General features: G+C 46.9%; 4 protein-coding genes, 1 long non-coding RNA gene and 2 pseudogenes across 20 annotated transcripts; 3 read left to right on the forward strand and 4 right to left on the reverse strand.

The window, feature by feature from the left end:
- The first annotated feature begins 1,518 nt into the window (after positions 1–1,518).
- Positions 1,519–127,035, forward strand: Glut4EF (Glucose transporter 4 enhancer factor). The gene is made up of 7 exons (XM_065427841.1): positions 1,519–2,282; positions 29,953–30,077; positions 113,070–113,278; positions 114,229–114,320; positions 115,247–115,469; positions 116,194–116,304; positions 117,767–127,035. The coding sequence occupies exons 1-7, from the start codon at positions 1,771–1,773 to the stop codon at positions 117,950–117,952; spliced, it is 1,458 nt and encodes a 485-aa protein (XP_065283913.1). The 5' UTR covers positions 1,519–1,770; the 3' UTR covers positions 117,953–127,035.
- Positions 127,036–132,730: 5,695 nt separating this feature from the next.
- On the reverse strand, positions 132,731–316,365 carry LOC135898732 (protein lap4-like). Of its 8 annotated transcripts, XM_065427844.1 has the most exons (44): positions 315,906–316,365; positions 315,670–315,787; positions 251,034–251,112; positions 250,866–250,955; positions 250,516–250,636; positions 249,671–249,745; positions 247,890–248,063; positions 247,098–247,387; positions 244,049–244,115; positions 243,240–243,345; positions 235,400–235,527; positions 230,115–230,228; positions 229,647–229,740; positions 227,831–228,009; positions 224,178–224,321; positions 221,728–221,869; positions 220,903–221,024; positions 220,735–220,812; positions 219,986–220,108; positions 219,429–219,698; positions 207,505–207,597; positions 206,598–207,023; positions 204,942–205,175; positions 201,987–202,259; positions 198,122–198,232; positions 197,891–197,953; positions 194,263–194,379; positions 187,584–187,604; positions 184,640–184,756; positions 183,555–183,617; positions 182,898–183,110; positions 181,887–181,943; positions 177,109–177,213; positions 164,321–164,539; positions 154,227–154,535; positions 151,423–151,600; positions 149,612–149,732; positions 148,551–148,763; positions 146,353–146,522; positions 145,638–145,702; positions 141,817–142,005; positions 140,318–140,390; positions 137,905–137,970; positions 132,731–136,234 (listed from the first exon to the last, which is right to left on the reverse strand). In XM_065427844.1, the coding sequence occupies exons 1-43, from the start codon at positions 316,065–316,067 to the stop codon at positions 137,909–137,911; spliced, it is 6,168 nt and encodes a 2,055-aa protein (XP_065283916.1). In that variant the 5' UTR covers positions 316,068–316,365; the 3' UTR covers positions 132,731–136,234; positions 137,905–137,908. The 8 variants fall into 8 exon arrangements, with proteins under 8 accessions (XP_065283916.1, XP_065283914.1, XP_065283922.1 ...); XM_065427842.1 differs by lacking the exon at positions 137,905–137,970; XM_065427850.1 differs by lacking the exon at positions 141,817–142,005 and having other exon boundaries at positions 315,906–316,363.
- An 832-nt stretch (positions 316,366–317,197) lies between these two features.
- On the forward strand, positions 317,198–318,615 carry LOC135898689 (uncharacterized). The gene is made up of 3 exons (XR_010563395.2): positions 317,198–317,403; positions 317,466–317,554; positions 318,060–318,615. It is a non-coding gene; the product is annotated as an uncharacterized lncRNA (long non-coding RNA).
- A 1,044-nt stretch (positions 318,616–319,659) lies between these two features.
- On the reverse strand, positions 319,660–461,495 carry pum (pumilio). 9 transcript variants are annotated; one of them, XM_065427852.1, is made up of 22 exons: positions 461,018–461,495; positions 455,345–455,537; positions 454,366–454,517; positions 452,156–452,362; positions 448,395–448,471; positions 433,228–433,335; positions 425,666–425,740; positions 424,197–424,329; positions 419,726–419,925; positions 413,551–413,675; positions 406,388–406,628; positions 395,151–395,433; positions 381,190–381,438; positions 365,801–365,941; positions 352,817–353,095; positions 350,017–350,292; positions 347,525–347,654; positions 346,352–346,483; positions 344,156–344,414; positions 336,532–336,669; positions 336,095–336,426; positions 319,660–329,400 (listed from the first exon to the last, which is right to left on the reverse strand). In XM_065427852.1, the coding sequence occupies exons 1-22, from the start codon at positions 461,400–461,402 to the stop codon at positions 329,148–329,150; spliced, it is 4,368 nt and encodes a 1,455-aa protein (XP_065283924.1). In that variant the 5' UTR covers positions 461,403–461,495; the 3' UTR covers positions 319,660–329,147. The 9 variants fall into 9 exon arrangements, with proteins under 9 accessions (XP_065283924.1, XP_065283928.1, XP_065283926.1 ...); XM_065427856.1 differs by lacking the exons at positions 448,395–448,471; positions 452,156–452,362; positions 454,366–454,517; positions 455,345–455,537; positions 461,018–461,495 and adding an exon at positions 434,152–434,312; XM_065427854.1 differs by lacking the exons at positions 448,395–448,471; positions 452,156–452,362; positions 454,366–454,517; positions 455,345–455,537; positions 461,018–461,495 and adding an exon at positions 434,152–434,312 and having other exon boundaries at positions 433,228–433,438.
- Positions 387,338–389,966, forward strand: LOC135898735 (uncharacterized; annotated as a pseudogene).
- LOC139057077 (piggyBac transposable element-derived protein 4-like) lies at positions 403,583–404,955 on the reverse strand (annotated as a pseudogene).
- Positions 409,810–411,777, reverse strand: LOC139057405 (uncharacterized). The gene is made up of 2 exons (XM_070535500.1): positions 411,660–411,777; positions 409,810–411,593 (listed from the first exon to the last, which is right to left on the reverse strand). The coding sequence occupies exons 1-2, from the start codon at positions 411,775–411,777 to the stop codon at positions 409,810–409,812; spliced, it is 1,902 nt and encodes a 633-aa protein (XP_070391601.1).
- Positions 461,496–469,529: the final 8,034 nt, after the last annotated feature.

The raw sequence follows: 469,529 nt of genomic DNA on the forward strand, positions 1-469,529 counted from the left end.
CTTTCAATTCGATTAATTTAAATCGTTTGCCATTGACTAAGGGCCACGATTCCGTGTTCCACATGCTGGTCGAGTTGCAGTATTCGCAAATAATACCGTCGAAATATTGTCTGTACATGGTACACAAATCTCGTTTGCAACAATCCGACGCGTCACAGGGACAGTTTATCGCAGCGCGTATGTCAATGGACCGCGGAATGTTTGATTTCGTTGTCCTCAATGTCCAACGAACGTACAGCTCGCAGGGTGAGGAGAAAATCGATCCAACGCCAGATGTCATAAACGTATGCAATTCTTGCTCGGCCGATTTGTCGCGTAACCTTTGTTTTTGAAGTTCTCAGTGTCAGCTAGTTACGTCACCGACGTCATAATTGGCTACAAATAGCCTCACAAAATCAAACATTTATTAAATTATGCACATTTGTTCCATTCGCTAAACTCCAGTTCTTCTTTCTTCCTTTTTTTTATTCAAGAAGCTCACTAGACCACACAATTTAGCCGCTGCGATCAATAACACAGTCAAAATGTTTGAGTTATTCTGAAACTCGACCGAACAACTTCAGTAACCATGCTGCATCAATAGCGCACAGCGTAAAGCTCTCAACGAAAGTGGAAGTTAAAACAGAGAAAACAGTGAGAACGTCATTTATTTATTTCGTGGTTCGTAGTTTGCAATGCGTGCAGCCAGCTGCACCGGTATAACGACCTTGGACGCGTTCCTGTCCTATATTAACGCCGCTTCTAGGATCCCATGCCGGGCGGCTCTGACAGTCAAGTTCGCGCAACAGCGAAGCGAACGACCGGGCGCTGGCGATGCCGGCCGTTCGCGGAAATTTCCTTCCAGCTTGTTTTGACGAATCAGCTGTACGCTATCAGTGTTTCCCGCTAGTATCGATTTTCCACCGAAGCCATTCAGCGAGGCTTGGCAACACTGACCGTTCTTTCGAGCGTCGGGGGAGAGCGGCGCTTGCTAGAACAGCCGATCACCCCCATCGAAACTTTGTCCGTAGCGCAATATTCACGCAAAGACAGTCTGTGCGGATTGCACTGATGAGGCCTAGGCGACGTCCGAAACGCATTACCTGTGCTGAGTTAGATCATTCTTCCAAACATCACAGTAACAAAGCGATGCCGCAAGCTTCCTTTTTTTTTTCGGGGGTTGCCGGCGGCCCCCAGCACCGCCGTAAACATGTTTACATTTTGGCCAGCTGGGCGGGGCCACGCGCACCGCTAGACGCAGTTGTCGAGCGCTAAATCAGCATTGTTTCGTCTCTACCGATGCCACATTGACGCAAGGAACGGGAAACAATTAAAACACAGGTGTTTGTTGGTGATAGTCAAGCTTTTTTCACGAACAAGCGGCCGGCACCGCATCGCGCGCAGCTCAACATCCGGGACCTTGGCTAGAACGCCATGGCCGCCTGACAACGGCGACAGCCAATGAGGAAATAGGTCAGAAGCTGAGCGGCCAATCGGAGCGCCCCCAGAATCACATGGCTTTGTTGTCGAGCGCGGCAGCGGAGCCGGCCCGAAGTGTGGGGGAAGGAGAAGATCGGCCAGCTGTGCTCAAGATAGCGAACGGTTGTCCCCACGGCGCACCGGTGCGGACCTCTCGGTGTTTGTCGGCTGTGTGTTATTCCCTCGGGCTAGTAGCATGTCAGTGCGCCGGCTCTGGCTTGAGCAGGTGGTGAAATCGTGAGTGTGCGTACGTGAAACGGGAGGATAGCGAGAAGAGCGACAGCTACGCGCGCGCGAGGAAGCGGCGGCGACATGTCGACGGGCAAGCGGCTGGCGAAGCGCTCGATCCTGGGCACGCGTGTGTGCGCCCCTACGGCAGACGGCAACCACATGCCTGGTGTTATTCAGGCGACCAAAACGGACACTGACGACGAGAACATCTACACTGTCATGTTCGCCGACAAGACGACGGGCGAGTACCGCGGCGAAGAGCTCATCGGGCCGGGCTTCCAGACCATAGCGGGCCTCACTCTCAAGAGCGGCCAGCGCGTGTACGTGACGTTTAACGGCCGCGAAGTGTCCGGCGTCGTGCTGGAGCACGACGCCGTGCGCGACGACGTGGTCATCAGCATCCAGCCGTCGCAGCACAACCAGCACATCACGCAGACGGTCCACAAGCGCCTGGAAGAGGTGCGACTCTTGGAGAGCCGCAAATCAGCTCGCCTACAGGACTTGGACACGGACTATTCGCGGCTTGCCGAAGGTCAGGGCGAGCTCCGGCGGCGAGCCTCTTCACTCAGCATCGATGTGCCGCCTTCCATAAAGTGAGTCCGCCTCCCAAATCAATTTTATTCAGATTGTCATCCCATGTTACAAGTCCGACTCCCTCCTAAATTTTCCTCGGCGCTTTCGTCATCCGGCCAGCGGTATGGCCGCAAGCTCGCGAGAGGGCCGCCGCGCTCCCAGCTGATCGAGGATACAGCTGGTTTCGGCTCGTAAGCGGGTCGCCGTGCGCCGCGTGCGAAACGTAACGTCGTGCTCCTTTTATTGCTTTTCCAACCTGTCTTGACAGAAAATCTCCCTGTCCGGACAAGCCCGGGCAGTATGAGAGCGCGCGCAGTGGCTCCCTGTAGGCGCGGCGCCGATCAGCTGTGCGCCGCCACCACCGCGCAAACGAAAGCCGGCCGGCGCGGCCTCGCTTGCTGCGTACACACAAACATGGAGGCGCGCCTCGCCCCTCGCGAACCGGCGCACGCGCAGCGACGTCAACCTGACGTCACGGCCTGTTTTGCTCCTTCCTTCCCGGGAATGCCTCACAGCAGAGAGCACCTCTCGCGCGTGTGTCGCAACTCCGCAGCAGCCCTCCTCGCCCCTTGCCGCCTTGCTTCGATCCACGGAACGCCGCAGCGGCTCGTTTGTGCATGTTTGACTTACTCGGGGTCCGAGCACACAGCGCAACCGCTGCCCTTCTCTGCGTCCCGAGGCCCACGGGACGCCTAGCAGCCGCGCGGCAGGTTGTGTGCGTGTTTGCTTGGTCCTGGAAGCTCTTGCTGTTCCCTATTCTATTCTCTCCGCGCGCTGTCGGAGAAGCCGGCCGGCCGGCTTGCGGGCGCGGCGGCGAAGGGGGTTCTCTCGCTTTTTGTTTCTCGCGCCGCGCGGCTTCCCCCCTTTCCCTCCTCACTCGCACGGCCTCATGATCTCTTCCGGGGTCGAAGCGAGCGAAGCTGCGGCGCTTGGAAAACTACTCCGACAGCTTGGGGGAGCCGTTCCTTGCCTGCTCGCGAAAATCGCTCGGGGACGCTCTCGTTTCTGAGCGGCGTCGACGTCGTGGTTTCTTCCACAGTTGTGGCCCGGGAAGAGGTGGTATGGGTTCTGCGAATTGACCCACTGCGGAAGCAATGGTTTATGTCTTCTTCGTTTATTTTTGCCTCTATCTCTCTCTCTCACTTACGGTTGTCGGGAGACTGCTTCGTCGTATATTCCCTTATTCGGTTCAAAAGCCGTCACGCCAGGTTACGAGTGCCAGTCGGACGAGCTTTGTTCCTCACGAGTCCCTCTCTCCCGTCCGCTGCGAAGCAACGGCTTTCGTGTAGCGGCCGCTCTTTATGAAAGCAGCGGGAGCTTGTGAGTGATGTATAAATGCATTACAGCCGAGAAAACAGCTCTTGCACAGCTTTGCTATTCATCGTGCGCATTCGAATTGTTCGTTCCTGAAGGTCTCCAGAGTTTCTTTGTTTCTTTTATTTTTCTTTCTTTTTGCGATTCCCTCTGCGTCTCTTACGACGCTTTGTATGGTATCATGCACCTTTTAGCAGTTTGTCATTCGAAGCATCTGACGTAAATTATTAGAGATGCCACGCTTGGCACATTCAACGACATTCGCATACGCGAAAGAAACCCGCACAGGTGAACACGTACCTTACAGCATTATACCTTATAACATTGCGCCATCCGAAGAATGCCCCGACAAAGATGTCCTCGCTTGCCAGCTGGCAGCTGTTGGCTAAGTTATCTCCTTTTAATATTTTTTTTACAGCAGCCATTGTGTATGCGCGCTGCTTCTAAAATAATAATAATAAAGATAGACCGGATTTAACTGATCTTATTATTCTAAGAATCGGCAAAACAATTAAGTCTCAACTCCTTCGACAGATGTGTATTCATTCAATGACGCAAACTTGCCCTTATGATACACTTCGAAAAATAGAACGTCAAGGTGTCTGAGCTCTTTCTTGTCCGACAGTTAGTGACTATGTGCCCTCCATAAGTTTTGCACGTGAAAAATACTGGACATATAAGTAATAGCGCCATGACGCCACGGTTCCCGTGCTACTGCTTTTGTGGAACGCTTCCTTTTTCTTTTTTTTTGGTCCACTGATTGGGCGTGTTTTAGAAAAGAGTGCTGGCACCATATCCAACGAACTCGCGATTGTGGCCTCAGGATATCAAGAGGCGCTAGCAGATACTTTCTCACTCAGAATCATCCCTTAGCTGTACCGGGGCCATTCTCCGGAAAGTTTTCAACTCATTGTGGTGCGCCTTCCATTAATTGCCTTCTATATATGTTAGCGGGTGTGGAGGACTGTGTGCTGTGGATTTCTGGCCCTATGAGATGGCTTATTTTCATTTTCTTGCTACATGCATATTTTATGTTATTGTTGTTTCTGCTATGCGAAAAGGAGTAGCTGTCACCATTGTAGGGTGACTACATCTCTTTCTTTTATTTTCATTTCAATAACAAAATATCTGAAGAGTCATAACTACTGGGGCGGAATTCACAAAGCTATTCTTACGTGAGTGATCTTTGCCATTTGTCGATCGCTTTGTCTAATATATGCCTAGCATCATGATTGGCTGGAACTTTCTCTTACGAACGATTCTAGCGTAAAAGCTTTTTGTGAATACGGGTACTGTTGTCTCCCCGTGTCTTATTCCGCCGGCGCTGGCGGGGTGCCCGTGGCGGTGTTTTGCCATTTGGTTATACGCCGACTTGAAAACAAACGACTCTCCCCGGCTCGGAGACAGAACTGGCAGAACGAATCGGAATGCATTGCACGCGCCGCCAGCGAGCTGGACTCATGCGGCGCTTATGCGAAGGCAAAGCTGCACGCAGAGGTATGCTAAAGACGACCTTTCACGGAGGGTCCGCGGTGATAATGTATACATAATGAAAGTAGCGCACCCACTTGCGGGCTTCTCATATTGTTCCCCAAGATATCTTAATACGCAAATCTAAGCGCGCCTTTGTTGCTGCAAAAGCCCTTCAAGACCAACCCATTTATTATTATTATTATTATTATTCTTTTTGCATTCAAGGCCGGGTTGAGAAGTAGGATAACGCGTATATAGTTAGATCAGCCTGTCTTGTCCACCCCATGTGCGCTTGGAAGTATATAAAGTATTTTGCCAGCCGGGCACTGGCCTATGTTCTGACAAAATTTGAGGCAAATCGAAGCTTGATTCTGGTGGTGAAATGTACGGGAGCTTAGAAATATTGTCACCTGTGCTTGTTTGTCTTCGTCGGATGACAACGTTTCAATATACTCAGACGAGGGTTCTGATATGAAAGACTGTATACCGGGACCCTCAGTAAGGGAGCACTGGGATGAAATAATAAATTACGACAACAGGAAGCGCTGAAAAAAAGACGCACAGACGCAATAAAATACTAACATATTCAACGCAGAACAAAGATGACCGGCTACGAAAGACACCACCGAAGTACAAAGGATACGATGCCAGCTGCATGAGAAATAATAATTTAGAGAACGTGTCTGAATGTTGTTAATGAATGCAACATCTCTTCAATAATGCTGCTACGGTTTCTTTTCTTTAATTACCGTGAAAGCTGGCGTAATTTTACCGGAGCAACGGAGATTTTAGCAATCGGAGCAATTAGATATTTTTTCAAAGAGAAAGCAAGCTGACGTAATCCGAGAGGTAACGTCGCCTTGAATGAGCACGAGCTGAACAGAATGCAAAGCATTGCGTCGGTTCGGTCGTGCTTAAGAGGTAGCTTTAGCTCGGGTGCCCCTCTTTAAATACACGCAAAAGGAGAATTCGTTTTTCTCGTCAACCACTTCACCAAATTTGACGAGATTACTTGCATTTAAGAGAAAAACTTAAAATCTGTTCGCTTGGAGTTTTTTGTTTAGGCCGTCATTTCTTTTATTAAAGATTGGCAAAAACTGCAAACATCCAGAAGACGAAACTATCAAGTTTATAAAACTCTAACTCAACAACGAAATATGCTACCACAATTCTGTTAATTGCGTCTTATAGTACATATAAAACGGACAAAATTGATATGTTGCACATGAATCTGTAAAAATTTAGTAATATGGAAATAAAACTTCTGCATAACCCTTGTACGCAACGTAACAAATTCACGTAAGATATAAATTGACATATAGAATTTGTCCGCTTTGAATGATCCAACAGATGCCGTTTACAGAACCGCGGTACCTTTTCTTGATGCAGATATATTAATTTGTAAACTTCGTGCTTCTATATTTTACGAACTTTCGAATTTTTGAAATCTTTTCCCACAAAATTCGGGCCCTAAATCGATCTTCCGCTTTAAACGGTCACTAGAATTTTACTTTCTCTCTCAAATGCAACAAATTTAATTTTAAATTGGTCCAAAGGTTATCCCAGAAAAGTGTTCTTGCGTTTTGCATGTATTTGAATAGGCCGCGTGGGAGTTAGGCCCGAGCTAAAGCTTCCTCTTAAGACAGATCGTCAAAGGAAAATTGTCGCCCACTCGACTGCACGCAAAATACAAGGGAAACCCATACAGGTTTTTAGCAATAAATATTCACAGTTGAAGAAAGAAAGACCGTACTGGTCTTCTTGTATACTGCGAAGCTTTCTTTTTCACTAACCCCTATCGGTTTCCTTTAGCTTCGTGATACAGTCGGGTGAACCACAATATTTCCTTTCGTGAGCTTTCCGCCACTTTGCATGCGGGCTTCCGCAGAACTGACATGCTTTAAACAGAAAGGTATTCACTGACGTACGTTCGGCTAACTATTACTAAATCCTTCTCATTTAAGACACAAGGTAAATATTCGGTGGCTTTCTTTTCTTTTTCGGGGACATACACAGATATAATGTATTTTTCGCACACGTTTGTGTGTGTGGGTGTGCGGGCGTTTTCGAACCATATATTGGCAAGCGATTTCTTTTGACCACCTTGTGTGATATGATTGTTACGTTTTCAATTATCCTAACGGTGATGGTGGTGGATAATATATTTCAACTTCACTTCCATGTCTTCCTCTTGTTGGGCAAAGTGAGGCCCTTCGGCCAGGGGACTCATGGGTTATAGGCATGCCTTTTTGAAATGCCATAAAAAAAATAACAGACAGGAAGTCTGATTTTGTTTGCGACGAACACTTTGGGTCCGTTAATATATGCTTCAATATCAGAGTCGCGCTGCAATAAATATCCGAGATAACAGAGTTTTATATGTATATTTGCTATTTTCACAATAGCTTTATCGGCAAGTCACATACAGTATGACTGAATTTTGTTAATGCAACGACTAACAGTTGCCGTTATCGCAACATCGAAAATGAAAGCAACAGTCACCGCATGCACTTGCGCAGACATTGTGAAACAGAAACTTTATTATTGTTACTTTCTCCTATCTCCATTCGCTTATTACCCAGACGCGATTAAGGCAGTCTGCAGGTGTGTTTTTCATTCCCGCAGCCAACGTCCTCTCGTCGGTTTACATATAACGTCGTTGAACATCTGGAGGAGCTGTCGTTTTATTTCACTCTAACGTTAGATACGCAAACACAGCCGCACATTTGCGTGCGTCGCAGTGTAACGCTCCGTCGCTGGAAAACGCGCGCGGATTTAAGAAAACCTAATCTCACCCATTCCGTTTTGTTTCTTTTCTGTCCTGTTTTCTCTTTCACTCGTGGCGTTTGCGCCATTCGCCGCAGCACCTGCAGTTCATTCGACGTCTTCTGAGAAAGAAAGAGGGGGGAAAAGGAGAGAGAGAGAGAGAGATGTGAATCGGGATCGATTGGCGTACATACAAACGCACATGTTTACGCTCCGTGGCCGTTCCGAGAATTGACGGTCGATACTCGAAGAGCAAGTGAGGCTGCGGCACCCGCATCCCATAACCGTTCTGTGGCCTGAACAATTGCTTTCGAAGGCACCGCGTGCGCGTCCTTCGTATTTCGTTAGGCCAATGATTCGTACAACGGGTTACCGTGAGTTACGAGAAGTTTCTTCTCCGTTCCTTCGCGAAAGTGCACACGTCATCAGTAAGGGGAAGAGCATATTTCACGGTTCTGGGTTCGACATCACCCGCGAAGCATATAGGTGCACGACTCCGTGGCGGCGCCGAGCACAGAAACTGGGCCCACATTCACAAGGAAGCTCTTATACGCTGGAATTGTTCGTGAGAACAAATTACAGCCAGTCCTGATGCTGGACATATAATTAGCGAAGAGCACTTGCGTAAGAAAAGCTTTGTGAATTTGGCTCCTCAAATGTTGAATTACGGGGATTTAGCGCTACAAAGCAACACATGGACTATGAAAGTGCTCCGCCTTACTTTCGACCACCTAAGGTTATTTATTTAACGTGGGCTGAGCATGATAGCTTCGGCATCCCGGAAGAACTAGTAGCGCACAATGCACGGGCGAGCCCTCCTCCTGCTCCTCCTCCTCCCACCTCTGGGACACGCGCATAAAGAGATTCTATAGGAGGAAATTGAAGTGTGGGATTTAAGTGCAGCGCAGTAACTGGTCTGGTTTAGCGATTGGCTGACGCGAGTCCTGTAGCCTTCGCTGCATTGCACGAAGTTTGTCAGACGGAGTATTTGAGTGCAGGGCGAGTCGAATGCGAACTTGCCTCTGCGGCCCAGCAGCCGAGCGGCGTATAGAGTGCGTTCGCTTCCGCGGTGTACAGAGCGAGCTCAGCCAAGCCGGCCGGCGAAGAAAAGAGAAGGTCGCCGTTGATCCGCGTGCGCTCGCTTTCCTGGACGGCGTGTGTTTGTTCACCTCGAAGTGGGTCGTCGGCGTCATTTCTCGAGCGAGAGGGGCCGGCGGTCGCCTCGCACTGTCTTTCTTCTTATTATTATTTTGTTTTTCTTTGGCGTTCCCGCAGTCGCCGCTGTAGAACGTTCGGCGAGGGTGACGGTAAAAGGAAGTGCGAAATCGGGAAAGAATGGGTGCTAAGGTCAGCTGAACAGAGGGCGGTACGTTCCACCGAGTTGTTGCCCGTACCGCTGCTACCCCGGCACGGCTGCCATTATCCGTCTCGCCAATTCCGTGCAGCGCGGCGAACCCTACCGCGGTTCGTTTCAGCCAATCGGAAACTATGGACCCGTGTTCAGAAGAAAACGGGCTCGTGTACGCTGGATCAGTGTGGCGTTAGAACAGGAGCGGGAGCCAATCGCGATAAGAAGCTTAACGTTATATCGAACGTATAGCCAATTGTTGAACGAAAAGCTTAGAACCCCGGAAGCATCCGCGTTCTCGGGAAAGGTGGTATGATATAGGTTGCGCGCCGCTTATCCTTCCGTCATCCTTGCGTACGTCCGGTGTGGCACCTAAAAAGGATTAGCGGCAGACAGTGGACGAGCCCTTGTGGTTCTCGTTCATGGTTGGCCGAGGAGAGCCGTCTCCTTCCGATGCACTGCACGGAGTTGGTTGGGCGCCAAAGCTTCACTGATGCACGGGTGCGTGAGCAAACGTGGAAGGCGGAGTAAAAGAGTATATACACTCGCGGCCGCGGCAGTCCGCTCGAGTTCGCGAGGGGCCTGTCTGCCGCCGACACGCAACGGTGGGCATCTCGGGCGAGACCTGCCGACTTGCCGCGAGCGCGCGCGCTCGCTCCGCTGCTACGCTTCTGCAGCGCCGGCCGGTAATCACGCCGCTGCGGCCGAGCGGTACGACACCTGAGCTGTGTGTGTGTGCCCGGCGCGCGTGGAAGCCGGGAGCGCGGCCGCATTATGTACGCACTCGGCGCGTGCGAATGCGCCGCTGGAGGTACGCCGGGTTCCTTTCGAAAGAAACAGCGCGTGTATACAGCGACAACTTTCGTCGGGGATTGCATCGCCGTGGGTGGTCCGCGGGTAGAGACCAGAGAAGCGACCGGCAAAGTTAGATCGAAGTACCGATTAGTCACTGCGCCGGATTAGTGCACGCGGTTTTACGAGAAAACGCGGTATCGTTTTCGGCAGAATTATTCTAAGGATTATGAGAGAGACGGATAGATCGGGGTCGACATAAGATGAAGAGCAGCGCTCCTCTGTTTCTGTCTTCCGTTCGCGCTTTTGCCACTTCAACCATGCGTTATACTAGGAAAAGGCACGGTGCGTTAAACTCCCAGTAAGGTTGACCGCGCTCAACCGCTTGACCCACTCACTGGATTTGTGTTCCGAACGCCTGGAGGAGAAGCTCAAGAAGGAGCGAACGGAGTCCCAAATGAGCAAGTTTTGCAAGATAACGTTGTCCCACTCATGGAGGGTTGACGTGGAAAGAAAGAAAGAAAGAAAGAAAGAAAGAAAGAAAGAAAGAAAGAAAGAAAGAAAGAAAGAAAGAAAGGAAATGTTTGGGAAGGCCGAAAAAAATATGATGCCCGTTTCTTATGTGTACGGTATTAAACCTCTGCTGCCTTCTTGTGAGACGTAACCATTACGAAAGAAAGGAAGAAACGAAAAGATGGGCACTCACAAATGTTGCTTCCTGTTGAATGGTGTACATTTCGATAGAAACGAATATTTGGCAAGGATTTCTTAGTGGCCTTCTCTATAGAGCAGAAACGGTGAACGTCCCACCAGCATGCCATCGTATCTGCCCTCGAAGCGCGGCTTGAGGGTCCTTCAAAGCGCGCTCCGAAGCCCCGCGCGCTGCGGCCTCTTCCGCTAGATGCTCATTTATTTATTCTTCCCGTGTACCCGTGTCCTCGACTCTCCATTTCTGCTCTCGCGGTATTCCTTGTGAAGGGAAACAGGCTGACTCCGCTTTCAGAGCTATAGCCCTCACACTTGAGTGAAGACGGAAGATACGTGGGACTGTTGTGGTCTGTGGACCGCTCTATGTGAAACTTAGAAGTTAGCTTCCCTGCGCAGCCCAAATTCCACCCGTCGCCTCCGCTGTGAAATAATTGAGGCGCGAATTCGGTCCAGAGCCAGGATAATGCAGCTATTTCTTTTGGCGTTCCGCCCACGTTTTCAGCGGTTTTGGGTATACCCGCGGGAATGGTGGATGAAAAGAAAGGAATATAATATAGCGAACATAATCTTTATTTTATACAGACTCAGCGCTGGCTACCTCTAGCCCGGGGTAAATGTCCATTTGCAGTATGCCCATTCACTTTATTTGGACGACGCAACGTTGCACGGAACCTTCACGTTGAAGGCGGCCCGTGCACCATAATAGCCACGAGGGTTTCGATTGTTGAGGCAAACCCTCTCGTACATTTCGCAAGCACATGCACTATATAGATTGTGTGCGCGCGGCCAACTGCTTCTATAGGCCACTTCTATATGCGGGCGAAGACTGCCAAAAGCCCGCGCTGTGCGCTTTGGTGCTTATCGTTCGCGCTGTCCACGGACAGGTTTCACCATACATTCTGTTCTTTCTCGAGGTAAACTACAATACATGATCAAGTCTGTGGTTTGAGGGAAAGGATAACAATGTTGCTGCGCTAGAAGGATCGGTGTCGTTCCGAATTGCAGGATGTCAAAAAGAAAAGGAACACGAAATCGGGATGAAGGAATTAAATTACTTAAGGACGGGTGACAGAGAAATGAAGCGCCCTATAACGTGAAACTATTCCAATATGTTTTTATTCCAATCTATTGACGTCAAATTTACGTAACCGCCGACGCAAGCATCAGGCAAGTGACCCGCAGCGTTGCCTGAACCGCACAATCAAACGCCCTCCTCGTTTATAGGAGGTCACTTTTGTTTGCTTTCAAAACGAATAACATGAGGCGAGGAGCACGCTCGAGTGGAGAGGGTTTCGATGGAGCCGAGCCAGCGCACTGAAAGTAGATAAGCGGATGAAGAGGGAGGTGCCGGCATCTGCGATTGGTCCGCTTTCCCTTACTTAGCTTGCGGTGGCTTGTCTAAAATCGAGATGGCGTGCAACGGACAGTTAAAAATGCCGCTAAACCGATTCTCAGCAAAGAAGAGTTGGCAGAGCGATGTCGTATACGTGCCGAAAGGGCTCGATAACGTTATACGGCCACGCAAAAAGTTTTGTTATATGCAAATAAACCCATGGTCTCCGGCAGCTGCGAGCAGCCAGTGCCTGAGCGATCGGCGGCAGCCATCCTCTATTCCTTTGGGAATGGGGAAGTCTCCGTTTATTCAGAAAAAAAAAGGGGGGGGGGGGAACAGTTTTGTTCGGCATATATTATGCATCCACAAAGCGTACATGCACGTCACTTTGACGGAATGAGTTTTTGCGGTTTTGTGACGTCGACTAACAGACAGGTGAAGTGGGTACAGCCTGAAACTTTTGACCAAGAGCAGAGGGTTAATGGCGAAAAGGCGGCGAATCAGCAATAACTATTTTTCTTTTGTTCGGTCGAATCACGCATAATCAGTTTGTGTGCAGGTCATGTCAGATTGGGAGCTATCGCGGTTTTCGTGACGTCGCATGCATGACAGACGGGTAAAGTGGGGGTGGTCCAAAAAAGCTTTTGACCAATCGCGGAGGGCTGATTGCCGAATTGAAATAGGAAAATCTGTAATAGCGTTACGTCAGAGCGCCCCAAGTGTCAAAGCGCGCGCGCAGGAAGGATACACACGTCCATGTTGTATACGTGGGCGTGAAAGGTGTTTGTTTGCGTCTCCCGTGCCGTTTGTTTACCGCGAGCACTGCATGTAGCGCGCAGGCCCGTCTCCGAGGACGAGTCCCGCTCGAACGATGCGGATCGAGCGAGCGCGAGTTTGTGCTTGCACGCGCGGCGGGAGGAAGGGTGTTTGTTTCTCCGGGCAGTTGTGCGCCTCCGTGCCGAGCGGTGCCTGTGCGCGCGCGTGTGTGTATATGCGATGCGAAACGCGCGTGTTTCAACTTTGTTTTGTCTTTCTTGTGTCGCGTGCCCCGCTCAGCCTACTTCTACGCAATGTGTACTATGGCCTCCGAGATCGGAGAAGCGCTGCCGTTTTTTGCCAGGACAACAGAGAGAAAGAAAGAGAAAAATAGAGAGAAAAGAGGGTGCCTTCCTTCTGTCCACCAGCACTTAGCGTTTGCTCTACCTCTGCTGCGCTTCGTCGCTGTACCTGAACTCGCTCATATATATATATATATATATATATATATATATATATATATATATATATATATATATATATATATATATATATATATATATATTCACCTCGTTGGCCATGTGAGTGGGTGCGAGGGTACCACCGCCGTATAGTGCAACGGACAGATAGTCGCACGTAAGGGCAATACGGAAGGTGTGGACGTGGCACCTACCTCCGTCAAGTTACCTTCTCGTCCACCATCAGCTCCTTTTTCTATATTATCTCTACTCTCAATTAAAACACACACAAGCACTGAGGAACAAACACATACAGGGCCGCGTAGGCGCCAAGTGGCACCGCCATTAACTAGAGCCGAGACAATTACACCGGGTAGCTCAGAAGGCTGTTCGCGCGCAACTTGGGGATGTGCGTTCCGTACGACGACTTCCGGTCCAAGGAAGTCGTTACAATGTTTATAAATATATACTCGTATACGTACGCGAGCCACCGAGCTACGTGCTTCTCGCTGCTGACGGTCAAGATTGCTAGCGAGTCGGATAAAATGCGGCCTAATTGCGGCCCTAAGCTGCGAAATTGGCCCGAATCCTTGGATGGCGCTTATTAGGTTATGAGCGTTTTATACCAGCGCCTTCATCGTAGTTGTCTCGCGAAATAAGCGTCCGCGCTTTGGACAAACCATCGAGCGTGGTTCGCGAGGACGGTTTTTCATCGCGAAGGATGAAAAATGATGAAAAAGTGAGTCACGCTTACGCGAGGGGAATAACTTGACAGCTTCCGTTTTTTCATTATGAAGTGGCGCATTAAAGGTTTAAGGAAAACTCAATTCGTCAAGGGGTCAAAATTGCGCGGTAACTTATCTCTGAGTGAATCGCTTATGCATGCCTGTTTACCACACTACTAATTGATTCTACCTGGCCTGCACATATAAAATAAAGCTTATTTATGTGTATGTACGCTTGTAAGCGCCGTATGTGATGAGCATGTCTTTTACATTTAGCATTGCCTCGGCTTTTCGCAGCGCTTGAGTAGCGTGCAGTAGCGCAGGCTTCTATTGATCCACATCCCAGATCCCCAAGATCCACATCCTATACACCCACATCTCATAGATGTGGGTATATAGATATGGTTACTGACGTTCCCTTACCCTCAGTTCGTTCCAACCCCCTTTCCCACGTTCCCTCCCGTTCTTTAGCCCCGTGCAGCCGGTCGTTCTTCGTGTATACGTGATTTACCTATGGTCAGTCTGGCCGGACTGCGGCCTTGACCAGGCTACCATGCATTGCAACGACCCTTCCTGCATGTCTCCTGTCCATGCGTGAAGCGCTCCCGAACCTCACGCTCTCACTCATTTTTCTAACGCCAAAGCATCACTGCTTGCAAAGTAGTTACTTTGCAAGCAGTGATGCTTGCAAAGTAATGCTTGCAGTGATGTATCACTTGATGCATCACAGTGATGCAGTGATGCATCACTTTGCAGTGATGCTTGCAAAGTGATGCTTGCAGTGATGCTTGCAAGTAGACTACTTTGCACTGCGTGCAAAGTAGACTCATACAGGTTTCCGACAGCCACATTTTAGACCGGCGCTAAATCCGTCACGCGCACTCCGCGAAACGAAAGCTTTATTTCCTCGTTCACAACTCACGGGTCAACGCACCGAATCGCAGGTGCTGGCCTGCAGTCGTTCGCGAACCGCGCGAACAACCCGCCAAATACGTAGTACAAAGTGAGTCCACTGCTTTTCCACGGGATTCGTCACTGCGGAGGACCGCGGGACACCTGTGTACATACACACGCGCGAGTACACAATACATTGGCCCCGCGAGGCGCCCTGGCGTGGGGTTGCACGTCGTCGCCGCCCTCGCGGCAGCCGTGCATGCTGTACAGCGGGGCGTGTGGGTAAGCCTCGAGGGCTAGCGACCTGTGGCGCGGCATCCTCGATACGCCGCCGCGATAACGAACTGCAGCGTGTATACCTGTCGCCACCACGTGCGCGCTCAACTCGAGCCTTTCCGTGGGGCGCTGTTCGCGCCCACAGAGAGGCAGGAGGGGGCGGAGGCCGCGTCAGCGTTCCCCTCCGCACGCCGGACGTCGAACTCCGGCTTTTCTGCGCACGAAGTCTCGCAAGGGCGAACGAAACCAAACACGAAGCACGTGGACGACCGCGAGGGCGTACTTCCCCGGGCGCATCCTTTCTCTCTCTCTCTTAAGCGGACGCAGCACAAACCAATCTTATACTATAGTAAAAAAACGCGGAACTTCCAAAAGCGCCTGTTCTGTGTTCGTTCACGTGACAGTGGCACGTTGAGAACGCGTTTGGCGAACGGTTGGACTATACAGCCTACAACATCCTTCTCCGCCTCCTAAAATTGCTCCTTTTAACGGCGCAAGGGCAACAAGTAGTTTGTACATGTTGCGAAATAGCAAAGACCTCTTCATACGGCGTGTGCGCGTTGAAAAAAATAATTTAAAAGTTTAGCTATATATGTGCATGGACCCGTACAGTCTGTACGGCAGGTATTTCCGCTTCTATCGCTGTTGTTCTTCATTCATGGCTTTTACTTTCTTTTTGTCCCCGAGCCTATGGAAAATAGAAACACGCCGAAGCGAACTGCTAGTCAGCGCTCGAACTTTGCAAAGGCCAGCGCCCTACACACAAGTTAACGCCCTCGGTCGTTGACAGTCACGAACAAGCTGCGTTTGCGAAGACACCTGTCTTTACTTCCGCTTTAAGGGAGTCAGCACATATTACAAAAGCAGACAAATTGATGTACTTTAAGTTTATGTGCATGCAGTGGAAATTGAAGCAGACGCACACGCGGCGTCTCATATTGCAGGGGGAGTAAAAATACACATTTTAGGCCATTTTATAGAGGGAAACGACCTCGTTTACACCCAACGAGTTCATTAGTCTGTTCTTAATTTTTTTTCCTTTTTATGTTTATATTTATTCTCGCCACATATTTCGTTCAGGTGTCTCCACCGTGCGCTGAAGAATGATAGGCGTTCGTTTTTATGTTGAGTCATATTTCACACTTCCTTCCTGGACATGTAGCGCGGAAAGATGTGCAGTTCACTGTCAGCGCGTAGGTTTTTATGTGGAATGACTATTATAGGGACACAAGAGGGAAATACTAAATCAACATGGAGTGTATAAAACATTCTTTCGAAACCCTCTTTACGTTAAAACAATTCAGTAAGGGTCAAAGGGAGGGTGAACATTGTTCTTCCAATGTCGCGCCATACCGATGCTGCACGACATTAATGGAACACAACATATTTTTACGCTTTGGGGAGTGCCTGTATAACAGATGATAGGTCGAGTCCTTTCGCGTTTTGTTGAATGCAGTTCACGTTTTCTTGTAAACAAATACTCATTGGCCTCGCGCAGTTGTCAAAATCCGTGATGTCACGATGCGCAGGCCAGGAAATTTCAAGATGGCTCGAGCCAGAATGACGCAAGAACGTGGCAATCACCACGCCTCAGTTCGCGTACAGGTTGGTGCCTTAGTATCCCAGAATTTTAACCTACCGATGTACAGCTTAACTGATACGGGTGTCACACCGGTGCATTTTTGATGCATTTTCGATCGCGATCGAGCCAGATCGGGATCGAATTTCTCGACAGCTATTGGCTTCCTTTCGAAGCTCGCGTAAATGAACGAATCGCGATCGAGAAATTTGATGCCGATCGATCGCGACCGAGAATGCGCCAGTGTGGCACCCGTATTAGGGCTCCCTTGACAGGTGCTCTACATATGTGGGTCGAATTCACGAATCTGTGCACGAGTAAAAATAAATAAATGCTTTTAGTACGGGCAGCTAGGACCACAACCGTAGCGCCACTTTCCTGCCTGGCTGACTCACTCTCATAAATCTTAACATATTACCATATATAACACATCGGTTATATGTAACCCCATATAACTGATATATAACATAGCCATACGGGTCCAGCGTCCTTTATAGAAATGGAAGAAACTGGCGCGACACTTGTGTTCGGTAGAGCCATTGGCTCCTCGTGTGGAAACAGCCGTCCGCACCTGTTCAAAGCACCCTTGTGATCGACCGTGACAAACACTGAAGCTGCCAGGCGAAAACCGCAGTGCGCTGCTATACACGTGGACGGAAGTTTCACGAACTCTCATACGTGCCAACCACTGCTTGACAAGCACGATCACTGGAGACAGGCATACAGCAGCCTCAAAATTTAAAGCGTTGCTGCTATACGAGCTACATATAGGAGAAGGGCTGCGGCCGTCCGCCCATACACACACTGCAGCTTGGAACGGCATTCTCCTTCGCCAGAGCATGGTTGGCGACTATCTGACGGCATTGCGGAGCCGTCGTTGTCAGCTGCAGTGTTCGAGCGCCAACCAGCAAGGGTTCTCCCTCATATGTGCGAACGTCACATCGAATACGGCACCAGATTCGCTAACTTATGCGACGTCCCATGCTTGCGGTCTGAAACGTGTAGAAAGAGCTGGCAAAGTGGAAGACATGCTGTGTAAGAAACGACGTAATACGGAAATTGAGGTGTCTGTTATAGTTGCTTTGCGCCTTTTGCCGTTTTGGCTAAGGAATTCCAGCGACATCTTTATCAATGAAAAAGAAAGGGGGGGGGGAGCTGGATGGAGCGATGATTTATTTACGGGAAGGCAGATACATTAAAATACATAGAGACATGCGTTAAGCCAACAAAACAAACGGCATTCCGCCTGTTCTATAGCGCGTCTAGCAGCTGATCAGCGCACGTGTATAGCGGTGTACATGTTGTTAACCGCCGCGAATCAGTCGAGGTCGTGCTGCGAACCCCGTTTCAGAAATAAGCGAGGCCAGCGAACTTGACTGTGCCGTCACCGCCTTTGCATAAACAGCACTGCGCTTGGCCTCGCCGTTTCGAACTGCGCTCACATGTGGCGTGCATCCCGAGTCGCGAACGTCCGATGTATTTTTGTCGTTCGCTTGTATGCTTTTTTTTTTTTTATATGCCTCGGTCGCGTCATTGTTCCCTGGAAAGGATGCGGCGCGTTTATATCGCGGAGCTCGTGCGCGCACAAATGGTTGCGAACTCGACATTTTCACTGCACGCCCAGGCACGGATTGTTGTTTCGGGCGCTTGCAGGTTGTAGTGATATTTGTGCGCTCCTAAAAGTGACACCGGCGCATGCAAAAACTATATATATCTGCATTGATAGTTATTGAATTTGGCAATGGCACGTTGTTAATTAGCACACATGCCGACGCCTTTCGATGGATAAACCTTTGCGCAGCATTGTTTGAGGCGGAAGTGCCACCATACATGTATACGTCATGACTATGCCGGTTGTTTGTTTTTCGGGGCGGCTTTCACCGTGCATTGCAAATTTGCAGTGATGTTACCTGAGTCTGCGTCTCCATCTGTGATCCGTGTGTATCTATGTCCTATGTGTCTGTGTATTTTGTGACTATGTTGTGACTATAGGAGCACGTTTTCTGGGGAAAAAGACAAAAAGAAAGGAAATACTTAACAGTCGGGTGCCCTATACGGCTACTGTACGACATTGATGTGGGACAACAATGTTCTTCTGGAAGATTACAGCTAGCCAGCTGCAGAGGGATGTGTGCCGAAAGCGGTGAGGTGTTCCCAAGAAGGAAGTTATCTCGTAATTTGTAATTCAGCTCCGATCAGCCTGGACTATAGGGACCGCATTCACACACAGTAATATTTCTTATTCTATAAGTCTGGTTCGTTGCACCAGGCCAGCCAATTGTGATGTTTTGTACAAACGACTATATTATATCGGAGGGAGCTAGTCAAAACTCAAGCAGCCCTTACGAACCAAAAGCTTTTTAGATTTGGAAAACATGATTTTAGGGCGCTAAATAGACAAGCGCAAGGGATAAACGCGCAGACACACAGAGCGCCCTCTGCTTTTCCATTGCTTGTGTTCACGTTTGTAGCCTATTTCTATTTTTCAAATGATTATATATACCTCAGGCACTATTGTATTTTAACATTGTGTAGTAGCGTGACATGCGGTGACCGGCTCTTCCACTTTCTTTTCCCCTTCCTCCCCTTCTTCCTATCTTCCATTTCTATGTTTCTCTCTCCTTTCTGAAGAGTATACGGGCCTTGTGCCGCTTCCGGTGGCAGTTGCCAGCCTGCTCCTCGCTTTCCCTTTCCTGCCGTGCGTATATCTGTTTTCAAATAATAATAATAATAATAATAATAATAATAATAATAATAATAATAATAATAATAATAATAATAATAATAATAAATTTCTAGCGCCCTAAAATCGAGTTTTCGAAATCGCACCAACCTGTTATATTCGTGCCCGTGCATCCTACGTGAAAGTCGGAATGCCCCCCCCCCCTCCCTCTCCCTCTCTCTTTTTTCATTTTTTTTTCTCTGTCGTATTTGTTTCTTTCCTGCATAAACCTTCAACCGCCGTCCGCATGCATTCGCTTGAGATGGAGCGTATATGGAACAGCCCTTTAATGAAAGGTTGAGCCCACAGCTATGCGAGCCATCGCGCATACACGACGTGGCAAGACTGATCACTGCGTGAACTGGAAAGGATGGAACACTCTGGAGAAATTGAGCACTGCGGTCGCATGACCCGCGCTCCGCATCTCATATTGCCTGCCTTATGCATCACGGTCAGACGCCGCGGGCGTCATGGTCCTGCAGCCCACCCGCACTGAAAAATGAGAAGGGAGAAGAAAGAAGTAGGAGCAGGGAGGGGAGGGGGCTTTCGATTTTGATCGTCGAAAGCGAACGAAGTTCCCTGCCCGTATTATTACATTGTATTAGGATAGGACACTGGCATTTCGCAACGAAGTGCCTTGGCGAGTGCGTAAGATGCATCGTGGCCGCTTTTCATGGCCGACCTCGAGGGAACAACGCGGCGCTTCATGGGCGCAGGTGCTATGACGCAGCGCTGCGAAACCGGGCGACAGCTCATTGGTCGCAAAGCGCTTGGGCCATCGCCCCTAATGCGCCGCCAGGACTCTTTCCTAGCGGCAACTATGCGGCTGAGGCAGGCATACTACATACGCGGAAATGACCGGCCAAACAAAGGCCCCCTCCGTTCCCTCGCTTCCCGAAGAGAAAACGCGTAAACAAACGAACCGAAAGAGAAACGCGCGCTCTGACAAAGAATACGGGGCGGGCAGAAAGGAAGCAATAATAATAAGAAAAAAAGAACGAAATTCCTCTTCTTTACTGCTTCCATCAGAAACAGAAAAGTAAGATGGTGGCGGGGAGAGGAAGCGAACGAAAATCAGCTGTTGTGCAACGGGACCTGCTTTTTCTGGGACCGCTAGATTACGACCCTCTCGCTTCAGTTGCTTTCTCTCTCCCTTTCTCTTTATCCACTGTACGACACCTCGCAGCGTTTCACTCCTTTGTGTGAAGAAGGGGATACCCCCCCACCCCCCCAACACCCCCAACTCCTTTTCCGACTTGGGCCGCTTTCGTCGGCCGCTTTTGCTTTCTTTTTCTTCACTTCCGCGCATAGCATCGTCTCCTTGAAGTTAGGAAGAAGGCCCGCTTCTATTGTGAGAGGCCGCGCGAGGGGCGCTCCCTCACCCCGTGTTTGTGACTCGAGTGCCGCCCGGTCGGAGCGCGAGCCAGTTTTACGAGAGGCAGAGCGCGGAGCGAGAGAGAGAGGGAGATGGAAGTTTCGCAAGAGAAGAAAGTTACGCGACAACGGCGTCCGCAGCGGCGGGGCTTGGAAATGTCCCAAGCGAGGACGATGCAAGTTCACCCGGCGTGACTCACATTCGCAACCCATCCCCCCCTCCCTCCCTCCCTCCCTTAGGGACCACCGCGTTATGCTGCTAGCGCGCGCGGGGAGAATAATGCGTCGGCATGCCCGACCACTGCACTCCCGTTCCAAGTTCCTTTAAATACTTTGTCGGCCAATTTTCGCTCTCCCTTTCAGACCCGCGAACATGTTACTCGTCGTCTGCTGGGCGTCCCCGTTCCCCCGCCTTGGCCTTTTAAGTCCCCTCTTGGCTCCCCTCCCCATATTTACGATGCAGGTTCGTCCGCCTCCCTCCCCGAAGAAAAGAAACTGCCGGCTATTCGGCTCATTCCTTTCCTGTATACGCGGAGTTCGCGGCCGGTGGTCATATACGCCGCCTGTTCGCCCCCGAGATCATGTTTTATTTCTTCGAAGCACAAAGCGGTAGTGAGGGGGGATACGCGTACCGGTATGTTGAACAAGCGTAGGTGCTGTGCCGAATTCCTTTCCCACTGTCTTCGGTCGCCCCAAGGTTTCCAATATAGGGCTTAGCTACCAATTCGTCGCCCTTCGCCCCTTTAGCTTTCTCCCTCCGACACTTCGCTTTTACTTAGTCATCGCCTTTTCCGTCGGTTTCACTTTCCTCTTTCTTTCATTTTTTTATCTCTCTCTCTTTTCTTCTTTTCTTTTTCGAGCTTGACAAAAGAAGAGAGCGGGCAACGCGGTGGAGCACCCACGCACGTGCGAGCAGGGGGCTCCTTCAGCAACATCTCTGTTTTCTCTTGTCTTCCGTCTTTCTCGTTCCGTTTCTCGGGCTGAGTTTTTTGCACGCTTTATATTTCTCCTCGCTTCCTTTCTGGTGTCGCTCGCATTCTCTCTGCTTCTGATGTCGTCGTCGCATTATTATTATTATTATTATTATTATTATTATTATTATTATTATTATTATTATTATTATTATTATTATTATTATTATTCCTTGCGCTTCGCCCTTTCTTTAAACCCGCGCTCGCTGCAGCCCCAGTCACTTTCTGCAATCAACCCGTTCTCTCTTTTCACGTCATCTCCGTTCACTGTTCGTCACCGTCTCCTTTTCTTTCTTCCGTCTTCTAGGAGCAGGTTTATATTTAAGCTTTGTTCTGGTTGCTTGAGTTCCCACTCTGGTCTTCTGTTCTTCGAACGCTCTGCTCCTTGGCCTCCTCACTCGCAGTTGAGCCTATAGCTTAGGACTCCCCCCCCCCCCCCCCCCTTTTCCGCCATCCGCACCCTTCCTGTCTCCCCTGCTCCGCTTTCACCCTCTCTTGTTTTCATCGCTCGGCGTCAGCGCTGTTGGCACTCTGTGCGGGCCGAGCCGCAGCGCCGAAGCTGCGGCACTTCTACGCTACAATGGCGAACCTTGAGCGGGATGATATTCGAGCAGCGGGCCAAGATGGGCGAGAGAGCGCGAGGCTCGCTGTTCGGCTTGTAATGTGCCGTATGGTAAGTGACATTTAAAGGAAGGAAACTGAAAAGTACAGAGCCGTAAGTGTCTCTCGTTGTGAGGACGCCTCAACAGCACTGCGCAGGGCAGTGAGTGGTAAGAGGAATAAAAGAAGAGAAGGGGAAGGACGCCTCCACAGTCGAGCGGCAAGGCCGACCGCCCGAAGAAGCCGTAATGTGCCGGTTCCGCCGCGGGAGCTTACAGACTCGGCGTGAAGTCGATAGGCAACGCACTCCCCGGCATCGTATGCCAGCACTGGCTAGTTGCGCGCGAACGTGATACCAAACGCGTTTGCATCTCAGCCTTTCGGAGAGGCGCGCGGAACCGGCTCGCTTCGTTTCGGGTTGCCCGTTACGCTTCGGATTCTGTGTTGTTGTTTTTTTTCCTCTCTTCCTGAAGCTTCTCTTTGGCATCTGGATTGTTTCAAATGCCTTCTAGATAGAGTTTCTCACTATATTACCCAGAGGGAAATATGGCGCTGCTATGGTGTGGTATGCATGGGAATGCCGGTGTATTGTGACTTCGGATTGGCATCGTTCTCGGAGAGCCAGGCAAGCACCGTTCCGTCTGTCACGATGATTAATTTTCTACTGAAATAGCACGTAAAAAGCTGTTTTAGCTTTATTATAACACAAAAACATATTTTGTTTAACTACGAGGACTTCTTATTGCATGTACAATTATATGATATGTAAGAAGTGTCAGCAGGCTGCTAAAGTTGAAGGACAGACGACAAGATTCGCGCTCGCTTTGAAACAGTTTGCCTTCTGTTCTTGCTTTCCTGCGGTTGGTCATGTATTCTAGGTGAGTAAAGATGTAATATTCGTGAATGGAAACATTTTATGAAGATTTTACTCTGAGAACGCGTTATTTGTGTAGCCATATCCACGTTCTGGGCGAAGCCTCTTACAACACCAGCCTACACGAGCCTCGCAGACACATATACCGTCATTGCCATGACGGCACGGCGCCCCTTAAGAAACTCCCATAGACGGTAAGCGCCAGATTTCCCTCTAGGTGTTATAGTGAGAAACTCTATGGCCTTCTAGCGAACGCACCCCCCCCCCCCTCGCCCTCCCCGTTCAACTCGGAGACGTTTTTATCTGCACTCCAAGAGTAGTACTGGCGTCTACCTTTGGAGTGCGTGACTGCTTGCCCCACATTTTACTCCATTTGACAGGGTCTCTGCCCAAAGCAGAATGAAGGGGCTCTATCGAGGAGTACGAAAGCTACGCTCTTAACAAAGTAACAACCCTTTTGGGGCGTATATTGTCCCACAACAATAATCGTCATCTGTCTTGCCCGCATTTTGTTTCTTTAACGCTGCGAGCTCGGTACTTCCAAGTTACGAACAGCAGTCGCCGTGACATAGCATTCTCGAGAGCAAAGTGTAGCGAGCGCAGCGTTATCAAGAAAGGAAACGCAAGCAAGGCAGATGACGATTATCGTTGTGGGGCAAATATACATTCCAAAGGATGTCACTGTTTTAGGAGTGTAGGTCACAGTGATAACGCGCTTGCCATTCGTGACCTGCAGAAGTACGGGTCTCGCAGCGTTAAAGACAATGCAGACAGGGCAGATGACGATTATTGTTGTGGGGCAAGACAAGCCCCAAAGGGTGCAAGCATTTTTTAAGAGTGTACCGAGGAGGTAGTCATGAAGTGCAGTTAAGCAGTTACACCCGCAAACGAGCATTGTCGGCCCTTGCTCCTGTTCTGTTAGCTTCGTGTATGCGAACGTCGAGGAAGGAATAGCCGTGTCAGCTGAGCGAGCTGGTATGACGAGGAAGGAATAAGAAAGTCGGTTCGTTAGCACGGACGCAAGAAGCCGCAAAGGCAAAACACGGAAAGTCCGGCGCGGCCGCTTAAAATGTTTTTGTTGTGCTCCCGCTATAGTGACACGTAAATAAACAACTATAAACCGTGCTCACTGTCATTGTCACTACGTGTTTTTGTTTTGTTTTCTTGGGTAAATGAAAACGCGCAACTGCTGCCAGTACACCGCTTCGTTAGCTCTTCGACGGCTCTTCTCAGTTCTCTCCGACACCTTAAAACAGCAGCACCGTAGCCACGAGAGGGAGGGGGAAAGGATAAATGAACTGCAGGTAGATTAACAATGGACTGAGCTAGGTCGGTTACCTTGCACTTGTGGAAGGGGAAATAGGAGGAAAAGAATAAATAAAAAGAGAAAGTCCACTGTTGATGTTGCCTATGTATAGTGAAAATTATCAGCGCTGTGTCACAGACCGTCGCTGAATCCGCCATTGCCTTCTGTAATCGTAACAACGCTTTTGTGGATTTCCGCAGCTGTGAGATACGAGAGCCTCAAGAGCCTGTCCATACGATAAAGCTATTCCGTGTAGCTGGTTTAAAGCGGTGCGGAGTGCAAGCCTTTCATTTTCAGAGGACGCGGGCAGTACGTATAGCACAGAAGCGATACCACTGCACACCATGCACACCGCATGACTGAGGTTTTGTTGCGTGATGCTGATCCAAATGATGCAGGTTTCTTCTCAGAAGCGTGCGACTGTGCATACTTCGATTGAGCGACAAATGCGAGAACGCGCGCGTACGCAGGTTTTGCTGGTCCTGTGGGACAAACCGCGCTTCTTTCTGCAACTTGAAACAGCTGGCGTGCATAAAGAATTTTCCTGCATTGGATGTGCTTATTCACGGCGATTATGCACTCAGCTTGTCGTCTGCTGGCTCATCGAATGTGATGTAACAGGACGTGTCGGGAACGACACGTGTTTGCGTAACCGCCGAACCTAAAATGAGTTGCGCACTGTATACCGGGCGACCTTGAAGCAGTGCATGTTCCAGCGGAAACACCAAACGCGTGTTGCTTCTGTGTCCTCTTAAAAAATGGGCGTCTGGGAGTCGCTCAATCATACGCCAGTCCGGCGAATTCATTACCTTCAGAATTTCGCGTTAGGTGAAATCATCTTTGGCCGCGCCCCAGCGAGCAACCTTCATGAAAAAAAAAAAAGAACAATGGTAAGAGGAAACCAGCCGCAGTTGCTTTAGCACAAACCGATCGCGACAAGAGAGCAAGTTGCTCAAGGCGACGCGCTCGGACACGTTCGCATCTACTCGGAAGGAGGGAGCCCCGAATATCTTGTTCGTCGCACAATAGCACACCGCCCCATTCGCGCTGCGTGGAGGGAAAATAAAGCGGTAAACATAGACTCGCCGTCCCGGCCCTGCGGAAGTGTATGTTCAGCGAAGCTGTTGAAAACCACTATACAACTGCTGAGGCGAGTGTACAGTGCTTCAGGGTAATGGCAGTAATGGTAATTCCCCAGTGCAGAGTAGCAGACTAGAGCGCACTAGCTCAGGTCGACCTCTCTGTCTTTCCAATCAATAAATTCTATTCATTCATTAGACTAATGGTAATTTTCGCGGCACGCCGCCGCAAGCTGGTCGTATTGCCGTTTATTTTCCCTTTGCCGCCCCTCGCTTTCACGCTGCTCCTTGGCGTTGAGCCGTGCTCCCTCTCGCAAGGGCTGCAGAAGGCAGCGCCAATCTTTCCTTTCTCACCAACGAACCACTTCTCTCTCCTGACCATGCGTTGCCTACCCATAGCGGCGCTGTAACAATAGTAAAACCAGTTGCTATAGGCTGCCTCTTTTTATATGAAAGGCTAGTGACACCACTACCCCACGCCGCAAGCTGCCGTCGCTGCCGCGGCAGCTTGCGCAGCGGTAAACTTTACCGGGAAACGTATGCGTGCTTCGCATTGTTATCAGGAGCGCCTTATCATCAATTATGTGGTTTGGATGCTTTTGTGCTTGTTCTTTACTGAAACGAATGCTGTACTGTATGCGTGATGATACCAAAGGATGTATGCACTTTTCGCTTCAATCGCTATTATTATTATTTTTTTAATCGCTGAAGGTATTTTTTTTTCTGTGAGGACACGCAGCGAGAACTCCCTAGGCTAAGAGCTTCACTGGAAAAGAAAACACGCGGTGATAAGCCGGAGATCCGCTTGCTCCTGCGGCCTGTTTGCGGTTTGCAGACTCGTAATTGAGTGAGCTGATAGCGCGCGCGCGCGCCCTTATCTTTTCCCGCAACGGGCTGATGCGGTCGGTGAGCGGTCAGTGGCGGCGGCAGGGAGGAGGTGAACGAGACGACAAGAGGAAGCGTGTAGCGTCCCGACGTTGTAGTGGGCGTACCTGCAGAAGGGAATTGTTTGAGTTTCAGGCTATCAGATGTTCCTGATTTTTGCCATGAAATGATAAAAGTGGCATTTCTGCACGCAGCAGCTACGACGGATGGCGCATTGTTAGGCACAGTATAATAAAGAATGTACGTTATCTCGCGCGGTATCAGTCGCGGAAAACATTTGCAGCAGCGGCGCGCGAGAAATTCGCTTCGGAGAATCGCGGGCTTTGGTTCACCTTCTTTCTTATCGTATGTATTTCACTTCTGGCCGCTGGCTTCGCTTAAGTTTCTCTAAATACACTGATGCTGGTTTGTTATCGTCTCGCGCGCCTCGCTGCAGTATACTTCGCCTTCGGCCTGATGCCGGAGATATATAGTTGCATGGAGGCTGGAGCGCAATATTTTCACTGCGACACACACACACACACACACACACACACACACACACACACACACACACACACACACACACACACACACACACACACACACACACACGCGCGCGCACGCACACACATTATGTCCATAATGGCATGATGATAATTATCCGGGATTTACTGTACAACGAAATTCTTTATCAGTGCCGTTTTATCAATCTGATCAGCGCTGAAGGAATGCGCGCACGATTGATTGATACATTAATTTTGCCGCACGGTACAATACAAGGTCAAAGCAGAAGGGTGCAACGACGCACATCATAGATAGAAGCATGCAGTGAACGCTATGCAAGCGACCGTATGTTTGTCGCGGCTCGTGATCTGGTTAGCCCTAATGATCAGCTAACTTTTTTCTTTCTTTCCTTTTGCGTGTTTTTTTGTGCTCAAGTTAATGCCGCAGCTTCGACACAGGACCTGACGGGGCGAGCGATAAGACATTGTTTGCCTCGGCAGCTCTGTATATATCCCGGAAGCGGCGAACAAAGATAAGCTCTCTATCACTTCAGGACTTGTGCACTAAGCTTTCTATTGTTCACTGTGTTTTATAACGTGATGAATAATTTCTCTCCGGTTCTCCCCCTATACCTCTGATACAAACAGCTGATCTGTATCGCCGGTCAAACTCTCCATTTAACGCAACCTTTTTCCAACCTGTTTCCAATCGCAATGACCAAGAGCAGCGAAACGGTTTTTCTCCATTTACAGTGACGTAAATGATTAAAATACCCTATCCACAAGGCCCGAAAGAAGAAGAAGAAGAAAAAACTGTGTGCTGCTGTCATTGCCATGAATTTGTTCTTATATTTACTATTTCCTCTTCCTTGTTTAACTTCCTTGCACTTGCATGATATGGTTCCGAAATCACCGAAACATTTTTTTTTTCTTATTTTCTCTGTATAAGTGCCTCTGTATACTGAATTTTATGTACTCGTCAACTGCACGGAGAACTATGCAGGCGTGTCTACAGTCCGCTCCTAATCCTCCCGTCTACAACGCCGGTATAATTGAGGCATCGCGTAAGGATTAGCGTGGCACATTGGAAACAAAACTTTAGTCTTCCTCGGTGACATGCAGCCGATTATCGTTCCTTAATTATTAGCCGGCTGGACCCGTGGCTTTCGCTCACGTTCTTTATTCGCAAACGATCGCTTCACCCGCGCGCCGCGTGCGATTTCCCACCTCATGCCGACATATTCGTTCTCAAGACAGCTGTGACCGAACAGTTCAGCTCCCTTTTTCTTTCTGGTTTGTTAATGCTCGACGTAACGAATGAACAATAACCGACTGTGCCATTTTATTTGGCCATGACCCGCCGCGGTAGCTCACTTGCTAACGCGTTGCGCTCCTGACCTCGACGTCGTTCGATAAAGGCGAAAAAAAAAAAAAAAAGAGCTTTCGCGTACTTATATTTAGGTGACTGTGAAAGAACCTCACGTAATCGGAATTAATCCGGAGTCCCCCACTACGGCGTGCTGCGTAATCAAATAGTAGTTTTGGCACGTAAAACATCAGATAATTATTTTTTTTTTCGTGCTATATATTATAGGCGACCAAGATTATGCGTGGTGTTTTCCTTGCCTTCGCCTATACCGTGTTTGTTGTTGCGTGCACGCTCAACGGCGTTAGGCAGCGCTCCGCGGTGGTGCGCATGCGATCATAATTAACGAGGGGGAGGGGGGGAAGGAGGAGGGGGAGCAGTCAGGGAGGCGCGCCCTCGTTTCGTGGAGTGTCGCGCCGCGGTGACTAGGGCGCGCGAGGGGGGGATGAGTAATCGCGTCCGAAGCGCACACACTCGCGCTTTTGCAACTGCCAAGCTTTGTGAGGAAAAAATGAAATAAAAGAACGAAAACCAACAGGTCTGCACCTTTATAGATTATGCATGAGTCGCGTGCACGCATTGGTCGTGTCGGTGTAAATTCAGGTTTCGCGTATGGTATATATTAGTGCTTGCGAGGCGGCGCGTGTGGCTGATTATTGAGCGGGTGCGCTAGCTAGGGCCGCGCCTACATTTGTTTGTTTGTTTGTTTGTTTGTTTGTTTGTTTGTTTGTTTGTTTGTTTACAGCGATCTTTGTTTATGCGATGATGGTTCTGGCAGTATCATTTTGTTTGCCGAAAGCAAGGCGGCCTCGTTAGGTAGTCTTAGGAACATCGGGCGCAAAGTCACACGACGGCATATGTAGGCACTGCGCAAGCTCGGTCACTGCCGTCGACGCTGCCACTCATAGGCATGCACCGTGCCCTGAGGGTATACGACTGAGATCTCGTGTACTGAGGGTACCTGAGAATACTATAAGCCGCTTGACTATTGTCGAATCAGACACTGCGATGCTCTGACGTGCACCACGGAAGTGTTGTCGTCGAAATTGTAGTCGACTGTTAACATTCTTTGCAACACGTATACCTTGTTGTATACGTGGATACTGGTTGTGCAAGATAGGAGCGGCCTCGATCTGCACGGGTGATTGAGGTTTGTTGCAGCCTTCCATTCCTTAGAGGGCAGTTGTACAGCTCACAGTTCTCATTTTACCTCCGCCACCCCCTCCCCGACCCGTCATTCCCCCCCCCCCCACCTTCTTTTTTTTTAAATAGTGGGTATCATTCTCGATGAATCATTGCGGTGTACGTACGCGAACACGGCAGGCACAAAGCGAGTCGTACTGGCGACGGCCCAGTCCGCGACCTTGGTTCTTATTCTATGGACGTCAAAGCGAGGTCACGCTTGTCCTCCCACGAGTATTCTCTATAGCCGCGAAGCCGCCCTACGTTTGCACCCAACGCGGCATTGGAGCCGTACAGACGGGAAGATTACAGGCCGGCTCGTCATCCTTCTTCCGCTGTGCTTGCATAACCGTCGCCGCATACATGTGTAGTGTTTCCCCGCACAATGCTGAGTGCGTGTCTCTTCTTTTTCTCTTCATTGCAGCGGCCGCAAGAGGCGGCCCAGCGCCAGCGAGGACGCGGACACCATGGACGACTGCATGGCCGCCATGGTGCTCATGCGACTTTCGTGCAGCCCAAAGTCGCCGAGGGTGCCCTCAGACGCCCCTGGTGAGTGGTAGTATATACACAAGCATCGGCACACCGCCGTCTCCTTCTTTCCAGATATCCCTTTCCCCCTCTTTTTTTCACTCGGACCTCCACCGCTCAGTCACTCTTCGGGATCATCCGGAAACAGGTCACCGAAGCTCAGCAGCGTTGTGCATGAGTGCTGGTGGCCCCAGTGCCGCCATGGGATACTTCAGGCGTTGATGTGTTCAGGAGGGAGACAGTGATCGTGGCAACAGATGTCCCGCAAGAGACGACCCTTAAGCGGCACCATTTTATCTCGACTTTCTCCCCCACCGACTCAAACGCGGCCACTTCTGCAATAACTGAAGGCAGCTGACTCGTATATGCCAGACTATGTGTGCGCTGATCGTCGTTCATGCATTATACGTGAACTATCCGAATTCTTGTACCTTATTCCACTCACCCTCTACGTGTAGGGTAGCCAAACAGGATGAAGTAAATTGCTCTCTCTCTCTCTCTCTCTCTCTCTCTCTCTCTCTCTCTTTGTCTTAGGGCAGTTACCGGCTAAGTCTCGCACATAATGGGACGCACAATGTTGCTGTGATTCATCGTGACGCCAGCTGTGACTTCACCGCACAGCTGTTGTCCCTTCACGACCCTCTTATTTCTTTTTCACGTTCCCGCAACCGTATAGCGTTCCTTCTGTTTCGCGTCGCTTTGTAGACGATCTCGTTTTCTCGTTCGCCCGCGATGCGAAAAAAAGGGCCATGTATAGAGCAACGCCATTTAGCTATATAGCGTGATATCTGCCATTAGTATTCACGGCGCGTACAAATGTATACGGTCGTGGATCAGCGCAGCTCCTCGTGGTTGAAGGCTGAAGAAGAAAAAAAAAAACGTGTTATAGAACGGACTGGAAAGGGGAGAGAGACAGGGAGTGAAGATACGGGCCGTGCACTAAGCGTCCGTACACCACATATGTGCGACTGCGTTCGCGGAGTGTGCTGCATACTGACGCAGGTAACAGGTCAAGAGAGCGGTGACGCGCTGTGCTCGAAGCAACAAGGCCGTGCGATCGCACCCCCTATCGGCGCGTGTCGCTGAGCGCACAAGACTCAGCAGCAGCTCCACATGGCACGGAAAGGTCGTGATTCAGTGGGGGGGCGCGCCCCTTACGCAGACGCGTAGGCTTTGGGGTCTCGCCGTGTGTACGCGGGTCTTTCGGGCATTCACCGGGCCGTTTCGCGACACTCCGCGGGGCCGCGCACCGATAAGCGGATTGGCGGCGCCAAGCACGGGCGAGACACTTGTGCATCGCATTGAGCATTTTGGGCTGTTTGCGCCTTATTTTATTTATTCCCCAATGCGCCCAGCAGATCTTTCATAACGGCAGACTCGAACGGAAGGAGTGCCTGTGCATCTATAGTGTGTAACCATGCAGAATGAGGTTAAAAAGTTATGTCTCGATGTTGCACGGCTTCTATATAGCTGGAATCCTCACTTGCGTGACAGTTCGCCTTCTGCGAGTCTTCGGAATGTGTCGAGCCGTCATTTGTGGCCGTATACGTACACTAGGGTTGCAATGTGGGCTTGTTGGTAATGCATCTTCAAAATGTACGGTAGCGCGGTTAGAAGACGGGACAGAAAAAGACACAAGGGACACACACAGCACCAGCACTGCGTGTGTCCCTGTGTGTCCTCTTTTGTCCCGTCCTTTAATCGCGCTAGCGTATACGTACGCTCTGATATGCATGGCGCATGTGATCCAGGACATCCCCTGTCTCTATGATAACTTCATTTTTTAACGTCCTAAAAGCAGCGGAACTAAGTTAATTCAAAACACCGTACGAGCGCGTTATGCTTTGTGGACGCGTTGTTTAAAACAATCTGTTTTCAGTCGTTTAGCCCTTCGTCACTGACTCGCACGAAACAGCGCCTTCGCTGGGTGGCCATGGATCGGCCACTAAGCGGAACCGATAATAATAAAAAAAAGTGCATAAGAAATCCGGCTCACGGTGCATGAGGACCGGGACTAATTCGGGCGAGTCAGCAGCGCTGCAGCGAGTATACACTATAATAGAAAAGCTAAGCGACTTCACATGAGACGACGCACAATCCCGAGGCGGCCGGTCGCGCGGTTTAAATTTGGCTCCTGGCGCAATCGTAATCCGCCTCTGATCGCCAACCATCGTTTTATATTCGTGCCTACGCGCCCCATTCCTCCATGCTTTCTGTCAAAGAAACGCGTAGACACGAAATGAATGGAAAAAAAAAAAATTTTTTTTTTTTTTTTTGCGAGAGAAGTGTCTTCAGTTCTCAGAATGCATTCATGCAATACGGCGCTGCCTCGACACCGCGCCTGGGAGGAAGCGAACCAATCGGCGGCTCTTGCGGTAATCGTCACGGTATCTGGCTCCCGCGAACGCTTGACGCGACGCGACCCCGTTCGCTCGCGCTTGACGGAAACGAGCGCAGTCGAGGTGAACTGCCAACCCAAGGAGCCGAAGTCGCTTTGACGCGCGGCGGTCGACGCGTGCGCCGCGAATCGTGAAACCCATCGTCGAGCGCGCGCTAACAGCAATCGCCTCTCGCCCACCCTTCGCCTCAGCAGTTCCGTGCAATGCGGAGAAAGCCACTGCTGGCGTCAACCAACCGGGAATGAGGACCTAGGCCGGATAACGATTCTATTCCCATTCTTTTTTTTTTTCCATTGCGGGCTTCAGCAGTGGTCCGAGCGGTGATCTGCCTGTACGTAATCACTATTATCGGCAGGTCGGGAGTGGTGCATGACAAGAAAGGTATAGAATCGAGCGGCAGGAGTCGCTACATTGTACCGGCCCTGCTGCAAGTCAGGTTAGAAAGAAGGGCTCGCCCATTGTGCGCTGCCCAATCCTGCCGTGATCCGTCTTTTCACTTGGCGTTGCGTTCGGAAACATTAGAGACGTACATTGGGCGAGCGCTTGTTTCGGTTATCTCTGCTCGATTGGTGACGCGAGACGTATAGCTTTCGACACACTGCACGAAATTTGCGGAGAAGGCGCATAGGCACTTTCCTCGCTGAAACAGCGCGGCCGTTCTTCAGCGTTGCGGAAGCTAGCTGCTGCAGTTGGTGTCGGTCAATTCAGGGACGATATTGCGCGCTTATGCGGGAGCGCGGTATGATTGGTCACTGTACTGTCGTTTGTTCTAGCGATTGGCTAGCGTGCTGGCTCAACCTTCGCTCCAGTCGTTGACCGTTCCAGTGTGCGAACACAGCGTGGCTCAGGGCTAAGCTGCCGCCAGCTCCACAGTACTGCACGGTTTTTCTGTATCTTGTCTCGGGTGCGTGCCTGATGAAGGTGTATTATACTGATCGCAGCTGCATACATATCATGTGCTGCTTAGAAGTGCCACTTTGTAGACTTTCTTTTTCCCCTTTCCGCATGTCAGTCGCAAATTTTATCTCCATATGTCCCTCTTAGCCGTTGTACTGTTGTGGTGCGGCTTTTGAGGTCATCTTTTTTTTTTTTAGCCATATCGAGCCTCACCTTACTTTGCCCTCTCTCATTTATTGCCGAGAAGGTATTTGGCGACGAGCCATCGCTTCCGCTTTCGAAGTGCAAGTAAATTCGAGAATGCTACAAGGTATCGCAGCACAGACACGATGCATACATTGGGTAAATACGGGAAGGTTGCGATGCTTTGAGAGCGCCCTTGCTCTTCCCTACAGTTTATACGAAACTGTTTGAGCTAGCCTTAAATAAATAAATAAATAAATTGACTGATTAATGTGCTCATTCACTGCTTTGAGCGCACGCGTTACGCCGGCCGCAGAAATGTAACGGGATCTCGGTTTCTGTCCGAAATAGAAAAAGAACGTATGGCGTGGCCACGTTTGCGAAGACGTGAGCATTCCGTGTAGCCTCTCCGTGTAGCGTTGTTAAGTGAACACGACGTGACGTCACTGGCGCGCGGCTGCTTATATATACAGCAAAGGGATGCTCCTCGCATTCGGCGCCGCATATGCCTCACCCATAGGTGCCTTAGCCGTACTGCGACAAGAACTATGGTCTCGTTTCTCATGAATAACGCTTGGCAGTGCTGCGACAAAAGAAAAAGAAAATAATTTTTCTTGCTCCCCCCTATATTTTTCTTGTTGCCTCTGCTACGCGCTGTCACTATACTCTACTCCCCTTTCTAATCTTTTACGTTACTCCCTTGTCTCGACACCGTGTTTGTTGTATCCACCATCATGTGAGGAAATGAGAGGATGCCGTGCGCAAGCGCAAAGCGCTAAAGTCCTTGATGATGACGAAGTACGCTCGGCAGGAGGTTAAAACGCGATCCCCCTCGAAGCGTCGACCTCGCATCGGCGAGGTGCTCGCCAGTGTTGTAAAGGCCGACTTTACCGCACTCGCTCCATCTAAATTAATACCGAACCTTTGAGTGCGGGGTCTCTCGCTACTCCCTAAGCTTTGGCTTCACGGAGCGCGCGGGCTAAGTTCGACACCCATCTCTCAAGGCCTGCAGGAGGTTCCTGCTCGGTCACGTCGGTTGTTCTTCGCGGGCAAGCAAAAAGAAAACGGCGCCCAGTCGTAACACCTGCATGCAGGGGTAATCGAACCCGCGGTGCAACGCCCTGCGAGCCACTGCCCCACAGTGAAGGAGCGAACGAACCCGCAGGCAAGGAAGGCGTCGTCGTCACTCGTGCCAGTCAAACCGCAGCAGTGACGCGCGCGCGGGGGGTGTCGGCGGCCATCGACGCCGCGCGCTCCGTATTTCTTTCCGCGCTCGCAAAAGGAGCCAGAGCGGGGCCTCGGCGCAGCGTCCTCGACTCCGCTGCTTCCGACCGACCATTGGGGCGGGTTCGCTCGCCGGGAAGGGGCCACCTCGCTGGGGGCCGGCTCTTGACTGACGGCGTAAAACCGTTTCGGGGAACGGGGGAGGGAGAGCTTTTCTTGCCCCGGCCTGTCGGCACACGCGCCCAGCTATACAGCTGCGATCGGAAAGGGAAGGAGGCAGAAGAAGGCGCGCGAGCGAGAATAAAATAACGAAAGATACGACGTCGAGGACAGTGAAAAGTCCGGACTGCAAGGGAGCAGGCAGGCCTTGTGTTTATGGCCCGCTGAAGAAAGGCCCGGCGCCCGTGACCTTTGGCGGTATATACAGAGCAGAGAGCGGATTCCTCGCCCCCGACGATATTATTATTGCTCCCGTTCTGCTTCTTTACTTGCTCCCGGCGCTATAGGAAGAAAGGAAGAAGCGGGCGTTCGGGAAGGGGGAGGTTTGGTGCCCGCTTACGAAGGGTAGACTCTCCGTTACAGCCTATAAGAGGCCTCGTGCTCCCCTCCCCCTCCTTCCTCCTCGGGGTCAAAGGCACCGAGTGTGTTACGTTCTGGGGTCTTCTGCTGGGACTAATGGCGACAAGCTGGGGTGAGCCCCCTCGCGTTATGCGCATGCGCCAATGCCAGGCGGCCCGAGCGCGCACCGCGCCACGCAAGCCCCAGGTTAAACTGTTCAGCTCACGCATTCCCGCTAATACGGCGGTATGGAGCCGAAGCAGCTGTACAGGATCGTTTCGCGGAAGGGAAGCGGCGGTTAATCATCCTGCGGCTTCACGGATTGTTGCAGGCAGGGAAAAGGAGAGCGCAGAGTTCGTCAGCGATTCTTCGCGGCATTGCCGCGGACGAGCGCAGCAGGAGAAAAGTTGCCGAGAGTTTATATTTCCTATAGTATATATACATGCCATCTTAGTGGCACTGCAGTCGCAATAATGCTCCTCAACTTCGACAGCGGGCACCCAGGTGTCAAACTGGACAGCTGTATCCTACCGCAGCGTGTGCACGGTTCGCCTGCTTTTCTGTAGGCGATACTCACTGCACGACATAACGGGTACAAGGTTACACGCACTAGCTCTGGAAATTTCGAAGCGAAGCACTGAAGGGGACGACAAGGAAGGAAGTTCTGGTCCGCTTAAGCAGAAATTTGAGGAGGTGCTGCAAGTCTGGGTTGTGTGACCGTGCTCTGGTCGCGTTTACCACGAGACACGTCATGTTCGTATTCTGGAAATAGAGAATGCGTATGTGTTGTGTACACATTACACGCATTCAATGCGAACGATTCAAGCAGCTGATTGATTGATTGATTGATTGATTGATTGATTGATTGATTGATTGATTGATTGATTGATTGATCTCTAACCGAAAAAACATATCTTATATATATGAACTGCCCATATAATGAACGTGTCATTCCTGCTGATCATCTGCGCTTCTCGGGACGTTAGGCTGTGCACGCTGTATTCGCGACCACGGTGACGGAGAACTGCAATGTGCACTACTGTGGAATGAACAGATCCGCCCGTGTACTGAAATCACCTCGCCATTTTGCCCGTTTCAACTCTCGAGACGCTCTCCCGTATCCGGAGCCTCCTCTATATAGCTGCGGTTGTATCGGGGCGAGCGCGAAGTTTCCAGCACGCCGCCGTGTTTAAGTAGCGGTCGCGAACGAGCAAGTCGGTAGCCGTGTCGTCGTAAGTCCCGGGTAAACAGCGGCGCTGACGCGACCTGCCGAGGACACCTGACGTATCCGATAAGAGGGCGCCCTTGCTCGGGGCATCGCTGGCCCCTTATCGCTTCTCCGCGGCCGCTTCTTATCTGGTCTCTGTATCGGCGCCCCGCTGTGCTCTTGCTTCGGCCGCAGAGACTGTTTACCAACCCTCCGCGCGAGCCTCCGTCGGAGGCCAAAAAAAGCAGCGGCGTTGCGCGGCGTGTCGATAAGAATCCAGGGGGCATGCAGGACAACTTGACGGCAAGGGAAGAAGAAAAAAAAAAAAGAAGAGTGGAGTCCGGTTTACGCTTTGGATATGAAAAAAAAAAGAGAAAAGGTTGAGAAAGGGCGTTGTTTTACTGTATGCTGGTAATTACCTACTGTAATGTGGAACGTTTTCTGCGATATTGCTTCGCATGGAGTTGTGCGTTGTACGTTATACCGGCTCTAAACTTCTGTATTCCGCACATGTTTGGACAAAACTGAATGGCCTGCCGTATAACCCGGTAAGTGAATACGTATTACGCAACGTTAGCGTTCGCGAAGGTTTATGGTACTTTTCGCTTTCCCGTGAGGTGGCCGTGGCCTTGTCAGCGGTATGTCTTGTGTTCTGCACTATATAATATATAGCACCCAACTGGCCTTAAATATACGTTCTAAGTGGGCGCTGTGTGTGTGATTTTGTTTCAGAGTATATACGTACAACTCCTGTAGCGAATACGGGTATCCGTCCTCTCGTGAGCCCTGGTTCAGGCACTTTACGCATGTATACGCTAATTTGGGAGCTCAGGAATGAAAAAGACGAAATAAAGACAAATCAATCCCCGGGAACCCCCCCCCGTGGTTTGCTAAAAGCAACCCTATAGCAGCGCAGGCACGACCCTCGCTGTATATAAGCGCGATGCTGCGAGGCGGCACAAAGAGCCGGAAATCTCCCCTCGCGTCCGTTGCCATATTTGCCCGGTTTGCAGGCGCAGCGCTGCACGATGGCGAAATCCGGGCGATAACGTACGCGCAGAGCATGAACAGCGAGAGACGAAAGGGTGGGAAAAAATAAATAAAATGACGATACGAGAAAAAAAAAAAAAGATGCCGGAAGCATTGTGAGCGCACGCAAATATAATCGCATCGCGTTGTGCAGGGCCTTGTCAAACAAAACTTGGCGTGCTTCCTCGATGAGTTCACGCGGTGTCCTTGCCTGCACAGCGCGCTGACGCACGTACGTTTCCGGGCGTTATCGTTTTTATGTCTTTTCATTTTTATTTTTTATTTTTTTGATGCACGAAGTGGGAGAAATACTGTATACTGACAGCTCTGTCTCTTTCGCAGTGGTGCTGTTATAGATGACCGTTAAATTAGTTAACGGTTTAATACTGATTGGAAGACGGTATAGCTATATATACCGTCTTCCAATCAGTATTACAGCGTCAACTCATTTAACGGTCATTTATCGGTATATGTCTGGAACAAGCGCTTATCATGATAGCTATATATAGGGGGCTATACGTATGTACTCTTTTGACGCGGTGGTGGTTTGTGGATTAAATTCTGCGGATTTACGTGCCAAAACTATACTATATGGTTATGAGGCACGTCGTGGTGGGGGGCTCCGGAATAATTTCGACCGCCCGGGGCTCGCGTAGGTGCACTCAGTGCACGGTGCACGGGCGTTCTTGCGATACATTTGCCCCCATCGAAGTGCGGCCGCTGCGGCGGGGATTCGATCCCGTGCCCTCGGGCTTAGCAGCTCGACGCCAACGCTACCAAGCCGCCGCGGCGGGTGTTGGTTGGGGGTTTAAAGTGTGCCTTTAGTTTTGCAAACACTACGTGCACTTTCTAGTCCTTTCGGGAAATATCTGTCACCGCTGAGGCAGCTCTTGTCTTTCTCAAGAAAGCTCCATGCATACGCGTGAAGGAGCGTGTACGTTACTATAGATGCTACGTTAATTCACTTGATTCAGCAGTTTGCATATGGAACGCGGAAGCGATAAAAAGACGTCACGTCTTCGACAAGCTTTATAAATACCGGAGCTATACGCACGACAAGCGTCACTTGTGCTTTTCTTCTTTCTGTCTCACTTTTTATGTACTTACTGTACTTGTCGTATGTCTTGCGCCAGGGCGTGACGAAACGAACACTTGTGAAGGGAAGACATACATAAGTAGCGAATCGATGGAGCCGAATAGAGCTTTTTCTGGGCCGAAGGACGTTGGCGTTGTATTGTCTCTGCGAGTCAATTACTACAGCCGTAAGTGGCCTGACGCGCAAGTTTTTCCCCCTCTTCCGAGCCACTGATCAGGTTCTCCATGCATGCAGGCAAGGGGAAGATCGCCATCAATTGTGGACGCGACCTGTGTATTCCAGGGCCACTCGTAAGGTTCCATATGCGCCATCGGCAGAAACGAGGGCGGCACATATATATGTGCGGGCTGCAAGACACGAGGACGAAAACAAAAATCGCCGGGCGATGGGTGTGCGGCTGTCGTCCTCCGACGCAGCCGTGCGCGCGCAGGAAGGAAACGCGCCGTTCTCGCGGTGCGTGCTGCAGGCAGGCGGTGGCTCGTGTCGTAAGTTTCTCCCCCTTGTCCACAGGCCCGCGCTCGGGCCAGGCAGCTGCTGCTTGCCTTTCAATCAGCCATGCCATGAGTATCCCTCGCTCTCCTCCTTCGGGTGCGCCCCCCCCCCCCGCGAGAGCTAATTCACGTCCGCGACGCCATACCCGGACAGAGGCGGAAGGTGGTGGAAGGAGAAGCCGATGGATGCGCGCGGCTCCGCACCAGCAGCGGCCGTATATATAGAGGAGAGATGGGGATGCTGATGGGGAGGGTGGCTGGCGGTAGTCGGATCTGTCGCGCCCGCATGTTTATGACGGTGGAAGAAGACGAAACATCGCCGGCCGCTTGCCGAGGAAGGAAAGGAAGCGGCGGTGTGACGCCGGCGATCAACAAGCGCGCGGTGCAGAAGAAAGAAAGAATAAAAATATGATAAAGAAACAATAAAACGTGCAGGAAGCCTCGCCTGCGCTCTCGCTCTCTGCCGAGTCGTCGGTCGACGCGCGCGCTAACACCCTCGTCGCTATTGGGCGAGCCCCAAGCTGCGTCGCTGACGGCTTCGTTGTTTTCCGTGATTGCGGTTTGGCTGCGCTATAGCTGTCGCCGCAAGGAGAACACATTTACGTTTTATCGGAGTGGAAGTACCGCAGAAATTGTTTGCTGCATACGGCAATTCTGTATAATAGCAAGAATCGGGTGAATAACTCGGCAAAGCTGAATTGATTCCCGCGCCCGTTAATTAAGCGCAGAACTTTGCCTGGACCCCGTTAGCACCTCGATCGTGACCTGGAGTTCGTACTAGAACAGTTTGGTGGTGAGACGTGGGCGTATATAGAGCATGACCACCGGCGACCGCTGCAGTTTTTGTTGAAAGCATAATATGGCGATGCGGACACAGGTAACAATACATAAGAACAGACAAGGTTTCCTTTGTGCCCGTCCATCAGCGTCGCTGTTTCATTTCCGGGTGAGAAACATCTTTTATACAAACCGCAATGCATGCGTCTCTCTCTCTCTCTCTCTCTCTCTTCTATCGCGCTGTGCGTGGAACTCGCCCGTGTGTTTCGAACCGCATTTACTGTCGTCTTGTGACCATGCATGTCTCGCACAGAGGAACGATTAAATCGCTCGGTTTTGTGTAGTAAATAGGCTACTAACGTTGGCAACCATGCATCTTGCGCAGCCTTGTTCGTTAGTAAAAACTGCACGCGCGCAGTGTAGTTTAGATGGCTCTGCAATTACACCGTCACCCCATCAGTACACGTCATGTATAGGAGGCCCTGCATGACGCCAAATGATGCCGCCGTAGACGCAAGCAGAACGGACCATCACGTCGGTTCCTCAGTCGATACTCAGGCCGATCAGGCTTTTATAACCTCTTCGTATACTGACGCACCTGTTAAACCAGTTAAGATGCCTATATACGTACCCGTAGCGCGAACCTATAGTCATCATGTACCTTCAGATTGTAGGTTTTTTTTTTTTTTGTGAGAAAGGCGCCTGAAGAATGCATGCGTCCTGCAAGACAGTTATGCAAAGAACAGTTCAGTATAACGAACATGAGAACTCACACACACACACACACACACACACACACACACACACACACACACACACACACACACACACACACACACACACACACACACACACACACACACATGACGTATCGTGATGGATAAAGTGACGTCATTCGCTATAGAGAATTCTCACGTTGTGTATACCAAGAGAACGTGTTAGAGAAGCTCCGACAGTTGCGAACGTCGTTCAGAAATTTTCTATTCGCCGACATTCACGCGTTGACGACACACGTTGCAAATAAACGACGTCATTTGTTAGTGAGACACTCCATATATGGTCACCTGTCGTAAAAGCTCTCAACACTTATGGATATAGCGAAAACCTAATAGTCAAATGTTCGTCCTTGCTCGTATACAGAAATCGTCAGGTGTGCGCTATGCGCGACTACGTCGTGCGTTCTTTTCTCGCACTCCGTTTCTTTCTTCTTTTTTTTTCTACGCCACGCGTATGCATGGCGTCACATGCTTCACAAGTGGCTATAGGAACTAATGTGAACATCCTCTGCGTGCGGCATGCATGCAGTACGTCCTTCAGTCGCTCTATAGTGGCGGTACTGTGTACTCTATACAGTCGCTGTACAAAGGCGTGCTACGGAGGTCACAGGCGAGCGGCGACCGCTGTGGGCTGCCGCAGCAGCTGCCAGCGAGGTGAAAAAAAAAGCCGCGCGTGCGTGTGTCAGTGCACTGTGCTCGCGGATTCTGCCTAGCGGGGGGTGGGGGCGCTTATCGTCACTCGCTGCGGCGCTTTACCGTTGTTATAGCACAGTCGGCTCTGCCGAATCGGCGGTTGCTGTATCGGTCGATGACTGCTGCTCCCTGGATGCATTGCCTCCTTCTCGAGGTAAACAAAGGCGGACGAAACGAGGGGAGCTGAGACGTGCATAGTAAGCGGAGAGAGAGCGCTGCCCAATAACGGGGCGACGGAAAAGAAAAGCGAGAGCGTAAACTCGTCAGATTATCTCGAGAGCCGATGATGTTCGCGGTTCGATGGCCAGCCTACTTTCTACGCAGCTTTGAAGAAAGGAGAGGGAGAAACATAAGGCCACGTTAACTGTTCCGTGAAAGGCCGGTGGACATCGATCGTTGCCTGCTTATAGTGAGACCGCAAGCTGTAATCTTGTTATAACGCAACCGCGGGTATATGTAACAATCGCTGATAACGATTAACAACTTCAAACCGACCATTATTTCCTCACTGGACTCTATGCAATAATAAACCGCGCACTGCTGATGTGGTTTCCTATACGTGTAACATACCGTTGTATTCTTCATTTTTTCTCCGCTTCCATAACTGGTGCGCTACGCTATAGGACAGTCTTCTATAAACAATAACCTTTTTTACTGGAATGTTTCTCCGTGCTCGCGGCGGAATTCGCACTCGATCTTTGTCGATATGCAGTCTTTACCCGAAGTGTAGAGGGAGGGAGAAAAAAAGAACACTCGAAAAGAACGCAGCTTTCACGTAAAGAAGCAACAAAACATTTAGAAAGAAGCGAGACGGCGGAGCCTGGACGCGGCGTAAACCGCGGGGATAAATTTATTGCGCGTCCCGCACGGGTCAACGGAATCAAGCATGAAGTGCGCACAATGGCGATGTAAAGAAGACGCGCCCGCAGCTTTAGGAAGTACAGGGACAACGTCATCAGCCGGCACCACCCTATTATGTATGCACGTGTACGCGGCAACCGTGTTCGTTTACGTCGCGCGGCTTTCACGACGCAGACAGCGCGACGGAATCGCGCTTGCTGCTGACATCAGCGATCGTTCTCCTCCCGCGACGGGGCTTGACGTTATTCGCGTGCATGCAAAAGCGTCGGCGCATGCCTAAAGTAACGCGGGCGAAAACGCGCAGCGGGCGAAATTGAATAGCTTTTGTGGCGACACAGTTGCGCGCAGGACGCGCGCTCCAAACGACGAGCGACCGTTGACCTTCGTACCTTACGCAAGGGACGTGTTGCACTTGGGCCGGCGTTCAGGCTGAGCAGTTAAACAGACGTGAAGATGTGGGCCTATGCTTGCGAATCAGTTCGTTTGGACCAAGAAGCGCCGACCAATAGGCGAGCGAACACGTCGTGAACAAAAGTGGCTGGCCAATGACGAAAAAAAAAAAGTGGGGGAGGGGTACCTATACGAACGAGGCTATTAATGAATTCAGTCATATACTCTTATTTCTCAGAACACGTGAGCGTAAGCTACAGATAGCGTCGCCCAACCAGAACAGAGAAACAGAAGAAGCGTTCTTTTATTGCAACTCCGCATTTCTGCCGTCAGCGTCGCCGTAAAGTTCCGTAAATCTAGTCCAAGAGCGATAAAATCGACGCCGCGTGCCGTACGCTGTATGTGCGAGTGAAAGCGTATGAGGGTGAGCCGGCGAACGCGCTTCAATCTCACGTGCGCGATCGAAGAACGCGGCCCGTATGCGTGCCCTCTCCTGTCGTGCGCGAGGCAAAGGAGACAGGCGAGGAGGATGGGCGTTCTTCTCCGGCGGCTGCTAGGGTGCCTCGATGTCCTCCTCGCCTCTTCCTCTTCCCAATCACACTCTCTTTCTCGCCGCTCCCTACAGAGTGGAGACAACCGCGGCGTGTACTACGGCGTTGGCCACGCGAATCGCGGTCGCCGCAGTTTGGCGGACGCCGTAGGGACGCGTTGCCGGCGCTCGTGTGTCTTGAAAGCAATCTGCGACGTGGCCTAAGTGCGCGCCCGCACGGGCCTCATCTTCAAAGCGATCTGCGATGTTTGCAGAGTGCGCGTGCCGGTAGCTTCGTATGCGCTGTGCTTTCGACGTTTCGTTCACGTTGAAGCGACATATACCCGGAGGTCAATCGGCTCGCGGCTGCTGCTGCGATTCCTAACTCCAGCGTTTTCACAGACAGTTCGCTGTCATCAAGCGACGTGTGTTCATGTTTACCTGTGCGCGCGACACCGCGCTGGTTAATTTAGTTATTTAAACACGTTGGATCCATGATATAATGTGAAAGCGCTACTTAACACGGACGTAGAAAGAAGCAAACACACAAAGACAGCGCTGTCTCCTTGTGTCTGTTTCCTTCTAGTCACGCTTGCACATTCTGTCATTGTTAATATAGTTAGTAAGCGAATGTTTACAAGTTTATACGGCCGCTAAAACTACTACCCTTACTTCCTATACAGCTATCCACTAATTTGCTATCGCAATCGGTGCTTCGCCTTTCGGGCGAAACTGCGAATTTTCATTGTCCGCCACTGACCACCCTCTGCCGATTGCATCAGCCTCGCGCATAAAGATCAGTGGTGGGGCGAGCCCCCCTCCTTGCCTTCTCCTCTCTGCAGCGCGCAGGCGGCTCTCGTATTATTCATCAGCTGACACGAGCCGCATAGCGTTCGCTGTACTGCACGGAATCGGTGAGACGGCGTACATATATGTTACGGTACGTCGATGCACGATCGACCGTGCGGAATTTAGGATGCTTCGTGCGCTTTCGTATACGTGCATAAGTCTCCACAGTGTTAACTTTGCGCACGAGCCCACACCGTGCAGCGTTACTTCCACCGTCGTCTTGGCTGCATGCGCGACAGTGCTAGCTCTGAGAGTTTCGCGCGTGTCTCTTTCGACATCAGCTGCATGCGCGTTGTTATGCTGGGTCACGTGTCCCCAACCACAAGACCCGCGGCGAGTGTAATCGCTACTGTGCAGCCCCTCTTCGACCGGCCTCTTTGACGCATAGCCCAGCTTCTCGGTCTCGGAGGCAGCCACTTTCAAGTCACGAGCTTGTCTGCATTCCCAAGAGCTCATCGAGCATTATCTCCGCGTAGTAAAGATAAAGAAAAAGATAAAAACGATCGCATCATATTGCGTGTGTATTTCGAAGAGGCGGTCGTCTACACCGTCTTCCCCAACGAGGGACGATCATGTGCACCGTGGCATTTTCGCATCTACAGAGTGCCCGATATATCGGCGCCAATCGGCTGGTCGGCTCAGCTTTAGCGACCGCGATTTGCGAGTGCGTACAGTATACGAAACGGGAAAGGCGAACGGATCATTGGACGGGCGAGCTTAACATTTGGTTCATGCAAAGAAAGCAAGAGAGGAAGAAGGAAAGAACAGTAGAAGAATCGAACAGCACACACCACGCTTCGTTCTCCTCTTCGAAACGAGCCTGCCGAATCTTTGAATTTTCTTTCTTCCACCCCCTTTTTTCCAGGTCAAACGCCAGCCGAGCGATGCATGTACGGCAAGCGTGTAGCACGCACTCGCTCGCACATATCAAACGCCCTTCCTCCCCAGGGCGCTTTAAGTACTTGCCCGGAGGTCATCCTATATAGCAGGAACTCTCTCTCTTTCTCTGTCTCTCTCTATTTCTGGCCCCCTCTCTGACAAACGCGAGATACCGCTCTGCGTACCACAGACATCGTGTGGTCTCGTTAAACGGCGCTATCGGCACACGCCCGTGGGATTCGCGTCGATCGCGCGCTTCCAGGTTCGTCTGATGGATGGATGAATGTGTTGCGTGTGTGTGTGTGTGTGTGTGTCAGTGAGCGCGTGCGTGTGCATACGGCGGGGTGTGCGCAAATCTATATTGGGATGAGATAGGCCGTCGTGCCGTTTAGGCGACAGGGGCGTGCACTGTCTTTCACATTTTCTCTTTGACGAATGCCCCACTACATGCATATTCCTCGTATAGAAGACAGACCCTGGGGATACGTATTGAAGCAGCGCGACAGAATGCGTCGATGCTGTTCTGGTTTCGCGCACATCTCGCTCAAGGCGGTGCGGGTTCGTACCGCTAGCACGAAACAGACCTGATGCAGGATTGTGCAGGATTGCTTTGTGCGTTGCCTGCGCTGCCTTGTACTCGTGTACTCGTTGGGCGTATACCTGCCATCGCACGGCCCTCGTATGTATAACTTACAGACATATATCGCAATTTTTGATGCAAACGCGCGAGAGATGAGTGCTGTTGAAGTCCCCCCTCCCCCTCCTCACTACCCTTTCGCACCAAAAAATCGTGTACGTTTAATCGCTGTCCTCATTCACATATGTGCTGCCATTGTCTTTTTGCGGGATAATTGAACTGTCCATTGTCTCAGCAGCGATAATAGCTGCTTGTGTGCCGAATGTGTGATCAACGCGATGATGGCAAACATAGAGAAGCAGCCCTGATTGTGGCTGCTATAGCATGTAATGAATGCAACCAAAAGTGAGCTACGGATTCTTATATTTTTTTTTACGTTTGATTTTGACCTCGAACTATGCATAGTTTATTGATTGTGTTTAATGTATCAAACCAACACATGAGCCGTAGTGGAGGGCTTCCGATTAGTTTTAACGGTCCGGATTTCCTTATCTTATACATACACCCAAAGCTTAATTGGTACACGAGCGTTTGCGTGTTCCTCTCGCATCAGAATGTAGAATTGAACTCGCGACTTTTAGTGCTCAGCAGCCGCACGCCATATGTACGTATGCATTGGTTTACGAGGAGCGAGTGAGCATATATATGTACGAAGTTCAAAACAGCATCACCGCGTCCACAAAGCGCGTTTTCGAAGCAAAAAAACTCGCTCGCAGCTCGTACGTGTCACGCTGATCTCGAGTGCCTGCTTTGAATCGGAACATGCGATAATCACGTGATTTCCTATGCACGCTATGCCGTTTCCACAGCAGTACACTTCCTTTCGTGCCCCCAATTTCAGTTTTCCTCAGCCCGCATCCTGAATCGTATCGCACTTGGCTCGACTTTGGAATATACGGCGTCCGTGCGGGCGTGTGTGCGTGCGCGCACACCGAAACAAGAAATCAAAGAAAAAACCCGCAAACAAAGCGTTTCCGTTACAGAACGCACATGCTTACAAAGAGGGTTGAAGAAAGCGCTTGCTGGTCTGACGGGCGCTTGTCGGGATCGAATCGAAAATTCGGCACACATCCGCCATTTCTCTTCTTTCTTTTTTTTTTCGTCCCCATTCCACCTTATTTGCCTATAGTGGCGAGGTTGAGTCGACAATGTGGGCGTCGGCCATTGTGTGTACTTGCTGACCGTTGGCACGAAAGAAAAGAAGGGCACACGCGCATACCCCGAGATCGCTGTTCGCGCGTGTGAATATATATATATATATATATATATATATATATATATATATATATATATATATACACACACACACACCAGTTCCTGTGCAATTCGCGCACAGCCTCACCTCTATCCTGTTTGTTCACCTGCTCGCGCGCGAGCATGTATGCGAATACCGCGACAAAAGGACTGGCCGGCTGACTGCATATAGCTGCTGGGCCATGCGCCATGGGCACTTTTGCCAACTCCAAGCGGGGCGAAGCAGACCCGGAGAGGCAAAAAAGAAAAGGGAATAAACGAAAAGCAATTTGCGCGCTGTACACTGTAAATGAAAATAAACCCGCCTGGGAGTTTTTAACAGGTTATGTGCCCTAAAACCTCCCCTCCTCAACTATTTACTCCTATGTATGGGAGCAAAACAGCGCCATTCCCTCGTTTCACTCCGCTGGCTAGCTGCGGGAGTATTAGGGCGACATGACGCGATTTTACTCCGCTTAAAAATCTTGTTCTCCCGTAAAACTCCGACAGGAAGTTTTAAAAAACTCCCCTCCGTCGAAAGAGTTTGGTCACGTGGCGCTTCCCATGAGGCTGTGCGCCTCGCCAGCGACCGGGCGCATTCGGCGGAGTCGGCACTGCTCATGACTGACGGTTTGTTTATATTTGCGAAGTGTCGTTCCGTGACAGCGTTTCGTCAATTTGTTTCCCGTATTTCCTTCCAGAAAGTGCTATAGGCATGCCTGCAGCTCGCTCATTTTCAGCTTCAAGTACGTTAGCGTGGATCACTTTGCTGACAACGATGAATGCAAGAGCAACGTTTTCAAGTGCAGAAAAAGGCTTATGTATACCTCGAAGCTGCTCACTGGCTCATGATGTCGGCTCAGGTTCTGACTGTGTTTTCGTGCTGCGTGACCCTGGCTTGTGTTCTTCACTACGCGAAATACGACTTTTATGCCCTTTTGGGTACATGCTGACAACGTCCGGTGCAATGTTTGAAAGGACCGCGTAGCAATGGCAACAGCAGCCACTGTTCGAGCGACGACATCCGTGCTAGTCGCACATGAATGGCGTAGCCGAAGTTCGTTGCGGTGCTGTGTTGCCAGTGAGAAAGATCGGAGTGCAAGCAACTGTTTTTATGTATCTGCGAACGGATATTCTCACCCGAAGAAAAACGGTAGGACATAAGTATGCGTACTGTAAATAAAGCTTCTTATTGAGCGATGTGCATCGAATTGTTATCGCGAATGTAGGTTTTGGTCACGTCGTTGCTTCCAATATTGCATTAACATTACGCTCTATCCTAGACACTGATTTAGACGCATGCCTGCTGGCTCCGAGTTTAAGGATTCACTCGACAGATCAGCGATGTAGCTCCTTTTCACAACCGAGGGATATTGCTCGGACGCGGAGCAAGTAGTGCGGTGTATAAAATGTATGACTGCTCATTTTTCGGTGTTACGTCGGCTGCTGCGGGTCATGCTCACACGTAATAATTTGTTGCTACGCTACCACAATATCGCAAAAATTTAATTTTGCTATGAAGCTGACGCACTTACATTTTTCTTGCTTACTGTAACTAACGCACTACTTTTTGGCCGCGAACGCATGCAGTGTGCGAAGTCGCTCCAGCACTCATAGAATGGCATGCTAATTGTGAAAATTTACGCCAATAACTTTTTTCTCTCACTATTCTGAATTAACAATTTTGTGTTGATTAAGGTATTCTGTTAATATCAGAGAGGCAGATCTCGTATGAACGAGCATGTGAGTCGTAATTCTGAAAACAGCACGGCTGTTCGGCGGTTACGAGGCACACAGTATCGTTGCTATATAAACTGGCACCGTCGCTTCTTGAGTATCGCGCGTACGTGGGATGTGTTTCAAATTTCTGCATTGGGCGTTTCTGAAATGTTTATGTATGTCGTGATATATGTGCTTTCATTGGCTTGTTTCGTCGAATTTGACGCGGTCTCTGTGCATATTTCGAAATTTGACCAGCAGCCTCTGTATGTAAAGATGTTCGCGCAAACTCACGTGATGCCTCTTTTTATACTCCCTTTGCACCTCGAAAAAACTCCGTCCATTGCAAAGCAAAAAAGAAAGAAAAGATAGAAAAAGTAACTCCCATAATTTCACGTAAAAATTCCGCTCGCACGGAGTAAAAATTCTACTCCGATCATACGGAGCATAATAAACTCCGAACCGGGGGGTCGCTATAGGACAAGCGTTATACTCCCACGTCGGAGTTATTTCCGTTTACAGTGTATGTGTATACTCGGCATGCGTCGTTTCGTAATCCGCCGCGCCTGGCCAGTCTCCCCATTAAAATAACAGCAAGTCGGTGGCGGTGCTTCGGTCGACATTGGAGTCGGCTGTGCAGCAACAGCAATTCGTCGCCGCCTGCGCTCTTTCGACACTTGGTCGCCGCAGAAGTGGTTCACCTGGCGCTCCTCGCTTTCGTAACTGTTTTCTTAGTCGTATTTTCCGTTCTTTCTTTCTTTCTTTCTTTCTTTCTTTCTTTCTTTCTTTCTTTCTTTCTTTCTTTCTTTCAGAGAGTCGCGTCGTTTGTGTGTGTGCGTGCATGCGTGTGTGTGTTTGTTTGTGTGCGCATTCCACAGCAGCCGCAGCCACACGGCAGCACTATAGGTCGCGCTTCTGCTGCGCACATCTCTAGCAAGAGCCAACTGGCCGCGTCGCGCGTATATATACAACGCATGTCACATCTATTTCTTTTCTCATTATTTTTCAGCGCTGCCACCAAATATGCAGCTAGATAGAGCGTCACCGTGTCCATTGATCCAAATTATAGACTGTAGTGTTAACGAAAGAAAAGGAGCGTGACAACAGGGGATAGGCGAGAGGGGGGTAGCAAAAGTGCGAGAGCGACGTAGGGAAGGAGAAGTACATGCTAGCGGCGATGTGGCAACAACCTTCTTCTGCCGTCCCTTGTTCTGTATGTCGCGCGCACTTTGACATTTCTGTTTTGCTCCCTCCACGGCCGAGCAGCTGAGACGGCTAGCTGCGGCAGACAGCGAGGCGCTATGGGGCGCCGCCTACGTGCGTGCTCAGGCGCCGTGGGTGGGTGTAGTACGTGCGCAGCAGCAGCAGCTTTGCATGCTATATTCAGGGCCGCCCGTGAGTCTAGCGCGCAGCAGACCGCGGCATGCGCGACCTTCGTGTTTGGTAGCCAAGATTTCGACGGCGCGATTCTGTTGGCTGACGTCACGATGGCGCGCTTGACGTACGCCTGTGAGAGTAATGTCATCGTGCAAGAGACTGTTGTTGAATGGCATACGTGCTATAGTATCGTCTTTCTCGTTTCCTTTCTTTTTTTAAAATTACCAATTCAAAGCCGAAGGTACGTGACCCACAGGTGTTCTGAAGCCTATATGAACGCCAGTTGGAGCAGCGTGATTTATGTTTTATGGGGAAAACTTCGTTCTCTGGCAGGTGACTTTCTAGCGACCTCTGTTCTGACGGCAGTGATATTAGTATAGTCCCAGTGACTCAGGTCGAGGCATCTCTCCTTTGTGTCTCTCTCACTTTCAGTCCCAGTGACTCGTACACTAAACGAATAATTAATTACACGCCATACACGTATACATATAGCAATTTTCAGTGCCTCTGTAGCTATATGGAGGATACTGCAATCGAAAAAAAAAAGAAAACTTAAAATTTCCAGTTTTCTTGCGCATGGCTGTCGTGGTCACCACGCGATAACACTGCCGATAAGATCAAACTGTGTTTACTGTTGGAATAATCAGGAATAATTAACGAAGCGAAGCGGCATAGTGGATGCCGGCAGAGGAGGCTTTCAAAACTTCTTGCATCATTCCAGTTCGGTACCGAACGTGTGACCGTGTCGAGCTCTGGCCGGCTCGTTCTTTCGCATACAATCGGCATAGAGGTAGCACTGTAGCTATAAGCTCCCTGACTGGGTCGGCTTTTTATCGGCAAAATGTGCTGCGCTCCGTCGGCACATATCTGGAGCATCGTAACCTCTCTTCCCAAAGCAAACGCACAAAGATCCTGACCGCAGGTTTAGAAAAAAAATAAATAGGCTAGACTATCCGCTTGGTTCTGTCTCGAGAAAAGAATTGGTGCCATTATGAGGCGAAAAAAAAAATAACGAGAAGAAAACCTTAGTTGTCGTTCGCTGACAGGCAGACGGGCCCTGTGAACAAGGGAAAAATAAAATAAAGAAGAAGCCCAGATCAAAGAAGCGAGTTAAGGCGGAGCAGTTGGAGAAGCGCGACCGACGACGATGTTGGCCGGGTCCTGCCAGTGTTTTGATGACAATTCCTGCCAAACAGAGCGCGCTGCGTCGCAGAAAAAGCCACGCCTGAGCGCGCCAGCTTGAAGAGCAGCACGCGTGTATGTATTCACTTCGACACGGACTGTTCACCCGGCCATGCGCGAGGCATAATAGTGACACACACGACTGTTTGGGACGTACGCGTATATGCAGTCTCGATTGTGTGTGGACGTATGATTAAATATAAGACCGTGCGTCCGCAGGGGACCGTATGGAGATGACCGCGTTCCTATAGTATACGGTTGTCTCGACGCGAGTACATTGTCCCCTCTTGTCTCTCCGTCTCGCGTATGCCTCTTCATCTACCTCCATTTCTCTGTTTTCCTCGTATATCGCAATATGTGCCGCGACGGGAAAACAATGTCGCGCCGCAGTCATGCGACGACGAACCCAAGGAACTCTTAAGATAACTTCGCGGTGAAGGACGAACGGGAAAGAGGAAATAAAATTCTGGAGAGGAGTCGGGGGAGGGGGTGGTGTAGTAAAAAAATAAAAGTCGCGAGATGCAAAGTCAGTTGGACACGATCCGACCGTCGTATAAACTGAGGTTTAGCTATTCTCGGTCCGAGCTTCTCGTTGCTTAATTGCGCTGCGGGATATGCTTTGACCGCTTGCATTGCACCCACCTGTGCAATTATACGTGCGTTGAACCCTTAAAGACAGTACAGTTGCAGAGCTATGGGAAATTCGGTGTCAACTGCGAAGCTACCTCCACGTGTACGTGTACGCGGCAGATTACCAAGTCTGTGAAGTGGTCAGCGAAAGTAGACGTTAAATGCTTTGCGAGTTTTCTAGTGTGCTTCGCGTATTCAAAGGACCAGCTACCTCGAGTTTCTATATTTTGAACGTAGAGATCCGTGTGTCCGTCCGTCCGTCCGTCCGTCCGTCCGTCCGTCCGTCCGTCCGTCCGTCCGTCCCTCTGTCCGTTCGTTCGTCCGTTCGTTCGTCCGTCCATCCATCCATTTTCGATAATGCGTTCCGGCGATGCATGACATTGCCTATAACATCTCCGAGGTGAAGCGCAATGCGCTAAGGTGAGCATTGCGTGGGCGTGTGCCAACACTTTCGCCTGGATTGCAACTGTACAGCTTCCCTTCGGTCGCCTATCGAATCGACGATCTCGCAGTAGTCTGTACACAGCTGGGCGTCGTCGCGAGTCATAACAACATGCGCAATTTGGATAGCACGAGTTCGGACGCAATTAACGGCGTTGGTCTGCAGTACGTGCGTAGGCAAAAAACGGGACTGCTTTTACGGTTAATGTTTCCCAGGCCTGACAGCACGTGCGCGTTGGTGCGGTTGATTCGAGGCACCGCATGCAGTTTCAAAAGTACAACCATAGACTTGCTTAAGGAGCCTCGCCGAGGGCTAGGTTTATAGGCTAGGCTAGGTCGTATCAGTCTTGGCGCAGTGGATTGCGGCATTTGAATCAGCTTTAACTATTACTACTTTCGCAACCGCGGCGGCCTTGTAACGGCAGCGACATTCACGCCTGTCATGCGCCGTCCTTCTCCCGTTCGCGCTGCTCCCTCTGCATAGCATTCTATATCGTTTTTAACAGCTACCGCAGGCTTATTTCTTGATAGTTTGGCTGGCCTTGAGCCAACGGTGTGCGCCTACTCGTGAAGAAGAGGCTAGACAGGATGCGGGTGCGGTTTTTCTTGCTTCCCTTCGTCCTACTTCTTGTTTCTCTTTTTTTTCCTTCTTTGCCTATTTATGCAGTACGTTTCTGTTTGTTTTGAAGCACACGCCTTATCTAACCGTAACTAGCGTGGAAGGTCGGCGCCGCGGCTGCTGAGCGCGGCTTGCCAGCAGTCGTAAAAGACACTATGCGACATGAGCGATGAGCATTTGTGTTTGCCTTCGAAGGCGAAAGTTGGAAATGCAGCTGGCAAACCTCAGCTATGTCATTGGTTATACAACAACTGTAATTCTGGCTCTCCGTCGCCCAAATCTATCAACCCGAATAGATTAAACAAATAATTGAGAGAGGCTGTTAGGACGTACCTTTGTACTTCGTACTTGCTTCATATGAAGTGATTGTCGCAGAATGACTAAATACGCCAAGATCGCTCTTTCTCTCTTTAAATGCATAAGCATAAAAAGGTAGGCTACGTCAGAGCCTGCTATCCCAAATCCCAAAAGCACGATACACAGACGAACACAAGCGCAATAAGATTGCCTCATCTATGGGGCACCAGAATCGAAAGCGAGCGTGACTGGAGTGATCGCGAAAATACAGTATACACCTCCGCGGTGCGCAAGGCCGTTGGTGTACATGTGATGATGGGCTGGCCCGTCGTCGGCGTGACTAAGTTATGCGACAGCACTGCACGCGCCGACATTTACGCGTAGCCTCGACGAAAGTGGATCCAGTCATTTTTACGTGCACCGTTCCGCGCGCTACCCCCCTCCACCCCCCCGCCCTCCCGGCCCCCCTCGATCCCCTTTCGCTGCCTGTTTCCTGCCGGCGTTGAGACATCTGACATGAGAGAAAGTACGTCGCCTGGAGCTTTTCGCTACGAGTTCGTATACAATCAATATGACCTGTTTCGTTATGTATTCATTTATTTGTTTGTTTATTTATTTACGTAAATTTTATTTTATTTTATGATTATTGTAGACACATGGCCAACTGTAGCAAGCGGGATGAAGCTTTGACTATGTAAGAGAAAACGTCGCTGAGAGGCAAAACTTGGGTGGGAGGCATGCTTGCTCTTGTCTCGTCGGAAAGCTCACGTTGATGGTGCGCGAAAAAACCGCGCCGTTTATTTGGCAGAGGTCCATATCGGTTAAGCGGTAAAGGTGACGTGAAATTTGTCCTGGCTTTGAAGCCTGTGTAAAAAGAGTCCATTACCTTTAATGAGGATTGAACGTAACCCTAACAGCGCTGTTCGTGGGACAAAAGACTTGTTTATGTAAACATGTGTCACGCGAAATGCGGGCGGTGAATGGTAAACAAACAGACTGGTGCGGGTTGTGTTAGTGATGAGAGCGACAGTGGCCGAGCTCTGAAGAAACTTCCGTCTCGACATTTTTAAACCAACTTCCCGCAGATGCTATTCCGTGTATCTTGGGCCGTGTATATATATACGTGTAAGCCGACTCAGTGCAGCTGCCGCGTTTCGCGTTGAGTCAGATTCTGCGTTGTCGACTTCGGCGTTTTGCAAGTATCGTACCGCTCCAGCTTCGAAGATTTACGTACGTGCCATGAAGAACAGCTATGAATTAGTGTTACCGCGACGACAACCGAAGACGCGTTCCGGACGCGGAGCGATCGATCCTCGTGATGCACCAACGTAGCTTCACGCAACCGTTTAATGCGTGCACGCTTACCAAGGCGCAGTGTAAGAAACCGTATGCGTCGAGGCTATATATAGACGTCTGAAGACAACGGAAATAATCTGGCTTTAGGCATGTCGTGCCACAGTTGATACTGCACTTCGAAACCGTAGACGAGTCCATCGCATATAACTTCCGTCTTTTAGCCTATAACGCTGCAGTGACAGCACGTAGAGCGATCGCGACGGCAGCGAACCTCTTTGCATGCATGGCCTCGTTTGCAACGCCACATTCGTCGTATGTAAATATATACTCGTCCGTCACGGCGGGCCGTTTGCGTGAACTCTGGCGTCTCCGTGGAAACACACGGTAAAATCTGGTGAACACCACTGACACCACGCATACTTGGGCAGTTACAAAAGAAAAGAGCGATTGCCGATTTCCCATCGCCACGCACTGTCACCGCATCGCCGATGAGGAAGCAATGGCGAACTTTGACTTGCTTGCTTGATCCTGAACATGCTTCTGCGTCTTCCGCACTTCCGCTCTCACGACACCGGTCGAGTTATCTCAGCAATCACGCAGTATTTACATCGAGAGAAGGAAAGGGAAGTAATGGCAGAGGGGTCAACGAGGCATATGCATGCCTCCTGTTAGCTGCATACACATAACCACACGGGTGCAAAAAGGTGCGCAAAACGTAGCGCGCGAGAAGCTCGCCTCTTCTCGCCGTAATAACAGCTTCATTATTGCTGTCCGAGTTTGCGTCAGGTTAGGTCAGGTCTCCCTAAACGGAGCTCGGCGGCAAATGAAGTGGCGCTCTTTCTCGTATAGAGCAGTATACGTGTACTCCGGGGGAGGGGGGCGGGGAAGGTGCTTATCGCCGTCCGAGTTACGTCGCGAGGTTAGTTCAGGCCGTCCAAATCGGAGCCCATCACTTGTGGTTAAGCGCGATCGAGCTTTATAAAAGGAAAGCGACGACGTGCCGGTCACACACAAACCTGCCTGCGTGCCGGGAAGCCTGCTGTTGCCGAGCACACCTGTGCAGTGCGATGCATGCCGAAAGCCGCCTCTTGTTCTTGCGTTCAACAGCTGCTATAGGCTTTTCTTTCTTTTTTTCCCCCTTCAGCTATCACGAAAAGCGCGTCAGAGGCCTCCGCCGACTGCTTCGGCACTTTACATGTATAGAAGCAACTGCGGCCGTAACATTAAAGTATATAGCGTGTGCTTGCGCAGCGGCGCACTGCGAGCATTTCAATGTCAAGGTTCGAGTCGCGGCTGGGGCGTCCTGCACATGCGCTCCCCGCTGGCAGGTTGTGCAGACGAAAAACACTCGGTGCTTTATCATCATTCTTCTTCTTGGCATTCCCTCGAGTCTCTTTCTCTTTTTCATGTCTCAGCGAGGAAAGGCATGTGTGACCGCGTAGTATAAATACTCATTCGCGTTCACAAGATATGCACATGATGTGTAGCGACTCTGCACAGAATAGGACACCTGCTCACTCGGCCGCACGTCCCTGCTTGAGTGAGTGAGTGAGGAAACTTTATTTCGAATCAGAACCATTCGCGTCCGTCGAGTTAGTGGGATGCATGGGGCACCCGCCGAGGTTGCGGCCAAGAGTTCTTGCCTCTCGATGGCTTCCTTGGCCCGCTGGACTGCCTAGAGTTGGTCTTCCAGGTTCGAGCTCAGCAGCGCGGCTTTCCATCGCGCGCGGAGGCTGTCGATAGAGGTTTCACTCTCATTGTCTTGTGTTAGTTCCTGGCATCCCCATAGCATGTGTTCTAGCGTGGCTCTGGTGCCACGCACTTTGCATCTGTCTGTTCTGTATATGTCTGGATAAATAGCGTGCATTAGTATCGGGCTCTTGTATGATTTGGTTTGTAGTTGTCGCTGCTGGACAGCTTGCGATCTGGTGAGTTGTGGATGGGGTGGTGGATAAGTGCATCTTTGCATCTTGCAGTGGTTGGTGATGTCGTTGAACCTGGTCATTCTGTCTTCCCATTCGCATACTCTCGAGGGCCCTGTCGAGGGGTCTACATTCATGCAGCTCGGAAAGTCAGTCCTCGAGCAGCGTTGTGTGCCGCCGCGTTAGGGTTGTCCTCTCCTGTTGAGTCAGAGGTGTAGGCTGGTATCCATAGACTGATTTGGACGCATCTGTCTTCCCTTGTTGGTTTGCTTTTTCTGAGTATGTTTACCGCTTCAGCTGAGATCCGGCCGTTCGCGAAGTTGCGTACTGCCGTCTGGGAATCGCTGATTATATAGTATGCGTTGGTTTGTGCTATATGGCTAACGCTATAACCGCTTCTTCCGCCGTTTCGATGCGTGTCATGTTTATAATCAAGCTTGTGCAGCATTGTCTGTTGTGGTTAATTACTGCTGCGACAAAGCTGCGTTTGTGTTTGTAACATGCAGCGTCTACAAAGACCGTGTCCTTGTTCCTTCCGTAGTTCTTCGTCATGTTCTTTGTCCTGATTTTTCTCCTGCCCTCGTGGTGTACAGGATGCATATTCTTGGGTAAGGGCGGTATAGTTTGGTCCTTATTTCCTTGGTTATGTCCCGTTTGTCTCCTTCTTGTGTGTGGTAGCGGATCTCTAATTTATCTAGGATGTGTCTGCCTGCCGTCGATCCGTGGTGACTTTTCCGATGAATTTGGTTATTTTCCGCCAAGAATCACTCGAGAAAACCTGCTTAGCTACATTACTTATTTTCTCTTCTCCGTCTTTTCGCTTCCTCTCTTCTAAAGAAGTGGGTGGAGTTCCTTGAAATATGTATACGTGTATTTAGTCTGGACATATAACGAGCTCACTGAAAGCTTCTTCGTTTGTGCGGAGCTGGCTCCATCCTAAGATTCGATACGGGAGGGGTAGTTGCAGAACTCGTGTAATCACGTGCAACTGTGGCATGGGGTCTTTCGAGCTATATACACTATACCACATAACTCGTTAACGCTGTCGCTTTATGCATCGTATACGTTTACGTGAAGTGATCTGCTTCCTTTAACAAAACCCAATTTCCTCAACCAGCGAGCGTCTCGCTATACTCGTGCATGCAGCGAGAAAAGCCTCTTGCATGCCTGCAGCTTCAGCCCAATTATTATCGGGGCCGTTCTTACACCACTGCGCTTTTTATCCGTGTCTGGCGCACATGCGCGTTAGAAGTTGAAGCGCATACGTTGGATCGAACAAAGATTTGCGCGGGAGCTAATTAGGAGCTCTGCGTACAAGGCTTAATTTATAGTCGCAGGCCGGGGCATCTAGACGATGTGCGTACAGTAAAAGACGGCGGTCTCTGTTTACAAACTAAAAAAAAAAGGGGAGGGGGGGTGGGAGAGGGGGCGCCGTCGGTGTAGCGATAGCATCTGCCGCTCGGTGCGATCGACCTCGGTAAACTTCGAAGGAAAAGAAATGAAATTTTCCGCGGCGCGGCGAAACAGAGCTGCCTAGATTGATTTCACGCGCCGAAGAGACGTTGCAAACGATGGGAAAACGAGCTAACGCCGGGGCTCGCAGTCACTCGCGCGAAATGGGAACGCTTTTGACGCGGTAATGGTGGTGTTAGTGGAGAGGGAGGAGAGGGGGGTGCGACCATCGCTACTAGATACTAATCTAGTAACGTTGGGTGCGACGGCTAGCGGCGGCGTGGAAAAAGACGACTCGCACGGAAGAAAACGCGCTGCCCATTAACCTGATTGCAAGCACACGGGCAAGGCGCCGCACAAACGAAAGGTGCGCTGCGCGTGTAGAAGTATATACACATGTACACATACGACGCTTGCGCGCTTATGGCGTCGATACGACCGCGCAAGAACGGCCAGACTGCTGAGCGCCGTCGATCGACGGTGCTTCGGTCGTCCTTGTTCTTGTTTGAAAACAGTTGACGCTGGCTATGTACCCGGTATTCGGCTATCACAAGACACGGCTAAGAAGCAAGCGATGAACTATGCAAAGAAAAACAAATAAGGAGATGGAGAAGGGAGGAACTGTATAGTTTGCAAGCTATGGGTGCGAGAAAGGAAATAGCCAAGACGCAGGCGTCCTGGCTTGTGTCGCTCTTGCGGCAGCGTTAGCAGGAAGCTCGGTCGTATAGAGGCAGGCAGGAGGGTACGCGAGCGAGGAGCGGTCAGGCGCGGGTGCACAGTTCGACTACATGTTCCTTCTTCTATGTTCTTTTTCTTTTTTGAATTTGTTTCTTCTCGAATGTGATAGGAGTCACTGAAGTGTGCCACCTTTGCCTCGTGACCAGAACGCTGTGTACATACGCCTTTATCTCTCCCTCTCCACTGCGCGAGTGCATAACCGATTAATAACCTGGAAAAATTTCCTGCTAAAGACAAAATGTAACTATGTGTAAAATTCACGGTTGCATCTTCTCTCTCTCTCTCTCGCTCTCGTTGGGTCAAGGGATAAAACAAATCGTTATTTCCCGGTATACGGTGCAAATATACACGAAGGTTACGCTTATCTATATCGCTCGCAGCCTGTTTTTCCGCCTTTTTTTTCTTCTCATTCTTGTATAGCATGCCCCCCCCCCCCCCCCCCCCCCGTTTTGTACTTCCTCTATACTCTGCGAACTCAGGATCAGATAACAAGGACTTGATATACTGTTTCAAAAAACGGGGTGCTGAGCGCCATTTCCTTGGAGACACCTTCGCACAACTGTCCCTAACGTGCAGTAGCCAGCAATATCGAGCTTGTGCCGCAAAGTAGAAGCACCCCTCCCCCCCCTCCCTTCTTTCTCTTCCTGTGCACAGGCTGTATATACACTGCTGCTCGGCGAGGCGAAAGTGTCCCTGTGATGAAATGTGTAATGACATCGATGATATCGCTGCGTGTAATGAGTCTGTGTTTATGGCCTACAGCAGCAGCAACCTGTACGTATAGAGATGTTATCGCCTCACGCCACGTGCAGTGCTTACGCCTATTTTGCGCGCGCATACCCTTAATTGGCTGACGTTCCTCCGTGAGTAATATATACATATATGTGCGTGTGTATGTGTGCGTGCTTGCGCGGGCTTGTCGATACCTCGCTGAAGCCACCACCGACGTCGTCTTAATTGACGCACTGCCAACTCTATGAATTGCGAAGAGCAAGGTCGCAACGGCGGAACCAGCAATATATTCATACAAGCCAGGCTGACGTTATGAAAATCGAGCGCGTAACTCATTTCATCGTGTACTGTATTTACCACATAGGATACCAAACTGTATACATTTATATCAACGGGTGAAAAAAAGTTATACGTCAAATGTTTGCATCGGTTCATGCATACCAGAACGTGAAGCGGCTCGTTTGCGTATGTGTAATGCAGAATAAGTTGGCACGTCTTACGGTTTTATGAATATATTATATTATTAAGCCATGTTACGTCATTGAGTGGAATAGTGTGCTGCGTGGACCCACTCAGGCGGCGAGGCATTTATCACTTTGTTATACGAGCTCGACCAGACGCATTTCTGGTTAACATCCCTCAATTTCTCCCCCTCTTTCCTCCTCCTCCTCCATTTACGCGCGAGAAAAAAAGAATCGATCGTGTGTTGCCGTCCCCAAAGTTTGTGTGGCTGTATATCGCGATATTTGTGCGAATGAAGCCGATTAAGCGCAGTGCCTCGACCTGCAGCGCCCTTGACGAGGTGCACAATTGCGTGAACCTTGTTTCGGGAGATCCTCCCGTGTGTGTACATCACCTTATTTTCTACCAAGAAACGTTCTGCACTTATAACTGCGCGTTGTTGCAACCCGTTGGCATTTCACGGCTCACGCGAGCCTCTTTGTGTACACGCCAACAGCGGATTAGGTACGAATCGCATAACACGCATGCACCTCTTTATTACGTGCAAATCCGGCTGCATTCCTGCAGCAATGTCGCAATATGGGCAGCGCGCATGTTTGATTGCGCACGGCTATGAATTATCCTTCCGCGAACGAGGCGAGAGCTCTGCAGGAGGTCGGAAGACATAACTCATCGAAAGCAGTCCCCGGTCATTCGTATGTTATGCGGCGTCTATCAGCACGGCAGTCCCATTCCCCCCCCCCCCCCTCTCTCTCTCTCTCTAGACAGCTTCGCTGTCTAGCGTGCATTGCCCAACGCGAGTAAATATTTCACTTTTCCTCGCGCCGGCATGCCTTCATTCGGACGAGTCCCCCACGGCGAGCGCGCAGCTTTCGCCGGGCCTGGCGTTTCGTGCTGTCGACGCGACGTGATGAGTGGCTGGACACGGCAGTTTAAGCGCAAAGCGGTGCCGCCGCGACTGCCCGGCGTGCCAACCACGTCTCTCTCAACCTTTCGGCTTTCTCGAGGACGCACTTCCGTCAGGCCGACGAATGCGTACGCGCGGCCGAGTCGCGAGCCGTGTCTGTGCCCAGTGCACGTTGTGTCGCGACCGCTGCGCGTTGCGCCGTCGTGCATAAGTTACAACGCTGCATGTGCGCCGTCGACTGGAAGGTGCCCCGCGCCGCGCACGGCGGATGCATCTTCGACGCCTCTCGTCGTGCGTGTCACGGTGCGCTGCAGCCTTGGAGATGTTTCGCACGGCTACGGTGATCCGCGCAGAACCGCAGCGAGGTGAAAAGAAAAGGCTGCAGATTTCTCATTTTCTGATCCTTTTGTTTCTTCTTTTCCCTTATCTTCTTCCTTATGGCTTTTTTTGTTCTGGCACTTTGATTTCTTGTTCTTTCCCTTCGTTCTTGTGCTTTTTATTCGTTTTTATATTTCTATCACTCGTTTACACCTTCGTTCTTTTTTCTTTTTTTTTACCCTAACTTGTTCATTGTTTCTCTTTTACCTTCTCTCTTTCATTATTTTTCTTTCTGTCAGTTTATTTCACCTTCGCTTACTTTATCATCCTCCGTTATTCGTTTCTTTTGTTCTCGTCCCCCATTCTGCAAATCTTTTATTCTCCTGCGTGCATCTTTTTTTGCCTCTCAACTCTTCGTCCTCGCCGAAGCGAGCCGTGGCAGCGCGCACCTGTCGACCGTCGTGTGCTCCGGCAGCGCGTCCGTCGCAGTGACCTCCCGGGCCGGCCCGGCGAAGGCTGCGGCTCGCTGCCGCCGCCTCGCATGTCGTCATCTGTCTCGGCTTGTTTGCACGAACGGCGGCGACTCGGTGCTGCTGCGGTGCCGGCTGCGGGTATACGTGACGAAGACCACACCGCTCACGCGCCGCCCTCTGCCATCTATTCTATTCTCTTTCTTTCTTTCTTTCTTTCTTTCTTTCTTTCTTTCTTTCGGTTTTTTTTTTCTTTGTCACTACCACACGGTAAACATTGGGACGGAGAAAGAGCTCGCGCGATATCCGCATCCTGTGTGAACACTGCTGACCTACTTGCTGCCCGTCCGTGAAAAAGGACTCGAAAAAATAAGAAAAGCGTACAGGGCCAAGCAGACTAAATAGACTCGCTTGGGACAACCATTGGCTACCTGCGTCACGCGCGGATATATATACGCGAAAAACGTGCGCCGTTTTGGCAAAGTTACGTTAGATTTAGAGTAATGAAGTTCCGGGGCAATTCTGGAGGCCGTGAAGCACCCGATAACCGCCGGACCGGAAAAGAGTTCCACAGCCACACGGCCTGGCCGTGTGGCTGAGGTCTTTGACCGATAATTTGTTGCGTGGATAGTCGGCGTGACACGGCTAAAGAAAAGAAGAGATAACTGGGCGAAGTTGCACTCACTTATGCAGAGGAAGAACAACAACGAATGGCATTCAGCTTTTGAGTAAATTCAGGCGAACGCCGTACTCCTCGGTTTCACGCCGCATGCTGCTGTGTGACGAGAAGCGACGCCTGAACCATGTGCTTGAGTTGAAAGTCGGTGCTGTCGCGTCTTTCTTTGTACGTTCCTTAATGCGCTTCTATGTTGTGTAGGCGTTACGTGACGTTCACGTGGAGAGAGAGGGGGTCAAAAGCATGGAGCGTAAGCGTGATCGCACCTGTTTGATATATACATCATCGAGGCCGCCATATTGTCGTACAGCTGTAACATTGTGAAAGGCTGTGCTTTATCTCGATCCTCTTAATCTCGAGCAGCACAGTGGAAGCTAAGAATGGAACAGCAAAATGGCGTACGGTGACGTCGCGTGGATATACTCCCGAAGAGCAATGCAAACTAGCGTGCACTCAAGTACTATATGCATACACATAGAAGCTGTCGTGCAGCCCTGTTGTTTTTAGAGACCGCAGCAGCGCTCTTTGGGAAAGTTGCACAAGTAACGTACTGCGCAAAGTACAAGAAGTTCCGGAACGAGAGATAGAACAGAATAGAGATAGAATAGATAGAACACACACACACACACACACACGCACACACACACGCACACGCGCGCACACACACGCACACACACACACACACACACACACACACACACACACGCGCACGCACGCACGCACGCACACACACACACACACACGCACACACACACACACACACGCACACACGCACACACACACACACACGTGCCCATACATGGCTTGTGGCAGCAAGCTTGGTTGGTTTCTGTCTGCTTCCTTTTCTTTCTTCTTTTTTTTCAAAGAGCACCATTTGCTCAATCCATTTTTCTTTTGTTTTACCAAGCCAGTTCTCCCCTTAATGAAGTGAGTAAAATTCATACTAGGAGCAGTAAAATTGAGGACGCGGATGGAAGGACTGTGCATCAAGATAGCGTGTGGTGAGCGCTGGCGCGCCCCTAAAGCTGTACATGTTAATCGCGCGTCGTTAATCACCGCTGGTTCGCCATAAAACCGAGAGCCGGAAAACTCGTTTGCCTAGTCGAGAAGCGTTGCCCTGCGGCATTTTCGGAGGCTTACTTTAAAATCCGCTGACAAACCGCACGCAAGGCAGACCGGGCGTGGTCTAATTTAACTGTTAAGCTATCTGGCCGGTCGTAAAGCTGCATGGCGCGGCGAGCAACCATTTGCGGCAGCTGCAGTTGCATTTGATTGGGAACGCGTGGTTCTCGCGTTTGAAAGTGAATGCTCGGCGTGCTCACTATTTTTAAATGGAAGGCCATGCATCGGCTCCGCACGCGGTATGTGGAGCACAAACAAACGAAAAAATTGGTTATAAAAATAAATGCGACAGCTTAGAAGTGAAGAAGACGTAGTGAAGATTTTAGTAAACATATTCAAAGAATGTTTTGCTTATGAACAATTCCCGCATGGGAGTGTGATGATCCACAGATTTTTTTTTTCTTTACTTGGGGCTCGTATACTGTCCGCTAACTTATGGTATGCGCTCTTTCTAGAATTATTTTATTGTCCTCACAGGACGCTGGTTGAGGAATGGTTGGTATGAATCCTAATAACGTTGGCACAACTTATCTCGCCTTCGCCTTCAACGTCATGATCCGGAGATTCCGTATTGGTAATAGGAAATTTATGTAGCTCCCGAAAAGCCCTATATCGCTGCATCGTAGCGTATATACGCTATATTGCGGGAAGGGGGGCGGTGATTCCAAGAATTAAGGACTAGCTGAATTGTGGCGCGCCGCTTTCATTGGCGGCATGTTCTTTGTGGTCGATATAAATTTCCATTACCCGGTCGCCGCTGCACTACTTCCGTCATGAATCCCACCGCCACGGGAAGGTTTTCCTACTTCCTTCGTTATTAAGCTCGAAAGATGCCACAGCTAGAGCATCGTGCTGAAGCCCGCTGAAGAGAACTCATCGCGATTCATAATGGTGTGATTGCGAGTATAATCATCCTAGCCTTCACTCGCGAGCCCCTGAAAAAAAGAAAGGAAAGTAGATAACGAGATAATGGCAAAGAAAGGCTGGGAGGTGGCGGGGAAGGCCTTAAATACAAGAGGAAATCAGTGCACCAGTTATGCGCATGCATATGCGGCACCTATATATGTGTATGCAGACGTGTGTGAAGGACACGTATACGCTGGCAGCGAAGGACGTTGCGGGCGCTGTCCTTCTGCCGTCTACATCCTTGCATATCGTATAAACCGGGAAGGCTCAGACAAAGCACAGTGGCAGCGTTAATGAGCCCCGGGGAAGAAAAACGCATGAATATTCGGTAAACCAAGAGCGCCCCCTGTGGGGCGCGGTAAGTGGAACACAACGGTGCATATCTGAGCCGCATGCCGCCGCAGTGTAGTATATGCACCGCCCTTATAGCGCATGTGTCGACCGTGCTCGTATTCTCTACTACACTTAGCAGCATTGTATATGTCTCGCGGGAGTGGGTGACACCGTGCAGTACATATCCTGTAGCACTGACGCTTTTTGGCCACCCCTGGCTCCTTGCGCCAATAACATTCAGTAATGCATCATCAATCATGCAGTATCCTACAAAAATTACTGGAGGAAATCTGGTGCTGTGGTCGTTCACTTATCGTAGTAATCTTCGTGCCTGTGGCTTCAGACGATCTTGTGGCGTAAATTTTTACGCTTCCCCTTTCTAAATTTTCAAGCAATCCGCGTAATTTTATAAGACGACAAGGCAATATGTTTGCTCGCACATGCATATTTATAGCGAATTGTTGCATTCACAACACAATATCCTCCCGTTGGGAATGATCAATTTGTCACAATGCCGTTTGAAGCCAGAGGAATGAAGTTTGGGAAAATCCAAGTACTACCCGCAATTTCGGCGTTGGCTAAACCTCACGCCGCCAGATTTTCTTCCAGTATTTTTTCTAGCGCGGGTGGGAAGGGGGGGGGGGGGAGGTTTTGCATGGAAGGCTGGTCACTTTATGGGTGACACGAGGCGTTCTCTGGCGCCTCGACTCGGTGCTCTAAACTGCGCTCGAGACTTGGAAGACAGTTCCCGCTACGGCTCAGGGCTACGGCTCTGGGCTATGGCGTTCTGGCGCTGCTGGAACACGATGTCTCGGTTTTGATTCCCAATCGCGGCGAGTATACATTCCGATTGACTAAATTCAACACTGACTCTCTAGTCTACCTTTATATATGGCATACGCTTTCTATACGGACACAGCTGCGGACAAGCACGATACAAAGACGTGCATTGTTTGTGTGATCTTGTACAGTGAAAGCTCGTTAATTCGAACTTCAATAATTCGAATTTATGGATAATTCGAACTGTACGATTTGGTCCGGCCAAGCTCCACAGAAGTCTATGTATAAAAAAGTCCGTTAATTCGAACGCGAGAAGGTTCCCTCACGGATAATTCGAACTACGCTCGCCTGGCACACGGCCAGAGAAACGCGCCTACTGCCTACACACAAGGCTGTATTGCCTCCTAAACGGAGAGAACGGCGAGAGAAGGCAAAATCGGAAAAAAATCTAACCGACGCGGGGTCAGCCAGAAGGCAGCGGCGGCTGCCGCCTCTCCGTTCTACGTAACCTCCGAGACTTCTTGCCCGTTGCGAATCTCGGAGGCTTTGCAAATCTTGTACAGCTGCTAATGTTGTGCGGAGATGGCACGGCAAGTGCCAAAACACAGCGAATCAAGTACGTCGCAGCTGCGCTTGCAATCAAGAACCAAAGAATCAGGGCCTTCGCCACCTTCACATGTTAGGCGTCTTTGTCTCGGCAGTCTTCATCGGTTGTGCACCTCTGTTTTCAGCTTAGGAGGTATCGGCCGTCGCGATTCACTGTGATGGTGTTAAGCCTCGGCTAACGTTCGTTTCGGTGGACATCGGTGGTGTGGCACAGTCGGACCCAGAGCTTCGACTTGAAGATGGCGTGTGCCCGCGGCACACGCCATCACTTTCTGACACGCCAAATTTCTGACATTCCCTACTGCTTCCAAATCGCAGTGTACTGTTTCTCTCCTTCACTTTCGTTAGTTCGAACTTTCGTTAATTCGAACTGACGCGGCTTCCCCTTGCGGTTCGAATTAACGAGCTTTTACTGTATATGCATTGTGGTCATTGTATGCATGCACACGATGGAACGGAGTAATAACTGGCACAAATCCGCGTACCGGCAACCAGAACTGGGCGTTTAATTCATGGAACGGTTCACACGATAGTTACTATCACGGAGCTAATATTGGCAACCGAAACCACCAAAGCAAGCCGACCATATCGATCGTATAGCCTCCTTGTCTGCAGCGGCGCACCTAACGGCAGCTTCTGTCCATTTAGCAAACCTGGTGTGAACTTTCGTGATCAATATTAAAGGATTCTGTTATTTACTTACTGCCATTTTGCGCTAACTCATGCGAACGTCTGTACGTTCTCATAACTCAGCTTTGTGAGCGGCCCCTTCAGTAATTATTAATCATGTTCATTCGCCTGTGGTGCTATATGTGTTACCTAACCTAACCATACTGACTATCCGGCCATACATCATCGGTGATAGTAATCGTCCTTCTCGAATGAAGCTTGAGCTCGCTGTAGTTACTTTATGGAGTTTCTGACTTGCTGTACCTCTACTGTATTTCTTTTTTTTTTTTCTGATGACGATTCACGAGCCAGCGTGATTAACGAGCGACGGGAGCCAGCAGTGGAATAAACTGCAGAAAAGGAATAATGGCAGAAATATCGCGAGGACAGTGCAACAAACGTGAACGAGGTCATTCGCGCCAGAAAAAACAGCTGAGCGATACGACCTTGGAGCAGGCGTAGATTAGCATGGAAGAGAGAACACGAGAAAAGAAAGAACCAAGTGCATAATAAACGCACCATTATTCTGGCAACCGTTCGGCTTTGGGTCCGTTGGGACTTGCGCGCCTGTGTAAACAGCGCGGCACAATCGCCCCGTCGATGCGACTGGCGTTATCGTCCCGCCGGAGCGACCTTGCCTTCATTGTCACTTTTGGACGCTCGAGTATGGAAAGAGCGTTGCACGCCAAATGGCGTCGTCTCTGAGAACCATAAATCAAGTCTTTGAGGACTGCCACCGCTTAAAAAAGAGAGAGAGAGAGTAACTTGGCACACACTAAAGCATCGCGTATCTCACACCAAGAACACCGCTCCGTGATAAGCAGCAGGACATCACATGCATTACAGATCGTGACCTCACGAGCGTGTGCGGCGGCACTGTTGTCGCACTTCAGAAATACGAAAAAAAATAAGAAAAGAAAATGACAGACTTTACCGTCACCTTCCCTGAAAGACAGACGTATAATAGACGTGGAAAGACAGACGTATAATAGACGTACATGGGCACGTTTTGAAAAGTTACTTTGCAAATATTGTCGCTCGTATAGCGGCGAACAGCGAAGATGTGAAAATGGCGATTAGCAGTGATTCGACTAGGAAATTTTCAGGTATACAGACAGAATCGTCCGACTCGAAGCAGCTGCGCGTAATTGGACGTGGCTGGGACAGTAATCTTCGTCCTCCAGTGGACATGTATTGGGCTTGTGGTGGTGGTGGTGACGATTATTACGACCCTTGACTACTACTGTACACGCCGAACAACGTAGTAAACAGGAGAGAGAGAGAATGAAGACGCTGCGCGGGATCTTCTGCACGGGCGAACACTTTCTTTTTTAACACACCGGCGTCCGTTGTCCTCGTGGTTCCTTCCAGGAACCGGCCCAGACGGAGGACATCCGGCCACGCGCCGCAGTGCTGTAGCGGCGAGGGAAGGACGATCCCAGTGCAGCTATGCCGTGTTACACTGCGCGACACACGACGCAATCATCGGCGGCGTCGGTGCAGTACGTGCTTCGGAGCACGTGCAGCAGAGATCCGCGGCGCCTGCTCGCGGGGCGAGGGGAGACCGAAGAAACAGGTCGCTCGTTCGTCGAGCCGGCGTCCCGGGTACGACGACCCACATCGTCTCCAGTCGGCGGCGCTCGGGCAGACGGCAGCTTAAGCAGCGGTGGCTGCCGCGGCCAACAGGGAAATGCGCGCGCGAGGGCCCCTTCGAGTCTTTTACTTTTCTTCTCGGTCGGTCGGCTCGGCCCCGACTCTTCCCGACCCAGATTCCGCGAACCCGGTCCCCGCGAGCGCGGCTTGCGGGACCCTTTGCTACCGCTCCGGGATGCGTTGCGTGCGACTCTCGGGCGTCCCGTCATATATAACGTACGACCGTGTCCCTAACGGCGTTGCGCAAAAAGGCATGCAGTGATTCCAGGAAAGTAGCGCTTACGGCGGGAGCCGCTTGGAGGGAGAACGCTTGGAGAACGTGTATCTATAGAAGCGTAGGATTTCCTCTTCTTTTTTTGTAAATATACTTTCTTTTTGTACAGGCTGCCCGCTGATCCAGGCGTTTTTAAAGCTGACACAGGTATCATCATCGCGTTTTCTTGTTTCAAAGTCGCCAGAAGCTCCACCCACCCAAGCAGTGGTGCCGTCATTGCCAGACGGAACTATCCGTGTTTTCGATGGCCATTTATTTGGGTTTATTGAAAATTATTGACATTCTTGCAAAAGCTGAGAGATTTTTCTTTTCCTCTCTTCTCGCCCTTCCTGCGTGCGAGAAGCTGCAAACTGCGTATCATCGGAACTTCTTTATAGGCGACCCTTAATTAGACGGCGTTCAAGGTGCATTTGTCATTGGTGACTGCATGCAGGTGCGAAAATGCCTGCATTTTCTCCTTCGAGTCGAATGCTGTGACTCGGGGTCCCCATACGCATTCTCGAGATCCTCAGGTATATACAAGCACGGGGCTTTGTTACCTAGGTAGCGCGTCTGCTGGCGCATGCTGGAATTGAGTTGCCGGTGTGTACAAATAAACTGCGCGTTGAAATCCAGCTAATCGATTGTCTATAGTCCCATTGCATTGCTTACCGCTTCAGCGTTTAACTTTTCCTCGTGTTAAGTGCGTACGCTGCGGTAACGTCCTATACAGAACAGCACAGTATACGCCAACTCTAACCTGCGGAAGTTCTTACGCGGAGGGCTTTCTGCTTCTTTTGGTTTAAAACCTAAACCTTTCATACGGTGTCTCTACCCCATACATACATATGTTCTTGCTTTTCTCTTTTCTGAGTAAGAATGCTTGAATAATTCAAGGGAACGAAAAAAACAGGAGGGGAAACGCCGAAGGCGACGGGGGCTTTGAAGGAAAGCTGGCGCGCCTTTCTCCGTGTCCTTTCCGCTTGCACTTTTTCTCTTTTTCTTCTTTTTTTACCCCTCAGCGCAGAGTTGTTTTCATATTCGCTTACCGCGAGAGGTGTAAGCACACCCCCTTAGGCGATGCTGACGTCTGTAGTTTTCCTCCGGTAAACAGACGCCGACAAGAGGCGAACGAGGAACGAAGCGTTCACGACGTTCAGATGGATGTTGCATATGTGATTGTGGAGCACTTCGGCGAGGAGTGCGAAGCGTAGGAAAATAAGCGCGACAGGCAAAAAGGACCGGAGAATCGTTCCATTCGGATTTCGCCTGCTCGCCATACAGAAGCCCTATTGCTTCATATAACCGTGAGCCCTGTGTTTTGCTATCTTGTAGAAAGCAGGCCGCCTGCCATTCTCCGGAGCGATACGCGTATGAATCTCAGTTTGCACGTACATTCGCCCCAGCGTCGCTCGCACATACAGATGTAGGGAGCCTATTCGTGAAGTTCTCGATACGCTGTTCCGAGACCGAATCAGCACATCAACGCAGGAACTTTTCTATCTTCTTGAAGCCGATGTGCGCGCTGCACAACGGGGCGAGGCGACTCTGCGCGCAGTGACAGCACCGTTCCCTCTAGGCGCGTTTTGCTTCCTGGAGATACGCCGCTGCATCGCAGTGCAGCATGCGCCGGTGAGACATGAAGAAGAAGAATAAATGGGCCGCTTTGCGTTGCGTGGCACAGCGCAGCGGAAGTAGGCTTCCGAGCGGCGCCGAAACACGCCGGTTTTTCACGTGGAAGCTTGTCACGACTCGCGGCCCAATCTCGAGGGCAAAATTGCGAGGCCCCGAGTGATCCACATGCAGCCGGATTCACGAAGCACCCGCGGCGATCGCTCGTATATACTTTCGGGCGGCCGCGTGAAGCGTTATGTGCAAGAAGCGAGGAGCGACGCGGGCGCAAGGGAGGAGTTTCCAGGCGAAACTTTCGACGACTAACTTTTACAGATGTCTAGATTCCGGTGTCAGCTATATACAAAGGAATGGCTCCGCTTACAGAGAGCGGCGCCGTGACTCTTCGCTGCTATACGCTCATACAGCAGTTTGTTTGCTTGGGCGGCTCAGCGCAATCTGGTTTGAAGTTCGATTGAGCGATACCGAGGACAGAACAATGGCGGTGTGCTCCATTCGCTCCCCCCGTCTGCAGCACCTTTTTCCTCTTTCAACGTGCACATCCACACGTAGCACCACGCGTCCGTCCTCTGGGGGAGGGCAGAGAGGCACGCACCCGGGCACTCCTCATTTTCGTCAATCAGGCAAGGCACTTCCTGTCGCGAGACGAGCAGGTGCATGACGAATATGCTGGGCCGCGGCCGAAGGGCTGGCGCATATGAGAGGTGGGAAGAAGTCGCATTCTCCGCGAGGCTGCAACAGAAGCACCAGCAACGACAAAATGTCATTAAAAACCACTCAGCCTAGGCAGGCTGACTGAGCACGGATTTGCGTGGCACGGAGGGTGTTCCGCGGACGAAAATTGAGCGGTAAGGGGAGGTCGTAGAATTCTCGTTGCGCATGCTGACGAGGGGAAGCCAGTCGCCGTTTACCGGGTCCGCGCGGGATGGCGAGTGCGATGGGACACACGTGCACCCAGCGCGTGGACACCGCAAACTGCGAACATTTTCGCGCTTTCGCGATAGCTCGCAGTGGTCGGCCTCGTCTAGCTTAACGCAGGCGACAGTAGGTCCTCGCTTCATACGAAAGCTCCGAACTGATGTGTGCTAAGCTGCCTAGTGAATGCTTTCTTCCTTGATTCTTTCTCAGCATGCAGCTGAGCGCCCGTGAATTGTTGCGTACGTGCTAATACTTCCTACCGACTACGTGCTTAACGTTTTCTTAGCACGATATCCAGCGTGTCTCTTCCCTTTGTCTATATGCGTTTAGCGGTATTACTCTGCTCGAGAGTCGTAAATAACCTGGCTCGACTAAGTGGCTCCTGCAGCACGAAGTGTAAGCATATGTACTAGGGGTGTGCGAATATTCGAAATTTCGAATACGAATCGAATATTTTCCTTATTCGAAGCGTATTCGATTCGAGAAATGCATATTCGTAAATTCCCGAATATTCGAGGACGGCCGAATAATGGTCAAAACGGCGAATATATTCGGACAGACTGTGAATAATTTAGCAATTAACGAATTATACGCTTGCTCCACATTCTCCTAAGAACATGTTTATTCACTGAGAGCTTCACATGATCCGCTCGCTCATTATCTGTATGCTCTGCATCAAGATGCCAAGTTGGGCCAGTTGGTTGGGATTCATAGTAAGGTTCGTTACAGCGCAACACAAAACAAGGACAAAAGAAGCTACAAAACGACGACACAGCGTTACAGCACTGTGATCTTAAGTGCTGTAACGAAACTTACTATGAATGTGTACGCTCTGTTCCAGTCTATCTGCATCAGGCCCGTGAGACATGATCAGTTTCGATTTTTTTTACCAAGCTTTATTCCAGGGCTCTTTCATAACAATATATGATGTACTGTCGGGCTTTGTGAGTATGCGCAATAAAATATTGACCTAAAAAATGTTTCCTGGACCAATGTTGTCACAGTGCATTGAGAGCCTTTACTTTCTGAACATGTTGAGCAGTCAATTTTCCTTCGCGATAATCTGCAACAAGCGTTTACCTGACAGAGCATTACCTTACATTACCTGAGTGCATTACCTAGAATGAGTGCCTCTTTAACCTGAAGCAGCCTCGTAAACTGCAGTATTATTTTTCAAAGGGTAATAAAGCTATTGTTACCTCGTTTTGCAATTTTTTAATAGTACACATATATTCGATATTCGATTCGATATTCGAAGACAGTTTTTCGCCTTATTCGTATTCGATTCGTATTCGAAAATTTCAATATTCGCACACCCCTAATATGTACGTAAAGCTATACGTTGCTCGGCAACTCTTGTATATACCCGTGGTTCTTCACTATAGGCACTATACTAGATGTGCGATCAAATGTGTATCAAACGTGCTATAGACATGAGGACGACAACGACTGCATGCAGACAAATCAAGGCGAGTTAAAGAGGCCGCACAGTAGCTGTCGCTGTATGCAAGAATGACGAAGAAAGTGAAGGGGCCAAAAAAGAAAGGAAGGAAGGCAAGCGCCCCCGAGTACGCGGCCTATTTGCTGCTGCTTTATTTCGAGATGTTGAGCCAACTTTATCCTCTGCCATTTCGGCCTGATGCATTCTACGCTAGCCTCTCGTTCGGCTCGAGAATGGCAAAGCAAGAAATGTAAAGTAACGATCAAGTGGGAACTTAAGGCACCACCGAAATGCAAGACATTTTAAACCCCGTAGAACGGGAATGCCTCGGTTTGATTTAGCGCGCCGAATCGGAACGGGCGTACTTCGTTCACTCGCTTTCCTGTTTCTGCCTGCATCAAGAGTACGCACCGTCTGCTGCCGATCCAAACAGTGAACGAAAGCCGCGCGGCCCCTTTGGAGCAGTCGCGAAACGAAAGATTCGCGGCCGATTCCCGGTCGGCGACGAAGGCCTCACGGTCGCTGCCGCGCTTCAACTGCCCATAAAGGACGCTGCGGCATGGCAGGACAAGAAGAAAAAGAGAGGGGGTGCATGGAGCGGGCAGTCGTTCCAAGATGAACGGCATTGCGAGCGCTGATCGAAAGGGAGAGAAAGAAAGAAAGTGAAAGGCCGGATACGGTCGCGGCGTAGCGGGCTTCCTCGAAACGGCGCGCGTGCAGAAAAGGGAAGTCCTCCGCACTTACACAGCAGCAGTATGTAGGCGAGCCGCCATCTTCGGCGGGGTTGGCACGCACGTACGCACGCACTTCGCACGCGGTCGCTCGCGTATGCGAAGGCCTAATTGCGTACCGCGGCCGGCTTCTGCATACGCGCGAAACCTCCGAGGCGTTGCGCGAGCGGTTCGCCCCGAACAAAAATAAGGAAATGGGACCGGCATCCTATTTCCGGTGCGCACTTTTGTAAAGGCTCGCACTGCCGAAAGGAAGCGCCCGGGCGAGCTACGTCGGTAGAAGAGAGAGAGAGAGAGAGGGAGCGGCTATTTGCTCCTCGCAGGACGTCCGTGCTCAATTAAGCCTCAAATGACTCTTCTGTTTCGCCATATATCCTGCGTGCGCCGATGCCTCTTCCACATTGCTGTTTTCGTCGCGCCACCCGAGAGCCGCAGCCGCCGAGCGCTAAACGTTGAAAAGTGACTCGGAAAGCTTGCTTAAGTTCACGGTATCCTAAACAGTTCAAGCGGGTTCGGGAAACTTCCGCATATGTGGCTGATCTCTCAAGTTAGCCCGCATTCCGCATCCCCCGAATGGCCTTGACGTCCTCTGACAACGGCCAAACTGCTGCTGAAACACACACTGCACGTATACAGGCTGCGCACAAGTGCTAGACGACGGTAGGCGTTTCACGAACGTTTATGCTTCTTCAGCCGTCGATATCAACGAAGCAGTAAGGTGGTGTCTTCGCGTTCTTTCACTTGCACAATTACAAACAAGTAAACGAAAGAACCAAATAGGTCAATCCGGGCACGGCGTGATAATGGTCAACCTCATCTCTATAACGGTTGCTGTAATCTCGCAGTGTAGTGCAGCATTAGCAATAAAGGCCAGCCGAACTAGCAATCACATGCAACCATACTATTCAATTAAGGGCCCACAAAAGCGAGGCCACGAGACAATGTCTCCGATGGCTGCAAGCTTTCCACTCTCGGCTGCTGTTGCGTCACGTCGGGCGACGCAAGGTCACCTTGTGGCCCTAACGATGAACCTTGAGGATCCCCATAGAGACCAGAAATGACACGAGGTGTGCTCTTGGAACCGCGACTCTGATGGATCTCAAGAAACAAACAAAGAGTTAAAGCGACTCCTTCTCTATGTGCTGTGTCGAAGCGCGAATAACGCTCGGGGACACGGACGTCCCCTTCTGTTCGCATCGCGTTTATAGTCCCGCTTTTTTAACTCGCCTCAACAAAAAGAAAAAGAAAAACGAAATCACAAAAGGAGGTTGCCGAGGCGAGGCGGAGTTCGGCAACCTTTGGGGAGGGGATTCCCCGCGCGAGGCACCACTCGAACTCGTTGCACCCAAAGCAGAACTGGTCCTGCTCGTATTTGTTATTTGTATTCCTTTGTTATTATTATTATTATTGAACCCCCAAGTTCCTTCCGCGGTCAACCCAGACATTGGCACAGAGTGTAGGCGAGAAAGAGAGACGACTCGCGGCGAAAGAACGGCCCCGGGAAGGGTGAGTCAGGGGGCGCAAGCGCGACCGTGCAATGGCCCGTTTCTCTTTTTTTTGCAGAACATCGCGTGCGCGTCTACAGTCGTCGAACGTAGGTATATATTACTTTGCGGCAGCCGCGATGACCGCACCTCGCACTTCGGCTCCCCTGCCTTATAGACGCACGCCGCGGAGAGAAGAACCAGTTTCCCAGGGAAATGCCGCATCGCCCTGAGAAAGAGATGAGGTCCCGCGAAAGGGAGGCGGATGGAGGCCACGCGGAGACGCCGAAAGCGGCCAAGCCGTTGCATTCGCGCAAGCGGTGGCTGCGAAGCGAAGGCGCGGGAAGCGGAGGAGCTCGTATATTGTTTATGTACTTTTCGCCCGCCCGCTTGCCTGCCTGTTGACTACGTTTATTTTTTCTTCTTCTTTTCGTTGTATGTTTTCGCGTTGCGTTCGCTTCCTGTTTGCACGACGACGCCGTTCGTCCCCTGCTGCATGCGGGCGACACGGCGACAGGATGTTCCCGTTCCTTTTCGTTTGTACTTGTTAATGGCACCTCTTTCTTTCGCTCCATCTCTGTTTATCTCAAACTGTCGCGCGGACACACGTCGTGGTCGCGTGATCGCTACGTCGTTCTTGCGTGACACGCTGCCGTCACGGGGTTGTTGCGTAGGGCGACTTCGTCCTCTCCGTCCGTACCAAACGTCCGCCGACGGCGAATCAGAAAGTATTTGCCCCTATCCTTTATTAGCCAAAAGAAGGTACATAAAGGTACTCTACACCATTACGCATCACACTATTTTTCCACATACGTCCCCACACCGGTTCCGACATTTGTCCCATTGCAGCAATAAATTTGACATGCCCCGACATGTGGTAGAATTGCGACGCACGCGGCCTCCCCGAACGCTCATTGCCATGCAAATATTCACGTCTTTTTGGGGAACTCGCAACACCAACATCTCACATTTCTATAAGCGAGACACCTTTCCCCCATATGTGGGCTGCATTTCCCTGTGGCTTTCGATGGACGTCCGTCCCTTGCTTCATAAAGAACGAATCACGCTTCGTTGCTCGTGCTCCGTGGACGTGCGACGCACAACCGCCATCTTCAACAACTCACAGCAGCGCCGTGCCGCGGAGCTACCTGCAGATACGGCCGGGCCGGTCCAAGAAAGGTCCACCGCAGAGAATGGATATGTTGACTTCGCATTTACAGCCGTAATTTGGCTAAAGAAAGAAGAAATAAGAGCAAATACTTTCTGATTCGCCCTCGTAGAATGTACGTAAGGTGCTCACTGTACACAAATGCGTTGTAGTCATTGGCATCTTTAAATCGTCATACACAAGCAAAGCGGCATGATGACGGGTACGACACTCCCTTGCCTGACATTTCAGTTAACGAAGAGCCGTGGTTTGTGAGAGATACCAACAATGACTACTGCGCTTAAAGCCTCACTGAAGCGCGATCGTTCGCAGCGCAGCTTGGTCATGAATCAGGCCATTTTCGTCAATAAATTGTGACTACGGTTATTACCCCCACGGCCTTCAAGTATTGCAAATTTAAACTTAATTTCTTCGGCCCCCTCTGTACCAGGTCTTATCGCCGTATCTCTCTTGTCCTGCTAACTAGAACGACTTAAACAGGCAGTTTAGGCTCGACACTATACTGCGCGTGGTATCGCACTATGCGGCGAGAGGTTACGATCGAACTCGATTTCCTGCGATATTATTATTGATTTGCACTGCAACGGTAGAAAGAGAAGAGCGGTCAGAATCTCATTATACCCTTCTTTCATTTGCTCACTGCCGAATTAGTTTTGGCTGCCTGTGGTTCTCCAACGTGCACCCGAGTTTTCCTACGCCGACTCCATCAGAATGTGGCGGCCGGGAAGCAAATCCGCTGCCAATTTGGACAACGCCCTGTCCACTGAACCATCGTGACATGTATATGAGAAGATACGGTCGCTCCCACATGCAAGCTCTCTGGCTCCTCCTCCATCACCCCCTCCCTCCCCCACTCTCCCACCGCCTTCCCTCAGTTCAGTCAGACGTGGAAGAAGAGCTAGATGAGCATCAGACTGAGCCCTTATTTTGCTCTGCTCGATGTCGCTGGTTCCGGTGAAGAGCGACCGCGGTCGAGGGCGACCATGCCAATCCTCCAGAGCCGCACTCACCGTTTGCTAGCGAGAAATGGAAAAGCCAGTGTCAAAGAAAAAGAAAACAACGCCCGCGCCCTCGGGCAGCCAGGAAGTCCGATAATTATAGGGACGGAATGGCCGAGCTTTTCCGGCGCGCGCTAGGACGCAGGACGCATATGCAACAAAGCCGCCACCATTGCCATGCTCTTTCTCTCTCTCACACACACACACACACACACACACACACACACACACACACACACACACACACACACACACACACACACACACACACACACACACACCTTTACAAACGTTCAGGGCAGTGATTTTGGCAGTGATTTTATATGGGAGCTCGCGGCAGGGATACCCAGAGCAGAGCTAACTCTCAGGAAAAAAGAAAATAAAAAAGAAAGAAATAGAGAGAGAGCGAGGAAAAAAAAAGGGGGGGGGGCGATAGTAAAAATGAAGGAACAGTCGACCCTCCCATTTATTACGCCGCACGCCCTTCTTTCTTTCTTCCTTTCTTCCTTTCTTTCTTTCTTTCTTTCTTCGCTGTATACCTGCGTGCTGCCACTGTTGAAATTGCTTATTGTAACCGCCGCGCTGCCGCACGCCCTGCGCGAGTACGCGATATGTGAGGTTCACCCGAGCTGTTTCTGGACCGAGATCTCCTTGGTGTGTGCGTCTGTGTGTGTATGCACGAACTCGCTGGCTCGAATCGCCGCGCTTTGCACGTGCGCGGGCTGATGCCGAGACCGCGGGGTGCGTGGCTAGCGAGCACCTGCGAACGTTGTTCGAATCAACCGCAATGAGCATGCCGTGTGGGCGCCCGTTATCTGTGCCAGAAACCCCAATTTATAGGCAACGTGCACGCGGCCTTCGCGCCTCGTTCGGAACGTCCAGGCCTTTTGCAGCTGATTTTGTACACACTTCCCGTTATGTGTGTTGTTGTGATGAGGGTGGCATAGTATAAGCGGCGAAAGCGACGTCTCGAAACGGTTCACGCGTGGCTGAATACACGCGGAGTTCGATATCTATGTTCTTGTTAAAATATCGGGGTTGGGAAGGAGAAGGCAGAACGGTATTACGAACGGATAACTGTAAGAATGTGGCGCCAATATTGAAGGCTCACGCGCCTCGAAGCATGCGCCTTTTTAAAAGCAAGCCTTCTTCGCCCCTTTGCAATTTATTTCGTCTCGAACTATAGCGAGTTAGCCATACATTCAGGGCACACGACTGCAGCCAAACGCAAGTTTAGTCATCCTGCGGCTTCTTCGGCGACTCGCGTGCGAACGAAGTCGAGGCTCATTATAGCTTTGACGCCTTTGAAAAACGTCCAGCTCGCGCCACAGTATATAGGGTGTCCCAGCTAATTTTAGCCAGAGCCTTAACATGTGCGAATGCCACGTAGCCGGACAGAACCACTGTAATGTTGTTTGCCGTCGCTTGGAGATACTCATTCTTTTTCCTTCCGTCTAATTAGCTAATTAATCTTAATTAATCAACCAACTTATCAAATATTATAATTATATGAAAAGCGTCAATGCGAACACTGTAGAGCGACATGAAAAACACCTGATACCGCTTTCTGTTGCTCAATACGTGATAGATTAAAAGTGTTTTTCTGAGCGTGAAGGAAGCCCGCGAATAGACGCAGAGTGCCTCGAGCGGCCAGTCGAGCGGCAATTTTGCATGCATTTACGGGCTTCTTTCACGCTCAGAAAAACGCTTTTATGTATCACGTATTGAGCAACAGAAAACGGCATCGGGAGTTTTTCGTGTCGCTCTACAATTTTCTCGTTGACGCTTTCTATCTGATTATAATATTTGATAAGGTGATTAATCAATTAAGACACTGATTATTTAATTAGGCGGAATGAAAAAAAAGATGATTTGAGTATCTCCAAGCGACGGCAAACAACATTACCTTGATTCCGTCCAGTTATACGAGGCATTCGCATATTTTTAAACTCTGGTTAAAATTAGCTGGGACATCTTGTCTATGCCATGGTTACGACAGGTTCTGCCTACGTTCCAGTCGTTTCTTGCCCTCCTGGGCATATCCTGCGCTGATAGCTATACTATGTGTTCGCATTTCCGACTCGCCTCGGGTCAACACTTTATTATTACCAAATGTTATTTATACCGTTGTGTGAGCTTGGTGATCGTATATATATAGATAGCATGCCACCCGCTTTTTTTAACACCTTAGCTGGCACTTAGCCCAGCGGCGAATATTAAACGTTAACTTGGCGAAGGTCCCATCTTGGTATCTTCCTCTCGAGAACATGATTCACGGTGTGATCAAGTCCAAGCTGACGCGCCTGCAGCACTTACCCAAACGCCCGTAATCGTTGGCATCGCATAAGTGGGCAGCCCACAGCGCCGCAGCGCGGGTTTGCTTGTATAGCTAACCAACACCGGATTAGGGTTGCGAGATATAATCAACGAAAAGCCCGTTCACCGCCCGTGTTTTCAATGATCGTGCTCGTCGTCAGTGCGCTCCTAGCCCCGGAGGAAGCTTATGGAAATCAAACAGCTTTATATGCGCTTACCTGGGAGAATACGTCGGTGCACGCTGTTCTATTCGACAGAATGCGCCCAGCTTTGAATTGACGCCCGAGACACGCGAACTAATCGCGCGTACACAGTCCAAACCGCCTCCCCGTGCTTCTATAATGCACAGAACTGACGTGGGCGGCTTCAAACTTCCGAGGGTGTTGACCCCGTCTCCTCCCAGCTGAAGCACGCGGTAGCCGCTGATATATATGGTTGTTGCAATAAATAAACGCCGGCTGGGATCACGCCTGTCTGCGGGAACGCTGGAAATATTTGTATTCCCCCGAGATAAACATCTCGATGCCGTCGTTGCAAATCGTGATGTCGTACACGAGGCCGCCTTTCGGTCTCTACCGCATATTTAATCGAATGGCATTGCGCGCTACTCGCGACCACGAGTATTCATCATGCGCGCAGAAAGGTGCACACCTGTCTTTCTTCGATATTTTCTTTTTTATCCGACCGCATATAACACAGCTCGCCGCTTGCTCGTACAGTTTGCTTCCTGTATCGCTAAGCTGGCCCATGCAGTATATTTTATCTGGAGATAGGATGCAGCTAGAATAGACGACCGCAGTGTGGTTTCGACGCATCGTCGATCGTTTACATATAAACATGCGTTGTCGCCGCTATAAGTGGACGCGCCCGCGGGAGCTGACACCGTGGGCCGACGCCGGCAAGGGAAGGGGGGGGGGGGGGAGAGCTTCATGTAAGCACCCCTAACTACTTCGGCTAGTCTGCGTGCCATGCCTGATCGGTCATTATGCTAGATGAACACGCACGGGCATAAAGTGTGCGGTTACGTTACTATATACTAGGGAAAGAAACAGAAATAATTTTTGTACACTGAGAAACCGCTCCGACGTTTGGCGCACCATGCTTGAATCCATAGCGCGAAACAGTATCGAATCGCCAGTCTGCTGAAGCAGCTTCAGCAGACCAGTGTTACCAGACATAAGTACCCGTAGCTAACTACGTTACGCTGATGAAGTCATCAAGAACGACTACTTTATGAAAGCTGCCATCCCTTGGCCGTGGTGCGGCCAAGTTTGTTCGTCCGTTCTGCCCACGGGCCCTGCATTTTCATATCATCGTTATGCATGACGGCTCCGCTTGTTCGGTGCAGTATAGGCGGTGCGGCGCCGGGCGTATTGTGAGCCATTGTCCGAGACCGCAGCGGGTGTTGCGCAGGCTTTCGTGCCGTGCCACTACGTTCGGCCCTTAGTGCGCCACGGCTGCAAGGGCTCGCATGCTTGGACGCGTCCGCACTCCTGTGTACCGAGGTAGGTGCCGACGGACGATATGCTAATTAGGACGGACGCGCAGCACGTTGACGGCTATCATGGCGGTGGTGGTGGTGGTGATGATGATGACGGATGGACGCCACTCGGTTTGACCGAAAAGTGAAGATAAATAAAAAGTAACAGGGTGGAGGAAGTAACTGCGGTAGAAGCGGAGGCGTCAGTGCGCGTGATACTTGGGCGAGGAGGAAAAGCCGGGTGGCTGGCGCTGTGTGCGTGAACCTCGTGATGCAACAACAGACACGCACAGCAGCGCAAGCACGGCGCCCCGGCTGCAATGCCTGCAACCCGCGGCGGTTGCAATTATGTGCGCGGTTACGTAATTCTTTAGCTCGTTGCTGTCGGTAGGCTGCCTAACGCGCTTGTCTCTCCGGTGGTCTCATGTGACAAGCGCGTGTTTAGGGGAGGTGTGGGGGGGGGGGGGAAGAGAATCGAGCCGGATAATCAGAGTAGAGGAAAATTGCATCTCCTTTCATCCCGTGTGTTGTACAAAAAGTAACAAAGTGCAAAAAGGAAATAAAACAAAAAAGAGCTTCCCCTCCGCACCCCCCCCCCCCTCTTTTTTTTCTTTTCGCGTACTGTTTTCACGTTGCAGAGCAGCAGCAGCGCGGGAAAAGCGGCGTGCGTGCATATGCGTGGAAAAATCCGAGGGAGTGGATGCCGCTTGCCTGCCCACATATATAAGTGCGCGCGCGTGTACGCCTGGACGCCCGTATACACGTGCACGCAGTAATGACCGCCGTAGACAGAGAGAGATATTGCACTTTCCACGAAGATGTGGCCTCCGTCCCCTTTCGGGGAAAAAGAAATAATAATCGCCCTGCCACGCTTCGTCTATCCTCTCTATTATTATTATTATTTTGTCTCACTTTTATCCACTCGCTTACTGCGCTACTTTCACTACACGCGCCCATGCCTCGCGCTAAAGCGTTCGCTGTAGCGGGACCCGTTAACGATTCCTGTTAGTGCAGGGCGAAGCGAGGCGGTTGATTTCGCGGAAGCGCGCTTGCGCGCTTTCCCTCAAGGCAGAGTCCTCTCGAACTTGAGGCTTTGAATTGTACGGGAGTGGTTCGTTTCTAGCTGTGCAGTGGAGCACTCTGGTTTGTTGGCGCAGGCCGTGGCACAGTCGGTCCTTTCGAGTTATCGATCCGAAAGTGTGCAACTCGTGGAGGAGCTGCACTACACGCTGTATACCTCTTTAATTTTACCGAGGTTTCATTATGTAGGCGGCGCCGCCTGAATGCTTTCGCGGAGAGAGGCGGGACACCCGCGGTAACGAGAGCGGTGAAGTGAAGCGTATATAACGTAGCGCTCTGGAGATATATCTGTGTACTTAGGGGGTTGAGCGACAAAAGCGTTGTTCGCAGAAACTTGCGGCATTAAACTGCGTCGTTATTGCACGCGCCTCATTAGTATGCGACTTGGCTGAGAGCAGCGATTGGAGAGAACGGAAAAGCGTGTACATTACAATGCAGCCTGTGTATAATCTCCGGACGGATCAACGCCTCTGAGTTTCGAAAAGGTCGACGTTCGAGGACTCGCTCACGTCTTCTGGCAGTCAACAACGAATTTATCCGCAAACTATATGGCGAGTCTTTCAGTCGTCCTTGTGCAAACATGTAGGTATACATCTAGGCTAAGGCAAGATGATGACACTGAAAACGTTACGATCACGTATCGTTAAACTCTAACAACCAGTGGGGCTTTGCTTGAACTGTATGCAGTCGAAAGTTCATTAAAAGCTACGATGTGCAGAGACAAATCTACCACACCGGTTGGGAGGATACGCCATCTGTTCACAATCTGCAAACAATTATTGGCGGGGAGGTATATGCTGGATGTCGTGTTGTCTTTTAAAAACAACACAATGATTTCTTTTTTTTTTTGCTACAACTATACAAGCTGAAACATAGCTTTTTTGCTTTGTTCATTATCCGTACATCTATAAGGAAAAGTTGATATGAAAGCAGCATATAACATATACAGTGCAGGTAAAATGTAACGTGTACTGCGCACTTCGAACCTTGAAAGCGCTGTATCCTTGTTGCACTCTGCTTACTGAATTTAATAGTATTTGTGGTAGTGAATGTAAAGACTGTCTTGCTTTTTCCAGGATACATCCAGTATACGTGTCTATGTTAAGCGTACAAAGCACAGCCAAGTGCATTTTTATCAGCAGTGACGTGCTGCGATGCTCCGGCATATGGCAGGATACAACCAGAAAAATTGCGTAGGAAAGCCGAATCAGCGCATGCAGATGTACATAAAAAGCACCAGAAAGAAAGTAGGGTTCCTTAGCCCGACATGCAACGCGCATTAATAGCTATGGCATTATTGTGGCAGCGTATTATACCTGCAAGAGTAGCAATCTCTGAGGAAGCACGGGTGCGAAAGTCATAAGAAACAACTAGAGTTTCCTTTGTGCTCGACGTTTGCTTGCGCTGCATGCCCACGAAAGCACCGAGCATTTGCAAGATAAAGTTTTCCAAGCGTCCAAGCAACACCTTATTTTGTCGCTCATTGGGGCTACTGAATTCTGTCAAATAACCCCGGCAGATCGATACCTGGAGGGAGCTATGCCCGGAGCTTGACGTGTATTTTTGAAACTCGCGTTTATGAACCCCGGGACACGCTTGCAAAGCGACAACATGGAACTGGTATCACTTTTCAAGGCGTTTCAGAAGTGACGTCGAGAGTACCGTCGGAGTGACGGTCCCTATACTACATATAATACTCGTATGTGTGACGGTCGAAATGCGCATCACGTTCGTCCTGTCTGCTCCTTTCTGTGTCCGTGTTTCACTTCGCGCTAGAAGCCAAAATCATGTTACCGTACCAACTCGCCCAACTGTCTATCCTTTTGCGCATCACGTCGTTTCTGCTTTATAGTCGTTCGTGGGCGTATATAACTTCAGCCGGAATTATGCATGCGCCGTCATCGGACTGCGCAAGATGAACACGTTGGGCAAAATACGCATAGGAAATTCAGTCGCGTTCGATATAAACTGCAGCGCGATACGCCTGCGGTCGAAGGGGTTCCACGGAAGACTGCACAGCTGCGCAAACGTGCGAAAATCTGAAGAATTAAACACCGTTCCAATCACCTGGTGGCATACTTATTTAACCGCTTTTTCACATGTCCGCGCCCGCGCGTAACCTTGGATTCCCGCCTCTGACCACGGCACTGAGCCAAAGGGCAGCGCGCAGAGAATGTCCTTCCGTAATCGCGCAGGCACACCGCTAGAGAGAAGACAAGTAGCAAAATAAGCTAGTGGATTTAAGAAAAAAAGAAGAACGGATAAGAAAGAGCTGTGCTGCGCATGTGACCACACACACACACACACGCGAACAAACGCGCGCGCGCGCGCGCGCGCGCGCGCACGCACGCACGCACACACACACACACACACACACACACACACACACACACACACACACACACACACACACACACACACACACACACACACACACACACACACACACACACACACACACACACACACACACACACACACACACACACATAATGGCACAGCTGCAGGTGGGACGAGGAAAGTGAGCCGGCCGCACCTGACGCAACTCCCGCACAGTTGTGGACCCGACACCTCTCTGCGCAGAGAGGAGTCACCGGAGACGCATGCCAACTCATTTCGCGGTCTGCTCTTTTCGAACAGGTGGCGGTGTTTTCCGAATCATCACGTGCGAGCGCGTGCCAGAAGGAAGGCGGCGGCGGTGTAAACACAATCGCGGCGAATGACGCCTTTAGCGTACGCTCGTTCGGGTTTGCTGCGCGCGGAGGGATGGCCACCGTGTCATGCTCACGCGATGTATGCGTGTGCGCGTGGTGCATCATTCGGGGCTTGCTATAAAAGCTATCGCATTAGTCGTTGGCGGTGGTGTCTGTTGGGAAAAGGAAACTGCCAGAAACACAATACCGCAGTAGCCTTTCTCGCTTTTCTGCTATTTTCTGCATAATATTTTCTGTATGAGTCGGATGTTTTATCGAGCGGCGCGCGAGGCCTTCAACGCCCGAGGGACGCCAGACTTACAACACACTTACAGAGACGTAAATAATTAACGAGATCAATCCCGAGCTTTAGCAAGCGAGTTGCCATGGGACCCGCGGACACAGCATTGCGTGTGTCTCAGAGCGATAGCCTGTAATACATCAGACACGGTCCACGCCTCTATATATTGAGTGGTTGATTGATTGAAGTCAGCGTCCCAACTCTGCTAAGAGACTGCAGCACCTGTAACTAATAACATGTTTATCGATCGCTAACATTTTACTATTTATTGATCTGTGGTGAAATCCTATATATCTACTTCTGCAATGTCTCTGCTTCAGAGGCAGATATATATATGTAAATAAAGGAAACACCGGATCACACGCCGTTTTGATATGCATGCGGTTAATTATGTTTTACCAAACATGGAGTTCTTAATTTACCGCGCCGCTAGAATATCCGGTCTGATTACCTGTGCATCTCACGCACGTACAGAGAGGTGACCCGGTGAGGGCTGCGCATGCGTGCATGCCGGTGCTCGCGTGATCAAACCTTCGAAATGGATTCGGCTCTCGCAGAGCACCACGTATACAGCGAGGGTTGAGCTTCTGGCGACGACGTCGCATCTTTCCTTGTACCGCCTTTGCGATTTGACAAATGGTCCTTTGCGGAGAACGCTTAATAACGAGCGCCGACCGTTACCTACGTAAAGAAGTCACGTGAAGCACACTCGCGATAGCAGTGTGTGCCCTGTATATATGTTCGAGACTTGGACCCATTCAAACATACACGCAAGCGTGAACGGCATATATAAAATACCGCCTCGCACGCGTAATTCCCTCTTGGTGTTCTTTTTCCGCGCACTTCGGGAGGACAGTCTGCTCTGCGGTGTGCTCGGGCGAATGGACACAAAGGTCAGTGCGCATTTGGCCACACTTGGGCACGGCTGGGATCCCGCCAGCGTATGTACGCATGCGCGCGTCCTTACTAGAACAGCCGCAAATGAAGCCGGTGCTCCGAGTTCGACAAGCTTTCGTCCCTCGAGCTTAGTAAGCGTACACGTGTTTCCGTGTGCGTTTCTGTAGATCACGCGGTGCCGAGGATGAGTCACGCAACCACGGCACACGCTGCATGTTCGCCGCGCGCGCTGAGCGGGCCCTTGCTCAACGAGTCTACAGTGAACGTCACGTGCCCGCCTATATAGCCTGCACGCAGAATGCTCGTGACTAATTTCGTCCTAGCCGCTCATCAATATTGAGTCCGCGGGCAGATTAGGAAAGAGGAGAAAATGAACAGAAAAGGAGAATGGGCTTACACAGCCCTCCCTGCAATTACAGGTGTACGGAACTAGCAGTTCCGGTACGCGGCTCGCGTGTCGTGAAATTCAACTTCTACCGGTAGTCTATATACAGCAGCAGCAGCAGCAGCAGCAGTACTAGTAGTAGTAGTAGCAGTAGTAGTAGTAGCAGCAGCAGCAGTAGCAATAGCAGTAGTAGAAGTAGTAGCAGCAGCAGCAGGATGCAGCTGACAGAACGGTCTCTGCTGCTGTATTTACCCCGTCAGACACGTGAGCCGTTCCATCTGTGCTTTGTGACCCACCCTTTTGAAGACAAAGCCAAGTCGGCCAGCGGCACGCCGCAAGGCTTGGCAGCCATTTTTTCCTTGCGCGTCCAGGCTTTGTCAGGTCGCGCATGCGACAGTGCGTCGCGGAGCAGATCGCTCGCGCGAGCTGCAGAATCGCCTGCTCGCGTCAAGGCCTCGCTCGCCGTCACGGCTAGCGCGCGGCGCACACGCACACATGGCAGCGCATGGCGTCACAATGGCATGACGTCACACGTCGTCGACGCCGTCATCGGGCATCCCCCGCCGCCGTTTGCCGCCGGTCGTCTGCGAGCGCTCGACAAAAGGGCGACCGCCTCGCGAAGAGCGAACGACATGCTGTTGCGAAGACCGCGACCTTCGCGGTAACCATGCTCGTCCAGATACGTACGTCTCCCTCGTGACCCCGCTGCCGACAGATGCGCGCGCGCGCGCACACACGCACACACCTATATAGCACGTGTGATCATAGGAAGTGGCGCACGCTGCGACTGCCATCCATCAATATAAATGCGCGCTGTCTGCGTAGGTCGCACATGTGCGTATAAGTAGCGGACACGGAGAAAAACAAAAACAAGAGAGAGAGAGAAAGATAATTATCCGCTTCCTAATCAGAGGTGAGTGGTTCCAAGCAGTTAACAGGCTGGCCGTACGTTTACGCAGTATATATAATCTGTATAACTAACCGGGGAAACGAGTATGATGACGTCATAGCGACGGTCGGAAACGTGGAGGCGACACAGAGCGCTACTTGCAGCTGTTCCAGTTGAGCACGTCGTGACCGCGACAGCATCAGCGTGACAGTGATCGACGAAAACGTACATAGACGATCATACTCAGCGCTTTTTCCGACCTTTTGAAGCTTTCCTTGAAACTATCACGGTGTACAGTATGCCGCCAGCTTTCCCAACAACGTGTATTACTCGAGAAACGAGTTCGTGGTTTTTCGCCGGTCGTATGAGCCTATAGACTGCTGCATGCCTAAGTGCATCTGCATGGTCCCATGCGGGAGAATCTGCACGATAGCCGCGGACTTGTGGCGCATATCGAGGACTCATTAGGCGACCTACGCTCGCGGAAAAAAATACAAAAAAAATCCTTACATCGGCCGCGATTATGCGAAGGCTGCGTTGCACAATCGCACGTCTGCTGCGGTGTACTTGTGCAGTTGTGCCCTTGCCATCGACCTCGGCAGGTTCGGCGCACACATTGCCATATCCTCGAAGCCAAGGTCATGAATGTCTGAGCGATCCGATTTGTCCCCGCGTGAATTGAATTGAATTCTGGAGTTTGGTTGCCGAAAACACGATTTGATCATGAGGCACGCCGTGGTGGGGGACTCCGAATTAATTTTAACCACGATGGGAATATTTAACATGCACCCAATGCAGATGTGTCCCCGAGTGAAATGGAGAGGGCGTATGTTGGGTCGTTACAGAAGCCGGCTTCTCCGTAGAGTTCGCCTGTTTGTTCTCTTTGTTTTCGTCTTCTTCAACAGCTGTTAGGCGCATCACTTCACCGAAATTTCATGGGGTCTGTTGTAGGCATCACCACCTTGTTTTTTTTTTTGGCAAATGTTTGGAGAAAAGAAAACTTTTCCCACTCAGGATATTCTACCCCCGTCCGCGATAGTGTTATGATGTTGCACCGTCATTGCTGTCATACTGTCGCCATTGTTCCGTCACTGTCGTCATACCGCTGTTCTCTGTGTCTTGTCGTTATCCTTCTCACCGGTCCAGCTATCGCTCTCTGTCGTATGCGGCTCTGGATTTTTTTTTTATTTCGGTCCACGAAGTTCTCTTCCGAGGACAATCCATCGTCTAAGCGACTCGGGCTATAGTATAGCATGCAACTAATCTCGTTGGGCGTCGAATCGGCCGCTTGGGCGCAAAAGGCGCAGTTTCGTCTCGTCTCCAAGGGTCGAAAGCGGCGCGCACGCAGCAGTTTCGGTCACATCCGACAGCGAGGCACGAGAGGTGAAAGCAACCTCCCACGCGCGCACCTGTGAGCTGGTGCCGCGGTAACCGGCGATATACACAGTGGATGGAGGCAGCGAACAGGGTTGGAACACCTGTGTGCGTGTGCGCGCTCCGTGACTTGTCCCTTGCCCGACGCGCAGGCGTCGAGAGTCGCTATGCGTCGTCGTGTTGCTCGAGCACAGAGCGCCGGCTTACATCGCGCGCTTTGCCGTGAAACAACGGGTGTCGCGTAGAAGGTGTTCCCGGGGGGCGACCGGGAACAGCTGCCATAAACGAGCCCGGTTTTAGGCCCGCCGTCGCTGCTGCATTATACGCGTCGTGCGTTTTCGGTGGCCGCGTGTATATAGGGGGGTGGGAGGGGGGGTGGTTCGGTGCCTGCTACTGAGCACTTACTTAGCTGAGTGGCTGAGTATCTGCAAGTTATGTGGACGTTTGCGGAGCAACACTCTCCTCGCCCCTCCTTTTCACGCACCGCTTGTGTTAATTCTAGCACTGTTGCCATTCGGGCACTGTTGATAATGACTTAGCATCTCCAGCGGGTGAGTAGGGGAACCATCGGGATGATGCTGTTATGGCGGTACTTATAGAGGCACGTATACAGGTATAAAAATAATAGGTGTAAAAATATCTGTTTCCTATATTGAAGAAGTTTTTGTCCCGTTCCGCATACATGCGACTCTCGGTGCACCATGCAGCATATAGTTACTGTTTTAAGAGTAGTGTTTGTACAAAATTTAACATAGTGATAAGAACACAAGTGGTTACCGCTCTGGCGTTGAGACTGCAGATGGTCGTCGTCCGTTTGCGTTTCTTTATGTGCATACGCACGCGACTGCCTGCACTTACTCAGTTTCAAGGCCAACTTGCTACTGTGTGCGCTATCTGCGTTTGCGACAGTTTCCGCCCTGCGCGACGGTCTTTCTTCTCTTCTATAGACCTTTTGTTTTCCCGCTTTGTCTGTTTGCTTAATGAACTATCGCCATCTGCGCGGAGTCGAAGTCACGAATGACGCGCTTGCCCGAAGCGTCATTTACGACTCATCAGCGCCAAGGGCAGAACGAGGGGCTCTCATTGTCTCGCCTACCGCCGCTTTCCTCCTCCTCCTCCGTGTACCCTTAATTCCGCGCCAGCAACATCACGGTCCGCAGGGCATCGAATGAGAATGCGCGCATGCTTCGCACAAGCTCTGCTTTCCGCTTGGCACTCACACATGCGCGCCCGACAGGCTCCCACATGTACACGGTGGGTCACGAACTAGCGAGTCACGCAACTAATCTCACACTTCGAACCGCGCATATAATAACATGTGTTCGACCTACAAAAGCGCGCACTCTTGTGAGTTCTTTATTTGCACCCGCACATATTGGAAGACTCCGTGGAGAGATAGAACGAGAGGAAAGAGAGACGCCGGGAAAACAAAACGCGCGCCTCGGGGTGGCAGTTCCCGAGGCGATCAATTCTATTGTTGCAGCGGCCACCGGGCGCTCGAAGAGCGTCGCCGAGTAATAACGACGTGATGATGGCGGGTGGGAGGCGTGGATGCCGAGGAGCGAATTGGTGGCGGCTGTATGGCGTTCGGCCCAAAGTTCGAGGTGGGACGGCGGCAGTCACAAGTAAGGCCGCGCTCCCCCCTGTATACATGTAGGCTGCGGTGTGGCACAAGGCCTGCAGCCGCTGAAGGCATCGCTGGAAGGAGAGGGTTTAGGGAGAGAGAGAGCGTGGCCTTTGCGATGCGAGCTGCTGCTACCGCCTTGCAACGGCGGACGGCAGGCAGCACAGGAGCAGCTAAAGCAGCACCGGCGGCATTCCAGGGTCGGAGGTGCGCGCACACGCGCGCGAAGGTCGCTGAAATTCTGCGCCGCGAGCCGAAGAGAAGCCGTTAGGTTTGCGCGCGGCGGGCGTGCCCTGCTCTGCAACGGCGTCACCTTGCCGAACGGCTTATTAACTCGACTGCGCGACCGCCGCCGCGGGCTTCGACTGTAGTATACACACACGTATATACGGCGCACTGTCTCTATAACCTTAACGACCTCCCCTTCGGCGTCGTTCTTCGGTTCAGTCGGCCAACCTTGCCGTCACAGAGAGAGCCCGCGGGCTCGAATTGGGGTCGAACCGGCTTTACGGCCTGCTGTGCCCGAGTGCTGCCTCTCGGCCAACATCCCTTTCCTGCCTCAACCACACAGCTAGTTCCCAGTGCGCGACTCCGTTTGTTAGGTAACACTTTTTTTTCTCTCTCTCTCTCTCTCTTCCAAGGGATATTCCGGGCACCGCTTGCGGCTAGACACAGGAAGTCGGTACGCGGTCGTTGTCATTGCTGCGATATATATGTATATCCATGCCCGCCCGAGTTACGGCAACGGGCAAGTTCGAATGGCCAAAGGCGGTTGGCAGCTTCGGAGTCGCGCCGATCGTGTGTCAGCGCAGGTGAGCGCGCGAGTCCTTGCGTGGCTGTCATAGCGCGCGGGCGCGCGCGTTTAGAGTATATATATTGGCAGTGTCTTTGGTACCAAGGCAAGTCGTGGTACGAGAGGAGGGCGTGGCGTCCAGTTTCCACGTGACGCATACCAGTAGAAAGTGAGCTGCATGCCGTCAGCCGAGCAGCAAGGACGTCGCGCTTTCCGCGCGTAACAGTTGCTCCTTTAGCGCTGGGCGGTTGCCTTCTGAGTCGCTGCCGGCACTTTTGACAGTGTCCAAATGGACAAGGCGAGTCATCAATTTTCACGCTTTTGCAGCGTCCACGCAAGACCTATTCCATTGTAGATATGTAATCTGTATGGTCACTCCTTTTCGGCTTTTGACACAGATGACGTGCTGTATACATGACTACGTGTAGGGCTCACATCAGCTCGATTTGAACCTCTAAAGTAGGTTGCCATGAATGACTGGACAATATAGACTGGCCTCATCGGAACCCCTTTATGATGATAGGCGCATCTTACCGCATTATCTGATTTCTATACTTGCACCATTTGTGCGTCTCTGGATTGCTTCGTGAGGTAGTGGTATCGAGCCCTGGTGGCTTTGTAAGAAGCGTAAAACGTGTTCGTTAAATCGTATCTGCCAGGAAAGAGTGAGACACGTGCCGCTACAGCCATGCTAGATCTCGTGCTAGAAGCTTGTTGAAGGGCGTCTGTATGCAGCTCATAGTGCCTGTCTCAAGTTTTACGATATAAGAGAGAGAGAGAGAGAAAGGGGGTAGGGGACACGAGTCGTACTAAACGTTTCCATTACCTTCGCGTTACTGAAAGCAAAACACCGACAAGCAAATTAACGTCCTTAAGCTCTTTGCTTAAACCAATCTAACTTATCTATTCAAGTTTTCCTTTGCATATATCACTGTTTCTCTTGCTTACAATCTCTAGCCACCGCCCATCTTTCTTCTCGGTTTGCAAATTATGCACCAAGGACCTATAGAGTGGTTTATTTAACGACGCAGAGGGATCGATTCTATCAAGTGACTCCGATTATCGCACAGTAGCTGGCGCAGCCACAAATACAACGGCAGCGCAGAGAGAGAAAACGCGAACACACGAGACAAGGCGTATACACTCGTGAATACAGCGTGCCGAACAACGAATGTGTATAAATAAAAGAAAGCCCCCTTGTAGCAGGCGCTCCGCATACATCGCACGAGTTGGGCGGGACATAGCGCAGATCCGAAGCGCCTCGATGCATCGACGCGGAGAAACGATTATAGACGACCCCGATTGCGGACGCGGAGGAAATAATCGAATAAAATGAAAGAAACAGCGAAGCCAGAAAGCGGATCACCCGCGAAGCGAGCAGGCGATAACGATCGCGAAAGAAAAGCTGCGCGCTACCAGTCAGTGCGGCGCGCCGGTTTCACCGGTAACGAGCATACATAACCGGCTCGCTTGCGCACAAGGACGATGGCCGGGGGCCCGTCAGCGGCCGACAGAGTCGGTTGCCTCGCTACTACCGTCGGCGGCGGGGCTTGTGTCGCGCGTCCTCGGCGGAAGCATATGCACGTAAGTGCGTATAAAACACGGATCTTCTCATACTTCAGAGGAAAGCATGGCGGCTGTAGTGTGTGCGTGAGCCACCAGACGGCGGCTGAGCGAGCGCACGCAAGGATGCCTTAGAACACGCACCTATTGGCGGCGAGGAGTTACGGAGTCGCCCTCTATCGGAAGCGCCTCGATGCCGTAGTATGAGGGATCACGTGACGCGCTCCTCATAGGTTTTGCTGTCAGCGCTCACTGAAAACACCACGCGCGAGCTATCCCGGACATTTCTGTAAGTACTTTCGAAACGAGAGAAGTTTCTTACTGTCTAAATAATAATCTTGGGCAAGCTGAAAGCACACAATCGTTTACAGTCGCTATCTCTTTACCGAATACGTACAGTGAACGCCACTGCGCGCGGTCGCCGCGATGGAGTCTCCCGAACCGGCTTCTTGCGTGAAAGGTAGGTAAACGCCGAGAGCAAACTATGTGAAATATGTTCTTATAGTGTTTGTATAACTAAATGGAGCGTAATAGAATGAAGCCTCAATGCAGCGATCGCGCAGATTCGCAGCGACCGACTGCGCGTCTGCATGCTTGTCCGCGCACTGTTTCGCTTTCTCCGCGCGCGCGTTTTCGCACCGTGCCATGAGCTTTAGGCCGCAGAATATGAGCATTTGACAGTATACAGGCAACCATTGTTGCGTGGGCGCTATCAGAGCTGTTCAAAAATAATTTCATTGTAGAGACTTCGACGCCTACGGGGACTGTGATGTGCCGTCGCGACGATGCAATCTTTTTTTTTCTTCTAAATTCTTTGACCTTTCAATACTATTTTTCGAGTTGCGTCGCACTGTATGTTTATCGGCGTTCTCAGCGTGCAATTTCCCGCTGCTCCTTTTTTGTAATCCAGTGCATTGATTCATAACACAAACATGACTATATGCTATGCATTCTTTAAATGTGCTTCTCACCGCTGCCTTTCCACTCCACTGAACTTGGCAGTCTCTATAGTATCGACAAGTTCATAGACCAAACCGTCATGACCGTCAGGCAGCGGACTCAGGCGAGCGTCTCAGTGCGCGTTTTCAGAACATCGCAGACCGGGCGCCGTAGCAGAAATCTTCCTCGCGTCTGTGCTTGCTGCATACCCGAGTTGTAGCCGATGACTGCCGGTTTTATGTTTCGCGAGCCAAGCTTCACACAGCTTCTTGTCCTGCGGCTACGTGTGAATAAGGCCGACACCGGACTCCGTCACGTGCGTCCGGTCCTGCGGCACCGAGCAGTAGCCTACCATGTTGCGCGCCTTCAAAGGCAGCCACTACCTATTGTAGTGCTTTCAAGCGTTGTAAAGGAGACACTCGAAGCGGGAAAATTTCGCCACTAAATGAAAACCGCAGCGTACGAGGGAATTTAAACTCGTTTTCAGCTCGCTTCGGCGCGCCCGAAGCAGCCGACGCGGCTGCTATGTCCACGTGATCCCTCCTAGCACGTCACGCCGACGGTGGCGCCAGCTTTTCCAGTGGTGGAGCTCGAGGCCAATAAAGCGAGATATAAGAAGGCAGAAGAAGCATGTGCTTGCTGTGGTAAAGCTAGGGAAACTACGGAGCATGTTTTATTAGAATGTGAATACGTCTACCCAGCGGTCCATTTAGGCACCACTGGTCTCCTTGAAGCCCTTGGGTTCAGAGGGAGCAGTGGTAAAGCAAACATGTCCGCAATAGACATTAGTAAGAGGCGACTGGAGGATTGGTGGAAGAAAAGTAGGGAAACGACGAAAGACGGAGACGTACAAAAGCACAGTTCGCAATAGGGGATCAGAAAATGTGGGCGTGGTAGTTCATAGTGTGTGGTTTTTTTTTCATTGTTTAACCTAGGTAGAATAATAGGCAGTATAGTAGCAAGAGCTTGGTGGCGCAACCCACCGCCCCGTTCTAAAGGGGACGCTCATAACATCCATCCATCCATCCAGCATTGGCGAATTGCCGCATGCAATGGTGGAAGGAAAGTAGGGAAACGACAAAAAACGGAGACGTACAAAAACAAAGTTCACAATAGGGGGTCAGAAAATTTGGTTATGGGAATTCATCGTGGGATTTCCTCTTCTTCTTCTTTTTTTTCTTTTTTAACCTAGGTAGGACATCAAGCAGTGTAATAGCAAGAGCTTGGTGGCACTACCCACCGTCCCGTTCCAAAGGGGACACTCATAACATCCATCCGTCCATCCATCGCGGTGCATGGGTTTGTAGTTCTGCCTTCCGACGTTAAGGGTCTTAAATCTGAATTGTCATTGTAAACTGGTCATCTTATTTATTATACCTCAGCGCCAGCTTTATTGCAGATGAGACTCGCTTTAACATAACAACAAAATACAAAAGTGCAGTGAGTGACAACCATAATGTAGCTGAATATATATATATATATATATATATATATATATATATATATATATATGTGTGTGTGTGTGTGTGTGTGTGTGTGTGTGTGTGTGTGTGTGTGTGTGTGTGTGTGTGTGTGTGTGTGTGTGTGTACACCACCACCACCACATCAATGCCATCAAAACAGTCACCGCCATCTTGGTGCGAAGGCCGGCAGTCGAGGCAGCTCGGTGCGGACTTATTAGCCCCTGCTTCAACGAGCGCGAATGGCGGCAGCTTACGCAACGAAGGCAGCAACTTGCCGGCTTTTAAACATTCTCACTCACGCAAGTGTCCCTTCCGAGAGTGAGGCACGGCAAACATTATTATTATTATTATTATTATTATTATTATTATTATTATTATTATTATTTGCTATAGTTTCATTCAGCCTTCGAGCAAGGTTGTCCGAAACGTCGCCGAGGCAACGCGCGAGGAGTGCTGGAGCTCGCCCGCATCTCATCTGGCAAACTGCGCCAAGGCGAAGGCACACCGCAACAGGGCGTCGCGTCATGCGGCTACGAACGTCATGCATTCGCTTGTTGCGCATAAAGAGGCGACGGCCCTGCCCGGCCAGACTCCTTGTCGCCTTCTCGTTCGAGGTCGAGGGGGACGATTCGAGAAGCAAGAAAAGGAGGAGGAAGAGAAGGGGGGAGCGGTTGCAAGCGGAGACGCCGGTCTTCCGCCAAGCGCCGTCGCTTCTCTCTGCATTTCGCAATGCTGCGCTGCTGCTGCTGCTGCCGCCGTCGTCGTCGTCATGGCTTGCAAGCGTCGTGGCTTCGCCAAGGACGGATGCAGCTGTCGTCTCTACCCCATAGCTCCCTCCCTTCCCACTCCCGATCGGTTGTGCACGCACCCGTATGTCTCCTCCTTTCTGGGTATCTTCACGCTCTCTCAACCGTTGACCGGCGATATGTGCGAGTGTGTTTTAATAAGCACCGACGAACATCAAGAAAAACAGCCTGGAAAGAGGGTGGCGAGCGGGCGCCTTTGCGACATCAACAGCCCGCAAACTGGGCTGTGGTGTCGGTTCCTCTCTCCTTTCTTTTCCTTCCGCGTACATTTCCACTGCCGATCGTAAACAGCGGGCGGCACGCTAGGGGAATCTCCTGTTCGAGACAACGACACAGTTTTGATTCGGTGGTCGCTTTCCGCGCAGTCGCCGTGTGCGGCTTTGTTACTCACTTGGTCTCCATTGCGCATGTGATTGGAATAATATCGCGAGGCATTCTTTGTAGAGAGGAAGCACTGCGGTGATGCGAAATGGCAGGTACACGGGAGGTGGGTAAGAACTGCGATTCGGTGTACAAGACTACGTGCTGTGCTGTTGAGACCGCTTGAATATACAGCGAGGGGTGAACAGGAAGAAGAAAAAAATGTAGCAGAGGGCCGGATCAGAAGGAAGGTGCCTCTAGCATGTGTCGACACGCATGTGCGGCGGGCAGAGCGGAAAACGATCTCATGGTCTCCGCTCCTTGAATGCACTACGCAGCGCGCCGCGACGAGATGGGCGTCAGGTGAGGAACGTCGGCACGTGCACTAGAAGTGTAGCTGTGAACCCCTTCCTCTACATGCGTTCGCTTTCTACCACAAGAGAGTGCGGTATGTCGCAACTCGCGAGTATCGGCAGCAGAGCGGCGGCAGGCGATGCAGGAGAGCCAGCGCTTGGCAAAAGCCAGTCGCTTCACTTCCCGCTTCGCAACCCCGTAGCCCTTCGCACTAGCGCGCAGGCACGTACGTCGACGCTGTACACACACGTGCGCCGCGTGGCTGGAATAAGTAGCTGGCGGATCAGCACCGCGGCAGAAGAGGGCTTCATTTCCGCGTCGCCTACCTACCGTGCATGGCTTGGTGAAAGTAAGCGTGCGCCGCGGTTGATGACACGCACTGGCAACACGACGCGGTAGTTTTGGGGGGAAAGGGGGGGGGGAATCAAAGTCACAGCAAAGCTACTGCTGTTGTCGGCTGCTGCCGGATGCACGCACATGCAGTAGTCTCCGATTTTGCTGCAGTGTCGAATATTGGCTTAGATTGCGTCGCGGCTAGGCGCGCACAGATTGCTACAAACCTTGGCGCAACCTTTGGCCCGAACGCGGGACTTACTACTTTCTGTTTTCTCGCGCGCAAGATCGCTTCCTTGCGCATCGCGGTTGTTATGCGGTGCAGCTGCCTCGTGGTCCCGGATGCCTTGAGGGGTTTCTATAGAGCGCTCCCTTGTTCTGATAGGGATCGGCGTTCATCGGAAACATCTGCGAATGCGAGCGCGATTGTTCTCTTTGTTCGCATGACTTTTCTATACTACGCATTTCTACCTCAGCCAGCGGTCGACCTATTGCGCACCGACCATTCGAAGTTCGATGTTCATCAGAGCAGGAGCGCTTGCTCGTACACTCATTTGCTCTTTCCATTCCTCGGCCGTTAAGAGACAGACACCGTTTCCTCATATGCCGAGTTTATGCCCTTCTGCGGTCGTTTCCGGAGCGCACGCTCAACCCAGCTGATCGCTTGAACAAGACCGGTATTCTAAGGCAGCACCTGCCGCGCTTCTCGTGTACAATGTTCTTCTTCTTTTTTTTTTCCAGATAGAAAGCGACTCAGGTACGCTCGTTGGCCGCTCCTTCCTCTTGCTAATGACATCGCGACGCGTGGCACGCTTTCCTTGCCAAGTAGTCCGCAAGTGATAGTGACATCGGCGAAGAAGAGAAACGCGAGCTGGAGAACGACAATGCGTCTGTCCGCGGCACCGGGCGATCAGGGAAAGGTAACAGACAGAGAATAGGCGAAAACATAAGTGCGCAGAGAGAAAAGCGCAGGATCGAACATCGCGCCTAGTCCGATGTATTCCTGTACTAGACGACATTCGCGGTGGTGTTTTGCCTGGTGGGAGGAAGAGGCGTGCCGCCGCGGTGCCGGCACATATAGCCGGCGTTTGCTGCGTTCGCCGGCCGGCGCGCGTCACGTTTATTTCTCGCCGCTGCCGCGGCAGTTGTTGCGACAACCCGCGCCGCCGCCGGCGCACCTGCTTCGCACGGCGCGCGATTCAGCCGCCCCCGGCAGGCCGCTTTGTCTCTTCGCACTCGCCTGCATCGCCCTTTGCGAGCGAGCGAGCTTGCTTGCTTGCTCACTCTCTAGTGCTCGCCTCGGAACTGCGCCGATGTATACGGGCGTTATCACTCGTGTCACTCTGCTGCGGCTTCCTCTTCACGCGGGAACCGCGCCGCGTCCTTCGGCCAAGAAATACGAGCGAAACGACGCGCCGCGCTGTTGTTTTGCTATAGTTTATCGATCGGCTTTACAGCGTCCCGGAGCTGTTCTACACGGGGTCGCCAATATGAAGCATCCTCCGGCGTTTATATCCGGACTTCTTTACTCCCCCGGTACTTTACGAACTTCTCTAATAGTGCATCGATCGACTTGCCAAACGCTATAGATAAGCGTGAACATATGGGCCGCCGCACGGTTGGGTGTCGCGTAATCTATATGTGGAATACTGTGGATGAATTTCCAATTTGACCCAAAGTATGGAAAAACTTAGTAGGCTGATGTCTTCGCAAGATGCTTTCTATATAGTATAGCAAAAAAAGAAAAGTGTTGGTTGGGGCAAATTGGCTGTAGCAGATTCAAAATGGCAACCGCCCAGCGACGCGTTTCCTTCTCAATAGTTCGTTGTAGCTCAGCCACGCTGAGCAGAGGAATATAAAACGAACCGAGAGAGAGAGAGAGAGAGAGAGAAAGTTGGTGCGCGCAAGGACGAAAAATGCGTATATGCGGGTACATGACAACGCGATTGGTGTCCTCGCTTGCATGGCGCGGCGCAGATGTTTTCCTGCCGCTGGCATATGTCACTGCCAGAGCGAATAGACACAGACAACGTTCTCGCTTCTTCGCAGTGTTTAACATGCTCGAAATAAGTGTCCAAATAAATTCAGGAGCTTTATACGTGCGGAAACCACCATATGATTATGAGGCGCACGCCTTAGTGAGGTATCCGGATTAATTTTGACCACCTGGGGTTCAACGTGCACCCACTACACGCGCGTACACGCGTGGTCTCCATCGAAATGCGGCCTCCGTGGCCGGGATTCGAACCCGCGACCTTGAGCCTATAGCAGCGCAACGCCGAAGCCACTATATAGGCCATTATAGGATAGAAAACTGAGCGAGTTGGTATGCGTTCATCACGTATTTTTGTGCAGCGTTCACAATTGGATGAAGAAGGTACACATAGGTTAGGCGCTGACCCTCAACTGACATTTATTTTGGAAAACATTAAGAAAGAAAGCAGTCCGTATAACTTAAAACACGTGACGAAACCCCCACCCCTTGGAACGTTGCTGTCTTCTGGGTACATTAACAGATGTTAAACGCATTAGCGGCACCTATCTTGCGCTGCCGCACGTGCTTGCTGATCAGTTATTCAAATTCTTTGTCCCGAAGCCGACATGACGGTTGACTGACACCGGCTATGGGACAGATAATTTGAATATTTGATCAGCACGTGTGGCAGCGTAAGGTAGGTGCCGTTAATGCGCTTTACATCTGTTAATGTGCCCAGAAGACAGCAACGTTCCAGGGGGTGGGGGTTTCGTCACGTGTTTTAAGTTATACGGACTGCTTTCTTTCTTCATGTTTTCCAAAATAAATGCCATTTGAGTGTCGGGGCTTGCACTGTGTGCGCACCTTCTTCGTCCGTCGTCCAATTTGTGCGCGCACATAAGCCTCGTATTGGAGCGAACGTATTCTGTGCACGCGCCGCGTTGGCAGTGAAGGATTTTCTCAGGGCGCGTCTCATCGTGATGACGGTAATTGTCATCTACTTCTGTAATAATAGTAGTAATAGTGGTAGTACCTGGATAATATAGTAATGAATGCAGTGAGCACAGTGAACAACTCAATTTACATCTCAGAGTGCGTTCTGCGAGGTCGTCTCCGTGGTCTTAGCGTTTTCGTAATCAAATCCGTTGAAAAAAAAATTAATTTTCGCTGCGGAGACTGCTTGACTCTAGACATTTAAAGAAAGAGATGTAACTATCAAAGGAGCGCGTACAGGCCCTGCTGACCGCGTAGTGAGAGACAGAGAGAGGCCATCGTGCGGCCGACAATGAATTGGCCTGCTGCGTGAGCAAGGCAGCGCGTGCGCTGTGTACCTACACGCACGCGGCGCGCTATCGGCAACAGCCTTCAAACGTGACGCGTGACGCACGACAGGGCGCACGGCGAATAAACGAAGCACGAACGAATAAACAAGAGGAATCGATGAAAATCGGCCCTGCCCGAAGCAACCCGTTTTCTCTCTGGAGCACGCGTCGAAACCACAAGGGCAGGTCTCGGCGACAAAGGGCTCGCGCCTTTCCCCCAGCCTTCCCGTGCGGCGCGAGCGTAGAAGGGGGTGAGCCCTGCATTGCAACCAAGGGAGAGGAGGGCGGTAATTGGCGTGGAGGGGGAGGAACGACTGAGAGAGAGGGAAATGGATGGAAGCTGAAGGTGCGCCCATGGCAGCAGCGCGTGCCGGCTCTGATGCCCGTGGTTGCGCTGGCGAAATCTGCGTGCTTCCTCCGGAGCAGGCTACACTGAGGGCGATCGGGGCGTTTGCCAAGGTCGTCTCGCTCGCGGTCCTGCACACGCCACTTCCCACTCATTGCTGGCCGCAGGCCTCGCCTCAGCCTTCGCTCACTGCTTAGAGCCGCAAGCGTCCATCAATCTATTGTAGGAGTTGCTTCGTTACCGTTTCTTTCCCATTTCGATAAAAAAGAAAAAAAAAAGAATCATTGGTGAGTTACCTGACTTGTCTCCAGCATAATCTCAGCGGCTTGCGCTAGAGGGATAGCGTGTTGATCGTTGTAAGCCATAACGATGTTCATTATGTCCAAGCGAATAGGCCACAGACGAGCTCACCTGCACCATTTGTCTCGGCTAAATGGTTGAAATCTGCCCTATTGATCGCAGCGCGTATCTCCACTGGCGGATCTTAGTCGAAAGGAAGGGCATCCAGACTCTTAAATAGATGAAAAGTGCAGCCGCGTGAACATGCGATCGACCATAGTTTCCCTTTTCTATTGCATGGCCGTATTCACGGCGGATTACTGAATCAATAGTCGTGCGCTTGCTAGAGAGCCTCACTAGGCATGGGCTGGGGCGCTTGTATTTTCATGTACACGTTGTCGATAACCCCGCCCTGCTTTGTAAGTTGGGGGAAAATAGAGAGGGGGACGCTATGATGTCGCAACAGTGCCTCATCGAATGTCCTGCCATCGATCGTCTCACCATAGCCATGCGAACAAATCCCTGGTGCATCGATGACCTTTGTAGAAGTAGGAAAGTAGGCGCGAAGGTGGGTGGGGGGGGGGGGGGGGGGAGGAATTGAGCTAGGCGACATAGGCGAGCTCTTCGCGCGCCCTCTGGGGGTTGCAGCCGATTTGACTATCTCGCGCACGCGCACGAGGTGTCACCGAACGACTGCGACAAGGTTTGCACACGCGTACACATGGTGCGCGCTCTCGTACGTATCGACCCCGGCGCCTCGCATGCACTCGCGGCCACGGCGGTGCCGGGCCGACCCAGTGGCCGGGGCACGCGAGCGTGCAGTGCGCTGCAGGTGTATCACAGGGCCGAACGTATACGGCGGCCACGCCGGCAGGTGTGCAAGTACACAGCGCGCGCGCGCGCGATCGATTTCGACGCGACGACCTTGCGGCGACCGACATGCAACGCAGGGTCAGTGAATCGCGTACAAAGAAACCGAGTTCAGGGAACTCCATTCGATTGGTGCCGTGCTGACCTTGGCTGGCTGTCGCAGCAGCAGCCGCAAGATCCAGTTTCTAAAAGTGGTCGGCGCACACACGGGCTCTGGCGAACAGTTGCTCATCGCGATAAATGTATGCGCCTGCAGAGGGAGATGGGCGAAATCAGTAGGGGGGGGAGGACAGAAGAGGAGACAGGAAGTTAAACTATTGATATAGCCGGAACCGGTTAAGGTCGAGACTGCACCCTATGGGCCCGCGTCGTGAATATTGTTTTAATCCCGTTACGACGAGCCCTGCCGATTCGCTGTCTGCCGCTGGTAGCTATCGTTAATAACGTATATGCAGACGAAGCAAACTCTTGAATGCATACGTAGCCCGCGCGATATGTATATTCTGGCGCCGTCCCACGGCACAAATCCCCCCTTTGAGGAAAAAAAAGAAAAAGAAGGTTGGGGTCTTACGCGCTAAAACCGCGATCTGATTGAGGCAGGCGTTACTGGGAGACACCACTTGGGGTTTCCCTAACGTGCACCAAAATCTAAGTGCACGAGCGTTATTGCATTTCACCCCCATCGAAATGCGGCCGCCGGGGTCGAACCTGCGACCTCGAGCTTAGCAGCGCAACGCTATTTAACCGCTGCGCTACCGCGGCTGTTTCTCCATTGAAGGAATGGAGGGCAAATATATATATATATATATATATATATATATATATATATATATATATATATATATATATATATATATATATGCGTGTGTGTGCGTGTGTGTGTGTGTGTGTGTTTGTGTGTGTGTGTAGAAAGCGCGTGCTCCTTGTAATTTCCTTAAATAAGTTTGTCGCGCACACTTTGGGCGAACGTATAGTGTACTGAACGTGTTTACTACTTGGTATAGGCAATTAGCCTACCAAGTACCGCCAAGAGCCTTTATGTCGAGAAAAAAACACAATACACACGTTTCTCTGGGCCTCTGCCACCGCACCGAACACACAGCCACCTAACAAACAGTCGCCGTCGATCTCTAAGTTAGCATACGAAAACGCGTGGAGAGCGCTTCTTTGCGCGCCTGTGCTGGTGGTTGATAGGCTGTAGGTGGTTCGTCTAGAGCTAGCACTGAATATGTAAATCGCATACTCCGGCAGTTGTCTCAACAGTCGGCCGTGCGACCACGCCCTTGCGGTTCTGCGCACGCATCCCTCGTCTTAGCCGCGTGTGTCCCGGTAAGAAAGAAACGTACACCTTCTACACGTCCAGCCACCCATGGGCGAAAACGTTTGCCAAAAAAGACCGAGAGGCGGCCTGTGCCGCTGTAGCTTCCTGTTTGCGAGCAAACCGAACGCCGTCCAGGTGCCGGAGAGGCGAGACGCGCAGCTGCGTGCGTGGGAGGGCCGGCACGCGCGGCGTCGCCACCGTGGGGCGAAGAAGCAAAAAAAAGGGATGCCGTGATTCCGGCGCTTCTCGGCGACCCGAGTTTTCGCGTCGCCTTGCAACCCCGCGCGCCGATAAATCACTCCCCGAGCCCCGAAGCGGCTCGTGCGTGCGAGCGCGTGCTCTCGAGGAGGGACGCCGGAACGCCCGCAAGCGGAACCCGAGTGATCAATCAATCGCTACGTCGTGGACGCCCTGGGCTTCGTCGGGACAATGCGCGGCTGCCTAATGTGCTCGGACGAGCGGCGCCTTGGAAACGCTGCACACGGCAGACAGACGGATGACACTCTGCGCATTACGAGGAATGTATACACGTGAAACAACGATATGTGTGCGCCTGGCGAAATGTGTCAGCTACGGAGACGGTCAAAAGCAAAAGAAAGCGTTTTTTTTTTAAATTTTATTCGCCTGAGTTGCCGAGTCCGGCGCTCCGTAACATGTAGAATGAAATTAAATATAAGCATAGAGGCCTGTTACATGCAGGTGCTGCAAAAACGACGTATAATATGCATTGTATATTAACCATATAGTTCATAGTCTTCAGTTTCGTCACTTCTCAACTTCACACCGCTAAGCAAGTTCGCGCATGCATGCAGCTTGTATACTGTATGAACTAATTAAACTGGAGTTCCTATATAACGCGCCTTCACTGACATGAACGTAACGCTGAACAAGGCGCGTAAACTGCTTACAGCAAGTGGCTGGACGATATCGATGCTGCAGACTATTATCAATATGTGAAGCTAGCGGGGACCACCGAATGGAAAAACGCGCAGAACGTTCGCGCGAATTTTTAGTCCCATTGTCCCCACATCCTTGACGCGCTGTTTCTATATACACGCTACGCTGATCGCACGGCTCTCGCATGAGGAAATCTTCAGCCCGAACCTTGTTCGCACTTTCTTACGCGGTTCGTAAACGCGTAAGAAACGTGCGTGCGTGTGCTTAGGTTTTTTTTTTCATTTTTTTTATCCTTCTTTCTTTCTCACCTATTGCATCCCCTTTCCCTTCCCCCAGTACAGGGTAGCCAACCGGAGATAATCTCTGGTTAACCTCCCTGTCTTTCCTTTCTTTCTCTCTTTCTCTCTCTCTCTCGTAAACGCGAGCCCCGGAAGAGGCAAAAGGCCCTGTGGTCAAAACCGTGTTGCAGTGGCAGGCAACGCGTTCGCCACGGCATATTGACTGACCACCACCTCGACATTTCACGGGCTCGTGTACGTCGAGCGGCTTTGCCGCCGGCGATATAGTAGGTTGCCAGAGAAGTCGTAAACCTTTTATTGGAAGCTGCGAGAGATTGTCACAGCGTTCACTGGAAGTCGCGATGACGCGTGAGGAACGTTCCGGAATCCTGCCGTTTCGAGAAATAATCGCCTCCCGAGAAGGCTGCAGTGCACGTGCGGCAAACGACACGCATCGACGCGTTTCCATTGTTTCGCGGAGGTTGGAGGGGGACTGAGAGAGAGAGAGTAAGCGATAAAATAAAAGAGAAATTGACGAGGAAGAGGAGAAGAGAGACTGTGGAAGGCGACCGTGGCGAAATGTGTCAGAGACTGGTAAAACAGGAAGCGTGTTGTTTGTGCGTGTGTGCGCGGGCGGTTGCCGCCGCGGCAGCAGCAGATCCCGTCGCTGAACGGGGAATTGCGCAACGGCTCGCTCCTCTGCTACGGCGGCCCTCCTCCAATGGCCTTGCTCACGCGCTGCTGTCGTATCGGCCGCATTACAGCCGCCGGAGCCAGCGAGCGAGGCCTTCTTGGCTCGCGGTCAGGGGGAAGAGAAAACGGTTCAGGAACGGGCACGGCGTAAACACCGTGGAAATAAAGAAGGAATGTGTTTTTCCAACGCGTGCGGACACGCAATGGCCCGCCCGACGCGATTTGCAAAGGCGAACCAGGACACGGTCGGTCCGTCCGCGGAATGCAAATTCGAAAAACGCGGATTCTCTGCGTGCGCCTATACGCAGAGCGACTGGCCTTATCTTTCGATCTTAGTGCGAAGTGAAGTCGAAACGTTGCGCCCTCTTTCGCATATCGGTGCAGAAACTCGCTGGCTCCCTCGTCATCGTTCCGCCGTCAGTGTGCTTTGTCCAGTCGCTTTTGCTTCGTTTCGTCCGGAGCTGGTGCATTATTTGCGTCCATAGCCCTGTAACAGCGTGTGGTATATACTGCTGTCGAGATTGGACCGACTGACTTTAGAACACATTTCCAAGGAAAACGGATGTGCAGGGAAAAGAGAAACAGAAAGGATCACGAAGCTGGCGCTAACGGCGTCAAACATTCCTTTTATTAAGTCCGTAGGAAACGGTTGCCCGATTTCCTGGAACCGCAGTACCGCGCCATCCTTTCTCAGAAAATCGAAAAGAAGCGAGAACAAAAGAACGCAGATAGGCATCAAGGTGTTCGTACGAAGGATATGCGAAGGCGGGAGGAAGAAAGCGACGCACTTCCATCGAAGGCGGAGGCAATGGGCGCGATACGCAAACACCGCTGCAGCTCTTGCTCCGTGCGCTGGGCGCAACTCGTGCCGGTTCGCTGCAACGCCGCACTATGCAGCACCTAATTTAGCTTTTTTCTGCGACTTAAGCTCACGTGCCAACCCTACACCACCCCATCTCCTCTTGTTGTTCCTGGCCACGGGGACGCCCGCATTTCCACCCGCGGAAGCCGATGCCAACTGGGTAGAGGGAGAAAGAGAGGCAGGACGCCGCTACGTACCGGCGCGACGCTAGCGACGCCGGCGGGCGCCGGCTGCGAAATCGTCGCCGGCCGGCTCGCCTGCGCGTTGCCGCCGCTGCTGCCGGCTTGAATGTAGGTCGGGGCCATCGGCGCCAACGAGCAGCGCGGCGACGCTTCGCTTGCCAGACCGGGCGGCGCGCGTTTCTCCATTTCCAACGCTAGCGAGTTGAGGAGGAGGGAAGGAGGCGAGAATGGGGATGGCGCAGCAGCCATTGCTTTTTGCTCCCCGGACCGGCCGGCCGGCGAAAAAACGCGTGTGCCAGCTAGCGCGCCGGGCCGGTTGCGAACTGCGCGCTGCTGACGATGATGATTGGGCTCCGCCTCGTCAACTGCGTTGTGCGGTGGTGGTGGCGGCGGCAGTGGCGGTTGCTCGGAGGGCGGACGCGCGTGGCGCAACCGCTGTGCAACCCCATGGCCTCTGTCGCCTTCGTTCAGTAAAGCACGTACGTGGCGGATGGAGGTGTGTGTCCTTGGCCGGTGCAGCGGGGCCGTGGCCCTTTTGCCGCGCAGTGAAATCATGTCGCTCGCTGCATGCCGTGCGGCTTGCTTCGCGTGAGCTCGGCGGCATTGTGCGCGCTTTCGTGACACCGAGAGACGCTTGTCCTTGCGCAGTCCCGTGTCCAGCGAATGAGACCCTGTCAATCGTACAATACCAAGCGTTACAACGCGTAGATTAGCGACTTCGCAAAGACGTGCAGCGCAGGCGCTGGTGCGCGCGCTGTATTAGTGAAAGCGGCGGTGCCTCTTCTTATGCGTAATGAAGGCATTGTCCTACCATTGGAAATGAATTCAAAATTGCTCATCACCCAAACTATACCGTCATAGTGTCTGAACTCTTGTGTGAGATCAAGGGAGGAAGAGAAAACTACCAGGCAGACAACGCGCGCACGGCAATATTACGCCGAGCAAGAAAGGTTGCACAAAAGCTGTACGGTGAGAAGTTATTCTTAAAACAGTTTCTATCATGCTCATTGAACGGCTACATGGTACGCTGTTTGAAAATCCCGCGCTGGTAGCGACGTGTGACAACACACGCAACACACGACGGTGATCCAGAACACTGTGCTTGTGCTGGCGCGCTGTCGCATATTTCTGCTTTGTTCGACCACGCATTGACTGTCACGGCTCGACGTGACGTCACTTTTTTTTTTCCGGCTGTCCCATGCGGCAACAACATGGCTCAACGGCCGGCCCTATGATGTCACAAATGTCTCTCGCGTCTGGTGCAATGGTGTCCAGTGTTAAGTCTCGCGTTTTATAGAAGCGAACACGCTCACATAAAAAAGAAGGAAACTCCTGCAGCTTCGTCGTATTGGCAGCGCGACAAGACCATGATTTTGGCGTACACCTGATGACGAAAACACACGCTACGAGACTTTTCGGGGCACAATTTTGGTACCGGCTGACTCGGCCTTGCTTTATTACTAATCTATAACAACGGTTACAATTTCCACGGCAACGTTCTAAGTTACACAAACACGCACAATTTTGTTCTTACATATAGCTGTCGTCTAGTAGCGAAGGAACTTTCGCAAGTTGGCTTCTCCTCGCAAAGTCTCTTATTGTGGGGAAGCCAGTTTTGACGAATATGTTTGGTGGGGCATCTGCAAACACACTTGAGGTTTACTGGCTGAGTTACCGGCAAAATCATTGCTGATCAATAGATTCTTGAGGAAGTACGTTTCGGTTGCTTTATATTTGCGACATGTTTACAACTGCGGTCCAGTGTGTGTTCATAGTCTTGGCCTAGCGCGAAACCGTCGTTCATTCATTGATGCGGCCTCTATTCATCATAATCTCCATTAGTTCATGCCCGCCAACATACTGCTTTACCGTAAATATTTTTTTTTCAGTAACATTCATTGGTTAATTCAGGCCAGCTGCTTCTTTGACGCTGGCGTGAATCCAAGGCCGGGTGGTGGGGATATAAAGCTCCTTGCGCAACAGTCAAGGGCAGGTTTCACTCGGTGTTGCGGCCGTTCCGAAAAAAGAAGGCGGGAAAACTGGCACAACAGTCTACGCTAACACAATGCCTGGCAAGCCGGTGTTTTAAATTTGCGAAAAGCGCAACGCGTGCTGGCTCCGATAGACTTCTACAAGCATAATAATCCAGTGAGTATTCTTAGGCTGCCATTCTGTCCGCCATTATTAAAAAAAAAAAGCGAATTTCCTGGCACGCGTCTCTCTAGACTTTGGATGATCGATATTCTGAGCAACTGCAGCGTCTTTCGAAATCGCAGCGTTGAACGACATGCGGAGACGAGGCGCGTGATGGAAGTGTCTTGTGGCGCTCGCCATATATGTGCTAAGAATAATAATCGGCAGAAAAAAAGAAAACCATTTTGGTCCCATTGTTTTCTTCGAGCGTCATATATGTTGGAAGATAGCTAGTATAGGAGCCGCGAGTGGTTTAACGGTGTTTTCGTATTAATTTGGCCAGTCCGTCTCGTACTAACGCGCCGGAGTACTTTCGGCTGCAAGTGTTGAACGCGTTATGGCTCTTGCTTCTGCCAACTGCACAATGCAGGGAGAGCGAGAAAAGCAGAAGAAAAGTTGAGCTCAGCGTCCCAGAACAACAACAGCTGCTTCGCGAGAGACGCTTAGTCTATAGAGGGCGCCGGATCAGTTTTGACCACTTGCGATTCTTTAAACGTGCACAACAGTCAGTGCACTATCGTTTTGTTTTTGTGTTCTTTCTTTTCCCGCCATTCCGCCGCCATCGGCCTGGATTCAATACCGGGACCTCGCGCTTAGCAGTAGAACGCCATAGAGCTCAGCCGCTGATCTACGTGTCGCGGCGGGTGGAGAAAAAAAAAAAAAAAAGAAACAGCAGGAGGGTTCGCTTCTCGCGGCTTCAGCGTGTGTCACGGAGATGCTTTTCTCCCAGCCGGAAGGAAACGGTAGTAGCGAAAAACAAGCCGCTCCGTCATTCCTTTCTTTCTTTTTTCTCCTACTAACGCCGGAGAGGCGGGGGAAGGGCGATGCGCGGAGGAGACCTTTGCCCTTTTCCGGGTTTTCAATTCCTCGGGCCCGTGCGGCAGCTCCTCCCATCAACGGAACGCATATCCGATGCAAGAAGCATGCAACGTATAGAAAGCGAAACGCAAAAGTCACGAAGTGAAGCCGCACGAGGCGATCGCGATTCGAACACGCAGCAGCAGCAACGTCACGCGGATGGCTCGTTTTATGCCAGGTTTTATGCCAGGTTACAAACAGAAATTTAAGGAAGGAGGGGCATGTGCACGGTGTGCCTCTTGATACGATCTTGACCGGGTGAGGTGGGTCTTCACCGCAAGAATCAGGAAACGACGACGAAGACGGTCATCGCCATGATGAAAAAAAAAAAAAGAAGACGAAAAAAGAAAAGATTGTATTCACTTCATTGGTAAATGGTTGTGACTCTCATCCGAGTCTCGAGCGGTTCCGATTAACACGGGCCAGGACGGCCCTAAATAACCCCTTGCGGTCTTGTGGTCGTCGACGTCTTTTTGGGGAGCCTGTGGAAGTATTGGTGCTATCGTCAGGTTCTGCCGTCGACGAGATCGTGCCATTCGGGTTTTCTTTCCTTCGTCCTTCGCTTTGTGTCTGCTCGGAGAATAAAAGGGATGACGCTATTTCGGAGAAGAGGGCAATTATGTCGACATGGGGATGCCAGCTTGAACACTTCACAGGTCGATGTCCAGGCTTCCCGTAACATCCTTTTCTGGGACGAGGCAAATTATCTTGTCATGGGAACGTACGCCTGAATGTCTCTCGCACTTGACAGGTCGATCATAAGGCCTCCCCCCCTCACTCCCCTTGCTTACTCTTTTTCTCCTGCTAAGCGTTTATGCGGCACTCTCAACAGTTACGTACGTTTTCACGGAGATTGAGCATAGATGTCAAATGAGGGCTGTGTGTGAACCATCCAATTCTTCATAGAAAGCATTGCGATAAGTGCACCAGCAATGACTTGGCAGTTAAAGGATGGCCTTTTCCAGAAGTACGAAAACTTTACGCAGTGCTTATTACTTGATCAAGGCATGCGCAGCATAACACCATACATGCAATGCAGACGAAAAGGCTTGAATTATGAGAGATTTATCACACAGCAAACACAGAAAGAAGCAGCGTTCTCTCGACTTTACTCTCTGAGGCGTTGAATGAAGGCCGCGAAGAAGCGCACCTACGCACAACTCTCTCGTGCTAGCACGCATTCTCGCCGAGACAACTCCCGTTTTTGTTCTTCCTTCTTTCGTGTGTATCGTACACTCAGCGGCTCTGCGAGTGCGAAAAGAAGAAAAAAAAAGAGGGGGGGGGGAACAGTATACGCGCACATCCGCGGGCGTGCGCACACCTCTGCTGCCTGCCGGCACACTTGACCCGGCATTGTTTCCCGACCCTTCCTTCCGCTCTCGTAGGCGCTGCAGCCAAACCAAGGTCGGCCGCCAACCAAACTCGGAGGGCCGCGCGCCGATTTCGCTCCCTGCGCTACGTTAGAATGCGAGGCAGAGAAAACGCGCACGGCAGGCAGAGGACACTCCGACCCACGCGGCGGAGTCACCGTGGCCGGTTGCCGTTCGACCGATTTCTTTGGGCGGTGGCGGCGGATGCTGTCCGCTTGCGGTAACGCCGTAGCTCTCATCCGAGATGCATCTCGGAAGCGCGGCGCGCCCTGGTGCTGCTTCGCTGCTACGCTGCCGTAAACAACAACAACACGCCGCTGCGCCGCGAGCCGCTCCCACGCATCTCCTCCTCTCTCGCGCGGCCCACCCCGGCCGGCTGCGCGTGCCGCACGCTTACGCCATCCGCTCGGATAGCAGAACGAGCCTGCACAACGCGTCGGCTTCGCGTAGCTCTGGGCTGCGGGAGGGAGTCCCTGACACGTCCAAGCCGCCTTTATACGCACCCGTGTGCGTAGCCGCCTTAAACACCCGTGTACTTAGATTTAGGTGCACGTTAAAGAATCCCAGGTGGTCGAAATTTCCGGAATTCTCCACTACGGCGTGCCTCATAATCAGAAAGTGGTTTTGGCACGTCAAACCCCATAATTTAATTTTTTTTTTTTGTGCGTGGAAGGCGGTACGTCAAACTGGCGCTCGTGACCATTGCGCACGCCGTCGCTGGCCAGATGATCAAGGAGCCGAATGGTGCTGCACTAGCGCCAGCTGCCTCGTCGTCGTACGAGAATGTAGCGCCCACACGCCTCGTACTTGCGGTATGTGCCGCAACGTAAATATCATTCCGACCGCGAACTCTACCCCCGCCCGTGTAGAGGCCTCAAAATAGAGGAGCGCCCCCTGCTACGCCTCTTTACCAACACTATGCTGTGCCTGGCGGCTCTCAAACATTTCGATCCGACCTTTGCCGGAGCTTGCCCGCACTGTGCGGAGAAGTCCTCGGACCTCTACCACATGGTGTGGGCTTGCCCATCCAACCCCGTTTTCCCCCCTTACCCAACCCTCCCCGGGAGGACTGGGAGGCTGCTCTGCTTGGCTGCTCTGACTACGGGCCCAAAATGCCCTGGTTGAGCGCGCTCAGGCGGTGGCTGTCGCCACTGGGGTCCCGTACTAGGGACTCCACCTAGTATTTGTTAGGGGCAGCCCCTTCAGGATCGTCCTGAGCATACCTCCTTGTACTTTTGTACGACCACTAAAAGTTTTTCACCACCACAACCAACGTAAACGATAGAGCCCACCCCGACGACAGCTTTCCCACGTTGCACTGGTGCTTAACTGTAAATGAAGTGTGCCAGTGCGCTGACAGAGAAGCTTTAAATGATATGCTGGAGATGTTAGCCTGGCTGTACGCCTGACATGCTACTTTGGCCAGCTGCTGGGTGATGATTATGATATATACAGTGACAAACACTTAACAGCGCGCGCGCACACACACGCACACACACACGCAAAAACGTCAGCAGCGCTTTCGTGGCGCCTAACGCCCAAGTGGTGCTTTGCCATGAGTCGAGAATGTGCCGCACTTCGAAGCTCGAGTCCTGTTGAAGGTGCAGTGCCGCCTTCAAAGACTCTCTCCCTCTCTCTGACGCGTAGCGGCAGCAGTCGCACAGAACTTTATGCTGCAGGTCTTCAGGGGCGATTCAGAGCACATTGGCGACTCCGTGAGTTGAATCTTAACACCTGAAGCAGTTGTGTAGGCCACGTTATGCAGTGAAGGCATGCTTGGTACTGTTTATCGAAGCCTCGCGGTATGTAGAAGCCACACGATAGATCTATTTTGTATAGGAGTCCGTACTGGTAGCTGGCAGCTGTCCAGAGGAATCGCTGGAGACGCCAAGCGTGTGCGGATACCAGTGCTCGATTTACATTGACGTAAGCGCGATCGAAGGAACCCGTGTGAGAGATAGGTAGCGCATAGTATTGCGTGCGTATATTTGTAGTGCTCGTCTCTGGTAGCCACGGGCCGCTCTCTTGCCACTGCAACAGTCCGGCGGGCGCCACGCGGGGTTTATCCGAATGGCGCCCGCCCACCGCTGGGTGTCGTCGCATACGCGTAGCACACGCCACATGCGTCCGGCGCCTGGGGCGCTGTGCGTATCGACCGCGCGCAGCGCAGCTGTTCGCTGCTTCCGTGGCGTGCGCGGACCGGAACGAGAAAGCGAACGACCTTGTGGGCGCCCTCTCAATGAGGGGACGCCCCTGACCGACCACCGGACGCTTCTTCTTCTTCCGCGGCGCCCGGCAACAGCATCGTACGCCTTGTGCCGGTCATCTCTTGCCTTCTCCCCCACTCTTTCCGCGGCGTCCACGCTTACGTGCGCAATGGCCCTCCATTCCATAGCATATTAGTTGAATTGAGCGAACTGCAGCTTTCTGAGACAGGTCTATTGATAACATTCTCAATAGGGAGTTTTAAAATAGGTGGCCCAATATTAAGGGATGCAGTCCGCTGGTCCTACAGAAGGACGAAAAGGGCCTACAATCGAATTTGGGTTTTCGAGTACACAAAGCCGCTTGGGTACACTATTTCTGAAACTTCCCAGCGATGGGCAAACCAAACCAGGTCTTCATTTGCAGGCTAATGTGTGAAATGATGCATTACCAAACCCAGGGGGAATTATGCACTGTGAAGGGTGTGTTGTTGGTAAGAGAGAGAGAGAGAGAGAGATCAACGAGGAGGGAAAAAATAGACAAAGGATGTAAAATAAAGCTTAAATTCACACATGTGTCTCATTCAGATGGTGTTTGACTTGAGGCTAACTTTACCTGTATGTTATCCTTTTGGTGGGTGAAAAAAATTGTTCCAAAATGAGCTGTGGCAGGTGGTGTCAAGAATTCACAGCATATACTGCTAAAGATGCCTTCTATACTGTGTGCTCTAGCTGGTCTGTATGTAAGTAAAGCATCAGTTCTCTGTCTTTGTACATATGTAGCAAGGTTTATGCATACAGACGTGCTGCCTGCATGGCATTATATGCAGGAACGCCTGTGTTGTCCAAATGCCATATATGGCAAGGCTTGTAAAATACTGCTGCTGAACTTGCAATTAAGGAAGCTGTGAGACCATAATCAGGATGCATATCTTTAGCCTCAGCCTCTTCTTGCTTGAATGAATGAGAATAAGCTGATTCATGACCAGTTTCAGACTCACAATACTTTTGTAATACCCCAAAGAACAGATGAGACACACTAATCACCACTTCACTCTTTTCTGCATAAACAGGCACACCATCATGGACAAGCTCAAGTTCAGGTGCCTCGAGTTGGGAGAGTGGCCAGTCACCTCCACGGACTGGAACCCCATCTCCCCCAGCAGGCCTGGCTGTGGCAGATGCACACACCTTCTGGCGCATGTCACCCACCCAGGATGAGGGTGTCGACTTTGCTGAGAACCTTGGCTCGTCTATTGAATCTGGCTGTGCAAAGAGAAAGGTACGTTACACCTGGGCTAGGGTAACGTAAAACTATTCCCACCTGCTTTTATTCCAAATCCACCATTAGTCCTCCGTGAGAGGTCGGAATGGCTAAGGCCCACCCCATATGGGAGAGGCCCAAGCCATCTTGACCTTCCAGGAGGGCTAATGGGGGACTTAGATTAAAAACAGGTTGGAAAAGTTTTACGTTATGCTGGCCCTTTCTCTGCATATGATTGGCTTGCAGCCCATGAAATAATGTTGAGCATGTAGCACTTCTGTTTATATTTTTGTCTATGGCAAGGCCTTCATATGTTGGCTGCTTTTACATGGACATTAGGCCTCTTTTTGGTGGTCGTTGTAGGTGACACTTTTGTTAGTAAGCACTACAGTGGCTCCTTTTTCTGTTTATTATGTCAGACTTGTGGAGGCTTTACTTGTTGTTGCTCTGACGCTCATATATTCCCTTGTACTAGTAGATACCATAATCTTAATATTCATTCAGTTCTTCGAAGTTTTACTAAAAACGAAGCCGCATTGACAGTGGCAGAACTGCAGTGTGATTCACATCGTGAGCATGAGCATAGGGGTCCTGACAGTGAGCTTGGTGATAGTTCAGCCATGAAGCAATGAGTGCAGAATTTTCAGTCCAGAGGTCACATTCCAAATTTTCTTTCTTCTTTTTTTTCAATCATATAACTTTACTGGAAACACTGGAACATGAAGTGCCGTTTGAAATGACAAATTAACAAATCTTATGCCCAGTGTGATTTCGCTGCCGAAAGTTGACTTCAACTTTAGTTTTTGTTACATGAAAAATGGCAGTTCACTACTGTGCTTTCTCTGTGTAATATTAAGCACCTTCACGCATTCCATTTACCAGTTATAGAATGTGCAATTAAAAAATAATAAAATCAGCATTAATGCACTTTAGTTTAAAACTGGGATGTATGTTACTCTCCCCTGCAGCGGGTGCTGTACAAGTGTATGTGGAAGGAGTGTGGTGAACGGTTCTCCACCTGCAAGGACGTTGAGAGGCATGTTCGTGTGAAGCATCTTGGGTAAGCTGCTCTCTCTCTCTCTCCACCACCACCACCGCACACACACACACGAATAATAAAAAAGCCTAGAAGAGGGACAAGTTAATTATATTTTTCTGTGGCAACCACCTAGATCTCCTTTCAATCTTGCTGCAAGTCACTGAAGATGTAGTCAGGTATTGAACTGCATTGCGAGCTACCAATTTGTATGAAAGCAAGAGCACATCCAATGTTTCACTGTATGATGCCTTATAGCAGGCATGTGAGTGGTCAGAGTGCATGAGCTATGTTCTCAACAACATTCATGTACTACTTGTGCTCAAGTCCAGATATGTTGTAGCAGTAATGACCACAAAACCACATCGTCATGCTGGCTCACAGTACAGTGCCTATGATCAGTGTCTTATGTGCAAGCGTAACTGGCCATCTAGCGCAACTGGCGAATGTATGTTCGAAGCCGTGAAGGAAACGCAGGAGGAAGGTGCCTGGACATAAAAAGAATTGTGCGTCGCTGAGTGTGCTATGAGTGCGCAGCAAAGCAATGCCACCTAGAGAAAAGTCTAGGCGACTCCGGTGGCTGCTGCGTATGGCGTGGCAGTGCAAGCCCTGTCTTGAATGCAATATGTGATGCGGACAGTGTAGGTGTCTGGGCGCACCTAGGGGCGATAGCTTCGTGTGCACTATAGCACCCATACTCCTGTATGTAATCCGTGTTCACGAAGTGAAATGTCACTAACTTTTTTTGTTGTTTGTACGTATGAATAGGAATGAGTATTGTTACAAACAACAGATAGCATTGACCATAGGCACAGTGCCACAAGACAGCATAGCGATGTCATTGCTTCCAGTACCATGCAGACTTCAACACCTGATGTATATATATTTTTTTTCTCATGAATGGCTAGAGGCTTCCATGAGACATTGTGGTCATTTGTTTTGACTTATAGGCGTGGTGATGAGAGCGAGGACTCTGCATCAAGTGACCATGAGGAAGAGTTCTACTACACAGAAAGTGAGGAGGATGATGACCTGGAGAGCGACTCTGGCAGCACCCTTCTTGGAGAGCATGGTGAATGTACCCACAATGTGTACACTTCTGCACCCACCCTCAGTCATCTTGATATGGCGAGGCCACCACACGAGGACCCCCAGTACCAGATGCTCGCAAGGGTGCGTACTTTTTTTTTTGTTGGTTGGTTTGTACCACCTCTAATGGAATAGTAGTGCTTTTGTGAATAGCAAGCTGAAGTTCAGTTTTGGTAAAGTGCACGCATTGGTATGTTGCACTCATTGAAAAACAGATGAGCATGTAAGGCAGCAGCACAATTTCATACATAGAAATGGATTGTGAGGCAATAGTATTAGTGACTTTCCTGTTAACTTTGTATTTTTAGCTGTTTTTGCACCACAGTGACTAGCTCTTGTGCATTAACATTCTTTTGTACTACCGGAACCGGGATAACAGTGAAGGCAATGTCAGAGCAGTCAGCTGATATGCCTCTACATCATGGCAATTCCTGAACATGGTTTGCTGGTCAATTATGCAAGGAAGCTCCTCAAACAGTGACATTGCTCTGTTTAAGTGCTTGTCAATGATTCTGAGTAAGCCATAGCCCATGTGTGTTTTTCAAGGAGAGTTGCTTGTCTTTTGTGACAAGAGTGCAATTGACAATGTTGACCACACATTGGACATTCCTGCCAATTGAATGAATTCTCATTTATAAGAAGGCAAAAGCAAGAAGCCGTTTCACAGTGGAGAGAGGTTCTCAAGCTAACCACATATTGGTTATCTGCATAAAGATTCTATAGCTGCAAAAGGGAAATCATTTTGCTCAATATATAGTGGAACTTGTGCCTAAATAATGACATTCCATAAATTTTTTTTGTCCTTTAGAGCGCTGTTCCTGCATCCCCGCCCAACCTGTCATCAGCATCACCTATCAACATTCCCACAGTGCAGCGATCTTTCACATGGCAGCCACATGCCAGTGCACCATCAACTATGGTCTGTCTTAGAGCTACTACTCCCCTTTTGTCCTCTTCCTTCCTTAAAAAGGTGCCCTTCTTTTGCCAATGGTGTGACTTTGAATTGTTTTTTAGAGCTATGTAGCAGAAACTTGTGCTCTATTTCAAAACTGCAGCAGATGTGGGAGCCATGGGAAGGCTTAATTGAACAGCATTCCAGGTCCCCCTCCACTTTGCCGCCCATTCTTAATCTTAGCTTTGGCTGCTGGCACTATACTCACAATACTTTTTTTTTGTCTGTGTGGTGTTGATAGTTTGTTACACTTATGAAATGCCAAATGTCTGGTGTATGGCCACCAATATCTTCAAGTTGATTGTGACAGCATGCATTCACCCTCTACAAGTGCAAATCCTTGAAACTTAGTGCCAGCAGACAAAGGAAGTAGAATAGGCAGACAAACACTGGCACTACTACTGTGTTGCCCACCTCTTCTATGTGCCTTGTATTTTGGTTCTTTGTTTTAGACTAAGGTATACCAACTTTCCCAGGGATCAGTTCTTTTACTATACAAGTGTGGCGAAAGATACTGCTACTTTAATATGAATTTTCTGCAAAAGAGCTCAGACTTGCGCAAATTCATATGTGCTAATTTCAGGAACAAAGCTCTGATAGACAGATACAAGACGAACTCAATAATTTAATTATTGCAACATACAAGTGTTTAATGAAGAAAGCCTAAATATGTAGCAATTAAAAGGGCATGCAACCATATGTCCATACCCTGACAATAAAAGATTACGAATAAATAAAATGAATAGATGATATGTACTATACATTTCACTACCTTTCATTTATCTGTGTTTTCTCTGTTGTCTTCATCTGTTGGTGTTTTCTCCCTAACGATACATTCATAGATGTGTGTTCACTTGAAGTTCTTTCCTACCAAGGACAGGACACCTAGCATAGGCTAAGGATGTACTGTATTCAAGACCAGCTATTGCCAAGGGACACTAGAGAGAGAGAGAGAGAAAGAATTTATTTGAGGAAATACGGAGAGGTCGGTCTGAGGTAATAAATAGTATTGCAGCCCATTAGCCTGCTTAGAGGGAATGAAGGGGAAAAGGATAAAAAAGGGGCCTGGGGATAGCGATGATGAGGATAGGCAAGGGGGGGGGGGGTATGTGGCTATATCCATTTTTGTGTCTATGTAAAAAGGGTCCATTCACAGCCTTGAATCTAAGCATTAACAAAGCGCATTAATAAACTGCATTAATAAACTGTAGTGGTCACGTTGGCTGAGGAGTGGCTCTGCCCTCCATATATTGGATTCGGTATTAAGTGCTTAGTGGATAAAAAAAAAAGCATTGAACATGCACAACTTTGTTCATAAAACAAAGCTTCCGAGCCAAAACTGAGCCATGTCTGTAAGGATCTGTCAGCCCCACTCCTACTCAAAGGTCCCCCCTCCTACTCAAAGGTGCGTCCTTTTTTTCTTGGGCAGGTTTCGCCCCAAAAATACATGCGTCTGAGCCCCAAGACCCTGTCTGCCTCACCAAAAAGCTCGCCACTTCACCGGAGGGTACGCTCTGAAAGCCGCAAGTGCCGCAAGGTCCATGGCATGGAGAACAAGGACATGTGGTGCACCCAGTGCAAGTGGAAAAAGGCCTGCAGCCGCTACGTTGACTGAGCGCTCCCACTCCTCCCACTTCTTCCCTTTTCGTTTTTACCACTACTCACAGTGTAACCGTTGTCATAATCGTGGCACATCCAAACTTGTTCATCTCATAGTTTGTGTTGTTGCATTAAGTTGCGCTGCAGGCTGCTTACTGACAAGCTCCACTGTAATCTAAGAATGAAGAAAAACTTTGCCAGATGGAAAAGGTTTGGTTTAACATGCACAACTTTTACGTGCTAGTATGAAGGCACTATTTGCTATGTTCAAACAGAGTGATTTAGGATCCCTTGCTTGAAAAATCCTTGTGGATGTAAAATCTTCTGTGCATCCTTAACTAGCAACCAACAAGCACCTTGTAGTTACTTTGACTGTTTCCAGTCATGCCATCATTTTGAGGATTTCTAAGAGCTGAAACATATGATCGGACAGAAGCAAGATGAAATTATTTCATAGAGTACAATTAGTTCTTTGTCAGCAATGCAAACTAGACAAAAAGGATGTCATGATCGTCAGGAAATTTGAGAGGTCTGGCAAGGATAAGTTTATGCAAGCCAATAATTGAGGAAAACATGGCTGCTGAACTTGGCTGACAACACATTCCTCCTTTAAGCTTGTGACATCAGGAGGAAAGCTTGCTAAAGGTATGGTGGTGGCAAATTATGCTTTTGCCAATTTATTTGTACAAAGTGTGTGGCCTGCAGTACTGTACATAGTGTTTTCTTGGCATGTTGACATGTGGCCATCATCAACTACATATTTCTCTATTTGTAATGTTATTTCCCAGATGACCACTTTTTCATCATGAAAAACATTGAGAGGTGCCACTGGCCGATTTATTCATAGCTGCTATCTCATGCCCACTGTGAGAACTGATTTACAAATGCCTACATCGCCAGCGGAAGCGTATTGGTCATCGACCACAGTGTTGGTCCAGTGTTGCTACCGATGCTCACACACAGCATGAAAAAAATTTAAAAGAAGCTCTGTTCCATTTCGCTTTCTTGTAGTAGCAATGTGTACAAGCTGAGCACATCCTTGCACTTCAAAATGAGTTGACTTGGAGCTGCATTTGTCAGACTTAATTGCACCGCTGTATTTGCACTGATTATGCCTGCATATCCCAAGCAGTACTGGAGCAGATGAGTTGAAATTTGTTTTGCTGACAGTGTTTGTTGAGATGAGGCGTGTTTGTTGTAGGGGTGCTGCTTTGAGCTCACAGACTTTTTCTCACTTGCAATTTGTCTCACTTGTGCCTTGCATTATGAAGTGTCTGAAAGCAAGAGGTGACTGAGCACATAGTCATGCAAAGCACAGGCACTTGTGAAGCAAATAGAAACAAAAGCCAGAATCAACATAAACCACTTGATTACTCATGGCAGGCTCTTGCAAGTTATTAGAGATATCCAGAATAGTGAGGACACACTAGCACAAATGCATACTGCAGTAGCAAAGAACAATTCCAACAACAGTAGCACTGGTGGCATCATCTTGCGACACTGTGATCAACCATAACGCCCTAGAAACATTATTCTGTTGTGTGAATGAGTCTTCGAAAAAGAAAATGCACAAAAATGCCTTCGTGATAATTACATTATTGGCGATACGTCTATGTCCGCAGATAAGAGGAGTACAACTGATCATTGCAAAAACTAGCGCTTTCACAGAAATTCAAAATTAAATTCTGGGGATTTGCATGCCAAAAGCACGATCCGATTATGAGGCACAATGTAGTGGACGACTCCGGGTTAATTTTGACCCCCTGGGGATCTTCAATGTGCCCCCAGTGCATGGGACACGGGTGTTTTTGCATTTTGCCCCCACCGAAATGCGGCTGCATTGGCTGGCATTTGAACCCGCGATCTCGTGCTTAGCAGCGCAATACCATAACCATTAAGTCACCACAGCGGGTGCTTTCACCAAAAGGGGCAAAGCATTTACAGCAACAGCAAAGTTTAACACTGTGTTTGAGTTCCTCAGACAGTGTTCTAACAATATGCAAAGCGACACGTTGGTGCGATGCAGCTTGCGAGGCAACTGCTGCTGCACAGCAGAAACAGTGTCCTGGCAGCTACCAGGCATTTCATAATGCTGGCGTGATGGGGAGCACTGCCAGTGGCGTCGCAGGCATGTTGCACCTCGATGGTGGATGAAATGAGGCTGAAGGAAAACCATCGGCATTCGTAGATTAAAGTTTACCGTTTGTTCCGCTCAAACTACTGTATGCACACAGCTGCACAGCAAAAGTACTAATGTTTCGGGTGCACAGCCCTCGTGTCAGCAGCAGAAGGCGGATTACTACCATGGCTTTGCTGCAAAGCCAGTTGAGCAGAGCAGTTGTGCATTCAATTGGCTTTGTCGTTGTTGCTGCCAAATGCACTGCATGTCTGTCGCTTCTCTGGAGACCTCCTAACCAGCCACACGCAAGCTGCACATGTGCCGTCAATGCCATGACAGCATGACAGTGGCGGTGGTGCAAGTGCACGTCAGGTATCCGTATAATTGCTATCATAATAATAAAAGTTGTCCATGCTTTGGCGAGATGAACACAGTGTCGCAAGACATTGGTGCCATTGTTGCTCCTTTGTAGTAGTCCAATATATGTTTATGTATGCTAGTGTGTGTCTTCTATGGTAAAGATGTCTCCTGGATGACAAACTTAGGCTGAACTGTCAACATGTTTTGCTTAAGAGATTCCAAGCCAAGCCTTACTTCAGGTTTACAAACCAGAAACCTGTAGCAGTGAAATTTGACACAGTTGTGAAATTAGAGTCTTGGCTTCTTGCGCTAGCCTACAATGTGCTCAAGACGTGTGTGTGTTGCATAGACATGTGCAAAGGAATGTACATTGTGCACCACTTAGTTTACAAACATCATCTTGTGCCACAAGAAACAAGTTTTTAACTGTTTATTTCTCATCACTCCCATACCACTCAGAATCCTCATTTTGGTGCAGAAGCTGAAACAAAAGCATGCCAGCTGCCTCTTGGGGCAAATCAGAACCTAAGGTGAAATGCAGTCAACTCAAAAGAGTAGGCAGAAGCCGCCCAAGTGTGCCAATAGCGTCTGGTCAGAGGAACTGCGAAAGCCTTGAGCCAATTTGCTGTCATGAGGAGCTGGCAAGGCATTGTGAGATGGCCTGGACAAGGCTTGCACAAGCTGCAACCTCATAAAAGATCAGCCAGTGGTGTTTGTACTTGGAAGTGGAAACCACATGGAGCAAATTTCAAACATGTTTTCCACGAGGCATTGCCATATCTATCTTATGCCACATGATAACTGCACTGTTATCACTGCCTAAATGCCTACCATGGAATATCCTCTTTTTTCTGCAACCAGATGTAATGCATTCCAACTAGAATTGCATCGTGGTAATCACCAAGTGTGAAATAGCCATGCTGAAACTAGGCAGCGCTATGCCCTAAATGTGTTGTAAACATTTTCGTGCGGTTAATGCTTAACACGGGCGCAAAGTGTACACGTGTGAGAAAGATGGGCTTTGTACACTTGTCACCAAAGTTTCGAATTGCAACATACGTACAATGAATGAGGCTTATCTGTTTGTCTCAGCACTTGTTTTATTTACATTGCTTGGTACCCTTGCTAAGCCCTGTCCAGGTCATCTTGAGCTGCTGCTGTGTTACCATGTGCAGTGGAGCTGTAGCAACTTGGCAGGGTCACTGGGACTGAAGTGTGCCTTGCCTGGTAGTCAAACAGCCAACAGCAATCGTAACCCCAGAACAACAGCTGTGGGTTGACAAAAACACTTGGAATCTCGGGTGCGTGCCACTCCACTCAGTAGAGTGTGCAACACCTTGCCTCATAGTCCACGTGAATGCCATCCAGCATGTCATTTAATATGTTTGCCCAAGTGCGACATTGAATCAAAATTTGTCAGTGTTTGTATGTAGTTGATTTCACTCTAATTTTCCAGAAAAATGAAAACTTATCATAGATAAATGAATTTTCAAAATGAGTGCCATAACACGTCTTTGTACACAGTGGTAGGAGCAAGACTGCCCCGACACTAATCATAGAAGCTGTGGCTCTCGATGCACTACAGTCATCTTAAAATAACAGAGAACAGCTTGCTTCATTTTGTTTCAAATGACCACATTTCAAGTGACTGAAATGTACATCACAGTGCTTCTTTAAGGCCTTAAAATGTTGAGTGCTAGTATAGCCAATTAGTGAGTTGTTCTCTTTTGGCGGCATGCTGTCAAAAATAAAAAAATTGGAAGGTGCTTAAGCTTCGCCTTTGAGAGTGGAATGTGATAGCATTCAAAGATCCCTGACTGCTCCTCATGCTTGAGCAACTGCAGCTTATACGTAACCATAATGTAACCATAATGCATGAAGGCGAGCTTTCTGGTGGAAATGTGGCCTCATGCATGGGCCAATCTTCTGTTATTGTTTCGCACTTTTGATATTTCAGTCTGAGAAGATTTAAAATAAAAGGCATGCACTGTGGGTGTTTTTGTTTTGTTTCATGGCATTTGTTTATGGGCTGCCATTCTCAAAATTCCGAGGAATAACTGCGTTAAGAATTTAAGACAAGGCATGAGCAACTTTAGTGATAGAACAACTTTAGTGCCAGATAGAATATGCGTGGTTCGGAATGATTATCTGGTCAGCTGGCGCCGATGCTTACGTGGACATTAGATTTTCTGCGGCACGGGGCCCTTAATGCTATTGCATTAAAACTGAAACAGGGACATTGGATGAGAAACATGCATTGCAGGAAGGTTATCTGGGGAAGGGAGACTGCTGTAGCCAATCAAACACACAGCATCTTGCAAACTGCATGGGTTAGAAAGACTAGTTTTGCTATACGGCCAATGGACCTCCTGTCTCTCTTCTGGAAGTAGACTAAAGCACAATATGCTTTTTACTAACTCATTGTCAATGTCCAAATGTCATTGTACGTATCTGTTTTCATCTTGCCATCATATTACAGTCACCGTGTTGGCATTATGCATTTGGTGGCTTTGCGACACTAATGCAAAAACGATTGTTTGGATCCGCAACGAGAATGTGTATCTAAACAACTGCTGCTGCTTTTGCGTGACAAAGCTGTCAACGCTACATTTTTGAAGATTGTGTAGGCCAACTTGTTACCCATTGTGCCAGTGTCCTTACACAGCTTACACAACAGAACATGCAAAATTCAGCAGTGAAGTATGTCATATTATCATGCTTTAAAATACTTTCATGTTGAAATAGCCGACTTGGTGCACATAAAAATCTGTGGCAGGATTGTCATTATGACGTGACTGGTGGCATTCCAGTGTACTGTGATTGCATACTGAATGGTCTCACAGAAGGATGTCATAGTGCGTGTATCTGTGCTGTCCTGTGCCTCGGTGTGTACATGTAAAAGAGAACTGCTATTGAAATGGATGAAGATAACCGGTGCCAGATTTGTAGGGTTAGTCCGCCACTAAGCTGTACAGTCGGGTGGAGCTGATTAATCATTTGCTGTCTTGACACAATCATGCAGCAATGTCTGATGCATGCAGGAGGTACGGAAATAGCATTGACTTTTGCTCATGGGTGTACCCTGTCACTTGTACGGGAGGGAAAATAGCTGTTGACTGGCACAAACTGCACAGTTTTTACCCTGCCAAAAACAGTCAGATGCAAGCAAATGTTACTTTACAATGAGGAGCTGGTGCACTCATGTATCATATTGTGGAGTGATTGCTTCTAGCAGTATTTTCACTTCGCTTAATCCTTCAGCTCCCAGGCCTGAGCTGCACTCAACCTAGCAGATTGTACCAACATTGCCAAAGACGAATACTGCTCGTCCAAGCTGCACTTCAAATATCTTACTCTTTTGGGCACAGTGATTTGTGAAGGATAAGGTAGACCAAAAATTTACTTTACAAACCAGGCATCAGCAATACGATAACACCTATCTTTAGTCTTTTGTAGCATAAATAAATGCACTGTAAATCTTTAATACGCACACTGTTTTCGCAACAGCTTGCAGCTTTGTGCAGTCAGCAGTTGCCACAGTTCATTGAGACCCACTCTGAAATGCTGTGCAAGACTTATAAGCATGCAATACGATGTCTTTGCAATATCTTCATGGCTTTTGTCATGTAAACTGTTTGTTGATTGCAAGCTTGCGAGATAGTTTTTTTCTTCTGTGCTGAAAATCGAAGTGGTAGCGCATAATCCAGCATGCTTAGTTCTCAGTTCTTGATGATCTGTGTGCAGGTTTGTTCTTGTTGGCTTTGACAGGATAGCTGTTTTAGAGTGGAACTGTTGTGGTGGTCTGTTCAGACAACCAGCCGTGGTGCGTCAGACAAATGTTGCATGAGAACATATGAGAATTGTGTTGGTTGCCATGCTAGGAGCACAAAACAGGTCAGTAGTAGCTTCGACACTCAGTGGAGCAAAAGACATGGTGCCTTGAAAAGGTTACAAAAAAAAATGACTTGTTAAGGAAATGGCACTGTGCTACACTTCTGTATATAACTGCAATATTGATGTTGTTGAAGTGCATATTTTATGACAAAGTGTACACATAAGAATTCTGTCATAACAGCAGGGCAGTCACAGATGTTTCTTTTTTTATATATGCATATAAATATTTGCTGTATGTCGGAAGAGCAAAAAGAAAAAAAAATCATCTTTTTGTATCTTGAATAAGATATATATATCTATATACAAACTAATGTTCATAATGTACATAGTACCGTTTGTGTAGTGTTTCACAAAACTGTGAAGAGTAAAAAAATAAAAATAAAAAAATGAAGGTTGCTTGTAAATTATGTAAAAAGGATAAAACATAAATTATTCATGGATAAAATGGAACCCAACCAAACATACAGGAAAGCCCAGTGGTACTTTGAGTAAAATCCAGTCAGAGAATTGTGTACTTATAAGCTGTACATAACTAAGTTTACTCAAGCCAATGTCCTGCCTTGTACATATACTTTCAGAGAATATATATGCAGCTGCGTAGAGGAACATGGTTGGCACAGCAATTCCGATCTCCAGGAGTTAGGCCTGCTAATAGAGTTGGCTATGATACCAATGCATGTCAAATATGCAATTTTCAGAGTTTTCAGTGCTCAAGAAATGAATAAGCTTTCCAAGTAGTAGTCCCAGTTTTCTTGGACTCCTAATGACTTAAATTTTTGCCCTGTGCCTGTGTTCCTTTTCGAGATGACATTGTAACGATATAAAGGCCATGGAACCATTAGCACAGGGAGTGACATGGCAACAAGGATTGTAGTACCATTTTAATTAATATATTTGCAACTTCAGTAGTCCACTCTTTAGAGCTTAGTGTTCCTTCTCCCTTAGTTTCACAATGAAAAATAATAACGTGATAATTTGTGTCAGAATTGCAACTACTGTATATGGCTATGCACCCGCCCTGGGAATCGGCTCACTCCTCAGTTCAACTGGCAGAGTATTTGATGCCACATACTAGAGTGTTTTAGTTCAGTGTTTTTTGGCTCAGTGTTTTCTCTGCTTGGCCTATGCGTGTCAGCTGTGAATAGTGGATCACTCTACCCGCAACTGATACAGCTAGCCCGCAGATTTTGTTTTGATTGAGTATTTATCCAAAGTTTATTGGCAGGCACGATTAGCCCAACTGAAATGACAAGAGAGCGAAGGTTGTCATCAATTTTACTAGATCATACGGCCAGACTACAGATGCCACCTTTCACAATTTCTTTCAGTTGTGTGCTGCATTAGTTGAGCTAATTCTGCTGCACATACCGTCACGTAGCAGGCAATTTAAAGTGGCCATCTGCAACTTGGCTGCCAGGATTGGTGGTGCGTACGACCAGTCACCATTGCTTTCTGCATGGGATTGTGCACTATCAAGTTTGCCCGGCTGGCAAGAAGGCGACGCAAGGAGTCACATGCAGTGCGGCGATTAAGTGACTGATACAGTAATCAAGAGCTATTTATATACATTTTCTTTCATTTCACTGGCCTTCTGCTTTGCCAGCATCTTCCTCTCTTTCTGGAACACTGGGACTCAGCAGCCAGAAAATGTACATGGCTGAACACGTGGCAAAAAACACAGCCAAGACACTCTAGTCATGATTCCTGTTTGGAACCGATAGCTTCTGCGAGTTAGCATCAATAGCTATGTGCCTGTTGCACAATTCTGGGTCGTAGACCTAGAGTTGCCAGGGGATGTGATGATATGAGGAACGAAATCTGAAACAAAAAATTACCAGATTAACACTCCATGCACAATGAAACGCTCCCACTATGTTGACAGGTGTGTTTTTTGAGCAGCAAGATTCTCTTGCAGTGCTTGTAAATTCTTTCTTAGGCAATTTACCTATTAGCATTATTAGAAAAGTGGCAAGCAGCAGCAAAATGTTGCAAGTAACCTTTGTACAATTTTTTCCATCTTAAACTATGCGGAGAGAATAAAAGAGAGAAAAAAAAAAAAACAGAAGGCAAGAAATGTGCACCCATGATCATACCATTGCAATGTTAGCTCAAGGAATGTTGGTGCAGGCAGCAAGCATACGATAACAGTTTAGGCTGTCATCAGCAATTTGGCAGCGAGCAAAGGAGAAAGGCTTGAAGGGCTTTGACTGGCACTTGGGTACAACACAGGACATGTGTGACTGTATTGGATACAAACCCGAGCTCAAAGGAACAGATATGAAAGTCCCGATGCAATGCCCATGTTTGTATTCTTTCAACGAGCCACATTATATGGCCCTCCACCTACATGTTTTGGTTCATAAATTAATGCTGTTGTTGTTTTGTTGCTATTACCTACAAGTCTGTGTTGCAGTCCGTGCTAAACTTGCCCACTTGCTTCATCTTGCACTATACTAAGAAATGGTGAGCGTGTAGTTGCAATACCTTGTGTAGTACCGAGATGTGTCCAAGTTACTGTGTGCACAACGTGTCATTACATACTCCTTGCATGTCATTGACCCCATGCTATGTGCAAGAAAAAAAAAATTGTACATACGACAAACATTATCACCTGTTTTTTCCAGTCTACATGTTTTGACTGTATTGTGAAATGGAAAAGTATCTGTTTAAACCTAAATTTTTTTCTCTCGAAGTTTAAATAAATGTCTTCTTAAGTATACTGACAATGGTGTCTTTTGTCTCGTGTCAATGTACTTCATCTGCATGTCTTGCGACAGGAATTCGAGTAGTTTCTAAGCAAAACAACCTGTAAAGCACTGTGTGGACCTGCACAGAAAGAAATTTGCGTTCAATCGAAAAATTATGAGATTTTACCTTTCAAATTCACAATTTATGATTATAAGGCATGCCATAGCAAGCAACTCCAGAAATTTTGATCACCTGGGGTTCCTTAACGTGCGCCTAAATCTAAGTACGCGGGTGCTTTCGCATTTCACCCCCATCTAAATGCGGACACCGTGGCCGGGATTCAATCCTGCAACCTCGTGCTCTGCAGCCCAACACCATAGCCACTAAGCAACAATGGTGGGTTACATTCAGTCAAGACTGTGCATCTCAATGCAATTAAGTCCAGCCGAGCGCACTATTTAACATGAGGGCTACTTACCAGGTGTCAACAAGTCACATTCGAAGTCATGCTTTTCCAGAAATGTTTTTTGAAAATCAGGTTATCCATATTATCCATATAGGAGCAGCACTTCATGCTCTGCCAGGAACAAGTGCCGTGCTGTGCAAATAAGGTTGCAGTGGAAAGACTTGGCCAGTCCATATTTACAGGCATTAGTTAATCTGCAGCGAGGTATTGTGGTTCCAACAAACATTTGCAATGGAAAACACACACTACCTTTGAGAGCAGCTGTGTGGACCAAGTGGAAATGGCCCATGAACGCATGCTATTGCATTGTCAAACAAGCACACTCCGTATAGCACACACATTATTTCGTATACTGTAGAAATGTGCAATAGTCTCATTACCCTTGCAAAAACGTGCTGTAAGGATGCACAGAGAGTAACACAACGTTTATATGAATACACACACTAGCAAATTGGCAAGCGGTTACGTTAATCTCCGATTCATGCAGCTGTATCAACATGTGTATGGAGAAAGGCAGTGCGATATAAGTGGACAGGTTATGAACAAATCCACTGAACTAGAAGGAGTTCCCAGTACTTATCAAATGTTGCCATATTGTCCATAGTGCGCTCACAATTAGACCTAAGCTAATGACATAAGCTAGTCTTCTTCAGTTGCACCACAACACTGAAGAGCCGCTTATGGTTTCAAAACAATATTTGTGCCAATTCACAAATAATCTGCAACAGTGTAGTTCCAATTGAAATAAGCGCATGCATCAAAGGGAATCTTTTCCTTTTTTCTAATCCCACACAGAAGAGAATTTGCCAAGCTGGCTCGCTGCTTATTAGTGACAACAGCAAAGCATGCTGTTGTAAGGCAATGTGACAGCCTAGATAACACACTACATTGGCTGAACTCCGCTAAATACTATTCCAATTCTTAGTCAATCACTGAAGCCAAGTAGCGCTGGGCTTGATGCCTATTTGGGAGGAAACTAAGTAATTGAGTTGATCAGATGTCCAGGTTTCCCTAAGACTCGCTGCGGTAACTCGGTGGCTTTGGCGTTGCACTACTAAGCATGAGGTCATGGGTTCGATTCTGGCCATGGCGGCTGTGTTCTGATGGCGAGTGGAATGCACAATCTTGTACCATGCATTAGGCGCACGTTAAAGAACCCCAGGTGGTTCAAATTAATCCGGAGTCCTCCATTACAGTGTGCTTCATAATCGGTTCATAGTTATGGCATAATTTTATTTTCACTAGGGCAGTCCCATTTTTCAACCTAATTTGACTCGCCCCACCTTCTTGCTGATTTTGGCGCTAAAGTTCCATATTCAGGAAAAGAGGTTAAGTTCACAGGGAAGGCTAATAGCCGTTTTGGAATGAAAAAAGATTGGAATAGTTTTACATTACATGGCCCCAGGTTACCTGAGGGGAGATGTGCAAAACACGAAGTGAAGCAACAAGCAACGCAGCCATCTAGTTCCAGTTTAATGTGTAATTGAAACCTACAGCTTTACCGATCCTCGTTGTATCCTAGAAACTAAATTGTTTTAAATGAATTTTTCTCAATGCTATAAATCACATCGTGTTCAAACATTTAAGATTGCCTTGTCAATTGGTTATTATTCATGATAATGCAAATTCAAAAGCTAAATACATGTAATTTAAAAGGAAATAATAGGACCATTATGTCTCACTAATGAAATAAGACCTTTTTTTCAAGTAGGTTTTCCACCTCCTTAGGGCTGCACAAAAAAAAGGAGGACATTTAAGCTTTGCCTTTAATAGTGGAACGTGATAGCATTTAAAGATTCCCGAGTGCTTCTCATGCTTCCCGGCAACTGCAACCGTAACCGTAATGTTTACCGGGAAACACTGGCGGCGAACGCTATGCACGAAGGCAAGCTCTCTGGTAGAAATGTGGCCTCTTACATAGGCTGCGATGCGGCGGAGGAGAGTATATTCTGGAGATGTTGCAAGGAACCGGGTGCACCGCTTTATGGCCCTTTAGGTTTGCACGCGCAAAATCTGGGAGGCCATGGCCGCCCTATGAATGGTAAAAACGCTGGAAAATGCTTTTTTTTTAGTTTTTGTGTAACAGAATTATGCTTTCTCGTATATTCGAATTACAAGCCAATGCTATCATGTCTGTAGGTCATGTGTATGTCATACTTTTTACGATTTTTGTACATACTTTGAAAAATTCAATTAGTTCAGTAATTTCCTTGCGCCACACAGAGGGTTAGGTATGCGTGGTTTGAAAAACGCTGGATGCCGAACGTGGGACGATGGCGCCGGATTTTCTGCGACCTGGGGCCCTTAATGCTCTTGCATTAAAAATGGTAAGCAGCAGCTACTGGGCCAACTCATACGCTACTCATGCCACACATGCATATTTTGTGTGCTTTCGTTGCACTTGTGTAGGATTTCTGATACCAACATTGTGGTCCAGGGCCGCCTGGTAATCAATGTAAAATGTGCAAAGGCCGCAATATATCTGCATTAGCGTGGCCGCACATATGGCCAAGCCTGTCGTTGCATTGCCTTATGTTGACATGATGTGCAACATTTCAAAGCCACACTAGCAAATTTGTTTTGCTAAGTAGGTCATTTAAGATACACGGAAAGCCACTGCGTAGTCCTGGGCTCCGCTAAACTATTGGAAGTGCAAAAAAGTGGTTTCCACCTGACAAGGGTACTCGGCAAATTTGTCAAGCTGTTGATGCAGTTGTAGGTAAAGTGGACTCACAAAATGCTTGAGTGAGCTCTTAAGGCAGACAATGTCGATACCTCAGGAGCATTCCCCAGTTTACGGTCTCATCCCCAGCTTGTCGAGACGCTGCGACGCTATGCTTCATTCCATTCGCTTAACTGGACTGAGCTGGGCACCGGTCAAGCAGACGGTTCTCTCCAACTCCTTGCGAAATATTTTGGTTATTGGGAAACTGCTCTTCGAAGCTGAAAGATTGCTCTAACTGGGATCGTTGTATATGGGCTTGAATGTAAAAGGAACATGGGTTTCTGCAATATGTATTATGCAAGCCGATTTGCAACACTGAAGGACACTGATTTGCAACAATTGCATAGCAGACCGGATGCCCTAATAAACAGAATTTTCAAGATGGATATCGCAGATAAACAACCCTTTTGACAACACCAGCAATACGGGAAACACACAAGCAAAACTGCCATTGTGAAGCATGTGGAAGTGCTTCACACCGCAAAGCACCTCTGCAGCCGGATGCGCATTCCAGCATGGCTGTGGAACCTAGCCATGCACCATTTTCTCCCAAGATGTTTTACCAAGATGGTGGAACTTAAGAGTTAGGCTTAAAAGTGGATATGCTCCAAGTGTATATGCTTGGCAACTTCAGCAGTTACAATTAGTTAATTGCAAAATGTGCTGTAAAAAAATGAATAAATACTAAATTAAAAATTGACTATAATTAGATGATTATGCATTTAAATTTCTTGTGCAAGCAATGCCCACCTCTCCCAGTAATTTCAGCTGAAGCGCTAGAATTGTGCTAGCTGCCACAGGCGATATTTGAAAATTCTGTTTCAGCCTTAACCTTTCCTGGATGAAGGACGGGCTGAGCTCGTCACGTGCACACTTGCAAGAGAGACTATTATTTTGCGAGACACTATGTTGTGTTGAAATGCGTAAATAAGAAAAGCCAAAATGTGCACTTAAACCAGCCAGTGTGTAGTAAAGCACACCTTTGCTAGTTAAAATACAGTTAAAATATATTTTTCTTTCTAATAAGCTTTGCCTTCCTGACACAAACCTTTACCTTGGTCTTGCTTTGTTGTCAACAAAACTGTTTGCATGCCAAACAAAATTTTTTTTTAGTGCAAAATGTTTAATTTTTTTACAATCCTTAAAAGGACCCTCACCAGGCCTCACTATTTTCAGCTGAGAAGTGCAGCACATACAATCCGCACTAACGATCGTGTCAGCAAAGTATTACACAGCTATGTGCTGCAATAACAGGTGAAATTTCAAAACCAAGCGCCATGTGCCTTTCTCTTTGCGGGCGCCCCATTCCCAGCCGGAGAGTCGACATTAGTTGCCCAAGTGCACTTATGCAATTTGCAGTGCTGTGATGTCCCTCACGATGAAACATGACTTAGACAATTATTCAAGGCAACAGCAGTTATTTGATCAGTTGCTTCAGTAGACAAATTAAAGTTTAGAGAAACAATAAAGCCTACAAACCGAATGTTCTGAGTGTTTTTGTTTTACTTAGTACCATAGCAAGAGAAACGCACTTCCGATTCATCTGCTTGTTCCCACATCATGCAGTCATGCGCACAGAGAATGAAACTTTGCAATTTTCTACCGTGTTACAACATACGATCATGCTCTTTGACCAGCTTGCATCTACCTCAGTGTTCACGTGGCACCGATTTATGCTGCTAGCCTGGTGCCAGCGGTACAACAACATGGTATATTGCAGTAAGGATCCATGAGCTGGGCCAATCTCTCCAAACATGCGCTCACTGAGGGATCCATTTCACAGAAATAGCCAGACAGCAATGTGCACAGCTCGCAAGATCAGGCAGAGTGAAACGAAACAATTGCAACAACTTGCAGACTCTGGCTTGGAGACATCACCTTAAGTGTGCCGCAGAAAAATACGTGAGCGAGAGAAAATAAAGGAAGGCGGGGACCGTGACGTGTGCGTGATGCGATCCTCTGGTTCCAGTATAGATGCTAGACGGGGGAAAGTGGCAAGAGTGTCTATGTTGGCAGTGAAGCTTGCCTCCTGAAATCATGGTTCACGATACCTCAAACATTTTAATTTCTGCTAATAAAAGACTAATCTGAAACATTCTTGCAGTAGAATGCTCCCTGGAGGGCATGTAACAATTTCCAGCGTATAACCAAAATTTGCTGTGTGGCCTGATGAGGGGCCCTTTACTTAAGGAGTTAAAAACACATATGCATATATGCACACACATGCACAGAGCATATTATATAGTCGTTGCCTGAGCCAAACTGATTTTCGTTCAAAGAGAACTAGCAATAATGATAGCACCCAGTCAAACGTGCAAGGCAAGCATTGGCAGTACACATATTCATCTGTTGGCAAATAAATTGTGCACAAATATGACAAAGTTGAGAGAAATATGCAAGAAAGAATTCTGGACAACTGATTGCTTTGTAGAATTACCGAAGGGATTAAAGGAAGGAAAAAATGTTGAAGAGTATTCTGCCTATTCACCTTCATTACCTAACTTTTGCAGAGGCTAAAGACATGAATAACACACACATAAGACTCTTTTGTACAATGCCTTTAATAAAACTGGTATGATACATTACAGCTACCTCTTTTATCTCTATACCTTCTTCTATGTACAGAGAATACAAAACAAGAACACACAAGGAATTCTATATGAAGTGTTAAAATGAAGCCCGAGCATGAAATTCAGTTGGCTGATACAAAGGGTGTCAAGTTCCTGCACCACTGCCACCATACATACTGCTTGATGGAGTTTCAGTTTCGAGGCATTTAGGGTCTTTTTTTTTTTTATTTGGGTCTGACAACCACCACCACATGAAACATGTTGAAGTGACAACACAGCTTTTGTTTGTATACTGCACAAGAACAGTGCAATTCAGTATCTTGGCACGTGACGGGGAGACAATGCCATGATGGGTCGTCACATAAATGCCTTTCCTACGGTGCTTAATATGTCAGCCGTTTTACTGGTGCAAGAAAAGGACATCCTGTTCTTTTCGTCAGTCGCCAAAGTCTAAACATGGCCTGAGATGTGTCATCCACACCATTCAGAAACAAAGCAACAATATATGATGTAGTCTATAACAAGCACCAAAGACACGGCCATGTGGTGGCAGTTGGAAGCATAAAGTGCGGGAGTGCAGAAGGAGCACATCAACTGTCAACATTCCATAGTGTGATTAACGTTGTCAGGGAGCAGAAGTGGTCAATGCGGAGGCAGCAAACCTTTGCCTCTGAAGAGCACTCGAACACCGCCAGAGCGGCAAAGAATCAAGCCACAAAAGACAGCAGAAAACAAAGATGTGGTGGCAAGATTTTTGTCTTTCATCACAACATTCAAGCGCATCTCAAAGGGGAATGTTTCAAACACGAGGGAACAGTCCACACTATTACAGTGTCCAAACAAGCACAACTTAAATGTTGAAGCATTATAACAATAGCATGAAGGTCCAGTTGATTATTACAGAACATGGTAAAGAAGAGTGAGAGTAAAAACTCTACACTTGCAAGTGAGATGCAACCTCAACCACTTAAGGAAAAAGAAAAAAGCTGTCACCAAATGCAACCACAAGAAATGAACACTTGCAAGTGGCAAAGGGCATCACGTTGGAAGTACAACTGTTTTTCACTGCCCGCAGTGTTGTACAGGATCACGCTATGCCAGGCACGTCGTTCTCAGCTTTTAACAAGGAAATTTGAGAACTTCTCTTTTGAAAAGTTTCCCCATGCTTTCTATATCTATAGGCTAGGGCAAGATAAAAAATAAAATGACAGTTTCTTGGTGTTACACCAATTATTGGAGTGATGGTATGGCATAATAAAAAACAAAAGGTTGCTTCCTGAACACAAGTTCATGCAACTCTAGTTACTATGCTTAAGAATTCAATAATAAAAACGAGCTGTGCTTAGCATGCAACTCATATCTAAGGCATTGTTCGTGCCCAAAGGCCTATGCTACAGCTCGGCAGATAAATTAAAGGGGGCGCAACTCACAAATGCCGAGCGCTTGATGAAGAATAAATAGTCACACTGTGAGGAATAAAACATGCATGGTGTGCAATCAGCATGCGTCTCTCTTTTTACAAAGCAGAGAAATCAACATTTGCTAGAAGCTAAGACAGAAAATGGAGCAACAATGAGTGCCGTGCAACTTGGCACAGAGAGGTCTGAAGGTCGGGACACAGCTTGCATGAGGAGCAACCAGCTCACAAATGGAGATAATATACTCATGCACAGAAGTTGCAAGTCAACGGTTGGTTTGATCAATCCCAATAACACTGGCAAACATACTAGCTTGTGCCACTGCTGCAGGTAATGAAACTGCCTTCACTTTTTAAGCGAAATGGTAACATGCGATCTAAGGGAAAGAAAGGAAGAAAAAGGTGTGACCCTGTAACGCCAGCGCAGGGAACTGTAGAACTGCAGCCTTTTAATCAGTTAAGCAGCTCATGCTACAACTTTATAACTGGCCTGTCTTCCCTGCTCTACAAATTCAAATTCTGCAAGGCATTTCATTCCAGCAGCTTGTTTTGAAGAAGCCATGAACAATGGTGGCATGCAAGGGTCTATGCTATTGGATGGTGAAGCAGAGCACAGTAAACTTAGGGAAATCTGTTGAGGTTTGGTAGTGATTATAAATAAAGAAAAATAAACTTGAAAGAAGGTAGGTAAGTAATAACTTTTCTCAAATATTCAGTCGGAGCTTTTATTTAAGATAGTATTCTATTTTCCTAATTTTGAACTGTGCCATCATACAGTCAAGCCTTTCTATCTGTCTGCCAACAACACTTTGTCTCAGACACCTGCAAAGTATAGGACAGGACAGAGTCCCTCATGCGGGCAGCTCCCGTCTGCAACGCCAGGCTGCGACGCTGCCGGGAGAGCACGATGCACTGCTACTAGGCACACCAAAAGGACAAGGACAAAAAGGTAAAATAAAGAGAATTCCATAAGAATTAAGGACTGCCACCAACAGTGGCAATAAAGAACCGTCATTTTATGCAGATGATGGTAAATGGCTAGCCAAACACAATTTTGAATTCTCAAATAGCATGACAGCCTGCCACTGAAAGCTAGCACACCTGGCACTGGTGCGACATGGTATAATATAGGCTGTATTTTTTGAATAAAGGCCATGCTAGCAGATAGCTAGGATAGCCAACTGCAAAATTGGTAAAACATCAATAAAAACAAGGTGGCTGAATTCATACCATGCATGCAGTCTGCATTCGGCATTAGTATATGACCACTGTGGGCAGAATTTACCCACTCCTGTAGCACAAATGAAAGATGTGCTAAGCTTAAGGGCAATTTGTAAATTTCCTGCAAAACTGCAATTGCTGGGTCGTGGTTGAAACATTACATGAGGGCAAATGATCAACGGCCCTTATTACTATTTGAATACTTATAGGTCTATAAAAGGCACTATAGATAATGAATGGTGGGGCACCATTCAGACTATCTCAGCAACAAGAAATGAAAGACGGTAGAAAATTAACGGGTTACCACTTGTGGGGAAGTGCTCAAGCAAAACAAGTCACGCCAACAACAAAATATCCACCATGAGAGAGCTGAGGTTACAGTGGGAGAATAGCCAAGTCAGGTTTGCAAGCACACACTGCTCGCCCTCGTCCACACTACCACACAGTGCGTCACATACCACTGAGACTGCTTGCGAGAACCTGCCTCACTATGTAAACACATGCACCTCGCGTGCTCAATGAAGCTGCAACGGCAAAACAGAAACATGAGGGGAGGACGGAATGGATGCAAAACACACAGTGTTTCAGTTGCACATGGTGATGTGATGAAAAGGGGGGGGGAGGGGTGCTGGATGGGGAGGAGGAACAGACGGCTCGAGGTGTGACAACCGGTGCCTTCTCTCTCTCCTAACTGGCAGCAGCCGCTTGTTGGTGCAATGGCAGCCTCATCTGCGCTTGGACCGCCTCCGTTTCTTCTTCTTGGCTAGTGCTGGCCCTTGGTCGGACGTGGGTGAAGGAAGGTCTCCTTCGTCGCCGACGGCCTCATCCTCGCAGTTCCCTGGGAGCCATGTGCACCATCATTGAATGATCTTGACTTGGTACCATGGTTAACACAGACAGTCAGTATAGTGCAAACATACCCTTTGCCAAAAAGTGTGCAAATCCTGCACCCAATCCTGAGACCTGAAGACCGCTCAGGAACATAATCGTTTTTCTAGCTGTTTCTTTTACTAAATGGTACGTTACTAATGCGAAAAACGAATTTGTTTTGCATAAATGCCACTGTTCAATGCCGGAAGCAGTGCATCCACATATGTGGATAAAGTAAGCATCTTGCCATGTCCAATATGGTAATAACTGCTTTTTGCATGAACACGGAGAAGAAGATGCAACAGTACGATGTGCTGCCATGTTGACTCCACATCCTGAATTTTTTATGCTATTTCATCGTATTCCAAATGCACTTCATGGGTGCTTTTCATTGTCTGTGACAAAACAATGGCCTGCAGCCAAATTAATATCAATTCCATTGAAAGCTGATGAAGTCGTTTTCATACAGTTCTGCATGCATCTGACATCACCTCCAGGTCAATATGTCGTGTAATTACTTTCTAGGTAATTTTGACATACAATGGAGACAATGTGCGATATAATTACAAGGAGCCTTGGGAGGATATAACTGGAACTAACAGTATGCAAAAATGGGCAAGTTGGCTGACCTGCAAAGCTCTCTTTCATTAATGAGCATTTGTCCAAAGATCCACTTCTGCATTTATTTTTAAAAATTGAAAGGGCAAAACCATCTGCCCTCCTCTAGCAGATTCTGCACTGATGCGCTGCTGAGCTTGAGAACAGGCTCTACCCGGCCGTGCGGCTGCATTTTGGTGAGGGCAAAATGCAAAAAATGCACATGCACTGTGTATTGGGAGTAGAGTTACTGTATAGGCTCCACTAACTCTAACTGGGTGCATGTTCAAGGACTCCCAGATGGTCAAAACTATTCCGGAGTCCCCAGCTATGGCATACCTCTTAAATAGATTGTGGTTTTGGCACATAAAATTCCAGAATTGAATTTTTTCCGCATGAATGGTTTCGATTCTGAATGGTTTTGGTTAACACACAGATATGGGAAAGGGTGGAGGGAAGAGGAGAATTTATCGGAAAGTGAAAGGACAGTTGTGGTAAAGCTAAGTTTGCTAAAGAAAAAGAAGGGTTAGAAAGCATAATTCTTGCTATGCATGCACTGACTAATTCATTGAATGGTACATGCTTTGAAAGTCCTTGAATGGTATGTGCTTGAGCTTTCAAAAGTGATGTCTGGGCAAAAGATTTTGGTTAGAGCTACTAATAAGTCTCAAAATGCAAGCAAATTACACAAATCTGTGAATCTTTAATTTGTTATAGGCAGCATAATGAGCCCTCCGTCGTGGCGTTACTGCTAAAGAAAAAAAAAGAAACGTCCTGGAGCATAAGGGGAAGTTTCAGCATTTGTGGAACCAGATCGTATCGGTCACCCTACAGATAACAGACTTTCTTCCACAGATTGCAGCTTACAAAGTTGCAAAAACTGGCAGGAAACAAATTCGTTTCTTTTCTCATATAAAAATATAGCAAGCGCAACTACACTAAAAGTTGTCAGTGAAGACGTGCAATGTAATCAAGCATGCACTATGCTGCTCTACAAAGCTGTGGTCCATCAAATTACAGATGGTTCCTTTATTAACTCACCTTGTCAGCAGTAAGGGTGCGTACCAGAGATGCTCCGGACACCCTGGGTGCTAGTCGGCCACCGTGCTGGACAAAGTCAAAACCCCACCACCAATAGAAAGAGAAGCCCCTCGACCACTCAAGGAAGAGAGAAATGGCATGCAGCCTTTTGTGTTAATTACAAGCAAGCACCACGTGTAGCATGCAACTCAATAACAAAACTCTGTCCACACCTTATTTATAAAAATGCCAAGTTGAACTTCTAATCACAAAATTACTTGGTGAAAAAGAATATAAATAAATGTGGAAGTGTAGGTAGAAGAATACCTTCATAATACCCTTATTCTTTTTTTTCAAATTTACAGTAAACAGTAAACAGCTGACAAATCAACTTTCCATGTTCTGATATTCTTGTTAATGCTTCGCTAAATGCATTATAGCTAAAGCACAGAATATCAACATTTCTCCTGTGATCTTAACAGTCAAGTGTTGCTTGAAGCAATTTCAGGAGTTTAGCTACCAGACTCAGCTCTGGAGCACTTAGTGAAGTTGCAGTTGATGGCAGTACTTGTGGTTAGGCCTGATTGCACTTTGGCTCCCATTTTCACTGCATTTCAGGAAATCAAATAAGCTTTACCAACCCTTCACATATCTGCAATGAGCCAAACCACCTTGTGAATGTGTTAAAGTTCACAAATGCCAACATACAGGGTGTTGCTTTTTAGCTGCACCAAATTTTTTTAAAGCTTGCCAAATCTAACCCTTGATCTAAATTATTCGATGAGAAGGCCATTACTTCTATGAGAAATCAAGATCTTCATGTGAATAATGAATATATTTACGCTAATTAACTTTTTAGTTAATTACTTTATGCCACATATTTCAATCTGCGAATTATAGCCGCTGAGTTTGCATGGTGTATCCACTTGGAATTAATTCTCCGGACAGCACCAGTTTCGAGATAATAGTTTTCAAAGTGTTCGACGAAATGCATTGGTGTTCCAGTTACTTCTGTGCTTGAATACATAAAGCAGCACTATGTTAAAAAAAGCAACTGGAACACCAATGCACATCATCGGACACTTTCAAAACTATTATCTCGAAACTGGTGCTGTCCAGAGAATTCATTCCAAGTGGATACACCGTGCGAACTCAGCGGCTATAATTCATAGATTGAAATCTGTGGCATGAAGTAATTAATTAAAAATTAATTAGCATAGTTACGCTAATTATTCAAATGAACATTTTGATTTCTTGTAGAAGTAATGGCCACCTCATCGAGTAATTTAGATCAGGGGTTATAACTGTGCTATCTGCCATAGGCAAACTTTAAAAAATTTGGTGCAGCTAAATAAAGAAAAAGCACCCTCTATATCTGAACAACAGCATGCCTTTCACATTCCAGGTAACTAACATCTATTTGTCCCACTAACATTAGAAAAATCTGATTCCTAAAACATCACACAGAGTAAACAGTTTAATTCCAACATTAATACCTAGCGACCAATGCAAACATAACAGCCATGCACATATGTACACACAATCAGAAGCATAAATGCTATGCAAATGGTACAAAAGAGGCCATTAAAACGGAATGCACATTTGCGCAAACTCTGCAGCACTGTGCTACTTAGGGTGGTTGTCTTCTTGTTTTTGTGACAGTTTAATTGTGGACAAGCACAGACTACAACGAAAAAAGGAGACAGGCTATCAAATCTCTGCATGCCCCCGGGTGGCTCTGCAGATACAGTGCCATCTAATCATAACAGATATTAAAATTGTTCCCCTTTTCAGCGGTAAAACCTTAACAAATATCTTTGTTATTCTCAGGGTCTTTTTCTTCCTTTGCTATGGTACTACTCGGTGATTTTGCGTTCCTGGAAATTCTACGAATGGTAGCAGCAGCGTAGGATTATGAAAATATTACACTACACGCCTACACCTCTACACTACATACCTACACATGTACCTAGCTGTTTTGCTACACAGTAATAACTTTTCCAGACAATAAGTTAATCATCACGGGCATAGGTGCACGGGCATAGAGGCAATTTTTAATGACGATGCTCAATTTGGTGCATATCTTCAGGTAAATATGTTTTCATGAATTGAATGATTGTAGAAGCTTCTGTGGAAGCAGTGTTTACAGCCTGAATACAATCAAATAAGTGCCGACATGCAAACAAACAAAGAGCTCGGAGTATTTTTCTCCTCTAAAGTGACGCACAGGCTTAACAAAGCACGCTAGCACATAACCTCAGGCCTTGTAAAAGAGGGAAAAAACAGCCTCACATGCAGAATGCAGCAAGCATTTCAGCCACAATATTTGCACGTAAAAAGAATGTGAAGTAAAGAGAAACAAGTGAGTGAGTGAACATGCAAAAAGAGACAGCTGTCACAGATAAAGCAATTATGGTAGAGTGCCCTCACTTACCGTTGTCATTGGTGGCATCTTCGTGCCTCCCATGTAGCTCCAGAGAAAGGATCTTCTCAGTTGTTGTCTCAATCTGAGAGCACGATGATGCATTAGAGAAATCATCAAAAAAGTTACAGCAATATCAAATGAATGTAACTTAAGTTTACAAATATGGGAAGCCAAAAAAGGAATAACAGACAAGTGAAGGACAGCAATTCAACAAATCTCATGGCAACCAGATCAAGCACCAGCAATGGAAACAGCAACGTTGTTAATACATTTCAAACAAAGAAGTTAGGGAAGGGAAAGCACAAAAGGTTTCCACAAAGGCAAGGAAGGTTTGGTGGATTAGATTGAGTAAATTTTAACAGCAGCATGCCATTGCATTAGGTAGTTAACACTTCATGTGGTTTTGCATTAGTAACATTTCTTATAGCCCTCGGAAGAACTTGTCTCTGCAATACACAGGTGTCAATGTTGCAATTATAGCACTCTCCATAATAGCCATAATGTAGCAACACCTCCATGAAAGATGATCCCTTTATGATAGATTGTTGAGGCTCACTAGAACCTTAAAAACCAAATGTATGAATTTTATGCAAGTGCCCATGGAAAATTCCCAGTGGCACAGGTAGCATCATGCTAATCTTGATATGAACAGGAATCTTTCAATCAATTGTATTTTAGGCACCAATGTAAAAATAATAATGAAAAAAAATCGCAATGTTAACTATGAAGTATGCTCTACTTTATTGCAGCTTCCAAGTGCCTGTACATAAATCATGCATACACACAAAAACATCTTTTAAAAAAATAAGTACCACACAATAAATGAACCAAAACATGCAGAATAGAAAAGCCCCAGAAGAGAGCAGTAGAACAGTGCCCCAGACACCAACAACATCCATGCTTTGTTGCGCACATGCAAGCCGACTTCAAATGGGTGCCTCCCTGTAAGACTACTGGGTACTCTGGTTCTAGAAGAACTGCTACAAGAAACTACAGCATCTTAACTAATTTGAGATGCAGCTTATCAATGTGAAGAACGAGCAGAAAATGCACATCCCCTGTGCAGCGGAGCGTTGCAGCCAAAGTAAGCAATATCACTGACACTGTTCCTAGGCAACAAACAATGCCAAAAAGTGGAAGCTAGTTTCAGGTCACGGCCACCGCAAAACCTAGCTTGTGCATTGAAGGAGGAGGTCTACGAACAAAAAATTGTATGTGTATAAAAGGCCAAAAAAGAAGAAGAAAGAAACAGGCCAGGCAAAGACGAAAACCAGACTGCTAAGTTTTCCTCATCACCAACGTAGCAGCGTATAAAGTGCCACCAACAACCGAAGTTGTGAACGATGCGAAAAGACGCAAAGGAGCAGAGTGCCTCTACTGTGGGATGCAGAGCCTGGAATGCGACAGTGTGTGTGTGACGGACAGGGCAGAGAGGAGCACAGCAGCTCTGTGTGTACCCGGCACGGTTGCAGGACAACCCCCACTGCCATCGCAGAGTTGGCGGTTACCTCTTTCTCGACCACTTTCTCAACAAACTCGAGTGTGCGCAGGCGGGCCTCCCCAGTGTGGGGATCGATGACTCGCTCAATGCGGCGGGACACCGTCTCGTCCACGACGTGCTCCCGCTCCACCGTGCATGTCTGCCCGTCGCGCAGCGTCAGCACCAGCCGAGGCAGCTCTTCGTCGCCGAGCAGCGCCTTTGCACGGCAGCAGGGCGAGCCATGATGCTCAGACATCTCTCCTCTAACCCACTTGTACTTCCTGGCTACTTTAAAGGGTCCCTCACCAGGCTCAATTGCAAATTTTGGTTATGTACTAGAAGTTGTAGGGTGCTGTCTAGGGAGCGTCGTATCGCAAGAATTTTTCATATTGCTTTATTATTTGAGAAGACTGGAAAAATCGAATGTTTAGTTGCTATGCTGCCAGGAGGCAAGCTTCACTGCCAATGTAGATACTCTCTCCTGCCTCAACTAGCATATGCAAGTGCCATTTTCTTGCCTGTCTTCTTGCATACTAGCCAAGGGATTGCATCACATATATGTCGTAAGTCGTCTCTCTCTCTCTTCTTTTCGTCCCTTCCTCTTTTAGCAGCACAGCACACTCCCAGAGGCAGCATTGCACATTCTGCATTGGACAATTTACCGAGGTTGCATGCCATAATCATAGATATTACAGGTAGTGCGTTTTATGTATAGGCATATGTGCGTGTGACCTTGACTCTTTGGCTGAAATGGCGGCTCTCTCAAGGGAAGTGCGCACAGGCTTCTGCTTGAAATTTCAGCTGTTTTCCACTACGCAGCGGCTTGATGGTGCTTTGCAGACACAGCTGCCGCAGCGTGGCCTACGAGCCGTGCTTGTCTGCTTGCAATGCCCAAACCTGGTGAGGGGCCCTTTAATGTCACCAATGAAATTCAATACTACAGGAAACCTGGCCCCTAATTCAGTAAAAAGAAAGGCGTCTAACATCTGTTGAACCTCAAGAAAGGTTCCGATGTTTGAGCAGCATCCTGTTGCCTCCTGTGAGTACTTTGAAAAATCACTGGTGTTGAAGGCAATGATGACAGCATGTGTGCGAGTTACACAGCTGCACTCTAAGTGAGTTCAACAAAAGGCTCAAATGCTGGTCAATTATAAAAAGCAATCACAGAACTCAAGCTTTTGTAATCGTAGTCATTGTCTTTAGCTCTTTCCTGATTGCACCACAGTAATTATAATTTGTGATAGGTGCTCTTAAATTGAACTTTGTACACCTATCACATGGTGTTCTATTTCCACTGCTTCATCAATGTCATTGTCATGATCATAAGAATTGTCACGATATTTCAGTTGCTGCCTCATTTTTCAAGTTTGGCATTTTACTGAACTTTCACTCACAAACTACAATAAGGTCATGGAAGGGTAAAGATAAACTTTCCCCTAACCTATTTGTACCTCTGCTAATCTTTCTGAACATAAAAGAACGAAAAATATGCCGTATTTGATTTAACTTTTGAAGACGACTCTTTGTGATTGTCTTACACAACTTGGCAAGAAAATCTCACCATTCACATGCCCCTACCAAAAAAATTAAGAGCTACCTTAGTGATGGCACTGTGTTCAACAGAGAAGCTGCTAAACTACACTTGAACTTGCCACACTCTTCGTTACAGCCAGCGAATATTTTTAAAGCAAGCAATCCTCTAAAAAGAACTAAACATTCTTCCTATTGTAAAAAAAGATTGGAGTCTTCTAGTTTCTCAACATTTCCTTTAATTTTTTTTTTTTTTTACAAGGCTGTTATAGAATACAAGACTGCATGTGTGAAAAAGTCTCACCTGATATGTAAATCAAGGAAGAAAAGCAAGCTAAAGCAACAATGCTCGCGCTAATCATTTAGGGACCTAAATTATGGGAGTTCAAGAAACATGCAGAATGCTTCGTGCTTGTATGAAGACTAAAACACATTTTCATCCTGAGCAGTAATTCGTTTTTGCAAATCTCTCCATGAAGAAATGAAAGTGCGAGCTCCATCTGTAGCTTCTCATCATTCAACAAATGAAAAGCGAAAAGAGTTACTTCATTCCGAGCACAGGGTTTCAGAGGACAGCATAAGTTGTCACACAGCCCATTTACCACAGGTTCCCGCACACAAACACAGGTGACTGATCAGCAGTGTCAGGAATGTCCACACATACTGCACGAAATGTAGGACACATGCAAGGACGAACACAGGCAGCCAGCACAGTTGTCATTAATACAATAGGCATGACAGCAAGCACTGACACACAACACACAACACTGCAAACAGAACAGGGCTAAAACAAACACCACCTACAGGTTCATCCATTCTTAGGAGAAATGAGTGACAGGATAGCTGGTGGATAAATCTTTCATTAATATACATCTGCTCTGCTGAAGGCATAACACTGGCCACTCGTTCCCGCTAAAATAGATGACTTTGAACTTACACTGCGTTGAGTATCAATGACATGTTTTTGCTAACAGTGGACAACCCCGTAAACACAGCATGTTAAGAACATGAGCCAAAGCAATGACTGCCCCGAGTGTAAATTTAGACAGCAGCCTTTTCGATAACAACCCAATGTGTGAACATCTGCTGCAACACAACCATGTGATCACACCGATATCATTTTCCTCAAGCTGTACAGTCGACTTTTATTAATACAATGGTGGTTTACTGAACGTCTTCTTTTTTTCTGCCTTCAGATTGCTTGAAATCTGTCCTATCCTTACTATTTATCTTTTCCTTTCCCCCAGCACAGTGTAGCCAGACAGGATCAGTCCTTGTTATCTGCCTTTCCGATATCCCTCTACCTCATATAACAGCATGCATACAAGCTCGTTGATACAACTTTCACATGTCAAATATTGGTAAATTAGAATATAAACAAATAAATACAAAACCAAACATAAAACTGTAACGCATGAAAGCAGAAGCCCTTTTTTTCTAGTTGTGCTCAAAACAAAAGCTGGGTTCTCAAACTCGAATACAGAAACTCCAGTACTCTTCGTCAGCATAAGTGCAGCTACAGAGTGAGTTTATATGCAAACAGAAGTCAGGTTGTGTAGCATGCATTAAGCAAATTAGCCGAGGTGAGTGCCTTTTGACTTTATTGTTGGGCATGGTGAGTTAAAATAAACTGACTTTTACATTTTATGGAGCCCAGATGAAAGGCAAGCACTTGCGGTATCAACTGGTGTAAACAGCAATTTGTCAGTGTTGGTCGCACTCACTGGTACTTCTCCGAGTTATATAGGCATAAACAGTTGAGTGAATTTTCCAATTAGGACTTCATATCAAAGTGAAAGAACTATCAAGAACAAAAAGAAAGTTTCACTGTGTCCTATGATGTTGGAGCCCAACTATTTTGGAAAATAGGCATGTTCTGCACATTAACAGCTACTAAATTTTGTGGTTCTAGTGGCTGCTGGTGCCAAGTTCAGCTAATCTCTGCTGTGATTATGGCAAAAGAGCTCACAAAGCATGACTAACATGCCGACAGTCCTGTGAAAGATACAATTCTGAGATCTTGTGTCTCTATTCTGTAAATAGCCTTGTTCTGTAATGTCAGTTTCTTGACTGCTGAGCATAGGTGACTGCTTTATAATGAGACAAGACATATTCAATTATTTGCCAATAAGGCTGGCTCACTGAATTCCCAAGTAATCTATTTGTGCTTTTGCATCATTGTCTTTTACTTAAACCTGCTTGGCTTTACAAAAACAGTTTTGTAAAAGAAAATGATGTCACAAAACAGCCCTACCTTTCTGTCTCATCACAGCTTTACAAATGCAAGGGTGGGATGCAAGGTACAGTGACTCAACTTACCTTGTGCCCCAAGCTCTGCTCCCTGTCGGTGTCAAGTTCTGGATGTTCCAGGTTGTTGCTATTTTCTACAAACACAACAGACAGGACCACAAATGTACAGTAATATGCTGACCAAAACAAGGAGGCTTTAAGTCAAAAGCAGAAATAAATAGGGACCCCATAAGTCAACAGCATACTGCCATTAACTTTACTACAAGAAGCGACGCCAGAAAGATAGGGCCAAGCAGTTAACATGTCCACGAGACCAACATAAAGGTGACCATATGAACATTTAACATTTAATTTTTCACTGCAGGAGATATTTAGAAAACCTGTACACTATTAAAAAAGAAAACAGAATCTAGACCAGCATGGCCATTCTTTGTTGCAAGTGCAATCATTCAACATCATTTAAAAACTCAGTGGGACAATGATGAATGAAGCTTGTCAACACAATATGCACATGTGCCTTGCTATGATATTAATTATAAGTACTATTATAAAGTGTGCATGGTGTCTTCTGAAATGCACCAGCTTAAGGTGATCTAGGTGCTCATTATAGTGGGCTGTGTGCTTGCGTTTTTAATGTGCTGAAAGAAGTCACAGGAAAGAAAAAAAAAAATGAACAAGACTGCATTAGACAGAAGTATCGTGGACGGCCAGAAACGTGAGAAGGAGCACAGAGTGGCGCAGGGTGGCAAGGCCACAAAACTTCTGACACCACAATCATTCTCACCATCGTCACCTCTCCTCGTCTGCTCCCTTGGTATCTGCTGCTCAGCTGCTTCATCGATGTTGATGTTGACAGCCTTAAAAATGGGTGACGCAGGCCTGGCCTCTATGCCCTCTGTCATTCGAGCCAGCATGGCTTGAGCCTGCACTGCATCTTCTTCCAGTGACTTCATTCTGGAAGAGCCAAAGACATTTATTTCACCTCTTCACTCCCTTCAAACCAATAGAAGCAGTGCATCCACCAGCCACACTACTTCGGCTGCCATGCCCAGCCAGCCCTGCTTTGTTGGTAGTTGGAAACCAAAGTTGCACTTTTTATCATAAGACCATTAAGGACCCCATGTCGCATGAAATCCCGCGTCGGCGTCCCGCATCCAGTGTTGACTGTCATTTCAGCAAAAATGATTCCGAACCATCCAAACCCAACAACGCATGCCCAACCATGCAGACCTTTCGTCTGGTGCAAAGAAGTTACTGAATTAATTGAATTTTTCAAAGTAAAATATGTCAGAAAAATCGTGAAGTATGACTTACACACAACCTACAGACATGATTGCAGCGGATTGTAATCTGAATATACAAGAAAACATAATTCTGTTGCACGGAAGCTCAAAAAACCCCTTTTCCAGCATTTCTACCATTCTTAATACTTCAAATATCAAATTCTTCAATCTTCAAATATCAAATTCATACTACTTCAAATATCTACCTTTCTTAGACTGGCCATGGTGTCTTGAGACTTGCGTGCGCCGACGCGGGCAAATCTCGCACACCACGGAGTGGCGCACCTGGTTCTTCGTAACACCTCTAGATGGTGCTCCCCATTTCCGCATCGCCGGCCGCACAAGAGGCCACATTTCCACCAGAAACCTTGCCTTCGTGCATAGCGTTCGCCACCAGCATTTCCCACTTTACGGTTACATAAGCTGCAGTTGCCCGGAAGCATCAGAAGCAGTCGGGGATCTTTGAATGCTCACGTTCCACTCTTAAAGGCGAAGCTTAAGTGTCCTCCAAATTTTATTCCTAGTAAACATAGTGGCAACTTTGTTCATGGCTGCCATGTGCGCTCCATTGCGCTTATGTTTCCCGGTCAAAACACCATGCGACATCTGAAATTTTGGCCATTGCCATTATACATTGGTGCTAGGGGTAGGCGACAATGCTGCAGGGAAGTCAGTAATTGCGCAGGTCTGAAAAATTTGTCGGCAGCTGTACTTGGCATTTTTGCTACCAGAATATATATTTTAAGAGATGTGCAAACAAAAATTTGCTTCGCTATAACTGATACCATGTTGGATCCTGCGTTTCTTTATTTACTTACAGCAAAACAACACTCCATTGAATTAAAGCATGACCAACCAAATCTTAGATTTATTTCTTTAGGGACCTTTGGGTGCAGGCATGACAATTTGTAAATTAAAGTATGGTAAATAAAAACCATTAATAATATTAGGTCATAAACAATACACAATAAACAGGACATGTTGTTCGGAATATATAAAATGCAAAGGGTTAACAATAATATAAATTAAGAAACAGTGAAACTATGCTTTGAAACTGATACATAAGCACAAGAAAGAATTCAACATAAAAAAAAAAAACACTGATTAACATATAGCACTGCCGAATACAAAAAGTAGCGCGCACACACACACACACACACACACATACACACACACGCGCGCGCGCATGCATGCATGCATGCATGCAGATACATGTACATGCACTCAACACAGGCACACACACATACACCAAATGAGTCCAAGAGAGAAAAATACAAAGTGGGGGCGTCATTTAGTTAAACTTTCAAATGATGATCTTTTATTGTAATGATATCCTTGATGCAATGAATCATTGTAATTTTCATTACTTGATGTCCATGTAATGCCAAATTTTGTGACAAAATTTTACTGCTAGTCTAACCACCTTTCAAGGAGTAGCGCAACTTGAGATTCCTTTACCCCATTTTTGCCTCAACTTGAGAATGCTAGAAATATTGTGCTGTCCTCAGAGCAGATCAGAGAATGTGATAGTTGGTGCAACATCTTAACAAAAGCACTCCGCACACATAGCACACAAGGATGAAGGAAACCGAGTCTCATTTTGCTACTTTGCATGTGTGTATACCTTTCTTTTTTTCTCTTCACATTTTACATCTTACTGCCTAAAGCTGTTGTTACAGGAAATATTCTGAATGCGCACCTGGCCTGTCGCCATGCTGCCCTCTTCTCGGCCTCTAGCGCCCTCTGCTCAACATCTACGAGGCCTACAGGATGGACCTCCTTGTCCTCTTCCTCATCAGGCTGCTGCAGTTGGCGCTCCTGTAGGCGCCGCTCAGCCTTCAGGGTGCGCACTGCTGGTATGGGCACTTGCCGCACAAGCTCAGTCTCCACTGACATGGGGCTGTCCACTTCACTGAGAGACAATGTTACAAAAATTTAGCATCCAGTTCTCCTCAAAACATCAACAGGCAAACAATCTACAGTAGACCTTCGCAGTTCTTATAGTTGGCTACCTTGCAGAGGTATGGTGCTGCCAAAAGCCATTTTCAAAGTGAAATTAAATTAAATTATTGGGTTTTCACATGCTAAAACCACAATGTGAATATGAGGCACACAGTAGTAATAGCAGTAGTAATAGTCATCATGAACACTCATGATGACTTTTAACACAAAATTTGAGAAGAAAATAAATTTATTACCAGAACTTTTTACGATTTGATTCCAGCTTACGAGACTGCTGAACCTAGTGAAGGTGACAGCAGCACAATGTTGCAAAATGTGCAGAAATCCTGAGAGGCACAGGAGACAAACACAATTCCCAAATCACAATGTACGCCTGGCGGACGACTCACATGAGTAGATTTTGGTTAAGAATGAGCAGATTTTTCAACAACAGCTTGTGCTCATTGAAAGTATGCACATAAGAATATGCTCACAAATATGTTGTGCCTCATTTGTTTACCTGAAATCCATGTCATACGTAAGATTATTTGAAACCATTTTATCTATGCTGCGTAGTAGCCAAGCTATTGAGTGGCATAAGCAGCTTGTCAAAGAGTGCTGCAACGAATATTTAAAAGTAGGCAGCGAGTCATGGATTTAATCGAGTTCCCATAGTACAGCTTGGAGACAGCTTTGGGTCAAAAAAGTGTCCAATAATTGGATACAAAGCAAAGCCACATCATGCCTTCTCAAGTCCCATGTGTAACAGTGTATTTCCCATGCATTTCAATTTCAACTGGCTAGGCAAGTTTCCCTCACGTTTCAGCCAGATGTTGTGCACCTGCGGGAGGCATGTCAACATCATCATCAACTTCGTCCTCATCGCCCTCCTCCTCTTCACAACTTTCCTCCTGGCGAGACCACCTGCCCTCATGCTTGCCTGGAAGGTTGAGTAGAGAGAGGAAAAAAAAAGAAAAAGAAAGAAAGAAGAAAGATTAGTGCAACAGCATGGTAGAGTGAAACATGAATTGGCACATCATGTTCTCACACTACAAGTAGGTACTATGTACCAAATCCAGGGGTGCTTGATAAGTAGAATTTCCAAATAGAGCAGGAACGTTCGAAAAAAAAAAAAATCACCAAAGATTGAATCAAATATAGAATAATTTAAGGCAAATAGTTTTCTTTGGCTCTTGCAGCCATTATCATTGTCTGTGGTTGGTGGTCGGACGTTGGCTGTCAATACAAAGGTGGCAACACAAAGCGTGTGCATGCTTGCACAATTGAGTTATGGGGTGCATTCGTGGCCGAACGCCAACTAGTATTGTATTTTTCTGAGACACATATGCCCTCCACTTATACTAATGCTACATATGTGCTGGTTAATGGCTCTGTACTCGACGGAATTACACAATTAAGCAACAAATGTCCTCACAGTAACAAATACATGCTGTAAGTGCACCATTCGTTTATTAAAGCAAATAGCTTTCTTGAAGCATTTGGCTATTAGCTCACATTACGATCACTGCCTATGGTTTCTGCACAAATTTTTATTTTTATATGAAGCGAAATAGAAAGCTTATGCTGAGTCCATTTGGGGGGGGGGGAAGAAAACAAAGGAAAAAAAAAGTTTTGATGCTAAAGAAGGCAAGGTTGATGAACACAATGGTTCAAATGATTCCATAATTAAAGTTGATTATATATCTCTATTCTGTCTCCTTTTCATTTTCATTATTTACTCATTTCATATCTTAGTCGTGTTGTATTTCACATGCAATTACACTTCTTAGTGTCGACACAAGGTTACAACAAGTGAAAGAAGATTTATGGCTCTCTGCAGAATTAACTCGAATTTTGCAACATGATGGCATTTTTGTCCACTTGGTTAAAAATATTTGTTTGGACTTTAAGTTGCTGATACAGTAGCAGTAAAACTAGTTCATATGTTTTGTACAGTGGCTTGCTTTTTCAGAGAGCACAGTACACATATGATGTACCCCAATCCCTTATTTGTAGCACTAAACCATAAACTGAATGATGCATACAAAAAAATGTGATCTTGTTACTAAATTTGAGTGGAAAGAAAGCAGAGGTAAATTAAGTTTTTGTAAAAGTTAGAATAAAAGAATGCTGGGCACTAAATTTTCAAATTATCTGCAAAACCATCTAAAAAAAAGTTTACTTTGTTTGATTTTAGTCCTCTGCATGGCAGCCATGGGGTCACAACATTTCCCATATATTCTAAAATTTAAGCACCCCTGAACCTAAGCCTAAGCCTCACCCCCCCCCCCCCACGCACACACACGCACGCATGCACACACACGCACACGCACACACACATCCCTTTCACCTCCAGGTAAAAAAGAGTGCTTAGGTTTGAGCGAATGTAGTTACGTTGGTATACAATGGCAAGATAGACACGGGCTTCCTGAGTTTGCAACTACTCTTTTTTATTTTCCCCTTCGTTATCTCTCCATCTCTTTTTGCCCTTTGTCATTAGTTTGCATGCTGCCATGCTGCTGCCAGCCCAAGAATAGGCACAAAAATAGGGATGGCTATAACATACTGCTCTAGGTGCTTAACAGAAGGAGGGGTCAGAGTGGGGGGAACAAAAGAAAGCAAGGACTTACTTTCCTGCTCCTCGCGCAGTTTCTGCAGTTCACTTTCGGACAAGAAGCTGAAGCGCTTTGCCTCTGATGCCTGGGTGCCATGAAATGAGCCCTGTTGCTGCTGCTGCTGCATGCTTTCAAAGTGGTGCTTCTTCTCAATGAAGGTCAGTGACTCGGGCTCAGTCACCAAGCCCTGGAGCTATGCCACAAGGCAGAAAGGAAAGACCAAAGCAGGTAAAACACATTCGCACGTCAGCAAGAAGTCTGCCTCTACATTGCAGGAGGCTAGGGTTGGAAGATGAGCCCATTGGTACATCATTCCACAGTACGACAGCACAGTCCAAACAAAACTAGGGCACAAGAAAAGCACACACAGCACCACCTAAAACACAAATGCAGTAGACTTCCATTGTTTTGATTCTGGTTAATTCGACTTGTTTTGTTTAATTCGTTCCCGACCGAAGGTCCCAGCCAGTGCCTATGCATTCCTATGGGCTCAAACTTTCCTTATTTCGATCCTAAAATTTGTCTTCGCCGGACAATTTGAATGTGGCCAGTGAGCATGCATGTGGCTACAGTGACCTCAAAAGCGACTTTTTTAGTGGCGGTGACTGTGTCAGCTGAGCTTAGGGGACAGTGAATGCGCTGTACAGACATTAAAAATCACCTGTTGAAAACGCTTATTATCAGTCTGCCCATGGAATATTTTTAAGCAATAAATGTAGCTCACTCGCGATGTCTGACTGTGGCATTAACCCGATCCTAGCATGCACCTTCTTTGTCCTTCTTCGAAAAAATTGGGCTGAAAATTGCTTGCATGATGCAATCGGGCACAATAACAATACCACCTTTAAGGGGTTATATGCTTTACCGCATAACATGGATGTATCGCGGCAAAGCTGACATTAGGAAGCTGGCCGCCATTGTGCAACACATACAAGACCCGTGACCATTTTTTTTTTCTTGCTGAAACATCAGGTGCGCGCTAAATTTCTACTTCGTTTAGGAGCTCTAATGTCATTTCTTACAAGGTTTCCTACTTTGGACACATAGAAAGTGGACATACGTTTGACTTGGTCTGTGTTTCCTCTTGTTCAATCAAACCCGCCGTATAACACAATAAATTTTGTCAGTCCCCTCAGGGTCGAATTAATGGAAGTTGACTGTACACGTATGTCGCACTAAGAACAACCACTAAATCAGTTTAGACTGGCAAAGTATACTTTCAATTTATTTTAATTAATTTTGCGGTAATACATTGATAACTAGAAGAAAAAAGTTAATGTCAAAGTTCCATCTTCTGAATTTTGCACCAAAAGCATACTGCCAGTAGGTCAGTGTAACGTCACAAATTTTGGAATTATTTTTTTCTTAAAGGACTTTTAAAGTATCAAAAGTTCCTGAAGCTTGCTAAGTTTAGTGTTTGGCACTGGCAGAATATAATTTAGTACATCTTCACCGTTAAAAGTTTAGCTGTGTCTGAGGAGAGACATCGCAAAAATCAACAATGTCACGATGAGTTAATGAGTGAAGTTCAAGATGAAATTGCCACTTGTCTCTTATTTTTGTGCCTTTTCTGGCTGACCAAGCCTCTTCTATTGGCAAGAGTGGCTTTTTGGTATTGTAGAAGGGTAATTTACTAATACAGCTAAAATTATTTGTTTTCTTTAGTGTCCCTTCGTTGGTGTGGTAAATGGGCACAAGCTTTGTGTTTTGGTTCTGTTTGCACATGGGGAACGAGCTACTTTCAATATTGGTGACATCAAGAACTGGGAACTATGTCTTGGAGTGCAGATGCATAGAAGGCAGGCGCTGTGTGGTTTTGTGGGTGCATCTTGTACTGAATTCTTCAGATGGCACCAAGTATGGTTCTGTTGGCACTACACTGTAGTAATGCAGTATTATATGAGAACCCCACTACGTGAAATACTATCCTGCCAAAGTGCCCAACACTTGTTTTTTATAAATCCTCTGACAAGTAGCCCTGACATGTGTTACAAGAGGTCTTATCTCGTACGAAGACAAGCGTTTCATTTTTTTCAGGAAAGGTTGAGCCGCATAGCTCCAATGTTGCTAAAACAGCATTTTCCCTTAAACCGAGAGTAGACAACATGCCACTGCGTCGCTGTTACTGCTGAGATTGGACACTTGATGTGACATGTGATAACAAAAAAAGAATGGGAAATGAAATAGAACATGAATCTTAATGCCCAATGGGTGCTGTAGGTTTTCAGCAGAAATAAATAAGTCCGAAAAATGGGCCTTTATATTTTTTGGGGGGTGTATACAAGGAAGAGGAAATGCTTATAATGGTGCCAATATAAAGAAAAACCCCTCTGCAACCGCACTGCCATAACTACAAGAGTTTAGATAGGGTTCCTTAAAGAAAGAGAATATGCCACAAAGCATGGACATGCACTGCTAAATAACGTGAATGCTAATTTTAAGTCCGACTTTTTTTTTAACTCACAAAAAAAAAAGCATATTGAAATAATATAGTCCCACTGCACACTGTGCCAACAACAAAACAGCCTATATAAACTACAAAGATAAAATTTAGTCCTACATAAGTGACAGCTGTCTAATTAAATTTCTGACTTTTTTGAACACGAATACTAATGTATTTGAGTGCAACAGGCAAAGTGCCACTTGAGGCACCATGGAGGCACCCCAAAGGAGCATCTGCATTGTACCCAAGAGATAGATAATAGAAATTGCAGACACATTCAGGGAAAAACAAGAAAAAAGAAATAGTAGTGAAGAAGTAAAAGCGGGATCAGTCCCACTGAAGAACACGAAAGAGAGGCTGAAGTGGGCCCGCCTACCTTTCTGGGCTTGGGAGGGGGAACAGGCTTAGGACCCAGGCTAAGTTTGGAAGGTTTGCTGGGCCGAGAGGGCTCCGGCAGGAGAGAAGAGGCGCAAGGAGGGAGCGTCCCACCATTCTCCACAGGGCTGCCGCCACCACCACCACCACCACCATTGTGATCGTCCCGAGGTGGGGAAGGGGGGAGGAAGATGTCATTTCCAGAGTGAGTGGGAGGGGGGTGGTGCTGTAGGGTTGAGGGGGCAGAGGAGGTTGTTGCAGGTGGGGGAGGAGGAGGAGGCGATACCTGCGGCCGGTCACTCCTGGTGAGCTGTCCTCGAAATCGCCATGCCGCACGAGGGAAAAGAAAAAGAAGGGATGGGCACGGGGTAACCAAGGAGGTAGGTGAAAAGAAGGGTGAGATTGTAAAAAAAAGGATTAGGAAAGGAACAAAAAAATGAAATAAAGGATGCTTTTGTGTGTGCAGTCCAGTGTCAATGGGTGCCCAACCCCAAAACAGGAGAAGAGAGAGCAAAAGAAAAAGACAACAATGTGCAAGCAAAATAGGGATATAAAAAATTTGACTATAAAATTCAAGAGAGTCAGCATGCCAAGCAGTTGCTCAGCAGGGTGAGGGAGAAATTATATGCATGCAGTAGAAGCACCACACTCTATAAAGGGTAAACAGCACGGCCAACAAAGAGCATGCTCCAAAGCACAAACAGGAGGTTTTAAGTTGTGATGCATGAAGTGCCTCAAGGTTAATTGCATTTCTATAAGAATATCTGTCGGCTTCTTTGGCATGAATGCTTTCTCATCACTTGTTAGAATAAACTACAGCAGCATTTTTCAATCATGCACAATCTTAAAAAAAAAAAAAAAAGGAGGCAAACTTCAACTGTAGTATGTAGCCTGTCATTTTAACCTGCGTTAAGGCAAATGACAAAATTGAGAATAGAATGTCTTTGAATCCTCATATATACGTGCAATGATCCCCAAAAGCTAAAGATATCAGCGAAACCCCTTTAGTTTACAGGCAGCTGTAAATCATGCATTATTTCCAATCAGCAGTGATCTCAGTAAACCTTGCCTAAGCTCTCTCACAACAGTCTCATTTCCCAAGTAGCTATGACACTCGGCCTCAAATTCATCCAATCTTATCAGCTCCAGCTCAGCGTTACCAGTGGCACCATTCCTTATTTATTGCAAGCACCAAATGCAGCCTGTTGCAGAAGCCCTGGCCTCTGGGCATTGAAGAAAGCCCTCCATAAATAAAATAAGGAGACATAAAACTAAATCATAGCAATCAAGCGATAAGACAAATACTAATGCCGACTCCAAATTGAGCCAAACTGACCTCACATGAAAAAAATTGCAAGTACATTTATTTGCCACAGAACCCTGACACCTCCAAGGGCACTGTTTCACAACAAAGAAAGCCAGGTGTTCTACTAAAATTACATTTTTAATCACGTCATAACTGAAGGGTGGCAGACAACAAAAGAGTACGTAACCTTCCTGCTCACAGCAAACAATCAACCACACTAGCTCACAAGAAACCAACAGAACATGCGAAAATTCCTTGTCAAGAGTTCTTGGAAAAAGTTAGGCACAATACAGAACTCTCAGAGTGCACGACAACAACAATGTGGACATAAAAATAAGCAGGAGCAGAATTAGGAGGAGGGAAAACAGCACCACAGCAGTGGCAGATGGGAAAAAAAAAAAAAGAACACCTTCTCTGCAGGACACAAGGGCTGGCCACAAGGACACAGCAGCGCACGCATAAGTGAGCAAAATTACAGCTATATCGTCATTCCTTTCATAAAGTACTCCATGCCGAGATACAGAAAAGATAAAGTCCTCTTAATTATTCAGACACGCACCTCTCACTATCAAATTATTTCCGCAGCAAGACTGACCTCTGAAAAGCAAAGGAGCTCCGCTGCATTGAAGAATGATGTCCTTCCAAGATTACAAAAAAACAGAGAAGCCAAGCAAGAACGCCGTGTCATCTAGAGCTAAAGCATAAGGTTACACAGAAGGTGCTGGAAATAAGCAGTCTGAAAATGTGAGCCTCCTCTGTAAAGCGTACTAAGACCATTGCAGAATAGGCAGTTCTTTGAATAAGCAGCACAATTGCTCAGGTACGCCATTTAAAATGTAGTGTCCAGAAACTACCCAGAAATATATTTCGGTTGGGAATTTAGGTACATACAAGTAAAGAATGAACCAACAAGATATTACATATTTATATATATATATAATATATAGCAATTACAGCTCAAAAACACTAAGAACAATGTATCGCAGTTCACCAAGGAATACTGTACTCGGTATTATAGCTTGGCAGACATTCTTAGATACTAGTTATTTGAAATGTACACCTCCTTTTATGTGCCAAAGCACTGCTTTCAGCAGCGAAACCTTTTCACTGCTGTTTTCACCTGCTGGTTACATGTAAAGCTGTCCTCAGTAGATATAAGGGACCGCCATTGCATATCTATTCAATGCCATTTCAGCCTAAAGCAGTGACCAAAGGAGTGAATGTGCATTAAGAGGACACCTTCAGCTTGGCATTAACTGCAATTTCTTTACTCAAATACACGTGAACTGCAGAAGTGCTCCTCTCAGGCAACTGCTGAACCAATATCAGCGAAATCCACTGAACTTAATAGAGAAGGCTAATTTCTACTGATAAGTACAGAATGTTCATTTACTACCGGAAGCTTTTTACAAAACTTAGAAAAAACTGGAATAAAGAAAGGAGTTGGGGCACCAAGTTTAGAACTCAATACAAAACGTAGATGTTGTAATTCTTCTAAATGTACTTATGCGTGTTCAGAGGGGACAAATATGATTAGTTCACATCTTATGTGAGGCCTTTTACATTGCTTACATGAGTCTTGCAGAAGTCCCATTACCATCTATAATATACCAATTTTGTTCACCTTTGACACCCTGTCCTAATAAAGACAGTTTACAATGAAACTGCGGCAAAGTAGCAGCGTCGTAAACACTTGCTGATGCATATTTTACCCTTTTCGAGTTATGACAATTCCATGAACCAAACCAAAAATATGCTCCCAACAGAGTGTAGAATTCAACTGTGTATCTTAAAGTCAATCACCTTCACCCAAACAGCTTCAGTGGTGGTCAGGAGACCGCATTTCTGCATTTCACATGCATCTGAAAAAGGGAGTGCTCCGATGTAAACCTTAATGTACCAGCGGACAGACGGGGAGAATACAAAGAGGGGGCTGAGGGAACTGATATGTACAGTCCCGATTCCAAAAAAGAAGCTACACCCTCATTAGGCAAAGCTTTCACTTTGCAAAGGCACTGAGGTTGTTGCTGTGGCACCAGGCGCAACGGAACCGGACAGAGACTTGGAACCACAAAGGTGCGCGTGCATAAGCGAGAATGTTTTTGTTTTCTTCCACGTGAAATAGAGGAGGCGGTGGCAGACAGTCAATACTTGGCAAGATGATGATGTGCATTACGAGTGTACACCTAAGCCTATTTCATTTCTTTATCTCGTCAGAGCAGTCCATTCGATAAGAGTCCAGCGTTGCACAAAGCCACATCAAACTCTGACACAAGGAAACAAAAAACACAAGCAGTTCAGGGTGCCAGCAGAGCAACCAAAGAGTGCAATCACTGCACGAAACAAAATTGAGTTCCAGGTCAATAAAAAAAAAAGCAGAAAGTGGAGCGAATGTTGTGATGATAATGGTTTCAGGAAAGGAGGTGGGCGGGAGGGAGTAAGATGTGAAGGCGGAATAAAAGAGAAAAAAGAGCATGTAGAAGAAGACAGATTTGCTCGACGTGTGTCCTCATCGAAGATCAGAGTAGGAAAAATAAAAAAGAAGTTTAGTAAGTAGCACCACACTGTTATTTCAAAGAGATTAGTATTAAAAGAGACAACAGAACTAAAAAGGACTGACCATGAAGTAACTATAACATTCCAGATGCTAAGGAAAATATAGTACCTTGGATGCTTAAGCAATAACAAATACCTTAACAAGATACTGTCTTATTGCACTTTAGCAATGCTCTTGCTCAAGAACTTCTGGAAGCATTGATGCTTCGGCAACCTTGTAAACATATGCTTCCAAGCCTATTTCATGTACAATGAAACATGCTAGAGATCCAAGGTGACAGAGTGCACCAATTCAGTTTAGATATTTTCAAGAAATTTATGTTTAACTACTCTTTTATCTAAGAACTAACTGTTATCTATGCACCTTACTGTACAGACTTGAAACAAAGCAGGCTGAAGTGGAACGAGATGCAAGATGATTAAATGTCATTGTCCGATTTGGGGCATAGATAACAGTATTACAATAGTAAAGGCACAATAAGAACATCAGATGGCAGCAATATTTTTCAAGATCAGTGTGTAACGGTGCCTCTGAACTCATCTAACAACAATGAATGACTGCCAGCATTAAAGCCCACTTTTGGCTGGCAAACACATATTAAACCGTGCATATTGCCTAAGCACATACTAGAGAGTGACAGCAGCCATTTGTCATCATAATAGATCGCTATTTAACTGGAGACTCAAGGTATCCTAACCCCCTATAACAAGGTACAGTTTCTTGCACATGGTTAGCAAAGTGGGATACACATCCATCAAATGCTGGAAAGGTCAAAATGTATACCTAGACTAGTAAGAATGCCTGAAATTTCTGATACACCAAGCACTGCTTGCATTAGCTATATTGACATGTCTGCACAGTGCAAAAGACAAGGACAGAAAAAAGGACACAACACAGGTGCTGACTTCAACTAAGCTTCATTTATGAGACTACCAGAACTATATATTTTAGACATGAGCATAAAGAAATAAAAACTTTTGCATGATGTCACACATCTCATAAAGCCCTACAGCATCACAGCCAGATACTTGATTTCGTTTTTGGTGAGGGCAATAGACAGCATGCTGATGCAAAGGCCACCCAGCTGCTGCATCGTGTCATCCTTTATGATTTCACGGGTAAGATGTTCTCGGTGTTTGGAGATTACGGCGCATCTTTCAAATTCAGGCACACAAGGGTAGTCTCTGCAGTGAATGTCAAGATGACCTTGAACGGTTGCGTAAACATTGTGAAAATGCTCTTTCAATCTCTCATTAAAACATTTGCCCGTTTGGTCAACATACTTCTTTCCACAAGTCAGGGGAATCATGTAAACCACAACCAATGCGCATGCTCCAAAATTACTCATATGGTTAGTAGTACAAATACTTTGTCATGTGGCATGAGGAATCACATGCCTGCAGAGCACTGATAATTTTTTCGGAGTGGGAAAAACAACTTTAACATCTACTTTATTGCCTGTCTTCTTCAAGCAGTGCGATATCTTGTGCAAGCAAGCGAGCACTGTGACTCACTTGTTGTCTCTTGCAGCACAGTCTGCTAGTGCTTTGTCTCCCAGCTTGATTTTGTTTAACATCTTTTCTGCTACCAAAACTAACAGAAGCTCAGGGTACCTAGGACATGTAAGGCAGGAGGCCTGTGCAAGGAGGCTGCGCGTTAAAGAGTGGCAGCAAGACTTATTTAGGGCATTTGTGAAGCAAAGATGCAATGCCGCGTTTAACCAGCTTGGAAAGGGCTGACAGATAAGACAAAAGTTGCTTGTTCCCTCGGGGCTCATACATCCAGCGCAGGTGATCTCTGGAGATACTAAGTCACAAATCTAAAAACTTTAACGAGGTATTCACCGGTAGTCCATGCGTCAGAACAAGTGGCGACAAGCACTGCTTGAATTGGCAAAGTACATCTGAAACAGCAGGCTCAATACCTTGACCTTCACAAGCAAAAACTAACAAAAGGTCATCCACAAATCAAGGCAGCTAGCAAGACGTTGGTCATGGTAAGCAAGAAAAATGTCGCTTAAGATTGGTGCTATGCATTAATCAATGCACACACCGCTCTTTTTAATGTAAATGTGTTCGTTCCCTGAGGCAAACATAGATCTTAAGTAAAATCTAAGCAGCTCAAGGAGGCCACTCACCAAAACAGCAGAAGCATTCTGGAACGCAACTGAGCCATAATGGTCAATACAGTCCTCAACGCACTGTAGCAGCATATCATGCGGTTAAGAGTGGTACAGGTATTTGATATCAGTAGAGCAGGCATTGAGGCCCTTGTCGTTACTTGAAATATGCACTATGATGTCATGAGGGTCTTTCACCAAAAAAGGGTCATCACTTGTTATCATGTTAAGTTTCTCCTGTAAAAACAAAGCCGCTACTTTGTCAGGTTCCCTTCTTGGTTTTGACAGTGAAAAACAAATCCAAGCTAGGCTTCTTGCTTTTATCAATTGAACTGGCTAACCAGTTTAAACTCAATGAGTCACTAAGTTATATTTGCCTCCTTTCTTACTTTTAAAAGCGATATGTCATCTTGGCACTTGAACACAGAATTAATAGCCTCGTGGGCTTTTGAGCCAAACATGTCATTTGGTAAAACAGCAAAACCTCCTACTTTGTCAGTGGTTAGCAACAAGAGGAAATGCTGTCTCAAAAATGCCACTACACTGTTTACAGGTAAGTTTTTGCTGTGAGTATTAGGTTGCGACAAAACATGTATGCCTTCAGAAACACAACATTTTTCTGCTCCAGAAAAATTATCAATTCTCTGCAGGCGTGTGATTCCTCATACCACACGACAAAGTATTTGTACTACTAACCATACGAGGCATTTTGGAGCATGCACATTGGGTGTAGTTTACACGATTTACCCTGACTTGCGGAAAGAGGTACGTTGGGCAAATGTTTAAATGAGAGATAGAAAGAGCATTTTTACAATGTTCCCACAGCCATTCAAGGTCATCTTAACATTCATTGCAAACACTGCCCATGTGTGCCTGAATTTGAAAAATCTGTCATAATCTCCAAACACCGAGAGCAACTTACCCATGAAATCAGAGGCTGACAAGATGCAGTGGTAGGGTGGCGTTTGCATCAGCATGCCGTCTATTGCCCTCACCAAAAACGAAATTAAGCATCTGGTTGTGATGCACTGTGAAGCAATTAACTAAGTAAATTATTTTTTCTTAATTAGTCAGATATGTGCTTCGATTTCTCTTGCAAGTAATTTCCACTTCTTTGAATAATTCAGCTCAAGGACTATAATTATATTATCTGCAACAAGTGATTTTTAATACTTCTGTAAAATTTGAAAAATTATCACCCCACATATTAGCACAGTTACTAACACGATCTGTGTAGCGGTGTTGCCTTAAAAAGAAAGCCTGAAAAAAAAGAAAAGTATGAAAGCTGGTTCTGTACAACAGAATGTGGTGCAATTTGTCTCATTTTCAATAAGCTCATGCTAAGCCAAGCGAGGGAAAAAGAAGAAAGCCGAGCAGGGGACTAAATCTAGAAAGATGCATGAAACACGGCCGCTAAAGTGCTCGCTGGCATGCACATAAGCCAGTCTACAGCATTCTCACATGCTTAATGTTCCAGAAATATTTAACAATTCACTACTGGGCTTGTAGATTTATACACTGACATTAAAAATTGCTCAAACGAAGAGAACCCAACCGTGTAGAAGACTGGATTTGTACCTGTTATGCTGTCTCTGCTCAAGCAATTCTGATGCTTCTGAAATAGTCAAATCTCGTTAATTCGAACACACTTAATTCGAACATTCAGTTTATTCGAACTGACGCTGTGGTCCCATCAAAGTTATGTGTATTCCAATGGGTGAAAACACCCGATAATTCGAACGTGCGAAAATTTGAGCATACTGCACTCCAATGCTCTCAGCAGTGCGCCAAATCACGCGGCGGTGCCTCCAACCAGCATTCCGCTGACCCCACCATGGAGGAAGGGCTTAGGAGAGCCTCCTCAATGCCGCGTGCAGAAAAAAGAAAAAGTAGCGGAAATTTGTCCGCAGGCATGTGCAGGCACGCATCACCAATTACTTCTGTTAGTGATGGGTTAGTGACTAATGTTAACGTAGCGGCACCGCCATGTACCCCATAGAGTGAATGCAAAGAACGTCAGAAATTTTGGGCGCAAAAAACCTTCACCGTCTGACTTCCCAGTCTTTTTGCGATGACCACAAGCCCGAAACGGCATTAATCGAAGCCACCATCACCGCCATTTTGATTATCGCGCCGCCTCGAGTCACCGCTCTCGCACGCAGATCCGCATGCAGCCGTAGCCACACGCGTGGCAATGCTAGGCCTAGCTACTTCGACGTTCGCTACCAAGCTTCTTGATGTTCGAAGTCGTGTTTTTCATTGAAAGAATTCGTCGCTGTTAGCAATGGCGCCGACTGCGCCTTTGTAATCCTCACCAATGGCTTCGGAGCGCGGAAAGCATGGCGCGTTGCATAATGCCGGTTTCCGAAAGTCAACTTCGCCCCACTAGAGAAGTTATACGCGGTAAAGCATACCAAAAGTTTGAAGGGGCAATTGTCACGGGACGTGGTATGTTTCCTTTAATTATAGACGCATGCACCCGCCGTCTCCTGTCACAGTACGAGCAATGCCTAATAATTGACTGTAATTTCTACAGACGTGTGAATAAGTCTTGTAGAACTTCCTACTCATGTGTTAGCTCCATGCACATGCGCCACTGCAGGTAGGTCCTCCATTAAATTAGCTTCCTTTAATTCGAACTTCTTTTAATTTGAAGAAATTTTCGGACCCCTTCGAGATCGAACTATCGAGGTTCGACTGTAGCTCTATTTCAATGCGTACTACGTACGCATTGAAATAGAGGCACAGTTGACACAAGCTGATTATGCGTCTCACAAGAACATGCATGGGAATGCACGATGTCACAACAGTCTGCATCATCACCCAATCCTGACACCCTGCCGCCCCCAACCAACTTTGCGGCACACTGAGGATAGCCACTTTTGGCACATAGCAAGTGCCAAAATCGCAAATAGTGAAGTTTACGCAAACATCCAAAATCAAACTTGAACTGCGCGCCATGGTGACATTCAGTAGGCGGAGCGTTGTAGGCACGCCCCGCTCCACCGAAGCCTTTGCAATGCAATGTATTGAAGAAGGAGCAGAAGCAGCACGAAGAGGATCAAAGGTGATCTTTGATTGCCAATAACTTTGTTTCTGCTGAACACATTGCAGTACTTTCTTCTGCAAATTTTTTCTGAAATAGTCTAGTTTAACTTCAACTGGATATCTCAACCTTGATAAAAGGTAGTTCAGGGCCCTTTTAGAAGCGAAACTTTAAGGCCTAAGATAGGGGGCTAATTACTTAATGCATGTCAAGCACTTTGGGTTTTCCAGCTTATCATTTATTGTAGCAAGCAAGTTTTAGAACGGAATGAAAAAGCATCAATCTTCACACTTGCTGGCTGTGGTGTCCCTATAGCTAAATAACACTTTCAGCAAAAAAAAATGTCTGCCTTTTTTTCACGCTGGAGCATGTAAAACAATGTATTAAAAAAAGGATTGAGTTTACTTTATGCTTGTTTGCTTCTGGCTTTTCTGCTGAGCCACAATGCCAACATGACGCTGAAACGAGCCACTGTGGTGATAACAGCTGCTGTGAACAAATATTGTGTCAATTGCGGCATCTAGCTGATTTTCCAGCAATAATGAGCAGGCTACTACTGAAGCCTGTCTCTCAATAGTGTTCTCAAGTTTATCAGGTTGATTATCTATCCTGAAGGGGTGTGTGAAGCTAGTGTTATATTCATACAAGAACATACAAGTACAACTTCCCTAATTTCATTCCAGATAATGCAGATTTTCTCGTGCTGCTACAAAATACAATCACACACCTCAGATACCTGTGCTGGCTTTGGAGCCACTGCTATTGCTGTTGAACTCAATTGAAATCACAATAATCCCATTAGCTGGGAAAATAATAAAATAATGCTGTAGCTCAAATTACACAGCCCAATACAATATTGCACAGTGCAGTGAATGAATTATGCTTGACAACATATTCTGGGCTGTGAATCAAGGCAGAAAATCCACCCTGTCTTTTGTAAATGTGGCCTGTGTCGAGCTATATATATATATAAAGGTGATCATAATTTTAGCATCTTCCCTCCTATCGTGTTAGAGGGCAGGTATGCTGCATGCACCAGCTCCAAATTACCCGTCTCTGCTGCTTACCGTGGCTGTTGCTGAAGCTGGTGGGTGGCTGACTGACTTCTTGGTCATGATAACGGTTGTAGTCTTCTGCTCGCCTACAGGCACAGAAGTGGCTGGTGGCGTCACTGAAGTAGCAGCTGCGGCCAGGGCAGGACTCACAAGCTGCTCAGCGGCTCGGACCACTTCCATGACACGCTGCTCCACTGACTTACTGTCTGCAGGCAACGCCACTGCCTTGCCCTGCCAAACCAAAGCACCCCGACAAACAGTGCCCAGAGGGTAAACGTCTGCCCCCGTCAATGCAGCAGTAAACTGTTTGGTTATGGAATGCCCTTCCTGGTTCTTTAGCACTTACTAAAAAAAAAAAAAAACTGCAAAGAGCAACTGACGCAGAACCTAGGTGCTAATGTTAACAGGCAGTGGTTGTCGCCTTGCTTGGCTTGTTCAACGGCAACTTTTTATGGCTTTTTGAGATGACTTGTAGCTAAGATTGGGCACAGTGGCCTTACACATAGCTCGAAAGCAGATGACAAAACAGCTGCCACTGCTAAAGAGACATTAGAGAAAAAAAATTAAGTGAGGCTGTACTAGTTGATTACGCTTCTACAATGGCAAAAAAAAAAGGCCATTCTTGCCAGAGGAGAAGGCATGCCAAGCCAGAAAAGATGCAAAATCAAAAGCCAAGTGACGACACCACCTCAAAGTCCCCACATGAGCTCCCCATCGTGTCATGGACCTCGGCAGCGCTTACTCAATTCAGTTATGCCTGTTTCACATGATGCGATTTTCGTCGCACCGGAAGTGCGATTTCCGTCGTTTGCGATGAAAATCGCAGTCGCAGTGCCGACCCCCCGATTTTCGGCTGCGACCAACCGGTTGGTCGCACAGTCGCACCGTCGCACCGATCGCTGCGATTTTCCGTCGAAATTGCGCGGAGAGCTGCCAAAGGAGCTATTTCGCTGGTTTGTTTTGGAAAATGGCGTCTCGATCGACAAGTGCAATACGCGGAGACGTGGATCGTCGAATTCGGTACGTACGCGAAGGGAGAATAAAAAACTTGTACCGCAGATTGCATTCTCCGATTTCTATGCGTTTGTTGACACTCTGCACAGCAAATGAAGTGCATTTTCACGTTTGCTTCGTACGCCTTTGCGAGTTGTCAGTGCTAGGAGGTGTTCGATCCCCAGCAGACGACGAGGTCGCTACAATGTTTTGAGTAGCATGCAAAAATCGCGCTTACGGAGCAGCTTGAATTATTTCAACCTCGTCAAGGGCAAATGACAAGACAGCAAAGTACCCGAAGTTTCAACGTTGCGCTGAACGCGGTACCGTTCAGTTGCATTTTCTTGTCGGTTTTCAAGCACGAATTTCCCGATGCATCTTGAAAGCTTATCTTGCCTCTTATTAAATCTGACAGAGCAAAAGTGTAGGCTATCGTAATGAATTTGCTACGATAGCATTAAATCCGTGGCTTGAATAAAATATTACATGCACGTTTGGTTGCACCTCTTCGCTGGAGAATTTTTTTTTTCTTGCACAGAAACCAATAAACATTGACTATGTTGCGGACTTTGTATCCTTACTGCATCTGTATGAACACTTGCTCTGCAAGGTAACTAACTGCACAGCTAGTAGATTAAGTAAATACAGTGACAACGTACCCTCCTGCACAATTATGTAGAACTCGTGCAACAATGCGAAAAGCAGGCAAACGCCCTGTTCTTGTGTGGATAAAACAGTATAAAATGACACGCTGAAGAAAAGTAAATCTAAACTGTGCAGTGAAGTCAGCCAGTACAAGCAGTTCTTGCACGTTCACAGCTGATCAAGTGTGCAGAAACATTCATGCCTTACATGTTTCTAGTAAGTTTCTAATAAGTTTGTGATCACATATATTAGTGTGTAAACCCATATAACGATATCCGCTGCGATTACTATCTTTGTAAGTAATGAAATACCATGCTACTTGCAAGAACATATATCACCTGAGGATTTTAGAACAAATTTCTGCATTTCAACTATGCACAATATGTGGTTTATTCAATAAAAGAACACAAACTGGGCTTTTTTGCAATGACAAACTTATTCCAAACTTTACTTATATACAGGCAAGAAAAAAAATTATAGACAGAAATATTGTTCTTCAATTTGTTCACCTGCCACTGTGGCTATAGCATTCTGCTGCTAACACAAGGCGAGGGACTGATTTGCCAGCCATGGAAGTCGCATTTCGATGGGAGTCATAGGTGCGAAAAAAAGCTCTTGCACTTAGATTTAGTTCATCACCTTTTATTGAACCCTTACACTTCAAAATGCTATTGCACGGGGGGCATGCTTATGCAAAATCTAACACCAATAGAAAGCAAAGCGCAGAATTGTAAAACAACCATCTTTCGTGATAATTTAAGTGTGTAAATATTCATTGCATCAATATGTATTGTTCAACAGCACTGCACAAGTAAGCATGATCAGGTATAGCAAGTACTCTGTCAAGAAGCTGGTTATACAGATGTATAAATGTCAAGGCATGAATGCTCATACTACGTCGCACACATAGCACAAAGAAAACCTTTTTCAAGAGTTGTCCCTTCTGGCAGATATGAGTGGGCCATAAGCAGCAGAAACTTTATTGCAGGACATTGTGTAATACCGCTTATGAAAAAATGAACAGAGTGAAGAGGCTTTTAACCCTTTATTGACGAGTGTTGCCTACAGGCAACACACCAAAAAAGAATTTTTTTCTTGTCGAGTTTAAGTATCGAGTACGAAGTTTCTAGCTAAATGTCTTCGGCCAACACTGAATGACAAGCAGCAAGCGTTGTTGGTTGTCAATTTGTTGGTTTAGAGCAGGAACACTGGACGAGGAAGAAGAAGTTTGGCACGTGACTCACTGTCTTGTGCAAGCAAGTTCAGAGGAGACAGGCCAATGCAACGTATGCAGCTGCATTGGTGTCGCACATCTGATGTAAAGCAAATGAAATGGGCACCTCTGGTTCACATATGATAAGAGCTGTCTATACAAATGGAAAATAAAGCTAGGTGGCTTCAATGGGGTGAAGCCCACTTCCAGTTTCCTGCCTGGGGTTTTCCCTCTATTGCTGAAAAATTTCTGCAAAATATTTTTTCTTTTTGTTGATTATGCTTACTCTTGACGTGTTTTGCATATTTAGATAGAACAATAAACATGTTTTCTCGGTATTTATATGTCTCGTCATTAAAGGGTTAACAGCAGTACCTCATGCTGCTCTAATAAGAGGAACGATGTGCAAAAACATTTCTGGTAGAACACTTAAACTAACTTTCTGAAAGACAGAAAATTCCAGGTGAGAGTTGGAGGTACGTTTAGCCCACACACACCAACAACACGGGCATACTACAAGAAACACTACAGCCTATGGTGTATTACAGTCTGTGGGAAAGCTATCTTATACAGAAATCAAAAATGATGCAACAAGCCCTCGACAACACTGCAGACTTTCTTGGCTAGTCTGGCCTCTCGCTTTCTGATAAGTCAGCTCATATCGACGTCAGAAAAAAAGAAAGACTAGAATCAAGAACTACCCCAGATTGCACATAGTGATCCACATAGCTGGACAAATATGCCCGCAAGTCAACATCCACAAATCCTCAGCTAGTGTAAGCCCATGACGGCAGAGCCAGCATGTGGGTGAAACAATTATGCAATGCCTGGACGCAACTTCCACACCTGGTGAAAAGAATAATCTCGAAATAACGGGGGTGGGCGAGCGGATACTATAGAAAATCGCAGATGCTGTGCTTGTGTCCAAGGTATGGTACGGTATGAATTACCAACAGCACACAAAAAAGACAACTCATCGAATACAGGCATCGGGTAGTAATAACAGGTCTTTCCAACTGTACCATGCTTGAAGACCTCTATGAGAAAGAGCTAATGAACAAGCACCTAGACAGAGTAGAGTTGCAGCCTGCAGCACAAATTCTTTGTCTCAAGAGCTCAGAACCTCGTCCCAAGATACTATGCCAGTTAGCATATGAGATGCAAACACCCCTCCCTTCAGAAAGGCAACCTCGGGAGTACGTGAAGTTGAAACACAACAGGCCCATACCGTGAAATATGGGGACAAACAATTAGGCCAGGAGATTATATGCAGCTGCCAAACAAACACAGGAGGTTGCTAATCACGAAGATGCAAGCAAACATAAGGCACATATAGTACACTGATCTGGCAATAGCAGTGTAACAGTAGTATGACACTACACAAAACTAAACCCCATATAAGTGAGTACCATTTTAGGTCATCCTACACCTAGAAAAGCTGAACGGAAAGCAATCAAAGCAGCACTTGTAATGCAGATTACACCCTGCACAACACCCTGCATGGATTCACCAGAAACTGTCTGGGCCTGCACATCACACAAGATTGTCAGGAAAATCAAGAGATTAACACGCGACTTGCCAGCACATGGCCAGAAATTAAATTACAGGATACATAGCCATGCAGTTATTCCAGGACACAAGCGGGCTTATAAGCCTGACATAATAACTGAAAACTAGATGAGTTTGTGTGTATTCATTATTAACTAAAGTGCAGCAGATAGACAACACACAAGAACGAAGCGCTCTGTGTGTTCACTTCGTTCCTGTCCATTGCATTTCTGTTGCAGTATAGTTAATGAATTCATAAGGCTGCACAGGAGAAGAATGATACCTCTGCCCAAGGGCCCGATCTCGCATCCAAATCCACACGTGTGCACACATACACACACAAATGTTGCAAGAGTGCATAGCATGGAGCAGTATCAACAGGATGACACTAGATATGGATGAGGACTAACTTTCAACTGAGGTTCATTTGTAAAAATGTGGCGAGTTGTAAAAGGGCGATGAGCAAAACAAGAACAAGGTGAAAGCAGGAGCCAACGTTTCGACAAGTGGACTTGTCTTCTTCAAAGTCCACGTGTGGAAACGTTGGCTCCTACTTTCACCTTGTTATCATGTTGCTCATCGTCTTGAATTTCCATCTCCTGCCTTCCCCGAATTTTCCCCAGAAAAAGAAAGACATCATTGAAGGATAGATAAAAATTGGTGCTTGATGCAGCCAAACAAATAAATATGCTACAGAAAGAAAATAGAGAAAAATTCCAAGTGCAGGAAAAAATAATTACAATTGCCAATCCTGCATGCCAGCACCTTTCAAGAAACACTGTTGTTATTCCAATAGACAGACTGACAGTTTGCTTATGCAATGCAAGCACATTCTTCCAGTTCCATGCCATTGGGGAAAAAATGAGTTTCCTGGAAGGTAGCCACTTGCACACTTGGTCATCGCTGTTTTTTTTCCCTGGACTTGTATATCTATACGTATTTTCCCCCTTTCCTGCTTTTATGTTTGGTTTCATCAAGCACTAGTCTTTATCAGGTTTTATTGCTGCACTACGTTGTGGTAACCTTTATAGATCACTGCACTTTCACAATAAACCTTTTAATTAGAAGTTAGCATACCCTGTTCTTACTGCTTCACACTGTAAATTCTTGCTACATTGGCCAAATAAAAGATTTTATAAGGTATCATGAGGGCTATTAAAGTGACTTGCTGCAGTCTAAAAAAAAAACGAATAGCCTGGCTGCAAATGGCACCAAAGAACACATAGGACAAACAAGAAAACCGTGATGATCTAACAATCAAAAGTTTAATGTACACACCGAGTAAATGCTCGCTGACAAGCAATAGACTGAACATACACAAAAAGGAGAAGCGAAAATTCATGTGCATTTCCTGACGGGAAATGCATCCATTTTTAGCGGGGGCCGTGATGTCAAGATTAACCCAGCATTTTTAGATCTACAGCTTCCGTAATTTCTCTAGGCAGCCGATCTGCACAGAATGCTAGCTTCTTCCTCTACGATGCACGCTCAGATGTGGAGAGTGCATTGTAGAGGAAGAAGCTAGCATTCTGTGGAGATCGGCTGCCTAGAGAAATTATGGATGCTGTAGATGCAAATACACTGGGAGAATCTTGTGTCAGCATGGCCGCTGTTACACTTTCAGAGATGGATGCGTTTCCTGTTGGGATCTGTATGGACACGCATTAGATCTTGCTTCTGCTTTTTGTGTAAATTTGATTTATTGCTTGTCGACCAGCATTTACTCGGCATGGTCAATAAACTTTCATTTGTTAGAACACCTCATGAGATTATCTTGGTATCTAGCAGAAAGGTGTTCATTCTTTTTAGAGTGAAGCTGTATATGCCTAGGCGAAACACTCATGGTCCGATTACAAGAACCCTAGCGTAGGGGTATGAGCCATTGTTTCGGGGGTTGTGAGCCATTGTTCGTCTTACATGAGGGACGGAGACATTTCTTGTTGGGTAGACATAGAAATTGCTTATGCATTTAACACATAAACATTTATCTACGCATTATTCCAAGGAAGGGACACAGAGTGGGACGGGGTTAAGACAAGATCATGATGTCATAATTATCTTGCAGCAAAGGTGTGGCGGGCCAATGGCTACACCGATAGTGACGTCATTTCTCTCTAGCAGCAGAGCGCGCGTGCAGAAGTCTCTCTCAGACTTCCCTATAGGTTCAAAAATGTGTCCCTGTATTTAATTAAATGAAATGTGCAGCCCCGGTGTGTCACTTGGTAACTACAGTGCATAACTGAGTCATAAACATTATGATTAACACATTACAAAACACAAATGCGTAACATAATTCAGAAAGACTTCGACGGACCACCTGGATTAACACAATGAACCGCTGCTCATTGCACTTTCGAAGATGGTGATCTTGCAAAGTGCAATGTGCGGCATTCCAAATAAACAATGTGATAAACCCAAGCCAAACATGTGCATAATCTCATTAAGAAACACAGACATAACCAATAATATAGAAAGACTTTAATAAGCCATTGGAATTAACCCAGTGATAAAAACCGGGGCTGCACATTTCAGCTTCGCTGGTTTACCGTCTGTACAGGGTGCATGGGCAGTAACTTTTTCTGTTATTGTTTGTTAAGTATTGTATAATGTGCCAGTAAAACACGTTGGGCTAGTTGGTGCAATGTAGTGGTACTGCTTTTTTTTGCTGTTTTTTTTCTTAATGTTGTGCCCTTCTTCCTTTTGTAACAACTTTTTTATTCCCCCTTACATAATACTCCAACCTTGCAGCCTGCGAGGTATATAAATAAATAAGTACATAAGCACGTCATTCATTCATCTGCATACACCTCACACCATTCCTTGCTCAACAAACGTCACTGTGTTGATGTCTCGCAGCGTGCATCTACATTAACTGCCGTTTGCGTTTCGGTATGGTTTGTGAACTGTGTAATGCATGAAGATTACATGACATTAAGGTTGTGACCTATGCGGTGCATAAGCAAACCTTGCAAAAGATGACAAGTTGGATTGTTGAAAATAAGACAAATGGTATATATCGCAGTTACTTTAACAGCATTTAATTGACCACTTGACAAAAACTTCACTTCGCATAGATTCCAACACGTACACTGAATCTGCAGTTTTCTTTTTTGCTTATTAATGCAGTCGTTACTGCATGGCCACATTGTAGATTTGAAAACAAAGTGAAATAAATTTGTTTCTTGCAATATAACAATATGTGTAGATCACTGCTATTGTAACCCCAGAACTTAATACAAACATGCACACTATAGGACGCAGACAAATGTTCAGGACAAATTTCAGAATGTTTGCATTCTGATACATATGAAAGTGAACGGTTTCATTCCATGGCTGTCAATGAGAGGGAGAGAGAAAACTTAAAAGTGTTCGTGGAACAAAAACGCACTGATAAGCTTAGACATATAGTCATTGCTTAACACTTTCGAAATGAATAATTATAGCTTGCTATCGACATTGAAGCAGCCATTCGACAGCAAGAAAAGGAATCAGTTTTTCCAGCTCTGAACATTGAATTGCAGGAAATGCAAGCAGGCATAAAATTCTGACAATATAATGTATAGGAATACCAAATTGGAATAAACATTGAGGCTTGCATTTGTACTTTCTCTGGCTGAGCAATCTAGTTTGAAATGACTCCCATAAGCATGTCGTAACAATGTTGATCTAATATAGGTTAAATGCATGACTAGCTTAAGAAATCTGGACGATTGCTATAAATTACAGTGAAGAAACTATAATATCTAATAACATTAATAATATAATAATATTTATTTCCACAAAACAGGCTAACCGTGAGAGGCGTGCGAGGCTGAGCAGAAAGCTGAAAAATTCTACGGCAAGTGCGCCTGCCGTGGGCCTACGATCCTGCATTATGAATAGCGCGTATTGATATGGTCTTCTTGTTAGAAGTTCCGAGTATACTACCAGCGCGAGACACGGGACAACAAAGTGGACGAGAAGCGTGTCTTTTAGAATGCTATGTTACAACGTACAGGTTTCTACAAAAGTGACGGTAACTGCTCGAAACATTTGATGCGTCGGCTTTTGCGCCTTTAGAAATATTGAGAGGGGGCTCCTATATATATATTCGCAGCGCAAGCACGGCGATGGACGAACCAGGCTAGCGCTAAGGTTGAATTTCACAACACAATTTTCATTCCACGTCGTAATCACACAGATCGTTTGAGGCTTCGTTCAGGGGCACACGCGGGCGTTCGGGTTGGTGCTTCTTGTTGCGTTTGGCGTAAGAATATGGCTAGGAGCAGGCACCACATATGCGCAATGACAGGCAATATACACGCATCATTTCTCTAGACGCTGACGCCGAGCACGGGTAGCGCGAGGATCTTGTTGGGCTGACACGACAACTTCGTGGCAGCCGAATTCCGAATACTGCATATACGGTGAGGGTAGCTATATGAACTTGTCGATAGGTCATCTTGCAGATTGTTGTAGCAGAGGCAGAACAAAACGGTCATAGAAGGTAGATAAGGCAACACACACCGCTGAACCACCTACGAACAGCTGTTTACGTGCGCGATGTCGCACTGAACTACAGAAACCGCCGTCGCGCACCCCAAGACAAATCTTAACTAACGTTTTTAAATGAGTAAACGTACATATTATTTGCTTATAATCAAAAGAAGTCAATAATATTATAGTGTAAACGTTTTATTCACTACAATAAATGAATTATGCAGCGTGTGCCACGAAACCTGGCACTAAGCAACCCTGGGCGTCGCACCAGTCGCATTGTTAAAATCGCAATCATGTGAAATGAGCCCTCTAAAAATCGCATTGCGACGCGTGCGACAGCACCGATTTTCGTCGTTGCAGTCGCATCATGTGAAACAGGCTTTAGGTGTTAATGGAAATAGACTAATTAAGTTGCATTCTAAACGAACAAGAGATTCTGCCTAGCAAGTCTGGAGGGCTTTCCCTCACCACAACTAACCAAATAAGAAAAGAGTTACTCTGAAATCCATGACGTCACAGCGATGTGCCTGCATTGCGGTTTTAGTGCGAGAGTCAAGAAAGGCAAGTTAGAACTTAATATTCATCACTAGATAAAAACATTTTTTTTAACTGATGAATGAAAAGAGAATTTTGAAAGAATGTTTTACTATCCTCTTTCAATATATTGTTGCTCTTTACAGCTCCTTTAATGAAGGGGCCCAGAGGCTCTGCTTCAGTCGTCCTTAATCATTTTTTTCCGAATCTGGTTTTTAAACAGTGCATGTGTGTTGTAAGTGTGCCCTTCTTTTTCAGTGTAGTAATGTCACCTAATATTGCGCTCTCAGAATCTCTAGCTATGATGATAATGCTTACAATATCAAACATAAAACCAAGCTTCATTAAAATGGCCATATTAGGCTAAAAGAAGAAATTACGTATCGCTACAGTCGGTGCTCTACAACTGTATGGACTATTGAAGTACCATTTAGCCAACCTTGAAGAGGATAATCGAAGTAACTACGAAGGTTGTGCAAAGTAGCTAGTTTTGTAGTGGAGCCTACAGACGGAAAGATGTACAAATACACTGAGAGCTGAAAGAACTCATGACCGCTACCAGCATAATATATTTGGGAAACCCTGCTGTATGGATTCATTTAGACAGACAGAATTCGTGAAACTATGTCTCCACAAGATGAGGCATAGTGATACACAGGACGAAACGCGAGTGGGACAAAAAAAGTCGTTTTTACATAACCATATACCTACTGAAAGTTTGCTCCTGGCATTAAATCAAAATTTCTGTATCATAGAATGGATGTCAATACTTGTTTAAATCCGAATTTTCAGTGCTTTCAAGCCAGAACACTGCTTTACAAACAGAAAAAGGAAAGCAACAAAATAAAGCAAGAAAAACGCAACAAAGTGCAACTCATAAGAAAAATAGAAAAATGAAATCTTCTAAGAATGATATGGCATAAGCTTACACACATTATGCTTACAAATTAAGTATGCAAGTACTATTTCTACAGTTCCTCGCAATAGGTAGGACTATCTTCTTTATTTTATCTAGCCATCGAACAAAAGTGTTCTACGATTTAAAAATGCAGTTACCAGAAAGCTACATGCCCCTTTTTTTTCTGCACTCCGAAAAGCGCATACACAAAAGATCGCAGAGGAGAAACACCAACTGGTGTTATTACGTGTTAGAAAGCACAGTTTGTTATAACTTGCATGTTAGGTCAGTCTAGTACACATACTGCCATCACATCGGTTTGAGAACAGAGCTGTGATAAACCAATTGTCATAGCCAACGTGTTTTGCAAATCTTTCAGTGTGGACCGGAACGCTGATACTGTTACACTTCATCACGCATACCCTCGTGCACATCACAACCTTTTTTTTTATCTTGAATTGCCTGATGACGTATGTGCAGTCATCCACAAAGCCCTTGCCCTGACAATTTTCACTCTTCTCAAATAAAACTGATAGCTCATGTGATATGCGATCCTTTTTCCCACATCATTACCAAAACGTTTTAAGATGGGCATATTCCCAACAGCTCTAAAAAATCAAAAGTAGTTGCAGTGTTCAAGAGTAGCGATAAATGACTAACATCGAGCTAGCCACCTATAGCTATTATTTCACTTTTTAGTAAAATATTTGAGAAATTATCCATCCAACGGCACTCAAATTATCTTTGCAAATTCAACATTTCATCTTCACAGCAACTTGGTTTCAGACAAGGACTTCCTATTGAACTCACAGTAATAGCTTTAGCTGACAAAATTTAAGTTGCTGTTGACAGGGGCAAATTTGTTGGCGTGCTATGTATTGGTTTAACGAAAGCATTTGACTCTACTGTCCACAAAATACTGTTTTAATAAATTAAATGCCATTGAGATCACTGGTCCAGCCTTAAGATTAATGTGCAGCTACTTACTTGATCGGGAACAAATTGCATGTCTATCTGGAAGTTATTCTCAGCCTATTAAAGCTAACACTGGTGCCCCACAAGGTTTAATACTTGGACCAAGATTTATTTTTAATTTATATTAACAACTTACCCCTGTGTTTAACATCTTCTAACTGCATACTCTATGTTGATGACCGTACCATTCTTTCTGCTGATAGACGCGTAGATATTTTGTTATCCAAACTGAATATTAATGCAGAAATATATTACACTAGTGCCAAAGGAATGAACCTTTATTTAAGCTAAAAAATTCTGCTTTGTAATTTTCACATCTTTGCAAAGGAAGTCCCTGGAAGTCCCTCTATACATATTGGAAACATTGCTCTTGTTGCACCTGACTATGCTAAGTACTTAGGTGTCGAACCGGACAAACATTTAAAATTTTATGTACATATACATATTTCCACATTAACAAAAAAATTTGCGTTTGGCATTCAGTCACCTCTCTTCACTATGCTTTTTTCACAGTCATACTAATTATCACATTACCTCCTGGGGTATCACATATGCATCACACTTATGCGTATTGCAACATATTCAAAACCAACCACTGTGCATCATAACTTTAAGCAGTCTGCTGACTAATGCCTCCTCACTTCTACATACAATGTATTATTTGTTCAAAAGCTTCACAAATACTCACTAGGTATTCTGATGCACAAATTCTTGAATGAAAAAATTAATCTAAAATTCACAATTTTCACAAATTCACAAAAATTTCACAATTGCACTGGTAACCTTTAGTGTCAAATGTCGATCATAGGTGGTGGTTTTAAGGATGATTATTCCTCTACCTTATGCTATCATGACTGTGCAGACTACCAAGCATACCAGACACCACTTAGCAACTCTACCGCATCTACGGCCCTTATCTCCTCTTTTACGTTGAGCTGTTTGGAGGCAGTATCCGTGATCGATGACTGTTGCACAAATTGTTGCGGCAGTAATTTTATGTACAACTGCTCCTTGCAGTCGTGTAAATACACTTTGTTCTAAGGATGTGCATCAAGGTTGTTTTGGCTGTAAACTGTGTTAGGGGGTGGGCGTGGGAGCTGTTCTGAAGTATTCTAAAGCCAAACGCATGCATGACTTCCAGTCTAATAACACAGGATGTGCGATGTTTCACTGAAAGAGCAACAGACAGCACCATCATTCTATGGCAAAAAAAAGCTACATTCTTCATCCAGAATTACCATGGGGAAACGCATACTAGCTATCTCTTACCAGGTGAAACAGACAAGTACTAAATCCAGTTATGGTGTCGGCGAGCTGATGCATTACAACATGCTACCTTTATGTGAAATTTAAGCTTGAATAAATCAGCTAGAGCGATCGATTAAAAGTACAGCCCATGGTCATACGCCCATGCTGGTGCCAGCGCAGAGTTTCTCTTCCCTAGGGCGTCTTGTCCAGAGGGCGGTGAGGCGGAGGAGGAGGAAAGGTCTGCTACAAGGGAGGGAGGGTACCTACGTCAGTGGGCAGGGTGGCCAGTGCTTTGCCCGAGTGCTGTGAGGAGACAGAGGTGAAGCTGTGCAAGCTGTGCGTGTCTGCATCCCTCTCCTTCTTCAGCCTTTCCTGAATTTGGCAACAAGGAGGTGAGAAGGGGCGTGTGGGTGAGCGAGTATATGCATGCTGCGTACCTAAATATGTGTGCTTTTACAAACTTAAAGAAAATGCAGAAAATGCTGTTAACTACCTAATATTGCTCTAAGATGACCTGAATTTGATCCAAGCAATCATTTAGTTCAACCATAAAGATAAAAAAAGAAGTGGGGAGAAGGTGGGGTTATAAAGAAAGAGAGGAAGAGGGCAACAACAGCACACACTACATCGACCCTGTCTCGCTAACTGCGGACAGTGCTGTGAAACCTATGGGTCACGTAAGCCAATCAGAGAACAGAACCACAAGAAAGGCTCCTCCGTTGTTCCACCTCTGAATGCCTTCCATGCAGTGTCAACTGAATGAAGTTTCATGGAACGATTAGAGGTGCACAATAGGCTAGCCCTCCTCCCTTCTTGGAGCATGCAGCTGGCTCTTGTGGGCTGTTATTGATTGGCTGACATGAGCCTTCGCTGCACTGTGCTGAATTAGTGAGACAGAGTATTAGACGTGCACAATAATGAACTATAACCAGTACTCCTCTGTACATCCAGGCTGCTTGCGAAATAAACTAAAAAGTAACAATCACTGCTGAAACTATTATGGTACAATGCAGTGAGCATAACAGAAAAATAAAAATTAACAACAGCAGACAAGGAAGTGCACTAACAACGATTCATTATGATTTGCAGTAACCCTGCCTCCAAATGCAATATAGTATATATATATAATATATTAGCACCTGCAAGAGAAAAATTACTTTGCAACTCACTACCGCCAAAGAATTTCGACACATGCAGTATTAAAAAGAACAGTAGTAAGGCACTCTATATGATACAGCAACCAATGATAGCTCAAAGAAAGCAAAATAAACAAAAAAGAAAGGAAGAACATATAGTACGGAGAGCAAATATAAGATAGAATTAGTGCTGCTTCGCAGGGGTGTGTGAATATTCAAAACTTTCAAATAACAAATTGAATAGCCACTATTTGTAAGTGCAAATATTTTTCGAATGCGTTTCTAATATTTCAAAACATCAACTATGCCCAAATAAAAGATTGGAGCAAAAGTACGGTAAATTTTAACCGCTGCGGGCGTAGTATAATAAAACATGACAACTCGTATAGTGGAGCAGGCTACGTCACCTAGGTAGCCATACTTAAAAGACTGTACAGCGATCACTTGCATGCTCTGAAGAGCCTTTTCCATACAAAGAAACTACTTGTTTGCTCTTAACGCTCCATTTGTGTTCTTAATAAACAGCTCTTCATAACGTACTATGTAATAACAGAAACTTGCTAACATTGAGAATACTAGGATGTCAACATCATTTTATACGAATTGTGATAACGGCTGTTCATTATTCAAAATCTATTCAATCTGATTCGCTTCTGGCACTATTCGATTCATATTAGATTCAGTTTTGAGAATCACTATTCGCACACCCCTACTGCTTTGCAAGCAGTTCTTGCAAAGCTTGTTCTTGCTAAGAGTTGCCACAACAAAAAGAACATAAGCCGTACTTAGTGTTGCTTCAAGTTCTGAATGAACTTGCGAATGAAATAATTTTATTTAGTAGCTTTATTTATGGTGTTTTCTCTCTATGCATGCACAGCTGGCCAAAATTGACTGGATATACAAATTGACTTCTTGACTTGCATTAGGCTACAAAGAGACTTTGACCTTAGCTATAATAGTTAAAAATTTTGAACTAGTTCACTTCATAGCTTAAAATTGAGAAAAAAGCAGTTCTGGAGAAAGAACATATTTTAATGAATGTTGCTTACCAACAGTAACATTCTCATGAACTCTAAGCAAGGCTGCGAAATGTGGTAAATGCATGCAGAAATACCTAGACACCAATGTGTAGCCGATTTTCAGATTAAATAACGCTCAGTTAGTTGACTGCCTCTAAAGAGAATGTGCACAGTTAAGGCGAAAGAATTACAGATTTAAACATGCAAGCTTGGCAAGTGAAGGCTTTAGAGACGGCACATTTCAAATGTGCATACCTCTTTAAGGGGGCACTGAAACAATTTTCTTGAAATCTGAGATATGCATTGGAATAAGTGTGATGGCTTTCAATGGGTATGAATATGCCCAAAATTTTTAAAATGAAAATCCATGGCAATACAACGAGTGCAATGTTTACTTTTCTGATTCCCCCTGAATTCATTGGTTTCTCTCAACTGGGCCACCGTTGATAGCAGTGAACTGCCTACTGTGCCTTCCTTTTTATCTTTTTTTCTTCAGTGTGCTTATGGCAACCTGTTGATGTTGGCGTCTCACAAAGGCGTGACGACACGACAAGCAGAATATGAAAACTTCCCCTTTCTTAGATGTGAAAGGCCAGGCATCCATGCGCAAGCTTTTGTCTACAAGTAATTCATGCTCATGAACATCCACCCAATGTCATTGTTGATGTAACACACAGTGCATAAAACTTGTGAGAGGGCAAGCAATCTATTTTGCAAGATTGTAGGCTCCTTGCTGTCTGCAGCATAGCAATAATTGGCTCGCATGTTTGTGGCAGCATTGTTTTAAGCTCGGGAACGTTTTGTTGCCGTCTTCAAAAAGTGCTTCAGTGCCCTCTTAAGATGATGGTGCTCGAAACTTCTGGCAACGACAACAGTCTTAAAGGCCAACTGCAATGAAACTCTGCACCATGTAAAAAGCCCCATTCAGATAATTTAGACATACAGTAGCCTCTTTGGAAAATTCTACACTTCAAATGCGAGTGGGTGCTTCACAAGATGCTCACAAAAATCTGTGTTCTTCCAATCAAAACTGAAAAAGACGCCGCCATTACTGCTCATCAGAAGTGACATACTAAATGAGTAGACTGTAGAGAACCAGTGCCTGGGTCGTCTGCTTTCTTTGCTTGTACACCATTCCCGTGTATCAGTGAACAGGTTCCGCACGTCTGCCAGCCACACAGCTCTCGGCTAGTGCCTTCGTGCACTGTGCCCACACCGATGCGCGACAGTAACATTCTTTTAATGTGAAATATTCTACAAGTCCAGCCGGTTTTCTGTATTTTGTTGCCTACGTTCAAAGAGCAAAGCCTCGATGCGTATTGGGGTGACCGAGCTAAAGCCGCGTATATAGCCTGGCGTAATGCGCATGCGATTCACGTGCAGCACAGATAGGCTACATCGGCGAAAATTGGATGCTCTACAGTCCAGTGTGGCTGGTGCAGGAATAGAAGCTGTCCCATGTCATGCCGGAGCCGATTGAGCAGAGTGCATGGTGCGCTGGCTTGGCTGACCAGCAGAATGCTGGCCTATATACAGTTCATGTTCACCAATGTGAGAGTGTGTTGAGTTTGCGCCTTTGACAAACAACAAAACACTCACTCACCACGCACTTGTACACTTGCATCACAAGAATAAGTGATTGCCACGCTGCTGCGGGTCACATTTAGAGCAGGATAAAATTTTAGAAATCTTAGTGTCTCCGGCTGAGTTCACCGGTTGCTGCCTGACACACTGGAGATGCCAGACTCGTCGGTCGATTAGACAACTACTGCCATCTCTAGCAATGGATGAGAAGTAGCAGAGTACGGCCATGGGCTTGGTGCAAAGTGCGCATAGAGTAATGGCCAGACAGGCTGGACTCCGGCCATAGTAAAGTTTTGCCCAATTCGCTCTGGTGGCATCACATTCCTGCATGGCTTGCCGCAGCATCAACACCATGGCGGACGCATCGCGTCCTCCTTTGTGACAAATGCAGCATGCCGCTCCTGCTGACAGCATTCATGGCGCTGTTTCAGAAAGGCTTTCGTTCATTTACTTCGACGTGTCCAATGTAGAGATGCGACAAATGTCTCCAAGGTGATGCACTACAGGAAATGATTGCTTGAGAATATCGCCCCTGAATACAATTTACCTTTGCTTTTCATGCGCCATCGCAGCTTTAGTACTTATAGTCATCAAGAGAAAGCGCTTGGCAAGCAGATCTAGCATAGGCGAGTGACTGTGCTGATGAAATGTAGCTTGTGAAGCTCCGTCAAGTGCAGCTTACATGCTTTGAACGCATTGGCTGATTGGCGTTGCACTTGCCTGCTGTGGAGCTGTGTGTACACTTGCACTCTGAAAACCGGGACAGCAAAGATGTGTTCGGTTTCCTCTGTGCTGCGTTGTATACTGCACAGCCATTGCTCGTGTTTCAGTAAGTGTTTGAGTAAGCGTTCGAGTACGCGTTTGAGCACCTGATGGCCACACAATACGTAGGCATTCTTGAAACAGCTCAAATCATGTGCACAATGAGAAAGCACGGCGAGAGAGACACCCATCAACTTAGAAAGTTGAGCAAGCGACACGCCTGGGTGGCTAGGTGCAACTGAGAGATCAGCAGTCATGTACGGTTCTGAAACTTTCGTCATATCCACACCATTACCGCTCAACACCAGGTGCATGCGTCGTCTGCTGAGGCGCTATTTAAAGGCTTCTAACAAGAAAACCAGACAATTACAATCCCTGCGGCTTTGGCAAGACTACACTGATAGTATATGTTAAGCATTTATAGGCAATTTAGCCCCAGTGAAATTTCGTTGCAGGTGGCCTTTAAGTTTGTACTTTCCTGCCAACGGAAACGTGCCAAGAGAGAGAGAGAGATAGGAGAAACAGGTGTGCATGCTAAACTCACTATGGTATCGCGGTCCTCTTTTTCCCACTGCGCTGTTTCTCTGAGTGCACTTTGCTCCTGGTAGCAGTTACAAAAAGCAGCAACAAAAAGGCATAAACCAAAAGAACCCATGTTACAGCTCTACGGCAAGTGTGCAGCTCACTACAAACAAAGCACAACATTAAGTTGCCTTCACCAGTTACAGTGAACATCAAAAAAAAAAAAAAAAAACTGCATGCTATGAACTAGTACGTTCGGGGCAAAAAAAAAAACCTTAAAGAAAAGTGGCAAAAACAGATGCACACATGCACAACAATCACTGTCACAAGGCAGAAAAAAAAAAAAACTCTCCAGGTAAACTAGGTGCAAGAACAAAATAATGCACTACAAGCTACTCAATTTATTTACAACACTGCAGGCCCAGCAGTTCAACAGGGCAAACTGTCTGCTGATTACCCACACTATACTCCATTCGAAGCATGGAACTTTGAAGCTATGCATGCATTTGTTTACCTTGCATTTCTGTAGTTCAATTTAGAGCTAAATAGAAGTAGTGGCAGCCAGTGATGGTCACATGGCACAAGCTAATGGCATGCAGCGCCATGCACAACTTCTCAAAGGCCATAATTCTTTAAAAGCTGCATTGTGTTGTTCAATTTAGCACCGGTGTAATTGAAAGCCCATTTCCACAACATGTGAAAATGTTATCAGCCTGTCAGAACCTGAACAAGCTACTCTACTGTTACGGCAAGTGTACCTTAGCTGTTAGGCAGGCCGACGCTGACTGCTAAATAAGAAATGCTGCTGAACTGGCATCCACATGACATTTATTGTTGAGAAGGTTAAAAATTACATGCTTTTTATTATATGACTGACACTTGACTGAAATAAAAGGCACACGGGCACTTTTTAAGAATTCAGGCTTCCACTTCCACAGGGTAGGAAACCCTGTCGCAATGGAAACCTTCAAAACCTCAGCGTATCCTATTTTCAGCAACAAATGGCGACTCTACGACAGCCTCCAGTGCTCACCTCTCTCAAGGCAAGCGTCACCTCATCCTCGTGATCGATGGAGGACACAGAGGCGGCAGTCTTCAGCGAGCCTCCCTGGCTAGGAGAGTCACCACCCGGAGTCGTGGCAGCATTGTAGCCGTCGCAGACCACGAGCCGTATGGTGTCGCCGGCAGTCCTCAGAATGTTCACAGCCTCCTGGTGTGTAGCTCCCAGCAAAGACAGGCCATTCACCTGCGCAAAGCGAGTGAAGTAGGAAACTGTCAATGTGTTTCTTAAAGGCCGGTGGGAAAAAGACGTAAGAGCTGAGATAACAACCATCTGTTACGTCACAATGACGTTTGGTCTCTGTGCTATTTCTTTGGAGCCTGCTGCCTAATGTATATCATTTGCCTTTAGTGGCAAAAAAATGGCCTTGAAATATTCTGTGGTGATATTTCACGCCGTTATGATGGTGAATGAGGAAGTATAAAGAACCACGCACTGTTTGCAACACCTTGAGTTATTGGCGGTTTATAATAAAAACCTTCAATTCACTGCTATAAACTTCAGCGGAAACTTTTTCTTTATTTTCCCAAGTCTTTTGTGAATCAGACGGACGTAAGATAAAATGTTTGCTTCCTTAAAAAAATTCAGGTAAGGAAAGAGCTACACAGTCGAAAACATCAGAATACATACCTCAATAATTCGCATGCCCGGCTTGAGCCTGCCATCCCTAAGTGCTGCACCATTCGTGTTGATCTGCAGAAGATGACACGGAGAAATGTCAATGCCACTATGTTTCAACTCCAGTACAAAAAAGAGAGAGAGAGAGAGAAAAAAAAGTTCACTGTTACTCACCACTAGGAGGTCATGAGAAAGTTAGAGAAGTAAGTCAAACCTCGATATAACGAACCTTGCTTCAATTTTAATTTCCTGATATTGGTTCCACTCAAAACTGTGTTTTCTTATGATTAAACAAAGTAACTTCGTGGCCTGGTTTCGATTTAATGAAGCTTTTAGCCATTTAAAGCATGTACTTCGAACCTCTTCCGAGGCATGCTATTAGCCTGAATTCTGACCAAAAATGGCCAAATTCTTCAAAACTCCAGGTGCCAAAATTTCTTACCTCCCTAGCAAGAATAAAATCACTCCTGCTGGTAAAGCTGTGCTGTGGATTTTGCACTGCCATCTATTAAAAGCACTGAGCACCTTTGGACGCCACAGTGAAAGCTTTATTAAATGTGATCTCCTAACTGCAGCCAATTTTATCCCGTTGGCACTGTGGAATTGGGGTACAGCACATCTGACTTCGAATAAAGTACAGCGCAATTGCACAGGTGCGTTTTTCAGGTGTAAAACAATTTAATTTTTTTTTGTCAACTAGAAGAGTGCGGATTATCACTTTTATCATTTGGACATTTAATTCCTTTTTCTTCTTTTTTTTTTTGTAAGTGAAAGAGAGATGTTTCCGGCGTTAGAAAGCAGCAGCATGCCAATATGGGCAAAGTAAGCTAGGGATGCTAATCACATTAAAAAAGGCAATAAGCAGCAATTAAAATTTAAGAACAGGAAACAAATAGCAGTGCAACAATAATACATCTGATAAATAGAACAAATGAAACAATGTACTACAGCTATATAAATGCAAACACCTACTGTGGCCGGATTTTCTAAGACAAAACTTAACGCAATTATTGGCATCTCATATCACTGCACAATTATTTCTCCGATATGTGCAGTAGAAACATGCGAAGTGGCAAACATATTATTTGCAGTATCACCTTTGAAATAAAGATGCTTTCATCGGTCGGATCGGCCGGGTTACCAGAGTGCCCTTGAACACCTCCCTTGATGTTCATCCCCAGCTTCTCTCCTGGTTCTCGCTGAATCACAAGCTCCTGCGAGTTTCAAAGGACTCGGTTGGTTCACCGTGAAAGAAAAAGCATGGCAATGGGAAAACGTGTTCATGCAACAGGCACCATGCAACACAAGTGCAAGGCCAGCAGACAAGAACTGAAACCATGCTGAAATTCACAAAAAAAATCATATGAAACACCGGCCTGCGAGAGGTTTCTCGACAAAGACTCAACCTGCACAACACAGAACCATTTTTGCAGGTACAAAACATGCATGCAGTAAATCACAACAGACAATGTCGTACAGTGCATGTCAACCTCACAGAGGTCACCCGATGAATAACGAGATAAAATTGTTTCCCACATTGCTTCCCCCCCCTATCCCTCCTACATTTTTCTCTTAAAAGTGGCAACTGTGATGCATTAGAGAAACATCTATGAAAAACTAGGATTGCCAGTTCCACTTATTAGAAGCTGTGTGAGGTTTTGTTGCTACCACCAAACTACTCATAAAATTCGCTTATCATCACTTATCAAGATTTGTTGGCACTAGCCCTTCAAAATTTTGTAACTTGGTGCATATTCCAGCACTTGACAGTCCTTTTGTTCATTCAAATTTCTGGGTGGCCAGATTTATTTTAATTTCCTAACTCCCATCAGCAGTGCAAGAGCACCAAATCAATGATGGCATCCAGTTTTTGGCCATTTCAAATGCATGCTTTTGTCAAGATTGGCTATATCCCAAGCCATGTATCAGAGCATGAGGAACACTTTTTTTTCTTTTTAGACAAACAAGATTTTCAAAACAGATTTGATAAAATATTCCACTTGTTTTTTGACATTTCAGAAGAAGCTGTGTTGCTCCTTTTGCCTTCTTTAGAAATTTCTTTCCACTTGCCGACCCAGATCCACCTGGCCAAACTGGAACCCCAGTTTGCAGGCCTCAATATTCAACCTTAATTGTAGTCTGAGCTAGAGAACCAAGTGTGGGTCATCTCACCAGGTGGTGTGATGAGCATTGTATTTTTTACACTGATACAAGTGAATGAAAGCATAGTTTTGTCAGTAGCAACAGGAACAAAAAAATCTGGGCATGACTTAACTTGAACTTTGTCTGAATGAAAGTTCAAGAGATAGTTTTTTTCTAAGCTTCAAAGCACATGCAATTATGTTAAGAATTTTGTTGTTGTAGAAGGGTGTGCCATAACAGTAGCATTAGGCTTTCAGTATATCATCTGCTGTGCTTTACCTACAACAATATTGTTGGCTACAGTCATGTGTAAATAAAAGTGTGTGCCACATTGAGTAGTTAGCAAAATAATAGCATTAAATAGCAAATGACATTTACGTATTTGCAGACATGTTAAACTACTGAGTAAATATTGTTACTAATTCTGAATGAAGCACCTATGACCTTACTGTAAAGAAACACTTCGATCATAATGTTTTTATAAACTAAAAGGAAGAAAAAGAAGCAGATGATAATATTTCATGTTATGGGTACGTTGTTTCAGGACGACATACAATGCATCAGTTTCATGTGCTCGAGTTGAAACTCTCGCACGATGTACACAACTGACCTCTGCTGCTTTGTGTATGTACCTTGTTCGAGCAGTAAACAAAAAAAAAGAACAAAAAAGTAAATAGGTTATAAATTTGTATTGAATTATAGACTTCAATGCTTTCATGGGAATAATGACATCAAGTGTTTTCTTTTTTTTTTTTTGTCCGTGCATCTCAGCTAGTTGAAGGGACAACTAACACTGATTAGTTGAATGCTCAAAGGACACACACTCAATGAGGGTGCAACGTAGGGATAGTTGGTTCAGCTGACAGTTGATACTCAGAACTCATGTTGTGTCTTTCTAGACTTCACCCCCATTTTCTTGCACAGTTTCCCAAGCCTTCTAAGAAACACTGTTAATAGTATGAAATGCCCAACAAAACTGCTTTGATTTCATCTCTATGCAGAGGCGGGTAGATGCCTTCAGCGTCTGAGTTCAAAATGTGAATAGGAGCATCAAATTGCAAATAAAATGCACTTAAACTCAGCGCAACTATTAACGTGACATTACAAGCAAGATAGTGCTGCATCCTTTCTTTGAAACCTTAACAGGCACAGGAAACATTCAAGTAGGTCAATCAGCAGTGGCGATGTAAAAAACACAAGCACTGAACAGTTACGTGGAAAAGGACAAAACAAAAACATCTGTAATCAGCAACAAAAACCAAGTAAACCACAAACAAATAATAAAGGAACAGAAGGAAGCATAAGGACTCTTGCAAGAAAACAAATAATGACATGTTAAAATATTTAAAAAAGTATCTCTCCTCACATTTGTTTTCCACATCTATTCAATGCCTGTCTTTAAGCAAAGTAAGTGGTTAACTGAATCAGCCAGACTGAATCAGCCAGAACATTTAAGCTAAGTGTCTGTGCGCTATTCCGCATAGTGCTACGTGCTTGCTGATGTACATGGTACAGCATTATCGCTAATTTAAAAGCAAGATATGGCTGAATATGTACAGTGATGCTAAAGAAAATAAATGTTCCCTTGTTTAGTTTGCCGAGAGTAAGATTACATTTTACAGAGATGCAATCACCAGTACAATTTTGTTTAGCAAGAAAACTGAAATGAGACCCTAAGAAAAGTACAGTCCTTATGTTACCTTGGAAGCCCAGCTTAGAGAAGTCATAAAAGGCACAATAATGGGTTAAACAACACGATGCAAACAGAATATGGCACAGCAGTGGCATTTGTACGAATGCTTGATTACGTTAGCTGATGGATTAGGTCAGAACAAAACAACAGTTGTGCTTTGATAACAAAGAGGGAATATGCAAATGCAATTCACTTTTTGTACTTACAGTTACAGCTAGTGGCTCAGCCTTTTAGAGTACCGGCAGCAAGAAAAGTTCAAGATAAAGACAATCACTCAATTTCTTAAAGGCACAAAAAATATGGCAGCAAATAAAAGTACTAAAACCAGCACAATTTGGTAACTAACCAAAGACTTTTGAAAATTCATTATTGTGCTCATTTTAGTACAACTACACAGTATGTGATACTTTTAGTAAATCAAGACTTACTTTAAATGTGGAAATCAAGAGCCTGCAAGAATAAACTTATCTGATATGGCCTTTAATTATGAATGAAAGGGTCATCGTCAGCACACCACACATTCATAGAGCTTCTAATCAGATAAGAAAATTCAGAAGGTTCAGATAATGATATTCAGAAAAGGAAAATTTGGAATCAACTTGAAAGCTGGATGCACCTTTCTTTCCCTTCGCGAACATTTCTCCACTTTGCGGATTCCTGTGCAACTACTTCGGTTCAAATAAGGTAGTGCTAGAACCACAAAATGAAAGGCACCAATATCACAAATAAGGAAGTGAAAAAGAGAAATTGTATCTCATGCAAAGGCAAAGAGGCAGGTAATTTATTAAGTTTGAGTCCTCAAAGACATCCTTTGCAGATGTATGCCAATCTGACAAATGGTACATCGATGACAATGAAGCTGTATAAGCAAGCTCTTGCACCCTTTAGAAATACTAGGGGTCTGTGCTGGCCTTGCTCAAACACAGCAGCAGTTGTTCCCTAGTGATGGCTCCCATGCATGCTTCGTTTAAAGGGCCCCTCACCAGGTCTGGCCATTTTGAGCTGACAAGCGCAGAGCATACATTGCACGATAACGATTGTGTCTCCAAAGTATTACACCACTACGCGCCGTGGACAGATCTGAAATTTCAAGCCGAATGCTGTTTTTCCTTCTCTTCGCGGCCACCACGCTCCAAGCAGGACGGCGACGTAATCGTGCCCCTGCGCCTACGTAATCGTGTCTGCTGTGTGACGTCGCTCGTGGTGACACATGACTTTGAGAATTATTCAAGACATCTGTTATCTGAGCAATCTGTTGCTTGAATTGATAAATTGAAGTTTAGAGAAATAATAAAACACACAAACAGAATGTCTGCATGTTTTTTGTTTTACTTCGCACCAAAGCAAGAGAGATGTACTTCCGCTTCGGCTGCTTGTTCTGCCTCAGTATTCGTGTAGCACTGAATTATACCGCTAGTCTTGTTTTCTTGTGCACAGCGCGCAAAATCTAGAGCTGCGCGAACGAGGCAACAGCTCACACACGACGCCATTGGCGAAAGTGTGTAGCGCCAAGGAGGGGGGATTGAAGGCAAGGCCTGTGACGTATGCATCACGTGATCCACAGAGAACGGAGAACGCACGGAGAACGCAGGAAAGGAATTTCGCTTGTGTAGGCTAACGTAGGGGCGAGTGTAGAGAGTGTCTTGCTTGGCAGTGGAGCCCACCTGCTGAAATCATGGGTTCGTAGCACTGAAATTTCTATCTCGACTCCTCATGAGGCGCCTTGAAAAATGTTTACACCAGAATGCTCCCTAGAGGACACGTAACGACTTCCAGCGTATAATCAAAATTTCCTATGGGGCCTGGTGAGGGGCCCTTTAAACTCCCTGGCGTATGCTCTCACCTGCACAGCCATATGAGCTTCTAGCTGACCTCCAACGTGGAGCTTGTATAACGCAAAAAAGAAAAAAAAAATGTGGATTACTGGCTAAAAGAAGCGTGCATATAAGTTGTTGTTTATTTGAATTAGTCATACTTAAGGTAACTTTATTTTATTATCACTGGTTAGTACCTTTCAAAACTAATTCGGTGCTCTTACACATGCTGCACTGCATTTGTGCTTGATATTGACCGTACCATTGCATGCTGGACTTTGCTGCACAGAAGCTGTTGCAGAAATCCCTTTACCAGCTTTACTGAAAAATTTCCATATGTCATTACATTACTTGGCATGGTAACCAACTAGCTTTGCTGCTTCACACAACTGAATTTGCTTACCGAACACTTCGAACGCAAACTCGAACCAAGAATACGGGTGCATTGCTGAAATTGTACTTCGTCGATTCCTGCAGTGCGTGTGCATAACAACCTTAAAACGAACTATTGAAAATTTGTAGCACAGCAGCAATACACCAACATCATGTCTTAATTCTGCTGAGTAGAAATAAAAGTGTAATTAAATATATGTTCAACTCTGAAAAAGCCTGTTTAGATGTGCATTTCTTTCACACCTCAGTGTCAATGTGCTGATTTACATGTAAAATTACATGTATTTAATGGCTTTATGAGACTGTACTTAATAACATTCACATTAACTTGTAGAAGCTGTGCTCTTGGGTTGCTTCTGTTCAGCAAAGTGTAGTTACCATTTATCACCAGTAGTAGTTGCAGAGGAGCTGTGTCAGGTCAGGAGAGAGCGTTAGATTAGGGTGACCAAGCATTAGGGGCTGCAAACTGCCGGGAGTATAAACAAGAAAGCGCAAAGAGTCCACAATGAATTTTGCATCCCCCAACACTTCGGTGTGGCTTGGGCACCCTATTTTAAAGCTCTCTAATGATGTATAGCGGTGCCATTTTACATCTAAAAGCATCACAATACCTACTATATATTTCTTTGCTTGCAAATTTGCCAAAAAGATTCTTTTTTCTATGTTTTTTTTGATTTCCAAACCTAGGATTTTAAAGCACACCCTAAAATCACAGAGATGCAATTTACTGAAGAGATAGTGTAGCTACAGCCCCTTATGTTGTGCATAGTCAATATATACGCTGGCTATACACTGCCTATAAGAAGAGATCTTCCCATGGGGCTTTCTACAATATTGCGGTTGTTCATTCCGAGAGCACAATTGCAAGTCAGGATCCTTGGAACTGCAGCAGCACAGACCCCCCCCCCGCTGTTCGCATGCCTCAACATGAAGAGACTGTATCCTGCAAATATTTCCTTCAGATTACTTAGACCCACTGCATTCAATGGATCGAATGAATATGGTGAGCCTGACACAACTCGCATCCTAAAAGCAGGCACAATCATAATAGTGCTGTACAAACAAACAAGCAAGTACAGTCGAACCTCGATATAACAAACATTGATATAACGAATAATTGTATATATCGAAGTACATATCAAATTTGGTTGGCCACGCTTTATTTCAATGGGGCTATAATAGTTCATACTGATATAACGAAATCAGAAATGTGCTGTCTAACTACGCATCGGTTATACTGAAGCAAATTTTTCGTCTACAGATGCCACATGATATATGTTTTGTAACAAAAATGTAAAATACAGTCACTGACTGATATTTAGGACTTTCACGATTATTTGGACTTCCCTGCAGCACCACCACCTACCCTTAGCCCCTAAAATACTAACTGAAAATACGGACTCTGCACAAAATTTTGGGCATGAACCGCGGGCACGATGCTGCATATACGATGGCCATGAAAAAGTTGCCGTCATAGTGAATGGCACATAACTGGATGGAACTTTGGTTGCTGACTCCAAACAAAACAGCGCTGGCGGAGTGGCTGGTGACAAGATGTTGCAGCAAGCTTGCCATCAATATGTTCCCCTAGGAAGATCTCATTGGCGATCAAGCGCAAGATCAGATGCACAGGCTAGACAGATGGTCGTAGTAGTGGAGTACGGATCCATGTGCAGCCTCCTCAGTGTCCAAAAAGGCTGCTGGCCTCAATACTCAGCAATAGCAACTTGAAATGACACACACTTGATGCGTGTACATGTTTTAGCCAGCGGCTCGGCAGGCAGGACAGCGGTTGGCACGCTAATGTGCCCATCTCACCTGATAAGTATGGTCACACAGTTGCGTATTAGTGGCGATGCAGAGCGCTTGTATGTACTGTACGCTTGAGCATGCATCCGACATAAAAAATTTTAACAAATTTAAAAGTAATGTTAGGGTGTAGATTATATACGAATTTTGCTTTGAGGTGCGACTTCACGTTACCACGCTGCCATATCAGGTTTCGTTATTTCTTAGGGAATCCCATCCCTGCGTGTTGCAGCTCGCTCTCCCCTCTTTCATAGTTGCCCATTCTCCTCTTCTTTACAGACTGCCATTTTGTGTTTTCGCTGAGTTAGCAGTTGGTGAATAGCGCGCCGGCAAAGCAGAACTCAGGTCATGAGAGCTGCGATCGATGGCAGTTCTTTACAGCATAGCACAATATTATCAGCATTGCCAAAGAAGTGGGGAACAGAGCCGTTGGTGGAAGATACGATGCAGAAGAGTCGTGCATCTACGAGAGTGTTTTTTATAAAGGTTTAAAAGTTATTGCGTGCAGTTGTTTCTGTAGGTTATAAGCCGAATCCTTTTTTCCTTGCCAGGTAAAGTAATTGGGGTGCACATTATACAAGCGCGTGGGTTATACGTGGAAAAAATAGACTATATATTTTTGGCAAGATGCTGATGGGCCATCAAAATCTGCAGGAGACTTTTTTTGCTGGCCTGTCGTAGGCAGCCCGCTTGCATTTATTTTGCAGAAACACAATCTCGTATTTTCTTTTCTCACAGATATCTACGTGTATGCTTGTAACAAATATCAGATATAACGAAGGTACTTTTGTGAGTGATTTATTCTACTATAACGAGGTTCGACTGTAAAATTTAAAAAAATGTCAACAATACATTTTTCTGGGAGCACTGAAGACCACATTATCTGGGGATAATCAAAATTAGTTCAGCAAAACAAACTTACTGTGAGTATCCTGTTAAAATATCTTTATTTCTCATTTCACGCCTCACGACAGATGTCAGAAATAGAACAGAAAGAAAGCAAAATATAAATTGCTTGCACGTTAACACAGGTTAAAATTCTAGAGAGCTAGGAAACATAATGCTGGCATGACACATGACTTCACAAAAAGACTTGCCAGTGTATCAAATGAAGGACTGCTTGAAGCCAAGAAGGGTCATAAGCATCAAGCTCACATCATGTTTAGTACAAAACAGAAGTCCTTTAAACATCTGAGACTATATACTGCACTTAAGAGTCCTGAAACAAGTGTATAAACGCTTTGGCAAACGAGAGTCTATCAATGAAAATGAAGTAAGGAAGAGGTAATCTAGGTCAAAACTGAACTTGCAGCATGAAACATGGCCAATCACTTGCAGGCTAAGATCAAACTGCTGTGTCAAATAAAATTAAGGTTAAATGCTCTGTGAAGAGTATTGGCCAATGCTAAGAAAGTAACATCAGTATAGCAAACAGTGCTATTAAAACCACTAATTAACATACTCCATACCAGGGGACAGGACAGTAAAAAGAATTTTAAATTTCAGGCCAGTGTAACCTGTCCAGATGGCATAATGAAATTAATGTGAGATTGGCCTAATGTACCAATATATAAAAGAAAGTCCTGTCAATTTATAAAATTGCAGCAGGCAATATTTATAGGGGGGGAGAGAGAATAAACTTTTTGCTTGGAAATGAATGACGTAAATTTGCCAGTCAAGGCAAGGGATAAAGAAAAGGGAAAAAAAAATTATAAGGAGGAACTACTGCGTCAATGATCCAGGCAGAACACGAGTGCTTGTCGATAAATGCAATGGTGATGACTCACACATTTCACCATGCATAGCCTAGTAGATGAATACAAAGCCTCGTGGCAAGTGTACAAACAAAATGCTCAATAAAACAATTATGCCAAAATTCATACAATGTGGCGACCTTTGGCTTACTAAGTATAAAGTTTGTTTCCTTAGATAGTTGTGTCTTAGTGCTTTAGCAGTGTGTCCAACAAGACACAAAACATATATGTACACAAACAAAATTTGCACACAAAAGCAAATGACTAAAGAACCTCCCGTGAGCCCATACTGGACAAGTTCAGCGTCGAGTCAATAATAATAATAATAATTTTGGCAGTAATTCAATGCACTTTCAACAATTCTTTGAAAAATCTTTCTTTTTTGGCAATCCATTGCTAAGTGCCCTATTTCTAGATGACTCCAAGCATAAGACCGTAAACTGTAAACTAATATCAGTGTCTCTATTCTCACATGCAAAAAAAAAAAATGAACAAGATAAAACATCCACGTAAAGCACCCACACTTTTTCCACAAGTGCTACAACAAAGCCAACAGTGCATCACAGTGGTTTAACAGCAAAACAAGCAGCGCTACAATTACTTGACTGTAATGTGCACCCTCCACACCTGCTTTTTTTTCTCAAGGAGGTTCTCAAGAAGAAACCCCTTTTTCAACATCAGCTTCAAGCCCAGAGCCAGTGTGCAGCAGTTCAAGAATGCCAAATTTTCTCACAGTTCATCAATGGCATGTCCACTGTTGTCATTCTGGATACATTCTAAATACATACAAGCAGCAGACTGGAGGATAGCGGCAACAACCAACACTGGTGCACGCTTGTCATGTGCAAATTTACATTTAGAAAGTGACCCGGCGGCGCACCTTAAAGTCAAATAAGCATAGCAAGATACACAGCCCTTACTGCTCATGTCGCTTTCATGAACACAAAAGAACATAAACACACTTGAAATGCAAGCAAAAGCGGTGACGAGGTTTGGACGGCCACGTTGCTTATAACTTGGACAACAGTAGCAGCAGCAACAGCTACGGTGCGGATGGCAGCGGCAGTCATCAATCACGACCATCATATCACCACTGAGTCGTCGGCAAGGCCTACCTGCCAGCCCGTTGGGAGTGGGTCGTGGCGGACGGTGAGGACCACCTGGTACGATGGGTCCAGCAAGGCCATCACCGCGTCCTGGTGTGTGCACTTGGTCACGTCTATACCGTTGACCTGCATCGGCAAGCGCAGGCCACTTGCATCACAGCAGCATAGCAATGGGTCAAGGAGATTGCTTTGCTTCCCTCCCCACCGACCCTCAAGACAAGTATGCTCAGTAGAAATATGCGAACACAGACAAAGCATAAATGCAGGCACCATGCATTTGTCGTGTGTACCCGTTTTTGCAGAGATAGCAGCGCATCCACTTTTGCTGATGAAGCAGCAACACTCAAGTGATGCAGTGGCCAAAAAAATCAAAATACAGACTGATAAAATATACTTACTGGAACAGTATGCATGTGACAAAAAGTTATTACAGCCGATTCCCGTTAATTGGACCTTGGTTAATTTGACTTCACTCAATTCAAATGCTTTGGAATGTTTTGGGGAGAAACGTACATTGCTATGGAAGGAAAAATAATTCATTTTGAATGCAAAAGCATGCCACTTTGGTGTGTTCTATCCCCATAGGTACCCCACCATGTGCGTAGCAGTCATTAGAAGCTTGAGAATTCAGCCGAGGGCGCTACTGCTTCCCTAGGTGATGGTGGTTACAGCAGTAAGTATCCTGTCCTGCACTGATGATGACGACTTGTGCTGTGCCATGAGCGATGTCTCTCTTGAGGATTTTGTCTGTTCAGACAACAGTGTGGAGGTCTGTGGGCTTCCGAATGACAATAATATGCACAGTAGAAACTCGGTAAACGGAAATCGCTTAACACTTTCCTGTCCACACCTGTACCTATCGATAGCCCATTCCGAATTTTGACGTGCTCGGAGTGCTTTCGGAGAGCTAGCGTAATCCAGCGTATAAAAGAGGAACTACTTTTCTAGTTGTGCTTTAGTGTTTCTTTTTTTTCAGTGCAGGGCGATTTTTAAAGCGCCTTTTAATCGGGCATGACAAGTGCTCATAGCCTACATCAGGGTGCTGATGTCACGTGCAGATACCCTTCAGAAACGGCAAATTTCGACGGATTCCAATGAGTCCGAGTCAATTTTTCGATGGTCCACAGACTGCAAACTGTTAAACAGTTGGCAGTCTGTGCTCGTGGTGTATTACGTGTTCCCTCCGCTGGTGCTCATTTTTTTTCGCGCAGTTTTAACCTTTTTTCAAATATGAATCAACTAGCCAGCAAGAACATCCTAATTTATTTTTCTTGAACTTGCTGTTATCAAGAATAGCAAACTAAGATAATACCTAGATACACATTCTTGCATTTCTTTCCTGAATGCTTACTCAGTCGCTGTTGAGGTAATCTCTCGAGTACCTCAAGGCTTTGTTTCAGGACTTCTTTTATTTACGATATATATATAAATAATGTTGTCAAGATGATAACAGTCCATTTAAACTTCACCTGCATATTGACAGCTGTGTCATAAACATCATTATCATTAACATTTCTGGCTAAAAAGTACTACACAATGCTATTTCGGCATTCTGTCTTTGCAGTGATGCATGGCAGATGGTAATTAACCTTTAAAAATAGTGTCCATGACTTTCGCAAACTGAAGTAAACAATTACATCTCAGTTATGGCTACGATGGACAACGCTACGGAACACATAAATGAATTTAAGTAGCTGGTAGTAACCTTTAAATAATCCTAGGTATCCGATACTAAGCCAGAACCATCCACTAAGGCATTCCTCATTACTGCCTGTTCAATTACACAACATAATTAAATTTGTCTGAAACTTTTCAACCTAACCTGAAATGCTATAAGCGTTATGATCTAAACTTCACCAAAGCACTCAGAACATTTCCAGATAAAGCACTGCCTAAGGATATGCTAGGAGAATGCCAGCAAACTTGAGAGTAGGAAAAATCAAGAGGCAATGCCTAAGGAATTGGACAAATGACTGCAAGCTAACAGATTATGAGTAATTAGTGCTTGATTACACTTCTGTAGTCTGGGTATCAATTCACTTGTTTGATACTGTCAGCTTGTAGTGACGGTGAAGAATAGATCTGCCAAAAGTGCTAGTTCGAATTGAAGTTTTATTGGGCGAACTTGTGCCCAGCTAAATCAGGCAACATTCAAAACCCGATGACAGCCGTAAGCAAAGCCATCAGTCATTCAAATCTGATTTCTGTGTTAAATGTGTCAGCTATATATACATGACTAATCGTGATCCCAGTGGAACCACTGATGCTCGCAAACATTCAAGAATGTACACCACTGTTCACGTCATGCACACAATTTGATTAGACAAGACTCTTGTTACAGAATAACAGCAACACTCTTGAAATTTCGCATACATGTTTTGCAACGAGTGATAACTTTGTAACAGTTCTTAGTGATAAGAATAGGGTCACAGATAAAAGATAAACCATGTACGTGTATCAATGTACCACTGGTGGGCACATCCTGGCGCTTGCAAAACACTTATTTGGCGCAGCAAAGAGCATTTTTGGCAGTGGAAAATGTACGCCTATACTATACGCCAGATGGTTTCCATTTTAACTGCAATAGTCAATAAATATAATGTAGCTGGCTTTATGCACATCAAAAAAGCACATGAAATGAAAATTATTGTACTAGTTTCTACAGTATGTAGCTGAATGATTTTCCTTGTGCCCCCTGCACTCAAAAGCATCCGAAAGAAAGTGATTAGTTTTATCAACAGCAGGTATGACTAGTACTTCTTGCCCCTGCATGTGTCCTCCTTGAAACTCTGTCCCTTAGCATCTCTGTCCATGTATTTCGAAAGCGATATGCGATGTGGACCAAGTACGCCCAGTGCCGGTAGCTTTGCATGCGCTGTACTTTTGGTGTTTAGTTCGCGTTGAAGCAAGAGACAGCACGAAGGTCAATTTGCTCACTGCTGCTACCGCACTTCCTCACTTCAACGTTTTAGAAGCGACTTTCCATGGTCATCGAGCAAGATGTGTTCACATTTACCTGTGCGTGTGTGACACTGTGCTTGTTAATTTAGTTAGTTAGCGAATGTTTACAACTTTATACAGCCGATAAATCTACTATCCTTATTTTGCATAGCTGTCTACTAATATGCTATTGCAATCGATGCTTTGCCTCTTGGGTGAAACTGCGACTCTTTATTATTTTTTTTTTAACGTTCGTCATTCACTCTTTGTAATAACGTTGTTACACACTGTGACCAAAGTTTTGGAAGTGACGCATTTCGGATGTTATGGACTTCAGATAAAAATGGACATTTCTTGTCAGATTTCAGGGTCTGCTGTAATGACAGACGACTGTATACAGTATGTGCATTCTGTTGAGATCAATTAAGCCCTAAATTTGAGGCACACGAAAAATGCTAAAATTATTGGTGTAAATAGGACATAAGTAACCAAGCTTTAGAAATCTGGCATATTACAATAAAATCGTAAAAGTTGGCAGGTATGCATAAGTGAATTGCAAAAAGCACCAGAAGATGCCTTTCAACAGTGCAGGGCTGCACTGATAACAGTTGCAATCCAGCCTTGTGTGATGGAACCACCTTTAATGAGCAATAAACCTTCCTACTAACGAGTTTCACAATGGAGGCCCTCTGCTCACCTTGAGCAGGCGGTCACCCACTCGTAGCCTTGCACACCTCGACGCTGCTCCTTCTGGCACAATCTACAGCAGAAGCAAAAAGGCCAGCAACACCATGTGTCATGTTAATAATCTTTCAATTACTGACCAGTGAAAATTTCTTTTAAAACAAGAAGCATCACACACACACACAGCCAGACAGGCCCTGCACAACAAAGTTTCAGCACGTGCAAGTGTATCAAGTGAGCTCACCTTAGACACAAAGATACCAAACTCATCAGCACCGAATGGATGGCAAGGGTGATCCGTGCCACCAATAATACTCAAGCCCAAGGGGCCACCAGCTTTCACAAGCGTAACATCCTATAGAAAGAAAAGGCAGAGGCCAATTTAGTACAGTGGACATGGGATGCAAGCTCAATTCTGTGCACTGCAGGGTTCCCACAGAAAGCCGCAAACATGAAAAGAACAGCCGAATGCCCGATTGATACTGAATTAAAGTAAAACCTTGATAACTTGATCTCATTTTATTTGAAAATTCGGCTAATTTGTAGAATTTGTGCAGCCTCATAATTTGTAACGTGAAATATACCAGATAATTTGAAAAGCCGGCACGCGTCCATTCGGATAATTCTTAGTTTCTGGTTGTGACCTCCAAGACCGGCATGCAGCGACACCCTTCTGGCTTCGCATATCTAGAAGGAGCTGTCACAAATATGGGAGTTGTAACATGTTCACAGCTCCTGCAATTGCTTTCTGCAAGAGATTTCACATGCATCTGAATTGCAGCAGCGATGGCTCTCCCGGAGTCCGATCTCGAAAGCCATGCATTTATGCTCTGCAAGCTACAGAAACAATCAACGTTACAAATGGCAAGAATCAGGCACTACCAATTGCACTAGATTCTGCAATGTTGTTGCTATGTAGCTTTGCAAAGTGGTTATGCTGTGTGGTGGTGAGTGTTAATTTTATGCATTTCCGCCTGCTGCAAAGAGAGAGAGAGTCAGATCATCATCATCATCATCACAATCATCATCATCATCAATAAACATGCTGCTTTTGCTTTTTCGTTTCTGGTTCTACCCGTGCAAATACCATACCAGCTGTGTTACATGTGTTGTCGCATGTGTTACGTTTTCTCCCCTGCTGGTATGCTAATGTGGAAGACGAAGTTGCCGTCAGCGCCGACAGTGTATGAATAGGTACTAGCAGAGGCGATAATGAGCCAACTTGGGCACCTACTTTGATGACGATTATCGAGTCCCTGAAATTCATCAGCAGCTTTGTTGGGTAGCGGTGGTGACTGTGAGACACTGCACATGGTTAGTGGGCTAGAGATCGTGACCTTGTAGTAAACTACCCTACCAAACAATCCAGCATCAATGATTACTTCAAGCAGTCCTAATACGTAGAAAATAAATGGGACACGCTTGTGTCAAGGAAACTTGCCCTTCTATTCTCAGACTCTTTTAAAATTTTTTGGCCAAGTTGAAAATTTGCTTAAGAGGAAGCTTTAGCTCAGTCCCAACTCCGATGCTGCCTATTCAAGTATGTACATGTAAAATGCATAAGCACTTTTATGACATAATCACTGGGCCGATTTTAATTAACGTTAAATTCTAGTGACTGTTAGGTGTGAAATTTTTATTCAGGGCCTGAAATTTTTAAAAGGAATTTTCCAAAATTGGTAAGCTTGAACAAGATAGCAGCACGAAGTTTACGATGTTGTGGCTGTGCACTAAGAATAGATATTGCAGTTCTGTAAACTGCACCTGTTAGTGCACCCGAAGTGGACAATTTTAAAATTTCAATTTATATCTTACCTGAACTGGTTATATTGTTTGCAAGGTTTTTTGCAAACGTTCTAGTCAAATATTAGTGGCTTAGTTGAGAGGCATGTATAATATATTAATTTTGTGCGCCTTAGATGTACCATTCGGTGCAGTTTACAGAATTGTAATATAATTTTTAATTACTGAGTTACAGAGTTCTAAACATGATACTTTCATTTTTCTGAAAATTTGTGATTTCTAACAATATTTATTAAAAATAACTTATGAGTTAACTAAATAATTCACAACCAACACTCACTAACTAGATTTTAACCTTTTCTTTTAAATGCAACAAACCTCGTCAAACTTGGTGCAGTGGTTGCCAAGAAAAACAATTTCCCCTTTCCCATCTATTCAGATGGGAGCCCCCCCGAGCTAGAGCTTCCTCTTAATTTGAAGATTTTTTTGGTCTGGTGAACTTTGAATTACCAAGGTATAGCAAAACATGACTGCAACTCGCTATCATGTTAAGATCGTGATCTGAATTCACGACAAAGTGATAGTGCAAACACGAATGATTATTCTGCACACATGTATGCATGAATAGAGGCACTAACATCATGGCTAATGCAAACATACCATGCTGATGAAAAATATTATCACAGACACTAAAAACTTTAACTGGAGAAAGCTGAGCAAAAGGAAATGCATATAATGTTGACTGGCTTCTTGTGAGGTAAGAAAAATAAGCCTCATCAGTCCTTCAATATATGCAGCACATTAAGAGATGGTCGAACCCTAATACAGCTCTAGCATTTGTCTCCCTGCTTTAACTTGCAGGACATCAAGGCCGATAATCAGAGCGTAACATGGGGCAAAGGGAGATGACTATGTGTCTTTGAGCAAACTCATGTGTCTTTGAGCTCCCCTCAGCTTCATGCGCATCTACGGGAACACTCATGCATTCAATTGGTTGGCGCTTCCTCGTGCCATTCGACTGTGGAACGCTCTTCCTGATTTCATTGTCTCCGAATCTAAGCCCAATAAATTCCGTCAGCTCATCAGTTCATATTCCACCGCCTCACTTCAATAAAGGGCATGACGCTTTTTCTTATGTTTCCAGTTATGAGCTCTCTTGTTTATCAGCTCATAATTTCGCATATTATTTTTGTATTTTTCTAGTATTGTTTAGTATTTGTACTGGAGTGGGTACATTTCTTTTTCCCACTGTTTATTGAAAGAACTGTATCGTTTTTTTTTTCCCCTAATATGTACATTACTGACCCTGTTATTTTTGTACAATGCTTTAATGCTTGTATAAGATGTCTATACATTTTTCCACTGCCTATAAATAATGTATGTCTATTATGTTTCTTTATATGCCTCATATACTCTTTTTCATCCTTCTGTAACACCTGTAAGGCATGTAAGGACATTTTAAATAAATAAATAAATAAATAGCTTGATCCCGTTTATTTGCCATTTATACAGAAGGCGTTTGTTTCAAGGCAGGAGCCAGCCAGCTGAGGATAGACATACAACGCGTTAGACTGGTAACATTGTTTAACAAACAGGCTCTCGTCTTTTACAGTTGGAGTCAGTTTGAGGTTATGGAGTTGGTCTTGCTGTTGTTCTGTGGGCCAGTTTAGGTGAGTACAGCAAAGCGCAGGACGATTTCACATGCTGATATGTTGGCCAATGACCGGAAACGAAGGATGTGGGTTGGTTCCGCAAAGAGGGGACGCGGGAAACACCCCCACGTGGAAAGAAGAGCCACCAAGTCTAACGATAACGACAACATAACAAGAATAACAATAACAATGTTTTCCCCCCCCAAATGTATCTCATAAACTCAGGAATGCCCGTGTGCTACATGGTACTGTGTAGTATGAATGAAACAGCCATTGTAGACATAGAATAGCATAGCTAACCCGGTATCAAATCAGAAGGTAAGCAAAGTGTTTTTTTTTTCTTCTTCTTCTTTTCAGTTCATGGCTGATATCAGTTGCACAGAATAATGCACATTAACCTGAGCCAGGGAGCACCTCATAACATTATTCCCTCTAATACCTCAAGAAAATCTCAAGAAAGATAAATTGACGATTACACAGAGAGACGAACAAAACAGTGGCACATAGATTTACACAAATCAGGGCCAGAACACTGCAACAACTTTAGTCCTATTTTTTCTTCCCTTTTCATACTTTGTCATTGGTCCAAGCAGTGCATCATCGCATATGTTATCACCTCGACTGGCTGGTTGGAAACAGCGAATAAGAAGAAAGGAATAGAATCAAGCGATAGGAATTCCAAAACTACCACCTATCCTGCTGAACTATCCTCACCTCTTCTGAGCCAGGTGTGAGTGACAGGACATTGTTGGTGACCCGCGTTGTCGTCGTCTCGGTTAAAGTCGTTCGTGTGATCACCTCAGTCGTGCGTCCCAGGGTCTTTGGTGCTGGGGGGAACTCAGTGGCCAGAGGCAAGTAGGGATCTGGCTGCTGAATTGTCACTGTCACCAGGGGACCTTTCAACCGCTGGGTTGACGGTGATGATGATGGGTTTGGAGTGACTGTCTGCACGCCCCCTGCTGCTGGTGGGAAGCCATTGCCAATGGCCTGGAAAGAGCCACCATAAAGGATAATGCTGGAGACATAAGCAAATCGGCTGTGCCGTTAACTGTGGGGCACCTCAAACACAAAGCGGGTTAGGCCTAACCGGCTTTGCATCAATTTTGTAGCATACAGCACTTCAATAACCACTTCCAACAATTGCAAAATGCATTGTTTTAAAACACTTTATTTCTCATCGCCTCAATTTGTACAAAAACATAACATAGGCTGCTATTCGTGGCATCCAGACTGTGAAGCGCGTGATGCAGTTGAGTCGCCTCGCATGCAGTGCAGCAACGCCAGGACACGACCTCCGAGCTGAGCTTGCCTTGTATTGCAGCTCTCGTTCGTGCTACAGGCCTGACAGTGGTCGTCGTCACTAGTCACGAAAAATAAAATGAAGACATCAGTTCATTCACCGACCATTATTTTGCATGAAAAATAAACTGCAGTCGGTGCTTGTGTCATTGGCGGCGACGAAGCGCTCTGGCCAGGCAGCCAGCACGATGGGGTGCTGGCACCAATGGCAAAAATATCACTTGAACCATTCTTCTGCCAAGAGGAAAATCTTCCCATTGTGTGGGGTAAAGTTATTGTACACAGCCAAACACCTCTACAATGAAATGACCTGTTTAACGAAGGAATAATTCTGCCCTGGTTCTATTGTGTATGTGATTTGTATAACGGGACTTTTATAACGAATTAGTTTGGAGGCTCCAAGCACTTTGCTATAATGACGTTCGACTGTACGTTGTAGTGTGGGGAAAATGGCATTTGTCAGCAGTCAGCATCTGAAGAACGGCAAACAGCATGGCACCATACTGTTAGTATGGTTGTACGATTATGGCATGTATATTTTAACTTCCATTCTTTAATCATATTTGCAATCACCTCCAGGTTCCATTAACCAAACACTAGGCTGCAGTATTTGCGAAGCACTGCCGTTTCACAACATACTGCAACTCTAATTTTGGATAGAACGGACTTCGGATATACAGTTGACTTCTGTTTGACCATGACGGAATCAACAAAATCGATCGAATTATCTGGTGGGTTGAATTAACCCTTTGAGGGCCAATGATGTAAATATACGGCGCCGCGACCAAGTCCAAAAATGGTCGATGCTGTATATTTAAGGCACTGTCTGTACATTTAAAAAGCGCACCGATTTCCGAACTTTTTCTTTTATATCATGTGCTGCCACTATGTGGGAATACAGGGAATTTTTTTCGTGCGCCTCCCTCTATTGGTTTTCGTTGCATGGTTTGTTTTAGAGCTAGTTTGCTCCCGCGTGTCTATATACTACCGCTCGCGCATTGGTGGCAGTTTGGGTTTTGTTTCGTGGGCGGTTTCGGCTTCTTTCCCTTGCAAAACTGATGGCTATCTCGTTACTAATTGCTCAAAGGGCTACTGCTCGTTTCTCACTCATTTAGTGCTCACAAGAGTGTGCATAGGAAGGATGCTGCCGTGCATGCATTTCCGTTGCATTTTTTTTTTTTAGGGGGGAGACACTCGAGAAAACCAACTGCCTCTGGTTGGCGATAAGATGAAGATTAGCGGAAGTTTGTCACATGTTTTGCTTTTTTGATGGGCACACAACCGCAGTTTTCTTGAGTGCGAGCACTTACGCAGTTCGATTATGCTATGGACGTAAATATTAGTGTAAGAGAAGGAACAGGTGAGAGTTGCAAAATATTCTTGTGTGTGCATTTTCAAAGCTTTGAACTATGTATTGAATTAGGTGTATAACAATGCATCAAATTTTTCATTCTTATAAGTTTATTTCCTTTTTTATTGTTGTTATTCATGAATTAAGAGTACATATATACCAACACAAAATATTTTTTTCTCACTTTACAGTCACCCTAGAAAAATTACGGTGAATTTTTTTCGAAATAAGTCCTTAAGAAGTATTGGAATCTGCAATAAAAAAACTCGACCCTGGGAGGGTGCATATGGCGAAAGAAATCGAACCTCAAAGGGTTAAACAAGCTGCAGAAAAAATTTAAAAAAAACAACACCGATTCATTTGGCTGTATTTTCCAGAATAGCACGCCTCCGAATGAAATGCACACTCACTTTCTAAGTCACTTTCTAGCAGAAAACTAATGTAGAAATTACATTAAAGCTCCTGAACAAAGTAGAAAGCTAACGTGCACCCAATTTTTTAGCAATAGAGGTGTGAGAATCACATAACTACCGTCATCAGACATTGTGAGCTATGGTTATTGCTTGAAGAATCTTCTTAGGGCAAGGAAAAAATAGGCATTTTCAATAGAAATTGACGTGTTCACCGTCCCCTAACCTCTGCCAAGACACACATAGCCACTAAAGAGGTAGCTCTTCGAGTAACCGCAGAGGTCAGGCGCGTGCTGGCTGACTGATCCAACTGCTTTGCATTATACGGTGAAGGCCAATTTAATGACGAATGTTTGGGCCTATATAAATGCATCGGCAATGGCCGGGACATTTGGCTGGGATCAAAATAACCGAAAAATCAAATTTACCAGAGTTGAATTAACGGAAGTCTACTGTAATGGACCTTTTTTGCTGGCTTAATACAGCTCACTGTAATGAATGACGGCTATATATATATACTTTACACAAGAGCTTCCCAGGGCAATGATGGCAAAGGATTACTGACCTACGCAAAGGAAAAGGCACTAGAGGAGGAACCAGATGACTTACATTTGGCATGACACGAGCAGGACGAAATGATGACAACGAGGTGCCAAGCCCACCATGCTCTCCACTATTGGCATAGATGGGCTCTGAAGGGTGTGCTGCGGGTAGGGGTGGATCTCTCTGTGCACTGGGAAAGGAATATGGCTGGTGTGAGAGGACTGGGTGTGGCACACTCCCCGTCAAGGTGGTCGTGTCGTTCCTCAGCCCTGGTAGTTTGGTGTAGATGGAGTATGTGGTCTGCACAAAAAGAAAAATGAGGGCTCACTGTAGAGGCTCCCCCTCCACACAGCTAAACGTCAGCCTACTGTGGGACCTGCTGCCGGAACATTGGATGAAAGACTCATTCAATCAAGGTACCCTCTTTGGTACGAACTTCAAGATTGCTAGACCTATACTCTGCTTCATACAAATCAGGCAAGACTACAGAGGCTGGAGAGCTTTCTCTCACTGCTCACACTCACGATCAAAGTATAGTGCATCGCATACGAAAGTGAGATATGGGTATGCGTCATGTAATTAGATGTAAAATGAAATATTACAAATATTACGAGGAATGTGCTGCAGATGTGAACCTATTTACCAAACAAACGAGCGGAGTGACACACATCTCAACCAACAGCCACAGCATCAATGCTTGCCCTCATGACTAAAATGTAGTAAATTGCATCCTGGAAGCATGAAGGTTCACAAATAATGCATGATTCGACGTAAACCTCCCTTCCAGCAACTTGTACTCATAATATATGAAATAGTTTTTCCACAGAATGTGTCACACACTACAAACAACTGCAGTGCGACACTCATGGAGCTAGACCTCTATTACCAAGCTACTTGTATAGCTTCTGCAGTTTTGCCTGCTATATATGAAACAGGGTATAGTAGAGCTGCAATTGCTGAGACTGTAAAAAAAAGAGAGGAAAAATAATAATAATAAAAAATTCTCGCGGTTCGAGAAGCCAAAACTACAATCTGATTATGAAGCACGTCATAGTGGGGGACACCAAATTAATTTTGACCATCTGGGATGCTTTAATGTGCACCTAAATCCAAGTACAGTTGACATTATTTAGTTTGACCCTGACGAGACCTACAAAATTGATCAAATTATCTGGCAGTTCAAATTGGGTATGTGGTGCCGCCGCGAAGCCATCCAAATTATCGGGCATGTCCCAAAAATTGGGTGTCCGGAAAACCGGTCGTTGACTGTACTCTGGCAACTCCTCCAGCCGACGACATGGCGTCAAAGACAATTCGTTAGAATTCCTCTCTGCAACTCGAGCCAGCATTAGGGCAACTTTTGTTCCCTTGAGTTTTCCCTGAGCATTTTCAGACTGCGCAAAATCCCTGAGAATTCCCGGTTTTCCTGGTTGGTAGACACCTTGGATTGAGCACGTATTTACTATGCAAACAGTCACCACCTTGATCAAAATGCAACATATGATGCAGGAACTTAATGCAACAATGATATATCAAGTCATAAAGTATAAGGGAGCATACAGGCTTTGGACCCATATCATCATGGAAACCAACAAAGCAGCCAGACAGCAAAGCACGATAACTGGGAATGTATCAATGGGGTACTATACAGCACAGGCAACTTAACCACATGACAACCATGAACAGCATGGCACTGTTTTCTTCTTATGTCACCCCATTTACCTTTGTGCCTGCAGGCTGCTTGTCACCAGCAGCTGCGTCATCACCAGCACTTCCCACACTGCTGATGGGTCCGGGCCTCTTGTATCCACCCAGATATGACGGCCGGTTGGCCATGTACGATGAGGAGGAGTACAGACTTCCACCGTAAGGCCTGCTAGTTGTCGTCGTTGCAGATGTGGTCAGGGTCGTAGCAGTGGGCAGTGATGGCTGCTGCTGGGACCTAGCGTTGGGGTCTCTCAGCACCAGTTCCTCTCTTTGCACAACCAGTCGTACAAAGCGTTCAAGTCCCGTGAGCATGGCCACGGCCTGATCATGCCGCACTCCGTCCATGTCGATGCCGTTGATAGAGAGAACACGGTCGCCGACACGCAGCTTGCCATCTCGCGCGGCCGCTCCCCCCTCTGCTATCCGTGATATGAAGATGCCCTGGAGGTGAGTGAAACTTGACTGTAAGCAACCACTGTAATGCTACGTGAAATGTATAAACTGGTATTGTGTAAGTATTCTAATATATTTGAGCGAGTAGTATTAAACTTTCATCGAATGATAAGCAGTTCGACCATTAAATTTTACTTCCGAATTCCTAGCACTTGCCTTCACACATTATTTTATAACGCATGGCATAGGTAAGAAATTAATGGCAACAATTATGCTCAACACCAACCAGGCTGTCTATAAGGCCCCCTGGTCAATGATGACAACTCTGTACAGGTACATTTCTGTACATTTTATCTACTGAAGAAAATAACACAAAAGTTTTTACGTCAGCAGTTCTTTTGCTTTATGCTTGAGTATTAGAGTTCTGCTAATGTACGATAAAGATGAAAACCAGATTAATGCATAATATCAGCAACCCCCTGATCTGGCCTGACAATGGTGCAGGGAAGAAATTACGTTGAAAACATACTTGGCTTCCGTCTTTGTATGGTGTTCCTCCTTTGCCTCCAGCTATGCTGAACCCCAGGCCATTGTGGTCCCTAATCAATGTAGTATAGATGATCTGCAAGAAGGGCAAAAAATTAATATTTCATGCTTGTCCTCTAGAGTAGAACACAGTGTGTCACAGCATAGCATGCAATGACAAACATTCCAGAGAGAAAAAAAAAAAGAAAGACTACAAAGGCCTCGTCACAAGGCAGATTCCAGATAATTTTTTTCTAGGGGTGTGCGGATATTCAAAAATTTCGAATAACATAGACTATATTTTTAATATTAGCATTTGATTCTAAACCGAAGTATTCTAAAATTGTCGAATATTCAGTGAAATACAAATATTCTAAACAAATCGAACACGGTTCTTAGCCTTTGTTTCTATCTAATCTAAGAATATGCGCCTGATTCCGTACTGAATTTTGTGATAATTTCGTGCTGCTCGCAAAATTTCGCCTGTACAGCACGCTTAGCCACCGGATGTCACAGTTTTGCGGGAAAGCCAGCCTCTCAATAGCAATGACCACGGGTTTTCGATAGTGAGGGTGCACTCTCTTGAAGAGCCACCCGCAATCCTGAGCTTATTTCTTGAAAGCAAATTAGATGAGTGACGGCTGGCATTTGATCAAATGCCTATGAGTTTACACACCTTTGATGGGGCATGATAAGGCACAGGTTGGCGAGAACGAACAGCTAGTGGGAATTACTAAAATTTTCAAGTTAACACGAGTGAAATCTTTCAGTATAACAGCTTACTAGTCTAATTATTTTACCACAGAGCATGTAACTGCGTCGTTCCACGATGTTAAGACAACGCAACTTGATAATAAATCTATGTGCAAACCAGTATTCAATATTCTAAGCTAAGTATCCATATTTGATTCGTACTGTATTTACCTGAATGTAACGTGCACCATTTTTCATAGAAAATGGGTCTGAATATTGCCTGTGCGTTACAATCTGATATGAAACCAAAACCGTGGTCACAATGCAGGCAACATTATAGCGTTAGAGCCGTCAGATTCAGGGTCATCACCATCACAAAACGCCGACAGAGCAAGATTTTGTGAAGGTTGCTGTCGCCATAGAGTTAATATGATCAACCCAAGAGGAAAAGCTCCCCACAGTGGCCATGCGTTGAAATCGGCAACCACAAGAGCACCGCCATGTTGCTACTCTGTGCAGACGCGCAGGCACAGACGACGAGATTCGATCCTGACAAGATGCACAATCAATGCAATCTCAAGCCTCCATCAGTATGGTAGCGCCATCTAGTTCAGGTGCCTAAAAACGCATCCTTTCATGCACCGTAAATTTTACATAGAAATTTTCTAAATAGCTATCTAACTTTCTGAAAATTATATAGAACAAAGTTTAAGTGTTGTCCATATGTACATGCTATGTATTATTGCTTAATTGTGCATAATATTTCGAGTATTTTTAGCCTTACAATAATGACTAGCAGCAACATGGCAAGCATCTTAGAGATTGCCACTTTATTCTCTCAGCTTTTCTTCTAGATTTAGTCTACTAACTCTATTGCTGTCGGTTCATTTTGCGCTTGACTACGATCTAGAGTGGTATTTTCAGCCAATAACTTTTGGAAATACTATCACTTTCGTGAGATTTTGCACGATTCGACAATGGATGTGCTGGTGTAATCAGCCGCCAGCGTTTTTGACGCTGTGCCATGCTTGCTATTTGCGCACAATGCCAGGAATGCTGTTGGATACATACTTCAAGTCTGATGCAGTTTTGCAAAAGTGATATCAGTAGCTGTAAAAGTGGTCGCTTGAGAATACCGCCCCTGTACGCATGGTATCTATGGCCAGCAAAGCACAAATTGTGATGATGATGATGTGTCCCTTTTATAATGAAATCTCATTTTAAAAAATCTGCTTTTCTTCAGCAAAGATAAATACTGCTAGTCTCATTTTTTTAAAAATTGCGAATGTGAGGATACGTTATGTTATACTTTTACTTCATAAGTCAGGCGTGTGTTACATTTAGGTGCATCTTACATTTAGGTACACTTTTGTTTTCTTACTTTACACCCACGTAAAGTGGGTGCGTGTTAGAATCATGTAAATACAGTATTAGGAAATTTTGATATTCACACACCCCTACTTTTTTCTATCCTCTGCCATTCACGAGATGAGCAAAGATGCAAATGCGCCAACAATAAGGCATAATGTTTATAGGGGTATTACTCAGGCTCGCGCGTGCGCACCTGACCCTTCTCTGGATCGCACAGCGCCGGCGGAGCGGCAGTCGCTCCCTAGCACTTTCGCAGCAGCCCTAGCAGTCAGAGCTGTGACCCCTAACCCGCGGTTCGCAGTGAGTTGCGACCACGGCGGGTTCAGGCCAGTGGGGACAGGGTGAGTCTCGACCTAAGGTGTTTATTCACCTTGGTGTACAATGGTTCCAACAGACAGCAACAGCCACAACACACACAAACACAGCACAACACAACACAAAACCTCAGCGGCGGAGCATTCCGCACGTCTGGGGCGAAACAAACCGCACAATGTGGGAACCACAAAAGAGGCTGATAAGAGTTCAGCTCACCCAAAAGTGGATCCGCGCTCGGGCCCTGGGGCGGTGAGTCGCACACCAAGGTCCGGGCGCCACAGGGGGACGGCGTGCGGCGGTCTCAGCGGCTGATTTGAGATGCGGCCGTTCGCTAGCTCTTCCGCCGTGAGACGAAGATGCGTCGGGGGAATAGCGCTTCTCCCGAGCGGCGGAGAGGGGGTCTCCCCGGTTCCAAGAAAGGGAAAGGAGGGAACGGGGTGCCTTGGCTGCAGCGTCGCGGCCAGGCGCGAAGTGTAGCGGGAGCGGCGGGGGTGCCCTCTCCCCGCTACCCTCCGCGAGCGAGCACGTGATTATCGCGTGATAACCGCGTGGCCGCTCCGGAGATATCGGGATGCGCGTGCGATCCCCACATCCCCCCCTCCTTAAAATAACCCTTTAGCCGCTAAGAGGCCGCCGTCACCTGAGGCTTTTCCTGCGAGAGGGACATGCTACTCCGACAGCAACACGGTTTGAGTCCGTGTTGGTGAGGGAGCAGCTCTAGCTGCAGACCGTCGTTGTCGCCGTGTAGGTGGTCGCGAGCCAGGCCGGAACGTTGAAGGATGGTACGGAGCAGCTTGACAGCAGCGGGATGCAGTAGGAGGCAAGAAGGGCGCTGGGTCCAGGTCACCTTGCGTCTCGGCGGCGTCACCTGCCCAGTCGGACGTGCCGGGTCCGTGGTGGCGAAAGGGTCCCTGGATTTTTCTTGGCTGCCTCGATTACGCTGACGCGATCCCCGAACCAGCCTCGAGATGGCGCAGGACAGCTGTCTTTTGGTGTTCCCGGGATTCGTTGTCCTCCCTCGCGGGTTTCGGCACGCAAGGTCGGCAAAGGCGCGCCGACCCACCCCTGACGATGGCTTGCACCTAGCTGCGCAGCAGGGGTCCACTCTGTCCTTGCGGGCGAAGTCTACGCTCGGCCTTGAGGCTGGATGCTTGGTTGCGGGGCTTGCAACTCGGTGGCGGGGTTCTGCGGCGCGGTTCGGCGAATTCTGCGCCGCTGCGACCATTCCGGACCGGAAGTCGCCCGCTGCACCTCTCACCTCGCTGTTAGCCGCCGGAGGATGTTTTCTCGCCGCCTGTTGCCCGCACTGCGCTGCTGACTGCTTGCGGCCTGCTCGTCCCCACCAGAAGTGGAGATGGTCTTTCCTTTTTGCTTGGTGGTTGTTTCACGGCTCCCGACGGGCGGTCTGCTGCTGCGACAATTCTGTTAGCCCCTCTCGCTTCTTCCAAAGAGAAAGCGCGTGCTCGCTCTGGAAGCCTGCATGCTAGACATCGGAGGAGCATTCCGTCCGATATCGCGCACAATAAAATAGCCTCCGCGAACCGGACAGAGTTAGTTCTGCCGAGATCGCAAGTTATAATGCCGCACCGGGCTCGAACGTCGAGCCGTGCCACCCGATGCCGCTGCCTGCGGGCGCGGGAGAGCATTCTCCTCGGGCCACTCGTCCCCTCTGTCATAGTAGGGTTTGAGATCGCAGACATGCACCGGTCGGCTGATCGGTCTTAGCTTCAAGTCCGCCAGCCTGTACACGAGCGAAGAGACAGTCTCTCGCACCCGGTACGGTCCTGCCCATTTTGGCGCCAGAGAAGCTGAGAATTTCTTACTGGCGTCGCTCAGGACGTGATTCCGTCTCAACACCAGGTCGCCCACTTTGTAGTGAACTTCCCGATGAGAGCGGTCGTACTGCGCTTTCTGCTCGGCACGTGCAGTGCTCAGGTTCCGTCGCGCTTTTCGTAAAGCCTCCGTTACCTTCGCGCGCAGCCCAGTCGCATAATCGGAGCGTGCCGACGAAACAACCAGTTCCGTGCTGCTTCGTTCCTGTAGAGTAAGTTCTACCGGATTCAACAGCTCCCTCCCAAGGTTGAGGGTGGCGGGTGTATACCCAGTCTATCGATTCACTGTCGACCTGATAGCAAATCCAATTTCAGGAAGACAAGCGTCCCACTCATTGTGCGTCCCCGCAAATGCAACTAGCATGTGCTTGATGTTGCGGTTCACACGCTCAGTGGGATTCGCCTGGGCATGGTACGTGGTTGTTCTCCTGTGCTTAATGCCGAGAGCTGCACAAGAGTCCACGAAGAGTTTGGCAGTGAAGTAGGACGCATTGTCCGTTATCAGCTGCTCAGGATAGCCGAATCGTGTAAACACCTCGATCAGCTTTCCCATGATTACGCGTGCCGTCAGCTTCCGTCGGGGGAACAGTTCCACCCACTTGCTGAAATGGTCTGTGACTACGAGAAGGAATCGGTTCCCGCTCGGTGTCCTGGGGTAAGGCCCCATGACGTCACATGCCGCAATTTGCCACGGTGTTCGGCTATTGATCGGCTGCATGAGCCCGGGTGGGCGTCCACCACGCGGCTTCACGCGTTGGCACACGTTGCAAGAGCGGGCGTAGCGCATCACATCCCGCTTCATTCCAGGCCAGGTAGCAAAGCGGCACAACTTCAGATAAGTCTTAGGGCCACTTGCATGCCCGGCCAGGCACGTATCGTGAAAGTAGCGTAAAAGTGCTCCTCTCAGCGTGCGTGGAATCACCGCTTTGAAGGACTCGTGTGTATCCTTCTCCGCGGGAATGTATCTCAGCAGGACGCCGTCAGAGTCTAGCAGGTAGGAATCCAACGCGCTCACAGCATTACCAGCTGTTTCGGAGCGCCGCGCACCCACAGCAATACCAGCTGCGTCCATGTGCGCCGCGGCCGCGCCGCCGGGCTCCCGGAGCCCCTCAAAGACTTTCTTACAAAATGGATCCTCCCACTGTGCCTCTAACAGCTCCTTTCTGCCGAACACGCTCCCCACTGAACTGACGCAGTCCAAGTGGTTCACGCTTTCGTCCTGAGAAGGGGGTTCATCCGCCCTTCCTTCGGGACCAGCGCCGTCGAGCATTGTAGCAGTTACTCTGCTCTTAGGCTGAGTCACTGAGGGGTCACGATGGGTATTAATGTTACCCCTCCTGACAACCTCAATCGTTGCAGCGGTTAGTCCGCTCTCAAGCTCAGTTTCGGGCGAGGTGAGTTGAGTAGTAATATCACTCTTCTCACAGTCAACGGGCGCGCGCGAAAGTGCGTCCGCCACAACGTTGTTCTTTCCTCTCCTGTAGCGAACGGTAATATCGTATCGCTGCAGGAGAAGTGCCCATCGCGCGAGCCGGCCGCTCGGCTCTCCTAAGCGCCTAAGCCAAGTTAATGCCATATGAGCGGTCTCAATTATGAATGGTACTCCATCAATATAGTAGTCGAACTTTTTGAGAGCGAAAATGATCGCCAGACATTCTTTTTCTGTCACGGAGTAATTTTTCTCTGCGGGAGTCAAAGAGCGGCTGGCAAAAGCTACCGGGCGCAAGCTACCTTCGTGCTGTTGGAGCAAAACCGCTCCTAGGCCAAGGTCGCTGGCGTCCGTATGAATGACAAATTCTTTGTTCAAATCAGGTAGCCTTAACTCGGTGGTTTCCACGAGCGCGTTTACGAGGTTGCGCAGTGCCTCCTCTTGCTCGGGACCCCACCTCCACTGCTCACCTTTCCTCAACAGCATTGTCAAGGGGGCTTGCAGTGCAGCGCAGTTTGGGATGAACTGTCGATAGAAATTCGCCAGCCCCAAAAAGCATCTCAGTCCGCCTATGTCTTCCGGTGACGGGTAGTTCAATAATGCCTGAACCTTGTCATCACACGGTAGAAGGCGTCCGTTATCCAGTTTAAACCCCAGTAGCGTTACTCGGGTTGCTGCGATCTGGGTCTTGGTCGGGTTTAGCGTTATCCCCGCAGACCTCAGACGCTCCAACACGTCCCTGAGATGGCGTAAGTGCCCATCAAAGGTACGCGAGTATACCACAACATCGTCCAGGTAAGCAAGAGCGTGGTGCCACCTTGCGTCACCCAAGACACGGTCCATCAGGCGCTGGTAAGTCGCAGGCGCACCGACAAGTCCGAATGGCATACGGGTAAACTGGAAAAGTCCCCTGTGACACGTGAAGGCAGTCTTCTCTCGGTCACAGGGATCTACCTCCACCTGAAAGTATCCTCTGCTTGCATCGAGCGTAGTGAAGTACTTCGCTCTGCCAACGTTGGATACGATCGAGGGAATGCTAGGAAGCGGATATGCGTCCTTGCGTGTCACCTCGTTCAGGCGGCGATAGTCAACACAAAGGCGGGGCGTCCCATCCTTTTTAGGAACCAACACCACAGGAAAACCCCATAGGCTGTCCGATCTTTCAACAACGCCTGTATCGAGCAGTTCGTCCAGAGCGCTGTCTAGTGCTTTCCTCTTAGCCAAACTCACCGGCCGAGGATTGCACTTCCAAGGAGAGGCGTCGCCTGTCTCAATTTTGTGCCTGTATAGCGTAGTGCAACCAGGCCGCTCTGTGAATACAGCATCATATTCAGTCAGAAGCGAGGAGAGGCGAGCCTTTTCTTCCCCCGACAAACTGCTTGAGTCGTCCAGCAGCGGGTGGTATCGTTCGCCCCTCACTGCGGCACAGTCTGCCACCGCAGCGGGGGTTACGGGCTTTGCGGGAGGGGAGCAGTTCCCCTCCGCGCCTCTTTTCTCAGCGCGGTTGGCCGGACGGCATTTCGACCCGGCCGCAACCGTTCTGAGGGACCTTTTCGGGCAATCGTTTGGTCGGTCTGCGCGCGAAGCATCATCGAACGAAGTTGTCTCCGACGCTTTTTGAAATGAAACGAAAGGTTTCAGGGTGCCACATGCTCGCTCCCTATATCCTCCGTTGCAGACGTCAATAACAATGCCCGTCTTGGCGAGGAAATCTCTACCAAGAATTATAGGAACCGACAGGCCGGGAAGGTGAGCTAGGCGCTGTCGCCTCACCCGTTTCTCCCACCGCACCACAAGCCTAGCAGCACAGCTCACGTGTGCCGTGCCGCTGGCCAGTCGGAAGGTCACATTACTCTCTCTCAGCCGGATAGCGTTCCGACGGAGATGTTCACACACCTCGTCGCCAAATAGTGAAGCGCTTGCTCCTGTGTCTAACAGCGCAAAAAACCTGCGCCGGGCGACTGTAACCTCTATGAGCGCACTGGCGTGTCGCTGGGCAATCCAAAACGACAAGCCAGCGGGGCAAGGAGTTCATGTGTCTCACTTCGCACCGCTGTAACCGCCGCCGGCCATGCAGCATTGCTCACCGGCGGCTCCGCTCGTTTCCCGAAAGCGCGTGCTCTCGGTTCGCAGGCTGTCTGCAATCCCGGGCGAAGTGCCCCGGCTGGTTGCACCGATAACAGAGGAGAGCCGGCCTTTGACGGGCTTGGCGTCCAGTGCTTCGCGCCGTTTGACCGTTGTTCCTCTCTATCGACTGCTCCCTTGCAGGCACGCTCTGCTCTCGCATCATCGAGCCGGCATATCGACCACGATTCTGCATACCTCGGCCATCGGCAGCGCATGCTGCACGCATGGCATAAGTGTACGGGTCGACAGCCCGGTCAGATAAGCCCCAACCGTTTCTCAGTTGCCCGTCACTCAAAGCAACCGCACCACCTCCACCGGAACGAGTGCGAAAAGTGTCCCCGTTCCACGCGCATCGCGGCTCAAGTGCCCTCGACGCTGGGGGTGGAGGTCGGTACGAGCGCGAGGCGAGTATGTCCGCCTGTATGCGCTTTGCCTCCGAGGCCAGCTCATCCAAATCCCTGAACTTTCTGCCTCTTAGGTACGCTGCGAAGGTGGGATGAGCTTGTCGTGTGACTCTCTCCACCTTATCGCAGTTCGGAGCAGTAGGGTCAGCGGTACGATAAAGTTCGTCCATCGCCCTGACGTACTCGAGCAAGGATTCGTCCGGATGCTGAGTACGTAGCTCCAACTCGCGCCGCAGACGACGCTCGTAATCTGCGGGCAGGAATTCCTCGCGTAATGCCGCTCAGAACTCGGCCAGCGTGCTAGACCGGTAGCCAGTAAGCCGGAACCAGCGGGCAGCGTGATCAGTTAACGACACTGGTACGACGCGTTCCAGTATCTCGCCATCGGACAGCCCCGTTGCGCGCTGGTAAGTCAGCACGCGATCGAGGTATTCGTTGACGCTAACTGAATCATGATACCCGCTGTAGGTGGGTAAGTCCACCCTCACTCTCGGTCTAGCAGCGGCGGCAGATGTCAGCAGAGTGTTCTGCACGGCACCTGTCAACCTCTCAATCAAGCGCATCGCATCCTGCAACAGCGCCTGTTGAGGCTCGCTCTGGCCAGTAATGCCTGGCACAGGAGCAGAACGCGTCGAGCAAGTATGCCGCAGTGGCTCCATGCTCTCCGCAAACACTGGCGAAGGGTTCGGCGTAATGTGCCTCACGCCTTCAAGGGTACGAGGCTCGCTCTGGCCAGTAATGCCTGGCACAGGAGCAGAACGCGTCGAGCAAGTATGCCGCAGTGGCTCCATGCTCTCCGCAAACACTGACGAAGGGTTCGGCGTAATGTGCCTCACGCCTTCAAGGGTACATCCTGCCGGAGAGAGCGCCTCGTGTGTAGCGCTACCCTCTTCGAAGCTTATCAAATTCCCAGGGCTAATGTTCGCCGCAAGGCATGACTGAGCGGTAGCAGTTACCGCCGCTTCGAATTGTTGCCTGTTGGTAGCAACCTGCGACAGCGTATACAACGGCTGTAAATCAGCCCCGTATGCTGTCATGGTTCGTTAGTGCAGTGGCAGTCACTCACACAAACAGACTCAACCTGTCACACCTCTGGCCCCACGTTGGGCGCCAAATATGATGTGGGGATCGCACGCGCATCCCGATATCTCCGGAGCGGCCACGCGGTTATCACGCGATAATCACGTGCTCGCTCGCGGAGGGTAGCGGGAAGAGGGCACCCCCGCCGCTCCCGCTACACTTCGCGCCTGGCCGCGACGCTGCAGCCAAGGCACCCCGTTCCCTCCTTTCCCTTTCTTGGAACTGGGGAGACTCCTCTCCGCCGCTCGGGTAGAAGCGCTATTCCCCCGACGCATTGTGGTCTCACGGTAGAAGAGCTTGCGAACGGCCGCATCTCAAATCAGCCGCTGAGACCGCCGCACGCCGTCCCCCCTGTTGCGCCCGGCCTTTGTGTGCGACTCACCGCCCCAGGGCCCGAGCGCGGAACCACTTTGGGTGAGCTGAACTCTTATCAGCCTCTTTTGTGGCTCCCACATTGTGCGGTTTGTTTCACCCCAGACGTGCGGAATGCTCCGCCGCTGTGGTTGTGTTTTGTGTTGTATTTGTGTGTGTTGTGGCTGTTGCTGTCTGTTGGAATCACTGTACTCTAAGGTGAATAAACACCTTAGGTCGAGACTCACCCTGTCCCCACTGGCCTGAACCCGCCGTGGTCGCAACTCACTGCGAACCGCGGGTTAGGGGTCACAGCTCTGACTGCTAGGGCTGCTGCGAAAGTGCTAGGGAGCGACTGCCGCTCCGCCGGTGCTGTGCGATCCAGAGAAGGGTCAGGTGCGCACGCGCGAGCCTGAGTAATACCCCTATATGTTTGAACAATACTGGCTAAAGTTAAGGGATTATGTAGAAACTCTTCTGACGACAAATGTTGTGACTCTGCAAGTAGGGTTGGGCAGAAGTTTTCTTGTACTTCCACAACATCACAAAGAGAAAGCTGTCCCTTCTGGTGTAAATGTGACACATTGGCCACTTATATTGGCAACTGAATAAAACTGCACACTTCTGTTGCACCATTTTTTTTTTTCGTGCCCCTCTTAAAGTAACCTTCACCAAGCCCAACTGTAAATTTTGGCTACAGATTATGCTGGAAGTTGCAAGGTGCCGTCTAGGGAGCATTTTACTGCAATAATTCTTCAAGCTGGATCATTATGAGAGGAGACAGAAGTTCATATGTTGTGTTGCCATGCCACCAGAAGGCAAGCTTCAGTACCAATGTAGACACACACTTTCTGCCTTCATGAGCAACACTTTTCCTTGGTCCTATCACATACTGGAGCCAAGGGCACATTTGTCATGTTTATGCCATAAGCCATGCTTCCCCCCCCCCCCCCCCCACTTCTTTTTCCTTCCTGTTTTTACTGCGTGGCGCACTCCAAGTGTCAGTACAGTCACTGACTGATCTTCTGGAACTGGTCGGGACCGAAAAATAGCCTAAAAAATCAGGCAGTTCAAAAAGTTTTTTGTGGCACAAGCATCGAGTGACACTCTCGTTTCTTGCGCAGCACTTCCAGTTCACCTCCCGAGACAACCGAGGAGTAGGCATGTAAGGTTCGATGCCTTCCTCCTCACCCTCAATTGTGTTAGGGGAAAGACGTTCACTCGCTTAACCTAAAGAACACCAATCACGAGGTGTGAGTGCCACTAAGAGACACCTAAGTCAAAGATTAGGGTGGCCTACAATTCTTTTCAGCCAAGAAAGTAAAGCTTATTAGGCTTAGAGCATAAAAATTTACTAATAATGCCTTGCCTCATACTACCCTTGGAGGCGATCAGATTTGCTTGGGTTTACGCAAGAGTGACATCTCCACATACACTCGACAAGAGCGTTACCACATTGGCAATGTCCACTGCCGTCGGTTGCAGGCAGTTATCATCATTGTCGTCATCACATACTTTCCATGTTTCTTCGAACCACTTGGCTCTCACAAAGGCACAGGAGGTGGTGAAATGGTGCTGAGCACACAAATGTGAAGCCACAAAACTCACACAAAGATGCGCACAGCGTCTCTGAGGCGCATCACATGGTCAATGATGAACGAGGGGGGGGGGGAGTCGCAGTTTCGCCCGAAAGGCGAAGCACTGATTGCGATAACAAATCAGTAGATAGCTATACGAAGTAAAGATAGTAGTTTTATCGGCCATATAAACTTGTAAGCATGCGCCTACTAACTAAATTAACGATGATGTAATGTGCAAGCACAATTGAACAAGGACATAGAAAGAAACATACACACATGTCTGTTTCTTCCTACGTCCTTGTTCAGTCGTGCTTACACATTCTATCATGGATTCAAACCAACAAGCAACTAGCCCGCCAATGTGTTTTAACTAAATTAGCAAAAATTATGTCATGCGCGCGCAGGTAAACGTGAACACATCTCGCTTGACGAGCACGGAAGCTCGCTGTCACAATGCTGGAGTGAGTAACCGCGGTAGCAGCAGCGATCGAATTGACCTTCATGCATCTCTCGCTACAACGCAAACGAAACATCAAAAGCACAGCGCAAACGAAGTTACCGGCACTATGTGCACTGTGACTATGTCACAGATCGCTTTCAAAATACGGCACCATACATACAGCCTCTCTAACCCTCTTTAGGATCATATGCACGAGGACAGCAAGGTTTTTCAAACGGTCTGCAGCACAAGACATCCAAACAAGATGTCTGCAACCGTTCATACACTACTCAGGCATCGCCCCTACCTCTCGTTTGGTCTCAAAGTCTGGCTCAGGTGTGCGTGGCTCTGGTGTCGTAGGGAGTGAGCGCAGGTCACCGTCTCCCTGCGGCAAGGGAGCCAGCAGGTTCTGGGGTCCTCCACTGGCAGCAGGCTGTCGCACCCTCTGCTGGGGCACTGATACAGGAGATGTTCTCGAAGAAGGAAGCGGCTCTTCCTCCAAAGTACGAAGAGGCTCAGAGTGCACCTGCTGCAGTGGCACCTTAGACGGTACTGCTGCAGCTGTTACTGGCTCCCTCTGGTAGGAGTACATGAAAAATGGGAAGCATGAGGTGCAAATCACAGTGAGCTCGTATAAGCCTAGACTTTTAAACATGGGCACTGCTTTCGTTGTAAATGGAGTAGGGCATGCGAATGACATTCAGTCCATTTATGACCTATCTACGGCAAGGAAGACTGGATACACAATTCTTCATGAACACCACACAATTTTATACATATTTTATATATCTGCTCACAGGCATGTAGAAGCGCATTTCTTTTAGAGCCCTGTTAGACGCGTGCACTAGGAAAACTATTTCTTACCGCCAAGGAAGATGTGGGTCGCTGAACTTCTCGTGCTATAAGCAGGGAGATCTTGTTTCCTGCTGCCTTGAGTGTATTCACAGCCTCGTAATGATCAATGTCCACCACAGATGCATTGTTCACCTAAGTGTACATGAAAAATGACATAATGTCAGCCACTGCAGGTGTTCTGAATAGCAAGCAAAGTGTCAGAGAACTGTCAGTAACTACCTTGCATGCATGTTAGTACCACACTAATTAATTGATGAGTAATAGATTTACATTACTCCACAAATGTGTACCAAAGAGGCAATAACAGTCATTGTTTAGATTGAACTTGGATAGCACAAATTTTTTGTCAAACTTCTGTGCTTCACGCTTTAGTAGTTTCCCAAACTCGTTAATAATACAAGCAGCCTGTCCAGCCACGAAAGACGACAGTATATTCTATTGCATAATGTATCACTACACATACTCCAATATATAATGCTTAATGCAAAAAAATTTGCCAATAATAAAAGTGCGAGCAAGATATAAAATTAGTTGCACTGCTAAAACATAAATGCATCACTGTAAAAACATTCATGATTCAATTTAAAGACTTCCTTTACTTATCAAGACTAACCGCAGCATAACTTTGAACTTACAAAGTCAAAAAACAACTTTATCTGCCAAGGCTCTCACATATGTTAGCTAAGCTCCTGTTTTCAATAGTGACAACTTCAGTTCTCAAAGACACCAATATACGCTACATTACATTTATTACTCACAGAGAGAATCTTGTCGCCGACTCTCAGCCCTGCCCGTTCCGCTGGTCCCCCTTCGGTTATCTTAGAAATAAATATACCCTGAAATGCAATACAAGATATTCACATTCCAAGTGCACATCAAAAAGGTGCAGTTTCAAAATAAAGGTAGCAGTAACCTGTGACACCAACCTCATCATCCCCTTTGAACGGTGTCGAATTTTTCCCACCAGCCACACTCAGCCCAAGACCCAAAGCATTCCTTTCCACACATATCCTCATGTGCTCCTCCACAACTGCAGCACGTGGAACACCTACACAAATGCGGATGTTAAACATTGCGACAGCTAGAAATGACCTAGGAACAGTCTTATAAAAAAGAACAAGCAAAATAATAATAATAAAGAAAAGAGCAACGGTGGTGTCTGTGTCCATAGTTTCCATTTCTAGTACAGTAAACCCTCGTTATAACAAAATTTGTTTTGTATGAAGTATTGCTCTTACAAAGTCTATCAGTTTTCTCATGTTACTATGACTCTCCTACAGCTCCTCTGCTTTTAACGAAATACAGCTAGTAACGAAGTCAATTACAAAGAAGCTACAATGAAGGTTTACTGTGTATACCAGGAAGAATTGCTGGGCAATGCTCTCAGTTGCCTGCATTGCTTACATCTTTCAGTCACCAGCTTGTGGCATATCAGTACGACAAAGTTCTCCTTTAACTACTTGAAACTTGATGGCAGGTTTACACATCAATTCCTATTGAAACTTTCAAATTTCCTTAATCACAACCTGTCAGCAAACAGGGCTGCTATGGCAAAATAGTATAAATTTAATTACGCAGTTTAAACAATCGATGGCTAGATTGATTGAAGTTTCTCGCTGCAAATATGACTTCCTTAAACTGAGGTTCAACCACTAGTTGGCAATTATCCTGCATGCGATTCAGCACATTCACACATACTGCTTTATCAAGATGGCATAAAGACTACATAATGGTTGCACCATCGCCCTTACTTTCTCCAAACGATGTGTTTGCCCCGTCCATCTCCGATTCAGAATCAATTGCTTGGCGCTCTCGTGGTGGTGAAGGCGGAGGCGGTGGCAATGGTTCTTCGCCTTCGGGCCTATGAAGGGCCTGCATCAATATGGATGCCACCTAGGAAAGAGAACTTTTTTATTCTTCAAAGACAGCATTCGTTGTAAAAAACTGGAATGCTTTAGTAGCCAGGCTGAATCCTTTGAACTCTCACTTCTGTGGTCAGAAGAGCATCACGGCAGATTCGACATCAATGAGCCCTTACAACATCCTCACACTAAAAGCACAGTATGCATAAAGCTTAACATAGGTACATGCTTATTCAAGCAAAATGCACGACAAACACTAGAACTTGCATACAGCAGCCATTGACAGGAATTACTAGATGATATGCATAATACGCTTTACAGCATTTCCATTTTCATACTACATATTAATGTGTGTCTCACAGTAGATTCATAATGATCGATAGCAATGTTCCCTATTAGCAAATAAGTTTTTGTGCTCAGGTTTCCCTGAACAATTGGGAGGCCAGGCTTCAGCAAGCTACTTGATGTACTGTTGGTCTGAACTGTGTACGGCTTGAGGTGCATAAAGAACAAAGTAAGGCCTAACTTTTCGACAAGGTATGTTAAATTTTCTTAGCATACATGATAAGTTTTAGAAATTTAGAGTTAGCACGCACATATTTTGCAATGGCTTCATAGAATAATGATACAACAGCTCTGGCAGCGGGCTTGACCAGTCGATGAACCAGTGGTAAAGATGTTTAACAAACGACAATAAACAGGGTTAGCATGTTAACCATTTTGTGATATTGATAGTGTATATGTGGCTCCCAACGGAAATGCAAGACAATCACGCAGATCTCTTGCACTGTGAGAATCGGTGAATGTGAGGCTTCTTTTGATACAGATGCTTATGTTAGTGCTGAATGTGTTGACGATATGTGATGCCATATCAAAAAACACTACATAACATGTAGATTCTTATGTCGAAGCAATAAACAAGCAGGAATTATTTTGCAAGCAGGGGTCTATGCAATGAGAAATATGAAATTGAGCTCTCAACATTTAATGCCTCCCCAACACTTGCAAGGACATGGTCAACTGCACCTCTTAATCAGTGCGTTGTGTATATGTCCTTTAGGATTGCACTGAGCTATATACTGTTAAGAACGTGGAGGCGCTGTTAAGAACAGCGCAGCTGAGGTGCAAGTTTTGCCAGCCAGTTGCGATAGCGGCGTCAACTTTCTCGAGTGCCACTGCAAACCTCTTGCCACGGCGTCACTAAGTCGACTGTGTGTGAAGAACAATATGCGCGTCCTCGACTCTCCGTCGCTGGAGCCAAGATGAGTGCGACGAAGCAGGCTTTGTGCCTGAACCCGCCACCGCCAACCTGGTCTGCTGTGAATGAGGGAGTCCCCGAGGGAACATAGTTCGAGGCTCCTTCCCACGCGCCGTTCAAGAGGCAAGACAATGGGCACCTGGCGGTGCGCTGTGGGGGACAGCTTGGGGAATAAAAGGCACCTTTCCTGAAGTAAGCCCCGAGTTCTACGAAGTCCGTCTGACGTCAGCTCCGGACCGTGAACCTGTGCGGAAGTGTGTGTGTGTAAGCCGTCCCACAGAGAGGCGGCTTGTTTACGATGACTGGACGAACGTTTCCCTCTGCTTGGGATCGAGGGAGGACCGAGTGTTAATAAACCGCTGTTGTGCGGTGGCTCAGTGTACTTTCTCTCGCAGTCATGCTAGACTGATGAACTGCAACATCCTTATGTAGATACTGTAAATAAACCCATATTCCTCGTTCTCGATGAGAAGCAGTCCTTCCCTTCATCAACGTCCTCAGCATGGATAAGTTGGACGACGGCATGGGCCAGCTACCTTCTAATTCATGCCTGACTCCAATCTTGACAACTGATTACGAGCGATGGGATTGAGCCCCCAATCCTAATAATACAGACACCTTGTGATGTATAAAGTAGTGCCACTAAGTAAGTGCTACCTCCTTTACACCTCCACGCTAACATCAGCTGTTCATGCTTTCCCTCTCCATGCCTCAGCTGTGTGAGACACCCCCACTAGCTAGTTGGCAAGACACCAATGCCAATACTTTGAGACTCAAAGAAGCTGTAAGGCCAGGTGCAAATGCTACAGCTAATTGTAGTGGGATCGACCCAGCTACGCCTTCGATTGCACTGCCTTCACAATAGACCCTCTATAAAAACCATATTAAAGCTCTTTTGACACACACACACACAAAAAAGGGGGGGAGGGGCACGATGCCTTCACCTAGATTACAAAACTACCATGTGACAAGTTTGTCATGCCCTACGAGCTGATTTAAACCTGCACACTGCTTACAAGTTTAACAGCTCCACTTTCCTACTGCGGCAGTGCAGAATGTGGCACAAAAATAAGGCACACACCTTCTCCTGCTCCTCACGAGTGCTGCCTACATGGATCCTCTTGTTCTTGAGATGGTGAGGAGTGTCACGCCGATGAAGTCGATTCTGTCGATCTCCTGGTTCTTCAGGCCCATCATGTGTGAATGCCACATGTCGGTCAGATTCCTGCACAAAACAAGAAAGCACACCTTCACTTGTGGCCCTCCTTACACAGCACAGCTGTGACAACTAAAGTGTATAAAACTTGAAGTGGACTAAATCTGTTGTGTACAGAGTGATGCAGTATGTCCAGAAGCCTGAGACAGCACAGCAAGCAGCAGGAAGTTTGAAATATTCTCGTGTAAAAATGCAACACCAGTACATAAGTTTAAAAAGTATATGAACAGCATATTTCTGCTCCTGCAGTGCCCAAACTAGGCAATGCCAAGCAAAAATTTTATTGTTTCCATTATGAACAGTATTTCAAGAATAATGACTAATCCAGTGCAACCACTTGAAAGACGGACACCATCTTTTTTTTTCTTTTTTGTTTAATTGCCCTAAATGTCCTCATGGGCATTATGTATGGGTGTACACACTAGGAAAACAAAACCATTGAAGTCAGCCAACAACAAAATGCATATACAGTGCAGTCCACTTATAACGATACCACATATGATATTCAGTTATAAAGATGAGTCGACTTAAGAATATCAACCTATGCATAAGGGCTATGAGAAAAAAAAAAAAAGAAACATATATATAGTCGACTCTCTCACAACGGACCCTGATAATTTGACAGAAAATGTCCAATTTATCTGAAGCCTGTAATATCCGAAACACCTCCCTTCTGAAACTTTGGTCACAATGTGTAACAATGTTATTGCGAAGAGTGAGTGACGAACGTCCAAAGTAAAAAACAAAGTCACAGTTTCACCCGAGATGCAAAGCATCCACTGCGATAGCAAATTAGCAGACAGCTATGCGAAGTAAGGATAATATTTTTATCTGTCGTATAAAGTTGTAAACATTCGTTTACTAACTAAATTAACAAGCGTGGTGTCATGCGTGCAAAGGTAAACATGAACATATCTCGCTTGATGACCACGGAAATTTGCTTTCAAAACATTGGACTGAAGAACTGCTGTAGCAAAAGCAAGCAAATTGACCTTCGTGCTGTCTCTCACTTCAATGCGAACTAAACGTCGAAAGCTACCAGCATTGGGCGTACTTTGTCCACATCGCAGGTTGTTTTCGAAATATGGCACCAATGCAGGCGCGCACATTGTCCACATCGCAGATCGCTTCCAAGATATGGTGCGCGCGCAGCGGCGCCATAAGAAGCAGCTGCTGGAGTACCCCCCTCTCCCTCGCCTCTCACCCGTGCCTTGAATGTGAAAGCAGACGGTGCCCTTCCGCCCCGTCCTCCTCCCTCGCACGCACAATATTGAGCCATGATCCTTGGCTGCCCCTCGCAAGTCAGTTGTCAGCCAGTGTCAATACAATACGGCAAAAGTCCATTTTATATGCCCAATTTTGATAAAAATTGCCGCTAATTTTGTCCGCTGTAGCCGATAGTCCTTTGTAACGCGGTCCGTTAAAAGCGAACTTCGTTGCATTAATAAAATGGGTAGAACGAACTAAGGCTGAACTATAGTCCATTATATACGAAAGTATGTTGTAAGCTGGTTTGTTGAAACGAGTGTAAACTGTATAATGATATTTTATTCACCACATATTGGATATAACAATCAAAGTTTTGACTTTTCATGCAACATAATCGTGAAATTAGTGTTGCTAACTTCCCCTTAAATGAACGATGCTGAGATGGGGCGAAAAGCTTCCCTACACTAGTTCGTATCTTCCGCCATTACTGCGCAGAGTGTCCCACTCGCACAACGATTGCGAAAGCCATGGAGAACATCGCGAGCTGACACAGCACACCACAAGATGGCACCAGCCACTTCATGTACATGTACCATCTGTGTCGCCTGTGATAGTGCTCCACTATGCTGTTGAACTACGCTCCACACGTGAAGAGAGAAAGGCAAAAAATCACTGATGATTATGATACTGCCTAATGCGAAATCTGAGCGCAGCTCTATACGTGTTTTCATTCCGCGATACATTGGCTGGTGCGGACAATCTGTCTCGTACGGCACGTTCCACACGTGTGGCCCGGCTGCTTTGCTATTCGGGAGATTGCGAGAGGCAGGGCATGGGCGACGCGTGGGCTCAGTTCACAGCAGCCACCACAGACAGACCTCTGCTCATGCGGCGCTTTGGTGAACAGACAATGCACACTACTCTGGCGTGATTTCGTAGCCATCATTATCTAGCAGAGCCTCTCTTCCCTTTCCCATACTCGCTTTCACGATGCCCTCCTCCCACACTCTTCACTATCGCCTCCTTTCATTTCCTGCTGCGCTCCGCGTTCAATTTTATCTTTCGCTGTGCTCCTTCGCTCGGTTATGAGGTAGGGTGCCAATGGCGACACTTGCCACAGGAACGGTCACCCAAGAGCTGCGCTCTGGACGAAGCGGCCCCCTTCCTTTCTACACTCTCTTAGAGAGTGTGCAAATGCGCCACAGAAGCAGGCTCGAAGCAGTGGACAGCCCAGTTAGTAGAAGATAGTGCCAACAAGGTGAAAAGCTGTGTTGCTTGACACGAAGCTGCAAATTTTGCAAAACTAAAAAAAGTGCATGCCCGCGCAAGAGCACCGCGATCATGATGGCTGCAACTAGGGGCCATGCCGATCCACGGAAAAGGCGGGCTTCATGTGCCAGGGCAAAACAGCCCATGACAGTGAAACCAACATGGTGGAAGCCGCCGACATTGCCGAGTTCTGGGAGCACTTCGCTACTGACGATGAAACAGGTGGTGCTTCAATGGAGAAGTTTCTGGGTACAGATAGCGCTGCCTCATTCTGTGAAGAGATATCCAACGGGGTGATTGTTGTTCGACGGAGGCAATGACAGCAGCGGCAGTGACGAAGAGGTTGACAATGGCCAGTCCTTAGCACTGACGCTGACTGAGTCCCTCACTGATTTCATGCAAGCTAAATTATTTCCACCAGTGTTTGCGCAGCAGCTGGACGCAATGCACATGGCAGTTGTGAACTTGGAACTCCCATGAAAGCAATTGCAGATTTCTGACTATCGCTGCACGCAATGCATGACACGTTGTTTGGAGACATAGCCATACTATTTTTCGCTGACCACATTGTATGTCAATGTTTAGCACAAGGGGCCATTTTGGTTTAGAAGCTTCAAGGTATGTTTGGTAGTGTTCTTCTTTTTTTCATTTTTTAATGGGAGTCCAGATATAGCAATGATTGGTTACAACGAACAAATTTTTCGTTCATCTTGATATGGTTTAAGTGAACTGCACTGTGTGGACAAAACAAAAGGTCATCAATAATACTAACAAGAAAGCCAAATACATACAGTAAATGCAATGCACGCACATACAGAAGACACAGCACAAAGTGCAACCAACAAGCCCGAAAACTGATTCGCCACTAAACTTGCACACTTATGTAATTCGAAATCATGTATTAGATATGAAATTATCAAGTTCTTCAATAAACCGATCAATGTTGAACTAATTGAATCGAACTAAACTAATCTAACAGCTTTAGTGAACTTGCAGATTACGTAAGGTTACACAAGCGCCATGCCCATCCTGCAGCTTACCTTTTCGTTGTCATCCTCGTCCCCTGAAGAGTCGGGGCTGCCGCCACCCTGGGACGTTGGGGCCATTCCGTTGTGGGCAACCCGTGCCATGTGCTGTGCTTCCTCCTCAGAAACAGACGTGGGTCGGCCATCAGGTTCCTGGTCGCTTACACTCCCAGGTCGGCCAATGGGCTCCCCTTCTGCTCCAAGTGGGTTAAGCACAAACAGGTTGGTACAGTGCACTTCGGGCAAAGGGGCACGAGCCATTGACACAGCAAAAGAAGGCCCAAACCATGCTCATTTCTGGAATTTTGCTGCTGCAATCAACGCATAAATTGAAGTTGAGGAATGTTGAAGGTGAGCGGGAGGGAGAGAAAAAAAGACGTACAGCTTTATAAACGTATTCAGAAACCTTCGCAAATGGCTAAAGCCAATGAGGCGTGATGACCTCGACAGATACAGATCATAACATGTAGTAGGTAAGCAGGAAACGGTGAGTCCATAATATCTAAAGGTGCTTGAATAGAAAGATTTCGTAATTGAAACGAGTACGGATATTTGAGAAAAATGACCTTTAATATTGAATGGTTAATATTTTCTCACAAACAAACAAAGTTAAATATAGAGACACTACTTGTAGACTCCAACAAGTGTTGTTATCCCTTGTATTCGGACAGAATGAATATTTGACAACTTCAAACACCAAGTTTTCAAATTGAATACAAATATTTACACACCCTCCATCACATCCACATCCGAGACATTAAACCATCATGAAAAGAAGCAATGCAACAGAGAGCGAAACAGAAATGGTTACTTCAGGCCACTTAAACAGCCCCTCACCAGGTCTGGCCATTTTGAGCTGACAAGTGCAGAGCATACAATGATCACTAATGATCGTGTTTGCAAAAGAATGACATTGCTGCGTGCCACGGAAAGGTCTGAAATTTCAATCCGAACGCCGATTTCCCTTTCTCTCCTGGCCACCGTGCTCCAAGCTGGACGGTTACGTAGCCGTGTCCCTGCGCCTACGTAGTTGTGTCCCCAGTGTGACATCGCTCTTAGTGACATGTGACTTCGAGAATTATTCAAGACAACATCTGTTATCTGAGTGATCTGTTGCTTGAATTGACGAATTGAAGTTTAGAGAAATAATAAAACACACAAATGGAGTGTCTGCGTGTTATTTGTTTTCCTTCGCACCAAAGCAAGTGAGATGTACTTTTGCTTCGTCTGCTTGTTCCCACGGTCGTGCAGTCACGCGCGCAGGTACCGAAACTATGCCATTTTCAACTGTGTTTCAGCGCGTGATCATGCTCCACGATCTGCTTGTTCTGCTTCAGTATTCGTGCAGCACTGAATTATACCGCTAGTCACGTGTCCTTGCGCACAGTGCGCAAAATCGTGCGCTGTGTGACACGAGGCATAACAAGAGCTCGCACACAACGTCATCAGCGGAAGTGCACATGCCAGGGGAAAAAAAAAAGCGAGGAGAAAAAAAAATGAAAGTGGGGCCCATGACGTGTGCATCACGCAATCCTCGAGGTCCAGTATGGGAGAATGCAGGGAAGGAATTTTGCTTGCGAAGGCTAGACGGGGCGAGTGGAGAGAGTGTCTCATTATGCAGTGGAGCTCGTCTTCTGAAATCATGGGTTCGTAGCACTGAAATATTTCTATCTCGACTATTAATGAGCCGATTTGAAAAATTTTTGCGGCAGAATGCTCTCTAGAGGACATGTAACAACTTCCAGTATATAACCAAAATTTGCTATGGGGCCTGGTGAGGGGCCCTTTAAAGACAGTTATGAAAGCATTCACAAAAGAAATAGAAAATTACCTCGTGACTGGCAAGGTGCTGTCTCAATGGATGATGCCGATTGCATGGATCCAGTGCTGGCTCGATGTGGTCGGTACACACCAACTTCCCCATCCTGGGCAGACAGAACAGAAAGCAGGAGGATTGGTGTTCAACACACCTTGAAATTTGGGGAACAGTTAATCAGGGTTGCGAGATAAAAGAATGACGATGTAAAAGTGAGAAAGAAGGCTAGTAGTCCACATGGTGTGTTCACTAATAAGCTCGACATTCCTTGCATTATAATCTAGCCTGTTGGCTCTGAGCAAAAATTTGCTCTCCTGGCTTAACTAACTGAGAAGTGCCATTATAATGAGAATAATGAGAATAATAGAATAATGAGAAGTGCCATTATAAAGAATATGATATTGCACTGTATATTCCTGGAGACACTCAAGCAAGAGACTTCGGGCAATGTAAGTACTCAAGGCCAAGCAAGACCTTCCTTACCTCATCCGAATGTGACATCACATGACCATCAATGTTTTTGGCCTTCTGTACAAACTTCTGGTGCCGTGCCTTCAGCTCTTTTGGGTGAGGAGTGTCATGTCGAACAAATTGAGTCTGGAAAAAAAAAAAAGAGTTTTACCAATGGGGCTTGTATTGTACCTTGTATTGAACCTTGCACACAAGTAACACACGAGACAACTTTTGCAAGGTCCTCGGTTCTCAAGTTAGTAAAGTCTTAATAAGTACTACGAGTTCCACACAGAATTAATTTTGAAACTAGCACCAGTTTTGAGATAAGTGCTGTCAAATGCGCAGTAAGATGCAGTAGTGTTCCACTTACTTTTTGAACAAAACAGCATTTTGTGCAATGCGGTGCAAAAATTACTGGAACACTAATGCATTTTATCGCACGCTTTGGGAGTGTGAATCTCGAAAGTGGTGAATCCCCAGAATTCATAACGAATGGGATAGGCCTAGCTAAATCGTTTAACTAGCCAATTTACCTCATACTCAGCAACTTTCAGCATTCGAATCACAATCCCGACAGATCAGTGATTGTCTATTCTGGTCGTCCATTTCCTTTAATCGAATTACCAAATCCCATATGCTTGCTAATACAAGCAGTGCAACTTATTTAAAGACTTATCAAGCCCCATGAAATAGTAGGCTCACGCAAATACTCAATATTTGCAAATATTTAATTGAATACAGTCTATTCTCGTTACAATGGACACCGATACTATGACAAACAACATCCGTTTTATCTGAAGTCCGTAATATTCGAGATGCCTCACTTCCGAAACTTTTGTCGGAGTGTCTAACAACTTTATTGCAAAGAGTGAGTGATGAACACACTAAGTAAGAAACAAACAAAAAGAGTCAAAGTTTCACCCGAAAGGTGAAGCATCGATTGCAGTAGCAAATTAAGCAAGATAAGTGCTCCAGCAGCAGTGAGCAAATTGACCTTCATGCACTCTCTCACTTCAACATGAACTAAACGTCGAAACCACAACACGTACAAAGCTACCGGCACTGAGTGCACTTTGGCCACATCTCAGATCTCTGAAGATGACGCCTGCTAGGCCGCGCACTTTGTCCACATCACAGGATGCTTTCAAGATACGGCCCTGCGCGGGCGTGCACTTTGTCCACATTGCAGATTGCTTTCAAGATACGGCACCCGCGCAGGCACATGCACATTGTCCACATTGCAGATTGCTTTCAAGATACGGCACCCGTGCAGGCACCCGCACATTGTCCACATTGCAGATCGCTTTCAAGATACGGCACCCGCACAGGCACACGCACATTGTCCACATTGCAGATCGCTTTCAAGATACGGCACCCGCGCAGGCACACGCACATTGTCCACATTGCAGATCGCTTTCAGGATACGGCGCCTGTGCGGGCACGCACTTTGTCCACATTGCAGATCGCTTTCAAGATACGGCACCCGTGCAGGCACACGCACAGTGTCCACATTGCAGATCGCTTTCAAGATACCGTGCCTGCGCAGGCGCGCACTTCGTCCACATTGCAGATCGCTTTCAAGAAACGGCGCCTGCGCGGGCGCGCACTTTGTCCACATTGCAGATCGCTTTCAAGATACGGCACCCGCGCAGGCACACGCACATTGTCCACATTGCAGATCGCTTTCAGGATACGGCGCCTGTGCGGGCACGCACTTTGTCCACATTGCAGATCGCTTTCAAGATACGGCACCCGTGCAGGCACACGCACATTGTCCACATTGCAGATCGCTTTCAAGATACGGCACCTGCACGGGTGTGCACTTCGTCCACATTGCAGATCGCTTTCAAGATACGGCACCTGCACGGGCGTGCACTTTGTCCACATTGCAGATCGCTTTCAAGATACGGCGCTCGCGCGGGCGCACATATTGTCCACATTTGCAAATCGCTTTCAAGATATGGCGCCCGCGCTGTTAACAGAAGCCACGTCCATGCCTCATGCATGAGAGACGGCGCGCTTCCGCCCCGCTTTTCTGCCTCTCTCACGCGCAAGATATTAAGCTGCGCTCGTAGGCTGACCCTCGCAAGTCAGTTGCCAGCCCATGTCGACACGGCAAAAGTCCATTCTATCAGCTTGATTTTGACAAAATTACTGCTAATTTCGTCCGCTGTAGCCAACAGTCCATCGTAGCACGGTCCGTTAATAGCGAACTTCGTTGCATTTATAAAATATGTAGAAGAAACTACGGCTGAAATATAGTAAGTTATATCCGAAAGTATTTTGTACGCAGGTCCATTGTAATGAACGTAGACTGTATTATGCTATTCAATATTCACTTCAGCTCGAACTTCAGTATTCGAAACGAATAAATATGTGCATACTCTTGCGCATAAGCCGTACAGCAATTACAACATGCCACAAAAAACAAAGGTTTGAGTGTATAACCTGCGAAAATAACTGCATACAACGCCCAAATCTTTGTAAAACAGTCTCCATTCATGGATGCACGAATCATGCATGTTATACCCTTGGCTAGTAGCTCTTTTCCTCGCTTCGTTGACTACGCTGATGGGGAACAATTTTGCCCTAAAGGTGGTGTGGTGGCCTCACGGTCGCACAGCTGCAGCCAGACACCCTTTCTGCTTTTGGATGATCCAGAAGGAGTTAACTTCCACGCACTGGCGGCAGCCCAAACAGAAGACGAAGAGCTAAAGAGCCTCCTAACAACAAAAACGGCCCTAAAGCTACAGTGGATGCAGATTCTGGGATCAGGCGACCAGATTTGCTGCGACATCTCCATGGGCAACCCACGCCCTTTCGTGCCTGCCAATCTACGTCGCCGCATTTTTCTTTCTGTTCACAAGCTATCGCATCCTGCATCCTGGAATCAAAGCTACGCAAAAGTTGCTCACAGGAAGGTTCACCTGGCCAGGTATCAACTGAGGCGTGCGTTGCTGGGCAAGAGGATGCATACTGTGTCAGCGTGCCAAAATTCATCGACATACTGTGACCCCGTTGGCAACGTTCACGCCTCCAGACGCGCGTTTCGACTACGTGCACCTCGACATTGTGGGATTTCTGACGCCTTGCCAAGAGCATGCCTGTTTACTGATGTGCATTGACAGACTCACACCGTGGGCAGAGGCCATATCTATAGCGGATATCACTGCTGACACGGTTGCCTGCACCTTTTTGCACCACTGGGTTGCTCGTTTCGGTGCACCATCTATAATAACAACGGACCATGGAAGGCAGTTCGAATCATCACTTTTCGCCAGCATTACATGTTTCATTGGTGCTTCTCGCATCAGAGCAGCCGCCTACCACCCCATTACAATGGCGTGGTAGAATGTTTCCACCGCCAGCTCAAGTCTGAGCTCGCCGCAACAGAAGAGCGCAGCTGGATGGAGGCACTACCACACATCTCTTGGGAATCCGGACAGCTGTCAAGACAGACATTGGCTGCAGCGCGGTTGAACTGGTCTATGGAACAACACTACGCCTTCCAGGAGCATTCCTCACGGGCAGTCCGCAAGACTGTTGTACAGCCACCGCAGCCTACGCACTTAGGCTGTGAGACATAATGGAGAACCTTTGCACTACGCCACCGCGACAGGCAGCAACACCACGCAGTTCATTGGCCACTCCAACCACCGTGTAACGGGCCATTCCGAGTGCTGCGTCGAGGTAAGAAGCAGTTCTCTATCGACGTGCGTGGTCGTCACGAAGTGGTATCACTCGATCGGCTGAAGCCAGTGCACATTGAAGATGCAGACACCATTTCACATGCACAGTCATCTCTGACACCATCCTTCAAGGCTCTGCTCATTCAAACACGCCAAGTCAAAAGGACACGCAATGGATGAGTCTCCAGGGTGCCCCATCGTATGGAGTTATGAACAATTTAAATCTTCCTATGAACATTCACTAACTCACTAGAAGGGAAAGTGATGTGGCAACCTCACGGTTGCACAGCAGCAACCAGACACCCTTTCTCCCTTTTTAACTCAGTAAAATCTTATTGCCTTGTGTGTGGGAAAGGGAAGTGGTGCGAGAGTGCGCAACTGAGCCGTAGAGGCTCGCCGATTACAAAATAAAGAGTTTTTGCTTGTTCTTCGGAGACGCACTACTCGCTTCTATCTGCTGCTTCCCAACCACGCTCGCATCCCACACAACAGTGGCATCACGGCTGCGTGGACCAGGCTGCCATGAAACCACACTTCCGAGGCAAAATTAAGGCTGCTAGAAAGCCACACCTTATGTCGAAATTTGCATATAACTCCCACTCCGATTTTATTGCTAACATTAAAAAAATTTCGGTGCACTTATAGGCACAAAAATATAGTAAATCTTAAAACATGTACTGTCTACAGCTTTGGTTTCAGTGAGCAAGTTGCATCACACTGCTTATAGCAATGACAAAACAAAGACAAATTCGTTTGCAGACACCTACTGGTTTCTACACTGGCTCAATTAGTCAAATATAATATTTGCAGCAGGTGTGGCTTCCCGAGAGCTGTATGACTGCTGTGGACTACTGTAAATAGGTATGCATTGACGCGGCACTAAACCGCGTCTCTGTTGGCCGACACTCAGCAAAACAGTGCTGGTTAGGTTTAACAGCCAAGGCAGGTGCAGCGGCAGTCGGAAAATCGTTGTGGGAAGCTTGCTGCTCATTGGAGATTGGGCCCTATATCTTGTGTGCGAGCCAGACTAAGGACCACAAAAGCGACGAGCAAGCCTATTAAGTTTGTCGGTGCGCTTGCAGAAAAGAACAAGTTAAGCTCGTGCAGTCAAGGTTGCATTCACAGCATCCCAATGACGTCATCGGGGAACAGTCCTGCAGGCCTCAACCACCAAAAAATTTTGATCAACCGTGAGCAAGTGCCTGTAAACATATATTCTGTGCTGCTGGAGTTGTAAGAGATGTCAAACTTGCATTTCTGCATAAGAATATCTGACTAACGGCACTTTGGAAATAATGGACTCCAGAGATAAACCTGTTTCCTTTTTTGCAAGTAGAGAACCAACTTTTCTTAGATTTGTCAACATCTGGCTGTTATACACCAAGGTCTTATGCAAGTGTTAAAACTATTCTAATGAATCGCTCTGAAATTATTTGACACTCATTACTATTTGCTCTGACTACACTTCGAACCAACAATTGATATTCACATAATCCTATGAAATAGCTATAATTGAACAGGTTAAGCAGTACCCATAGTACAGTCAGTAAAGCATTTTGCGAAACTCCACCAATGGTTAATACAGAAGATTACGTAGTAGTGGTAGTAAGGAACAAATGGCTTTACTTCAAGTTCCTTGTCTGGTTTCTCCTCAACAGCCTCCTCGACAAACTTCACAGCTGACGAGCGGTTCTCAGCCTTTTGGTCCCAGCTCAACCGACTGTCCTGTTCTGTACTGTCTCGCAGCAGATTTTCTGCAGAAAAACAGTCAAGCAAGGTGAGCCTTCTCATTTGCAAAAAGAAAACATTCTGTCAGGAAGCACGTGGCTAAACAGAAAAATTCATAGTCTGCAAAGACTGACCGAATAAAACATTAATGGTGGCATGAGTTCCCTGCAATTGTTTTGTTTAACAGTGTATGGCTGCTTGCAACAATTCTTGCAACCCAATATGTGCAAAAAAAAGAGTAAGTACCCAATGGGAACACGCACACACATGCACACACACGTAAACGCACAAACACCGCATTCGTCTATGCAACTGGTGGCACATACTATAAATACAGGCTGCCTTTGAAACTGCTAGTAAATTACATATTTTGCGGCTTCTGCATGGTGAAAAATGTACCTATGTAAGCATTAGTACACACCTATAATTATTGTCATTGAGCCTGAGGGAAGCACACTGCAGTTTTCAATTACACAATGCAGTCAAGAAGCTATTATGTATGAAACAAAATGTACAAAGTAACATGAGAAACAGATAAATTAGCGAAGGCAAAAACTGTGACACAATATTATGTAAGGTCTGGAAAAAAGCACCTATGTGCTTTTTATCTCTTATGAAGCACTCGGTTTATCTGTTTATTCTCTTTCTTTACGAAGAGATGTTACTTGAAAAAAAAAAAGGAAATATTAGTACTAGAGATCTGAAAATACTGCCATCCATAGAGGTATAAACATTTTAAACAGGGTTGAAGTACCTCAGACAGGCTGGCCAACGTTTCGATAGGTGGACCTATCTTCGTCAAAGGCGGCCTCGTCATCCTCGGCGTGTTAGTTTTAAAGGGTTAGTGCAGTGACGTCACGTGCGGGTGTTGTCGCTGGCGGCTGGTTTTAAAGAGAGAGATTACAAGAGGGAACAGGCGCTGTCGTCCGACGTCTGTGAGCCTCATTCTCAAGACGAAGGGACAAGAGCGTGAGAGTGGGCACGCGGGGAGGAAAGAAAAGAAATAGAAGCAGAAAAAAGGGGGGAAAAAAAAAAAGCAGGGGGGTGCCAGGGCCGTACCAAGACACAACAAAGGGGGGGTGAAAGAAAAAGAAAGAGAAAAATGAAATCTTTAAGAAATACGGGGGCTTGGGAGCGTGTTGGGAATGCGAAAGGTTAGGAGGTAATCCGGGGGAGTCGTTGGCGGCATGTTTTTGAGGCATTAGAATGGCCGGTCAAGCAATAGGTCGAGTAATTTTGAAATAGTTAAGGTGGCGACGGGGAGTCTGCGGTGCAATGTGTGGGGTGATTGAAGGGCAGCGGCATGGTCTTTCAAGGGGCACTGCCCCACGCGCTTAACGTAGGTGTCGTTACGGCGGCATCCAGAAGGCGATGGTTGAGGCGCCGAAAAAGGCATATTGACTTCGGAATGTGTTGTCGAGGGGGTTTCAAAAAAAAAAGGACTAAAAAAGGGGTGAGGGGGAAGGGGGGGGGCGAAATCGGTATAGCAAACAGGAGGGCGACGCGTGCAGAAGCGGGCGCGGGCAAGTGTACATGGAAGAAGGGGATCGTACACTTGGTATAGACGTAAAATCCTGAAAGAGTACATTAAATTGAGTAGTAGGCAGGAAATTTTTTTTTTCCTTTTTCCTTTCTTCCTCTCTCCCCCTCTCCCCCTTTTTTTCCTCCGAAATGAAAGAGTAGGTGAGGTTAAGAATAAAAGTTGGCTGGTGGCCTAATGTGTTTTGTGTATTGGTTGATGATATGAGAGTTTCAGATTTAAGTTACAGCTTTTAAAGATTCTAAGTTGCCGCGTGCCAAATTAATTCCTGTCGGGTGTAGGCAATTAAACTTGTGTATGAGGTATGATTCCGTGTACTTCCTTTCGCGAGGGGAACGGAAATTTGTTTGTAGTATATAGAGCCTTGCTTTGTCAAACATATGTCCATGTTCATTAAAGTGGCTGGCTACTGCTTTGGGTAAATTGTGTTTTGTGTCCGCGCGGTGACCATTGAGTCTTGTATTGATTTGTTGTCCGGTCTCACCTATGTATTGTTTGCTACAAGCGGCGCATTCTAGACAGTAGACTACATTGCTTGATGTGCAGGTGAAAGCCGAAGTTACTTTGTGTGTGTAATTCGACGCTGTACTTTTTACTGTAGTAGTGGATTGAATGTGTTTGCATGTAGAGCACCTGGGGCGACCACAGGGATTGGTTCCCAACTTCTTCTTTTTCTGTAGTTTGGCGTGCACAAGAACATCTTTAGAATTAGTGTTGCGTCTGTAGGCTACTCTGGGAGGGTCGGGAAAAATCTTCTTAAGTTTCTGGTTGCTGGTGAGAATCGGGTAGTATTTGCTTAGGATGTTATTCACGTTTGGGAGTGCGTTTGAGAATTTAGTAGTAAGAAGAGGCGTTGTTGTTTCACATCAAAATCAAAATTCACATCAGAATCCTCAACTGAGCGCATAAACTTTCTGGACACAACAATATACATTGACAATGGTGAACTAAAGACAACGCTGTATAGGAAACCTTTCGACAAACAACAGTACCTAGAATATACCAGCCACCATCCCAGACATTGCAAACAAGGCATCTTTAAAGGCCAAGCCACACGACTACGTCGCATTTGCGTTGAAAACCAAGACTACATAGATAGACTCGATCACCTTAAAGAAACGCTATCAAACAGGAACCACCCAAACAGTGACCTTCAAACAGCTTACATCGCTGCAACCAAACTTGATCGAGCCGAGGTCCTCAAGCCCCGCCCGAAGATCACAAGAACAACAACGCCTCTTCTTACTACTAAATTCTCAAACGCACTCCCAAACGTGAATAACATCCTAAGCAAATACTACCCGATTCTCACCAGCAACCAGAAACTTAAGAAGATTTTTCCCGACCCTCCCAGAGTAGCCTACAGACGCAACACTAATTTTAAAGATGTTCTTGTGCACGCCAAACTACAGAAAAAGAAGAAGTTGGGAACCAATCCCTGTGGTCGCCCCAGGTGCTCTACATGCAAACACATTCAATCCACTACTACAGTAAAAAGTACAGCGTCGAATTACACACACAAAGTAACTTCGGCTTTCACCTGCACATCAAGCAATGTAGTCTACTGTCTAGAATGCGCCGCTTGTAGCAAACAATACATAGGTGAGACCGGACAACAAATCAATACAAGACTCAATGGTCACCGCGCGGACACAAAACACAATTTACCCAAAGCAGTAGCCAGCCACTTTAATGAACATGGACATATGTTTGACAAAGCAAGGCTCTATATACTACAAACAAATTTCCGTTCCCCTCGCGAAAGGAAGTACACGGAATCATACCTCATACACAAGTTTAATTGCCTACACCCGACAGGAATTAATTTGGCACGCGGCAACTTAGAATCTTTAAAAGCTGTAACTTAAATCTGAAACTCTCATATCATCAACCAATACACAAAACACATTAGGCCACCAGCCAACTTTTATTCTTAACCTCACCTACTCTTTCATTTCGGAGGAAAAAAAGGGGGAGAGGGGGAGAGAGGAAGAAAGGAAAAAGGAAAAAAAAAATTTCCTGCCTACTACTCAATTTAATGTACTCTTTCAGGATTTTACGTCTATACCAAGTGTACGATCCCCTTCTTCCATGTACACTTGCCCGCGCCCGCTTCTGCACGCGTCGCCCTCCTGTTTGCTATACCGATTTCGCCCCCCCCCCTTCCCCCTCACCCCTTTTTTAGTCCTTTTTTTTTTGAAACCCCCTCGACAACACATTCCGAAGTCAATATGCCTTTTTCGGCGCCTCAACCATCGCCTTCTGGATGCCGCCGTAACGACACCTACGTTAAGCGCGTGGGGCAGTGCCCCTTGAAAGACCATGCCGCTGCCCTTCAATCACCCCACACATTGCACCGCAGACTCCCGGTCGCCACCTTAACTATTTCAAAATTACTCGACCTATTGCTTGACCGGCCGTTCTAATGCCTCAAAAACATGCCGCCAACGACTCCCCCGGATTACCTCCTAACCTTTCGCATTCCCAACACGCTCCCAAGCCCCCGTATTTCTTAAAGATTTCATTTTTCTCTTTCTTTTTCTTTCACCCCCCCTTTGTTGTGTCTTGGTACGGCCCTGGCACCCCCCTGCTTTTTTTTTTTTCCCCCTTTTTTCTGCTTCTATTTCTTTTCTTTCCTCCCCGCGTGCCCACTCTCACGCTCTTGTCCCTTCGTCTTGAGAATGAGGCTCACAGACGTCGGACGACAGCGCCTGTTCCCTCTTGTAATCTCTCTCTTTAAAACCAGCCGCCAGCGACAACACCCGCACGTGACGTCACTGCACTAACCCTTTAAAACTAACACGCCGAGGATGACGAGGCCGCCTTTGACGAAGATAGGTCCACCTATCGAAACGCTGGCCAGCCTGTCTGAGGTACTTCAACCCTGTTTAAAAAAGTTTATACCACAGTGTGCCATTCCATCTGCCAGCCCCTTTCTTGTTTTTGGACTGCCATCCATAGAGTTTTTTATGTAGATTTCAAATATGTCAAGAATAGTGTAGTTGCTACAACTTTTTTAGGGATGTTCTAGACAACTACTTCGGTCTTGAGGGTGCAATAAAATAAAATAAAAAATTATAGGGTCTCTTAAGATCTTTCTTATGAGGTAAACGGCGAAAGCCTGCTGCTTCCTCCACTTATCATTCACCTGTTTCTCTTTGTCTCTTCTCTCTCTCTTCTTTTTTTTTAGTCATTACTGCTCACTACTCAGCATTTTTAGTCATTTGCAATCAATTATGGTCATTAGAAGCCATCATTAGAAATGTTGATCATATCACAGTCTTCACTAGTCATTACAAGTCATTTCATTCATTATTAGTCATTACCAGTAATTACTAAGCATTTTAAGTCATTTCTTATCAATTGTAGCCGTTACAATTCATCGTTAGACATACTGGTCATATCGTAGTTATTAGTAGTCATCGCAAGTCATTGAAGTCATTATTAGTCATTACTGGTCATTACTAAGCATTGTTAGTCATTCCTAATCAATTGTAGTTGTTACAAGTTGTTGTTACACATATTGGTCACCTCAGTCATTGCAAGTCATTAGCAGTCATTTCTGCTTACTAGCAAGCATTTTTAGTGATTGTAATCAATTGTGGTCATTACAAGCCATCGTTAGACATATTGGTCATATTGTAGTCATTACAGCTTCTTACTAGACATTTCTAGTCATTTCTAATTAATTGCGGTCATTACAAGCCGTCATTATACATATTGGTCATTTTAGTCCTTATTAGTCATTACTAGTCATTATTAGTTATTAACCTCTACCAATCTCTATTGTAACATTATCATTCACTAACTGTCACTATCAATCATTTTTCATTATTTAATCTGTCGTCATATGGTGTGATACTTCGGCAGACACTCCGGCAGTCAGGTCTGCTGACAAACTTCACCATGAGCCTAGAAAGGCTTTCACCTTAAAGAAAACTGTCAATTTAGTGATCTTTGGAGGCACTTTCTTGTGTATTAAACCTTCATGAAAAGCATCGTGCTGTAGCTTATTTAGCTCTTTGTAGACTGCAGAGTGCCAATATCTATCCAAACTGCATGTATAACTAGCGCAACTATGCAAAAAAAATAAAAGAGTAAACTTCAACAAATTTTTTTTTCACAATCCCATGAGAATAACCTTGTGCACTTATACCTGTCTTATACTAATGAAATTTGGCGTACATACTCTTCAATATATGCAGAATGCTGATATCTACTTGAAATTGCACTATCTCTCGGCAGTAGCTGTGAAAGTGCAAGATTATATTTCACGAGATTGCGAAAAACATTAGTTGAAGTTTCTTATGTTTCCTTGCATAGTTCCGCTAATTATTCATGTAATTTACATAGATATCGGCACTTTGCAGTCTACAAAGAGCTAAATAAGCTACAGCACAATGTTTTTTGTGAAACTTTAACACACAAGAAAGTGCCTCCAAAAATCCCTATATTTTGCAGTTGTGTAGGACATGACTAAAAAATACAGCAGATAGACAAAAACTCACAACATATTCGAAATATACATAAAATCTCTATGAATGGCAGTAGTTTGAAATGTCTAGTACAAATAATAAACATTTTTTCTCGTATAGCATCTCCCTTCAACAGGTATGAAATAGTGTACCAGTTATAGAAAAAAATACAAAGAGCATAACAGGTAGGTTTTCAAGGCTCTTCACGGAAGCAGCAAACACAGCTGCTACTAGTATTCCACTCTCTAGATAATCACAATGCTAGGCAATGCTCCATCTAACGCACAATCTTTCTCTGTTAGATTGACTAAGATAATACTTACGCAACGACACGGCACTTGAGCAGTCACAGAATACTTACATGTCACTTTATCACATGGGGCAAAAGAATACAAGGCAATCTCAGTTTATGCAAAAGTTCATTTCTAAAATGTGCTACAACCAGCTCAAATGAAAAGCTCAACATGAAGCTGGCAGGCTGACTTCAAGACAGGAGTATGTTATGCTGCTATGTATGTTCTAAAGTGTTACAAAAAAAAAAAACATACTTTAGAATGACACCCTAACAACTGCCTGCATCATCACATCATGGGTAGAAAAATTGCTTTCTGCACAAACTGCAACTTGCCGCATTGATAAGAGGCATCGCAAAAACTACCCTCAACACTACATAGGATTATGCATGTCCCTTTCAGACGCTTGTTAAGAAGGCACTGGTATAAAGGAAGTCTGGGTAAAAAAAAAACCACATAGTGTATTTAAATTTCACGCACAGTGTTGCCCAAGTCACCAGCATTGTACGAGGGTGAATAAAAAAATCTTTGCCCCACCCTCTCCCCCTCCTTTTTTAAAGCGAAATTACAGTTGTAAATGTAAAGTCAACATATCCATTCCAAGCAGTAGACCTTTCTTGGACCGGCGCGACATTATCTGCTGGTAACTCCATGGCACGGCGTATGCTGTCAGTTGTTGAAGATGGTGGTATCCTCCACTACAATGCAAAGCCACATGTGGCAATCATAACCACCAACAAGCTCTGGTCATTTTACTGGGAAAGTCTGGACCAGCCACCATCCAAACCAGACCTGCCCCCTACTGATTTCCACGCTTTCAGTCCAATGAAGAATTTCCTGGCAGGACAGTGATTCCCGTGCAACGATGAGGCCAAGACAGCATTCCGACAGTGGTTCCACAGTCAGCCGGGTGAATTCTACCAAAGGGGCATTTCAAATTTAGTGCTGCGATAAGACAAATGTCTGAACCGGTGTGGGGACTATGTGGAAAAATAGTGTAAGGTACAGAGAATAGTATGTATATTTGTAATTACCTGTATGTACCTTATTTTGGCTAATAAATAAAGGGGCAAGAACTTCCTGATTTGCCCTCATATATCTTGATCAATGGACACTCAAGCGCATGAAGTCATCAGAAGTTTTGGGCTTTTATGCTCCAAAACCACCCCCACCTGGCCAAGAGAGATGCTGCAGTGAGGGGCGCTGAATTAATGTTGATTCCCCAAGGTCCCTTAATGTGCCCAAAGCTCGATACACAAATGTTTTGACACTCTCTCACCCTCATCAGAATGTATCCACTATAGTCAGGAATCAAACATGTGACCTCATGCTCATCAGCAGAATGCAATAGTCACCAAGCCACCCAGGACATGAAGATTTACAGGGACATGAAAAATGAGCCACACGGGTAAGCTAGAAGCACGGCTCACCCATGCTTTCTGTATGGTCATCCTGCTGTGGCAGCAGAAAGCATGTCAGCACTTTGTCACCCGTGGCTTCATCCAAGTCGGTCTGGAACTTGAGCATGGGCTGAGACTGAAGGAAACAAGGCAACACATGCAGTTTTAATATGGCGCACGTCACATAGAGCTCATTAAAGGAACGAATTTTGTGCTGTACAAGGATAGGCCAGCAAAATGCTCGACACGTGAGCACCACCAGCGTGCATGTGTAGCTGTATGGCTGCAGCTTTAGCTAGTCACTCAACATGTTGTACATCATTATCAGCAGCAATGTCAAATTTGGCCATGAAAAGCTGCACATCAAACTGGTAAAAGCACACTGTAACCTCAGGGTTGGTATATGTGAACCTGAAAAACAGAACACTTACTACCACATGCGAAATGAATGGCCATATGTTGTAACATTTTAAAATTATTATTTCCACCCTTTAAGATTGGCTTCCACACCATCATACACTCGGCACAAAATATGATAGGTAATAAAATTAAAAGTAAATCATTCTTACGAGAGAGAGAGAGAGGGGGGGGTGGTAGAGAGAATGAGAGAGTGAGGGAAAGCAAGGAGGTTTAAGTACAGCTTCTGGTTTGGCAAAAGATAAGTTGCACCAGAACTAACGGCAAATACGTACTTTAACCCTTCTTCAGCACTAATGAACATGAAGGACTAATAAAGGTGCGATAGCATTTTTTCCTTTGCTAAATGCTAACAACTAACTAAGCCAGGAAAACATGCATCATTGCCCAATGCTTGACAAGAAATTTCTTCCTGCTCCTACCTGGTTCTTGGCCAGCCAGAGTGCCTTTAAATTCAATGCAGTCACTGTCAGAGGCAGATTTTGTAGCCTAAAGGGGTGAAAAGAAAAAACAAATAAGGATTTTAGTACTAAACATACCATAAAAGAAGCATAACAATTCATACAAGACTCAATGGTCAGAGCGCAGATACAAAATACAATTTACCTAAAGCAGTAGCCAGCCACTTTAATGAACATGGTCATATATTCAACAAAGCAAGGCTCTATATACTACAAACAAATTTTCATTCACCTTGCGAGAGGAAGTATACGGAATCATACCTCAGACACAAGTTTAAATGCCTACACCCGATGGGAAATCATTTGTCAGGTGGCAACTTAGAATCTCTAAAAGCTGTAACATTATTATGAAATTTTCATATCATTAACCAAGGCACAAAACACATTGTGCCACCAGTTAACCTTAATTGCTAACATCAGCTATTCCTCCATTTCCAATTTTTCCCTGCCTACTACTATATATACTTTCACTTTTTTATGCATATATCAACTACATGACCCCTTTTCCCATATACACCTGGCCCCTGCCCACTTTACTCATGTCACCCTCCAATTTGTTATTCCAGTTTCAGTTCCCCCATTTTTTGTTTTTCTTCTTTTTCCGTTTTTATTTTAACACCCTCACCAACACATTCCAAAGTCCCAGACGACAGGATACCTTTTTTGGCGCCTCAGCCACACAGGGTGTCGCCACTTCTACTTAACGCCATGACGACGCCTACGTTGAGCTACTGGGGCTAACATGCCTTGAAAGACCAAGCCGCTGCCTTCCAGATATACCATGCATTGCACCGTCGCCATCTTAACTCCTTCAAAATTACCTGACACATTGCTGCTATGCTACCCAAGTCATTCTTTTAAATGATGTCTTTTTGGGTCTTTTTTATTACTCGCACACTCACTGGCTGACCAGCTCTTTTAAAGCCACAAAGCATGCTGCCAACGACACCCCTGAATGCTCCTTAAAGGGAAGCTGAAACACTTTTCGAAAAAAAAAAAATGAGTTCTCTGCAGCATTCTACAGTTTTGAGTCCCTTAAACACGAATATCTGGTTACGTCACTAGGCAAGCCTATACTCCATTTCATACCTCAGGTTCAACGCTGTGGAAGCTACGCACGAAGCCCGGTCACCAAAATTTATTACTGCGCGCGTTTCCGTCTATGCTTCGCAGCGTGCCAGCGGCGTTTGCTCGCGCGAGCATGCACGTGAAGCTGCCGCAACGGGCTGCATGTAAAAAATGCCGAAAAGAAAATTGGTTTAAAAGAACGTGTTAGCAGCCGCATAAGTACACGGACTGTTTCTATGGGTAAATTTTTTTTTTTCATTCAGAACTGAGCTTATATATGGAAAATTTTCTCAAAAATCGGGTCAAGAAACACCAAACTTTTTCTAAGTGCGAACGCAGCCACTGCAAGAAGTATCTCAAGCCTCCACAGCATTGCACCTGATGTATGAAACAGAGTATAGCAACGCTAGCAACAACGCGTTTCCGCATTTGTCGTAAGGCTATCCGGCTATCACGGAAATGGTCCGAGCACAGCACAGTTGATTTCGTCGGCACAAACTTATCTCTCCTCACCGCACAGACCCACTGCGCTGCAAGCTTCTTGTCCTTCGGGAACCTGTGAAACACCACATCGTCTCGCCCGCCTGTGTTCGCGCAGCCGAATGCTGCACAGAACGAGGGCATGTTGGGTGCCCTTGGCTGTAGGCACTCACGCAGCACAGAAGGAAAGAACAGTTTACGAAAATCGCAAAAGAAAACAAATGTGAGCGGCAGTGGCGGCAGATCTCTCGTAGCGTTGTTCAGTAAAGCGCAGGACGGAAAGAGGCATGCCAGCACATGCCAGCACGCCGGTCCGGCAGCTCGGTCCCCGCGAATGACGTCACTCTCGCCGGTTCTCTCCTCGGCAACCACCTCACCCGGCGCTCCGGGAAGTGATGGGGGCGTGTCCGCAGGGGTGATTTAGAAAGCGATTTCCGCCCCTTATATTAACAAAATGAAGAAAAAATTTCGGAACCGTAAATTATTAGGTCTGTTCTTCCCAATCCCAGCAATTCATGGAAATTGAAAACCATTTCAGCTTCCCTTTAACCTCTCGCTCCCCCAACACCCTTGGATGCCTTTCTTTTTCTTTTCATTTTTCCCCCTCTTGGTTTCCTTTTTTTTTCTTACCGCCTTCCCCCTCTCCCGCTCTTGTCCCCTAATTTTAGGAACCACGGTTACAGACACCAGGTGACAGCGCTGATTTTATTTGTAGTCTCTCCCTTTACAACTAACCGCCACCGACAACGGCACATGACGTCACTCTACTAACCTGCTAAAACTACCATGTCAAGGATGACGAGCCGCCTTTTACGAAGATAGGTCCTTCTAGCTTAACGCTGGCCAGCCTTCCTGAGGCAACTTATCCCTGTTTATAACCTTTATACGACAGTGTGCTATTCCATCTGTCAGCCCCATTCTTGCTCTTGCTATGGTCCTCACATTGCAATCTGATGTCAATGACATGGCAGAACAGAAATGTGAAAATGTATCTATACATGGTGACACTGAAGGGTTAAAGCTGACGGGCAACCTGGAGAGACGTGTGTGGGCAAAAAAACAACATACTTTCACGACATCCCACAATACATCTTACTAACCTTGGTTAAGCAACTAATATCCCAAACTTTGGCACCCCCCCCCCTTTTTTTATCCCTAAATATAGGCCAGATTGCTTTGATGCATTTCTTGTTCAGATTATGCACAAACTGTTGACAATAATTTCTTCTGCTAAGCAAAGCTGGAACTATCATTAAGCATTTTGTCTTCTTATCACGATATCACTTTTTCTGCATGCACTATGAAATCTTCTTCAAATAGTAGCACAGAAAATGAACATGCACTTTGTCTACATAAGTTCCACAGACTCTAAGTAATAAAACTTGAGCTAGAGTTGGACTACACGCTTGCTACAACTTTAACAAAGCTGTGCATGTCAATGTCAGCTTCTGTGGTGACGCACCTGTTTCCAGACACATCCAACACATGCAGCCGCCGCAGCGTGCCAGTCTCAGGCGGCAGCCTCTGGAGGCAGTTCTCACGCAGTGACAGCACACCCAGCCGCACTAGCTGACCGATCTCGGCTGGCAGCTCTGACAGTTGGTTGCAGTCTGCATTCAGGTTGTTCAAGTTCACCAGTCGCCCTATCGATGCAGGTAGCTCCGTCAGTAGGTTGTCTGTCAAGATCAACTCCTGCAGGCTCACACAGTCTCCAATTGACTCTGGCAGGCTCCCCAGCCTGTTCTGGTCAACCTAAATGAAGAAGGAGAGTGCGGGCGAAGTAGAAACGGGCATGGTTATTGGCTGCATATTGCTGGGTGTCGCATATGTGAATGGTGGTGAAAGCATGGGTGCTTGTACACTTTCCTTGAGTGGCAAAACATGGGCAAAAACATGATGCTATTAATTGGAACTTTGATGTCAACATTGGCATGTGCTCACACTAAATCCTATCATTTCGGGGGGGGGGGGGGGGGAAATAAGACATTTGAATCAACACCATGCTTCAAGCTATGCTAACTGTTGGTGTTCGGCCTTGTTGATACGGAAGAGTAAGAGGTAAAAAAGCACTTGAAAAGACGGGGAAGGGAAGGGCCAACACAACACGAACGCTACGTAGTGTTCGTGTTGTGCCCTCATTTTTAACAGCTTTTTTACCTCTTGCTTTTCAAACCACGGGTTTCTCATAATTTATTTATATATTTTCAGAAATAAACATTAGTAAACAAAACATTTTCCAACTTCCACTGCACACCTTGAAGATAGTGAGCTTCCTTAGCCGGCCGATGTCTTCAGGAAGGGCCTCCAGATAATTCTGGGAGAAGTGCAAGTCTGTCAAAGACTCCAGGTCACAAAGCTCATCTGGAAGGTAGCTCAGCTTGTTCTCAGACACATCAAGGCACATGAGCCGCCTCAGCTGCCCGATTTCCTGAAATTCAAACAGGTGTACGTCAGCAATGACAGTAGCATACTTTCACAGAGCAGAAAACCAGGTCTTTAACGTAAGAACGACAACGATACCACAAGAACTGCGGCATTTCACGCTCATTTAAACTTGGGTAAGCATGGCAACTTGGAATCATTCTGTAAACAACTGGTTCGCACAGCATAGAAAGTTGCTCCACAAATGCTATATATTCATGCTCAGCATGATGCACAGCATGGCTGCTTGAACTGTGCAGTAAATGTATGGCTTATCCAGAACTCAAACGAAGTGACTTACAGAGCACTCCAGCATGTGGCATATGTTATTAGTGATTTATGATAAGACATAAATAGATTAATAGACTGACAAGTCATGTGCATGCTCTTTGAGAGCTTGGAATGGCTCATAATAATGCAGCTACATTTTATCAGCTAGATACAACTCACATTCCCAAAATTAACCGTTACTAGCATTTCTTGTCTGTGACTAAAAATTAGCGCATTTTGAGCTCAAGCATAATTACTAACAATCCTGAATGCTTAGCTTTTCATAAACTACACACTTACAACAACCATATTGTGGATACTACTATTCCAATTTTGGAGTCTCCTTCATACAAAGAAGGAATAATAATAATAATAATAATAATAATAATAATAATAATAATAATAATAATAATAATAATAATTTGACACTGAAGTTTTCCACTGAGTAAGAATGCAGATATCTATATGGGAGATACACAGGAATGCATTACAATGCTCCCACAATTATGTAACTGAGATGCATGTGGTGCTTTTTATGTAAGCTATCAATAAAGTCACATCAAAATGGAATTGTTAATTATCATACAGCGAATCCCATATTCTGCAGCATTCTTTCATATTTATTACTAATGATCACATCTGGTGAATGTATGCCTAATGATGGTATTTGTATTTTCTCTCGCCTATTTCTAGAGCATGCTCAGTATACCTGAAGTTCATAACAGGCTTGCAAAGGACAAGGTGCTAAAATTTGCCACACAAGCCTTTCAGAAATGTGCATACAATGAATTCTGACTCAAGTGAGTGTCTGAGGAATAACTGGCCGAATGCAGCATTTAGAGGGACAAAGAAATGTTAAATTGGCTTAGGCTGATGCTGTATTTTTCCAATACTCTATTATTGGTATATCACAACAACAGTGTGATTACTAAAACAGAAAATGAAGGTCCACACTGAAACCCCCCAGCCAGTAAATCAGTGTCATGTCCTGAATTTCCAAGTATGTTTTTTTTATATATATTTAGGCCCTGGTGCTTCATAAAGGTCATACAAACTTGACGAGTTCAGTCTTTGCATACAATGTCGTCCATTTTTATCTTTACAAAAGATTACCTAGGCCAGGACAGATGTCACTGAAATCTATAACATCATGGCAAGCTGGTACGGGAACTTCAAGGCGGTGGTGCCACCCATCTTTCATTCTTGCATCATTCTTGCATCTTACCAAGTATCCTCTCCAGTATGAGTGAGTTTTTTTTTTAAATGATTTAGAAACATAATGATAGAAACATAGAATTTTTCCATTTTAGTGTCCCCTTAGAGTGCAAGTGCTTGCGAACTCACCTTAGGCAGTGTAGAAAGCTCGTTAGAGTCAAGCCACAGCTCCTGGAGGCTGGAGAGTTGCCCCACAACGACAGGCTGCAGAAAAACAAAGAAGCAAATGGCAGGATTGTCTTTAAGACCTCAGGCATTCAGTTATTTCACTTCAAGAAACTATCCGGTCAAATTAGTAGCCACCTCTTTCAATGTGAAAATTGCGGAACAGGTGACGCCACATATAAGAATGTTTCCAAGCAGAATTGATTCAAGCTAAATTCTAGTTTCAAGGTGTAGCCCAATAAAACACCATGCAGTCAATGCTTAAAAAAGGGAAATGACATTGAAAAGAGACGCCAAAGAAAAGTAAAGGTACATGTATAAACACGTGTGGTAGTAATGTCAAACTTCGAGTTACTGAACACTGTTATGACAAACTATTGAATATAAAAAAGTAAATTAAGATGTTTCTCACTGATATCAGATCATTGCATAATGAATATATGCTTGTAACAAAGACCGGACATAACAAAGCTATTTTCGTGTCTGATGCGACTTTGTTAGAAAGAAGTTACATTATATGCATGTTATCAAATCAGGAACGCACTTGATAGTTAAAAAAAAGAGAGAGCTTAATGCAGTACTGGCTTAGTGCCTTGTACATTTACGACATCTTTCCTCTCCATGTGTATAATTCACACACAGTTCACAACTCTACTATTACTGAGCTGAGAACTGCTGAAATAAAATTCCAGGGCGTGCTACAGAAAAACATTATACAGTCCATGGCTTAAACGTGGTGGGTACAAAATCAAAGGCATGAGAGGGAATTGAAAGCATGTAAACACAAGAGCTAAGGACAAAAAGCTTACCAGCTCTTCAAAGTCATTGCTGCCGAGATCTAGCCGCTCAAGTTTTACAAGGAATGCAAACGAGAGTGGCAACCCTTTCAAGTAGTTTTCCCGCAGTTCCAAGGATACGAGATTTGATAAACTGTAAAAGGCCAGACAGAAGTCACTTAGCGGAAAACATCGTGGCCCACTGCGAACACAGTTCAAGCAACACAAGGCCTCAGAAAATTTCCACTAATGCTGAAAAACAGCTTGCAAAACATTCTGAAGGCAAACTACAGCACTGTGCAAGAAACTAGAATATTTGGAACTAGGTTATCGTCGTCATAGTTTACAAGAAGTGGAAGAGAAAAAGAAATGTATATGCTCACCTGCCAAAGTCATGGGGCAATTGCGTTAAAGAGACATCATTAAGACCCAATACTGTTAAGCTTCGAAGCTGTACAAAACCAGCAGGAAGTCTGGAAGTGAGAGAAAAAATTCAAGCAAGCTCATGTCAGAGATTGTGTGCACACTTTGTACCACTAATACCAACTCACTTAGAAAGTGGATTGCTGCTGAAATCTGCGCTCTGGAGGGACTTGAGGTACTTTATGTTCTCCGGTATTTCTTGAATATCTGTGGAACAAGGAAAAAAACTATCACATTAGACAAGAGGTTTATAACGCTCATAGTAAAAGATCACACCATCTGGTGAAAGCTACATAAGCAAAAGAAAGTACGTGTCATTTCAGTAAACTGCTCTGTTCAATGCTATCTTGCCAAACAGTGAACTCAATCTACAATCAAGCAAGCTATTAAAGTATACTTGCACCCCCAGGTTGAACCACACTCCTCTCTACTATGAAGTTTATGACTGAATGTGCTCAGCATGTTGAGATAGTACTGTATTCTCTCCAAATTGAACACTGAGGAAGCTGGTAGAAAGAGCAAAAGAACATAAATAAGGGTCGACATTCTAAAATGAGAGAGAAGCTTCATACGCTCAGGTTATCCTCCACACCACAAACAAAAGTGGCCATATTAAGGATGTTGATACCGAAGGCCTAGATGTGCAGTTAATGGCTTAATAGCGGGGACATCAAAACAGGATCTGTTACAATCAAGGCATGAAAGATAACAGCAGTACTATTACTGCAATCCCCTAGCTCCTAATAGCCATTAACTAAACTAATGGGTGCTATATAGAAGTGGATGCTGTCAAAACTAAAATGCTGTGTCAGAGCCGTAAACATAGGTGTCCTTTTGTTGTTAAAGTCCCTCGGAGAAAAAAAGTGATAGCTAGGAACAAGTTAAATAAGTTAAAGCACAACAAGAGTTTACCGAATGCCTCAACCATTTTGCACTTGCAAGTCAGCACTTCCCTATAAACAAGAGATAAGACTGGTCCATCCAAAACCCCTTGGCAGAACCCTCAGCAAAATAATGATAAAAAAAAAACCAGTCCGTCCCTGGAAATGCTTCCAAACACTGTTGCAAATATGTATGCTAATGCATAAGATAATGTTGTGTTAATTATCAATGACAGAAATATCAAAGAGTGTAAGAAAACATCCTGAGGGCCAATAAGCTCGTGCAGCTTCTGCCCCAATGGGAGGGCGTTTCCCCAGCATGTATGAAATCGCACCCAAGCCAACTACGCAAAAGCAGGCATACGCACCCGGTTCATACGACCTGCGAGGAATGCGAGCTTCACATGCGCAACGGCTACGCCTACAATACTTGCAACGCATCTCTGCAAATGCTAAACAATTGCAATGCCACAGAGCATCGAAACACGTGATCCCGCAGAGGGAAAGGAAAGGTGGCAGAAAGAAAGAGAATGGAGAAGGTAACGACAATGCTATGGCTGACATAAGCCAACGGCGCGAGGGGAACAAAAAAAATTTAACAATCGCAGAGGGCGAGAGGGGAGACATATCACAAGCAAAGACAGCCACATCTGCAGCTGGGGCCGCCGCTGTGTGCCCTTATGAACCTCCTGCATTCTTTTTTTCTTTTTTGTAAGCAGCTCTGATTTGAGCCAGGTCACGCACAGAAAGAGAGAGAAAGATTTCAGGCAGGACCTTGTCCCATTAAAGAGGCCTGTCACAGTGCCTCATTGTATGCCCAGCACAGGATAGTTCAATAAGGAAAGTCAGCCATGCGTGTAACATCAATCAGCGCTTAACATACTGCCATGAAGTCGCAGATCAATTTTCTACTTTCTACTGTTGTACAACAGCTATAAGGCAGAGGAGAAAAATTCATTGCTCTAAAAATTAATTAAGGAGGTAAGGTGCCAAGTAAAAAAGAAATAGTCCTTTGTTTAAAAGAAGTTTGCATCTTTTGTAGTTAAAAAGAATGTGTTTCCATATTAATTGGGACTTTAAGAGTGCAACCACATTAGTACTTTCTCCTTTTCATACAAAGTGACTTGGACAAAACCATATAACTAAAACAAGTTTTAAACAAAATGTCCCACCATGTCGATAAATGTGCATGATCTAGTTTTAACTGAAGCATGAGCAGACATGAACTTTTTAAAGGTAAGGCCCCCAGAAATTTACACCAGCAATAGCCAATAATTTTTAGTGGGCATACTTTGCTGCTACCTGCTGGGAAATGAAACCGGCCAAAATTTTTAAAAGTGAAGAAGTGTTATCACTTTAATATCCTGGACTAACCAATTACAGGGTGTCTGGCCAATACACAAAACACTCCCTTTAGAGTGCAACTCAAAGACACCTTATATAACTGTACTGTGGTTCACCATGCACCAACATACACAGCTACATGTAGCTATACAAGATAAATAGGCTGTCATATTACGAGGGTGAATCAGAAAGTCTTCACCCTTATTTTTTGTTAGCCACATTATGGCTGTAAATGCAAAGTGAACATATCCATCTCCAGCAGTGGACCTTCCTTGGACCGGCCCAGCCTTGTCTGCTGGTGGCTCCACGGCACGGTGCCACTGTCAGCTGTTAAGATGGTGGTTGTGCTTCACACGTACATGGCTTACAAGCAACAAAGTGTAATTCGTTTTCTATAGAGCAAGGGACGAATGCTCATCGAAATTCACAGGGAAATGCAGCCCACATATTGGGAGAGGTGCCTTGCTTTGAGAAGTGTGAGGTGGTGGTGTTGCGAGTTCGCAAAAGGTCATAAAGACTTGCATGACAACGAGCGTTTGGGGAGGCCGTGTGCATCACTCACTGATGACAGAGGCATTTCAAATTTAGTGCTGCGATGGGACAAATGTCTGAACCAGTGTGGGGAGTACGAGGAAAAATTGCGCAAGGAATGTAAAATAGCATGTATTTTGTGATTACTTGTACGTACCTTACTTTGGCTAATAAAAAATAGGCACAAAGAGTTTATGATTCGCCCTTGCACATGCGCGCCAAGGTGCATGGTGCAATGCCCACAACTTTTGTTGAAACATTTTTCAGTTGCCACACTTTCCTTCAGCCAACATGAAAGCCTGCGCCTACTCACGTAGGCCTGCTGTGTGAAATGTGTGCCAAGCGATCATAAGTTAATAAGTGGCCTGGCCAATGCACTCCAATTTCAGATTGGCTAGGTTGGCATCATCACTCTATAAATACTTTCCGTTTTAATACTGCAGTATACATGTTCAGCAAACATTTTCCAAATTAACTTTAGAAGTTAACGAAGTTCTTACGAATGCCCAAACATATTCATAATCTATATTCAAGATGAACGACTCCCCTTGCCCCCACAATGGATCAGCCAAGAGGAAAATAGAGAATACCAAGTAAATTTCATGTTTGCTTTGCACCATAACAATGAACAATTTGTTAAATCTAATTATCAGCCTACAAACTACAAAATATTGCAATTTCCAATGTTGCAGCTAAGCAAGCTTTTAAATTGTTTTGCTCTACAACCAGGCCAAGTACCAGCAAGTTTTCCACATAAGGAGGACACTGAATATTTTGAGCTCCATAATCAACAGCCTTGCTTCCAGCAAAAGCAACGAGTATACCTGCCAACCTGTGAACATTAAAATTTGACAGCATTACCCGGACATGGTGCCAAAGGGGGGGGGGGGGGGGGGGGAATACCACTGTCTTTTTTAAAGTTCACCCTGAGCGCACACCTTCTACAGGATGCATATGCGCCTTTACCCTTAATGGTAATTAACCCTTAGACGCAACATACAAGCAGCAGCAAGCTTGGGACAGTGGAGACTGACAAGCAACACATTGCTTTTAGATCCCAGTACTTTTCGAGTGACGTAGCTGTTGCAATTTCAGCTGCTTCAGGAACTTGTCCTGAAGCAAGTACCAATCTGATGTCCTTTCACTATCTGAAGTCTTCCAAGGGTATGGTTGGAGATTAATGAGTGAAACTTTTTGGCTAACTAATTCTTTTGTAAAATTGACAAAACACTCAAAATCGTAGAGCAAGCCTGGAGTCTTAAAACTTTACAGAAAATTTGGAATAGTTGGCAGGTATGACAAAGATAGCACATACATACTCATTTTCCCTATCAGCATAGCTCTCCAATGCGTGATGGACGTTCCACCTTGTCCTCAAAGCTAGCAAAATGGTAACAACTCCTAATGAAGTGTGCTTGAGGGGCTAGACATATGAGCCACGCTGTTTTCTGCATAGACACACAAGATGTATTGTAAGATTTCTGACAAGGTTGCCCTGTGTAGCCTAAATGTACTATCAATATCAAAAGCTTATGGGGTACAAAATCCGTAAATATGGTGCATTTCTGTGAAGCCTGCGCACACAGCCTGGAATTGGACTTGTCCTCTTTTTAGTTCCATGTACCTGACCTTATAGCTGCACTTGAAAAAAAAAAAGAAAGAAAGAAAGAAAGAAAGAAAGAAAGAAGAAAAACTAACTTGCCCCTGAATATTAACCAACTAGCTTGAATCTCCGTTTGCTAGAACTCAGAGGGGGTGTGAGACAGACTATTTCTGAAAGATCTACCACCTGCCACATGTTGTCCAGCAGGCGGGTCAGTCTTCCAAATAATGCCACTGGGCGCTTCAAGTCTCCACGCGGGACTAGGCTATGAAACGCAAATCGATACACAAAACAACCAAGCCAGTAGAGAAGAGCGGTGGGAAAGGGGTTGCGAGGAACGGCCCAGCCGCGCCACCGTATCCGCGGCAGTCACGTCCATGACGAACAGGGAGGGAGGGGTGAGTGGGATAGAAGCGAGAAGCGCAGAGAGTGTCCAACGCGCCGCAGGCGCGTGCGCGATTGTTTCCGGGTCACTCGTGCGCGTCAGGTGCGCCGAGCAGCGCGGCGTTGACCCGCCACTCGGCACTGATAAGGAACCTCGCGTAGGGACCAGACGCAGCAAGGTTAGCCTGACCGTTCCTGGCTGCTGCTGCTGCTGCCACCACCACCGCTCGGGCGTAAAGTGGCCGCCGCAGGGGAGCACGCGGAAGACCCCTTCTGGAGTAGCGCGTAGTATGGGGATAGTCTATAAGGGGATTACCTTAGGAGCTGAAGCGGGCTGCATGGTTGAGCACCGACGCCGACCATCTCTTAGCGAGGAGCTTGCAATGGTGCACCCACTCTCGCCGCACCTTTTTCTTCCTCCGTTTAATTTGCGCCATGCGTCAAAGAACTTTCGCGGCAGTTCAGCCGATCGCAACGTAGTACCGGTAAACTTCGTTTCACCTGCTGTTTCTACAGCTTCACCATCAGCTATAGAAATGATTCACACAGCGTTTTTATTATTCTGAAACGAAGGCGCGTCGGAAACAAACTCAACCAAAATCGTGTTCGTCTGTTCCCACAGTGAGCCGGCTTAAGCAAAGCCACAATCGCTCGTGCACGCCCGATTGCGGCTATTTAGGCCGAGCAAGGCGAGATAAGAGTTCAGAAAGGGTAATCGACCACAGAAGTCAGATTCAGGGTTCACTTTTACTTTCTATGTCCATCTGAAAATACAAGCAATCCCGTGACGAGATCAATTCATGCGAGAAACAGGCTCCGATATGAGATTCATTTTTATCTGCTGTTTCGTTGTAGGGCGCCCTCCGAAGATATAATATTGCCAGTGCAGCTTGAAAATCAATTCAGTTAAGCGCAGCAATTCCAAACAAAGAGCCGGGAGAACACCGCGCCCTCTGTGTGCATTTATCACGCCGATTGTCTCTCCCTCTCTCTATCCCATCCGTCTTTTCGTACGATTTGCACATAAGTAAACTACATTTCAGACATCACCACTGCGCCCTGCATGGTCGACCATCACGTGACCCAGGCCCAGACCTTCAACGAGACGGTTAACGCTGCTTTGCCATCACCTGGACCGGAAATCTAGAGAAGTACACGACCGCCGGTGGGACACGCTTTTTTATTACTGGCCAAACGCGTGGTCTCGTCTCGACATGCGACGTCCACTGAAGGAAACACGAGGGGGGGCGAGCAAGGCTCGTTTTCGCAAACCGCACGCGGGGCCAGGCAACCCGGCAAACGGCTTGCAAGCGTGCGGGGATGCATACATTGATCGAAACGTTATGCAACTGCAACAGAAGACAGGAAACAAAAGAAAAAGGTACAAAGGTAGGAGATCAAGATGCTGGCGCCACCGCAGACGGGAAGCACGCGCCGAAAAATGAGACGAAACATGCTCTGCGCGCAAGGTACAGGCGCGCGCCCAGGAGCAAGACTGCCCCCTGTAGGGGTTGGAGTACGGACTTCGCGGATGAAAACCCAAAAAACTTGGGAGGGATTTATTCTACATTCTATACAGGGAGGTGAGAGTCAAGTAGCCGTCGTACAGACATTACGGGCCAGCAGCAACTCGGACGCTGCGGCCCGCGGCAAGAAGTTCGAGAGAGGTGAATCAGGGAATCAGGGCATGTCCCAGGATCCTCAGGTCTCTCTGGAAGGCTTCTTATAAGCCCTTCGAGCACTGCAAGTCACGTCATGTTTGACCAATGGGAGAGTCCACTCCGATGACGCCACTTGCAGCCAATGGTAGGCGCCCGTGTCGCGTTGCACACCTGTCAGGGCTCTCTGCGGTCTTGCCACGCAGACTGGTAATCCACTTGTAGGCTGGAGAAGGAGCGGGGAGGGCGCTCGTGCACCTGCTTCATTGTCGGATGCCCACCTGCTAATCCCGGCGGCGCAGGAACTTGTTGGCACGTAAACTTGTTGCCTCGGCCGCTTCTCTGGAATGCGCTTTCCTGCTTTTGCATTCCTCAATTAGCTGTGCTGCCACTCGAAGCGGTTTGGGGAACTCGAAGTAGCCTCAGGAACCAGCTCCATATCTAACAGCTCGTCCTCGCCCCGGTTGTTCTGAATGGCCGGTGAACTCAATTCGCTGGCCAGGAGGAACGCTGAAAGAAGCTGCAGGGTACTGGGGTCGAGCCTCGTTTGACGAACTTCGGGATCCTAGGCCCTGGAGAACAAACGTCAAACAAACAAAACAGCACAGCGCTGCACCACGCGTAAGCGCAGGCTCTTCACCCCTGACTCGCCAGACTATTACTGAGTCAAAATCAACCCTGATCTTTTAGTTCCCCAATTTTGACAACAGTTCCAACCACCCTTCCAAACAGCTATCCATTTCTCCTCGATTGCCGACAAGACCAGAGTACTATTGTTGTTGCAAAACAAAAGGGTCGTTGATGATGCAAACAACAAATGAAAACAGCCGAACATAACATAAGTGGCCTAACTACACGAACAGCATGTTTCCAATCTATCGCAGTGGCGTACTTATCACACGTATTGGTGCCACTGAACAATCTGGTCAACCTCACAAGTACGTAATCACAAGTGCACCAGCCTTGTGGTCACTAAACAGAACGCGTACTTGCATTGTAGGCAAACTTTTCATTCACGCTTACTCACGTTTCTTTCCTGAAAGTCCTACAGGACACGTGACATAAACGAACAATTAAACTCGCGGGACTTACACACTCCGCAGAACCCTTAAAATAATGCGTCTTCTAGTAACTCTTTCCACGCACGCTCACTAAAGAAGTCAGAATACGGCTGCCCTCTACACACTAGCAACCCACTCATAAAGTCTGCTTCCTTCCGTCCACACAGGACACGCGCAAATGGAACTAAGAACGCTTCGCCGTGCAAATCATGCACTCACTGAAAATCTACGCGCTTAACCTTAGAAAATTCAAAACACTTAAAAAGAAAGAAGGTTAAATAACACATGCGCTTATAGGCCTCTGAACGATAACCTTGACCCTCAGGTTACTTACACACACAAAAAAAAGGCCTGTCTACTGGTTAATGAGCATCTCGCGAGACTACATGTTTACATAAAACGCATCTTTCAAATCTCGAGCTTCTCAAACGAAAACACAAACAAAGCTCATACCTTTACATATTGAAAGAAAACCTAGTCTCAAATCGCGAAATTTTCCGATGCTCAAAAATAAAACAAGACACTTCATTTCTACGGAAACGCTCCTGGCCTCCCTTTCCAAACGCTTCCGTCTGACTCATACTTTGAGTCGAACCCGCGGTGGGCGTGGTCTGAAAGCTACTCTGGCTGCCGGGAGACAACAAAAGGGCTGATTCACTATCAGCTCCCCCAAGACGTTACGGTCTCCTGCCAATTTGCGTCCTCGCGCCCCGCTTTCAACACAAACTCGATTGACCGCGTCGCTACTCCCCACCTGGTCTCGTCCTACCACCTTGCGTTTCTTCGAACTGCACGCTGAGCTATAAAAAGAACTACGGAACGACGAGGAGCTTAACTGCCCCGTGCCCTTTGTCCGCGTCCGCGCAGAACATTCTTCGCGGTCCCCTTTTGACCTGTGGCTCGAACGTTCTGGATGCGTCAACATCGTCCTAGACGACCGCACCTTCTTCCTCGCGCCCTGCCCTCTTGGGGCTCTCGCCATCTTTGGCGGCGCAACATAAGTTACCGACTTTCGGTCTTTACCGCGCCTCTTTTTACGGCGCTTTCTCTTTGCACTCGCTTTCATGTCGCCTCGTGCCTCGTGCTGGCCGGTACACATTTCGTCGGCCCGGATCGGTCTCTTACCCGCACAGTCTGAGTGATTTACATTTAAATCTACACTCTCTTTGCCTCGACTGGCGGACAGCTCAACCGACTCTGGCACAATGCAGCAGGCTTTACTCGAGTAAGACAACTCGCACTCTTGCGAACTGCCCTCTACTACATTGCCCAGCTCACGCTGTGAATCGGCACACAGCCCGTCGGTATCGATCGCTGTCTCACGCGCACAGTCCGAATGATTAATAAGTGAATCATCCCTCTCTAGGCTACCTAGACTGGCGGAGAGCCGCACCGATCCCTGAACAATGCAGTTGTTTTCTCGTGAGCTACGGAGCTCGCCACCCCGAGAACTATTCTCAACTGCATCGTCCAGCTCGCACTTCATTTCTGCATGCACATCTGGCTCTACATGGGTGCTCCCTTCTGTCTGGTCAGCAGTACCCTTTTCCTCGCTAGCAACCTCGCTAACCTTACTAGCGACGCACACACGTGGTAACTGTGCCAATTTGTTCGCAGCTGGCCTAGCTGTCTCCACAGTCATCTGTTGGCACAGCACCTCGTCGCTCTCACTCTGGCCTTTAACGGCCTCTATTGCCACTAAGGCATCGTTAGCAGCTAGCCTTCTCCCTTTACTTATGAATCGGCAGTCAATCTCACAGGCACTACTCTTCTCATCGGCTTTTGGCGAAAGTCCGCTAGACACTTCCTCATTCTTTCGCTCTGTACTATCTACAGAATTCTCAGACAGCCGTTGTCTCTGTGCCAATAACTGATCACAATACTGTAGCTCTTTGATCAGTGCTGCCTTCTCTCTCTCATACTTTTCCTCTCGCTCACGTTCGCGTGCCTTCTCACGTTCGTGACGCTGACACCTAAGAGTAAGTTCTTGAAGCTCCTGCTTCCGTTCATTCTCGCGTTCTTCACGCTGACGCTCACTCCTAAGCTCACGACGCTCTCGCAAACGTACACGACGCACACGCTCCCGTGGCTCCTGTATCACTTCCCAAGCAAGCTTAATGCTTTCATCATCATTGCCACTATCATTAATCGCCTTTATGATAGCTGGCGTTTCCATCCGTTCGTCCGCCTCAACTCCCAAATCGTCGCACACCAACAACAAGTCTGACCTCGTCAACCTTCTAAGATCCATGGCAGCTGCCCCGACAGGTGGTTAAAACTGTTTTCCTTAATTAATTTGTGCAAACACACAATGCAACAAACTCCCGATTCCCAGAACTATCAAAATTGAACACACAACCTTTGAGTCTGGCGAATCATAAGGAAAAAAACCACGCGCTCACTTACGGTTGCAGCACCCTGCCATCCGGTTCGTTCGTCCGCTGTTGCCGGTTCCTTCCGGACTCCCTGGGTCGAAGGCTCGCTCCTTCTTCGATACTCCCAGTCTCTTCGGACCTCTTTCGACGAAGGCTCTCTCTTCTTCGCTCTTCCCGGTTCTTTACGATCTCTCTCGACGAAGGTTGATTCGTAGCGCTGCCACCAGCTGATGTATTCGGAGGCGATCCTACCGCTGCCAACCAGATGTAGGGGTTGGAGTACGGGACTTCGGGATGGAAACCCAAACTTGGGAGGGATTTATTCTACATTTTGTACAGGGACGAGAGCGTCAATTACCAGTCGTACAGACATTACGGGCCAGCAGCAACTCGGACGCTGCGGCCCGCGGCAAGAAGTTCGAGAGAGGTGAATCAGGGAATCAGGGCATGTCCCAGGATCCTCAGGTCTCTCTGGAAGGCTTCTTATAAGCCCTTCGAGCACTGCAAGTCACGTCATGTTTGACCAATGGGAGAGTCCACTCCGATGACGCCACTTGCAGCCAATGGTAGGCGCCCGTGTCGCGTTGCACACCTGTCAGGGCTCTCTGCGGTCTTGCCACGCAGACTGGTAATCCACTTGTAGGCTGGAGAAGGAGCGGGGAGGGCGCTCGTGCACCTGCTTCATTGTCGGATGCCCACCTGCTAATCCCGGCGGCGCAGGAACTTGTTGGCACGTAAACTTGTTGCCTCGGCCGCTTCTCTGGAATGCGCTTTCCTGCTTTTGCATTCCTCAATTAGCTGTGCTGCCACTCGAAGCGGTTTGGGGAACTCGAAGTAGCCTCAGGAACCAGCTCCATATCTAACACCCCCCAGGAACGACCAGCGCTGTGGGCGAGATGGGCAGCAACGATGGAAAGGATCCCGACGGGTCGACAGCATGATGGACCGCGTTTGGGATGGCGCGTTATGAATCGCGGCGGGCACCCATGCGCAACTAAACGATTAATCCATACACTCACTCACTATCTCGCCTTCGCCTGCAATCATCGCACAAACGTGAACGAAAACTCATCGCATCATCATACTCATGCCTATTGAACAGTTACACACACTCTCTCTCTCTCTGGTATCCCATGGGTGTTTTGAGACTGGTTCTGACGTCCAGAAGCACGCGGAAAAAAAAGAGAGAAAAAAAAAACAGTTTCGACGGCGCGCGTAGATAATTTTCGCGAGTCCACGAGGCCCTGCAACCGCCCGCCTGTATAACGACGGCGCGGCACTCATAATGCAGATACAGAGAAGTGACTGGGCATGCAATGCAAGCAAGAAGGAGAAGAACCAGATATATATATGTAAAAAGAAAACTGGGACCTCGACTGGACAACCGCGCAAAGGCATAAATATGCGCCTCTCGGTGAGCAAGGCAAGCGGCGTGCGCGAAGCTAGTGGCGACGCGGAAAGGCGTTTATACAACTCGCCCGTCGTTTCTCTCCACGAAGTGCACCCACGCCTCGCGCGCGTTTCTGTTTTCCCAGTTCGAAAGCAGATGACTGTGGTGTCCTCGGGGGTACGATAAACTGCGATAACTGCATCGAATTGCTAATGCGAGCCGCGTGTCCCGAAAACTTGCCGCCCGGCGTGGGAGATCCGCGCCGCGGACCCGGACGGCGGCGCGCGCATAAGAGAAACGCGCACAAGGGAACCTCTCCCTCCACCCACCAAGCCCTCTCCTTTATGGTTTATAATGCAACTAGAGAGAGAGAGAGAAAGCGTGTGATTTAACTACCTTATAAAGCTGACCTCATCATCATTCATCATGACTGCTACAAATGGCTAAGGCCAAGCTAATTTGTCACGATCAAGCATACTTTACACAGGTAACAGTACGACACAGCCGAGAAAGAAGGTAGCACAGCGGAGACAATCAGAGACAATTTGAACGATCAAAGCGACACTAAAGAGAAACGCCAGATAAGGTTGTATTGATAAAGCATAACTGAAGAACCATTTTCGTTGATCTTGCGGTAACAGGTTGCTTATTAAAAAATAAATTACTACTAACATTTTGTTTCTGAATTTCGCGCCGCGAACCCAGGGTCCGGTGACGTCACAGATCGCAAATTATATTTTTTCGCGTCCCGGCCGTTCTGGTTCAAGGTGCTTGAAACTTCCTACGTTCAATCTTTTGTTCTTCTAGAATACAAAGCAGACCCATTTCTGCTCATGTGTGTTAAACGCTCTGCTGGGAAAATGCATCTTTTGAACCTAAACCAACTAGACCAGCCTGTCAGGCTTTTACTGCTCTGACTGGCTCTCATGACGGTTACGTCCTCTCCAACTACTATATTTCAGAAGGATAACATCGCTGAATGTTCTACGGTGCCACAGGAAAAAACGAGGACAGGCGCTTACTGCCAAGTGAAATTTTGTTGTCTGATACAAGGTGTTATATAGAAAAAAACAGGGAACATAAAAAATATATATGTGAAAAACAAACAATAAAGATGAAAAAAGATGAAAAACATAAATATGACATCACCATTCGTGATAAGGCCAGGGTGGCTTACTTATGCATGGGCATACTTCGCGCGCCATGCTAGCCAATTCAACGATGGTGCGCGTTCGATCGTCCCTGTGTGCGAAGATTACTATTGTTTTTCCAAACAGACCGGTACATGCGCATGCGCTGCAATGCAGGGCTAAAAACGTTCCTTTCCATTTTTAACACTGTTCCCGTGTTCACGCAGACGATCGTTCAGACACCTGCCTGTCTGATCCACGTAGCATGCGCCGCCTTTCAAGGGGATTCGGTACACAAACCCCTGCACACAATCCACGTAACGGTTGCGGTGCTTGGCTTCACAGTGGGCTTTTTTTTTTTTTCTTGAAAGGGGTGCTTTTCTTTGATGTCCAACAAAGCCTGTGTGGGGCAGAAAACATTATACGTACACCAACCCGCTCACCGATCTTTTTTAAAGTCGATGGGCGATTTGATCTTTGTATGGAATCACCGCGACCTTACAGCCCTTTTCTGTGGGCTGCCCTTCGGTAACCATGGATTCGCTGTTAGGTTTTCTTCGTTTTCTGCGGATTGGCTCAGCTACTGAGGCGAGTAATCCGTCGGTAACGGTATATAACGGTCGGTATATATATAATGTCGTTTTCCCTCTACTTTTTTCTATATGGCACCTTGTATAAGACAATAAAATTTTAGTTGGCAGTAAGCGATTGTCCTCGTTTTTTCCAGTGTCCCCTATCGCGCTTCGCGCTGCACCACACAGTCTTAATACCTGTGCCACACGGGCACATTTGGAAGGCCGTCCAGTCGACGGCATTCGAAACGCCACAATTCTATCGACTCAAAGTAGTTGTCGCGCTGGTACACGGCCCTTTTCAAAGTCCGCCGAGTGGTTCAGGCGTTTCTCGCAATATTGTGTGGCGCCTCGGATCTTTATTTTCGTTTTCATGTCACGAAAAGTTAAACAACATTAAAAACACTTAAAATCACTATAATTTAGTTTATGTTTGTTTATACATTGCCATACATATATGTTTAGTTTTTAAGTTGTTGAGTAGCGAAACTGCGGCAACGTTTGCACCGCTCGATGCGGCTGCCGTTTTGGTTTGTGCGTACAAGTTCGAAGCGCAGAACACCTATATAAAGTGCGCTGTGACTGCATTCTTGCTCTGCCGCTATGGGGTGACAGAGAGACAGAGGCTCAAGATGACAAGGCTGCTGTGATATTCTATATGGATGCGATCATGCAGCTTGATGGCAGGATTGAGGCGGCGAAAGCGGAAGCCGACGCCATCGAGGAAGAGCTGCTGATCGTCAACAATTTGATGATGACAATAGACTCGCTGACCGAACGAAGCGTGAACGGAGATAGATGGTCGTTCTCTCGCCGGACGAGGTGGTCTCACACATAGTATTTTTCTAGCATTTTGGTTTGATTTGTTCTTTATAACTGTGAGTACGAGCACACTGTGAACGAGAGGGCATGTTCGCGCTGTTTCCGCTTCCGTTGATCAAAAGCCATCGAGATTTCGATTAAGTTGTAGGGTGCTCCGTTGACTCGATAGACTATTGACTCGGCGGCCTTCGAAACCGCCCGTGTAGCAGCTGGAACTTGACCTTCGAGTCAACTGACTATCGGTTGGAAGGCCTTCCAAACGCCCGTGTGACACGGGTATAAGATGGAAAACCAACTAGCCCAAAACATCACTCTTCTAATCTACACTGCCCGCCGGACAGCGACCCCAGCTGTTTTCCGATTCGCACCAAGAAGCACAGCTTCTTTTCTGCATGTTAGAACACGAATATGCGGCTTGAAATTATTCGCCGTGACGTAAACCTCTTTCCCTTGCCTTCTGATGCCACCGGATATTTCACGCGCCCGCAAACGGCCAGATCTTATACCATAATTTTCCATCTGATATGCGCGCACATAGGTGTCGGGAACGATCAACAACCTATGCCATGATACGTCTTCACGAGCTCCGAAGATTCGTGCATTCAATCTCAATGCATGGCAGGTGGATAATCGCACGTCACAGAAAACTAAGCGCCCATTGCATTATCGCCTATAACACGATGCCATAAGGCCAGTGAGCACACGCAGACGCAATAGAATGAGCTTCCAAGGAGATAGGTTTCACCCATTCTTCAGCGTTCAGGCATGGATGGAGTCATACAGCCCCATGCAGAGAGAGAGAAAGCCGTGTAGAAATCATCGACGATTACTGTGAATGTAAGCGAATAGCCGAAAGCTTCCAGAAAGCTAATCGCTTTGTCAAATTAACTTTTCTATTCCTCCTATCTCTTACAAACGTACGATTAGGTGCGCACACGACGCGCTTGCGTACGCGGTACCTACGCCTCGAGTTTTCTGTTAGATATACCACAAAATTTTGTGAAGTTCGCCTATAGTGCTACAACGAAATGCGTGAACGACCGTGGGCGCGAAGCTGCCGTTTTCCAGCACAGTATATAGCCTACGATCGCACGCATGCTTCTCTGTCGTGCCAAAGAAGCGCTTCGGGGCCCAATGTCAGAATGCGCCGACCTCGGGATTGTTCAATTAAAAAAAGGTTAGATACAAGGAAAGAAAACTGGTCTGATGCGCCCGACAAAGCTGCTCGCTTACAAGGACAAATAAATAAATAAACAAATATACGCAAGGCTCTCTTCCACCTCTCGAAGAGTAAATAAGCCGCTGTTAACGACAGCGGCACTAACCCAGGGAGACACCTTTCCCGATTAACAAGTTCGCGGCTGCGTGTACTCCCTCGCAGCTGCTGCTGCTGCTGTACCGAGAACAACGCGTAGCGTGCAGCCAGCGCAAAGTCGACAGGCCGGCAACAGACTTGTTAGCCAGCTTTCCCGAATAACAAGCTCCGGAGCTCGAACTTTCCGCCCGCCGAAGCCCGAGCGGCTTGTATTGATCCGACAGGGTTTTGCACTCCTACCTACGCTGTCGACGACGACGACGACGACGAGCGATATACCTTCCGCCCGCTACACGGTCGCTGGCGGTAAAGATGTGATTGCGCTCCCCGTTAACACCGCCCGCTTAGTAGCGAGTGCATAGCTCTTTCGATACGCGGTACCGAAAAAAACATAAACAAACGACCCAAACATCGTTCTACTGGCTTCTAACGGCCATTTGCGTATTTTTACATTTACCTTCTTAATTATCGTTTATCATTGCACAAACATAGTATGGCAAAAAAAAGAAGTTCTACATCGCCATTCAATCAACAGATTTCAAAATACTACAAAGGTAGCCGTTTACAACACGAAAGAATAATCATGCATAATGAGTGTTGCCGAACATCTAGATTTAGCCACACCCATCACAGCAGAGAGTGTCTCGGTTTATTTAGCGCTGCGAATAAATGAAATTTTGTTGTAAACGCGAACGTGTTTGGCACCAGGACGGAACACAACGTGAACCGCGAAAGAACGATAAAAGAAGCTGCACTGCGCTTCCTCAACGAATCCATGTAGAAATTAAAATCCACGCAATGCCCACGATTCCCACGGTGGCTGAACGATCGCAGCGCCACATTTCCCCCTAACAATCTAGCAACAAAACCCGTGCTGCGAGGAACTGGGCGCGCTGCTCCGTGGCCTCTGCGAACGTGACCTCCGAAATCGCACCCGCGAATTCGGAGGTCGCGTTCTGAGAAATGAGGCGCTCGTCTCCTCACATGCACTGAATGCGAAAGCAGTACGACTCTTCCACGCGATACTCTTCACTTGGTCATGTGCTCGAATTGGGCAAAACCAATTTTTGGGGGTGTGGGCTACCCAAATTTAGGGATGGGCCAAATCGATTTTGGCAGAAAGGTCGGTTTTGAACGTGGATCAACTCATTTCTTGAATCGGGTAAAGTCAATTCTTTAGGTTTGGGCTATGGCGTCCGCCCAACGCTGTGGCTGTTCACCGTGGGATTACGAAGCGCGAGCCGCAGCTGGTCCAGCGCGGGGAACGCGACGTCATCACTTGGTCACGTGGGTTTTCTTGCCATCGGATGTTAGCGCCGGACGCTCTTCGGCAGATTTTCCGCTCCATGGGGCATATAAGGCTTTCGCCTGAATAAGTAGTGTCAGAAGGGCCATAGCTGTAATCTTCCACGAGAGCGGACATCACATGAAAACATTCGGACATACGGCGTGCATGTCGTCGCCCTCCTCTTGCGACAACCACCGCAGCGACGTCACGCTTTGCTGTCGAGCGTGACGACGAAACAAACCGCAATATAAAAAAAAAGACTACCATGCTGAAAAGCACACATGGATGGCAACCAAGCGCGCGCCATTCGTCGAACTCGGCGCCTGCCTCTGCACCCGACACGCCTGCGTCACAGGCGCCATATATCCTCAAGCGAGCCCGTCGCCATGCATGCGGTTACGCTATAGCGGTGACGTCAAACAAGAAGCCGCGCTTCGCGTGACGACACGCTGAAACGGAGAAGCAAGCCATTCCAAATCAATACAACTAACGGCAGGCAGAGGCCGGGTTTGCGCGGCACAATACACAAAAAACGCATCACTCTTTGAGGAGAATGAAAAAAGTCGGAGCTGCTTTCGCAAGGAACGTATACGCGCGAGTTTCGTCTATCAGCGATAATGCATTCGAGTTTATTCTCGTTCTGCTTTCGTTTTGTGCTTGCTCGCTCACTTGCTTGTTTGTTTACAGAGAAGCTCTTACGCTAATGACACCCACTTTGCCAAGCTACGAGTGCGAGCACTCTGAAAGCTGAAAGGACACAGACGTTCGAGTAGTGTAGAGACGACCAAGGCGCAAGACGGCTAAACACAACTATTCGTATATAACCACACATGAATAAGCGTGCCCGTAAGAACCTCGTGTCTTCGCATCTATATACAACCGCAGCAGCGAAAGTGGAGAAGAATCAAGGCAGCCACTTCCCAAACGTCTAAGTAAGCAGCCCAAAGTATGGCCGTTACTTTCTGAAACGTCAAAGCCTGGACGCAAATGCGCGCATACAGACATACACCGAGCTGCGAGAAGTTACACATAACTGCCAGGATGAAAACAGTTAACATGCACGACACACGGCTCGCATCAAATCTCAAATGCGGTGTGACCCAAATATGTAATGGAATTGAGCATGCCGTGCACACTGCATATACCCACGTCCGGACGATACGTCACCATCAGTTATGCCCGCGCTCTGACAGTTTCCAAACTTCAGTTTACCATCCCGAAGCAACAACTGAGCTATCATAGCTGCTACAGTGAGTAGCCCAGGATGAATTTTGACCATCGTGGTTCCTTAACGTGTACCAAATGTACAGCTACGTGATCGCGTTATCGCACTCCGCTCACACGAGCGTCTGCCCTCGGTACACGCGACGGTTCGAAGACGAAGCGGGGAGGTATCACAACTGAGCCCTTACGTGTGAGCGCCATTTCTCTCGTAGCCGATAGACAGATTAAGGACTTTCAAATGAGGCACCAAAAAGAGAACGAAAGGCTTCTTGCTCTTCAAGCGCGTCTTCCGAGCACCCCGGCACACGACGGCTTGGTTCTCCTGACGCGGACGACTCACTCAGGCTCGACGTGGACGAAGACAGGGAGCTAGACGCCGAGGAGCGAAAGAACGCCTCCGCCAGGAGCTGCCACAGTTCCTCCTGGTCCTTGCGGCGCCGGTCACCGCGCCGGCGGCGCCTTCCAGGGCGACGTCCGGCACGACGTCGCCGCCTAGTGTCCGCGTCGTCGTCGTCGCCGTCCTCGTCTTCGGCGGCACCGGAGCCATCGCGCATGCCTGCCGCCGCTCTCGTGCGCCGCAGCACACGCGCACAAGCACGCAGCTACACCGTGGCGGAGACGCGCAAGCCGATCGTGGAGGGGCGGCGTCGACGGCAGGTGCTCTCCCGCGTACGGGTCCCGAGAAGGTCCCTTCGCGGCGGCGGGGCACGGCTGCTCGCGCTTCTGAGCGCGCGCGGTCCGCGTGCCCCGTCCGGTCCCGGCGTCCTCGAAGGGAGCGAAGCCTCGGCGGTTGCGAAACAAAACGCGGCATCGTGCGGGTTCCCGCCTCGTGTGCGCATGCATGTATGTATGTGATACACGCGCACGGTCGGGTGGAACACGCACGCGCAAGACCCGAAATGCTGCTCGCCTCGAAGCGCGCGCGCGCTCACGCACGGCTGTGTTGCCACGCGCAAGTGCATTTCCCCCCCCCCCCACCCTCTCTCTACCCATGACCTCCCTACATTTGTGACCTGAGGAACGATAACGAGTCGTACCTTAATTAGCTATGACTCCGAGGCTGCGAAGGAGCCATGCCGTTACGCACACAGCTGGACGTTCGCTATACGCAGCGTACACACTCTCAAAAGTCGTAGTTGTTCCTACCTAGTATCCCACTATTTGTATCTACCTTGGTATAACTACTGTTTGCAATGACAGAGCTGGCAACGGTACTGACAAAAGAATGTAGTCGCTTACAAAGGGGTCTCAGCTACGAACTCAGAAGGTATTTGGCACAACCGAATTCGAAATTCATATTTTATAACACACATATCGGACCCACTCTGTAATACGCCACAGTTGGTCCGATATATGCAGCAGAGGCGAGAATATTTGTGTCAGGTGGTGCTAACTGCATCTGGAATTTAGAGCTGAGGCCGATGAGGTAACACTGGCTACCTTGTTTAGTTACTATTGTTACTAACTCTATCGTTACGAATTGCAGTTATACTAAGGTAGCAAATGGTATGACACTAGGTAGTAACTACTACGACCTTTTTTTTTTTTTAAGAGCGAATGACATGAGGTGCACGCCAACGCGAAAAAAAATTAGTACTGGTAAGACACAGCTGTTATACACTTTTCTCTTGAGGGATAATGGCAACCTGCTGTTCATGATCTGAGAATGTCTGCCAAACGCACCCCAGCCCATTTATTCTTCGGATTATTTCAGTTTCATGATCCGGATCCGCGGTCACTACCTGTCCCAAGTAGATGTATTCCCTTACCACTTTGAGTGCCTCGCTACCTATCGTAAGCTGCTGTTCTCTTCCGAGACTGAAAGGGTGCTCGTCCTCTAATACTCGAAGGTGCGGGGCGAAACTACTTCTGCAAGCGCATCGCCGCAAAATATACTCCGAGCGAGTCTGGAGCCAGTTTCGGTTTCCCTGCACGCATGGTCGCTTTTCGGACGTTGTCCTCTATCAAACAGCCACCAGAATTAACGCAAAAGCGTTAACGGCCCCGTGTCAGAAAATCCGGCGTCATCGACCGGCGTCAACAGTCGTGTCGGCGAAAAAAAAAAAAGAAATCACGCCGAACCACGCAAACTCAACCACGCAGACCCTCCGCCTAGCACAAAAAAAGTTCCTAAACTAACTGAATTTCTCAAAATAAAATACATCAGAGAAATCGTAAAGTACGACTTACAACCTTCAGACATCATAGCGTCGGATTGTGATTTGAATATGCGAGAAAACAATTCTGTTACGGGGAAACTCAAGCACAAATGAAGTTCACTATAGGGTTGAGGATTGGGCGAGTTGGTATTGCATTGTAAACTGGTACAGCGCAACATGGAAAGGAAGAACCAAGCCGAGCCGGCTTGTTTCTTTTTTTCCATGTCGGGCTGTACCAGTTTTAGAATCAAACACAAAACCCTTTTCTAGCGTGTCTACCATTCATAGACCGGCCACGGCATCCGAGATTTGCGCGCGCCGGCACGCGCAAATCTCAAGGCTACAGAGCGGCGCGCCCAGTTCCTTGCAACACCTCCAGATGGCGCTCGCCTCCACCGCATTGCGGCCCACGCAAGGGGCCGCGTTTCCATCGGAAAGCTCGCCTTCGTGCATAGCCTTCGTCGGTAGCGTTTCCCGGCAAACATTACGGTAACATAAGCTACAGTTGCCGGGAAGCGTGAGATGCAGTCAGGGATCTCTGAAGGCTATCGCGTTCGACATTTAAAGGCGAAGCTTAAGCATCCTCCAATTTTTTATTCCTACTACCTGTTGATTCTTCCATTTCGGACGACTATGTTGGTCTAACCTGAGAGATAGAGAGAGGGAAACATACGGTCGAAGCTGATTTTATTTCTTAATTCAATCGGTTAGGAAGCTAAAGCCCTCTCCTGTGAACTGAGTCCAAAATTAGATTGTCCCTCGAAACTCATCTATATAGAGAAAAAAATTAAAGCAGCGCTATTAAAACGAAATATTGCTGCTCAATGCTCCGCCGTGGGCACGCGGGTACGTGCCATATTCGATATGGCACGATATGGCCTGATGATAGGCCATTTAAAGGAGCCCTCATGAGGTCTGGCCATTTTGAGCTGACAAGAGCAGTGCATACACTGTGCGCTGCGCTAACGATCATGTCTGTTGCGCATATGCGCCTACGTATATATATATATATATATATATATATATATATATATATATATATATATATATATATATATATCGAGAATTATTCAAGGCAACGTCTGCTACTTGTGCAATCTGTTGCTTGAGTAGACAAAGTAATGTCCAGAGAAATAATAAAACACACAAACCTAATGCCTGCCGGCTTTTGTTTTACTTCGTACCGTAGCAAGAGAGATGTACTTCCGTTTAGTCTGCTTGTTCCCACGTCGTTAAGTCGCGCGCGCAGACAAAAATTTCGTTTACTACCGTGTTCCAGTGCGCGATCATGCTCTGTGATCCGCTTGTGTTTGACTCGCTGTTCGCGTAGCACTAACCTACACCGCTAGTCAGCTGTTCTCGTGCACAGAGCGCGAAACGAGACAAGCGCGACAGAGGTCGCGCGCAAGACCGTCAGCAGAAGTCAGCAAAAAAAGCGAAAAAAGGCGGGGCCCGTGACGTATGCGTCACGCGATCCTCCAGCTCCGGCTTAGGAGAAGACAGGGAAGGAATTTCGCTTGCGGAGGCTAGACGGGGGCAAGTGGAGACAGTGTCTGTGTTGGCGGTGATGTTCGCCTCTTGAAATCATGGGTTCGCGGCATTGAAATATTTCTATCTCGGCTAACACTGAACCAATTTGAAAAAAAAATTTAGCGGCAAAACGCTCCCTAGAGGGCACGTAACAACTTTCCAGCGTATAACCAAAATTTTCTATGTGGCCTGGTGAAGGGCCCTTTAAAGACATGTGCAGGAGGTTATGAGGAACGTCGTAGTGGAGAGCTCCGGATTAATTTTCACTGCCTGGGTATCACGATACACAAGCGTTTTTTTTTAATTACACCCTCATTGGAATGAGGCTGCCGCAGTCAGCTACGGAACCTGCGACCTCATGCTCAGCAGCACGCCATTGCCACATAGGCAGCTCGCGTTCAAGGGAGTTTAGGTCAACTTGCTTTTTACAGCGTCGTCGTGTTATAAGAGAGTTCTTGACTTCCGGGACACTGCGGCAGGTATCCTCGGGTACGCACCCTCTATGGTAATGATGATGATGACGTTAACCCTACCCACTTTTTCTCCTTCCTAGCGGACGCGACAAAATGTAAGACACGCAGCGGATCAGCGTTATTTTCACGTCGAGTACGGCTCTGCACTTCGTATACAAGGGACCGCCCGTCGCTCGTGAGAGACGTAGCTACGCTGGCGTCAAGGCACGCCAGAAGCGACAGCGTCGCCGCAAGAGACAAATCGCGAGTGCGACCCCAGGCCGGCCAACGCGGCGTCACCGAGCGCTCGCCGGGGGCTCGAGGGGCGTGCCCGGCGACGACCGCGCAGAGCAGCATTTTGCCGCGGCGGTCACCGTACCGCCGAGCAAATCCAATTTTCCGACCAGTCGACCAATTAATGCGCGCGTCATCAAAGGGAGGGCATAAATGCCGCCGTCACGCGATCCTTGCTCGTCAGCACACCGCACTCCTTCGTTCCGACGTGGCTTCACTGCACGCGCTCGCACTTAGCGCGAAACACCGGCGAGAAAGTGCCCGACGAAAGCCGTAAACACCGCCGGGCTGAGCACATAAAAGACCCTCGAATGGCTCCGAGGCTATAAGACGGCCGGGGCTCCATCAAATCTGCGCGGTACGCCGCCTCAAGCGTAGAAGGCACACAAAGCGATGTCCCGCGCGCGCAAGATAGCAGATATACCGCCGCGCCATTATATAGGACTGGGCTCCCCGGTGCCCTCCTTCTCCGCAGTGCCGTAATAGCCCCGGAAAAGCGTGGAATCGTACGAGAATACAACATATATGTACGTGGTAAACGGAAAACAAAATGGAAGGCGAGCGGGGAGCTTACGCGCCCTTACAAATGCGGCAGCCGCTATGCGCCACGGCGCCCTCTGCCGCTCCGAGATATTGCGAGGCGACCTATTCGTCCTCACGAAGAACCCGCCGCTCATGTCGTCATAGAGCGAACGATAAACTGCAGGCAGTTCGCGCCCAAAAGTACAAGAGCGTGAGAAAGGCTCCGCGGGCATGCATATATATATATATATATATATATATATATATATATATATATATATATATATATATATATATATATATATATATATATATATATATATATATATATATATATATATATATATATACACATATATATATATATATATATATATATATATATATATATATATATATATATATATATATATATACACACACACACACACACACACACACACACACACACACACACACACACAAGTGGGCCTCGGAGATATTTTAGTCTCTATAGGCAGCTGTCCCACAATCTTGTTAGACCGATATGAAGAAATGAAGCTCCAAAAGCCCCCGCAGATTCACGCCTGTCGCAGTGACACACAACCGCAGCATGGTACCATGCGCGTGCGCCCGGGCTATGTATGTGGACCATACGTTGCGCGGACGAATTTCGGACGCAATCAGTCACTGGTGGCCGAACTTAATCCGCGCTCCCCTATATCCAGCCGCGACGCCGATGTAGCTAACAGCCGCAATTTCCCCTTCCGGCGGGCCACGAATACTTGCGCAATGTCGCTACGCGAGTACCGTGGCCGGGTCGAGCGGCGACAAAAGTTATGCCCCGCAAGAACGCCCCACAGTACAGATATTCGCCGTCGTGCACAAATGGGACCCGCGCGAAAGGGGACGGCACTAATTTGGTTTCGCTTTATCGTGACCGCGGATGTCGTAAAATAACGTCGCCCAACAGTCGACGGTCGTGACCGCGCTAACGGAGACTAGTATATAAGCTATAGGATTCATAGAGCATTTTTATGACGGCTTTCACGGAGGAGAGATGTCTAAACGGCGGATCATTTCGCAAAACGCGCATTTAAAACAAAAAGAAATAATTTAGCAAAGTGCTCCTGTGCTGGGTTGCGTAAGAGAAAGGCAGCTTACAATGGTGGCCAGAAAGGCAACACAAATTGAATTTCGGCGAGTGCAGCAACGCCGGGGAAGCTCTCCAGATTATTATTTATTGTTGAGTGAATAGGAAGGAAAGGACGCAGGCGCACTAGCTGTCTCGCGTTTACGCGGACTCTTGGGACGGCTTGCGCGAACATTTAATAACGAACCAATTTAAAAACGCATTCTTGAATTCGCTATTTTCGTTAACTGTCCAGCGACCGGGGGAGGGGGTGGTGACTGAGTGAGGAAAAAAAAAAGCTTACAGCAGGGTGAGGGGGAGATAGAAGTTAAAAAAAAAATTAAGCTTAGGCACTCATGCAGATGTTTCGTCCTCAATAGATGCTAATGTGAAATGACAGTTACACGTTCCCTCGCAAATGTAGACGTTGGTCATTCAGCGATGTATGTAGCACGAATGTTGAGCTCGGCTTGAACCGAGTTTGAGTTCCTAGGGCCCTCTACATATTAACCTCTTGTTCCGGAAGTTGTAATTGCCAAGCTACTGCTCAGTTCTTTCTTTTCGAATGACCACGCCCACCGCTGCTTCGCGAAATCACGCACACCCATTACTACAAACAAACTCATCCCCTCGCCAGCTAACGCCGCCTGATCAACGCTTTCCAGACGACCCGTACGCCTGCGGTGGTTCCCGCTGCGGCGGAACAAAAAGCAACGGACTAGCCAATGGGGGATCAAGAAGCACAAAAAAAGGTGAGGATCGGCCGCTTCTATACACACACACTTCTTTTTTGTGTGTGTGGGTGTAAGGCGTACACTCGCAGCAAGCAACAAGCAACGGAAACAGCGTGGACACGAGCAGCGCAACCAGCGATTAACGCGGAAGAACGCCGCCCCTTGGAGCAAATCGAGCCGGACAAAGAGGGGTGGGACTCAATCGCTGCGGCGGGTGGTGACGCGCTACAGAAAAGACCGCTGTTACGATTGGCGTGTAGCACCGTTGTACCCGGCATCCCTTCCCTGCGAATAATGCTTCACCGGCGAGCGTGCAGCTATGAAAGGCCCTTCGCGCTGCATCGTCGTTTTCTCAGGACCAGAGAGCCGACGGGCGGACCCGCCGTGGTTGCTCAGTGGCTATGGTGTTGGACTGCCGAGCACAAGATCACAGGATCGAATCCCGGTCAAGGCGGCCGCATTTCGATAGGGGCGAAATGCAATAACACCCGTGTACTTAGATTTAGGTGCACGTTAAAGAACCCCAGATGGTCAAAATTTCCCGAGTTCTCCACTACGGCGTGCCTCATAATCAGAAAGTGGTTTTGGCACGTAACTCCCTCCCCCACCTCTCCCCCGCAAAAAAAAAAAAAAAAAAAGCTGACGGGCGAGACGAGCGCCGGCCTGGACTAGATTAGACACGACATAGACTGTGACACGCAAGGAAGGAGCTCACTTCGAGGCAATAACAGCCGCCGCCGCCCTTCGTGAAAGCAATAACCAGCGCGAAGACTACTCTACCTGAAGCTGACCCTCAGAAGCGGACCGTCTCGAACGGCCCACTAATTGATAAAAGTGGCCAACTTCGAGGACTTCCGTGGGAACGACGTTGACATCAAGTTGCCACTCCGCCACATCGTTGCCTCGTATGCGGGGGCGATCGCGCCACATTGGAGGCGGAGTCCGGTGGAACAGTGCGACGTCATGGGCGGAGTTTTGCGAACGGTTCGACGATTGTAATTTAATTATGGGGTTTTACGGGCCAAAACCACTTTCTGATTATGAGGCACGCCGTAGTGGAGGACTCCGGAAATTTCGACCACCTGGGGTTCTTTAACGTGCACCTAAATCTAAGCACACGGGTGTTTTCGCATTTCACCCCCATCGAAATGCGGCCGCCGAGACCAGGATTCGATCCCGCGACCTCGTACTCAGCAGCCAAACACCATAGCCACTGAGCAACCACGGCGGGTGTTCGACGATTGTGATTGACAGAGAAGAACAGCAGTGAATTCCCCCGACGAGAGAAAGGGGAAGAAGAAGTGCTTAAAAATTGGATCTTGAGTGTTGTTGGAGCGTGCTTCCACTCGTACTCGTGCATATAAACCATCATCGTGTAAATTTGTAAGTAAGCCCCCTTTCTCATCTCTTGGACGTCGCCCCGGAGCTCTCGATCGCCCGGCACCTGGTACATGGTCAGCCACGGAAACTTCGTGACAGCTCGGACACCCGAGTCGCTAGCCCGCGCAGACCAACACTGCCGATTCGCTTCTTCGTCCAGCGGGCGTGTTCTGGTCACCGGGCAGGCCTTCCGTAGACGTCATTGGCGCGAGGAGCAAGGCGGGGTTCTCGCGGTCACTGCTTTCGGAGAGCAAGTAGCTCGCCTGCGTGCGTGTGGCGCCGAGCGCAATGCACTCGGCGCTATGCAGCCGCGCGGCGCGCAACGTTAGCTCCCCGCGCAGCACCGCACTGCGGAACCGACGTCAGTAAAGAGAGCAGTGGGCGAGAAGCTGATCGGGGGGGGAGGCAACGGGAGGCTGTTGCCATTGCCGACACCGGCGGTAAAGCTGACGCTAGACCTGTTGCCCCCACGGGAGTGGAAGAAAACAAGGAAGGCCGGAAAATGCAAAAGAACGGGAGGAGAGCGGGCGGCGGGTATTAAGAGGAGAGAATAATAACGGTTCGTCGCCACGGCCGCCCCTAGCGCTAAGCTAGCGCAATCAAGAGGAGGAAAGGGGGAGAGAGCCGCTTGCTCCGCCGCGCTCGGCGCGTGGTGCCACGGTCTCGCGACGGTCGTTGTTCCGAGCCCGGCGGTGCACAGCGCGCGCTGGAGAAAAGAGAAAGGGGGAAACAATAGAAAAATGACGGCACGGTCACGCAAAGGTCGCAGTTCACCGAGCGGTTCTCTCCGCCGTCGCTCCCCAAAGATGGGGACGCCCCTGTGGTGGCGGCCACCACAGCGTTTTGCTGTCGGAATACGCTCTCCCGCCATCCTCTCTCCCACGATAGCCTAGCACGCACGCGTTTCACAGGAGGATGCGACAGCGTCCGTGGCGGGCGACCACGGATCAAAATGTCACGTACCACAATGGTGGTTGGTTTACGCTGAGTGTAGAGGCCTAGGCAGCGAAATATCTCCTGCCCCGAAACGGAAGTCCGTTCTCCAAGGATACAAAAACGGCGATGGCGTTGCACTAAGGTGTATACAAAAAACCTGGCACAAGACCCGTGAAAGACTGCGCATACACAAGCGCAAGTTTAGCGTGTCGCGTCCAAGCACGCTGCAATGGAAACAAGCGCGCACTGCTCGTGCAAACGAATTTATCACGAGCAACAACGCTGCAAATGCGCTTCCCACTTTCATGTTTCAAATATGCGCCCTTCGACTAAAGAAGGACAGGTCATGAGGGGCGCGCACCTGAGGCTCTTTGGAAGCGTTCACATGAATTAGGAAGTAACATGTCGCAATCACCTGCCACTACAGGCAGCCGACCATGTGACGTATATATACAGAGCGACCTTCGGTATACACCGGTCATTGTTTCCCGCTGTCTCGTAAGACGATAAGAGACGTAGTTAAGCTGAATTCCATAATAAAGTCCACAGTTCGAAGACATCCCATGCATTTAGCAGAAGTGAAGATATCCATAGCTCCAAGTTGCATGCATGTTTGTCTCTCTTAAAGGGTGCCCAATTTCGCATGCCTGCGTCACAACGAAAGCCTATAGCTAAATGCGAAACTTCAAACCTATCAGTTTTCCTAGAACGATATGCAAAGACTGATGGCACGCACGCGTGCACACTCATACAAATGCAGTCGTTCCAGGAGACGGCTACCGAAGCGCAGCAGAGCGCTGTGTTGGTATTGACGATTTATCGAGGCCAGGCCGTTTGAAGAGCGGTCACAGTGCGACTGCTCCTGGGCAGTCAACTGGACATGTATACGCCGCGCTATCATTCGAGTACCTGCACTCACGCCATAGGCGATGTAACTTTCGGAACGTAGCAACCGTGTTGAATGAATGAAACGTCATAAGCGAATGTGCCACACTAGGGGGTGTATCTGACCGCTGTAGTGCTTTTCTAGGCAAGACTACAGCAACGAGCATAAAGAACAATAGGAAAGAGGAAGCACACAAGACAGGTGCTGCTCTCCCACGTCCTTGCTCGTTGCTGTTATTTTTGTGCTCGTTTCCTATCGTCCAACTGCACCAACTCGCCCAACAACGCACATTGCTAAGCTATTTAAGCTGGTTTTCGGGCTTGCTGCTAGATGATCTGTTTGCATTCCGGCCGGATCGATTACCATTGCAGATATCCCAATCAGCGCGCGCCGGCTGTCCAAACCCGCGACAGCGGAAAGGGCTAAGGAGGAGGAGACTTCCGGACAGCGCCACACGCATGCACTCACGCCACGGAGTCCTTGTCCACTGTAGTCACACAGCAGTGGGCAGCAGAAGCACCACACCGAAGGAAGCCGGACGCGTTCCGTCAGTTGAAGACAGAAGGATATTGCCAGAAGCAATTAGCTGGAGAATTAGAATGGATTAGAATGGAGGACGCCAACACTGATATCTCAACAGTTTTTCTCTAGTATATCTGACGTTGTTCGTGAACACCGTGTTTTCCCAAAGAGTAATCCAAATATTATAACGTCCCTGCAGGCGTTGAACCGTTGTGCAAGGCGCTGAATAATAATAAAAAAAAATTCGTTGAATCTTCGCAAGCACCTCGGCTTCGAAGCGTCGCACCAACGCTCACCCCGCCTCGCAAGCATCGAGAACTATAAAGCATCCTTCTCCTCTGTTGTGCGGGGCAGCACGCCTCTAAAGAAGCCCTACGAGGCGGTTACTCCAAATCCCTTCCTTGCCGCCACGAGCACGACTAAAGAGCACTGCTGCCAAGACATCAGGAGCGGCAACAAGTACGCGGCAAGCACGCACGCTGGCCGGGGCAGTGCGGCGGCCGATAAAGCGCACCCGAGAGGGAACAACGACGCGGGGACACGGAGGGAGAAGGGCCCGGCCGTCCCCGTCACGGTCAGCCGGACGGAAGCCAGCGACCGCACGCGACCGCTGCCACAGCGCTCCACCCGCCCCGCGTACGCAGGTAACTGCCGCGGGGAGGGGAGATCCACCCGTTATACACGTACGCCAACAGGAGAAGCAACAGGAGCAGGTTGCTGCTGCCTGCCGCCGCTCTCCTCTCGTCGGCGCTCCGGTTGAGAAGAGCAAAGGGGACAGGCACCGCAGAAGCAGAGAGAGAACCGAGCGTTGGCCAGCCCCGCAACGCGAGCGAGAAAACAAAAGAGGCATCCTCCGCTGCCCCCTATGGCCAGCCACCCCTACCGAGAGCCAGCCTAGGCAGGACGTTTCGCACTCCCGCGTACACCGTGCGAGCACGCACCGGCCAACGCGAGAGCAGCCGGGAATGAGGGGCGGGAGGCTCAACAGGCGATGGTACTGCACCGCTACGGTAGCAGTGCGTTGCGCGGTCCCGAGCGCAGCATGCTCGGTTGTCTGCATCGCAGATGAAGTGCTGTGGAGAAGATGCATCAAACGCGATCCGAAAAAAAAAAAAATTAGCAGAAAGGAAACCCGTTCGGCCAGACGACCTGCCCGTATCTCCACGGGCGCCCTACATTGCGAGAGTCGCCCGTTCGGTTCGCCCTGCGCACGCTATTCACGCCAGGGTACGACGCAAAGACGCAAGGCTGACCCCCACGCAAACCAGAGTGGGAATACATCCAGGCCACGCTCGCCGGCTACAAACCAAGATTAACGTGAGCGAGCGCGCTAGCTTCAGCGAATGCCTCCCAGAGCACGCGCGCGTCGCACTCGCGCATCGCATACAATGCAGCGCACCGTATACGCTGGTCGGGCCACGCACAACCCAACTGCATAGGCGCAAGCGCCTTTTCACAGCGCGGCAGTATGTAGGTACTACATACCACTCGAGCAGACTCGTATTCGCACGATCGCCATCATCGCAAGTTGGCAGCGCACGCTCAATCTAATTCAGCAGAAGGATCTCCCAGATTCAGCTGCACTCAACGGACTAGTTCGGGGCAGCTCAGCGTTGCGTGCGGCGTGAAAAAAGTAATCGGAACTTCGGTCTTCTAGTGAATGAGCCGACAACGCTTCTCCGCGAGTAATCGCGGAGAAAACACTGCATCAGTACTGATACGGACAGAAAAACTGAAATTTGGGCTCCTCGGTACCAGTGACTACAGTTATCGCCACTGACCATCCTATTCGCTTTGTGTTCACGCTCCGCGCCTAATGCGCCAGGATGATATACGAACATAAGTCGGCAACCAAATCGTGCAGGTCCTCAAGACCGAAGAAAGGAATCTGCGTGCGCACACCCGTAAATGCTCGACTATTCGCTTTCCACAGACGTACCCCAAATGTCCGAGCTTATCAGAAAATATCGTCATCCGTATAAAACACCTCCCGTCCAGACACGCAAGCTATACACGAGAGGAAAAGTGTTTTTAGTAGCGGCGCAGTTGGCGCGTCGCCAAAGAAACGCTAGTCGTCTCTCATAGCGGCAAACGTCGGCGTCAGCCACGTCGAAATAGGCGTTCAACCAAATTTACGCAATGCCGAGGCTCTAAACTTAAAACACCGAAATGAGATATGTCACACGCCACGCATAAGAGCTTCAAACGAGACGCCGCGCACGCACCGGCTCGACGGCAGCTGCAAAAACAGGCGGCCTTGGCACGTAACCAAGATAACCCGCTTTGCTCGCCCCATTCATGAAACGATATAGGCAGCCGTGCTTAACGTAATAGGCGCTCATAGACGACCTCCAATGGATCCACCCCTGGCCTCAAGTGAAACATCCGCGAACTTGGAGGAAAGCACGGAGCAGAATGGCGACACCTCGAGCCACGAGAGCCGTTTCTCTCGCGGAACCGGGTGCGCCAAATGATATTTATGGGAACAACCCCCCAAAACTTCGGCCAAAACCGAAATTCCGCATTGACGTTTACCGAATGTCCCTCCTACGAACAGACCCTGGTTGGTCTACTGTGGTAAGCACCGGTATTCCTGCGGCTCCCGTATATAATAGTAAAAATTAAACTTAATAATAATAATAATAATAATAATAATAATAATAATAATAATAATAATAATAATAATAATAATAATAATAATAATGTTACGGAAGAATGAAGAAGAGAGAAAGGAAGACGAAGATCGTGAGACGCTAGCTGCTGCGTGCTGTCACTAGTCAGCCGTTTTAACCCCACTGACTCTGCTTGTATATCGTTGTAAAGACAGTCTTATACTCCAAACATCCACGTAACATATTGGTGGGAGGTGCGGGGTACGACGGCTGGAAACGGAGCTCCGCAGTGGACGTCGCATCACCGTCCTCACCATGAATGACGGTGAGCAACCATGCAGAAGCAGGCGGTATATGTATAAACTGTTTATTGCTACCAATAGTGAACCCTAATCTTCAACTTTACCCCATACGTGATAGTTAATTCAGACAATAATGAAAGCCCCCCCTCTTGAAAGCTTCCTCTGGTTTCACTGAAACGACTCCTGAGGTGCTGCCATGCTTGAGCGGTTGCTGTATATGCTTAACAGGAGCAGTCGCTTAACTCGATCGCACATTTGGCTTAAAACTGTGAACGCGATCGAAGTATATGTAGTGCCACAACGTGACGGAGTATCAAATACAAGTTTATAAGCGTATCTTTCCTTTCAAGAACACTTGTAGCGGGCAGTTTGCAACAACCGGCAACGGCAAATCTCGCTTTATATGGCCCTCGTTTACTACGTGTGTTACAACCACCATGGTTACAACTTCCAACACGTCATACGAAGTTTTGTCTACAACGCTGCCATCGCAATGAAACCCCTATCGTCGGTACAGGGTAGGCCCAATATGAATGGGAACACCGGATTCGCATTCCAAATGCCAAACGCCTTCGCTATTCCAGTGGCTCAGAAAGCACGAATAGACAGATTCCCGGAAAAGAGAGCCACTCTACAAGCAGTAAAGAGCAAGGTCTGAAGTCACACTTATGCTTATAGCAAACGCAGCTGGAGTAGGCGTTCCTTTTGGATATTGTTGGGCAGTGTACGTTCCATACCCTTCTACGAGACTCGCGTGCGCTACGAACACCGTTTACAAGACACGACGAGAGCGTTAGTACAACAAGCGGACAAACGCGAAGCGCTCGCGTTTGTTGATGCCAATCTCGTGCCGCCGTCCGTCTCGCCGGGGAATCCCACAAAGGCAGCGCCCAAATGACCACCCTTCCAGCGTCGCAAGGTCACCCCGTCCTGCTCTCCAGCCGCCTGGAACCTGCTCGGAAAAGAAAAAGCTCGTTCGGTCGTAAACGACGCCTCCGGCGCATTTCCTGCCGGTGTGACTGCCAAGGTTACGAAACATAAAAAAGACAACTTTGAAAACATTAGAGGCGGGGGGCTTTCGCACGTCACAAACTAAGTCAGTTACGTCCTCCATTTAGCAGGAAGAGCCGAGAACGGGTCAGGGGATCGCACACCGCCGCGTCTGCACGCGCGCGACTCGCGGAATGCGCCCGCTCACTCGGTCGCGTTTGTGGACAGCACAAGGTCCAGGAGGAGCCGACGACGAGCAGGATTACGACAAATGACGCCGAGTTCGCTCCACAAACGACTGAAACGAGGATCAGCACCCTCGCGCAAGTGCCCTCTACATAGAAGCAGCTCGCTCGGGAAGGCGTAAACAGACATCCATCGCTCAACTCGTGCGAGAAAGAAACACACGAAAGCCAGCACGTGTGAAGTGGATGTGGCAACGACTTCTGCTATACTTGCTCGGATAAAGAGACAACAGGAAGGAGAGAACTGGTTCTGCGAAAGTTACTCGTCAGACGGAACACGCCCCTGCCAGCGACCGTGCAAATGTATACAGCGGTGTGACATCACTGATCGGCATGTCGCAGACGCGGCGTGCCCGCAGCAGGAGGAGGCTTCGCTGCTGAGCCAGACAGTTCTGCTTCCCGTGCGAGTATGTCCTCCTCGCCGAGCGAGGGACATGACCGAGATACCGCCGGGTTCCCAGCGGGCGGTACACACCAGATCGGTCCGCTACCTCGTCCTCGCCGGTATCCAACCCGCAAACAGACCCCCTCCCGCCACTACACAGTCCTTTAAAAGTGGGAGCGGACAGGAGGGGGGAGGCAGCAACGCCGGCGTCCCGCAATGCAGCGTACGAACACGCGCCCGCAGGTAGACGCACAAGGTTCTGTCCGTGGCACACATGCTTCTTCCGCGAGCAAACCGAGCGGAAGATAAAAACAACGGCGTGGAAAGAGAGGAGAAAAGAAAGCAACTAGCGGAAGGAAGCAGGGCAACACACATGCGTACAAAGAAAACCTAGAGGGTGATCGGGGGAGGGTGGAGGGAGAGTGTGGATGCAGGCGGCCCCCGGATCGCGTGGCGGACCTTGTCTCTCCCGCTGCTACGCGGTCCTCCGTACAGCACAACACACACAACGCGCGCGGCGTGAGCCGTCGCACCTGGCGTCCTCCCCCCGCCTCCCCACGTCCTTCTTCCTCATAGTTTCGCAGCAACGAGCTGCGGCGGACCACCTGGCGGGGACCCCCACCTGCCCGACCCCAAAAGGCACGGCGCACTTCCTCGCGGGGGCCTTCCCTCGCCAAATGCTGTCGCCGCTTTGATTACTTCTTTTTTTCCATTTCACTTTTCACTACTTTCAATATTTCCGCGCACCACAGCCTCCGCCCCCTCATGCCAGCACGGAAACCAGTGCGAATCACTTTCACCCCACCGGAGGACCTGCGGCGCCGAGCGGCATGCGGCGCCGAACAATGCCGCCGCCGCCGCATCATCACCTGCGCGCGCACTGGATGGGGTCCCTGCCCGTGCGTCTGTTGTCACGGCCCGCCTGTGCCCGTGCGTCCATGCAGGCGGATGAGACTACAGCGGTGTTCGTGTGTACGCATACACCGGCCCCGGTGGAATGCCTCGGAACACACGGCGCAATCCCGAACAAAGGGTTCCGCGGCATGCGGAGGCCGCGACAACCGCCGGGCTTTGAGAGCGCGGGGTGAAGATACCGCGAAAGCACGTCGCGCGTGCGAACTCGCGACAGGGTCGCGTTGCGAGTAGGTTGCGTCACCTGATGGGGCCCCGACTACAGCACCGCAGTGGCAGCGTCAAGCTGCAGCCACATGGAACGCATTTGCAACGCATTCTGGGCGTGGCGACGACAGGCGTCGGCGCGTCCCTTTCACGTTCCGGTTGAAATGCCTTCCGCAAGTCCACTACAGGACGAGAACTTCTTTCAGAGATCAAGTGCGCCAGTCGAGCCCACCATTCGCTTGCAAATTTCAGTGTATCATGCGGTTACTAATTAAGGCGCAGGCGTGGTGCGCCTTTCAGCCATAACGGCGTCATTATCGCTCTACCCAACACGGGCTCGCGAATTGAGGGCAGGACAACACGCCGAACATATATGTCGGAAGCACATTCCATGAGGTTGCCCGTTTTTTTGCGCAAGCAACACGCGAAAGCGACTCCAAGATAACGCGGAAACAAAATACTGCTCATTTCAAAGTCTGTGCGCGCGTGTGTGTAAGAGGGGGGGAGGGGGTCGAGCGAGAGAGTGAGGTCATGGACATCATTTGCGTACGCACGGAAACCAGTAGTTCAAGCGTAACGGGTAAAATGAGAAAATCGTGAAAGGTACACATTCCTACATAGCCACGCTAACACGATCAATTACGGAGTTATTGGGTAAGCTATAAACCATTTTTCATGGGTGCCACCATATTGCGAATATTGCGCACGCAGTGGCGCCATCTATCGGCAGTCGGCACGCTGGCTTGGGGCAAGCATGCCGACGCTCGACGCTAGTTTTTGGTGTTAGTCTTGACGCTCTCGCGGTCTATTTAATGTGACATGGAGTTTACTACGTGAAAAACGGTTCTGTGTGACGTACTGAAGTAGTATAAGTCGGCATGGCCGGACTTTCTGCTGGCGCTGAGGCGGATGGAGCACGCAGCGCGATATGTGCGCGCGTGTTTGAGCCTGCAATCATCCTCGGAGATCAATTGAATTGTGCATTTCTGAAAATTCTGTTCAGTATTCTCATTAAGCTCTAAGCTGCGGTATAGGAGCAATGAAACATACGCGACGATCGTAACAGCGTGGGTACTGCTCTGCTACGGTAGAAGCTGTGCTGATATACTTTGAGAAGCGTTCAAACTGTTAGCTGTAGATTACATTGCGTGACTACTTGGTTCGGTGGACTTGGGTTTCCACCCATGAATAAAATAGTTTGTTAGTAATAATAGCATACCTTACAGTGTGAACTGCACTTGCCCAGCAAAGCGACCGTTTACGAAGTGCGCGACCGCGCGAAGCAGTGGTAGATGCTGGATAACAGATAGCTTTGCTCTATATAGCGCATAGTCCAAGCATGCGACGACAACGCTTTATAATCATCATCATCAGCCTATTCTATGTCCACTGCAGGACGAAGGCCTCTCCCTGTGATCTCCAATCAACCCTGTCCTATGCCAACCGATTCCAACTAGCGCCCGCGAATTTCTTAACTTCATCGCCCCACCTATTCTCCTGCCGACCTCGACTGCGCTTCCCTTCCCTTAGCACCCATTCTGTAACCCTAATGGTCCACCTGTCTAACCTACGCATTACATGACCTGCCCACCTCCACTTTTTTCTCTTAATGTCAATTAGAATATCGGCTATACCCGTTTGCTCTCTGATCCAAACCGTTCTTTCTGTCTCTTAACGTTATGCTTAGCATTCTTCGTTCCATCGTTCTGAAGCTTCTTTGTCAGCCTCCAAGTTTCTGCCCCATATGTCAGCGCCAGTAAAATGCACTGATTGTACGCTTTGCTTATCAATGACAACGGTAAGCTTCCAGTCAGGAGCTGACAATGTTTGCCGTATGCGCTCCAACTCATCTTTATTCTATGAATTTCCTTCTCATGGTCAGGGTTTCCTGCGATTAACTGACCTAGGTAAACGTACTCATTCAAGCATGCGACATCAACGTTTATAGATAGAAAGTTGTGCGGTATGACCATGCGAGGTCTTATTGCGGCGTTATCCCGTTTTCTCTTTCTTCTTTTCCGGGAAAGAATGACAACGGAATTTTTTTTTTTCGGTTTTATTCGTCCCGTTTTCTACGACGCACTCACTCCTGTTACGGAAATTTTGTCTTCACAAATAGCCGTCGCATTCTTTTTGTGCGGTCCCTCATGTATTCCGACTATTACAGGTAAAAAAAAAAAAAGGCAACGCCGAAGCACACAGCTCATGTATCATGCTAGTTCACCGACCGCAGTGATCGCTGTGTTGAGCCATTGGCCTCATACAGGAGGCTAGCGTAGACACATAGTGATTTCAAGTCTACTAGACTTGAAATGCGTGAGAACGATGCCGCTGTATCAAAATACTTGATAGCGCATGGCGCTTAGTTGTTTCGGGGTTGCCTTAGGTTGTCCGTACACGAGCATGCGCTCTTATGTTTTAGTTCCTACGCCAAGCGATCATATGTTGAGCAGATTTTCAATTTCCTGGCAATACGAAGACACCGGTTCTCTTCGTTGAATTAAACCGGATACACCCAAAAAAAGTTCAAAACACATACACAAACCACGGCTGGTGATGCGCGTCACATGTTTGCGCCCCCCAAGAGATATTTCCGCATTCTGTAGTTACCGACCCACCGAAAGGCTACATACACACTGGTTCCCCGACGACCTTGTATGAACGGACATTGCGTAAACAGTACGAGCTCTAAAGCATCTCCAAATCGTTCCGCACCACGCGACAGCCATACTTTCAAGCAGCACCGCGTTGGATCGCGCAAACCAGAGAGAAGAAAAGGCTCGCCGCGCGCCCTTTCCCCCTCGCCCGTTGAAAAGGTCTATACCACGGCCGTGGCTATACTGTAACGATTTCTCTGTCTCACACAAACACGTGTGAACAACATTCAGAGCACCACGCAGCTGGCTGACTAATTGTGTTCAGGATACGCCAGACTAGGAAACAAGAGCAACGAGACCTTCACAAGCATGCGCTCAGCAGAGCGGAACGGCGAAAGATTACCAGACCAAACAATACGCAACGAGAAACCGCCGCTGTGCACCACAGGTGCTACATGGTTGAACGCATCGGCTCGCAAATGAAATATCCACGTGGACCTTCACCAACGCATGCAGATGTTACAAGCCCGAGTAGATCACGCCCGACCACGCCAACAGTCTTCGCCACCGCTGACTTTTCACAGTAGAGAGTAATGTAAACAACGTACCCAAGCTACTTAGCATACGAGTATGCAAATCCCCGAACTCGCTCGCGTCTTTTTGTACACGACCGACCGACCCAACATTGAGCGCTGCCTGCTTTTTGCGAAAAATGCACTCTCAGGTTACGCGCGCACTGCACTCACCAAATATATATACACACAGGGCAATCGTAGTGGGTCTCGGGTCACCAGGCGATAGGCGGCCGACCAACCCTACGAAGTGGACAGAGACCGTCTTTCCCAGAGATGTCAGATGAATTTCAGAGGTGTTGACCGAACACCAAAAACAACACCGAAATCGACTCGAGGGATACAAAAGCAACAGACTCCTCTCGCCATCCCATTCCTAAACACATAATGAAAGAAGATACTTTACGCTGTAGCCGTACGGTTTCGTTGCTAACCGTACGCTCTTCTTTTTATAGACGTTTTAACAGGAAGTCCCATCGACAGTTAGCTTGGGACCCCCTTATTTTCTAAACAAAAGAATGACCCAGAGAAAGAAAACAGAACAAATGAATAAACTTGAGATACCACAATGCAAGACAATGCAAACCAACGTGTCAAGTACATGGAAAGTACACCCCTCAACCAGCTACATATACGTATACCCTGTTGTGACCGGCGGCCGTTCAGAGGGGGGCAGTGTCACCCCTGCGACATGCAGTTGTCACGCTTCACGCTACGATTCTTCACACCTGTCCGCAGCACAAATTAGCCTGTCAACGCCGGAGTACAAGGCTACGCTTCTTGTCGCCTGTCAGCAGCACAAACTGGCACGACCACGTTTCCAACATCCCACACTCCCTGCCGCACACATGGGAAAACTGGACCACTGTACAGCAAGAGCTACTATACGTCAGATATGATAGCCACCGCTGGTGGCTCACACAATGTACGCTAACGAACCCAGCCAACTGGACCACAATCTGGGAACAAGCTGGACTCTCGGCAGACAATGAAATGAAGAGAAAAATGCAATTTGTCTCCTGCAACGGTCGACAGTGCGACAAGACGAAAAGAACAGTGGGAATGAAAAATAAGTAAAAGAACTGAAACAAACAAACCTTCATAGAGGTGCTGTCGTTTAACAGCCACGCGCAGCTCGCTACGAAGTCTCTCCTGATGCATCGCTCGAGATTCGACGCCTACGTCCAGCAGGTGAACGAGTTAATGTATTCTCAAAGTAAAATCATGGACAAAGGAAAAAAAATAAAATAAAACGACGAAATTGCACAAGCCCAGAGTTCACCCACTGCACAACCATTCCTTCCAACGCATTCTCTCTCTCTCCTTATTTTTCTCACCTGCCTGCTACTAATTTGATATTCTCTTTCTCGGAAAGCGCATTAAAATAAATTTGAGTTCGACCGTTCTCATTTGTTTCCATTTAACCGTCCGTATCGGCGGGGCGTTCTTCTCACCATCGTCGTTGTCCAGATAACGCAGTAGGCAAACTTCTTTTTGGCAAACCGATTCTTGTCCAGAAAAAGGGAACTACACATGCGCACACAACCGTTATAGTGCAAGTGGCACCCCCATCCATTTACGATATACTACGTACTAAATAACGGCAGCTTGCAGGGCAAGGTTACGTCGGTACCGCGGCCGGGTGGTTAAAGGAACGCCAGAGAGAAATATAAGCTCAGCTGCATTAGTAAATTACGCTTATGCAACAGCAAAAAAAAAAATAGAATAGGCGGACAAGCCAGAAAATACACAAAAGCGGGAGTTCGCGCACCAGGATGCCGTGACGTCCGCTCGGGCCTAGTTAACTGTTATCGCAAAAGATGGATTACGTCGTATACTGAAGAAGCTATAGACTGAAATTACAGAGATATTCGAAAACTTGTGCTATACACGTCACAACGGCCCTAATACGAGAAAAGTTCCCCGAAATGCATGACGTCACACTGACGCACGGGCACCTGGGCTTCTACGCAAAATTAAGTTAATGGAAGTTCTGGCTTCGATTTCTCATCCAGTAACCAACCTAATACAGCGAAATTAACAAAAATCGAGTTTCGAAATAACACTTTCTTTAGTTTCCCTATTTAAGACTCTGGATCCTAGAGAGAAACCGTGTTGGAAAACTAACTGCGGAGCTGACACCAATCTCTCTCTCTCTCTCTCTCTCTCTCTCTCTCTCTCAATACGTGCATTTGTGCGGATTACGCTAATTGTTGTCACAGACTGCCACTGCGCCGAAGTCGTGAGATCCCTTTAACTTGATATATAACGCCATTAAATGGTACCCTTCACACATCTGGAGAACATGACTAAAACAAACGAAAGCTGCTGCTCGAATGCTTACGTCACCGGCAAAGGCGTACGGCGGTCGAGAGCATCAGACAAGCTTGCGAAACCCGGCTGCCGTGCCGACCCTTCGCATCGCGCCGGGCAATAGACGGCAGCACGCACGGGGGCCCATCCGCGCATCGGTGCCGCCAACCACAGTTCGGCGTTACAAGATACGGGTAAACAGGAGGATCCAAAATGGCGGAGTGAACGTGCCTACATAAGCCATAAAAACAGGTCGCGAGGAGCACTCTACACAATGACCGAAAAAAAAAAAGTGCGAGAGGAGAGAAAAAAAAAGAACTTCCGAGAAAACTGACTTGTGCGAAATTCCATTTCTAACGCCATGCCAATATTTGCCATCACCGACAAGATGACATCGAATGTAGCACAGCTGTCACCGGTAAAGGGTTTGCAGAATGCGCTGGGGTTACGCATGAGCCGGTCCTAGGCGGCGTCAGTTTGAGACAGCATTGGTCGATTAAACTACATTAAATTCTGGGGCTCTACAGGCCAAAGCCACGGTACGATCATGAGGCACGCAGTTAGTACAAGATTCCGATTAACTCTGACTACCTGAGGTTCTTTCGCACGCACCCAAATCCAGATGCACGGTTTTTCTATACATTCTGCCGCCATGGAAATGCGGCCGCCGCAGCCAGGACTGAATTCGCGACCTTCGAGCTCAGCGGCGGGTAGCGCTGGTCAGGTTGCGCATTTACGTTACCTAACTGCATAAAAACTCGCAGCGTTTTCTGTATAGCCTTCTACGGTGCGAAGCCCCATTCTCCATTCCTTATCTCTCTTTCTTTTCTATCTGTCTTTCTTTTCCCCCTTCACAGATCCTGCCCTGCGCCGCCCGTGTGAGTGTCGTTTCACAAGCTGCGACATTCGCCGAGCCAAATCGCGATTTCTGTCCGCGCCTTCTCGCACGATCTTCGCGATCAGCCTCTCGCGAAACAATGGAGAAGCGGTGGCGGCAACGTCAGGGCGACTACGATGCGTTAGCCATTGAAACAGGGGTAGCTCATTGTCAATATTTATTTTGCCGCGTATTGCCGAGAGAGGTGGCCTTGTGCAGTTTTATTCGCATCCAGGCCTGATGTAAGTGCGTAGTCGAGCGCGCATCCTTTACTGTGTTAAAAAACAAACAAACAAAGATTAGATAGATAGATAGATAGATAGATAGATAGATAGATAGATAGATAGATAGATAGATAGATAGATAGATAGATAGATAGATAGATAGATAGATAGATAGATAGATAGATAGATAGATAGATAGATAGATAGATAGATAGACAGATAGACAGACAGACAGACAGACAGACAGACAGACAGACAGACAGACAGACAGACAGACAGACAGACAGAGACAGAGACAGAGACAGACAGAGACAGACAGAGACAGACAGACAGACAGACAGACAGACAGACAGACAGACAGACAGACAGATAAGCTTCTTATGCGTTCGGAGAAGCAAGTCTCAACGCGGAATGTGCTGCATGCCCCCTTTAAGAGAGAATATTGGCAATTTTGCCCAGACATAGAAGTATTTCAGCGATGAGATTTCGTGGTGCGGCCGGGAGCGCTGTGGTGGCGGCACCTAGCGACGCCGAATTCAACCAAGATGTGCAAGAATGTTCTCATTTGTAACGACTGACCTTGGAGTGTAAAATTAAATAGCTCCACGTAGATAACGTCGCCGCCGTTTACCAGGAGGAGGAGGGGTCTGTTTAATAAGAGTGACATTCATGCCACGGCGTTTCTGGAAACGCTATCAGGCAATGAAGTGCCAATCAGACAGTCCACTACGCAATAAGGCATCGAAAGCGTGGATTCACGTCAGTACTCTTCAAATGGCAAGGGTGTATATATTCAAACTAAATAATTCCCGGGCCGTCTAACCGGTTTCCGAGTGCCGGGCATCCCAGCACACAACACTGCTGCAACCTATGAACCACGCTCGGTCGGGCAAAGGCTCGGCAAGGTTGGCCGCGCCGCATTTTGGCGGTGACCTGCGCTCGGACAACATTCGCAGAACTCGTCAACCTGCGTGCCAACCACACGAGGATTGAGGATTGCTCCTGTGCGCACAACTTGGATCCTCTCGGCATGACTGTCTCACGTCGCCATTCTCTACGGACATATTTAGCCGCTCTGTTAAACAAGCCCTGCTGTCAGAAACGTCAGTTCAAATTCCACAAAGCAGACGCAAAAACAAAGAATCGATCGGATATCACTTCCTCTCCTCCTTGTTTTTCCTTGTTTTTTTTTTTTTGTCGGCAAGGCTGATTTTCTTTCGACGATATTGTTAACAGCGCAAACGACGTGGAAGACGAACGAGATTTCTTTATCACTTCCTCGCGCGTGTGCCGCTAGGCCAGTGCTGGCTGCGGGCACCGTCTCAAGACGACGATATCTTCAGTTTCCATTACACTCCGTTCTCCCTCAGGACGACGAGATGGAAGAGGTTTGTGGAAAAATTCGGAAGGGTGATCGGGTCGCCCGTCTTAATTTCAACCGCCTCGGGGAGCGGGAGAAAGAGGGGGAACCGGTGTCGTCGCTCAACGCGCGTGCCAAGACACGAGCCAGTCCGCTTCGCCGAACATCGATATTCAGCCGCCACACCGGGAGGGAGATCGGCGGGGAGGCAAAAGTGGATCAGAGCGCGCACGACGGCGATCGAAACCGGCGTAGTACGCTGCCCTACGGATCCATATATAACCATCCATGGCAGTGCCGCTGCCAGGCAAGACACATCGCTCCGATAGGCAACGCGCGATGGAACATAGGAAAAAAAAAGAGAGGGGGGGGGGGGGGAGAAGAGGCACAGAAACTGGGAGAACCGTCGATCGGAACGCTTACAAAATAAAGAAAGGCACTACAGCCATCGACGAGACAGAAGTGAAAATAGAAAGCGGAATGAAAAGCGAGGATCCATAGCGCTGCAACCGAGGGAGCGTAATAGGGTGCTCATAGGATAAAGAGAGGGAGAGAGGCGAGGGGAAAAGATTTTGAGCAGGTGCATCCCTTCGTGTAGAGATGACACGTAGCATATCACAGGCCTAGAAGCAATTAAGGACACGTTCTAGGCAGAGGAAGAAGAAGGGGGAATAAAACGCCTGCTCTGCCGGAGCGCGCAGACAGGACTGGAGAGTATTATATCCCACCGAAAATTTAAGAGACTACTAGGGAGAAAACAAAAATTCTTAGAGAAGGAACTAACGAAAAGGGATGGGTGCGCGTCTGCCTAACGCCTGTGCCTGCTCCGTCGTTGCCGCCCCCCCTCTCCTCTCCCTCTCTCTCTCCCACAAAAACACACACACACACGCACAAGCACACTCACCAGTGGTGTGCGCCCGGTCCGCTGATTTCAGCGTTAGTAGCGAAGGCTAAGTTTAGTCTAGAGCAAGGAGTGAAGAAAGGAGGGAGGGGTTCTTTTACGCGGCCCTGTTACGCGAATCTTCGTGCCAGGCCGGTGTGTATTTATTATACACGGCCGCTGCCTTCCCCCCCAAGCTCGTCGGAACGCGCGGCGCGCATTGTTTTATTTTCTTCTATTCTCGGTCCCGCAAACAGGCTGCGGTGAAAGAAAAAAAAGATGACCAAGCCATGCCAGGGGGAAAAAAAGGAAAGAAAGAAAACGACGCCGTAAGAATAACAACTCTATTGCAAAAGAAGAACAGCACGAGCGAGAGACGACCGTGGCCCCGTGAGAATAGCGTGACCAGCTATACGCAGGGGCCTGCCTGGAGGCGCGCGCACGAGCGGCGGCGATCGTATCGGACCGCCTCCTATGTACTTAATCGCCCGCACAGATTCTCCTCCTCCCCTCGCGCGCATGGCTTAACGCGATTAAGGAAGGGGGCGAACACGACGGGACACAGCCAACACAGCCGACCCAGATAGGACAGCTGCGCTCCTTTCTTTTGTTTTATCGCCCGCACGCCGATGTCTCGCGCTGCATTTCGCAGTTTCTTCGGGGAGCCCTTTACGACGGTCGCATAAAACGAGGAGGCGGAGGAAGGAGACCGACCGGTGCGACGGTGCGTGCGCGATACACGCACGTGCTAAACGCGCACGTAAGGCAAACGCCGCGCTTCTTTCGGCCCCGAGTCGGCGGTTCTCGCTTTCTGCGTCACACAGGTGGAACGGACTGCTCGAACCGGCGTGTTTACGTTCAAGGAAGATGTAGCGAAAATGGATGATGGGGCGAGGAGCGGGATGTCGATTGTTTCGTTCGCCCGGAAGGCAAGCTGTGAAGTACAGCAACATTAATTGCTGACAACATTCGCACAGAAAGTGGTAAGAGGAATAAATTTCATTCCCGAGAGTCAAATGGCCACGTGGCGCGAGCTTCGGCTAAAACCTGCCCCTACACTCAGTTAGGCAGTGTGTGTCGGAACGAGAGAAAAAAAAAACTAAAAGCGATATTTTTGACCCGCCCGAAAACGTAACCGAAACGTTAGTAGCTTGCTTTAGAGCGAAATCGAAATATTTTTGACCGGTTCTGGGTTCAAGGGGAAAGTCGGCAATCCGAAACCACCACCGTCAGGTTACATCAGAATTAGCGCGCATCTCAGGGGTCCGCATAAGCGCGTATCTCAGGCAGGGATAGCGCAAGCGACAGCGAATCGAGCGCTCCACTAACCTATGTCTCTCGATCGATGCATTAGCAGATCGATATCGTAGCAAAACCCAAGGATTGCGCGCTGAAGAGCTTATCGTTTCGTTTTTTTACGGTATACAACCAGGGAGGAAAAAAAATGGCTGTGGCTTAGGTAAGGTTAAGCCCAGGATGCGAAGCATACTAGCCTTTATTTTAGTTGTTGAACCACTGTTTAGCCTGGTGAACTGCTGTTGCTTGGCTATATTTGGTTCGGCTAGACGAAGAAACAACTCATGCATTACTTCTTCGCCTTCAAGAGTGGAACGCGACAGCGTTCCCGTCGACCCGCCAAGGGGTGTAAGACAATGGGCTACAGGGCAGCGACTACGCGCCCCGCATTGGACGCGGTGAGCGTCGAGCAAAGCAGCGTTCGGCGCGGCAACGAAATGTGCGCCTGAGCAAGAGACGCACGCCTTAGAAACAGCGCGTTTCTAAGGCAACACCGCATTCACTAGAGGCGCTTTTGTACCGCTTTGAAGCGTTGTACTCGTGGCTCAGTGGTAGCGTCTCCGTCCACACTCCGGAGACCCTGGTTCGATTCCCACCCAGCCCGTCTTGCAAGAGTTGAGCCAAAGCCACTTCTCCTCTGTCGTGACGTCACGGTGTCACGTGATTTCATGGTCACCGCCGCGCCTGAGGAGCTGGGTTGAGCCCTCGTAATATGCTTCGCATAAAAAGGTTAGGAGGGAGCATCGCGCAACGCGACTGAAGCCAAACCTGTCGGCCCAACACGCAATCGCACGTTAAAGTGCGCGGTTGGTTTAACGTTCCCGCTCTGCAGGCAGAGCCACGGCAGGGCAGCCGAACAACCGCGCACTGCATAAAAAAAAATAACCCCTCCCCTACAGAGAACAAAACAGGGGTGCACGTGGAGCTTAAATTACCTGAGTTACCTGATGGGTAATTCATAGGCTAGTGCGAATAGTATGCGGCCGGTTCGATTCGCTTCCGACGCGCCTTTCATTTTTTAAAATCTTGGCTCAAGTTACATAGGACACCCCGTATTGAGCGCTCATGCGGGCCAAACGCGACAAATTTACTTGGCCGATTTGCCGACATTATACTTTGTGTATACTGCGCTATTCTCTTACTTTTTCTTGTTTCTTTATAAATTTTGTGTATGCCTGCACTGCTAACTTGCGAATGCTTTTTTTTTTAATGTGGAATAATATTTACAATGCGCTCCAATTTATTTGTATGTGTCGCCCCTTAGAGGGCTTCTAGTGGTAACTTGAATAAATAAATTAGACCCGTGCTGACGCAGGCGTGACAAGAGACAGAGAGATGTGAAAGGAGCGCAATTCCGCTTAGCGTTGATATGGTGGCTAGAACTTCTAGCCACCGTATAGTCTCGGTGCGCGTGCGAACATGTGCTCGCCTCCAGACAGAGTGCCAGGGGCGTGGGCACAGGACTCCGAGTACCCTCCACAGCGACAGCTGAGGGGCACCGAGACCCAGAATAACACACGTGCCTTGCATTTCAATGTCAGTGGCGCACGATGCTAATTTGACGAGGCGTTAATACTGCCCAAATAAACAGACAAATAAATAAATAAAATAACAAAACCATCGTGAGTGCGATGGGCACACGTTGCCGGCCGCGCTCGATCATATGGATACTTTCTAAGCACTACATTCCCGGACGAGCACGCACAACCCGCATACTTACACACAACGCAGGTACCAAAGGTCTCTTCCGCGGACCTCGTGTCAACACTGTCCTGTAAGATAGCCAAAGCGCATCCTAGGCCGGAAAATTTCCTCGGCTTATGTGATCTGATCGCTCGTCACACTCGACTCTCTTTCCTTATTGGCACCCCTTCTATTACAGATCTGATCTGCCCTCAGCAATACGTGAGCTTCACTTATCACGCTGAATATCTACCAAAAAAAGAAAGGTGGTGCAAAATCGACGCGAAGACAAGGTCAACGCACATAGTATATGTATTTATATGTACTGATATTGGGGCATTAAAGATTACACAAATTCTGCATAATTGCAAAATATTTTTGCATTATCTTTTTCGTTCCGTTGTCAGGCCTTACGTTTTTTTTCCACAAACCCCATATTTCTTTTCTTATTTACGTGAATGTACGCCAACGTTGCCGTATTTCATGTCAACTTCGGCTGACATGTCTTTTTTTTTTCTTTTTCTTTTTCAACCAGGAGGTCAGATGGACCGATCCCGGAGATAGTAACGTCTATATTGCAACGTGGTTGATTTTTGGCTATGTTGGCACTAATCACGCCCGTACCGTTAACTTTACTTACTCTGCGACTAATTCTCGCTTTTTTGTTTCACCGCTACCTCCATTCTAATGCCATTTGCGACTCTCTATAAACGGCGCTCCGGAGGCGCGAAGGGGCCGTTTTTTGACCATGAGGCTAGACAGATATACACCCAGTACCCACGTCCCACGCCAAACCCGCGCGATGTCGCCAAAGAAGACCTTGTCTTCAAAGATATATCGCATGTACTCCTTGGTCGCAAAATGCAGTAACGTTGCGCTTATCGGGTTTCGCTTCACCGCTCGCTGAACGCCCTTCTTTAGCTGCGCACGTATTGAGCAAGTCGCCTCGGCACGGCATGTACTACAAGTAAAAATGCGAAAGCGGACAACGAAACAAGAGGAATATACTTAGTAGGTCGCCTCTTCATATCCTCCTACGCAGTTGCCCACTCTGCCCACTGTTTCAGCCTACATATGTGTTGCCTCTTCCAATAAAATACCAGTTGTGGTTTAGCGTTGTGTCCTGTTGTTCCTCACTCTGTATCCGCTTGTGTGCGCTGTAAACCCTTAAAGATGCCAATTTTCATTGAGTCAAGTTTTACCGACCACATAGAGACTGTGCACTAACGTTACGAGTTACTGGTGGGCCTACGCAACAGGGTCGCCCATCGGATCAGTAGTGAACGAAGAGCTGAAGTTGCCCTGCAGACAGAGACTCGACGTGTCTAAACGGCATATCGGTTTCGCAAGAAAAATACTGGGAACGGGACTCTCAGCTGCGCATAACGATAGACGTGAAACCACGCCGCCTCATCTGATGCTAAATTCGGCTTCGGTCCGCGATTACTCAGACCATATATACCGTGCCCACGCAGAGTAATCTCATGTACAGGACGACAGACAGAGCTCGCTGGGATTTCCACGAATTTGGCTTGGCGTCGTACACTTTACTAGTCACTGAGGTGCGACTGATGCATCGACTTATAACAGCAGTTGCAGCTACTCCCCCCCCCCCCGCCTCCCCCGCCCCTAACTTCTTTTTCTCATTTTTACAAAATTATGAAACGAATTAGCTTTCCTGTTGACCATTCAAATCGCGTGTTCATTTACGCAGTTAAATGGAATCATATACACGTGCCTGCACAGGGCACGCCTATATGGTGGGAATCCCGAGGCTGCCACGGCTAGCAGCGCCAGTGGCGACACAACCACCCCCCAAAGCGCGCAACGCCGTACATACACGTTCCGAGTAGTGGTCGTTCCGCAGATGCGCTATGGGAAGCTTTTGCAAGAAATGTTCTCAATGCGTGGCTGTCTGCGGTGGATAATAGACGGAGTGTGGCCAGGCTAAGTATGAGGAAAGCTTCGCATTACGGCATCGCTGAACACAGTCGCGGATCTCGGCGCCCGAAGCACTCTGAACTGGCACGCACCACCTGTTAAAGGTACACAGGTGTCGCCACAGACACGGCGGCGGCTGCCGGCATCTCGGCACGCCGGTGAACGCTGCAGATGCATTCGGCGGTGGTAATACGCCCACGTCAAGCCAAAACTTCCATCGATGCGGGAAATCCGCATTATATACCCGTGTCCGCTGATTTCCTCGGGCAATCTTCCCTCCACTTCGCGATACTGCACGTACGAAGAACCGAAACGTCGAATTCGCCAGCCCGAAAACTTTAACCGACAGCAGAGTCAAGCCCGTCTGGGCCACCCTCCTCTCCTGCGACATCACGGTAACGCCCCGACGAGTTGCGGGAGTAAGAAGAAAACGCGTGCGCCGCGATGATTAGCAAGTCAAGTTCGCCTCCGGACATTGAGCAACGCGCACGTGGCGAAACGCGCACTTGCGGCAACAGCGCGGCCGTGGCATGCGCTAGCGATCGAGCGCGCCTTAAGTGAAGGCGCCCGCAAGAGCCCTCTTAAAGGGCCGCTCACCAGGTCTGGCCACTTTGAGCTGGCAAGCGCGCTGCGTACAACGTGTGCACTAACGATCGTGTCTGCTGAGTATTGCATCGCTACGCGCTGCGGAAACAGCTTAAATTTAAAACCAAACGCCGTTTGCCCCTCTCCTTGCGGGCGCCGAGCTCCTTGCCGAAGAGTCGACATACTCGTACAAGTGCACCGACTTACATGGCGGTGTTGTTACGTCACTCACAGTGACACGTGACTTCGAGAATTATTCGAAGCCACATCAGTTCTTTGTTTAACCCGTTCCTTCAACAGACCAAGTTTTGAAAACTAATAAAACATACAACTCGAAGTCTGCGTGTTCTTGTTTTATACTTCGCACCGTAGCAAGAGTTGTGTACTTTCGTTTCATCTGCTGGTTCCCTCGCTTGCGCACAGAGAACGAAACTATGCAATTTTCTGCAGTGCTTCAGCGCTGCGATCTTTCTCTTTCATCCTCTATCACCTGGCTCAGTGCTCGTGGCTGTGGCACTGACTTATACCGTTAATCAAGTGTTCTCGTGCAGAGCGCGCGAAATCGTCCGCTGCGCGAAACGAGACGAACGCAAGAGCTCACGCGCGCGAGACCGTCACCGGAAGTGCGCCACTCAGAAAGAACGCGGAAGAGTAGACGGCGGGGCTCGTGACGTATTGGTTATGCGGTCCACCGGCTCCGGTATGGGAGGACGCAGGGAAGGAGTTTCGCTTGCGGAGAATAGACAGGGAAAGTGGAGAGAGTTCCTATTTTGGCGGTGTCGCTGGCTTCCTGAAATCATGGGTTGGCGGCACTTCAAATATTTCTATATCTGCTATCAACGAACTAATTTGGAAAATTCTTGCAGTAAAACACTCCTTAAAGGGCACGTAACAACCTCCAGTACATAACCTAACTTTGGTATGTGGCCTGGTGAGGGGTCCTTTAAAGGTGTACTGGCGTATTTCGGAAGCTGGCGAAACTAACGCTCGCTTCTAGCACGTAAAATGACGACACTCAGTAAGTATGGCTGTCTGGAAATACTCGTGTATTAATTGGATAGCAAAATTGCTCTTGAAATGCCGCACCCGGCGTCATCGCGACGTTACCTTAACGTCGTATGAAGCACAACGTCGTATTTGCCGACGTTGTGCAGCGACGCGTATATTGGCGTTGCTCATAAAAAGAGCAGGAATAATATACGAAAGTTCTGCACTTGCGTGTTGAAGCCACAGCGATCACAAGAGAGGAACGAGTCAATGTGTACTGCGACGTCATGACGCAACCACTTCCTGGGTACTCAAATCAAAACTCGTTAACAGAAACAAGTATTACAGCAACTGAAATGAAATTCTGGCGTTCTACGCACCGAGTGCAATTATAAGGCATGCTGAAGTGACCCCCCCCCCCCCAACTCCCCCACCCGCGAACTAACCTTGACCTCCTGGAGTTCTTCATTGTGCACCTAAATCTATGATGTACACGAGCGCTTTAGCATCCCCCCCCCCCCCCCGTTCGTTCCTTCCAAGAATGCGGCCGCCGCGGTAAGGATCGCACCCACGACCCGCGCTGAGCAGCTCAACGCGATGGACACAATTAAGAATTGCTGGTTCTAGCCAATGTCTTTCCGTGATTCCCATGGCATAGGCCTCCATTTTACGCAATAAACAAAAGATGACGAGTCAAAAACATCATGGGTTAACTTTAAGTCTTCGCTGCGCTCGTGTTGGAAAGAAGAAGAAGAGAACATTTATTTGCGGTTTTGCTATGTCCGCATCATCATCATCATTCGTGTTGGGAGAGCAGCAGAACTGCACGTGCAAAAAGAGCGTTCGGTCGCGCCGCGACTGCAAAATCGGCTGCGGCCGCCCGCAGGCACGCCGCGTGTAATCGGCGGGTTGCGCCGCAAGAATAATCCTTAGAGTAACCCGAAGATGAACAGCGCCTTCGCCGCGGTGAGCAAACAACTCCGCGAAACCGCCTAAGCCGCGCCGCCGCCCCGGGGAACTTGGAGGCAGCAGTTAGACTGGCCTAGAATAGCATGAGTTGGGATGCGGGAGGAGTCCTCGTGGCGAGATTTACGGCTACGCTGCGCCGGGTGGTCACGAAGGAAAGCCTATCGTAGCCATTTCGAAATGCATTTAACCCTTCGCGGGCAGACTCTAGCGCTTATCCGTTGCGGCAGTAAATAACGCCGAATCATGGAACCACCACACAGTTCACCACGCAGGCGAAAAGGAAAAACAAACTGCCCGAACTACGAAACTACAGCCTCAGAGGACCGGTATACCCGAAAAACGCATTTTCAGTTAAAATACTCCTGTCAGGTGATGAAGGTATCTTTTTTTTTTTTCATCAAAGTGGACAAAAAGCAACCTTCTATTGAAAAAAGAAAAAGATTTTATTGGCCTAAACACAGATAGGAAGATTTAACAAAACGTGGCAGGAATTGACACGTTGATACTGCGTCATGAGTTTTCACGTCAGCTCGCGAAATTCTGAAGGCACTTCACGCGTGCATTTCGTCGTCCGTGACGACGCAACGGTCTAGACCAAACTGGTGAAAATTTTCGCAAAAGCTGAAGACAACAATTTACTTATACCCCTTCCACACTGTTCCGTTTGGTTTATATCCAGGATAAGTACGTTTATAATGGCTGCTAAGCGAATTTTGAAAAAAAATAATTCGGCAGAGACACTTAAGACTGCTTACGTGTGGGAATGTGAATGCATTATAGTCGTCGCATTGGTGAATTTTTTTTTTTTTCGCGCGTTCCTTGTCCGCGCGAGCTCTCGCCTGCGTTCTAAACTGCACCTCGGTGAGGCCAAATCAAAACGCGCACGCTTGAACGCGAGTTGTTCATAACTCGAAGGACCCCTCAGCGGCGTTCAATTGGACGTTGATACTTCTTTATTTTACAAACTCACGACGTGGCGACACTCCCCTCCCCCCCTCCCCCCCCCCCCCCCCCCCGATTGGCTGCGCCATCACGTGCCCTATGACGCACGCACTAGGCTGCACCTTCACTCAACCAGAACCGCAGAGCCACAGCGGTGTCGGGGATGCATGCTCGTCTCGCACCCCGGTAGCCCAAGCTCGATTCCCATCCAGACCAAAATTTACCAAATTGCCCTTTCAAAGCCATTGATTTACTTTGTATACAGGAACATCCCTGAGAAATCTGCCGACAATCCAAGCATTTTGACAGGTTCTCTCTCTCTCTTTTTTTTTTTTTTTTTACTTTTTGCGCCGTCGGCCACCTTTCGTACCATCCCTCGGTGGCGACGACGCCAGATTTTCGGGTAATGGGGCATATAATAATTTCGCATTAAAGAATTAGATCAAATCCAGTGGCTTTGCAAGCCGTAACCGCGGCCTGATTACGAAGCACGCCGCGGTGAGGACTCAGGATTAATTTGGACCACTGGATCCCATCTAAGTACACGAGCGCTCTTGCATTTCGCTGCAGCTATGTGCGGCTGCCAGGCTCGATAGTATTTTTTTTTTCCGACCACCCCGACTAGGAGGCGACCTTTACGAGCACAGTGAAACTTTCGCTTAGAATGCGAAAGATGGCGCTGAGCTAGCGCAACTTACTTATTTTTGTTTCCACATTTATGTATTCATTTATTGCTCAGTTATCTATTTTTAAGCATGCATTCATTAATTTCCTCAACAGCTTCTCGTGATAACTCTTAGTTTCCGTGACACATCTTTTTGTGTATTTAGCTAATTATTTTCTGCGACCCATTTTCTTTAAGTCTTACGGCAAGGGCACTGGATCAGAACCCCCCCCCCCTTTTTTTTTTCTAAAGGGCATAGACACACATCATCATCATCGACTGCGAACACTCGACGTAAGAGATTTACCGCTGTCACCCGGGCCACACCTATCACCGGCAGGCAACGACAGGCGTAAGCGAGGAGGCCACGAACCTTCACCTTCAGTTTTCGAACAAGTCTTTAAACGGCTGCAGAACAAACACTGCGAGGTTGACGAACGCAGTTTTACGCGCGCTACTTTCGATCGGTGGTCGTTTCACGCGTGGGCCTGGGAACCGACGCGTGAAAGCATGTAAAAAAGAAAGCGCCATTAAACGTTCATCGCAAGCGCGTCGGGGGCTAAGGGGGCAGCGGGGCACACCGATCAATCGTTTCGGCGAGCAAACAGGGCGCGACCCCTAACACGGGTGCTCGATCATTAGCGACACCCAATCGCGGCCACCGCCTTTGATCTTTAATGGGCGCGGTGCACTGCAGAGAGCGTACACCTTTTTCACGACCCATTTAACGCCGCGTACATAGCAGCGCGCGCGAACACATTATATATATACATATATATATATGGCGCTGTCACAACTTAATCGGACGCCGTCCTCACGTCGCAGTGCCGTTAACGACGCACTCGTGCACGACGATCCCAAGGAACTAACCAGCTGGCGTAGTTTTAATACGGGGGCGTTTGGATGGATGCTTGTAACGCTTGTGGGTGCAACACGAACGAAAAATCGCTCTGGCGAAATAAGTTGCGCTGCTCAATTGACACCGCAGAAAAATATATATTAAAAAAGGGAGGGAAAAGGGGGGGGACCGCAGAAAAATATATATATAAAAGGGGGGGGAGAACCATGTTGATAGCGATGGTATCTTGGTTCAGCAAGCGCATGTAGTGAGCCATGTTTAGCATGACGCCGACTTCTGTTGGGATAAATCATGTTCAAATGGCATGCGAACGGGTTCTCCAAATATGGTGGCGTTTTTAGGTGCCAAAACCACGATATGATTACGAGGCACGCCGCAGTGCAGGTATCCGGATTAATGTTGACCACTTGGGGTTATTTTACGCCCACCTGAATTTACACCATTTTTTTTTTTTTCATTTCAGCCCTATCGAAATGGGGCCGCTAACGCCGGCATCGAACTCGCGACCTCTGTAAGGCACTGTGGTTAGACGAAGCGCTACGAGATGTCGCTGTACCACAGTCCGCCTTTCACCCGCTATGTATTACGCAAACGCCATTGTCCATACCGGAATACTGGGCACGCTAAAGCTCCCTACTTCTAGCCTCGCCACAAAGGTATTGCCGTTTAAAGTAACACAGGGTTACCGGAGACATTTGCGTGAGCGGCCGCGTTCGTGGAGCCACTGTGGCTCAGATTTTAACCACAGGGGACACAGATATGTTACAGTGGCCAACTGTTTTCTACTTAGCTGTTGGTGCAAAGAGCCGGCTGCGACATAATCATTAACATGCAGCCCGTTTTTTCTCAGTTTCCCTCGACGAGAACACCCCTTCAAACAAAACCATTTCCAAAGCGTTGTGGTTGGGTGAAGCGCCACAAGATGCCGCTGCCAACGGTGCTACTGGTGTCCACGGCTTCGGTAACCCGTAAACGGTAAGACGTACACGGGCAAGCTAAAGCTATCTAATAAACTGCCCGCACGCACGTGCAACAGCGAGGGCGCTGTATACACCCCACACAAAACTCGCGGTGCATCGCGTACACTGTATGAGGCCCGGAGTACGGTGAGCACGCACACTACGAACAAATATCGCAGACAAAAACAGTTAGGCGAAAAAGAAAAAATATTTTCCTCCGGGGAAATCGCGATATTCACCGCTACGCTGTGGTCAAGTATAAGCATTCTCTTGGGCTTTCTTCGCCGGCAGCAGCGGCACGGCGTAGAAGCTGGCGGATAAAACGGTAAATGATTGATGGGCGCGCCTATTGAAAAGCGGATGCTCCAGGCGTGGTAGATAAATTTTCCGCCAGTTGTCGACTGCCCTCAACAATGGTACCCATGAAAGTGAGAATAATAAAGTAGCGCAGGGACGGTGAAACAAAAAAAGATGCGAAACTTCGACGAAGAGATCGCTATATATAGTACAGAGAGAACAACATAGTCAAAGCACCGCTTTTAAACGTGATTTAAAGAAAAAACAAAAGACAAGAATTCCATTCCGCATTCGATCACAGCCTACAGGGGCAGCTAACGCATGTTGTTCGAAACTCTGTGCGTTGTTTACAATATAGTTAAAATAAACTTTAGCAGAGTTGTGCAAAATCTTGTGGCGCGTTTGAGTGGCTATTTCGGAGCGCTACAGCACGCTCTAAAGAAAAGGAAGGGGGGGGGGGGGGGGGGAACCGTGCAAGACAATAACTAGGCTTCAGTGCGAGTACAAGAGAGCTCTAGTGCCGATCATAAAGCCAAATTGTAGCTTTGTAACACACCTCGGCAAAATCATCCAGGATTCGTGCAGAACGTTCGACTTAAAGTTAAAGGCCAACTCAAGGACTTCAAGATGCAAAGGCCAAAATTCAAGGATGGGGAAACAAACCTTAGTCGAAGACATGTACGGAAAAATAGTGAAATCTCCTTCTTAGCAGTAATTTACTGTAGTTAAGCAGCTGCTGCGTCAGACACATATTTCAAGCTCTCAGGTCGCTGTTCTAACTTGACTTTCCTTGTAATGACGTGAAAACGCTTTCTGGCATGAAGGTTAGCAGTGCCCGACTTCAGCCAAAGAAACATTCGTCCTGTTCAAGCCAAACAGCTGAAACGTACTTCCCTGCCGAGTATTTCTAGTGCCTAGGACTCGAAAATGGACCCATGATGGCCGCAGTGTGAACCAACCAGCAAAACAACAAAGTGGTGGCCCAGCTTGAGCGCTTGATCTGGCTGTGACTAGTTCCACGATGGCAACGGTGACATAACAAAGCCCGTCTCAGGTGAGTGTGGGCACGCCACACTGCAACCGTCTAGCGACACTCTCAAAGTTATCTAGGACTGTTTCCCGACAGACTGTGTCCATACCATAGACCCTAGCGGATTTTGTTTGTTTGAATGTTCAAACGTCGACCCCAACCCCAGTTTTTCAGGGAATTCAAGGAGCACATTTATCTTCAAGAAAGTTTAGGGGCTCTGGAACCCTCACCCCCAGAATTCAAGGATTTCAAGAAGGTGTACGAACACTGGGACTCATCATTAACGACTTTTTCAGCACAGTCGGGCAACGTCAGGGCGCACTAAAACAGCCAGCCGGATGAGATTTAAGTGGCCCGTGAGGCGGCAGTTGTCGCGGAGATAAGTCGAAAAAAATAAGAGGAAGAGTTTACACCAAGGTCCGTTTCATATTGACGCCTCCATGCCTGAGAGCTTTCTTTTGTACAATTTTTGCTAGCGTTCAGGAACAGAACTCACGGTGAATGCACGCCCGCGCCTTCTTGGGTTCTTTACAGCATTTTTGATAACGCGCTGCAGGAATTTAGGCGATGTTTAACAGGCTCATCGGTGTGTCTACAGATTAGCAATCACTATCTGCAAAGCACCAACCGGCTGTCATCTCTATGTGGCTGTCAGTGCAGATTAATTCGTCCCTGGAAACACCCGAGTACCCTACGGACGGACGCGACAAGGCGTGGGTGCGCTCTTAACTCCTGACGAAAAAAAGAAAAGAAAAACCCTACTAAGCTGCGTCTAAGCTGCGACCACCACGCTGACAAAAGAATCTCTAGCAGCGAACGTCGTCGCGCACAGGCGAACGGTACAGCTGCATCATCATGCCACTCGAACCATTCCTTCTCGAGTTCCATCGAGCGGTAATCTCCACACCGACGCCGTTAACTATATGTTTATAACCACGCGCGCCTTCACTCAGGCTCGTGATACACGATCCCTGTCGTTCTTTCGCTTACACACACACGCGCGCGTTATCTGCCACGCAGACACGGCAAACAGCTTCACTTAATGCTTGCAACACCAACGCCTCTCCGAGGACGATTTATGCTTCTGAGTTTAAACCGTGCCAGAGCTCGCTCAAGTTTCCTCGAATCAGGTTTATAAAACTCGCTCAAGAGCGCCGAGTATATAAGTGGCGACTTACACAAGATCGCCATTTGGAACGCCCGTATCCTCTTCCCCGAAACCATCCCGTTCCCTACAGTACTAAGAGCATTAGATCCACATGCACCCGTGCACATCGTTATAAACTGCTAAATGTGCGCTCATGCGGGCGACGTAATCTGTGCTAGTGCACACACCTGTACATATGACGTTCTCACGCTCCGCCACACTATTGGCACGGCCACTCGGTGAAAACACTCAAGTGTGTGTCATCGAGCGGCCGTGCTACTGAACAAGAATAAGATCACGACAAACGAACAAAATTAGTTAACTACATTCATGTCGACAGCTTACGCCAAACAAAAACAGAACAAGCGTAAAAGGTCCACAGCGCGTCGACGGGAATGTGACAGCTAAACCGGGCGCGCCACAGCGCGGTTAGAGGCAGCAAAAAAGTTTGAATTCAGGCAGCGCCTGGCTTTGTCCTAACGCAACTTCCGACTATCCAGTGGTTAGGGAGGGTCAACACCGCGTGAAGAAGGCAGTGAATTTTTATACGGTAAACCGTCGAAAGTTCTGGAAAAAGATAGAGAGAGAGAAAGAGGGAGACATACTTGTCTCTTCGGGTCAACACGTCCTAAAACTACGAGATTCAACGCCAGCAAGGCGACAACGCTGAAAACAGACGGTGGATATCTTTTTTTGTTACCCCCAAGAAAGAAAGCGATGAAGAAACGGGTGTACGTAAAAAGAAGGCGAATGTCCCCGCAAGCAGTGGCGACCATCTGAGCGTGCTTATGCTGTCCAGTGAACACCATGCCCCTGGGCGGTATACACATATGCAGAGGTATGTACGTAGAGCTCGGTTTCAGCCCTCACTTCCTCCCGCCAGATTAAATTCCTGGCTGGAGCACAGTGCGCAACGAAGCCATGACACACGGCCAACCGAGGGAACGCACCAGCCCTCGCTGTTCCAACAGCGCACGCGTGCGCGATACCACGACTGCTGTCTGTCTAGTCTCTCTCTCTCTCTCTCACGCACACACACAACACACGCCTTCTCTCTCTCTCTCTCTTTAAAAAGCACGCGCTTACAGATGCTAAAAGCACGTCCTGCGTGTTCTGCCGGTCTGATCGCTCCAATGGTTTTCGGCTATCCCCTCCGGTCGGCGCTGCTATACCAAACGCATTAGATATCTTTTTCTTTAAGCTCTCGCTTCCGGTTCATTTATCTATCCGTGATAAAAACCATCTACCAAGTACTGCCACCGGCAAGGCAGGCCTGTTATTGCGCCCAGAAATGCAAAGTTTCGCTTATATTTATTTCGCCACATGTGACTGCCGTTCCCGAGACGGTATATGGTTCCAGACCGTGTGGCCTGGACTGCCGATACGAAGCACAATTTATCTGCGTCACTGAAAACTCTACGCTAACAAGAAAGGACCGCATCTCTTCCAGCTCGCCGAGAGTTAATGCAATGGCGCTGCCCTCAAATCGAGGGTTATAGCACAGAGCCACCGCCTGCTAATACCGTCACTGTCCCGGTCACTAACAAAATGGGCGCACTAAATAAGCTTCGCCTGCAGACGTGCACAGTACACGTTGACCAAAACTTTCTAAATAAGGGCTTTAAACGAGGTAGTCATTCGCAGCATGAAATGCGCGCGAATAATCTTGCAGGCGTAAACATAGCACCATAATGACAACGCCCCTGGCTATGTTCCTTTCCCCTTTTTCGAAACGGAATAGAGCATTTCCATTATTTAAAGTCGACCAATGTGCACTCCTTTTAAATCGGACACGTTCAAGCGCTTCCGTTAATCCAAAGTCTCGGATAATTCACTCCCGAAGGGATCGAACAAAAGCAAGATTGATAGCATTTGGGGATCGGTATTCGTAATCTTGTTGCTGAAAATTTGCGTTCAAGGCGGCCGAGTCCATGTATCAGTCTGCTTTTTATTCTAGCGGTCTGTATCTGACAATGCGCTCGTGTACTGGGATGAACGGATAGATGGACTGCACGCGTTTTTCTAACATCGCTTTCGAAACGTGCTGCGCTGCAACGCCCCTTTTGAAATGTAACCATGCGGCTTGCCTATGCACCACTTTACTGTAGGTCCGTGGACGCTGCAATATTGATAGTACTGGCCTGTTAAAATAACTTTGCAATCCACCCTACAGAGCAATCTTCTATGCGATCTTGAACCATGTCTACGCAACTTTGAAAATTCAAATTTAAATTATGGGGTTTTACGTGCCATAACCACTTTCTGATTATGAGGCACGCCGTAGTGGAGGACTCCGGAAATTTCCACCCCTGGGATTCTTTAACGGGCACCTAAATCTAAGTACACGGGTGTTTTCGCATTTCAGCCCCATCGAAATGCGGCCGCCGTAACCGGGATTCGATCTTGCGACCTTGTGCTCAGCAGCCCAACACAATATAGCCACTGAGCAACCAGGGCGGGTAACTTTGAAGATTGTGTTACTGAATTTAGTACACAACACAAGACAAGGACAGAGCGAAAACCGACGATGACAAGCGCTAACTTTTTCTAAGGGATTTATTTTCAGAGGCGTCACACTCGTATATATGGCGTTTAAGTAAGAGCCCGTGCAACCGCAATTATTGCACTTAGCGCACAATACAAGACAAGGACACAGTGAAAAACCAACAAAGACAGGCACTAACTTCCAAAAGATTGATTTTCAGACGCCTCATACTTAGGCTGTTATAGAGCTACACATATGAGTGTGATGCGTCTGAAATAAATCTGTTGGAAGTTCGCGCCCGCCTTCGTCAGTTTTCACTCTGTCCTTGTCTTGTGCGCCAGATGTAGTAATGGAAGAGCAACATGCCCAAACTTACGTTATTTCAGCGAAAATTGTGGTCAGGCTAAACCTTACTTAAAGGGACTGACAACTGGACAGAACGTGTTGCGAGACCTTGATGGAAATGAAGTGATCATGACTTATAGTGGTAGAATACAGCACACTATTTGCGATTTAGGTAGGAATTTTAATTTTAAATTCGCAAAGAAAGTCTCAAAAACCAGTGAGTGGCGAGAGCTGGCGGTGAAATCTTGGTGCTTCGGATGTATTCTGTGAGATCACTGTGCGTACGTCGACTGCTATTAGGTACATCATAATTATTGCTTAAAATTGCAGTTCGTGTATTAGACACTCGCGCATTATTCTATGCTAAGGAAATAAAAAACGCACGCGCGGCCCAACACTCTGAACTCCGTATCACGTTTAAAGGCGTCGTTTCGTTTTCGATCCAATTGGTTTCGTTTTTATTGGTTAAATACCAAAACAGTCGGTCAGGAAACCACGACAACACGTAGCTATTATCGCAGAAATCATTTTAACAATTCGGAAAGCATGAATCGCAGGAACATGGATTTGAAAAACAAAATTATACCTTGTAACAGCATGGTCACGCTTGTCTGCCTCCCACTAATTCCGGCGTGTAACCGCTATAGCGCTCACCTCTCGCCGTTTTAAGCGTGCTTCTAGTGAACGACTGCATCCTCACTGCAGACCAAAAAATTGATAGAAAATGCTTCTCGGCGTTTTACGCGTTAACACTTCATGATTAAACACTGATTGGTAAGGTTTCCATTGCACTAAAAAAAAGATGGGTACCATGAAAATTGGTTGTCAGTCTTGCTACGGCACACAGCAGTTACGCCCGGCTACAGGAACGCCCCAACCAGAGACATTATATATATATATATATATATATATATATATATATATATATATATATATATATATATATATATATATATATATATATATATATATATATATATATATATATATATGTGTGTGTGTGTGTGTGTGTGTGTGTGTGTGTGTGTGTGTGTGTGTGTGTGTGTGTGTGTGTGTGTGTGTGTGTGTGTGTGTGTGTGTGTGTGTGTGCGTGCGCGCCAGGGTGTGTGTGCCAGGGCTCTGATGACAGGGTTACTACGTGGACACGCCCTCAGATACCGAGGAGAGGACTAGGAGGCGAGGCCAGCGAGCGAAGGAATAGTAAGAAACACGCAGTGGCCGTGTACTACATGATACAAGCGTAGCCGCGCGCCTTGGGGGCACACATCCGCGATCCTCGTAAAAAAACACCGTCAAAGCGATAATCTCTCGCTGCACGCGCAGACAAACACACAGGTAGTACATACAAACCCTCCCACGGTGGCAAAGTACGGGGGGAAGGAAATAAGAAAAAAAAGGGGGGAAATCGTCCCTTCTCGCTTGCTTCCTGGTATGGAGGAGGCCGCCAACGGGCGGCGTGCCGGGAGACAGGGCACCGACTAAGTTTCTATCGTCGCGTCCAGAATGACAAATGACGAGCTCGGTCACACGAGCTCGCTTATAATTCAACTGGATGAACATACTGCACTAAAATTCGCCTTAAACGTGCCACACAACGAAAGAAATGCTTTCGAAAAGAAAAGCTGGCGTCTGGACCGACTAACCAAACCGCAGCCGCTTCTCCCTCCGCAGACTGCTCCTCGTACTTCCGTCTACTAATCTACGTTTGACTTCATCGACATCGAACCTATGGTAATTCGGTGCATGTCCAGTTAAGTGCACTTCACAGGTTCACCTTCACAAGTTCACCGAACTGTATGAAAAGTTAAGCTGCTACCAGTGTCGACCGTGATGCAGCTTTCTCCTTTTGTGAAGTATGCCAAATCGAAATTTTGCTGTTGTTTTATCGCCCACTGTTTCCTTTATCATGCGTACGAGTCAAATTTCAAGGCCACAACAACAAACAGCCTTTTCGAAGTACATGATTATGACAGACATGTCGCACTTACAGAGGTCTGCACTTGTCCCCTTGAAAACTACCTGAGCTGTTGGAGGATGCAACATACCAGGAAGTACACAAGTGTTCTTTCATGCTTGAAGGCAATGGCTGTATCTCAATGTTACAGCTCATCGAGTATCAGCAGAATCTGTCAGGCTTAGATGAGGAAGCTCGCCCTAGTAACGACATTAACCCTGCACATCTCTGGGAGCTCTCAATCACAAGCCTGCAACATCATGCACTGGTAGTGGCCTTCCCATCTGCTGCTTAATCAAAATCAGCTGCCCTGTAGAAGTGCAAAAGCACTCAGAACTTGCAAGCACCACAGCAATGTTTCAGGCCACCACCAATGTCAAGTACAGAATCAAACTCATCGGCTGCTTGATGGTTATTTTTCAGAGCGGTGTTACATTGTGGCATGGTCTTCACTATGGTATATTCTAAAAATTTTGAGCACACATAACCACGATTATGCAGTGTAAGTGCTTTAAGTCGCAACATGCTTAAAACTTGCCATTTGCCTACACTACTAAAGTCAAACCGTGTTTTGCATTAAGGAAAACCATCAAACGCCGCAGATAGCAGTGTGGTGCAACATATTAGGTAACTTGCTTCAACGACTTCAAAGAACAATCATCGATGAATTCTTGGAGGTCACGCAAATGAACATCGCAAAAAGCATTCTTTACATGTAACAACTCAGTATCAGGATATATAAGGGGAAACTGAGATTGGAAGCGACAGAAAGTGGACAAAATGTGCGATTAACAATGTCATTTTACTTTTTAGTAAGGATGTGCTAATAGCAATTTCTCAGACTGAACCAAATAGGGCCAGGAGCAGATCAAGTATTTAATATCATCAAATATGTGGATCAAATATTTTTCTGATAGCCTTTTCACCATTATTGTACACCAATGTTTATATCCTAGCATTTACAATGTTAGCAAGTGCTTGTCATTACACTGCACCTTAGGAAATAAGGTTTATATCAAAGCACAAATGGAATGAACATGAACAGATAAGCAGTTTGCTGATAAACTGAGGACTCTTAAGAGCGTACAAGGTTATAGATTACCAAAATAACTTATGAAATGCTCTTCTTTCAGCGAGTTAGCATATGCGTTGTACAGTTCACACAAAATTGAAGATGTGCATTGTATGTGATAATGACATTGTGCAATAAAGCAGACTTCTGGTGTTTTTTTTTTTTGGCCAAAAATGGTCAAACATACATTGCCACTATTATATGAAATGACGTTTTATTTGGCTTAATTTGAGGCATGGATACACAGGTGCAGTATTTATATATAGCATGAACCAAAACAATACCGAGTGCTGAATGCCATGCCTCAGCGAAATTTCAGCACAAATAAAGGTGGTTTAGCCCAAAAAGTCTGGCTCTTAAAGCAATGCAACGTGTCACCAATCTCCCTCCCCTATGCATTTTTTTTTGTCCTTATGTGCATCATGACTGGAATGACAGCAGTTGCATTTTCTCTTCCCCCACAGTTGATGTGAAGTGCTAAAACTGAAGAACATTAGAATTTGCGAGCAGTGACTATACATTCATTATTCCAGAATTTCAAATATATGCACACCTTACTATTTAGCAACAGCTAAAGATATTAGAGAGCAGCTTAAATCTAAGTGCACAAACTTTATTACGGCACAAGGAAACAGAACACAAAAAACAAAAGACTATCCAAACTTAGAATGTGTTTCGTTTGTGAGAATTCTGTTTATACCATGGCAGCTATCTTCCTGCAGGTTGCTTCACATGCACAGCTGCGAAAATGCACAGCTCTCCATTTCAGACATCCCTCGGAAATCTTCCTATTTGGTGTTGAATGTGTGTGAACAGTTGGCAGAAGTTAAAATGTACACATACAAGCATGGCCTAACTTCACTAGAAAGAGATTTACAAATCTCCGTTTCATTCTGGTTGGATTTAAGCACAGCTGTAGTTATTGGTGTGGAGCTCTTCTGAGATAGTTCACGAAACGTAGCATTATTACTACAGAAAAGGCTAACGACGGCTGTAACAATTACATCCACCATGATAACAAAATTCAAACATGAAATTTAGAACAATTCATCAAACTACCACTACAAAATGTATAAACTGTGTGCAAAGGGAATCAGCATTTCCACCAGAGCATGAAAAAATATGTGGTCTTCTTCTTTTAGCACTTTCTCCAATGCACGTGCACATTACGGTTTTGCTAAGGGCATTTGCCAGTTGTGGACTCGTCAATGAAACATGCTTGTTGTTCAAACAATTATCCTCAAAATTGCCCTCTCCTATTAATTATCGTCCTCAGGGCACTGGGCCAGTGTGCAAAACATGGTATAACAAAGTATTCAGAGAGCTGACTGGTGACATCCACAATAGTACAGAACAATTCTTTAGAAAGCACTTTTACAAACAGCTGTTCTTGACAGTTGCGAGGACTTTAAATTAAATTTGGGGGCTTACTGAGACATGTTATAGTGGGAGACTCCGGATTACTTTTCAACGTGTATCCAATGCATGGTACACAAGCATTTTTAAATTTTGCCTCCACCAAAATGAGGCCAGCATGGCTGGAATTGAACTCTTGACCTCGAACTTGGCAGCACAATACTACGGCCGCTGGGTGGGTAGTTCTGAAAACTTGTCAAGAGATGACGGAAATGTATCGACGAGTGATAACGGCGTACCAGTATTGAATGAATGTTAGAAAGTGTATAAAGCATCCTGCACAGCAAGTCAGATTGAAAGGGCACTAAACACATCTCCAGTGCAGTAACTACTGCCCGTCAGCTTGTTATAACACTGAAATTACATACAAAGCAGCATGTTGTTAAGAAAAAAAAAAAAAAACACGCCGTGGAAAATGTGAAGCAGCTACATACATGCGATTCACTCTGTTAGAAAGAAAAACTAACATCATGGCAGAATATATCTATTTGCTCGAATTATGCTGACCATTTGATTCTACAGGTAACAGTTGCTTTTTCCTCTCCAACAGGTTCGCAATACTTCACAGTGAGCAGCACTGCCTGAGTACGTTCTTTCCAGCTTTAAGAATGCAGCTAATAGTAACTTGTGGTGTATACATATTCTATTGTTTGTAAAGTGTGACGCCATATAATGTCTAACTAAACTACTACAATGGCCCGGCGGCTTTTAAAATATTGTAAAATTTCTATGAACCAAGAAAATCGCCACTCTAGCTCCGGCCCAACTTTCATGGACCGGAAATTGAACGCAGAAATCTTGCTTTTTCAGCGCGCTGTGCGGTAAAACAGACGCATGCGTTACGACGCGAAGGAATGTAGCTTCTAGGAGGCGTGACCGACTTCTTGCGCAACCGAAAGATCTGAAGGCACGGCGCACGTCGTACAAATCACTTATGAGCAAGCACCCGGCCTCACCCATTTCCTCCGGAGACCTTGCTCGAAGCAAACAGTTACCGGGCGCTGCGCGCAAGAAAGTGTCAATTGAGGCGTCACCACAAACTAATCACAAGGCGATACACTAGTTTTCAAGATACGGAAATGGGATCGGTCAGCGCCGCATTATTTTAGAAGGGCGGGGCCGAACGCACACCGTCGTCCCCGGTCTTTCACCTGTACGAACGCTAGCCGCAACTTGCTGTACAGTTCGAGGCTCCCGCCGATTGAAAAAAAAAAATGAGCGTAATGCATCTGCCAGGTATGCAGCCCAGTAGCGTAGGTGTACCACAGCGTTTCCGTCGGAAACCTTTCAAAGCGCGAGCGCAGAATTCCTGCGATCCTGTCTGTCACGGCGCAACCTAGCTCAGCTGACACCACGTGACTGCGTTTTTGGCTTTTCTCGGCACTCCGTCTGCTCTTGGCAGTACTCAGGAGTTGCAGTACAGCGCCAACTGTCACCTGACCGGCACTGCTCGGTAGCTCCGATTAGATGCATCGTTTATTTACCTAAGGAACCGCGCATCGCTTTTTTACAGCAGAAATTCCCGGGACGCAGCAGTAATGATGTCTGCTTACCGTTTTTGCTCACATCCAAATCGACCAGATTCATCAAGTTGGCAATGTCCGCAGGAAGCTGGGAGATTTCATTGTCGTTGACACTTAACCTCCGCAACTTCGTGAGTCGAAAAAGACCCTGCAAAGGCAAGCATTAACGTTCAAAACAGCGGCGTAAGCCTAGTCGGCCGGTTAGGCCTAGCCAACGCTGGGCTGTCGTACAGCTCTGTCAGGCGTGCAAGATGCGCGCTACTTACTCTCGGCAGGTCGCGAATGTGATTGGCATCTAGAAGCAGCTCTTCTAACGTCCTCGCGTACCTCAGCACATCGTCCGGTATACTGAACAAGTTACTGTGTCTCTTGTCGATGTACTCGACTTGACGGTTGCACCCACGGAATAGTGGAATACAGCGGAACATTGCTCCTCAGGAGACGGCACACCCCGGCATGGCACACGCGCGCACACAAGCACGCGATGCACACAGGCAAACACACACACACGTTCCCACACGAAGATCGCAGCCTGGCACAGGCTACAGCACCGGTGTGCACATCACATTCTTGGGACCCAACAAAACACAACAGATACGGTCCGACGGACTACGACCATGACGTCAACAGCCGACGATCCCCGGCTTCGCCTTCCCAGACCCGTCACGGACAGCTGAACAGCGCAAACGCGACGAGTGCGGAGAGTGAAGCGTATGTTGCCCGTTATGCCCGCGAAAAGCATAGTGGCGCTGCAAGACAACACTTCTCTCATCTGCCGCTGCAGGCGCTGCCTGTACTATAGGCTTGGTGGCGCAACCCACCGAAAGGGGACGCTCATACCATCCAACTCTATGGGCAGTATACAACATAGCAAGTCTATAGCTCTAAAACTGACGTTCAATAAGTTTGATTCTTGGCTAAATTCTAAAACAAAATTACACCCTTTGGGTTGAATCTTGCCACACAACAACAAACGTAATCTGTCTTGTCTGCATTTCCTTTCTTTAACGCTGCGTACATCTCAGTGACGAACGGCACGCTGGTTATCAGCATGACATAGCATTCCCGACAGGAAATCAGCGGGCGCGGTATTTTCAAGAAAGGAAGCGCAAGCAAGGCAGATGACGATTATCGTTTTGTGGAAGATATACACCCCGAAAGGTGTACCTTTGTCTTGGTACTGTTTACTCAAAATGACAAAGTCTTTGGTGCAATTCAAAAAGACAGGGACCTGACAGAGACACAGGTCAGCGCTAACTTTCAACACGTTTATTGAAACACAGAGGCAGATATATAGACAAGCAGGTATGAAAGATACAAAAAATACAAAAGATTAATCACACTCTGCGCATGCGCTTCGCTATATATCTGCCTCTTTCAATAAACGTCAGTTGAAAGTTAGCGCTGTCCTGTGTCTCTGTCATGTCCCTGTCTTTTTAAAAGCTTTACCGCCATTATGAGTCTAAAACTGAGAACAAAAATATGACGAAGCCGTGGTGGCGCTACTAAAGTAAGCGCTGCTCCTGTATGGCCTTTGAGATCCGACGGCAGGCTCCAACTTGTGGGTGACCTATAACTGAGCCCTTCAGCGAAAGTTCGACGAGTGCTGACCTAACGTAATCATGCCAGAGTTTATAGAATGGAAAACACATATTGGCGGCGAAGAGTTACAGAGTCGCCATCTGTCGGAAACGCCTCCCTTGCGTAGTATGAGGGATCACGCGGCGCACTCCTGGACATTTATGTAGGTACTCTCAAAACGAGGTAAGTTTTTGACTGTCGATATAATAATCCTTGGCAAACTTAAAGCACAGAATCGTTTACAGGCGCTGTCTCTTTACCGAATACGTACAGCGAACGCCACTACGCGCGGTCGCAGCGATGCAGTCTCCCGAACCGGCTTCTTGCGTGAAAGGTAGGCAAACGCTGAAAGTAATGTGAAATATGTTCTTATAGCAGGCTGTCTGTATAACCAAATGGGGCATAACAGAATGAAACCTCAATGCAGCGATCGCACGGGTTTGCAGCGACCGACTGCGCGTCTGCATGCATGTCCGCGCACAATGTTTTGCTTTCGCTCTGAGTGCGTTTTTCGCACCGTGCCGTAGGCCGCAGCATATGAGCATTTGACGCGTGGACGGTGTCAGAACTGTTCAAAAATAATTTCGTTATAGAGACCTCGACGCCTACGGCGACTGCGATGTGCCGTCGCGACGATTCAACCTTTCTTTTCGTCTTCTAAATTCTTGGACCTTTCAATATTAGTTTTCAAGTTGCGTCGCACTGTATGTTTATCGGTCTTCTCAGCGTGCGATTTCCCTCTGCTTCTTTTTTTGTAGGCCAGTGCATTAATTCATAGCACAAACATGACCACATAACATGCCTTTAATATGCGTCTTACCGCTCCCTTTTCGTTCCAGTGAATTTGCCAGTATCTGGCATCACCAAGTTCGCAGAGCAAACCGTCACGACATTAGCCGGGCAACGGCTGATGTCATGACGGCAACATCGCAGTCCCGGTGCCGTAGCAGAAATCTTCCTCACCAGCGCGGCATGCGGCAAAAATACGGCGCCCCCCACGCATCTTTGCAAGGGGAAGACGCAATAGATCTCCGCAGGATTCAAACGGGGGTCTACCCAAATTTATTAAGATTAAGCAAAATTTTCCCAACGATGTACGGGAGTGCTTGTCCGTGGTGTAGCGACTCACCACCGTCTTTGTACCACATCTCATGGGGATGCCAAAATAGACCGCCGAATTTAAATGCCTAGTTAGTTAGGTGTAATCTAACCAACACACTGGAGCAATGGGAGGCACAACTCGCCAGCTCAGACCCGAAGGTGCAGAAGGCCCTTCTTGGTCACGTTCGGCTAGCGGCAGAAGCCAGTGGAGCCCTGGACTTGGGGCACCACCCATCAAGCTCCTAATCCCGTATCCCCATTTCCCCAATTCAATAAAGTTATTCTCTCTCTCTCTCCTCGTGTCTGTGCTTGCTGCGTACCCGAGTTGTAGCCGATGGCTAGCTGTCTGCCGGTTAGTTCGCGAGCCAAGCTTCACTCAGCTCCTTGTCCTGCGGCTACGTGTCAATAAGGCTGACACCGGGCTCCGTTGCGTACGCCCGACAATGCTGCACCGAGCAGCTTCACGCCTCCAAAGGCAGCCACTACCTATTATAGTGATTTCAAATGTCAAGCAGACACGCAAGGCGGGAAAGCCTCACCACTTCATCAGAACCGCGGCGGCTGCGTCCACGTGATCCCTCATGCCACGTCACGCTGACGGTGGCGCCAGCCTTTCCAGTGGTGGAGCTCGCCGCCGATACGCACGGTTGCATCCCCTTGGTGACAAGCCCCGCCGGTCCAGCCTCCGGCTCGCACACTTTTGAAATTAATGGTAATAACAAACGCCCAGTGAATTTCGCGAAGCAGCTCTTGCAACAAATATCGATGCACACAACCAGGCGTTTGCATCGGTACATACCGTTCGTGTTGTTTTAGAGCGACGGTGGGATATTTGGAGCACGTGTACAAGAACCCACAACTAGCCTTTAATGTCAACGCTCGTTTTGAGAATCGCCTAACAGTTCCGGCATGCCCTTGCAACTAACTGCCAAGTTGCAGCCAATTGGCGTTACATACCATGTTTTTCAACCAGAAAAATTAACACGAAAAAAATAATTTTTGCATCTTTGATCATGCTTCTGGGCAGACAGCGGCGATATTTTCAAGTGGGTGTGCTTTTGAGCAAGCTGTGGAAGGAGCCAATCACTGTCGAGAAAGTTGATCAGGTTGAAAATGCACATGACTGGGGCATAAGTCATGCGATTGGTTATACTGAAAACGCCTAATTACACTTTGCAATGCAAAAGAAATGAGGCAATCAAGAAGCCTCTGAAGAAATCGGTACTGAGATCTTCAGCAGGCTTGGGACTACGCCTGAAAGTATCTATAGGATAACACATGCTCTTAAGAGTGTTTTGTTGGGCACATCAGATACAACAGAAAACAAGAGACTGTCTATTTTTACTCCAAAGTCATTTATTTTTTCTTCTACAGTATCCAAACACAAACGTTTACAAGATCAGTATGGTACAACGACGTACACAATATGCTAACATCAGACGCGAAATGGATTATACAACACAAGCCCCAGATGACAAAAGAAGACTGCAATGTGAAAGAACCACCGGACCACTACGGCCACCGCTGTTCCAGCGCGGTTTTGTTGTGACTGTCCCAGCAGCAAAAATGACAAGGCACAGTGTCTCCCTTGGCGCAGCACGCCAACCCCTTGTCCAGCAGCAACAAATCTACATGCACCCTTCGCGGAACCAGCCAATGAGAGCATCTCCCCCTCCCCAAGCTGTGATCATGTAAAATATGGTAAGCGACTGAGTGGCATCCGTGCTGTGGCCAATGACCGACAAAAATATAGCCAAGACGCCATCCAATCACAAACGCTTCTTCACATGAAAGCACAGCTCAATTCTACCACAGACCTAGCACACAATTCTAATCTGTGATTTCAAATTAAGCTTAATGAATTCCTGCATAAAAAAACAGTAAGGAGAGAAAACGAAACATTTAAGCCCCTTAAACCATAGTTCATATTCACTTCCGTAGATGGCTTGCTTACACAAAAGGCGTTCCTATTACTCTAACAAAGCAAACAGAAGTCGGGATGCTTTTTCTTCACAACCACAATGGGCTTGAAGTAAAACACACCTGGTCTGATCATCAGAGAGCACAGAGGGAAAATAGAGAAAAGGGATGAGGTGATGCCTTCATCAAGGAACTTGCAAGCACCACCTCGCATCTCTTGTCATTGCACCAGAAGTGAATGAAAAATACACAACAGGGGTCATTACAATGCTTTCGGGAACAAAACACACAAGCTTCGCCCCCGGCTGGAACAGCATTGAAAAGCGTGTGCTGCAGTATACTGGAGGGGTGCGGGCTGCCACACAAGGGATACACATGGTTCGCAAAGATTTGTTCAAAAACAATCAGAGGCCTACTATTTTTTTTTTCCTCTCCTGGACATAGTGTACCTAACATGTGATCAGGATACACTGGGAGCTGAAGTGAAACATACGGTGAAAATAAAGGTGGTGGAAATATGGTAAAAATAAAAAAGGGAAGTAAAGCACTTTGTTCAAGAACAGAGGCGTCCCAAGTTGCATCACATGTGCAAGAAGGAGGGGACCAAGAACAGAAGTTTGCCACCCACAAATGGATCACTCCTGTGATGAATCCTAGAAGCAGCCCGAGGAAATTTTCATATGCCACTAAGCCGAGACTGTGTGCACTGATGAAGTGGCCATGTGGGCTACTTCTGCCCAAACTGGGGTTCAAACCAAAAGGCCAGACTTTTTTAAAATCTCTCCAAGATTTACTCTGATAAGAGGCAGCTTGAAGAGAAGCGTTTGGTAATTGGAAAACTTTCCCAGATGAAAGCAAGAACATGGCCACATCATTAGAACATGCACATCAGTCGAGACAATGACGAGTCAAATTCAGACTGAAGCTAGTCACCCATTTGAGGTAGGCATTCTATTGGCTCCCAGTAAAAACCTCCTCTGAGAAAAGAAACACTAAATGTTCAGTTAAAAAAAAAAAAAGACACATTCTTAGTGTACGAGACCGACAAACTGACATGTCTGGGCCTGTGAATGGTAAACCTTTTCCTATGGACAGGTGATTTAATGACCATTTACAATGGATATATCCAAGACCCAATTTCAAGAAAACCATGTATCAAAATCGCAACTTCATTCAGCACTGCCATTGACATTCTATCTTACATGCTCAAAATTTATTCCCGTCATGTTTTTATTACAGAGAAATATTACAAAGAAAGAAAGGCATTGGCCAAGGCGTTGTACAATACACCAAAACTGTACACCTACAAAAGTGGGGGGCAAGCAAGCCCAGAATCGCAAAACCAATTCGAAATACAAATGCTGGGCAGGAAGTGTGCCATTGAAGCCTAAGCATGCCAGTACTTGCCACACTTGTGAAAAATTCTGCTCAGGCATGCTGCTCACGGGCTGCTATTTTCAGGCTGTGAAGTCCCAACCACAAGATACTAGTTTCCGACATATCTGCGGCATAGGCTGGCACCATGCTGTTAAAAAAAAAGGCGATGCTGGGGGTGACGCTCCCTCGGTGCCCAAGTTTACCCATGCCAGGTTACAGCACCAACGGTCAAAGTGGCTAGCAAATCAAGAAATCTGGCTAGTGCCGTAAATTCATTGGAGACATGTTCTCTGTGGTCCAGGATTAAGAGCCAAGTCAAGTCGAGCATATATATGGTATGAAATGGCTTTGGCACAGTTTTACCAGTCTGTCTTACTGTAAAGCAACCCCTAGGAAGAGCCAAGAATTGGGAAAGTCGGTGTGCATTCACGATTGGAGTGGCGTGATGGTAACGGGGCAAGAAAAAAAAAAAAAAGGGGGAGGGGGGGGGACCGAGGCAAGAAAACACTGGCTAGTAACTACACAAAAATAAATAAATAAATAATAAAAAAGGACCAGTCACTAATCAGTGCTGTGCACTGTTGCCTCCCTCTGTACACGGCCACTTTCGATCGCAATCAAGCCCGATCAGGATCAAAATTCTCGATCGCGACTGGCTCCCTCGTACAGCATGCACAAAGGAACCAAATGCAACAGAGAAATTCAATATGGATTGGGCTCAATAACAATCAAAAGTGTGCCGTGTGACACTTGTATTAGTCCCATTACCATTGTGCTGCTCCGACTGTGGATGCCATTCACGTATGAATGGTAGCAGCAGCAATAGTGGAGCTGTAATGCCACAGTAAACCATGCCAATGAATTAAAACAAGGCCCATGAACACCTTCCAAAAGGAGCAGCTCTGAACAGGTACTACAAGTGCTGGCATGCACTGGCCGGACTTAGGGCTTCCCAGCACATCTCAACGAAAACTAAACATTAAATAGAGCTGTAGTGTTTTTTTTTATTGCCCCAAGAATTTTATGCCTCACTTGGTTAACTTTTTATCCTTTATATACACTAACAGAAACATTCTGTATCCAAGTTCTTAAATGCCTACCTATCTACAGTTTGCTCCCAGGGCTTTCACAGAAAAAAGCAAAAAAAAAAGCGAGTGGGAAGCAAGAACAAAAGCAGAAAAAAATAACTGAAGATAAAAATTGACAACCTTAGAAAAAAAAAGAGAAGGAGGCACGCGAGGCCACGAGAAAAACCAAGGGTTTCTTGAGATGCCTGCGACGACGAGCGCACAAGCAAGCTCTGTACACACATTTACAAAGAGTTACCTCATCATTCATAAATAGTTTTTTTTTTCCTTATAATACAACAGGTTAAGCTCGTCGACATCTCATCTTTCCCTGGGTCAAGTGTGCAAACTTTACAGGCCGCAAGAGAAATCATAAAGGACAACCGCCAATTCGAGAGAATGCTTCCCCCCTCAAGTGAACACTGAAGAAAAAGAAACAGAAAAAAATGATCTGAATCTGCCTTGAATGGGCAGACGTCGCTAAAGTGGTATGCACAGGATCCTAGTAAAATGACAGGTTGGCTGCACATGGTGAAAGATGGGCCACAAGTGACAGCATGTACAGGGTGACGAGCAAAATGCACACATAGCCTTTTTTTTTTGTGGTAATATGCAATGCTACATACAGGATAAGACAAACTTAAGATAAAAAATTTTAAAAGCCACGAGGAAACTTGGAAAAAAAAAAAGGACAGCAAGCCTTGTAACAAGAACTTTGATGTCTCTCCAAAATGCTGCATCCATGAGGTAGCCAGGTTTCCCCGACTCCACAAGCTAAACTGCCAACATTATTACTCAATTTTTTACACAGAGGTGACATTCTTGTATTGCATTTTTCTTTAAGTGACATGGCTGAATGCAATACTTGCAACTACCATTTAGAATAAATCTGAAGTATGTGTCACCTACTGTGGAAAATTTTCTCAGAGAAAGAAATAGCTACATCAGCAATTCTGACAACAAAACAACTTTTGCAGAGAAGCTGGAATGTTGTGCAGTGTCAGCCTCAACACAGATTGTGGTTGCGTTCCTTTTGCTGAGAAAATCCAGAAAGTTTTTCCTGGAATCACTTCCAATATGCTTCAGATGGGGAATGTTAGGTACTGCACCCAGATGTGGCAAATAAACAAAAATACACCAAGAACTGATACCTCTGCATGAAATTTTAGTACAACCAAGCCAGCAAGTGAACTGGAAAGGCCGCTTATACCTGGTTCCCATATTGATACAATATTTGGTATAATGTGCAGCCCAGCTTCAACACCTGATGACACAACTATTACTATGAAAGATTTTAAAAGCCACAGTTATGCCAAGTGAAACGTGACAACACACCGCCAAAATTACTTTTCTTGTGTGTCACCCAACACAACGCCCTCATTATCAGATAAGGCTGTAATCAAATGTATACAGCAAGCTTTGTTTTCTGAACTCTAAAACACCTGTGCCAACCTAATGCTCCCATCAAACCTCCAGTGGGACAAACCATCAGAACTCAGCCATAACCTGTCTGGTGGTGAACTGCACAACACACCAGTTAACGTCAACACAAAATCGACCATACTACTGTTGAAACACAGCTGCTGACGTCATTTCTTCAAACACCTCAGCAAACAGCATCGTGCAACTTTTAAACTCTTGTCCAAGGCTGGATTTGTTCCCTAAACCCAACACAACACCCTGTACATGCACCACTATGAGCAACCACCCCCTGCGAATTGCTGCAATGCAACCTATGCAACTGCGGTTTCTCTCTGAAGTCCCTATGGGGACGCAACGATCACTGTCGGCGGGTCCTACTGCTTTTTGCACTGCAAAAGTGTCGGTGATAAAAATTATACAATTTACATTTGTACAATTTGCTAAAAGAATGGTATAGAAAAAGAAATACTGGGGACACATCTGTCTGCCGCGGTGGTGGTTGGTGCTGCTTGAAATGTATGTATAGTATATTTATATGTATATATATATGTATATATATATATATATGGTACACAGTGTTTGAATGCGGCTTACGTACACAAATAGTCTATAAGTGGAAATAGTGAGTGCGTGTTGTCTACAGTTAAAACTATATATCTCTCTCTCTTTTTTTGCGTGTGTGATCTCCCCACATTTTACAAGAGCCACAGCAGGGCAGAGATAAAAGGGAACCATTAGCAGTCTTCAAGAAAAGAGGCAAATTTTGTTTTCCCCCACCACCACACAAGAAAAATAAGTATAATTAGGGCAAACACACTGTACAATGTAATTACAACACACCAAGCCTGACTAAAGTCTTGCTTCCACCAAGTACAACAGGCACCTTAAAAACGGCAGATGAAGGGGGAGGGGGCACAAAAAGCTTTCTTTGAAGCAGCAGGGAGTGCCTGCACTTGTGAACTTTACAAACGTTGCCCGCACACAGAGTATAGTCAAAGGGCACATTATGCGTTGTACATATTTATACAGACATATGTATAACACAGAAGCAGGAATTTGAGGCAGGTGGTGAGCAGGGAAAAACAACTTCAGGGCCAAATGCTCACACAAAGGTATTTCCACAGAGGAGCAAAGTATGCACACATCCACAGGTATTATTACATACATTATACATATATATATAGATATGGCCACACAAGAGGAAAGGCGGGAGGGAAAAAAAAAATTCTCACATGCTTCACAAATACACTTGGAAATACCTGCGCGGTACCACAAGAAACAAACAAAAAGGGCTAGCAAAAAAAGCAATACAAAAGACTCCGACACATGAAAATAATAATGAAACTGCGTAGTGGCATGCAAACTTGTGATCACACTCCACGCTCACAGTTTAAAAAAAATAATTTGAGAGACGCACAAAAAAATAGTGCATCTTGCAAAATGCACAGTGGCATGGAGTAGACAAATTAACGAAAAAAAGGGGGAAAAAAAAACCAACAACCTTTGCGCACACACAAGTTTGAAAAACTGTGTGGCAGGGCAAACACCTAAACACATTTAGTCACAATCCACTTCGCCCTTTCTGGAAGGGCTGACCAGAGGGATTTCCTTTCAAATCCCAAGGTATGCAAATGTGTCGAATTGATTACACACAGAGCTTCATGCCACAGCTTCACGCCAAATCTGTATTTTTTCCCTCCCCATGACATTATCCTGATCATTCTTTGAGCACTAAGTGCTCATTTGCTTTAGCAACAACTCTTAGCATTCGCTGCTACGATGTTTCCTTTTGCACTACATGATCCAGCTTTGGAGGAATCACCTTGACCTAAGGTATTGGGGCAGATTCTGTGATCATCTTGAGTAACTTCAGATAAAACAAATACAACAAGAAGCTTGCGATATGTTGCAAGATAACTCGTCTCTTAGAGCTTATGGAACATGGACATAGAATGGTGGTCAATAAGCCAGCTAAACCTATACGCAAATCAGAACAGCAGTCTAAATCTGAACATAAAATGCACGCTAGCAACCTATTACAGAGTTTAACTGAAATGGACACTTTGCTGGTGAATTCGAAGTTTATGAAGTATGTGGAGTTATGACATTTGCTACACAACTACACAGGCAAAGTTTGTAAAATGTGGTGGTAAATTTCAGTGATGAGAGATTATTTTTAAAAAAAGCTATGAGAGGTTAACCAAGGCACAGCCAAATTGTCTACCTTGGGAAAAAATCCAGCACTAAGGTGCACGCTGAACGCAAAGCTACCAGCGTCAAGACAACTTGAGATTTTTTTCCAGGAAACAATGGCCAGCCCAGCCAAACCATGGGTCACAAACGCTTTTAGAACGACAAATCTAAGAAGGGATTTAGACACAGACACGTGTTAAGCTAAACAAGCAGTGTGAAGTTTTCAAGTGCATCTACACAGAGAGAAGAAACACCTAGATGTGGCTTTTGCTTAAACTGCTTGTGAAACGGGAGCGATACCTCACTTGTAAATTAAGAAAGACGCACATTCTCTAGCCGTGCATGGACGGGGACATCATTCGGTGTTGATTATACTAAGAACCTAGAGCTAAAACTAATTACTTTGGCCTATCGCCTACATGAGAGAAAATAAGTCAAACGTGTACGAAACATGCAGTTTGATACAAGCTGTTTACCAAATCAAGTTTATACAAGTCTAGCTGACCTGGAGTGGAGTAGTGACTGCACGGTAAACTGGTGCTCCTAGTACCATTTGGCTATGCACATTGCTAAAAACAACAAAAAAGAAAGAGGGGGGGGGGGAGGATAGGATTATACATATGTTCAGTTACATGACACTCTTTACATACATATGCAGAAGGAAATAAATAAGCTTCTCACATCTGAGATCGCAACTAAGGTGAGAGGGGGAAAAAAAAAAGAAGAAAAGACACCTTTAAACATGTCCACTAAAAAAAAAAAAAAAAACCTGATCTGCCACAGTGCTTCAGAGAATTTACTGGCAAATAGAAAAAAGCCCCTAAACCTTTTGAACCCTTCCATGAAATAGAACTCCCCCTAAACCTTTCGAACCCTTCTATGAAATAGAACTCCTGTGTAATTGGGGCAGGTAAGACCATTATACTTATACAGCCACTTTATCTACAACCTGCCCAAGAATGACAATAAAAACAGTAGCAGGGTTAGCACAGGAGTCAGAAGAAAAATAGAAAAAAAAACCCCTGAATATTCAAGCAGACAGACAGATTTGGCAAGATTCTAACTTTGTTAGTTTTTTCATAATTTACAGCAATGTACACAATAGACAAGATTTGTAGGCAGCAAATGCCTTGTCACAGTTTTTTCCTTTTTTACAGTGTCCTAAAAACAGTCGCTTTGCAGAGGAGAGAATGAGTGTCTTTTTTTTTTTCTTTAAAAACTAGCTTACATGATGTGAAGGCTTGAATAGAGCTGTGCAGTTGCACAACACACCTTTGAAAAGCGAATAAAAAAGAGAAGAGTGAGGGCAAGTCCACGCCATGCTTTAGAGTGCTTGCAATTGTGCGCGCCTTTCTGTTCAATCTTCCATCACTCCCACAGCGGCACAATTTACAAATGCACAGATGCTGTGGAGTCGCTCCGTGCTCCTATGAGGTGCAGGTCCGCCACAATACCTGCCTTGTAGTTCTGAAGCTTCAAAAAACAAACTGTACAAAACGCACACAAAGCACTGTTCGCTGCTCCCAACAAAAGAAGCTGGCACACGAAACATGCTCCTTCGTCTGCAGAAGCATAGAGAAAATAGGAAAAGGAATAACAAAGAAGTCTTTAAAACAGTACTGCCTTGTCATGACAAGCTTTGAGAAGTTGAAAAACGATGAAAGAAGAAAGTGGTTAAGAAGAGAGGATGGGGAAACATGAAAAATGAGAAAGTATGGGATGATGGGTCGACAGTGTCTCTGTACAAACTGCTGACAAGATGCTGTACAAAACAACGGAGGGAAATGAGAAAGCAAACTGCACACGAGATGCTCTTCCCAACAGAGGACCTTCCCTTACCCAAGAATGTCAGCTCAAGGAAAGCAACTTTCTGGCTCCATGTCAGAAGCATATTTCATGCGCAGTCTGCAGGAAACCCAGAACGAGTTTTAAGGCAAAGCAGGCAAACAAGCACCTCAACACTGTACACAGAAAAGAGAGGGAGTTATCAGTTGCACAACATGCTTCTTTCAATGCAACTGACGATCCCTTGTGCGAACTAAAGTCTTGGGAGAAGCCGGAGATGGAAAATTGCACAAATGTTTCTCCAACAGCCCCAGCAAAAAGAAAGAAAGGGGGGGTGGGGGACGAATGAAGAAAGTTAGGCTAACATAATTTACAGCATGAGAACTAGTCAAGGCGAGGAGGAAAGGTGATATAACAGTGACAAAGGGCCTTTTGATAGAAAGAGATGTCGGCACTTTCGCCATGTGCTGCACCTGACAGCTCACTTCATGCTCAACGATCGTAGAGAGAAAACGAAAAGAAATGTAGGAAACAGCGTTCCCATGAAGTGCTCGCAGGTTACCGAGGCAGAGCATGTGTGTAGGAAATTAGCATTTAAAGAGAAAAGGGCAACAAGAGAAAGCGGAGCGTGTAGGAGATGTACGAGATGAGGGCTAAAGATGCAGTGTCACTTTTCAAAGACACAGCGCGCTGAAGTGTAGAAAGGTCAGGCAAAAGCGCCACCTAGCTACAACAGGGAGCCCTTGGGGCTTCTAAGTTTCTGGCCTTGCAAAGATCCAGGCAGCAAAAGCCAGAGGTGCACAGGAGCTCCCAATATCACTTGTGTCTCAATGAAAAGGCTGCACCGTTTAACAGAAGAGATGGAGAGAGAGAGAGAGAGCGCCACACAAAGGAGAACAGCTGCGCAGCGACTGCGCAAACCAGATGCATAAACGCCCGCGCCCTGCCCCGTTTCTTTCATGGTGCACGACGGGCAAGGAGCTAGGCCTGCCGTCACACACAGCACCCCGATGTAACGTTTGGTGGCCACGCAGAGGAGGAGAGAGGGGATGAGCAGGTGCCTCAGAGGGCCCCGTTCGAAGTGCCGCTCTGACCGCCTCCCGAAGAGAGGATCTGGTCACCGCTCTTGAGCAGGTGCTTCTCGAGCTTGGCCAGGATGTGCTTGCCGTAGGTGTACTTGCGCAGCGAGGGCACATGCGGACGGATCTTGTGTAGCAGCAGCTTGCGCTGAGGTGGCTCGGCCACCTCTATCATCTTCTGCACCACGTAGTTGGCATACTGGTCCTTCATCATTGTGTATAAGGCACTGTGAGGCCTGCAACAAAGCCCACAGAGGTCTGGGTCACACCACACTACAATTTGAGCAAGCTGCTGCTTGCAAACTGCTTTGCCTCACACATGAATAACAAGTCACCCAAGTTTACACAAACCAACGCTATACAGAATTTTAATGCTCAGGCTGATTCCTCAACAGCCAGCCGTTTTCAAATGAGCTAAAGTAATACCTCGAAACAAAGACATCTTTATTTCTGCATCTACAAGTCTCTTGGTTGTCAGTTAGTTATCAGAGTATTTCAGCAAGAGAAAGAAAAGGGTCAAGCATCTTTTGAAGCTTGTAAACAAAGTTTAAAAATTCTTTACGTGCCTCGTCAAACTTATCTTCAATCTGCAATAGAGATAGCACTGACTGCAGGCTTTGGTGCCTCTTATGAGTTGTGTAAGGCAGTACAGCACGGACAACTTCCAGTGAACTGACCCTGGCAAAATGTTCAAAAGGATTTTGAAGTAATAAGCATCTGTAAAGCATGGGCACTTCGTCCACTTTTGAGAACAGTTGAAGTGCAGTAAACTCCTGTTAAAGTAAACTGAGAATTCTCAGATATACTGAAAACGTGGGAACATTTGCTCACTGCAAAAAGAAAAAAAAAAAAGAGAGAGAACCTCTCTCACACACACACACACACACACACACACACACACACACACACACACACACACACACACACAGAGACAGACAGACAGAGAGGGAGAGAGACTTAATATGAACCGCTTCACATTTACTCTTCAGTTAAGACTAACTTTCACAGTGACCGCCAACCCTGGCTATTCTGTGCGGTGGGGATTGTAGTCCCGGACTGGGTGTACCCACAGAACATAAATAGAGAGAGAAAGAAAGAGAGAGAGAGAAGAAAAAACAAGTGTTGGCATGGCAGTGCTAAGGGAGGGAGCGAGAGAAAGGAGAAAGAAAAATGGGATAAGGTATATACAGTGAAACCTCAGTAAACCGTAGTTGGCCGGAGCTCAGAAAAATACGCACTAAACGCTATAGTACAGCTTAACCGTAATAGCATGAGATTGCCCACTTACCTGTCAAAAACGGAATTTAGAGAGAGTACGATGAAAGGGCGAAAACATGCACTACTTATTTACTTCGGTCGACAAAAGTATTATTTTCATTTGATGCCGCGGTGGCCTAGCAGCGACAACAGCGGCCTCTTACTTACTGAAGCTGTGAGCCAGCTTTTCGCCAGCCCCCTCTTCTCGGCTAACACTCGCATGGGAGATTCCTTGTTGGCATTGCACGTTCTCCGTGGATGCGCACGGTAGTGCTGCAGAAGTCACAGGGCACCTTTTTGATTTCAGGGTACTCCTCTCGTCACAACGATTGCATTCTCGAGGCTGACGTAACGTGCAGTTTCTGTCACTGTCGGGCCTAAATCACCTGTGCTGTCGCATTCCTTGTCGTCCTCATTACTGTTGTTAGGCGACACTTCGGCAACAACAGAGGCAACGATGGTGAAAAGTCGAACCTCGTAGCCAACATCTCTTTGCAGTCGCAACAGAACTCCCTAGGAACTTCTTCGCATGCCAAATGCCACACACCATAGTCAACGGTGGGTCCCTGTCGCGTGCCAACGCCGACTTGTTTGTGTAATGTTCAATAGCACGAACGATGTCCAGTTTTTCTTCTATGCTGAGCACCTGGCGATTTTTTTATCCGAGCTTCGGCATGATGCGAGTCCTAGCTTGCACGATGCCACAATGCTCTCTGGCACGGCGCTGCAATGATGTTGATGTGGCTTCACGCACAAACGCACAGGACGCTTCAAGGCCGTTGTTCTGATTTCTGAAGCATGTTGTTCTGCCGGGCCACTCGATGGGGACGACGCAATGGCGCGTTTGCACGACGAAGAGTGGAAACCCTACGTGTTTACCAATACATACACACTAAGCTGGTACGATTTATGCGGATACAAAACGCATTATGTTCTATGGTCGCTGAGTCCGGGATTTGGCTTTACTACCTTTAAAGCGAAACTACTGTTTAAGCAGGCACGGTTTAACGAGGCTTTACTGTACAGTCAAACCCGGATATATTGAACTCGAAGGGGGATCGCAAAATAGTTCAACATATCGATAATTTGATGTACAGAGATCGGCATGAGATGCTGCTCGCGGTCGGGACAAATGTTGACTTATCGGAGCATTCAAGAGCAGCGAAGTCCATACGTGCAACGTGAAGGCGCACTTTGTTATGAGAAGGGGGAGGGAACGCTAATCTTTGACTGTTTCTTGGTCTGGGAAATGAAGTTGAAAATGCTGCTTTCAATCATCACGAGACTTTGCAGGTGCGATAGTCCGGTGCCCTCCATTTCACAGTAACAACGCCGAATCAGGCTGAACGCCGACACCAGCTCAGCGGTTGTGCACAGGCGCATTTCCTCGTGACCACGGTGACCTTTGTAACCACTGGAATTGCCTTCCTCTTGGGTGCCAGCAATTACTGCCACCATGTCCTTGTCAGCTAGAGCGGCTACAGCTTGAACATTCGTCTACGGCCACTGCAGGACCTGCCTTGCAGAAACAATTGGCCACTGTGACCTGCTTAACGTCATTCCAGGCGCCAGTGATCATCTGAATGGCCCCCAACAGGTCGACTCCCATGCGGTGGTTAATTAGGAGCCTGAACAAACCTCCTCCTGTAGCGAACCTTCTGTGCCTTTATGATGCCCTGGTCCAGTGGCTGCAACCTCGCTGTTGTCTTAGGCGGGAGAAATTTCAATTCTATATGCTGCAGCTCACAAGTGGTGTGATGGCCTGAGCAGTTGTTGACAAGAAGGCAGACTCGGCAGCCTGACATGCCCAATTCAGTGTCCCATACCTGAAGGCAATCAGAAAAAAGCTGCCATGTCATCCACGCTTTCCTGTTAAAGCCGTAGCGTACTGGAAGCTGCTTACAGCTCTTGAAGCACCGAGGTAACATACTTCTTCCAATCATAAATGGCTTCAGCTGGCAAGATCCATCCATATTTGCTGCGAGCAAAACCGTAATGCACACTTTGCTCATCTTCCCACCGTGACATGTGCTCCAAGGGAGCACGTCATGAGCACATGGGCGTCTTGCATGGCAGCATTTGCCAGAAATGTTCAGTCTCATCCTCACTGAAGATTTCTGTGGGAGAAACTCTGCGGCAATCCTCAGCCACTCCTCGGAAAGCCACTATTGCATTTCCTGGCAGCTGACAGCTCCTCTTTTGCCTGAAATGGCTTTTCCCACAATGCTGTGGCGGCTTTTGAACCTCTGCAGTCACCCAGTGCCACCGCAAGAGTTTTCCTCGCCGAAAGCAGCTGCAAACCATTTCGCCTTTTCCATCAACATGGGCCATCCACAGGAATGTTTTTAGCTTGGACCTCCAGAAACCACGCATGCAATGCTTCCGCTTCTTTACGTTCACAGCCGCCATAGCTTGTACTACACGACAAAGCCGCACGTCACACACGCCACGCACGGAACATTCACCACACACAAAAGAAAGCGACGGGCATTCTGTCTGGCATGCGCTGATCTGGCTTTTCGGTGCTTGTGTACTGCTGGGAAGGAGAAAAAGAAAAGAGGGAAGGACAGAGAGAGTGGAAAGAGAGCTCGGCAGCGCTCGGCATTAATGGCCGTAATGGCACATGCACTGTGCCTCCCTCACACCCTCGCTCGCTTTTTCGCGTCGTCTCCTCCACTGCGGCTCCATTGGCTTCGTCTGCACTGTACTGGCCTTCGCCAAACTGGTTTTCTCGTTCCTTCAGACACGTGGCTTGCAAATGTCACGGGGTGCCGCGCGCCACACAACTCGCGGGAGATGCGAGGGGCATTGGGGAAAGTGCACCTTCCAGGGCGCGGCACTGCTCTAGATCGGCTGTCGCCAAGCCGGTTAGCCATATAGGACTCCGAAAACGTTGCTTGTTGCAGTATTTTGTTTCAGATAAAAAAAAAATGCTTAGTAATGGTTTCCACTGGTCGAGCAGCCTCTTCAAACACTTTCCCAACAGCCAATGTGCCGGCGAATGCTTCAACATATTTCTGACCTCGGCGCAATACATTCTTTTTGAACTCTTTAAGTCAATATTCCCGTTTCGAGCTATTCTCAAGGGGGGTGAGAGAAAACCGTCAACCAAAGCCTTGTCAACCTTCACAGGAAGACACGGAGCTCCTTTTAGGGCAGCCAAATTGATGAGATGGCACAGGCAACCAACCCCTATCAAACCTGGTTGAGCCTCTCTCAATACAGTAGAAACACCGTTTTTCTTGCTGATGATGACATTGGCATTGTCCGAGCACGTAGCCAACAGGTTTCCAACAGTCAAATTCCGAGACTTCATCTTGTCCAGAACCAGATTTGCAATCTTGTGACCCGTTGCTTCCTCTTGGATTGTCCCTAGGCAAAGGCGGCGGCTTTCAACTCTACTCGTTTCTTTAACGAAATATGCCGCAACAACGGGGTAAAGCTGCGTCTCCCTATTGTTACTGCCATCCACAGCGAACGGAAATACTTGCTGTTTTAGGGAATACAGCAAAGGAGTCTCCGCATTGGCAGCCATTTTCCGAACTGACGTTGCCTTTGTTCATCCACATGCATAGCGTTTCGCTTCTTCGCACTTGGGGAACATCTTCCGGAAAAGCAGTCCGGCATGGTTGCCGCCACTCAGCGGGATGTTGTGTTCAAGTAAAATGCAGTGAAGAGGCATTCTGCACAAATCACACCGAGGTTGTTGTTGCTGAGTACAAAACTTGCTAGGCTTGGCTGGCTGTCCGCGGCTCGCGTGTGTCCCTGATGCCATACTTGCCGCCATGTGAGATGTTCACATAACAGGCACATGTGGTGCAGAATCCGAACTTCACCCCTTTCTTCGACGGCATGAAGCACGGAAATTCTGCCGTGTACGATTTCAAAAACACTTGGAAGTACTGTCGGGGCTTTGAGCCCGCCATTGCACTGCGAATTGCATTGCACTGCCAGAGTCACACTGCGTCCAACGCGGCAGCTAGTCAAAAGCCGAGGCCAACAGTGCAGTGCTTGAACCTGACTGAAATCCAAACCCGCGCGAACAAAGGTTTGCGGAGGCACTAGAGGCACTATCGGGACTATCGAGCTTTGGATATGGATTTGTGACCACCCCAGTAGACGACAGAAGTCATTACAACCTTGCAGCTGCTGATGATGCTACCACGCATACGTATTGCCCTCTCGTGGCGGCGCAAGGTACCAGGGTGTAGTTTTACTACATTTTCACATTCTTTTTTTTTTTTGCATACACAGTCGCCGACCGATTTTCCGGACTCCAAAAATTCGGACATGCCCGATTATTCGGTCAGCCTCGCGGCACCGCCATTCTCCTCATAGACCATAATGTATAACAACTGCCGAAAGTTCGGACACCTTGCAACCTCTCGTCTGATTTTTCGGACACTCCTTGAGCCAACTCGGTCGAGAGCACCATGCACCGACTCTGACCGGTGCATGGTTCGACTTGCTGAACGCCATTTTTGTTTTGAACGGAGCTTCCTTGCTGCCCCATGAAGTGGCGCTACTGGAAATTCCCGCTCATCATCATCGTTTCTGCCTGGTTCGATAGAGTGGCTCTGCAGCAGTTCCGGTTTCAGCTTAGTAAGCCATGTCAAGACAATCCAGCAGCTGATTTGTTTCTTCGCGCACGACGCTGCGAGCAGGCCGCGTTTTCGTTTGTGCGACTGGTGTCGGCACGGTGGTGTTTGTGTGCTGTGTCGAGGTTTCGGTGATCCAACACGCCATACGTGAACATCGCGTCAAGGGTCTAATGGCGCCGACAGTGCACGCGCAGACTGCGCTGGGGAATGCCGGCAAGCGGGTGCCGGGAGGCCTAAGACTTGTCGCCTTCCGATGCGCTCCCTACTGATGCGGAAAATATTCTGCCGAGACTTGCGCAGTGGTTGCATTGCGATTCCGGACACCGTCTCGTTCGACAGTTTCACAGGTGCTGACACTGCTGTATTGACATGCGCAGAACTCGACGACGGCAAGATCATTCGTCAGGTTTCTGCTGCACCGCCGTACGATGACTCTCGAGTCGGAAGATGACGCACCATGTGCTATGCTGCCGTCGCATGCGGAGCGTGTACAAGCAGTGACTGTGCTTTCAGCCGCCAATAGTGACCGTACGACCCTCTCCGAGATTCAGGCTTATCTGATTGCGCGTAAACGGAACAGCATGCAACGGCGCATTCACGATTTCTTCCAAGCCTACTGCCGAGCCCGAATAAGTGCGTGAAAATAAAGGATTTAATTTTTTTTTCTTAATCTGCTTTTTCGGACACCTGTTTATTCGGACATTTTCGCAGTCCCCGTGAGGTCCGAATAAACGGTCGGCGACTGTTAAATGTTTTCCGTAAAATTTCAAGCAAGGCTAGCAAAATCGTAAGACTGCTTGAAATTCATACATTTTACGGAAAATTCGGAAGAGTTGGCAGGTATGCAATCAGCACTAGGATGCTGATAAAGCAGATACAGAGAACTGCAAGGCGGATGGTGGACTAACCTAAGCACATGCGCTACAGCACATGAAGTTGGATTCGAGTAAATATGGTACAGGCTAGTCATCACGAAATACAGTTCAAATGCATCCAGAATGATCCCTCAAACACAGCCTTTCATCACGTGCAACAGAGGCAAAATACATAAGCAGCCACATCCCCTACTTACCCATCAACGTAGGCGCACACCTCCTCAATCAGGAGGGCACGCTCCGAGCGTGAGGCATGCGTGACACACTTCTCGACCACGTTGCTGGCAAACTTGTGCTGGGAGAGGGGCAGCACTCGGCCCCGGACGGCGGCCACGATGCGACCCTTGTCCTCAGGCCGGCCGTGCTCCAGCACGTGCTGTACCACGTAGTTGCCATACTGGTCCTGCACCAGCTGCTCCGTGTGCTGGTGGAGCTCCTCCAGCACAGGGCCTGTCTGCTCACCTGTGCAGTGCTCCAGTATGCGCTGGATCACCCGGCATCCGTATGGGTGCGTCGACAGACCGAACACCTGCGAACGTCGAAGTGAACAGTGGCATGTTTCACCAAATTGCTGGGCAGTTTGTTTACGTCTGCTCGAGTGCCCCTCAATTTTCACCAGAAGATGCCTCCTCACCTGTCCTTGAAAGGCGTTGATGATAAATTGCAGTGCTGAGGGATCCACACACTCTATACACTTCTGTACAACGTGGTTGCCATTCTGGTCTTTTACACATTTCAGCACATGGCCATCCAGCTCTTTCACGACCTCTTTCTGCAAACAGGCAAGGAAATAAAAGAAAACATGGCACATAAAAGTAAGGAAGTCAGAAAGAATAGTAAGACAATGTTCGAAACCTGCTCACATGAAGCCAAGCTAAAATGGTGTGTAACTGAACTTAGATGTGGCGGCAGATGAACACGTAGGAAGTATTTTGGACAAATTACTTTCATAATTCTTACTTCGTAAAATCTGCTGTACAGTGGAATATGAATCTAACTAATCATGAATATATTTAGTGGATGTGTGCAAATACAGAAATTTTTAAATAATGTTAAAAACAATTACATAAGATTTCCATTACTCCAGTTAATTCGATTTTTTGAACATGCGATACTGGCCCATGGGCCCAAACTTTTGTTATTTCTATCCTAAAATTGGCTTTCACTAGATAATTCAAACTTGAACAGTCAGCATGCACGTGCGTTGACCACTTGGTGACCTCAGTACACTGCGGCAAAACTGACTTTAGGAGCCAGTGCAGTTTTCTTGCTAAAAAATCGGGCGCACATTCAATTTAAACTTTTTTTTTTTAGGAGCTCCAACACCTTTCCATACGTTCCATGTCAGTTTTGTACTTTGGACACATAAGAAGTGGGCACACGCTTGATTCAGTGTCATGTAAGTATCAGGAAACTACTGCCAAATATGAATGGTGTATGCTGCTTTTTTTTTTGCATCATGATTAATTCAACCTGCCAGATAATTCCATCAATTTCATATCCAGTAGAATTAACGGAAGTCGACGGTGTGCGGGTGCGCGCGTGTGTGCGTATGTATATTATATATACATGCACACACACATAAAATAATCACAAACACCTTTCATGAGCAGACACAGTAGGGCCTTGAGAAGAGCCTAATTCAAGCCTTCTTGAATGCTCTTTTGGAGATAAGGTTAATGTAATATTCGGCCCATGCCATGCTGTCATGCTGCACTACAATACTAACAGCATGACATTTGACTGACCGAAGAATAAAAATAGTCTGAATTGACTGAAAGACGAATTATCCGATGGACCACAAAAACAATAATTGCTTATGTCAGCATGACTATATCAAAGAAAGCCGCAATTCGTGTTTCTAGTTTTACACGAAATCTGCATGGTAGCTGGAATTCCTTACAAGTGCTCACAATGGCAACGGCCTTGCTATTTTCGTCATATTGTGGTAGCAGTGATTGCAAGAAAAGCACCAAATCTCAATACCGTGGCAATGTAACAGAAGTTGATCACACTGCGATAGCTGAATGATTGCGATTGTTTTTTCACAAAATTATCCACCACTTTTATCGCTAACTTGCCACGCTCCTCGAGATGCCACATGAAGCTGCTTATGACACTGACGTACAAAAATTCACTCACAATAGCAATCAAATAAGTTGCCCAGGACCACGTCACTATTTACATAGTCAATGACCAATTTCCCGGACAACCAATATTTCGGACATGCCCGATATGCGGACGCCTATCTGGCAATGTACAAGAATGTGTGGAATTTCGGTCACTGAAACCCTTGGACGTTTGATTTTTCGCACTTTGGCCGTGACCGCAGGTCTGAAACAGTATTGACTGAAGCCATCACCGCCACAATTTTGATTATCTTGAAGCCTCGAACAGGCGTTTTCGCACAGAACTGCTAGCAGCCGTAGCCACCACTGCGGCAATGTAGCTAGCTACCGTATTTACACGATTGTAAGTCGACTCGAATGTAAGTCGACCCCCCCCCCCATATCGCGTGACCGAAAAAAAAAAAAAAGCATCACCGAGGGCACATTCGATAACGAAAATTTATTAGTAGCTGACATGGTCACTGGACTACTCGTCTTCACTAGTGCTGCCATCGTCATCGTTGCTGAAGTCCCACAGCGCGTCGTGGTGCAGCGAAATTTCAAATTTGGCAAACGACCGCACCAGGACATCTTGCAGAATAGCAGCCCACGCCAAATGCACTCAACCGCACGCAGCCGTCAGGGAGGCTCTTTTGACAGGTCCGATTGGCGTAATTTCGCAGTCTTCTGCCGCCAGCCACTCGTTGTACTCACGGCGGAGCAGAACCTTAAAATTAAGGCGAAGGTCCGGGCTTGTTTCACGACCACGTCGCACTTCACTGGCAGTGACCGATCACGCATTTCAGCGACGTACGCCGCAAGTTTAGCCTACGGCTCTGGAAAGCGTCCAAACTTTGGCACGTGGGAAATTTCTCACTTGTCATACCAGGTGAAAATTTCGCTTCGCTGCAGTCGCCACTCTCGCACCAGCCGTTTACAAACATCGAAATTGCGGCCCGCTGTGCAGTGATTTGTTTCTTCGGCGTAAAGGATGGCAGCCCTTTTGAACGGTGCTGTGAACGAGTGCCGAACGATTAGTGGGCCTGGAGCACTCATGACGACTGGGGAAGCATAGAAGTAGCACGTAGCCGGCACTCAAGTAGAACACGTCAAATCAATACCATGCCAATACTAATCCCTTCAAGCAGAGAAAGAGAAACCAGCGAGCAGTGTCTGCTCTTCCATGAACTACCGATACTCCCCGCAAGCGCCGCCGTTCTGAGGGTGCCGCCGCAAATGGGAACAGCGGCGCTTCCATCAACTATCGACATCCCCCATGAGTGTTGCATGCACTGTAAAACTCTCAAAAATGTTGAAAAACCCTTCCGCAAAGCGAAATAACATGCGGGATAGCGAAAAGATACGGGTAGGGCCATATAGCAAACATAAAATTCTAACTACGTCGTAGCTCCCGTTGGTATCGCTTTTTTTTGGCGGGGCCATGTTTCAGTTTCGTTTGTAAGTCGACCCCCCAACTTCAGACTTTCAAATTTAAAAAAAGGGGTCGACTTACAATCGTGTAAATACGGTACTTGGACTTTCGCTACCAAGCTTTTTTTTTGTTTGGTGCTTTGTTTGCCATTAAAACATTTCGCCACTGTTACCAATGGTGCCGACTCCGCCTTTGTAATCCTCGCCAATGGCTTTGAAGCTTGGAATGCACGAGTTGCATAAACCCCATACCTGAATGTCAGCTTTGCCTCAATACAGCAGTATTACGCGGTGAAGTTTTCACAGACTACAGTAAAAAGTTGTTAAACAATAGCTTCGTTTTAAAAGTAGTAAAGTCAAATCCCCGACTCAGCGGCCACTGAACATAATGTGTTTTGTATCCGCATAAACCATACCAGGTTATTGCGTACCCATCTGTTAACACAAAGTGTTGACACATTTCGTGGCGCAAACACGGTGGTGCATCGTCTCCATCAGCAGCCCCTGCAGAACAACAAGCTTCAGAAATCAGAAAAGCCTTCAAGCACCCTGTGCGTTTGCACGTGAAGCCAAATCAACATCATTTCAGCGCCGTGCCATACAGCGTTGCGGCGTCGTGCAAAGAAGGACTTACGTCGTGCCGAAGCTTGGATAAAAATGACGCCAGGTGCTCAGCATAGAAGAAAAATTGGACATCGTGCTATCGAACGCGACACGAAGTCGGCGCTGGCATGTGCCAAGGATCTACTGTTGACTACGGCGTGCAGCACTTGGAATGCTAAGAAGCTGCTCGGCAGCGCTGGTGCGAATGCGAAGAGATGTCAACTACAAGGTTCGATTTTTCGACATCGCTGCCTCTGTTGTTGCCGAAGTGTCGACTACAGTATACACCACAGGGTCAAACAATCACCAAAAAGTACTACAGGGATGTCCTACGATGCCTACGTGATGCTGTGCGGCGCAACAGATTGGAATTGTGGTCAACAGGAAACTGGCACATCCATCGCGATAATGCTCTTGCACATTCCTCGCACTTCATTCAGACTTTTTTGGCGAAAAACCAGACTCTTGTAGTTCAACAGGCTTCTTACTCTCCTGATACGGCCCCTCGCGACTTCTGTCTAGTTCCCAAAATCAAGAGGCCATTGAAAGGAGCACGATTTCAGACAAGAGAGGACATTATGACTGCAACGACAGCTGAGCTAAACTCCATTCCGAAAGAGGCCTTCTCGGAATGCTTCCAACAATGGCAGCACTGTGTGGAGTCCCAAGGAGACTACTTTAAGAGGGGACGCGGCTTTCGCATTGCGAAAAATTGCCAAAAAAGTCTTTTTTTTTTTTTAAATCACATTTTCAGTTTCTATAACCTTTCTTCAATCTGAAACCCAAATATCATCACTGTAAACCACTTAGAAGTGCTCTAAACATTCGTTTTATCAGCCAAGGTGGCAAAAAATCTAGCATAAATCAAGAAAGAACAGCATTTTCCAAGCCACAATATCGAGGGTCGACTTCTCGAGCCCGCGACTAGGAATTTCGCACATCGGCACCTCGGACTACTCGAATAAGCGCACTGAGGGTCTACTCCCCGAACCCGCGACTAGGCATCTAGCGCGTCGGCACCTCGAACTGCGTGACTAAGCACATCGTGCATCGGCTCCTTGTATCTGCAGCTAGGCATTTCGCACATCGGCACCTCGGACCCGCAAACAAGCATATTGCGTGTTCACTCTATTACGATATTGTCATGATAGTTCGTAACAATATCTATCATACCACCCCTTCATAAAGAGAACCTCATCATTAGCTCTGTTCACTAGGCCCCTTGGGGTGGCACAGACACCTGGCTGCAGAAGTGATCGAGGCATCATACAAAAGTAAAATTCTGGAAAGCACCTATAGCAGCTGCATATCTATCACTGTCTCTCTGTTCTACAACCATTCTCAAGTAAAGGTGATGACTTGGGAGGCTGCTGACACTCAGAGCCTTCATTCAGTAACATGGTCAACTCTACCAAAAGAAGAAAAAAAAAAAAAAGCCTTACTGATTGTACTGAAGATTGCTATCAATCGGGCAGCCTACGGGTACACGCTACCTGAATGTACACTGGAACTATACTCATGCCCACACAGCGTTCTGCACGTCACTTGGCTTGAAACCTAGGCACCATGCTCTTTGTAGAGCAGCAGCAGCAAAGAATGCCCTTTAATAAGGAAAAGGGGGAGGAGGGGGGGAGCACACCAGACCAGAGGCCACATGTACAAGAAGCCCCACATCACAACACACCCCAAAGACTACAAATTTGGTGCCTCTTAGAGAACTGAAGAGAAGGTGAAACTTTGAGCCGTTTTCTCAAAACTGTTTTTCTACCTTTCTGCTCAGTTTCTGGAGCCGATTTCTTTGTTACCGTTTAACATATTTTGACTCGTTTTTCTTTTTTCATGTTCCTTGGGCTGCAATGTAGGTCGTAACATCCTCACTTTCTTATCTTGACCCTTTGCATGTTTACAATATGGCTATTCGTCTACCCTGAAAGTGCGCTTGAGGTGAAGGTAACATAAAATCTGGCACTCTAAAAAAATTTGTGTGGTGGAAAAAAAAGGGGAGGGGGGGGGGGGAATGCAAGAATGTCGCGACCTTCAGCACGCATTTGGCTATGCAGTCAATACTTAACAAGCCTTCTATCACGTTTTCTAAGTTCCCTAAGCTCTCCAGAAAGAGAGGGAAAAATTCTGCTCAATTTTATTGAATAAAATGTTCTCAAGATATCACTCTGAAACTTTTAGGGAAGCATCAGGGAAACATTCTAAACATTTGTGCCAATTTTCATCAAAATCCATCAAGAAATAAGGAAGTTGATTTTCAAAGCCATGTCCCCCATTAAGGGTGGTTAGGTTTACAATGCTCCAGTTAAGCCAGTTTTTTTCCTCCGGCCAAAGTCAGATACTTTTCTAACAGACCTCGCATGTTTGAATTAACCATCGCAAGTGCTTGTGTGCACGAATTACTGGGAGTTTTCGCCCATTGAAATACACATAGCTTTGACTACTGCATCAGTTCGAATTGACGAGATTCATCTGTACTAAGGGTAAAAACGTATGACCCACATTACTAAGAAGTTTGGTCGACAACTGCAGGTGACATCTACTAATACGAAGCAATGCACGAATACGAGATGCCGACGCGCAATGCATGCAGCTACGGTAAGCTCATGTTTATGCTCCTTGCATGGGGCCTAGGTTAGCAGTTCCTCCGAGTAGGGAATTTTATAGGGAAGTTTCGACGTGACCACTTGCCAAGAGTCATTGCGGCACGAGACGCTGACGCACATCGAGCTGGTGGGGCCCACCGAGCTAGTGGGGCCAGAGCAGTCAGAGACGGGCTTTGTCGTTTTCCTATAGCATAGCGACGAGAAACCGAACAAAATTAGCAGAAGGGCAATGCTGGAATATAATGCCGCTAAAACATAACGTGATACTCACTTCCCACTGCCTGCAGCAAGGAAAGGCTAGGCATTTTATAACTTACTAAAATCATGCAATACGTTTCCAATGACTCTATGCCATATGCAATGGTAATAGTGGTGCGCTCCGGCACCCTTTTTCACGGACCGGTTTGTGGCGGTGGAGCTCATGCTGCTGGCTTCAGCGGTATGTCTGACAGCGAACGCACAGCAGACCTCCCAGAGACAGCACACAGTATGTACATATATTTCATTCGTCGGCCCCTTTATTTTGGCATCACTCTGACATGAGCTTGTCTACGGTGCCTGGCACATATGGTGAGTGCACACCTTGTGTTGGTTCTTTCTCGAACGCTTAGCCAAAGAACAGTGTCTAGTGCTTGCACGTGGTCATGCTGTGCTGAGTCAGGCTTATCAGAGGCCCAACCTGATGAGAACTTCCCTAGCTCTCACGAGAGGGTCCGGTGGTTGTCGTAAGAGCACTGAACATGGCCATCGGGTGCCATCCTCCCACAGCAGTGTGCTAGTGGCACGAGAGGCAAAAAGACTTTTTCCATTAATTTAGGGCAATACTGTTTTTTCTTGCATACGCAGGGCTCAGTGCCCCCCCTTTTGCAGCCAGAGCATGCACATAGCAACACGCTATATTTAGCGAGGCAACGGCTGATGAGGCATTGTGGCTCACCAAGCCCTACCCTGCAATGGTCGGTATGCCTTTAAGACACCAGACCATCATGATGCACTCTAAACAAATAGGTAAAGATGCTTATCGTGATAACAGTGGCGGCAACGACCCCCCGAAGAGAAAACAGAGTACACACTGGTATTTTTATGTGACGTGTGGCCGGGTACTGTGAGGAAGCCACTGTGGCGGGTGCCTACTGCTCTCGATCGTGCGCGCCTTGTGGCTTTCCTAGCTCCCATTCAATTTAGCAGCCATGAAATGTACCATACAATCACAGTTTGGCAATGTATTCAATGTTAGTGCCGAAAGATTGTGCTTTCCGAGAACGCATCAATTGGTAAAAAAAGAAACGCAGCTATATTGGGCCATTTTTTGTGCTCTTTGTCACGAATGAAACAGGATCCTATCAATGAGGTCCTACTGTATACATTTTTTCCTGAATGCCAAGATGTCAGCAATCCTAAGCCTCGGAGAAAATCAGTCAAGAGAAAGATGCAGAATAAGAAAACATGACAAAATAGGTCAAACCCCACCTCTCCTATCCCTTCTTAATAAAATGTGTTTACACACCTGCTGATCGGGTGAGATGGACTCGAGGGCCTTCTGAATGACACGGCAGCCGTACATCTGCAAGGCCAGGGGCAGCACGTGCCCCTTGACCTTTAGGGCTAGAGCCTGCTTCTGCTCTGTGCTGCCAAACTCAAAAAACTTTTGTATCACGTAGTTGCCAAAGACGTCTGTCATCAGGTTGTACGCAGCTCCTAGTATTTCCGAGAACACCAGCTGCTTCTCTGCCAATGTCGCTCTTTCAAGCTTTTGCTGAATGAACCTGCAAGCAAAAATGTTCAAATTATAGCAAATGTCCATGCAAATGCCACTGGTTAGGTATATCTGCCAAATAAATTTATTGGAATGCAGTTTCACTGAAAAAGCATGAGCTCTTCCCTGCTTGAGAACGCAGCCAAGGAACTGGCACATGCACTATGCACAACCAGCTGGTAAACGCACAATTGCCTTGAATACCTTGCTGCAACTACGGTCGACTTTCGTTACAACAGACACTGATAATCCAACGAGAAACGTCCCGTTTTATTTGAACACCGTAATGTCCGAAACGCCTCACTTCCGAAACTTTGGTCACCATGTGTAACAACGTTATTGCAAAGAGTGAGTAATGTACGCCCAAAGTCAATTTAAAGAAAAGTTGCAGTTTTGCCCGAATAGCAAATTAGTAGACAGCTATGCGAAGTACGGATAGTAGTTTTATCAGCCATATAAAGTTGTAAACATTAGCTAACTAAATTAACAATACGATGTCACGCACGCACAGATAAACATTAATACAGTCGCCGACCGATTTTCCGGACTCATGAATACAGTCGCCGACCGATTTTCCGGACTCCAAAAATTCAGACATGCCCGATTATTCGATCGGCTTCGCGGCACCGCCATTCTCCCCATAGACCATAATGTATAACAACTGCCGAAAGTTTGGACACCTTGCAACCTCTCGTCTGATTTTTCGGACACTCCTTGAGCCAACTCGATCGAGGGCATCATGCACCGACTCTGACTGGCACATAGTTCGACATTCGACACAGTGCTGAATAGTCGGCCAATCGTAGGCGTCAGCGTCCTGTCAGTCTAGCATCAACCCAGTGTTACCACGCGTTAAAAGAGTACGTGAAGTCAGGCACGCGCTGCCGCCACCTGCAACACTGGGCCGATGCTGCAAGAAGACTGCATCAGCAATGTGTTTTTGAAGTCTCGCCCAAGTGTAACGCAGGGGTTTATCGATAAATTTGACAGCCATTAATGCAAAGCGGCAACTACGTGGTTCACGGTGCAGTCCGGACCAAGCCCTGCCCCTTTTCTGTTTCAAAATGGAGTTGCAGTCTTATGCACGTTTTCGGCACTGCACCAACGTCGAGCTACCTGCAGAGTTTCAATGCGGTACATGGCACGAGCGTTTGCAACGGTGCGCGTGCAAGAGCTTTTTATTTTTCTGGCGTACTTTCCACCGATATCTGGTCGCATGGCCGCGCGCATCCCTTCCAAAACGTTTTGCGACTAATCTGCTAGGGCAGGGCGCACAGGCCTTGAAAAAGGCGGATCGACCTTCGTGCTGTCTCGCTTCAATGCGAACTAAACGGCGAAAGTACAGCGCATACGAAGCTACCAGCACTGGGCCCACTTTGTCCACATTGCAGATCACTTTCAAGAAATCGCAGCCGCGCCGTGAGCAGCAGCCACCGGAGTAGAACGCCCTCCCCCCTCACCTTGTGCACAAAAGCCAGCAGGCTTCCACCCTGCTTTCCTCCCTCCCTCGCGTGCACAATATTGAGTCATGATCGTGAGCTGACCCTCGCAAATCAGTTGCCAGCCTGTTTCAAAAAGGCTAAAGTCCGTTTCATATGCCCAATTTTGACAAAAATTGCCACTAATTTCATCCACTGTAGACACTAGTCTGTTGTAGCATGGCCCGTTAAAAGCGAACTTCGCTGCATTAATAAAATAGAGCAAACTAAGGTTCAAATATGGTCCGTTATATCTGAAAGTCTGTTGTTCGCGGGTCTGTTGTAACAAGCGTGGAGTGCAGTACATGCCACTGTTGTCCACTAGCAAACGGAACAACCAAGTAGATGAGACTGGTGAAGGCAAGTACGGCTAATATGCCATGCCTTTGGGCTGACAGTTTGGGCAGCAGAGGAATTATTATCGCATAAGGAAGAGACAATGACAACTTCATTGCTGAGAGAGCCCTACCTGGAGCCATGTTGATCTTGTGAGAACTCGACTATGTGATTGGCCAGGTCTCTGAGTTGAAGGTTAGGGTAGCGGTTATTTCGGAAGTCTTCTAAGAGGCGGCTGCGGCCAGGGGGCTTCTCCAGGCTCGAGCTGGAACAACAAACGGAAACAGCAGGTTCCATCTAGCTGTCTTCAAGGAAGATAGTTAACATGCGAATTGGTATTCGATTACCGAGGCAAGCAGGGCAAGAAAATGCAATAAAGGACGGGCATAATGCTGAGCCTGTCTTTGTGTTATGTTTTCCAAACTGCTTGCCTAACAACTATTTTCAAAATCGTGTAACTACTGCTACCATGAAGTGAGCTGCTACTATAGATTTAAATTAAATTCTGGGGTTTTACTTGCCAGAACAGCAATCAATTTTGACAAGATGGGGGTTCCTAAATGTGCACCCAACACATGGTACACAAGCATTTCTTGCATTTCGCCCTCATCAAAATGCAGGTGCTGTGACTGGGACTTAATACCGTGCTCTCGAGTTTAGCAGTACAACGCCAAAGCTACTACACCACCGCAACGGGTACAATAAGTTTCGAGCTATGCCCTTGTTTTTACTGCGTTTAGGAGAGAACACAGTGCAGCCATAATGCCATAGCATACTAAAGTAATACCATTTGACAATCACTGACGATTACACTGCCTTACTCTTGCACTCAGGGCCATTAAGCCTTGTTATTTATCTGTACTGACTAAATGCGTCCCTGCTAACCTCTGAACATTAGAACTGATGACGTTTCTGCGGACGTTACAAGGGTGGTGGGTAAAAGCAAGCATTTCAGTAAAATTTTGCCCGAGTACACACCTTCCATGAGGTACAAGCAACACATAAATTAGGATCAGTGACTTTCTTCGATGTCGATTTCACCTGCTTGTGGAAATTCTCTTGATAAACTTGCTCGAAGCAAGATACAGCAAAACATCTTCCCACTGGTCAGCCCCACAAGGACCACAATGCTAACATTCCCACAGCAAAACAGGAAAAATAAAGTTCACGATCGAGTGATGCAGGTAAAAGAAAGCAAGCACGGTTCTGCCACAGCAGCTATAGCTACGGTGGACTGTTTCTGAGAAGAGCTGCGCATCCCAGGAGGTGTAGTCAAACAGGCCAGAAGAGATGAGGGGGCACTCACTTCCTCTGGAGCGTGCGGCCGGGCACCAGTGCATTGGAAGAACCCAGGACGCTGCTGAGTGGCCCATTTCGCACCAGGTACTTGGCCTCAGCCCCAGGTGCAGCCGACATCATCCGGCTCCCAAATGTTCCTGAATTACCAGTGAGCAAAGCAGCATACGTGAATAACCTTGCAGGATGTGAATCCATTGCTTTAGCAACCTCTGTTGTAAAATGCAGCCAGTGGTGCAGCACACATATAGATACATGTAAAAGGTGGAGCAAAATCTGCCGTACTGCAGGATACGGAGTGTACCATCATAAGAAAGCCACCACACCTGCCTAATGCAAACCAGGCATCAGTGCAATTTAAAGCAGCATAGGAAAGCAAGAGAAAAAAATGTAGTGCTCATGTTTCCAAACTTGGTGTCACGAGCTGTTCACATAGTTACATCATGAAGATGGCACATGCCGCCGTGTGCCAGCAACAACAATATGAACAATGTGATGTGCTGCAGTGCTGCATAGGTTGGGCCATGCCGTGGAGTACGTGTAAACCTAGCAGAGTCAGGCAATGAGTGAAATGAGGAAGCGGCTTTCCCGTCGTTGCCAGGGCCTCATGGCAGCGAGTCACAATCACTGAACTCTTCAAGACGGCCAAACTTGACACAAAACAGAGTTGATGTCCGACTTTAAAATCAGCCTTATGCTTGCACAAGGGTATGCATCAGGCGATGCATCAAAACAAGAAAATTTCTTGATGTGCAACATAATGGCAATGCTGACCTCCCAATAGCAACCTGCTCAGTTTGGTCGAGCCCTTTTTACATCTGCTTGCCACTTGCATTTCCTTAGATTGGCTGCATACAAGTACATTTCTTATTCATTTCCTTTTACATATGGTAAAGTCCAATAAAGGTACGGGGATTTGTTTGGTCAACAGTGCTCTGAGTCATGTGTGTAGACGTGGTTAACCCTTCATCGTACAGTTGTTTATATTCTTCCTTTTTCCCGCCCTGTCCTAGCAGATTAGTTGTGAAACACTTTGAAAGGGATGCGCACGCGGCCTGATATTGGAGAAAAGTCTCGAAACAAAAAAGTGCTTGGACGCGCACTGCAGCATACGCTTGTGCAGTGTGCCACGTTGCAACTCCATTGGTATACTTGAATCTAATTAATTCCAAATTGCAGTTTATTCCAATTGAGCTTCCCTCCTGCTCTTCCTCACAACGACAGTCCCTAAGGCCCCCCTCTCAACACCCTCAACTTTGACGGTCTCTGCATGCGCCGGCCTCCACACTGGCCCTGCTGGCCAGATGCCAATTTAGCCCGCTCCCGGAAGTATCATTTTCTGCCAATATCGGGAACCGAGAGTTAGCCGGCATGGGCAGTTTCATGGCCCTCTTGTCACTGTGCTTGCGCGCCACGTTATTTCGCGACATGTGCAGTTCGTGCCTTGAGCTATGGTGCATGAATACTTCAAGAACAAGTCTTTTTATTTTGAACTTCTTTTAAGGGGGGACATGGGTTGTAGAGATTATTTCCTGCATCTTATGGCCAAATCTGGTGAGAATACAAAAGCTTGCTTCATTTTTCGTGCTGATTTCAAGTATGTAATAATTTTTCTTGTAGGTTCATTAGTTCAGGAGACTGACAGTGCTGCCACTCTATTGTTTCCGGAGACAATAGAAAAAAAAAAAAACCCTGCTCAGCAGAAAGCGAATATTATTGCATAGCCAGATACTATAATGTGCAATAACTGCAATGCTGCAAAAAGCTTTCAAATGAAATTTTAATTAGCCATTCTGCAGGTGATCAAAATTCTTTCCTTGATCTAAGGTCTGCTAATTGACTTGACCTCGCTGCTAATTAGAAAAAAAAGTTCATAATAAATGAAAAATTCCTTTCTTGTCCGTAAAATGCTTCCAAATGAATAAAGATAGCATCACCCCCTACACTATGTCTTTAGCAATAGTGTCATGCGTTTAGTTTTTGGTTTAGCAAGGTGCAATCGTCAAAAAGCCCCGTAACAAGTTTAAAATTAATTTGACTTTAGACCTCAATATTTTTTGAACTGCTACAGCGATTGAAAACCTAATTACAGATTTGAAATCAGCATGGAAAATTACCCTAGGCAGCAGAGTTAAAGATTCACCCAAAAATAAGAAAAATATTTTTAGGAAACATGTCCCCCCTCACCAGGTTTCACTGTACCCTCAATAATTCCAACGTTCGGTTAATTTGGACATTTCTTTCAGTCCCGTGAAATCCAAATTAATGATGTTTTACTGTACTTGCATTGTCTTGAAATTAGTTTGGTCTTTACTGGACACATAGATTATAAGATTATTGTTGTCGATATGACAACCATAAGCAAGTACTAAACTGCTGGGGTAGTGGTGCAGTTCATAAAGGCAAATAGTTTCTGTACGACTACAGCACTCTCCTTCGCAAAAAAGTTACGAAACTCTGGTATTTTAGACTAAAATAGCAAAATTTGTCAGGTGTGCTTACCTAAGCTGAGGTTGGAAGAGGATCCATTGAGGGAGGGTGGTGGAGGTGTCAGGCTCTGGGGCAGCATGCCCACTGGGCCTGGAGAGGCCGCCACTGTGCCGAGGGCCCCATAGAACTGGCTTCCCTTGGCACCCAGGGGCCCCCCTGCTGCCGCCGCCGAGTAGGCAGACTCGAGGGTGGCAGCAAAGGGGCCCCGACTGCCTCCCAACATGTTTGCCCCACCATCACGTCGTTCCAGCGAGTCCCGCCGAGGGGATTCGGTGCTCCCACCTAGACCTGCAGCAAATTGGTCCAGTTCCAGTGGTTCAAGCACGTGCAGCTCTGAAGAACCATTCACACAGGAGAGAAATACACATTTTCACTGCAATGGCAACACGTCGGGAACCAGTGTTACCTTGCTTTTGTCAAGCATAGCAGTGGCAGTTGCCTCCCTTGGTTGGTTTTTAACATTCCAAAGCAACATCGAGCCTACAAAACACGTTAATTTTACTAAATATACCAAACACATTAATTAATTTTGACCACCTGGGATACCTTACACCATGTGCTCACACTTGAACGCATAAGCAGATTTAGATTCTGCCCCACTGAAATACAGTTGCTCTGGCCAGCAAATGAATCCGTAACCTCCCACAGCTCTACCTACCAGGGCTATTGCTTTTAATCAAAGAATGTGCTCCAGAGGCATGTTTGCTTCAATGTCATCAAGCAAACTGAAAAGAGAGAGTGGTGGCACGGCCACAACTTCACAGACCTATGCTGACATGCAACACAATACTCTGCGACTCCGCAGGTGCTGAAGCTGTCCCCACTGTTCTGTGGTGTTCAGCATAACCAAAGTGATCGGCAACTTGCTCCTTACGTGGCGCTAGTCTGTCATAATATCTCCGCCCATCAAAAAGCTGAAGTTCTTGATGCTTCAGGACAAGATGGCCATTATCACCAGAACCACGAAAAGGCAGGAAGATGATGGACATTGCAAAGGAATGCATCCAAATGATGTGGGCTTGTTAGGCTTGTTTACGGTGCTTGAGATGGTGGCTGCAGCATGAGCTGCTATTATAACTGAGAACTGCTTCACGCATGCAAATTATGGTGCCACCCAGAAGGCACATGTACAGATCTGATATCACTAGACAAGATTTGTCTAAACATGCAGATCATGTCAGTGCTGCTACTGCTGACAGACACATGGGGGCACACATAGTGCTGCCAACAACACTGTTTCCAGATGATGTCAGTATCAACAACTTCATTAGCACAGATGAAGACACAAAACAATTGACAAAGCTATTATGGCAAGCTGTCATCGCCATACTATCATAAACAGCGAGTGCAAAACATGATATTAAGACAGAGATGCAAACCATGTAGAGAAGACGACGAACCAGCAGGATGTGCTAGACACTTTTCATACAATTAGGTTGTTTTTAGGTGCACATGACGATGTGGCAATGGACTACAGTCGCCGACCGTTTATTCGGACCTCACCGGGACTGCGGAAATGTCCGAATAAACAGGTGTCCGAAAAAGCAGATTAAGAAAAAAAAAATGAAATCCTTTATTTCCACGCACTTAATCGAGCTCGGCAGTAGGCTTGAAGAAATCGTGAGTGCGCCGTAGCACGCTGTTCCGTTTACGCGCAATCAGATAAGCCTGAATCTCGGAGAGGGTCGTACGGTCACTATAGGCGGCTGAAAGCACAGTCACTGCTTGTGCACGCTCCGCATGCGACGGCAGCGTAGCACATGGTGCGTCATCTTCCGACTCGGAGTCATCGTCCGGCGGAGCAGCAGAAACCTGACGAACGATCTCGCCGTCGTCGAGTTATGCGCATGTCAGTACAGCAGTGTCAGCACCTGTGAAACTGTCGAACGAGACGGTGTCCGGAATCGCAATGCAACCACTGCGCAAGTCTCGGCAGAATATTTTCCGCATCAGTAGGGAGCACATCGGAAGGCAACAAATCTTAGGTTTCCCGGCACCCGCTTGCCGGCATTCCCCAGCGCAGTCTGCGCGGGCACTGTCGGCGCCATTAGACACTTGACGCGATGTTTCCGTACGCCGCGTTGGATCACCGAAACCTCGATACAGCACTCAAAGCAAACACCACCGTGCCGACACCAGTCGCACAAACGAAAAACGTGCTGCTCGCAGCGTCGTGCGTGAAAGAAAGAAATCAGCTGCTGGATTGTCTTGACATGGCTTACTAAGCTGAAACCGGAACTGCTGTACGACCACTCTATCGAACCAGGCAGAAACGATGATGATGAGCGTGGATTTCCAGTAGCGCCACTTCGTGGGGCAGCAAGGAGGCTCCGTTCAAAAGAAAAATGGAGTTCAGCAAGTCGAATTATGTGCCGCGGTCAGAGTCGGTGCATGATGCCCTCGATCGAGTTGGCTCAAGGAGTGTCCGAAAAATCAGACGAGAGGTTGCAAGGCGTCCGAACTTTCGGCAGTTGTTATACATTACGGTCTATGGGGAGAATGGCGGTGCCGCGAAGCTGACCGAATAATCGGGCATGTTCGAATTTTTGGAGTCCGGAAAATTGGTCGGCGACTGTATTTGCTGGGCTTCATACCGCAGCAACTGTAACAACGGTAATGTGGCCGCATTCTTTTCAGCATGATGCTATTATTCATAACAAGCCAAGAATGTTGCAGAAGCTCGCTCCTCCCCAATATCACTCCACACCAGCCTTTCGTTTCCTTCCTAATACGAGAAACAGTACCTCACTAGTGTCGCTCCCATGAACATGTCCCAGTAGTTCAACAATGAGCATGTCAAAAGTGCACTCACCGATGCCCACGGGGCCAGCAGGTGATGTTCCAATGGGTCCAAGAGATGAGGATCCCCCATAGCCGACCCCCAGACCGGATGCAAATCCCCCCGAGAAGGCAGATGCCCCAGCACTCGGGTTGTAACCACCTGACCCGGCAGCCCCAAATGGGTGGCTAGATCCCCCAGTTGCTGCAGAGAAGAGACCCGATCCCTGGGGACCTTGTGGGGGGCCACTGCCAGCTGTTGCTCCTGCACTGCCAGAGCCTAGCAGGCGTAGGCTGCCACCATTCAAGGACCCTGCATATTTGGAGGGGAAGCATGTCAAAGATGCAAGGCACAACCTATGACAATTACACCTCTTTGAACGTGCATGAGCACTGTGATGGCACTGCTGCAATAGCTGCAAATTGTGCTCGCGAGCTTTCCTTTATTCGCAAGTCTTTATTATGAAAACAATGTACACGCCAGTATTTTCACCTAAGAGCGACATATGGGTGCAGACAGTGAATTGAGGAATATTGGTGCTTCATTATCAGCAGTGGCCAGATCACACACACTGTAGGCCGCAGATCCGACGGCCAGGAAGTTAGGTCTGTCTCCCAGTGGTCGGCAGCATGCCTGGCTTGCTTGTTTGAGTTTGGCTACTATCAGTGTCAAAAAAGTCAAATTATTGTAAGTGCAACATAACTGCATTAACTTTGTGCTGAACATAAGCTCATTGTAACAAGCATGTGACACCCCCTCGGGCAAAATCTTCGGTGGCCCGCCAAGCTCAATAGGCTAACATTGATCACCGCACCCAATAAACACCGACGAGCACAGCTGCTTGGCGGTCAGTCATCGTTCATCACCACCACGCTGTGGAGTGTGTCTAACGGAGTGTGCCTCGAGCCCTCCCTCGTTCACGAACCCGGGCGGATCATGACATTGGCAACGAGTACCCACGGATCGTCCCATGCCACCGTGAGCGGCGAAACACCGGCCCCGCTGCCGCCGCCATGCCGCTGTACTGAAGGCTTGAGCCGTTCGAGGGAGATAAGCCCGCCTGGCGAATTTACGAGGAACAAGTCCACGTGTTCTTCCGGGCGAACGATACACCGGAGGCCAAACAGCAGAACATTTTCCTGGCCAGCTGCAAGACCCACGTCTTCAGCCTCCTGTTCGACCTTCTCAAGCCAGTCACACCGCATGTTAAGACGCTTGCTGAGCTGCTCGCCATACTGCGCTCGCATTTAAACCCAGCACCATCCACACTAATGGAGTGTTTCTGCTTCAACAACTGGAGTAGCCGGGAAAGAGAGACCCTCGGGCAGTTCATTGCTGCGCTATGAGGGTTAGTGAGTGCCAGCGTTTTCAGGGACCAGCTGGACTCACTGCTCCGAGACCGTTTCGTCTGTGGCATCAACAACCACGCCATGCTGACGCAACTCCTGCAGCTTCCCCGACTCCTCGCTTGAGGCCACAATGAGGCAATGGAAGCTGCCGCCAAGGATGCTGGCGAGATTGCCAGTGCGACTGGCTCGCCGTCGGCGGAAGCGGCGGCCAACAAGTTGGCAACAAAGGGCAGTACCTGAGGTCACTGTGGTGGTGCCCACTCCCTCTCACAATGCCAGTTCTCTCAAGCACAATGCTTCACCAAGGTGTCTACCAAGTTGACATTTCCAAATTCCCCGAGTTTTCCAGGTTTTCCTTGAGTGCCTCTGCAAAATTCCCTGAATTAGCCAGAACTTTGTTTTATGCCAACACAGGCTGACACCATGTTGCCCGATGCTGTCACTCTCAAGTAAGCAAGCTGAAAAAATAAAAAAAAGGAAGACTTAATCCAGTTTGAATAGTAAGGAGTAATATCTATTTTATTCAAAAAGAAAACAGAGGGAAGCAAAAAAATGGTAAAACCCATTCCAAATTGAGTCGAACATTTTCAAATACAAATGAAAAGGAAATGCATACAGAAGTAAATATTTTCGAACATGAGCTACTTCTATCAACTGATAGTAAGCTCATCAGTATGAGGCCTGAACTATGTCACAACTAAGATTCTCTCTCAGGAGCTGTAAAGTCAACCTCAACTGTCCTGACATACTCTCAGCCTCCGCAAATGCCTCAGTGTTGTGCTTCACTGCTTTTAAAGAGTTTATTTTGGTTTGGATGACAGACACCTGCATCTCGACATCAACCAACATACCGTATTTACTCGCATAATGATCGCACTTTTTTCACCAGAAAAATTGACGCAAATTCAGGGGTGCGATCATTACGCGGGTTAAATTTCTCACGAAAAAAAAATTTCTTTTTCGTCCCGCGTTTGCTGCGGGATGCGGGTGCGGGACACCAAAACAAAAATGGCGGCCGGCGGAGCAAGCCGAATGCGCCGAATGCGATTTTTTTTTCTTCTCGTGAGTACATTACGTGCATTGAAACAGCTTCTTCCATATCAGTGATGAATAATATCGTTAATATTGGCAAGTTTGCGGCAATAACGTAGCCATGTCCACTTTGAGGGGACAGAAACAGATGGGCGCACTTAGCTGCCAGTGACAGAAACGCATGGCCGGTGTGCTGCGGAAAATGCGGCACCGTTTTCACTTCTCTCCTAACACGGCACGTTTCCGCTAAGGGTGGGCGAATATCTTAGCTGTGTTACAAGCGTCGGCGTATGAATAGGGTACACTTTTAACGTATCCATGTAAACGTGGCTATTATCATTGCCGCGCGCGATTTGTTGCGTGCTCACGAGTGCAGATGAAAAGAATCGAAAGGCGCCTCTTTTGTTTTTGTTGACCACAACGATTATAAAGCCTACCCATAATAAAGGCGAGTTTGGTTGTACCTCTTTTGGTCATGGAAGTGCGGAAAGTGATGAAAGTAATGAAATGAGGCATCCACTTAAGAATGTTTGGTGCGTGCAGGCGAGTCGTTCGCGTAGAATTCGACAGATGGTAAGCACGATCATTGTTAGCTAGACTTGGAACACCACATATCGCTGCGGCAAGTTCGGGGTGCGATCATTACACGCGAAATAAAAAAAATCGAATTCTGACGACAAAATTCAGGGGTGCGATCATTACGCGAGTGCGATCATTATGCGAGTAAATACGGTATTGTTTTTTTGAGCTCAAGCTCCTTTAAAACGGTGGCAGCATGCTGCCTTTCCATTTCATTCCTCAATGCGTGTTCTTGTCCTCCTTTCACCACTCGTTCGCCTCACGAACCATTTGAAGCATCTTCTTGGTCAGTTGCACAGTCCATGTCCGATTTTTCGAACTCCCTAGGGGCCGCAAACACGTCCGAAAAATCCGCCAGTTGCGAAAAATAAATGCATGTAATTTACAGCCCTTAGAGGCCCAAACCGCCACAGGCACATTCGAAAACGCCCTGAAGGCCTGTCAATACACGTATCAGGCATAACTGTGCTCGTACCGCGACAGGAAATACCGGGTGCATGCGTGTATAATTAAGGAATACACACTGTGTCCCGTGGCAATAGCCCCTTCCCACGCTTGTTATACTTCACTGCAATACTTTTGTGAATGCTTCACCAAGTAACATTTCTGTACGGAGACGAAGCTGACTTTTGGAAACCGGCATTGTGCAACGCACCGTGTTTTCTAAACTTCTATGCCAATCGCGAAGACCACAAAGGCGGAGTCTGTTACATTGCTGACAGCAGCAAATTCTTCCACAAATAAACACGGCACCCAACGACAAGAAGCTTCATAGTGAACGTCGAAGCAGCCTAGCGTTGCTGCAGCGGTGGCTACAACTGCCAGCGCATCTGTGTGCGAGAGCACCGGTTCGAGGCGGCAAAGTAATCAAAATGGCAGCGGTGGTGGCTTTGATTAATGCCGTTTCGGATCTGCGGTCACGGCAAAACGTCCGGAAAATCGTAGGGCGAAGAGTTCTTGCGTCTGAAATTTCAGACGTTCCGATACATTGACTCTATGGTGGTGCCGCGAAGCCGTCCAAATTATCAGGAATCCGGAATGTCGGTCGTTGACTGTACACTGGCAACTCCGCCAGCCGACGACAGGGCATCAAAGACAATTCATTACGATTCCTGTCTGTTACTCGAGCCACCATTACCGCTACTTTCGACCCTTTCAATAAAATTGCAGCCAATTTTCCCTGATAAAGGCACAAATTCCCTGAGTTTTCCCTGAGTTTTTCCAGACTACTCTAAATCCCTGATAATTCCCGGTTTTCCCGGTTGGTAGACACCCTGTATAACTGAAACATCTAATAAGAAAAGGCTTATCTGAAGCATCAGAATAATGCATTAAACCAACAATGGAGCAGCACAAAAAAATCCTTCAGCTCCATACAGTTCACGCAGGCAGTGTTTGAGCTTTCTATACGCCATGTGCTTAAAATGGCACATGCCGCTCAAACAACTCAGCATATACTTTAGCAGACCTCAGGAGCGGCCGCAGCATTAGGTCTGTGCTAGGCCACGCTATAAATCTGCAGTGATACACATGGAAGACAAAAGGTGGTACAGCAGAATCATGTCAATTTGAACTCCAAGAGGACCAGAGAAATATCTGTATAAAATGCAGTTCTATTTAAGGAGAGCCCCTTTAAATAGGCATCCCATCAATCAATGGTGTGTTACAGCATGCGAAACCAAAACCGTCATTAGGCTCGCAATAAAAAAAATCGTACCTTTCCTGCATCAGTGTTTGAATGGGGGCTCCTTGCTGCTCAACCGGGATAAGAAAGGAGGGTGCGCACGCCTCCTTTAGTCTAGACTCCCCAGGCACCTTCGTCATTTTTATGGCATGTGACATTATGGTAGCCAGCTATGCATTGAACCTTAATCTTTGGCTAGGGTTTGTCCGAAAAGCAGGGAATGGGAGCGAGGAATTTTGTTAGAAATAACCAGTGTGCAGTTTTTGTAGCTTGAATTTAGAGGAGCTTTTCTCTAATAAAATATGGGGCATTGCCAGGACCAACAGGGCAGTTCAAATTATCTGTCAATTTGAAATAATAGATTTTAAATGATTGGGATTAAATGTAAAACAAATGCAAAGAAATCATTTCACACCTACAACTTGACAATGAAACCAGTAGGTATCCTGTCTATAGCGTTACGTGCTGAGGGAGAGAAGCTACTTAAGGGGACACTAAAGATAATTTTATACTTTGTTTATTTGCTTCTGAATCCATCTTCATACCACGTTTCAGTGGTTTTGTATTTACATGAGCACATGTTCATCAAAAGATGCACTTAGAAAAAATTCGCTTTGTACTTCCTGCACTGTGATGTAATAAGCAATCAGGAGTAAATTACCAGCAATATTTATTAGAGTGGGTGCTACCAAAACTCCACAATGCTTTTGGCATTGTTCAACATCATTATTACCTTAGATAGTTACCATCATCCTATCTAAAGGTGAAGAACACGACAATGGTGAGTGAACTTGCCATGTGCTTCCTTTTATAAGCGTAATCTTCCAAGTACACACAGCAGACTGCAGTCAGAGGCATAGTGTGCCTGCCAAGAGCCAGTTGAAAAAGTGGCTCTTCCTAGCACTTGCAAATGTAGGCTCCCGTGTCTGCCCTTCTTCAGGGCCACATGAAATTATTTTAAATTCATTTCCTGATGTGAAGCCAAGGCATTATACAGAGTCCGACTGTTTTGCTACTGAGGTCCACATTGACCATGAAGTCCATACTAATCAATCGCATGAAGCCATAATCATTGTGCCACATGAAATGACTAGTGCCACAACTTGTTTTTGCATTTTATTAAAGCTTTAAAGTTAGAATATAGTAAAAACTAATTAATTTATATGCTGTGGAAACTGGTGTAAGCAAATCTTAGGTAAACAGGCAAGAGAAAATGGGACAGCTGGGTAAGAGATCTGCAGCGTACTTTGGTCACGAACATGCCCTGCAACCATCAGCCAGGCAGCGGTGAAACATGTAGTGCCACCGCCAATCAAAGCATCTAAACCCTTGGGTGCTAGAAAGTTCGGGTGAAAAGTGGCATGCACACTTGCTTTTGTGTGCCGATGCTGCCGCACTCACGTGCTACAAGACATGGTGTATGTGCCAATTGTCTCAAAGAGTTACTAGTTGTGGGTACGAGAGAAGTGTGTTTACAGTTGTGGCTTAATGGTTAGAGCATTGGGCTGGGGACTGACGTTTGAACCTCACCATCTGACACATAAATCGTTTATACGAGCTATTCAACAACACAGCAGCAGCACCAGCCAGAAGAGTGGACCGTACTGCACTTCATACCGACCTTCCAATGCTCAGAACATTTTGCTTTGCAGTTTTTCTTTAGAAAACCAAAGGCTCTTCCCGGCTTTATGGTAGGCGGGTTCTATGGGTTATTGCTTGGCCATTAAAGGGGGACCCGGGTCTTTGGGACCGAAAATCAACCAAAAATTCGAATTTTCAATTTTTATTTTCCACGTTCCTGATGCGTTTCCGCGCCTATCTCCGAAATGTGGTTACAAAATACTGCATAGTTCTTCCGTTATCGTGATCGAAAGATGCGAACCTCCAAGCATTGCCCTTTAAATTGGGGACAAATCGTGCCCAATTTTTGTCGTGCATAACTTGATAAATATGCGCTCTGCCAGCACCCTTTTGGTATCATTCAAAAGCTCACATTTCTGGCTTTCTCTATTCGTAAGCCGGCACCATTGCCGCTGCTGTGGCCACAATAAAGAGGAAAAAATAAACAAATAAAAATAAAACATCAACATATAAGAAATTTGCCAAGCATGCTATTATCGGCTAGTTCGAGCATGTACCAAGATGGAGAGTCATGACTGGCTCCAAGGACCACGAACGCTCAATCGACGAAAACAGCTGCCATTTTGTCTTAGTCTTGCGACTGCGACGCTGGATATGCTGTAGGTCCGACAAAGTTTCGTTCCGTGAATCGTTACGGGCGGAAACATACGAGACGCAATAAACTTCCAAAAGCGATTCCGTCGTTGCACTCGGCACAGGAAACCCGGCAGCTTGCCACCGAACGTAGACACCTCAACTGCTTTGTTGTAACTGAAGACGTGGATAAGATAAGAGCATGTGAGAAAGCAACGATCAACAAGATTGCATCTACGATGGCCGCAGAGCGAAAGATTTGGCATAATGCTGAAGATCCGACCGCCGATAGCGCAAAAGCCTTGGTTGTGAAGCCCGCTACTCCGTACGTTGTCGTCGGACTTGCAGCAGTGAATCTTCTCGGCGCTTTCTCATATAACCCTTGCGGTGGTTCTGCACAGCTGGTGTAGAGCGATCAGGATTACGGTCTCGCTACTAAACTGACTGTGATTTGCGAGATCTGCAGTGAAGTTGCGTCGGGATTGAGCTAGCGGGGAATTGAGGGCCGAAAACGTGTAATCCTTCTGAAGTGAACATACTCGCAGTGCATGCTATGTCGTACACGGGCAGAGGCAAAATGGCCATGAATTATACCCAGTGCCTACTGATGGCCTTTGGTGCCGTTTTTTCAAACTTTCTTTCAATATGTCAGTTGTGAAATGTTTTTTGTTGTTTTCTCGAAACCACAATTTTGATGATTTCATATTGGAGGTGCATTATCTCTGCCTTTATTTGTGCTGTCACTGTAAATTTGTTTTTTTCCAGAAAGGCAAAGCTGTGTAGAGTGCAAATATACGAAACAGCGTTGTTGCATTTATCAGGAAATATTTAAAAAATTTTTCTTTTTTCAGCAGTTAGATGGATTTCTCTCAATGAAGTTTTCAATGTTCTCATTTGATAAAAAAATTGGGTTAGAACAAGATACTTGCTTATTTGCACTCTTTGTTAGTTCCACATCATTTTCGTATGTCGATATTTATTATGCCATACATAGTTTGGTAGAGAGCTCACCTCCAAGCAAATTATGCAATAATGCCGAGTTTCTTCAATTTTTCGAAAGTTATTTACCCTGCAAGAATAACTGGATTACATTTAAAACTAGCAAATTGAAATATATAAACTCGGGAAATTTCATCAAAATCGACAAAGAATAAAAAAAAGAAATACGTTTTAGGCACAGGGTCCCCCTTTCAAGGGACACTAAAGGCAAATATGAAGTCAAGCTAAAGTGATAGATTAGTGCACGAGAGTCTGTAAGGCGTCGAAATTCTCGCAAAAAGAGCCTTAATAATCGAGAAATTGAGGTAAATGCAGGACATGGTTAGGGACTCTCCCTGGACATTCAAGCATTTGCCCGATGACAAAAGCACTCCTCAGTCAAATCTTGTCGCTAGCACTCAGCCATGCGTTGCACAAAACACCCTTGTATTGTATTAAAAGATGAAATAAAATGCTACTTTTCCAGTTCTATTTCATTTTTTAGAAAAGAAGAACTCATTGAAACTACCCTTTACGACGATGCGGCCGGTTGAAAGGTTTCATTTTCACTCGTCTCCGCGCCACCCACGCTTTAGAGTTTCGCTAGTTTCGTTATCATGCAGTGCTACACTGGTTTTGCTGGCTCGCGAAACTCGCACAAACTGCAAGTAGCAAAGAATTCCAACTTCCACATGATGTCGCGGGATGCCTGAACGGTCTATATCACTTGGCCAAAAAGAAGCTGCAGCGGCAAGTGCACAGCACTGTTTTGGCTCGGTAGCGCCGTCTGTTGGGTAGGGTTTTACTCACCGACAGCACAAAGGGTGGTGATGGTGTATGCAACGCCACCACTCCGCCGGTTGGGTGGGGGGAGATAAGATTTTCGAAAAAGGCATTCGGACACATCAGATGGAATTTTTTCTTAAAGGAAATATTTTCTTGGCGCGAAACATGTGTTGCGAGGTTTCTGGAATGGTAGTTAAGGGGGGACGCGGGGATCAACTCCGGAAAAACGACCCAAAAATCACTTTTTAGAAAGTTGCAGATTTCGAATCTTTGACCCCTTTTCTATAAATTTTCCAAGTATTTCCGCCGAAAACGACTGCTAAGTACCATAAATAAATATATACATAAGGCAATACAGCAAAAATTTCGTCAACATCGGTGGGAAAGTCGCGGTTTTCGAGCGTCCCTAGCTCCGGAACGGCAGTACGCGGCGCAGCCATGCTGGTACCGTTGAAAAGCGCGCCTCTTCGCCTTTTGACTCCTCTCTTTCATTTCCTGATAGAGAGAAGGGCAAGCATAAAAAAGCAAAAAGTCTGAAGGTCGCGGCGCTGCTTGTCGCGGCCGCCGATTGGCTTGCTCCGTCACGTGCGTTCTATGAGCCGCCCCATTGGCCGGGACTGGAAGCGAGCTGCTGCGGCGTCTGCTTCTCCCGTTTCTTCGCGCGCTGGCTGCTGCCCCTTTGTTTACGTGTTGGATATTCGAGGTACGCCGCCGCTTCATCGCTTTAATCGGATTTGAGTTTTCTATTTCATTTTGTGGTTTCGAGCATGACTTGGCGGGCGTGGACGACGAAATACGCGACCAAGCGCCGCTTCGGCAGCCGCAAGCGCAAGCCGCCGAACATCCAATGGATTAGTCCTAGCAGAGTTGCGTCCGCGCGCAAGCTTAGACTGTCGACGCATTGCCGGGCAATTCGCAGGCTGTTGCAGCCTTGAGTTCCAGTGGTGATGATACCGAACTAATAACCGCCTTTTCCGATGCTTCCGGGCCTGCAAAGCCCTGTAAATGCTCCGCGACGTACCCCGATTGTGCCACCGCCGTCACCGAGATGAACGACGAAAGTGCGGTCCAAGCGCGTGCGTCTGCGGCCGTGAAGACGAACCGTGCATCAGCAACGGTCGCACCATGCAGTCGCATCTTGAGTCACAATTCATCTTGTCAGAAGTGTTGAATATGACCGCCGCCACTGTCCGCGCGTCACTTCGTTCTGTGCCGGCAACCGAACGGAAGATCGGGTTTGCGGCTGGAGGATCATGCTCGGTGGCGACGGACTCAAGCGAGTCGAGCAGCTGAGAAAAATGCCTTGCGCAAGAAGAGGGCACAAAAAGCACATGAAAGCAAGCATAAAAGATCCAAGAAGCCAAGAGAGCAGCCTGACTCCTGTACCTACAAGGCCGGTGGTTTCTAGTCGAATAAACATGGCCCAAAACTTCAAACACCTTTTTCTCAAAACTTTTTTCTACCACCAAGGTCAACTTGCAAAGCCAATATCTCAGCCACCGTTATGAATATTTTTACACCGTTTGTTTTGTTACACTCATTGTGCACCACTGCACACAGTGACATGCTTTGTTTTCAAAATAGTTGCTTCAATAATTTGTTATAATTTGTTTTTACAGTCTCGATTTTCATGCAACTGAAGTAGCTGCAAAAGAATGAAAATATTAAAAAAAATCAGTAAGGCTAAAAAAATTACAGGAATGTGACTGTGTGGAGGATACATATAGGAGTGCTATCAAAGTTTGTTTGAACTCCTAGCACCAATATACAGGTGTGCAGGCATTTTGCAAAAATGAAAGCAGAACAATTTTGTAAACAAAGAAGTACTTCAGATATTGCAGCCATATTTTTACCATATTTTCACAGTTTTGTTTATGTGATATTATTAACATTTGTGCAAAATTTAATCAAAATCGGATGGTAAATAAAAAAGTTAGCTTTGATCCCCATATCCCCCCTTAAACAGACCACATCGACTTAGCACCGTATTTACTCGCATAATGATCGCGTAAGGTATACTCGAACAAGTGGCTCATAGCTGATTAAGGCATAGGTTGTGCGTACAGGTTAGACTGACAGTTCAAGGTTAGACAACGTTCAGGTTTGCGGATCTGTCGACGGCTGACCTCGATGAAATTCGCATGTGTGAACATGCTAATCCAATATGATCCTACAACCTGTGCATCTACTTATGCCTGCTTGGTCAGACCTACGTACAAGCTACAAGACACTGGACTTTCACTACTTCCTCATCCATACATGCTACTGTTGTAGGCGTTTTCTCCGTCCACACTGCATATAAGTTTTTCAGATTGGCTTTGTAGATACAGACGAATCTTGTGAGTGTGCACCAAGAAGAGGCTGCATGCAGCAAGACATGTTTTTTTTTATTGAATATTTGATAAACCAAATACTAGTAGACGTTTGATTCACAAGTAGAATTCTTTGATCCTTAACTAGTAAATTAGTTATTTGCATATTCGCACACCGCAAAATTCTCTAATGCAGCCTAAATTGCGGACAGTCTGCAAGTGCTGCATCATCCGTGAGCACATGCATTCTGTTGTTGAGCCCCGTGCAACAACCAGTGCCCCTTACTAAAGCTGGTTGTGATTCTGTAATGCAGAAAAGAAATTCTTCAGAATGGACTGTTCTTGAACTGTGTTGGAAACATTTATCTGGCTACCTCCCAATGCTGACGACCCGCGACATAGATGCATGCTTGTGTGCCTCCTTGAAGCTAAACATTTCGACAGAATTGCCTGTCTGGTTGGGAAATTGATTAGAACTTGAGACTGACTCCAACCAAATAACTGAATTTTATTAGCCCGACGTTTCGGAGCCCATTCGGCTCCTTCTTCAGGGGGTTGTTCTTCGGGGGGTGGCGGTGTGCCGCTTTTAAAGCGTCTTTTTTGAAGAAAGGAGGGGGGGGGAACACGGGAGGTGGGGAGACACTGTTGTAAATTCTTTATTCAAACGAGCCGAAACTCATTCCTCATCGGAATCGGATCTAAAGAAAGAAAAGAGAACGGTTCTCAACGAACTTAAGAGGAATGGCTACACAGATGACTTCATTCGAAAGACAACCAGACAACAAAAAAGAAGAAGCAAAATGCGGGACCTTCAGCCGTTTACTTCTCCCCAACCCCAGAAGCGAGTGTCCATCCCGTACATCAGAGGTACCAGCGAAGCGCTCAGCCGAATATTAAAAAAAGAAGGCCTCAAAGTGGCGCACAAACCAATAAACACTTTCAATATCCTCCTCCCTAAACCAAAAGATCGTCCACCAAAAGAAAAAGCTCAAGGCGTCGTCTACAAAATCAGTTGTGCTGACTGTCCGGCGTCGTACATCGGGGAAACCAAAAATCTAAAAGAAAGGATCAGACAACACGAGAACGACGTCAGGACATTCAACCGTATTCGCAGCGCCGTCGCTGAACACTCTGAAGTCGCCGACCACAAAATTGCTTTCAAGGAAACTGAAATCCTTCAAACAGAAACGAACTGGCGAAAGAGACTACTACTGGAGTCATGGCACATTCAGAATACGGAGAATAACATAAACCGTGTGAAGGGCAACCTACCCTCGGTCTATGTCCATGGCCTTGGCGACATGACGAAAAGAAGAAAAGGACGCACAGCCAGATAGACTCCCGCTCGTTTCACCAACACAGACCCCCCCCCCCCCCCCGCCCATCAAGGGCAACCTCGTGCGCACTCCACCCAGCACCGGTCATCGCAGCTCCTTGGAAGCGGTCAACAACACAACCCCCCTTTCCTTTTGTTCCCCCCCACCTTTCCGTCTGTGGAGTGTCTCCCCACCTCCCGTGTTCCCCCCCCTCCTTTCTTCAAAAAAGACGCTTTAAAAGCGGCACACCGCCACCCCCCGAAGAACAACCCCCTGAAGAAGGAGCCGAATGGGCTCCGAAACGTCGGGCTAATAAAATTCAGTTATTTGGTTGGAGTCAGTCTCAAGTTCTAATTGTGTGCCTCCTGTGCTCTTCTCGTCATTGAAAGACTGCAAATAGCATGTATGGGAACTGGAGTTGCATTAATGAGTATGTGCACGAGTCTGCAAAAGAACTCACTAGTGCTGCCACATTGAACCAATTTGTCAGCTTTCCACTGGGTTAACCCCACCTCCTCTCCCCTTTGTTGCACAACTGAAACAAAAGCCTGGCCTTAATTCTTTCTGCACATGCTCTTTTATGCACATGGAAACAGAGGTATGAGGAAATTCCGAGGTAGCAGCAGATTAGTACAATCACATCTGAATTGATGCTAATGTGGCATGCAGAGTTCATTTCTACTAATAGTCTGCCTATCAGTGCATCACCCCAATCATGTGTAATGACAGGGCAGTGGGCTTTAGTGAGTGCGGCTCAACTAACTCACCAGGTTGGCTGGGAGCGCTGGTTCCTGGTGCAGCCGGATTTACCAGCACCGGTGGCATAAGGCGGACTGCTCGTGTGTTACCCATCATTAGCGATCCGTTCTGGTCGTAGTAGGGAGGTGCCAGCATCTGATACTGGCCACCTGCAGTTGAATGTAGAAGACGACGCTGTGGCATATCCTTTCAACACAACTCCCGGTCGATTGCTACACACACCAAATGTCACATTGCAAAATTTCACAACTTGCTAAACAAGTGCCTTAGTGTAGACAGCACCAGTAAAAAAACAGATGATCAGTACACAAAAAAGCTACAGAATGCCATATTTCTATGCATTTAACAGACATTCGAAATCTTAAAGCATAAAATGTTAGCTGTAGAATACACATTCAAACTTCGCGACAACATAAATTAGTAAAGCAATAAAAGAGAAAACTTTATTGCAGCAAAGATATGTTGCAAAATTAAAATACAATTTAATCCCAGCAAACATACTAATTCAACTTGCAGAACAATTAAGTTTCTTTTTTTATTCCTCGTCAGTGCCCCAAAGAATTAATGCATCAAAATTAATGCCACAACAAACTCTGCGACGGGCATATTTTCACTTCCATGATGTTATCATGGAGAAAGTGAGGACATCACCACCCCCCCCAAAGAAAGAGAAAATAAAATAATTCAAGAATTACTCTCTGCGACGGGCATATTTTCACTTCCATGATGTTATCATGGAGAAAGTGAGGACACCACCACCCCCCAAAAGAAAGAGAAAATAAAATAATTCAAGAATTACTCTTGCAAGTACTGATTATAAGAAAATGTTGACTGGATAAAACGCAAATATACATTACCTTAACAACCAAAAAAGCAATGCTAACAGCCAGCATTACTGCCATAGCAATCACAAGATGGTGAGAAGTTTTCATAATTTTCAACCATGATGTGCCATTCTGTTAAAAAAGCTTTTTCAAATTACTCTGGAACCGTCGATGGCGTACGTATAAAAGCCGATGCGCTTGACTGGCATATCAGATTTCGCCTCTATCGCCACTATCGTTGTGCACAGATTCGCCCCAATAGAAGTTCGTTTCGTTATTCAGAGTATTGCTACTGTGTTCTTTGCTGTCACTACTAAGTGACTCTATAATTGTGCTTCACAAGATGGTGAGGACACTGCCACAGAATACAGTCGACATCAGATATGCGGATTCCCTAGGGTCTGCGAAAACATCCCAAAAAGCAAATGCATGCCTTTAAGTGCCCTCAAGGGCTCAAATCTCCATTGCTCCACACAAAACAGCTTTTATTATCGGGTGCTTCGGTGCTCGTACTGTGACACAAGAGTGTGGTCGAGCGCGTGTGTAATTAAGGAACAGATGTCAACATCCCCCCGGCATCAGCCTTTAGCACTCAATATGCTTCACCGCAACACATTGCATATGCTTGATTGCATAACACAGCTGTATTGTGGCAAAGGCGACTCTCTGGAGCCGGCATTAAGCAACATTTATTAAGGGGGGACGCGGGTCTTGAAATCGCGAAAAATGGTCAAAAATGGCAATTTTCAAAAATTGCGTTTTTGAAGTCCTTAATGTCCCAACTATGCCTCTACAAAATATTATGGCGCAATTCCTACTCGAAGTATAAAATAAACGGTAATTTATAAACGTCGGTGAGCCGAAATTGAACGCCAAGCGCGAAGATTTGCCTCATTTTCAAGCTGCCGTAGCTCCGCGCGACGCGTACCGATCGGCGCCATCTTGGTCTCGTTTGAAAGCTGGTTTCCCGCTCTCCATTCTGGCGCCCCTCGGCACGCTGTAGACCCTCGTGCAGTGGAGGGATTGGCACCCGTTCTCAAGCGGGAAATCGTCGCGAGACAGCCGCTGATTGGGTGAACCGGGCGCCTCCTCGAGGCGCAGCCCTCTGATTGGCCGTGACGTATGCTTCGCCTTCCGCGGCCGCGTTGTCCGACTCCTTCACGTCGTCTGCTTTCGCCTGCACGCACGTCATTTTTCGAGCTCCTCTTTGTTTCCTAGTATTTTTCGTCCTGCCTTTTTCTTTATCGTTCTTCTAGATATTTTGGCTATTGGGTCGCTTCTTTTAACCACGAATTTCTTGCTTTTGCGTGCCTGGTGGCTTTGTTCCGCGTGTCACGATGGCGCGAGACGCGCGCTTGAAAGCAAGCACGCGAAAAGCAGTCGGCAAAAAGAGACGCGCATGGAATAAGAACAGCGCTACATCGTCGAGAACTACAGCTTCGGTGATGCCGGAAGCTGCTGTGCCCTTGGTGGATGCGGCAGGACTGAGCTCGCCAACAACAGCTTCGCCGGTGGACGCGGCTGAACAAACCCCGTCGACGCTAGCTTCGCCTGTGGACGCGGCTGGACAGTGCCGATCAGTGTCAACTTCGTTACCGCAAGTCTGTGCAGTGCCGGTGGATGCGCCTGGACTAAGCCCGTCGAAAATGCCAACTTTTGAGACGCTGCAAGTCGCTTCGGATTCCGTGTCGTCGGAAGCGGCCGAGCCGGCTGACCTAAGCCTAACGTTGACTTCGGCGTTTCCGCACGCCGCTTCGGTGCCGACGGACGCGGTTGAACCGAGCTCGCGTGCTCAACGATTCGACACGGTGTTTTTCACGGAGGCAGAGTGCGCGGGGCGCGAAAATTACGCAGACAACGTTAAAACTTCATTGGCGAAGCAGTCCGCGACTTCCCGCAAGTTCGAGCTAATGAACGTCGGCACAGCAAGTGAAGATGACGATCGCGGCACAGAGTACATCATCGTTGATCTCTCAGTGCTAAAGAAGATGTTTGTGTCCACAAGCTGCAGCAAGTGTGGGATGACCACTCTCCAACTCGCAAAGTGCAGTGAGAGAGAATACGGCCTAGCAGTGAAGTTGGAGCTCACATGCTCAAATTGCGATTTCGCCGAGCGGCACTTCTCGTCGCCACGAGTGCCCGGGAAATCCAACATCACGCCCTTTGAAGTCAATTTGCGGGCAATGAAGGGAATTCAAAGTATAGGCAAGGGAGCGACTGCCCTAGCAGATTTTTGTGCCACCATGAACCTCTCTCACCGAGGACTTCACAACAAGACTTTCAGGGGGCATATGGACACCATGGTGAAAGCTTGCCAGGCAGTAGCTACTGCTACAGAAGCAGCAAGCGTCAAAGTGGTGAAGGACATGTACAAGAACTTCCTGAATCCACCAGGAAATGTAGATGTCATATTTGATGGCACATGGAAAACACGTGGTCACAATTCAAATATTGCAGTAGGCTGCATCATAGAGCTATACACTGGCCTAGTACTGGATCATGTTGTGCTCTCGAGGTACTGTCGTGGGTGCCAAGGGGCACCTGATCCCAGTGATGATGGGTACGGTGACTGGGCTATGAACCACAAGTGCATGAAAAACATCGACTGCAATGCCGGCCGGATGGAGACTGAAGCAGCTATCATTTTGTTCAACAGGTCTCTGGAAAAAAATGGGTTGCGGTACACAACTATACTTTCTGATGGTGATAGCCGCACCTTTCATGCATTGACCTCAGGAGAAGTGTATGGATATATATCCATTGAAAAGAAAGACTGCTTGAACCATGTCCACAAGCGGATGGGGACGGCTCTTCGCAACTTGGTGGAGAAGAAGAAGGCACAAGGAGAATCTCTTGGCGGAAAGGGCAACCTCACCCAAGATAAGATAAAGAAAATTACAAACTACTATGGGTATGCCTTGCGGAGCCACAGCCACGACGTTGCAGGCATGAAAAAGGCAGTGCATGCGACGCTGTTGCACATGACCTCGACAGATGAAGCCCCAGACCACAGTTGCTGTCCTCAAGGGGTTGATTCGTGGTGTGCCTTCAATCGTGCTTTGGCGAACCAAGTGGAGCCGTCACCACACAAAAACCCTCTGCCAGGCCACGTTCGCACTGCTCTTGAGCCAATCTTTGCAAGGCTGGGCGACGAGGCCCTCTTGGAGCGCTGCAAAGATGGCATGACACAGAACGCCATTGAGTGCCTACACTCTGTCATTTGGAGCCAAAGCTCCAAGAATACGCATGACTCTTTGCTGGCTGTTGAAAGAGCTGTTGCAGAAGCAGTTTCTCGCTTCAACCAAGGAATGGCAGCAACCAGCAGAGCTGTTGCAGCACAGCTTGGTTACAGTCCTGGGAGCTGCCTCATTCGTAGGAGCCTTGAGAAAGATAAGCAGAGGCTGTGCAGGTCTGATAAAAGTCACACCAACGCTGAAAAGGTGAAGAAGAGGATGGCCAAGAAACACAAGCCTGACAGAACCCAGGACTACTGCCCAGGACTTTTGTGAATGTGTGGCAGATTCATAGAAAATAGCAGGTGACTTTTTGAGCTTTTTTTTTTGTCAAAGGCCAACGCAATACAGAAGTTTTCACAATGTTTACATGAACAGATTTCTGTGAGTTTGGTGTTATTGTGTTCAGTAATGACTGGGCTGCATGCTAAAGCATTAAATTTTTCCATGTGATAGGTAAACAAAAGTGGCAGAGTAAGCAAAACTTTGAATGCAATTTTCTCAGCTTTGCTTTTTCGATCAAATGCCTTTGCCTTACGGAACTTTTCATAATGTTTGCATCAACTGATTTTATTGAATTAGGTATCATTTTTTTCAGTGAAACCTCAGCTGCATCCTAAAGCTTTCCATTTTTCATTAAACCAAATAGACTAGCAATTAGGTCAGGTGTAAGCTAATTACTCCTGCATTGTTTTTTTCTTCCTATTTTGATATTCATTCATGACCTATATGATGACTTTTAAAAAATTTCTTTAGCTTTAGGATGTGCAGTAGGTCCTTGGAAATGACAGCTATTCTTTAAAACTAGTTTTTTTAATTAAGAAATTACCATAATGGCCCGTAACAAAAGACCTATGTGGGATAAGTTATTTTGCAATATCTTCATTTCTAAATGAGATATATCAAATCTGAATATATATTTGGAATCAGCATTGAAAGATATATCTGCATGCGAATTTTCAGGAAGATACGTTAAGAAATAAAAAAAAAGTTTTCAAGACCCTCATCCCCCCTTAAGCCGTGCTTTCCGCACGTCGATGCCATTGGCAAGGATGATGAAGGCGGCAAATCCTTTAAATCAAGAACACAGTGCCAAACAGCAGGACGCTTGACAGCAAATTCCGAAACAGCTAGGCCTCATGACAGAACAAAACTACTATGGCTGCCAGTGGATCGGTGTGCGAGTGCACTGGTTTGATGCTGCGATATAATCAAAATGGCGGCAATGGCAGCTTTTATTATTGCTGTTTTGGACCTGCCATCACGGCTAAAAGACAAAGATTGGTCAGCAAAAGGCTCCAGGGTACGAAACGTCGGATATCCTTATCGGCTCTGTACGGTACATGGCGGTGGGGCCGAAGCGTCCGAATCGGCAGGCATGCCCAAAAGATCAGTTGCAAACTGTATGCCCTATGCAGTGGCACCTCGTGCAATGGACACCTTTTATAGAATTCTGTTTCGTAGAAGCATGTCCCACTGTCAAGACGACTTGCGTGACAGAATGCAAAAACTGCAACGCTGCTAGTTGGGAAGCAAGCCAAAATAGCACTTTTGGAATTAAAACTAATTTTCTGTGCCACTAAACCACGTGTTTCATGGCTATACCAAAATTTCGCAGTTACGAAGTTCTGCGAGAATGAAATTATTTTGGGAGTCTTGTCAATTGCATTGTGGCAGGATTTTACAATAACCATGAAACATATGGGGCAGAGGCCTCAAAGAAATCCTAAAAGTCCATCTCATGGCTTGTACGCAGACAGCAATGCAACGTGGCTTTCACATTCTGACAAGATGAACCAATGTGACATTATCAGCATGCACTCCAACGAAACAAGAATGGGCGCATAGCTCTATGGCAGCATCTTTACTAGAAAATGAAGCAAAACCATTGTAAAGCCTTTGGATGATTTCGTCAGGCTGATCTGAAGAGCGTCAGAATAGTGCATTAAACCAATAAACAATTGAGGGCAACACAAGAAATCTTTCAGTTACACATTTCACACAAGCATTGTCCGAGTTTTCTATACGCCCATGTGCTTAGTAAGGCACATGCCGCTCAAACAACTCATCATATACTTTAGCAGACCTCAGGAGCGGCCACAGCATTAGGGCTGCGCCATGCTATAAATCTGCAATCGTATACAGGGTAGTCAAGAGATTGGTAACACAGATGCCAAGAAATCATTTAGCACGTACAATTTATGAAGGCAACCAATAGGTACCCCATCGGCCTCAAGGAACATCAAGTATTTTAACTCCACAGCGTTAAGGAGCTCGTGTCGCAGAAAAGCCGGTGTCGTTGGCGTCGGTGCCAGCGGCGTTGGCCGTGAGCGATAAATCCCAGAAGGCACTTCATAAATAAAAAAACATCTTGCAAGATGGGCTAGTGGGAATCAAACCAGGGTCTCCGGAGTGTGAGACGGAGACGCTACCACTCAGCCACGAGTTCGTTCCTTCAAAACGGGACAAAATCGCCTCAAGTGAATGCGGTGTTGCCTTAGAAACGTGCCGTAGAAAGTTATACTGTGGTGTATATTGGCAATTATGACCATGTAACTTACAGAAGTCGCAGTTTCACAAGTGGCGAAGTACGTTTCCGCTAAATTTCTTCTGCGCTCTGCGCACACACCTAGCCATCTTGCGGCAAACACAGAAGACTCCCTCCTCGCAAAGTACGGCGCTGCCCCGACATGTGGCGCGCTACTCGCCCCATGACCGCGTCCGCCTTCATGGCGTGTCGGGGCCCGGCTATCTCTGCCGATCGCGATGTTTGGCTGGCGTAGCGCGCTTGAGTAGGCGGTGCGAACGGGATGCGATAACGCTATCGCGTTCCACTCTTGAAGGCGAAGCTTAAGCGCCCTCCAATTTTTCCTAATTCAGCAACACAGACATCAATTTCATGCTTTTGAATGTTTGAATCCAGCTTCAGACAATATGAAACATGTGGTTCAGTAGTACAGAAGAGAATGAAATTCCTAAAGTCTGTAATTTTGGATTGCTTATGCTTGCTGGCAAGGCAGCACTGTGATGTGGCTATCACATTTTGTCACATGAGCCACTGCAACATCGTCAGCATACACTCTTACGAAACTCCAAATTGTATCGCAGGCATTCATAGCAAGAGATGCCAGTAAAATCGGTCGATGCTCTAAGGCAGTATCCTTACTAGCCAATGAAGCATAGAATGAACATTACACCGCTGTTAATGTGACCCACATGCATAAATATTTACATACTTGGTTGAAGTGAAATATAGTAAAACCTCTCATTCGAAATTTTGGTTAATTCGAAGAATATGAGTGATCCTGTCATTTTCAATGCAAATTCTACTCTCCAATTTGAATAGCCTGCATGGTTCTACGTGGATAATTCATTGTTTCTGGTTTGTCGCAACAAGCCTAACTGGGTCTAACCCCGGGAAACCAATGCAGTTAAATCTCGGCGATACGAATCTCAAGGGGACGCGAAAATATTCTTATCACCCATAATTTCGTATCACCAAAAAAACAAGCGAAATCCACCCCGAAACCATGAGAAACGCACAAAAAAAAGAAACATTTATTTACGTGGAAAGAAGTCACGTATGTCCTTCTGAGTCGTCTTCTCCGCGAGGTTGGCCAGTAGAGAATTTTCGAAGCTGAAGAACTGGGCTGTAGTGTTCTCACGCACAGTCTCGGATGTCACAGCACGCTGCAGAATATTGAGAGTGTGCATAGTTTCGGCTGCTGACGGTGGTTCGTCATCACCATTTTGGCACTCGTCTTTTTCATTGTCACTGGTCGAAATTCCAGGTTGCGACGATACATCCTTCACAATGTCTCCCACTGCGCACAGACCACAGGTGACGAGATTGTCGTCCGCGGTGACGAAATCGTTGGCACGGCAGTCTACGCCAAGCTGGTTCCCGACATCAACCGGGATTGGATCTGGCACTTGCGAGGTTGTGGCCACTGTGGATTTAAAAACCCCACACTTTGCGAAACAATTTGCGATGGCTGCAGGGAAGGCGTGCTCCCAGGCCACTGCAATAAAATGCATAGCGTCCAAAAAGACTGATCTGCATACTTGGGTCCTTACGGTCAATCTTCGCAAGGAGGCGGCGCACCAACAAACCTTTCAAGTGGTGCGTCACGTTCCTGATAATGCCATCATCCAGTGGCTACAAATCACTAGTAGCTTTCGAGGCACGAATACCACTTTGATGCTCTGTAACATCAGGTGCTTTGGATGCGCCACACACTGGTCCAGCAGCAAAACAATCTTTCTGTTCTTGCATGACATCCTATGGTCCAAGTACGTGGCGAACTACACGAACAGAGCCGACGTCATCCACATCTTTTTATTGGCTCTATATTTGCAGGGCAAACGAACGGCTACCTTGAAGCATCGGGGCTTTTGGTATTTTCCAATGACGGTCAGTTTCATTTTTTCTGACCCGTCAGCGTTGCAGCAAAACAAAACTGTCACAAGCTGCTTACTTTTTCGTCCTCCCTGGCAGGCTTCGCCCTTGAAGCAGAGACACTTTTCGGGCTGAAAATTGTAAACAGCCCTGCCTCGTCAATGTACCATCGCGAGCATCATCTCCTGCGATGAAAGACTGCAGCGTGATTGCCAGCCAGTCTTCAACAATGGAGGCATCAACCGCCGGAAACGGTTTTGTAGGAGAGGTCATGCCATGCCTTAAATCGGTGAATCCAGCCACCTGAGGCCTGAAAATTTTCAATTCCAAACGTGAGTGCGATGTCCGCAGCCTTCTCACGCAGAACTTTTCCGTCAACGTTGATGCCAGCCGCAGTCACCTCTTTAAACCATGTTAGAACTTCTTCTAACTTTACATGGTGAGCAGTCTTTGCTTCTTTGGAGTATGCCAAAGTGCTGCACATTCTGCATAATTTAGTTGCGCTGACCGACGATCATAGACAGCGCAGACATTGGCAGGCCTAAATCCTTGGCCATGTCAATGCGCCTTTTCTTGGGCTCTTCGTCTACCTTCTTCAAAATATCCAGTTTGTCCTTCAAGGACAGTGCCTTCCGCTTTCACGTCATCGTACTGATTGCAGTACCTTTTGGGCTGACGCGATCAATGCTCGTAAAACGACACACGCAAACAACACACTGCGCTTCCGTAGTCTTCGCGCATGAGGGAACAAAGAAGCGGGAGCTGCTGCTGGTGTGACGATCTGCGCGCTGGTTGTAGCGGAAAGCAGCTGGCTGTAGCACAGGGCTACGAAAAATGTGGAGAGACAAATCGCGCCCGACCAGTTGGGTTGGCTGGCTCACAAGGCGAACGGACCAATAAGCAGTGGCACTAGCCTCGAGCAACAACAAAGTAAAAAGAAAAAGGCGAGGAGCCCACCCCCAAAAACTAGAGAGAGAGAGAGAGAAAACTTCGCTCGCCTTGTCAGTCTCCCTGCTGCCGCGAAAACCCAAACCCGCACTGGCGCACCCTGCGCCGGCGGCGGCTCGACGGTCGCAATACCGAAGTTTGCGTCACCCGGCGCGACGCGGAAAAGTGTTCGGAACATCCGAATTTCGGCCCATTGTACACAATGCTTTTGGGCGGGGCAATTTTATGAATTCGTATCACACCGAAATTCGTATCAGCCGGGTTTGTATCACTGAGATTCTACTGTAGATAGCATCGCCATTGACATTGTGTTTTCCATTTGCTGTTCTCCACTTGTAGTGCTGCATCACATTTTTGGCATTCCTCTGCTTCATCACCTGTGCACCTGCATCGTCATTCGTCAACCGCAGTGCTAGTCAGTGGTCACTTGCTAAATCTCGGCCGTGTGTGCAGCTTGTATGGGGCTCATCTGCCGAAGACAGAATGCCTAAGTACAAGTCACTTGCGCTGCAGGAGAAAGTGTGCCTCATTGAGGATGCAGAAAAGTCCGCATGCACGAAGACGAAACTTGCCGATGAACACAAAGTCCCTTTGACAATGCTTTTGACCATTTTGAAGAACATACTATTATTGAGGCATACGTGAAGACGCACCAATCAATGCTATCAAGGATTCGCTTCCCAACCTGCCCGGACGTCAAAGCCGCTTTGATAATGTGGCTACAAAATGCAAATTCTGCTCATCTTCCCCTGAACGACACTAACCTACGAGGAAAGCTGATGAGTTGGCACTGTGCTGGGGCCACAAATTCAAGTGTAGCAACAGTTGGCTCGTCCATTTTAACCAACGAAACAACCTCACCTACTTGACGGTGCGTGGAGAAAGCGGCACCACAAATGCAAACGTCGTTGACGACTGGCAGAAGCATATGCTGGCTCTGCTGCTTCAGGACTATGGAGATGACGTGTAGAATTTAGATGAAGCAGTCTTATTTTACAGGATGCTTCCTACTAAATCATTTGCTTCCAAGGATACCGCTGTCTCAGCGAGGAAGCAGCAAGTTTCCACTGCTTGTGATCGGGAGAGCGGAGAAGCCTCGATGCTTCAAGAATGTGCGTTTTCCTCCGAGGGATGCCATCATCTACAAACATAATAAGAAGGCCTGGATGACGGCAGCAATATTCAAGGGGTACATGCGACTTCCCGGAAGTTTGCTGTCCGAGGGCAAAAAACTTTTTGTTATCGATAACTGCGCAGCCCCCACTGACATCAGGAACCTGAAAGCCATCAAGATTGCCTTCCTCCCTGCAAACACAACAGCCATATCTAAGCCGATGGACCAAGGAGTGATACTACAGACAAGGAAGATTTACTTCCATCACTTGTTGAAGCAGTTTGTGCTCTGCAACGACACCAGCAAGCAGTACTCAATAGATCTCCTCGGTGGGATTTGCTTGATTGTCTACGCCTGGAAAGAGCTCAAGGCAACTACGCCGGATTTTGTAAACAACGTGGGGAGGACCAGGATGATGCTTGCAGCTCTTCCTGCCTAGATGAGGGGGGAGATCTTTATAGTGTGCCCGGATCACCAACTCTGGCAAAGACAACAGCAAGGACGACAGCGGCGGACTTGGCCTCATGGAATATTCGAACGTAGGCTATTCAAACAACGTATACTGACGTGAAAGATGAAATGAACAGTATGCCAGTTGGCAATGACGGCGACGATAACGAACCCATAAGGGTGCCCGCTTTAGCTGCTGTTATTTATTCCGTTAACATTGTCCGCAGCTTTGTTGAGTGCAGGGGTGGTGATTTTGATATGCTACCTGTTGCGAGCCAGCAGGAGAACATATCATTTGGGGCGGCGAACTACCACGCCAAGCAATCCTGCATTGGCGATTACTTGGAAGTAATCTTTCTCGGATATGGAAATAAAGTAGATTTCTTTTTGTGGCAAGTTCTTGCTTTTCTTTTTTTTCTCTCTCTCCATTTCAGCTAGTTCCGAAATACGCTCAATTTGTAGAATTTTCGTGGTCCTGCAGCCTTCGAATTACGGAGGTTTTACTTTAGCATCTGTCAACTTTGTTCTGGCAGTATACCATTTAGACCTATACAGTAAAATCCTCTCAATTAGGATTTCACAGGAATGGGAAAATATTTGCACTACCAGAATATCAAACGATGAAATGTCCGAAGAAAACAAGGAAATGCTCACTGCAACATGTTTTTATTACCTGAAAAAATTTGCAAATCTTTTTTTCTATTTTGCACAACATCCATCCCAAAGCTGCAATTCATCATATTTTCATTTCAGTAGAGATGCTTTTAGAACTTCCATGGGCGCATCCCAATTATTTTCTCATCAGTGAGCACAATGTAACCGGCGGGTTAGATCGCAACGTGTAGCAGACCGTACAATTGCTTCTCACACTCAACTGCATCCTCTGCGTTTGTGACATCGCACTCACCTTACCTAGCAGAGTTTTGTAAAACGAAAACACTGCCAGCTGCAACTGCGGCAGAGGAATTCATCGCTACTATTAATATGAACACAGATGATGGAAACACAGTTCTGAAGTGCACTGCCAATGCTGTGTCATGCGTGCGGGTAAACAAAATAATAAAAGAGGTGCGAAGCGTCGCTATCCCCATACAGTCCCCACTGATGACTATGATGATGTCGACTCCAACACTTTGTTTCAGTTGGACGCTAGCCCTGGGCCCATATTCTGAAATGTTCGCCTTCCGCAAAACTATCACCTTGGCCAAGCCTCCGCCAACGGCGCGCCTTGATTGGCTGTTTTAGCAAAAACGGAAAATAGACAGCGGTAACTAGTAGTTATGGCCCACGTCATCTTAACGTCATGGTGTCGATGGGTGCTCTCGCCATAAATTGAATAAACGAACACGTCCTTTGGAGTCTGTTGGCATTTGGTTGGTGGTGGAGTGTACTAGAGATAAGATAGGTGATAGTTTATAGAAGCCTTCTTGGTGGCGTTGTTTCGCGCAATATTTGTCGATTCATTCAAAATAAAACATTTCATCCTTCTTTATTCGACTTATTTTACCTAAAGCGGCCGCAAACCAACCGCAGTCAGTGCGCAGAACCCGTACTGCGGCCACTACACTCGAAAACAACACACCCCAGCCGCTCTGCACTCGCACGGTGCGCTCTCTGATGTGATGTGAAGCGTTCTCTGGCACACGTTGGTAGTGCACACTGACGTCTCGGGCAAGCAGTCGCTTAATTTATTGAACGCGAGTTTCGCGGCGTTGAAACTTTCGCGGAAGGCGAACGTTTTGGAATGCTGCCCCTGCTTTTGCACTTATGCACCACACATCTGCAGCGCAGCATGCTTGGTACACATTCTTTGTCTGAATTAAACTATTTGAGGCCATATGCCTCCGAATTACCACAAGTTTGATGCCATTATATGATGCATATGCTTGTCAAGACCAGAGGACGAGCCTGGATTTCAGTAAAATCCCTTTAATTCAGAAAATTGGATCATTCAGAATCATCCTTTGGTCCCAGCAGGGGCATCAATTATTTAGTGGCATCAAACTCTCATTAATTCTGACGCATTTGGCTGCACAACATTTAATACGGACAACCCTCGAAGTATGGCAACTGTCGAACACTGCAAATGTGTGACACAAAAGAGCAAAAGGGGCGTTAGCAGCCAATCGAAACGGAGCAGCAGAGTCCACTTCACCACTATCAGTAAAAAGTACACGGGAATGATAGAAACACCGCGCACATCATGTCCATTATTGGCGCCTTTTATGTTGTTGTTGACGAAAACCATTATGATGCCTACAAATAATAATGCCGAGGCAAGTTTGGCTGGAGCTTCTTTTTTTCATGGAAGTGCAGAAAGTGATGAAAGGAATGAAATGGGGCATCTGCTTGAGAATGTTGAGTGTGTGCAGACAGCTCGGAATGTCTTCAAGAGCCGTTCGCGTAGCATTCGACAGGTGGTAAGCGCGATCATCATTAGCTAGACTTGGCACACGACATTTCTCTGCGACAAGTTCGATGTGCGATCATTACACGGGAAAGAAAAAAAAAATGGAATTTTGACGACAAAATTCAGGGGTGCGATCGTTATGCGAGTAATTATGGTAGTTAAAGTTTTGTGTTTGCTCTATGGCCCTACCCATAGCTTTTTACTATGCCATGCATTTGTTCGTTTTTGAAAGGGTTTTTCAAATTTTTGAGAGTTTTACACTGTGCCCAACACTCATGGGCAGGGGGAAGTGCTGATAGTTGATGGAAGTGTTGTTCATTTCGTGGCGGCCCTGTCAGAACGGCGGCGCTGGCGGGGAGTATCGAATTGATAGTTCATGGAAGAGCAGACACCGCTCACGTGTTTGTTTCCCTCTAGCCGTGGACCTGTAGCTCTTACTTTTGACGTGTTCAACTTGACTGCCAGCTACGTGCTTCCTCGGTCGTCATGAGTGCTCCAGGCCGACTAAACATTTAGCGCTCGTTCACAGCAGTGTTCAAGAGGGCTGCCATCCTTTATGCCGAAGAAAGAAATCACTGCACACCGGGTCACAAGTTCGATGTTTCTGAACAGGTGGTGCAAGAGTGGTGACTGAGGCGAAGCACAATTTTCACCTGTGACAGCAAGTAAAGAATTTCCCATGGGCCGAAGTCTGGATGCTTTCCGGAGCTGTAGGCCAAGCTTGCGGCTTACGTCGCTGAAATGCGTGATCAGTCCTTGCCAGTGAAGTGCGATATGGTCACGAAACAAGCCCAGTCTCCGCCATGAGTACGAGTGGCTGGCGGCAAAAGACGGTGAACTTACGCCAACCGAACCTGTCAAAAGAGCCTCCCTGATGGCTGCATGTGGTTGGGTGCACTTTGTGGGGATGCGCGACCCTCGCGCCTCCCCTGATGTTTTTCCCGCATAGCGCGTCTCCTGTAGTGCGGCTTCGCCGCACACGCGGCGGTCGGAATGGTACAGGCGCAGTGCGAGAGATGGCGCGAGCGTCGCGCCACTGCGCGGTTACTTGGGTTCGGGAAAGACAAGGCGCGCTCTCTCGGGTTCGAGACAGCGAGCGGGCCGCACGTGCAGCAACTCTCTTCCCCGGCGGGTCGCCGAACAGCGCGGACATCCCGCGAGCGCGCGGCGACCGATGCATCTGCGAGACCGCCTCGCGTGGCCGCCTTCGAACGCGCCACGATTCGCGTGACTATACACGCGAACGACCAGGCGTTGGGATCCAGCATGGGGCGAACATATTCGCTCGCGAGGACGCGGTGAGTCGGACTTCTAGATTTGTCGCGCGCCCATCGGCATGTTTTGTGGATAGCAACTCGGCTAGCAGGCATTGAAGTATGAAAGGTGCAATAAATGCCCTTGTGATTGTTTGCACTACTGTGATGTCGTTCCTTTGTCCCAAGAGTACGGTGTGAGATATCCCGCATCAGACCCCACAACTTGGAATAGGCTGCTGTTCCACAAGATGTCGTGGTGTGGTCGTTTGCCAAATGTGGAATTACGCTAGACTGTGACACGCTGTGGGACCGTAGCAGCGATGACGATGGCAGTGCTAGTGAGGACGATGGCACAAGTGAAGATGAGTAGTCCAGTGACCATGCCAGCTACCAATAAATTTTCATTATCAAATGCGCCCTCGAGTATGCCCTTTTTTCTTTCTTCCCTGTGACACGAGATATGGGGGGGGGAAGGGTGTTGACATACATTCTAAAGCTAAATTAAATTAAATTATGGGGTTTTATATATGGCAAAACCACTTTCTGATTACGAGCCACACCGTGGTGGAGGACTCCGGAAATTCTGACCACCTGGGGTCCTTTAACGAGCACCTAAATCTAAGTACCACGGGTGTTTTCGCATTTTGCCCCCTCTAAATGCAGCCGCCGTGGCTTACATTCGAATCAACTTACAATCGTGTAACTACGGTACTACTTTCATTTGCATTTCTGTGCACTGGCTCAGCTTGCAGAGTGCCCTCACCTCCTGGGGGTGCTTGAGACAGAGGCTCTCCACTGCCCTGTGGTGTCATGGGTCGTGCCCCATTGCCTCGGAGCATCTGCTGCTGCACCTGCTGTTGCATTTGCTGCTGCATCTGCTGCTGCACCTGCTGTGGCACCTGCTGGGGTGGCCCACCTTGGCCCCCCTGTCCCTGCAGGAGACCCGCAGCTGCTGGCGTTGGAAACATGCCCCACGGAGGCATCCCATAGTACTGCGGCATCATGGCTGGGCCTGGAAAAGGGAAACACACAGGAGTCGGACATCATTACTGGCTGCATGTTTCACACTTTCCTCCCTCTCAAGACAGCCAAATGCAAGCCTATCGCTGTTGCGACGTCTCCGAGACACCCCTGCTCTGCGGAAACACTACTTGGAAAATATCAACCGAAACTAAAGAAGTCGCAGTTTGGCTTGAAAGGCGAAGCATCAATTGTGATGGCAACTTAGTGGACAGTTATACGAAGTAAGGATAGTGGTTTTATTGGCTGTATAAGCTTGTAAACATAGGCATACTAACTAAATTAACAAGCATGGTGTCACACACACATAAGAAAACGCGAACACATCTCACTCGATGACCATGGAAACTCGCCATCAAAACGCTGCAGTGAGGAAGCGTGGCAGTAGCAGTAAGTGAATTAACCTTTGTGCTGCCTCTCGTCGCATCAACATGAACTAAGCCACGAAAACATGGCACAAGGCGGACTCTGTCCCTGTTGCAGATGGCTTCCAAGATACAGTAGTCCTGGCAGGCATGCGCAGCCCCCTGGGCTCTCCATATCGAATATTTCGCATATACAGTGAAACCTCAATATAACAAAGTAGGTAAAATTGGCAATTTGGTTCGTTATATTGAAATTTCACTGTATTGAAATTCAACTTTTTATGCAAATAAGTACGGTCGTCAATCGATTTTTCTTAGACGGAGAAGGGCTGCAGAATTTTCCGAATTATGGGGCAATCAAGAAAGCAAATTTACAATTCATTTTGATAAATTTTGGAGTCGGCGACGAATGACAATGATTTCATGCCACGGTGACGATATCTTTACATAGGCAGTGCGAATTAAGTGAAGCCAGCCACGCATTCGCGTGCACTCCACCCCCGCAGCTGATAGCATCGCCCCCACTGGGATGACACTAGCATGAAAAGTGCCGGCAGTGGGGGGTGAATGCTTTATGTGCCTGTCGCTCCAACGGGTCACCAAAAGTCATACGAAATCCTTGGGAAGACAGCTTACATGACGCAACGCCATCTTGTCGGGCCCACTCCTTGCACACGCGGCAGATTACCTCTAAAGCAGGGTGTGCAGCTGCGTCTGCGCTCAGCCAGGCTAACAGCCATGGCCGAGACGCACGCCAGAACCGCGCCGTGTGCCAACTTAGCCCCTTCTCCCGCCTTGTCCCTCGCGTGATAAACCCCAATCTTTCTTTCTCACCCTTGCATGCTTTAACCTGCACCTAAAGCACAAACTGCACAGGGCGTGATAGGATCTTATCTTATTTGGACTTTATAAGGAACATGATATGGCTTCACTTCGGCGGCCGCTCTTGTCACGCCCGGCGCAATTTGAAAGGTGCGTTTTCAAGCAGCCACTTGTAAGTCAATCATTCGACCATCCGCGTAAGCGGAAGTTCCCATTTATTTTCTCAGTATACCTTTACTGCATAAGTGCAATTTCACTATGTTGAAATTGCATACAACCACACTTCGTTATATTGAAGTTCTAATTACATGGTGTTCTATGGACAAGAGGTTATGAGAGAAATACTTGTTATATTGAGAATTTTGTTGTATTGAATATCATTATACTGAGGTTTAACTGTACATAGTTGCTAAAATAATAATTACCTTCTATTGTTTGTTGAAACAATTAAAATTGAGCTGCTAAAAGCAAGGCTGCAAACAACATGTACAATACTTACTCAAACCTAAAGCGCCTTTTTTTCCCCCAATAAAACGGGTCGAAAAATTCCGACCGTAAATCTGCATTACCATATCGCCATTAGCATTTCAAAATAGCTGCCTCGTACATGCTCCGAGTATAGCTGCCGTAGCTTTCTCCATGTGCTGTAGTATATGTGCTTAAGTTAGTACACAGTCCGCCTTCCCGTTTTCTGTGTTTCGTCTGTCAGCATGGAAGTGCAGACTGCGAAGACACGTGATGCCACAATTAAAAGGAAAGTGATCATGTGTGCGGAGACGGACAGAAATCGGGCTGCATCACGGTTGTTCATCCCGAAACTTGCATGCAGGACTGGTGCAAACAGAAGAGCCATTCGACTCCTGTAGCTGCTGTGTATAGCGTGGCCCCTATCTTGAGATCAATCTGCAATGGTGACAGAGTATACACATCTATAGTCGGGTGCAACTTTAGAAAAAGAGGGTGTTTACTCTTCCAAGGCGGCTGCACACGAGCCTCAACCAATGGGCGTGCACTCAAGATTGACGTCACGAGCTGGACGGCTGGTGACCATGCCGATGTTAAAGATTGCCACCCGCACTGCAAACTGGGTTGAGTCGTGTCAGTTGTGTGTGCCTGCTCCTCGTCAGAATGAGTTCGCAAACTTTTTGCGGTGGTCTATCATGCCAGAAATACCATTGCAAGCTTACGATGCATCATTTGTGCCATGTCCATTTATTCTGAGCCATGATACGGCGATGGAAAGTTTGCAGCGAGCTTCATTACACTCCACGCATTGGTGAGACTGCAGGCTTGCACCAAAAAAAGTGAAAAGGAACGGGGAACAAAAAAAAAACACCTATCACATTCTTGAAAATTGTTGCGAAAACACAACAGTAAAAAATATAACTCTTAAGTTATTTAATACCAAAAGTATTTATTTAAAACAATGAATGAAGCATTTCTGCACCCTTCCTGCCTCGATTGTCCTTTCGCCCCAGCTTTGCAATGCTTTTGATAAATGCAGTTTGTTGTAAGTACCGTAATAACCGGACTATAGGTCGGACCGGAATATAGGTCGATCCCCCAACTAACGAATTCTAAGAATGAAAAAAATCTTTTTCAGTGGCAAAAGTACCGAAAGACACGACACCCTTACCGATAAACAAATGCGACTCAGCGGGTTGCACAATGGTGACAGTATTTATTTAAGGGGGGACACGGGTCTTAGAATCCGAAAAATCGTCGAAAAATCGATTTTTTGAAAATGTTATTTTCGAAACCTGCTGCCAGTTCTTCACCTGTCTGCAAGGTTTCACGCTTCTAAATTAAGTATTTTACGCGCAATATCAATTTATATTGTCACCGTTCACCAAATTTCAGCGGTAATGGATGCCAAAAACGGCAGTTTACTGTGACGCGCAGCTCCTGTACCACTCGGGCTATCGGAGCCATCTTGGTCTCTCTTGAAAGAGCAGCTTTCCCTCTTCAAATTCCCGCCATTCATGTCTCCGCCCCTTCGTTTGCCAGAGAAAAAAAACGCGCCAAAAAAAGGTCCCGACGCGCACTCCTATTTGTTACTCGAGGCACGTGACGCGAGGGCGCTACACGGTTGGCTGAAGCCGCCTTCGTCGTCTGCTCGACGCGCTCGGCCGGAGCTGCAGTGCGCAAGCGAGCGCCATTTTGTTCTTGTGTTGACAGCGGAGCGGTACACGCGATGCATCGACGAGCTGTGAAATTTCGCTCCAAACATCCTTTCGGGAAGAAGGTGAAGCGTTCGCTCAGCGAGAACTTCAAAAAGGGCACCGCAACACCACGGGATACTCAAGACGTCGAACTTCAAGCGTCCGATGACGGCGTCGAAGCCACCACGGTAGGCCTAACTTGTCCGACGTCCGAAAGCGGCACCGGCGGCAACGACAGGAGCCGGGTACGCCACGACACGACCTTTCTGCAGCCCTCGGAAGCAGAAGAGCAGCGAAGAAAAGCGGCAGACAAAACGGAGAAACTTGGATCGACTGCAGCAACAGAGCGAAAAAAAAGAACTTCTCGCTGACAGCGCCGACGCCCAACCACTCGGCGGAACTCCATTCACCATTCTGTGCTTGGATGCGGTGAACGCTTTACAAGAGTCCGCGAAATGCAAAATGTGCAGTGGTGGCGTCAAAGTAGTGAGAGACGAACGGGAATATGGACTTGCGGTGAAGTTGCACCTTGTGTGCGATAATTGCGATAAGACGTCGTCGGCATGGAGCTCGCCGCGCGTCGACGGCACTCAGAAAGTGAATCCATTTATTGTGAATGTCCTCGCCGCGCGTGCCATGCAGGCCACTGGCAATCGCCAAACGGCTTTGAACGACGTGTTCGCGGCAATGAATGTGAGCCATCGAGGCCTGCACACAAAAACGTGGCAGGCATATGTGAAAACAAAGCTGACGCCTGCTGCCAATCGCGCGGCCCAAAAGCTCGTCACCAAGTGCGCGCAGTCGGTTCGCGACCTCTACGCCGAACTGCACGTAAGCAATCCGGGAAACATCGCAGTTTCCTACGATGGATCGTGGATGACGCGCGGACATTCATCGCATGTTGGCGTCGGCACGGTTATCGAACTTTTCAGCGGTTTGGTGCTGGACTATGTTGTCCTAAGCAACTACTGTGCCGGATGCGAGTCGGGCCCGAAGGAGGGTGACCCTTCTTACGAAACATGGGCAGCCAGCCATGTCTGTCAAAAAAATACGACGAAGAAGGCAGGTGAGATGGAGGTGGAGGCCGCGCTGATTCTCTTCAAGAGGTCGCTCGAGCGCCACAACATGCTCTACACCACTGTTCTCTGCGACGGCGACAGCAGGACTTACCTGGCTTTAGTGGAAGAAAAGGTGTATGGATACATACCCATTCAAAAAGAGGACTGCGTGAACCATGTCGAGAAGCGCATGGGCACAGCACTAAGAAACGCAGTAGCCAAGCATAAGGGCTCTGGCTCCAACAGCCTCGGTGGACGGGGCAAACTTACGGGAGAGCTGATCAACAGAATCAGCTCATATTATGGGTGGGCACTGAAAACCCACAAAGACGTGGATGCAATGAACAGGGCAGTGATGGCCACATTCTATCATATCACTGCCAACGACACCAAGGCCAACCACTCATTTTGCCCACCAGGGCCTAGCTCGTGGTGCAAACAGAATGCGGCAAAAGCCAGAGGTGAGCCTGCCCCAAGGCACCCCCGCAATCTGCCTCCCCATGTCGGTGAGGCCTTGCTGCCCATATTTGAGCGCCTTTCAGAGAAGAAACTCCTGGAACGATGCTTGCGTGGGAAGACTCAAAATAACAACGAGAGTCTACATTCAATGATATGGGCACTTTCTCCCAAGCGGTCGCATGCCTCATTGTTTACGGTGGAGGCTGCTGTGGCCGAAGCCGTAATGAAATTCAACAGCGGGAATGCAAGAACCTCAGCAGCCATCCTCACTGAGCTGAGCCTCAACGCAAGTGCCCAAAGCGAAAAGCGCATGCTCGAAAAAGACCTGCGCAGAAGCCGAGCATCAGTATGCAAGCGTGCACGTAGAGAAAATATGCAGCAGGCCTTGAAAAATCGCCACGTTGGTGAAAAAAAACAGACTGATTACATGCCTGGGGCTTATTAACCCTTTGGAGATGTAAACATGTAATTATTTTTTGCTGGTACTTGATAAACTTAGTTTTGTTTGTTTTTTGCCTTTTTCTCAAAACTTTGTTTTGTGTCTGGTTGCAAGTTTGCCCAAGAGATATCTCAGCACCTAGAGCAGCTAGAACTATAATTCTTTTTGCAATGTGAAGCTGAAACTATAAAGGATGCAGCGCTGGAAGCAGATTTTTTATTTTTATCTCTAGGAATTTTTTTTCTGCATTGTTTTTCTTGTCCAGTCGCCATGTTGGGAGCACAAAGTTCAGTGGGCTGCTAAATCTCTAATGTTAGCCCAATTTGAAAACTGCTTCCAGCGTTGCACTCCTTAAACATTGTAGTATCTACCCATATGTTAAATTTGAATTTCTGATGAGTAATTTTTTTTCTATTTGGGCAGACAATAGCAATAATTTTCTAATATCTCAGGAACTAATTGATCTACAGGAAAAACAGTTGCATATTTGAAATCAGCAGAAAAAACTTAATATATGTGCCTAGTTTCATTATATTTGGACTGTCAGTAAAGAAAATTGGTCTCTGACCAGTGTCCCCCCTTAAGGGGAGATGCGGGTCGAAAAACGCGGCGTTTTTCGAAAATCATCGATTTTTTGTTTTCACTTGTTTCTTCAAGTTTAATGTCTCTACTTTTATGATAATAAAAATTAAGGCTGAATTTAAGCTGGAAATGGGTTAAAATTGCGTTTAAAGAGCACAAGGTGGGTGTTAAACGTCCGAAAGTACGCCGTCGAGTGTCTCGCGGCCGAAAACGCGCGGCCGCACGCCATTCCGGATCGCATGAAAAGATCGGCCAGGCCGCATTCTCCCAGTAACCATGGTTGCCCGGGCTTCTACAGCGCAAGAAATAATAAAAAAATGCCTGCGTTAGCCGCGCTTTTCGAAGGCGGCGACTGGTTTTTAAATCACGTGGTACGAAACTGGGATCGCCATTGGTCGTTGTGCTCCTGCATGTGGCGAAGCCTACTTGCAGGGTCCCTGTCTCGTCGAGCCTCGCCGCTGAACGGGCCTTTCGCATTCTTATCTTCGTTATGGATGAAGAAAGCCAAAGCAAGCGTAATCATCGGCCAGTGAAGTATCGCTCCTTGCACAAATTTAGAGGACGCCGGCGCAAAACGAAGCCGAAGACTCGCCCAACGGCAAGTGCAGCGACGGCCGCGAGGCCTAGCGACAGCGACGCCGCTTGCTCCGGCGAGTTCGACGCGGCATTGGAGTACGTCAGTGCCTCTCATAAAAAGATCGGACTTTTCGACGACGAAGAAAGTGCGCGAGACTGTGAGTCGTGTATGATCACTGATCTAACCGCATTGATCATCCTCGTGAATGGTGCGGTTTGTCCAACATGTCACTGTTCGGAAATGTGCGTGCGGGAACCGGCCGACAAGCGCAAAGGACTTGCGTCGTTTCTAGAACTACGCTGCGAGAACAGTGCGTGCCCCGAAAGCATTCTTTCTGCAACGTACACGTCACGGCGTGTTTCTCCGGGCGGGGAGGCCAGCACGAGTGCTGCAGGCGACGGACCGCGCGCAACCAGAGCCTACGACAGCGGGAGCGCACGCGATAGCTTCGCTGTCAATGTGAAAGCTGTTGTGGCTGCGCGCTCTGTAGGAATTGGCTACGAGCAGTTAGTCAGATTTGCTGCAGTTGTCGGCTTGCAAAAGCCAATGCACCACAAATCTTTTGCTGCCGTCAGCCGGAAAGTTCATGACGCGGCAATGAATGCTATCGCCGAAAATCTTGCGCGAGCCAGGCAATTCACAGCGAGTGACGCGGGCGGAAATGAAATTGCCGTCATGTATGACGGTACGTGGCACAAACGAGGCCATAAGAGCCACAATGGTATTGGGACTGTTGTGTCCCTTGACACTGGACTTTGTTTGGACTTTGAAGTCCTTTCCAACTTTTGCCTAGCCTGCAGTCGGCATAAGGTCCTGCCAGATGAAGAAGAGGAAATCTGGCAAGCATTTCATAGCCCAGTGTGTGAGCAAAATGCTCACTGTTCATCTCATGCTATGGAAGCAGAAGCCGCCGTACGGATATGGCAAAGGAGCCAGACCTACGACACACCACTGCACTTCAAGAAATTCCTGAGCGATGGAGACTCCAAAGCCTACACCGCAGTTGTAGAGGCAGATGTCTATGGTGGTGCTGTAAATATAGAAAAGGAAGACTGCACCAATCACGTGGCGAAGCGCCTGGGAACTGCTCTTCGCAAGCTAAAGGAGCCATTGCCAAGAGGGGAGAAGCTAAAGGATCCAGTGATTCAGAAGCTGCAAACCTATTACCAGGTTGCCATCACAAGCAACAGGGGCAATGTAAAAGGAATGCACCAGGCGATTTGGGCCTCATATTTTCATTCCTGCTCCTCGGATGGTGCGAGCAGCCACAAGTACTGCCCAGATGGAGCAGCATCCTGGTGCAAGCACAGGCGTGCTGAAGCCTTGGGTGAACCTGCACCGACCCACACACCCTTGCTCACGAAGGCCCAAGGGAAGGCAATACTCCCTATTTATAAAAGGCTAACTGATGAAAGGCTGCTGACCCGTTGTGTTCAGGGCAAAACCCAGAATGCGGCAGAGTCGCTAAATAGCAAAATATGGCTGCTCTGTCTGAAGACTCGATTTGCCTCTAGGTTTGTCGTGGAGATGGCCACTGCCTTGGCAGTTCTATGGTTCAATCGAGGGCACTCCAGCTTTGAACGTGTACTGGTAGAGCTGGGTGTGCTTCCACCTCAAGAACTAATTGCGCTTGGCACATCACGTGACAGCACACGCCAAAAAAAAAATGTCTGCCAAGCAAACTGCTGAATCAAGAGCACATCGGCGGATGCTGACAAAGAAGGCCCATGTCGAGGACTCTGCTCGGAAGCGCTGTGAGGGAAGAACTTATGGTGCGGGCTCATTTTAGTGGCAGTGGCTGCTTAGAGGACAATTTTCCTCTATTGTGTGCGAGTTTTGTCTCATTTCAAGCCTTTTTTTGTAAATAAATCTTCAAGTTTAACTTTAAAATTCGTTTTTCTCAAAATGCAATTTTTGGCAACTTTTTGACTGTGCCCATCGTGTTTTAGGCACTTCTGGTGCTCGGATCTTGACGAAACTTTTACCACATTTTCTTCAAGGTGTGGGGAGTGCCGTTATCTTACTTAAACTTCAATATTGTATGTATGTATTATGCAAGTTTCATGTGAACACTGACTGGTATCTGGGTAATATAGACTTTCTGGGTTCCAATTTTTCTCGTGTATTCAGATCTTTTATATGAACTTCCTACTTAGTTTTCCGCATTCTACAATCCAAGTGGAGGAAAATGAACCATCAGTGGTCCTTAATTATAGAAGTTTAATTATGGAAAAAGGGGGGGCAAAAAGACCTATATTTTGCACTTTGCCATGGTACAGAACAAGAACTATACAACTTGCAATAGAACTAATTACATATTTGAAATCAGCATTAAAAACTCTATAAACATGCAGAGTTTCATTCATATAGGGTGTATATTAAAGAAAAAGTGTCTTCGAGTAGCATCTCCCCTTAAATGCTGCTCGCATGTGCACCTGGCCATGTTTTTAGCGGTATCGCGCGACCATCGACCCGCATGCTTGTCAACACCGTATTAACGGCGCTGAGCAGCGAAACAAACGAGATACGCGGATGTGTACATATGCCCTTACTTTCGCTATTTCGCCGCTCCGTGCCGTGATGATAAAAGGTGCTGACAAACACGCGGGTCGACGGTCGCGCGATACTGTTAAAAATTCGTCAGGTGTACAGTACACAGAAGGGCACGAAGTCTGCAAGCGCTACTCCGAATCAGAGCAACACGTTTGAACAGAGTCGGATGACGAGTGCTTCTCGTTGTCCAGTCCATAGGCGCGTGCGATCTCTACCACTTTCAAACGAATGCATTCGACAACAGGCAGCGATCTTACACGCAGTTCTCGGACGGACTTCGCAACCTTGCCTTCCAGTTCTGCAGTCCGCTGCGATCCGGCCACGAAATGACGTTTTCATTTGGTTGCTGCAAGTTGTAATACGTTGCTTTTACCTCCGCCACTACTGAGTGCTATTTTCGGATACTCAAGTTCGCGCTGTGCCGCCAGGTTGCCGTGGGCTTCCGCGTACTCAATCGCCTTTTTCTTGAAGGCGACGGTGAATTGACGTCGGCTTCCGCTCATTTTTGAAACAAAATGAAAATGCAGCCTTTAAGTAATATAACTTTGCGACAGTGGAAACGCAAAATGCCGGTGCCACGCCATAGAATAAAGAACCAACGCCGCGCTGCTGATGATGGCGATGGCGGCTGTTTACTTCATCCGCCCATTGTTGCAAGACTTCCGTAGTTTTTCCGCCAATGTCCGGTATATAAGTCGAGGGTCGAGTTTTCGCGATGGTTTTTTAAAAAAAAGTTCAACCTATATTCCGTTTTTTACGGTACAGTCGAACCCGACTATATCGAACCCGTTTACATCGAATTATTCCTTATATCAAACAATTTATGGACACGGTATAGTTACAATGAGTATATATAGCAAAAATTATGCATACATCGAACAAAACTAATAGCGACTCCCGATATATCGAACGTCAAGCGGCGGAAAGTGCCCCCGGAAGTTGGCTTTCCCTCGCGGTGAAGGGAAAACCCGGCGGCGCGGCTCCATCCAACCGCTCCCCCTATGCGACCGCGCTACCTCGGAGCCGCCGACACCTCCCTACAAAAAATGATCCTGGCCCGCCCGCCTGCAGCGCTTGCCCAGACAGCCAATCAGAGGCTCTTGTGCCCTCGTCATGCAAGTTGGCGAAAGTGCGAGTTGTCTCGCTGCTTATCTGATTCATTGTGTGCGCCTTCTCCCGCAGTGTTGCCGTGATGAAGCGTCAGAATTAGCCTTTCGTCGTGAAGCTCGAAATCATAAACCGGGTCGAATGCGGTGACAAGTCGGATGTCTCTGCAACGTACAAGATTCCGAGGTGCACTCTCGGCACGATCTTGAAGGGGGAAATTAGGGCTAAAGCGGCCTAACTCGCGACCCGGTGCCCGTAGTGCCCGTGGCGCCCGACGCGTATGCGCGGCCGTGTACGAGTGGTTCATCCAAAATAGCTTCAGCCGTACCGACTTCCGCGTGCTCGGTGATGACTGTAAATTCTGATTAATGCGACGAAGCCGTTGTCGTTGTTGCCGAGGTTTGGAGCCAGCTGTCAGAATTTCCGGAAGCTGTTGACGAATCAACGGTGCGTGAGTTAGTGAGCGCAAATGATGGTGTCGCGACCACGGTAGAGCCCGGAAACGAAGACTACATTGCCGACATCGTGCCGAGCACAACTGAAAATGGGCACAACGAGGAAAGCAACGACCATCTTTGGCCCACATCCTCCGAAGTGCGCTCGCACTAGTCCGGTGCTTCTGTGCGAAAGCGGAATGTTGCGGCCTCAGCTGCTCCGACTCCTTAGACAATGTGGGGAAGTGCGTGCCTCGCATGCAGCGAAATTGCCCAAGCAGAAGAAAATGCAGGACTGTTTCGTGCGAAACGAAGCTAGTTTCATCAATAAAGTGATTTTATAAATGGTATGTGCATTTATGACATCCAATTATTTAGCAGGCTTATATCGAATTATGCTCTGTATCGAACTGATAGGCGTTTTTTTGCGAGTTCGATATAGCCGGGTTCGACTGTACTTGTTAACCCATTCGCTGCCAAAGCCGGCGAATCGCCGGGCATACCTGCAGTGGCAATGTTGCCAAAGCTGGCGAATCGCCGGGCTGCAGTATTTAGTACAGTCGACGACCGATTTTTCAGACCCTCTAGGGAACGTAAAAACGTCCGAAAATTCAGGCAGTCCGAAAAACAGAATGCATGCAAAAAAAAAACAGACCCTTTTTCTTTTTTTCTCAGATCTAGAGGTAAAGGGCGAAGTAACAGGCTTCCGAAACCCTGCCACAGCATCAGTGAAGTGGCTATAAAAAGAGGTGTTCAAAAAGTGTGGAGCCGGTGTTATTGCTGCAGTGGCTTGAAGAACTTGATTGTTGTTTTGACGGCGTTCCGGTTGCATGCGATCATATTCGCCTCGATCTGAGCAAGGGTCATGTCAGCACTGTACACCGATGAAAGAGTCAACAGTGCTCGCGTCAACTGCACAAACCAACCCTATACCATACCACATGGGCTTGCCAGAAAACAGAAGGGCTAGCCATAATAAAAAACCCGAGTGCGGAACAGTGGGAGAGGATGCTATCCAGCGACATCCTGAAAGTCCAACAAGGACTAGTAAGCCGTGCACGCAGGGCAGCTACCCTCAGCGGAGCCCTGGACTAGGGGAACCGACCCTGGAGAGAAGATGGAAAACTCCATCTGATGCCGCAAAATCACCGCAAAATAGAGCAAATAAACGTTTTTCATCATCATCATCGGCGCTTGTAGGAGGCGCAGGCATTGGCTCCTCATTTTCAACATCGGAGTCTTCTGAATCCCCCACAGCTTGATGGACTATTTCCTCGTCAGTCAGTTCTGCGCGAAGTCGAGCTCGTCAGTGTCAACAAACTGTTCAAAAGTTATTTCTGTGGGTACGGAAACCCCAGCAGAGCGGAGGTCGTTGATCACGTTGTCCAACGGTACTACTTTCCGCGCTTCGATGCCATTGGCGAGGACGACGAAGACGGAGTGGGCTCCATCGAAGGCAAGCGAAATCCTCAAGTTGCGAACAGTGGAGTTCACTGACAAGCGTCGAAGCACCTAGGCCTAGCGTCGTAGAGCACACTTGACACAACAGCACAACCGCACACCACGCTAGCCAAAACGTGGCCTGCGCAAACAAACAAACAAAATGGCGCCGCTCCGGAAACTCCGCCCGGAGGCGGAAGTGCAGCGATGAACATAGCCAGCGTGGCCAGACCAAATGGGTGTGTGACGACTAGATTCGACTAGTTGTGGTTCAAAGCGGTGATATGCTTCGGCTGCAAGTGGATTTCCTTCGCAAGAGCGCTGCGCGAGGAGCCAAAAGACCTTCCGTCCGTCAAAAAGTTTGGAAAATATGACGGTGGGGGGTTCGAGCGTCCGAAACTTCAGATGTCCTTATACATTGATTCTATGGGGCTCGTGGCGGTGCCGCGAAGACGTCCGAAATATCAGGCATGTCCGAAAATTCAGTCGTTGACTGTATACACACTAAACTGCACGGTATATCGGTGCCAGGGTCAGCTAGGACCCACAGCTTGTAGCCCCATTTTGTTACTTTATCTTTGATGTACTGTCGGATGCCTGACCACCCTTCCGATTTTACCATGCGCTCATCTATGGAAAGATAGCGATGTGGCTGGAAAAGATTCGCCGACACTTCGTTCATGTGCTGCAGGAGCCACCTCATGTATTCGAGCTTTCCTCATGAATTTTGAGTAACATCGTCCAAGTCTACAACATGCAACATTGCAAGGAGAGCTATAAACCGGCGTCGCCGCATGATCTGTGGCGAGAGCGGACCACTGTACAGATTTCCTATGTTCCAATACAACTTCAGCCGAGGAACCTTCACAACGTCCACGTAAATAATGAGTCCGATGAACTTCAGCATTTCACTTGGGGTGACTTCTTCCCAAGATCCGTCAGAACAAGCATGCGTTGGTTTTTCCAAAATGTGAGTCCAAGCATACTTGTTCGTGTTTTCGCAAATGGTTTTGATCACATTCATCGAGAAAAACAGAAGAAAGAAGTCCAGAGCAGTCAGAAATTTTTTTGATCCGTTTCTGAGCATCACGCCCACATCTGCGTCCAAGTACATGCCAAGTTCCCGTCTCGGCGAAAACTCGAACCGTTTCTGCGCTGCCGGCAGCAGATCATTACCGTAACTTGTTGAGACCCTACCACGTAAAGATAAAATAATGAGAACACATAGCGAGCCTGTTCACCTACTCCAGAGAGAACTGAATGTGGAACTATGCTCACCTTCGGCTACTAGATGAAGTCCGCAGTTCGTCATCTCCCGAATCCGAGTCCGAAATGAAATCTGAGCTGCCAAAGTCATCGTTGGACTCTTCGCTGCTCGGTTCATCAAAAAAAATGTGTTGCCGAAGCAGCGGAATCGCGCGATTCACGGCGGTTTGTTCGAGCGACCGGACGCGAGCACAACGGCATTTTTCACTGCATCCGCAGCCGCCGCACACTAGGAAATGCTCTCTCTATGACGAAACCGAGTCTAGTTCCCTACGACCTCCTAGATGAGGCTACTTGTCCAAGCGCGCGAAAATTTGAACGTGGCACAGCGCGCAATACCGTCGATCATATATGATCGATGGCCTATGGGTCGGTCCCAAAAGTGTTAACAGAGTTCGTCTTAACGAGCGCTCACTGTAGTCAAGTTAATATGTACCAACCTGTGACGATTCCCAGAGGATGGGGTGGTGCTCCGTAGGGGTCCTGGTTGAGCAGGTACGGTGTGGAGGGGGGTGCGAAAGGTGAAGGAGTGGGTGCCGTAGGAGGTGGGACGCCTAGCGCACCACCTTGCTGCTGCCCTTGGCCTAAGGAGTACTGGGCACCTGGTACCAGCGCCATGGGGCCTCCGTGTTGACCTCTCTGAGTATGTTGCTGCTGCTGCTGCTGTTGCTGCTGCTGGTGCTGTGTCTGGTGTTGCTGTTGCTGCTGGTGTTGCTGGTACAACTGTAAAGAAGAGACAAGATAACTCACATAAACTCCCCCACTCTTTGTGAGGTAATAATTTTTCATGTTTCTAGCATGCCGATGCCAGCCAACAGCTTGTAGATCGATTGACAGAGTTTAACTAGGGGTGCACAAATACAAAATTGCATCTGTCACTTGAGGGGGGAGACGAAAAAATCGCGAAAAAAAACCGATTTTTCAATTTAATTATTTTTGGATTCCTTACACTTTCCTGCATCTATTACGGAAAATTCAGCCCCTGAAAACGTTTTATAACTGTAATATTGGCTATAATATAACTCAAACGACGAGGATCCCGCGCAAGCAAAGCGCGAACATCGCCCGTTTTCAAGCGTCCGCGATTTCAAGACCCCGCGGCGGATCGCGGCCATCTTGGTCTCATTCGAAGGAGCATCCTTTCGGCTTGCTTTCCCTCCAAACCAAGGCATCCCAGACTACCCTGCAAACAAAATACAAGGCAAAAGAGGAAAGCAGCACAGAGCTATTTCACTGGTTCCTGCGTGGCGCGAATTCAAACGGCCGCATCTGATTGGTCGGCGGCTGACTCCACCCACTTCATGCCGAAAAACGGGCAGCGCCATCTTGACAAGGCGTAGGTCATCGCGATGCCTCGGAAGTTTCACACCGTGCACAAATTCGGCAAAAAACGGAAGAAATGTGCCGCAAAGCGTCGCCAAGTGCCTCCATCTTCAGCGGCAACCATCGCGGACTCTCCGCGAACGCCACAGCGCCCAGCAACAGCAAAACGCGGTTCGGCAAGTGCGGCGGCCTCGGACCCGCCACGAATGCCTGAACACGGTTCAGCGAGTGCGGCGGCTGCCTCGACAGTTCCCGGAGTGGCGGTTTCCACGAGCTTCAACTTGCAACCGGAACGGACAAGAGTGGACACGCACTTCTTGTCAAGCGAAGAGTGCGATGTTCTGACGCAGCGAGCAGCGGAGAGAACGGCTGAGCTGGCATCTGTTTCGGCAACGAAGCGTAAAACGGAACTTCTCGCAACAACGCCTAGTGCGCCGGGCGTTTCGTCGACGGCGTTCACGATAGTGGACCTCGATGCGGTGAACAGTTTGCTGCATTCTGCTGGGTGCCGGACGTGTGGCGGGGTCGTGAAAATTACGAAGGATGACCGCGAGTACGGACTAGCTGCAAAACTAAGAATGCAGTGCATCAACTGTGGTGGAGTTGGTGCTGAATGGAGCTCGCCTCGGGTCGCAGGGCAGTTCCAGGCAAATTGCAAGCCTTTCAAGATAAATCTGCTCGCGGCGCGTGCTGTTCAAAGCACCGGACTAGCACAAGCAGCCCTAAACGACATTTTCGCAAATCTGGGAGTGTCGCACAGAGGCCTTCATAAAAAGACATATCAGAACTACCTGAAACAGAAACTGAATCCGGCGGCAACACGAGCATGCAGCAAGAGCTTGGATGAGTGCGCTAAGAGAGTGAAAGACCTCTATGAGCAAATGAACTTTGGAAATCCAGGGAACATTGCGGTAAGCTTCGATGGAACCTGGCACACGCGAGGGCACTCCTCTCACATTGGAGTTGCCGCAGTGATCGAACTTTTTTCTGGGTATGTGCTTGATTATGTAGTTTTGTCCAACTTCTGCCTTGGATGTCAGTGTGCACCAGCACCTGACAGCCTAGAGTATCCTCAATGGAAGGAAAAACACGAGTGCCAGAGAAACACTACAAGCAAAGCAGGCCAAATGGAGGCTGAGGCAGCCCTCATTTTGTTTCAAAGGTCACTTTCTTGCCACGGCCTGAGGTACACCACAAGGCTGTCTGATGGTGACAGCAGGTCGTACCTCGCTGTACAAGAGGCCCAAGTGTGTGGATTTATTTCAGTTGAGAAGGAGGACTGTGTCAACCACGTTCAGAAACGAATGGGCACAGCACTTCGAAACCTCGTTTCAAAAAAGTCTGATGAGCGCATCGGTGGCAAGGGTCGGCTCACTGGAGACCTCATTTCAAAGCTGACTAACTACTACGGATGGGCACTGAAGTCAAATGTAGGAGATATTGACAGGATGCAGAGGGCAGTCATGGCGACCTATCATCATGTGACATCAAATGATAAAAGGCACAACCACACCCTCTGTCCAAGCGGTGCTGAATCCTGGTGCAAACACAATGCAGCCATATCCAGAAATGAGCTCCTTCCCAAACACAGGTACAATCTGCCTCCAAATGTGTGACAGGCATTGCTTCCCGTGTACGTGCGTCTTGCTGACAAAAGCGTTTTGCAGCGATGCCAACGTGGCCAAACTCAGAATTCTAACGAGGCCCTTCACTCCCTCATCTGGAGCCTTGCACCTAAAGACAAGAATGTGTCCCTTTTTGCAGTGCAGAATGCTGTAGCAGAAGCTGTCATGCGTTTCAACCATGGCACACAGCATGCCAGCTCCAGCATATTGAGGGAGCTGCAGTTGGAACAAAGTGGCAAAGGTAGCTCTAGAGCTGCTGAGAAAGATAGGTTTCGTGCTGTGAAGTCCGAGAAAAAGCGTGCTGCCTCGGCAGCTTTCCAGACTTCCGTGAAGAGAAGGCAACATGGAAAACCTGATGAAGACTATTGCCCTGGGGCTTTCTAAGCCTTCACAATGTATAATTGAAACCTTTCCTCCTCAATAAACCCTTGCATGTCATTGCAATTAGATGTTTGTGTTTTTCTCGAAAACAAAATTCTGGTACTCTCAAATTTTGTGAGAGGTGTGGCTTCACATCTACTCAATAGATTTTGATCATTCGTTTTATTTCAGTCCTATAAATGTCATGTCTGCAATAACAGCACAGTGCAACTAATATTTGACTCGGAACATTTTGAAATTCTGTAGCTATCGCAAAAAGGCAGTTTTCAGTTATCGACTAGAAAATTCGAACTTTCATAACTTTGTACCAAGTGAGCAGAAAATGATGAAACAAACCTTGGGCTTCCAGAAACATGCCTATATAAGTTTTAACTATTTCTATGTAGCAGTTCTTTTTCTATTGTTTTCATAACAATCACACAGAGTAATTAGCATAAAATGTGATCTATACATCAGAGATTAAATCTGACTGCATATTTGAAATCGGCATGCAAAACCACATACTTCTGAAAAGTTTCAGGTTAGTATCTCCAGAAGTAAAAATTTTTTGATCATGGCCCAACTCCCCCCTTAATCCTGAAGATGCTGCTAGCTGTCAGTTTTAGCCACGGCATATTAAAAAAAATTGTGCAGACCATCAACGATGACTGTCAATGTAAGCAAAGGAAACCGTAATATGGAAACTACAAAAACTACATCCACACTCTAGTCTCTACCACGCCTTACACCCTGCGCTGTATTCTTATAAACGCCCACACTGCGATGAATGTGCAATGCTCTGCGACATAGTATGGGCACCAACAAGTGCACCAAAGCCAGTGCCCATAGTACACCCTGCCACATGGCAATGGGAGATAGCACTGTCCAGCTATTCGAGATTGACCGTTTAGAATTATTGTCTGTATCAAACAGTAGCAAAATTCCCTTGAAGATCCAGGCAATGTACATAGCGTACATATCGAACAACACTGCACTGTGTCGCGCTCCTGCAAGTGTGCTTCTAACAGAGGTGTGATCACTTCTCATGTCGTCGGAAATAGTTACTGCTGACAAATTTCACACAGCACTGTTTTAGCAGATGATGTCAAACAAGAGATTGAATCAGGAGGGGAAGAACATGATAGAGGAAAAACGAGCAGGGTGCTCCATATTGCTCGCTGCGCATATGGATGGCTGGTGTAAACTGTGGCTGTTTGTTATTGGCAAGTGCAGGTGACCACTCTGGTTCAAGAACTTGAAAGGCCTCCCAGTCAGAGATGCGTTCCACAAGAGAGCATGGAATGTCGCACCGGAGGTTCGGTGCCGTCAAGTTTGGACAGATCTTTACATTAGTTTGAATTTGACAAAACCACTGCATGTGACATCTGCACTTTGTGGAGAGACCCACCCTCTCTCCAACACCCACACTAAGGCAGCGGTGCGAGATTCATCGCTGTGTGATTGGCGGGTCCGTGCTGAATGTGTTTCGTGCTTGCCCGGTTACATGTCAGTGGGAACTGATTCGTATGTCCTGCACGCTCAAAGCTGCTTTCTGAATTAAGGGGGGACACTGTTCTTCAAATAATGTTCATGATGTTTTCCATCAATATTCATGAAACTTTCCATTCTTGTTAAGACTTTTGTGCTGATTTTAAATATGTAATTATTTTTCCAATAGGCCATTTAGTTCTGAAGATAAATGAAATTAATTATTCATAATTTGCACAAACAATAGGGGGAAAAATGCGCTACAAAATTCATATTGGCACATGCCTGGGTACTAGAAAACATGAGGAACACAATGGTAAGAATACTATTTTGATACGTCAAATATTAGCAATTTTATAGCAAATTCAATATTTACTGTTCGAATTGTGGCTACCCCACTGTCTGATCTAAGGCAGAATTGAAAATTTTTAAAGCATAAATTCCAAAACCTGACCCTACCATTGTGTACTTTTCACTCAGCTACAAGCCACAACAAAAATTATGGCTCTATCTGCTCTGAAGGCAGAGATATTGCCGTGGCAAATCAGCAACAAGTCAAAAGTCGGTGTTTCGAGAAAACGAGAAAAAAGGAATACATTCATTTTAATCAAAAGTACAGAAATAATTTTGCATTATCTTGCAGTGAAAGTGGCTAAAAGCCACCAGGAATGTAGTCGCTCTGACCATGGCCACCCAAATGCGGCAAAAACATCGTTTGGCATCTTTCGCCGATTCCCGGTGGCTTGCATCGCGCGCACGGCAAGGTTGTCGTTCACGCGGGTTGAGCTCCACGCCGACGCGATATCGCCGCAACACGCGCACGTGATAACGATCATATGGCGAGGCCAGATTACCGTTCGCTTTTGCCTCCTGCGACGCTGCCGCCGCACACCTTGCACTTGACAAACAACATCAGTGCGTTCACGGAGTCCTACTGAGGATAGCGAAGCCTGCCTCGGCGTCGACTGGCTCGTTGACACGAGTGAGCAAATCCAACATCTGCTTTGTTGCTGGCGTTGACACAAGAACTTGGAAGTTTTTTTTTGAGCATCCATCTCCCTCTGCAAAAAAATCCGCTCGCTGCCGCTGTCTGTAACGATTTCACTCATTTGTGGGCTGGCTAGGCCTACTTCAGCATCGTCCGCGGCTTCGGCATCGTTTGCGATTGGCGGCGAGCTACTCTCAATGCTTGCAGAAGCAATGGAGTGCCTTTGAAAGTTATAAGCTGATCGCTTCTTCTTTTTGCCGAACCTGTGCCTTGTGGTGAACTTCCCCGGTGGACTGGACATCGTTGGGCATGTGCCAACAAACCTACGAGATGCGCCGTCGCGTCGCCTGCGGAGTGGAGCAGACGATGGGAACTTCGCGCAGCCAACCACAGCACGCGTTTTTGGTCACGTGCGCTAGTCAACGAATCGGATCGCGCGTTCGGGCTTTTTTCTTCCCCGGATTTCAACGTCACTGGCGTACCGACAGAGTCACTTTTGGTGGGAAATTAAAGAAGGAAGGCTCCTCTTTCCAACGAGACCAAGATGGCTGCGATCGCACGCATAGAAAAAGAGCTGCACGTCGCAATAAAAAGGGCTGGTTTCGCGCGGAATTCAGCTCACAGTGATGTTATAAATTGATATTGTGGATGAAATACTCTTCCCTGAGATTCGAAACTTGGTGAATTAAAGGAATATTAGCTGTAGAATTCGAAAATTTCACTTTCAAAAAATCGATTTTTTCGCCGCAAAGACCCGTGTCCCCCCTTAAGGGGGGAGGCGGGGATCAGAATTAACTTTTTTGTTTCTTCACAGAAAGGGCTGAAATTTGGCACACACACTGCACATTGCAATAAAGTGACAAATCTAAAATTTCATTAGGATATCTTAATTAGTTTTTGTTTTATAAGAATTTACAAGTTCCTTGCTTGTGGAAAGCCTGGCACAGTAATGAAACGTGATAGGGAGCTGGGAATACCTTACATGTTTGCCCAGATGTCTAATCTACATCAAGACAGTGTTCGATTTTTTTTTTAAGGCGCTAATAATTTTTTGCTCAACATAACATGCACATGACTGTGCTTCACTGCATGGAGCCATTTAGTAATTGTGAAATAATTAAATAATGGAAAGGTAATGAAACATTTCAAGACTGTCTTTACATACAGCACAGCTTGTGGATCACAGCAAAACAAACTGGACCAAAATCGGTCCAGCCATTGTTGTGCTATGCTTTCCACGAGCGAGGTGATTGACAAAAAAAATGCAACTGAGAAAACTGGCTGCAAAGTTTTAAAAGCACTGAAAATTTATTAAAAAGTACCAGGACTGTAATATTTTGAATCATTGCTGTCAGGCATCTTCTTACACCTTTGCCTCATTGTTTGGTGGGCTTTGGATGCCTTCTTCAGGCGTTCTTTATCCTTTTCTTGCGCCGTCTGGAGTTGTGCACGACCACCATTTTCACTGCCAGACCGAGCCTGGTATCGCAGTGTACACCCACAGAACGCTGTTGGCACCTTGGGCACAGAGTTTTAGCGATCAAAGAGTTCACCGCGGAAACAGGCATAATAATAACTCACAGTCACAGGGGGCCGAAATTTGTTCTTGGCATTGCTGCTTCCGCTCAGTCGCGGACACTGCGCGAAGGGAGTCGCGAACGCTGCATGCTTGCGCTTCTGCAGTCACCGCTGACATAAAACGCGGCTCGCGGCGCGTCTGAATCGTGCGACGATTCGTCTGGTGAGCCTCGAGTCACCATACAGTATGTAGCTCGTCGACGGTTGGGGCTCACTCACAGGCTGCGTGTCCCTGTCGCACCATGCATCGAAAACGCGCACCGTCTCTGCCGGCGATGGGGACCTTCGACCCGCGTCGCCATCAACAACGCGATCTCGGTTGCGCGCGGCCGTACGCACAGGTGCGAAAGCCTCTGTTGGCACGTCTTCCGGTGGCATGGTTATCAGTGTCGATGTCACAGGGCGATTGTCGGCTTCGCTGCTGGAATCGCACGGTGCAAGATAACGCGGCACGTTATCCGCGTGTTCAGTCGGGTTCTCCGCTTCTCCCGCTGGCCGCCGTCTTTTTCTCGCCGTAGGAGGCTTGCGCTTCCGTTTTTCGAAGGCATGCTTCATTGAAAAGTTCTTTTCGAACGAGCGACGATCCATCACTGACTTGGGAGCGTTCATAAATCCGAATTCTGCGAGTGGTAAACGAAGAAAGACGCCGGCGTGGTTTTCAAAGCAGACAGCTGCGGTCCGCTGTGGTTGCCAGCTTGCCCGCTGCTGCAGCAGCAACCAATGGCGAGACGCCTTTCAGTATGGCAACCAATCGGAGGCCCGCTTTCATCGCAGGGCCCGTGTGATAGCCTCTAGCAGACCCGCGCTTCTTTTGTGTTTGTGTGTTTGTTACAAGATGGCGACGACCGAAGAATTCAGAAACGGAATGGCGAAACTTCGAGCTTTCGAACGATACCAAGATGGCGGCGTTCGGTGGCGGGAAAGACGAGTTAGGGCTCCGCGAACTGCGGTGATTTTACGCGATTAAAAGCTGTTTTCTCGCCCTACGCACTCATAAATTAATTTTTTTCGGGCACTTTTAGTGCGTTTTCAGTCAAACCATTTTGATACAATGTAGATTAGGCATTGCAGATACCGAAACACGTCGTTGCCAAAAATCGATCTTTTTTGCGATTTTCGCGATCTGATCCCCGCTTCCCCCCTTAACACTTTCCTGTCCGTGGGAAAATAAGCACTTTTCGGGTGGTCTAGTAAACATTTTTTTTGCTGCTACACCAATTGTTTGATATTAAAATGTTTAGTATCAATTTGTAGAAGAGGGAATGTGCTTTTTAATGGTGTTGTTTGAAAGCAAACACTTATTACCAATTAATTGAAAAAAAATCACTTAATAAAAAATTTGTAACAAAAACGAGGAAACTCCGCAAAAACGTCGATGCTGCTTTGCACGCAGACAAGATAAAAAAAATTCGAAATATACATTTTGAAGGGACAGGCCGTATACAACATTCCTGCAAATATAAACTTTCTATCTGCACACGTTATTTTTTTACAAAGGAAAAGGTTATCCCTAGTGGCTATCGTGCCACCGCACAAAGCAGTTGCGTGATGTGGTGAAGCACAAGTTTGCGGAGCACGTCTCGCAGAAAACGTTCGTTTTTTGTTCCACTTTCCGTTCTTGATAGCACAATTTGCAGTTCCTGTATCTTTGTAGCTTCTGGGGCTTGTGCTTTTGATCCTTAGGGGCACATGTAGCGGGAACAGCAGGAGGAGCCTTGGGTTCTGGATGTTGTTGCTCATCAAGCCCTATGAGCTGCTCTACCAGCTCTAGCCTGAACGCGAACTGATCAAAGCGCGAACCCCTTGACAATTCAGGTACTTCGGGATGTTGCCGACGGTGCTCATCAAATAGAATAAAGCTGTTGACAACAGCAATATCTATACTGTGGAAAAACAGCGTTTTCCACCAACGCACGCACTTCATCAGAACATTGTATGTCCCAATCAGCTGGTCCGATTTATCGACGCCGAGCATGCCCACATTGTACTTGTCAATCAGCATTGGCTTTTTCACCGATACTTCTTGCCACTTATTGTCCACTTTCCTTCGGCGCTTCGCAAGTACGAATTTGTTGGCTGTGTGGGCTGTCGACATCATGTGAACAACACGCTTGTCCTTCCATTGCAAATATAGTACGTCCTGGTCCCGTAGCCAGCGAACATCTCCTCTCTTTGCTTTTTTTCCCATTGGGTGTCCTTGAGCTCGGCTGGAAAGCCCCGACGATCCTTGCGCGTTGTGCCACAAGCAAGCGTCTTGCGCTCCAACAAGTGTACGAACAAGGATGTCGACGTGTAAAAGTTGTCTAAATAAATGATGTACCCTTGATCTAGGTAGTCCTCTGCCAGTCGCGTCACAACATCGAATGCCAGCCCACGTGCGCTAGGTGCTTCACGCTTTCCTGTGTATACGCTGAACTGAACAGTGTAACCAGATTTGGAGTCCGCCAAAACCCACAATTTATACCCCCATTTAATAACTTTGTCCCGCATGTACTGTCTAATTCCGGATCTGCCTTTGGATTTTACCATCCTCTCGTCAACGGAGAGGCTCCGATCAGGCTGGAAAAATTGGGCGGATGAGGCGTTGATGTGCTTCAGCAGCGAAGCTACGCGATGCAGCTTGCCATGAGATGCGGCAGCTGTCTTCTCAGGGTCGGACACACTCAGGAATGCAAGCAACGCTTTGAATCTATTTCTTGGCATTACCGAAGGCGGAAGAAGACCAGAAAATAATTTCCGCGTGCTCCAGTAGCAGTGCAAGCGCGGTACTTGTACAATACCCATGTAAATGAGAAGTCCGATAAACTTCTTCATCTCATCGGGAGTCACTTCCTTCCAAGATCCATCTCTCTCACTGTATGATTGTTTCTCCAAAATATGCATCCACGCATATTTATTTGTCATCGTGCATATCTCGGTGATTATTTCCGCCGTGAAGAACAGCGCGAAGAAGTCGACGGCTCTTGCGAAGCGCCGCGCGGCACTACGGAGCGCAGTGCCGAGGTCGACTCCCGGCCGTCTTCTCGCGCAAAACTCCACTCTTTGTGCCGCCGCCGACAAGTGGTCCTGTCCAAACGACGTTGACACCCTGCAGATAAGAGCCGTAGCCTTTAGAACACGCCGCATGTCTTTAGATCTGATCGCGGCCGCGATAAAATGGCTCGGAGTGGAAAACGGAACTTACCGGCGGATACCTGTCGACGTTCCGGGGCTACTTGACGCACTTTCACCGTCCGTGCTGAAGTCAGATGAGTCAAAATCATCTCCCGAGTCTCCGCTGCTACCACCATCACAAAATTCTGATGCAGACTCATCGGAATCCGTCGAAACTCGCCGTTTCCGAGGAGCAGCTGCGCGCGACGTCGACGCCATATCCGAAACTAAGCGCGCTCGTCAAGCGCGATTAAAAGGCGTTTTAAAAATCCCTCCCGCGGCCAAAAAAGGAAACACAAAACCGAAACTTGAAAAATAGTTGTCCTTTTATGCGCTGGATGGCGCTAGCTGTCCGTAAGCGCTCCGAACGGGAGAAAATCGACGTTGAAACCATCGATAACATACTGTCGACGGGCATAGGCGCGGACAGGAAAGTGTTAACAGCGTGTCTGTAGTGTCAGTAGTCATTGATGCAGGGGCTAGAGAAGAGCCAAGAATGAAGGAACTGCAGAGCATTCACAATTTCTTCCCCCCCTTCTTTTGTATGCATTATACAGTATGATCTCAGCGATATGATCACGCCCGATACAAATTTCAGCATGATACAGATTTTTCGGAAATCCTAGCCCGAGTTCATTTGTTCACGTGCTAAATTTCTAAGGTTGCAAACTGCCTTTTGCACCTCGGCAGGTGATAAAAACAATTTAGCTGCCGCACGATTCCCGGAGGGGCCAATGAGAAAGCCCCTGCGTGGTAGTTGCATTCCTGTTGCCAGATTGATTCGTGTCACGCCGCCCTGACTCAAATTCTGCAGCATATTTCATCAAAATATTTCGTTATGAGATAAAAGAAGGTCATAGGATTGCAGAAGAAAATTCATTAGATCAGAAACCTTGAGTAAGTCGGCCATTTCATTGCCGCGTCACTCCTTATGACACATTTTTTGGTTCGCACAAATTTATAGTGCAGTCCCAAAAGTTTCGTACCATCAAGATTCTAGTGTATTGCAATCCTGTGTTCGTCAGTGGCACACTTCTTAGCACACTTCTGAACTTTACGCGAGCAGTTTTTTCACAAAATCTGATACAAAATTCGTAAAATTGTAGAATGTGCTTGAATTTGTAATCTTGAAGAATTCGGGAGAGTTTACAAGTATGCATACCTGTGATGCATAGTCAAGCATTCCTGGTGACTCCATGGAGGTAGGCAGCAGTCCGTGTGGTGGGTAGTCGAACGGGCCCAATGGGTCCATTGGATGGTGCTCAAAGTGTGGCTCCAGCTGTGGCCCTCCACCACCAGGACCCATGACCAGGGCCTCCAAAGGTGCCTTGGACAGCTTGTCACCCTTATCCTCACTGGGGGAAGCTTGCCGGCTGCCACCTCCGCCTCTGTAACCCACAGGGCTGTCAAAAGAGAAAATGAGAGGTGCACCTTCACTTCACTGCAAATTGCCGGGGGTGCATAGAAGAGCAAAATATCAAATGTACAAGTATCCTTAGAATACACACTTTGAATATTGAGTCAAATACCAGACACTTTTCCTATCACAAAGAAAGAAAAAACAAATATGGACAGGGTACACTGCCATAATCGGACAGATTCCTTCAATACACCTAATGCTGTCATCAGCCAACTGCAGCACCCGGTTACCTAACAATAGGCAGATAAAATGGCCAGTGGACTAAGCCACCTACTGATTTATCAGACATGATATCCTGGGACTTCCTCGATTATTCGACTTAGCCAAAACAATGTCCCTTAGGGGGGAGATGCTATACAATAAACTTTTTTATCATTATTTGTACTAAAGATTTGAAAATACCACCATTTATTAAGTTTTTTATGTAGATTTCAAATCTCATTAAATTTTGTGGAGTTGCTATATTTCTTTAGTAATGTACTACACAACGGCAAAATATAGTTATCTTCGTGGGCAGTTTCTTGTGTGCAAATGGGCTGTAGCTTACCGTATTTACTCGCATAATGATCGCACTCGCGTAATGATCGCACCCCGAACTTGCCGCAGCGATATGTCGTGTGCTAAGTCTAGCTAATAATGATCGCGCTTACCATCTGTCGAACGCTACGCGAACGACTCTTCAAGACAAGCCAAGCGGCCTGCACGCACCAAACATACTTAAGTAGATACCTCATTTCATTACTTTCATCACTTTCCGCACATCTATGACAAAATGAGGTACAACCAAACTTGCCTTTATTATGGGTTGGCTTTATAATGGTTGATCTCAACAAAAACAATAAAGGCGCATTTCGATTCTTTTCATCTGCTTTTGCACTCGTGAGCACGCAACAAATCGCGCGCGGCAATGATAGTAGCCACGTTTACTCTAATACGTTAAAAGTGTACCCTATTCATACGCCGACGCTTGTAACACAGCTAAGATATTCGCCCACCCTTAGCGGAAACGTGCCGTATTAGGATAGTAGTGAAGACAGATGTCGCAGTTTCCGCAGCACGTCACCCATGCATTTCTATGTCACTGGCAGCTAAGCGCGCCCACCTGTTTCTGTCCCCTCAAAGTGGACATGGCTACGTTACTGCCGCAAACTTGCCGATATTAACGATATTATTCATCACTGATACGGAAGAAACTGTTTCAATACACGTAATGTACTCACGAGAAGAAAAAAAAAAAACGCGTTCTGCGCGCTCGGCTTGTTCCGCCGGCCGCCATTTTTGTTTTGGTGTCCCGCACCCGCAATCTTGCATCCCGCAGCAAAGACGGGGCGAAAAAAAAAAAAAAAAATTTTTTTTTTGCGGTAAATTTAACCCGCGTAATGATCGCACCCCTGAATTTGCGTCAATTTTTCTGACAAAAAAAGTGCGATCATTATGCGAGTAAATACGGTATATAGCTCGTTGCAGACTACAAAGTGCCGATATCTATCGAAACAGCATGTACAATTACTGGAACTATGCAAAAAAAGATTAGTACACTAATTTTTTTTTCACATGAGAATAACCTTGTGCACTTATCATTATCCTATTCTAAAGAAATTTGGCACACATACTCTTCAATATGTGTAAAATACACATAACAACTTGAAATTGCACTATCTCTTGGAAGTACAAAGAAACCTCGTTAAAACGTAGTTGGCCAGAGCTCGGAAAAAGTAGGTACTAAACGGTAGTACTGCTTAACCGAAATAGCATGCGTTCGCCCACTTACGTGTCAAAAACGGAACTCGGAGAAGAGTGCGATGAAAGGGGAAAAAACATGCAGTATTTATTTACTTAGTGCGACAAACATGTTATTTTCGTTTGATGCCGCTGCGGCCTAGCAGCGACGACAGCGGCCTCAAACTTGCTGAAGCTGTGAGCCAGCTTTTCAACCAGCCCCCTCGCCTCGGCAAACACTCGCATGGCAGATTCCTCATTGGCGCTGCATATTCTCCATGCACGGGCGCGGTAGCGTTGTAGAAGTCGCGGGGCACCTTTTCATTGCGGGGTACTGTTCTCGTCGCGACGATTGCATTCGTGAGGCTGACTTAACACGCAGCTTCTGCCACTGTCGGGCCTGAATCGCCCGTGCAGTCGGTTTCCATGTCATCCATATAACTGTCGCTGGGCGACACTTCGGCAAACAGAGGCAATGATGGCGTAAAGTCAAACCTCGCAGCCGACATCTCTTCACAGTCGCAGCAGCGCTGCTGAGCAACTTCTTCACATTCCAAATACCACACACCATAGTCAACAGTACACTAATGTTGCGTGTCAGCGCCGACTTCTTCGTGTCACGTTCGACAGCACGAACTATGTCCTAATTTTTCTTCTATGATGAGCACCTGGCGTCTTTTTATCTGAGCTTTGGCATGACGCGAGTCCTTGCTTACACGATGCCACAACGCTCTCTAGGATGGCACCGAAATGATGTTGATGTGACTTGACGCGCAAACGCACAGGGCGCTTGGAGGCCGTTGTTCAGATCTCCAAGGCTTGTTTTGCTCGGCCACCCGATGGAGACAAAGCACTGCCGTGTTTGCACAATGAGAAGTGGAAACACTATGTGTTAAGGGGGGAGGCTACCCTCGAGACCCAACTTTTTTATTTTTTAAGATATCCAGATGAAACTTTCAGGGTATGTTCACACCACCAAACCATGAGGAACTGCAAAGTTTCATAAAGATGTGCTAATTAGTTCCAGAGTTATTGAGGTCTAATTAGGTAATTCATGTGTATGTCTGAGGAAAAGCCTGGAGAAATACCAAGACGCCGTGTGAAGCTGAAATTCACTGTGATGATCCTTTGATAGATATCCCAGGGGGCTAAAGAGCCCTTTTTTAAAATTTCCCTTCCAAAAAATTTTTACACAACTTTGAATTTGATGTACCCAGTAATGACCACATTCATCAAAAATTAATTGCCTATTATAAATTAACTAAACCAGCTATCAAAAAAAGAAGCCTGTTACCCCCTGGCAAAATCATTCAGGAACAGAATAAAAAAAACGGCACGCAAATCTGAAGAACGGTTCTTGAGATATCGTTTTCCTAAGCACCACTACTAGCGAAAAAATCAATTCTGAGAAAACGGGCTTTGAAAGTTGAACACTGTATTTTTTATTAGAAAGCTCCTGCAGGGTAGCTTGAAGTGTCCCTGTGCACTCTTTTCTTGTTCTGCCTCACTTCCACCTTTTCTTGGTGTCGTTTGGTGTTTTTTTTCAGCCGTAGCACATCTTTTTCAAGAGCTCGCTGGATGGCCAGGTGACCTGGCTGGAGCCCAATGGAGACTGATATTACTTCGGTTGCTTTCAAGCAGCCAGCATTGTAACGCAGCACCGCTTCATGCAGTGCTGTTTCTACGGCAATCAAGGATGCGTGCTGTTCTTTTGGCATCAATGACCAAAGGACAGAGTGGAAGGACTCTGATGCATTCTGAGTCTTTGCTCCCATGCAGCGCTGGAGAAGAGACTTCTGCGAAAGCCGCTGGTAGACAGGCAACATAGCTGCAGCAACGTAGTCTGGAAGGTTGTGCTTGTGTCTGGGCTGTGGCTCACCTTTCGCCTCTGCTGCTTTGTGTCGGCACCACGATTCAGCCCCCTCTGGGCAAAGTTCATGGCGAGGGTCACGGTCGGTCGATGTGACGTGGTGATACGTAGCCATCACAGCACGCTGCATGGCTGCCACATCACTGGAGTTGTTCCTCAGGGCCCAACCATAATAGTCTGTGAGATTCTCAATTAGGTGTTTTGTCAACTTCCCCTTCCCACTTAGTGGCTTGTCACTCTTTTTGACAATATTACGTAGTCCACTTCCCATTCTCTTTTGCACATGGTTGAGACATTCTTCTTTTGCAATTGGCACAATCCCATAAACATTCTCATCTGTGAGGACAGAGAAGGTACGGCTGTCCCCATCAGACACCAGGGTTGTGTAACGCAGGCCATGCCTGGATATGGACCGCTTGAAGAGAGTCAGGCCTGCTTCCACCTCCATGCTTCCAGATTTTGCATCTGTGTTCTTCTGGCAGATGTGGTACTGGTGCCACTTGTCGTATGCTACATCTCCAGGTTTGGGCCCTGTTTGACACCCAAGACAGTGGTTCGATAGAACTACAGCATCTAAAATAAGACCTGTATGGAAGTCAATTACAGATCCCACTCCAATGTGGGATGTGTGCCCACGCTTGTGCCACGTTCCGTCGTACACCACAGTGATGTCTTTGCAAAAGCTGGGGTCCATTTCTTTATACGCGCTAATAACTGCTGCGGCAGAATTAGCGTAAAACGTATCCAAGGCGTGGGCCTCTGGCTCCCTGAACGTCTCCTTTAAATGCTTTTGAAACGTCTTGTGGTGCAGACCTCTGTAAGAGACGTTCATAGCAGCCCAAAAATCGTTGAGAGCCATTTGGCCCTTTCCTATTTGCTTCATAGCCATCATGGCGCGGACGTTGACTTCGAAAGCCTGCGTGTCCTTTTTGCGGGGCGATGACCACAAACTTTCAATTGTGCCACAAGAGGGGCACACGACTTCGAGTTTTGTCGCCAGTCCAAGCTTGGTGCTCTCTCTCACAGTCAAACCACCTTCCAAGCAATATCTGCACACTGTGCAGCGGAGCAGGCTGCTAAAAACGTCCATCTGAACAATAGAAAAATGTTCGCCTTCACTTGTAGGTGTAGCTGCAGGTGTAAGAGTCGGCTCCATGAGTTGAAATTTCTTCCGGGTCGCTGGCATGGAGCAGAGTTCAGCGCGAAGGGCATCACGGCGTTTAGCATTGGCGTCGATCTCTTCCTTAGTTAGAAAACGCGTCCGCAGATGAATGGTCGACGGTCCGTTCACGCTCGATGGCACCGGTTCACAACACGAGCTGGGTCCGGCGATCTCGGAAACACTCGATGTGCTTGTGGCTCCAGGCACACTCAATGTGTCGGATTGTTGATCGACGACATCCGATGGCACAGTTCGACCGTTGCAAGCACCTACGTAGTCGGCACTCCCCGCAGAATATCGGACGCTGGATGGTCGGACAAGCTGCATAGCGCGCTTCCGCGCACCGAACTTCTGCACTGTCTTGCGTTTCGTTCTCGACATTGCGTGCAAGATTAAAGAAGGCTACAGAACTGGCGAAAAAAAGAAAAAGCAGGAAAAATAATCGAAAACATAGCACAAGGCGATGAGCAACTCGCAAGCAGACGCCTATCGAGGCGCACGGAGCAAGCGGCAGCAACGAGGCGAGTGCGGCGGGCGCGCAACCGATGGGAGGAGCCGTCGCCGCCGCCCGCGCAGCAGCCAATGGCAGGCGCGCGTTGGCCCGCGGGATTTGAATGCGCTGCTCTGGCCAATCAGCGCTCCGCATCGCATCGAGGGAAAACGCCAATAGCGCCTCAACCGCGCCGCCGACGCCATTTTGCACGGCAGCAAAACACAGACAAAGAATTCACGGTCAAAACGACACCAAGATGGCGCGGGCAGGCCGCATGGGCCGGAATTGGCGTGCGCGCGAAGTTTGTCTTCGTTTCGGCATTTGCGCGTGTTTTGAGAGCTGGGGTGGCGTCAAAAGTAGCGTTTTTTTTTACTTTGCGGTTGAATTGAGGGTTGATAATTACAGAACAGGTAGTTTATGAGACATACAACCCGAAAATATTGTTTTTCAAAAATCGACTTTTTCGCGATTTTTCGGTTATCAAGGGCCGCGTCCCCCCTTAACCAATACGTACGCAATAAGCTGGTACGGTTTATACGGACACAAAACACATTATGTTCAATGGTCGCAGAGTCGGGGATTTGAATTTACTACTTTTAAAACGAAACTACTGTTTAAGTGGGTACGGTTTAACGAGGTTTTACTGTAGTTGCGAATGTACAAGGTTATATTTCATGGGATTGCAGAAAAAAATTAAGTGTTATAATATTTTGTTGTCGTTGAGTAGGACATAACTTAATATAGTAGCTACACAAAAACCAATGACACATTGGAAATCTACATAAAGATATTCTATGAATGGCACATTTTTCAAATTAGTACCGTATTTACACGATTGTAAGTCGACTTCCCCATAACGCTTGACAAGAAAAGAAAAAAAAAATTAAGAGAGCATACCCGAGGGCGCATTCGATAACGAAAATTTATTAGGTACGTGAGAAAATGTTCCAAAAGCCAGGGGAACTCATGTGCTACGAAAGCCACCCATGCTACACGTGCCAAGACAGAATTGGTTGATCATTGTTTATCAAAGGGACACATGTTTGATTTTAACAATGTAACCACACTAGCACGGGAACACCGATGGGGCCCAAGAAAGTTCGTAGAATCATGGTTCATCCGTCGTAATCAATCTTCATGTAACTCTAACCGTGGCCCCCTGCCGGATGTTTACGGCACTTTCATAGATAAATAGGATGTATTTCTCATTTGTTGCCATTGTGTACTGACGATGCCACCCGCATAGGTGGCGAAACGTCTATGTTTTTGTTATACTTTGTTGAGTAAAGCCAGTGTAAACAACACTTTGAAGAAAATTTATTAGTAGCTGACATGGTCCTCTTTTCATCGTCGCTTCTTTAGATAAGTAGGACTTTATGGCATTGATCAAAAACATACCAAACGATGGCTTTCAGCGACAGATACCAGATTCACTTCTAGAGGTCATCTGAGAGACAAACCTGGAAAAAAGTACTCTATCCTTTTATTATTTACCGTTCCTACTTTCCTCGCAAAAATAAATGACTAACCTGTGTAGGCCCAAAGGCTAGCCAGCCCCATTGCTTCCTTATGTAGTCGCAGAACTAAAATACTCCACTAACTAACCACAGTTGCCACCACGACATCACCATAGGAGCAATCGTATCAGGTTTCTCACTTACTTGTAGACCTTGTCGTCATCAATACCGTTGTGCATGATTCCGTTGGCTTGCATCACCGCAGTTCGTCCGTCTGAATCTTTGAGTTTGCCCTCTTTTCCCTTTTTCACTTTTTCTGGATCGTTGGTCTGAGAGAGCAACCAATACAAAGAAAAATCATTACAAGCGGCTAAAATTAAAGCCCCACATGCGTCAACTGCACAACCTGCAAGCCTCATATGTAGTTTCGATAGACATGATAAGCTGTAGAATATAATGAAGATGGCACATCTTGAAGCAAAGGTCCTATGCAGAGCCATCCATCCTTACTGGGCACACTATTTCCAATTTTTCAGAGGGCACCACAATAAGGTAGCTAAGCATCAATATGTAGACCATTCAAAAGAACAAATCTTGACAGGCTATTCCACTGCACAAAGCCTCGCGAAATACACTCAAACAGGTGTCTGAAAAAGCAGACTAAGAAAAAAAAATCCTTTATTTCCACGCACTTATTCAGGCTCGGAAGTAAGCCTGAAGAAATCGTGAATGCGCCGTTGCACGCTGTTCCGCTTACGCGCAATCAAATAAGCCTAAATCTCGGAGAGGGTCGTACGGTCACTATAGGCGGCTGACAGCAGTCACTGCTTGTACACGCTCCGCATGTGACGGCAGTGTAGCACATGGTTCGTCATCTTCAGACTCTGAGTCATCGTCCGACGGTGCAGCAGAAACCCGACGAATGATCTCGCCGTTGTTGAGTTCTGCGCATGTCAGTACAGCAGTGTCAACACCTGTGAAACTGTCAAATGAGATGGTGTCCGAAATCGCAATGCAACCACTGCGCAGGTCTCAGCAGAACAATTTTGGCGTCAGTAGGGAGCACATCGGAAGGCGACAAATCCTCGGCCTCCTGGCACCCGCTTGCCGGCATTCCCCAGTGCAGTCCGCACGAGCAATGTCAGCACCATTAGACACTTGACGCGATGTTTCCGTATGTTGCGTTGGATCACCGCAACCTCGACACATCACACAAATGCAAACACCACCATGCCGTCACGCTGACACCAGTCGCACAAATGAAAAATGTGGCCTACTCGCAGCGTCGGGCACGAAGAAAGAAATCAGCTGCTGGATTGTCTTGGCATGGCTTACTAAGCTGAGACCGGAACTGCTGTGGCCACGAACCACGCAGAAACGATGATGATGAGTGGGGATTCGCAGTAGCGCCACTTCATGGGGCAGCAAGGAGGCTCCGTTCAAAACAAAAATGGCGTTCAGCAAGTTGAACCACGTACCGGTCAGAATCAGTGCATGTTGCTCTCGATCGAGTTGGCTCAAGGAGTGTCCGAAAAATCAGACGAGAGGTTGCAAGGTGTCCGAACTTTTGGCAGTTGTTACACATTTTGGTCTAAGGGGAGAATATCGGTGTCTCAAAGCAGACCGAATAATCGAGCATGTCCGAATTTTTGGAGTCCAAAAAATCAGTCGGCGACTGTAAATGCTACTTGTCCATTTCTATTCTTCAGAAAAAAGGACTCTGAAATTAGGAAAGGTTTCACTTTCACTCGCCTCTGTGCCACCCACGCTTTCGCATTTCAGTAGTTTCGTTATCGCAAAGTGCTGCGCTGATTTTGCTGGCTCACGAAACTTGCACAAACTGCACATAGCAGAGAATTCAACTTCCATGTGATGTCGTGGAATGCCTGAACGGTCTACTCCATTTGACCAAAAAGCAGTTGAAGCGGCGAATCCACCGCACTGTCTTGGCTCGGTACCATTGTCTGTCAGGTGCCATTTTACTCGCTGATGGCAGCAAAGGGTGGTGATTCTACTCCCCTGGTTGAGTGATGGGAGATGCAAATTTTGAAAAAGGTATTTGGACCCTCCAGATGCAATTTTCTCATAAAATAAATCTTTTCTTGGCACAAAAGCGTTGCAAGGTTTTTGGATCGGTATTTAAACAGTTCATGTCGACTTATACCCCTGTCACAGGGCAAATCTAATGTCATTTACAACGAATGACATTCGCTCATAATGCCATTTGTTTGCTGTCATACGGTAAAACTTAATGATATTTGCCGAAAATGACATGTACAAACGAATGAGTTCGCCAAACTCATTCGCATTTGTTTGGAACCGAATGTGTATCCTCAACACCACGAGTGTATCAGTGTTTCGCAAACAGTACATGCTTGTTGTTTTCTTTTAACAAAAATCACTATTATTCTATCAATTTTATTACCTAATTATTGCTTTAACAACATTGAATTCCATCATGTGTGTAAATACAGAAAACTACTCTCAATCCAGTGACCAGACAGCCGTCTTTAGCTTTCGCTGCAGCAGTCGTGTTGGTTCGCACCGGAGCATCAGCCGCGGCCGCTTCAATTGACTTGGCGTAAAAGCATGCGCATTTTTCTGTGGCACGCGCAAAGAATGAGGATATTAGGAGCCCGCATGCACATCACAACGGCGATAACATGCAACTGCCCTTCTCGTACTACTTTAGCAGATGTAGCGGACGCGCCTATCATTCTCTTTGCCCTGATGCTTGCCTTAGCTTTGGCTTGGCTTGACTCGACTTTGTTGGCAATGTCAACGAATTAGTGAGCGAACGCTACGGTTTGAAAGCAACGATCACATATTCTAGTGGCATTTAGCATATTGGAAAAGAATTATTGGACGAAAGTGGGTTTGCGGCGTCTTTATTTTTTACTATCGTCATTGTCATCATTTTCAAATGACATTAGTTTTCGCCGTGTGACAGCGCGCTGTTATAATGACATTAATCGCAACAAATGTCATTTGTTGGAAATGACATTAGAATCACCGTGTGACAGGGGTATTAGTATTTGCCTTTAGTGTCCCTTTAAGGGGTGACATGGCGATTAGAGATATAGTTCTTTTTAGGCCAAATTCAATTAAAATACATAGACTTGTTCAGTTTTTCAAGCTGATTTCAAAAGTGCAATTATTTTTATAGGTCAAGTAATTATGGAGGTAATTAAAAGTACACTACTATTATTTGTGGAGACAACAGGTAAAAAAATCTGGGCAGAAAGCTATAATTAATGCATCAGTGGACAGCTGAATGTTTAAGGAGTGAAATGCTGCAAGCAGTTTTAAAATCCAACAATTAGCGATTTAGCAGTTCATCAGTCTATTGTTTACACTGTGGCTACTAGGTCACAAGAAAAAAAGGGGAAAAAAATTATAAGAAAATGAAAAACAAGAATCTGCTTGCAGCAATTCAAGCTTTATGCATTTAGCTTTACATACCAAAAAATTATAGCTCTAGCACTCCTAGACCTTGAAATATTGTTGCCACAAACAAGCAGGGTGAATGAAAAGCTTGTTTTGAGAAAATGACAAAAAACGCACACAACTTCATTTCTTCAGGAATATCATGAAATACTAACCATAACAGGCTAGTATGCCCCTACCAGATAGTTAGCTTTAGAACTGTTCCCCGTGTGGCGCTTTTTCAAGGCTCGATTCAAGTTTTCGACAGATCCATGCTTTCCAGCTGAAGCCTTCATTCGCCGCTGGTCTTTCTCATTCATGCAGTCATTGCTTACTCTGCTAGGGTTGAGGCTCAGCTCTTCGAGTATAGACGCCGACGCTCTGAAGTTGCCGGCATTAAACTTCAGCACTGCCTCCGCCACAGCTGCCTCCACAGCGAAGAGAGAGGCCCGGCACTCCTTTGGTGCAAGAGACCAGATCATTGAGTGGAAGCTCTCCTTGCTGTTTTGGGTCTTTCCCCGTTGGCACCTTTCAAGCAGTTTTTTTATCACTCAAGCGCTCGTATATGGGTAGTAAGGCCCGCCAAACATGAGGAGGCAAGTTGTGAGGATGTTTCGGTGTAAGCTCACACCTGGCCTGTGCAGCATTTTGACGGCACCAGGAGTTGGGGCCTGTTGGGCAATGTGTATGGTTTGCAACAGTGTCGTTGGAGGTTATGTGATGGTACATAGCCATCCACATCTCCTTTGTGCGTTTTCAATGTCCACCCGTAGCACACACTCAGCCTTGTGATAAGGTCTGCTGTCAGTCGACCCTTTATGCCAAGGCTCTGAAAGCCCGGTGCTTTGTGCTTCGTTACAAGGTTGTGCAAAGCTATGCCCGTGCGCTTGTGCACATGATTTACGCAATCCTCCTTGTCAATCTCTATGTATCCACACACCTTTACCTCTTGCAAGGCAAGGTACGTCCGACTGTCCCCATCACTGAGCACAGTGGTGTAGCGGAGGTTGTGCCGTTCAAGAGACCTCTTGAAAAGAACAAGAGCGGCCTCCACTTCCATTTCTCCTGACTTCTTGTCAGTGTTCTTCTGGCACTGTGACTGGTGACTGGCCTTCCAGTCTTCGAAGCAAGGATTATCTTCTTTGGGGCCTCGCTCGCATGCAGCGCAGAAATTCCTCAAGACAGCATAGTCAATAACAAAACCAGTGAACAGTTCAATCACGGTGCCGATGCTGATGTGCAAGGAATGTCTGCAAGTCATCCATGATATACTGTACGACACCGCAGTGTTTCCGGGATTGCTAAGGCACAATTCAGTGTAAAGATCGCGAACCGACCGCACGCACTCGCTTGTCAGGTTGCGGGCCGCGCGATCGGCTGTAGGTGCCAGCTTTCCCTTCACGTAACTTTGCCATGTCTTCGTGCGGAGTCCGTGACGGCTTATGTTCATTATTAAGAACACATCATTCAGGGCTGTTTGGCGATTTCCAGTTGCCTGCATAGCGCGGGCGGCGAGAACGTTGACAGTAAACAGATTCACTTTTTGTGCACCACACTCGCGCGGCGAGCTCCACTTTGACGACATAACACTGCAGTTCACACACGTAAGAAGCAACTTGACAGCAAGTCCGCATTCATGCTCCTCTCCGACTATATTTAAGCCCCCACTACATATGCTGCAATTGGCCACCGCAAGCATAGTGTTCACTGCATCTAAACTGACAACGGTAAACGGTCCCATCAACGGGGCGCGCCGCGGTATTGGTGCTATCACCTAGCAAACCTCACTTTTTCTTGCGTTTTCCTTTGGTACTCTTCCAATCCTGCGGGCTGCAGAAACTTCGTGTCGCGACGCACGCTACCTTCGGTATCTCCAGTAGGCAAAGAGGTTGAAGGGCTTGATAGGCGTAGGCCTACATCGCAATTATCGGCGATCGGATCGGCGATAGCACCGGCGGGCGCCACAATTTTGACGTTATGATGGCTTGCGGAGCGCTTATTACAGTTCTCAATCAATGTACGTCGCACCTTTCTTCCGCCAAACTTGTTCCCCGTGTGGAATTTTCTTCCCAAACGGGCCATCGCGCAGCAGACACTGATGCTAGGGCAATATGGCGGATGGCGCATGGCCGACTGAAGCGGGTAGCAGACGAGAAAGGAATTCCGGCAATCGTATGGCGCCCTCAAGTCACGTGCGCTCAACAACGAATAAGAGAGCGTACTGGGTCCCTTCTTTGACGCGGTAACTGAAGGCATCCAATGGCTGCATAGACCCTGCGTTGGCAGGAAATTGAAAAAAGACCGCTCTTTGAAACGAGACCAAGATGTCCGCGCTACGATACGTGAAATGGCAACTGCGTTTCGCAGGAGAAGTGCCGTTTTAATATTAATTTCGGCTCAAATTTTGCTAGTATCAATGAAATGAAGCAATGCTACTGCTAAAATACTGATAGAATAGTTTAGAAATTCGATCTGGTTGCATAAAAAGAGCTGTAGATTTCAGAAACACCATTTTCAAAAAGTCAGTTTTTTCCCCATTTTTTCGCCCCAATGACCCATGCCCCCCCTAAAAGGAAGTCTACTGTATTTACATTTGTAGACGATTAGTAGCGACCAGGGATATAATCACTGCAGGCAGGCTGTAGGCAGGTGAGTGTCCCCCCCCTAACGCAGCTGGCAGCCAGTGTTATAGGAATACCCTCAGCTTTCGCTTCCTTCCCTTTCACTTTTAGGAAAGGCAGCCGGCTTTTCAGATGGGGCAAGGTATCTGTCACTTAGACCCAGAATGCCTCCAAATATGGTGCACTTGGATTCAGAGCATTACAGCTACCATCTGAAGATGCCATTAAAAAAAGAAAGAAGGAAACACGCGCGCGCGCGCGCGCGCACACACACACACACACACACACACACACACACACACACAGCCAGCGAGGTAAGAGGCGATGCTCACCGGGGGTCCAACATGCATGCGGCCAACCATGCGCGAGTCGAGATCCTTGATGGTGGGCGAGCTCCCCAGCACGTACTCAACCATCTTGACACCCAGGCCCGAGGTCTCAGAGGAGCGTGGCGACAACATAGAGGCACCCTCGCTGCCAGGGTAGGAACCACTTCGTCGCTGAACCATGATCGGCTGTGACACGGCATGCTCTGCACAGGTACGAAGGCCTCACACTCAGCATGGTGCTATTTTTTACAAGGTTCAAGAAATCACACAATAGCCAGTAGCTACATCAGTTTCGTGTATCTTTTCCGTGTATAATTAAGTACCAACTAGCTTAATTCCACATACTTCCAATATCCACAGTAGTGTGTACAGTCAAACCCACTTATAAGAATATTCAGGTGCCACAAAAGTTCCATTGTTATAACCGATAATTGTTATCACTGGGCTGCATGAAAAAAATCTAAACAGCAGGATGGCAGAGCTGTTGTGAGAAAACTATAACGGCAGGGAGGCCAGTGCCCCTCCCTGCCACCTTCCTTCATCAGCTGCTGATTGTGTTCACTTGTTTAACTGCTTCCTGGGCCCTACGATCACATGTAACAAGCCGCAGCTCTCGGTGTTAAAGAATGGCACTGCTATAACAACTGCAAAGAGGTGTAACGGGTGTCAAGCGATATGCGAGTACCGCCGAGGCGTCGCTTTGGTGGCCCCATAAGAGGACTTTTAAAAATTGCAAGAACGCTGCCGCAGCAGCCTGTCAGCTTGAGAAATCCAGAAGAAACGCTGAGGTGGGATCGTTACAAGCATGTCGACACATACTTCTCACTGGCTTGCATGAGAAAACCCTGCGTCCCTCAGCCTTGTATGCTTTATGCGAAGCTTGCCGACATCCTTCTCCAAGGCATCCAAGTGCTCCACGTAATGCAGAGGATGGTTACTCGTGATAACGAAGCGCAGGAGCGACTGCATCATCTACCGCGTCATTGCTACCATCGTCGCCGTCGCTATTTGATGCAAGCACGTTCGCAACGATCGCCTCATCGGGCATCCTGCCCTACTGCGTAATCGCTGCCATTGCTACCTGATGCTAGCACGGTCGCGACCATCGCCTCATCGGTTAGAAGCACTTAGTTTCCAAATCTACAGCACGTGCGCCTTCTTTTCACCAGTAACGTCGTGCATAGACAAGAACGGCACCGAGAGCGGCGCTGCGGCGCCGGCGTTGAGAGTGCCGCATGCGGAGCAAAATTCTATTAGCGGTGGTACCCCTCTCCCATCTCTCGTTCGCGCCGCCTTGATTGCCTCCTGCACTGTGCGTGTTTGGGCACGTTTCGCGCTGCGCACGGTGTGTGCGCGTGGACATTTCCTTCGAAGGGCGGTGTACAGTCTCTCTCACATTTAGGGGAAAACTCGAAGCGCAGCAGCTCGCGCAGATGCTCGAGGGGCGGGATCTTGAACGGCGTCGTCTGCTACGGCGGCGCACGCTGGCCGCATTGTCGAGAAACGCTCTACTGTCAGGTGCAGGGCGCTGATCACATCGTTACTGCGTGGAAGGAGCCGGTATTCTTTGCTAAGCGTTGCGCGACGCCCACTGATACGCCTCGAATGTAAGTTCATCGCTGCATGGCAGTCATAGACGACGTACTGATTCCATACATTCTTGACGGCCCGTTTCTGGAAGGCGACTATATATTCTAACGCGATAGGACGCCGATCCACACTGCTCGTGCTGTGCAAGAACTGCTAGAAGAGCGCGCAGTCACTCTCTTGGAGCGGCCGCCTCAATCCCCGGGCGCCAACATCATTTAAAATGTCTGGGGCTCGTTGAAAGTATCGGTGGCGCAACATCCCCTCTATCAGTCGCCCGAGGATAGGCTTCGATCCACCATCGTCAGTGACTGAGACGTGCAGCGAATGAACACATCCCTGATCAAGTCATTCTACACTTCACTGCCTTCCAGGATGAGCGCTGTCATCGCTGCCGCTGGGGACATGACGAGATAGTAACTGAAGTTCCGAGCGTGACGTGTCCAATTCCCCACCAGCGGGCAGGGTCTGTCTGGTGTAGCGAATAATTATCGAGAAAAATCACTTCCAGCTCATTGTCTGAACCTAAAACGTTCATTTAATCGTGTCCGTTTGTTTCACCGTGTTCGACTCCCATTGTTGAGTGCTTTGTTTTCCTTTCGAGTCAAACAAAGACTGAGCACGTTGCGCGCACATCTTGGTGCGTTTTGTCGCTGCTCATTACGGTAGCACACAAAGTGAAGAAATATACGTGCACACGCTCAGTACTCCGGCCCTTCGAAAGAACAAATGAACCATGTTGTCAAAAGAAGTTTGTGGAACTCCATTAGCGCCAATGAAGGATCAGAGTGTGGCGACGCACAACGTTTAGTAAAGAATATCAGCTCAGTTCCCGCAGTACCGATGAAATCGGTGCACTGCCCCTGACAGTACCACGCTTCCCGAAAATGCGGCCAGCGCGCGCCGCCGTAGCAGACGACGCAGATCACGACACCGCCCCTCAAGCGTGTGCGCCTGCTCGAGCTGCTGCCGCCGCACGACTCCATTGCTTGCCGCATCGCGATGCAATACGTTCCAAGTTTTCCCCTTAGTGTGAAACAAACTGCACACGCTATATTTGCCTTTAAGAAGATCAGTACGCTTGACGATTATTTTTATGGCTGCAATGCGGCGAAAGGGCAGCGTCTGCTTAACCATGTAAGGGACGCTGAGCAGGTAATTGGAAACGACATCGTATGTGCCGCCGGAAAAATCGTCAGCACATACGATGCGGCACATACATACGGCACCTACGAGCTAAAGTCATTTTTGCAGTTTCTCACATTATGTTTGCTACAAATCCGTGTTGTCTCTGATGGCGACAACGGACTTCTATCGACACTGCGCGGAAATAAACAAGATATATCGCTGCATAGCACAAGTACGACATGCGCACACAACTTTAACTAGTACGTCCCCTACAATATGGAATAGAGGCAGCAATGTAGACAGCTTGGTCATTTTTTAACAGTACTCAAGAGACGGAAGTTGAAAGTATTATTAATCATTCCTGCTTCAGCAATGCCGGCGCGACCAAGACGCGGGTGTGTATCGTCCAGTAACCCGATCGATCGGTGCGATGGTGAAGCGGGAATGAACTCCGGCCATGTTCAATGCATCATGCACATATTCAATTTCTCGGCACGCGTGAACTTCGGCCACTGCTAGCGCATACAACAGACGTGGTTTCCATTCTTAGACAGCGCACACACAAACGAAACACGAGAAAGAAGACAGGACAAGCACTCGTTGAACTTAAAGTTTTTGTATGAATAAAAGGATTATGTACCGAGTAATTATTAATTTCACGTGGGTTAGATATAGAAACCGTCATACACTCAGGAGTGATCAATAAACGATCTCACTTCGTTTGCCAGATGTTTACTTCGCTCGGCGCACCACAGTAATCCATGTCTGTCGTCTGCTTCTTTCGTACCATTTTCTTGTGAATCGGTATAATTTCACTGGTGGCATCAACCTTTTCATGTTTACATTGCTGTCGTGACAGTTAACAACACAATTGCCGTCGCAAACAAGAGACGTTTCGCGCGCAGCGCGAACTGAACGCGGGCGCGACCGCGAAAGGAAGCGGCGACGGAAACCTACACCTTCTCGCGTGCAGCGCGCGCGAGAAAGCCTTCTCACGTGCAGCGCGCGCTCTGCCTGGCCTCCTCTGGCTCAGCGCGAGCGAAGGGAACCAGCGGAAGCAAACACCCGGGGGAGGGGAAACCGTGCCGCCAGGGGAGAAACGAGCGCTGGCGTCTCGGGCGAAACTTGGCGTGCGCTCGTCTATTGCCGATGATCAGTGGGCAGATCAGCCATCTTCCGTTTCGGCGGCGAGAAACAGCGTGGCCAGAAACGATTTCGATGCAAATAACGAAGACCAATGCGCACGATTAAGCTGTTTGCAGAACTGTGCTGAATGAGGAGCCAGCGAGCAACCTGCGAGCAGCGCAGTTGGCGCAGCCAAGCTGTGCACGCAGCTCATTCATGTTCGGAGGGGGGTAAGGGCGACAAGAGAGAGGCGCGCTGAGATGGCTAGCAAATGAGCACGCGGTGGCTTCCAGGACTCGCGGGCACGCGGTGGATTCCAGGACTAAACGCTAGCCAGCACATGGCCACGGCTGGTTGGTTGTCACAGAACATGCCTGCCCCACTAAATTTAGCGACTTCATTCAAAATACATGCTTTGGAGCAGGCTGGTGCAGTTCGAAGGTTTGGCGCACTTCCACCCCGCTATTTGTAACATGGCTAACCTTAACCGAGTACCTTTCACCTAACTCTGCATAAGCAACACTGAAAATCATCTCAACCGAGCAATACTGTGTGCACAACAATTCTGCACAAGTTTTGAACGGACTGCAGAGTTGCCGCTGTCAAGAACGAAAAGGTGGCACAGGAAGCATACCAGAGGTGCTGGCATGGCCGCCAGTGCTCCATGTGGGGTCCCTCCACTGGTCTCCCAGGAAGAGGCCCTTGCTGTCCTCGGGCTTGGGGCCCGTCTCCTCCAGCGACCACAGCTTCTTGGTCGATGCGGGGATCTGCACGCCACACGAGGCTACAGTGTCACCACCACACGACACCTCCATTCCCACTCCCTCACAGTGCAGCTGCCGGCAGCTGCGTCACAAAGCAAGGCGGAAGGCCAGAGGTCTGCTGTCAGCACGGCACCAGGCCCTAGCAAAACACTACCTGAAATGGTGACTCAACATGACTGAGCCAGGTTATCTGCAACTGACCTGACTGTGCGCGTGCAACCGCGCATGTCTCACTTCAGGTTCGTAAATAAAGCACCAAGTAGTGAACTCTGCAAGGGGGAACACGGGTCTTGGGAAGTCGAAAACGAAAAATTCTGCTTTTAAAACTGACATTTGTGAAACATCTCTTTTTGTGCACTAGTCTAACGTTTGTCACTTCATGGATTGGTAATACCTCGACGGCAAAATCAATTTGTAGCACACCTACACGGTGAATATGTGCCAAAATGTACACTAATATGGTGCTTTTTCCACAACACAGACGCAGTTGCACACACGTCGTGCTCATCTTGGTCTCGTTTGAAAGAGCAGCCCCTCACCTACAATTTCCAATTACCGCTGGCTGTCCTTGCTCCTTGGATTTTTAGAGAACATGTCATCATGATGTATCAGCGAGCGGTCACATTGGCTGGCAGCACATGCGACAGCCAAAAACCATCCGTTTTGATTGGCCAAGCGGCATTTCTGCAACTGCTTCACGCATTGGTGCACACGCACGCACACACCATAAGTCGTCGCAATGTGCAGCTCTGGCTTGACCAGTGAAGTAGTTACACTATGCATAAATTTGGGAGCAAGTGAGGTCGCTACTGACTGAGAACTTCAGTAAGTGCCTTATGAATCTGGACATCCAGGACACCGGACAGCCCGTGCTCAGTGGTGCAGTTGCCTAGCCCGCCATGATAGGCTTAACATATGCAAGATCAGAGAACCAGTCAGCTGCCAACAGCATTATGGACAGTGGCCAGGTGCACCACAACCGGCAAATCCTGCAGCCACATCAGCTAGAACATGACCAGAAAAATCAGAAGCAAGACTAGTTGACATTTGAAATTACAGAAGCTATGAGTACTTTCAAGTGCAGACTACAATGCGCCCATTAGCCCTCATAGGTTTGAGATAACTGGTTCATAAACACAGCTAACGCAGGAGCATAGCATATCTGCTTTCTTTTAGGATAAGTGAAATGTCTGTGGCTTCCACGACTTTCAATTTCCTCAAGCCAAGTGCACCAGATGCCCCTGCACAATGGTAATAACAATAGCCTTACACGAAGCACTACTCAACACAAATGCAAGACTCGATTAACCAGCAAAGCCCAATTTACAGAAGAACTCACCTCCAGTTGATGACTAGTTTCTAAGGCCAAGGCCTGAAAGTCCGTCTCCAGTTCTGGTGCTTCTGTGCCACGGGCCTGCAGCCAAAAGAAAATGGGAAGGGCAGAAAATCAATACAGAGAGAGGCCAGATCCTCACAAAGCAGGGCGCTTAACACGGGCTTAAAAGGAAGGTTTAGCCTGAGCCCAACTCCGACGTGGCTTATTCAAGTATATGCAAAACGCAAAAACATTTTTTTGAGACAGCCCCTCAACTGATTTTAATGAAATTCATTACATTTGAGAGAGAAAGTTAAAGTCTAGTGACTGTTGGAAGTGGAATTTCGATTTAGGGCCTGAATTTTGTTGAAAGAATTTTCAAACATTTTGAAGTTCGCAAAAAATAAAAGCATGAAGTTCACAAATTAATATATCTCTATCAGGGACAAATATGGCGGTTCTGTAAACTGCATCCATTACATCATTCAAAGTGGACAAATTTGATATGACAATTTATATATTACGTGAATTTGTTACATCGTGTACAAGGGTTCTACAAACATGTATTTCCATATTACTAAATTTTTTGAGATTTATGTATAACATATCAATTTTGTGCGCTTTAGATGTGCTATGAGATGCAAATAACAGAATTGTAATATCATTTTTCATTGCTGAGTTACGGAGCTATAAAACTTGAGTTTCGTTTTCTGAAAATTTGCAATTTTCATCAATTTTTACCATCATCAATTTTTACCAAACACATGACAACTCAATCAAAACTTGCAAGCCAACAGTCATAGATTTATAGTTTTTTCTTTTAAATGCAACAAATGTCAAGTTTGATGCAGTGGTTGCCGAGAAAAACAAATTCTCTTTTTATATGCATTTAGAGAGGAGCACTTGAGCTAAAGCTTCCTTTTAACACAACCTCACAGCTTCTGTCGACAGCTCCCAACAATATCAGACTGGCAGTGAGAAATGTAAAAACCGGTGATGTGAACCTAATTCATGCTAAATATACAACTGCAGTGCCGAAACCATGTGCCAAAGGTAACTTTGAGGGCAAGCAACAACTTTCTGCAAGGATAATCGATGATTGAGTATACAATTTCTCACGATACATTGGCAGCAACATGGAAGCTACAGCTGGCATCATTCAATGAGGCGCACTATCTTGTAAACACACTATGTCCCACCGCCACGGAGCATCGTCTCCTCTTGAAAATGCATAGCACAGCATGAAGATGATCCACGAATGGTAAAATTTCCACTCATCTTGCCCAATTCAGTGCAATGAAGGTGAAAAGACATGTTCATGTCGAGTCGATGCCTTTATGTAAATTTATGTGCAATCAGTTAGGTGAGCAATGTGTAAGCTTACAGCACATAAGCTGGAGATGCAGGCACATTCTTCGGTTAAGCCTAGAAAAAATTTAGAAACAACAAGTTTCATGACTTTCTCACCCCATCTTGTGGCATTGGACAAGTTAGTAACAAGCCCTGCAGGGTCAATGTTCATGAAATGAATGTGTTAGCGCTAGTGGTGGCACCGGTGAAATGCTGCGGACAGTTAAATATTTCACTTTCCTTTAATATATCTCTCAGATTTCCACTGCATGCACCACCTATATGTACTGGACAGTAATAAGGGGAGAGATTCTCATGCGACCCCTTGCACATTTTCTGCATGCAAAACTGCTTAGAAGTGGTTAAAGCACATTCTTCCCATTAGCTTTTTGAGAACTGACACGAAGTTGATCTAAACCATTGTCATCAACAATGATGAAATCCACTTGTTAAGTACACTTCAAGTAGCGCTAGTTTGCCGTAAAATTCATGCTAATCATGTACCACACTATATTACACCTTCGTCTCTGTGTTTAAAGGGACACTAGTGAAAAATGATTTCTTCTGCCTCAGTAAATTACCATTCTACAACACCACTCTTACAACGATAAGACGTTTGGTAAGCCAGAAAAAGTGCAAGAACGAAATAGGATGGCGATGCCCACTTAAGTTCCCGCACCTGGGGGCTGTGACGTCTGGATTTTGATGGCATCTTCTAGGGCCTGCTAATTATATATAACGGTACAGATTGACTACACTGTGTTCTAAAGGAACCAAATATTAATCATGGCAAGTTTCGGGAACCTTTACTCAGCCAACGCGGCCCAAATGTGAAAACATACTTTGGAATCCCTGACGTCGCGCTGACGTACCGGTGCTGGGGTTTCGGTGCGAAGTTTAAATACTGATGCTTGGATTTTCATTTTCTGATCTAATAATCAAACTATTTTTTTTTTAAATGACTGCCTGCAGGGTTCTAAAAAAATGCTTCATTAGTCTAAACTAATTTATTGTTTTGCTTTAGTGTCCCTTTTAGCAATGAAAAGCAGTCTTTATAATTTCAAACCATGAGAAGATTATTTTCTCTACATACACAGAGACGCTACCTTTCACATTTGAGTGGTATTGAAACAAAACAATAAAAAAAGGAGGGGGGGGATAAAGTGAGAGAGTTTGTACCTTACTAGTTGGTAAAAAGAACAGACTCGAAAAGCCATTATGTCCCTGAGCTGTCTTTGATTCTGAGGAGCATATGACAAGTAAATATAGCTGTACAATGAAAAATGCACAATACCACGAAGATTATGATCAGAAATATGTTTTAGTGCGCAGTCCAAAACGCTGTGCAGAGGCGCATAGCCTTGGCTGAGCTGCCAAAAAATTGCGAGACAGAGTATAGAAGCTATGCAAGTCCAACCTTCGAATTCGAGAACAACCTGAAGCTACAAGTGCACCTCCTAAAAACAGCACAGAGAGCTAAGTATAAGGCAGCCTTTAGTATGGAATGACCGTCATCAGAAAGCTGCTTTTATCACGCTTCGCTGCTGCTGACAGAAAAATTAACCTTGCATTTTCAACCGAATTGATAGCATGTTTGCTTTGAAAGTCATGATGAGGCAGACACAAGCTGGCATGGTAGAAGAAAAAGACAATGCACTGGTTTATGGAAATAGTTAACAATGAACCTGTCAGCATGGCCAAAAGAGGTTAAAGGTGGCATGTACAAGTTTTGTTGACAGTACATGCAGAATGGCATGCACTGCTCAAAGAACTCGGCTCTAATTTTGCAGAGCTCAGGAGTGGTAGCAGCGATAATGACACACTGCCCCTGCTGTTACTCTGCTACTTATTTTCCCATGTGCTTCACATTTCAAGCCACAACATCAGTGACTTGTACAGATAGCTCCTTCCATTCATAATTACTGCATCGAAGGATAACTATACACAAATACTATTCAGAAGTGATACCCCAATGAACTCCTAAGAGCTTTTAAGCATACAAGTGTTTGTGTTAACGTGCTAGTGAAGCATGATTTGAAAAACAAAAAAGTGCCATATCTGTCAAAAAATCTCAGCAACAGTAGATTAAACATTCGTGCAGATGAGAAACAACCTTTTAAGTTTTTATTTTTATCTCCCCCCCCCCCTTTTAACCTCCTTCAATGATTTACCAATGCTATGACACTTTCTTTATTTTATTAATATAGGAGGTCACACCTGTGGTTTCCAACTTTAACACATCCTATTTTATGTATACGTACTGTCGCATTTATGATAAAGATTACACACATCAATAATTGTGCAAGTTTCACTACAGATCTTGACAGGAAGCTGGCACGACAAGAGAAACTTAGCCATGAAACAATTCCGACAGTGATGCTTTACAAAAGATTGCACCTCAATGAACTCTCAATGGGCTCTCCATTGAAAAGTTGTGCAATATAGGGAAATGAGGCCATTGTACAAATCACACTTGGTCGTCATCCAACTATAAAAGTTTTTTTTACATTTGTCGCTACCCTATATTCTTACATGCTACCTTGCCATTGCAAGGCAGAACAGAAATGCTTGCTTTTAATTAAACATTTGCCTTCTCATCCTGTAAATGTTACAGGGAATCAAAGTGGGCAAACAACCGTCCAAACATGAAAAAGAGAGCAATCAATAGTGTCTGTGTGTTTCAATAGCGACTTCACAGTTTAAGCTCACGAGGATGCACTTTCCTGCCTCATGACAACAGTAAGCCAACGTGTTGCAAGCAAAACTCCATGGCTGAAAAATATCACAAAAGGACTCTAGACTACACTGAGTCATGCCAAGAGAGAAGATAAAAACTCAGTTTCGGGCTCTTATGCAGTTTCCGTGTACAGAAAGCAAACTCCCTCAGCATACATATAAAGGTTTACTTTTGCAATGCTTTTGTGACATTTAATTAGTGCTACAGCTGCGAATTGGCAAACTGGCTAGAGCTGCCAAAAGTAGCCACCTTTATAATGCAATTTTTCTGTAGATAATTACATAGGAAATGCAGCCAGTAAATAATTTCACCACTTTTCTTAGTACCAGACGGGAAAAATTAGAGGTTCCTGAGGCGCATGTGCTCGACTGAACTTTCAATGCAGCAGCAGCTACATTGGCTGCATTCCATGCATTTCAACTGATCTACTGTTATGTTGCTTATGCGGATTGTAGAATGTTAAGCTGCAAGCCATGGTTTTGAAACATCCAGCTGTCATGGCACATCAAAAACAACAGCAGCAATTACTGTACTCCCACAATCTTACGCGACTTTCATTGCTTCAAGAGCACATTCCGGTGAAAGCTGCATATGTAGACCTATTAAAAGAAGTGTTATGAAGAACGATTGTACAGGTTAAGAAATATACCTCTCACTACGTGCAGAACACAGTGCTAAACAACAGGACGAAGAGGAGGACACAGACGACAGACCGCACTGTGTCCTTGTCTTCGCCCTATCATTTAGCACTGTTTTCTGCTCGTAATCATGAACCAAGCAGCTCAAATGCATACACTTCTCACTTTGATATAAAATTTTGACAGGTAATTTAACCCAACATTATTTAATTACACTCAATTGTTTACAGATTCTATAGGACACCTGTTTACAAATTGCGGAAATAAAAGGCTAACACATGGTAATCAGGACATCTGTTCAGCATGTGATGAAGCTGTATACTTGTTGATTTTGTGTTCGTGTCCTTACATTAATTATGGAAGCATAATATTGACAAGTAAAATTCAGTGACAGATATTGGTTACAGAAGTGTACACCTGCAGCTGACACATTTTGGAAAGTCTCTAAGTACTTTTGTGTTCCTACAGACACTAGTAATGGCACCAATGAATTATGCATGCTGTAAATTTAAAGATCCCATCAAGAAACAATAGGTCACCATATTTATACCGTGCTTACCATGACAATGACAATAAAGTGTTTTTCATATACAAACACTATACTTTGTTCCTCACCTAAATTGTGAATGCTTCATTCTACAATGAAACTTCAGGAAAAAAAAAAAAAAACAGCACAACACACTAGCATAAGTGAGGTAATTTCATGCTTACATGAACAAATTCAGGTGGCATAAAAGAACACTGGTGCCAATTCTTGTATGGCTACTCATCCAAAATTTATAGATATTTCACACACACACAGAACACTGAAAGAGCAAAATTACCTGAAGTCACTGGCAATGCAAGCATTGGTGCCTGGCTCTCAGCAGCCACAGAGTAATCTATGCTAGACAAAGGTCAGCAACGACTCCCTTTACATAAATTATGGATGCATAATAATGATAAGCTAAACAATGATCCTGAGCCATCTAAAAAGCTGCAGAAGCAGGTGTACATTTGCTAAACCTCTATCTCAAATACGGCATGCAGCAGACTCCATAAAGACATGTGTAAACATACTTCCAAATACCAGTCCTGACAACTCAAGGATGAGCCAGATGTTCATGACGGCACAAGTTGCCACACAACATATCACCTGGATACAACAGAAAAATATTCTATTGTTCCTCTTCCTATGTAAATGGTAAAGCATAAAAAAACGATTAGCAGAGACCGCTTCTTCATAAAGGTCACTGGCCTGTCTTAAACAATTGCAGCAAAATATCAAGTCATCTATGTTTTCAGCAAGATGTTTAGAGCATATTATGATGGCCCCTTCAATATAAACAGAAATTTCTAGTCGTTATTCAGCCACCCAGTTTCCTTGTAAAATATGGTAAAATAAAAAGTACACATGGCATGTCATATTCTGTTGATCTGTTGAAATGCGGTCCAAGGTCACCAAGCAACTAGCCTTCCAGCTTGTTCTATTATCTGCAGTTATGCACTGCAACGTGAATAATGTGGCAAACATGTCTAGCCTATCGGGAGTCTCAGTCAGCACAACCAATTACAAAGCATCAAGCGTTGCATCACTGCAGCCCCATTCTATGATCCATTTAATTTATTAACGGCTTAAGCGCACCAAGATGGCTGGACAATCATCTGAATCACGTTGTTTGGTCGTACAATGTTCACACGCACCTCCTAGCCGCAGGAACATCCGAATCCAATACAAAAAAATGTGTAGCAGCCACAACTAAATATAGGTGCATGACACATCGCGTTTGGCCACTGACCATGTCGGCCAAGTTAGGAACACTCACGAGCCCGTTCTACGAAATTTTAGCAGCAAGTTGTCATACTTCGCTGCGAAAGACCGTTGAAGTTAAGCAAGACCTAGTTGTAAATGACCAGTACTTCTCGATTTTGACTGTCGTAACAAGGGTACCGGCCCACGAATTCGCCAACGCATGGCATGGTGAACGACTGACGTAGTTTTGGTCACTTCTTCTTCTACATCGGTTATCAGCTTCAACCGCGTCCGTGACTGCCGCTCGCCGCGAATCCCGCGATCGTGCTGCCGTTTTGCATGTATCGGGAAGGTAAATGCGATGCTCTCGCGCGGGTGTAGGTTAGGCTTACCGGTGGCAAACAAGCAACGCCACGGCACTGACAGTAACAACACCATCGCGACACACAGGACAACGGGAAGGTTGTCATCGCTAAATAAGGATTAACCAGGCAGCTCCGGCGGTATTACAAAACAGCCCCTCGCTCCTGCGCCGACACTTCGATTTCTATTTTTGTTTTTTTTCCTCCTGCAAACGGCGAGTCCTGAAACACGACACCGGATGAGGGAGCGAAGCTCTGATAATTAAATCACTTAATTTTTAAAGTGCCCAGACTTCACTAAAAATGAAATACGTTGGTTCCATGGGCTAGACCTGGTTTTGTTTTAGCGCAACTTTTCTGGACGGCTACTGAACCAATGACATCGGCGCAAGGACGAGCGCTTCGTCGCGTTTAATCAAGTAGCGACTAAGGTGAAGTCAGTAGCTACTGACTCAGGCGCTTAGAGACAATGTCTACTTATGATTGAGCAAGATTACTAGCCTGTCTGTACTGGATAAGCAGTTCATTAGTCACGATCACAATAAACAAAACACGGTGCGTGCGTAGGCCTACCACGGCGACGAGGAATGCAAGTGGTGTAGCGAAAGCCAGGCAAAGGGGAGACGGGCGCGTATCAGCACGAGCAAGCACGCGCTTTAAGAAGCACACACACGAATGATGCACGTCGTGTTCACGACGCTCACGCGAGGGATCGCGCACGCGCAACGCTGGCAGATCGACTAGCAGTCGGGAGGAACAGCACTTACTTCGAGTACGCTGTCGTCGCCTAATGCCCAGCGGGATTGCTTGTTGTAGTTTTGGAAATCCGGGTCACTTTGTGGGCGCTGGAAGAAGTATCCGACCATTGCATCGTCCTGCGATCGAGTAGCCCCATGCCTCACATTAGACACGGGGTTCATTTCTTGGCCGTTGGCGAGCATTGCTGCTGGTCCTGTTGCTCAAACCACTTCATTCACGCTGCAAACAAGGACCATTAAAAACCGTCGCTATTAAACCCGCACCACAAAACACAGAGCAACATAACAGCCTCACTGGTACACGAAGCGGTGCTCCGCACCAAAAGTTACGCACAGCAACTTCTTTCGTAAGACAATGCAGTCATGGCGACTACAAAAACATGCAGGGGCTCTGCGGGGAGTGCCCACAGTTTCATGAAAACAGTTACACTGCAAACGAACGAAAGCGGACGCTTCGTCAAGGTAGTCAGAACTTTATTTTTCGGGTACGAAAGCTGTATCGCCAAATTATTTACCTGGATGGAGTGGATTTGAGGGACCGATTGTAGATGCCTCAAAACATGGCGGACGACATGTTAAAAACTGCAATGTAGCATGGGTAAACAGTGACGTCTTATTACGTCATCAGACACCAAATACATAAAAACCTTTTTTTCTGGCCCTTTAAATGCCTTAAGGAAGTATGCGTGACAGCTCTGACCAGTTCAATGAAACACGCGTTTTCGAAAGCCTCGACTGCAAGAGGGCACTTCGACGCTTCACCTCTCGTGGTAGCTTCGGTAGCTTTCTTCGTGAAGTCCAACAAGCGCGGTGCCTCCGGAAATGAAAGAATGGGCGGGAATGGTCATGCCATTTTAAAAAAACAAAAAGGAAGAAGGTCGCGAGTTTCCTACTGCCTTGATTTCGAATATAGTGTTTAGCATTGTGCCTTACGCGAGTTGACAGTGGCTGCAGCAGCACAGTGGAGACTTCATCGTGCAACTGTGGCCGAGATCATGGGTTCGACTGTCGTAGGTTTGGAAGGGGAGAAAATTGCAGAGCACACAAAGTCTTGTACTTCTATGCACAGTAAGGAAGCAGAGATATCGTTCAGTTAATCCCCATCGGTCAATCACTGTATCTCGTAACCGAGATGACGAACACTTGCGAACACTTCGCAGGAAGTTCACCCAAGCAATGGGCGTTTCCAGCACCGATACTAAAGTTTTTTTTTTTTCTTTCGATGTAGAATTTTCTATTACGGTGTCATCAACGGCCCATTTGAGTGCAGTGAATTACAGATTCTACTTTAAGAATCATACTGCCAGACTTTATCATGTGCAATGGGAGGCGAGATCAACAGTTATACCGGTGTCACAAGGGACAATTTCGATCGCGAACGAGCCCGATCGGGACACAATTTCTCCATTGCGATTGCTCCATTAGCGCAGGTTGAGGAAGAGAGCCAATCGCGATAGCGAAATTCGATCCGGGTTGGGTCTGATCGCGATCGAAATGTGCCCTGCGTGACGCCAGTATGCTAACAATCCTATAAGTACCACGTAATAGCCGAGCAAAAAAGAAAAAAAAAGTTAATGTTTTTGTTTTTATTATGCAATTGAAACATGAATTTAAACCGGTGAAAAAAAAAAAAGTTGTTCTAGATATATGTTGCAAGTGGACACCAACGTCATTGTGCATGAAAGCAAAAAAGAATAATGAACAATAGAAAAACACAGGAAAATTTAGTTTACGGTGTTTTCTTGTAAAAATGTTGCATTTATTCCCTTGTTTGTGCACTGCTGATTGATTCAAGTCCCCGTCCTACTATGGCCACTATGTCAAGAGAATAAAACCATGTACACTTTCTAGTTAGGCAACCTTGCGTTCCCTTGTCCAGCATCAAATCCTGCTAAGTTCATAATTGTGACACAGTAACAAAAATAAGCCTTCTTGACTACTGGCATTTAAAATGCACAGAGAAATATGCTTGCAAATTCAGGCCCACCCTTCGAAGTCATTGCGAAGAATTCTCTGGGCAAACTACTCTTTCTTGCCACCCAAAGGGGTAAAGGACAATAGTGCATTCAAGCTTTCTACCTCAAAGAAATTCTGCACCCCACTTCCCATGGTTGTTTTTATGAAAACAAAATAAAAAGGTTTTAATGCTTCAAGTATGTTTCCACATCTCACAAACACATACACACTCACAAAAATAAGGTGGGGAGATAGCAAGATACAAGCACCTAAAATTACAGTTACCTGTCGCACATAATCTTTCTAATGTTCTCTTCTCCGGCATTTGAACTGGAAGCAGACGAGTAATTCAATAATTGAAGGAGAAGTAGTTTAATGACTAGAAAATGTAGAGAGGTTGGTCGGATAATGGGGCATCTGGCCTGCTACTCTACGTAAGGGAAGGGGAAGAGGGGAAGAAAAATGGTCACAATGGGGGATGATAATGGGAGGAACAAATTGAATCAATTATGAATCAATAATTGAATCATAAGGTAAACTTTGGTAGTGCAGAGAAAATGTTGCATAGTCACTAAACCTCAACAGAGGTACGCGTGAAGCATCGGAGAATTTCCTTCCGTGGCAAGTGTGCGACGTCCCAACTTTGAAGCGACCATACTGCAGCAGGCCATACTGGTTTGATCTTTCAGCAACTGTGCAGTGGATTGGCACTGCTTTCGCCAACACTCGCGAGGTAGGACACCTCCAAAGTGCAAACTACATCTGTGAGTTGCTATAACAGTGATGTGCATTGTATTAGCTGTAAAATAATAGAAGAGTGTGACAAGAAAATGATGCAGTTTTAATCTGAATATCCAACAATTTTATTCAGAATTACAATACCTTATCATGTGCAACCTGCAACATGAGCAAGGCATCGCAAGGCACTTAAATGCAGCATGCGTGACTTTAATATGCATGCTCATAGACGGACCGCAAAATACTGAATAAGGCACGAAACAACTTTTGAACACAAGAGTGCCATTCAAAATGGGAAAGAAAAGACTATATAAAACACAAGGAAATAAAACAAACTCAAGTCTCATCATCCAGGAATATAAATTTGCACATGTTGGAGATAAAAAAACTACAAGGCAAGAAAGTGCTAATGGCAATGTTGCATAGAATTTGCATACAAAACTTGGCACTAGTACATTGTGACTAAAGCTAAAGAAACAGCTAACAAATATGTTCAAGAATGCTTAAAAACAGGCCAGCAATTTCTTGACAGGCAAAAGTCATATAAAGTGAAACAGTTAAGGTCATTAATGCTCTTCAGGATTGATATGGTACTCCAAACAAGTAGTCAACATGGTGAGAATCAAAGGCCAACTACAACAAAATTTTGTGTCGCATAAAAATCCTAGCTTCAGATAGTATAAATACAGAGCAGCCTCTGCGAGAGATTTTACGTTTGAAATATGAATGGATGCGTCACAAAAAGGCTCACAAATGTAGATGTTTTTGATGCCAAAACTGAGAAACACAACAGCATTACCGCTCACCAGAAGTGTCGCGCTATCCGAAGCCCACGGCTCCTCAACATGACTTGCAAGATTGGGCGCCACTCTCAGCTGCTTGCAGAACACTGAAATCTCGGAGGCAATATGTTGGTCCTTCGTAACACTTGCCAACTACCAAGTGTACGCATAGTCTGTTTAGGTGCTGCTTAGTGGCTGCCATGAGGAAAACTAGCCAATAACCAGCCCTGCAGTTTAGCCAAGATTGCTTCAGTAGTATAAAAAAAATTAGTACCAATTAAGTCAAACTGAAATTTTCTTGCAGGTGACCCTTAAGAGGAAGCTTTAGCTCGCAGGTTCCAATCTGAATACATGGGAAAGGAAAGAATGTTTCTTCTTTGGCAACCACTGCACCAAATTTGATTAGCTTTGTTGCATTTAAAAGAAAAGTTAAAATCTAATGACTGTTGGTAGCGAGTTTTTGATTTAGATCGTCAATGTTTTTATAAATATTGTTGAAAATTGCAAATTTTCAGAAAACGAGACTAACAAGTTTACAACTCAGTAACTCAGCAATTAAAAATGATATTGTAATTCTGTAAATTTCATCTAATAGTATATCCAAAGCAGACAAATTTGATTAATATACATGGCTCTTAAGTACGCTACTAATATGTAAGTAGCACTTCTGCAAACCCTTTGTAAACAATGTAACAAATTTATGTAAGGTATAAATTATTATATCAAATTTGTCTGCTTTGGATGTTCCGACAAATGCAATTTACAGAACTGCAATATCTGTTTTTGGTGCAGAGTTATGGATTTGTAAACATTGTGCTTTTATGTTTTTCAACCTTACCAATTTTCAACAACTTTTGTAAAAACCTCAGGCCATAACTCAAAATTCTGCTTCGAACAGTCACTAGAATTATACTTTTTCTCTTAAATGCCGTCATTTTCATTAAAATTGGCCCAGGGGTTATCTAAGAAAAGCGTTTGCATGTATTTAAATAGGTGGTGGCGGAGTTAGGGCAGGCTTGCCACGACAGCACTGGGTCGCGGCAAGCTTGGTACAATGTCATTGAAGAAAGTTTAGACCAAATCCCATTTTTATATTTGGACACATGCAAAAAGCAGAAACGTTCTCACTGTGCAATTGCTGAACTGATTCAAATGAACTCTGCAGTACTTAAAAACTGAAAATGTACCAACTGATAAGGGCAAAATTTTTGTTTAAGCTATCAACACTTCAGAAAAAAAAATATTGAAGAAGCTAAAGAAAACCGAGAAGTGCAATAGCTCTGCAAAAGGCTTGTTTAAACAAATCAGCTTGTAAACTTTTTGCAAGTATTTTGTACATTTTCGTTGCACAAGATTTACAATGTAGTTGTACAACATAGTGGTACAATGTAGAACCACATATCAGATGCCAATCTTTCTTGTCCACTTTAGCGCAACAACATGTGTATGTTACAATATCTGTATTTTTGTGTGTGTGTGTGAAGATACAGAGCTGCAAACATTATTTTGAATCAGTTTATAAAGATTCCCATCTTTCATAAGTTCTTAAGAATTGGTTTAAATTAGAAGAATTGCTGGGTTTCACAAGTATTCATACAAAAAAACTAGAGCTGGGCCATAGCTAGGTGTTTGAATTAAGTTTGCTCACATTTCACAGTAATGTGAACACGCGGAACATATTACTCAACTCGTGACACCTGCACTGAGCTGTTAACAATCATTCATGTGAGTCAACTAAGAATAGACATACTGCATGCCGCACCTTTAATTACTAATTTTCATTTTGCTCAAATAGCTGCAGAAATAAACGACAATAATGCATGAACACTGTAGTGCAGAAGCATAAGTCTCTTGCTGCATTGCTACAGAGCTTGCTACACAGTACTTCCCTAGTTATGACAGGGAAATGTCTCTCAAAAAGCATCTGCTGCGCCTACAAATTGCATGTCAAGTGCGTAGCGGCAACAGTGGCATGTACAGTCGACTCGTGCCAATTCAAATTCCTAAGGACCGTTGATTCAAATTGCTAAGAACCACTAATTCTTGTTCAAGCTATCTGAAGTTGAATAAAATAAAGTCCAGAACAGTACCGCAGGTTAAGATCACACAAAGGCATGCACGCACAAAACAACGTACAACACCGGCCACCACCGGGTTCCATGGTATCGAAGAGAACACAACAGAGCCACCACGCATGCACACTAGGGGTGCGATCTTGTACGCGTTCCAATATAGAACGGAGGCGGTCCGTTCCACCGAGCCGCACACGGTTGGTCAGTTTGAACGGTGAAGAACGCCATGACGTCAATTGTGAAGTGATATCTGCTGTCAATCATTCCGTGTTGTCTGCTATCGGACGAACGCAACGGAACGGACCACCAATTTCACGACGGAAAGAACGGACCGCCTCCGTTCGAGTTTGGAACGCGTACAAGATCGCACCCCTGGGCTACTGATCTACGAGTGTGCCTACAGAGTGCAGTTAACCAGAACACAAAATTTACTCCAAGCAGTTAGCAAATCCACCAAGAACACAATGGGCTAACGAAAAACTGTGCAACCGAATTGCTGACACCTACATATAGTGGTGCGAGCCAACATGAAAATCAGCCTGAACAACAAACATAGGTATGCTTCAGCTATCCATGTTTTAGGAATGGCCCCAATTGACTGCTTCCAGCCCAGCTTGTTCTCCGAGAGAATCTGAAAGTCTGAGGTCACCAAAAGAACTTGCTTGAATAAGCTGTTCTATCCAGTTGCCACGATTTCGCTACATGCCGATTTGAAGCTCCGAAATGAAGAAAGGACAATTCAGATGCAACTGAATTCTGACAACCTGTGTAGTCTGATGGCAGCATAACAGCGCATGATCATCTCATGCTTGGAGACTGAAGCACTGCATAAACAATCTTTCATTAGGCTGAGCACCCCAAGGAGCAAACATGACTGCATCCATTCACGTGTGCAATTTAGAAGCTTGACCTGTCTAATACTGAGTGTTTTTCAAAATGCCATCAGATGTGGGAGTCTACTTCCCAAGTTGAAAGACATACATTTGGAGAAAACAAAGGTAAAGATGCATTTGTCATTGTGATAGCAATTGTATGAATCAAGGCATGTGTGCACCGTTGGCACCGCCACTGCGCTCTTGTGGTATCGACAGCGCATGCACAACCTGCATGCAGAGGTTTAGAAGGTTTTCAGAGATACGAGAGATTTGAGGTGCACTTCGCTGGAAAAACGGTGATGCCAAGTGGACACACCCTCCAGCTTCGCTCGATTAGGTCTGCAGTGACGCCAAGGCAGAGTTCTGCCTTCTGCTCCTGGCATGATCATCGTGTGAACAAACAGTAGCTTTCCTCTTGAGGAACAAATGCCAATTAATTTCCATTGGTCTCGCTTCATGTGCCATCAAGGTGCGGCACTTGCCACACTACTGCTGTTCGAGCCATGTGAGGTCGTCATTTCTAAATTCTCTGAAAACATAATGGGCTAACTAAACATTTGAGATCTGTTTAAGTTAACCATTAAGTTGACTTATGTGAGTTTCAATTATTGCAAGTCAAATGTGCATTTATGTGGCCCACATATGGTCCCCGTAAAACTGTGTGATCATGCCCAACAGCAAGGAAAAAATTATTCCAGTATTTTGTGGTCCCTGCTAAGGAACAATGTTATGATTACACAAAGAAAAAGCATGGAAAGAAGGCTGAGCCCTCCAGCACAACTGCAAACACAAATAAACAAACAGCTACGTCGCAACTTAACAATGCCGATGTGAAATCAAAATCAATGACATACACAAGAAAAGTTATTACAAAGGCAATTTTGTCACAGAGCTTAAGGCACAGATCAAGTTGTATGTTTAACCCTTCCTTGTACAAATTTTGTTATTAAAGTAACTCATTCATAGTCTGCACATTCGGCCATTAAAAGAGAGAGGGTAGAATTTGTTCAAATACCCAGCAGAAATTTTCACCACATGTCAAAGACTTCTGTCACGAATTCAGTAGTGTGGACAGCTTATATTTCTTCAAACTTCTGTCCAAAATTATATCACTGTGAAGAAAACTATTTTAAAACTACATGTAACATGCCTTAGGCAGCGAGCACAAATATGTGGTGCACGGGAATAGTCTAAACGTGATAAAACATATGGGTAAATATGTGGGTAAACATGTGTGAAATTTGCGGGAGAACCATCTTATCTGAGACACTAATCCAACAAATCATATAACTGCAGTTGGTGGCACTTATTTCTCAAATTAGCATTGGCCTGTCTTTCTCTGTGTTGGATATTTCACATTAAAGCATTACCATTACTAAAGGAATCGTATGACCAGGAAGGGTTAAACAGCCAGCAAAAACAAACAGTAGGAACCTGAGAAGAATGACAACACAGAATGGAACTTGGTACCTTGCAAAAATCCGCCAAACATTTCTCTATGTTACAGCTTGTCTGATGTCGCAACGTTTTCCATTGTAAAATCTGTATAGAGTATTATCGCAGTAAGGAACGCAGGAGGAAAGAATAGAGTATTCTAAGCTGCAGAAGCAATACCTACAGAGTACACTTAGCTAGACAGCAAAATTTGCTGTAGTTTATGCACACACACAAAAAGAAACTGTGAAAGGCTGTTACATACCTCCATAAGCTACAACCAACTGGCACAGTAGCAGTAACAAAAACAACAGCTCAAGAGGCTGTTAAATCAAAATAAAATGTCTAGCTTATGCACATAATATTAAAAGACAGAACATATCATACAACGTGTATGCTTCAAGCAACAAAAGGTTTGCAGCATCAGTTCTGGTGAAAAAAATACACACATACAACAATGCCATATAAAAGTTAAATGCCTGTACTTTGTCGTACTTTGTCAAGACGTGTGAACATTTTTTCGCCTTTTGAAAAAGAGGTCAAGCCTTTCTAATCACTTTGAAAATGAAAGCAAACTAAGATTACACTCTCTCATTGCCTGAAAGGCGACGCTTTGAAAGTACTGCAAGAGTAGTTTTGCAACGTTGAAATTGCCAAAATTTTTTTTTGAAAGCATGAAACTGTGATAAAATAATACAATATTTAATGTATTCTTCTATGAAAACATGCCACATAGTTGATGCCTCTTCAGTGAAACTTCTCAACATTGCAGCCTCATGCCCCATGCAGTGAGCGGTTCAAGCAAACCACTCCAATAACTCTGTATTGGAAGACATATAAGTGGCACAAAGGAAGAATGTAATAAGGAACTAGTAAAGCTCATAAAATGCATTACTTGGGTGCATATACCTATAGCCTAGTAAAAACAAACACAACAAACATAATGTAAATACATTTCACTAGCACTTGAATACAGATGGTCCCTTGCACACAGGAAACAATTAGTGATGGACACCAATGACCTAAAATGAAGGGCCTTGACAGTGGCATTTCACACTGTTAATTATACAGTACAACTAATTTTTTTTTTTTGCTGAAACATTTGAAATGTTTGAAACAAACTAAACGTTGAAAAGGTTTGAGACAAGTTCAATGAGGGACCATGCACTCATTTAATGACAAAGACAGGCATAGAATATTACGAGTTTAACCTGGCCCAATTAAGCCTTCATCAGAATGTTGCTGCCAAGGCTGGATAATAAAATTTGCAACCTTGCACTCAGCAGCAGAACACTACAGCCACTAAGCCACCACAACGAGCCTAACCTAAGCACTTATGATGCTAATGAAAATGTTTAGTACCCAGATTCATTGCCCTGCTCCACTAAGTGCACAAGTGCCAAGGACTTGCAGAAGAGAAAATGATGGCTGATGACGACTCTAATTGCACCCCTTGTAATATTAAGTATTTGCATACCTTCTATTCCTTTAACTAACAATACCATGCGGAAAAATTAAGCAGGTTTTTGTAATACCACAGTGGCTCAGAGTTCTGAGCCAAGATCTAAATGTGTTAGTAAAGTGACGAACTTAGGGTTGTGATCTGGCCAGGTTTCCAATGAGACGGCCAGTTTTTCCCTCACGGTGCTGGCAGTATGTTCGAACCCTACATCAGCACGCCATTTACCAGGCTTCCGGTTCTCACTAAATTGGCACATCATGAACTGTGTTGGAAGCACTCTGCCAGGCATTCATTGCAGGCAACTCAACTATGGCAAGCCAATTCATTCCCAATTTCTTAAACATTTCACTGCCATATTATACGAAGTTGAGAGACTGAACCATACATCCTTTCATTGCATTTTTCTTCCGAGCTCATAAATGAGTCAAAACTAGTCCTCTATATGTTTCTCTCCAATACGTCGCCTTGGTGATCGCTCATTGTTAGCGCTTGTTGTGATAGCTGGCACAACTCTGCATATCGCCCCTTTTTGTTTTAAATTGCTCGTATTTTTTTTAGATATGTACTTTACACAGAAAACGTGCCCACCCTCCCTCTTCCTGCTTCTTGATGCCGGTTTATGTTTTCAGCGAAGGTGACAGCCTTAAGTGAACTCTGTGGTGTACAACAGTCAAAATCAAAATCTGACTTGAATTTGTTCAAATATAAATCAAAATAACTTGAATTTGTTAATGTCATTCAAACATGAAGAAAACATTTTGTTTCTACTAGCAAGCTGGTTCTATAGAATGATTACGAGGCTACTAACAGCATGTTAATAGTGTCCAGGCTAACAGGCTGTAACTTACGATGTGCTACAATACTTGCACTAATCAGCAGGAATAAGATGTTTAAGTATGCTTTTGGGCTATGCACTTGAACCTGTGAACAGCCTCGCCTCGGTGCAGCTGCTTGGCATTAATAATTTCAAGCACAATGTTCTGCAGTCAGTGAAGTCATAGTTAACAAGAGAAAGAGACCAAAAGGAAACACCAGGGAGGTTAACCAGGTTGAGCCAGGTTGGCTACCCTGCACTGGGGAAGGGGGAGCAGTTAAGTCAAAGGGTACAGTTGACTAAAAGTGAGGCACACAGTCTGTAAGCTTTTGAAGACAACTATATTTAGATACTATTGATATATGTGTTTGGTAGGAGTTTACAGTAGAACCTCGTTGATACGATCCCAATTTGTACAACTTCCTGGGGGCGAGATTCGCAATCTACAACACAAATAGTTACCCAATAGTTACGCTTATTTTTCACTGGTTAATATATTCCGGAAAAACTTTATCATTAGGCACCAATGTTCAGTACATCACCAAACAGCAATTGTATGATACATTCTCCAGCCGCTAAATTCTTTGTGAACAAGAAAAGGCACGAGGCGCACAATCAAGAGCAGTAGGTGCCCGTCCCGGCAGTTTCCCAGCAGTGCTTTCCCGCCTGTGTCACGTGAAAATGCCAGCACGCACTCAGTTTCCTTCTTGCTACCAGCCAATCTCCTCCAGGGTTGCCACATGTTGCATTCACAGCTATTGCCAGCAATGCTATTGTGATAAGCATTTTGTTTCACAACACGTTTGGCATAGCGCAATTGGAAGTTACTGCGCACTTTTAATAGGCGATAACCCAAATGCGCCACCGAGCCATTTCCTGCAATAGGCAGGCACGAAGTGAGCAAAGCTGCCGACTTGGGCCAAATTCGAGGAGCTTAAATGTAAGCTTGCGGCAAGAATGCCAATGTGCGTCTCATGCTGTAACGATTCACGCTACGTTTCGCATTGCGTAGATGTCAGCTACAGCAGTCTAGCAAATTTTACCGACTTCGGGTTATACATTCTTTTGGTTAGCATGTTTTTTGCAACTCTTTTTCCTAAATATACGAACGAAGTTCTACTGTACATACAGGATTAAATAGTGTGGTACCTGCTTCATTTATGATATTTTGGCTCTCTATCCGTTTGGTACATAGCCTTCTTAAAAACTTTGGGCTAAAGAAAGAGTGAGACAAACCTCGTACAAATGAAAACTTGCTGAATACACTGAATGACTCCAAGGCGTCAGAGGTGCATCACTGTTTCACACATTTACAATATATATGTAGTGGTAGGAAAGCGTTATATTGGTCCCATAGCAACATAAACAAGCTTTGCAAGAACCCCTGCCTTGAACTTTTCGTGGCATGTCATTATGTGGTATTGCATTGAAAACTGACCTACGCATGCGTTTCATATAAAAACTTGATACTGAGAAAGGAAGTCTTACACTGAAATTTATCTGCCTTTGAACCAACAGAGGAGACTAATGAGTGATGATATGGAGGTTCTGTTTTAAGCTGCTGCTAAAAACGGTATCGCTGCTAGTAATAACGGGCCAAAGTTACCTCGTTCATCCACTTGAGGACACAGTTAAACTTCATGTAAGGTATAAGGCGCAGAACAACGCCCGATTGTGGAGACGGGCATGGATTGGTGTCACAGCATTTCTGGTGCCCATCCTGACAATACAGTAAAAGCTCGTTAATTCGAACTTCAATAATTCAAATTTATGTATAATTCGAACTGTACGATTTGGTCCGGCCAAGCTCCATAGAAGTCTATGTATAAAAAAGTCTGTTAATTCGAACGCGAGAAGGTTCCCTCACGGATAATTCGAACTACGCTCGCCTGGCACACGGCCAGAGAAACACGCCTACTGCCTACACACAAGGCTGTATTGCCTCCGAAACGGAGAGAACGGCGAGAAAAGGCAAAATCGGAAAAAAATCTAACCTGCACGGGGTCAGCCAGAAGCCAGCGGCGGCTGCCGCCTCTCCATTCTACGTAACCTCCGAGACTTCTTGCCCGTTGCGAATCCCGGAGGCTTTAGAAATCTTGTACAGCTGCTAATGTTGTGCGGAGATGGCACGGAAAGCGCCAAAACACAGCGAATCAAGTACGTCGCAGCTGCGCTTGCAATCAAGAACCAACGAATCAGGGCCTTCGCCACCTTCACGTGTTCAGCGTCTTTGTCTCGGCAGTCTCCATCGGTTGTGCACCTCTGTTTTCAGATTAGGAGGTATCGGCCATCGCGATTCATTGTGATGGTGTTAAGCCTCGGCTAATGTTCGTTTCGGTGGACATCGGTGGTGGGGCACAGTCGGACCCAGAGCTTCGACTTGAAGATGGCGTGTGCCCGCAGCAAACGCCATCACTTTCTGACATGGTCTACTGCTTCCAAATCGCAGTGTACTGTTGCTATCCTTCACTTTCGTTAGTTCGAACTTTCGTTAACTCGAACTCAAGCGGCTTCCCCTTGCGGTTCGAATTAACGAGCTTTTACTGTACATATTGCAACAACATGGAAGATAATATACCCCTATTACATACCAGCTGCGATCATCATTGAAGTCAGTCTGCAATTACCTTTTCAATCATGATCGAAGTATGAATTCTAAGTGAATATAGCAGGACTGAAGGCAAGCATGCTTGAAAATGACCACGTCATAGCTCTGAATATGCATTGGCTCAACCGTAACCGAAAGTGCCCGTGTGATAGGGATGGAACGCTGACAGGAAGTGCACTGGATCATAAGTTTCCTCTGTTGCACTGACTTCTGCTGGTTAGCCTACCGGCAAGCACCAGAAGTGACGCCCTTGATACCGGGGAACCAAAAAACATGGCCCACAGTGAGCTTGGAGCAAAGGGAGCTTAAGGCAGCCTAGTGGCATCCGCAAGCCTTGACGACCATATTCTTGTAACGCTTGAGGATGACGTTGGAATTGTCATCAAAGTAGAGCACCATGATGGCTGAGAGGCGGGTGGGTGCGCAACAAGGTTTGGGTGCCTGCACAGGATCCACAAGATGAACGAGGGTCTGCACAATGGCGTGATTGGTGGCATTCATGTTGAGCGGGAACGAGCACTCCCCATCACAGTAGAAGGCTGTGTACCCATCAGGCGCTATGATCCAATCCTGTACACACAGAGCAAGGGAAGAGGGGTATGGGTAAGCAAATTCTTTAACTGTATACAGTACTGACTATTTGTAATGTAACCACTTATGGTACAGGACTGGCTATAACGCAGTCTTTTCAGACTCCTGGTTTGCACAAAACTCAGCATACATGCATACCACTTATAGTTCAGCCATACAAGACAAAGCACCAGTTATAATGTGGCTGCTGGAAAATCCTGCAAATAAGCAAGGTAGTGAATGTGCTTCTCACAGAGGTGTGCCGGCCAAGTGGTGGAGAGCGACGAGGGTGATCCAGAGGAGGGTAAGGAAGCATAGAGTGAACAAAGAAAGAGTGGGTAAATAAATAGGGAAAGACCACAGTGGCCATGTGCTGCGGGCATGTGGGAGTTGCCTAGAACACGAAGAAGCACTTCCTCTGGCCACTTATTAGCAACTAGTGCTCTGCATCGAACGCTCATGCATTGCCACTGTTTGGCTCTTCACTTCATTTGCAGAAAGTAAATACAGTTTTTTGCGACTCCAACTTTGCGGAAAAATTGTTTCCAGAATTTTACTGTATGTTGTGCTTTATTTAAATTATACCTATTCGAAATTTTATGATGATTGAGGCCGTGAGTACTTTTTGCATTCGCCCAGTGCGATACACGTCGTTGTGAAGTGCAGATATTATGCGTGCGGCTCTGACTCCGCTGTCGGTTTAAGTAGTGTTTTACAAATTTAGTTCAGAGCTTTGAGGCTTTATGTCCATGCACTAGCTTTTGCCGTTCCTACGAGTATGCATACATAAAAACTTGGTAGGTGTTTGTTGCGGCTGGTCACCACCACAAACCCAAATTCTGCTTCAAGCACACTGCCGTTAGCCGGCGAGCACAATCTCACGTCTGATCTCCATTTGATTGCCTACAGATACAAACATATATAAGGCGACCCTTTCTGCGACAGCATGGCGTGCGACACCACTGCCAGCTAGGCCTAACTGACTCTGCCTCATTGGAAGTCAGCGACTAAATTAAAGGTGCTTTGATGCCGAGTCAATGACAGTGAGGTCACAGGTGGCACATGCAACACTTTAATGGCAGCAACTCAGTTCGCAGTAGCCATGTTTTTGAAATCGCACATGCGGATCAATTTCAAGAATCGTACGGTGTGTGGAACTTCGGTCACCATTCTACATTGGTTCCGTGGAGCTGGTGGCAGTGCCGTGAGAAGTCCGAATAATCATTTGTGTGCTTCATGCGAAGACTGCAAGTCCTCATAAGTTAACGTTTCAAGGTACGTAAATTTAGAAAGACGCTAACATCCCAGTCGCATGCTTCCCTGGCCTATGGGCATGGTTATGGCACACTTATTTTTGCGTTCACAAATCTCAGACACACACTGCTGCTTGGTCTACATGTTATGCTCGTGTGCAGCCTTTGAAAAATGCTGTTTTGCTCACAGAGTGGTACTGTTGATGGCGTGGACATTTGTGACTGTGGTGACTTACACGTTATATGCAGTCTACAATGTACCAAGCAGAAAGTTCCAATTATCAATAAGGTGATAAATAAGCATAGCTGATATCCTCGTGCTCTGCTTTGCAACAATACACCAACCAGCAAAGATTGAGGACAAAAGAGCAAGAATGCTAAGGAAGCATCAACAAACCATCCCACATATCAGTAGGTATGGCACTAATAATCAAACTTTCTATGCATGCCTAACAGTAGCAGTGTGACAGCCGTTCAAGCAATTATTGTTCATGCTGTGGCCACACGAACTGCACTCATCTTTTGCATGCCACTTACATACAAGCTACAGTGCCTGAATATTTGCTTGTTAATACATTCCTACATATACTGGGGGCACATTAATCAACTTACCTGCCAGCCAAGATCTTTAAAGCTGACAAACAAGTCTCGCTTCTGGCAGCTGTTTCTTCGTCCAGGTGGTCGTGTGTCTTGAATAGAACAGAAAGCAAAACAAAAATTATATAACGAAAAAAACAAAAATGCTGGCTCCATGAAAGTGGTTTACAAATGGGCGAGCAAATGACTACACATCAGGCCACCATCTAAGAACAGGTTTCTATGGTTTCAAGGTTCCAGCTCATCATTTTGAGATTACAATATAATGCTACGATGAGGAAGAATGTGTGGAAAAACGTTTTCAGGGGTACAATGGCAGTTTTAAGCCCCACACCATTATTATCCATTTGCTGGTCCAGCGACAATATTGTTCCCAAAGTTCAGGCCACTGCTGAGGCTTCTCACCAATGTGACCGCTGATCAAATCTCAATGTGGGCGATGACTGATGAGCCCAACACCCTTCACTGCCCCAAGAATTAATATTGAAGCATTCAATTTTGGCCTGGCTTCCTCACAGCAATGCTGCTGAGATTACTGCCACCTTGTGTGGATGGGGGATTACATATTGAAGTAATGATGCCGTGAAACTGAAGCAGCAAGACACTACTGCTTAGTCTCAATATGAGCTGCTGGTAGTAGTACTTGTTATACCATCCCTAACAAAGGCATTGAGGCACAATGTAAGATAACAGATAACAGAAAAAGAAATGACATAAATAGCACCAGTTAGCACCATAAATAGCTCTTTCTGACATCTAGGATCAACATTTTACTGTAAAATACTGCGGAAGCGCTTACCCCACTTTTACTGAAAAGTTGGTTAATCTAGTTATGGCCACTTGTCCGGTCGAAGCAGTAAAAACCAAGATGGCGGCCAGCAAAAAACTTAGAGGCAGGGCTACGGTGGCTACAGAATCAAAGAAAGCATGTTTATTTTCAAATGGTAAATGATGGGGTACACTAGCGCCTACTCATCGTCACTGAACCCAGTGAACAACTCTTCCGAGTCAGTGCAATAGGAGGTCAATGCATTTCTCGCTGACACTCGCGCGACTTCAACAGACTATGGGCTCTCTGGTGCCTGCAAGTCGGTTATGCAAGTGCCCATCCTACTGGCGTCCAACGCAACACTGATCCCACACCCCTCGAAGGATTGCGCAACCGACTCTTCAGACACAGCAGCCCAAGCTGTCGACACGAAGTTCAGCACGTCTTGGCACAAATTCTTCCAGAGGTTCCCTTTAGCAGTTGAGGTGCTTTAGAGCGTCATACTTGGGAGTCCCACTCGCGGATTCTTTTTCTGTCTATCTTTAAATGCCGAGAGGTGCAGCTCAAGTTATTTCCCCACACGTGGTGCCACTTGACGACTTCGATCTTCTTGGCGAAAGTGTAAGAGTGCATCGTGCGGCTAGACGATTGCACAAGAAATGTGGGAACAGCGGCTGCATACATGCTTTATTAAGATGTGTCACAAAAGCCCTGCAACCACTGGGTTTTCTTTCAAGGACTGCTTATTGTCACTCTGCATTATCTTCACCCCCATTGGTCTTTCCCTTTCCACTGCAAGAAAGCGAATATCTCCGTCATCGCCCCTAGCGGTCCTATAGCAACTACAGTGGGGTGAATATTTCAGCTGATGCTGGTACTTTGGAGGTGAGCATTTAACATATAATTTTCAGAATTCTGAAGTTTTGGAAATGCTAATACTGAGTGCTTGTGCGAAACTGGGCGCTTCCGCGGCATTTTACAGTAAGAATCAATGTTTCAGGATCAACAGAATGCCCATTGGGTGCTTTGGCGCAGCTAAGCCAGTGTTGTAAGGTGGCCAGTGTCCCGGAGAGCCTGTGTTCTATTTGCAGCAGAGAACATACAAGAATGTGCTTATCATCATATTGTCAAATTATAGGTAAAACAATTGCTATCTGGATCTATTTTTCCTTTCTCTCTCTCTCTCTCTCAGTGCCAGCAAAGTTCTCAAGGCATAATTTTGTGAACTCGCAGTGTGCACGAAATGGTGAATGGGAAATTGCTCAAATGAGCCATTTGACAGAAAGAGCATCAGTGGCGCTCATTCCGCCATCTCCTTTTTTGTTCTATATGTTATTTTACGTCGCTCCACATTAACTTGTTTAACTATGAACCAACTCGCCCATCATAGTGCCTTGTTATACTATCCCCTTCACCCAGCACCCATGTCCCTGCCTGTACCTGTTGAATGCAACTTAATATTGATCTGCTGCTACACAAAGATCACATGAACGAGTGTGACTCGAAGCCCAGCCTGCCCCGCCTGGCCAGTCCTCAATACAACTTTAGCAATTTCAACATGAGCAAGAAAGCATCAGAAGTTATCTGAAAATCATCAGCCATCACTGTCACCAGCCACAACCAGTGAACAAAGCACCAGAACTGCTCCTCATAAGTCCTTGCCACGAGAAAGTTCTGTACCTGCTCATTACACACACTGTTGCACCTCTATCTACTGGCTTCTCATCTGCTCACCACCACCATGTATATAATTGACTGGAACAATGCTATATTTGAATAACTCATCCAAATTAGGCTGTTTACAATCAAAACAATTTTTTTTAAACTGTCAGCTCCGAAGTGCTGGGACAAACTAAGTCACCACGTAACCTACTTCCCAACAACAGCTAATGAAGGCCACTAGAGGCAGCCTAAGACATACTTCTGTGATTTGACTAGCCAGTAATGCCGCCGTGCAGTGGCCACTGCACATCATTTGTTGCCATGCATGGATGACAGAAGCTTCCACTTGCAGCAGTTCACAGACTTCCTGAAGTTAATCCCCAGCTATTGTGATGTCAACGTTCAATTCTATGGCAAGACCAACCCCTATCCCAGTGCGTAATCTGCCTAGTGCATCAAACACTTAAGGAAAGTGGCACGCCATCTGAGGCCCTCAGTAGAAAAAGAGCTCAAGAGAGTACAGAAGCTACCAGCAAAGTGCAGTGCTACTCCAGCTGCTATCACACAGGGGAAGCTCATTGCTGCTGCACTCTAGAAGCATAAAACACAAGGTTGCTAAGTCACTTCATGGCCCCTCTGGAAATTAGCAGCCTAAGCCAATAATCCAACAAACAGCCTCAATCTTTCAGAAGGCAGAGAGAGGTCACAGCAAGATCCCAGAAAGATCACTGCAATTCAACAAAAGCATGCAGGCAGATGCACTTGCCAAGCTTTGACTATTTTCTTCAAGCCCATTTAAACCCAAAGATCGAACATGTAAGACAAGAAATATATAAAGCTGAACTGGCCAACACCATAGTAGGAATGAAAAGTTGGTCTAGTTATTCCTGACTGAGACTGTACTATAGGAAAATGACAAGTGAGAAACAAAACGAGAACATGATGATAATAACACTATTTCAGTGTAACAAACAAAATACTCAGGAAATTTTTAAGCACTGGCTGTTGCAGTAGATTTCACGCTCGATTATGCCAAGACCATATGTCAAACACAGATTGAGTGAGCTATGGCTGCCAAATTTACAGGCTCCTACCTTTGCAACAAAAATTAAGCAACACTGATTAAAGTACTTGGAAATATGGTGTCCAGCTCAAAGACCAGTCCAAGACATAAGAAACCCATTCTATTACCTAGAACTTCTCATGAAACTCTCTTGTTAGCCAGACAAATTCTGTGTCAGTCATGTAGTTTTCATTATAGTGGATGGTAGTGTAGGGTACGTGTGAAAACTACACTGTTGGGGCAGCACAGCTTTCCTAGAGATGACCTGAAGTAAGGGCATACCAAAGTATGGGTTCTTTTGATGACGGTCAGGGTAGCTGACGTCAGCACTATGGCGCTTGCGGGTAGCTCGAGGAACACGATGGCGACGACGGCCAGGGCCCCCATCACGCAGGAAGGCCACCATGAATGGTTGCAGGTCACTGCGGCCCCCTGACCCTACTAGGCCCAGATCATGTGGGTGCAACTCATGGGGGTGCATATTGTGGCCTGCACATAATTTCGTTTGTCTTCTATTTAAACAAGAACTCTGGCAGCTTTTTTATCCACAAAGAGCAACTTTTTTGTCTTAGGTACCCATGCAAGAGTGACATGGATAAGAACAAAATAAGCAACGGGACAGGTTCAGGATGCTTTTTTTGCACTTCCTGTTATGCATAAGACACATCACATATTTTGTATAGAAACAGCAGAATTTTAGGTAAGCAAAAGAAAGAAAAATCAGAGAAATGAAAGTGAACTAGCAACTCTGAAATACATCAGTGATAATGTCAAACATGCATGTTTTTGGAACAGGAGTGCTAGTGACATCATGAGGCAATGTGCTCAGCTAAATAGACTTGCTCTATGAAGGTTGCACTGCTGCCGAAACCTCTACACCAGCGGGTAAATTGACCACAATTACCATTCGTACTAAGAGTGCAGGACATTATGCACAACGGTTGTTGCAGTTGTTTGGCAGCTTTGCATAAAGCTGGCACCTAGCACTGCTGCTCTCATGTTCATTTCACAGCCCGCAAGCACAAGGTTCCCAGTGGCTATATTCTCAACTGGTCATTTTGAGGAATACTTTCACTTTTGCATGCTGCGACACCACACTCGGGCAATGACTATACAGCCTGCTGGCTGAGTTGGTCAGAATCTGCTGAAAGTGATGATGCTGTCCACTTTCCGTTTCGAAACCAGTGCCATAACTACCACAAAGCATGTGAAAGTTACCATCAACACTAATAGCTATGACATCGAAGCATGTACATAATCAACTGCACACCAATAAACTTCTGCTCTACTCCCATTTGTTGTCTGCTCATCTGTTTGCTCATCTGCTTGCTTGTCTGCTTGCTCGTGTACTTGCTCACAGTGTCACTAGGGGCCTCAGCACCTTGGCTTTCCATAGTCTCGAACCCATACCTTCAGCCATATTATCAGATGTCCCCAAACACCATACATAGTAGTCCCTAAAGTGATCAACCTAAAACCCAGCACTGGTAGAAATTATGTTTGAGATTCTGAATGGGCGAGTTAAAATATGATCTGAAGAAAAGCTCAACGACTCTCAGTTTCAGTGTCTTGATTAAGAGTGTAATAAAAGTTGATTATGTTAGCCTTATTCGATGCAGGACTTGCTACTTCAGATGGGATGATGAAAATTACTTGAAGATGCCAAAATGATTTAAAAAGGAGATAACAAACAGGAAATATCCAAATTAATCATGCTGAGATATCAAAAGGTAAAAAAAAGGAAACTAAGCCCCAACTGGTGTAAGCAAAGCAGCAGGGCTTTCATGGCTCTGATTGCATCTCCAATTTTTCAAAAAGCCTAAAGAAATTACTGATCTGGTTTTCCACACATGTAATCAAGTAAAGACTTCGCTGCTAATGGCGCGGTGGTATAGCAGAAGCACTGTCTTCAACACACAACCAAAGTGTCCAGGAGAACATATTGCACACAACTCATTGAGATCCATAAACTTCAAGTTTTCGCAGTCGCCCTAGTTGAGGGGGGAGCTGCATGAATGCTGTAGGACACTGTTGATAACATTTTAATGGACCTTGTAAAAAACATTCAAGAGCCATGAAGGCATCAGAATGAACAGTCAAATCGGTTCATCATCGAAGTTGGCCTTCATGGCTTCCCAAATTCAGGACGGATAATGGCAGATATGTAGAGATGTCAGCCTACAAATTTACTCACTGAATCAGGCACCAACACAAATTTAAAAACACCAAGTCATACAGCTAAATTTTAAAGTCCAACTAACTTTCAAATAACATTGTGTCACAATTTGGCAATTCTCTTAGGCTCTCAGTTCAGCTGCCAGTTTGTTGCTCTTCAGCAACTTTCATAAATAGTAGGTATTAATTCGAGGGACTCATATTAACAACATAAATAATGACTATAGTCAAGCTGTAAAACTTGGACTGCATTCAGCAGCAGGCTCAATGAAATGTACACAGCAACAACATGTCAAAACCTTTATTAAGGTGCTCACCTGATGTTCTGCAATGAGTTTGCAAAAAGAGACCCATGTTCTCATTAGGAAATGCTACCCAAGTCAGAAATGGGTCAGTGACGTTAAAGGTAAGCCACCCATGAGTCTTTTCATCTATTGTAATATTGTCCACGTGTTGGAGTACAACGTCTCTGCACAAAAACAATGACACAATCAATTAATCAATCAATCAATCAATCAATAATTCAATCAAAAGCTTTTCATTGCCATACGAATTGTGAAAAGAAACTTGACTAAAGCCCACAATGCCTTCTGTAAAAAGCAGCTAGCAACACCAACTAGTACAGAGAGACACAATATACAAGTACAAAATCTTTAACATTATTTATTAAGCTAGAAAATAATGTAGTGGTAATGAGAGTCTAAACAAGGCAAGATGTAACTATGACAATAACAGAACTGGTAACTTTACCATCTTCAACAAGGGTTTCATGGTGTGCATGACGTGGCATCTAGCCAGGCAATAGGCATGACAACATTTCCTTTGAATTATTTATCTTGTAGTGACCTATAGACAGCAAACCAAAAATTCAGCTAGCTGACAAAGTCTTGCTAGCTAACATTTTTATAAGTTACAGCACATATTGCAGCAGTGAAAATAAAGCCCAGCAGTAGTGAAGACATACCGATACTAGAACCAATTTTGAGATACCAGCACTAAATTATGCTATTAAATAGTTTGCCCTAAAACTTCTGTCCCAAAGCACAACAGGAAGGCTTGCAAAGAAAAGAATGATAGTACGCCACTGATTTTTTAAAAACGAATTTCATGGGAAATAATTAAAAATCAGCATTAGTACCAGCATTCCAAAGATAAGTGAGATATGGCGTAAGAAACTTATTTGCTGATGACGACTTGATGAAACCGGAGACATTTCTTGTATGTAGATACACTCAACATGCTATTCTGGCAAATTTTTTTTGTTTGCATGTAAAGGAATTAGAACTTGCTCCATACTCAATTTTGATCCCATGCCTAAGTACGCTGATCTCAAGCGTGCATGCGTGGTCCGCTGGCAAACTACTGGCTGCAGCCTCTCTGTAGATGTTGAGTTCCGCCTTTAGAATTTTCTCCTGTGGCGATACTTCACTGACGTCAAACCAAAACCGTTTTTCGTTGTCATGGCGTAGGTGAGGTGAATGGTGATGGGCTGTAAGGCAAACAAGTAGTTGCAAACTGTAGGACGAAATGTGCAAGGATACAGAAGCATGTGAAATGACATAGCGCCACGAACACTTCTATTACGCACAAACTTAAGTAAGAGTTCAAGAATAAAAGCATGTTTTATGCATGGAGACACAGAAAAGCAAGAATTATATTTGAGATGGTAAGATTGAGAAAAAAAAGGCAGGAAGGTCAATGAAACAACCATTCAGTTTACTACCCTACCCACGGGGAACAGGGTTTAAGAGATGAAAAAAAGAAAGGAGAAAAAAAAACACCGAGGGTTCCACTTCATCTGGAAACACGCATCGACACTGATTTGGTTACTGAGGTCTGCAGTTTTCAGGAACTGCAGCAATTCGCATGTTACTTTTTGAGACTGGCATATTGGCAGGGAGACTCAGCTGATGATTTATTGTATGTACACCCGGCCACAAGATACTACGGACCATGATATCTGAGAAAAAGCTGAATATCTTCGCAACCTCACAACACAGCCTGGTATTTGAGTTTTGGGCCTCGACTAGAATATGCTAACATTGTGGTATAGTTTTACTGGCTACTGCGACAGGCTGCTCGGGAATTGAGCGTTTTCTGAGATCTCGTGGTCTGTAAACATTAGTGGCCGGGTGTACATTCACCCCATTTTAGAGTTTCGTTGCGTGTTATTTTCTGGAGGTTTTATTTATGAACTACGCCCTCTCGTTCTTTTAGAATGCAAATGATTACGTCTATGTCTTGATCTCCCAAAATTTGTAGCAAATATTCTTTATCACGAAGCTGACCTGCCTTCTTTTAAAACTCGATTTTGGATATTGACAGTACAAACATCACTGAACAGCTGCACTTCTTACCAGAGATGCGCCTACTATTTGCTCATTTGAAAGCCGACTGCACTTTTTGAGAATCAATGGTCTCGACTGCATTGTCCCAAGGTAATTTTTGTGCAGAAGCAATTAGAACCATTACAAGTATTAATCTGTGATGTGGTTTTCCCAAATTTACCTACTGTGACAGTAAGCAGTGAGTTTGATGGTAAGTGGAGTTGATGGTTTGATTTCTTAACAACGCTAAGTTTCTACTTATTAGATACCTAAAAGGTATTTAGATTACCACCTTGAGAACCTCCGAATAAATACAGTAATAGCCACAAATGCTTATGTTAGAAAAAAATTATGGGGTTTTACGTGCCAAAACCACAGTCCAATTATGAGGCACGCCATAGTGGGGGACTCCAGAAACTTAAGCCACCTGTGGTTCTTTAACGTGCACCTAAATCTAAGTACTTGGGTGTTTTCACATTTCACCCCCATTGAAATGCTACCACTGTGGCCAGGATTTGATCCCGCAACCTCGTGCTTAGGAGCCCAACGCCATAGCCACTAAGCAACCACAGTAAGTACAAATGCTTCTGTCAGTGAAGAGAAGGCAGAAGTGGACATTGTTTCACCATCATTAAATTGGTCTTTCTCTCTTCGACTGCCCGACTTAACACCAATATTTCAGGCAGAGTTATTGGCGATCATTCTAGCTCTATGAAAACTTCCTACATCTATTATCTTCCGCCGCAACCACAACTGGTTCTTAGTCCATTTTTTCTGCTCTAACAGTGCAATATTCACCTACCAGTCTTCGAAAATGTTATTCATCTATCTCCCAACATTTCCACTTTATCTATTGTATGGGTGCCAGGGAACACAGAACTCACTTTAAACACGCCAGCAGATGCACTAGTAGTGGCATCTTTAAAGTCTGGGTACTGAGGATCCTAAGACCTTTGGCATACACAACATCCGCAAGAGTTTTGAAATTTTCTGTCCAAGAAAAACATGTCAATCCATGTGTATTAAATAAGACCAATCCTCAGCACCTTACATTCCTTTGGCACAGCAGATGGTGCGCAGCAAGAAAACTTGAAGTTTCATTTATGGAAATGCGTTGTCGAAAACCAGTGCTTAATTTTTATTACCACAGGTCTAATTTGGGACCTTCCCCTCAAGGTTTTTATTGCAGTGAACCTAAAGCTATGCAGCATTTCTTTATAGCGTGTCACAGGTTCTATGTGCATGGAAAATTACTTGTACAAGGTCTCTTTCGCTAACTTGGATTGGTCATTACGCTTCCTGTGATACTGTCTCTTGGGGCGTTGGCACTAGGACACTGCAGTAAGGATGTATGTGATGCCATATTTAATTTTGTAAGTGAAACAAAGAGACTGCCACATTAATTTTTATCCTTTTATTTTCCTCAAAATGAAAACAAAAATATGAACTTAAAATTTTAAAATTATATAGCATAAAAATGTGAATGAGATATTTAATATCTCATTCATAAATTACAAAATTCTATTTAAGTATTCTTCCTTTTTTACTCACACTGCCTGATTCATTGCCGATCCCCCATAGTGGATTAAGCCATACCAATAGGAGCCGAACCCAATCAAACCAAATGTCGAGCAAAGATAATGACGATGAGCCCAAAGTGTGGTGTTACATCTCAATACAGCGATGAGCATTCCTTGGATGTTTCCCACAAGGCGGTCCTTTCATCAGCACATGCCCAGACTGTGATGAATCCCTATGTAAGCCCCGTTTACATGAATGCGACAGTGGCGCATCGCATTTCCAAGCGCATTTGGGAAGGCGATGCGACGCCGTTTACATGTAGCGCCTTAACTCTCGCAAGAACGTAGCGCCACATGGTGTCGTAGAAGGGAAGTGCAACTTCCCTTCTACTGGTGTAACTTTTGATGTAACTGGTTTCTGGTGTAACTGGTTTCCGGTAGTAGGCCGAGTGCACGTTGGTGGTTGAGTGCCGAGAAATAGACAGTTTTAGTTAAGCATACGCAACCTATAGCGTACGCTATACGCTATAGTGTAGCGGACGCAAAGCCGTGCACGTCTTTTGCAGCTTTAGTTGTCCAGCGAGGTCTTTGGATCTCAGAGGCTATATGCCGATGTTGCGGCTATTTTCCGACTCTAGCGATAGGTAGCGCTGACATCTGGAATGTTTCTTTCATTAGGCTTCGACTCGTTCGAAATGAGAAGCGATCTCGAAAACACCACAAGGGTATCCATAATACTCTGTCGTCGAAGCGGCCTGAGACTAAGCGAAAGCCGTTTACACAATCATTTGCTGCGAACGAAGTGCATTTTACAAAAGCAACGCCAAATTCAATTCGAAGCGGGCAGCAGGGAACGCCGCCATGTTGATGGTGAATTCCTTCCCATCATTCCTAATGCGACGATCCTGCGTTTACATGCTCCGCGAGAGTCGACTCGCGCCCGTAAATCTACCCTCGCCTGGCGCATTAATGCGATGCGCCTTCCTAGCGCATTACTGCTGTTTACATGAATGTGATGCGCTAGAAATGCGATGCGATGCGACACTGTCGCATTCATGTAAACGCGGCTATAGACTGTTATGTGCAAACAAAGGAGTTCACTTCAAGGCAACAACTTCCACCCTCTATGAGGAGGGTAACTACCACGAAGATCACTCTACGTGAACCTGACATGCTGAACTAATTGATGAAAGGGCCCAACATCGAAGTCTACCATAGGAATCGCTTCGACCTGGGATTCCCAAATTGCTACGCACTTGCGCTATATGCAGGGTTGAATGTGCAACATAGGAGTCTGGCGGAACGGTGCAACATCATGGGACGGATTTTGCGACCGATTTGACTATTGTGATTAGCCGAGATATAGTCATCAGGCTCACTAGTCTAGTCTCCTAAGGAAAATAACTGTTTTAAACGCGGAGACTTTTGGTGCAGTGGAGGTGTGCTGATGTGTCCTTATGTGAATTCAAGACGTTTAATATGCTCCTACATGGAGTGGGCTTCCATAACTGGAGCCAGTGTAAATAATGTAAAATAAACACTTGTTCCTTCATTCCTACTACTGGATATACTCATTAATGAGGCTGGGGGATTCCTGGTCTAAGTGCTACCCCAAAACGCAACAATGGGGACGGCGTCTGTGTGGGCACAATGTGGTCCAATGAGTGGTGGTGGTGGTTCGAAGGTGTGGTGGCAAGATGAGTGAAAGCAAGCAGAGGGAATGAGAAGCAAGATGGTGGCTATCAGCCAAGGAGACCCCAATGGTTCCGAGCCAATGCAAACAGCACAAGCAATGCCACATTTGTTCATCCAAATCTACCTGAATAGAAAGTACCGTGAGTGCACCAGTAGTCTTTATATTGACTTTTAACTTGCGTTAGCTTTAACATTAGTGGTTCATGTATGAACTCGCAGAACTGTGGATTGTGGTAGAGGCCATGTTGTTAGCCTGTTATGCATTGCTCATCAGCATGCTATGTTCCATTACCTCCGTTTTACTGTAGACAAATGTGTGTGTGTGTGTAACAATGCTGTTCTCCAACTCTGGCTCTTGTGTCCATCTTTCGCTGGATTGCACATCGGCAACGAACGTCTGCTAAAAAACATTACAGCCACATTTATGAGAGTTGATGGGTTTAAGATGATGAAGAGCTTCGCAGTTGATGATGGACTGAACGCAGGACCAATGCCTTTCAGCTGACTTTCAACAACCTTGAAAGTTCTTGAAAGTCAGTGCTTGTGGTGTTGTCCTCTCGTCTTGTGTCTCGACTACGTTTTGCACTATAAGCACCAGGATGGTAAACCAACAAGCCCAAGCTGCTATTCTAACAGTGTTTACTACAGCATATGCTATGTAACATAAGCTACGTTGAATGTTAAAATGCATACAGCTATGCTTTGCACAATCCTAGTCCAATTTAGCCAAGCAAAATATTTGTATAAATGTCATTTTCTTGAAATGCAGGTTTATATGTGATCTTGATTTTTTTTTCAGAAACAATAAATTATTTGCAATATTTTTTTCATTTGCAGTGTTTTGGAGTGCGTGCTATCGTCATTGGTCCACTAATGTCAAATAAAAGTGTTTCTAAACGAAAGAACCATGAAACGTTCAACACTTCTCCCCCCCCCCCCCCCTTATACGGCGTTATTGGAAACTACAGAGGCTAATGAAATTTCTGAGCAGGAGAATTCTATATAATGATGCAAAGGAGTCAAAAAGGAGATTAATCGCTTCATCAAAGGGAGAAAAGAAAAGGTGTTCGCGCAGAAGTTTGGGACACAATTCCTGCATTTATTCTTCCTACCTTGCTTATTTTTTTTTCTCTTTTCCGAGCGAGCACGCGCCTAATTGAAGGAAACGGGATGGTGGGCCATCACAGCATGTACCTATGGATAAGAGTCCTCCATACACCCGACAAGTGTGAATCATCGTGAAGCGCGAACAAAGCATCATTTCCCCTCATGTCGACCCCCCAATGTTCTCCAAACAAATCGCAACGTACTCTTCTGGCATGTTCCCTTACTGTCGATATACAGGTACGAACGTTCGCATTCCACAGAGAGCGACTCACGGGCGCTCATCATAGAAAAAGAAGAAAAAGAAAAACGCGGGTACGCACCATGGTTGAGAAAGCTCATGATAACATCAGAATCATTGATCATCCGCAAGCTCTGGTTGTTGGTTATGAATTCATTGTGTGCCTTCGCAGCATCGAGGTGAATATCCCCGTTGTCTTCATCCTTGAAGGAGTTGTAAAGATCGAGCAAATAACGCGGTGCTGAGAACTTTCGCTCGTGGATCTTCGGCTTGGGCCTGTGGTCTAAGCCCAACAAGTTCAAGATTTCTTGCTGCATTTCACGCCTGTCAGACTTCGGCAACGTGCGGTAAATGATAGTCTGGTCCACGCCATTGTCCGCATAATAAGCGCCAGAACAAACGTGCACTGACAAAACGAGTAATGATATGCAAACCGACATCAGGATTTTGAAACGCAACAGGCACATTTTGTTTCGTATTTCTGTCGCCTGTCAAAGTACAGTGTTGCCGGACACCTCATGCGACATGGTCAAAACTGAGCCACTGAGCAATGTCTTCGCCGTGTTGTTTTGTGTTTTTGCGTGTTAAATTCATGGATGGATGTTATGCGTGTCTTCTTTGAAACAGGGTAGTGAGTTGCGTCACCAAGCTCTTTTTATTATACTGTCTAATGTACGGTCTAATGACCTGCTTAGGTTGAATGGATGAATTCCCATAAGCAAATTTTCTGACCCCATATTGTGAACTTTGTTTTTGTACGTCTCCGTTTTTCGTCATTTCCCTATTTCCACCAATCTTCCTATCACTTCTTACCAATCTCTATGGGCGTCTTGCGCTGGAGTTTGAGGTATAGTAGCGGCGCCTGGTGGCGGCGCGGGAAACGACATCTGGGTCGTACCAGCTTGGGTCGTATTGAGCCCTGGCTGTGGCGAAGCACGTTTCTAGGCCGAGTTTTGCGTCAATTCGCACTTTTTTCTGCCCTGTTGCGAGTGCGAAAAGGCTCGTCACTTCTCGCAGACCATGCCGCCCACGCTGCGAGCTCGCCGCAGCCTATAGCTTAACGAAAACGGGCTCTCCGTGTGTCGTGGGACGCAATGCTGGGAGCAGACGAAATCGGTGGCGCCGATCCGGAGAGACCTAGCCCAGCCTCTAGAAGGCGTCACCGTCATTACTTCTGCGTCGTGGGCTGCCATGAACAAGAAGGCCTGAATCCCAACATCATATTCTGCCGTTTTCCTTCAAGGCCTCACGAAGTGGAGCGTCGGGCGCGCTGCATAGCTGCAGTTCGTCGCGCTGAGTAAGCGAAACCTCGCGCCATGCTGACTGCTTCGCCTGTCTTGAAGCTTGCTTGATTATCTGCGTTCTAATGTTCGGTCTTTTGCACCTACAGTCCCGACAGCAGACCGACATAGCAGCAGGCATGGCTGGTAATTCACGATTCGAGACCCGGCCACAGCGACAAATAACAATTCGACCGATGCGAAGTGGCGAAGTGACCAGGTGAGTGCAAATGAGCACAAATGGTCGGGCTCATTCGATGACACTTCACTACCCCACTACGAGTAGCACAGGTTAAGAGAGTTAAATGCGCTCATCCTTGATCTCAAGCCAGCACGTTGAGGCAACGCAGCAAGGCAGTATTGATTGCAACACATCGATGTTCGAGCGCTGTCATTAAAACCTACATCAAGCGAGCGGCGTACGAGCTCGCACTGCAGCGCGATTCGCACGTACGTGCGAGCTCATATGTAATTGCACCAGTTATTACCAGTTACTAAAAAGGAGAGATGGCCGCTACCACAACGCAGGCATAACTACTTGTTTAGCGGCATGCAGTCAACAAAGATTGCAGGAGGCCCGCCGTTTCGCGGCATGTCGAAAGACCGCTGCCGTCGCGGCGCGTACGATCGTGCGCTCGAGCAGTTCGTACATCGCGGCGCGTACCGTCGTGTGCTCGAGCAGTTCCGTACACATGATGTCTGCCTATCGCCGCTGTGGGTTCATTTCTAGCAAGCTTTTCCTCGCGTTTGTGCGCCTGAATCTAGCAGCTAGCGTGCAAATTTGCACGCTAGCTGCTCAAAGTCGCGTACGAAGTGGAACTTCAGGTAAGGTTAACCTTACCTGAAGTTCCACTTCGTACGCGACTCGCTTCACTTGCGATTGACACGGTGCTAAAACTTCGCCGCCCAATTCTTGAACGGCGTACACGTATTCGGCACTGCATAATTTCTTGCCTTTACGCAGCGTGCCACCCCTGAAAAAATCTTCGGCGCCCGATATTCGCTGCAGGCCGTGAAACAACACAACCGAAAGTGACGGGTCCATAGTGTAAACGTGCTTTCCGAAGCAGACGACCGAGCTTGGTACGACCCATTTTAGCGCAGAGGGCGCTTTTTAGCACCTTTTTCGCAGCGCCCCCTGGGCAATGCAAGAGCCCCATTATTGCGGGCATGTTTACTTTTCCCCATACTTTAACCCTGCTCTCGCTGAACCCAAGGGTTTCAAGGAGGCCAGTGGTGCTTAAATCGACCGCTGGGCAGATATCTTCACATTCTAATAAAAAACATGTTCCATCGTTTCTGTAGTTGTACCGCAGCAAGCACATGCTTCTTCTTCCTTCTTATATCTCGCTTTATAGGTGCGTGTTCTAAGGCATCCTCGCTTCAAAAAGTAATGAGCTTCCCTTTAAGTTAACATAAATTGGTTATTTCCTGATTTCGTTTTTTTTCCTCTTAAGTAGTTACTCATGACAGGTTTCTTTTCCATGCATTGCCGCCACCCATGAGATTATTTCAGCCTCTCTGTCTTTCCGCTTGACATTCTTTGTTGCTGTGTTGCTCACTTGCTACAGGCCGCATACTTGCTGGCAAGCTTCCTAGTTCTTTTCCTCCACGGTGAGTCAACATTTTTCTTGTACAAATACCTCAACACTCACCCAGCCCATTTACTTTCTTCCATATTTCTCAGTCGTTCTTCATAATCAATTTTACTGTGAGCTTCACTCACTTCAAAACTTGTCCAGCCCATATCACCCTGCACAGCTTCATGTGTAGTCTTCTCGTGAGTGCCGAATGCGAGTTGCCATCGAGTCCTGATTGTACCCCTGATTTCAAGCAAACAACCGCATTTCCAAAAGTAAGTCCTGGAACCATTACACCTTTCCACGCACCACGGACCACCTCGTACCTATATATTCTATCTCCATAGCGCGCTAGCTGTGTTTCATTATGGCTGCATTTCTCTTCCCCTTTACTGTTATTGTTTTTTCCTGTTTTCCATATATCTATTGTGTTCGTTTATCCATATACCAAGGCATTAATATTCTTTTACTCGAGGTATTTCCTGGCCCTGTATTGCCACTGTCTGTTTACTGTTTTCATTGAATACCATCGCCGATAACGCCGCTCGCACATCACATCAAGAAGAGCACGGCGTTCCAATTCCACTTTCGAGGACAGACGCCACAAGGCAGCTTCGACAGCTGGCACGCAGTCTCTCACTGACCGAGTGGAACTCGCTAAACTTAAGACTTACACGACTGCATCAATTAAACCCCTCACTGCAACTCCGACCTCCATTCGGACTTTCTCAACGTGAAGCTACGCTTCTCTGTCGCCTTTGGTTAGGAGTTTCCTTCACAAAGGTATATTCTACTTTAACTAGAGTGACCGACAGTGCAGCGTGCGAGGTCTGTGGCACCGAATAAAAAATCGACCATCTGCTGTGCCACTGTCCACGATATGCCCCAGAAAGACACGAACTTGCTCTGTCCAAAGACTGGACAATCGCCCGCTTTTTCCGTGCAGGTGCATCTGCACAGCCCCCATCGCTCATCGGCCCATATAGCGTGAAGGCACTTTTGTGCTTCTTGAGGACAACGGGCTTATGTCAATGTTTGTGGCTATTAGTGCAATTACTATTAGACCACACGCGTCAGCGAACACACCGTTAATTTCCTTCTTTCATTTACTCCTCTCTCTCCCTGTCATCTTTGTTTTCCCCTTTTCCATTCACCCGGTGTAGGGTAGCTGACCGGACGTTATTCTGGTTAACCTCCCTGCCTTCTGCTTTTCTCTTTCCTTCCTTGAATACAATAACACTTGATTTTCTAACGGCAAATTTCAAGCGTTAAACCTGGCAACGTTTAACGCTAGAACGTTATCTAGTGAGGCGAGTCTAGCAGTGCTATTGGAGGAATTAGAGGGCAGTAAATGGGATATAATAGGGCTCAGTGAAGTTAGGAGGACGAAAGAAGCATGTACAGCACTGAAAAGCGGGCACGTCCTGTGCTACCGGGGCTTAGCGGAGAGACGAGAACTAGGAGTCGGATTCCTGATTAATAAGGACATAGCTGGTAACATACAGGAATTTTATAGCATTAACGACAGGGTGGCAGGTCTTGTTATGAAACTTATTAAGAGGCACAAATTGAAGGTCGTACAGGTCTACGCCCCTACATCCAGTCATGATGACCAGGAAGTCGAAAGCTTCTATGAAGACGTGGAATCGGCGATGGGTAAAGTCAAAACAAAGCACACTATACTAATGGGCGACTTCAGTGCCAAGGTAGGCAAGAAGCAGGCCGGAGACAAGTCAGTGGGGGAATATGGCATAGGCTCTAGGAATAGCAGGGGAGAGTTATTAGTAGAGTTTGCAGAACAGAATAATATGCGGATAATGAATACCTTCTTCCGAAAGCGGGATAGCCGAAAGTGGACGTGGAGGAGCCCGAATGGCGAGACTAGAAATGAAATAGACTTTATACTCTGCGCTAACCCTGGCATCATACAAGGTGTGGACGTGCTCGGCAAGGTGCGCTGCAGTGACCATAGGATGGTAAGAACTCGAATTAGCCTAGACCTGAGGAGGGAACGGAAGAAACTGGTACATAAGAAGCCGTCTATGAGTTGGCGGTAAGAGGGAAAATAAAGGAATTCCAGATCAAGCTACAGAACAGGTATTCGGCTTTAACTCAGGAAGAGGACCTTAATGTTGAAGCAATGAACGACAATCTTGTGGGCATCATTAAGGAGTGTGCAATGGAAGTCGGTGGTAACTCCGTTAGGCAGGATACCAGTAAACTATCGCAGGAGACAAAAGATCTGATCAAGAAACGCCAATGTATGAAAGCCTCTAACCCTACAGCTAGAATAGAACTGGCAGAACTTTCGAAGTTAATCAAGAAGCGTAAGACAGCTGACATAAGGAACTATAATATGGATAAAATTGAACAAGCTCTCAGGAACGGAGGAAGCCTAAAAGCAGTGAAGAAGAAACTAGGAATAGGCAAGAATCAGATGTATGCGTTAAGAGACAAAGCCGGCAATATCATTACTAATATGGATGAGATAGTTCAAGTGGCTGAGGAGTTCTATAGAGATTTATACAGTACCAGTAGCACCCACGAAGATAATGTGAGAGAGAATAGTCTAGAGGAATTTGAAATCCAACAAGTAACGCCGGAAGAAGTAAAGAAAGCCTTGGGAGCTATGCAAAGGGGGAAGGCAGCTGGGGAGGATCAGGTAACAGCAGATTTGTTGAAGGATGGTAGGCAGATTGTTCTAGAAAAACTGGCCACCCTGTATACGCAATGCCTCATGACTTCTAGCGTACTGTAATCTTGGAAGAACGCTAACATAATCCTAATCCATAAGAAAGGGGACGCCAAAGACTTGAAAAATTATAGACCGATCAGCTTACTGTATGTTGCCTGCAAAGTATTTACTAAGGTAATTGCAAATAGAATCAGGAACACCTTTGACTTCCGTCAACCAAAGGACCAGGCAGGATTCCGTAAAGGCTACTCAACAATGGACCATATTCACACTATCAATCAGATGATAGAGAAATGTGCGGAATATAACCAATACTTATATATAGGTTTCATTGATTACGAGAAATCGTTTGATTCAGTCGAAACCTCAGCAGTCATGGAGGCATTACGGAATCAGGGTGTAGACGAGCAGTATGTAAAAATACTGAAAGATATCTAAAGCGGCTCCACAGCCACCGTAGTCCTCCATAAAGAAAGCAACAAAATCCCAACAAAGAAAGGCTTCAGGCAGGGAGATACGATCTCTCCAATGCTATTCACAGCCTGTTTACAGGAGACAATGTGCTCCTGTAATGTTTAAAAAGGCCTCGTATAACGGTCTTCTTTCTACTCTTGATATTTCAATACACTGACTAAGAACAAATAAGTTATCATCCAAACGTCTACTTATCCTGAAGCCATTCTGAAGTTCTACCAAAATGCCATTATTCTCTGTCCATGCTTGCAGCTTTGATTTGATTGCCTGCATTTGCTATAGCCTGTATATTACCGATGTAATGGTCAGCGGTCTATACGAGTGAATTCCATCTTTCTCCCCATTACCTTTATAAATTCATTCTACTTTGTCGCCAACTGTCTGGCATTCGTCTATCTTTTAAAGTTTTTTTTTTCCATTGCTTTCACCAGAGCTTCCTTACTTTTTGGTCCTATCATTAATCAGCCTAACGGGAACCTCGTCTAGTATTGTGGATGTGCGCTTAGGAATTTTCGGCTTTCTTCCAGTTGAAATTTGTCAGCAACAGCTCCTTTTTCATCTGGTTCTCTTTCATGCTCTTCTTTTCTTCAAATTCGACCTCGTCATCGCCTTGGAAAGATTCGGCTGTTAATTTTCGGATGCAATTTAATGCTGCTTCCCCTTCCAGTTTGTTTCCATCTTCGTCTAGAATGTGTTGTTGTATTGTTGTTGACTTCCTGTCTAATAATTTTACGTAGTTCCAAAATATTCTAGGTGCGGCCTTCTTTTTCTCACGTATTTTTAACAACCAACTTCACTTTCACCTTTTATCTTTGCTTGCACCAGTATTTGAGCCACATATTTTTTCTCCCGGTATGTGTCCCATTTACTGGGAACTTCATCCTGCGGCAACTGTGCTTTTTTTTTGCCTGCCTGTGCTCTCGGGAGGCCTTCTGTTGTTCGGTGATCGCTTCTCGTATCTCCCTTTTCCGCCAGCTTTTCGGTTTCTCTCTTCCTTTACAACGAACATGTTGTTTCTCTTTCCGTGTTTTTGCCGTTATAACACTTAGAAGCTCACTATATTCCCACTCTAGGCCATTTGCCAAGTTCTTCCACGACTTGTGACTATATTTGTTATTTCTTCAGAGTTCAAATTTGTACTGGCCATTCTTCGCTCGTTGCTCTCTTTCCCGACTACATGTTCCATTCTTCAAAATGATGCGTTTATGGTAACTTCCTATGCTCCTATACCTTTCCTCGTCAATGACCATTTCCGTCGACTTATCATAAATTCCTTCTGTCATTAGACAATAATAAATGGTCGATTGCCAGTTTCCCACTTCCCACGTGGTCTGCCCATCCCACTTAGGCCCCGTATTGACGATGACGATAACGAGGTTATGTTGCTCACAAAGTTCTAGCACTGACTTCCTGTTGTTGTCGGTATAGCCATCTGTAGATCCTGTATGTGGGCATTCATGTCACCTAATACGATTATTTCGGCGTCATTCCCGAAGCCCCTAATAACAGCACTTAGGCATTCCAGTAACTCCTGATTCTACTCTCTGCAATTACTTCCGGTCCACAAATACGTTACGCCCAGCCAAGTTTTCTTTCCACTCATTGTGCATAACCAGAGATGCTCCTGACATATTGAATTTACTCTTTTTCTATTTGCCTCCCTAATGAATGAGCATTCCCACTTACCCTCCGTTTTTTTCCTATTTAGCTCTGCACGTTGCACCCTTATAATTTATATAATTCTCTATTAACTTTTATAATTCTCGATCACTGGCGGCTCTTCTTGGTCTCTAAAGTGCGTTTCTGTAACCGCATACACCCCTATTTGTTCTCTATTTAACTACTCCTCAATCTTTGCCCACATTTCCTTTCTTCTGCCGCCCTGCATGTTTATGCATATAGCTAGCCTAGCTTTTGCATGGCGAGCTTTCTTTCTTGTTTTCCCCCTTTTTCTGTTATTGACGGCGATGCTATTCTGAGGTTCCCTCAGGGGACCTTCTTCATTACTACCTACTCTGGCCTCCTGAGCGCCCGTGGGTCCCCTAAAAAACAACAGCGCGATCAGCAAGTCACCAGCCCACTTCTCGTCCAAGACTGCAATTGAAGTGGATCCCGTCTCGTTTAAAACCACCACATCTTCTCACCTCCCTGTTTACTTCGGCAACCTCGAAACTTCCCTCTCGGTTCATTTTCCATATCGCCTCATTAGCAGCCACTACGGCTCTTTATACGTCACGTACTGGCACCTTCGTCACCGTGCACACCCCGATCTGCACCTGAGGGGACACCTCGCGCAAGTCGTCGACCCCCTTCGCCAAGCGCTGGACTATTCCTGTCTCTTTCCTGTTTAGGACGTCATTTAGCCCACCTGCTGCTATGACAAGATTGCACACGTGGTCATTTTCCGCGAGCTTTGCTTTTTCTCGCTCCATGACATAACCTATAGTGTCCGCCCTGGAAATGTCCCTACCGCCACTCTTTTATTGCCTTTCACCATCTACACAATTGCTTCTGAGCACCTGCCGGCGACAATAATGTCACTCTCTTTTACCTCTCCCCGCTTCC

Source organism: Dermacentor albipictus, chromosome 3 (assembly GCF_038994185.2).
Source record: "Dermacentor albipictus isolate Rhodes 1998 colony chromosome 3, USDA_Dalb.pri_finalv2, whole genome shotgun sequence".
NCBI classification, from domain to species: domain Eukaryota; kingdom Metazoa; phylum Arthropoda; class Arachnida; order Ixodida; family Ixodidae; genus Dermacentor; species Dermacentor albipictus.

Coding starts and splice junctions, on each gene's coding strand:
- LOC139057405 (XM_070535500.1), bottom strand. CDS start 411,777: ATGTCGAGAACGAAACGCAAGACAGTGCAGAAGTTCGGTGCGCGGAAG. Junction 411,594..411,659: donor TGCCGACTACGTAGGTGCTT/GCAACGGTCGAA, acceptor GTGTGCCTGGAG/CCACAAGCACATCGAGTGTT.
- LOC135898732 (XM_065427842.1), bottom strand. CDS start 316,067: ATGTTCCGCTGTATTCCACTATTCCGTGGGTGCAACCGTCAAGTCGAG. Junction 250,956..251,033: donor AGCAGCAATCCACTTTCTAA/GTGAGTTGGTAT, acceptor TCTCACTTCCAG/ACTTCCTGCTGGTTTTGTAC. Junction 184,757..187,583: donor CTGAGCCACTAGCTGTAACT/GTAAGTACAAAA, acceptor TGAAACTCGCAG/GAGCTTGTGATTCAGCGAGA.
- Glut4EF (XM_065427841.1), top strand. CDS start 1,771: ATGTCGACGGGCAAGCGGCTGGCGAAGCGCTCGATCCTGGGCACGCGT. Junction 30,078..113,069: donor GGTGCCCTCAGACGCCCCTG/GTGAGTGGTAGT, acceptor CTGCATAAACAG/GCACACCATCATGGACAAGC. Junction 115,470..116,193: donor AGTACCAGATGCTCGCAAGG/GTGCGTACTTTT, acceptor TTTGTCCTTTAG/AGCGCTGTTCCTGCATCCCC.
- pum (XM_065427852.1), bottom strand. CDS start 461,402: ATGTGCCTGTTGCGTTTCAAAATCCTGATGTCGGTTTGCATATCATTA. Junction 455,538..461,017: donor CATGAGCTTTCTCAACCATG/GTGCGTACCCGC, acceptor TTTGCCTTACAG/CCCATCACCATTCACCTCAC. Junction 350,293..352,816: donor TGCTGGCCCCGTGGGCATCG/GTGAGTGCACTT, acceptor AATTTGCTGCAG/GTCTAGGTGGGAGCACCGAA.